At 45.4% G+C, this 480,000-nt stretch overlaps 2 protein-coding genes across 12 annotated transcripts in view; both read left to right on the plus strand.

The window, feature by feature from the left end:
- Window positions 1–35,059: 35,059 nt before the first annotated feature.
- Window positions 35,060–275,223, plus strand: KDM2A (lysine demethylase 2A). Of its 9 annotated transcripts, none has more exons than XM_073563333.1 (23): window positions 35,061–35,389; window positions 73,327–73,360; window positions 76,507–76,602; window positions 78,612–78,750; window positions 78,839–78,917; window positions 79,039–79,085; window positions 79,744–79,922; window positions 89,724–89,830; window positions 103,368–103,461; window positions 141,470–141,623; window positions 142,889–143,004; window positions 143,120–143,246; window positions 143,817–144,301; window positions 211,280–211,363; window positions 226,518–226,787; window positions 226,970–227,101; window positions 228,309–228,389; window positions 229,260–229,307; window positions 231,596–232,170; window positions 241,285–241,448; window positions 243,960–244,118; window positions 244,215–244,430; window positions 274,655–275,223. In XM_073563333.1, the coding sequence occupies exons 3-23, from the start codon at window positions 76,567–76,569 to the stop codon at window positions 274,834–274,836; spliced, it is 3,474 nt and encodes a 1,157-aa protein (XP_073419434.1). In that variant the 5' UTR covers window positions 35,061–35,389; window positions 73,327–73,360; window positions 76,507–76,566; the 3' UTR covers window positions 274,837–275,223. The 9 variants fall into 9 exon arrangements, with proteins under 9 accessions (XP_073419437.1, XP_073419434.1, XP_073419435.1 ...); XM_073563334.1 differs by having other exon boundaries at window positions 35,061–35,303; XM_073563331.1 differs by lacking the exon at window positions 73,327–73,360.
- Window positions 275,224–423,017: 147,794 nt separating this feature from the next.
- SSH3 (slingshot protein phosphatase 3) overlaps window positions 423,018–480,000 on the plus strand; it is a 146,589-nt gene continuing 89,606 nt past the window's right edge. For 2 of the 3 annotated variants that reach the window (XM_073563390.1, XM_073563392.1), the window contains exons 1-4: window positions 423,018–423,163; window positions 423,340–423,491; window positions 449,804–449,841; window positions 449,949–450,108. In XM_073563390.1, coding sequence (XP_073419491.1) covers window positions 423,157–423,163; window positions 423,340–423,491; window positions 449,804–449,841; window positions 449,949–450,108 — 357 coding nt within the window. In that variant the 5' untranslated portion in view covers window positions 423,018–423,156. Of the gene's footprint in view, window positions 423,228–423,339; window positions 423,492–449,803; window positions 449,842–449,948; window positions 450,109–480,000 lie in introns of all 3 variants that reach the window. The other variant, XM_073563391.1, reaches the window with a different exon arrangement.

Raw genomic sequence — 480,000 nt, forward strand, 5'->3', positions numbered from 1 at the left:
TTTCTCTCTCTCTCTTTCTCTCTCTCTCTTTCTCTCTCTCTCTTTCTCTCTCTCTCTTTCTCTCTCTCTCTTTCTCTCTCTCTCTTTCTCTCTCTCTCTTTCTCTCTCTCTCTTTCTCTCTCTCTCTTTCTCTCTCTCTCTTTCTCTCTCTCTCTTTCTCTCTCTCTCTTTCTCTCTCTCTCTTTCTCTCTCTCTCTTTCTCATCAGTACTAAAACAGATCCGCCATCCGTCCTTTTGGCGGATTTTGACTGATGCAAAAAACTGAAGTGTGAAAGAGGCCGAAAGCGCATTGGGGACGCGCCCCCGCCAAGCCATGCCTCGTCCGTGGGCATCTGGTACCCCCCACCTCCCGCCCGCGCCTACCTGGCCCATGCTGACCGCCCCTTTCCAACGCGGCACAGTGGACGCGCCCCGACGGCGGCGGGCACACGTCGAGACCACGCCACCGGCCCCACCGAGCCAGATGGAGGAGGAGCACCAGCCCCGGACGCCGCCAGCAGGCCTCGGCCCGAAGGAGAGAGGCCCCCCCCGCGTGTGTACTTACCGGTACATGTGGTGATGGGCCCCCCTAAGTCAGCCCTCCCCCTGGAGGGTGCTTTGCCCAGCTGCTGCCTCACCAACAATTCCCCTGCCGTGAGCGCTTCAGTATACCTAGCAAGCAGCGGCAGGGGCCCTCCCGCTACCTGAATCGACAAGCCAGTCCTGGGACTCTTCTGACGTAGGAATTCCTGAAAGAGGTTCGCCTGTCAGGGACAGGAAACCAAACTGAAGCAAGGGAGAGGGCTGCCCTTTTGTGTCTGTAGGTTTCCTGACCCCTGAAGGGCGGATCCCCTCTCGTGGTGCCTGTCTTGGCGACTGAATAATAGGATTTTTTATTTTCACACCCGGGCAGTATAAACTTTAGTTTAACACTTGGGGGTTCAAAGTTGTCAACACACATCTAGATAAGTTCCTTAGGGGGTCTAGTTTCTAAAATGGGTCACTTGTGGGGGATTTTCACTGTTTTTGGGCATATCGGGGGCTTGTCAAACGCAACATGGCGTCCGATCTCAATTCAGCCAATTTTTAGGTTGAAAAAGTCAAACTGCGCTGCTTTCCTTCCGAGCCCTGCCGTGCGCCCAAATAGTGGTCGGTCCCCCACCCCCCCCCCCCCCCCCCCAACATATAGGGTATCTGCGTACTCGGGACAAATTGGGCAACTTTTGAGGTCCAATTTCCCCTGTTACCCTTGGGAAAATAAAAAAAAATGTTGCTAAAAGATCATTTTTGTGACTCAAAAGCTAATCCAAACACTCAGTAATCTCCAGCGATCTCAGACAGGAAGGTAGTTATAAAAAATATTCCTTTATTTCTTTTCAGATTCATTGGCATAGAAAAAATTAAAAAAAAATCAGTGAGAGGTGGAAATTTTCAGAGAAAAACCCTCAATCTGGAATCTTACTGGATATTTAAATTATGTACAAGAGTCCCAACAGGTCAGAACACCAGACAAGATTTGATCATGCAGTACAAGTAAATACCTCCAAAATAATTGTTTTTGCTGTGTCAAGCATGTCGAACTCGAAACTGATGTATATAGTCCTCTTATATATTCTTTTAATGTTTTCTCTTTTTGGTATTGCATGTAAAGTAAATAATTTTGAGAGGGGTGTTTTTTTTTTTTTGTTTTTTTTTCCTCTCTCACTCTTTTTAACTTGTCTTCAACCTGGAGGTTGGGTGTGGATAATTGGATACATCAATTAAACATGCTAATGAGGGCATTGCCTACCACCTCCTCACTCCTGTCTGGAGACTTTTAAAATGTCACATTTTGTCAGAATTTGTAATGATTAAGACTCTTTTGAGTTGAAACGCGTTGGATTTTTTACCATCCACTGGGGTATCCACTACCTGTAACATGTTCTTTTAACGAAACGAAGTAAAGGAATATTTTTTATAACCAACTTCCTGCCTGAGATCGCTGGAGATTACTGTGTGTTTGGACTTGTATCCGCCAGGCCAGGGCAGCTCCGTGCGACGGTGTGGTTCCTGCTATCCGGAGGACGCTAAGGGGTGAGCTGAAACTTTTTTTTCATAAAAAGTTAAATATTTTTTTCCTTCCATGTTGCTTCTGCTCCTGTGAAGCATCTGAAGGGTTAATAATCTTCTTGAATGTAGTTTTGAGTAGCTTGAGGGGTGCAGTTTTTAGAATGGTGTCACTTTTGGATATTTTCTGCCATATCGACCCCTCAAAGTGACTTAAAATGTGAGATGGTCCCTAAAAAAAAAAAAAAAAAAAAAAAAAAAAAATGGTTTTGTAAATTTTGTTGTAAAAATGAGAAATAGCTGGTCAACTTTTAACCCCTATAAGTTCCTAACAAAAAAAAATTGTTTCCAAAATTGTGCTGATGTAAAGTAGACATGTGGGAAATGTTATTTATTAACTATTTTGTGTCACATAACTCTCTGGTTTGACAGAATAAAAATTCAAAGTTTTAAAATTGCTAAATTTTCGCTTTTTTTCATAAATAAACGCAAGTTATAGCGAAGAAATTTTACCACTAAAGTGAAGTACAATATGTCTCGAGAAAACAATCTCAGAATCGCCTAGATCCGTTGAAGCGTTCCAAAGTTATGGCCTCAAAGGGACAGTGGTCAGAATTTTAAAAATTGGCCCAGGCATTAACGTGCAAACCACCCTTGGGAGTAAAGGGGTTAAATTTATCAAATACTATGCCAAAAAAGAAAAACTGACTTTAAAACTTCCTCTGACTATAGAATTCAGTTATAGATGTAATGGTAAAATGGGACAAATTCATAAAGCTATCTCTCGAGAGGGGACATGTTACCATCATATTGAGGCAAGAGCTGGCTGGCACACAGGGGGGAAAAAAAAAAAACCTCCACATGACCCCCTTTTCAGTTAGGACCCTACCCCGTGCCTTGTGCAGGTAATTGAAGTGGGTCAGTTGAGGAAGAGCAGACATGACGTCTGAGGTTAGGAGGTGGCAAATTTATCACTTTCGGGTGAAAACTCTTCTTTTCTTCAAAGAAATTGTATTAGACCCTCTGCCACTGCAGTCCAGTTATGATTTTTTTTTTTTTTTTTCTTACATGCACAGGTCCTATAGTTATAGAAGACAGATCTTCAGCATCATGACTAACGTAACGCATTTACTTACATCAATGGATGGCCTGCTACTCAGCCCCAAATTAATATCAGACAGAAAATATGGCCTATGTATAATTATCCAGCTATGGAAAGCTAAAATCATGATTGGAAATGAAATATGGCATTAATAGTTCTCCAATGTGACTTTTAGATGATTAAAAGCAGCCTTTCTTTATCGCTTCATTGGGGGACACGGGTAACCATGGGTGTATGCTGCTGTTGCTAGGAGGCTGACACTGGGCAAAAAATTTCTCCTCTCCAGCAGTATATACCCACCAACTGGAACAAAGCTACTCATTTTTTGCTTAGTGTCAGTAGGAGGCAGACCAGGATTTGATCTCAGATCTGTCTTTTTCATATCACCCTGTTGTGTTTTTAATCTTCTACTTTTCTTTTTCAGGTCCTCCTACAGGGTGAAATTTCTCACCCTGTTTTCCTGCACATGGGTGAGCGACCGAGAGAACAGTGTGGCGTTGCCCACATCGTCCACTCTCTGGTCTGCTAGACCGGACCTTACCCACTGTCCTTTCACAGTGCTTCAGGGCAGTTTGTCCTTGCCTGTTCCCAGCCCTCTCCTCAGAGTGGGCCAGGAGGAAGACTGTCCCCCCACCCCTTGGAGTCAACATCGTCTTCTGCACTGTTCCATGACACTGTGGGAAGGAGGATGCCTATGTTAGTGAACACACCCCAACCTACCTTCTCACCTGGCGGTTCCTGATGCTGTCCTCAAAGATGAGAATGGGTCGGGACTCAGACAATGTACTGTCACCCCTCCTCTCCACAGTCCCCTCTCTTGTGGTGGGGAATTATCGATTGAGTTAGGCCTATATACAGCTACTCCCGATGCGCCAGAGAGGCACGCTAAAGGTACTGTCACACTTAGCGATGTACCAGCGATCCCGACCAGCGATATGACGCGGTCAGGATCGCTGGTACATCACTAAGTGGTCGCTAGTGAGCTGCCACACAGGCAGATCTCACTAGCGACATTGCTGGGGACGGGGGTCGCTACTTACCTGTCACACCAGGCGATCCTGCGTACTCCCGCCCGCGTCCACGCGTTGCTCGTCACAGCAGGAAGCGCCGCAGGTAGCTGATGACGAGAAACAGTCCAGCCTGTTCTCGCGCGATCAGCGATAACCAGCGGGGGAGCGGGTTGTAGGTAAGTATCAGACACAGCGATATCGCTAGCAATATTGCTATAATGTCACAAGTTATAGCGATATTGCTAGCGATATCTTAGTGTGACATGCCCTTAAGATAAAAAAAAATAATAATTTAATCCCCGGTCTTTCCTTGGGCCCATTTCTAGTTGTGCCCCCCCCCTTTTGTTATGCATGTCATCCCATCATCACGTGGTACCCTGCTTGCTTGCCTTTTTTCTTTCCATGAGTGTGGCCGTAACTCTTCCTTGTGGCTGGTTCATGCCCCCTTCCAGTGCATGCCACGCTGTGTGTGGGAGCCCTCGACTTTCTGGCAAGCTAAAAGCACTTCTTTTGTTAGCGAGTCCATGCCCCCTCATGTGCGTCGGCATGAGGGGGCATGGACTTTCTAACAAAAGAAGTTCTTTTAATTTGCCAGAAAGTCGAAGGCTCGCATACACAGCCAGTGCGCAAGGTCTCACTTTTTTTTTTTCTCCTATCGGAATGCTCGTCTCATATCGCGAATCTCACAGCGTGCCCTGTCTGGGCCTGCCCCACTCCTCTCCCACAGGTTTAATCCCTGCAGCATTAACAGCTCTAGCCTCTGCCTGCAGTACCTGCCCTGACAGATCGGCGCTGATAAGGCTCTTCTCATCCAGGACTGGGTAGGCTGTGTCCAGGCTGTACTTTTTATTTTTTTTTTTCTTTCTTTCTTTCTTTCTTAGGCCTAGCCATAATAAGCAGTATCCTCAGACCCTCACATATGCTCAGACCTGGGGAGCCTCACTACTTCCCCTCCCCCTCTATCATTCACTACATCTGCACCCTTTGCAAAAGATGTGGCCCACAGGCCAGGCCTCCTGCCAAGCTTTGCAGCCCTTCCACCATGCTAGCATCACAGTCACCACCTGGGATGAAGGCACACACCTCTCCCCCATAGTGGACTGTTGCTATTTCTCAATCTATCTGACTAACCAATGTATCACAGTTTCTGGTGCAGGTCCTAGAACATTTAATTCTGCTTCCAATGCTCCCACCATTCCTCAGGACGATTTGCAGGCATCCTGCTGCCACTCTCAAAAGGGCAGATCAAGGATAAGATCCAAGAAGGGGACTCACTGTAGCTCTTCGTCCAGCTCCCCATCCCTGCCCACATCCTTTAAAATGCCATCTGTATCTCACACCTTCTCCCTCGAGTAAGCCCTGGGATCCGAACCAGACGTGAGTCAGACCCTGACCCCAACACGGACCAGACTTCCAAGCTTCAGGATATATCCGACAGCCTCATATTGGCCATCAACCAGACCCATAATATTAAGAAGGATGAGTTGTCCAACCATCCCCCAGATTGCCCATGCAGGAAAATACTTGCCACATCCCTGGACGCTGCCAGCTGTTGAGTCCATATAAAGGAAAAACACCGTATGCACAACTTCAGAAGGTGCTCAAGTAGGGCCCCACACCATACATGAATAATAAAGAAAACTTGGCACTCAACTTCTAGAATATTTTTTTGGATTTTTTAATGCAGCCAGAAAATAGACGTTTCGGCCTCACTGACCTACATCAGTAACAGACTGCAGTATAGTAGTTAATCGCATTCAGTGTGATAGTAGAAGTGACACCATAGTCACTTTAAATGTGCCTGGTCATGCACTAGGCGCTGGGCATGGAGCCTGAATCAAATAGTAGCTGGGTGGGGGTGCTGTGCAGACATCAGCGACCCAGAATCCATTGTTGGTCAGCTGCAGTATGTTACTGATGAAGGCCAGTGAGGACAAAACGTCTATTTTCTGGCTGCATTAAAAAATAAAAAAAAAATTCTAGAACTTGAGTGCCAAGTTTTCTTCATTATTCATGTATGGTGTGGGGCCCTACTTGAGCACCTTCTGCTGTGATGCCAAAATCAGTGTGTATTCAGGTAAAGATAAAAACGCTCCTTCAAGATCTTTGAATCTAAAAAGACATTTACAACACTGCCACCCAGAAGTTTTCAAAACTGTTTTTTTTTTTTGGTGCTGTGGTGGTCTTTTTCAATCAGAGACCAGCACTTCCCACCAGGCAAAGGAGGAGGAAAGAGTGTCTCAAACATCAGTTATGAGATATTTTGTAAGTGACAAAGTTACTGTAACAATGACAGCAGGTGTTTTTAAAAGATGGCTCATCAAGCTTGTTGTGAAGGACTGTGTACCATTATCATTATTTGCATGACCAGCTTTTACAGCTCTAAAAGGAGAAATGGCCTGCAAACTTGGTGTTTCTCTGGAAAGAGAAAGTATCAGAAAATTTGTGATTGAAGAAGCCCTTAACCAAAAGGAAGATCTTAAAAAAAAAAAAAAACAAAAAAAAAAAACTCTCAAGACGCTTTGTGTTTGTTAAAATGGATGCCTGCACATGTCACAGAGTGAACTATTTTGCTATCAACGTTCGATATGTTTGTGCCAACAAATAAATTGTTACTAAGACCCTGGTAGTAAAAGATACTAAAGCTCATCACAGCAGCCAGTTTCTCCAGACCTTAGTGGAAAAAGTTCTGCGAGATTATGAACTAAAAAAAAAAAAAAAACAGATTCTTGCTATTGTAACTGATAATGCTTCAAACATAAGTACAATTAAACTGATGAATGAGAATAATGAAGGTGAACAGCAGCTAGAAGAACATTTCACATTCAGTATGTTGGAGATGGAAGGTCATAGTCCTGCTCTCATAACGGAGGAACAAACCGATATTACTACATAAGAACAGTAAAATGATTCTTTACAATTAGATGAGCTTGTTGAAGCTGCTTCACACCTCTTTCCTATTCATCACATGCACTGTCTTGTGCACATGCTGCAGCTGTCAATAAGAGGTAGTCTGTAAGAAGGACATTATGGAACTCTGATTAGTGAGGAAAATTGGCTATTGCTGCCAGAACCCCTAAAATGTATTCCATCTTGAAAAGATGTGCTGGAAAAGAGGCAATTGTGGATGAAGCCACTTGGTGGGGCAGTACCTATTTAATGATTGAGTGATTTGCATGAGCTGAAACCTTTGTAGACATGGCCAACCCTCAGGTAACAACACATGAAGGTCAATGGACACAGGTGGCTGAATTGAAGGAATTGCTTCATCACCCATTTACAATGACTAAAAAGTTACAAGCTGAGGTTTTAACTCCTGGCATCTTCATAAAGGAGTGGAAAAACTTGTTGTTTTGCCTGTCCCAAAGAGGAGGTTTAATCGCAGATGGCATTGCTGCTTCAAATGAAACGGAAAGAGACACTGCTATTAGAAAATAAAATTCTTCTGCCAGCTGTTTATGTGGACCCGAGTCATCGTATATTGCTGGATGATCAACAGCTTACTGATGGAAAAAAAGCTCTGAGGTAGCAGTTAGGATTCGTGGGCTACAGGACGGTCAAGAGCAAGAGGACTTGGGTCCTGCCAGTGCTGATGCTGCCGTTTCTTCATCCTCATCAGATGAGGAGTTTGATTTCAACAAGTATTTGGACAACATGGAGCAGGCAAAGCGTTGCTGCAGGGAAAGAGAATCCACTCCCATAGAAAACTGACCATATTTCAACAAAATTTTTCACTTGCTCTCAAAGTAGAAGAGTTCAATCGTTCATCAAAACTGACTGTGCACGAGGCAATTCCTTTATACCATGAAATTATTAGGTTGAGTGCAGACGTACTTTTTGACCCTGCGGATTTCTCCCCGCAGAATGGAAGAAATCCGCAGGTCAAATGACCTGCATTTTTCCTGTGGATTTCTTCCATTTTCCATGCGGTTTTCCCCCTGCGGATTTGGTGACAGGGGAGATGGAAAACCGCACAAAAGAAGTAACATGCTGCAGATTTTGTACCGCAGGAAAACCGCGTGGAAAAATCTGCAGCGTCTGCACAGCGTTTTTTTTTTCATTGATTTTAAGGCTACTGTACATCCCAATGCGGATATGCAACGTTTCTGCGCGGTAAAATCCACTGCGGATCCGCTGCAAATCTGCATCGTGTGCACACAGCCTTAGAGTTGTTGCCCATGTGGTTGCTGCTTTGCCAACAAGCCATGTTAGTGTAGAGAGGTTGTTCTCTAGCTTTAAAATAATTAGGTCAGATTTGAGGTCCTCTATGAAGGAGGATCTGATAGGCGTGATACTATTTCTCAAAACAAAATCATAGCCTGCACAAATGTTCAATATGTTTTTGTTGAAAACTGTTTTTTTCCCCACTTACTGCATAGTGTATAATAAATTGTAAATATGCAAAAGGTTTTTTTTGTTCTAAAGTTGTATTCCAATAAATAGAACATACAATAATCAAGCCATTTAGATATCTTTTATCATAATTATTAAAAGCCTGATGTTACCATTTTACTACAGTAAATTTATCACTTAAACTTAAACATGAGCCATGCATGAGGGAGTCTGAGTCAGTGACCTGGAAATTGAGGAGTCGAAGTTTTGGCTTGCCAACTCCACAAACCTGTCCCACACAGCCTCCTTATATATACTGTATGAGCTACCCCCCTCACAGCCTCCCTATAGATACTGCCTGAGGCCCCTACAGCCTTCCCATTTACTGCATGTTGTTGCCACAGTGTGTATGTATATGTATGTGTGTGTATATATATATATATATATATACACATTACATTAGCTGAAGAGCCCGGCGTTGCCTGGGCATAGTAAACAACTGTGGTTATAACAAATTATAATGATTATACTGCACATAAAAACATTTCACATCATATATTCAACGCTACAGATTTGCAACACAAATTAACTAGACGATTACCCAAGTATTGATAGTATTTTATTTTCAACTCATTCAAGAGCCTTAAACAACATGTTTGGTTTTTCCTTTCGGTGCAAAGATGAACAGATTTTTGGCAGTTCCAACTCTTGAACAGATGACATAAAGTTGACTATGAGAAAAGCATGGAGATTGCAAATCGATCCCTATTACTTTCAAAGACTGTCCCTGAGCATTGTTAATGGACATTGCAAATAGCAGTTGAACTGGAAACTGGAGGCGTTTAAAATAAAAAAACGACTTCCTGTTCCGGCGCCGCCATGTGCAGACGCATGTGAGGGAGCTCCTGCTGACCGCCGCAAATACTCTGCATTTACACAGAGCCCTGACTCACAAAAGGTACTGGGATAATCGTGAGACCATCCGGGACCGTCCGCAACATGGATCGGTTTGTCACGAGAGGCGCAGGGGAGGAGCAGAGGGAGGAGGAGGTCGGAGGAGGCCTGCAGAGTGGGAGCACAGTAATGGCGACGGAGACACAGGCACAAACAGGGCAAGCACATGAAGAGAGAGAACGGGAGGAGGAAGCCCCAGAGAAAGAAGGAAATTTCAGCCAGGGGGAGACAGTGGATGCAAGAGGCACATTGGAAACGCAGTTACATGCTCATGGCTCATTAAACAGCTAGCAAAAGAAATAGCATCATACCTTGCTGAAGACTTTAAGCAGGCAGTGGCTGACATGATCCAATCTACCACTAAAGAGCTGCAAAGCAAGATGACTCATCAGGAGCAGAAACTGCAGGAAGCAGAGCAGAGAATTTCTGAGTCTGAGGACAAAGTTATTCAGCTAGAAAAACGAGTCAGTGACTTAAAGAAACAAGCCTCCTACACTGTGGATAAACTAGAGGATCTGGAGAATAGGTCCCGCAGAAGCAATCTGAAAATGATAGGACTCCCAGAGACAATAAACACACAGCAGCTAAATGATATCTATGAGGTGGAATTGCCAAAAGCACTGGGACTGTCACATAACTGCAGAGTGGAGCGTGCACACAGGATAGGCCCCCCAGAGAGGCCTATGAGGCTGAGAGGGGCAGGAATAAACAGAATAACAAGGAAGCTCAGAAACCACGCCAGGCAGTGGCGAAGTACTTGAACTTTAAAGATAAGGAAGAAATACTCAGGGCTTATAAAGGAAGAAGGCGACCACTGATAATTCAGGTACATAAAGTCCTTTTATTTGGAGACTATTCAGCAGAGGTGACACGGAGAAGAAGAGCATTCAGCTAAGCATGCACTCTGTTGTTTAAACGCAACATCAGATTACAGCTAAACTACCTAGCAACGCTGCATTTTAGGACAAGAGATGGTGTGATGAGGTCATTTACAGATCCCAAGGAGTCCATGAAAATTATGTCCCAGCAGCAACCTTCATCTGGCCAACAATCATCTGAAAATACCAGCCCGCCGAGAGAGGAGACAGAGGGAGATGCTGAGGACGAGATGGGGAGACCCTATCCCTATAGCCTGAGGTCGGATTTGCATTTGGAAGGAGATAATGAAAGAGAGACAATGGCTAAGGAACAAAGAACCCCAATGACAAGGGTGTTCAGGAAGAACCAAACAAGGCAGAATACTAAATGATCTAATGCTTATGAGATTGTGTCAAGATATATCCTGGGGTCAGCATAAGTGAAAAGTATGACTGGAATACCTCACATGATAATATGAAGATGGAAGGAGAAATGTTTGTGGTCCAGGTTGAGCCCTCGAAAGACTACTTACACTCCCAATAACCTGAAATAGGAAGACGCACAGTAATAAGGGATATCATCTGTGAACCACATGGTGGTGTACAAAATTTACAAATTTACAGGTATATTCACCCGACCGGGTCAATATCAGACGGAACAATGTATGTTCAAGGAAGACTACAGGACAGCTGGTGGAGAGATCCCTCTTCTCCTATTTCCTTTTTTTTTTCTTTTCTTTTTTTTCCCCCATCTTATTTCTCTTCACAGGTACTGTTGGACTGAATGGAGAATTTGGGGTGCTGATTTAATTGGTCTGCAAGCTGATCATACTGGCTGACTGCGAATTTGTGACTTCCAGGTTTATGGACATAGTGAGGTTTTCACAACAAAAAGACATATATAAGGTTGGGATAATGATGACCAGATGTGATGTGTATACTAGGTAGAAGACAAGATCTTCATTGATTGTTGATGGGAGTATTTTGTGTTAAATTAAGATCTTCCAGGAGGAAAGTATCATACAAATGCTAGGTTCACACTGGGAGATATTGCTTGGGGGGGGGGGGGGGGGAATGAAGGGGGTGAGAGTAAAGTATTTTTATACCTCTCTGACATCAAAAATGAGAGATGGAGAAGGACCTTAAGATGTTAGGAAATTGATATGATAAATTAAGGGAAATAGATGTTGATCTAAGATTTCAGAGTTTCAAGGTTACATGAGGGTCAGGGCTCAGATAGAGAATGGATATAAAATAGGTACAACATGATAAATATGGGATAATAGGCAGGCGGGAAATTGTTTCTGTTTTGGTTTGGATAATGGCAGAAAAAGAGGAGTCAACAAAGAGGTTGTGATATGGAGAGAGGGTGAGATGAGAAGGGGGGGAAAAGGGAGGGAGGGACGTTAAAGTTCATGAGCCCACTGCTATTGTACTAATTAATTTATTACTGACTGAGATGACATTGACTGGCAGTCCATACCTGAGAGGGAGAAGCTTCACATGTCCTCGCAGAAGAAACCATTTTGCAATTAAAAATGGCTAGATTAATAACATGGAATATAAAAGGGTTGCGCTCACCACATAAAAGGATGATGATACTTCGTCACCTGAAAAGATTGAAAGCAGATATAGCCTTGCTTCAGGAGACGCACTTGGGTAAAGAATACTTTTTTAGAATTAAGAAATTATGGGTGGGGGAAGTTTATGGTTCCAGCTCGGTTGACAGAAAAGCAGGAGTCCTAATACTTATACATAAAGCATTGGCACACAGAGTTTCATCCGTAGAAATGGACCAGGAGGGTAGGTTAAACCTTTTGAAATTAGAAATAAATAATGGAAGTACTGCCCTGTACAATATATATGCCCCGAACATAAATCAAAATAAATTTTTTATGGCCTTACAGAACAAAATAGTGGCTGATCGTGGTAATAACCTAATCATAGAAGAGATTGTAATGAGGTGCTTAAGGAGGAAGAGGACAGAAAAGGGAGCTTAATAAGATTAAATCCAGGAGAAGGGAAGAGACATAGGGGGGAAAAAAGGTTATTTGGAAGATATGATATAGAGTTGGCAGCTGAAAGATGCGTGGAGAACGTCACACCCTATGGATCGGGAATCTTCACATTACTCTCATGCATACAAGACATGGTCGAGAATAGACATGTTCTTTGTGTCAGATAAGATACTACACAAAATGTGTGATGTCAATATTGAGGACATGGTGATATCTGATCATAGTCCTATATCGCTAGACTTAGCTGACGCACATCAGAAAGGGACGGACTATCTATGGCGATTTCCAGGAAACATGACAAAAGAGCAAGATTTTGTGAAACGGATGGGGGAATGGTGGACAGAGTTTGCAATGTATAATGAGGAGCACAAATCTAACCCTAGACTATATTGGCAAACAGCGAAGGTGGTGATAAGGGGAAACATCATGGCTTACATGCAGAGAATAAAAAAACGAATAAAAGAGAAGTACTTAGCAGCAAGCAGCGAAGTTAGGAGCACCTACACAAAATATAAGAATTCACTACTGGATGAGGATAAAGATAAATGGATGCGGGCCAAAAATTTTTTTGAAGAATGAGTGGAAAAGAGCAATTATATAGAAATCACTGGGAGGTAGAATTAAATAGGTATGGTGACAAAGCAGGGAGAATACTGGCTAATTTGGCTAGGGGAAGATATGTGGGTACATCTATAATGGCAATTAGAGATAAAAAAGGACAATGACTGACTAATCCCAAAGATACAGAGTGCTGGGAAATTCTATGCTAGGTTATACAAGGATGAGGATCATCAAGGTGTAGCGGGGGAGACATGGCTGGGTAGAGTTGATATCCCAAAACTGACGGAGGAGGAATTACAGGATTTAAGGCTGGTTTCACATTTGCGTTTTTTAGCGCTGGAAAAAAATGCATATATGCGCATGCGTTTTTCCCCTATATTTAACATGGGTGCGCATACCTGCGCGCTTGTAAGCGCATGTATGCGATTTTCATGCGCTGCGTTTTTTTGGGGTGTGCGTTGGTATTTTCCAGACGCAGCATGTTGCATTTTTTGGCCCTGCAAAAAAGCGCATGCGCACATATGCGCACGTTTTGCGCTAAAAATGGCCATTATAGCCTATGGATGCGCATATGTGCGCACTGGCATGCTCATGTATGCGTTTTTTTGCATATGCGTTTTTTTTTTTTAACCATGGAATTTAGGGGTTTGGGTTAGAGTTAGGGTTAGTTAAGGGGGGTTAGGGTTAGGGTCAGGGTCGGGGTTGGGGTTTGGGTCAGGGTTAGGGTTAAGTATGGTTTGGTTAAGGGTTAGGGTCAGGGTTAGGGTCAGGATTAGGGTTAAGTATGGTTTTGTTAAGGGTTAGGGTCAGGGTTAGGGTCAGGGTTAGGGTCAGGGTTAGGGTTAAGTATGGTTTTGTTAAGGGTTAGGGTCAGGGTTAGGGTCAGGATTAGGGTTAAGTATGGTTTTGTTAAGGGTTAGGGTCAGGGTTAGGGTTAGGGTCAGGGTTAGGGTCAGGGTTAGGGTTAAGTATGGTTTTGTTAAGGATTAGGGTCAGGATTAGGGTTAAGTATGGTTTTGTTAAAGGTTAGGGTCAGGGTTAGGGTCAGGGTTAGGGTCAGGGTTAGGGTTAAGTATGGTTTTGTTAAGGATTAGGGTCAGGGTTAGGGTCAGGATTAGGGTTAAGTATGGTTTTGTTAAGGGTCAGGGTTAGGGTCAGGATTAGGGTTAAGTAGGGTTAGGGTTAGGGTCAGGGTTAGGCTCAGGGTTAGGGTTAAGTATGGTTTTGTTAAGGATTAGGGTCAGGGTTAGGGTCAGGATTAGGGTTAAGTATGGTTTTGTTAAGGGTTAGGGTCAGGGTTAGGGTTAGGGTCAGGGTTAGGGTCAGGATTAGGGTTAAGTATGGTTTGGTTAAGGGTTAGGGTCAGGGTTAGGGTTAGGGTCAGGGTTAGGGTTAAGTATGGTTTTGTTAAGGGTTAGGGTTAGGGTTAGTAAAGTCATGGTTTGGGTAGTGTGAGGGGCCACCTAAAAATGTTGGAAAAAACCGCAAACGCGGTAAAAACGCACTAAAAACGCATACAAACGCATAAAAACGCTGCGTTTTTTTCATGCATGCTCATAAAAATGCTTGAAAAAAACGCAGCAGTTGTATGCTTTTGTATGCGTTTTTTCAATGCGTTTTTTTGCGGGAAAAACGCGCTGCAAAAAAAAGCAAGTGTGAAACTAGCCTAAATGGTTGCATCACGGAGGAAGAAATTAGTATGGCAATAAAAGGACTGGGGGCCAATATGGCTCTAGGGCCCAATGGTTTTAATGATTCATTTTATAAGGCGCTGAGTGAGAAAATAGTTCCACGCTTAAAGATTTATATAATCACATTTTGCAAGGGGAAGCTATGTCAGAAGGGATGAATACGGCCTATATAAAGCTTCTCCCGAAGGGAGGGAAGGATTTGGAAGACCCTTCAGGATATAGACCGATATCATTAATAAATCAAGATGTTAAACTTCTCTCAAAAATAATGGCAGACAGGCTGGCTAGGATACTGCCTAGATTGATATCAAAGCAACAAACAGGTTTTGTGAAGGGAAGATCAGCCGTTACTAATATAAGGAAAGCCATGTTATTGCTAGACAAGATTAGAGGGAAGCATTTGGATAAGGGAGAGGATCCAGCTATGGTCACACTGGATGCCAAAAAAGCGTTCGATAATGTGAGGTGGCCATGGTTGGGTCAAGTGTTGGATGAAATAAATCTGGTAGGTCCGTTTAGACGATTTTTGGCGGTACTATATCAGAATCACAAAGCAAGGGTATACACGCCGGGGTTTCTCTCAGATGCCTTCGAGCTGAAAAAGGGAACGAGGCAGGGATGCCCGCTGTCCCCTTATTGTTTAATTTGGCGATAGAACCTATGTCGAGATATTTAAGTGATTGCAGTTCCTACAAAGGGATAAAGGTGGGAAATGAGACAGTTAATGCCATATTTGAAGATGACATAATTCTGTTCATGAACAACCCAGAGGAAGATCTCCCTATGTTGCTGCTTGAAATTGAAAAGTTTGGAAAATTCTCGGGCTTTCGTTTAACTAAGTCTAAATGTGAGATTCTGTTCATGAGGAGTGAGATAAAACATGGCCAGGAGAGTAATATAATGGGTATCCCGAAAGCGACAACATCTATAAAGTACTTTGGAATTTATTTGGGGAGAACGCCGAAACAGATTTATGATCTCAATTATAAGCCTATCATAGACAAAATAGAGAAGACGTTGGAGTGGTGGGGAAATCTACCCACCTCGCTGCTGGGTCGCTGCCACCTAATCAAGATGACAAGCTTTGCGAGATTACTGTACCCACTGCAAATTATCCCAATGTTAATTCGTCACGTAGATGTTCTCAGATTAAACAGGGCCTTTTCTAAATTCATCTGGAGGGTAAAAGAGCGAGACTGGCTATAAGAACTCTAATGCACACAAAGGAGGGAGGGGGGAGTGGGATTGCCAAATATTAGGGGATATAATTAATTGTGTTTAATGAGGAATGTAATGGACTGGATTAAAAAAACGGGGCGATATACTGACTACAAATTGGAAACGTTGTGTACATACAAATCCCCTTAAAATATGCAATTTATTACAATAGTCATTAAAAACACCTTACCAGTGAAAAAAATGACAAATGTCAAAAATAGAAAAAGACCTAGTCTTAAGTGCTGCACAGCCCTATGATAAGGCCTAGCTGATACCTTCCTGACCGTGGAGGTTGGCACTCTAATAGTACGATATTGGCGCCCCCACTCAACGTGGACTATCCCTCGCTTCCCTAGTGATCCCTATTATCACAGAGGGGAAAACAATTTTCAAATGGTACAGAGATGAAAAAAATCATAATGCCCTAGGACTAGTGAAGACCAGACAAAAAATATCAAATATACAACGATATAAAATGCATATCAACCATATCATGATATCATGTGACCTATAATATCCTCAAAAAAGGCATGATCAACAGCTAATCTCGCTTAAAGAGATAAACACAATCAGATACATTAATCAGATAATGAGTGGTCACTTATCATGTCTATGGGGAACCCTTAACGCGTTTCCCCGCCGTGGCAGTTCATCAGGAGGTACAACCGATGCTTTCAGAAATGTTGTTGCTGCTTCATGCCTGATACCATAATGATGGTTACCTCTTAGTAACAACCAATACCTTACATATATTGATATGTTTTTTGTGCACTTTTTATATTTTTTCCAGGGTGCAGTTGGGCCCAAATGGTTCTGCAAACTTGTGGCCTCTGTTCACACGGGATGCATTCTAGTTGGCACTGGGCAGCCCCCCTATATGGTGTTACTAAGAGGTTGTGAGCCAGAAGCCCTGCATTCCCTGTGTGAACACTGCCACATGCGGATTATTTTTTCTGCACTGGTGCACCACACTGCCAATCCCTGATTGTAGGGTGGCTGTTTCATTTGGTATTTATGCACCTGTGCAGCTGCCATTTTACTTGGGTCCACTGCACCCTGGATTAGTGCAGATGCATTTGGGCCTGTCTGGTTTGTAACTGAATTTTTTGGAGGATTTTTTTTTTCCTCTTTTTGAGGTTTTCACATAAACTGAAATGCGTTATATGAGCTATATGGAGGTTAAGGTGGAGCTGGAGATAAGGTGTCGGATTTCAGTCAGTGTACTCTATGAAAATGTGGACGTAAGGGGGTTTGATAATTTTATATTTAAGTTTATTTTTGCTTCTATTCAGGCTTAGGTGATAAGCATGAAACACAAAGAGAAAACACAGAATGACAATTGTGCAAAAATACTCTGCAGTAAAAAATTTGGCAGTAATCAGCAAGTGCTGGTAAAAAGATAATAACAAATACAGGTATTTATTCGATACGTTTTTTGCAAAAAATGTACACCAAGCTGCTCCACCTCGTCACGGTAACCCTTAACGGAGCAGTCCCTTTCTAATGTATTTAAAACCTGAACATATGAACTGTGTCTAAATGAACAGGATTCAGACAGGCGCTTCCTAGTATGGGCACGTGGTGTAAGACAGCTCTTTATGTGCATGTCACACAAGAGAGGCGTGGGGTCTCCCAATTCATGTATAAGCACGGTGATAAGCATGTTTAAATATGTTCTTTGTAACAATTCAATGCAACGTTTATAACTTGTAATATGCAACTTCGTTACAAAATCAATAAAAATTATGTTTAACAACAAAAATAAATAAAAAAAAACAAATCAGATGGAATTAGTGGAATTCTTGGAATGAAAATGTCCTCTTCTTTGGCACATCCTGTTTCTGAGATGTGTATCTAATGTTATCCTGTGTGATAATGTCTGCTGAGCTGTCTACCTAATCCTCTCCTGTGTGATACTGTCTGCTGAGCTGTGTATCTAATCCTATTGTGTGTTACTGACTGCTCAGCCGTGTATCTAATTCTATCCTGTGTGATACTGTGTGCTGAGCTGTGTATCTAATCCTATCCTGTGTGATACTGTCTGCTGAGCCGTGTATCTAATCCTATCCTGTGTGATACTGACTGCTGAGCTGTGTATCTAATCCTATCCTGTGTGATACTGCCTGCTGAGCCATGTGTCTAATCCTCTCCTGTGTGATACTGACTGCTGAGCCATGTGTCTAATCCTCTCCTGTGTGATACTGACTGCTGAGCCATGTGTCTAATCCTCTCCTGTGTGATACTGACTGCTGAGCCATGTGTCTAATCCTCTCCTGTGTGATACTGACTGCTGAGCTGTGTATCTAATCCTATCCTGTGTGAAACTGGGCTCCCCGTGCAGTCTGTGTCAGAGTGTGGTCTGTGTTGGCACGGTAATAAATTGTGCCATTTCCAGCTTTACAGAAGGACGATAACACCATAGAAATGATAATAATAGGCCTCAGTTACCACAACTGTCTACAAAGAAAACTGTTGCTGATAGCAACCAATCACAGCTCATTTTTCATCTTTTAAACAGCTCTGGGAAAGCATGGCGAGTTTTGAGTGGCGATTTTTGTGTTTCGACTTTAATGTGGCAAGGTTGGTGTATGTGTGGTGAAATGTGATGTGTTGAAGCACGTGGTAGTGTGTGGCGCATTTTGTGTGTGTTCATATCCCCGTGTGTGGTGAGTATCCCATGTCAAGGCCCCACCTTAGCAACTGTACGGTATATACTCTTCGGCGCCATCGCTCTCATTCTTTAAGTCCCCCTTGTTCACATCTGGCAGCTGTCAATTTGCCTCCAACACTTTTCCTTTCACTTTTCCCCATTATGTAGATAGGGGCAAAATTGGTGAATTGGAATGCACGGGGTTAAAATTTCGCCTCACAACATAGCCTATGATGCTCTCGGGGTCCAGACGTGTGACTGTGCTAAATTTTGTGCCTGTAGCTACGACAGTGCAGATGCCAATCCCGGAGACACACACACACACACACACACACACACACACACACACACACACACACACACACACTGACCTTTATATATTAGATATGCAGTGTGTGTATGTGTGTGTATATATATATATATATATATATATATATGTGTGTGTGTGTAGCACCAACATATTCTGCATCGCTTTACAGTTTAAAGTTTCAAAGCACAAGTCATAAGTAACAACTTTAACAATGCAATAATTAAAGCAAATTAAGACGACCCTGCTCGTGAGAGCTTACAATCTACAATGAGGTGGGAGAGATACAAAGTACAGGTGTGTATTTACAGTGATGTATTTACAATGATGGTCCAGCCATCTTGAGGGAGTGAGGGATGGATGGAGATAGTGAATGGGCTACACACGCACACTTAAACATTGAATGACTTTGATTAGTGAACGTGATAGGCCGCTCTGAACAAATGTGTTTTGAGGGAGCTCATAAAACTATGCAAATTGTGGATAGTCCTAATTTCTTGGGGTAGAGCATTCCAGGGGATTGGCGCAGCGCGGGAGAAGTCTTGGAGTCGGGAGTAGGAGATATGGATTAGTGCAGAGGTTAGTCGAAAGTCGTTTGCAGAGCGCAGCGGTCGGTTAGGGTGATAGACAGAAATGAGGGAGGAGATGTAGGGGGTGCTGCACTGTGGAGAGCTTTGTGGGTGAGATGAAGTACTTTAAATTGAATCCTATAATGAATGGGCAGCCATTGTAAGGACTGGCGAAGAGCGGACGCGTCCGAGTACCGATTATTTAGATAGATGACACTGGCTGCTGCATTAAGTATTGCCTGGAGAGGGGATAGTCTTGTAACGGGGAGGCCAATTAATAGAGTGTTGCAGTAATCCAGGCGGGAGTGGATCAATGCTACAGTGAGGGTTTTTGTTGTTTCCATGGTGAGAAAAGGGCGGATTCTAGAGATGTTCTTTAGGTGTAAGCGGCAAGAGATTGTATATGGGATGTGAAGGAGAGATTGGTGTCAAATATATAAGAATAGGAGGAAGATAACAGTCTGTTCAGGGGTATTCCTCCCCCACTGTCTTCTTGGTATGCCTGACTGATTTTATCCTTTACTTATATGCTTGGGGCATAAGTGGACTTATTATAGTAACCGGGCGATACCTGTTGACTTTTCTACTTGCATTTGGGGTTTCTCCAATGCTGTCACCATGGAGGATTTACCCTTGTTCCCATAAAGCTACTATCTGGCACCTCTCTTTTGATGCATTTTTCATGTGATGTGTGTATTTAATTATGTACTAATAAAATTGGGATATATTTATATATTAAAAAGCAGCAAGTGAGTGCAGTGACTAGGGGAATTCTTTGACACTGCCACATGGCAGGCTATCTCCTTGTGATGTTAGAATGAGTCTGGATCAGTGTATATATATACTGCATGTGCAGCATGTCACCCCTTAGCATCCCTATGTTCTGCACGACATCCCCATGCCTACCCAAACATCCCTTGCATATGAAAATAAAGAACACCACATCCCGTTGCCCGGCATTCTGCTCCTGTCTCGGGTGCGTTGACTCTCCGCAGTACACAGCTGATGCGATGAAATGACATCATCGTATCAGCTGTTTCACACGCTCATTGGTGGAGTAAGTGGCCAGAGGCCCCTCCTCCACCAGTGCAGTCAGCGCAGATGGAGACAGCGAGCGGGAGGACACGGTGTGACCCGCAGACCTCTGATTTCCAGCCCCACGGCTGTCTTGGCCCGCGGGCCGCACTTTGCCCAAGGTCTGCTCTAGCTTAGGCCAGGAATGCGGACCCGGCTTCCAAGAAGTCCCTTATTAATCTTCCCTTCCAGTAGTCAAGACTATTTGGGACTAAGCTGAATGAGCTCATCTTGGATGCTACCGGTGGTGAGTGCACTTCCATTCCTCAGCCTAAATGTCCTTTCACCTGGAAACTGTCTCTTCAGTTTTGTCCCTTTCGCCACTTCTCTCCTGGGACCTCACTCAACAGGACCGTTCCCCTGCCCAGTGGGAGAGAAGGAAGCCATCGTTCAAGCCCGCCCCGAACTGGTGCACGGGGTCTCGCTCTAATAGATTCTCTTTCACATGACGGGTCATCGATACCTGGGAATCCTCCCAGGGTGGGTGGCAGTCTCCTCTTCTGGGATGCGTGGCTATTGTAGTCAAAGAGACCTGGGTCCCAGAAATGGTTACCACTGGCTACAAGATAGAATTCTCTTTTGCCCTTCAGGCAGGTGGTTTCTCATGTCCCATTCTCCAAGGGTACCAGGTCAGATTCCAGACTTCTTTCAATCTATCTCCTCTCTCCTCTGGGTAGGAGTCATCGTACCTGCTCCTTCTCAAATGCTTTTCAGGTTTTTATTCCAACCTCTTTGGTGGATTCTCTCAACTAGGGAGATCATTCATTCCTTCCTCTCCACTGGTAAGTTGTCATAACTGATGCCAATCTCCTTAGATGTGAGTGCTTTTCCTTCACACAGTTCACGGTCACTGGAACTCTCAAGAATCCTCCCTTCTCATCGACCTACTGTAAATAAGAGCCATCTACTTATCCCTTTTCCACTGGCAGGACCTTATATCAAACCACCCAGTTTGCATTCAATCTGAAAATGCCACGGCCGTGGCATACATAAACCACCAGGGTGGGACATGTTGCAAGTCTATTATGTTAGACATCTCACGAATTCTGGTTTGGACAATGTGACGCGTGCCAGCAATATCAGCGGTGCACATTCAGGAAGTGGACAATTAGGCTGCCAATTTCCTAAGTCGTCGGGGTCTCTCCTTGAGTGAGTGTTACCTCTTGTTCGATCAGACCTGTTAAAGGTGGGGCACTCCCTGACATCAATTTAATAGCATCTCGGATGAAACACAAGGTGCCTTGCTTCGCAGCCAGGTTTTGAGACCCCTTAACGGTCAGTTATGATGCCTTGGTCATTCCATGGTCTCATTTTCAATTTCCTTACCTCTTTCCACCTCTCCCACTGATCCTGAAACTTGTCAAGAAGATCAAGGCAAAGGGAGTCCCAGTAATCCTCGTGAATCCAGACTTGCCCAGAAGAGTCTGGTACGCAGAGTTAGTCAATCTCCTCCCAGACGCACCCTGGAGACTTCCAAACCGACCAGACCTACTCTGTGTCCCCTCTGCCACCAGAATTCTCAGTCTCTGAATTTGATGGCATGGCCGTTGATGCCGTGGTTCTGCGGGAAGCAAGTTTTTCATCACAGGTCATTTAGACCATGATCAACACAAGAAAACCCTTATCCTCATACATCATTGGACCTGGACGGCCTTTTTCATTTGATGCTAGGACAACCATTCAGCCACCATATCTATTTCCCTTCAGTCAGGTCTTAAGTCTGGTTTGTCTCTCAGTACACTCACGGGTCAAATCTCCCCGCTTTCATTTCTGTTTCAGCGGAATTTGGCTTCTCATCCCGTCAAGAGCTTCCTTCAGGGAGTTGCTCGCTTGCTGTCTCTGTATCGCTCCCCTGCAGAACCGTGGAACCTTAACTTAGTTTAAAACATTCTTCAGCAATCCCCCTTCAGACCCATACAAGACCTCATGAATTCCTTTCTCTCCTGGAAGTTGCTTTTTTTGGTAACCATCATGTCCATCGGAAGAGTCTGAACTGGAAGCTCTCACTTTCTCGTCCTCCATCAGGACAAGGTGGTCCTTAGACCACCTCAGAGTTTCTAACAATGACATTGCCTTCCTTAGAGTTGTGGCTGGATTGCTAATCAATATCGATACTTGGCAAGACAGCTTCCTCCTCTTGAACAGAACTCTGATTCACAATCTAGGAGAAGACCAAGGAAACCTGTACTCTCATGTTCTAACCTTGATTTCTTTAAATTGAGTAACCAACCTAAAGTTGTCAAGGCAGTTCTGATTTCTGCCAACTGAGTTCTGCATTGCTCGATAGATTTGCTCACAATCATTAAATTGTAGCATAGATGACGGCTCACCTGCCATAGAAAGCACTGGTGATACTTGACAGCAGGTGAGCTGTCATCTCTGCTACAATCTTTGTAAAGACTCTAGGGGCCACCTGAAGGGAAGGGCCCGAAACTGAAATTGTTTGATCTCTCCTTTTATGCTGTGACAGCCACTCTCTCTCTCATAATTTTTGGTGTTCCACGTGAATTGAAATGTGATAGTATACGCCTTTAAATCAAAGATTAGCATATAGCAATCTGGAAACAGAAGTTTATGACCAATTTTATGGACCCCCTTTTTGAAAGATCTGAATCTCAGGAATCTGAGGAGTCCTGAAATTTGCATCTGTTTTTGTACTAAAAAGAGGGAAGAGTAGAACCCGTCTTTTTCCTCTTGTACTTGGACCTCTTAGGAACAATTTTCTCACTAATTCCAGAACTTCGTCCTCCAGGGCCAGCTGTCCCTCTCCTTCTCCTGCAAAGAATTTTGGTCTTTTGTTGCCACTGAATTCTGTGGGGGAACAGCCAGAAACGCCAACTTGAGGCCTAAAGGTACTGTCTGTCACACTTAGCAATGCACCAGCGATCCCGACAAACGATATGACCCGGTCAGGATCGCTGGTGCATCGCTAAGTGGTCGCTAGTGAGCTGCCAAACAGGCAGATCTCACCAGTGACATAGCAGCGGTCGGTACTTACCTGTCAGACGAGGCGATGAAGACGTCCTCCCGCCCGCGTCCACGCGTCGCTCGTCGCCACAGCAGGAAGCTGACGAGAAACGGCCCAGGCCGTTCTCGCACGATCAGCGATAACCAGCGGGGGAGCTGGTCGGAGGTAAGTATCACACATAGTGATATCGCTAGCAATATCGCTGCTGCATCACAAAACCAGTAACGTTATAGCGATATTGCTAGCGATATCGCTTAGTGTGACGGGCCCTTTACTCTATGATGTAGATAATCCAACAGCTTCATTAAATATGGGAACAGGAAAAAAGACTTCCTCCTACCTGGGGCATGGCATCACTGTGAGGGTTATTTACCCTCCAAGCAGGGGTCCCACAAACATAAAGCCTGTGTTTTTTTTCTGGTCCCCACATTTGTCTGTCTCTTAGGGGCCTTTTCCAACTATACTGTACCTCCTCCTCCTGAAATATCACTTCTATGATTGAAATGCTAAAAGTAGGGACGCTCTTATTGTCACCTGCTTTTCTCAAGATGTCATTCAATACTGGGCCGAACAGGTATTCTCCATGACAAAAGTCTAGATTTTGATTGAATGGTCCCTGGCTAGCATTTCAACCATATAGCTCAACAAGCTGCATTAGATAGAGCAGTTGCCTTGGCTGATAGCAGCACTGAATCTGTTGAAGAATCAGTCAGGAACGCTGCTGCCCTTTGCATCATAGGAAAAAACGACAAGGATACTTTCCCTTGCGGTTTTATTCTTTTAGCTGGCTTTCCATATGGTCCTGCTTTACCATAAGGGACAAGCTGTAAATGAAATTCTGGCTTAAAAGGAACCCACACAAGATTCCCAAGTTCTCTTTAAAAAGGCTATCCACCTATCAAGGAGTCTTTCAGAGATCCCATATCTTCAAAGGGTAACACAGTGATCCTTGATTGCTTTTGAAACGGCCACATCAAGTTTTGGAGCTTTGTCCCATATAGCTGAGGAGTCCTCATCAAAGGGATATTTGCAATTCAAGGTTGAGTGTAAGAACCCTTACTTTCAGGCTTTTTCTATTCTCTTTTGATAAGAGACAGAAATTTTATCATTTATGGGAAAAGGTTCACCATGTCTGTTGTTCCCTCCAACCAAATATATCCCAGATTTGGGGGCTTTTAGTTCTTTTGCATCCTAGTGGGCCTAACTGCCTTAATTATCTTGTCTGAGACAGGAACACACTGACAACCTCTTTCATCTGAAGACGAAGACAATATGCTGCCATGACCAGCTGCTCTGAATACAAATATACAGTTCTGGTGTTCTTTATCTTTCTTCCCATAACCACTTTATTGTGAATTGAAGACTTAATGGCACTTTTAAATTTGGCTATAAAGATCTTATATTCTATGTGAAGTTAGGAGATTCCTCACAGATAGTCTTCTCTATGCAAGACTGACAAACTCTTCTCCCATGAACTTGGTAACATCTTGCACAGTGCACATTCCCTGTGCTTGGTTTTTGACACACATTTTGGTTTTTTTTTCCCTAAACAACGAATGTGACAAGAAATGGGGAATTGGACCTACCGGTATTTCGATTTCCAGATAATCCCTCAGGACAACACACGACAAGGTAGTATTACTTGACTTATGCAGCGACAGGATCAAAAAGGTTGCAAATAGTCTGTATGAACCAATAGAAAGTCATCTGCAATGTAAAACATAAGGTAGGGGAAATAATCATGCTGACCTAAGAAACTCCCTGGAAATCGAATACTGGTAGGTTTAATTCCCCTTTTCCAGTACATCCCTCCAGAAAGCACACCAGGAGCAAAACCAAATAAATAGCATGAGTTAAGATGGGTACAGAAGCCCTGAAGGACAAGTCCAAAGCGGATAGCAATAGTCATAGCCATTGTTCGATACAAGAGGATAGTAATTATCCCCTATATGGACGGTCTCCCGCTCAAGGGTCCGTCCTTCTGAGACTTGCCAGAACCTTCAGATTATCCTGGACACCCATACCCATCCCTTCCAGCTGGTCCTCCTATCAGCTTGGGACAAGAGGATCTCTTCCCTGGACCGTCCCATTCTACTGCCTCTCCGAGTGAGTCAGTCGTTGGCATGGTGGATTCTCTCACGCTCCATTCGACTAGGGAGATCATTCCTTCCTCTCCACTGGCAAGTTATCATGACCGATGCCAATCTCCTCCGATGGGGAGTGGTCTTTCTTTACACAGTCCATGGTCGCTGGAACTCTTAGGAATCCTCCCTTCCCATCAACCTACTGAAAATGAGAGCCATCAGGCCATCCAGTTCGCATTTAATCAGACGCGATGGCCATGGCATACATAAACCACAAGGGTTGGACATGCAGCAAGACTGTTATGTTGGGACGTCTCACGAATTCAGGTTTGGGCCAAACGACGCATGCCAGCAACATCAGCAGTGCACATTCCGGGCGTAGACAATTGGCCTGCCAATTTCCTAAGTTGTCAGGGTCTCTCCTCGGGCAAGTGGTCCCTCGTGTTGGGACCAGATCTGTCAGAGGTGGGGCATTCCCGACATCAATCTAATGGCGTATCGGATGAACCACTTCGTGGCCAGCTTTTGCGACCCCTTGAAGGTCCGTTATGACGCCTTGAGCATTCCATGGTCTCATTTTCAGCTTCCTTACTAATTTCCACCTCTCCCACTGATGACTCATCAAGAAGATCAAGGCGGAGGGAGTCCCAGTAATCCAGGTGGCTCCAGACTAGGCCAGAAAAGCCTGGTATGCAGAGTTAGTCAATTTGCTTGCAGACGCACCCTGGAGACTTCCAAACCATCCAGACCTACTCTCACAGGGTGACCTCTTCCACCAGAATTCTCAAGTCTTTGAATTTAGGGGAAATTAGGGAATTTCTCAGATAGTCTTCTCTATGCAAGTCACTGTAGTGTCTGATATATATGTATAATGTCAAGTATTTAGCATAAATGTGGTAGACAAAGTCTACGCCAAAAAGCAGAGTGCAACACCCCACTGATGTACCCCAACATCAATAATGAACCACAGTACCTGTGTTAGATGAGTTATGCTTATAAACTCTGCAGGCATAGAATAGATATTAAATACCTCTTCCTGCACAGAAAAGGATGGTGGTATCCATTACCAAAACTGTAGTGAGGACTGCTGTAGACCAATAATAAATTTGCCTGAGCTTAATAAAACAGGACTACAGATGTTTGAGCATGGACCCCAAACACTGACTTCACCAGGAAGTCCGTGTTCCTGTTCGAGTTCGGTACCCCGAACACAAGTCTTTCTTGCACTGTCATGCACATGACAGCGCGAGAAACACCAGTGGCTCTGATCAGCAGTAAGATTACCACCAGTCAGACAGCAGCAGCTCCCACGCTAAAAAGTTTATCTTCAGTCACAGGAGGCGGCTAATGGGACTACTACTCCCATCAGCCTACGCCTGCTACCGCTAACAGCGAGAGCAGGCGCCGGCTCATGGGAGTATTAATCTGGCGGCGAACGTGTTACAAATAAATGTAGTCGAAAAGAGAAAGAAGCGCAAAAAGAGTGCACAATCACAGCAAATATCAAAATGAAAAAGGCTTTATTAGACACAAAATGCCAGACCGACCAAAGTGCAATTAAAATTACATTAAAAACAAGTGAAGAGAGATGCGGGCAAGTGAACAAGTGGAAATGTATATTAGATACAAAAGTATGTATACATATGTCCCATCAATTAGCTGCACCTTCAAAAGTGCGCAGCGCACACCAAAATCCTACTAGCGCACAGCCAGCGCACCCTATGCTAAAGATAGGGTGTGCAGATCGCAAGCATCCATGTGCAATAGTAGGCGGCGATGACCGGATGGGGCGGGCAGGGAGCCGGGCTTAGCGGCGTCATGCGCTGCGTCGAATAAACCCTAGTGTGAAACTAGACTCTTGATTTTGTTGGTACTTGTAACTACTATTGTAATATTTGTATTCAATAAATTTATACCTTTTGATTACTTTTTTGGACTGTGTTCTCCAAAAAATCTTTTTTTCTTGATTCTGTATATACAGCTCTGGCAAAAATTATGAGACCACTTCCAAATGTTCAGTTTGATTTTTCTCTTTATAGGTATATTTTTGAGTAAAATGTAAATTGTTCTTTTAGTCTACAAACTTCTGACGTCTCTGAATTTCCAAGCAATATTTTTTTTTTTCTGAAAAGGAGAAATGGTCAAAAAAACCCCCAGGGCTTTCAGGTCTCAAATAATGCTAAGAAAACAAGTTCATAAACATTTAGAAACAATAATACTAATGTTTTAACTCAGAAAGAGTTCTGAAATCGATATTTTGTGGAATAACCATGATTTTTAAAAACAGCTTTCATGCGTCTTGGCATGCTTGCCACCAGTCTTTCACACTGCTTCTGGTGCAAAAACTTAAGCAGTTGTTCTTCTTTGTTTGATGGCTTGTGACTATCCATCATCCTCTTGATTACATTCCAGAGGTTTTCAATGGGGTTCAGGTCTGGAGAATGGGTTGCCCATGACAGGGTTTTGAGGCCTCTTTCACACTCTAGTTATTTGCATCAGTTATAATCCGCCAAAAAGGCAAAGGCAGACAAGCGGATCTGTGAGAGAGAGAGAATCCCCAGTAGACTCTCTCTCTGTGGCTATCCCCAGCGGGCTCTCTCTGGCTATCCCCTGCGCGTGCACTCTCTCTCTCTGGTTATCCCCAGCGAACTCTCTCTGGCTATCCCCTGCGCACGCACTCTCTCTGGCTATCCCCTGCGCACGCACTCTCTCTGGCTATCCCCTGCGCACGCACTCTCTCTGGCTATCCCCTGCGCACGCACTCTCTGGCTATCCCCTGCGCACGCACTCTCTCTGGCTATCCCCTGCGCACGCACTCTCTCTGGCTATCCCCTGCGCACGCACTCTCTCTGGCTATCCCCTGCGCACGCACTCTCTCTGGCTATCCCCTGCGCACGCTCTCCAGCACGCTCTCTCTGGCTATCCCCTGCGCGTGCACTCTCTCTCTCTGGTTATACCCAGCGCGCTCTCTCTCTCAGGCTATCCCCAGCGCGCTCTCTCTCTCAGGCTATCCCCAGCGCGCCCTCTCTCTCAGGCTATCCCCAGCGCGCCCTCTCTCTCAGGCTATCCCCAGCGCGCCCTCTCTCTCAGGCTATCCCCAGCGCGCCCTCTCTCTCAGGCTATCCCCTGCGCGCCCTCGCTCTCAGGCTATCCCCTGCGCGCCCTCGCTCTCAGGCTATCCCCTGCGCGCCCTCGCTCTCAGGCTATCCCCTGCGCGCCCTCGCTCTCAGGCTATCCCCTGCGCGCCCTCGCTCTCAGGCTATCCCCTGCGCGCCCTCGCTCTCAGGCTATCCCCTGCGCGCCCTCGCTCTCAGGCTATCCCCTGCGCGCCCTCGCTCTCAGGCTATCCCCTGCGCGCCCTCGCTCTCAGGCTATCCCCTGCGCGCCCTCGCTCTCAGGCTATCCCCTGCGCGCCCTCGCTCTCAGGCTATCCCCTGCGCGCCCTCGCTCTCAGGCTATCCCCTGCGCGCCCTCGCTCTCAGGCTATCCCCTGCGCGCCCTCGCTCTCAGGCTATCCCCTGCGCGCCCTCGCTCTCAGGCTATCCCCTGCGCGCCCTCGCTCTCAGGCTATCCCCTGCGCGCCCTCGCTCTCAGGCTATCCCCTGCGCGCCCTCGCTCTCAGGCTATCCCCAGCACACCCTCGCTCTCTGGCTGGCTGTCCCCAGCATGCGCTCTCTCTCTGGCTATCCCCAGTACGCGCTCTCTGGCTGTCCCCAGCAGTCTCTGGTTGTCCCTAGCACTCTCTTTATCTGGCTATCCCCAGTACGCTCTTTCTCTGGCTATTCCCAGCGTGCTCTCTCTGGCTGTCCCAGGCACGCTCTCTCTCTGGCTGTCCCCAGCACGCACGCGCTCTCTCTCTGGCTGTCCCCAGCACGCACGCGCTCTCTCTCTGGCTGTCCCCAGCACGCACGCGCTCTCTCTCTGGCTGTCCCCAGCACGCACGCGCTCTCTCTCTGGCTGTCCCCAGCACGCACGCTCTCTCTCTCTGGCTGTCCCCAGCACACACGCACGCTCTCTCTGGCTGTCCCCAGCACGCACGCTCTCTCTCTGGCTGTCCCCAGCACACACGCTCTCTCTCTCTGGCTGTCCCCAGCACACACGCTCTCTCTCTCTGGCTGTCCCCAGCACACACGCTCTCTCTCTGGCTGTCCCCAGTACGCTCGCTCTCTTTCTCTGGCTATTCCCAGCGCGCTCTCGCTGGCTGTCCCCAGCACGCACGCTCTCTTTCTCGCTGGCTGTCCCCAGCACGCACGCTCTCTTTCTCGCTGGCTGTCCCCAGCACGCACGCTCTCTTTCTCGCTGGCTGTCCCCAGCACGCACGCTCCCTTTCTCGCTGGCTGTCCCCAGCACGCACGCTCTCTTTCTCGCTGGCTGTCCCCAGCACGCACGCTCTCTCTCGCTGGCTGTCCCCAGCACGCACGCTCTCTTTCTCGCTGGCTGTCCCCAGCACGCACGCTCTTTCTCGCTGGCTGTCCCCAGCAAGCACGCTCTCTTTCTCGCTGGCTGTCCCCAGCAAGCACGCTCTCTTTCTCGCTGGCTGTCCCCAGCAAGCACGCTCTCTTTCTCGCTGGCTGTCCCCAGCAAGCACGCTCTCTTTCTCGCTGGCTGTCCCCAGCAAGCACGCTCTCTTTCTCGCTGGCTGTCCCCAGCAAGCACGCTCTCTTTCTCGCTGGCTGTCCCCAGCAAGCACGCTCTCTTTCTCGCTGGCTGTCCCCAGCAAGCATGCTCTCTTTCTCGCTGGCTGTCCCCAGCAAGCATGCTCTCTTTCTCGCTGGCTGTCCCCAGCACGCTCGCTCTCTCTTGCTGGCTGTCCCCAGCACGCTCTCTCGCTGGCTGTCCCCAGCACGCTCGCTCTCTCTCGCTGGCTGTCCCCAGCACGCTCGCTCTCTCTCGCTGGCTGTCCCCAGCACGCTCGCTCGCTCTCGCTGTCCCCAGCACGCTCGCTCTCTTGCGCTGGCTGTCCCCAGCACGCTCGCTCTCTCGCGCTGGCTGTCCCCAGCACGCGCTGGCTGTCCCCAGCACGCTCTCTTTCTCGCTGGCTGTCCCCAGCACGCACGCTCTCTTTCTCGCTGGCTGTCCCCAGCACGCACGCTCTCTTTCTCGCTGGCTGTCCCCAGCACGCACACTCTTTCTCGCTGGCTGTCCCCCGCACGCACGCTCTCTTTCTCGCTGGCTGTCCCCAGCACGCACGCTCTCTTTCTCTCGCTGGCTGTCCCCAGCACGCTCGCTCTCTTTCTCTCGCTGGCTGTCCCCAGCACGCTCGCTCTCTCGCGCTGGCTGTCCCCAGCACGCTCGCTCTCTCGCGCTGGCTGTCCCCAGCACGCTCGCTCTCTCGCGCTGGCTGTCCCCAGCACGCTCGCTCTCTCGCGCTGGCTGTCCCCAGCACGCTCGCTCTCTCGCGCTGGCTGTCCCCAGCACGCTCGCTCTCTCGTGCTGGCTGTCCCCAGCACGCGCTGGCTGTCCCCAGCACGCTCTCTCGCGCTGGCTGTCCCCAGCACGCTCTCTCTCTCGCGCTGGCTGTCCCCAGCACGCTCTCTCTCTCGCGCTGGCTGTCCCCAGCACGCTCTCTCTCTCGCGCTGGCTGTCCCCAGCACGCTCGCTCTCTCGCGCTGGCTGTCTCCAGCACGCTCTCTCTCTCGCGCTGGCTGTCCCCAGCACGCTCGCTCTCTCGCGCTGGCTGTCTCCAGCACGCTCGCTCTCTCGCGCTGGCTGTCCCCAGCACGCTCGCTCTCTCGCGCTGGCTGTCCCCAGCACGCTCGCTCTCTCGCGCTGGCTGTCCCCAGCACGCTCGCTCTCTCGCGCTGGCTGTCCCCAGCACGCGCGCTCTCTCGCGCTGGCTGTCCCCAGCACGCGCTGGCTGTCCCCAGCACGCTCTCTCTCTCGCGCTGGCTGTCCCCAGCACGCTCGCTCTCTCGCGCTGGCTGTCCCCAGCACGCGCTGGCTGTCCCCAGCACGCGCGCTCTCTCGGGCTGGCTGTCCCCAGCACGCGCTGGCTGTCCCCAGCACGCGCTGGCTGTCCCCGGCACGCTCTCTCGCGCTGGCTGTCCCCAGCACGCTCTCTCTCGCTGGCTGTCCCCAGCACGCTCGCTCTCGCTGGCTGTCCCCAGCACGCTCGCTCTCTCGCGCTGGCTGTCCCCAGCACGCTCGCTCTCTCGCGCTGGCTGTCCCCAGCACGCTCGCTCTCTCGCGCTGGCTGTCCCCAGCACGCTCGCTCTCTCGCGCTGGCTGTCCCCAGCACGCGCTGGCTGTCCCCAGCACGCTCTCTCTCTCGCGCTGGCTGTCCCCAGCACGCTCTCTCTCTCGCGCTGGCTGTCCCCAGCACGCTCTCTCTCTCGCGCTGGCTGTCCCCAGCACGCTCTCTCTCTCGCGCTGGCTGTCCCCAGCACGCTCTCTCTCTCGCGCTGGCTGTCCCCAGCACGCGCTGGCTGTCCCCAGCACGCTCGCTCTCTCGCGCTGGCTGTCCCCAGCACGCTCGCTCTCTCGCGCTGGCTGTCCCCAGCACGCTCGCTCGCGCTGGCTGTCCCCAGCACGCGCTGGCTGTCCCCAGCACGCTCTCTCTCGCTGGCTGTCCCCAGCACGCGCTGGCTGTCCCCAGCACGCTCTCTCTCGCTGGCTGTCCCCAGCACGCTCGCTCACGCTGGCTGTCCCCAGCTCGCGCTGGCTGTCCCCAGCACGCGCTGGCTGTCCCCAGCACGCGCTGGCTGTCCCCAGCACGCTCTCTCTCGCTGGCTGTCCCCAGCACGCTCTCTCTCGCTGGCTGTCCCCAACACGCTCGCTCTCGCTGGCTGTCCCCAGCACGCGCTGGCTGTCCCCAGCACGCTCTCTCTCGCTGGCTGTCCCCAGCACGCGCTGGCTGTCCCCAGCACGCTCTCTCTCGCTGGCTGTCCCCAGCACGCTCGCTCGCGCTGGCTGTCCCCAGCACGCGCTCTCTCGCTGGCTGTCCCCAGCACGCGCTGGCTGTCCCCAGCACGCACGCTCTCTCGCGCTGGCTGTCCCCAGCACGCACGCTCGCTCTCTCGCCCTGGCTGTCCCCAGCACGCTCGCTCTCTCGCGCTGGCTGTCCCCAGCACGCTCGCTCTCTCGCGCTGGCTGTCCCCAGCACGCGCTGGCTGTCCCCAGCACGCGCTGGCTGTCCCCAGCACGCTCGCTCGCGCTGGCTGTCCCCAGCACGCTCGCTCGCGCTGGCTGTCCCCAGCTCGCGCTGGCTGTCCCCAGCACGCTCTCTCGCGCTGGCTGTCCCCAGCACGCTCTCTCGCGCTGGCTGTCCCCAGCACGCTCTCTCTCGCGCTGGCTGTCCCCAGCACGCGCTGGCTGTCCCCAGCACGCTCGCTCTCTCGCGCTGGCTGTCCCCAGCACGCTCGCTCTCTCGCGCTGGCTGTCCCCAGCACGCGCTGGCTGTCCCCAGCACGCTCGCTCGCGCTGGCTGTCCCCAGCACGCGCTGGCTGTCCCCAGCACGCGCTGGCTGTCCCCAGCACGCTCTCTCTCGCTGGCTGTCCCCAGCACGCGCTGGCTGTCCCCAGCACGCTCTCTCTCGCTGGCTGTCCCCAGCACGCGCTGGCTGTCCCCAGCACGCGCTGGCTGTCCCCAGCACGCTCGCTCGCGCTGGCTGTCCCCAGCACGCTCGCTCGCGCTGGCTGTCCCCAGCACGCGCTGGCTGTCCCCAGCACGCGCTGGCTGTCCCCAGCACGCGCTGGCTGTCCCCAGCACGCTCGCTCTCGCTGGCTGTCCCCAGCACGCTCGCTCTCGCTGGCTGTCCCCAGCACGCGCTGGCTGTCCCCAGCACGCTCGCTCTCGCTGGCTGTCCCCAGCACGCGCTGGCTGTCCCCAGCACGCTCGCTCTCGCTGGCTGTCCCCAGCACGCTCGCTCTCGCTGGCTGTCCCCAGCACGCTCGCTCTCGCTGGCTGTCCCCAGCACGCTCGCTCTCGCTGGCTGTCCCCAGCACGCGCTGGCTGTCCCCAGCACGCTCTCTCTCGCTGGCTGTCCCCAGCACGCTCTCTCTCGCTGGCTGTCCCCAGCACGCTCTCTCGCGCTGGCTGTCCCCAGCACGCGCTGGCTGTCCCCAGCACGCTCGCTCTCTCGCGCTGGCTGTCCCCAGCACGCTCGCTCTCTCGCGCTGGCTGTCCCCAGCACGCGCTGGCTGTCCCCAGCACGCTCGCTCTCGCTGGCTGTCCCCAGCACGCGCTGGCTGTCCCCAGCACGCTCTCTCGCGCTGGCTGTCCCCAGCACGCTCGCTCGCGCTGCCTGTCCCCAGCTCGCGCTGGCTGTCCCCAGCACGCTCTCTCTCGCTGGCTGTCCCCAGCACGCGCTGGCTGTCCCCAGCACGCTCTCTCGCGCTGGCTGTCCCCAGCACGCGCTGGCTGTCCCCAGCACGCGCTGGCTGTCCCCAGCACGCTCTCTCTCGCTGGCTGTCCCCAGCACGCTCTGGCTGTCCCCAGCACGCTCTCTCTCGCTGGCTGTCCCCAGCACGCTCGCTCTCGCTGGCTGTCCCCAGCACGCTCGCTCTCGCTGGCTGTCCCCAGCACGCGCTGGCTGTCCCCAGCACGCGCTGGCTGTCCCCAGCACGCGCTGGCTGTCCCCAGCACGCGCTGGCTGTCCCCAGCACGCGCTGGCTGTCCCCAGCACGCTCGCTCTCGCTGGCTGTCCCCAGCACGCTCGCTCTCGCTGGCTGTCCCCAGCACGCGCTGGCTGTCCCCAGCACGCGCTGGCTGTCCCCAGCACGCTCTCTCTCGCTGGCTGTCCCCAGCACGCTTTCTCCTTATGTTACATGTACCCGATTTATCAATACCAGTTTGGGATTTCTGGACTTATACTGACCTGAAGAAGCCACAACAACTGAACGCAATAAGACAGTGGCAGAGTTGCATTAGTTTCCACCCTTGCGTCCCATTTCTCAGTATACTATATGATACAGAACATCAGTCAAAACGGCAACTTGTCCTGCAGAAGCCGCGCAGATAGTGAGGAGGGTGGAATGGTTCTGAAGCCGGCTATCTGCAGGAGGTGGCTGCACACATAGGGTCGGTCCCGGACACACCTGCACACCACGCAGTATAATTACTTCAGTAACCCCCGCGGCCACTCACACGTAACCTCTTCCAGTTCCTACGACTTCGCAGCCTTACATGACCTCTATTTATAATATTGAGGGGGTGCACCACGTGTAAAGCATTAGCCAATCATAGCTTCAGCACAGCACACACCATTGCGCGCGTGAGGCTCCGAACGTCTTCCGAATGAGACCTTGTGACGGGAAGTAGCTCCACCAGTCGCCATTTTGCATACGGGCAGCCACTTCGCCGTCCATCCGTTTAACCCCGTGGAGGCCGCGCACTGATAACCGACGTGTAGCACCTCAATATGTATAATAATATTTTTTTTATATTTCAGTATTTGAAGCTGTAGCCAATCACGACGTCATTTTGTATGTGACGTCACGACAAGGCAGACGGGTTTACCCTTTATGCGCTGCATTGCACTCTGGCCAATGGCTGCCCGGAGTTTACACGGCTGACGAGTTACGCCTGCCACGCCCCAATGCACTTTTTTTTTTTTTTTTTTTAAGGCTCCAATTGGCTTTCCCGCCCCCGGTCTCTGGGCGTGGCTTCCACAAAGCACCTATCAGCGAGGCCATTACTGAGCCGCAGCCAATCAGCTCTTAGCTCTGTATCTGTCTGGCCACTCGCTTTCCCGAGCGGCAGGACCCACTTTACACACCGCCGGTCGCGTCACTTCTGGTTCGGTCCAAAATGGCGCCTGAGGCGTCCGTCGCTCTGCTCCCTTCTGAGTGCAGCTGAGGCGAAGACTTCCTGAGGAGGCTGCGTGACGTCAGCTGCGCGACTCGGTGACGTAACTTGCACGAAGGGAAACAGTGGGAGGGGCGGTGAGTTCTGGAATCTGTGTGACATCTCGCTGTGTTAACAACAACAAAGCCTGGAAAGGAATGGGGCTGCCCGGCTGACAGGCACGGTGAGTGGGGGGCTGCCGGGCTGACAGGCACGGTGAGTGGGGGGCTGCCGGGCTGACAGGCACGGTGAGTGGGAGGCTGCCGGGCTGACAGGCACGGTGAGTGGGAGGCTGCCGGGCTGACAGGCACGGTGAGTGGGGGGTTGCCGGGCTGACAGGCACGGTGAGTGGGGGGTTGCCGGGCTGACAGGCACGGTGAGTGGGGGGTTGCCGGGCTGACAGGCACGGTGAGTGGGGGGCTGCCGGGCTGACAGGCACGGTGAGTGGGGGCTGCCGGGCTGACAGGCACGGTGAGTGGGGGGCTGCCGGGCTGACAGGCACGGTGAGTGGGGGGCTGCCGGGCTGACAGGCACGGTGAGTGGGGGGCTGCCGGGCTGACAGGCACGGTGAGTGGGGGGCTGCCGGGCTGACAGGCACGGTGAGTGGGGGGCTGCCGGGCTGACAGGCACGGTGAGCGGGGGGCTGCCGGGCTTATAGGCACGGTGAGCGGGAGGCTGCCGGGCTTATAGGCACGGTGAGCGGGGGGCTGCCGGGCTGACAGGCACGGTGAGCGGGGGGCTGCCGGGCTGACAGGCACGATGAGCGAGGGGCGGCAGGCTCACAGGCACGATGAGCGAGGGGCGGCAGGCTCACAGGCACGGTGAGCGAGGGGCGGCAGGCTCACAGGCACGGTGAGCGAGGGGCGGCAGGCTCACAGGCACGGTGAGCGGGGAGCTGCCAGGCTGACAGCCATGGTGATTGGGTGGCTTCCGGGCTGACAGCCATGGTGATTGGGTGGCTTCCGGGCTGACAGCCATGGTGATTGGGTGGCTTCCGGGCTGACAGCCATGGTGATTGGGTGGCTGCCGGGCTGACAGCCATGGTGATTGGGTGGCTGCCGGGCTGACAGCCATGGTGATTGGGTGGCTGCCGGGCTGACAGCCATGGTGATTGGGTGGCTGCCGGGCTGACAGCCATGGTGATTGGGTGGCTGCCGGGCTGACAGCCATGGTGATTGGGTGGCTGCCGGGCTGACAGCCATGGTGATTGGGTGGCTGCCGGGCTGACAGCCATGGTGATTGGGTGGCTGCCGGGCTGACAGCCATGGTGATTGGGTGGCGGCCGGGCTGACAGCCATGGTGATTGGGTGGCGGCCGGGCTGACAGCCATGGTGATTGGGTGGCGGCCGGGCTGACAGCCATGGTGATTGGGTGGCGGCCGGGCTGACAGCCATGGTGATTGGGTGGCGGCCGGGCTGACAGCCATGGTGATTGGGTGGCGGCCGGGCTGACAGCCATGGTGATTGGGTGGCGGCCGGGCTGACAGCCATGGTGATTGGGTGGCGGCCGGGCTGACAGCCATGGTGAGTAGGGGGCTGTCAGGGGGGGGGGCGGCGGGCTGACAGGCATGGTGAGTGGAGGGCGGCGGGCTGTGGCGCTGTGTGGTCAGGGGCACAGTCCAGGGGGCATGGAGCTGCACTGAAGCCCCCGGCGGCATCCTCATTCATCTGTGAGGAAGAGGGCACTGTTGTTGCACGGCTCTGCCTCCCACGGGAAGTGGGGCTGACCGGAATCCCTGCTCCGTATACCTGTGGGGCCAGATGTGTAGGGTGTTCTCCCACCTGCTTACAGCACCGCCACTAAATAGGCATTGTTCTTATATGTGCTGGAAGAGAATCTTCCATAGTCCGTGGCAATAACTTTGCTGCATACAGTGCCATGCAAAAGTATTCACCCCCTTTCCATTTTTCATGTTTTGCTACCTCACTAATGTCACTTTTTTTGCAGGTTTGCGTCAGTTTATGTAAAGTACATGCCTACTGCTGTAGTTGGTTTTCATTTTTGTGAAGCAAGCAACAAATAGGAGAAAATAGCACAACTATTCACCCGCTCTAAAGTCAGTACTTTGTAGAGCCTCCTTTTGCGACAATTAAAGCTGCAAGTCACTTGCCAGTGGAATTTTTTTTTTTCCCATTCCTCAAGGCAAAACTATTCCAGCTCCTTCAAGTTTGCTGTTACCAGAGGAAGCCATCTTCTTAGCTGGATAAAGGTCTGGGCTTTGACTAGACCACTCCAAAGCAATTACACGTTTCCCCTTAAACTACATGAGTTTTGCTTTAGCAGTATGCTTTGTGTCATTGTCAGAAGGAGAACCTCTGTGTCAGTCTCAAATCACTGGCAGATTGAAAGAGGTTTTGCTGAAGAAAATCTCCTATTTTTCTTGCACCATCCGTCTTCCCCTCGAATCAAATCATTTTCCATGTCCCTGCTGCTGAAAACATCCCCACAATGCAATGCTGCCACCATGTTTCACTGTGGGGATGGTGTTCTTGGGATGATGAGCTGTGTTGGCTTGATGCCAGACATAGTGTTTACTTTGGTGGCCAAAAAGTTCAATTTTGTTCTCTGACCACAGCTCCTTCTGATTTGGGGAGTCTCCATCATGTATTTTGGCAAACTCAAAATGAGCCTTATAATTTTTGTGTGTAAGGTTGGTTTCACACTTGTGTTTTTTAGCGCTGCGCCTCGTGCGCATTGCTCCCCTATCTACAACATGGCGGGTGCATGGTATAGCGCTTGTACGCGTTCATGTGCGTTTTCGTGCGCTGCGTTTTTTCCAGGTGTGCGCCCAGGCGCACCAGACGCAAAATGTTGTATTTTTCTGTGCGCCCAACTGCTTCCAAAAAACGTATGCGCAAAAAAACAACATTACAGTCTATGGGATTGCACGCGTGCGCTAGTACATTTGCACGCATGCGTTTAAAATCACAGGCGTTTTTAGAGTTAACATGGCGACAAACTGGTTAAATCGCATGAGCAAAAAACAGCAAATGCATGCAAAATGCTTAATGCGTTTTTTGCATGCGTTTGGAATGCGCACGAGGCGCAGCGCAAAAAAACGCTAGTGTGAAAGTAGCCTAAGTAAAAGCTTTTTCCTGCCCACTATTCCACAAAGACCACCTCTATGGACTGTACGGCGTATTGTGGCTGTATGGACAGATACTACAGTCTCTGCGTGGGAACTCTGCAGCTACTTGTGGATTATTTTTGGTCTCTGTGCTGCCTCTCTGATTAATTCCCTCCTTTCCCTTGCTGAGAGTCTTGATCAGTGGACTCTCTTTGCAGGTCTATTGTGGTACCATGTTATGTACATTTGATGAAAATGGATTTGATGGTGCTCCAGGGGATCATCAGATTGGGATATTTTTTTTTACAACCCAACCCTGACTTGTTTGGAGATCTCCTTGGTCTTCTTCATGGTGTTGTTTGGTTAGTGGTGCCTCTTGCTTAATGGTTGTTGCAGCCTCTGTGGCCTTTCAGAAAAGGTGTATATATACTTAGAGACCATAAGGGATCAGTGAGCAATTCTCATTCACCAATGGTGACTGCCTGCAGACTTAACGTTGCCCTCCACAAGGTCCAAAACAGTGAATATTCCAAAAATCCAAGGCACCAAAGAGTATATCGGGTTAAAACTTAGCTTTTATTCCATCCTTAAAGGGAATCTGTCACCCCATTTTAGCCCCCCATTTTAGCCCTATCAGCTGCCGGCACCGCCAGCAGGGGCTTATCTACAGCATTCTGTAATGCTGTAGATAAGCCCTCGATGTAACCTAAAAGATAAGAAAAACAAGTTAGATTATACTCACCCGGGCGTCCGGTCCTATGGGTGTCGCGGTTCCGTCCGGCTCCTCCCATCTTCATACAATGCCGTCCTCCTTCTTACTTCTGCTGCAGCTCCGGCGCAGCCCTACTTTATCTGCCCTGTTGAGGGCAGAGTAAAGTACTGCAGTGCGCAGGCGCCAGACCTCTCTGACCTTTTCCGGCGCCTGCGCACTGCAGTACTTTACTTTGCCCTCAACAAGGCAGATAAAGTACGCCTGCGCAGGAGCCGCGGTAGAAGTAAGAAGGAGGACGTCATTGCATGAAGATGGGAGGCGTCGCATCGGAGCCCGACCCCCCCCCGGTGAGTATAATCTGACTTGTTTTTCTTCTCTTTCAGGTTACATCGGAGGCTTGTCTACAGCATTACAGAATTCTGTAGATAAGCCCCTGACGGCGGTGTCGGCAGCTGATAGGGCTAAAATGGGGTGACAGATTCCCTTTAAAAATCACATAACCAGGGTACAAAATGAGGTAGACGATGCAACATTTTAGCCAGAAATACAAATTTTAAACATTCAGCCTCAGATCTTTGGAATCTATACTGACAGACAATATGACACTTAGGCTATGTGCACACGGTGCAGAGTCTGCTGCAGATACGCAGCGGATTTGGCCCTGCATATACGCAGCAGAACTGCATGTGATGTACAGTACCATTGTAGCCTATGTAAAACAAAATCCGCAGTGCACATGCTGTGTTTTTTTTTCCGCGCAGATTTGGTGCGAAATGAAAAAAGCAGCACGTCACTTCTTTTGTGCGGTTTTGCTGCAGTTTTCCACCTGCTCCATTCTAGAAATCCGCAGGTGGAAAACCGTACAAAACTTGCAGTAAAACCGCACAAAAAATGCACTAAATCCGCAGGAAAAATGCAGGTCATTTGACCTGCGAATTTAGTGAATTCTGCGCGGAAAATTCCAAAGCAGAATACGCACCGTGTGCACATAGCCTTATGGTTGCTTTAACATATCAGTTTTTTTTACATCAGTCGCAATCTGGCAATATTTGAAAAACACGGATCCGGCAAAGGATGCCGCCGGATATGTTTTTTTCTCATAGACTTGTATTAGCGATGACTGGCCTCATGTTTCATTCGCCAGATCTGTTGTAAATTTTTTTTGTCTGGCAGCCGGACACAACTCACAAAGCAACGTTTTTTGTGTCCGTCGAAAAATTGGGCAGCGATGGATCTTTCGCTCTCTGTCATTTGTTAGAATGAAAGCCTATGGGTGCAGGATCCCCTGTCATCTGTTAAATGACGGATGCCGGCGATGGATCCAATTTTTTTTTTTTTTTTTTTTTTTACTGAGCATGCCCCTGACAGGTTAAAACACCAAAGAAAGGATAGATATATACACATAGAATATGTGTGTGTATATATATTTATTTATTGCACATACATGTCATTGAGACTATAATATATATATATATATATATATATATATATATATATATATATATATATATATATATATATATATATATAATATGTGTGTTCTACATAGCATAATAGCCGCCAAATCAGTTGCCGGCTTCAGTAAAATCATTCCCGAACCCGACATCTGACATTTGCTGTGGTTTACATATAATAAACCATGTCATATCAAAGCGAGATATATATATATATATATATATATATATATATATATATATATATATATATATATATATATAGTGGTTTGTGTTAGGAAAAATTTGGAACTCTAGGAGTTAAATTTAAGACTATAATCGCGGAAAAAATTGGTGTGGGCTCCCGCGCAATTTTCTCCGCCAGAGAGGGAAAGCCAGTGAGTGAGGGCAGCTATTAATAGCCTGGAGAGGGAGGATCATTGTTTTTTTCCCCTCCCCCCCCCGACTAAAAAAAATCTGCCACCAGCTATCCTAGGAAAGGCGCATCTATAATATGCGCCGTTTCTGGCACTTAGCCTCTCTATTCCCATTGCCTTTAGTGGTGGCTCATTGGTTAATAATAATGGGTTAATGTCACCTTGCTATTGATAGGTGACATTAAGCCGGGTTAATAATGGAGACTTGTCAATAAGACACCTATCCATTATTAACCCTAGAATAGTGGTTAAAAAAAAGACACACACATTAATTAAAATTATTTTAATGAAATACACAAAGTTTTGGACTATTTATTAATTCTGGCAATCCAAAAAAAGCCCTCGTTCTGTTAAAAAAAAATAAAATAAAAAACCAACAATATACATACCTCTCCGCCATTCAGTCAGGTCCCCCGCTGCAAACCATCACAAGGGGTTAACTAGTTTACAACGGGGATCGGTGCCTATATATATATATATATATATATATATATATATATATATATATATATATATATATATATATATATATATACACACTCACTGGCCACTTTATTAGGTACACCTGTCCAACTGTGTGTTAAGACTTAATTTCTAATCAGCCAATCACATGGCGGCAACTCAGTGCATTTAGGCATGTAGACATGGTCAAGACAATCTCCTGCAGTTCAAACCGAGCATCAGTATGGGGAAGAAAGGTGATTTGAGTGCCTTTGAACGTGGCATGATTGTTGGTGCCAGAAGGGCTGGTCTGAGAATTTCAGAAACTGCTGATCTACTGGGATTTTCACGCACAACCATCTCTAGGGTTTACAGAGAATGGTCCGAAAAAGAAAAAAAATCCAGTGAGCGGCAGTTCTGTGGCCGGAAATGCCATGTTGATGCCAGAGGTCAGAGGAGAATGGGCAGACTGGTTCGAGCTGATAGAAAGGCAACAGTGACTCAAATTGCCACCCGTTACAACCAAGGTAGGCAGAAGAGCATCTCTGAACGCACAGTGCGTCGAACTTTGAGGCAGATGGGCTACAGCAGCAGAAGACCACACTGGGTACCACTCCTCTCAGCTAAGAACAGGAAACTGAGGCTACAATTTGCACAAGCTCATCGAAATTGGACAGTAGAAGATTGGAAAAACGTTGCCTGGTCTGATGAGTCTCGATTTCTGCTGCGACATTCGGATGGTAGGGTCAGAATTTGGTGTAAACAACATGAAAGCATGGATCCATCCTGCCTTGTATCAACGGTTCAGGCTGGTGGTGGTGGTGTCATGGTGTGGGGAATTTTTTCTGGGCACTCTTTGGGCCCCTTGGTACCAATTGAGCATCGTTGCAACGCCACAGCCTACCTGAGTATTGTTGCTGACCATGTCCATCCCTTTATGACCACAATGTACCCAACATCTGATGGCTACTTTCAGCAGGATAATGCGCCATGTCATAAAGCTCAAATCATCTCAGATTGGTTTCTTGAACATGACAATGAGTTTACTGTACTCAAATGGCCTCCTCAGTCACCAGATCTCAATCCAATAGAGCATCTTTGGGATGTGGTGGAACGGGAGATTCGCATCAGGGATGTGCAGCCGACAAATCTGCGCCAACTGTGTGATGCCATCATGTCAATATGGTCCAAAATCTCTGAGGAATGCTTCCAGCACCTTGTTGAATCTCTGCCACGAAGAATTGAGGCAGTTCTGAAGGCAAAAGGGGGTCCAACCCCTTACTAGCATGGTGTACCTAATAAAGTGGCCAGTGAGTGTATATATACATACGCTACTGCTGGGGAGGGTAATAATGATCTCCTCTTCTCCAGACCCTGGGTACCATCCGCACATTTTCTGCTTACTTTGTGCATGGTGGGCATGGCCATATGAGGAAAGTAAGTGGAACAAGGTTGTCCTATGTGTGCGGAATCCCCGCGATTTTGCGAAAAGAATGAACATGCTGTGTATTTTTCCGTGATGCGATTCTGCCGCTGATAAATACGCAGCATTAGCACAGCATGTGCGGAATGCCATTGAACTCAATTGATTGCTTATTTTATGCGTTTTTGCGGCAAAAACGCATAAAATCTGCGGGAATTACGGACGTGTGCACACAGCCTCAGGGTATGTGCACGCGTTGCGGATTCTAAAGGTCCGTATGTGATTTACAGTACAATGTTATTCTATGGGGAAAAAAATTTGCTGTGCACATGCTGCGGAAAAATCTGTGCGGAAACGCAGTGGTTTATTTTCTGCAGCATGTCAGTTCTTTGTGCGGTTTCCGCAGCGTTTTTACGCCTATTCCATTGTAGGAATCCACAGGTGTAAAAACGCAGGTGAAATCCGCATAAAGAAAGCACGGCAATCCGCGACGTGTGCACTTACCCTTAAGGACTCTGTCAGCGCAGAATGACTGCTCAAGATAAGTCCTGCTGGTTGGTGCTTGAGCTTGACAGCGGGGCCAAATATTTCTATACACCTTCCCACCTGCTTGTTTCCCTTTATCTACTCCCTCCTCTTCTTTGACAGCTCTGACTTTATAGTACCAGATAAGGATGGAGATGATGGAAAGTTGTATAAAAATAATTAGCCCCGCCATTATGTATCGAGCACCTGTACTTGGTTTAAACAGTCATTCTGTGTTGACAGTCCCTTAAAAAAAGCAGGTCGCCCACTCACACTTGACTGTCCCCTTAAGTAAAACAAATTACAAAGTATGTAATTTTTGATCCATTGGATTGATTTGGTTCATTTCTCTTTGGCTCTAATTTAAGGACTTGTATGAAAATCCGATGTAGTTTTAGGTCAAATAGGTGCAGAAATATGGAAAATTCTGAAGGGTTCACAAACTTTCAAGCACTACTGGTGTGCCTTTGCCATTGTTGTGGATCATAGAGTGCATCTCACCATTGGGTTGCTGGCTTTCATTCCCTCCTCTCTTGAACCCCTGCTCCTGCGTCAGATATTATGGACTGAGTGCATTACATTCATTCACTCCCACATTCATTACTTCCTATGGGATAACAAAGCACATGCTTATGTAAAAGCATTTCTGGAATTGGTGCCAGTAATTGTTATTGGTGGCTCTTGTGAGAAGTGTCTGTACATGCTGGAATGGTAAATTGCAGGCTGTAGTGCACTGGTAAAGCTAGGTAGAGAAAGGTGTGCCCGCACCCAGCGTTATGGCACATTCCTGCCACTTCACTGACCACATGATTATTCAACCCCTTTCAGTTTTGATTAGTTTGTCTTGCAGAACAGATATCAGTGCTCTCATGGCAGTGACTCTGGTTTGGGTGGTGAACTCATTGATTATACTCTAATATTGGTAGAGGACTTGTTAGTTCTCTAGAGCAGGGTTCCCGAACTCCAGTCCTCAAGGCCCACCAACAGATCATGTTTTCAGGATTTCCTTAGTATTGCCAAGGTGATAATTGCTTCACCTGTACAATACAAGGGGGATCCTGAAAGCATGACCTGTTGGTGGGCCTTGAGGACTGGAGTTCGGGAACCCTGCTCTAGATCATGAAAAAACAATTCTGAATAATCTGTTCCCATAGTTCTGCATTGTGCCAGTCCTATTCTTTCTCCTGGCAGTTTATGAATAAGTTTCCAAATGGAAGTTACCAGTTGAGGCTGAGGGGGTGTCCCTGTGCGTTCAGACTTTGTCCAATCGGAGCGGCCAGATATTGTAGTTATGCCCATTTGACAAGAAAATGGTAGCTCCCATCTCTAATAGGATTAAGGGAGGAACAAAACCATGCTTTTATATGAAGATATGCTCTAGAAGTTTATTTATAAGCAATACAAGTATTTAATGCAATAGACATGTCCTAACTATCATAGTCCTCTGTACTGCATTATAGCCTGTAATCATGATAAATGAACGTAACACATTAATCAGACTGTATACTTGTACTCTGTTGGGTTACAGTTGTGGACAAAAGTATTGACACCCCTGCAATTTTGTCAGATAATACTCAGTTTCTTCCTGAAAATGATTGCAAACACAAATTCTTTGGTTTTATTATCTTCAATTAATTTGTCTTAAATGAAAAAACACAAAAGAGAATGAAGCAAAACATTGATCATTTCAGACAAAAGTATTGGCACCCTCAGCCTAATACTTGGTTGCACAACCTTTAGCCAAAATAACTGCAACCAACCACTTCCGGTAACCATCAATGAGTTTCTTACAATGCTCTGCTGGAATTTTAGACCATTCTTCTTTGGCAAACTGCTCCAGGTCCCTGATATTTGAAGGGTGTTCTCCAAACTGCCATTTTTAGATCTCTCCACAGGTGTTCTATGGGATTCAGGTCTGGACTCATTGCTGGCCACCTTAGAAGTCTCCAGTGCTTTCTCTCAAACCATTTTCTAGTGCTTTTTGAAGTGTGTTTTGGGTCATTGTCCTGCTGGAAGACACATGACCTCTGAGGGAGGCCCAGCTTTCTCACACTGGGCCCTACATTATGCTGCAAAATTTGTTGGTAGTCTTCAGACTTCATAATGCCATGCACACGGTCAAGCAGTCCAGTGCCAGAGGCAGCAAAGCAACCCCAAAACATCAGGGAACCTCCACCATGTTTGACTGTAGGGACTGTGTTTTTTTTCTTTGAATGCCTCTTTTTTTCTCCTGTAAACTCTATGTTGATGCCTTTGCTCTACTTTTGTCTCATCTGACCAGAAAACATTCTTCCAAAACGTTTTAGGCTTTTTCAGGTAAGTTTTGGCAAACTCCAGCCTGGCTTTTTTATGTCTCGGGGTAAGAAGTGGGGTCTTCCTGGGTCTCCTACCATACAGTCTCTTTTCATTCAGACGCCGACGGATAGTACGGGTTGACACTGTTGTACCCTCGGACTGCAGAGCAGCTTGAACTTGTTTGGATGTTAGTCGAGGTTCTTTATGCAATATCCGCACAATCTTGCGTTGAAATCTCTTGTCAATTTTTCTTTTCCGTCCACATCTAGGGAGGTTAGCCACAGTGCCATGGGCTTTAAACTTCTTGATGACACTGTGCGCACGGTAGACACAGGAACATTCAGGTCTTTGGAGATGGACTTGTAGCCTAGAGATTGCTCATGCTTCCTCACAATTTGGTTTCTCAAGTCCTCAGACAGTTCTTTGGTCTTCTTTCTTTTCTCCATGCTCAATGAGGTACACACAAGGACACAGGACAGAGGTTGAGTCAACTTTAATACATGTCAACTGGCTGCAAGTGTGATTTAGTTATTGCCAACACCTGTTAGGTGCCACAGGTAAGTTACAGGTGCTGCTAATTACACAAATTAGAGAAGCATCACATGATTTTTCGAACAGTGCCAATACTTTTGTCCACCCTCTTTTTTATGTTTGGTGTGGAAATATATCCAATTTGGCTTTAGGACAATTCTTTTTGTGTTTTTTCATTTAAGACAAATTAAATGAAGATAATAATACCAAAGAATTTGTGCTTGCAATCATTTTCAGGAAGAAACTGAGTATTATCTGACAGAATTGCAGGGGTGTCAATACTTTTGGCCACAACTGTATGTCAACATGTTTAGTTTTTACAACAGATTTTTATGCACTTAAAACCATAGTGTTGGCAGGAAAAAAGCTGCATAAAATATGCGCTCTTTTTTTCCCCTACTCATGTGAACAGGTGAAAAATACTGCAAAATCTCTGAAAGAATTGACATGGTGTAGATTTGTAATATCACATTGGTTAAAATCTTCGAGGGAAAAAAATAAGCCGCACGTGCATAAGATTTCAGACATCTGATACACTTGGAAAAAAAAAACCGCAGTGTGTGAACAGGCCATTTATGTATGTTTACATGCTGCGCTTTTGCAGCACTTTTTTTTCTGCATCAAAACCAGAGTGGTGGCAGGAAACATTTTGTGTACAATACATGTTTTTTTTCTGTGCGTTTGTAATTGTGTTTTTCGTTAATTCATTTGAATGGGTGAAAAGCACTGCTAAGACCCTGAAAACATTGACATGCTGAGTCTTGGCAAAAAAAAACCTGCCGAAGTGCTAAAAATACTGTACACTTGAGGAAAGATCCTGCTGTGCATGCATGACATTTCAGAAGTCTGATGGATCTTGTACTGAAAACACTGTGTATTGTACGCAGCAAAACACGCCTGTGGGAAAACGTCCTTACTGGTCTAATGAAATCAATGTAGTGTCAGATTACTGTCTGTACCCCTTATATGACTGACTAGAAATAAGGCTATGTTCACATCTGCCTGGGTGGTTCCATCACATTTGACAGATCGCACTGCATGCCATGTTATTTTTCCTAGAGAAAGAGTGGATCCTGGCAAACCCCAGTCTCATTCATACAGAAGATGGGCACTTTAATGTCTATGACAGATTACGTATAGCATTGTGGTCTCTGAGTTGAATGCGCTATTAAATAATGCTCTTTTGTATACTTTGTGCAACTAAGTAGCTTTGATATTCTGAACAGTTGTAAGTTGGGCTGGTCAATATTGCCACAAATGAAAATCTCCTGTCCTCCATGCCTCCCAATTTTCGTCTCTATTTTCTTGATTTTTCTTCTGGTCAAAATGCCTAAACATAATTCTGCCAAGTAAGGGAGTTGTTAAAGAATTTGTCAATTACTTTAGCTTCGATGACCTGTCTAGTGAGTATTTCTGGTAAGCAGTCGCCGATAATAGCTGATCTGCGGGAGTGTCTCGGGTGTTGGAGCCCGATCGATCAGACATGATGACAAGTGTTGATTAAATAGCTTCGGAGAAGTCCTTTTCCAAATAGGTATTTCACTTACCGAATAGCTGCATCGGTAATCCAGATACCTGGAGCATTCCCAATAATCAGCTGTTCGGCGCCACAGCTGCATGTGTCGCAGCTGTGTGACAGTCACAACCCATGTATGGAGAGCCTGTTTATTGGACTCTGCATGCGTGTGCTGTGACTGTCACACACCGCGACACATGCATCTGCAGCGCGGAACAGCTGATTAACGGGAGGGCTCCAGGTATCCGGGTTCCCAATGCGGCTATTTGGATAAGTAGTTATCCGAAGCTATTCACTCATCCCTAATGACGACCTATCGTAAGGATACTCATCAGTGTTAAAGTAGCATACAACCTCCTTAAATGGAACCTGTCACCTGTAGCTATAGTGGTAATCTGCAGGTAAATAGCATTTTAAGGGTATGTGTCCACGGTCAGGATTCTGAGCGCTTTAGACGCGGCGGACACCCGCCCCACCCAAAATGCTGTCCCCTTTTTGAACACATGCGGAATCATTGCATCCTATACATAGACTGTGTTATTTATCTTGCGGAGACAGAGCGCCCTGCAAGATAAATAGACATGCTGCGGTCTATAAAGATGCGCCGCATGTCCGGTTACGCGGGTCTGCCACCTGCGTGTTTGTACGTATAGTGGAGATGGGATTATATTAAATCCCCTCCACTATGCTGTAACATCTGGACGCTGTGGCTGTACGCAGCGTCCAATCCGCAGCAAATCCTGACCGTGGAAACATACCCTAAGAGTTGCCAGTTCTTGCTCTTATTTTATTCCTGCTGCTCCCCTGAGTATTATTTTTTTTTTATTTTAAACTCTGCCATACATTTTCAGAGATTTGGGCCTTTTTTATTTTGTGCCAATTTTTCTGAACTTTACAAGTGAGTGGTGTTCATATGGTAATGATGCAGAGTCGCTAGGGACGTGGATGCCTCTTGGAGCTGTTAGTTACTGCTCACTACACAGTCGTTCATGAGAACTCAGTGGTTGAAGCTATGTAAGTGCATTGACACACACCACAGTGCATTCCAGCCTGACTTGGATATGGATTCTGTACTAGATTTCTCATGATTTTCCCATTGGCTCTCTGTTCAAATGTATTGATATTATTTGGCATCAAGTGCTTATACAGCCATACCGCTACTTCTGTATGTAAAACTATCTGATTTAATACAATGGCTCATATATTAGACTTATTGTATTTTGGTAGGATCAATCCTCCTCAGTCTTCTAATTGGGCATATAGGTCATAGGAAGCTAAAATAACATGATACCTTGATATCCGTGATCTGATGTCTTAAGGCCCTGTTACACGTATCAATGTCCCAGCAATCCCACCAACGATCCGACATGGATGGGATCGCTGGGACATAGGTGATTGCTGGTGAGCTGTCACATAGACGGACCCACCTGCGAGCAAGCTGGTATCCAAGGTAAACAGCGGGTATCTTAAGAGCCGCGCGTCTCTTGGATACCCACTGTTTACATTGGAAACCAGCGTCGCTGATCGTTGGTCTCTCGCTGCCACACACAGCGATGCATGCTGGCCAGCGGGAGACCAATGATCAAAAAATGACCCAGGACGATCCTGCACGATCAGCGATACCTGGCAGGAGGGCCAGTCCCTAATTCATGTCACACACAGCGATGTCTCTGGTGAGATTGCTGTGGCGTCACAAAATCAGCGATCTCGCGGTGTGTGACAGGGCCCTTAGTTCTAAGAAATGCATGTTTTTCTTTTATGTAAATGACATGTTAAGATCTATGGGCCAGACACACTGAGCTACATGATTTTATATGAAGGTGGAGTTACCATTGTGATGTGGAATGGCTGCTCTCCTGATCTTACTGCAGAGCTGTGTGTCATTATAAGGCTAAGTTCACATGTAGCAGAATTCCCGCAGAAGTTACAGCGGGAATTCCGGAATTTTAAATTCCTGCGATTTTCCCGCGCAGAATCTAGCGCTTTTCAAGCGTAATTAGCTTGCAGAATGCTAGCGTTTTCCAAGCAATCTGTAGCATTGCTTGGAGAACTGATTGACAGGTTGGTCACACTTACTATTGAGGCTGCCTAGCAGTAGCAGCATCAGTAGTAAAAAGATCTAATGTTAAAAATAATAAAAAAAAAAAAATCCGGTTATATTCACCTTCTGGCGTCCTGCGCACCGTCCCCAGGCCTCCGCGATGCTCTGGCAGGTCCCGTTCCCAGAGATGCATTGCGACAATGACCTTTGACGTTGCGGTCTCACGAGACCGCTATAGCATTGTGAGACGCGACGTCCGCAAAGGTCATTGCAATGCATCTCGCAATGCGCGGGACGCCGGAAGGTGAATATAACTTTTTTTTTTTTTTTCTTTTAATTTTAATTCTATTCTTTACAGGGATATGGTACCCACAGCCTGGAGGACAGTCTCCTCTCCTCCGGACCGTGGGTACCATCCGCAAATGTTCTGCTTACTTTTCGCATGGTGGGCACAGCCATATGCGGAAAGTAGGCAGAACAATGCATTCCTATGGGTGCGGAATTGCCGCGATTCCGCAAAATAATGAGCATGCTGCGGATTTTTCTGCGATGCGATTCCGCCGCGGGAAAATCCGCAGCATTAGCACAGCAGTGCGGAATCCCATAGGAATGCATGGGATGCTGTTTTTTTGCGGTAAAAAACGCCGCGAAAAAACCTGAACGTGTGAATGCAGCCTAACTGACACATCTGCAGGTGCCTCTCAGCTTCCATCTCACAGGCAAACAGGGCTGTGATATTGTTACAATACAGCAGAGCTGAAAGAGAATCAAAAAATGTGTTTGTAAGAAGAAAAAGTTCAGTCCTTCTCTGTGTTAGTTATTTGTCTCACACTGGTAAATGCCCCTCATATTTATATTAATCCCTGGAGGCAGATTAGTTTCCTTTTCATAGCCTGGAATAGCTCCTTTACATATATGAAAAATAAGGACTTTCTGGAATAAAATATCAGATCGCAGATATTAAGGTATCATTTTATTCAGCTAGCTATAATCTTCATGCCCATGTGGACGACTTAAAAGGAACCCGTCAGCAGGATTGTGCCATATTCATCTGTATGGCTTATGACAGGTCACTGATCCCTCATTGACTTGCACCCTATTTTACATACTGAATATAATATGTATTGGAAAAAAAAATCACATTCGGCAGCAGGTGCCGGTGCAAGATCTGTAGCATGATTGCATATATAATATCCATTATTTTATTTAGTGATATAAATTTGTTCAGAAAAAGTCTTTCTCAAAATGTCGCCGGCCTTGCCTGCACAGTAGCATAATTTGGAACTCGATAGATGCTACTGCGCAGTCGCCAGTGCCATTTGGCTAGAGGAAGAAAAATGTGTCCACCAAGATGGTGCCTGCGCAGTAGCATCTATCAGCGATCTAGTGGACGCTTCTGAACAGGAGCCATCTTGGCGGATACATTTTTTTCCCTCTAGCAAAATGTCAGCGCCATTTTGAGTTTTTTTTTTTTTTTTTCCTGAGGAAATTTTTTATCACTAAATAAAGTAATTGAATGGATATTATAGATATGATTATTCTTTTCAAACCATATTATACTCAGTATGTAAATTAGGTGGCAGGTCAGTGAGAGATCAGTGACCTGTCATAAGCCATACCGATGAATATGTAAGGCCTCTTTCACACTTCAGTTTTTTGCCATCAGTCAAAATCCGCCAAAATTTGAAATTGGCGGATCCGCAAAAAAATGTATAAAACGGATGCAAGCTGGTGGGACGGATCCGTTTTTTTAAGGATCCGCCATACCGATTTTATTGCGGATCCTCAACAAAACGGATCCGTCCCATCCGTTGGCATCCGTTTTGTACATCCGTTGGATCCGTTTTCTTGCGGATCCGTTTTTCCACACCTCCAAAATGGGATGCTCCCAAATATGATTCGCTCTTGGAAAATGCTCTCAAATGTGATTGGATGCTGGAAACTAGGGAGAAATATATCTAGGGTGTTGTGATACAATTTCTTTGAAAGGTTTTAGAGCTAGTGGCAGCGATGGAAGGAGTTAGTGCGAGTCTGGAAGGAGTTATTGCGAGTATTGACAGCTTCAGTGTGGAATTGGATCTTCACTTGAATCAGTTGGCAATTATTGCTCTCGAGACAGAGAAAAGAAGATTGCGAATCCTGCGTATGAGGAGACGGCGCCAGTGGATTCATCCCATTAATGCGCAGAGGTTCAACCGTGGTGTTTTTTCCACATTGTACCTGGAATTGAGGGATAATCCGCACAAGTTCTTCAACTACGTGCGCATGAGGCTGGAATTCTTTGAGATATTGGTGGATCGTGTTGGAGAACAAATCCGGAGAAGGGACACACAAATGCGGTTTTCTATATCACCGGCGGAGCGTTTGATGGTGACCCTTCGGTAAGTTATCTAAATTTTAAAATGTTTCAGATTCTGCAGGATTTTATTGTTATGTTATGGCTTGTAGTTTGTATTAATTTTACTGTTTCAATTTTTTTTAACAGATTCCTGGCAACTGGAGAATCCTTCACCTCCCTCCATTTCCAGTTCCGGATTGTGATTTCCACTATTGTTGGAATTGTACAACAGACCTGCCGGGCATTGTGGGATTCTCTACAGAAGGAATACATTCCAGAGCCAACACAGTAGAGGTGGCTGGAGATTGCAGAGAAGTTTCAAGAAATCTGCCAGTTTCCAAACTGCATTGGTGCCGTGGATGGCAAGCATATCAGGATTGTGAAACCTATGGGATCTGGTTCACAGTTTTACAACTATAAGAAATACTTTTCTATTGTGCTGATGGCCATTTCGGATGCAAACTGCAAATTCATTGCCGTGGACATCGGTGCATACGGTCGTTCTAATGACTCTCAGGTATTCAAGATTTCCACCATGGGCCGTCGCTTGTATGGAGATAATTTTAACTTCCCACCTCCAAGACCACTCCCTGGAACAACAGGCCCACCAATGCCTTTTGTGTGCGTTGGCGACGATGCTTTTCAGCTTTCTAAACACCTACTCAAACCATACGGTAGTCGTGGATTAACACACCGGAAAAGAATCTATAACTATCGCTTAACTAGAGCGCGCAGAGTTGTGGAGTGTGCGTTTGGAATTTTAACTGCCAAATGGAGAGTCCTGTTAACAGCCATGAAAATGAAAACAGAGACTGTGGATGAGGTGGTTAAGGCCTGTGTAATCCTGCACAATTTTGTCCTTTCAAAGGAACCAGTTTCCATCAATGATAATCTGTCTGGAACCACCTTGTGGGATTATGAGCAACAAACTTTTCGGAGTACTGGATCAGTGGCAAGAATCAGGGACACCTTTGCAGACTATTTTGTGACCCCAGAGGAACAAGTGGACTGGCAAGATGACATGATATAATTTTCTATACCAATTGTGAGTAACCTTTTTTTTTTTTTTTTTTTTTTTTTCCCTGAAACGTTACCAAGTGTTTGGCTTTCCCAAGCATTGTTACCATGTGATTTGGTTTACCATTTTTTTTTTCTTCAAGTTTTACACTTTACCAGTGTTACCAATTGTTGGGTACCAAGCATAAAGTTTTACCAGTGTTACCAATTGTTGGGTACCAAGCATAAAGTTTTACCAGTGTTACCAAGTTTTACCAGTGTTACCAATTGTTGGGTACCAAGCATAAAGTTTTACTAGTGTTACCAATTGTTGGGTACCAATTGTTGGGTACCAAGCATAAAGTTTTAACAAGTGTTGTTTTGCACTTACAAATGTACCAAGTGTAAAATGTGACACTTTGAAATTTTACCAAGTGTTGTGTACCAAGCGTTTCACACTTTGAAATGGTACCAAATGTTGTGCTACCAAGTGTTTTTTTGTACCTTGTACCCCACCGGTGTACTGTGAAATATTGTTGTGTTACCAAGTGTTGTGTTTACCTTTTACACCACTGGTGTAATTTGAATATTTCAAAAGAAAGAAGCAAAAAAGAAACCACACAATAAAGTTTTTTGAAAAAAAAAAAACAGTTTATTTCTGAATTTGTAATATTGTAATTTTTTTTTTTTGGTATATTACCTTTTTTTTGTAATTTTTTTTTGGTATATATTACTTTTTGTAACTTTTTTTCTTGTTATATATTACCTTTTTTTTTTTTTTTTTTATAAGAAAACATCACATAGTGTGATAATGTTGGGTGGAGATAGTATTGGAGGGGTTATCAGGGTTGACCACATCGAGGGGGGGGGGGTAGAGGACTGGGGAGGGAGTTGGTGAGGACCAGAAGTGGAAGGGGGGTTTAACACGTGTGGTTGGGATGGGAGTGGATGGACAGATGAGGTTTGTGGGTACATTGAAGGTGTATGTGGGGGTGGGTATGGTGAGGGCATTGGGGTATAATGCAATGGGGAAGGTAGGTACTGGGAAGAATGGAATGGGGAACTAGAGAAAGGAGAGGGAGTGGTAGGAGGAGGGACGGCTGTGTGATGGATGGTGGTGGAAGGATGGACGGGGGAAGGATGGACTGTGGAAGGATGGACTGTGGGAGGATGGACTGTGGGAGGATGGACTGTGGGAGGATGGACTGTGGGAGGATGGACTGTGGGAGGATGGACTGTGGGAGGATGGACTGTGGGAGGATGGACTGTGGGAGGATGGACTGTGGGAGGATGGACTGTGGGAGGATGGACTGTGGGAGGATGGACTGTGGGAGGATGAGATGCTTCAGCAAGCACTTCCACTAGAGCATTCTGACAGGCTTGCATCACACGCATCTGCTGGTGAGTACTTAAACCTTCCATTTGCTGGACAACAGATTGAAAAAAGGTATGTCTCGGTGTCTGGTTTGATTCTAAATTCATCTGTTCCATGTATCTTCTGAGTTCCATGATACTTTGATCATGGTCAACCCAGAAGATAACCGTTGTCCATAAGTATGGAAACCGTGTTGAACAGTTGAGTTTAGACTCAAACAGTCAGACAAGGTCAACCTTTCCTGACTCCTCAGACGCTGCCGGCCAGAACCAAAAGTTGGTCAAGATGTTGCGGCAGTGTCTGAGGGGTGGGGAACAGGGAACAAGTCGTCACCAGCAGCTTCATGTGATGAAGTCTGCCCTGCTACTCCAGTGCTGGTGGAGGGGATAGAGGGATGAGACAAGAGGGTAGGTACAGAGGGGTCGGATACCTCGATGTGGTCACCGGGGGCGGTCTCACTAGGGATCACTCCAGAGGGACGCAACTCTGATGCAGACTCCCGAGTGCTGCAGATGGTGCTAAAAAAAAAGGAGGAAAAAATGTATATTAAAAATATTGATATTTAATTTAAGTCTGCTGAAAAAAAAATTGGTTAAACATTTCTACTACAGGAATTGTTTGGGGAATATTTACCTTCTGCACACCATTGTAGATCGCAGGAATGCCAGGGCTTTGTAGTTTTTGTACTGGGGTCCCCGGCGTCCTCCCGACGATCCACTCGGGGTCTGAATCTTTGTTGTAGTCCCTCTTGAAGCGATCCCGGAGCGACCACCACCGTGTGATAACCCTGTCACCTGTGAAGCAAAAAAAAAAAAGGTTTAGTATTCAACACTTCACATGCTGGAAAGTATTAAGTTACGTACCGGTAACGGTATTTTTCGGAAGCCCATGACAGCACCACGAGAGAGGGGATCCGCCCTATAGGAACAGGAAACCTACAGATACAAAAGGGCGGCACCTCTCCCACGCATCAGTTGGATTACAGAGCTTGAGAGGCTACCATGGTTAGTACACAACATATGATATATACAACCTATCTACCCTATTTAACCGAATTATTTCATACCATCTCCCACATATGGTGATTCTATGAACAATCTTCTAAAGGAGTGCACCCCTATACGTGAACAAGGGAGGGAACTAAGGGTGCTGTCATGGGCTCCCGAAAAATACCGTTACCGGTACGTAACTTAATACTTTATTCGGACTCCCATGACAGCACCACGAGAGAATTACAGAGATGTAAACTAACTTAGGGAGGGACTACAGCCTGCAGCACCCTTAGCCCGAAGGTGAGGTCTGAGGAGGCACCCATGTCTAACCGATAGTGGTTAAAAAAGGTGGAAGGAGATGACCAGGTGGCCGCCTTACATATTTGATCAATTGATACTCCAGATCTCTCCGCCCAGGATGATGCCATGGCCCGAGTGGAATGTGCCCTCAGGTTCTGTGGAGCCGGACCGCCACCTGCTGTGTAGGCAAGAGAGAGAGCCTCCCTAATCCACCTTGCTAATGTGCGTTTTGATACTGTATCCTTTCCTGGAACCTTGGAAGGATAGGAATAATGCGTTCTCCTTCTTCCAAGGATCCGTGGCTGCTAAATATGTCAGTAAGCATCTTCTAATATCTAACGTCTGGAGTTTCTGCTCTTTAGGGTTGGTTGGGTTAGGGAGGAAGGAAGGTAGAACTATCTCCTGTGTCCTGTGGAATTGTGTTGCTACCTTGGGAAGGTATGCTGGATCTGGCATTAGGATCACTCTATCCTGTAAGAACTCTGTGTAAGGAGGCAATCTGGAGAGTGCCTGTATGTCGCTCACCCTACGTGCGGATGTTATTGCTACCAGGAATGCTGTTTTAAGGGATATAATATTTAGTGAGGCGGAATCTAAAGGTTCAAACGGACTTTCTGTCATGGCTGTAAGGACTAAGTTTAAGTCCCACGGTACGCATCTGTCTTTGTGTATAGGTCTCGATCTGGCCGCTGCTCTGATGAACCTTGCTACCCAATAATCTTTTGCAATATCAGCTGCAAACAGGGCCCCTAAGGCTGAAACTTGTACTTTTAGCGTGCTTGTGGAGAGACCCAATTCGAAACCTTTCTGGAGAAATTCCAGAATATGTTTCGTGGGAATTCCATCTCTGATGTCAAAGTGAAAGGTGGACAGGAAGCGTTTCCAGGTCCTAGCATAGATATTAGTGGTGGTTAATTTTCTGCTTCTTAGGAGGGTGTCAATTAAGTTCTTGGAGAACCCTCTATTTTTTAATAGTGACCTTTCAAATACCACGCCGTCAAATGAAGTCCCGCTACTTGTGGGTGGCTGACTGGCCCCTGGTAGAGGAGATCCGGAAGGTTCGGCAGTACCCAGGGATCGCCTACCGACATGGTCCTCAACCATGCGAACCAGGTCCTCCTGGGCCAAAAGGGGGCAATCAGTATGACTCTTGCCTGATCCTCTCTGATCTTTCTGACTACCAGAGGAAGAAGATTCAATGGTGGGAAGGCGTATGCCAGAGAAAAATCCCATCTTATCAGTAGGGCATCCACCGCCAGGGGATTTTCCCTGGGGTTCAGAGAGCAGAACAATCTTTCTTTTCTGTTTTTCTGGTGGCAAAGAGGTCTACCTCTGGCTGGCCCCATCTGCGGACAATCTGGCGGTAAATATTTTTGTTCAAAGCCCATTCTCCTTGTCTTAGAGCCTTGCGGCTTAAAAAGTCTGCTCTTACATTGTCCTTTCCGCTGATGTGGAGCGCGGTCAAAGATAGACAATTTCTCTCTGCTATCTGGAGGAGCCGTTCTGTTATCTGCATCAGAGCGCTGGAGCGGGTTCCACCTTGGTGGTTGACATATGCTACCGCTACCTGGTTGTCCGAGTGTATCCTCACATGATGGCCCTGCAGGTAGATAATGAGTTTCTTGACTGCCCGCTCTATCGCCAATAGTTCTCTCTGGTTGGATGAGATTTCAGAATTAGAATCCCACTGGCCCTGTACCACTATGTCCCCCATATGGGCTCCCCAACCGAAGGAACTTGCGTCTGTGGTTATAATACGGGTTATCTGTGTTATCCAGGGCACCCCTGACACTAGGTTCTCGCTCTCAAGCCACCATCTCAGTGATGCAACAGTTGAGGGGCTTAGACACATCCGACCCTGTAAGGAGCCTCCAAGGGCCCTGCTATTAATCAAGACGTCGTTTTGAAGGGTTCTGGTATGGAACTGTGCCCACCTTACTGCTGGGATGCATGAAGTTAGAGAACCTAACAGGGACATGGCCTGTCTGAGGGTCATAGATGGATTATCCATTGCCCGAAGAACCTGCTCCTGTATCTTTTGTATTTTATCTAGTGGTAGCAGGCACCGCTGAGTGTCTGAATTTAGTATCAACCCTAAAAATTTCTGTATTTTTAAGGGCTGGAGTCGGGATTTCTCGTAGTTTAAAATCCATCCCAGGTTTTCTAACCTGGATTTAGCTTTTTCTATCTGGGATTTACAATGACCCACCGATTTTCCTACAATCAAGAAATCGTCTAAATATGGAATGATTAAGACGTCCACCTCTCGTAAGTGAGCCATAACTTCGGCCACTAACTTTGTAAAAACCCTGGGTGCTGCTGAGAGACCAAAGGGAAGGGCTCTATACTGAAAATGACGTACTGTGCCCTCTACTGAAACTGCCACCCTCAGGAACTGCTGGAAGTCTGTATGGATAGGTACATGATAGTACGCGTCTTTCAAATCTATGACTGCCATAAAACAACCTTTAAACAATATTTTTATTGTTGTATTAATGGACTCCATTTTGAATTTATGATTAATCAAAAACTCGTTAAGGGAACGAAGGTTTATAATCGTTCTGAATGTGTTATCAGGCTTTTGGATTAGAAACAGGGGAGAGTAAAACCCTCTTCCTCTTTCCGCCTCTGGAACCTCTACCAGAACATTTTTCTGACATAGGCTCAAGACTTCCGCTTCTAAAGCCGCTTGTTCGAGATGAGAAGATCTTAAGGGGGTCAGTTTAAAGGTGTCCCGCGGGATCTGGGTAAACTCCAACCTAAGTCCGGTGGATATTACCTTACGCGCCCAGTCACTATTCGTAATCTGTGACCATGCCGGGAAGAAGGATGACAGTCTACCCCCTACGGGAACCGCTAGTCATTGATTTGGTTTCTTTTGATCTCTCGACGAGCGTGTAAACATATAGCCCGTACCTCGTCTCCTTCTGTCTTCCCATCTGGGTCGATCTCTAACAGGCGAAGAGTTGCGCCTTCTCCCCTGGCCAAATCTCCTTCTACCAAATGGGCGACGGTAGGACGCTGATGAAAGGTTTGGGAACTTTTTCTTGTCGTCCCCCCGCCTTTTCAAGCAGCTCGTCTAGGACAGTCCCAAACAAATATTCGCCCTCACATGGAATCGCACAGAGCTTTGCTCTGGACTGGATGTCTCCCTGCCAGCACTTTAGCCACAGGGCTCTGCGAGCTGCGTTAGAGAGACCTGCTGCTCTGGCGGCCATTCTCACTGCATCCGCTGAGGCATCTGCCAGGAAGGCTGCTCCCTCTTGGATGGTCGGTAGGGCCCCCAGAATTGTCTGTCTTGATGTACCCTGTTTTAGTTGTGACTCCAACTGGTCCAACCAGACCATCATGGACCTGGCCGTGCACGTTGAAGCCACTGCTGGTCTTAAGGACCCGGCCGCCATCTCCCAGGTGTTTTTCAGGAAAGTATCAGCTTTCCTATCTAAGGGATCTTTAAGGGCTCCCATGTCCTCAAAGGGGAGCGAGGATTTTTTTGATGCCTTCGCAATGGCAGCGTCTAATTTGGGGGCTCTGTCCCAAGAACTTACTGCCGGATCGTCGAAGGGGTATCTCCTTTTGAGGGCTGGTGGTAGCGACCCTCTTTTGTCCAGTTTTTTCCACTCTCTGTGGATCAGATCCTGTATCTTTTGATTTAACGGAAAGACTCTCCGCTTCCTCTGTTCCAGCCCACCGAACATGACATCCTGCATGGATAAATGGGGCTTAGGCTCCTCTACCTCCATTGTCCCTCTGACTGCTTTGACCAGCTTGTCTACCCGGTCAAGAGGCAGACAAAATCGCCCCGAGTCCTCTTCTCCTGAGGAGGACGAGGGAGATGAAGCCTGGGAGTCTCTGCTTTTTCTCCACTCTACCGAGGAATCAGATTCCGCCGGGACCTCGCCCCTTAGACTTTGCGGCTGAGACAAGGACTTTAGGGTTTCCCTCATTTCTACCCTGACAATGTCTCTCAAACTCGCCGCTACTGCAGGCGACTCATCTGCCACCGTCTGCTGAATACAAGGGGGGCACAATCTTTTGAGGCACGCATCCGGTAATGGGCATGCACAGAGTGCGCATTCTCTATGCTTATTTTTACTTGTAGCTTTCTTTCCCGGAGAACGAGGGGGATTTCTTTCGGTCGATGCTCCTGTCTGCCTGGAGGAGCTCTTACGAGTGGACTGGTCACTTCGTCCCGCATTACTGTCACGGGACCCTTTCTTTTTCTGTTTGACCTGCCGAAGGTCATCCAGGGGCGGCAGTGATGTTTGCCGCTGCTGCCCTTGCTGCTGCCGCTGCTGCTGTTGCTGCTGCTGCTGCTGCTCTCGATCGCTTTCCATTACCACTGCTGCTGCTGCACACTGCTGCATGTAGTAATGTGGCCAAGGCAAGGAACCCTGCCCGGGTCCCGCCTAAATACCCCCTCCTCCGGTCAGCAGTATCCCTGCCGCGCCCCTCCCCCCCCTTAACGGAGCTCCCTACCCCAGCTGGCGCCCGAACTCGCGCCATCGGTGCTTCCGATGGGCGCCGCCATCTTGGAATCGCCGCGCATGCGCAGTGGCGCGCTGACCCGGAAGCGCCTCCTCCGCCCGCCCCCTGACGTCACCGCTACCCCGGAAACGCCGGAAGCCCCGCGGGACGCCCGGGAGCTCCGGAGCAGCGCCCGGTCGCAGCCCCCTGCACAGCGCTGCCAACCCATATGCGCCGCCGGAGCCGGGAATCCCTGGGGGGGTATACTTACCGGCGGCGGCTAAATTCCTGGAGACGGACATCCTCCGGACGCCGCTCCCTGCTGTCCACGCCACCGCCGTGACACCCATCCTGGGCCACCGTGGCGTCTTCCAGGAAATCCGAACCAGGCCGAGGTAGGAGACCCCCTCGCTACCGGTGTCGGCTGGCCGGCCTGGGATCCAAATCTTCTGTAGGATCCCGTCCCCTCAGGAACAGGAAACCAACTGATGCGTGGGAGAGGTGCCGCCCTTTTGTATCTGTAGGTTTCCTGTTCCTATAGGGCGGATCCCCTCTCTCGTGGTGCTGTCATGGGAGTCCGAATAAATATAAGTTACTGAAGTTGTAATACGCACAAAATCCCTGGCCCTCGCATTGAGTTCCTCCCAGTTGTCAATAACCTCGGAACACACCTCATCCCAGAGCCGTCGGGTCGTTGGTTGGTCGGCGTGTAGACGGTTTGCCATGTTCCACAGCGGCTCCCGGTTTTCCACCTCACGGATGAGGTCATCAGTATCGATGACCACACCCTCCTCCAGATGTCTGCGGGGAGCACGCTGTGAAACCTGTGAAGATAAAAAACAAAAGAAAAAACAAAAAAATTACATTCTATTCAAACACATGATGTTCATTTAAACAATTATCCAAATAGGGTTACTTACCGTTTGCCGACCACCAGATGCATCACCTTGACGACCCTGGGATGTCCTGGGAGTCACTCTAGTACGGGCACCGGATTCTGAAGACTGTGGGGAAAAAAAAAAAAATTTTGTTTCGATGGATGCGTAGTTATGGTGTGTGCACTGTGATGAATGTTTGTGTTGGGTGTAGCATTATGCATCTGTGTATGTGCTAAACTTACACTCTGCGCACCCCCTCCTTGCGTCTCTCCACCCTGCACGTCTCCTCCTGGAAGCTCCTCTGAATCAGCTTCCTGTTAAAACATAATAGGATAGTGTTTTTAACCCAAAAAAAAAAAATTAGTTTAAATTAAAAAAAAATTTTTTTTTTTACCTCAGCTCGCTGATGATGTGAGGGGGAGCTTTCAGGAGAAGACATAATGGTTTGTGGCTGCTGCGTTGGCAGCTGCGTTGGCAGCTGCGATGCTTCCTGAAGTGATCTGCAAGTATAAAGACACTTGTTAAGCTACTATACAAAGGATCATAATAAGCTTTCAGGCCTTTATACTTACAGGGAAAATAAAGGTTGGCTGGCCGTCTCTGCTGCGGTCTGTTCGACCATCTCCGCTGCCTGTCCAACTGTTTCCGCTGCGGCCTGTCCGACCGTGTTCGCTGCTGCATTCTTCACCGTCTCTGCTGCGGTCTGGTTGGTGGTGCTGGCTGAAGTTATCTGGAAGTATAAAGATAATTGCTAAGCTACTATAGAAACGATCATAATAAGCTTTCAGGTCTTTATACTTACAGGGAAACTTGCGTGTACTCTGCCACGGTCTGAGTGTTCATGTCTGCTGCCCACTCGCCGTTCCTCTCTGCTGCGCTCTCGCCGTTCCTCGCTGCTGCGCTGTCTTTGAAGATACCTTCTGATGTCTGGCTGACCATCTCTGCTTTTTTGGTTCTTCATTATTTAGTGATCTGTAAGTATTAAGAAAATGATTAAGTGTTTTCATGTTTACATTTCCTTATCTCTCACCGAGTGTAACTAGTGATTGAAGGTGTGTAATATTTTGTGTAAACCCCTTTTTTTGCATGTGAATTCCCTGAAAAAGTGTCACCAAGTATAACCAGTGATTGAAGGTGTGTAAACCAGTGTAGTGTTACCAGTGATTGAAGGTGTTACCAAGTGTAACCAGTGATTAAGGTGTGTAAACCAGTGTTTGCATTCCCTCAAACTCTCACCGAGAGTGTAACCAGTGATTGAAGGTGTTTATTTTGTGTATACCCACACTGTGTTTGGATGTTTTTGAATTCCCTTAAAAACTCAGCTGTGTATACCCAGATTATTTTCATGTAGCTGTGTATACCCAGATTATTTTCATGTTGCAATCTCACTTTTAACCACACTTATGTACCTTTATGGTAACTTAATTTTACCTTTTTTTTAAATGATACAAAAGGAGATTTTTTCAAAACAGTTTATTTTTTTTTTTTATAATTTTTTTTTTTTTCCAACAAATAGGAACTCCTCTGCTCTTTATTTTAAATACCACAATAAATGAAAAATAAAAAAACACCAATTTACAACAGATACATTAATAACACAATTGCAAATCTAAAAATAAAATAAAAACCCACACAGCCAGGCCACACACACACACACACACACTTTTGCAGGTGGAAGTTTTGCAGCTGAGTTTGATGTCTGGTTCGGTGTCTTCAGTGTGGCTGTTGCCAGATGTCAGGGCCCAATTACACCACATACAATACCAGTTAGGTCAGTTTCACATTTGCACTAATCCCCGTCCCATCCGGTCATCGCCGCCTACTAGCGCACATGGACGCTTGGGATCTGCGCACCCTATGTTTAGTATGGGATGCGCAGATGGTGCGCTGGCAGGATTTTACTGTGTGCTGCGCACTTTTAAAGGTGTGCCATGCGCGACAAAATGCAACATGCTGCATTTGGCGCACAAGGGCACACCTTCAAAAGTGCACAGCACACTGTAAAATCCTGCCAGCGCACCATCTGCGCACCCCATACTAAACATAGGGTTCGCAGATCCCAAGCGTCCATGTGCGCTAGTAGGCGGCGATGACCGGATGGGACGGGGATTAGCGGCGGCCATGTGCGGGTCATCGCTGCGCTATAAAGTGCAAATATGAAACCGGCCTTACACCACACAATCACAGCATAAAAAATACAATATAATTACAGTTGTATGAAAATAAAATGCAGTACACATGCAACAGAAAAAAAAATGGAATAAAAAAAAAATGCATTACAGACACCACACACACACTCCAAGGGTCTTGCAGGTGGTAGACTTGCAGCTGGGCAGACAGGTTTTATAGCTCTAGTTGAATCTTCTGTCAGGCAGGCTGGAGTCGGATATCTTGCTTGGTGTCTTGTGTTGCTGGTGCCGGATTGTCTGGGCCCAATTACACCACATACCATACACCACTCAATCACAGCATAAAAAATACAATATAATTAGCCTCTTGATAGCTGTGTGGCTGTCTGCAGGCTTGGTGGCTTGTCTGGCAGGCTTGGTGGCTTGTCTGGCAGGCTTGGTGGCTGGATGGCTTGCTTGCTGTCTAGCTGGCTGCTACTACATGTCTGGGCCCAATTAGCCCACCTTATATAGTTTTGGGACTGTCTGGAAAAGTATCTTTTTTTCTGGGCATGCCCAGTACGATTTTGCGGATCCTGCCGGCGGTTTCCGCAAAATCGCGGATCCGCCGCCCATAGGCGCCCATTCTACTGCATGGCGGATGACGGCGGATCCGCCGTCATCCGCCATTTTGACGGCAAAAAAAAACGTGACAAGCTCCGTCCCCCTCAGACAGAATCCGCAAAGAATTTTGCGGATCCGCCGAATATCGGACGCAACGGACGACCATCCGTCAAAATCCGCAACTAATGTATCCCAATGGGGAAAATGGCGGATCCGCAAAAAGAAAAAGCGGATCCGCCAATTTCAAATTTTGGCGGATTTTGACTGATGGCAAAAAACTGAAGTGTGAAAGAGGCCTTAGCAGAGCACCACATGAAGTGTCCCCCCCCCCCCCCCCACAGTCCACCTCGGGGCACGAGCATATCATTAGCTGAAAACTGAACATAAAGATTAACCAACAACCACAAGACGGATTTCATCATCCTGGTATCATTATAATGGCGCCGATCTAACACTGTCTGTATGTTACTGTGCACAATTCTACTGACAGGTTCACTTTAAAAGGGTTGAACCTACTGAAAGATTCAGGTTTTTGCTATGTTATCTGAGAACAGCATGATGCCAGGGCAGAGATGCAGATTCCAGCCCTGTATCGCTTACTGAGCTGCTTGCTGTCATTTTTATACAATCACTGTTTTATCTGCTGCAGATATTGCAGTCCTTTGAATGCTGAGTTCTGCATAATCCTGCCCATACTACTGATTGAAAGCTTTGTTTGCACTGTGCATAGGCAGAAAGTAGCCAGTCAGTGGTCGGGGGCATGGTTTGACTACCTTGCAGCAGGTTTACTAATCCTCTAGTGACAATCTCCTGCTGATAAAACAGTGATTTATCAAAACTACACTAAGCAGCCCAGTAAGTGAAACATCTCTGGAATCCGGGTCTCTCTCTCTACATCATGCTGGTCTCAGATTAGGTGGCACAAACCTTGAAACAGATTCCCTTTAAGGTATTTACATCATTCCAAAAACAAACAGCCTGGTTATCTGTTCGTGCTTCTATTTCTTTACTGTCAGTGTCCTTTTTTCCATACCCAATGTTATGGAAATGGAAATCCTTGTTAGGACACATGCGTGAGTAAGGCCGGGGTCACACTGGCGAGGAATACGGCCGAGTGAGAGGCGCTAAAAGCACGCATTAGACACGGACCAATGATTCTCTATGGGGTCACTCGCACCAGCCGTATATTTCTCATCCGTATTCTACGGTCCGTGCCACTCGCAGCATGCTGCGATTGTCAGCGTACTACGGCCGTAGTACGCCAATGCAAGTCTATGGGTGCGCAAAAAATACGGATTACACACGGACCACACATGTGACTTGCGAGAAATACGCACCCGGTGTCTTTTAGCAAAGTCGGCAATTCAGTGCGCTATACAGTAAACTCACACTGACAGGTTTAATAAAGAAACGAAAGAATAGATAGAGACACATAGAATATATATATATATATATATATATATATATATATATATATATATATATATATATATATATATATATATATATATGCATTCTATGTGTCTCTATCTATTCTTTCGTTTCTGTGAGAAACCCTGTCATAGGGCTCCATTATATGTCCATTTTGCAAGCCTGCGAGAAAATCTCGCCATACGGATTGCATACGGATGCTTACATGCGCAAAATACGCGACCACACCTTGATTACGGATGACATACGGAGCACTATTTAGGGGTCATTCATTCGTATTACGCATGTAAAATACTGACCGTATTTTGCGTCGGTTAGTGTGACCCCGGCCTAAGGCTACTTTCACATTTCCGGATTTTAAATCCGGCGGGCTGCGGTGAAAAGTTGTCAAACCGGATCCGGTAGAAGCCGCAGCCCGCCGGATCATCTGTTTTTGCTGGATACGGTGCAGGAGAGGGAGAGGGAAAGAGAATCTTCGGGCATGCGCTCTGCAAAAAAGCGGTCCGGTGCTGTCAAAAAAACGTTGCATGGAACGTTTTTTTGCAGACGCCGGACAGGCATTTTTTGCCGTTTCCGGCTAAAGCCGGACACACCTCATGGCCATCAGGCGCAATGCGGCGATAATGTAAGTCTATGGGGAAAAAAAGCCGGATCCGGTGGCAGCAGGCGCCGGATCCGGTTTTTACATTTTTCGCTGTATCGCGCCTGATGCTTCAAAACGGAAATGTGAAAGTAGCCTGAGAATAACTAAAGATGGTGGGGTATAGTCAATCAAAAATGCTAACATGAAAACTATTACCTAAAATCACAATTTTATTTCATTCATTAAAAATCGATGCATTAACATATACTAATTTATGCCTGCAACCGGCAGATCTATGAGCCAAAGGAGGTAACTTTTTGTGTCTGGCTATCACTATTGTGCAGACTATCCCCCTTTAAGGGCACACTTTCCTTAAGGGCCTGTCACACTAAGCGATATCGCTAGCAATATCGCTATAACGCACTGGTTTTTGTGACGTAGCAGCGATATTGCTAGCGATATCGCTGTGTCTGATACTTACCTCCGACTGGCTCCCCCGCTGGTTATCGCTGATCGCGCGAGAACATCCTGGACCGTTTCTCGTCGTCAGCTTCCTGCTGTGGAGACGAGCGACACGTGGATGCGGGCGGGAGGACGTCAGGATCGCCTTGTCTGACAGGTAAGTAGCGACCCCCAACCCCAGCGATGTCGCTGGTGAGCTCTGCCTGTGTGGCAGCTCACTAGCGACCACTTAGCGATGCACCAGCGATCCTGACCGCGTCATATCGCTGGTCGGGATTGCTGGTACATCGCTAAGCGTGACAGTACCTTTAGGTTCACCTAATGATTCATTACCCATACGCTCCTCCCCTTCCTAACACCGTGGCACTCCTGTTTGGGCACTGATTGTTATGTTCACGGTATTCATTTGTCTAGCTAGGGTCTTCTAGTTGGATTCTAGGGTGAGCGGGGGTGCCATATTGCGTCCAAGCTAGGGTGCCAACCTCCACTGTAAGGAAGGGTGCAGCTAGGGTGGATTAGGGTTGTATAGGGTAATTCTGTAATCTTCACCACCAATGTGTGTTCATGAATCTGCCGGTTGCAGGCATAAATTACTATATGTTGACACATGTTTGTGATCACAAGTCTTTTCCCAAAATAATGAATTAAAAGAACTAACAATGCTTCTTCTGTATGAAGGAGAGGAGGAGGGGGTTTGCTTATTTTCTCCTGAATTATGATACTATTATAAACGATATCCACAAGATTAAGAATATACCCTACATGAGCACGTTCTAAAGCCAAGCTCATAGTGCAGTACAAGCAAATGGAGTTTTCAAAATCCCATTCACACTTTGCAGAAAAAAATCTTCCCGAAGATGAAAGCGTGGTGCTGACTTAGAAACCGCAGCATTCTCATAAGTGTGCAGATTTTCTTAGCACATTTCAACTTATTGAAAGCTTTGTAATAAATTAGAGTGAAATTAGAAAGTAACACATGCAGAGATTCTGTCAATGCATTGGCACTAGAATTGTGATAAAATTCAAAGAGGTAATTTTTTGTGGCGTGCGAACATGGTTCGAGAAGCCTCATTGCTACATCAAAGCTTCATTTTATCTGAAGGAAGAAAGACTGCAGATGAAACTTCCTCAATGAATTCACTGAGTAAGTGGTATACAGCTGACTGCAGGCTATGATAGCTCTGCTGTATACCTAATACCTACAGTAGGTGCTCACAGCCACAATAGCCCAAGGAGCAGAGCAGAACATGCCATATTACACCATCATAAAGTAGAAACTTGTGCGTCTTGGCAGAATGCTCTACACTTCAGGCAGTGCGATGATGAATCTACCGCTCATGCTCATTTTCTGAACCAATGAGCTGTGACTGGGGTTGGACTAAATGAAATGTATGATTCTGAATCAATCTGGACACAAAAGACAAAATAAGCGAATTATTGTGATTATTCACCCAGTCCTAGCTGGAGAACAGAGCTTCCCAAGAAACAGAATTCTTGATAAAGTTTAAAGGGATCCTTTCACAATGAACATATAGTCGATCTGCCAGCAGCACACTATGCAGCCTGAGAAAGTTGATATAAAGGTTTGTGGTAAAAGGCTTATTTTTGTTTTCACCAACATTTCTGCTCCCTATATATGTGCATACTGATAACTGTCAGTCACTGATTAGGGCCGCTCACTGGACTGCTAAATCCAGAATGAGCCGAGATTTCAGTTACGGTAATCAAAAGCAGGGTAGAGCTGTTCTTGTTGGTCCGTGTTTCAAAAAGTAGTAATGGAGTGGGCGCCTCTGGTGTATTGTAGTGCTAACCAAAGTACTTGTAAGACAAGTGCAATTCAAAAAAGAGGAAAGACTTACAAAAATTGGTTGCACTTCCTAAGTTTAAACCCGGGCCGTGGAGTCGATATACAATGGACAGAATCCTAAAATATAAATTGGGTACAGTAGTACAGTGCAGAATGTGCTGTATATGTTTTCATAAGCATTTGGGAAAGTTATGAAATGTCCTATAAATGTCTGTTCTGTTCCTGATCTCGGTTTTTCGTTGAGATGAATCTATGCTGCCCTTTATGTAAATGCATAGAACAAAAAACCTGACCTGCACCTCCATATAGTGTGAACAGGTGCCATCTGCAATGAATACATTTCTTGCAAAAATGAGGCACACAGCAGCATTCTGTAGAGACCAATGCACAGAATCTATCATAATTGCTGAGTAAATTGTAATAAGTAAAAATTTTTTTTTAAAAATTACTTACAAAAGTGAAGGTTCTTGGCGCATAAATTGGCCAATTCATGTGAGCCCATAAACCGCGACAAGGAGGCACTTCTCTGATGGGTCCTATCATTCAATAAATGCCTCTTTTGTGCAGGGCTGTGGAGTCGGTAAGCCACAGTTGCGACTCCGACTCCTGGATTTTATCAGGCTCCGACTCCGGCTCCAACTCCGACTCCTTCATAAATGGCCAATTCATAACAACAAATTTACTGTTGTAAAATATTAAACATCGTGCTTATTCAGTTTCTCACCATCATATAAGTAATCAGACCACTTAGAGCAAAAACTACATTTATTAGAATACAATTAGAATATAGCAAATAACTTTTATAAACTTTTCTAAACTGTAAGTAAATATGCAATAAACACTTTTATGCAGTTAATAAGAAGAAATCTATAAATTTGTCCTCAGAAAAAGTATTGCCTCTGTCAGATCCTCCTTCATGGGTGTCCTCAAATCTGATCTAATTATTTTGAGAGCAGAGAACAACCTCTCTACACTAACTTGTGTTGGTGGCAAAGCAGTAACCACTCGGGCAACATCTCTGACAATGTCAGGATACAGAGGAATCGCTTGTTGCACTGTTATTTTTGATGAACGGTCAAATTTCTCAATTTCTTTTAGTGCACATGAAAAATTCTGCTGAAATGTACTGGCTGTGTTCCTTGATGGGGATGACTCTTCTTCTATGCGGGAACGCTTTGCACGGTCCTTGTGATCCAAATATTTTTCAAAATTAAATTCTTCATCAGTTGATGATGAGGGTGAAGATGTGGCAGGACGACCAAATTCTTCTTGTTCCTCCTGACTGTTCTGCAACCCTTTCATCCTTACTGCTATTTCAAACAGAGCTTCTTTTCCTTTACTTAGCTGTTGATCATCTAGAAGAATCCGATGCATTGGGTCTACATAAACAGCTGCCAAAAGAATGTTATTTTGTAATAGTAGCTCCTCTCTCCGTTTCATTGATGTAGCAATGCCACTTGCAATTAACCCCCCTCTTTGGGACAGGCGAAACATCAGGTTCTTCCACTCCTTTAAGAAAATACTTGGAGTTAAGTCCTCTGCTTGTAATTTTTTAGTCACTGTAAATGGGTGCTCTAGCAATTTTTCCTGCTCAGTCACCTGATTCCACTGACTTTCATTTAGCGTCAGTTGAGGGTTAGCCATGTCTACAAGAAAGGTTTTCAGTTCAACCAAGCGCTGAATCATTAAGTAAGTACTGCCCCATTGTGTGGCTTGATCAATAATTGCCCCTTTTCCAGCACATCTCTTCAAAATTGAGTCAACTTTAGGGGTTCTGGCAACAGTAGCCAATTTTCTCACCTTGCCAATCAGTGCAGCAGCATGTCCTTCTTGCAGACTGTCTCTTATAGCCAGCTGTAGCGTATGCACAACACAGCGCATGTGATGAATGAAGGAACATATTGACACAGTTTCAACAAGATCATCTAAACTATCATGTTGCTGTTCATCTGAAGCAACTTCAGTTTGCTCCTCAGTTACAATACTGTGTTCCTCTATTTCAAACATTTCTGTGTCTGTGGACCCAGAATGTTCTTCTAGCTGCTGGTCACCATCATTACTCTCATTCATTAGCTTAATAGTACTTATCATATTTGAAGCATTGTCAGTTACGACAGAAAGAACTTGCTCTTTTTTAAGTTCATAGTCTTGCAGAACCTTTTCCACCAAGACCTGGAGAAACTCACTGGTGTGATGAGCTTTGGTGTCTTTTACTGCAAATGTCTTGGTAACTATTTCATTTTTGTCACAAACAAATCGGACATTGATGGCAAAATAGTTCACTCTGTGACGTGTGCAGGCATCCATTTTAAGAAACAGAAAGCATCCCTTGAGAGTTTTTTTAAGTTCTTCCTTTTGTTTAAAAGCTTCTTCGATTACTAATTTTCTAATACTCTCTCTCTCCAGAGAAACACCAAGCTTGCGGGCCATTTCCCCATTCAGACACATAAAAGCTGGTCGTGAAAATAATGAAATAGGCACACTATCCTTTACAACAAGCTCTATGATCTGTTTTTTAAATGTATCTACTGTCATTGTCACAGTAACTTTGTCACTGACAAAATATCTTGCAACTGATGGCTGCAAAGTTCTCTGCTCCTTTGTTTGGCTGGAAGAGCTGGGCACTGGTTCATTGGTTTGGATGCAGTCTTTCTCATCCACTGCTTTCAGTACTTCTGAATGAAAGCGCTTTAAATGTCTCTTTAGATTAGAAGCTCTGGTAGGAGCATTTTTATCTTTGCCTGAATATGCACTCATCTTGGCTTCACAGCATTTGTTTTCATCTGGATCATTTGTCATACACTGACAGACATAATGTTTTCTATCTTGAGTGATGGTGAAATGTTCAAATACAGCTGATTTAATGTGATGCTTCTTTGACATTCTCAGGTTTTTAATTCTGCATTCACAATCCAAATGACAATTGTTTTTCCTAAAAACAATTGTACAAAATTATTGCCAGGTCGTACAACTGATATAGTGGTCAGTAATACTGTTATTATTCCTCATGTACTCACAGTTAACTGATGCAAAGTTTGTTGAAAGGATAATACTTCTTACAGTCTTCCTCTTCTGAGTAGCAGGCAGCTGTGAGATGCTTGGAAGACGCACACCTAGTATGATCTAGTCTAGAGGAGGAGCTTTACTACTAAGAATTTGCAACACATTTTCACTTTCAGTTTCATACATTGTAAGTAGGGGGGTTGGGGCAGCATGAGGTTAACCAAGTATAAGATTAGATAAGGGCAGTGGAGAACAGTGACACACAAGAAGTAAGAAATGTCTCTATCTCTAGCAGAACTGCTTATCACTGTTGTTCATAGTTTGATAGAACATATATATTCATTACCCATACGCTCCTCCCCTTCCTAACACCGTGGCACTCCTGTTTGGGCACTGATTGTTATGTTCACGGTATTCATTTGTCTAGCTAGGGTCTTCTAGTTGGATTCTAGGGTGAGCGGGGGTGCCATATTGCGTCCAAGCAAGGGTGCCAACCTCCACTGTAAGGAAGGGTGCAGCTAGGGTGGATTAGGGTTGTATAGGGTAATTCTGTAATCTTCACCACCAATGTGTGTTCATGAATCTGCCGGTTGCAGGCATAAATTACTATATGTTGACACATGTTTGTGATCACAAAACCATAAAGGGTAAAATCCGCAGGTGAAACCGCAGGTCAAAAGACCTGCGGTTTTACCTGCGGATTGCTCTGCGGTTTTGCCCTGCGGTTTTTCATCTCCTCAATGGAGGAGATGGCAAACCGCAGCGGAATCCGCAGAAAGAATTGACATGTCAATTCTTTCTGCGGATTGAAAACCGCAGATAATCCGCGCGGAAAATTCCGCACCGTCTGCATTGCGGTTTTTGATTCCCATAGGGAATCATGGTACTGTACACCGCAGCGGCCAAAACCGCTGCGGAACCGCAGCAAAATCCACAGCGTGTGCACACAGCCTAAATGTCTGTTCTGTCCCTGATCTCGGCTTTTAGTTGAGATGAATCTGTGCTGCCCTTTATGTACATGCGCAGTAGTGATCAGTGCTGTGGGGTCAGGGAAATGTCCTATAAATGTCTTTTCTGTTCCTGATCTCGGCTCTTAGTTGAGGTGAATCTGTGCTGCCCTTTATGTACATGCTCAGTAGTGAGGCAGTGCTGTGAAGTCGGAGTCAGTGAAATTGAGGAGTCTGAGGTTTGGCTTGCCGACTCCACAGCCCTGGTTTAAACAATGCAAATATTATGTAACAAACACTAAAGCCTAGACAATAAGATTTAAAATTGCACTTATTATGCCATAACCTGTTTCCTAGGACAAAAATTGGCAATGAGATACAACCCACATGGCTGGCATGATAACCAATAGAGCCATGTAAACTTGATGGAAATCCGGGATAAGTACGAATGGACAATACCCCTGAAGTGACAGCAAGTAATCTGTAAAGAAGAAAGGTGCAATGTGTGTATACAGACAATAAGTAATTCCAATATCAAATGAAAATAGAAAAGAGAATGCGCAAAAACTATGTGCAACGAAGTGCCATGTGCAGAGCCACCCAGGTAACTTGGCTCCTAGAAATAACCTTAGGAAGCAGCCCCTTGTGGCAATACATGTGGGTCCTCTCTCCCATATGATGCTTTTCCTATGAGCCTATTTACCTGGATGACTCTGCACATTTTATTGCACAGAGTTTTCGTTTATTCTCTTTTCTATTTTCATTTGATATTGGAATTACTTATTGTCCGTATATATACATTGCACCTTTCTTCTCTTCTCAATACTACTTGCTGTCACTTCAGGGGTATTGTCCATTCGTACTTATCCCGGATAGCTATCAAGTTCACATGGCTCTATTGGTTATCATGCCAGCCATGTGGGTTGTATCCCAGTGCCAATTTTTGGCCTAGGAAACAGGTTCTGTTGCAATTATAAATGGTTTTTGTGTGTGTTGTCTAGGGCTTTCTGCTTGTTTATAAATTTAAATATTATAAGTAGGAAGTGCAGCTGATCTTTGTATGTGTCTTTCCTTTTTTTTTTTTTTTTTTATAAATGTGTCTACTTGTGTTTTTCACAGCTCGAACTCTTACCTGGTATAGCCTATGGGGCAGTTCACATGTTTATTTTTTGACAGGTTGGTGGTAGTGAGGTTGACAGAGTTGCCCTTGCAAAGTCGGTGAAAAAAAATCAGACACCGATGCCACGGTAGAGAAACTGTTGTTTTTTTTTTTTGTCTCATCTGAGAATAATTGATGAAACTCAGACAAAGCAAGTTAAGAAGATCTGTTATGCTTGGTTAAAAAGGCTGTTTATTCTTAATATATTAACACTTTTTTTTTGGTTACAGCTCGTTGCATTGGAGACCGACCACTGCTGTTAGGGTGAGTGCACACAGTTGCGGATTCACCTGCGGATCTTTCCGCGCGGATTTGCAGGTAAAAAAACGCAGGTAAAGTGACCTGCGGTTTTCCTGCGGAAAGCCAGCAGTTTTCCCCTGCGGTTTGACACCTGGACAATGCAACAGGTGTCAAACCGCTGCAGAATCCGCAGAACTAATTAACATGCTGTGGATTTAAAACCGCGGAGAAATCCGCAGCATGTTCACTGCGGTTTTGAAATCCCATTGGCTAACATGGTACTGTACATTGCTTGCGGATCCGCTGCGGATCCGCAGGGCCAAATCCGCTGCGGATCCGCAGGGCCAAATCCGCTGCGGATCCGCAGGGCCAAATCCGCTGCGGATCCGCAGGGCCAAATCCGCTGCGGATCCGCAGGGCCAAATCCGCTGCGGATCCGCAGGGCCAAATCCGCTGCGGATCCGCAGGGCCAAATCCGCTGCGGATCCGCAGGGCCAAATCCGCTGCGGATCCGCAGGGCCAAATCCGCTGCGGATCCGCAGGGCCAAATCCGCTGCGGATCCGCAGGGCCAAATCCGCTGCGGATCCGCAGGGCCAAATCCGCTGCGGATCCGCAGGGCCAAATCCGCTGCGGATCCGCAGCGTGTGCACATAACCTTAGACAGCAGAACATGTTGAGTACTTACCAGCTCTTTTTCTATTGAGTTTGTTAGTGCTGTTTTGATTCTGGCCCATATTGTTAGTGTTCGGTTACCTTGTAATCTCGGCCAGCCTCAGTACAATGCTAGCAAGCTAGACAGCAGCAGTGGTCTGTCTACAAGCTGTAAACAAGTGTTAATATCTCAACAACAGCTGCAAATAGGTAGTCTATTGCAAAAGTGCTTGTTACAAATATTATCCATCTACGAAGATGGCAATAATCTTTTAAAGAAAAATTGTACTCTGAATATTTCTCTGATATTGCTCCATTTTCGTCACCTGAATTTTAACCCCTTAGTGACGGAGCCAATTTTTAAAATTCTGACCAATCTTACTTTATGTAGTGATCACTCTGGAACGCTTCAACAAATCCCATTGATTTTGAGATTTGTTTTTTTCATGGCACATTATAATTTATGATAATGGTAAATTTAGATTGATATGTTTTGTGTTTATTTATAAAAAATATCAGAAACTTGACCAAAATGTAAAAAAAATTGCAATTTTTAAGTTTTGAATGATCATCCGTTTAATCCAGATAGTCATACCACAGAAAAACATGAATAAATAACATTTCCCACATGTCTGCTATACATCAGCACCATTTTTAAAACGTTAATTTATTTTGTTAGGCTTTTAGGAGGTTTAAAAATGTAGCAATAATTTTTCATTTTTTCAAGGAAAGTTACAAAATGTATTTTTTGAGGTACCTATCCAGGTTTGAAGTGACTTTAGGGGTGCTACATTTTAGAAAACCCCAAACGTGATACCATTTTAAAAACTGCACCCCCTTACATATTGAAGACTTCTGTCAGGTAGTTTATTAACCCTTGAGGTGATTTTCAGGAATTGATGTAAAGTAGTATAGCGGGAATGAAAAAGTGTTTGTTTACAACCTAAATGTCACTAACATCTGAACTGGCCACTATAGCCGGGAGACTCTAAGGGTATGTGCACACGCTGTGAATTCTGCTGCGGATCCGCAGCGGTTTTGGCTCTGTGGGTCCGCAGCAGATTTTGCTGCGTTGTACAGTACCTTTATTTCCTATAAAAAAAAAAAAATGCTGTGGATTTTTCCGTGCGGTTTTGCTGCGATTTATAATCCGCAGCGTGTCAATTCTTTTGTGCAGAACCGCTGTGGTTTCACACCTCATCCATTATGAGGTGTGAAACCGCAGGGCTATTTATCTGCGGATTTCACTACAAAATCCTCAGAGCCAAAAAGCTCCGTGTGCACATACCCTAAGGCCGCTATTTTGCCATGAACTGTTATGGCAAACATCAGGACCACACAATCATGATCTCGGTGTGTCAATTGGATTAAAGCGGAAGCCCCCACAATCTTTTAACCTTTTTTCTGATGTAGTCACTTTTGACAGCAGCAACTAAGGGGTTAAACAAATATGGACGGTGCCAACACTGATCGTTTGTAATACAGCAAGTTGTCAGCTATGTGTATAGCAGACAGCTGCTGGATTGTCACCTGTGTGGGGATACTATTCTCTTATATCTCAGGTCAGTAAAAAGATGTATTGGCTGTCATTAAGTGTTAAAATCAATCCCAGGCCTCAGCGGCCTAGTGACAGACCAATATAAAGATGTTATGACTGGTGCTAATTCACACCACCACAGCGGCATGTGTTGTATCAATGGGAGTAACAGCAGGAGAGTGCCTCAATTTGATGATCATTTTCCAGGCTATAGTTTTTATTTAGGGCCTACAAAGTGTCCCAAGGATTGTACAGCTATGAATCACTTCTGTGAGAATGGGGGTTGCCCCCCTAAGTGCTGCATGATATCCGTTCTTCTCGTACTGTAAGCAGCCATCACCAGTTTGGTGATTTTGTAGTGACCCTCTGGTGGACACACTAATGTACTGTATAGTAAATATACCTGTATCTGCCTTCTGGCACCATTCATTAATGGTGGTCCCGCTTCTGTGTTTTGAATGATGGCTCCCGCTGTCAGAGGAAGACCACTGTTAGTACGTCTGATTCACTACAGTCTGGTAGCTCTAGCGTTGATGTGATCAGTTCTAATTCTATCCAAGGGAGTGGCAGTGTTTCTCAGAGGCCAAACATCCTATCAGTGCTCTTCTGCGACACAGAGAATCGGGAGGAGCAGAACCGTAGCATGAGACGCCACCAGGAATATTTTCTATACTTGTAGAGCGTTTAGTCTAACTTTGACTTTCAACTAGAGGGTCACTTTAAGTGAGTCTAAGTAGGAATTTGACAGTTTTAGGTATGCAGCAACCCCCATCAAGAGGATTTGTAATATCCAAGGAGGCAAATACCTTGGATATCCAGGGATGCTGGTGGCATGGCTGGCTTGGCATTGTCCTCTTGCATGGTCTTAGGATGTATATTGTGAAGTACATGGTGGGGCTGTTCAGTTAGGTCATATTGTGCACCTATTAACGAATGTCATTCTTTATAAATGTGACTGTTTATTGCTCTTTGTGTTTACAGGTCACTGATTCTGGTGGAAAGTCCAGTGCTCTCCCTGTTCTGGGGGGGAGATTTTGAGAGATGGAGGACGAGCAAGCTCGTTACAGCCGTAGACTGGTATGTGACACTCTCCTTCTCTCCATGTGCATTGATATGGTATTGGCCACAAAGAAGGAAATGGGTTGAATTAACTTTTACTTGCGTGGTGGATGCATCAACCCTCCAGTGATCCCGATGGTCTTTTAGCTGTCCTACATTGATAACATAGCGACTACTCCTATGTGACAACTGCAGCCTGTGCCTCCATCACCACAGAGGCCAGTAATTGCCATGTAGCCAGAAACTCATTTTCTTTTCAGCACAGCTACAAAAGACTGGCTGGATTCCGGGAGAGGCAGCACTGGATTTACCAGTTTAGTATAGGTTATTTTATCGTGGTGTACATAAATTCCCTTTAAAAGCAAACTTTTATTCCAAAATGTTAAACTCTTACCCAGTGCAAAAAATGGTAAAATATCAATAATGAAAAGAGAACAAACCTTCAATAGGCCTGACTGATTTCTGCCTGACTGTGGAGGTTGAGTGAGGAAGAATTGGTGTGCACTCAGGTCTAAACTGCGCAGTGCTGGTGGAAGGACTTATTGCAGTCCCAGAGATAGCTAGAATTCACCGCACACTCTTTAGACGATTTGCAAAAATGTATAATGAGTTTATTGAGCAGTTAAATCCAAAAGAGGTGCCACAAGAATATAGGTTCAAATTAATAAGATAGCTGAAACACCCAATGTTTCGACCCTCCCCAGTCTTAGTCATGGGGTTGCTTGGTTTCAGATACATAGATTTTATATATATATATCTTTCTATATATGTATATACAGTAATCTAACATAGATAATCTAATATACATACATACAGTACAGACCAAAAGTTTGGACGCACCTTCTCATTCAAAGAGTTTTCTTGACTATGAAAATTGTAGATATATAATTAACAAAAAAGTGTGAAACAACTGAAAATATGTCTTATATTCTAGGTTCTTCAAAGTAGCCACCTTTTGCTTTGATTACTGCTTTGCACACTCTTGGCATTCTCTTTAGGAGCTTCAAGTGCTTGGGCATATGTTTGATTTCTATTGTTGGTGGCCATCTGTTTAATGGAGGACTTGACTGGCGGGGCTTACACCAGCACACCAAGCAAGGTGCGGGAGCACCGCTAGACAGGTCCTCCATTAAACAGATGGCCACCAACAATAGAAATCAAACATATGCCCAAGCACTTGGGGAATTTACTAAAAAAATTTTTAGTCTCTGATAAAGGCTATGTACCAGCCTATCTCCAATAAACAACATACCCCTTCTGTATATAATGCTCGGCAATTGGGATCCGCTAAAAGTATCCCCCAATGCTTCTTGAAAATATAGTAGACCAACAAACCCCTTCTGTATATAATGCTCGGCAATTGGGATCCGCTAAAAGTATCCCCCAATGCTTCTTGAAAATATAGTAGACCAACATACCCCTTCTGTATATAATGCTCGGCAATTGGGATCCGCTAAAAGTATCCCCCAATGCTTCTTGAAAATATAGTAGACCCTATCAGCTTGACCATCAAAAGTTCTCATGAGATTAACCTGATCCCTAATAGCATCTGCCTGGATGTCTTTAGTTGTCAAAAGTGACTATCCCTCAATAGAGCCTCATTAAAGGGTCCATCCAACACATGACATGGCATGGGTAACCCTTTGATCTAAACCTTTGATACAGCTCTCCCGCTTGCCTACTAAAGGTACCCATATCAGAGCAGTTTCTCCTAATATGGAGAAACTGCCCCTTGTGTATCCCTTTCTTTAGGGGGACTGGGTGATGACTTGTCCACCTCACAAGTTGTTTACGGTAGGTTTATGGTATGCACAAGTACTGATGGCACCATCCAGTTCCTTTATGATTGTAAGATCCAAAAAATTAATACTACAATTATGATGCTCAGACGTGAATTTGAGTCCAATTAAGTTGATATTAATACTCTCAACAAAATCACATTATTTTATCACATTCTTTCATTTATGGATATTTGTTATATGTCTGAGAAGCATCTAATGTTAGATATCTGTAATTTGGCCTTTCAGAGACGCACTCTCCGTAGAAAGTATGAAGATGATGGAATTTCCGATGAGGAGATCGAGGGCAAGAGAACATTTGACTTGGAAGAAAAACTGCACAGCCCTAAGTACAACTCCAACTTCATCATCTACATGGAAGGCAGAGGTGAACGCTTGAGCAGTGCAGAGCAGAATTTGTTCTTTGTCTCATTACCCCCTGCCCCTTACCTTTAGCATCCATCTTATTCTTCCAGACTTCAACATGCAATTCGTTCAGCAGCGTGGGCTCAGGGACCCACTGATATTTGAAAGCTCTGAGGGGCTTGGTATCAGGCAAGTAGATTTTCTGTGGTCGTCAGGTTTGGTAGACCTTCACTAGGTCTGTTTATAATGAGACTTGGGGAGTTTCCTGTGTCCAGTGAAGCTAATATTCTTCCTTTTTTTTTTTTTCTAGAATGCCAGATCCCACCTTCAGTGTGAACGATGTCAAGTTGTTTGTAGGTTAGTAAAACTATAATATCTGATGCCTAGTATTTAAGGAAATCTGTCGTATCTGCGGTTGGACACGTTTCTAACGCTATTAACCTGCAGATCAGCTCCATAGCTGCAGGTTAATAGCGTTATTTGATGTGACACATTTTCTTTAAATCCTTACTCTCCCACCCCACCATACACCTATTCATGCTTTGTAACCTGCTATTTTAAAGGCAAGTCCAACGGACCAATGGCCATCTCCTGCGGATGGCACCTTGGTCACCAATACTTCTGCGCTGTAGAGAGTGCTCTTTGCAAATCTGCACAATAATGAACATGGTTATTTTTTGTGGATTGAAAATATAGCTGCCAAAATGACCTTTTTGACTGGTAGATTTAAAGGGAACCGGTCACCAAGTTTGGCCCATATCAAGTAAGGTGGGTATCTTTCAGGCCTGATAAATATCATTTCCCCCAACTTGACCTGCAAAACAAGAAAAAGCCCTTTTATAATGCTCACCTATGTGGCGGATGTGTAGGAGAAGACTAAAGAGCCTAGTTAGCTGTAAATTGTTACATAGTCCATCCACTGTCTGTAGGACATTTTAACTTAAATATTACTGTGCAACGTGTAGGAGAATATGTAATTTATCTACTTGACCTGTAATAACACGTTCTTTTCCAGGGAGCAAGCGTATTGTGGATGTTATGGATGTTGGCACACAAAAAGGAATTGAAATGACCATGGCGCAGTGGGCAAAGTACTATGAAACTCCTCAAGAAGAGCGGGAGAAGCTGTACAATGTGATAAGCCTGGAATTCAGCCATACCAAGCTGGAGTACTTGGTTCAAAGACCAGCCACGGTTAGCAGCATGCCTCAAATCTAACTGTTCATGATTTCTCTAGATTTTTTTTTTTTTTTTTAAATATAATCGCCTCTCACAATTAAGATCGTGAGTGGTTGTCAAAAGTGCCTTTTCTTTTACCCTGTTCCCTCTCAATAACATACTACTATGTGATTGTGGGGGTGTATGTAGTAGGTTCAGGACCTGAGCCTGCTCCACAGAGAGTAGGTGCCTGTTTTTTGTTATGTTGTCAGAATAAGCTTCTAACAGTATCACAGAACTGGCCCTGATTACTCATTTTAATCTCTGGCAGAGGCATTTAGGTGGTGCGATCGTAGTTGGGCTGACTATACTGGGGCCCTTTTCCCCGTTTTTTCACCTGCAATTTGATTGAGGTGTGTTTATGGGTTTCCGTGTCACCCAGAGGTTTTCTCTAGGGCCCCACTGCGGTCATCTTAGACTAAGTGCACACGTTGCAGAAAATCTCTGCTCAAAAACCTGAATCCCTTCCCAGAAACCACACCTATTTTTCCGCGGCGGTTTTTGTGCGGTTTTGATGCGTTTTTGATGCGTTTTTTTCCACAGCGGTTTCAAATCGCATGGGAGAAGCTAAAACCGCGGACAAATCCGCAAAATTAATTAGCATGCTTCAGTTTTTACCGCGATGCATTTTTTTCGCCGTAAAAAACGCATCAATGTGCACAAAAAGTGCAAAATGCATAGAAATGACTGGGAAGCTTATTTTTAGCGGTTTTATAGTGGTTTTATAGTGAAAACCGCGGTAAAAACCGCTAAAAAACGCTGTGTGTGAACACAGCTTTAGTATTCTGTGCTCAGCCACAGGAAGTATTGCCACGAAAGTATTGCTGTATAGTACTTGTCATCAAGTGATTACAGATACTTTTCATTCCCATAGTGAACTTAACAGTGATAAATACAAAAATTTGAAACATCCCCCCATTTAAATTTAAAGAAATATATTTTTTTTATTACCACATCTGCAAAAGTCTAATTTCAAAATTATTTAACCCATAAAGAAGCCAGCAAAATTGGCAATTTCAGTTTACACGTGTCCCACAAAATGAAGCATGAAAAAATTAGCCTTTTCACATCTGTTAGACTGATAAGTAATAAAGTTACAGGTCTCTGAAAATGGTGACACAAACTGAATTTTTTTCCCACTTAAATAGGATCTGTCTCTTGCTAAAAAAAATAATTAAATACTCTGTAAGAATTCCTGAGCTCCCCCAGAGAGATTTGTTGACTTTGGAGTGCAATATATGAAATCTCTGTTTGTAGTCCAAGTGGGCGTTTCTCTAGTCACATTCCATGGCAGCCATATCGGAGGATGTCTCCCCGCCTTAATGGGGGACAGGAAATGCACAAGAGGTTAAATAACCCTCCCCTTCCTGCTACCTCCAGTGTTTTTCCTGTCCCCTATGGGGCATGAAGAGGTTCAATAGTGCTGCCGTAACCGGCGACCGGAGGCACTATGCTGGTTACCTGAAGCTGGGCGCCCGACTGTCGGGGGCTCCGCTCTCCTCCGTGTGATGGCTGCTCCCGTCTCCGCTTCGGCGAGACTCGGGACCCCTGTCCGCCTCTTCTGCGCCCCTTTGCGGGGTAAAGCGAGGCGGTGATGTGCGGCCGGGGTCCTCTCTGAGCTCCCCGGCGTCCTCCTCCCCATGCGGCAGGCGCGCGCATCGGAAGTGACGGAGGACCCGGCGCCGAACTTCCGGTTTGGCCTCCCTCCTGCGTTCCCGGATGGAACGCTTATGCGGCTGATATTACCGGGCCCTCCCCCCGTCAGTGGCTCTACTGACTCCCAGCGTCACACCGACCGGCCACTAGAGCAAGAGGCTGGACCGGGTCAAGGGGGCGGAGCCAGCCACCCCAGACGGGGTGGGGGAACGGGATGGCCGCTGCAACTGCAGAATCAGCTACTAGGAGGGGTGATTACAATGACCCCCACCTGTGGACCAGGGGAGGAGGAGCACGGAACACGCTGGTGGACCTCGGCTATTAAAACACTGGTCTGGGTGCGTCCAGGTAAGGCCATTTCTGTACTGGTGACTGTGACAGACTGACCATGGACGGCGATAAGCCCTCACGATCTGCTTCTGCGGAGCCCAGCGTTCACCCTCCTACTGTATGTAGCGGGGTGGGTCCCCCTTTTATTCTGTCCAAGTGGTCTCTGAGGTGACTTAGTATGCCTTCTCTCTCTGTTTTAGGGAGACAAGGCCCCTGACCCTATAAAGAAACCGAGCCGCAAGTGTGTGTGTGTGGTACCAAACTTCCCTCGGCATATAGGAAGAAGCTATGTCAGCCCTGCACGGATGACGTAATACGTGCAGAGCAGCTCTCCCTACTGGACAGTATAAAAACCCTCATCAAACAAGAAGTTTCAACTTCTATGATGACTGTTGCCCAGATCCCGACGCGCAGCCCCCTTCTGCTAGGAAAAGGAAAGCGGCCCTTGGGGAATCTGACTCGGACTCGGGCGAAATTGATACCTCTAACTCAGAGGATGCGTGGGAAAATGAGAGTTCCACTTCCGCCCCCAAAATCGATAACAAAAAATACTACTTCTCGTCTGAGGACATGGGGGATTTAGTTAGTATGGTAAGGGGCACTATGGGATTGGAGGAGGCGGAAGTGGAATGATCTATCCAGGATGAAATGTTTGGGTGCCTGAAGCCCAAAGACCAAAAGGGGTTTTCCATTCATGAAAACATCTGAAATCTGGTTATGCAGGAATGGGCCCTCCCCGAGAAAGGGCTTAGTGTCCCCTCAGATCTGAGGAATCGGTTTCCCTTAGAGGGAGATTGCTCCCTATTGGAGGTCCCTAAAGTGGACGTACAGGTGTCCAGGATGACTAAGAGAACGGCTCTTCCATTCGAAGATTCATCTCAGCTCAAGGATCCCATGCATCGGAAAACGGAGAGCCTGCTTAGGAAATCCTGGGACGCCTCCACAACCCTGCTTAAGGCCAATATAGCCTCTACGTGTGTAGCCAGGTCCCTATTTCGCTGGCTACGTACGCTGGAAGACCACCTCATTCAAGGGACCTCCAGGGAAGAAATCCTTGACTCTCTTCCCCTATTGCTTTTACAAAAAGCAACTGGGTTCCTAGCTGATGCTTCTGCAGAATCCATACGAGTAGCAGCAAAGTCTGTGGTCCTCTCCAACTCAGCCAGAAGAGCACTGTGGCTGAAATCTTGGGGAGGAGACTTTACGTCAAAAACAAAACTCTGTGCGATTCCCTTCCAGGGGAATTATGTATTTGGCCCAGCTCTGGATGATATCCTGGAGAAAGCCACGGATAAGAAGTCAGTTCCACAACAAAAGAAACCTAGAGCAAAATGGGCCGGTGGAGTTATCCGAAAGGAGGTAAGGGCAGAAATATTCTGGCCCCCCAACAACAACAAAACCCTACTGACAAACAATGACAGTATTCCGGTCGGGGACCGACTCTCGAATTTCATAGATCAATGGCAGTCCATAACTTCAAACCAATGGGTTCTTCGCACCATTCGCGACGGACTGAGATTGGAATTCGAGAGTCCTCCCCCTCAATGCCTGAGAATAACCTCCCTACAGGCGCACCTCCAAAGATCCTTGCTGTCAGGCATAAAAACACTTCTGCAAGCAAGAGCGATCTCCCCAGTTCCACAACAGGAGATAGGCAGAGGCCACTACACTCGCCTCTTTGTAATTGTAAAACCCTCAGGGAAGCACAGGGTTGTAATAAACCTAAAGCCCTTGAACCGAGTGGTGAAGTACAGACGATTCAAGATGGAGTCGATCAAATCAGCAATCCCCCCCATATGACAAAATTGGGTGATGACCTCTATAGACCTGAAGGACGCTTACTATCACGGTCGCGATTCATCCAGACCACAGGAGATTCCTCAGGTTTGCGGTGTCCCAGGGGTCCCAGGTCAACCACTACCAGTTCAATGTCCTGCCGTTCATGGTGTCATCAGCCCCTCAAGTGTTTACCAAGGTGATGGCAGAAGCAATGATCTTCATTCGCCAGCAGGGGATCTGCATTGTCTCATACCTGGACGACCTCCTAATAATAGCTCCATCCATATCTTACCTGAACCAGGATGTAGAGAAATCTCTGGAAATTTTACAGTCCTTGGGCTAGATTCCCAACCTGGAAAAATCAGACCTTCATCCCTCTGCAAGGAAAAAGTTCTTGGGAATACTCCTGGACTCAGAAAAGCAAACATCTTTTCTACCCAGGGAACAACAGCTTGACCTCGTTCAGAGAATCTTCAAGTTCAGAGACCAGAGGGCACCAACCCTGAGAGACTCTGTGTCCAAACTAGGTTCGCTTACAGCATGCATCCAAGCAGTCTCCTGGGCTCAAGCCCATACTCGGATCCTTCAGTCCTATGTACTCCGATGCTCAAAGAAATGTCGGAATACACTGAGCAAGAGAACCCCTCTTCTAGGTCATGTGAAGTCGTCCCTCCTATGGTGGCTGAACGACCAGAATCTCCAGCAGGGGGTATAAGCTGGGATCAGCTCCCCCTGAAAATCATCACCACAGACGCCAGTCAGAGAGGCTGGGATGCTATAGGGGAAATCACACTTCCAGGCGTCAGAGCCAGCTCCTCAAATGTGAGAGAACTGAAAGCGGTAGAAGAAGCGTTGATGGCAGCGTCAACCCTTGTCCAAAACCATCATGTACGTGTCTACTCAGACAATATGACTACAGTGTCTTACATCCGTCACCAAGGAGGCACGAAATTCTTCAACCTAAAATTGGTGGCTGCAAGAAATTTTTCTTGGGCAGAGAAACATCTGCTGTCCATATCAACAGTACATCTAAGGGCTTTGGACAATGTGGTGGCAGACTTCCTCAGCAGGAAGGATGTTCATCTTGGGGAATGGAGCCTAGACCAAACAGTTTTTTTGTCTCTGGTGTCAAGGTGGGGAAATCCCAATGTGGTCCTTTTTGCCAGCGGTCAAAACGCGAAGGTGGAAACGTTTTTTTTCCCTCAGTCCCACCGATGGAGCGTGGGAAGTAGATGCCTTCCTTCTCCCATCCGTGGCAGTTCAATCTGGCTTACGCCTTCCCTCCGATTCCCATGATAGCGAGAACACTGCAGAAGATACGGGCAGAGCAAGTCACTACAATCCTAGTAGCTCCCTTGTGGCCAGGGAGAAGTTGGTACGGAGCCCTACGAAACAAGGCTCAGGAAGGTCCAATACTTCTACCCCAGAGGGCCAATCTCCTTCACCAGGGCCCTCTACTGCACCCAGACCCGCACAAAATGAACCTTGCGGCCTGGCTACTGAAGCCGGAATTCTAAGGGCTGAAGGCCTATCCGAAAAAGTAATCCAAACTCTGCAGAAGAGTAGGAAACCAGTGACTAACGCCATTTACGGGAAGGTTTGGAAGAAGTTCTCATCTTGGTGTTCCCCCAAATGCTCCAGATCCCTTCCATTCTAATATCGCACAGATCTTGAAGAAACTCTAAAGACGGCCTAGATCTGGAGCTCACACCTAGCACTCTAAAGGTCCAGGTGTCAGCCCTTAAGTCATTCTACGACCAAGATAAGTCATTCTACGACCAAGATCTGGCAAACCATCGTTGGATCAAGCGATTCATAACCTCAGCATTTAGGATCCGTCCTAGACCCCGTAGTCTGATTCCCCCCCCCCCCCCCCCGTGACTTGAACCTAGTACTCAGGGGCTTGACCAGGGAGCCGTTTGAACCACTGTCTTCCACGTCTCTGAAAAACTTAACGCTAAAAACTGTGTTTCTGGTGGCAATTACTACCGTAAGGCGCATAGAATTGCAGGCCCTTTCAATACAGGAGCCATACTTAACCATCACGGAGGATAGCATCGTCCTGAGGTTAGATCCCTCCTTTATGCCTAAAGTAGTCTCAAATTTCCATAGGTTCCAAGACATTGTATTGCCTTCCTTCTGCGCAAACCCCTCCAACACGAAAGAAGCAGCCTGGAGGATTGACCAGAATTTATTCAAATTTCCAGTCGAAGTAAAGGCAAAAAGGTGGCAAAAAATACAATCGCGAATTGGATCAAGCAAGCTATCAGCCTGACCTACTCGTCACAGAACATTTCCCCCTCCTACATCTTTGAAAGCCCACTCTACTCGTTCATTATCAACATCGTGGGCAGAAAGAAGGAAATCATCTTCTGAGCAGATATGCAGAGCCGCCACCTGGTCGTCTGTCCATACATTCACCAGACATTATAGACTAAATTTCAACAGGGATTTAACGTTTGGCAGACGTGTTCTGCAGGCTGTTGTCCCTCCCTAAGAAATTAGTTGTTGGTATTCCTCCGATATGGCTGTCGTGGAAGGTGACTAGAGAAAATAGAATTAGTCTTACCGGTAATTCGGTTTCTAGAAACCTTCCACGACAGCACTAATTTCCCTCCCTATCTGATGCTTACTGGACTATTCCTGCTCTTTGGTGGTAACTATACATGCTAGTGTGTACAGAAAAAACACTGGAGGTAGCAGGAAGGGGAGGGTTATTTAACCTCTTGTGCGTTTCCTGTCCCCCATTAGGGCGGGGAGACATCCTCCGATATGGCTGTCGTGGAAGGTTCCTAGAAACCGAATTACCGGTAAGACTTAATTCTATTTTCTACAAAGTATTCTCTGGTGCCATGTGCTTTCACCCCTCCCTCTCAGATGCTGCCAGTCACAGTTTGGCAGCTGATTAGCAGTAGCTGCTGTGCTGTGACTGTCAGCATTTGGGAGACACGGGTGAAAGCACATGGCATCAGAGAATACTTGATAGAAACGCCCACTTGGACTACAAACAGAGATTTCCGATGTCCGGAACAAGCTGACGATCGGCATAAGTGCCCCGTTGACAGGTCAGACCGGAAAAGGAAGACCTGCTCTACTGATGAGTGCGGGACAGCAGACTTGCCGAGTGAGCCAGCAAAGCTTGTCCCTATACCAAACAGGCAGGTAGTTAGCAACTACCTGCCTGTTAGTTCTTAGGCCCATAGTAAAAAAAAAAAAAAAAATACTAAAAGTCTTCGATAAACCCTTTAACAATATCCATGGCAGTACGTTTACAGTGATTTTTAGGTGTATGGAGATGTATGAGCGTTTGCTTATTGAGCAGACAATTTTATTCATACCATTTTGAAGTGTAAAAAACCTTTTAATTGATCTTCATTGTGTTTTGGGAGGTAAATAAATTGATGGAAGAGTTCTATTGTTTTGATTCTTTGTTAGCAGACTTTGTGTGTTTTTTTTTTTTTTTTCTTTTTTTAGTTCGATAGGTCAGACTTTTATGTACATGAAGATGTAAAATGTTTTTCTCAATTTTGATTTCAAATGCCTTTATTTTGGAATTGGTGAAATTGGGGGTGATTTTTAAACTTTTATATTTTTTAAAATGTATTAATTTTTATTTTCTAGTCCAAAAACTTGTGGTTGTGTGTTTTTTTGTTTTTGTTTTTTTTATTAAGCCATTTGTACATTTTCCAACTTATTTTTTTAAAGATGTTGGCCCCCTACTTTATGTCTCATTGGTCGGCGTCCGTGATCCAGTACCTCTACCGTTCAGCTGTTCTCGGTCACAATGGCCACCATATGGAAATGCTCATTTTCAGAGCTGCTCTGTCTTCTTGTAGTGGCTATTTGGGTACTGCACAGCCACTTCCTATTCAAATCAATAGTAGGTGGATGTGCAATATCTGGCCTCTGCCTCTATCAGAAGATGGAGCAGCTCCAATTGAGCATTTCTGGCTTCTGACACAGAACAGCTGATCGGCGGAGCTGCCGCTTGTCTGACCCCAACCAATCAGACATTGATGACCTATCCTATGGTCATCCATGGTGATCCATGTTAAAGTAGTGGACAACGTCTTTAAATAAAACATTGGTCAAATAAATGCAAATAATAAAACACATAGTAAAAAAACATTCTCTTCTCTCTCTAACCCATTCTTCAAATCCTCCAGTTTTTCTCAGAACAGAATGTTATAGGATCCACTTAAGGGTATGTGCACACGTTGCGGATTTTTTTGCGCGAAATCTACAGAATCCGCAGGTCAAAATGCCTGCGTTTTACTGCGGATTTTGCCTACGTTTTTACACCTGCGGATTCCTATAATGGAATAGGTGTAAAAACGCTGTGGAATCCGTACAAAGAATTGACATGCTGCGGAAAATAAGCGTTTCCATGCTGAATTTTCCGCAGCATGTGCACAGCGGTTTTTGTTTTCCATAGGATAACATGGTACTGTACATACCTTGTAAAACTGCTGCGGATCCACAGGGCCAAATCCGCTGTGGATCCGCAGATGAATCCGCAACGTGTGCACATACCCTAAAGTTTTTCCTGGTGAATTACATGAAAGTCTATTAAACCATTAAGTAGCGTTCCTTAAATGTCTCTTCACCTTTTTAATAAGATGGACATTTATCATCTAGCTTAAGACTACATATGTGATTTTAGTTTGTTTTTGAAATAACACCCAATAATCTGCATGAAATGTGTGCTTATTAGTTCCATCATTCTTTCCGTTATTAACAAAGCAGATAGCAATCCCGAGGTGTTCAGCTACGGTCCCCATACTTTCTCATATCTGTGCATAGTTTTCTGTTTCCTGTAAATTCCTTTTGAGTCTTATTATGCATCCTATTCTGTAAATCTGAGACAGTGGGAGCAGAATTGTGTATCGAGTGAGGGGTTATATTTTTCTGGCCTGAAATAAAATTTGTGAAATACCAAATTAAATTGGGTAATTTTTCATTTCATACTCCAGTAACTCCAACACACAAATTCATTCTAAGATCCCACTGCAGGTTTACTTTATAAACTGTATGTATTATAGCAATTATCCCATTTAAAGTGCACCCAATGCTGAGCAGTTACATATTATATTTTTTAAGTGGGAATTTTCTGCGTTACATCTTGGACATCCATCATCTAATCACAATCCTATTTTATATAGAAAACTAAGGATTCTATTCTTTCTACTGTATGTATTAGAAATATATGTGATGGCCTTTGTTCTTCACAAAGCATGATATTAAGTTTCAAGAATATATTCCAGTGGCCCTCAGTCACAGGGCCTAAGGCTGTGTTCACACACAGCGTTTTTTTAGCGTTTTTTACCGCGGTTTTCACTATAAAACCGCTAAAAATAAGGTGCACAGTCATTTCTATGCATTTTGCACTTTTTGTGCACATTGATGCGTTTTTTACCGCGAAAAAACCGCATCGCGGTAAAAACCGCAGCATGCACATTAATTTTGCGTTTTTTTCCGCGGTTTAGGCTTCTCCCATGCTTTTAGAAACCGCTGCGGTAAACAGCGCATCAAAAACGCATCAAAACTGCGCAAATAATGCACAAAAACCGCCGCGGAAAAATAGGTGCGGTTTCTGGGAAGGGATTCAGGTTTTTGTGCAGAAATTTTCTGCAACGTGTGCACTTAGCCTTAACCTTCTTCCCATTTATGATTATTTCCAAGAAATATTGCCTCAAATATTCTGATATTAAAGATTTATAGATGAGAGCTTTTTAGAGGATCCCACGATCATTTGGTCACTTGTCACGTTATGGGTTCAGTTGTTGCTCCAGTACTCACTTACACTTGTCATCCGCTTTCTTTTTTGTTGATCATTCCACATTCACATGTATTGTTCATGCTCGGATGCTACACTTTGCCATCTAGCTAATGTAACTTTGCTCGTTTTCTTACTTGTTTCATATACTTCGGTATTTTGCCATTTCTAAGCATCATCTGCACCAATGTTGTTTCCTTATTGTGTCACGCATTGTTTTTTTGCATCCCAAACAGGTAGATCAAATAGACTGGGTTGACAATTTCTGGCCCAGACACCTGAAAGAACGGCAGACCGAATCCACAAACTCCATTCAGGAAATGCAGTACCCCAAAGTGCAGAAGTGAGTTATAATCAGTTTTTGTATGTAGTGAGTGGTGTGTGCTGTCTACATGATTGACTTTTCTTAATACAAAATGTGTCAAAATTTAAGGAGAATTAATTTTGGGGTAAGGTCAATGAGGTTGTGTCCCTACCCAGCATCAACATCTTTAGTTTGATATCTCATCTCACTGCGTGATGTCATTAGCCAAACAAGGAAATCTGGCAGTGAGTATTCAATCAGTCCAGCTGAAAACTCTGGTACTGGTTGCAGAAACAACTTTGAGAGGCAGTGGAATCTCAGCAGGTGTTTGCTATTTAATCTGAGAGCAACATAATGTGGAGGCCGAGAGACTGTTTCCAAGGATGTGTCATTTATTAGGCTGTATGCTGTCGTTTCAATACAATCAGTGTTTTATCAGCATGAGATTATTACTAGAGGACTTTGTCTGGCGTGCAGATCAGTCAGGGTAATCTGTAATCCTGCCCCCATCACTGATTAGACATGAGGACCAGAAGGAAGACTACTTCTCCCTTTTCTCTTTGCACACGCTGGTTTATCAATCGCGCTGCAGGGGGAGTCGTGAAGCCAGTGAAGCGTAGAGATGAGTGACAGTTTTACAGGACTAGTCTGGGGATAGAGGCACAGAACTTAAACCGTTTTGCAGCAAATACATAAGCACATTTATAATAAGGACATTATTACAAATGTAATTAGGAGGCTGATACGGCACTCTAACACTTTTTTGCAGGGTAAATCCTGTTGTCAGGTTACTTTTTAAAGCAATTTTAATGTAAATTTTTAAATATAATGTAATTTTTTGAAATGTGCATCTGTAGTTTGACTGAAGGCAGCAAAACAAAGGAACACATGGAAACAAGAAGTAAAGGAACGTAAGAAACATATCAGAATGTGTTAAACCTTACATTTTTCATAGAACCCACTTTTAGGCTGTGTGCACACGTCCGTAATTCCCTCCGATTTTATGCGTTTTTGCCGCGTTTTTTTTGCCACGAAAACGCATAAAATAAGAAGCCCATTGTATTCAATGGCATTCCGCACATGCTGTGCTAATGCTGCGTATTTTTCCACGGCAAAATCGCATCGCGGAAAAATACGCAGCAGGCTCATTCTTTGTGCGGAATCGCTGGAATTCCGCACACATAGGAATGCATTGTTCCGCTTACTTTCCACATGTGGCTATGAAAACCATGCGCAAAGTAAGCGGAAAATGTGCGGATGGTACCCAGGGTCTGGAGGAGAGGAGACTGTCCTCCAGGCCCTGGGTACCATATGTCCCTGTAAAAAAAAGAAATAAAATAAAAAATGGTGTTATTTTCACCTTCCGTCTTGCGAGACCGCTACATCATCAAAAGTCATTGTCGCAAGGCATCACTGGGAATGGGACTTTCCGGGAGCATCGCTGAGGCCTGGGAACGCTGCGTGGGACGCTGGAAGGTGAGAATATCTCCATTTTTTTTTTTTTTTTTTTTTAACATTCTAGCTTTTTACTACTGATGCTGCATAGGCAGCCTCAATATTAAAAGTTGGTCACACTAGTCAAACACTGTTTTGACAAGTGTGACCAACCTGTCAATCAGTTTTCCAAGCGATGCTACCGATCGCTTGGAAAACGCTAGTATTCTGCAAGCTTAATCGCGGGAGTTGCGCATGCAGAATTCTAAATTATTTCCCGCGGTGGGGAGTTGCGGAATTCCCGCTGAAATTTTCGTGGCAATTCCGCAACGTGTGCACATAGCCTTACTCTAATAACAGCTTTACACACCCCCTTGCCATTCTCTCAAGCAGCTTTATCTGGTTGTCACCTGAAATGGCTTCCAGTGAACAGGTATGCCTTCTCAAAGGTTAATTTGTACAATCGCTGGCCTTCAGAAAGTTTTTGGCAACCTTCAAATGTGTATTGCAGACGCAGTGTTGATACACAGGTCCTTGAAGTGTTGAGCACTTTTTCACAACTGTTCCAAGCCAGAATATGGCAAGAACCACTCAACCAAGTAATGATAAATGACAGTCCATCATTAAGACATGAAGGTCAGTTAATCTGGAAAAGTTGCTAGAACCTTCAAGGCATTCACATTTGCAGTCATGAATACCGTCAATCAATATGATCTCTCCAGGAAAGGAAGACCAAGAATTGCCTCTGCTTAAGAAGATAAATTACCAGCCTCAGATACTGCAAATTACAGCCCTCATAAATGATGCACAAACATCAAACAGTGGACACATCCCTACATCAGCTGTCCTGAGGAGACTGTGAAATCCAGGTATTGGTTGTATTGCTACAAAGAAGCCATTGCAGAGGGCTGCGGGCAAGAAGAGACTCATTTGAGCCAAGAAACATAACTGACAAGTAAAAATTTGAGACTTTTGGTACCAACTGCCTTGTCTTGGTGAGACCAAAAAGGTGTGTTGCTGATTTCTACATATGTGGAGCTTGGCGTGAAGGAGGAGGCGGTGTGATGGTGATATGCTGGTGACACTGTTGGTGATTATTTCAAAATCCAAAGCCACTTACCCAGCATGTATACATAATTCTGCATGTATGACACTCCATCTGGTTTTCGCTTACTTTGTACATCATTTGTGTTGCAATAAGGTGAATACCCAAAACACACCTCCAGTCTATGTACGGACTGTGTGACGAAGAAGGAGAGAGCTGGAGGGCTTCCATTAGATCACATGGCCTCTACAATCACCCAGCCTCAAATCAGGTTGACCGCATAGTGGAGATAAAGCAGCGAACAAGTTCTTAGCACCACTGGGAACTTCTTCAAGACTGTTGGAAGCCATTCCAGGTGATATCTGTTTCAAGCGTGTGAGTTGTTTTAGTTTTCTTTTTTCTCCATGCTTACATGTGTGTGTGTTTTTTTTTTTTTTCTTTTTATGGCTTTGCTGCCATCAGTCTGAAGCTACAGTGTGCCCAATAAGAACAAGGAGAAAACCATTGCATGCACTGGTTTCCAAACTTTCGACCAGTACTGTTTTGTTGTAGCTGCTTTTTGTTCTGACCAAGCGTCAGATATGCCAGATCACCAGTGAGTCTGGATTAGGAGTTTTTCGCCCTTCTGTTCACAAGCGCTTGGGGACAAGAGACTCAACACACACGAGCATAGTCCTCGCAGATACTGGGCTGTGTGTACAGATCCAACAGTCTTTCGGTTTCTGTCCTTCCACGTCCTTTGAGAAAAGCATGATGCCGAATAAGTTTGTTGTCTCAGTCCGCATTTAAGAGTTTATCATCTGTCTCTGTAGAGTGCAGTAACCCTGTCACTGCCAGCAAGGTGATGAGGAGTACAGTCATTCTACTGTTGACAGGACCTTATTGCAGTGACTGGCGTGGATCCAGGTGGGCTTTCCCTCAAGTTTTACTGAGGTGGATGTGGTCAGCTGGACTTGGAAGGGGCCGTCAAATCGTGGGTCCAGGCTCCTTCTCACATGTCTGTGTATAACCATCCAATCACCTGGATTCAGCTGATGCACATCTGCACTGGCATTAGGATCTGGAATGGATGAGAACACATGTTTATGCACCACATTAAGTCTTTCCTGCAAGGCCTGGACATAGGCTGTCATAGAACCGTGTTGCATTTGTAGCACCTGTGGGAAGTACAGACCAGTCTTTGGTGCACTACCAAACAGTACTTCAAAGGGAGTCAAGCCTGTCTTTCTATTTGGAGTGTGTCTGACTGAAAAGAGTGCAAGAGGCAAGCACTCTACCCAGCTCTTCCCTGTGTCTGCCATGGCCTTTTGAATTTTCAGTTTGTGTCCTATTTAGTCTTTCCACTTTCCCACTACTTTGTGGCCTATATGGTGTATGAAATGCTTGCTGTATACCCAGGGCCTGCATGACTTCCCTCATTATTTCTCCTGTCAAGTGTTTACCCCTATCGCTTTCTATGGTTTCTGGGACACCATACCTGCAGATCAGTTCTTTCATCAGTTTGTCTGCAGTCGTTTTAGCATTTGCATATTTTACCGGATAGGCTTCCGGCCAACCAGAGAAGAGATCTACACATACTAGGACATATTCATACACTCCTACCTTAGGTAGCTGTATGTAGTCAATCTGCAGTCTCTGAAACGGTTAGCGAGGCCTAGGTGTCGTTTTCTTAGGGACTTTTACTGTTTTACCTGGGTTGTGCTGTGCACAGGTGAGGCATGATTGTACAAGTTTCGCGGCTGCGTAACTGAAACCAGGAGTGATCCAGAAGGCATCTACCATGGCACACATGTGACTTTTTGAGGCGTGAGTGGGGCCATGTGTTGCTTGCGCCATGATCGGGAACAGGGATTTCGGTAGACACAACTTATCCTTATTTTCCCATACTCCGTTTGAGTTCAGCTCAGCTCCCAGTCTCCTCCGGTGTACATTCTCTGTTTGCGCAGCCTGTTGCTTGAGCGATTTCAGGACATCTAGGCTCAGTGTGGCTGGAATACGCTGACTCCCCTCCACCGTCCACTCTAGGCCGCCTTGTGCTACTTTAGCAGCCTCGTCCACCCTTCTTTTGCCCTCTACCTCCACGCAGTCACCTTTTGTGTGTGCTTTTACCTTGACAATGCCAACCTGGACTGGTAACATCAATGCCTCCATTAATTGTTTCACCAGCTCTGCATTTTTAATGGGCTTCGAATCTGTGTAAATATTAGCGACTTTACCTGTAGCTGCTCTACACGCCTCAGTGAGTGCCTTCAACTCTGCCTCCTGTGCCGACATTTGAGGAGGTAGTGGTTCAGCTTGCATTACCTCATGTGAGGATACTACTGCATATCCAGTGTAGAATCGTCCATCCTGGTGGTATCTGGAGCCATCTACAAAAAACTCAAAATCTGCATAAGGGAACAGGTTTTTCATGAACGTGTGCAAACCCAACTGTCCCCTGACTCATCAGTTCTATGCAGTCATGTTCATGCGTCATGTCAAAGTATTCTTCCTCACTTGCTAAAACGGTCACCAATTCCCCCTTTTCTGAATCCACAGGCAGGAGGGTGGCTGGATTCAGAACATTACACCTTTTGAGGGTGACATACTCAGGAATTAGTAGAGCACACTCAAGTCGGAGCTGTCTGGCCATAGACAGATGTTTTGGTTGAACTTCTACAAGTATGGAATGGATGTCATGTGGGGAATAAATTGTCAAAGGAAACGTCAGAGTGATCTCGCATGCCTTTCCTAGTAGTAGTGCAGCTGCTCCTACCGCACGGACACATGTAGGTGACCCTCTGATCACTGGGTATAATTGTGCTGAGTAGTAAGCTATTGGTCTCTGTTTCCCTCCATGTAGTTGTCAGTACTGCAGTAGCATGTCCTCCCTGCTCCGTGCAAAACAAGAAAAATGGCTGGTCATAATTTGGAATGCCTAAGGCCGGGGCTGACACAATGAGCAGTTTGAGAGAATGGAAGGAATCAATTGCTTCTTGAGTGAGATCATAGGGGTCTGATGACAAGCAGTCACAAAGTGGTTGCATCATTTGTGAAGCAGACCTTATCCAAGGCCTGCAGTAGGTCACTAAACCTAGGAAGGTGCGTAGATGCTGATGTGACCTGGGTAGAGGGAGATTTTGAATAGCCTGTTTTCTGTCCTCAGTCAGGTGTCTCGTACCTTCGGCAATACAATGTCCCAAAAATGTCACCTTTTGTTTGCAATACTGTAATTTGTCACGTGAGACCTTGCAGCCCTTTCCTGCTAAAAAACATAGCAAGGAAACTGTGGCTTCCCTGCAGGTCCTCTGGTCCAGGCAGAACAGCAAAGGGTCATCCACGTACTGTAATAGTACAATCAGCGGATGAGGTGATTGCCACTACTCAAGGATCCCTGCCATCACTGCTGAATAGATGGCAGGGGATTTCTTTCACCCTTTGTGGGAGGACTGTCCAACAATATTGTTTACCTTTATGAGTAAAGGAAAAAGATACAGTCAGGGTGCAGGGGTACAGAGAAAAACGCACCTGCTAAATCAATGACTGTAAAACATTTTGACATCACTGGGATCTGTGACAGTAGTGTGTGTGTGTGTGTGTGTGTGTGTGTGTGTGTGTGTGTGTGTGTGTGTGTGTGTTAGGGACGATTGAGGTCACACTCTCTGTAACATCATTAATAGCCCTTAAGTCATGAACCTTTCTGTAAGTGTCAGCAAACCCTTGAGTCCTTTTTCCATAATTGGATACACAGGGGTGTTGCAGGGGGAAGATCTTTGCACCAGAACCCCTGCCTTAACATACTCTCTAATATCTCTGCTCTGGGCCATTGATTTGGCTAGGCTTTAGGGGTATTGCTTTAAACAAGGAGGAGTGGTTCCTTTTTTATTTTTATTTTTTTCCCTCTTCAATTTAATCATGACAGTAAATTCATAGGGGTATTGCCACTAACAAGTTTTGTAAGTACTACAATTCCAGCACCTCACTGTTTCTAGGTCCCTTATTACGTCTCCACTGTTTTCCTTGTGTTCCAGCATACATGACAGGTTGTCTTAAGGCCACGTCACACATAGCGATCTCGCTAGCAAGATCGCTGCTGAGTCACAATTTTTGTGACACAACAGCGATCTCACCAGCGAGATTGCTGTGTGTGACAGCGATCAGCGACCGGCCCCCCTGCCGGTATCGCTGATCGCTGCAGGAAAGGCCAGGACTTTTTTTTTTGGTCGCTGGTCTCCCACTGGCCACCACGCATTGCTGCGTGTGACAGGCGGGAGACCACCAATCTGCTGGTAACTAATGTACACATCGGGCATCCAAGGGACGTGCGTCCCTTAGATACCCGATGTGTACGTTAGTTACCAGCGCGCTGATGCAGGGAGCTGGTAACTAACGTACACATCGGGTATCTAGGGACGCACGTCCCTTAGATACCCGATGTGTACGTTAGTTACCAGCTTCCTGCATCAGCGCGCTGGTTACTAACGTGCACAGCGGCGCCGTGCTGATCGCTGGTGAAGCTGTCTGTTTGACAGCTCACCAGCTATCACATAGCGATTCACCAGCGATCCTGACACATTGATATCGTTGTCAGGATCGCTGGTGAGTCGCTGTGTGTGACTCCAGCCTTATTGTCCTTTTTTGCTCAACTACTTTAGCTACCTTAAGGAGGTCTTTCGGATCTACATATCTCCATTCAGGTCTGGCTGTCTGTACTGCGTCGTGTAAGTCTTTGTTCCTACCGTCAATGAATGCATTCACCAGTACTCTAACATCAAGTGGGTTTATGCAAATGTACCCCATGTCTGCCCATTTCAGCTGTAACCGTCCAAAGTACATCTCTACACTCTCTCCTCTTTGCTGTGTCACGTTAGTCAGGAGTACAGACTGCTCTGATTGTTCCATTGTAGCCCACTGTTTTAGTGACTCACAGTACGTCTCCCCAGACCGTGCAGATTTATCATCCATGCCCCAAGCCTGATTCTTTGCCACATCTGTGTGTGTTTTAATTAGATGTCCTAGTATGTCACCTGCCTTTAAACTCACCAATCTCTCTAGGTCTGCCCAGGTATATGTCTGCTGTACTTCCTTTATGTGTCTGTAAAACGGGAATGGTTGGTCTTGAGGGTCAGGCAACTGCTTCAACAAAGCTAGCTGGTCAGAGGGGCTCCAGGGATAATACACCTGCATCTTTCTTATTCTAGTCGCCCTTCTATGTCCTGATGGGGTTGGTTGTGTGGTGTCTGTCAGCTTACTCCTCAAAGGTCAATGTCCAGACTACCCACACTATTATGTCACTACATATGATCTTGTCTGGACAGGATTTAGCGTAACTCGCTAAAGGTCAGTAGCACAGGTCACACAAGTAGCTATTCAGTCTGGGTTTGTCTGAGTCTGACCACAGTATTTACAAGTCCATCTGTTTTGTCTGGGTCTCTGGTTAAATTTTGTCAATCAAAACATTCATAATACACCTTCCATACTGCTGTACATTCTCAGACATCATTTACTCACTTGCTATTTTCTTCCCTTGTCTGTGCCTTTTTGTACATCCAAACATTTACACTCTGGTATTTTTGCCTTTTTCAATATTGGTCCCACTTGTTTTACTGCTTCCTTTCTTCGCTGTCTTTTTCACTTTGCATAGCTGTCTTGGATCCCATTGGGGGCACAACTGTACACAGAAAAAGTTGCCCATGGCTTCAACCTTTTTCTCACGACAGCTCACCTTTATTCTGAAATGCCCCTCTAGTGTGCCTAACCTTATCTACGGGCGGCCACACGTAGCAAGTCAGAGCGAGCCTGCCAAGGTGTAGTGGGAAGGCTCCTTGCCTCTCACCCGGTAGATCAGCTGGCTAGAATAGGATAAAAAACAAACTGAAAATGGTGAGTAAAAACCTGGTGAGGCCCGTGAAATTAAATAAAGGTGAAGAAAATAAAATTATTTGATAGAAATAATCTTTATTGAATATATTAGGTACAACAACATAAGTTAAAATATAATACAATTTAAAATAAAATTAGTGCTTGAGGCATGAAAACCGCAATAATACAATGAGTATATGTAATATAGGAAATCTGAATGATGTCATCTCAATTGATAATCTCAATACCACACAACCAACCGCAGGTAAGAAATTGATATTTTAGCAGCTAAAGTTTTTTTGTATATATTTGAAGTGCAAAAAGTGCCTAAGAAATGTGCAAAATTGTGTCACAAGGAATGGATTAATCTGTGCAATATTACAGAAACACCGCGCAAGAAGTGAAAACGCAAAATATGTATAAAATATGCAAAAAAGTGGCTGAAAATTTTTTTTTTATATATAAAAATGTGAAAATTATAATGAATGTTATGCTCAAATTTGCAGAAAAAAAGGGTGCAACAAATGCAAAGTGCAAAAGAACAACAGAAATGTCTGCAGGGCAAGAGCATATGTTCAAACCTATCCACAATAATAAATTCAGTCTTGGCCCCAATAATAAGTGCTACAATTGTGAAAAAAAATGCAGAAAGGGTGTCTGCAAAACAAAAATGTGTATTCAGACCTAGCCACAATAATAGATACAGACTTAGCCTCAGTAAAAGATGTCACATATGCACTGCTGATTAGAAACCTAAATCAGCCAATGAGGCCATAAACAGCTATGATAATGAAAGATGGCTAGATACCATTTCGGAATTTGCCTTTACCCCCCCGACGAAGGTAAATTCCGAAATGCGCATCGGGGCACGTTCTACAGGCATACCGCTTCTCCCACCTCTTGGCACCCGCAGGTATTTAGCCATTTTTTCATTATCATAGCTGTTTATAACCTTATTGGCTGGCCTTGTCTCCTAATCAACAGCGCATATGTGACATTTATTGTGGCTAAGTCTGTATCTATTATTGTGGCCAGGTCTGAATATATGCTCTTGTTTTGTAGACACTCTTGCAGTTTTCCTACACAATTGTTACACTTATTTGAGCATAAAATGGTATCTAGCCATCTTTCATTATTATAGCTGTTTATGGCCTCATTGGCTGATTTAGGTTTCTAATCAGCAGTGCACATGTGACATCTATTACTGAGGCTGTCTGTATGTATTATTGTGGCTAGGTCTGAATACACTTTTGTTTTTGTTTTTTTGTTTTTTTTGCAGACACCCTTTCTGCATTTTTTCACAATTGTTGCACTTCTTATTGGGGCTAAGACTGAATTTATTATTGTGGCTAGGTTTGAACATATGCTCTTGCCTTGCAGACATTTCTGTTGTTCTTTTGCACTTTGCATTTGTTGCACCCTTTTTTTCTGCATATTTCCGCATAACATTCATTATAATTTTCACATTTTTATATATAAAAAATTTTTTCTGGCACTTTTTTGTATATTTTATACATATTTTGCATTTTCACTTCTTGCGTGGTGTTTCTGTAATATTGCACAGATTAATCCATTCCTTGTGACACAATTTTGCACATTTCTTTTGCACTTTTTGCACTTCAAATATATACAAAAAAACTTTAGCTGCTAAAATATCAATTTCTTACCTGCGGTTGGTTGTGTGGTATTGAGATTATCAATTGAGGTGACATCATTCAGATTTCATATATTACATATACTCATTGTATTATTGCGGTTTTTATTCCTCAAGCACTAATTTTATTTTAAATTTTACTATATTTTAACTTATGTTGTTGTACATAATATATTCAATAAAGATTATTTTTTTCAAATTTTATTTTCTTCACCTTTTATTTAATTTCATGGGCCTCACCAGGTTTTTACTCACCATTTTCAGTTTGTTTTTTATCCTACACCGGATGGTCTGCCATCCAATCGCGTGGGAGAGGGCACTTTATTTATACAAGTGTTCACCATATTGTACTATTGCATGTATTAATTCTATTTTAAATGTTCCCTCCCTCCTCTAATTGGCTAGAATAGGAATAGGCCTTTTTCCTTCCAGCCCAGCTCCATGGATTGTGAGAAAGGCTGCTTCAACTTGGACAGCTCATCTATCTTCTGAAATGCCCTTCTGTGTGTCTGGACCTCTGTCTTACAGCCCACACATAGCAAGTCAGAGTGAGCCTGCCAAGGTGTATCCAGAGGGCTCCTTGCCCTCGCCTCTCACCCACAGCAAAAAAAAACCCTGACTAAAGTAAGAAGGCCCAGGTGTGATAGGCCTCTAACCTACTTTATCAGCCATACAGTCGGCTGCCTCCTTTGTTGATCCACAATTTGCTATACAAATCAATCACACAACTAGAAGCAGGTTCAAACACATTAATGACCAAACAATCACTTACAATTTCCTTCTAAATTAGGCACCATATTTTACTTTCAACTTCAACTTGCAAAATTTCATTCCACTTCAATTAAGTACTGTTGCTTTAAAATGCACAAATCTCCTAGCGAGTATTTCAGAACCACAGAGAATCATGAGCGCAGCAGAGATAAGACGAGAGGAAACCGCACAGCGGCATCATTCCCCCTCCCATCAGAATGTAGTGTCCTTCATAAAGTAACAGAATGCCGTAGCTCTTTAGACTTAATCAATTAATCAAAAGCAATTTCTACAAAAACCCTCAAAATCACAGGATTTCACAGTAAGAGCAGATAACTGTATAATGAAAGGTAACGATCTCTTGACACAAAAATGATGTGTGATGATTCATTCATATGTGCTCATTCAGGGATTTTTTTTTTCCTTTCACTTTTCAGCGGTCTTTTGATTTTACAAAGAGAAGATAACAAAAATCCCTAAATCCCTTATACTCAATTACTCCTCTCTCATCTCATTCAGAGGTTCTCATAGACATAGACAAGGATTCACACAGCCTACCCATCTTGCGCTTTGGATTTGACACCTTAACCTACAGCAGTGTCCACTGACACTCTGAGAACACCAAAGCCAACTTCTTAAACAACAAGAATCAGCAAAGACCAAAACAAACAAAAACCCCAGCCTTATACAAAATACAGCCTCACATGATTTACTGCCAATCCAAAATCACACTGCACAGAGTCTATCCCAGGTTTTGTGCTACACAGTACACCAGTTAGTATATTAGTATATTGCCAGAACAAATTGACAGATGATACAGATGACAATTATTATCTTATTACTCTATTATTCAACTCTCATACGGACGTACTCACCACTCACTGGTGATGTGGGTTCTTTTGAACCGTGTTGTACAGTCTTACCCAGAGATATGTAGACATCCTTAGAGAGGTTGCAGACGCAGAATCAATGTAAGAATAAATGTTCTCACCTGCTTCAGCCTGAATTCTGCATATTCAACCTCCCAGGAAGCTCCCACATACGGATTCCGAATAGGCTGGTTTCCACGGCCCAATGTTGGGCGCCAAAAACTGTTGTAGCTGCTTTTAGTTCTGACCAAGCATCAGCCAGATCACCAGTGAGTCCGGATTAGGAGTTTTTCGCCCTTCTGTTCACAAGCGCTTGGAGACAAGAGACTCAACACATACGAGCAGTGGTCAAATCACTTTATCTGATGTAATGAAATACAAGGCAATCTTTTATACCATTTACAACAATATGTACCGTATTTTTCGCTTTATAAGACGCACCTGATTATAAGACGCACCCCCAAATGTGGTGAAGGAATAGAGAATTTTTTAATAAATGGGGTCCGTCTTATAATGCCAGTGTCCGTCTAACAAATCATATAGGGTATATGTCCCTCATAGCCCCCCCATCCTAAAATTAGCCCCCTTAATCTGGATATGGCCACCTTATATTGAATATAGCCCCCTTGTGCTGGCACACGGGCCCCCTGTGGCTGACACACGGGCCCCCTGTGGCTGACACACGGGCCCCCTGTGGCTGACACACGGGCCCCCTGTGGCTGACACACGGGCCCCCTGTGGCTGACACACGGGCCCCCTGTGGCTGACACACTGGCCCCCTGTGGCTGACACACTGGCCCCCTGTGGCTGACACACTGGCCCCCTGTGGCTGACACACTGGCCCCCTGTGGCTGACACACTGGCCCCCTGTGGCTGACACACGGCCCCCTGTGTTAGATATCGCCTCCATGCTGCTGCTTTTAGTAAAATAAACTCTTTCCTTACCTTCTCAGCGCTGTCCCTCCTCGTGTCTCCCTCAGTGTGGTTGAGCTCCTCCTCCACTTCCTGGTTCTCAGTGCCGGTCATGTGATCAGCACAGCAGAGTGATATCATCTCTGCGTGCCTGATGACAGCGGCAGCCGAGACACTGGGAGATCAGCGCTGGAGGAGGTAAGGAAAGAGTTTTTTATTTTACTATGGGCAGCAGCATGGGGGCGATATCTAACACGGGGGATCATGTGCGATCAAAGGAGGGCACAGGCAGATATAATATGCGCCGCTCCCCCAGCCAGTCACCGTGGTGCGGTTTCAGCACCATGGTGATGGACAGCGGCAGTGCATATTATATGAGCGGGAGCAGGAGATCAAAGGCTCCCTCCGGCAGCTTTTACCAGCTCACAGCACCACTCCAAAGCTGCCCCCACCTCCCCTGGACCCTGCAGTATATATATATATACACCCCCCCTCCCCCGTATATTCGGATTATAAGACGCACCCCCTACTTTCCCCCAAAATTTGGGGGAACAAAAGTGCGTCTTATAAAGCGAAAAATACGGTAATTCTGTGGAGCTCATGTAGCCCTCACCATCACCTTCAGGGTTATACCATGTTTACAATGTACCCAGAACATGTTGTTACTGACTATTGAGAACAAATATGATAACAAGTATAGTTTCCTTGAAAACAGAGAATAAAAGTCTACATAAGAATAATTCTAGCAATAATAGGCAAAAGGCAATTTGAAGTCTTAAAGGTAATTAAAGGGATATAAAAGCAAACCATTAACTCTTCTATATCAGTATATATATTCAATTTTTTTAATCTATCTACCATATATATGTACCCAAAAATATATTTTATAAAAAATGCATTTCTTGGGTCTTTTTTGTGTTAACTTTAATAATGTATTTTCCCAATTTTTAAGCCTTAAAACTGGCATAGAGGGAATAAGTTTCCTGTGTCTTTGAGGACTACCACGCTGGTATTTTGTTGCATCAGCCTATAAATTATACTGCTTTATAACTTGGTTTTTATTCATTCTAGGTATTGTCTCATGAGTGTAAGAGGCTGTTACACAGATTTCCATGTGGACTTTGGGGGGACATCAGTATGGTATCACATTCTGCGAGGAGGCAAGGTCAGTCTTTTTATGTATTGAAGGGGTTTTTGATCGTCCTTGCCTGTCTATATATGTGTCCATCTACAATTGTGTATTCTTCAGACAATTCATAACCTCATTTATGGCAGTTAAGACCTGTAATTGCGGGGAGTTATGCACTTGCCTACTCATACATGAGATGTATTGCAAATTTAGTTTCTATGGAGAATATATATAGCCGTTTTCCAAACTTAGGGGTCTCTGTGCCAAGTGCTCCTATCACCACTGGAATCACTGTTGCCTTCACCTTCCACATCTTCTCCAGTTCTCCATTGAGGCCCTGGTATTTCTCCAGTTTCTCATATTCCTTCTTTCCGATGTTGCTGTCACTTGGCACTGCCACATCTATTATCATTGCTGTCTTCTGATCCTTGTCTACTATCACAATATCTGGTTGATAGTAGACAAGGATCAGATTATATATATATATAAATATATAGTATATTTGTACTGTGCGCAACATGAACAGCATAAATGAGTACTTTCTGAATTAACATTTCCTATGGAATAACATACTATAAAATACTCTCACAAATGTGGGTCATTTATTGCATACGAGATATGTTAATCCGCACACCCAAAAAAGCAATTTTCCTAATTGATTCAAAACAATGTCGCAGAAATAAGTACACCTCAATGAAAGCCTTATGAGCAAATTTAAACTTTAGGTTGCAAAATTGTAATTAAAGAACCACTCCCATCAAAATATTTATCCTCTTAATATATTGCAGTCATCTTATTCTATAGCACTGTGTACTTACAATTGCTTGTTTTGCCCTGCTACAGTTAATATTTCACTATTTCCATTAGGTCTGCGACATCATATGATTAAAAACTGACTAGCTGAATCATTCTAAGCTCTATGAAGAAACAGGGGGGTCGATTTTCTCTGTATGAGTCCCTGCAAAAGTCCCTGGCAAGGTGGGGGGAGCGTTGAGCAGCTGAGTGAGTCAGTGGCTATATGACATGTGAGCGCACACAATATGCACGCCACTGTGTCCCCTCCACTCTGCGCTTCATGCATGTGCACATCTGATATGAAGCAGAGGCTGTACACCTAGAGTCAGTGTGCATGCCCAGGGAGCGGATGGGCAGCGCGCATTCGCAGGATTTGCTAGGTGTTTACCATAATGTCGGGTCAGTCACGGCAATCAATTGCATTGTTGTGTGTGTGCAGGACACTGACTGATCTGTGACTGAAACAATAAAAAGCGCCACTGCTATGACTGAAACAAAAGGTTTGTGGAGCAATCCCTTAATGATATAAAGTGTTTTTTTTAAGCATAACACTGGGAGCTGTTCTTTGAGAAAACCATGTTAGTGATGCACATTTCCTTTAAGAGGAGGATGATAAATGCAAGGGCAAGATACTTCCTGTTTCTACATAGAGCAGAGAAAACAGAATAATTAACTCGGTAGAAAGGCAAAATAACTATTTGTAAGCACACAGTGCTATATAATATAATGACTACAATATATTGAAAGGAATAAAAACTTTGATGGCAGTGTTTCGTTAACAAGAATTCAACCATAGGTAAGTTAATTATTCATTAAACAGTTGTCCAGCACACAGTTGATAATAAGGGTGGTACTGAACAAAATCCTTTCCCATTGCATCTTGTCAGCAATGGCACCACATGGCAGAGAAATGTCACAAGACCCAAGAAAGAAAATAATTTATTTACACAGCAAAGGTAAAGGCTGCAAAAACATCAGCAAAGCTTTACTTATCAGTCAGAATACTGTAGCAAAAGTGATACCAAATTTAAAAAAGATGTAACCACAATCACTTCCCAGAAACGTCCAGGATGAAGATGTAAGTGGACACCTAAACAGGAGTGTCGTCTGATGAGAAGAGTAAAAAAGAAAAAAGACATGCAGGTTTCACTGCAGTAAGCATAAGAAGTAGAAAGCCAAACCAGGTTGAATTTTGGCAAGCACCAGTGTCGTCCACAAAGAAAACCTCGACTAAAGCCCATGCACAAAAAAGTAAGGTTAATAATATAACTTTCACTACACAATCTTCAGTTTTACTCAAATTAGTTGATGCAAAATTGAAAACCGCACATCAAAGACTACTACATCTAGTATTTTGTATGAACTGCAACACCAAATCTAGGGATGGAATAAATAAGTTGCTGATATATTGCAACATTTATCTTCAACTTGTCTGTTCAGAATTTCCCATAGGTGGGCCCTGGCAAATTGTAATTGGGCTTTTTCTTGATATGGGTTAAAAAGTGTAGTATGAAATTCAGTCTTGTCCAGATTTTGTAAATAGTTCTTATGTTCAGTTGGTGTACTCATTTATTCTGAGCAGTGTGTGTGTAATATATAATTGTAATGTAATATATTAAATATATATAAATAAATGTAATATATATATATATATATATATATATATATATATATATATATATATATATATATATATATATATATACACACTCTGCTTAGAATTAAGGAGTACTCCCACATTGAAAAGTGACTTGAGTTAATATGTCACTGAGCAAAAGAGCAATTTACAAAATCACACTGAGCCACTATACTGCCACATATATACACACACACATATTCTATTATGATAATATATATAAATATGTGTGTGCATATATGTGGCAGTATCGTGGATCAGTGGTTAGCACTGTTGCTTTGCAGCGCTAGGATACTGGGTTCAAATTCTGCAGTGAGCTTGTATACTCTCCCCTTATTTGCGTCAGTTTCCTCTGGGTACTTGGTTCACATTACAAATGTGTGCTGATAGGGAATGTAGTTTGTGAGCCCCAGTGGGGACAGCGGTTTTAATGTTTGTAAGGTGCTGTGGGAATGAATAGCGCTATGTAAGTAAGTTTATGTATATATTTCCACATCCCAATTAGCCCCATTTCCAAAAACATTGGGACCTTGTGTAAACTGTAAAGAAAACAAGAATGCAATCATTTTGGAAATTTCTTTCTAGAAGGTGAAAGTTAGACATGTTTCCATTTCATTTTAAAAAATAAAATTTGGAAAAAATTGGCAGCCACACATCTTAAAAAATGGTCCATGTTGAGTGTGATACACACCATGTCACCAAACAGCACAGTGAGTATCTGTACCCCTCTATACAGGCCCACTCACTGATTCCAAGACTGTAGACACCTGTGCTGCTAATTAGTGGACACACCTTGATTTAACATGTACCTTTTGTCACATTTTCTGGTGTATCATCATTTCTGTCCAGGCCTATTTCATGAGTTTTATTTATTTTTTTTAAATTCTGTGGAAGCATGGTTGAAAAACAATGTCTGACTTCCATTTGTTCATTTTCATAGATTTTCAATATGTTACTTTTGTCAGATTCAAGTTATTTCTGTCACCATTGTGGGTTTTTCTGTCATTAATCGAGGGGTACCAACAATTTTGACCACGTGTCCAACAATTTTGACCACGTGTGTAAATGCAGTATCGCTGTAATCGTACTGACCTGAAGAATAAAGCTGCCTTTATCACATGTGGAATGGCATAAGAAAAAATCCAAAATTGCTGGTTTTTGTTCATTCTGCTTCCAAGAAAACAGAATAGAAAGCGATCAAAAAATGTCATGTGCCCAAAAATGGCACCAATGAAAATATCAACTCGTCTCGTAAAAACCAAGCCTGTCACATGACTGTCAGATGAAATATGGAAAAATTATAGCTATCAAAATATGACAATGCAAAAACTAGTTTTTGCAATGAAAAGCGTTTTTTTAGTGTGACAGCAGGCAAACACAAAACCCAATATAAATCTGGTATTGCTGTAATCGCACCGACCCGAAGAATAAAGTCGTCTACTCACTTATACCGCACGAGGAACGGCGTAAAAAATTAATAAAACAAATTGTTCATATGCTGTTGATTTTTTTTAATTCTGCCTCCCAAAGATCGCAGCAAGGCTCGGCGCACATTTATCCTGTGCTCTGCACTGAGCGCTTACATCGGGGTTCCTGTATAAAGCTCTAAAATACGTGATTCAGATGGAAGCCTCGGTGGAAGATTCCCTATAATAAGGCAAATGGAGGCACTGTGGACGCCGTTTGGCTGCCTATGAACCTGTGGTGTCTGTCATGTGCAGTCAACCTCAGTTTTGTGCACCTCCTGAAAAGGACATCACTGAACAGAGGACAGATTGAGTCCAGGGTAAATCTGCTGCCGCATTATAACGAATGGATCCCTCGGGGGTCTCATCTGAATCACGTCAGTCTGAGGTTTAGATGGAATCCCTGATGTAAGTGCTCATCGTAGAGTGTCTGATAAATGTGATCTCAAATGTTATAAAATGTTCCCTACAAAAGCTTCAAATAAATCCACAAAAAAAAGTAAGTCCTTGATCATCTCTGTCATCTGTTAACGGAAATATAGGGGGCTTCCACTTTACTGGTAGTACAAAGGCTTTGGAAAAGCGCCATAGCTCCTCGCCCCCCCAAAAGAATTTCTGAAAATTCTGCACTCCCAAATCCAAATGCGCCCTCCCTTCTGAGCCTCAGTGTGCCTAAACCACATTTCGAGTCCACATGTTTGGCATTTCTGTAGCGATGACAGCCCGCCTAATTTACAAGTGGCGTAACTCCAGTAGCTTGAGCTGGGCACTACCACGTGCTGGCGACTGCAACGTGCGGGCACCACAATGGCAGTTTGCAATTTTCACTCGGCAACATCCACTGCTGCTTGTTTCTGGAAAACCTCCATGGAGTCAATCGTCATTACACCTGTAGATAAATTCCCAAAGGGGTATCCTTTCTAAAATGGGGTCAACTGAGGGGGGATTTTGCTCTTCTAGCACTTAGGGGCTCTGTATATGGAATCCGCAAACTATTCCAGGAAAATCCCCTTTCCCAGGGGTCAAATAGCACTCTGTCCCTCCAGAGTCTCGCCGTATGGCTAAGCAGCACCGTATGGCTAAGCAGCACTGTACAGCCACATATGGGGTATTTTCAAATTCGACAAAAATTGTGGGACATATATATTGGTGCCATTTTTACCCATTTCCTAGTGTGAAAATGCAAAATCTGGGCCTAAAACAAAATTTTGGTGGTAAAAATGTAAATTATTTTTTCTTCACTGCTCAATGGTATAAAAATCCTGTGACACACCTGTGGTGTCAATATGATCACTCCACCCGCAGATAAATTAATATAGAGGCGTAGTTTGTCAAATTGGAGTCACTTATGGGGGGGTTCTGCTATTCTTGCACCTCAGGGGCTCTACCAATGTGACATGGCACCCTCAAACCAGTCCAACAAAATCTGAACTCCAATATGGTTCCTTACCTTTTAAGCTTTGCACTGTGCTCCAAAAAGTTGTTTTCGTCCACTTTTGGGTATTGGTGTACTCAGGAGAAAATGCGCAACAAATATTTTGGTCCATTTTCCGCTGTGAAAAAAATAATTGGAGCTAAAAGAACATTTTTGTGGGAAACAGTGATTTTTATTTATTTTTATGGCTCAACATTAACATCTGCGAAGCACCTAGGGGCTCAAGGTGGTCCCCACACATCTAGATAAATTCTTGAGGGGTCTAGTTTCCAAAATGGGGTCACTTGTGGGGGGTTTCCACTCTTTAGGCACATCAGGGGTTCTCCAAACACGACATGAGCCCTGCCGTGGACATAAACAGTAGTTTCCCCCGACATATTGGGGTATCTGCGTTTTGGTGGCCTTTTTTTTTCCTGTTACTCTTTTGAAAATAAAAAAATTGGAGCTAAATAAAGATTTTTTTTCCGCCACTTAACATTATAAACTTCTATGAAACACCTGGGGGTTCAAGGTACCCTCCACACATCTAGATAAGCTTCTTGAGGGGTCTAGCTTCTAAAATTGTGTTACTTGGGGGGGGGGGGGGGGGGGGGGTGTTCCACTCTTGAGCCACATCAGGGGCTCTACAAATTGACACGGCGTCCGCTAATTATTCCTTCAAATTTAGCAGTCAAATGGCGCTCCTTCCCTTCTGAGCCCTGCCCTGCGCACAAACAGTGGTTTTCCTCCATATTTTGGCTATTGGGGTACTCGGGAGAAATTGCATAACATATTTTATGGTACTGTACATTTTCTCCTGTTATCCTTGTGAAAATAAAAAATTGGGGCTAAAAAATGTCTTTTTTAATGAAAATTTGATTTTTAATTTTTTTTTTTTTTTTTATTTTCACCGCTCAACGTTCTAAATTTGTGTGAAGCACCTAGGGTTTCATGGTGCTCACCACACAGCTAGACACATTCTCTGATGGGTCTAGTTTCCAAAATGGAATCACTTGTGGGGGGGAGGGGGGGTTTCTACTCTTTAGGCACATCAGGGGCTCTCCAATCGTGACACGGTGTCCGCTAATTATTCCAGCCAATTTTGCATTCAGAAAGTCAAATTGCGCTCCTTCCCTTTCGAGCTCTGCCATGTGCCCAAACATTGGTTTTACCCGACATATGAGGTTTGGCGCACTCAGGAGAAATAGCTCAACAAATTGTGGGGTCTGTTTTTTCCTGTTACCCCTGAGAAAATAAAATAATTTGGGTCTAAAGTTGTTTTTGTGAAAAAAAGTTTTTCCTTCCACATTCTGTTAATTCCTGTGAAGCACCTGAATTAATAAACTTTTTGAAAGTGGTTTTGAGCACCTGGAGGGGTGCAGCTTTTTCTGTGGTATAGACCCCTCAAAGTCACTTCAATGGTTTTGTAAATTTTGTTTGGAATAATTAGATATTGCTAGTCAACTTTTAATCCTTATAATTTCCTATCAAAGAAAAATTGTTGCAAAAATTGTGCTGATGTAGACATATGGGTCATGTTATTTATTAACTTATTTTGTGTGACATAACTCTCTGATTTAGCTACATAAAAATTTAAATTTTGAAAACTTTGCTAACTTTTTGGGCAGATTTCTGATATTTTCACTAATAAATGCAAGTCATATTGAGCAAATTTTACTACTATCATGAAGTACAATATGTCACGAGAAAACAGTCTCAAAATCAGTGGGAGCCGTAATATTTACCCCAGTCAGGAAAGTGAAAACAGGGTGAAAAGGTAAAAATTAACTTTGGCCCAGAGAAGACAGCAATGTTTTTGGAATATGTTGATTTATGGCTCTTCCTTTGCATGATAGTTTAACGGGGTTGTCCAGTCTTAATTGATTAGTCTGCAGTCACTCTGTGTGACTGCAGACTTATGAATCCCCCCAGCGCACGCATTGTGTGCTGCGGGGTTTTTTTGGTTTCTCAGCCAGAATCGGTGGTTACTTTTGAGTTATACATACTCCCTGCCAGAGCCCAACTACAGTGGCCTCGCTCCATACGCTTTTATGGAGTGAGACTCTGTCCTGTCTAATGACACGGCCGTCCAGTGAGCGCCATCTCGCTCAATACAAGTGTATTATGGAGCGAGGCTGCGCAACACTAGTCAGTCGGGCTCTGACCAGGAGCATGTATAACTCGTGTATCTATACCCGCCTTTCCTGGCTCAGGAACCGGCGAATCCCTGCTATGTGCACTGAGGGGGTTCATATGTCTGCGGTTTAGACTGCATAACCCCTTTAACTGCATTTGTAGATTGTATGGTAAACTGTGTTAATAGAAAATGATTTCTGAAAGTATGAGTCCATGTAATAATTTGCATGACCGAATCCTAGTATTTTCAATTCAGAACAATGTGAGGGGCGGAGCGATGTAGAGGAGCTGAGAGGACACAGCCAGATAGAACTACTATCATGCAAGAAATTCTGAGCAAAACTGCAGATATTTGCTTATACCTGCCAGCGGTCAAGTCCCCCGAGCTCCTGCACCCCCCCAGTTCCTGAGGAGGTGCGGTGCATGGCCCCGGTGCGTCGGGCTCTGTGGTGGGCACGGCGGGGTCTGAGGACGGCGGCCATTTTCTGCTGTGCGCTCCATCAGGAGGAGGCACAGTGCTGTGGATCCTGCTCCCCTGGGAGGGTTAAGGGAGCGGCGTCTGCATACTGGAGGTACCTGAGAGGGAAGCGCGGTGTGAGCTCTGAGATATGAGCCCGTGCTCCCTCAGTGATAAACTACACGTGAGCTCCCGCCTTCTTAGGGGGTTTTTGTACCCCTGCTGCTGTCCCTGCGGGCACTTTATCTCACCCTGCTGCACAGGACTTTAACAATATTAACAGTTCTGTCATAGGACCCAACGCCCGGCTCTGTTACACTGCCCAGAGCTACTGTACCTGATATATACCCTTCATCATAATACTGCTGCAGCTGGATTCAAGGGAAGAGGGGACTCTGTAAACATATGTCTACTCAGCTTGCCTTATTGCATTATAATTAACCATGGATCGTCCAAGAGGTTCAGGGGGCGGCTGACAAATTAAAAGACTTTGCAAGGAATGATCCGTCTGATAGTGCATGATCCCTTAGGAATACTTCATCACAGGCTAAAGCTGCGGATCAGCGTAAAAACCATGCTTCTGACGATGGAGAGGGTGGTGAGCAATAGGATCTAACCCTCAGACAGGCATCCGAATAGCTAATGCAGGCCATATCTTTAACATGAACGTCCCTGACCGGGAAAATAGAGGATGTGCATTCTGAGGTGGGACGTCTCCAGCAGGCTATGAGTGGGCATATTACAGAAGTTGAATCCAGAGTATCCCATCTGGAAGATAATTTTACACCCATAGAGACCAAACTAACAAAAGTGACTGGCTCCATAAATGCCTGGAAGCAAATGGCAGACTACCTCGAAAACAGACTGCGCCGGAATAACATCCGGGTCATAGGATTACAGGAACGCTCAGAAGGCCAATAACCAGAGTAATTTTTAGAAGGCTGGCTTAAAGATACTTTAGGAGATGAATTCTCCTCTGTTCTCTGTAGAAAGGGCTTATAGGGTCCCTACAAAGATGCTACCACCAGGTAGTCCACCTAGACAGTTTCTGGCACGTCTCCTTAATTGCAAAGACTGAGATGCTACATTATGGATGGCAACGCAAAAAAGCCCTATTAAGTTCAATGGTGCCACGATCTCGATGTTCTCTGATTTGTCTATGGAGCTCCAGAAGAAGAGGGCACAATTCATGGAAGTCAAGAAGCAGCTCAGGGAAAAGAATGTTCTTCATTCAGTGATAAATCCAGCTCGACTCCGAATTGTCCATGAGGGTTCCTCCATATTTTTCACGAATCCGGTGGAGGCGATGGAATGGGTGCAGTCCCATAAGGATTCTGGTGGAAAGAAGTCCTGATCTACTGGCAGTTAATTGGAACTCTCCTAACTAGATGATTGGCGCTCTTCACACTGGCGTCCGATTTAACAGTAATACCGGACACTGTGTTAAGTGAGGGTATCCCCCAATTCGATCCAAGAGGGGAGTGTAGGACTTTGCTCCTTTATTTTTGAATTTTCCTTTGATCTTCTTTCTAAAGGTTTTGTTTGTTGTTTTTGTAGGTACTGCTGCCGAGAGTCTTTACACGATGCCTATAACCTCTACTTGTGTGATAATGTATGCCATATTTGGATAAGGAAATATGGGTTCTGAAATTATATGTATGACCTGGAATGTGAGGGGTCTCAAATCTCCTCGCAAAAGAATTAAGGTTTTTTTTCCCAGATCAAGCGCTATCATCCTCAAATTGTGGTTCTGGTCGAGATGCACCTGACTAGAGACTCGGCCCGGTTTGTGCAGAAGCCTTGGGTGCAATGGTTCATTCGCTCGTTTCACACCAGCTAATCAAGAGGGGTTTCATTATTAATACGTAGGGACATTAGGTGGTAGGTTAAAGAGGCCCGAAAAGACCCTGAGGGACGTTTTGTCTTTGTATATGCATTAATAAACTCAAGAGGATATGTTATATTATGCATTTATAATCCCCCTTCCCCTTCCCGGCCAGTGTCAGTTCTTCAAATGGCGATGGGCTTTGCTTTAAATTACCCAGATGCATATGTTATATGTATGGGGGACCTTAATTTGGTTATGGATAATTCCCTTGATAGAATCAGATTGGACGGTGGGATATCTGGGCAACCCTATCTATATCTTTGTCTCCCCTAGCATTGTTCATGAATAAATAAGTTTCAGGGCGCTTCCTTCAGAGGATCTTTAACCCAATTTGGAGCAAGAAGGTTATAAAGCCAAATAACTGAGTATCTCTGACGTTAAATCAGATGATATTTTATTGGCTAAGTAAAATGCAAAATTTTTTAAAAAAACAATAAAAACATTAAAGCATTTTTTGTTATAAAAAAAAAAAACACGTTTCGGCCGTGTAGGCCTTCATCAGGTATATAAAAACGGAGATTAGACCTACCGGTAATGTTATTTCCAGGAGTCCATCCTGACAGCACCATGGGGGTTGTCCTTTCATCCTTCCAGGCACAGCAAATGCACGAGAGGTTAAAAGGTCCCCTCCCACACCACACTCCAGTGATTTTTCCAAGTACCACACCAGTATGGATGCAATTAAATTTTATTTAGATTTAGTACAAGCATAATGATACCAATACAAATCATAGGGAGGGAACTACCAGTGCTGTCAAGATGGACTTCTGGAAATAACATTACCGGTAGGTCTAATCTCCGTTTTCCAGGACGTCCTATCCTGACAGCACCATGGGGAATACCAAAGTAGGAATTCGCTTAGGGTGGGACTACTGCTTGTAGCACTCTGCGACCAAAGGTCGCCTGGCTAGCTGATAGTGTCCAACTTATAGTGTCTACAGAAAGTATTTGGTGTAGACCAGGTGGCGGCCCTGCATATCTGTTCTACTGAGGCACCCGCCCTCTCTGCCCATGAAGTCGCTATCGCCCTGGTGGAATGAGCCCTAAGCCCCTCAGGTACCGGCAAGCCCTCGGCCTCGTACACCGTGGAGATTATTGTTATCCACCTCACTAGAGTCTGTGTAGCCGCACTTCTACCTTTATTTTTGCCGCCGTACTGGACAAATAGTTTTGTGTCCTGTCGCCAGTCCCGGGTGACTTCCAGGTAACGGGCGACCGTACGTCTAACATCCAGAGAATGAAACAATTTTTCTTTATCATTCTTTGGGGCTGGACAAAACGAGGGCAGGATTATTTCTTGGTTTAGATTCTGCGGCGACACTACCTTAGGGAGAAACTTTGGATCTAGTTTGAGCGTTATGTGGTCCTTGAAGATCTGAATGTAGGGATTCTGGATTGAAAGGGCCTGGATTTCACCTAAACGTTTAGCTGAGGTGATAGCTACCAAAACAACAGTTTTTTGTGTGAGCTTTGAAATGTCTATCTCCGAAATTGGCTCATAAGGGGGCCTACACAGCGTGTTGAGTACCAGATTTAGGTCCCATGGGGGGACAGTTTTTTTCTCAATGTGGGTCTTAACCTCTGGGTGGCTTAAATAAATCGCGCTATCCATGGATGGGAGGATAGGGAGAAATTAAAGAAGGTACTTAAGGCCGCTATCTGTTCTTTGCGTGTGCTCGGGGTCAAGCCCTTATCGAATCCGGCCTGTAGGAAGTCCAGGATCCGAGGGATATCAGGCCGAGATAGGTCTAAAGGGGCACTGCCACTTTCTGTACAGAATCTCTTCCAGATTTTACAATATATCGCTCTTGTCACCGGTTTTCGGCTGGCCTGCAATGTGGAGATCACCTGGTCCGAGAGGCCATTGGACTTTAGGATGTCCCTCTCAGGATCCATGCTGCCAGTTGCAGGCTTCCTGGGTTTGGGTGTAGCACTGGACCCTGGGATAGCAAGTCATGTATTGTTGGTAGGTGGAGTGGCCCCCTCTGAGCCATCTTTCTGAGGAGGGGAAACCGACTCCGCCTGGGCCAAAAAGGTACGACCAGCATCACCTGAGCCCCTTCCTCCTGGATCTTCCTGAGGACCCTCGGTATTATGGCGATCGGTGGAAAACTGTATAGGAGTCCCCTTCCCCAATTCTGGTCCAGGGCGTCGATTTCTTCTGGATGGTCCGCCGGGTTAAGGGAGTAGAACCTCTTCAGCTTGGCGTTTTTCCTTGTCGCGAAGAGGTCCAGCTGGGGTGTCCCCCAGCGATGGCAAAGATCCTTGAAGATCTCCTCTTTTAGCTCCCATTCGGTGGTTCGGACTTCTTGTCTGCTTAGATAGTCGACTATCCTGTTTTGGGAGCCTTCCAGGTGCACCGCTGACAGGGAGCGAGAATTATTCTCTGCCCAGGTGAGGATGCGAGCTGCTAGCTTCTGAAGTTTCCCGTGCCTTGGGCCCCCCTGGTGGCGTAGGAAGGCTACTGTGGTCACGTTGTCCGACATGATCTTTATATGTTGGATCTGTAGTCTTGAACCGCTTCTCTTCAGTGTCTCCAAAACTGCTCGCAGCTCTCGGTAGTTTGAGGACTGTAAGCTGATACTCTTGGGCCACGTTCCTTGTAAGAATCTTCCTACTAGGTGGGCTCCCCATCCTTCCCTGCTGGCATCTGTAGTGATGGTCACGCATGGAGACAGGATCCAAGGAACCCCCCGGCTGATGTTTCTGTTGCTGATCCACCATTTCAGAGATGGTCTCAGCGCCGGAGACGGTCGGAACTTCTCGTCCAGCGAGGACTGCCGTCTGTCCCATTTTGTAAGGATCTCCTTTTGTAGGATTCTTGTGTGAGCCTGGCTCCACATGATACAGGGTATGCATGCGGTCAGGGTGCCCAGGACTTCCATCGCGGTCCTTATCGAAACCTGGTGTTGGCTGAGCTGCCGAACCTTGTCCATGATGGGCTTCTTCTTTACCTCCGGCAAGAGCGAGACCCTTCTTCTGGAGTCTAGCATTACCCCTAGGAATTTTTTCTGGGTGCTGGGCCGCAGATCTTATTTTTCTCTGTTTAGTATCCAACCTAGGTTCTCGAGGCTGAAGATTATTGAGCTGAGTTGTTGTTTTAGTTCGGACGCTGACCGGGATATTACCAAGAAGTCGTCTAAATAAGGTACAATGAATATGTCTCTTTGTCTTAAGTCTGCCACGACTTCGGCCACCAGTTTTGTGAAAACGCGAGGTGCTGATGCCAAGCTGAACGGAAGAGCCTGAAACTGGAAGTGGTAGTGTTTGCCTCCTTTCTCTAGGGCGAAACGCAGGAACCTCTGAGATTGAGGATGGATGGGAACGTGATAATATGCGCTTTTTAAATCTATAGTGCGCATGGACGCGTTCTGGTTTATTAGCGGTATGGCGGTTTTCAGGGACTCCATTCGGAACCTTTTGTAACGAACCCATTGATTCAATGGCTTTAAATTTATGATAGCTTTCTCCCGACGTTTTTTTTTATCGTGAAGAGTGTAGAATAGTGGCCCTGACCTCTCTCTACCTCTGGGACTGGAATTACTACTTCTGTTTTTAACAGGTCTCTTATGTCTGCCCATATAGGGTCTATCATGGCCTTGGAACGGGGTTTTGTAACCACAAATCGTGCTGGAGGGGATCTTGTGAACTCGAGGGTATAGCCCTGGGAGATTGTATTGAGGACTCATGGGTTTTGGGAGATGCGCTGCCATGCCCCTGCAAAGTGTTTGAGGCGCCCCCCTACAGGCATGGTGTCATTGCCTTCTGCTCCTGGAACTTTGTCCGGAGCGAGACGGGGGAGCTCTACGTCTCCCCCCCCCCCCTCGAGTACGCCCAGCGAGAAGATTTCCCTTTCCCTCTATATTCCTGCCTCTGGTATGGGCGGGATCTCTGAAAGGGAAATTGCCTTTTTGGTTTTTTCCTCTGGAAAACCTTTTTTGTCGTCGGAGGCACTCTCTAGAATTTTATCCAAAGCTGACCCAAATACCTTACCGCCCGAGAAGGGTATGGAACATAACTTATTTTTAGATTGGTAGTCCCCCGACCAGGTTTTCATCCATATGGCTCGGCGGGCCGCGTTGGATAGGGAATTATTTCTGGCCGCAAACCGTACCGATTCTGCAGAAGCATCTGCCAGAAAACCGGTCACGATTTTCAACAGGGGAATACTCTCAAGGATATCACCCCTAGGGGTTTTATCCTTTAACTGTTGTTCCAAGTGGTCGATCCATAGGTGCATGGATCTAGCGGCCGATGTAGCGGCTATGTTTGCTTTTATCACTGCCGCTGAGACCTCCCAAGCTCTTTTTAAGAGCACGTCGGCCTTTTTGTCCATGGGCTCCTTGAGACTGGAAGAATCTTCAAAAGGAATCTAAGTTTTCCTCGACACCTTGGCCACCGGTGAATCGATCTTAGGCACCTCGTCCCAAGTGCTGATGTCCTCCTGGTTAAATGGAAGTTGCAGCTTAAAGTCTCGCGGCACGATCAGTCTTTTCTCCGCATCTTCCCATTCTTACAGGATCATTGCCCAGATATGGTCATTAACTGGGAAGACCTGACGAATCCTGGCTCTTAGTCCCCCGAACATTGTGTCCTGGATGGATTGTTCTTTCGGGGTTTCCTCGATCTGCAGTGTACTTCTTACTGCCCTGAGCAGCTCTTCCGTGTTCTCTGATGTAAAGAGGTACCTCTTCCCTGTTTCTAGGGGTTCCGAGGTAATCTCGCCCTCTTCCTCCGAGTCCGTGCCCCGTATCTCTTCTTCCGATGATAGGTCGGACTCCCATCTAGGTCTTTTGGACTGGGACCGGCCGGAAGACTGAGTAGGTAGCATTCCAGAGACCGAGGCTTGAACTTCGTCTCTGACTAGTGCGCGCATCTCCGTGAGAAAGGCTGCCTGTTCGCCTCTGGCAATTCGGAGTGTGCAATCCTCGCATAGGGATTTCTTCCATGCGCTCGGCAGTTTGCTGGCACAGATGGGGCATTTGGGTTTGCCTGATGTCCTGGCCGTTGCCGGAGTCGGTGTCGCCTTATCCTAAAAAGACAGGAGTCCCCCTTTACAAAAAGCTCCTGTCTCTGGCCATCTTGCCCCTGTGCCCTTTACTCACGGACGCTGGTTCTGGCTGGTCACTGGTCCTGGCGTCCATGCTGGCGGCGTCTGACCGAAAACCTAGGCATCTGTCACCTCTCAATCTGCCGCTGGTCTCCCGCTTCCCCCCGCTCTTATCCTACCTTGTCTTGCGCAGGAACGCTCCTTCTGCCGCCCTCTGACGCGTCCTCCGTGCCTTTGCGCCCGGAAGTGACGCGCCGCCGTTTCTGACGCTGGTCTCCCGTGCATTCTGGGTCTCGCGGGAGCCACGCTGGGGGGAAGCGGGGATGAGTCTCGGAGCGACGCTCCACGGGACACCCGGCGGAGAACCCCCCTTAGGGGGGTGCCGCCTACATTGTCCGACCTGTAGGAGTTGGCGGTTAGGACCCTGAACCTCCTGGCCCCGGTAAGATTCCTGTATGCTGCGGCGCTCTCATGCCTGTCCTTACAGGGACAGGAAAAACACTGGAGTGTGGTGTGGGAGGGGACCTTTTAACCTCTCGTGCATTTCCTGTCCCTGGAAGGATGAAAGGACAACCCCCATGGTGCTGTCAGGATAGGACGTCCTGGAAAAATGATTTTGTTGTAAGCGATTTATACCCCATTTTCCTTGCTAATGGGTGTGGTTATCATAACTGAGGAACCAATCACTAGTTATCAAACTCTTTAGCCGTTAAAGTACATATATTGTAACTTCATCCCTAATAAAAGAATGTTGTGCACGCATATTAAATAACATCATCCCTCCTTCAGGGTTGAAACAGTACATTTGTAAATTTTAGGCAATCAGACATGTTATTGTACATGTTCCACAAAAAAAAAAAAAAACCCTGTTCATATGCCTGATTAAACACCTCGCTTCTCTTGGTGCAAGCGGTCAGGCGGTAAACTAGAAGCACTGCAGGTACTAAAGATCATAAATAAATAACAAGAAAATATATTTTAAAAAAATCATCCAAAAAAGTTTTTAAAAAAATTCAAAAGTTCCCCCCCCCTCCAAAGAAATTAAAACAAGGAAAAACAAGACAAAGGGAGAATCTATTGATTGATCTATACGAGATCAGAGATCTCATTCAGTACATCAGGGTACAGACTGCCCAGTCTGTATATCCAATAGGACTCTTTGGCATTAAGAGCTGCTTTTCTGTTTCTCATTGCTGCAGGTATTTGTTCTATTGGCGTGACCTTTATACATTCAATGTTTTTGTTATGTTTAAGAGTGATGTGCTTAGATAAACTTTGTTTTAAAACCCCTATTTTTACATTGTCTATGACCATTCATACGATTTCGTAGTGACTGTGTAGTGCGGCCGACATATAAAAGTCCACACACACCGGTCACCACATACACAACAAAATCAGGACCATAGGTTAATTCTTGGGTAAAATTGTATGTGGTATTTCTGTTTTTTATGTTTACATTTTTCTTACCATGATCTATAATTTTACAACAGTCACAACGTTTTTTTCCACATTTAAAAATTCCTTTTTCCTCATTTTTTGGACAGATGGCACATTTATTGATATTGTTTTTCTTTTTTTTGGGGGGGGGGGGGGTGTAAATAGGTGCTATATAACTTTTAATCGTTCTACCTCTTCTAAAGGCAATATTTTGTCTCTTTGGGATAAGATCCTTGAGTATTGGGTCTTTCCTTAGTAAGTATCAATATTTTTCAAGAATGCAGCGGATGGATTGGTGGCTTCTATTGTAGGTGGTAATGAAGCTATATTTCCACTTTGCTGTGCTATCCCTAGCATCATGTTTTGAGGAATGTTTTTTTCAAGCAATCATCCTGTGTGAGAGTAAGATTGCGCTGATATGCTGCATGTACTAATGGTTTTGGATACCTTTTTTCTTTAAACCTAGGAAGTAAAACCTGTGATTGTTGTACGTAATCTGTATTGGACGTACAGTTGCGTCTAATACAACGCAATTGACTGGATAGAATATTTGTCTTCCATTTACAGTAGAGTGAACTAAAAAAATCCAAGAAGCCATTAGTGTCAACTGGTTTAAAATGAGTTCGGCTTTTGATTTGATTATCTTAATGGTATAGTTCTAAATCCAGGAAGATGATACTTTCCTTGGAAATATTTGCAGTGGATGAGAGCCCCCAATTGTTGCTGTTGAGTTCTTCAACAAAGAGGGACACCTCCTGTTCCGTACCACACCAGATGAGGAACAGATTATCTATAAAACGTCGATAATATTTGATATTATTACCGTATTTATGGGATCCAATCGTCGATAGGGACTCAAACCTCCCCATAAACAAGTTTGGGCTGCCCGAGTCCCCATTGCGGTCCCGAACTGCTGTAAATACTGTGTGTTCTGGGACATGAATAGATTGTGTTTCAGAATGAATTTTAAACCATTTAATAAAAAGGTCTTTTGTTTAAAGGGAATGGAGGGGTCCCTGGAAAATAAAAATCAACTGCATCCAGACCCAGCTTGTGCTCAATATAGAGCACAGGGCTGATACATCAAGGGTTAAAAAGAGAGATTCATTGTCCCAGATAAGATCTCTGGTTTCTAGGATCAATTGTTGAATCTCTCAAATAAGAAGGCAATGTGGTGACATGGCATTGTAGGTACAAATCAATGACGTGAGACAATGTACTTGTGAGTGACCCTATCCCTGAGATGATAGGACGTCCTGGAGGGTTTTTTGTATTTTTCTGAATTTTAGGTAGGTGATAGAATATGGCTTGATTAGGGCAAGTGTTGGTGAGAAAACGCTTCTCTTTTTTATTTATTATTTTGTCTCTATATTCTTCATTGATGAGCAAAGAGTACTCCTTTTCAAATTCTTTTGAGGGATCATTGGAGATCACTTTGTAGTATTTGGTATCTGATAGAATATTTTTTGCCTCTTGAATATAATCATCCACATTCTGCCTTACTACTCCCCCTCCTTTATCTGCTTGTCTTATAACAATTTTGTTATTCGTTTGTAGCCGTTTGAATATCTCTTTTCTCGTCAAATTATCAAAATTTTTATTGATATCCTCAAACTCCTCCATCACTAAAGAATAAAAGGTTCCAACATGGTGACCTTTATGATGTAATGGATAAAACGGTGATGTTGGAGCTACATCTTGGTGTTTATATGGGTCACATTCAGTGATTTTGGAATCCCCTTTTTTTTTTTTTTATTTGTTTAGTGTTCTGAATTTGAAAATTGTCTGTTTATAGTTAATTTGCGAATGAATTTATTAACCCCTTTCTGCCATCTGATGTACTATCCCGTCCATGGGACCTGGGGCACTATGCCCATGGACGGGATAGTACATCATAGCGATCAGCGGCGCTCACGTGGTGAGCGCCGCTGATGCGGCCGGTTGTCAGCTGATTATCACAGCTGACACCTGGCACTATGCACAACATAAAGAAGGATTTTTCCAGCGTCTCCAGGAGCTAAAATAATAATTGCTTTATTGAGAATATAAAATCTTCATACCATCAGGTAAAAACGACATAAAGAGGCATATGGAGCGGAGCAATTTCCTACGCGTTTCACCCTGAAAGGGCTTAATCATGGAAATTCCATGATTAAGCCCTTTCAGAGTGAAACGCGTAGGAAATTGCTCCCCTCCATACGCCTCTTTATGTCGTTTTTACCTGATGGTATGAAGATTTTATATTCTCAATAAAGCAATTATTATTTTAGCTCCTGGAGACGCTGGAAAAATCCTTCTTTATGTTGTGCATGCACTATACACCCGGGTCAGGGTGTTTCCCTGCGTCGGAGGTGTGATCAGGAGTGAAGAGGGGTGAGCTGAATACTTCTGGTTTGTGTACACCTGGCACTATGTGTCAGGGGCGGTCACGGACTGCCCCCGAAACGTTAAGCCCTGGCACACTGCGATCAAACACGATCGCAGTGTACCGGGGTTTAGGGAAGTATCGGCAGGGAGGGGGCTCCCTCCGTGCTTCCCTGAGACCCCCGCAGCAGCGCAATGTGCAGCGCTGCGGCGGGGGCCTCCTTCCCTGTAGGTCCCCTGATCCAAAATGGCGGCGGGAACCTTCGGGGACCTGCAGGGAGGCGGCTTCCTCATTCCTGCAATGTGCCGGCATGAGGAAGCCTGCAGCACTACCTGTGACAGATCGCTGATCTGTGATGTGACAGATCAGCGATCTGTCACATGACAGTTATGTCCCCCCTGGGACATTGTAATAAAGTAAAAAAAAAGTGTAAAAATAATTTATAAAAAATCGCTAAATAAATTTAAAATAAAAATATTCCCTAATAAATTTATTTTTTGGAAATAAAAAAAAAAAAGCAATTTAAAGTACACATATTTAGTATCGCCGCGTCCGTAATGACCCGCCCTATAAAACTGTCTCAGTAGTTAACCCCTTTAGCGAACCCCTTAAAAAATAAAAATAAAAAACGAAGCAAAAAATAATGCTTTATTATCATACCGCCGAACAAAAAGTGCAATAACGCGCGATCAAAAAGACGGATGTAAATAACCATGGTACCGCTGAAAACGTCATCTTGTCCCGCAAAAAACGAGCCACTATACAGCGTCATCAGTGAAAAAATAAAGTTATAGCTCGCAGAATAAAGCGATGCAAAAATTTTTTTTATATAAAATTGTTTTTATTGCATAAAAGCGCCAAAACATAAAAAAAGACATAAATGAGGTACTGCTGTAATCGTACTGACCCAAAGAATAAAACTGCCTTATCAATTTTACCGCACGCGGAACGGTGTAAACGCACCCCCCAAAAGAAATTCTTGAAATGCTGGTTTTTGTTCATTCTGCGTCCCAAAAATCGGAATAAAAAGCGATCAAAAATTGTCACTTGCCCGAAAATTGGACCAATAAAAACGTCAACTCGTCCCGCAAAAAAAAAGACCTCACATGACTCGGTGGGTCAAAACATGAAAAAATTATAGCTCTCAAAATGTGGTGATGCAAAAACTATTTTTACAATAAAAAGCGTCTATTAGCGTGTGACAGCTGCCAAACACAAAAACCCGCCTTATATAGTAAATCAAACCCCCCGTTATCACCCCCTTAGTTAGGGAAAAATAATAAAATTAAAAAAATGTATTTATTTCCTTTTTCCCATTAGGGTTTAGGGCTGAGATTAGGGTTAAGGGTGTGTTGGAGTTAGGGTTGGAGTTAGAATTGGGGGGTTTCCACTGTTTGGAGAGCACCTGATGTGCCCAAACGCAACATGGCGTCTGATCTCCAGCCAATTCTGTGTTGAAAAAGTCAAACAGTGCTCCTTCCCTTCCAAGCTCTACTATGTGCCCAAACAGTGTTTTATCAGCCTACTCAGGACAAATTGTAAAACAACTTTTGGGGTCCAATTTTTCCTGTTACCCTTAGGAAAATTAAAAAATGGGGGCAAAAACATCATTTTTGTGGAAAAAAATGATTTTTTTTATTTTCACGCCCGGGCGTTATAAACTTCTGTGGTGTCCTTGGGGGTTCAAAGTGCTCACCACACATCTAGATAAGTTCCTTAGGGGGTCTAGTTTCCAAAATGGGTTCACTTGTGGGGGGTTTCCACTGTTTAGGTACATCAGGGGCTCTCCAAAGGCAACATGACACCCGCAGACCATTCCATCAAAGTCTGCATTCCAAAACGTCACTACTTCCCTTCCGAGCCCCGACGTGTGCCCATACGGTAGTTTTCTCCCACATATGGGGGTATCAGCGTACTCAGGACAAATTGGACAACAACTTTTGGGGTCTAATTTCTCCTGTTACCCTTGGGAGAATAAAAAAAATTGGGGACTAAAAGATCATGTTTGTGTTAAAAATAAGATTTTTTTTTATTTTCACGCCCGGGCGTTATAAACTCTTGTGAAGCCCTGGGAGCTTTCAAAGTTCTCTCCACACATCTAGATAAGTTCCTTGGGGGAGTCTAGTTTTCAAATTGGCATTGTGGGGGGTTTCCATTGTTTTGGCACATCAGGGGCTTTCCAAACGTGACATGGCGTCCAATCTCAATTCCAGCCATAAAAGTCAAATGGCGCTGCTTCCCTTCCGAGCTCTGCCATGCGCCCAAATAGTGGTTTACCCCCACATATGGGGTATCAGCGTACTCAGGACAAATTGCACAATAACTTTTGGGGTCCTGTTACCCTTGGAAAAAAAAATTGAGGGTGAAAAGATCATTTTTGTGGAAAAAATATGATTTTTTTAATTGTACGGCTGTACGTTATAAATTTCTGTGAAGCCCTTGTTGGTTCAAAGTTCTCACCACATATCTAGATAAGTTCCTTGGGGGGGGGGGTCTAGTTTCCAAAATGGGGTCACTTGTGGGGTTTTCCACAGTTTAGGCACATCAGGGGCTCTCCAAACGTGACATGGCGTCCAATCTGAATTCCAGCCAATTTAGCATTGAAAAAGTCAAACGGCTCTCCTTCCCTTAGGCTGGTTTCACATTAGCGCTTTTGTGCGCAGCGCATCGTGCGCACCCATGCGCACTGCGCACCTATGTTTAACATGACGTGCGCATGGTCTTGCGCACACGTGCGTTTTCGTGCGGATGCGTTTTTTTGTCTTTCGCACCAGACGCAACATTTTGCATTTTTTGGTCCGCCCTGTCTCGTCAAAAAAACGCATGCGCACGCTTGCACACGGAATGCGCAAAAACAACACATTGAAGTCTATGGGAACGCATGCATGCGTATGGTCTTGCGCACGCTTGCGTTTTTTTGTGCATGTGTTTTTGAGGTAAACAAGTCTAGAATGTTCTCTAGACAATGGAAAAAATGTCACACCTAAAAACGCATGTGCATAAAAAACCCAAACGCATGCAAAAACGCATGTAAAACGCAAGCAACGCTGCGTTTTTTGACGCATCAGCGTGCGCATGTTAAAAAATGCGCGTTTGTTTTGCGTTTTTCTTTGCGTTTTTTTATGCCCCTGATGCGCTGCGCAAAAAAACGCTAATGTGAAACTAGCCTAGCTCTGCCATGTGCCGAAACAGTGGTTCCCCCCCCACATATCAGTTATCAGCATACTCAGGAGAAATTGCACAATAACTTTTGCAGTCCAATTTTTGCCAAATTTCCGTTTTTTTCACAAATAAACGCAAGTTATTTGAATGAAATTTTACCACTAACATGAAGTACAATATGTCACGAGAAAACAATGTCAGAATCACTGGGATCCATGGAAGCGTTTGAGTTATTACCTCATAAAGGGACAGTGGTCAGAATTGTAAAAATTGGCCCTGTCATGAACGTGCAAACCACCCTTGGGGGTTAAGATCCAAAAAAGATGGAATTTACTTGCTTTTTGGGAAGGACAGAAATTTAACCCTTTGCTGAGTAAGGATGTTTCATCTTTGTCGAGAACATGACTAGATAGGTTAAATATTCTTACGGTCTGGGCATTTTTTTTGGAGGGGCTTAGACTGGTTGCGTAGTATATTTCTTCTCCCTCCTCGTATTCCTCTGCTCGTTCATGGGGGGCAGTGGTTCGCTGGATTTATGGAGGATGCGTCATCCTCAGGCAAGGGGGTATACTTTTCATTCGTCCACTAGACGTACCTTGTCTCGTATAGACTACATTTTCGGTTCCAGTGGTTTAGCAATGTGGGTAGATGGTATAGAACATGGTCCAAGGGGGGGGGTCTCAGATCATAGTCCAATTATACTTAGACTTAATTTTGGCCAATCAAAATATAGTACATTCTGGTAGCAAAATCCATTCTGGCTGAAATTAATAGGTCCTACTGATAGAACTATAGATCATCTAAACTGTTTTATTGCGTCCCACCCTGAACCCCAGAATATTAACCTATTTTGGGATGCCCTTAAGGCGTATTTGAGAGGATGTTTATCTTCTACAATTTCTTATATTAAACTGGTGACCTCGAGGGAGGACGATAAGATGGAACAGCGACTAAAAGACTCTGAAGCATGTGGTGTGACTGGTGGTCGCATGGTTACTGGGAGGAATTTGTCACAGGGTTGGATGCTCCCTGCGATGCAACCCCGAGTATTTTATCTTTAGTGCACGTGAGCACTAATGTCATTTAGTGCACCTGGGTCCGGGTTGCGGGTAGCTATGAGAGATGGGAGGGTCTGGCTACCCATTTATCTTGCTCCGTGGTGAGGGGGGCTCACTGTACCCAGTTTGTCCTGAAGATATGTGTGGTTGTGAATTTTGAGGACCTATGATGAGGTCATCATCATGTGACTAGCCATTTGATAGGTAACTGGGCGTGGTTACAGCTATCTAAGGAAGGTGTGTAGCACATGTGAGTGAGTGTTTGAGAGTCTGGCAGTGTGCACAGACTTCCGTGTATCCAGGCCGAAGTGACTTGGAAGGAGAAGCCCTCCTGTGTGTACGGCTCAAGACGGAGCCTCCGGGCTGGACATTGCCCCTGGCCTGTGTGTGCACAAGGCCTGAGGGAACAAAGCCCAGCCAAGGACTGTTTTGTATTGCTTAAAGACTATTTACCTTTCTGTTGTGGATTTCATGGTTTATGGAGCAAATAAACCTACATGAACATTGAAGAGAATGTGCCTCCTGTATCCTCCTACGCAGCTGAGTGAGTACAATCGTTACAATTGGTGCTAGACTGCGGGCAACGGTCCAAGAAGCACATGTGGCAGTGCTGGCGACTCTGAGCCAGGAGAGCGTATGGTCTGACAAACGTGAGTAATACTGACCGGGGTCAGTGAGAGCTATTTTTGAGATGCCTCTACAGATGAGGGATCTGAGAACCTGCGTGGCCAACAGGTAACGGAACGGAGTCCGTGTTATGCTGCCCGGGGTCAGAAAGAGACTGTGTGTTGATATTTGTGGCATACCCCTGAGAAGAAAAGGCATCCGGGAACCTGTGTGGCAGTCACCAACAGGTAACAGACAGGAGTCTGTGGTATGCTGACCCGGGTCAGTGAAAGACTGTGTAAGAAGTGGCTATAGGGTGACTCTTAGGAAAAGAGGTACCTGGGATCCTATGTGGCTGACGCCAACAGGTAACGGACAGGAGTCCGATTTGTGCTGACTGGGCTCAGTAAGAGACTGTGGTTATTATATAGAGCCGAAGGTGTAACGGACAGGAGTCCGTGTTGTGCTGACCGGGGTCAGTGAGAGACTGTTTTGGTTTTTTTTTTGCTCTATAAAGCTGAAGGTGATTGTTGTGGCTCAGCGGGGCCACAAAGTTTTTTTTCTTTTTTCCAAGACAGCTTGTTGTGGCTCGGCTGGGCCACGAAGGTGACAAGCATCTGGCTGTGGATCGGGCGGGTCCATGAAGTCTGTGATGCGGAGCCATGTAGGGACTTGCGGGAGCTGCAGTTGCAAGTTGCAGCAAGAGGTTCTGAAGTGGCAGCAGCAGTGGCTTGTGAGCGATAGCCGGAGGTGCCGGTGGTTTGTGGCTATAGCAGGAGCTGTGGCAGTGCCAGTAGGAGCTGGTGATGTGCCATAAGGACATCAGAAATCCAGGGCGGGCGACCTCTTAAAGGGCCAGTACAAGCCCAGAAAGACCTAAGTGTACCGTGGTACTGTTGGAGCAGACAGACTGCTATGTACAGGCCTCTAAAGGGGACATGGGGAAATCCCGAAAGGGGGTGATAGCCCTAAAAGGGGTGGAGTCCCAAAAGGGGATAGTGGCTCAAAAAGGGACAGAGCTTTCAAAAGGGGCGACACTGGTTACCTCAGTGGTCATGTCTGGGAAACAGCGGTGTTTGTGTCTGACTTATTCTGAGTGCGGCATAGACTTTCCGTTTGCCGACAAGCCGCAGGTGTGTACCGTGATGCTACACCGTAAAGGAGTCTCTGGACGGCTGGAATCAAAGAGTTAGGTGACTCTGACAGGAACGCCTCTCATTCTCTGTCTGACCGAGAAAAAGGTCATGGTTCGTTGCATCCATGGGGTCACTGTGGACTATACAGTGGACAGAGTGATCATAGATATGTTCAAAAGTGTCGAGTGCCATGATGGCGGTATAACACCGAACTTATTGTACTCCTTTGAGAGGGACCGGGACTTTGTGTTTGAAGATGCATGGGAAGTTGATGAAGTGTGGGGTGGCTCAAAGGAGGAGGTGGCGCACCCCCTAAGGTCGATAGTCCAGAGTTTCGGGTGACCAGGAGAAAGTGTGGGTCTGACCAACTCGGGGACTTAGCTGGGGTGACCAAACGTGTGACCCTGGGAAACGGGGTACCTCCAGGAAAGGGGTGCGACACCTGTTTGAGTGGGAATTTGCTATTCCAGGATGACAGGGTGAGTGGGGGTGACTCCAATTCAGACTGTGACTCGAACGCAAGGGAAAGAGTGTGTTGTAAGGACGTCACTTTATTTCGGAGAAACCCCAGCACAGAGGGAGTTGGTGATGAGCTGGAATTAAAACAGACCTGTAGTAGACCCGCAGAGACCATAGAGGCAAATGCAGGAACAGGTGGAGCTCTGAAGAGGCAGAGCATGGGTGGGCAAGAGAGCCCATCTGAAAATCTGATTAAAGAACAACACGTGCTGTCCAAAAGAGAGCAGGACCATGAGATGTTGTGAATTCTCTTACTTCTGAGTCAGGGCTCCCTCTGGTGGTTACTGTGGGTAGTGGAGCTGGCCGGATTGACAGAGGTCTGCCACCTGACTATGATGATTGGAAATCTGGGGTTACTGATTAGGAGTATTTAAGTGAGCAGGCTGCCCTCAATTGTTGCTGGTGATTAGTTCTTCCTGTGCAATTTGAGGTCTGCTGTCTGCTACCTGATTCTGCATTTTTCAGCTAAGTTGTTCATTTGCTAATCCTTTGCTTCTGATCTGGTTTTGCCTCTTTCTGCTTTGCTGTGCGGGTTCAGCGTACTCCCTGTTGGGGCTGTGCTGGACCCCGCTCCATATGTTACAGCTTGTGTCAGTTTGTTCAGTCCCCTATTATATTAGTCTCTTTTGCTTTGCTGCCAGTTTACATCAGAATGCCGATATAGTGGGGGACAGATCGTGAGACCTCAGTGTTTTTTTGTACATCAGACGTGTTGGATTTTTTAGGGTTTTGCGTGACTGCAGACAGTGTCTTTCCTTTCCTATCCTATCTAGACAGTTTGGGCCCCATGATTTGCTCAGTCTATTTTCTGCCTGTGTTTGTCCCTCATCTGGTCTCACCGACAGTATATGTTTGGGGGCTATCTATTTCTTTGAGGCTCTACTCTGGGGCATTTTAGAGATCACCTTTCTTGCTTTAAGCTTAGTTAGTTCTCCGGCTGTGCTATATCTGGTGTGAACTGGCAGCAAAGCAAAAGAGACTAATATAACAGGGGACTGAACATACTAACACAAGCTGTAACATGGAGCGGGGTCCAGCACTGCCCAAGCAGTGAGCACACTGAACCCTCACAGCAAGCCAAAAAGAGGAAAAACCAGATTAGATGCAAAGGATTATCAAATGAACAACTTAACTGAAAAGTGCAGGATCAGGCAAGAGACGGCAGACCTCAAAATGCACAGGAAGAAACAAATCACCAGCAGCAACTGAGGGAAGCCTGCTCACTTATATCCTCCTAGTCAGTGACCCCTAATTTTCAATCATCGTCGTCAGTTGGCAAACTTCTGTCAACTCGGCCAGCTCCACTACCTGCAGTAACCACCAGAGGGAACCCCGACTCAGAAGTCAGATCAAGAGAATTCACAACAGAGGTGTATGAGAACTGTCCCTATGTCTTGTGTAGCCTCTGACTAAGCTATAGGTAGAAGATAGATCTGAGGTGTATGAGAACTGTCCACATGTCTTGTATAGACTCTGACTAAACTATATAATTACCGTATTTTTCGGACTATAAGACGAACCGGACCATAAGACGCACCCCAATTTTCAGAAGGAAAATAGGGAAAAAAATGTGTCAAATGGGGGTCCGTCTTACAGTCCCAATTCAGCTTACCTGGGAAGGGATCCGGGACAGGTGGAGGAGTGGTCACAGTGGTCATTCAGTGCTCCAGGCTGGTGCGGTGGCGGTGGCTCTGTGCTGGGGTAGCTGTGCTGGGGCAGCTGGGCTGGGCTGGGGCAGGTGGGCTCTGTGGGGTGAGGGTGGCGGCGGGCTGTGCTACGGTGCATGGGCACATCAGTTGCTGGCTGCTGCCATGTTGCGGTGGCCTCCGGGATCATGGACGCCGGGTAGATGGCCGCCGGTCCGGGGAAGGCGCATGCGCAGGTTCATATCTCGTCCCAAGATCTCGGAAGACGAGATTCAAATCTCGGCAACGAGATCTCGTCCCTCAGACGCCGTCCCCGGACCGGCGGCCATCTTCCCAGCGTCCATGTTCCTGGAGGCCCCCGCAACATGGCAGCAGCCAGCAACAGATGTGCGGGGGCCTCCGGGCTTCGAGGAAATGCCGGCGGAGCCCCCCAACGGAGCACAGACAGCCGCTACCCCTGCACCGGGGCACAGCCCGCTGCCACCACCGCACCACAGAGCCCCGCGGCACACGCACCAGCCATGGACGGATGTAAGTATATTGCGACCATAAGACGCACCCCCCACTTCCCCCAAAATTTTTGGGGAAAAAAGTGCGTCTTATGGTCCAAAAAATACGGTCATGTTGAATTCTACCTGTATTAAAAGATCACCCACTGCTGTATAGTATTACTTCATTAAAAAATGTCAGTTAAGGCACCGTCACACACAGTGAGATCGCTGATTTTGTGACGCAACAGCGATCATGCTGTGTGTGGCACGCATCAGTGACCAGCCCCCCCGCCGGGTATCGCTGATCGTGCAGCAATGTCCTGGGCCACTTTTTGATCGTTGGTCTCCCGCTGGCCAGCGCGCATCGCTGACTATAAGCGAGCTCCCAGCACTGTAAGCAGACGCTGGGAGCTGGTGTCGAGGATAAATGTCGGGTGGCTGGGCGCGCGCATCGCTTGGTTGCCCGCTGTGTACCTTGGATACCTGCGTGCTCGCGCTGGGAGCTGGTGTCCGAGGTGCACAGCGGGTGGCTGGGTGACGCGTGCGCTTGGTTGCCCGATGTTTACCTTGGATACCAGCGTCCTAGCTGATCCTGATCGCTGGTGAAGCTGCCTGTTTGGCAGCTCACCAGCGATCATGCAGCGAGGCACCAGCGATCCTGACAAGGTCATATCGTTGTCGGGATCGCTGGTGCATCGTTTAGTGTGACGGGGCCTTTATACAGGCCCTCATCTAATAGGGTAGGTTCACTTGAGGTAATGTCTACACATATAATCAGCAGATAGGTCTAAAGAATCTGTCCAAAATGTATCATAAAGTGGACTCTCAGGTAAAGGATGTCATCAGTAGTGTTGAGCGATACTTTCCGATATTGGGAAATGTCGGATTGGATTGGATCGGACCGATACCCAAAAAGTATCGGGTATCGCCGATTACGATACCGGAAACCCATGCAAGTTAATGGGACAGAAATATCGGAATAAAAAAAAAAAAAAACCCCTTTCTTTACTTGCACATCCAGTTCGGGAGGGGGGAAGAGTGTGGACGGTGCGTGGGCGGATACTGTGCGTGTCTGTGTGTGCGGGCGGGGTCTGTGCGGGCCTGCCGGGGGTTGTGTGTGTGTGCAGGCATCATCCGATGGGACTACAAGTCCCATCGGGCTATGCCTGCTACAATGACAGTGATTGACACATTAGCCAATGATGGGACAGTAGTAGTCCCATCATCCGGCTAATGTGTTGAATGTAAAAAAAAAAAAAAAAAAGACCATACATACTACATATATAATACATACATACATACTACATTCATACAACATGCACACTACATACAGTATGTTGTATGAATGTAGTATGTATGTTGTATGAATGTAGTATGTATGTAGTATGTATGTTGTATGAATGTAGTATATATGAAGTATGTATGTAGTATGTATGTTGTATGAATGTAGTATATATGAAGTATGTATGTAGTATATATGTAGTATGTATGTTTTTTTTTTTTTGTTTTTTTTACATTCAACACATTAGCCGGATGATGGGACTACTACTGTCCCATCATTGGCTAATGTGTCAATTACTGTCAATGTAGCAGGCATAGCCCGATGGGACTTGTAGTCCCATCGGACGATGCCTGCACACACACACAACCCCCAGCAGGCCCGCACAGAACGCGCATCATGATGCGCACAGCCCGCGCATCATGATGACATCATTTCAGCAGCCAATCACAGCCACAACACTGGCTCATTGCATTATGGGAACTTCCGATTCCGGTATTCAATATTGAAAAAATATCGGTACTCGGTATCGGAATTCCGATACTGCAAATATCGGGTATCGGCCGATATTCACTGTATCGGAATGCTCAACACTAGACATCAATGATAAATAACGTCTGGAGAGTAAGATACTGAACATATGGATGTCTAATGAGATGCAAAAGATAGTAAATGATCTCTGGTAGTTTGTGTGTGAAGGCTCACAAGACTCATTTAATAAATCCTCCTGGAAATAGTCTGTAAAAGGTCAGTATGTGTCTAAGATGTGGTGTAGTCTTACTGTATGAACAAGCAAAATGTCTCATTCTCACTGCTAGTTATTTCAGGATAGGGTGATTATAATTTACAAGAAAAAACCCGTCCGAGGCCTAACTCTCATTCACTATAGGTAGAAGATAGAACTGAGATGTATGCGAACTGTCCATATGTCTTGTTATAGCCTCTGACTAAGCTATAGGTAGAAGATAGATCTGAGGTGTATGAGAACTGTCCATATGTCTTGTTATAGCCTCTGACTAAGCTATAGGTAGAAGATAGATGTGAGATGTATGGGAACTGTCCATATGTCTTGTGTAGCCTCTGACTAAGCTATAGGTAGAAGATAGATCTGAGGTGTATGGGAACTGTCCATATGTCTTGTGTAGCCTCTGACTAAGCTATAGGTAGAAGATAGATCTGAGGTGTATGAGAACTGTCCATATGTCTTGTGTAGCCTCTGACTAAGCTATAGGTAGAAGATAGATCTGAGGTGTATGAGAACTGTCCATATGTCTTGTTATAGCCTCTGACTAAGCTATAGGTAGAAGATAGATCTGAGGTGTATGAGAACTGTCCATATGTCTTGTGTAGCCTCTGACTAAGCTATAGGTAGAAGATAGAACTGAGGTGTATGGGAACTGTCCATATGTCTTGTGTAGCCTCTGACTAAGCTATAGGTAGAAGATAGATCTGAGGTATATGAGAACTGTCCATATGTCTTGTGTAGCCTCTGACTAAGCTATAGGTAGATAGAACTGAGGTGTATGGGAACTGTCCATATGTCTTGTGTAGCCTCTGACTAAGCTATAGGTAGAAGATAGAACTGAGGTGTATGGGAACTGTCCATATGTCTTGTGTAGCCTCTGACTAAGCTATAGGTAGAAGATAGATCTGAGGTGTATGGTATCTGTCCTTATGTCTTGTAAAGCCTCTGACTAAGCTACAGTATAGGTAGAAGATAGAACTGGGGGGGGGGGGGGGGGTGACCTAAGGCTCAGGTGATGTGAGTCGCAAGATTCAGGAGCTCCTGAGATAAAACCTCAAACCCAACTCATGCTGCAACAAAAAAAGCATCTTTTTCTACTCTTTTTACCATTAATTTATTGGGAACATTATAATACACATTTGGAAACCAAATTTTCTCAGAGTAATCTTTTTTTCACAGAGATATTTGCTCTGAAAATCGGCAGGTGAGTGGAGCTGCGACTTCTGGCCTCTGTTTTGCACACGGCCCTATTCCTGTCATAAGTCATTTTCGGACTGCGTGCTCCGCACTGGTCTCCTGGGACTTTGATACCCTGTGACACATCTCCCTACATACTTCTGAGCCTCTGGATAATATATCATGATATAGAAGATGCGGTGAGATTTCTCCAATTCTCCGTAACTACCAGAGCTAAATGCTGAAATAACGACTGATAACAGAGTGGCTTGGAAAATAGCTTTCCGCTCGTGGTGGCTGACAACAGAAGCCGCGGCAACAGCTTTTCTATACTCGCCGCAAGTAATTCCGGCTCTCCCCGGAGATATCATTGAATAACTGCAAAGGCTCCGGGACATATCCCTCCGCTGGTAGTGTCACCATAACAGCAGCTGAAAAATCCGGACCCTATCTCAGTCCAAAGTTCCATCTGCACCGGAACCATAACCCCACAACATATGGGGAACAGGGAGGAGGGAAAGCTGCTCGGCTTCCAGAACAACCACGGTTAGTACCGCTTATCATGGCCGGTCTGCTATATCAAAATAGCGCAAGGCGGCTGATAACAGCACGAACGGGGACAATAGCTTTTTTCAAACTTCAAATACAGACATTGCTGAAAACCCGGTCTATGAGCACCTCAGCATAGACCCAGTGCACAAGAGGTCCCTACTCACAGATGGATATCTACTTCCCCAAATAGTGTATGGTGGCTGATAACAGCGCGAACTGGGACAATAGCTTTTTCAATTTGAAGCACAGAAACTGCAGGCGCTTACTGGCAGTGATGTCACCATAGCTGCAGATTACAGTTTAGCGGCAGAGAAAGAGAACTAACAGTTAAATAACAGCTCCTGCTCCTATACGAGAGCTCTCTCAAGGTAGACCCCAGGTCCTGCTGTCTGCTACAAGAACCGAGGAGAGGAAACTCCAGTCTACAACACAGAGATTAGCCACAACCATTCACAGCGGCTGACATCAGCTGTCAAAGTACAATAGCGCACCCCCGCTCCTCTTACAATCCGCTCCTTGAGACATTTGACTTTTCTATAGCACGGAGAAGCAGAGGGGGAAAAAAGGCAGCTCTTCATACAATCAAAGTGTTTGATCACTGCTAATAAGAGCCATAAACCACATCATATAAATACTGTGGCTGACAACTCCGAGCAGCCGAGACAATAGCTTTTTCACAGCTCCTCTTCAATAAACAAGATCCTAACATGTACAATACGTCTCAAGGAGATTCTGATTGCCACAAAGCACCTAGAGACAAGGAGGGTAGTGGTGCCTTACCCTGAAAATCAGTGACAGACTGCCTCAGGAGCAACGACCCACAGTCAGCTGATACCTGCGAATTTCCAGAAAACAGCCTCTCTCCCCGGACGCTTCCCTGAATACTCAAAGGCTGTTAACACAGGAGCATCCGCCATTGGGAATGGACAGTTATCAACCCTGCAATCATTATTTATAGGTGAGCATCAAGAGAGAACCCAATTTGCCAAGGGACTCCTACTTAAAGGGATGCCATCTTTTAAGTGGAACCCAGGTTTTTGTTGTATCTCTTAAAGGGGATATAACACACTAGATGTTGGTTCCATAGAACACCTTTTATTTTAACCCTGAACAGGATTTAAAGTATACTGCATCCCCACTTATTTACAGGAACTCTATTGTATTATTACTGAATATTGTTTAATTCATTTCTTTGTTCACATACTGTTGTATCTCTGCGGTATCTGGCACACCAAACTCCTGTTAATGGAATAACTGACCATAAGCTTTAATCTCGCTGTATTTCTAAATAATTTTACTAAGTCTCGTTAACCTAGTAATCTCGTTGTTTGCTAGTTATTGGCTCCTTCTCGCTAAACCTTGTAATCTCATTGTACGCCAGTTTCTGGCTCCTCATATACTAAATCCACTCAGTGTTATCTAGTGAATTGCAGTTATTTTTGCCTCAAAATGAGCAACAGTGTCTCAGCCTCAAAACCCACTACCCAATCCATGATTAAACCTCCCAAATCCAATAGAGAGTCACTCCAACTCATGCAGTATCCAATCTAACTTAGTCAATGTCACTAGTACTCTAAAATCAAGGTCCCCCCTTGAAGAGAGACGTCAAATCATAAGTAAACAAAACCAAACCATCTCACTAAAGGCCCCTTTACATTTAGCGATGCACCAGCGATCCCGGCAACGATCAGGATCGCTGGTGCTTCGCTAAATGGTCGCTAGTGAGCTGTCACACAGGCAGACTCACCAGCGATGCAGCAGCGATCTAGTGGTCATTACTTACCTTTCAGACGCGGCGATCCTGACGTCCTCCGCCCGCGTCCAGCGTCGCTCGTCGGCGCCAGCAGGAAGCGCCCAACGAGAAATGGAGTCGCGCGATCAGCGATGGACAGCGGGGGAGCCGGTCGGAGGTAAGTATCACACATAGCGATATCGCTGCTGCGTCACCAAATCGGTGATGCTGTAGCGATATCGCTATGTGTAAAACCCCCTTTAGTGGGTAAAACAACAGGAGACCCTCTTAAGTTTCAAAAAGAGGATATCTGTTTTAAAATCCCGCAAACCAACAACGCAGAGAAAGAAGACATAAATTCACAAATCTCCCTTCCGACAAAAACCTCACAGAAGAGATGGACCTTTCCTTGTCTTCTAAGAGGAAGGAACTGGTGAACTGGGGCCTAAAATTCTCTTCACGAGAACTCTGAAGACGACGAAGAATCTAGTGATTCCTCTCCTCTCCTGATGCTAGCCCATAGAGAAATAAAATCAGAAGAGATTCTGATCTTACCCGCTCCCCAAATAATGGAGATTCCTCTAGACCAAGAAACACTAATGCCGAATTATACACTGCTCAAAAAAATAAAGGGAACACTTAAACAGCAGAATATAGCTCCAAGTAAATCAAACTGTCCACTTAGGAAGAAACACTGATTGACAATCAATTTCACATGCTGTTGTGCAAATGGAATAGACAACAGATGGAAATTATTGACAATTATCAAGACACCCTCAAAGGAGTTGTGACGAGGTCAGCTTACGCTGAGTCGACTTTTTCTTTAGAGTGGACCCTCTGGGTCGTGGCACCCACCCACCTAGGGCGAGCTGACCTTGTGAGGAGCCACCCCCTAAACAAGGGAGTGTCAGGGGCAGGACCAAGGGGGTGAGCCACCACGACTGCTGGCACCAGACCGCTGGCTCAAGTAGACACCAGGTACGAGTGTCTGATGACCATGGACGAGCAGGAAACAAGACAAGACGTAAGTTCAAGGTATCTTCATTAAGGCAAATTCAGGATAACATTAGGTGCAAAACGTGATAACAGGCAAAACACAGCAAGGTGCGTGCGTGGCACGCCAAGGTCCATGGAATAATACGTGCTAGAAGGCAAGCCTGGTTACCGGCAAGGACACGATGGCATCGGACTCCGGACAGCTGGCAGGGATCGGGGCATCAGGCTGTAGTCTTCATGCTTACGATCTCTGGCAGGGATGGCAGGTTCCAGGAATCCAGCAGGCAAACCAGGGTACAGGCAAGGAGGCACGACAGATCTCCAGGCATGGTGCGTGTTAGGGAACATGACGAGGTCCAAGGCAAGATTCCATGCAGGGTGCGTGCTAGGGGCACACCCAGGGTCCAGGGCAAGGTGCGTGTGTAGGGGACACGCCAGGTTCAACGTGCAAAGGACGGTGCGTGTGTAGGGGACACGCCAGGGTTCAAAGTTCAACATACAAGATAGGGTCCTGCGCGTGCCGAGAGGCACGCCAGGGTCAGGGTACAAAGCGGAGTCCTGTGCATGCCGAGGGGCACGCCAGGGTCAAGGTTCAAGGCAGAGTCCTGCGCGTGCCGAGGGGCACGCCAGGGTCAAGGTTCAAGGCAGAGTCCTGCGCGTGCCGAGGGGCACGCCAGGGTCAAGGTTCAAGGCAGAGTCCTGCGCGTGCAGAGGGGCACGCCAGGGTCATGGTTCAAGGCAGAGACCTGTGCGTGCAGAGGGAATGCCAGGGTCAGAGGCAGAGTCCTGCTCGTGCAGAGGGGCACGCCAGGGTCAGGGTACAGACTAGGACCTGTACGTGCTAGAGGTCACGACAGGGTACATGGCTAGACATGCGCGTACTTTTACAGAAGCACGGGGAGGTATGCCACAGGGCAGGCGAAGGCCTGCGCATGCTAAGATAAGCACGGAGAGCACAGTGCAGAGACAGCGTAGGTGCAAGGAAGCACAGAGAGCATGGCTGGGCACTGGCTAGCTGGACGGGCTGCAGCACAGACAGACGGGTAAGACTCCAGCGAACCCAGCTGGGGCATAGCAGGCGACACAGCTGTCACTGACCGACGAGCACGGCTGAGGCACAAGCAGGTGGGCACGGCTAGGGCGGGCACGGCTGAGGCACAAGCAGGAAGCTAGGAAGACCAGGCACATGCAAAGGGCACGCGAAGAAACAAGGTAAGGCAAAGCTAGACAGGGTACGGAACAAGGAGCAGAACGTAGGCGGAAGCACAGAGTCAGGTCAGAGCGAGAACAGAGCTAGCAGTGGAGCGTAGGCCGAAGCCCAGAGCCGGGTCAAGGGAGAACCTTGAGACTAGACCTGAAATGTGCTAGAGAGCACAAAAGGTAAGAGAGGAGGAATGGTGCGTGTGCCAGGAGGCACTACAGAGCACCATAAGTAAGAGAGGAGGAATGGTGCGTGTGCCAGGAGGCACAACAGAGCACCATAGGTCAGAGCAAGGCAGAACAAGCAAAGACAGAGAACATAGGACGGACCACGAGGCAAGGTATAGCAAAGGCAAGACATGGTGAAGCAGGCAAGTAGGAAACACCGTAAGGGCTACAAGTCCAAGCATGACACGGACAAAACATGGCACAAAGGACAAACACAAGACAAGGCACGAGACAAGAGGCATAGTACAAGCACGGAGCATGTGCAAAGATGCACTACAGGGCAGAGTGCAGGGGCACAGAATACAGGGAGCGACCGAGCAGACCAAGCAGCCATACAGGGAAGCAACACGATACCCAGGCCCTGACCATAGGAAGGGGCGGTCTGATATAGCACCATAGCACCTGCACTTCTGGGTCAGGACCAGGGAAGGACTTCAGGTTCTGATCCTCCAGGGTCATAGAGAGCGTTGCTAGATCAGACTGGGCTGAACCATAGAAAAGGTCACATGATCAGGGGCTCCAGGAATGCGGAGTGGATTGCAGAATCACAGTGCTGGAGCATAGGAAAGGTCACATGATCAGGGGCTCCAGGAATACAGAGAGGATTGCAGAATCAAAGCAGAGACAGATGGTTACTTAGCAACGGCGTACAGCCATGAGGTAAGGTGCGCGTGCACACTGCTCCAGGCATCTTGCAGCACAACAGACACGAGGTGTGTGTACAGACTGCTTCCAGGGATCAAGGTATTAAAAAAATCAAGGACGTGTGACGGGAAAAACTTTTCCACCTTTAGTAGTTTAAAGACAAATTTCAACCTTCCCTCGTCAGCATTTTTACACTATTTGATACTTAAAGATCAGATTCAAAATTTCTTACGTAACAAACCACTTTTCTCAGAAGCAACTATTAATCTAAGTAACATTAAACACAGTATCTTTTGGAGCAACCAAAGCATCTAGAAATGGTTTAACGCAGACACAGACTTAGTTGAGTCCTCCTATATGCTGAAATGGGAAGCAGATTTAAATATCTCCCACCTTCCTGAGCAATGGGGAAAACGCCATTTCTTACACGTATGTATCAAGCATCTCTATGGCGTTACAGGAGTCATATTTTAAAATACTAACTAGGTGGTACTACACCCCAGCCCGTCTTTCACACACAAACCCAGACAACTCCTCCATGTGCTGGAGAAACTGTGGATGCTACAGGAGTCTTCTGCACATGTTTTGGAAATGTCCCAAAATTAATTCCTTGTGGGCTCAAACCTCTGACTTGATCAATATAATCCATGGCTGTAAAATAAGTTACACCACAAATGGCTCTTATCATTAGAGATGAAAAATATGAATCCAACAGTCAGGCCTATCCTAATCCACAATTTTTTGGGTTGTAAATATAGCCTACCATTGGAAGAAGTCAATTCCACCTACTTTCTCTGACATCATAGACCAGATCAATCTACACAGGTCTTATGAACAAACATTTGCAATTGCTAATGACTATTTTAGCAAATATGCTAAAAAAAAAGGGCGAACTGACTGGAATTATACCCTGAATAATTGATTTAGAGTGTTCTACAATTCTCTATGTATTAAAACTGAATGTTACTTTGCATATGATGTTAAAGAACCTGTTAGGACTATGTAGTCCTCTTTTGTTTTTGTATTCCCCTCTCTCCCCTAATCTCTCCTTCCCCTTCCCCTATTATCTACCCTATTTATATGTTAAACATTGTTAATAAAAAATATTGGAATGGAAGATAGAACTGAGGTGTATGATAACTGTCCATATGTCTTGTTATAGCCTCTGACTAAGCTATAGGTAGAAGATAGAACTGAGGTGTATGGGAACTGTCCATATGTCTTGTTATAGCCTCTGACTAAGCTATAGGTAGAAGATAGAACTGAGGTGTATGGGAACTGTCCATATGTCTTGTTATAGCCTCTGACTAAGCTATAGGTAGAAGATAGATCTGAGGTATATGAGAACTGTCCATATGTCTTGTGTAGCCTCTGACTAAGCTATAGGTAGAAGATAGAACTGAGGTGTATGAGAACTGTCCATATGTCTTGTGTAGCCTCTGACTAAGCTATAGGTAGAAGATAGAACTGAGGTGTATGGGAACTGTCCATATGTCTTGTTATAGCCTCTGACTAAGCTATAGGTAGAAGATAGATCTGAGGTATATGAGAACTGTCCATATGTCTTGTGTAGCCTCTGACTAAGCTATAGGTAGAAGATAGAACTGAGGTGTATGAGAACTGTCCATATGTCTTGTGTAGCCTCTGACTAAGCTATAGGTAGAAGATAGATCTGAGGTGTATGAGAACTGTCCATATGTCTTGTTATAGCCTCTGACTAAGCTATAGGTAGAAGATAGAACTGAGGTGTATGGGAACTGTCCATATGTCTTGTGTAGCCTCTGACTAAGCTATAGGTAGAAGATAGAACTGAGGTGTATGAGAACTGTCCATATGTCTAGTGTAGCCTCTGACTAAGCTATAGGTAGAAGATAGATCTGAGGTGTATGAGAACTGTCCATATGTCTTGTTATAGCCTCTGACTAAGCTATAGGTAGAAGATAGAACTGAAGTGTATGAGAACTGTCCATATGTCTTGTTATAGCCTCTGACTAAGCTATAGGTAGAAGATAGATCTGAAGTGTATGAGAACTGTCCATATGTCTTGTGTAGCCTCTGACTAAGCTATAGGTAGAAGATAGAACTGAGGTGTATGAGAACTGTCCATATGTCTTGCTATAACCTCTGACTAAGCTATAAGTAGAAGATAGTTTGCATACTCCTCTGTTGTATCTATGTGTAAATTGATGAATAACTGTGTGAACACTTCCTATGGGTTGTCTCCTGTAGGTCTTCTGGCTGATACCTCCTACAGATCAGAATTTGGAAATGTATGAGAATTGGCTGCTTTCTGGGAAACAAGGAGACATCTTCCTAGGGGACCGAGTGACAGACTGCCAGCGAGTTGAATTAAAGCAAGGATACACATTTGTTATCCCTTCAGGTACTATCAGTTGTTGCCCCATGTTCTTTCTCATAGTTGGATAAATGCCCTGTATTAGATACTGTATACATGTATAATAAGTAGGTAATTGATATAGATATTAACCACTTCCCTCACCCTGACATACATATACATATATGTTGGGGTACAGGTGTATGCAGCAGCTTCGGAGTAGATCTCTCTTCATACTAGGCAAGTGCTAGCTGTGTTATACAGATCTCTGCCTGTCTCTAACAGCCATGTTTGGAGCTATTTCTGATCGCTGCTGCTTAACCATTTAGAGACCTCTGTCAATCACTGACACTTAATTGGTTCAGATGGCTCCTGGATGCTGATTACATGCCATGGTGTCCATGGGGCTTACTCAAGGCCAGAACACTACCATCTTGGTACTTGCATGTGGCTTCATAGGAAATTAGTAATTTCCCTATTTATTGCAGTATTACAGTATATAATGCATTTGGTCAAAGGTTTACAAGGGTTTTTTTCCACAAAGAAAGTTCATTTTAATCAATAGATCTTGGAATAATAATAACTTCCACAACTGGTGTTAAAAAAAAAAAAAAAAAAAGTGTTTCTGTGCTGAGATAATCATATTAATGTGCCCCTGCTGTGTATTGACCTTGCAAGGACATGGTTTGATCATACCGCATCGCCTGGCCGGGGGGGAGCAAAATAGTATACAGATATTACAGCATAGGAAAACAAACGATTCCGTCTTTGGGATCAAATATTTTAAAACCGGCAGTGACATGTTTTGCCTCCCTAAAAGAATCCGCAATCCCATGCTGTCCTGTCTGTTAACTCTTTTGATTCTTCTCCCGCCCAGAATCTCTGATATGATTAGACCATGGTCCTGCATGGTCAGACACAGCCATTACATGACCTTGTGTTCTAATATTCTTTTTCGATAGCCTCATGATCTAGGCCTGCAATGAAGCAGAAGTTTGAGGCTCAGCTTAGATGTTGCTGACCGTATTGATTACCTTTGGGTCATACGTGGCATAGCCTGGACAATATTATTGTATGGTATATTTATTTCACTTTTTAATCTGTCCTTGTCTGCATGGCTATATTTGTGGAGAGTCTTTTAAATTAAATAATTTTAGATGACGCCTACATGCACAGAAGAATGAGATTATACCATAAACATCAGTGTTATCCTAGTGGGCTCACCTGTCTGTGCTGCTGTTGACCTTACTGGTAGTCCCTGTTCTTTTTCCTTTGTTATAAGCCCGCTGTTAGCATATGTTGTGTTTTTATAGGTTGGATCCATGCCGTGTATACTCCTCAGGATACTCTTGTTTTTGGCGGCAATTTCCTACACAGTTTCAATATCCCAATGCAACTGCGCATCTATAGCATTGAAGACAGAACACGGGTGAGTCTTAGAAAATTTATGTACAACTTATCCAATCAATACGACTGATTTATTAAAAACTAACATGACCTCTTATTTATTTTGTATTTTTCATTATTTTTACATGCCTCATCAGGTCCCCACAAAGTTTCGATACCCTTTTTATTATGAGATGTGCTGGTACGTGTTGGAGCGATATATTTACTGCATGACAAGGAGATCTCATCTCACCAAGGACTTCCAGAGGGAGTCACTGAGTATAGGTGAGAGCCTTATTACTGAATGACTGCATAGATGGTCCCTCTTTCGCCCGCCCGCTCTGTCTCTTTTGCCCGCCCGCTCTTTCTTTAAAAATTAATGACCCACTTAAATTTCTGCTTCATGCTGGATAGAATTCTATTTTAGGCTCAAAGGTCACTGTTGATTACAATGCACTTTTTCCAAAACCATTGTAGGAAGACATCATTAAAAGGGTTTTTTACACAATTGTCATTTATTACCTATACACATGTTTAATAATAAATCACTAATTGCTGGGGGACCCAATACTGGGGGCCTATTGCTCGCTAGAATGGTATGCACAGTTCGCCTAAATGTGTGGGGCTACTAGACCTAACCTAGATCACAGAATTGACCTTATACAGGACTAGGTAAATGCCAGGGACCAGGTAATTCATATAGAAAACTGGTGTCACACTTTTTCAGTTGTGTTTTATTGATGCATAATAAAGTTTTTGTTTGGCCCTAGAAGGCTGCGGCATATTGTCTGCTTTGGCACCAAACCTAATTAACCTCATTGTGATTAATTTTGTTTTATTTCTTTCTATCCTCAGATTTGGAGCTAAATGGTCGGAGAAGACCAGAAACGCCGTCATCTTCTTCTTCATCTTCATCATCATCATCTTCTTCTTCAGATTCTTCTTCCTCGCCCTCCTCATCCTCATCATCTGAGTATGATGACTCTTCAGATCAAGACTGGGAGGAGGAAGAAGGTTTGAGTAAAAAAGAGAGAGAAAGAAGAAGAGTGGAGAGAGAGATACAAAGGCGGAGAGAACGGGAACGACGACAGAGGGAAAGATCACGGCAGCGGCATGAAGAGAGGCTTCTTATGTCCAGAATTCCTGCAGCACACAGGCCTCTTACACCGCCCCCATCTCTGCCTACACCACCTTCACCTCCAAGTATGCCCCATTGCTTGACATGGTTTGAGATTGAAGGTTTACATTGCCTTGTTAAGAAGCTTGAATCTCTTCCTCCACACAAGAAGTGCCTTCCTGATGGCATTCATGACCCAGATGCTCTAATCGCAGACATCAAGGTGAGTGTGTTCTAAAATGTTTTTTGGGGGGGTTTTAAAGATTTATTTTTAATGAAACGCAGACATTTATTACTCTGTGTACTTCAGCATATAACAGTGCAGTGGGCTTTTTTAAAGCTTGACATATGTTCAGGACCCAAGAAAGTTCCAAAAATTCTTTGCTTTGGATTACAAAACTCATTTTCTTGCACAGCTGAGTGCTGAACTGGCACTTATTGTGTTTTTGGCTAATGTAAGAAAGCTTTTTAATAAAAAGCTGTGCGGCAGGTCTAGATTGATCTTTAATGTTTTGTTCCTAATCATTAAAGGGGTTGTCATTGAAAAACCACTTCTCAATTGTTATATTCCCAATTCTAAAATAACAGTCTGTACTCTCCTTCGATGCCAGCACCATCCCAAATACGTTGGCACCGTGGACCACTTGATGTTTTGTCATGTGAGCCCTGTAGACATTCAGCGCCGTTGTTGCACCGCTTCACACTCACTTCAATCAGAGGTAACTGACATTTGGAGGAGGTTAGAATGGAACTTTTACTTGGTGTCTGTTTTGACCGAAGGAAGTGAGCTTTCAGCGACCCAATAAGGAGTACTGGTTGGCTGCAGGGCTTCCATGATTATTTTAGAAAGGGTAATATAGCAATTGAGAGGTTATGAGACCCTCTCTCATTTTGGGTCCCACTGAGAATTTAAAACAGATTTTCCAACATGGAAAGTATGATAACTTCATATGCTAACCCCCATTAATTCTAATTGCTAGCTAAGTTTCAGTGGAGTTGTGTTGCAGTTTCCCTGCACAATGGATGACCAGGAGTGCAGTGGTAGTGCCCTAACCAATTATACTGTTACTTTCAGAACTATTGTCATCTTTTTTATGAAGTATGTTCTTGGAAGCCAGTACAATACATATAAACTACTGTGATCTTGTGGGCACAATAGTGAGCGCTCTTGTATTCTGTATGATAGAGCCACAGACAGACATGTCTGCCAATGGCTTACCTCCGAGCGAACAATGCAGTTGGCAGTCCGAAATCACGCTGGTGCCCCTTTTAAATTAGACAGTCTGCCAAGCCAATGATTTTAGTATGTGAGCAGATATCTGAAAGACCATTCCATTATAAGGTCTCATGCAGACTTAACCTTGAGTTTTCACATATGTAAAAACTGATCCGAGTTTCATCAGTATTTTAGATCCAAGTTTCATCTTTGTTTGGTCAAGTGTTTTAATCCCTTAACGACCGCCGATACACATTAAAACCAGGGCTGTGGAGTTGGTAAGCCAAACTCCGACTCCTCAATTCCCATGACTGACTCCGACTCCCTAATACATGGCTCATGTTTAAGTGATAAATTTACTGTAGTAAAATGGTAACATCAGGCTTTTAATCTTTATTATGATACAATAATCAAGCCATTTAGATAGAACATAAAACATTTATTGGAATACAACTTTAGAACAAAAAACTTTGCATATTTACAATTTATTATACACTCTGCAGTAAGTGGGGAAAAAAACAGTTTTCAACAAAAATGTACTGAATAACATTTGTGAATTTGTTCTGATAAATAGTATCGCCTCCATCAGATCCTCCTTTATAGATGACCTCAAATCTGACCTAATTATTTTAAAGCTAGAGAACAACCTCTCTACACTAACTTGGGTTGGTCGCAAAGCAGTAACCACATGGGCAACATTTCTAACAATTTCCGGGTATAAAGGAATTGCCTTGTGCACAGTCAGTTTTGATGAACGATTGAACTCTTCTACTTTGAGAGCAAGTGAAAAATATTGCTGAAATATGGTCAATCTGTTTTCTATGGGAGTGGAATCATTTTCCCTGCGGCAACGCTTTGCCTACTCCATGTCGTCCAAATACTTTTCTAAATCAAACTGCTCATCTGATAAGGATGAAGATATGGCAGTAGCAGCACTGGCAGGATCCGAGTCCTCTTGCTCTTGACCGTCCTGTAGCCCACTCATCCTAACTGCTACCTCAATCAGAGCTTCTTTTCCTTTAGTAAGCTGTTGATCATCCAGCAATATATGATGACTTGGGTCCACATAAACAGCTGGCAGAAGAATTTTATTTTCCAATAGCTGTGTGTCTCTCCGTTTCATTTGAAGCAGCAATGCCATCTGCGATTAAACCTCCTCTTTGGGACAGGCAAAACAACAAGTTCTTCCACTCCTTTAAAAAAATGCCGGAGTTAAATCCTCAGCTTATAACTTTTTAGTCCCTGTAAATGGGTGATGAAGCAATTCCTTCAATTCAGCCACCTGTGTCCATTGACCTTCATGTATTGTTACCTGAGGATTGGCCATATCTACAAGGAAGAGTTTCAGCTCAATCATTAAATAGGTGCTGCCCCACCGAGTGGCTTGATCCACAATTGCCCCTTTTCCAGCACATCTCTTTAAGATGGAATCAATTTTAGGAGTTCTGGCAGCAATAACCAATTTCCTCCCTTTGCTAATCAGAGTTCCAGCATGTTCCTCTTGCAGACTACCTCTTATTGCCAATTGCAGTGTGTGCACAACACGGCGCATGTGATAAATAGGAAAGAGGTGTGAAGCAGCTTCAACAAGGTCATCTAATTGTAAAGAATCATTTTGCTGTTCTTCTGTAGTAATATCTAGTTGTTCCTCTGTTATGGGAACAGGATGATAGGCTTCCATGTCCAACAATACTGTATGTGAAATGTTTTTCTAGCTGCTGTTAAACCTTCATTACTCTCATTCATCAGTGTAATTGTACTTATGTTTGAAGCATTGTCCGTTACAATAGCAAGAACCTGTTCTTTTTTAGTTCATAATCTTGCAGAATGTTTCCACTAAGGTCTGGAGAAACTGGCTGCTGTGATGAGCTTTAGTATCTTTTTTCCAGTGTCTTGGTAACAATTTTTTTGTGGTCACAAACATATCGAACGTTGATAGCAAAATAGTTCACTCTGTGACATGTGCAGGCATCCATTTTCAGAAATACAAAGCGTCTCGAGTCTTCTTAAGATCTTCCTTTTGGTTAAGGGCTTCTTCAATCACTAGTCTTCTAATACTTTCTCTTTCCAGAGAAACACCAAGTTTGCGGCCATTTCTCCATTAAGAGCTGTAAAAGCTGGTCGTGCAAATAACGATAATGGTACACCGTCCTTCACAACAAGCTGTATGAGCTGTCTTTTAGACATATCTGCTGTCATTGTTACAGTAACTTTGTCACTTACAAAATATCTTTTAACTGATTTTAGAGACGCTCTTTCCTCCTCCTTTGCCTGGCAGGAAGTGCTGGTTTCTGGTTTCTTGGTGCTGCTGTGATCTTTTTCAGTTCCAGCTTTGTAAACTCCTGGGTAGCAGTGTTGTAAATGTCTTTTTTAGATTGGAAGCTCCTGCCTGAGTGTGCACTGATTTTGGCATCACAGCATTTGTTTTCATCTGGGTCACTTATACACTGACACACAAAATGTTTATTTTCTTGAGTCACTGTGAAATGCTCAAATACAGCTGACTTCAAAAAGATGTTTATTAGACATTTTGTAATTATGTAAATTTGCTCTCAAAGTTTGTCCTGTAAAAAAAAAAAATAAAATATTTTGTACTTCTTGCAAGAATAGGGAATCGTATAATTTGGGATAGAAATAAAACAATCTTTGCCTAGATCAATAGGACAGATGATAAGTATAAAGTTTGTAAAATGTGTTGTTAAATAGCTTTACTCTGAACTTTCAATGTCAGTCTTGTCTCAGCGTACAGCTCACTAAATGCTTCACATCATATTTCTTCACAGTCTATGAAGAGGGGAGGAGGGAGGGAGCATGTTTGTGCTGAATCATATTCCAGAACACACAAATATGTTATGTATGTCCTCATGGATCCTGTTACTGTATTTCTGAATTTGAGATGTTAGGAAACATTTTTTTCTCCTTATATTCTATGTATAGTGTATATAAGTCGTCCGTGCAGCTAATTTCTTCAAACATGAGCCATTGATTTATGCACAGTTTATTGAAAGTTTAGATATGCTTTAGGAGGCACTTACCTTCTTTAATCCTGCTTTCCTGTTCACTCCAGAAGTTCTGAGATGAATGTAGGCTTTCCTTCCCTGTGTGTTTATTTTTTCCCCTTATCTGTAGAGGAGGAACTTCACTACTTATCATGAACGTAAACTGCAGCACAGATTCATCTCAGCTAAAAGTCTAGACCTTAGATCAGGTATAGGACATACATTTATAAGACATTTCATAACTTTCCCAAATTCTTATGAAAAAAATATTCCCCACAAACTGCATTGAACTACTGTACCCAATTTATTATATATTTTTGAAGTCGGTCCATTTTATACCGACTCCACCAAAATGGGCTCTGACTCCACAGCCCTGATTAAAACTGCGTCGTAACGGGGCATTATTCCCTCATCATCATTTTAAAACTGCTATCGGGAATAATGGTATAGCGTCCCCCCGCGTCAGAATATCCCCAGGGCTTCAGCTGCCGGGTGTAGCTGAGACCCTGGAGAACATGATCAGGGACGGTTTTTCCAGTCCCCGATCACATGATCGTCATTACTCAATGAATAACGGCGATCACATAAAGTGTGCCTGCTATTCGAAGCATTTCTGTTTTCTGACATGATATTCATGTCAGAGGAAAGAGAAATGAGATCCCCAAGTCCCCCCCCACCCCCCCATCGTCCCTCCAGCTTCATTTCCTGTCCGCCAACACTTCCTGGAAACAAAAATGGTGGGCACATGTGCAAGGCGCACGTTGAAATCTGTCGGCCAGCGGGGATTTTTCTCACTGGTATATTTTGATCATCATATCACAGTGATCAAAAGCCAATAAAGTTAGTATGTCATCCCCCCTACATGATCCCCTTAGTCAGATTTACATTTTTTTTTCTTATCATTTTCTTTTATTTCTTTCTTCAACATTAGTGCTAGGGTTGAGCCAATATGACAACTAGTGTTGAGGGCAAGTGCTCGCTACTCGAGTTTGCATCAGGGTTGAGCATTCGCGATACTTGGTGCATACCCGAGTACCCCGATGCAAACTTGAGTATCAAGCACTTGCGCTCAACACTAATAACGATATATTCAATCTAACGACCTAATGTTATTAAATTCTGTGTGGTACCTTTGGGTTAAAAAAACCTCACTCTACCCCTGGATAAAATCCTTCAAGGGTGTAGTTCCCAAAATGGAGTCAGTCATGTGCATTAGTTTTCTACTGTGTAGGCATCTTGGGTGGTCTCCAAACGTAGCATGGCGTCCGCTTTCTCAATTGCATTTAAAAAGTCTAATACTGCTGCTGCTTCCCTTCCGATCTCTGCTGTGTACCCAAACAGTAGTGTGCCCCACATATGGGTTATTGGCGTACTCAGGAGAAATGGAATGTTGTGCAATTTCTCCTGTTACTTTTGTGTCTAAAGCAAAATTTTTGTGAAAAAAGTAAAATGTTGATTTTTTTTTTTCCTTCCAAATTCCATTAATTATTGCGAAGAACCTGAAGGGATAGCAAAACTACATAAATGTTGCTTTGAGGACTTTGAGAGGTGCAGTTTTTAGAATGTTGTCCCTTTTGGGTATTTTCTGTCATAAAGACCCGTCAAAGTCACTAAAATGTGATGTGGTCCCTTAAAAAAAAAATAAAAAAAAATGGTTATTTAAATTTGGTTGGAAAATTGAGAAGTTGCTAGTTAACTTTTAACCTTCCTAACAACAAAAATTTTTTTTAAAAATTGTGCTGATGTAAAGTAGACATGTGGGAATTCTTATTTATTACCATATATACTCGAGTATAAGCCAACCCCTTCCCTAATTTTGCCACAAAAAACTGCTAAAACTTATTGACTCGAGTATAAGCCTAGGGTGGAAAATGCAGCAGCTACTGGTAAATTTAAAAAACAAAAATGGATACCAATACAAGTAAAATTAATTGAGACATCAGTAGGTTAAATGTTTTTGAATATCCATATTGAATCAATGATGGCCCCATAAGATGCGCCATACAAAATACACCCCATATAATGCTGCACAAAGGTTAATAATGGCCCCATAAGATGCTCCATAGAATAATATGCCCCATATGCTGCTCTTTAGTTTATGCCCCCATATGCTGCTCTTTAGATTATGCCCCCATATGCTGCTCTTTAGATTATGCCCCCATAAGATGCTCCATAGATTATGCCCCCATATGCTGCCCCATAAGATAATCCACAGATTATGCCATATATGCTGCTCCATAAAGGTTATGGCCCCATATGCTGCTGCGAATAAAAAAAAATGACATACCTCTCGTCGCTGGGGGCCAGGTCCCTGTGTCCTGAGCAGGCAGGGACACCAGAGCGCTATGGGGGACAGGTGCTGGTGTCACCGCTGGCTCATGGCCCCGGCACCTGAGATATTAACCTGTCCCAGTTCCACTGCCGCGTGCCGCTCTGTCTTCCGGTGTCTGTCGGTGACTGTTCAGGCAGAGGGCACAGTGCACACTACGTCATCGCACCCTCTGACCTGAACGTCACAGACAGAGGATGCGGAGGGCAGAGCGTCGCGTGGCGGTGGAACGGGGACAGGTGAATATCGCATATACTTACCCCCTCCTGGCACGGTCTCTGCAGCCCCTTCTTCTCCTGCGGTCTCCAGCAGCTCTTCCTTCCTTCAGCGGTCACGTGGTACCACTCATTAACCCCTTCGCACCCGAGCCTGTTTTTGCCTTCGTGACCGGGCCAATTTTTTCAATTCTGACCAGTGTCACTTTATGAGGTCATAACTCTAGAACGCTTCAACGGATCCTGCTGATTCTGACATTGTTTTCTCGTGACATATTGTACTTCATGATGGTGGTGAAAATTTTTAGATATGATCTGCACTTATTTGTTAAAAAAATCAAAATTTGGCAAAAATTTAGAAAATTTTGCAATTTTCAAACTTTTAATTTTTATGCCCTTAAATCAGAGAGTGATATCGCACAAAATAGTTAATAAATAACATTTCCCACATGTCTACTTTACATCTGCACAATTTTGGAAACATAATTTTTTTTTTTTTTAGGAAGTTATAAGGGTTAAGTTGACCAGCGATTTCTCATTTTTACAACAAAATTTGCAACACCATTTTTTTTAGGGACCACCTCACATTTGAAGTGAGTTTGGGGGGTCAATATGACAGAAAATACCCAAAATTGACACCATTCTAAAAACTGCACCTCTCAATGTACTCAAAACCACATTCAAGAAGTTTATTAACCCTTCAGGTGCTTCACATGAATGAATGGAATATGGAAGGAAAAAATAAACATTTAACTTTTTTTCACAAACATTTTACTTCAAAACCATTTTTTTTTTATTTTCACAAGTGTAAAAAGAGAAAATGAACCACTAAATTTTTTGTGCAATTTCTCCCGAATACCCCGTATGTGGGGCTAAACCACTGTTTGAGCACACGGCAGAGCTCAGAACGGAAGGAGTGCCGTTTGACTTTTTCAATGCAGAATTGGCTGTAATTGAGATCGGATGCCATGTCGCATTTGGAGAGCCCCTGATGTACCTAAACAGTGGAAACCCCCCACAAGTGACCCCATTTTGGAAATTAGACCCCCCCAAGGGACTTATCTAGATGTGTGGTGAGCACTTTGAACCCCCAAGTGTTTCACTAAAGTTTATAATGTAGAGCCGTGAAAATAAAAAAAAATCATTTTTTTTCCACAAAAATGATCTTTTAGCCCCCAATTTTTATTTTCACAAGGGTAACAGGAGAAATTGGACCCTAAGAGGAGTTGTCCAATTTGTCCTGAGTATGCTGGTACGCCATATGTTGGAGAAAACTACTGTTTGGGCACACGGTGGGGCTCGGAAGGGAAGTAGTGACGTTCTGAAATGCAGACTTTGATGGAATGGTCTGCGGGTGTCATGTCGCGTTTGCAGAGCCCCTGATGTACCTAAACAGTGGAAACCCCACACAAGTGACCCCATTTTGGAAACTAGACCCCCCAAGGAACTTATATAGATGTGTGGTGAGCACTTTGAACCCCCAAGTGTTTCAGTAAAGTTTATAATGTAGAGGCGTGAAAATAAAAAAATCATTTTTTTTCCACAAAAATGATCTTTTAGCCCCCAATTTTTATTTTCACAAGGGTAACGGGAGAAATTGGACCCTAAGAGTTGTTGTCCAATTTGTCCTGAGTACGCTGGTACCCCATATGTGGGAGAAAACTACTGTTTGGGCACACGGTGGGGCTCGGAAGGGAAGTAGTGACGTTCTGAAATGCAGACTTTGATGGAATGGTCTGCGGGCGTCATATTGCGTTTACAGAGCCCCTGATGTACCTAAACAGTGGAAACCCCCAATTCTAATTCCAACCCTAACCCCAACACACCCCTAACCCTAATCTCAGCCCTAACCATAACCCTAACCATAAACCTAACACCAACACACCCATAACCTTAATCCCAGCCCTAACCCTAGCCCTAACCCTAGCCCTAGCCCTAACCCTAACCCTAGCATTTTTTTTTTTTTTTTTACTTTTTTTTTATTTTTGTCACAAGATCGCTGCCCTGCGATCTGACTCATAGTAACGCCACTTCACCTCTGATCATCTGTCAGTGTGAGATCAGAGGAGAAGCAGCGTTACTATGTGACAAGATCGCTGCCTGGCACATAATAACGCGACTTCTCCTCTGATCTCACAATGACAGATGATCAGAGGTGAAGCAGCGTTACTGTGTGACAAGATCGCTGCCTGGCACAGCTGTGCCAGGCAGCGATCAGCTGTGCCAGGCAGCGATCTAGTCACACAATAACGCTGCTTCACCTCTGATCAGCTGTCAGTGTTAGATCAGAGGGAGAAGCCGCGTTACAATGAGGGAGATCGCCGGGAAACAAGCAGCTTTCCCAGCGATCGCTCCCATTGGCTGCTGTGACGCTGACGTCATCGGGACCTGAACCAATCAGGTCTCGATGACGTCGGGGGTCCCAGCATGCATTGCGCACCGGGATCCCCGCGTTGGAAGGTATGTGGGGGTCCCGGGGGGCACAAAACCGCCGACAGTAGATAAACGTCGGCGCTGCACAAAGCCCAGCAAGCGCCAACGTTTATCTACTGTGGGCGGTCTTGAAGAGGTTAAAGTCATGAACATGCGCACTTTCATGATTTTAATGAGCGGTACCACGTGACCGCTGAACACAGGTGCCGGAGACCTTGGGAGAAGCAGGGGGCTGCAGAGACGTGCCAGGAGGGGGTAAGTATGATCTGACAACCCGCCAAAAAAAGGGCTGAAAATCTCGGCTTATACTCGAGTATATACGGTAATTATTTTGTGTGGTATAACTATTTGATTTATTGCATAAAAATTCAAAATTGGAAAATTGCAAAATTTTTTAATTTTTTTATATTTCCATAAAGATATGCAAGTCATATCGAAGAAATGTTACCACTATCATGATGAATAATACAGTGGGGGAAATAAGTATTTGATCCCCTGCTGATTTTGTAAGTTTGCCCACTGACAGACATGAACAGTCTATAAGTTTAAGGGTAAGTTAATTTTAACATTGAGAGATAGAATATCAAAAATAAAATCCAGAAAATCACATTGTATAAATTATATACATTTATTTGCATTTTGCGGTGAGAAATAAGTATTTGATCCCTCTGGCAAACAAGATTGAATACTTAGTGGAAAATCCCTTGGTGGCAAGCACAGCAGTCAGACTTTTTTTGTAGTAGATGATGAGGTATGGCGCACATGTCAGGAGGAATTTTGGTCCACTCCTCTTTGCAGATCATCTATAAATCATTAAGATTTTGAGGCTGTCGCTTGGAAACTCGGAGCGTCAACTCCCTCCATAGGTTTTCTATGGGATTAAGGTCTGGAGACTGGCTAGGCCACTCATGACGTTAATGTGCTTTTTTTTTGTTTTTGTGCCACTCCTTTATTGCCTTGGCTGTATGTTTTGGGTCATTGTCTTGCTGGAAGACCCAGCCACTAGAGATGAGCGACTTTGCCTTTTTTAGGGTCTAGTTGGGTTTCATGAAACCCGACTTTCTCAAAAGTCGAGTCGAACGAAATCGGCCGACTATCGTGAACAGTCGAATGTCCAACTGAAACCCAAAACCCAATGCAAGCCAATGGGTGCTGGACCGCTTTTTTAAAGTGCGCGAAAACTCTCTCTCATGTCATGTCGTTGCCCACAGTGTACGTCCTTGCTCAGTCGCTGAAAAAAGCAACGTGCAAGCATTCTGGGAAATCCGACTTTGCCGCTCGTTTTGCCGACCGCATGGCCGACTTCACGCTGTGGTCGGGTTTCAGTCGGCGAAACCTGACTTTGCCATAAGTCGGCGACTTATGAATCTGGCAGACCTGTTTCGCTCAACTTTACCAGCCGCGACCCATTTTTAATGTCCTGATGGAGGGAAGGAGGTTGTCACTCAGGATTTTACGGTACATTGCTCCATCCATTTTCCCATTGATGTGGTGAAGTACTCCCGTGCCCTTAGCAGAGAAACACCCCCAAAACATAATGTTTCCACCTCCATGCTTGACAGTGGGAACGGTATTCTTTGGGTCATAGGCAGCATTTCTCTTCCTCCAAACACGGCGAGTTGAGTTAATTCCCAAGAGTTCAATTTTTGGTTCATGTGACCACAGCACCTTCTCTCAATCACTCAAAGAATCAACCAGGTGTTCATTGTCAAACTTCAGATGGGCCTGCACATGTGTCTTCTTGAGCAGGGGGACCTTGTGGACACTGCAGGATTTTAAACCTTTACGGTGTAATGTGTTACCAATGGTTTTCTTGGTGACTGTAGTCACAGCTGCCTTGAGATCATTAACAAGTCCCCCGCGTATAGTTTTAGGATGATCTCTCACTTTCCTCATGATCATGGAAACCCCACAAGGTGAGATTTTGCACTGTGCCCCCGATCGATGTCGATTGACAGTCATTTTGTATTTCTTCCATTTTCTTACTAATGCACCAAAACTTGTCTCCTTCTCACTCTGTGTCTTACTTATGGTTTTGTAGCCCATTCCAGCTTTTTGCAGGTCTGTGATCTTGTCCCTGATATCCTTATAAAGCTCTTTGGTCTTGCCCATGTTGTAGAGGTTAGAGTCTGACTGATTAATTGAGTCTTTGGGCAGGAGTCTTTTATAAAGGTGACTTTAAGACAACTGTCTTTAATGCAGGTAACGAGTTGATTATGAGCCTCTGACTGGTCTGTAGGAGTCAGAACTCTTAATGGTTGATAGGGGATCAAATACTTATTTCTCATGCAAAATGCAGATAAACTTATATAATTTATACAATGTGATTTTCTGGATTTAATTTTTGAAATTCTATCTCTCAATGATAAAATTAAAATTAATAAAACCTACCCTTAAAATTATAGACTGTTCATGTCTTTGTCAGTGGGCAAACTTGCAAAATCAGCAAGAGATCATATAATTATTTCCCCACTGTATGTCATGAGAAAACATTTTCAGAATTGGTGGTCCGATTTAAAAAAATTTGGCCTGGTCATTAAGGTCAAAATTTGCTCTGTCACTAAGGGGTTAAGTTTTACCATCTTTGTTTTATCACCGAACTTCTAAGCGGTTCTTGGACTGCACATGGGAGCTATAACTATGCTGTCTCACAGTCTCATAGACTTACATGTATACTTTTTATGCGTGATTCCGATGAAAAGCGGACATGATTTAAAATTAACTGGAGGTTTCTCATGCTTTTCCAATCAAGCAGTCTATGAAAAGCAGACAACACACAGATGGCATCTGAATACTGAAACCCCCCCCCCCCCCCCCCCCCTTTAACCTATAACCACCACAGAAATAAGGAAAGTGTGAATGGCTGCTTACATTACCTAAGACCGTACAAATAAGAGAGGGGGAGGCGTGTGTTTATATGTCAAATCACCCTTAAAACCCATCCTTCGTGATAATATATATGAATCTAATGAAAATGTAGAGTCCCTGTGGGTAGAGATAAGGGGAGGGGGGGAAAATAATAAATTACTGATAGGGGTTTGTTATAAGTCTCCAAAAATAATGGAAGCAACAGGGAATATCCTCATAAAGCAAATAGATGAAGCTGCGACTCAAGGAGAAGTCATTATTATGGGGGACTTCAACTACCCTGAAATACAATGGGGAACCGAAACCTGCAGTTCCAGCAAAGGTAATAGGTTTTTGACAACTATGAGAGACAATTACCTTTCACAACTGGTTCAGGACCCAACAAGATGGGGGCACTGCTAGACCTAATATTAACCAACAGGCCAGACCGCATATCAAATGTAAGGGTTGAGGGTCACTTGGCTAATAGTGATCACAAAATAATAAGTCCTTTAATAAGATGTGTAGTAGAGGGGTTACAAGGACACTAAACTTCAGGAAGGCAAATTTCCAAAGGATGAGAGATGATCTTGGTGCAATTAACTGGGACGATATCCTGAGACATAAAAATACACAAAGAAAATGGGAGACGTTTATTAGCATCCTGAATAGGACCTGTGCACAATATATACCGTATGGGAATAAACATGCTAGAAATAGGAGGAGACCACTATGGCTAAATAGAGCTGTAAGGGGCGCAATAAGAGATAAAAATAAAGCATTTAGAGAATTAAAACAAGTAGGTAGTGATGAGGCATTAAATAAATTCTGTAAAAAGCAAATCAAGACAGCAAAGATGGAGACAGAGAGACTCCTTGCCAGAGAAAGTAAAAATAATCCCAAAATATTCTTTAACTACATAAATAGTAAGAAGCTAAAAAATGATAGTGTTGGCCCCCTTAAAAATAGTCTGGGTGAAATGGTGGATGAGGATGAGGAAAATGCCAATATGCTAAATGACTTTTTTTCAACAGTATTTACACAAGAAAATCCCATGACGGATAACATGATCAGGGATAAAAATTCTCCATTAAATGTCACCTGCTTAACCCAGCAGGAAGTACGGCGGCGTCTAAAAATCACTAAAATTGACACATCCTCGGGCCCGGATGGGATACACCCCCGAGTACTGCAGGAATTAAGCACAGTCATAGATAGACCATTATTTTTAATCTTTAAAGATTCCATAATAACAAGGTCTGTACCACAGGACTGGCGTAGAGCAAATGTGATGCCAATATTCAAAAAGGGGACAAAACTGAACATGGAAATTATAGGCCAGTAAATTTAACCTCAACTGTGGGTAAAATCCTGGAGGGTTTTCTAAGAGATACTATACTGGAGTATCTGGAGAACAATAACCTCATGACCCAGTATCAACATGGGTTTACAAGGGACCGTTCCTGTCAGACTAATCTGATAAGCTTTTATGAAGAGGTAAGTTCCGGACTGGACCAAGGGAATGCAGTGGACGTGGTGTACATGGACTTTTCAAAAGCTTTTGATACGGTGCCACACAAAAGGTTGATGCATAAAATGAGAACAATGGGGATAGGGTAAAATATGTGTAGGTGGGTTAAGAGCTGGCTCAGGGATAGGAAACAAAGGGTGGTAATTAATGCAGCACACTCAGACTGGGTCACAGTTAGCAGTGGGGTACCACAGGGTCAGTTTTGGGCCTGCATCTTTTTAACATATTTATTAATGACCTTGTAGGGGGCATAGAGAGTAGAATTTCAATATTTGCAGATGACACTAAACTCTGCAGGGTAATCAATACAGAGGAGGTCAATTTTATATTACAGGAGGATTTATGTAAACTAGAAGCTTGGGCTGATAAATGGCAAATGAGCTTTAATGGGGATAAATGTAAGGTCACGCACTTGGGTAGAACGAGCAAGATGTATAATTATGTGCTTAATTGTAAAACACTGGACAAATCTGTCACTGAAAAAGACCTGGGTGTATGGTTGGACGACAAACTCACATTTAGTGGCCAGTGTCAGGCAGCTGCTGCAAAGGCAAATAAAATAATGGGATGCATTAAAAGAGGCATAGATGCTCATGAGGAGAACATAATTTTACCTCTATATAAGTCACTAGTGCGACCACACTTAGAATACTGTGTACAGTTCTGGTCTCCGGTGTATAAGAAAGAAATAGCTGAACTGGAGCGGGTGCAGAGAAGAGCGACCAAGGTTATTAGGGAACTAGGGGGTCTGCAATACCAAGACAGGTTATTACACTTGGGGTTATTTAGTTTGGAGAATCGAAGGCTTAGGGGTGATCTTATTACAATGTATAAATATATGCGAGGACAATACCAAGACATTTCTAATGATCTTTTTACTCTTAGACCTGTGACGGGGACAAGGGGGCATCCTCTACGTCTGGTGGAAAAAAGGTTTAAGCATACTCACAGACGCGGATTCTTTACTGTAAGAGCAGAGAGACTATGGAACTCTCTGCCATATGATGTTGTAATGAGTGATTCTCTAATAAAATTTAAGAAGGGACTGGATGCCTTTCTTGAAAAGTATAATATTACAGGGTATATAACTAGTTTCCTTAATATTGCGTTGATCCAGGGAGCTAGTCTGATTGCCGTTTGTGGAGTCGGGAAGGAATTTTTTCCCCAATGTGAAGCTTACTGTTGCCACATGGGTTTTTTTTTTCCTTTCGCTGAATCAACATGTTAGGGCAAGTTAGGATAGGATATGAGTTGAACTAGATGGATTAAAGTCTCCCTTCAACCTTAATAACTATATTACTATGTTACTATGAAGATATTTAAATTGGGAAAAACAAAATTATACATTATGGATTCTATCAAATTCTTTTAAACCAATTCTACCCAGATTACTATGCTTTCAAAGACAAATAAATGTTTAACACACAGAAACCTCTATATAAGATACAACATCAGAGGTCGCGCTACATATTTTTCAGAGGAGTAAAAATACTCCTCCCAATATTTTTGAGGAGTATTTTTCACCACGGAGGAGTACACACACACACACACACACACACACACACACACACACACACACACACACACACACACACACACACCATTGCACAGACCACCCCACACACACACACCATTGCACAGACCACCCCACACACACACACCATTGCACAGACCACCCCACACACACACACCATTGCACAGACCACCCCACACACACACACCATTGCACAGACCACCACACACACACACACACACACACACCATTGCACAGCCCCCTCAGTGAAATAATCCATTTGTTACACATATGATTGCTGACGCTCAGGAGCCAATTGTACACATCGTCCATGATAACAATGGAACCAAATCAGTGCCCCCAGACACCGGTGGTCGGCTCTGCCTATAGCAGTCCAGCAGATGACAGCATGCACATACAGGTCACTGGCCACAGGCCTCAGCACAGCGGCAATAACAGCCCCCCTCCCCCTGCGAGTCCCCGGGGATTAGTACCGTACAGGCGACCTTGCTATGGATGGAGGGCGCCCTGCGTGACCACTTTCCCAATGTTCCCATGCAGTACACTTACCACGCACCGTGCACGCAGCTGCGGTCCCCGGCCGAGCTCTCCCACCTCACAGAAGGATGATAACGGTGCAGCCGGTCAGCGTCCTCCCCCTGGTAATCTCCATCACTGTCCTCACTCCTCAGCTCTGGCCACACACACAACGCTGTGTGGGAGGGGCTAACACAGCACCCGTAACGTAATCTGCGAGACTCCACCAATCCGAAAACGAGGCGGGGAATCACTATACAAACTCCGCCTACTGACGTGAGTCGCTCTGCAACATCTGATACTGCCCTTTCCTCAGCTCCGTCCAACTTGCTGCCACTGTAGCTTAGAACGATGCGTCCCGTGGACGTATCGTACTAATCTGAAGGCGTTTTTTCGCCTGCCTGTGCGTCATAGATGCCCAGACAGGCGTTAATGCGACCTCTGTACAACATCCTGTGTTTTTGTTTTTGAGTAACACTTTTAAAACTAAAACTAATATACTAAATTAACAGAGATATATAGGTAAATGTAATTGTCTAAAATAATTTAAAGCAAAGCATAAATACTTACCATAACACCTGTATACACTTATCACAGTTTGTCCATACCTAATTGACTAAATTACCATATATGGCTTGGGGCAGGGGGGAGGGCACACTACCAGATTGCTTGCTTCCTTTAAAGGGCTATTAAGTAGGAGACTATGCACACAGCATGTTTTTTTTCAGCTTGGTAAAGCTGCATGTGGTTTGATGTCGGAGGCACATACAACACAGGAGGGGTAGGGGCTGCCGTTGCTGTTGGTGGGATGGGATGAGACTCGAGCGCAGCGTGCGCTGACTCCGCCCACATATTACATCCTGATGCAGGACGTAATCTCTTATTCCACGCTCCACAGTGTTCAGTAGAGAACGCTGTGTGCATGCAGTGTAAGTGGCAATTAAAGGGCTGGTGTTCTGCCAGTTGTTGGCCCAAACACTTCAGTCCCAAGGAATTTGCTTGGGGGCCGGAGAAAACAACGCTTTTGCCCTTAACAGCCCACGGGCGGAGATTCCCCACCCCAGCATTAGGGCGTGAAAAAGCAGTGATTCACTCAGAGATCCTGATTTCCCGGTGAATGTTGCCCCACAGCATTCAGTTCTCCCTGCTAGCAGAGATGTACCAGAGGGAAGTGAGTGCTGCCAGTGTTGACCACAGTAAGTATACAGTGAGACAGAAAGAGATGGCTCCCTCTTATCTCTCCATGGGCTCCTTGCATTGCTTGCTGGGAGACAACGATTGCTATGGCTGCAGGGGACCGAAGGATAACCTTTAGGTCCACTCTGGATTAGATAGTGCCTAAGACTTGGTCTATTATGCAGCCTGTCAGTGTAAGGCTTTTTTCACACATTATTATTTTCCTTTCACCCATGACAGCGCAGTGGAGAGAGAGAGGAATCCACCCACCAAGGACATGAAACCTAATGAAATTAAAGGGAGGCACCTCTCCCCCATATCAGTTGGTTTCCTGTCCTTCATGGGGACCTAATACTGGAAGCAAGAAGGCAGAAGAAGCACTTGCCCAGGCCTGTCCTGGTGTCTGGAAGAGCGGCTGCGAGCCAGCATCGCCGTCTTCAGGTGCTGGAAGCGCCATCCACTGGGGAGCTCATGCAGGCCTTTGTGACTAATGCCTCGCATGTCCCAATGCCACTGTCCCGACTGCGTGGGGTGCACTGGGAGAAGGCGCACCTGGTGACGTCAGAGGGAGGGGCGCATTGGAGAGATGTCAACGACGGCGTGCTCCGCTGATGTCACTGGAGCAGGGCGCGCTGGGAAAATGTGCTCCCTGGGTAGTCACGCAGAGGTGCGTGTTACCGGAAGTATGATGCTTCCGAAGGAGGGGGCGGAGGAGGAGGAAGATGTCGTGGTGGTCCTCAGGGCTGTGGAGTCGGAAAACCAAACCACAGCACTGTCTCACAACTGAGCATGTACATAAAGTGCAGCACACATTCATCTCAACTGAAAGCTTAGATCAGGCATAGAACAGACATTTATTGGATTATAGTACATTTTTTAACTTTCTCCAATACTTACGAAAATATTTACGGCACATCCTGCACTGAACTACTGAACCGAATTTATTATATATTTTAGGAGTCTGTCGGTTTATTTTATACCGACTCCACAGTCTTCTGTTCCCTCTGTAGAACCCCACTGTCCTGTAAATGGCAGGAAAAAAACTGTTCAGCCTGTATACAGAAAACGATCTGTGAGGAGACTCAAGACTTCGCCTTCGAATCTTAAATCTGTCCTTAGGGCTGAGGTGGTAGGTTCTCTTCAGTCACTGATGAGGAAAGGAAAGACAAGATCTTGAGAGCGTTTCCTCAGTCTGATAATTCCCCAGTGCTTGAAGGAGAATGATATAGTGATGTTGGGGGAAGGTCATGTTTTCCCATAGAGGATATGGACAGATCGATGGCAATTACAATAACTATGGGCCTTAAAGAAGGGAAAGTTACTAGATCCCCAGATGACATAATGTTTGGGGGTTTGGAACAAAGGAAAAGGTGTACCTTTCCAGTTAATAACAAGATAAATATGCTTAATAACAAGTCTTGGAGGACACCAGAGAAGAGCAGAGCCTTACCCTCATCTCAAAAAGGAGATATTCTTTTGTTTGATCTACCCTGCCCTTTGAGGATACTGGTGTATTGAGGAACCCTCTGGATAGGGCAGAGGAGTACTTAAGGCACACATGGGAAGCTGCAGCAGTCACTATGAAACCTGTAGTTGCAGGAACCTGCACTGCTCGTTCTAAATATATGATTGCAGCAACTGGAAGAATGATTAAAGACTAAAACCAAGAGGGATAAAAAATTCTGGCTGACCTGCCATTGATGCAGGGAGCTGCAGCCTTTCTAGCAGATGCCTTGGTGGATTAAGTGAAGCTAACAGCAAGAGTTGCAGGTCTGTCCAACGCGACTGAGTGACCATTGTGGCTAAAGGGCTGCCCAGGGGACTTTCAATCGAAAAATAGGCTATTCTCTATCCCTTTACGATGGTCAATTTTTGTTTGGTAAGAAAATTAGATGATATGCTAGAGAAAGCTGGGGATAAAAGGAAGGGCATTCCCAGTTTTTTCATGCCAGACCTCAAGAGGGGGTCCTTTTGGAAGAGAAATACTAGAGGACGTCCCTCAGGTGAAAGAAGATGATTGGAAGATGAGAACAGGAAAAATCCCTGGTTTATATTTGGTGGCCCCCTTCTCGGGGGAGAGGCTGAAAGAAAGTCCTCCAAATTATGTCAATCCTCATGTAGGGGGAAAGGCTTTCCCTCTTCATCCAGGCCTGGGAAAACATCTTTTTCAGTAGCTGAATATTGAAATAATGACAGGACTAAAGATAGAATTTGTCATATTTCCCAGGTACCTGCATGCTGACACCCACCAGGAGATCATAAGAGGAACAACTAGCCATAGAGTAGGAAGTTCTGGATCTAGTCAGGAATCGGGTTTTGAGCAAAGTACCAGAAGAAGCAAAGGGTAGTTGATTTTATTCCCCCCCTTTTTGATTATTTGATTAAAAAATAGGACGGTATATTCAGGACTATTATCAATTTACAAAACCTAAACAGATTGCTAAGGTACCGTGCCTTCAAGATGGAATCAGTAAGCACGGCTATAAAGCTTCTATTTCAGAACCGCTGCACTGTGGTCATAGAGTTAAAGGATGCATACTATGATATCCCGATACATCCAAGCCATCAAAAACTTCTGAGATTTGTCTTATTTGTACAGGGGCAGATAAAACACTTTCAGTTCAAAGCCCTGCTCTTTGGTGAAGACTCTCAGAGCCATGGATAATCCAAAGTAGTAGTTGAGAAGAGAGCCTGTCTTCGAATACCAGATACTCTGTTACATACCTGGATGACTTCCTATTTGTAGGGAATTCGGAGGAACATTGCACAGCACCGTTAGGAGTCAGGAACATCTTAGAAAAGTTGGGCTTTAATGTGAATATACAAAAATCAAGACTAAGGCTGGTAAAAATCCAGTTATTTTTAGGTGTTATACTAGACTCCAAGATCCAGGCTTGCCTACTTCCTGAAGGGAAAAGGACAGAATGGTATACCTGGTATGAGCAGCAGTGGATAATCTGGGGATGACATTGAGGGGGGAATTCTATGACTTCCTGTATTTCGGCAGTTTTATAAACCCAGTTGCATGCGAGGCAGCTTCAATGGGAAATATTGTCAGCACAAATACAATTAGGAGGACATTTGGAAGGAAGGGTAAGGTAATTCCGCAACTCCCTGCCGCGGGAAATTTGCGGGAAATCCGCATGAGGAATTCCTGCGAAAAACTAGCGTTTTGCAAGCGTAATTAGCTTGCAGAATGCTAGCGTTTTCCAAGCGATCTGTAGCATCGCTTGGAAAACTGACAGGTTGGTCACACTCGTCAAACATAGTGTTTGACAAGTGTGACCAACTTTTTACTATGAGGCTGCCTATGCAGCATCAGTAGTAAAAAGATAGAATGTTAAAAATAATAAGAAGAAATCGTGATATTCTCACCTTCTAGCGTCCCCCGCAGCGTTCCCGTTCCACTTGATGCTCCTGGTAAGACCCGTTCCCAGCGATGCCTTGCGACAATGACCCCAGATGACGTAGCATCTCGCGAGACCACTACGTCATCACAGGTCATTGTCGCAAGGCATCACTGGGACCGGAAGATGCCGGCAGCGTGGTGAGAGGCGGGAAGGACTCCGGGGGACGCTGGAAGGTGAGAATATCATGATTTTTTTTAATTCTTTTTTTTAACAGGGATATGGTAAGCAGGGCCTGGAGGAGTCTCCTCTCCTCCAGACCCTGGGTACCATCCGCACATTTTCCGCTTACTTTGCGCCTGGTGGGCATAGCCACATGCGGAAAGTAAGCGGAATAATGCTTTCCTATGTGTGCGGAATCCCCGCAATTCCGCAAAAAGATTGAGCATGCTGCGTATTTTTCCGCGATGCGATTCCGCCGCGGAAAAATACGCAGCATTAGCACAGCATGTGCAGAATGCCATTGAATACAATGGGTTGCGTTGTGGTTTTGCCGCATTTTCGCTGCGAAAAAACGCGTCAATAATGCTAAAAATCCGCAACGTGTGCACATAGCCTTAATCTCTCCTCTGTAACCAGAAGTTCCCTCTCATTGTGGATGGACAGAAGAAATCTGTCATCAAGTGTTCAATGGATGGCCGAAAGAAAAGATATCATTTACCACACTCATGCAGGACTGGTTGGACGGAATATCTGAGAGATCAGACAGTGCATGCTTCTTGTTCGGTAGACGAGGGGGAATTCTTCGAACCTAAAGGAGCTATGGGCAGTAGAGAAAGCGTCTAAAGGATTCCGGACATCCCTCCACAGCTGCCACGGACATATTTAGTTGCACAATCGTTCTACAGTGGCCTATATCAATCACCAGGGGATAATGATATCTCATTCCCTAATGAAAGTAGTAAAAGATCTTTTCCAACTGGCAGAACTACTTCTCTCCCTAATGGCGTTACACATAAAGGGGATAGAGAACGCAGGGAAGACTACTTTAGTCGCAGCAGACTAAGGAAGGGGGAATGGGTCCTGAATTCCAAGATGTTTCAGCAGATTATACATTTTTGGGGGCTTCCGGAGATGGATCTGTTTTCAAACAAGTAGAACAGGAAAGTGGAGAGGTTCTGTTCATTGAATCCAAGAGAAACCCTCATGCTGTTGATGTCCTTCAGATCTCTTCTGACTTCAAGATAGCATATGCATTTCCTCTAATAGTTATGTTTCCAGCTTCTTGAGGAAGATCAGGGAAAATAATTAAAGGGTGATATTGATAGCCCCATTTTGGCCCTCCAAAAATGTGTTTTTGTTTTTTTTTTAATTTTTTTTAATGAGACTGTGTCCAATCCATGGATCTTACCTGAGATCCTGGATCTACTCACTCAGGGTACAATCTGAAACTCTCAGGTGAAGGTTTCGATCTGACAGCATGGAATTTGAAATGGCACTGTGGATGCAAAAGAGGTTTTCCACAAGATTAGTTTCCACCTTATTAAAGAGTAGAAAACAAGTACCGTAATAACAAAGATTTATGGCAGAACTTGGAAAACATTTTTAGACTTTTCAGGAGAAAAATTAGGGGGAATGTCCCAAGTAAAGCCATTTTAGAATTTCTGCTGAAATGGTTAGAGCTATGATTTAGCTACTAAGTACGCCTAAAGTTCGAATATCAGCCCAGGAAGCATTATATGATTGTAGTCTGGCAGCTAACAGATTGATATCAAGGCTCATAAGATTCTGTGACAGATCTCGGCCAGTCCCTTATCCAAGAGTTCCTCCTAAATTTGGTTCTTGAAGTGTTAACCAAAAGTCTGTTTAAACCGGAGCAAGAATCATCTGTTAAGAATTTTAACTTGAAGCAATAATATTTGTAGCACTGACCTCTGCTCATAGGGCTTGGATATCACTAACCCTATCAGTGAACCCTCCTTATAGTCAGGTTTATGATAGTAGAATAGTGTTAAGACCTGATCTGGCCTATCTAGGCAGCTATGAGGTTTCATAGGATTCAGGAGATCATACTACCATCCTTATGTAATAATCCCAGAAAGTTAAAGAAGGCGAAATGTCACAGTCTGTCTAGTCAGGAGAACATGGATAGACTATACGGTATGTATGTAACAAGTCATTGGAGAAAAAGCCAGTCCTTGTTCGTAGCCTTTCAGAGTTCCAGGAAAGAGTGTAATGCATCAAAAAGCAAGGTGGATTAGAGATGCTATTAGGTTGGCTTACTCAGTGAGGTTCTGGTTCCAGAGGACATCAAGGCTCATTCCCCCAGAGCTGTCGCGGCCTCCTGGGCGGAAAAGATGAAGGTACCATCTACCAGATTTGTTAGGTCACAACTTAGTCCTCAACCACAACATTCCTTAACCCCTGGCCATTTTCCGTTTTTGCGGTTTCGTTTTTTGCTCCTCTTCTTACCGAAACCATAGCTTTTTTATTTTTTGGTCAAAATGGCCATGTGAGCGCTTATTTTTTTGAGGGTCAACTTGTACTTTTGAACAATACGATTGGTTTTATCATATCGTGTACTGGAAAATGGGAAGAAAATTCCAAGTACGTGAAATTGCAAAAAAAAAAATGCAATTCCACACTTGTTTGTTTTTTTTTTTTTACCATGTTAACTAAATGCTAAAACTGACATGCAAATATGATTCTCCAGGTCAGTACGAGTTCAATGACATCTAACATGTCTAGGTTATTTTTTATTTAAGTGGTGAAAAAACAACAACTTTTGTAACAAAAAAAAAACACACCCTCTTCCGAGACCCATAGCGTCTTTGTTTTTTGTGATTTGGGGCTGGGCGAGGGCTTTTTTTTTTTGGGGGGGGGGGGGCTTTTTTTTTTTTTGCACACCAAGCTGATGTTTTAATTGATAACATTTTGGTGTATATGCGATCTTTTAATCGCCCGTTATTGTAATTCCCGTAATTCTGGTGTTTTGAATTTTTTTCTCGCTATGCCATTTACCAATCGGGTTATTTTTTTTTTTATATTGATTGGGCGATTCTGAACTCGGCGAAACTAAATATGTGTATATTTTGATTTTTTTTTTTTTTTTTTTTTTTTTATTTTTGATGGTCGGTGGTCTAAAATCAAGAAGGAAGATTTATTTATTTTTTTCTTATCCATAACAACGTCCAAAATTTAATCCTGGATGAATGGGAATTCCCAGAAAGGAAGGTGAACATCCCAAGTGATATGAAGGATCACTTTCCTCTGCATGAGGACGTCTTAAAGTGCTGGCCTGAAATCCCTAAAGTGGATATCCAGCTGGCTAGGGTAGCCAAGAAAACTGTTACCCTTTGAGGACTCCTCTCAACTTAAAGATCCACTTGACCACAAGATGGACAGCTTATTGAGAAAGTCTTGGGAAGCATCAGCAACCTCCTTAAAGACAAATGTTGCATCCGACTGGATCACGAGAACCCCATTTCTTTGGTTACAACAACTGGAAGACCATATTAGGGGTGGTACCCCTAGAGAAGACCTTCTGGCATCTTTACCTCTCCTACAGAAAGCTGCTGGTTTCCTTGCAGATGCCTTTGCTGTGTCAGTTCGCATTGCTGCGAGGAAGTCTGTACTCTCCAACACCACTCAAAGTGCACTTTGGTTAAAGATGTGGAGCAGAGACATCCTATCCAAGTCTAAACTATGCTGTATTCCCTTCAGAGGAGAATACGTGTTTGGTCCAGCAATGGACGAATTACTGGAGAAGGTGACTGACAAAAAGAAAAATCTTCCTGAGCCAAAAAGAAGCCGTTTCATCCACCCCAAACTCAGACCTCTCAAAGCAAAGGGAAGGGTAAAACCGGGCGATGGAGCTCCCAAAAAAGGGGGTAAAGGAAGAAATATATTTCAGAACCCTCGTTCAGATAGGAAATGACGCCAAACAAGTATGGGGCAGAATTGCGAACTACTTCTCAAGATGGCGGGAGGTAACATCAGACCACAAAATCCTGGACTAAGTTTCCCCCCCCCACACACACAAAGACTAGAAGTCACAAATCTGCCATCTTCAATGCTTCAGAAAATTCTGTACACAGAACTCCAACAGATGCTATCCTCTGCGGTAATATCTACGGTTTCGGAAGCAGAGCAAAGCCAAGGTCATTACTCCCGAGTGTTCCTTATAAAAAAGCCGGGTGGAGATTACTGGGTTATCATCTACCTAAAACTGCTGAATCAATACTTCGTGTCGACGATTCAAAATGGAGTCGGTAAAAACAACAATACCGTTGATCGGGAAGGACTTCGCCATGGCCACCATAGACCTACAAGAGGCATGCTACCATCGGTATCTGAGGTTTGCGGTCAATCTAGGCCAGGAGGTGCGTCGCTTCCAGTTCAAGGTCCTACCCTTCGACACATCATCTGCATCCCGAACATTCACAAAGATTAAGGCGGAAGTAGTAGCCGCCTTCAGAAAGCAAGACATCTGCATCGTTCACTACCTGGAAGACCTCATCATGGCTCCATCCAGTGCTGGTCTAAGAGGGCATCTCCATTCAGTTTTACATACCCTAACATCTTTAGGCTGTATTATAAATCGAAGAAAATCAGACCTGAAAACCATCAACCTAGAAAGTCTTTTTAGGAATCCTCCTAGACTCCCAAAACCAAAAATTCTTCCGGTCACCAAACAGTTATGCATAAGAACCCAGAAGAGGGTGACCTTAAGATTTGCAATGTCAGTACTGGAATCAATGATATCATGTATTCAGGCAATTCCCTGGGCCCAAGCTTACTCAATGATGCTCCAAATATTTATCCTTTCTCGCTGGATCAAAACTCCAGAGACACTCGGTACAAGAATCTCTCTTCTTCAACATGTAAAACTATCGCTCAACTTGTGGCTCAGCCGAGAAAATCTGTCAAAGGGAATACCTTGGATCCAATGTCTTCAGTAACAACAGACGCCAGCAGACGAGGTTGGGGAGCGGTGACATCTCATGGAGTCTTTCAGGGAATCTGGCCCAAAAAGATGGACAACCATTCCTCCAATTTCAGAGACTTGAGAGCGATAGAAGAGGCCCCAAGAGCAACAAAACCAATACTCCAGGGAACCCAAGTCCGAGCTTACTCCCAACAACATGACCACTTTGGCCCATCTTTCGTCATCAGGGCAGCGCAAAATTCAAGAGTCTGCAGCAGATCTCAGCAAGAATTTTCATTTGGGCCGAACGTCACCTCCTGTATTTATCAACTCTTCACCTAAAAGGATCTGACAACATCGAAGCAGACTTTTTGAGCAGGATGAATATAGACCCAGGAGAATGGATCCTCAATACGACAGTATTTCAGTTTGTAGCCAAAAAATGGGGTCTCCCAGAGGTGGACCTGTTAGCAAACTGAGAAAACGCAAAAGTAAAGCATTATTTCTCCATAGGTCCAAATGAAGCCCAATCAAAGGTGGATGCCTTCTCTCACCCATGGAGTTTCAGGTTGGCCTACGCATTTCCTCCAATTCCGTTGTTGCCAAGGACTCTGCAAAAGGTCAGAATGGACAGGGTCAAAACCATCCTGATCGTCCCTCTCTGGCCAAAGAGGAGCTGGTTCAGGGGCTCTGAAACTTCTGAGCTCAGAAGAATCTCTGACCCTGCCACTGGACCACGACCTTCTACATCAAGGTCTCATTTTTCACCCAGTTCCCCACAGCCACAGCTGTTTACAACAGCTGACATGTGCTGGGAAAGATGTGGATTCAGCGTCAGAGCCCACATTAAAGGGAGGGATTCTGACGAGGGCGTACTATTACGCCCAACGTTGGAAAGAGGTTAAGCATTTTAGCTGTTTAGCAAAACATATTCAAGATACAGTTATATAATCAATATGGGCTTAAAGTACAGACTTTGAGCTTTAATTTGAGGATATTCACATCCTAATTGGAGTAATGCAGGTGTAGAAATTATAGGTTTTTAATATGTAGCTGCCTCTTTTTAAAGGGACCAAATGTAATTGGACAATTATCTCAAAACCTCTTTGGTATGCTGCATTGGCTATTCCCTCATTAATCTATCATCAGATAAGCAGGAAAAAGGTCTTGCATGGAGTCCAGGTGAGGCATTTGCATTTGCAAGCTGTTGCTGTGAACCTGCAAAATGATGACATCGGCATTTAACCAGCGCTTCCGGCTGCGTGGCCAGAAATGCACGCATCGCAGACCCCCGTTGGCATAACAACCAGAGGTCTCCTGGAGACCTCTATGGCTTGTTGATGCCTGATTGCTATGAGCGCCACCTGGTGGTCGGCGCTCATAGCAATGCTGTATTTCTGCTACATATAGGCGATCGGCGCATCGCCTATATGTAGCAGCGCCGATCAAGCTATGGCAGCTTCTAGCCTCCCATAGAGGCTATTGAAGCATGCCAAAAGTAGAATAAAAAAGTAAAAAAAAAAAAAAAAAAAAAAAAAAAAAATGTTTTTAAACATATGAAAAAAATAAGTTTAACTCACCCCCCTTTCTCCCCATTCAAAATAAAACAATAAAAAAAAATCAAACCTACACATAATAGGTATCGCCGCATTCAGAAAAGCCCGATCTATCAATAAAAAAAATTAACCCGATCACTAAACGGCATAGCGGTAAAAAAAATAAACCGCTAGAATTACGTTTTTTTGGTCGCTGTGACATTGCATTAAAATGCAACAACGGGCGATCAAAAAGACGTATCTGCACAAACGTGGTATGGTTAAAAACAGCTCGGCACGCAAAAAATTAGCACTCCCCCCAACTCCAGATCATGACAAATGGAGACGCTACGGCACAATTTTTTTTTTTTTTTTTTTTCATTTTTTTAAACAAACTTTGGAATTTGTTTTCACCACTTAGATAAAAAAAAATTATACATGTTTGGTGTCTATGAACTCATAATGACCTGGAGAATCATAATGGCAGGTCAGTTTTAGCATTTAGTGAACCTAGCAAAAAAGCCAAGCAAAAAAAACAAATGTGGAATTGCACTTTTTTTGCAATTTCACCGCACTTGGAATTTTTTTCCCGTTTTGTAGTACACAACATGGTAAAACCAATGGTGTCGTTCAAAAGTACAACTCGTATTGCAAAACACAAGCCCTCATATGGCCATATTGACGGAAAAATAAAAAAGTTATGGCTCTGGGAAGAAGGGGAGGGAAAAATGAAAATGCAAAGCAAAAAATACCCTTGGTAGTTAAGGGGTTAATCACCATTAAAATAGAAATGCCAGATTAGACTTTGCCTCCCAAAAATTAAAGAAGCCAGCCCAGTTCTGAAAAAGCATTCTTTGGACGGATGTAACTAAAATAAACTAGAATGTTGGGAAGAACAATGTATGGAGAGAAGGCTTGGAATGCCTCATGATCCAAAGCACACAATATCCTCTGTAACATGATGGAGGCAGTGTGATGGCTTCCAATGGCACTGGGTCACTAGTGTTTATTGATGATGTGACTGAAGATAGAAGCAGCCAGATTAATTCTGACATGTACAGGGCTTTATTTTTTGCTCAGACACAACCAAATGCAGCAAGGTTGATTGGACGGCTCTTCACAGCATAGATACACCCAAAGCATACTGTGACAGCAACCCAGGAATTTAAGCCAAAGAAGTGGATTATTCTGCAATGGCTGAGTCAATCACCAGATCTCAACCCCATTAAGCATGCATTTCACATGCTTAAGACAAAATTTAATGCAGAGAGAACCCACAAACAGGCAACAAGTGTGAAGTCAGCTGCACTAAAGGCCTGGCGTATGGTGACGTCCGTGGCTTGCAGTCTTCAGCCAGTCATTGCCTCCTTAGGTTTCTCTACAAAAATGAGAAATGAACATTTTATTGAGTGGTAAAGTTAAAGAAGTTATCAACTTTTTGGTCAGCTTCTTATACCCGACTTGCTTATCTTGATTAAAATAATAAAGCCTATACCGACCTCCTGTGCCGGCGCCATTCCTGCTATGTCGGCCAACGCTCTTCCTGGGGCTCTTGTGCGCTGTTGTGACATGTCACTTTATCATTTTATTGGGGCCAAACATTTTGATCAAGAAAGGTTTGTCCTAGTAGTGGACAACCCCTTTAATTTGTCCAATTACTTTTGAGCCCCTGAAATGAGGAGGCTTTGTAGAAAAATGGTTGCAATTCCTAAACGGTTCACAGGATATTTTTGTTCATCCTCTTTTTAATTAAACATGAAAGTCTCCACTTCAAGTGCATCTCAGTTGTCTCATTTTAAATCAGAACTGGTGTCATGAAAAGCCAAACTCTAAGGTCACCATTTCTGATTTAAAATGAGACAACTGAGATGGGAGCAATGCCTCGTAGACCAACATCACAAAACAATCACTGACCTCAGGGAGACCAGTCAAAGAAAACACTGCGGCAGCCGGCAAAGGCGCTCAATCACAGTGAAATCCTAGGTGCAATGCTCCCTGCGAAATACGAATATGCAAATAAAGTTTGTGGAGCCTCATTTAAGAGTCTCAAACATGGGACTAGCCAGATCTTCCTCCAGGTAAGAACCCAGCCAAGAGGTGGCTCCTTTCGGAAACCACCATTACCACCATATTAAGTGGCCCTTAAAGTCCGTGGAGCCTCATTTAAGAGTCTCAAACACGGGACTAGCCAGATCTTCCTCCAGGGAAGAACCCAGCCAAGGGGTGGCTCCTTTCGGAAACCACCATTACCACCATATTAAGTGGCCCTTTAAGTCAATATCCAGCTCTTTACGAGTTTACAGATATGACAAGGGAAAATACTAAGGCCAGGTATCCATCCAGACAGCTGTTTCTGAGTGTTGCCCCTCATCAGTGTGGAGTAGGATTCTGGCTAGGTGGGAGCAATGCCTAGTAGACCAACATCACAAAACAATCACTGACCTCAGGGAGACCAGTCAAAGAAAACACTGTGGCAGCCGGCAAAGGCGCTCAATCACAGTGAAATCCTAGGTGCAATGCTCCCTGGGAAATACGAATATGCAAATAAAGTCTGTGGAGCCTCATTTAAGAGTCTCAAACACGGGACTAGCCAGATCTTCCTCCAGGGAAGAACCCAGCCAAGGTTTAGTCACTGTCCAAATGTTTCTGTGCCTAAAGTTACGTATGCCAAAATGGTACAAATAAAATCTGCGAGCTTGTTATGTAAAACATGCTGCTATTGATCTTTATCCTTAAAAAATAAAAAAAAAAAATTGACTTTCTGAAAAGTTTTTTTTTTTTTTTTAACCCCTTCACTCTGAAGCTTGTTTTCTCCTTCCTGACCAGGCCAATTTTTACAATTCTGACCACTGTCACTTTGAGGTAATAACGATGCAACGGATCCCGGTGATTCTGAGATTTGTTTTCTCGTGACATATTGTACTTCACGTTAATGGTAAAAAAAATTTGATATGACTTGCGTTTGTTAAAAAATGGAAATTTGGCAAAAAATTTCGCAATTTTCAAACTTTTAATTTTTATGCCTTTAAATCAGAGTCCTATAGCACAAAATGGTTAATAAATAACTTTTCCCACATGTCTACTTTACAGCAGCACAATTTTGGAAACCTAACCAAGCAAAATTTGCAAAACCATTTTTTTAAGGGACCACCTCATATTTGAAGTGTCTTTGAGGGGTCTATATGACAGAAAATACCCAAAAAATAACATCATTCTAAAAACTGCACCCCTCAAGAAGTTTATTAACCCTTCAGGTGCTTCACAGGATTTTTTGGCATGTGGAAGGAAAAAATAAACATTTTACTTTTTCTTTCATAAAAATTTTTCTTTAGACCTAATTTTTTTTTACTTTTGCAAGGGTAACAGGAGAAAATGGAACATACATTTTCTTGTGCAATTTCTTCTGAGTGCGCAGATACTCAATATGTGGGGGAAAACAACTATTTGGGTGCATACCATGCTACACTCCGCCTACTGATGGTGTGTGTGCTGTGTGTGATGGCAGGCTGGTATTATACTATACGCCGCCTACTGGTGGTGTGTGCTGTGTATGATGGCAGGCTGGTATTATACTACACTCCTCCTACTGATGGTGTATGCTGTGTATGATGGCAGGCTGCTTTTATACTACACTCCTCCTACTGATGGTGTGTGCTGTGTATGATGACAGGCTGGTATTATACTACACTCCTCCTACTGATGGTGTGTGCTGTGTATGATTAACCCCTTAGTTACGGAGCCAATTTGCAGCTTAACCCCTTCACCCCCAAGGGTGGTTTGCACGTTCATGACCGGGCCAATTTTTCAAATTCTGACCACTGTCCCTTTATGAGGTAATAACTCTGAAACGCTTCCATGGATCCCGGTGATTCTGACACTGTTTTCTCGTGACATATTGTACTTCATGTTAGTGGTAAAATTTCATTCAAATAACTTGCGTTTATTTGTGAAAAAAACGGAAATTTGGCGAAAATTTTGAAAATTTCGCAATTTTCCAACTTTGAATTTTTATGCCCTTAAATCACAGAGATACGGCACACAAAAAACTTAATAAGTAACATTTCCCACATGTTTAATTTACATTAGCACAATTTTGGAACCAAAAATTTTTTTTGTTAGGAAGTTATAAGGGTTAAAAATTGACCAGCGATTTCTCATTTTTGCAACACCATTTTATTTTTACGGACCACATCACATTTGAAGCCACTTTGAGGGGTCTATATGATAGAAAATACCCAAAAGTGACACCATTCTAAAAACTGCACACCTTAAGTTGCTGAAAACCACATTCAAGAAGTTTATTAACCCTTTAGATGCGTCACAGGAATTTTTTGAATATTTAAAAAAAAATGAACATCTACTTCAGGTTCATTTTTTTTAATTTTACCAAGGGTAACAGGAGAAATTGGACTGCAAAAGTTATTGTGCAATTTGTCCTGAGTACGCTGATACCTGATATGTGGGAGGGAACCACTGTTTCGGCGCATGGCAGAGCTCAGAAGGGAAGGAGCGCCGTTTGACTTTTTCAATGCAAAATTGGCTGGAATTCAGATCGGACGCCATGTCACGTTCGGAGAGCCCCTGATGTACCTAAACAGTGGAAACCCCCCCCACAAGTGACCCCATTTTGGAAACTAGACCCCCCCAAGGAACTTATCTAGATATGTGGTGAGAACTTTGAACCTACAAGGACTTCACAGAAGTTTATAACGTACAGCGGTACAATTAAAAAATCATATTTTTTCCACAAATTATCTTTTCACCCCCAATTTTTATTTTCCCAAGGGTTACAGGACCCTAAAAGTTATTGTGTAATTTGTCCTGAGTACGCTGATACCCCACATGTGGGGGTAAACCACTATTTGGGCGCATGGCAGAGCTCGGAAGGGAAGCAGCGCCATTTGACGTTTTTGGCTGGAATTGAGATCGGACGCCATGTCGCGTTTGGAAAGCCCCTGATGTACCAAAACAGTGGAAACCCCCACAAATGACACCATTTTGGAAACTAGACCCCCCCCAAGGAACTTATCTAGATGTGTGGTGAGCACTTTGACCCCTCCAGTGCTTCACAGAAGTTTATAACGCCCGGGCGTGAAAATAAAAAATTCGTATTTTTTTCCCACAAACATGATCAATTAGTCCCCAATTTTTTTATTTTCCCAAGGGTACCAGGAGAAATTGGACACCAAAAGTTGTTGTCCAATTTGTCCTGAGTACGCTGATACCCCATATGTGGGAGAAAACTACTGTATGGGCACATGTCGGGGCTCGGAAGGGAAGTAGTGACGTTTTGGAATGCAGACTTTGATGGAATGGTCTGCGGGTGTCATGTTGCCTTTGGAGAGCCCCTAATGTACCTAAACAGTGGAAATCCCCCACAAATGACCCCATTTTGGAAACTAGACCCCCCCCACGGAACTTAACTAGATGTGTGGTGAGCACTTTGAACCCCCAAGTGCTTCACAGAATTTTATAATGCCCAGGCGTGAAAATAAAAAAAAAAATCATTTTTTTCCACAAAAATGATATTTTTGCCCCCAATTTTTTATTTTCCTAACGGTAACAGGAGAAATTGGACCCCAAAAGTTGTTTTGCAATTTGTCCTGAGTAGGCTGATACCCTACATGTGGGGGTAAAACACTGTTTGGGCGCATGGCAGAGCTTGGAAGGGAAGGAGCACCATTTGACTTTTTCAACTCCGAATTGGCTGGAATTGAGATCAGATGCCATGTTGCATTTGGAGAGCACCTGATGTGCCCAAACAGTGGAAACCCCCAATTCTAACTCCAACCCTAATGCCAACACACCCCTAACCCTAATCTCAGCCCTAACCCTAGCCCTAACCCTAATGGGAAAATGGAAATAAATACATTTTCTTTTAATTTTATTATTTTTCCCTTACTTAAGGGGGTGATAACGAGGGGTTTGATTTACTATTTATGGCGGTTTTTATATTTGGCAGCTGTCATACGCTAAAAGACGCTTTTTATTGTAAAAATAGTTTTTGCATCACCACATATTGAGAGCTATAATTTTTCCGTATTTTGACGCACAGAGTCATGTGAGGTCTTATTTTTTGCGGGACGAGTTGACGTTTTTATTGGTACCATTTTTGGGCACGTGACATTTTTTGATCGCTTTTTATTCTGATTTTTGGGACGCAGAATGAACAAAAACTAGCGTTTCATTAATTTCTTTTGGGGGGTACATTTACACCGTTCCGCGTGCGGTAAAATTGATAAAGCGATTTTATTCTTCGGGGGTCAGTACGTTTAGGCTATGTGCACACGCTAGCGTTTTTAAACGCTCAGGAAAAGGATCCCCTTTCCAGAAATCGCGCGTCTTTTTCCGCGCGATTTTTGACGCGATTTTGACGCGTTTTTTGACACGCGATTTCTGGGATCATTGGGGATGGCTAAAAACGCTCAGCAATGCGGAAATTAATGAGCATGCTGCGTTTTTAGCCTCTAAGCGATTCCTGAGCGGTTAAAAACGCATGCATTGGCACAGAAAGCCAAAAACGCATGCTAATTAATTGGATGCATCTTTTAAGTGTTTCTGCAGCGTCTGAGCCGGCTCAAACGCTGCGGAAACGCTTAAAAAAAACGCATCGTGTGCACACAGCCTTACAGCGATACCTCATTTAGGTCGTTTTTTTATGTTTTGTCGGTTTTATGCAATGAAAACTATTTTATATGAAAAATAATTTTTTTTGCATCGCTTTATTCTGCGAGCTATAACTTTTTTTTATTTTTTCTCTGATGATGCTGTGTGGCGGCTCGTTTTTTGCGGGACAAGATGACGTTTTCAGCGGTACCATGGATATTTATATGCGTCTTTTTGATCGCGCGTTATTGCACTTTTTGTTTGGCGTATGATAATAAATCATTATTTTTTGCTTCGTTTTTTATTTCTATTTTTTAAGGGGTTCGCTGAAGGGGTTAACTAATGGGACCGGACCATTTTATAGGGCAGGTCGTTACGGACGCGGCGATACCTAATATGTGTACTTTTATTTTATTTTTTTTATTTCCAAAAAATGGATTTATTGGGGGAATTTTTTTTTTCTAATTTATTTGGCGATTTTTTTTTTTTTAATTATTTTAACACTTTTTTTTTTTTTTTTTTTTTTTAAACTTTTTTACATTGTCCCAGGTGGGACATCACTGTCCTGTGACAGATCGCAGATCTGTCACATCACAGATCACTGTGACAGATCAGCGATCTGTCACAGGCACTGCTGCAGACTTCCTCATGCCTGCGCTTTGCAGGCACTGAGGACGCCGGCTCCCTGCAGGCCCCCGAAGGCCCCCGTCGCAATCTAGGATTCGGGGGCCTGCAGGGAAAGAGCCACCCGCAGCAGTGCTGCACATTGCGCTGCCGTGGGGGGCTCAGGGAAGCACGGAGCATGTTTGATCGCGGTGTGCAAGGGGTTAACGTGTCGGGGGCAGTCCATGACTGCCCCTGACACATTGTGCCGGGTGTCAGCTGTGATAATTAGCTGACACCCGGCCGCGATCAGCGGCGCTCACCACTGAGACGTACTATCCCGTCCATGGGCATAGGGGCCTTGGTCCCATGGACGGGATAGTACGTCTGATGTCAGGAAGGGGTTAATGACCAGGCCAATTTTTACAATTCTGACCACTGTCACTTTATGTGGTTATAACTCTGGAACACTTCCATGGATCCCGCTGATTCTGAGACTGTTTTTTCGTGCCATATTGTACTTCATGTTAGTGTTAAAATTTCTTTGATATGACTTGCAATTTTCAAACTTTTAATTTTTCTGCCCTTAAATCAGAGAGATATGTCACACAAACACTTAATAAATAACATTTCACACATGTCTACTTTACATCAGCACAATTGTGGAACCAAATTTTTTTTGTTAGGATGGTTTAAAAGTTGACCAGCGATTTCACATTTTTACAAGAAAATTTACCAAACCATATTTTTAGGACCACATCACATTTGAAGTCACTTTGAGGGGGTCAATATGACAGAAAATACCCAAAAGTGACACCATTCTAAAAGCTGCCCCCCCCCCCCCCCCCCGCCCTCTAGGTGCTCAAAACCACATTCAAAAAGTTTATTAACCATTTACGTGCGTCACAGGAACTGAAGCAATGTGGAAGGAAAAAAACTAACATTTAACTTTCTTTTACAAGAGGGTCGCCCTCCCAGGGCTGTGGGGTACTCGGTACCAGACCGATATCAGGGGAATGTGTCACAGCAGCGATGACCCGGTCCGTGGCCCTGGGCGCCCAAGTAATGGGAGAATGTAGTTAATGGTGAAATGGAATAGTTTGTGACGCCACCTGTGGTGTTCGGCAAGTAGGATGTTAGGCCGACGCTGCATGCAGATCCTCTGGGGCTGGTGGTGTGTTGCAGCCTAGATGGTGTAGCTCCCCACAGGTGGCGCTGTAGCCCCAGGGCAGCGTGGACGCAATGCAAGAGGAGAGGTGCAGGTGGTGTGGAGAATGGTACCCAGCTATAGCGGTGCTGAATGTGTTAGCGCACAAATGAATGGAGGACACAGGGGCTTGTAGTTCCAAAGCTTTACTCACAGTCCGTTGTACACACACACAGGTGCCTGCCTCCGGGCCGTGTCCTCCGGGTCAGAGGCTCAATCAACCTCCGGGCAAGTTAGGATTCTCCCCTCCAGCACTCCGCCAACATGTACCTTTCTGAACGACTCCTCTATAGCGCCTTAAAGTGTGAAGATCTCCTAGTACTGAGTTACACTGGAGTTCCTCCTGTCAGATGTTCCCAAGAACTCTACTTATACGGCAGACAGCTGTAGCCTACTTCGGGTACTCCCTTCTCCTGAGTCCCGGCGCTCTATCCAATTGCTGTTGTGCCCCAAGTCTTAGATGGGAGTAGTGCATTTACAGCCAACTACTCCACCGGTGTCTGCTGCAGAACCATAAGTGTCCATGCAACCTCGGGGACCGGGCCCCGGCCTTGCGCTGAGAAGCTATAGGCAGGGTTCCTCTTCTAACCCACGTCCTCTCTGTTCTCTCTACTCCTTCATTCCGTACTTGTCTTTCTTTCTTATGGAAGCTTAGATTTCAGTTCTACGTCTTTCTCCTGCTTTTCCTTTCCCGTGTCAGCTGGCTCAGATCACTGAGGCAGCTGCAGCCCTTCCTCCATCCCTTCTTCCAGGGATCCTCACTCCTGTCTGAGTGACTTCCTGCCCGACTGACCTTCTGTCAGACTGACCTGTTCTCCTACACTTTCCCACTCTTTTATGTATCTTAACTCCACCCACCTCCCAGCACATCCAGTGTTCCAAGCAGTGAACCACCAAAGGTGCGCTGCTACCCTCTGAGCAAGGAGCCGCAATGTGGTTGTGCAGAGCTACCCTGTTGTGTGGGGTGCGAGTGTTGGAGTGTGGGAAGGAGTTCCCACCTTACCCGGATGGTGGGGCACTACACCTTAGGAGAAGGTGCAGTACCTCTGTGGCGACTGAGCCTCAGGGGCGCCACATACCCCCCTGTTAAACAGCAAATCTGCGGGCTGCAAGAAAAACAAAGTTGACAGTACAGGAACATACAAAATTTTGCAATGCTGAAAAACATCTCTTATACTATAACTTCCCGAATTGAGAGGCACTGTTTCTTAAACGTTGCAAACAATTCCTAATTACCTATCTAAAATTCTAAGTCAAAAGTGCAAATCTTTACTTAATTTCAAAGTGCTGTCATCTGTTACTATCACTTCAGTATTCTTCATCAATACATTTCTTTCTTTTCACTATCTCTTCTAGACTCTGGACGACAACCGTAAATACCTGGTTCGTCACCTAAAATTTTTAATTCTTTATTCAAATTTCTCATCTTTACGTATCAAAATATTCTTACTTCAATATAAAAGCCATTGATTATCATAAGACACATTATCAAATATTTCACAGTAAAACTTTTCAAAAATTCTTGTAAGTGCTGGACACTGCTCCCAGCCGGGATCTCTTGCAGTGTCCGTTGAGGTAGACTCTTTCTTCGAAATGTGTCCTTATGTAAAACCAAGAGAGGGCACCTAAAGAGGCGCAAACTATTTACAATAAAGTTTGTGATGCACTCCAAGTTCATGATCACAGAAGTTCAAATTAGATAACGCTGCCAATCAAAAACCTGGCAACAAAAGTGCAAATGGGGAAAACATGATGAACAAAAGAAGGCACAACGGGGCAAATAAACCCTCTTGGGTAGAGTTGAGCGACCTTGGTCGGATCGGGTTTCATGAAACAAAATTTGTTTCAGATGAAACTGGTCCGACTAGGGCAAAAAAAGTCGGAGTTTCGTCCGAAACCCGACCCCAATGCATCCACTCAATGCCGACTTTTATTCGCCATTGACTTGCATTGGGGTCGGGTTTCGGACGAAACGCCAACTTTTTTTGCCCTAGTCGGAGCAGTTTCATCTGAAACAAATTTTGTTTCATGAATCCCGATCCGACCAAAGTCACTCTACTCCTGGGTAACGAGAGTTGTTAATGCTGATCCCCTCCTGAGGTTCTGGAAGCTGATTGGGAACTGCCACCAAATGTGATACTTTGGGTGTCTTCATTCTGTTGCTGGTTACCTGCCATAGGGCACTGAAACTGGTAAAGGGAACGCATGATGCATCTCAATGCCCATCAACTGCTCCTCCTCAATAGGTGATTCCGCTGCTCTGGTACGAGGCCTAGCACCGAGGGATTCCGCAGCTTGTCGGCGCTGATAGGCAACTACATGGGGACTTGGCAGCGAAGGGATCCCAAGGTCACTTTCCCAAAGCGACCTAGACTCCTCTATTCCCCGAAGATGTTGAATCGTGGGCACCTGTTCCAGCCGTACCCTTCTCAGTAGGGACCTCCTCCACCGCCCCATCTCTGACTGACTAGCGCCCCCAGCGGACTCTTCCAACTGCCCCATTTCGAGGTGCCGCAAACCCGCCTCGGACAGCGTGAATTCGGAGGGCAACCCATTAGGAGAGCCGGGGTATATACCTGGTGCCTCCTGAAACCAATTGACCTGATTAGCAATACCACAAAAAAACGCAGGAAATTAAAAAACAGGAATCATATAGGGTTCCTAATATCACCGTTTAAAAGTGGATGCTCATGGATGAATGGTAGACCATTCGAGGGAAACTGCATACCGAATCACAAGGAAAAACCCGAATTTAATGGTCAATAGTGCAAATATAATAAATAAAAAAAAAATATTTAAAAAAAAATATAAGAAATTTTTGAAACAATAATATTTAAAATACCTTTATTATATAATAGTGGTACATATATAAAAAAGCAATGTGTGCTCAAATCAATTAAAATATATACCAATATAGGTTTAATAAGCAACATACACAACGGTCCACATATGTAAGATAATGTAATTACACCTTTTTAAATTAATTGTCCAATAAAAGAGTGACCAGAAATATATAAAGAGCCAAAACAATTATGTAGGCTTAAACAAAGTGTCAGTATATTCGATGAAAAACTGCAAAGGTGCAATATTAGCCATCTAGTAGTGAAATATTCATCCAAATAGTGCAAATTAAAGTACTGAGTGCAAAAAACTAGAAATAGAAGTGCACAAGGACAATTGAGGGTGTATACCTTTAAGGACCGCCGGTAAGCGAGCAACACAGCCCCGACGCGCGTTTCGGAATGAATCCTTCGTCAGGATGAATATTTCACTACTAGATGGCTAATATTGCACCTTTGCAGTTTTTGCCGCGTCAGGTCCAGGCAGGGGCTTCTCCTCCTCCGCTTCAGCTCCCTGGGCTGTGTACAACTCCTCCGATAGTAGCGGCAGAGAGGGAACAAGGCACGCTGCCGGTGACATGGCAGCGGTCGCAGGCTCCACAGGGTCTGCCGGGAAGAGGTCCGGTGCAGCAGCGGCTGGTACCGGTGTCGTGGGTACTGCAGGTGTAGGCCCCTCCTGGGCACGCTGCAGGTTCAATGTCCAGAGCGCTTCCTGCCTCAGTTGCAGGCGGCGCGTCAGCTGGGCAATTTTGTCCTCCAGCTGCTGACGGTTCATCTCTGCTACGGGGTTGGAGCCTTCAGCCATGGCGCAGGGGAAATCCGTTTCCCCGTGCTCCGCAGGCCTCCTTCCCTCTCTCTCCAAGATGGCGTTCTTCTCCCCGCCTCGGCCCCTTTCACGCCACTGGCTTCTTCTGCCCCACCTTCCGGGGGCGGCGGCGTCTTCCAGTGCCTCCATACCAAGCCAGTATACAAACCCCTCGGGGGGTGGGCCATGTTGCTGTCACATAGTAATTCAGGCAGGGAAGGCCCAAGACTCTTTGCGGTCTTTTCCTAGAACCTCCCATCTCTTCACGCCCTTCTTCTTTGCGCCAGCGGCCATTTTTAATATTCATGTCACAGTCTATTAAATTGGGTCTTCTGCACATTTTCAAAAGTTCAAAGTCCAACAAATCTCAGGCACACAGAACCCGATGGCATCGGGTCTCGCCATCCTGTTCGTGACGCCAAATTGGGTCGCCCTCCCAGGGCCGTGGGGTACTCGGTAGCGGGCCGGTGTCAGGGGAATGTGTCACGGCAGCGGTGACCCGGTCCGTGGCCCTGGGCGCCCAAGTAATGGGGGAATGTAGTTAATGGTGAAATGGAATAGTTTGTGACGCCACCTGTCGTGTTCGGCAAGTAGGATTTTAGGCCGACGCTGCATGCAGATCCTCTGGGGCCGGTGGTGTTCTGTAGCCTAGATAGTGTAGCTCCCCACAGGTGAAGCTGTAGCCCCAGGGCAGCGTGGACGCAATGCAAGAGGAGAGGTGCAGGCAGTGTGGAGAATGGTACCCAGCTATAGCGTTGCTGAATGTGTTAGCGCACAAATGAATGGAGGACACCGGGGCTTGTAGTTCCAAAGCTTTACTCACAGGCCGTTGTACACACACACAGGTGCCTTCCTCTGGGCCGTGTCCTCCGGGTCATAGACTCAATCAACCTGCGGGCAAGTTAGGATTCTCCCCTCCAGCACTCTGCCAACATGTACCTTTCTGAACAACTCCACTATAGCGCCTTAAAGTGTGAAGCTCTCCTAGTACTGAGTTACACTGGAGTTCCTCCTGTCAGATGTTCCCAAGAACTCTACTTGTACGGCAGACAGCTGTAGCCTGCTTCGGGGACTCCCTTCTCCTGAGGCCTGGCGCCGTTAGACTTCTTCAATGCAGAATTGGCTGAACTGTAGATCGGACACCATGTCGCGTCTGGAGAGCCACTGATGTGCCTAAACAATGGAAACCCCCCACAAGTGACACCATTTTGGAAACTAGACATCTTAAGGAACTTATGTAAATGTGTGGTTAGTACTTTGAACCCCCAAGTGCTTCACAGAAGTTTATAACGTAGAGCCGTAAAAATAAAAAATCATATTTTTTCCACAAAAATGATCTTTTCGACCCCAAACTTTTATTTCCAGAAGGGAAACAGGAGAAATTAGACCACGAAAGTTGTGCAATTTGTCCTGAGTGCGCTGGTACCCTATATGTGGAGGTAAACCACCGTTTGGGCGCACGGCAGAGCACGGAAAGGAAGGAGGTCCGACTTTTTCAATGCAGAATTGGCTGGAATTGAGATTGGATGCTAGGTCGCGTTTGGAGCGCCCCTGATTTGCCTAAACAGTGACACCATTTTGGAAAGTAGACCCCCCCCCCCCGTGGAACTTATCTAGATGTGCGGTGAGAACTTTGAACCCACATGGGCTTCACATAAATTTATAACGCAGAGCCGTGAAAATAAAAAATCATTATTTTCCTCAAAAATGTTTTTTTTTAGCCCACTACTTTTTATTTTCACAAGGGTAACAGGAGAAAGTGGACCTCCAAAGTTGTTGTGCAATTTGTCCTGAGTACGCTGGTACCACATATTTGGGGGGAACCACTGTTTGGGCGCATTGCAGAGCTCGGAAGGAAAGGAACGCCGTTTTGGAATGCAGACTTAGATGGAGTGGTCTGCGGGCGTCATGTTGCTATTGCAGAGCCCTTGATGTACCTAAACAGCAGAAGCCCATCACAAGTGACCCCATTTTGGAAACTAGACCCTCCCAAGAAGCTTATCTAGATGTGTGGTGGGCACTTTGAACCCCTAAGAGCTTCACATAAGTTTATAACGCAGAGTCGTAAAAATAAAAATCTTTTTTTTTTTTTTTCCACCAAAACGTGTTGCATGAACGTATTATATCCTTTGTTTTCCCCGAATACAACACATACTCATTATAATCCTACGTCTGTGTGTCCGTGCAAAACACACGGAGGTATGTCTATATTTTTCATGTAGCACAATCGGACACATGGATAATACCAGTACCATTTTCATGTAAGTGTTTAAACATGGTGAATGAGGCCTTAATCGGTTTGTCCGGTTTAAATCTGTCACCCTTTTTTTTCCCTCTGAGCTGCCGGCATTGACATCAGGGGCTTATCTACAGCATTCTGTAATGCTGTAGATAAGCCCCCGATGTAACCTGAAAGATAAGAAAAACACGTTAGATTATACTCACAGGAGGGGGCGGTCCGGTCCGGCTCCTCCCATCGTCATTCGATGCCTTCCTCTTCTTCCCTTCCTGTAGTAGCTCCAGCACAGGCACACTGCTTTGCCCTGTTGAGGGCAGAGCAGAGTCCTGCAGTGCGCAGGTGCCAGACCTCTCCCGACGCCTGCGCACTGCAGGACTCTGCTCTGCACTCAACAGGGCAGAGCAGTGCGCCAGAGCCTCAACAGGAAGGGAAGAAGAGGATGGCATCGTATGAAGATGGGAGGAACCGGACTGCGACACCCATCGGACCGGACCGCCCCCTGGGTGAGTATAATCTAACGGGTTTTTCTTATCTTTCATGTTACATCGGGGCTTATCTACAGCATTACAGAATGCTGTAGATAAGCCCCTGATGTCAATGCTGGCAGCTCATTGGGCAAAAAAAGGGTGACAGATTCCCTTTAAGACTCGAGTTGAGCGAATGTCTTCGGTTACCCTCTTATTTGGCAAGCTATAGCGCTTTCTGAATAAGGTACAGCGGGAACCTGGTTTCCTGGATCGCACCGGCTGAACAGCTGATTGCAGCTGCATGTGTCACGGCTGTGTGACAGTCACAGCACATACATGGATAGTCAAACACACAGGCTCTCCATGCATGTACAGTGACATAGCCGCGACACATGCAGCTGTGCGCTATAGCTTGTCGAATAAGCGGGGAACCGAAGATATTCACTCAACACACTGGTATCCACAACGGGACACTTTGATGCTTGTTAGAGTACAGCATGCCTGACCACTGCTCCATTCATTTCCTAGGCATCTACCAAGCGCTGCACTCATCTTTTAGCATTAGGCTATGTTTAGTGAAAACTTGATTAGGCTACATTCCCATGATAAGCTTTTTGGTGCGATTATGATGCTGCGTATTTTTGCTGCGCCAAAAACATAGCATCTTACAGTTCCATCAAAGTACCGTAGATGGGATTTATGGAAATCTCATACCCACTTTGCTTTTATTTACTCAGCGAAAATTGACCTGGGGTGCATGTTACAAATCCGCAGTGTGTCAATTTCTGTTGCGGGTACGCTGAGTTTTTTGTGTGGATTTTCCAATTACCGTAGGCTGAAATCAAATGATTGCATAGAAAAAACTTGTTCCGATGTTAATCCAGAAAAGGACGACGAGTGTCATGCAAGTACAATTCGATAGTGCTCACCAATAGCTGTATGGCGCCCGTATGCAATACTTTTTTAACATCATCTTTTACATACCGTTATTCTCTATATAATTTAAAACTAGTTTACGAACTAATAAAGTAATCTTGTATATCTTAGGTATAGATAGAATAGCTAGATGTCTTCTAGATATATAATGTCACAAGCCCCCTACATAAAATAAACTTTCACACATTAGTGCCGTTCATGTGGCACTAAAGGTTGTTTTGCCTTATTTAACCCTTCATGACCCAGCCTATTTTGACCTTAATATGACCTGGCCATTTTTTGCAATTCTGACCAGTGTCCCTTTATGAGGTAATAACTCAGGAACGCATCCTAGCGATTCTGAGATTTTTTCGTGACATATTGGGCTTCATGTTAGTGGTAAATTTAGGTCGATAATTTTTGCGTTTATTTGTGGAAAAAAACGGAAATTTGGCGAAAATTTTGCAATTTTGAATTTTTATTCTGTTAAAAGAGAGAGTTATTTGACACAAAATAGCTAATAAATAACATTTCCCACATGTCTACTTTACATCAGCACAATTTTGGAAACATATTTTTTTGTTAAGAAGTTATAAGGGTTAAAAGTTGACCAGCGATTTTCTCATTTTTACAAAACCATTTTTTTTAGGGACCACCTCACATTTGAAGTCACTTTGAGGGGTCTATATGGCGGAAAATACCCAAAAGTGACACCATTCTAAAATCTGCACCCCTCAAATTACTCAAGACTATATTCAAGAAGATTATTAACCCTTCAGGTGCTTCACAGGAACTAAAGTAACGTGGAAGGAAAAAATGGACATTTTAATTTTTCCAACGAAAATTTTCTTTTAGCATCAATTTTTTCATTTTCACATGGGTGACAGGATAAAGTGGATCCTAAAATTTGTTGGGCAATTTCTCCTGAGTACACCGATACCTCGTATGTGGTCATAAACCACTGTTTGGGCGCACGGCAGGGCCCGGAAGGGAAGGCGCGTCATTTGACTTTTTGAAAGGAAAATTAGCTCCAATCGTTAGCGGACACCATGTCGCGTTTGGAGAGCCCCTGTGTGCCTAAACATTGGAGCTCCCCCACAAGTGACCCCATTTTGGAAACTAGACCCTCCAAGGAACTTATCTAGATGTGTGGTGAGAACTTTGAACCCCCAAGTGCTTCACAGAAGTCTATAACGCAGAGCAGTGAAAATAAAAAATCTTTTTTTTTCCTCAAAAAGGATTTTTTAGCCCGCTATTTTTTTATTTTCACAAGGCTAACAGGAGAAATTGGACCACAAAAGTTGTTGTGCAATTTGTCCTGAGTACACAGATACCCCATATGTGGGGGGGGGACCACTGTTTGGCCACTTGGGTGAGCTCAGAAGAGAAGGAGCGCCATTTTGGAATTCAGACTTTGATGTAATGTTCTGCGGGCGTCATGTTGCGTTTGCAGAGCCCCTGATGTGCCTAAACAGTAGAAACCCCACACAAGTTAACCCATTTTGGAAACTGGATCCCCCAAGGAGCTTATCTAGATGTGTAATGAGCACTTTGAACCCTCAAGTGCTTCACAGAAGTTTATAAACGCAGAGCCATGTAAATAAAAAATCATTTTTTTCCTCAAAAATGATTTTTTTGCCTGCTATTTTTTATTTTATTTTCTCAAGGGTAGCTGGATAAATTGGACCCCAAAAGCTGTTGTCCAGTTTGTCCTGAGTACGGTGGTACCCCATATGTGGGGGGAACCAGTGTTTGGGCGCATGGCAGGGCTCAGAAAGGAAGGAGCGCCATTTGACTTTTTGAATGGAAAATTAGCTGCAATCGTTAGCGGACACAATGTCATGTTTGGAGAGCCCCTGTGTGCCTAAACTTTGGAGCTCCCCCATAAATGATCCCATTTTGGAAACTAGACCCCCTAAGGAACTTATCTAGATGCATAGTGAGCACTTTGAACCCCCCAGGTGCTTCACAGAAGTTTATAACGCAGAGCCGTGAAAATAAAAATAATTTTTTTTTCCTCAAAAAATGATTTTTTTTTAGCCCACTATTTTTTATTTTCACAATGGTAACAGGAGAAATTGGATCCCAAAAGTTGTTGTCCAGTTTGTCCTGAGTACACTGGTACCCCATATGTGGGGGAACCACTGTTTGGGCACACGTCGGGGCTCGGAAGGGAAGTAGTGACGTTTTGAAATGCTGACTTGATGGAATGGTCTGTGGGCGTCATGTTACGTTTGCAGAGCCCCTGATGTGACTAAACAGTGGAAACCCCCCACAAGTAACCCCATTTTGGAAACTAGACCGCCCAAGGAACTTACCTAGATGTGTGGTGAGCACTTTGAACCCCCAAGTGCTTTACAGAAGTTTATAAACGCAGAGCTGTGAAAATAAAAAAAATCATTTTTTTTTTCCACAAAAATAATTTTTTAGCCCCCAATTTTTTATTTTCCCAAGGGTAACAGGAGAAATTAGACCCCCAAAGTTGTTGTGCAATTTTTCCTGAGTACGCTGATACCCCATATGTGGGGGTTAACCACTGTTTGGGTACACGTCGAGGCTCGGAATGGAAGGAGCACTGTTTGACTTTTTGAACGCAAAATTGGCTGGAATAAATGGTGGCGTCATGTCGCGTTTGGAGACCCCGTGATGTGCCTAAACAGTGGAAACCCCTCAATTCTAACTCCAACCCTAACCTCAACACACCCCTAACCCTAATCCCAACCCTAATCATAACCCTAACCACACCCCTAACCCCAACATAACCCTAATCCCAACTCTAACCATAACTACAAGCCTAACCCTAATCCCAACCCACCCCTAACCCTAATTCTAACCCTAATCCCAACTCCATTTCCAACCCTAATTCCAAATAAAGGGGGTGTTTATTTGCTTTTTCTTTATTTTGATCACTGTGAGAGTTTATCACAGTGATCAAAATGAATGAATGAAATCTGCCGGCCGGCAGATTCGAGGGGCGCACTGCGCATGCGGCCGTCATTTTCCAAGATGGCGGCGCCCATGATCCGGGACGGCAAGACACTGGGACGGCCAGAGAGACATAGGAGGTACCTGGGGGGAGTGGAGGGAAAGGGGAGGGGAGCAGATGTTAGCGGCGGCAAATTGCCGCCGTCAGTCGGTGTCGGGGGCCGAACTCAGTGACCATTGGTGAAATATTACAATTGCTCTGATTGGCTGTTTCACTTTAAACAGCCAATCGGAGCCACTGGGGGGCTAAGCCACCCCCTCTGGGGTGAAGCATAAAGGGTCCTGTGTGTGCGGGTCGGTGACCTTTCAGTGACCCCGGTCACCCGACCCGCAGGGGGGTTATGAATTCATGATGCCACATAGGCATCATGGGTCGGATTGGAACAGACTTTCATGACGCCTACGTGGCGTCAAAGGTCGGGAAGGGGTTAAAGGGGTTATTCAGTACTAGAACATCCCCTTCTTAAACTAAATGTTCGGCCCCTATCAAATAATAAAACTTATATTCTTCTTTAGTGCCGGCTCCGTTCCAGCGGTCTTGGGGCTGTGATATGACAAGTGATGCCCTGCGCCAATCAACTCTGGCGTCACTATCTCTGCCTTAGGACAAATTGAACAGGAAGAGGTTGTCCAGGCTGCAGCTGATCCCTGGCTTCCTTTTCATGTTCAGTTTGTCTGAAGGCAGAGATAGTGATGCAAGTGCTGATTGGGCACCGTTGTCACAACACCACATCACAGCCTCAGGGAGAACGAGTGCTAACACAGCAGGAATGGCGCCGGCATGAGAGGTGAGTTTTAGGCTTATTTTATCGGGGCCTAACCTTTCATTTAAGAATTTAATTTCCTAGTAGTGGACAACCCCTTTAACCTATTAAATAATGTTGGGTCCCCCATACTTTTGATACTCTGCAAAGGTAAAGCAGACAGCTGTGGACTGATTGTCAGGATGGGAAGGTCTCTGGTTAATGGACCCTTGCTAAACCTAAATATACAAGCCCACAGCCACACCAGAATTGGCCCATCACATGAGATACGCCAATTCTGGCACTTTGCCCGGCTTTTCCTGATTGCCCTGGTGCGGCGGCAATCGGAGTAATGGTAGTTGGGGTTGTTGACAGCTGTGATTTTGTCAAAATATCACATCTGCCATCAAGTCCTGAAGTTAGCAATTGAGAGGTGTATATTAGACACCCCTATTACTAACCCAGTAAACAAAAATAAAATCACACACACATTTTTTTTTTATTTGAATAAACACCCCACACAAACACACACACACAATCCCTTTTTAACCAATTTACTGAAAGAATAAATAAAAAATCCCATGCATGTCTGCCGTAATCCAATGTAGTCCAGAAATGGATACCTGAAAACCATAAAGACAGAAATGATAACAAGACAGTCTCTCTTTTTTATCAATTTATTTCCAAAGATGTGCCCATGAAGCTCCATTGTATTTTTTTGTTGTTGTTTACACCCCAATCCTGACTTGTTCTTCTCAATAACTTTGTCCCTGACTTATTTGGATATCTCATTGGTCTTCATGATGTTGTTTGGTTAGTGGTGCTTTTATAGACCGCTGATATGCCTTTTAATGGCAGCGGTTAAGGGTACTTATAGGTCAGCTTTTTAACTACGCTGAAAAATCTGGGTATAGCGCCCCTGAGCGTTGGAAAATCTGTGGTCTCAGCTACCGGGGGATAGCTGAGACACTGGAGAATGTAATCAGTGTCTGTTTTTACAGTGTTGTCACGTGATCGCCATTAGTCACCAACTAACAGCGATCAGAAAAACAAAAAAAAGTCAGATTTCAAATTCGTTTCTCTTTCCTCTAATATGATCAAAAAATGTTCAGTGCGCCCGGCTGAGATCTGCCTTCCGGCACCCAGCAACAATAGGGGATTTTTCCTATTGGTTCCTTTTGATCACTGTGATAGGGTCTATCACAGTGATCAAAATAAAAAAATAAAAAAATAGTAAATCAAATCCCCCTTTGTCACCCCCTTAGTTAGTTTCATTCTTTGGAGTTGGGGTTAGTGTTGAAGTTAGAATTTGGGTTTTTTCAAAAGTAAAAAAAAAGATGGCTATATGACAGCTAGTGTTGAGCCGCAAGTACAGCTGCACACAAGGAGGGCCATTTACCCAGGTGCACAGCTGCACACAAGGAGGGCCATTTACCCAGGCGTACAGGTGCACACAAGGAGGGCCATTTACCCAGGCACACAGCTGCACACAAGGAGGACGATTTACCCAGGTGCATAGCTGCACACAAGGAGGACGATTTACCAAGGCGCACAGCTACACACAAGGAGGACGATTTACCCAGGCGCACAGCTGCACACAAGGAGGGCCATTTACCCAGGCGTACAGCTGCACACAAGGAGGGCCATTTACCCAGGCGCACAGCTGCACACAAGGAGGACTATTTACCCAGGCGCACAGCTGCACATAAGGAGGGCGATTTACCCAGGCGCACAGCTACACACAAGGAGGACGATTTACCCAGGCGCACAGCTGCACACAAGGAGGGCGATTTACCCAGGCGCACAGCTGCACACAAAGAGGGCGATTTACCCAGGCGCACAGCTGCACACAAAGAGGGCGATTTACCCAGGCGCACAGCTGCACACAAGGAGGTTGATTTACCCAGGCGCACAGCTGCACACAAGGAGGTTGATTTACCCAGGCACATAGCAGCACACAAGGAGGGCCATTTACCCAGGCGCCCAGCTGCACACATGGAGGGCCATTTACCCAGGCGCACAGCTGCACACAAGGAGGGCGATTTACCCAGGCGCAAAGCTGCACACAAGGAGGGCGATTTACCCAGGCGCAAAGCTGCACACAAGGAGGGCGATTTACCCAGGCGCAAAGCTGCACACAAGGAGGGCGATTTACCCAGGCATATGGCTGCACACAAGGAGAGCGATTTACTAAGACCACCATTTTATAAACGCTCTTCTTGATTAAATCTACTAAGGATATTAGTTTGTCTGGTGTGTATCAGCGCGCTTTACTATATAACTGGAAAGGTTTTGTACATGAGAAAACGGGTGTAGGTGCAGCATGTAATACTTAGACGTTGGTGCCTTTTGAAAACGAATACATACTGGAAGGGGCTTAATGTGTCGTCATAGAGTGATCTGAACTGTCTTTTCTGTGTGTACCGGCCTTTGTGCTATGTTCGTATACACGCTTCCCCCTGCTCACAAACAGGATATCTCCTATTTGTTGCAGTAGGACATAACATTGTGTGGTACATTGCCCTGAACAGCCTTACATCGGGGGCTTTTCTTGATAGGAGATGCTAAACCCCAGAACACCCCCCTTCTCTGGTCTGCACACTGAGGGTTGTGTACTGGGAGTCTGCTCAATAGCATGATTACTCACATCCTGTGCATTATGGGTCTGGCGTTACCACTGGTGCCGTCCGTTTCTTCGGATGGCGCAGTTAATGGAAATACCATCTTTAGGAGGAGTGGTAGGTTCACACTGTGTTCTTGCAGCTTCTTTTCTGCCCCAAAAGCCAGAGTGTTGGTAGAAAAACCGCTGCAGTATCCTTGCTTATTTATGTTTCTGCATCACTTGGGTAAAAATTGTTGCATAAACACTGAAAGCTGCAAAATTTGAGCGCAGGTGACTCCACATGTGATCACTGAACCATGCGGAATCCCTGTGTCCTATACATTGTACGGGTGAGATTTATCTTGGGGAGACTCGCGTCTCCGCAAGATAAATTTATATTCTGCGGTCTGGAAAGACGCGACACATGCCCGTCTCTGCAGGTAAGCCACCGATGTCGGTGCATGCATAGTGGACATGGGATTTCTTGAAATCCCATTCACTATGCTGTAACATCTGGACACTGTGGAAGTGCTCAGCGTCCAACCCGCAGTGTTTACTGGCCATGTACACGTACTCTTAAGACTTTTGGGAACTAACACGAGTCACAGATTGCAGCTCCGCTACACCAGGAGGGGTAAACACATACTTGCTCATCTAGTCTGTGACCCCGGCCTTACAAGAAACATTAGCACCCCAGTTTCTTAATGGTATCTGCTCCTGGAAAAGCTGAGCGACTGCTGCTACTACACCTCTCGCATGCTTCTGAAGCACAAGTGTGCTTAGCTGTTAAGCATCCCCATCATGAAGGCCAGGACCCGAGTGAGACGCTGTATAGGAGACTTGCACCATATACATCCTATACATAGGATTTACAGCCTAAGGCCTTGTTTGGCGTATTATACGGATGCAGAAAGCACACTAACTAATGGAGCTCAATAGGGCTGTGCAGGTGACAGTTTTTTCACATGACCAAGTATCCTATTCAAGTCTATGGGTGTAGAAAATAAAATTGGATCCCATACCTAAACTGTGACAATTTTTCATATGCTCACCTGAACATGACCTACTTCTACTTAAGTGTGTGGTGACCCCATGTACAGTCATATGTTAAAGTTTGGGCACCCCTATTAATGTAAACCTTTTTTCTTTATAACAATTTTGGTTTTTGCAACAGCTATTTCCGTTTCATATATCTAATAACTGATGGACTCAGTTATATTTCTGGATTCAAATGAGGTTTATTGTACTAACAGAAAATGTGCAATCTGCATTTAAACAAAATTTGACCGGTGCAAAATTATGGGCACCTCAACATAAAAGTGACATTAATATTTCGTAGATCCTCCTTTTGCAAAAATAACAGCCTCTAGTCGCTTCTTGTAGCTATTAATGAGTTCCTGGATCCTGGATGAAGGTATGTATTTGTGACCATTCCTGTTTACAAAACAATTCCGGTTCAGTTAAGTTTGATGGTCGCCGAGCATGGACAGCCCGCTTCAAATCATCCCACAGATGTTCAATGATATTCAGGTCTGGGGACTGGGATGGCCATTCCAAAACATTGTAATTGTTCCTCTGCATGAATGCCTGAGTAGATTTGGAGCGGTGTTTTGGATCATTGTCTTGCTGAAATATCCATCCCCTGCGTAACTTCAACTTTGTCACTGATTCTTGCACATTATTGTCAAGAATCTGCTGATACTGAGTTGAATCCATGCGACCCTCAACTTTAACAAGATTCCTGGTGCCGGCATTGGCCACACAGCCCCGAAGCATGATGGAACCTCCACCAAATTTTAGTGTGGGTAGCAAGTGTTTTTCTTGGAATGCTGTGTTTTTTAGCCTCCATGCATAACGCCTTTTTGTATGACCAAACAACTCAATCTTTGTTTCATCAGTCCACAGGACCTTCTTCCAAAATGTAACTGGCTTGTCCAAATGTGCTTTTGCATACCTCAGGCGACTCTGTGGCGTGCTTGCAGAAACTGCTTCTTACGCATCACTCTCCCATACAGCTTCTCCTTGTGCAAAGTGCGCTGTATTGTTGACCGATGCACAGTGACACCATCTGCAGCAAGATGATGCTGCAGGTCTTTGGAGGTGGTCTGTGGATTGTCCTTGACTGTTCTCACCATTCTTCTTCTCTACTATGTTCCTCACAGTGGAAACTGACAGGTTAAATCTCTGAAACAACTTTTTGTATCCTTCCCCTGAAAAGCTATGTTGAATAATCTTTGTTTTCAGATCATTTGAGAGTTGTTTTGAGGAGCCCATGATGCCACTCTTCATAGGAGAATCAAATAGGAGAACTACTTGCAAGCAGGGCTGTGGAGTCAGAGTTAGTTTTGGTTGGATTCGGAGTCTGAGTCGGTAGAAATGTACCGACTCCGACTCCAGCTTTTAAAAAAATGTATTAATATTTCATAATTGAACTTTCATATGAATTTTATAAATGTTACTCAAATATATATGTTCTATCAAACTATGAACAACAGTGATAAGCAGTTCTGCTAGAGATAGAGACATTTCTTACTTCTTGTGTGTCACTGTTCTCCACTGCCCTTATCTAATCTTATACTTGGTTAACCTCATGCTGCCCCAACCCCCCTACTTACAATGTATGAAACTGAAAGTGAAAATGTGTTGCAAATTCTTAGTAGTAAAGCTCCTCCTCTAGACTAGATCATACTAGGTGTGCGTCTTCCAAGCATCTCACAGCTGCCTGCTTCTCAGAAGAGGAAGACTGTAAGAAGTATTATCCTTTCAACAAACTTTGCATCAGTTAACTGTGAGTACATGAGGAATAATAACAGTATTACTGACCACTATATCAGTTGTACGACCTGGCAATAATTTTGTACAATTGTTTTTAGGAAAAACAATTGTCATTTGGATTGTGAATGCAGAATTAAAAACCTGAGAATGTCAAAGAAGCATCACATTAAATCAGCTGTATTTGAACATTTCACCATCACTCAAGATAGAAAACATTATGTCTGTCAGTGTATGACAAATGATCCAGACGAAAACAAATGCTGTGAAGCCAAGATGAGTGCATATTCAGGCAAAGATAAAAATGCTCCTACCAGAGCTTCTAATCTAAAGAGACATTTACAGCGCTTTCATCCAGAAGTACTGAGAGCAGTGGATGAGAGAGACTGCATCCAAACCAATGAACCAGTGCCCAGCTCTTCCAGCCAAACAAAGGAGCAGAGAACTTTGCAGCCATCAGTTGCAAGATATTTTGTCAGTGACAAAGTTACTGTGACAATGACAGTAGATACATTTAAAAAACAGATCATAGAGCTTGTTGTAAAGGATAGTGTGCCTATTTCATTATTTTCACGACCAGCTTTTATGTGTCTGAATGGGGAAATGGCCCGCAAGCTTGGTGTTTCTCTGGAGAGAGAGAGTATTAGAAAATTAGTAATCGAAGAAGCTTTTAAACAAAAGGAAGAACTTAAAAAAACTCTCAAGGGATGCTTTCTGTTTCTTAAAATGGATGCCTGCACACGTCACAGAGTGAACTATTTTGCCATCAATGTCCGATTTGTTTGTGACAAAAATGAAATAGTTACCAAGACATTGGCAGTAAAAGACACCAAAGCTCATCACACCAGTGAGTTTCTCCAGGTCTTGGTGGAAAAGGTTCTGCAAGACTATGAACTTAAAAAAGAGCAAGTTCTTTCTGTCGTAACTGACAATGCTTCAAATATGATAAGTACTATTAAGCTAATGAATGAGAGTAATGATGGTGACCAGCAGCTAGAAGAACATTCTGGGTCCACAGACACAGAAATGTTTGAAATAGAGGAACACAGTATTGTAACTGAGGAGCAAACTGAAGTTGCTTCAGATGAACAGCAACATGATAGTTTAGATGATCTTGTTGAAACTGTGTCAATATGTTCTTTCATTCATCACATGCGCTGTGTTGTGCATACGCTACAGCTGGCTATAAGAGACAGTCTGCAAGAAGGACATGCTGCTGCACTGATTGGCAAGGTGAGAAAATTGGCTACTGTTGCCAGAACCCCTAAAGTTGACTCAATTTTGAAGAGACGTGCTGGAAAAGGGGCAATTATTGATCAAGCCACACGATGGGGCAGTACTTTCTTAATGATTCAGCGCTTGGTTGAACTGAAAACCTTTCTTGTAGACATGGCTAACCCTCAACTGACGCTAAATGAAAGTCAGTGGAATCAGGTGACTGAGCTGGAAAAATTGCTAGAGCACCCATTTACAGTGACTAAAAAATTACAAGCAGAGGACTTAACTCCAGGTATTTTCTTAAAGGAGTGGAAGAACCTGATGTTTCGCCTGTCCCAAAGAGGAGGGTTAATTGCAAGTGGCATTGCTACATCAATGAAACGGAGAGAGGAGCTACTATTACAAAATAACATTCTTTTGGCAGCTGTTTATGTAGACCCAATGCATCGGATTCTTCTAGATGATCAACAGCTAAGTAAAGGAAAAGAAGCTCTGTTTGAAATAGCAGTAAGGATGAAAGGGTTGCAGAACAGTCAGGAGGAACAAGAATAATTTGGTCGTCCTGCCACATCTTCACCCTCATCATCAACTGATGAAGAATTTAATTTCGAAAAATATTTGGATCACAAGGACCGTGCAAAGCGTTCCCGCATAGAAGAAGAGTCATCCCCATCAAGGAACACAGCCAGTACATTTCAGCAGAATTTTTCATGTGCACTAAAAGAAATTTGACCGTTCATCAAAAATAACAGTGCAACAAGCGATTCCTCTATATCCTGACATTGTCAGAGATGTTGCCCGAGTGGTTACTGCTTTGCCACCAACACAAGTTAGTGTAGAGAGGTTGTTCTCTGCTCTCAAAATTAGATCAGATTTGAGGGCATCCATGAAGGAGGATCTGACAGAGGCAATACTTTTTCTGAGGACAAATTTATAGATTTCTTCTTATTAACTGCATAAAAGTGTTTATTGCATATTTACTTACAGTTTAGAAAAGTTTATAAAAGTTATTTGCTATATTCTAATTGTATTCTAATAAATGTAGTTTTTGCTCTAAGTGGTCTGATTACTTATATGATGGTGAGAAACTGAATAAGCACGATGTTTAATATTTTACAACAGTAAATTTGTTGTTATGAATTGGCCATTTATGAAGGAGTCGGAGCCGGAGTCGGAGCCTGATAAAATCCAGGAGTCGGAGTCGCAACTGTGGCTTACCGACGCCACAGCCCTGCTTGCAAGTGGCCACCTTAAATACCTTTTCTCATGATTTGATACACCTGGCTATGAAGTTCAAAGCTCAATGAGGTTACAAAACTAATTTAGTGCTTCAGGAAGTCAGTAAAAAGTAGTTAGGAGTGTTCAAATGAAGAAAATGATAAGGGTGCCCATACTTTTGCACCGGTCAAATTTTGTTTAAATGCAGATTGCACATTTTCTGTTAGTACAATAAACCTCATTTGAATCCAGAAATATAACTGAGTCCATCAGTCATTAGATATATGAAACTAAAAATAGCTGTTGCAAAAACCAACATTGTTATAAAGAAAAAAGGTTAACATTAATAGGGGTGCCCAAACTTTAACATATGACTGTATATGCTAACTTTGCGATAGGCTCCCATTCACTAGATGAAGTCCGAAAATGGGTTCTTTTGGCATGTGCCTTGACAGTAGGTATGAGGATCTTTGTATGTGTGATGGATCCATACTGGCTTACAACGCCTAATTGTGAGTATATGTGCCCGCTAGAAGGATCCCAGGCTTTGTGCCGTAGAATCCTTGTTCTTTCCCAAGGTGTTCTGGTAGATTCCATGACAATTAGGAGACACTCCTGTAGGATCAATTTTTGTAATACGTCTTTCTAAGGACAAGTAGATTAAATACAAATTGAAAAACTAGGAAAATTAAAGGGTTTGAATCCACCACCTTTCCCTGTAAAATAATGATTTGATTTCCACATTGTCAACCTATTCCACAGCACTTTAGAAATCAGATGCGACATATCCAAACACTATATGAGGTCACAAGGTAAGGCTGGCCATACACATTGGATGGCTGTCAGCTGAACGATGTTTCTGCAGATCGTTCAACCTACAGCCATCTGAGACAACACTCCCATGCACAGGCGCACTCCTGTGCTTTCCAGAGAAAGCCCCCAAGTGACACGTCAGCCAAACCTGTCTACTATATCGGTGGATTCAGCCAACTTAATGCCCCATACACGTTAATCTAAATGCATAAGTCATTAAATGAGAGCAATGAAGGCCCTGCTTACACAAGGTAAAGACGGCTTGTTGTTATCGTTCTAATAATTACAAGTATTAATGTAACGCTGCATGAATCAGCCAGTATCCGTAATGTCCAGATACAAGGGCTACTGAGTGCATGGAGAGTGTGGGATATGGGTGATCGAAGGGAGAACAGATAACATTGGTGATGTGAAAGGCCAGTCTGGGTGTTTTTAGAGTATGCTTAAAACGGCAGATACTGGGAATTGCCTGGGTAGAGCATTTCAGAGAGCTGGGGCAGTGCAAGAGAAGCCTGTGTGATGGCAGTGAGCGGTTTGGATTATGGAAGCTGTAAAGTCTCCCATATTAATACCATGTGAGATGATGGGTGTAGCCCTCTCGTGTGCATGCTGGGCACTGTAGTTCCATGAGCGCTGGAGTGCAGCACACTGTCGGCGGTATGCACTCTCTGTAGTGTCCTTGTGACGGTCACTATGGTAATGTATGGCGTTGTGTCCTGTGCGGCTGTTAAGGGAACAGATGGTCAGCACTGCTTGTGGCACCGTGGGAGGCCAGTCCTTTCAGCAACATGCATAGCCCTGCCCTGTATACTACGGTCTATTCCCACCACAATCCGGAGTGGGAGCCCCTACTGCAGCTCTGGGCAATCGTGTGCCGCAGGCCGCCCCCTGCTGTAGCTCTGGGCACTTGTGTGTGCTGCAGGCCACCCCCACTGCAGCTCTGGGCACTCGTGTGTGTGTGCTGCAGGCCACCCCCTGCTGCAGCTCTGGGCACTCGTGTGTGTGTGTGTGTGTGTGTGTGTGTGTGTGTGTGTGTGTGTGTGCTGCAGCTCTGGGCTCTCGTGTGTGTGCTGCAGCTCTGGGCTCTCGTGTGTGTGCTGCAGCTCTGGGCACGTGTGTGTGTGTGTGTGTGTGTGTGTGTGTGCTGCAGCTCTGGGCTCTTGTGTGTGTGCTGCAGCTCTGGGCACTCGTGTGTGTGTGTGTGTGTGTGTGTGTGTGTGTGTGTGCTGCAGCTCTGGGCACTCGTGTGTGTGTGTGTGTGTGTGCTGCAGCAGCTCTGGGCACTCGTGTGTGTGTGTGTGTGTGTGTGTGTGTGTGTGTGTGTGTGCTGCAGCTCTGGGCTCTCGTGTGTGTGTGTGTGTGTGCTGCAGCTCTGGGCTCTCGTGTGTGTGTGCTGCAGCTCTGGGCACGTGTGTGTGTGCTGCAGCTCTGGGCACTCGTGTGTGTGTGTGCTGCAGCTCTGGGCACTCGTGTGTGTGTGTGTTGCAGCTCTGGGCTCTCGTGTGTGTGTGTGTGTGTGTGTGTGCTGCAGCTCTGGGCACATGTGTGTGTGTGTGTGTGTGCTGCAGCTCTGGGCACTTGTGTGTGTGTGTGTGCTGCAGCTCTGGGCTCTCGTGTGTGTGTGTGTGTGTGTGTGTGTGTGTGTGTGTGCTGCAGCTCTGGGCTCTCGTGTGTGTGTGTGTGTGTGCTGCAGCTCTGGGCTCTCGTGTGTGTGTGCTGCAGCTCTGGGCACGTGTGTGTGTGCTGCAGCTCTGGGCACTCGTGTGTGTGTGTGCTGCAGCTCTGGGCACTCGTGTGTGTGTGTGTGTTGCAGCTCTGGGCTCTCGTGTGTGTGTGTGTGTGTGTGTGCTGCAGCTCTGGGCACATGTGTGTGTGTGTGTGCTGCAGCTCTGGGCACTTGTGTGTGTGTGTGTGCTGCAGCTCTGGGCTCTCGTGTGTGTGTGTGTGTGTGTGTGTGTGTGTGTGTGTGTGTGTGTGTGTGTGTGTGTGTGTGCTCTGCAGCTCTGGGCTCTCGTGTGTGTGCTGCAGCTCTGGGCACTCGTGTGTGTGTGTGTGTGCGCTGCAGCTCTGGGCTCTCGTGTGTGTGCTGCAGCTCTGGGCACTCGTGTGTGTGCTGCAGCTCTGGGCACTCGTGTGTGTGCTGCAGCTCTGGGCACTCGTGTGTGTGCTGCAGCTCTGGGCACTCGTGTGTGTGTGCTGCAGCTCTGGGCACTCGTGTGTGTGCTGCAGATGTGGGCACTCGTGTGTGTGCTGCAGCTCTGGGCACTCGTGTGTGTGTGTGTGTGTGTGTGCTGCAGCTCTGGGCACTCGTGTGTGTGTGTGTGTGTGTGTGTGTGTGCTGCAGCTCTGGGCACGTGTGTGTGTGTGCTGCAGCTCTGGGCACTCGTGTGTGTGTGTGTGTGTGCGCTGCAGCTCTGGGCACTCGTGTGTGTGTGTGTGTGTGCTGCAGCTCTGGGCACGTGTGTGTGTGTGTGCTGCAGCTCTGGGCACTTGTGTGTGTGTGTGTGTGTGTGTGTGCTGCAGCTCTGGGCTCTCGTGTGTGTGTGTGTGTGTGTGTGTGTGTGCTCTGCAGCTCTGGGCTCTCGTGTGTGTGCTGCAGCTCTGGGCACTCGTGTGTGTGTGTGTGTGTGTGTGTGTGCGCTGCAGCTCTGGGCTCTCGTGTGTGTGCTGCAGCTCTGGGCACTCGTGTGTGTGCTGCAGCTCTGGGCACTCGTGTGTGTGCTGCAGCTCTGGGCACTCGTGTGTGTGCTGCAGCTCTGGGCACTCGTGTGTGTGTGCTGCAGCTCTGGGCACTCGTGTGTGTGCTGCAGCTCTGGGCACTCGTGTGTGTGCTGCAGATCTGGGCACTCGTGTGTGTGCTGCAGCTCTGGGCACTCGTGTGTGTGTGTGTGTGTGCTGCAGCTCTGGGCACTCGTGTGTGTGTGTGTGCTGCAGCTCTGGGCACTCGTGTGTGTGTGTGTGTGTGTGCTGCAGCTCTGGGCACTCGTGTGTGTGTGTGTGTGCGTGCTGCAGCTCTGGGCACTCGTGTGTGTGTGTGTGTGTGTGCTGCAGCTCTGGGCACTCGTGTGTGTGTGCGCTGCAGCTCTGGGCTCTCGTGTGTGTGCTGCAGCTCTGGGCACTCGTGTGTGTGCTGCAGCTCTGGGCACTCGTGTGTGTGCTGCAGCTCTGGGCACTCGTGTGTGTGTGTGTGTGTGTGTGCTGCAGCTCTGGGCACTCGTGTGTGTGTGTGTGTGTGTGTGCTGCAGCTCTGGGCACTCGTGTGTGTGTGTGCTGCAGCTCTGGGCACGTGTGTGTGTGTGCTGCAGCTCTGGGCACGTGTGTGTGTGTGTGCTGCAGCTCTGGGCACGTGTGTGTGTGTGTGTGTGTGTGCTGCAGCTCTGGGCACGTGTGTGTGTGTGTGTGCTGCAGCTCTGGGCACGTGTGTGTGTGTGTGCTGCAGCTCTGGGCACGTGTGTGTGTGTGTGTGCTGCAGCTCTGGGCACGTGTGTGTGTGTGTGCTGCAGCTCTGGGCACGTGTGTGTGTGTGTGTGTGTGTGTGTTGCAGCTCTGGGCACTCGTGTGTGTGTGTGTGCTGCAGCTCTGGGCTCTCGTGTGTGTGCTGCAGGCCGCCCCCGCTGCAGCTCTGGGCACTCGTGTGTGTGCTGCAGCTCTGGGCACGTGTGTGTGTGTGTGTGTGTGTGTGTGTGCTGCAGCTCTGGGCACTCGTGTGTGTGTGTGCTGCAGCTCTGGGCACTCGTGTGTGTGTGTGCTGCAGCTCTGGGCTCGTGTGTGTGTGTGTGTGCTGCAGCTCTGGGCTCTCGTGTGTGTGTGTGTGCTGCAGCTCTGGGCACGTGTGTGTGTGTGTGTGTGTGTGTGCTGCAGCTCTGGGCACGTGTGTGTGTGTGTGCGTGCTGCAGCTCTGGGCACTCGTGTGTGTGTGTGCTGCAGCTCTGGGCACTCGTGTGTGTGTGTGTGTGCTGCAGCTCTGGGCACTCGTGTGTGTGTGTGTGTGTGTGTGTGTGTGTGCTGCAGCTCTGGGCACGTGTGTGTGTGTGTGTGTGTGTGTGTGTGCTGCAGCTCTGGGCACTCGTGTGTGTGTGTGCTGCAGCTCTGGGCACTCGTGTGTGTGTGTGTGTGTGTGTGTGTGCTGCAGCTCTGGGCACTCGTGTGTGTGTGTGCTGCAGCTCTGGGCACTCGTGTGTGTGTGTGTGTGTGTGTGCTGCAGCTCTGGGCACTCGTGTGTGTGTGTGCGCTGCAGCTCTGGGCACTCGTGTGTGTGTGTGTGTGTGTGTTGCAGCTCTGGGCACTCGTGTGTGTGTGTGCTGCAGCTCTGGGCACTCGTGTGTGTGTGTGCTGCAGCTCTGGGCACTCGTGTGTATGTGTGCTGCAGCTCTGGGCACTTGTGTGTGTGTGTGCTGCAGCTCTGGGCACTCGTGTGTGTGCTGCAGCTCTGGGCACTCGTGTGTGTGCTGCAGCTCTGGGCACTCGTGTGTGTGCTGCAGCTCTGGGCACTCGTGTGTGTGCTGCAGCTCTGGGCACTCGTGTGTGTGCTGCAGCTCTGGGCACTCGTGTGTGTGTGTGTGTGTGCTGCAGCTCTGGGCACTCGTGTGTGTGTGCTGCAGCTCTGGGCACTCGTGTGTGTGTGTGTGCTGCAGCTCTGGGCACTCGTGTGTGTGTGTGTGTGTGTGTGCTGCAGCTCTGGGCACTCGTGTGTGTGTGTGTGTGTGTGTGTGTGTGCTGCAGCTCTGGGCACTCGTGTGTGTGTGTGTGTGTGCTGCAGCTCTGGGCACTCGTGTGTGTGTGTGTGTGTGTGTGTGTGCTACAGCTCTGGGCACTCGTGTGTGTGTGCTGCAGCTCTGGGCACTCGTGTGTGTGTGCTGTAGCTCTGGGCTCTCGTGTGTGTGCTGCAGGCCGCCCCCGCTGCAGCTCTGGGCACTCGTGTGTGTGCTGCAGCTCTGGGCACGATGTGTGTGTGTGTGTGTGTGTGTGTGTGTGTGTGTTGCAGCTCTGGGCACTCGTGTGTGTGTGTGTGCTGCAGCTCTGGGCACTCGTGTGTGTGCTGCAGCTCTGGGCTCTCGTGTGTGTGTGTGCTGCAGCTCTGGGCTCTCGTGTGTGTGTGTGCTGCAGCTCTGGGCACTCGTGTGTGTGTGTGTGTGTGTGTGTGTGTGCTGCAGCTCTGGGCACTCGTGTGTGTGTGCTGCAGCTCTGGACACTCGTGTCTGTGTGTGCTGCAGCTCTGGACACTCGTGTCTGTGTGTGCTGCAGCTCTGGGCACTCGTGTGTGTGTGTGTGTGTGTGTGTGTGCTGCAGCTCTGGGCACGTGTGTGTGTGTGTGTGTGTGTGCTGCAGCTCTGGGCACTCGTGTGTGTGTGTGTGTGTGTGCTGCAGCTCTGGGCACTCGTGTGTGTGTGTGTGTGTGTGTGTGTGTGCTGCAGCTCTGGGCACTCGTGTGTGTGTGCGCTGCAGCTCTGGGCACTCGTGTGTGTGTGTGTGTGTGTGCGCTGCAGCTCTGGGCACTCGTGTGTGTGTGTGTGCGCTGCAGCTCTGGGCACTTTGTGTGTGTGTGCTGCAGCTCTGGGCACTTTGTGTGTGTGTGTGTGCTGCAGCTCTGGGCACTCTGTGTGTGTGTGTGTGTGCTGCAGCTCTGGGCACTCGTGTGTGTGTGTGTGTGCTGCAGCTCTGGGCACTCGTGTGTGTGTGCTGCAGCTCTGGGCTCTCGTGTGTGTGCTGCAGGCCGCCCCCGCTGCAGCTCTGGGCACTCGTGTGTGTGTGTGTGTGTGTGTGTGTGTGCTGCAGCTCTGGGCACTCGTGTGTGTGTGCTGCAGCTCTGGGCTCTCGTGTGTGTGCTGCAGGCCGCCCCCGCTGCAGCTCTGGGCACTCGTGTGTGTGTGTGTGTGTGTGTGTGCTGCAGCTCTGGGCACGTGTGTGTGTGTGTGTGCTACAGCTCTGGGCTCTCGTGTGTGTGTGTGTGTGTGTGCTGCAGCTCTGGGCACGTGTGTGTGTGTGTGTGTGTGTGTGTGTGTGCTGCAGCTCTGGGCACTCGTGTGTGTGTGTGTGTGTGCTGCAGCTCTGGGCACTCGTGTGTGTGTGTGTGCGCTGCAGCTCTGGGCACTCATGTGTGTGTGTGCGCTGCAGCTCTGGGCACTCGTGTGTGTGTGTGTGTGTGCTGCAGCTCTGGGCACGTGTGTGTGTGTGTGTGTGTGCTGCAGCTCTGGGCACTCGTGTGTGTGTGTGTGTGTGTGTGTGTGTGTGTGTGCTGCAGCTCTGGGCACTCGTGTGTGTGTGTGTGTGTGCGCTGCAGCTCTGGGCACTCGTGTGTGTGTGCGCTGCAGCTCTGGGCACTCGTGTGTGTGTGTGTGTGTGCGCTGCAGCTCTGGGCACTCGTGTGTGTGTGTGTGTGCTGCAGCTCTGGGCACTCGTGTGTGTGTGCGCTGCAGCTCTGGGCACTCGTGTGTGTGTGTGCGCTGCAGCTCTGGGCACTCGTGTGTGTGCGCTGCAGCTCTGGGCACTCGTGTGTGTGCGCTGCAGCTCTGGGCACTCGTGTGTGTGCGCTGCAGCTCTGGGCACTCGTGTGTGTGTGCGCTGCAGCTCTGGGCACTCGTGTGTGTGTGTGCTGCAGCTCTGGGCACTCGTGTGTGTGTGTGTGTGTGTGTGTGTGTGTGCGCGCTGCAGCTCTGGGCACTCGTGTGTGTGCGCTGCAGCTCTGGGCACTCGTGTGTGTGTGTGTGTGTGTGTGTGTGTGCTGCAGCTCTGGGCACTCGTGTGTGTGTGTGTGCTGCAGCTCTGGGCACTCGTGTGTGTGCTGCAGCTCTCATGTGTGTGCTGCAGCTCTGGGCACGTGTGTGTGTGTGCTGCAGCTCTGGGCTCTCGTGTGTGTGCTGCAGGCCGCCCCCGCTGCAGCTCTGGGCACTCGTGTGTGTGTGCTGCAGGCCGCCCCCGCTGCAGCTCTGGGCAGTCATGTGTGTGCTGCAGGCCGCCCCCGCTGCAGCTCTGGGCAGTCATGTGTGTGCTGCAGGCCGCCCCCGCTGCAGCTCTGGGCAGTCGTGTGTGTGTGTGTGCTGCAGCTCTGGGCACTCGTGTGTGTGTGTGTGTGTGTGTGTGTGTGTGCGTGCTGCAGCTCTGGGCACTCGTGTGTGTGTGTGTGTGTGTGTGTGCTGCAGCTCTGGGCACTCGTGTGTGTGTGTGTGTGTGTGTGCTGCAGCTCTGGGCACTCGTGTGTGTGTGTGTGTGTGTGTGTGTGCGCTGCAGCTCTGGGCACTCGTGTGTGTGTGTGTGTGTGTGTGTGTGTGTGCTGCAGCTCTGGGCACTCGTGTGTGTGTGTGCTGCAGCTCTGGGCACTTGTGTGTGTGTGTGTGTGTGCTGCAGCTCTGGGCACTTGTGTGTGCGTGTGTGTGCTGCAGCTCTGGGCACTTGTGTGTGCGTGTGTGTGCTGCAGCTCTGGGCACTTGTGTGTGCGTGTGTGTGCTGCAGCTCTGGGCACTCGTGTGTGTGTGTGTGCTGCAGCTCTGGGCACTCGTGTGTGTGTGTGTGTGTGTGTGTGTGTGCTGCAGCTCTGGGCACTCGTGTGTGTGTGTGCTGCAGCTCTGGGCACTCGTGTGTGTGCTGCAGGCCGCCCCCGCTGCAGCTCTGGGCAGTCATGTGTGTGCTGCAGCTCTGGGCACTCGTGTGTGTGTGTGTGTGTGTGTTGCAGCTCTGGGCACTCGTGTGTGTGTGTGTGTGCTGCAGCTCTGGGCACTCGTGTGTGTGCTGCAGGCCGCCCCCGCTGCAGCTCTGGGCAGTCATGTGTGTGCTGCAGCTCTGGGCACTCGTGTGTGTGTGTGTGTGTGTGTGTGTGTGTTGCAGCTCTGGGCACTCGTGTGTGTGTGTGTGTTGCAGCTCTGGGCACTCGTGTGTGTGTGTGTGTGTGTGCTGCAGCTCTGGGCACTCGTGTGTGTGTGCTGCAGCTCTGGGCACTTGTGTGTGTGTGTGTGCTGCAGCTCTGGGCACTTGTGTGTGCGTGTGTGTGCTGCAGCTCTGGGCACTCGTGTGTGTGTGTGTGTGTGTGTGTGCTGCAGCTCTGGGCACTCGTGTGTGTGTGTGTGTGCTGCAGCTCTGGGCACTCGTGTGTGTGTGTGTGTGTGTGTGTGCTGCAGCTCTGGGCACTCGTGTGTGTGCTGCAGGCCGCCCCCGCTGCAGCTCTGGGCAGTCATGTGTGTGCTGCAGCTCTGGGCACTCGTGTGTGTGTGTGTGTGTGTGTGTTGCAGCTCTGGGCACTCGTGTGTGTGTGTGTGTGCTGCAGCTCTGGGCACTCGTGTGTGTGTGTGCTGCAGGCCGCCCCCGCTGCAGCTCTGGGCAGTCATGTGTGTGCTGCAGCTCTGGGCACTCGTGTGTGTGTGTGTGTGTGTGTGTGTGTTGCAGCTCTGGGCACTCGTGTGTGTGTGTGTGTGTGCTGCAGCTCTGGGCACTCGTGTGTGTGTGTGTGTGTGTGTGTGCGCTGCAGCTCTGGGCACTCGTGTGTGTGTGTGTGTGCTGCAGCTCTGGGCACTCGTGTGTGTGTGTGCTGCAGCTCTGGGCACTTGTGTGTGTGTGTGTGCTGCAGCTCTGGGCACTTGTGTGTGCGTGTGTGTGCTGCAGCTCTGGGCACTTGTGTGTGCGTGTGTGTGCTGCAGCTCTGGGCACTCGTGTGTGTGTGTGTGTGCTGCAGCTCTGGGCACTCGTGTGTGTGTGTGTGTGTGTGTGCTGCAGCTCTGGGCACTCGTGTGTGTGTGTGCTGCAGCTCTGGGCACTCGTGTGTGTGTGTGTGCTGCAGCTCTGGGCACTCGTGTGTGTGTGTGCTGCAGCTCTGGGCACTCGTGTGTGTGTGTGCTGCAGCTCTGGGCACTCGTGTGTGTGCTGCAGGCCGCCCCCGCTGCAGCTCTGGGCAGTCATGTGTGTGCTGCAGCTCTGGGCACTCGTGTGTGTGTGTGTTGCAGCTCTGGGCACTCGTGTGTGTGTGTGTGTGCTGCAGCTCTGGGCACTCGTGTGTGTGTGTGTGTGTGTGTGTGTGTGTGTGCGTGCTGCAGCTCTGGGCACTCGTGTGTGTGTGTGTGTGTGTGTGTGCTGCAGCTCTGGGCACTCGTGTGTGTGTGTGCTGCAGCTCTGGGCACTCGTGTGTGTGTGTGCTGCAGCTCTGGGCACTCGTGTGTGTGTGTGCTGCAGCTCTGGGCACTCGTGTGTGTGCTGCAGGCCGCCCCCGCTGCAGCTCTGGGCAGTCATGTGTGTGCTGCAGCTCTGGGCACTCGTGTGTGTGTGTGTGTGTTGCAGCTCTGGGCACTCGTGTGTGTGTGTGTGTGTGTGTGCTGCAGCTCTGGGCACTCGTGTGTGTGCTGCAGGCCGCCCCCGCTGCAGCTCTGGGCAGTCATGTGTGTGCTGCAGCTCTGGGCACTCGTGTGTGTGTGTGTGTGTGTGTGTTGCAGCTCTGGGCACTCGTGTGTGTGTGTTGCAGCTCTGGGCACTCGTGTGTGTGTGTGTGTGTGTGTGCTGCAGCTCTGGGCACTCGTGTGTGTGTGCTGCAGCTCTGGGCACTTGTGTGTGTGTGTGTGCTGCAGCTCTGGGCACTTGTGTGTGCGTGTGTGTGCTGCAGCTCTGGGCACTCGTGTGTGTGTGTGTGTGTGTGCTGCAGCTCTGGGCACTCGTGTGTGTGTGTGTGTGCTGCAGCTCTGGGCACTCGTGTGTGTGTGTGTGTGTGTGTGTGCTGCAGCTCTGGGCACTCGTGTGTGTGCTGCAGGCCGCCCCCGCTGCAGCTCTGGGCAGTCATGTGTGTGCTGCAGCTCTGGGCACTCGTGTGTGTGTGTGTGTGTGTTGCAGCTCTGGGCACTCGTGTGTGTGTGTGTGCTGCAGCTCTGGGCACTCGTGTGTGTGTGTGCTGCAGGCCGCCCCCGCTGCAGCTCTGGGCAGTCATGTGTGTGCTGCAGCTCTGGGCACTCGTGTGTGTGTGTGTGTGTGTGTGTGTTGCAGCTCTGGGCACTCGTGTGTGTGTGTGTGTGTGTGCTGCAGCTCTGGGCACTCGTGTGTGTGTGTGTGTGTGTGTGTGTGTGTGTGCGCTGCAGCTCTGGGCACTCGTGTGTGTGTGTGTGTGTGTGCTGCAGCTCTGGGCACTCGTGTGTGTGTGTGTGCTGCAGCTCTGGGCACTTGTGTGTGTGTGTGTGTGCTGCAGCTCTGGGCACTTGTGTGTGCGTGTGTGTGCTGCAGCTCTGGGCACTTGTGTGTGCGTGTGTGTGCTGCAGCTCTGGGCACTCGTGTGTGTGTGTGTGCTGCAGCTCTGGGCACTCGTGTGTGTGTGTGTGTGTGCTGCAGCTCTGGGCACTCGTGTGTGTGTGTGCTGCAGCTCTGGGCACTCGTGTGTGTGCTGCAGGCCGCCCCCGCTGCAGCTCTGGGCAGTCATGTGTGTGCTGCAGCTCTGGGCACTCGTGTGTGTGTGTGTGTGTGTTGCAGCTCTGGGCACTCGTGTGTGTGTGTGTGTGTGCTGCAGCTCTGGGCACTCGTGTGTGTGCTGCAGGCCGCCCCCGCTGCAGCTCTGGGCAGTCATGTGTGTGCTGCAGCTCTGGGCACGTGTGTGTGTGTGTGTGTGTGTGTGTGTGTGTTGCAGCTCTGGGCACTCGTGTGTGTTGCAGCTCTGGGCACTCGTGTGTGTGTGTGCTGCAGCTCTGGGCACTCGTGTGTGTGTGCTGCAGCTCTGGGCACTTGTGTGTGCGTGTGTGTGCTGCAGCTCTGGGCACTCGTGTGTGTGTGTGTGTGTGTGTGTGCTGCAGCTCTGGGCACTCGTGTGTGTGTGTGTGTGTGCTGCAGCTCTGGGCACTCGTGTGTGTGTGTGTGTGTGTGCTGCAGCTCTGGGCACTCGTGTGTGTGCTGCAGGCCGCCCCCGCTGCAGCTCTGGGCAGTCATGTGTGTGCTGCAGCTCTGGGCACTCGTGTGTGTGTGTGTGTGTGTGTGTGTGTTGCAGCTCTGGGCACTCGTGTGTGTGTGTGTGCTGCAGCTCTGGGCACTCGTGTGTGTGTGTGTGCTGCAGGCCGCCCCCGCTGCAGCTCTGGGCAGTCATGTGTGTGCTGCAGCTCTGGGCACTCGTGTGTGTGTGTGTGTGTGTGTGTTGCAGCTCTGGGCACTCGTGTGTGTGTGTGTGTGTGTGCTGCAGCTCTGGGCACTCGTGTGTGTGTGCTGCAGCTCTGGGCACTCGTGTGTGTGTGCTGCAGCTCTGGGCACTCGTGTGTGTGTGCTGCAGCTCTGGGCACTCGTGTGTGTGTGCTGCAGCTCTGGGCACTCGTGTGTGTGTGTTGCAGCTCTGGGCACTCGTGTGTGTGTGTGTGTGTGTGTGTGTGTGTGTGCTGCAGCTCTGCGCACTCGTGTGTGTGCTGCAGGCCGCCCCCGCTGCAGCTCTGGGCAGTCATGTGTGTGCTGCAGCTCTGGGCACTCGTGTGTGTGTGTGTGTGTGTGTGTTGCAGCTCTGGGCACTCGTGTGTGTGTGTGTGTGTGTGTGCTGCAGCTCTGGGCACTCGTGTGTGTGCTGCAGGCCGCCCCCGCTGCAGCTCTGGGCAGTCATGTGTGTGCTGCAGGCCGCCCCCGCTGCAGCTCTGGGCAGTCATGTGTGTGCTGCAGCTCTGGGCACTCGTGTGTGTGTGTGTGTGTGTTGCAGCTCTGGGCACTCGTGTGTGTGTGTGTGTGTGTGTTGCAGCTCTGGGCACTCGTGTGTGTGTGTGTGTGTGTGTGTGTGTGTGTGTGTGTGTGTGTGTGTGTGTGCTGCAGCTCTGGGCACTCGTGTGTGTGTGTGCTGCAGCTCTGGGCACTCGTGTGTGTGTGTGCTGCAGCTCTGGGCACTCGTGTGTGTGTGTGTGTGTGCTGCAGCTCTGGGCACTCGTGTGTGTGCTGCAGGCGGCCCCCGCTGCAGCTCTGGGCAGTCATGTGTGTGCTGCAGGCCGGCTCCGCATTTCCTCCCCCTGGGGTGAGAGCCGGGAAGCCAGGCAGTTGTGCAGAGGGCGGAGAGTCTAGTGCGCGGCCAATGAGAAGGCCCTGTCCCCCACCCCACCTCCTCTGTCTCCTTCCCTCCTTGGGTTTGGCCGCCCCTTCCCCCTCTTTTGTGTGACTCGCTCCCCGCCTACTGCAAAGCACTGCTGGGAAGAGTGTGTAAGCAGCCGCCGCCAGCCAGGAGGGATTTGCCCAGACGGTCAGAGTGGGCTTAGCATGAGGCAGCCGGCGGCACAGTCACCAGGGCTACTGCATGAGGACTGCAGAGCAGCTCAGCTCCCTCCCACTGACTGAGCTGGCGAGGAGCAGGAAATGTGCTGCTGGTCAGTGCTGACAAGGGGTGAGTGAGTGGGGAGTGGTCTGTGGCATCTCTGGACGCATGGCAGCTGCCTCTAGTCTCTGCTGTGAGTGTCACCCTTGTCTGTTCCCTTCCTGAATGTGCTACCTGTCATGTCCCCCACCCTGCTGCTCCCTTGCTGTGTGTGATGCCCAGATGGCAGAGTGGCATTGTCCTGGGCATCCTCCATCTTTGCATGTACTGCTGCAGCGTCTGTCCACATACACTGTGTAACCTGCCCCTCCTTTTCTTTCTCCCTGGAGGGTAATAGAAGCTTCTGGAGGAACACGCACAAGACCCACCTGAACTTGCACTCACCGGCGTTCCCATTGTCCAGTGGCCCAAGAGGCAGCAGGTAAGCCCAGTGTGCATGCACTCCTTCACTTCTTACACTAGCAATGAACCTGACCAGCCATTGGCAATTACGCCATTTTATCCTTTCTATAAGTTTGTGCCAAGTTCTGCCTGATTCTGTATTTTGTGAAAATCGTCAAACTTGTTTTTTATTCATACGCGTGTATAGAACCAAATGTAATGCACACAGATGTAGCAGCGCTTACTTTGTCATTGACGTGAACTTGTGGAGTTAAGATTCAAGGCAGTGGCTTGCAGTCCTATGTAAATCCACAGACTAAGGTGAATGACAAGTTGAGTTCTGCTAGGTCTGTATTATTTCTGCCACATAGGGGCTGGTTATATAAAGATGCTATTGATGAGCCTTCACAGATATGTATACCTGAAAGAGACCAGCATTTTACAGTTGGGAGATTGTATTTGACGGTCACACTTGCTATAAATGGATTGCAAGCTGCTGTTCTCTGGTATCAGCCACTTCTGACTGGAGAGATACTGGTTCTAGGGTTTGTAAATGGGATTATTGGACAGGAAGTCTGCTGTGTGCTGGGAAGCTCCTTCCCCACTTGTGTCTGGCATGGTTTTGGCTCTGAGAAGCCCCCTAGACTTTGACATACATGTTTGTGAATGTGATTCGTTGCTCTTAATATAAGCTGAACTTATGTGCTCATATATAGTATGGCATCTGACTGGGTGTGATCTTAATGCTTTATTGCACGTAGGCTAATAACTTTTTGTTTTCTCTATGAAAGGCTGGAAGGATTATGTCCTGCTGTTTTGTACATTTGATCTGCAGATGTCTGACCCCCACCCATCTCAAATTGATAACATATCCTGCAGATAGGTCATCAATATTCTGTGATCAGACAACCCCTTTAAGGGCCGTCTATGCCGCAGATTTTCTAGGCACAAAATCTGCAGTGTGTTGCAGTGGGAGCATTGTAGATGAGATTTTACTAAATCTCATCCACCCAACGGCATAAAAAATCCCCAGCCTAAATTTACACGGGTGGCGGATTTTCAGACTCATATTTGTCAAATTATGCAGCAGATTTCCCCATTCATTCGTCATTCTCTGCAATGCTACTGCATGATTTGGTGCGTTTTGACTCACTGCTCCTTGTAAACAGACCATTAGAGTAAAATTGACTGGTCCTGGCTCCTTGTTTTTCTGTGCATTTCTGTGAATCCAGCCTTAAGCCTCAACAGACACCACTGCAGCTCCATGGGTGCATCGGGGAGGAGGGCCAGCAGCTCTCTTCTATCCAGGGCCCCAGCTCCATCTGCTCATTGTGCCTTAATCACTCCCCTCAGGCCAGGGGATGGCTAGGATTTACCAGGAAGACTAAGTTCACACCATGTCATCACGCTTGTCAGCTGTGTTCCTTTCTGTTACGGTGATGTGTTTATGCCACACACGCTATATACACATACGGTATATTATAGAATTTCATAGGCGCATGTATGTTTAATTATACACCGGATGAAAGCATATATCATTCACTGCTTAAACTGTGTTAAGATTTAATCAAGATTAATTTATTTTATTTTATATGCTACTTATTACATTTTTTAATGATTTTAGGGGTATAATAAATTCCCTTATTAAATTTTAGTTTTGCTGTGATAAATTTTGCTACATTACCTTAAATTACTCTGAACCGTGTGTGTGTGTGTGTGTATAATATATACGGTAATATGCGCCAAAACATTGTGTGCTTTTGGCATGGAATACAGTTTTTCAGCTTTTTTTTTTTTTTGGCTATGTTTAGAGAGAGGCCTCTTTCTCCTATACTTGATCACCATCCAATTTGCCAGTGATTTTATAACCTATCAATCTCATACAGTATGTTCAAATTTATTTCAATTTTGGACTTAGCAGTTAATAATAAATTTAAAAAAAAAAGTACATTTCAATTGTGTAGCAAAAGCATGGTGTGAACATAGTTTGTGAGTACTATAAAAAAAAAAAAATATCTGAATAAAAACCTGCCAGCCATAATTTGAGATGACACACTACCTCTAAGAATTATACACTTTATTATTTATTATTAGTATTTATTTATATAGCACCATTAATTCAATGCTTCGTTGTCAATAAATGAAAAAAGTATCCTGAATGATTTACCCCAACTGGGCGAACATGACCACACAGCCCTAGGCACGCACAGCGTCTTGGTGCAGATTAATGTGACTCCCACGTGGGCAGAGGATAGTGAAGCAATACTTGTATTGTGTCTAATGGGGCAGAACCTTGTGGAGGCATACTGACGGAAGCATCAAAGTTTATATAATAAATTGCAGTCATCATATTCTAAAGCACTATGTAGTTACAATTACTAATTTTGCTATTTTACCCTGTTAATTCTTCTCTTTTCCATTAGACATATGATGTCACTTGATTAAAAACGGACTAGCTGAATCTTTAAGTCTGTTTTGCCTTCATGACTCCTCATTAGAACTACAATTCTACTGCACTGCAAAGTCCTTGGCAGCCAAGCTCCACCTGGTTTTCAACTCTTGACCCAGCTGCTCTGCCACTACCCACCTGCCAGGGACTTTGAAGTGAGGTGTAACTGTAGTTATGATGAGTCATGCAGGGAAGAGAGACCTCCGCTTTCTACATAGAGCTTAGAAGGATTCGGCTCGTCAGTTATTAAACACATGAAGTCATAGACCGAATGGAAAAGAGGAAAATTAACTAGGTTAAAGGGCAAAATGAGCCAATGTAAATACACAGTGCTATATGATGTCTGCTGTATTGAGCGATGCTTTTTGAAGTACAGTATGAGGGCCCATACACAGCTATGACTACACTATAGGCTGTGGCAAAACTTGAAGCTTGGGGGGCTCTAATTCAAACAGTGCCCCCAACTATTGCAGGTCTTTAATAATGAGTGTTGACATGTGGGTTAAAGCTACCTTTTGGGCCCTCTAGGTTTCAGGGCCCGGGTGTGATTGCAACCACTGCACCTGTATTATAGTTTTGCACCTACATCTCTGTATTAGCTAGGACACCAATACTGTCCAGTCCTGTTTTCTGCTTAAGCAAACTGGTCAGGATTTTGCTATGTAAACTAAAGGCACTGTCAGGTTGACAGTGTTAGGCTAGTTTCACACTAGCGTTTCCTGGAGATGTGCACGGCCGCTGTGAAGCTCCGCCCACAGCCGCGTCAGCTCCGCCTATGGGCGCATGACGCTGCATGCGACCAGCATACCCTATCTTTAGCATTGGGTACGCAGGCCATGCGCAGGTATGCGTTTGCCGGCGCATGCGTCCTTTTGACGGTGCGCCAATCGCACCAAAATGCAACACAGTGCGTTTGGCGCAGGTCGGCGCACCGTCAAAAGGACGCATGCGCCAGCAAACGCATGCCTGCGTACCCAATGCTGAAGATGGGGTACGCAGGTCGCATGCAGCGTCATGCGCCCATAGGCGGAGCTGACCGGAGGAAGTGCAGCCGTGGGCGGAGCTTCACGGCGGCCGTGCGCATCCCTCCACAGCTCCAGGAAATGCTAGTGTGAAACTAGCCTTAAATTGATTAAAATAGTACCTGGGTGAAGAAATCCATCTTGTGGTTCTTGTGTAATCAATGTAAGGCCGGTTTCACATTTGCGTTTCAGGGCGCAGCGACGGCCTGCGCACGGCCGTCGCCCCCTGCCGCACCTCCGCCGGTAGCTCCGCCTCCGGGCGCATGACGCTGCATGCGTCATGCGTCCCCTATCTTTATCACTGAAGACGCAGGCCGTGCGTTTTGGCGGCGCCTGCGTCCTTTTGACGGTGCGCCGACCAGCGCCAAACGCAACCTGTTGCAATTTGGTTGCGCTCGGCGCACCGTCAAAAGGACGCAGGCGCCACCAAACGCATACTGCGCACGGCCTGCGTCCTCATTGATAAAGATAGGGGACGCATGCAGCGTCATGCGCCCGGAGGGGGAGGTACAGGCGAGGCGGAGCTTAGCGGCGGCCGTGCACAGGCTGACGCTGCGGCCTTTAATGCAAATGTGAAACCGGCCTCAGACGTTTTTGGTTAAAGAGATGCTTGTGCTCCGGGGCGGGACTGTAGGCAGAGTCTTATCTTCCTGCTCTAATCCAGAGAAACCAGGAAAGACCTGTCCACAGGCCCGCCGCAAAGCACAAAATGTCTGTGTCTCTCTCTCTCTATGATGAGGAACATGCTCGTGCTTTGGGGTGGCCTGTCGGCAGGTCTTTCCTTGGTTTCTCTGGCCAGGGCACCAAGACAAGACCCTGCCTACAGTCCTGACCCGGAGCACGGGCATCTCATTAACTGAAAACTTCTAACACTGATTACACAAGAACTACAAGTCGTATTTCTTCATCCCAGGTACCATTTTAATCAGTGTAACAATACCAACCTGACAATGGCTGTAATATACTTGTAATAAATCCTGCTAAGGCTGGTTTCACACTTGTAGATAGAGGGCTGCGTACTTCCCCCGTGAAGCTTCGGTCAACTCCGCCTATGTCTGCATGCATTCTGCATGCGGCCTGAGTACCTATATTTAACATGGGTACGCAGGGCCATGTGGAAGCCTTTTGACAGTGCTGCGACCTGTGCCGAACGCAACATGTTGCATTTTGTTGCGGTCGCTGCACCGTCAAAACGACGCATGCAGAGGCATCCGCATACATTCACATGGCCATGCATACCCATGTTAAATATAGGTACTCAGGCCGCATGCAGAACGCATGCAGACATAGGTGAAGCTAACCGGAGGAGGTGCGGCGGTGGGCGGAGTGTGAAACCAGCCTAAGTTTCACTTTAAACATATTGGTGTAAACTTCTACGCTAAGGGCTCATACTTATATGAAAATAAATGGACAAGTGCAATCCAATTAAAAAAAAAAATTGGCTTGCACTCCGATTAATGTAAATCTGAGTTCCAGCTTATCTGCATTTTTTTTTTCTCAGCTGAAATCAGACTGAGAAAAGAATTGCAGCATGCTGCGATTTGCCACATACGTCAGACACGACATTCAAATCACAATGGGTATGATTAAAAAAAAAAGAATGCACGGCACTTGTACCATGCAAGTGCCGTCCGATTTATGTCCTTTGAATAGCCGGCAATTCATAAGCTGTGTACAGTAGAATCAGAACATGACCCAATAGATTACATACAGTACATGCACATAGAATAGATATAAAGATGTCAGTCACATATGATTAGTACAGTGTGTGTGTGCAGTTTACTGGAAAAAAAAATGGCGTGGGCTCCCGCATAATTTTCCAAACCAGCAGAGGGAAAGCCGACTGAAAATTAATCATTTATTAACCCCTTAACCCCTTCATGACCCAGCCTATTTTGACCTTAATGACCTGGCCATTTTTTGCAATTCTGACCAGTGTCGCTTTGAAGTAATAACTCGGGAATGCTTCAACGCATCCTAGCGATTCCGAGATTTGTTTTTTTTCGTGACACATTGGGCTTCATGTTAGTGGTAAATTGAGGTCGATAATTTTTGCGTTTATTTGTGAAAAAAACTGAAATTAGGCGAAAATTTTGCAATTTTCACATTTTGGATTTTATTCTGTTAAACCAGAGTTATGTGACACAAAATAGTTAATAAATAACATTTCCCACATGTCCACTTTACATCAGCACAATTTTGAAATTAAATTTTTTTTTTTGTTAGGAAGTTAAAAGGGTTAAAAGTTCTTCACAGGAACTAAAGCAACGTGGAAGGAAAAAACGGACATTTTAATTTTTCCAACAAAAATTTTCTTTTAGCATCATTTTTTTTCATTTTCACATGGGCAACAGGATAAAATGGATCCTAAAATTTTTTGGGCAATTTCTCCTGAGTACACCGATACCTCATATGCGGTCATAAACCACTGTTTGGGCGCACGGCAGGGCCCGGAAGGGAAGGAGCGCCATTTGACTTTTTGAATGGAAAATATGCTTGAATATTTAGCATTTGCCATGTCGCGTTTGGAGAGCCACTGTGCGCCTAAACATTGGAGCTCCCCCACAAGTGACCCCATTTTGGAAACTAGACCCTCCAAGGAATTTATCTAAATGGATAGTGAGCACTTTGAACCCCCAGGTGCTTCACAAATTGATCCGTAAAAAAAGTGTACTTTTTTTTCACACAAATTTTATTTGGCCTCAGTTTTTTCATTTTCACATGGGCAACAGGATAAAATGGATCGTAAAATTTGTTGGGCAATTTCTCCTGAGTACATCGATGCCTCGTATGTGGTCATAAACCACTGTTTGGGCGCACGGCAGGGCCCGGAAGGGAAGGAGCACCATTTGACTTTTTGATTGGAAAATTGGCTCCAATCGTTAGCGGACACCATATCGCATTTGGAGAGCCCCTGTGTGCCTAAACATTGGAGCTCCCCCACAAGTGACCTCATTTTGGAAACTAGACCCCCGAAGGAACTTATCTAGATGTGTGGTGAGCACTAACCCCCAAGTGCTTCACAGAAGTTTATAACGCAGCGCAGTGAAAATAAAAAATCATGTTATTTTGCTCAAAAATGATTTTTTAGCCCGCTATTTTTTATTTTCACAAGGCTAACAGGAGAAATTGAACCACAAAAGTTGTTGTGCAATTTGTCCTGAGTACACTGATACCCCATATGTGGGGGGGAACCACTGTTTGGGAGCATGGGAGAGCTCAGAAGGGAAGGAGCGCCATTTTGGAATGCAGACTTTGATGGAATGTTCTGCGGGTGTCATGTTGAGTTTGCAGTTTTTTCCTCAAAAATGTTTTTTTAGCCCGCTATTTTTTATTTTCCCAAGGGTAACAGGATAAATTGGACCCCAAAAGTTGTTGTCCAGTTTGTCCTGAGTACGCTGGTACCCCATAGGGAACCACTGTTTGGGCGCACGGCAGGGCTCAGAAGGGAAGGAGCGTCATTAGACTTTTTGAATGGAAAATTAGCTCCAATCATTAGCGGACACCATGTCATGTTTGCAGAGCCCCAGTATGCGTAAACTTTGGCGCTCCCCCACAAATGACCCCATTTTGGAAACTAGACCCCCTAAGGAACTTATCTAGATGCATAGTGAGCACTTTGAACCCCCCCAGGTGCTTCACAGAAGTTTATAATGCAGAGACATGAAAATAAAAAAAAAATTTTTTTCCCTCAAAAATGATTTTTTTATCCCGCTATTTTTTATTTTCACAATGGTAAGATAAATTGGACCCCAAAAGTTGTTGTCCAGCTTGTCCTGAGTACGCTGGTACCCCATATGTGGGGGGGACCACTGTTTGGGCACACGTTGGGGATTGGAAGGGAAGTAGTGACGTTTTGAAATGCCGACTTGATGGAATGGTCTGTGGGCATCATGTTACGTTTGCAGAGCCCCTGATGTACCTAAACAGTGGAAACCCCCCACAAATGACCCCATTTTGGAAACTAGACCACCCAAGGAACTAATCTAGATGTGAGATGAGCACTTTGAACCCCGAAGTGCTTCACAGAAGTTTATAACGCAGAGCCGTGAAAATTAAAAAAAAATAATTTTTTCCTCAAAAAATGATTTTTAGCCCACTATTTTTTATTTTCACAAGGGTAAAAGGAGAAATTAGCCCCCCAAAGATGTTGTGCAATTTTTCCTGAGTACGCTGATACCCCATATGTGGGGGTAAACCACTGTTTGGGCACACGTCGGGGCTCGAAATGGAGGGAGCACTGTTTGACTTTTTGAATGCAAAATTGGCTGGAATAAATGGTGGCGCCATGTCACGTTTGGAGACTCCGTGATGTGCCTAAACAGTGGAAACCCCTCAATTCTAACTCCAACCCTAACCCCAACACACCCCTAACCCGAATCACAACCCTAATCCCAACTCTAACCACAAGCCTAACCGTAATCCTAATTCTAACCCTAATCCCAACACTAATTCCAACCCTAACCCCATTTCTAACCCTTACCCTAATGGAAAAATAAAAAAATATAGATTTTCTTTATTTTATTATTTGACCCTACCTATGAGGGTAATAAGGTGATTTACTTTTTTTATTTTTTATTTTTTTTATTTTGATCACTGTGAAAGTTTATCATCGTGATCAAAATAAATGAATGAATCTGCTGCGTTGCAGATGGCGGCACCCATGATGCTGGACGGTGGGACACCAGGACAGCTAGAGGGAGTTCGAAGGCACCATGGAGGGTGAGAGGGGGTGATCGGAGGGCGGGGGGGAGCGGAGGGGCAGATTATGACAGCGGCAGCCGATCGGTGCCGTCAGTCGGTGTGTGTGTGTGTGTGTGTGTGTGTGTGTGTGGGGGGGGGGGGTCGGGTCTCTGTGTTCAGCCATGTCTGATGCTATTTCGGCATCGGCCATGGCTGGATTGTAATATTTCACCAAATTTCATTGGTGAAATATTACAATCGCTCTGATAGGCAGTTTCACTTTTAACAGCCAATCAGAGCGGTCGTGGGGGCTAAGCCACGCCCCCTGGGGTTATCTATGAAGGGTCCTTTGTGTGCGGGACCTTTCAGTGACCCTGGTCACCCGACCCGCAGGGGAGCAATCAATTCATGACGCCACGTAGGCGTCATGGGTCGTATTGGCACGACTTTTCATGACGCCTACGTGGCATCAAAGGTCGGGAAGGGGTCAGTGACCAGACGTATTTTTGGTTTTTCATTTTTTGCTCTCCTTCTTCCCAGACCCATAACTTTTTTTTTTTTTGGTCAAAATGGCCTTGTCAGGGCTTGTTTTTTGCGAGACGAGTTGTACTTTTGAATGACACCATTGGTTTTAACATATTGTGTACTGGAAAACGGGAAAAATATTCCAAGTGTGGTGAAATTGCAAAAAAGTGCAATGCCACAATTGTTTGGTTTTTTTTTTACCATGTTCACTACATGCTAAAACTGACCTGCTGTTGTGATTCTCCAGGTCATTATGAGTTCATAGAAACCAAACATGTATTTTTTTCTTTTGTGAAAAAAAATTGTTAAAGAAATGCAGCATTTTTTTTTTTTAAAGAGGCTAGAAGCTGCCACAACTTGATCGGCTCTGCTACATGTAGGCTATGCTCAGTTCGCCTCTATGTAGCTGAATTGCAGACTTGCTATGAGCGCCTGACCACAGGGTGGCGCTCACAGCAATGCGGCATCAACAACCATAGAGGTCTCAAGGAGAACTCTGGTTGTCATGCCGACACCGGTGACCTATGATTACATGACGCAGGTCACCGGTGTGTGCATTTCCAGCAGGAGGGCCGTAAGTGCTTGTTAAATGCCGTAGTTTGACAGCGGCATTTAACTAGTTAATAGCCACGGGCGAAATGCTATTCCGCCCGCGGCTATTGCGGGCACATGTCAGCTGTTCAAAACAGCTGGCATGTCCCGGCTTTGAGATGGGCTCACTGCTGGAGCCCAGGGCTGACATCGTGAAAAACAAAAAATCAAACATACACATATTTGATATTGCTGCATTCAGAATCGCCCGATCTAGCAATTAAAAAAAGAATTAACCCGATCAGTAAACAGCGTAGTAAGAGAAAAAAAAAAAGCGCCAGAATTACGTTTTTTTTGGTCGCTGCTACATTGCATTAAAATGCAATAACGGGCTTCAAAAGAGCAAATCTACGCCACAATGGTATCTTTAAAAACGTCATAGCCCGCCGCACCAAAAATAAGCCCTCACCCAACCTGAAATCACGAAAAATGAAGACGATACGGGTATCAGAAAATGCTGCAATGTTTTTCTTTTTTTGTGTTTTTTTTTTTTTTTTAGCAAATATTGGAATTTTTTTTTTCACCACTTAAAAAAGAACCTAGACATGTTTGGTGTCTATGAACTCGTAATGACCTGGAGAATCATAATAGCAGGTCAATTTTAGCATTTAGTGAACCTAGCAAAAAAGCCAAGCAAAAAACAAGTGTGGGCTTGCACTTTTTTTTTTTTTTTTTTTGCAATTTCACCGCACTTGGAATTTTTTTCCCGTTTGTTCTGTTACACGATATGGTAAAACCAATGGTGCCGTTCGAAAGTACAACACATCCAGCAAAAAATAAGCCCTCACATGGCCATATTGACAGAAAAATAAAAAATGTATGGCTCTGGGAAGAAGAGGAGTGAAAAACAAAAATGCAAAACCGAGAACAGCTCCGGTCATGAAGGGGTTAATCCCCCCCCCCCTTTTGCATGCTTCAATAGTCTCAATGGGAGATTTAGAAGCTGCAGTACTTTGATCGGCTTTGCTACATACAGGCGATGATCAGATCACTTGTATGTAACAGAGAGCACTGACCACCAGCTGGCGCTCATAGCAATATGGGTATGACAACTATAGAGGTCTGCTGGAGACCCCTGGTTGTCATGCCAACACGTCGGTGATCTGCGATCACGTGACGAGGTCACCGGTGTGCGCATTTCCCACAGGATGGCCGGAAGCACAAGTTAAATGCCGCTGTCAGAGATTGACAGCGGCATTTAACGGGTTAACAGCCGCAGGTGGATCGCGTTTCCACACGCAGCTGTTGTGGGAAAAGGTGCGGGCTCAGCGCCGGAGCCCACACCAAACAGAGGGAGTCCGACACTGGCATACTATTACGCCCAATGTCGAAAAGGGGTTAAATACATGTACAGTAAGTTACACACACATTGAACTAATCATATGTGACTGACCTCTTTAGATTAAATTTATGTGTAAATATTGTATGTAATCTAATCTATCATTTCTGTTGTCGGGTCCTGCTGCGATTTTACTGTACGCAGCTGCAGAATTGCCGGCTTTTCATCTATCTAAATATATATATTCTATTGAAGAATATTTCCTTTGAAAACTGTGTAAATGACAGAGAATTTTGCTATGTTAAAAGGAATCTGGCGGGCTATTTAAATGCCTTGTGTACAGTCCGATGGGCGGTGTTTTGTTTCCTTTCCTCCACCCTCCAACCCATCCTTGTCCGCCGTCCGCAATATTTTTGGGAATTTGAGTAATTGTCCTCCATAGTCGGCGCATGCGCAATGCAATCTAGCCTCGCGCACGCGCAGTATGCTTTACCCACCTGCGGGCAAAGCCGAAAAGCATTACTGCGCATGTGCCGGTAAACTATGTCCCGGAACTCAGAGAAAAACACGCACCGACTATGGAGGACAACTACTCAAATTCCCAAAAATATTGCGGACGGGGTGGAGGAAAGGAGACGAAACACCGCCCATCGGACCGGACACAAGGCATTTAAATAGCCCACCAAATTGAGGTGACAGATTCCCTTTAAAGCTCATCAGATAGCATTCGTACTGCATTAAGATGTAAATCCGATGCTAGGTGTGAAAAATCGCTTTGTACTTGCATGAAAATCGCATGACACTAGCCTTACTTTTGTGGACCAAAATTGGAATTTTTTTTTCACAGTGATGGGTATGAGCCCTTAGGAAGTAAAGCAGAAGTGTGCAGTTATACAACCCCTGGCAAAAATTATGGAATCACCCGCCTTGGAGGATGTTCATTCAGTTGTTTAATTTTGTAGAAAAAAAGCAGATCATAGACATGGCACAAAACTAAAGTCCATTCAAATGGCAACTTTCTGGCTTTAAGAAACACTAAAAGAAATCAAGAACAAAAAATGTGGTAGTCAGTAATAATTACTTTCTTAAACCAAGCATAAGGAAAAAATTATGGAATCACTCAATTCTGAGGGAAAAATTATGGAATCACCCTGTAAATTTTCATTCCCAAAACTATCACCTGCATCAAATTAGATCTGCTTGTTAGTCTGGATCTAAAATGGAGTGAGCACACCCTGGAGAACTGTTTCAGCAAGTGGACTGACATGAACCATGGCTCCAACACGAGAGACGTCAATTGAAACAGGAGAGGATTATCAAACTCTTAAGAGGGTGAATCATAACGCAATGTAGCAAAAGATGTTGGTTGTTCACAGTCAGCTGTGTCTAAAGTCTGGACAAAATACAAACAACATGGGAAGGATGTTAAAGGCAAAATACTGGTAGACCAAGGAAGCGTCAAGACCGGAAACTTAAAGCAATATGTCTCCAAAACAGGAAATGTACAACAAAACAAATGAGGAACGAATGGGAACAAACTGGAGTCAATGTCTGTGACCGACCTGTAAGAAACCGCCTAAAGGAAATGGGATTTACATACAGAAAAGCTAAAGGAAAGCCATCATTAACACCTAAACAGAAAAAAAAACAAGGTTACAATGGGCTAAGGAAAAGCAATCGTGGACTGTGGCTGACTGGATGAAAGTCATATTCAGTGATGAATTGCGAATCTGCATTGGGCAAGGTGATGATGCTGGAACTTTTGTTTGGTTCCGTTCCAATGAGATTTATAAAGATGACTGCCTGAAGAGAACATGTAAATTTCCACAGTCATTGATGATATGGGGCTGCATGTCAGGTAAAGGGACTGGGGAGACGGCTGTCATTACATCTTCGATAAATGCACAAGTTTATGTTGATATTTTGGACACTTCGCTTATCCCATCAATTGAAAGGATGTTTGGGGATGATGAAATCATTTTTCAAGATGATAATGCATCCTGCCATAGAGCAAAAACTGTGAAAACATTCCTTGAAAAAAAGACACATAAGGTCAATGTCATGGCCTGCAAATAGTCCGGATCTCAATCCAATTGAAAATCTTTAGTGGAAGTTGATGAAAATGGTCTATGACAACCTGTAAAGCTGATCTGGCAACAGCAATCAGAGAAAGTTGGAGCCAGCTTGATGAAGAGTACTGTTTGACACTCATTAAGTCCATGCCTCAGAGACTGCAAGCTGTTATAAAAGCCAGAGGTGGTGCAGCAAAATACTAGTGATGTGTTGGAGTGTTGTTTTTTTTTGTTGGTTTGTTTTTCATGATTCCGTAATTTTTTTTCCTCAGAATTGAGTGACTCCATAATTTTTTCCCTATGCTTGGTTTAAAAAAGTAACCATTACTGACACCATATTATTTGTTCTTGATTTCTTTTAGTGTTTCTTAAAGCCAGATCGCTTGGAAAACGCTAGCATTCTGCAAGCTAAAAACGCTTGCAAAACGCTAGTGTTTAGTGGGAATACGCATGCCAATTCCGCATGCAAATTTCCCGCTGCAGGGAGTTTCGGAATTGCCGCGGAAGCTTCCGCGACAATTCCAAACGTGTGCACATAGCCTTAGAGTCCGATTCACACTCATCCTGTAGAAAGGTCACATTTTAAATTCACTGTCTAATTAGATTTCAGCAGCAATAATGAATCAACGCTGCAGTCCTGCCCCTTGGACATTATGGTTTTCTGCCACATAACAGATGACTGTAGAAAACCTCCCCCCCCAGTACAAAGACATTTTACAGTGAGATCTCCTGCACTGCTGCCATGGGTCAATGTCATGCAAGATTAAGAAAACACTGCACTTGTTGCTCTTGTGAGAAAAGAGTAGGCAGCTTAAAGGGGATTTCCAGGCACCGAAAAATTAAATTAAAAAAAAATCACGGTAGCATTTCTTGCTACATTTTCTCAAAAAAATTTTTAAGCATTTTTGGTTAAGAAAACTATATTAAACATGTTAACGAGACAAAGCATACCTGTAATCCGCAACCAAAAATGCAGCAAAAAATCGTGTTAAACTCTTAAAAAAAAAAAAAAACCACAGGTATTTTGAGCACACAGTTTAACTGCCACGAGAGCAGGTCTTGGCTGCAAGAAATAAGCAGCAAAAATTCTGTGTGTGAACATAGCCTTAGGCACTGTTTCAGAGATGGAATCCTTCAACTTGTTTCAAGGATAATATCTAATAGATGCTTAAATGTAACAATTAGCTGTAAAATATGCTTAAAGAGTAATCGTCATTTTAATTTCGTAATTCTATAGCACATCTAAATATATATGCTACTTTTGTAATATATCTCATCAGAGAAATCTAAAAGTGTGTCCATATATAATTAATGAACCTGTGCCTTTCTTCGCCAGGACTGATCTTTCATTTACAAAACTCTCATTTTACAGGTAAAATCTGTAACTACAGACTTTCCCGTTACTGAGAGAGGTGATGGCAGCTGCCACTGACGAGATTCTATGTAGATCGGATGGGGGGAGCTTCTCCTAAGGCCTCTTTCACACTTCAGTTTTTTTTGCATCAGTTCAAATCCGCCAAAAAGTCAGACAAGCGGATCCGTTCTTAACTGATGTCAACGGATGGCACAGGATCCGTTTTCAGACGGATCATGCAAACGAGGAAATTTAAAGGAAATGCTCTCCGGAGAGAGAGAGAGAGCGAGAGAGCTCCGTTTTGAAATCTTTGAGGATGGTGACGGACAGCAACTTTTGGCGGATCCCCAAAAAAAACGGATGCAACGGACAGCAATCCGTCACAGTCCGCCATTAATGCAAGTCAATGGGGAAAAAAACGGATCCTCAAAAAAAATTGAGGATCCGTTTTTTTTCAAAACCTGGCGGATTGTGACTGATTGTACAAAACGGAAGTGTGAAAGAGGCCTAACCCTTCCCCTGTACGTAGGAGATGGCAGTTGGTGCTTATAAGATTCCTGTCTCAGTAATGTAACATTCAGTCTTCACGGAGTACAGATTTCACCTGTGAATTTAGATATTTGATAATGACTGCCTGTTCTGGCTGAGAAAGAAGCAGATTTTTCTGATAAGATATTTTGCAAAGTTTCTTATTTTCTCTTGTATTATTGATTTATGAAATAAAAATGAAAACCAGAGTTGCTCCTTAATCCATTGCTCTGAGGAATAATTTTTCACCACCCCCACCCTTCAGACTGGTGTCTTTTGGATTCTGACACCTATGAGACGTGCATGGTTATAGTACCATGGTCCCCACTCGCCCACCACATTTGCATATCCTGTATTTGAAGTTATTCCAACCAATGGAGTCCAGAACAATGTTGTCATGTAAATATAAAGGCCTGGCTGGAGACCTATTCCCCTTGTATACTATTGTAGCTGAGCTGATTTCACCACTTGACAGAAGCCATGGTGACATGAAGTATTATCTGCAGCTTTTTTAGGACTGCAGGTAATGCAATAGAGTATCTTCGTTTAGTCATAGAAAGAAATCTGCTCCACTACATTCTAAAAAAAAATTAAAAATAAAATTGACATGACATAATTCTTAATTCTTTGCAAGTTCCCGCATTTATTTTTATTTATTCATTTTATTTTTCTTTTAAACTCCTACATTTAGTATAAAGTTCACCTCCGGCCCAAGATCCAGTTTACCAAACCTCACATCATGCGGCCTGCAGCCCGACACGCCACTTCTGCCCCTCGCCCAATGGCCGCCATCTCTGGTCATTCTGCGTCCTCTGGTGCAAGGAGGCGACGAGTAAGGTGCCGGAAATGCCAAGCATGTCTCCAGAGAGAGTGTGGGACTTGCCACTATTGTAAGGACATGAAGAAGTTTGGAGGACCAGGCAGGATGAAGCAATCATGCATGCAAAGGCAGTGCCTTGCGGTAAGTATTATAAGGGTCTGGCATTTATAAACGTTGCTTTCTGCATTTTGGCCTCCTCTTTCCTTATGTAATCTGTTCTTCACACTTCAGCCACTTGATAGTATTATGGTAGGGTGAAATTATTTGAGCCCCCATTGGTTTGTAATGATGAGGTCACTGATGAGGCCTCCTCTGTCCTCCAGCCCAGACTGCCCCATTCTGTTACCTGTGCCATATGTGAAGAAGTGGATCAGACCAATGATTCCCGGGACTTTGAGAAGAAACTCATGGAATGCTCGATGTGCAATGAGATTGTCCATCCTAGTTGTCTAGAGGTGAGTAGTCATAATTCTTCACTGATGGGGCAGTCTATAAAAGCCATTGCCCAGGCTTGATGCAAAAGTCTTCTGCATCTCTGTGACTGATAACTATATGCGTTCACCTTCTCACCATAGAAATGGATAAAGAGAAGCTGGTGAGTTGGCACGTGACCTTGCGTATGCAAATCTCGACATTTGGTCACATGACTGCCTGCTCAAATCGGGAAATGACAGCATACATATTGCATGCTGTCGCTATTCAGCAGTCTGGAGACAGTAACTGTAGACTTCTGTGCCAAGGTGGAACAGCCCATTTAAGAAAAGCAAAACAAATCATTCTATAGTTACATGAAGGTGGGAAAGGGTTGTCACTGATATGTGAGTGGAGGTAGATTTAAGCAGTTGGTGCTTGTGTTGGGCCAGGTGCCTCCTTTAGAGTTCCCTTTGACTTGGCAGAAGATATATTTCTTTTTTGCTTCAATGCTGTGTGGTACATTGGAAAAGACAACTGCCATATGTGTGTTTGCTGCCCGGTGCAGTGGCCGACACTTCGTCATCAAATTAACTTATTTTCAGGCTAAAAGTCCACCTCCATCATTTGCATCGCCATTTGTTGGGGGAAGTATATTAAAAAGAAACACTTACACATCTATCAACAGAGGATTTTATGTAGAAAAAAATGTAGTTGGTTAATAATGACTGACCAACTGCTGTATATATGTGTATTGCTGTCAGCCGCTGTAGTGAGGGACAGCTTGAAGCGCCTCCTCGTGAATACTGTGTACATTGTTCTATTAGCTAAACGTCACCTTTTTTGTGCCCTTTCATCTGATAGGCCTTGGGGACACAATGTAGAATTGGGACCTATTTGGTAATGAGAAGAGCAGGTGTCTTATTACAGACCACAGAGTTGGCACCGGTGTTATTTCAATGGAGAGAGCCAGTGGCCTGATCTGTTGACCGCTCTGTCCATGACACTATAGGCTGCCGTGGCTGCATCCTCCTGTAGGTTCACCCGGTGAAATAGAAGCAGAATAGACAATTCCTTGCAAGTCCAAATTATAAAATTATAAGTTGGGTATATCAGTTTAAATAAAATAACACTTAAATTCTAAGTAGTGTTTAAAATCCAAAATTGCTAAGGAATTAAACATATTTTTAATCATTTAGAAGTAACAGGCTAAGAATCCTGTGCTTTAACCTTTTGTGTCCTGTATCGTAGATGGACGGTGAAGGCTTGCTGAGTGACGAGCTTCCCAACTACTGGGAATGCCCCAAATGTAACGAACAGAGGAAGCACACGGTGAGCGGACTGACCTCTACTTCCTAAAATACTTTGGGGCCGATTCATCAAACAGTTTATGCCAGAATTCTGTCATAAAATTGTTTGAGATGTCACAAATCTTTTGCACAACTTTTGATTACGCAAAAACTTTGTGACAATTCATGTTTTAAACCCAGTCCTGGACAGCTCCGCTTACTTTTTGAAAGTAGGTGTTGCTTCTCCGGTAAATTCCGTGGTGTAACACAGGCCACTCCTGAGAAATTCATCATAATTTACAGAAGTGCCGACTGAGTATGCTTCTTGTGGTGGAGAATGGCAGCTGCACGCTTCTTTATCCAGCGGTCATAAAGACTGGCATGCAAAGCATCAGTCTTGATTGATCAACCCTTTATCTATTACCTGGTTGCTGCTCCGTTAAAAAGTGATCCAATCCTGAGTGTTTCAGCTTAAAAAACACTAACCCCAATTAACTAGATGACCTAGTAATGGTGTATGCAATGACTTATATCCTCACAAGCTGTAAAGATGTGTATAGACAAGTATACCCCCCCATTCACATTAGGCTTCTTGTTCTATAATCCCATTGAAAATTGTCTGATTTAGAACGGCTGATAACAGAGAGCAGTACTTTGGTTTAAATGATTGCTGTGTGACTGATTTCTTTGTACATGTACATTTGTGTGCAATATTGCTACCTCCAGCTTGCAAATCAAATCATATCATGTCATTACTGCAATTTTCTCATCTCTCAACTTGATCTTGTTGCTTTTACGAAGACCTTTTCTGTTTTTAACTTTTGTGCTATAATGAACCTGAACCGTTTCACTGATTTGTGTTTTGGCCAGGAATTCCTTGTTTATGCATACATTTTCTATTTTGTTTTTGTAGGTGAGCACAGATCAGGAAAAAGTCTTGCTGCACAATGTAAGTTCTAAGGTGGGATATCTATGAAGTGTAGAGTTAGAACTTTATTTTTTATATTCGGTTCATTTGTTCTAAATGACACACACAAACACACACATTGTCATATCCACACGTTCAATTTTTCACAAGTTTTATACTGGCATTTTTGCTAAAATGAAGGTGCCGAACCGCTCAGCTGGGATATATTTGCTGAGAGATCAGCATATGTGCACTTTAAAGCAAAGGCATGCCCAATTTCAGTAGTCAAAGATACAAAAAGGATGGGGCAAAATGATCACCTCTGTAATCATAACAATAGAACTTAATAAATTTTGTGTTAACCTGAATAGACATACTATACACGTTCTGTCTATACAGATGTTCAACGTGATGTCCATTGATGACATGGCAGATGTCTAGGCGGTAGTCTAGCTCTGTCCAGACGCTTGCTAGAATGTCGATGGATGTGGACTCCACTGTTTGTGATGCATTGTCTTGGGTCGTTCAGATGCACGAAGTCCTTGATGAAGCCCCACATATTATAGTTGCAGGGCAATAGAGCTGGTGATTGTGCACACCAGCACAACATTAGTGAATTATTGCCTCTGCCTATCCGGAGTTTTGGAAGAATTTCATTCATCATACCACGGTCAGCGGCACCTCTAGTTCCATAATAGTCAGCCAGTTCAACTCAAATGCTGTTCAGCATTTTCTAAAGCCTTTGGGCTGCCCAGACATTCCCCATGACATAAACACCCAGTGATTTTGATTTGCTTCACCCAATGCAAAATGCATTTTCTATGCAGAAGTGTCGCTGCGCTGTCACACCATACCCCATTCTTTTGCAAATTTCAACACGCAAAAAACTGTTTCTTCCTTTTGAGATTTCAAGTTTTCCTTTGATTTTTCAGTAATTTGCCATATACTACTAATGTTATTTTAACTACAGGCCCTCACTTTTCTACTATCGTGTTTTAAACTATCCAGTATATGAAAACTAATATATATTTTTACATATATTTGATTATCGTACTTTAGCTTTTTTTTTTGTTTGCTACATGTTGGTCTTTATACTGTGTATTGTGCACTGTTACAACTGCGTAGTGCCCACCTGTGTACCTCAGTGGTTTTTTGAGATGTGTGTATATCCATAGAAGGTTAACAATCCACACAAGCTTCTTTCTGAGCAGAGTTGCACAGAAACTAATGGTCCCACCACTCAGACAAGCGCATCTGCCCCTTTATTTTAGCAGTCAGTGAGGGTCTCCGTACTGGGTCTCCCACCAATCAAAGTTTCTGATGTGTCGGAAGTTTGACAAAATGATAGGTCACTTTAATCTCATGATATGTGGCGTGCTTTTGCTTTTGAAGGCTCTCATCTGAGCCTTCAAACCCATTCCTGTAACCTCGCTATCACCTGATATCACACATGCATTGCCCCAGCTGCAGCAGTAAGGGGTTAAAAATCTAAGAAATGGAAAATGTACTAAACCCATTTCCATATATCCTAAAAAAAAATTTTCTCCTATCTTGCATTAAAAACGTTTATATTTTTCTTGTTTAAGCTCTGCTTTTATTTCCTCATTACAATCGTGGATTTTGGTTTCCTTGTAAAGTTCCTACAAGTCTTTCTCCTTGTAGAAGAACTTGCAGACTGACACATCTAGGCATAACTATTGAGGCATTGAATGCAGTCACTTGTACTTTGTGGCCAAGATGACCTCTTCCCCTATTTACAGGAATTTCATGTTTTTTAGTTATCCATATTTTTATAAAAATTTCTTGTAAACCTGTAAGATACTAACATTTTAAAGAGGTTGTCCACTACTTTAGCATTGGTAATCTATCCTTAGGATAGGTCATCATGTCTAATCGGAGTCTGACACCCAGCACCTCCGCCAATCAGCCGTCCCCCAGAAGTACTTACTTGCGGAGCTGGCCGTCTTCTGATAGTATCTGAGGTCACGTACTGCACATCCACCTCCTATTCAAATCAAAAGGAGGTGGATGTGCAGTACCCTGTGGCGGCAACCATCAGAAAACTGCCAGCTCTGCAAGTGAGGACCTCTGGCTGACACCGATAACAGCTGATCAGTGGGAATGCCGGTGGTCAGACCCTGACTAATCAGATATTGATTACATATTCTAAGGTTATCAGTGCTAAAGTAGTGGACAACCTGTTAAATTGTAATCCAATTTTTGAACTGTGTATTGGTCTAATTCTCATGAGTAAAGTCTCTCTGCCTCTTTGATACCATATAAGTTATATACTGCTGGTGTACTTTGGTAATTATCCTTTTATTCTCCCTTCTTTTACTTAGAAACGAAAGGCTGTGGACAACTGTGATCAGGACTCCCACTTATCAGCCAAAGTTTTAAGGCCTCCTTTGGGTCAGAGTCCCCCATCACCACCCCTTCTCCTCCTGCCTCCTTCCCCATCTTCTGGTCCTCCAACACCGCCAGCAACCACCCCACAGGCATCCCACGCAAGCAGGGAAGATAGGGCCAAAAGACGACAGCTAACCCGTGAAAAAGAAAACCACCCCACCGGCCGAGAACACTCAGAGGCTGACCGTGCCTGGCACCGGAGCTCCTACCTCACTGTCACCCTCCAGCGACCCCCAAAAGAACTCAGTTCCTCTTCTATTGTCCCAAAACTGCAAGCCATTACACCAAATCCCAGGCATCACATTCGCCCACCTCTTCCTCAGCCACCCGAAGAGGATGAAGAAGATGAGGATGAGGAAGAGGATGATGAAGCTGAGAATGGACTGATACCAGGGCAGCGTAAAGATGACCTGTCCATGCAGAAAGATGTGTGGCTGTCAGTCTTCCAGTACCTAACACGGAAAGAGCTATGTATCTGTATGAGAGTTTGCAAGGCCTGGTACAAATGGTGAGTGTGTTACAATGTATGACCTGTCATTAACCCCAAATACACTATACAATGGCTATGTCAGGCATGGGCATGTCACTTTTAGCTCCATGATGACTATATACATCAAGCTGATTACACGGTACAGCTTTTGTACCTGGGCGATCAGCTGCAGGAGATGGACTAATATACTCAGCTGTAAAAGAGTGCATCATTCCCTCTCTCAGCCCATTGGCACCCCTGCAAAATGATCCATGGGAGTTTGTGGTGCTGTTGGCAGCTGAAGGCCTGACCATGCCATGAGGCGGGATCTAAAGCTACAAAACAAACCACAATAAAATCAATTAAAAAGAAGAAACACGTCACGTAGGTCCCATAAAGCAGCAATATAGCACACCACAATCTAATATAATATGGGTGAAACAAGAATCCCCAAGACAAAGTAGTATATATATGAATACTTGCAGAAATGGTGCCAATCTGGGCGTCCCAGAAGGCAAAAAAAGAGAGACCAGAGCCCTGTATGAGATCAGAGTATTTGCATGAGATACCTGTAAAGATGGTGCCCCTATGAAATGGGAGTACCCCCTAAAGTGAAAATAACCTGCATAGAAGAAAGCACCAAGGTAAGGCTTAGGGCTAAAATAGCCAGCAAGTCACCAACCAGGAGACCACATGTCAGGGTGTCGGGGATAGCAAGGCAAATGGGACAGTGGTCCCGGGACCAAAGGTGATGTGGTGAGCCCCACGCGTATCGCTGCTGACATGTGCTCTCCTAGTTGGTGACTTGCTGGCTATTTTAGCCCTAAGCCTTACCTTGGTGCTGTCTTCTATGCAGGTTATTTTCATTTTAGAGGGTACTCCCTTTTCATAGGGGCATCATCTTTCCAGGTATCTCATGCAAATACTCTGATCTCATACAGGGCTCTGTCTCTCTTTTTTTGCCTTCTGGGACGCCCAGATTGGCACCATTTCTGCAAGCATTCGGGATTCATATATATACTACTTTTTCTTGGGAATTCTTGTTTCACCCATATTATATTATATTGTGGTGTGCTATATTGCTGCTTTATGGGACCTATGTGATGTGTTTTGTCTTTTTAATTGATTATATTGTGGTTTGTTTTGTCTACTAATAAAAATTGTTTATACACTTTCTTGCGTATCATGGTCTATACATATTTTCTTTATCGCCTTATTGGGGGACACAGAATACCATGGGTGTATGCTGCTGCTGCTAGGAGGCTGACACTATGCAAAACAAGAAAATTAGCTCCTCCCCGGCAGTATACACCCACCGACAGGCACTAGGCACCTCAGTTTGTGCTTAGTGTCTGTAGGAGGCGGACCGGGATCTTCCCAGATCTGCAATTAACCTTTCTTTCTTTTAGGTGTTCTAGTGGAACTTTTTAATTTTTTTGTCTTTTCTTTTGCAGATTCAAGTCGGGAAACAGGGTGGAAGTTCACCCTGCTTTCCCATATCAGGCGGCTGAGTGAACAGTGTGGCTGATCCCACATCGCACCTCTCAGTACGCTGGCAGGACTGTTTCCATATCACCTCTTGGTGCTATGGGATGTGGACAGGTGGCTGGTCCTTGCCAAAAATCCTCCTCCTCACCCCTCTCTCGGGACAGGGCTGAGAGGAAGACTGCGGTCGCAGGATTCTCCTCGTCATCAAGAGGTTCACGCCGTCTTCTGCAGGATGCGGGTACAGAGGAAAGCGGCTTGCCACTTCCCTTGTGGGGCCCCTGTGATCACTCTCTTCAGGGACAGCAGGTAAGTCCCTGTATGACCCCTTCAGCCCGCAGCATCTCCTGAGGCTCATCGATGGAGGAACAACACAGCTCATTTTTAAATTTCCCGCCCTCCCCCCCTGCCTGACGGGCGCCGCTCTCATCAGCCACACGGCTCTCCTTAGATCCCAAGTGCTTAGTACAGGGTTTTCTATCCCTGTCCTCACAGCTGGGCAGGTTTTTTGTTCCACAGCGTCTGCGCACAGTATCTACATTCAGGTCTATTCTTCACGGGGCTGCAGTGCCGGCTTTTTGTACTTTCACTTTAGCTTTCGGCCCCGCTTTCAGAGCGCCTCCTCTCTCTCTGAGCGCGCTGTTCTCGCGCCGTTTTTAGCCCATCACAGGGCTCCTCGTCACTTCTGCTGGGGTCAAATCCAATTGCGGCTCAGCCGCTAAGCTCCGCCCCCCGCCTACCTCATCGGACATTTCCTGGTTGTTCGGTCCTGGCTTTCTGCGCAGCTTGGGGGACACTTCAGCATTTCTGCTGCTCGCCGGAACTAGGTAGGCTCTGCTCCGTGCAAAAATATTAGCCCTCCTCCAACAGTTATTCCCCAATTTTCGCAGGCCATTCAGCGCAGTCTTTTCCTTATGCCCAACCCTGCAGGGGTACTCTTGTTCAGGCCCACCGCTATTCATTACGCCTGTGCGCGCTGTAAAAAGAAGTGGGCTTCGGGTCAGCCATCTCCTTTCTGCCCGTCCTGCAGTCCTTCGGCTATGTCGGCCTCTCAGGAGCACACAGATCCCCGTTATGAGGGTACGTCCTCTCTCCCAGACTGGGCCGTGGCTATGTCCCAGTCGGTTTCCGATCTGACCAAAGTCTCTCAGTCCCTGGTCCAGGTCCTAGAACGTTTGCCTCAGCTTTCTACAGCCACCGCTGCGCCGACCACCTCTCAAGGTGAGTCGTCTGCTCCTGACCGCGACCTTCAGAGTGACAGGCCGAGTAGGATTTCTAGGAAGCGTCTCCTATCGGGCTCGTCCTCCAGTTCGTTAGGCCCAGCTGCTTCACCCAGGTGTTCTTCTCTTTCTGAGGATGACCTTAGGTCAGACGACGATCGACAATCAGGGTCTAGCTCAGAAGCAGACGACATGTCTAAGACTCGAAATATGGTCGATAGTCTTCTTTCAGCTATCTTCCAAACCCTGGAGATTAAGCAGGACAGGCCCATTACTCAGGAATGTTCTATACCATTTAAACGATCTAGGCCGCCACCCAAGACTTTCCCAAACCACCAGGAGTTTGATACGACTCTAGCCAAACATTGGGAGCACCCCGAGCAACGCTTTTCGGGCCGCAGGTATCTGGATGTCCTGTACCTATTTGAGGCTGATTTGCTTTCAAAATGGACCAAAGCCCCTGAGGTGGACCCTCCCGTTTCTCGCATAGCCTCTAAGACGGTTCTGTCCCTTCCTCACGGGGCATCGCTTAAGGACCCAACAGACAGGCAGCTAGAATCTTTGGCAAAGTCTATTTTTGAGGCCTCCGGCGCTTCCCTCTGCCCTATTTTCGCCTCCTCCTGGGTGGCTACAGTCATTTCGGCTTGGGCAAAAATTCTTCGCAGGGGCATCTTAGCAGCAGCTCCCAAGGATGAGCTGGCAGACCTAGCAGATCAGATTAATCATGCAGGTAAATACCTCTTAGCCGCCTCCTTAGATGCGGCCGGGTGCGTAGCAAGGGCTAACAGCAATATAGTGGCTGTACGCCGAGTTCTTTGGTTAAAATCTTGGAATACGGATACCACCTCTAAGAAGTCGCTCACCAATCTGCCCTTTCATGGTTCTCGACTCTTTGGGGCCAAGCTGGATCAAATAATTTCGGATGCCACGGGGGAAAAAGTACTTCACTCCCCCAGTCTCGACCACGACGTTTTTTTAATAGAAAGGGTTTTCGGCCCTTTAGGCCCTTTCGTCCGTTCTCGTCCACAGAGAGATCGGCCCAGCAAGAGCGTCCGTCCACTTCCAGGGAGCGTGAGCAGAAGAAACCTTCTTACAAGCCCGCTCCCCGATGGAGATCTAGAGGACAATACTCCAGGTCGTCAGGTGCCCGTTCCGGTAGGTTTGCTTCCAAGTGACGGGGCACCCTCACCTGGAAGTGTTTCCAGGGTGGGAGGCAGACTTTCCTTTTTCGTGGACGCTTGGCTGTCGGTTGTCGACGACGCTTGGGTCAGGGAAATCATCGCATCCGGTTACAAGATCGAATTTTCGTCCCCGCCAGGCAGGCGTTTTTTCCTGTCGCGATCTCCAAGACAACGGTCCCACATTCCAGGATTCTTTCAGGCCGTCTCTTCCCTTCTTTCCGCCGGAGTGATTGTTCCCGTTCCCTCAGACGAACGGTTTTCAGGGTTCTACTCAAATCTCTTCGTAGTCTAAGAGAATCAGGTTTGTCCAGCCAAGTGATTCAGACGATGATCAAAGCCAGGATGCCAGCTTCTTCCCGCATTTACCACAGGTGTTGGAAGGCTTTTTTTCCGTTGGTGCGACGATAAAGAAGTTTTTCCAATGGCCTTTTCCATTCCGTCCATACTGGGTTTTCTCCAGTCTGGCTTAGATTCGGGTCTGTCTCTCAGTACCCTGAAGGGCCAGGTTTCTGCCTTGTCTATCCTCTTTCAAAGAGAGCTCGCTTCCTTACCGCAGGTTAAGACGTTCCTCCAAGGAGTCGCTCATGTGGCTCCTCCTCATCATTCACCAATAGAACCGTGGGATCTCAATCTCGTTCTTGGCGCTCTCCAAAAGGCGCCGTTTGAGCCCATCCAGGACATTCCTTTGTCACTTCTTTCATGGAAGGTAACCTTTTTGATCGCTATTACATCCATCAGAAGAGTTTCTGAGTTAGCGGCCTTGTCATGCCGTTCTCCTTATCTGGTGCTCCATCAGGATAAAGTCGTCCTCAGGCCCGTTCCTTCTTTTCTGCCAAAGGTGGTTTCCTCCTTTCACATCAACGAGGATATCGTTCTTCCATCTTTTTGTCAGGCTCCTTCTCACCCTCTTGAGAAGTCACTCCACAAGCTGGATGTTGTTAGAGCCTTGCGTGTCTACCTCGCTAGGACCGCTTCTCTTCGTCAATCCGATTCATTGCTTGTCATTTCTGAAGGTCGGAGGAAAGGGCTTCCGGCATCCAAATCCACGATCGCTCGCTGGATTCGTTCTACCATTCAGGAAGCATACCAACTTCAGGACAAACTGCCTCCTCCGGGAGTGAGAGCTCACTCCACCCGGGCTGTGGCAGCTTCGTGGGCCGTTCGACACCAGGCTTCGGCTCTGCAACTTTGCAGGGCCGCGACCTGGTCGTCTTTACACACTTTTGCGAGGTTCTACAGGGTTCATACCCAGGCCTCGTCTGATGCAGTTGTTGGTAGGAAGGTTCTGCAGGCGGCGGTGGTGCATCGGCCGACCTAAGCCCTTCCTGTTCTTTCGTTCCTTATTGCTCTTCCCACCCTCGGGACTGCTTTGGAACGTCCCATGGTATTCTGTGTCCCCCAATAAGGCGATAAAGAAAGATGGATTTTTGGTTCTTACCGTAAAATCTCTTTCTTGGAGCCTTCATTGAGGGACACAGCACCCTCCCTGTTTTAAATTGTAACGTGTTGGGTCTTTGAGTCCCCTGTTGGGTTGGTACATATGTTTAGAGTGTTCCGTTGCTTCTCCTACTGCTTTTTCACCAACTGAGGTGCCTAGTGCCTGTCGGTGGGTGTATACTGCCGGGGAGGAGCTAATTTTCTTGTTTTGCATAGTGTCAGCCTCCTAGCAGCAGCAGCATACACCCATGGTATTCTGTGTCCCCCAATGAAGGCTCCAAGAAAGAGATTTTACGGTAAGAACCAAAAATCCATCTTTTGTTCATGGGTGTGCACTCTTTTGTGCATGGATCTTTTTCTCTAATTATTCCATGTTTCTTTCCGTGCATTATGCAGCACCCCTGTTTATTTAATCTCTGACGTTATATGTTCTTCAGCTGTGCCCCCTACCTTTTTACTCTTTGATTTGAATATGTGAAAAGCGCAGCAAAAATGCTGAACGATGCATGCTGCATCTTGGGAAAAACTCAACAGGGCTCAAAATAAGTTTTGGGGGAAAAAAATAAATGACATGTGCATGAGATTTTCAGAATTTTCATTCAGTATGCTAGTACTGCAAAATGCTGTGAATTTTAATCTCAATTACGCTTCCTCACTTAAACTACACACGTGGTATTGTGGCATCCGTAACAACTAATACTATTGCACATTATTATTTATCTCACAAGGTAAATGCTGTAAATGGGTGCAGGTATAAAACTGTGATCAAAAAGTCGTATGTATCAGAAAATAGTATAATAGAAAACAACTAGTGATGAGCGAGCGCACTCAGTCCGCTAAGGTGTTATCCGAGCACGCTCGTGTCCTAATCGAGTATTTTCGGCGTGCTGGAAAAATATGCTCATGATGGCACGTCTGCTTGACTGTTAGGCAATCCATGCACATATTGCAGCTGTCGAACAGCCGCGAGACATGCAGACGTGCCATCATGAGCATATTTTTCCAGCACGCCGAAAATACTCGATTAGGACACGAGCATGCATCACCATCGTTCATCATTAAAAAGTACATCAGGTCACTCAAAAAAAAAAAGTCACACAAGCTTCATTGATGGGAAGTTATAGAACATAAGGCTCTCAGAATATGGCAACACAAAAAAATAAAAAAGGAGGGTGAATAAAAGTATGTTTTTCTCTGAAATACCACAGCATTTCAGAGATCAACATACCTGGCTATGATCAAATCTAACCAAAGATAAATTATTACATACCTTTACTGTCCATATCAGACTGACCCGCAGAAGGAAGCACTATGCAGCACGTGAATTGCATTCAAATTTAAAATGTAAAGAAAAACTACAGCATAATTGCTGGGGGTTTTCTTTCTCTCCCCATAAAGAGTTAATAAAAGTTAGGTAGTAAATTATATATATATTCCAAAATGGTGCCACTGACCGATACAATGCATCCCTAAAAATATATAAAAAAAAAAAACTCATACAGCCACTTCAACTAAAAAAAAATTATTGCTCTGCTTTGCTGAATGCTCTTGTCCCAGATGTGCTCAGTGGGGGACATCATTGTTTTTTTTTTTTCACCCATAAACCGCAGCGAGAAAGTGCAAAAGTACTACAAACAGGTTTTCCTCTGTTTTCTGGTGAATAAAGCTAACTTCACTAAACATGTACTGTAGACAAATCATGTAATCTGCAGCAAAAAAAATGCAGTAAAAGCATGCTAAGAAAGCTGCAAAAAAGCTCCACGCATGAGATTTCTGAAATCTTGGCTTTTGATGGTAGTGTAAAGAGCAGATTCTTTTCCGCTCAAACGCCATGAATGAACATACAGTTCATTTATCAGTAATTTACAACAGTATTTGTAAGTCATAGCCAAAAGAGGGTCAAAAATGCAAACGTTTAGCATGTATTTTTCACTATACATTTTCCCTCTTTGTTCCACTCCCATTTTTGGCTTACAAATATTGATGTGAATTAGAAGTATGATCTTGGACTATTTGGTAACACCATGTTCTAGAACCCTATTTCACCATTTTGCACATTTATATGCTGTAAAAGAAAAATATGGAAAGAAAAGTCAGACTTGCTGTTTTTTTTAAATCAGATAATCTTTATTAAACAGTTTTAACTTAAAAAGTTGAGTCAAGGCACACAGAGTTTTCACATACAGATTTGAGACATACCTCTTAAAACAAAAACAATTCTTAAGGGGGACAAGATGAAACAAGATAAGACTTGTACAGCATAGAACTATGAACAGTCAGGCACATAGTACAAAATGAGCAATAGACATATTCATGAAACCTATTCATAAAGCAAGAGACCATATGGAACCAAGAGGGAATAAGGGGTACCATAATTAACGAAGCATAGGGAACAGATTCTCCAGCAGCAAAATTTGGGGTGGCAAACCCGGGGTGTTAAGCCAGGGGCTCCAGATTTTATCAAAATTCCGATAGCTTTTATACACTCCTTTTTCCAGCCTTATAGAACTATTGACTCTATTAATAAACTCCTCCACCGTCGGGGGTGCAGATTGCTTCCAGTGCAAGGCAATAGTTTTCCGTGCTATATATAGAATTCTAGCCATACCGAGCGCCAGCGGGTCTTCCACAGGAATATCCGGTATAATACCTAGCACACAGACCTTTGGATCAGGGAACAATCTTGTACCATAAACTCTTTGCCAACGTATTCAGAACATTATTCCAGAACCGGCCAAGCCAAGGACACTCCCAGAACATATGCATAAGGTGTGTATCAGGTAGGCTACATCGGGGGCAGCACGAGTCACTCCTTATCGTGATTTTGTGCAAGAACGCAGGCGTTTTATATTTCCTATGTATTAGATACACCTGCGATAATCTCTGGGCCTCCGATAACGAGACTTGCTGTTTTTGTTCGCCACACCTCACAAAAAAATTATCAAAAGTTCTGGGTATTACAAAATGGTGCTAATAGCTACACATTTTAACACAAAGCATGAATTGAAAACAAACATTTTATTGTTCAAAAGTAGGATCAATTTACAGAAAAAGTGTAATGTGAATGATACTTAATATTTTTTTTATAAAAGTTGCTGCTTTTCTGTAAAAGGATGAAGAAAAAATAAAATGAAAAGTGATCACTTGTGTTCACCCAAAAAAAAAAACACCAGTGAAGATGACCACCAAAAAAGGGATTTTTTTTTTTCTCCTAAAAATAATTTTTTTAAATTGTCATTTATAATATTGACTGGTAGATTAGTCGTACACATTATAATAAATATTAAACAGTGTTGGATAAAAAAAAAATAAATTCTAGTATCGCCAACAAAACTCTAAATAAATTATATGTACATTAAAATGGTGATAATGAAAAATTAATCTATGCCTCTGGAAAAAGATGGCTTTCAGAAAAAACTCAATGAGAAAACTAGGGGAGGTAAGTTGTGTGCAACACTTTTCCAGTTGACCAACATCTTTCACCCCCCTATCTCAAAGCTGTACCCATCTAGCTATCACCATGACACAAACATTGGTTTGATAAATAAAGCTGGCTTCATTATTTCAAATCGTAACTTTAGAAAATGGAATAATGTGACCTGTCTGTAGCCGGAAACGGAAAAGATATTGCTAATTAATGACTCGTATTCTATTGCTTTTGCATTGTAATAATGGCACTGTCTTATTGGTGTTTTATGTTTCCGTATTGACCGTCTGAAATAGTGTTTCACAGACATCTTTCTTTAGCAAAGGTTCAGGACGTGGGCAAATGCTGGCATCTTATTTTTACATATAACATTTACTGATGAAAGCTTTTTTGCTTTTTGTAGGGGTTGTGATAAACGCCTTTGGTCCAGGATTGATATGAGCCGCTGCAAGTCGCTCATGCCGCAGGCACTTAGTGGTATCATAAAAAGGCAGCCTGTACAGCTTGACCTTAGTTGGACAAATGTATCAAAGAAGCAGCTGACGTGGCTAGTGAACAGGCTACCAGGTGAGTTCTAGTTTATCATCAAATAGTGGTTTTGTTAATTTTGCTTTTAAGTGGTACTCTTAGCTGAGACATGTATTTCATATTCATGGTATACAGTGCCTACAAGTAGTATTCAACCCCCTGCAGATTTAGCAGGTTTACACATTCGGAATTAACTTGGCATTGTGACATTTGGACTGTAGATCAGCCTGGAAGTGTGAAATGCACTGCAGCAAAAAAAAATGTTATTTCTTTGTTTAATTTTTTTTTAAATTGTGAAAAGTTTATTCAGAGGGTCATTTATTATTCAACCCCTAAAACCACCAGAATTCTGTTTGGTTCCCCTAAAGTATTAAGAAGTATTTCAGGCACAAAGAACAATGAGCTTCACATGTTTGGATTAATTATCTCTTTTTCCAGCATTTTCTGACTATTTAAGACCCTCCCCAAACTTGTGAACAGCACTCATACATGGTCAACATGGGAAAGACAAAGGAGCATTCCAAGGCCATCAGAGACAAGATCGTGGAGGGTCACAAGGCTGGCAAGGGGTACAAAACCCTTTCCAAGGAGTTGGGCCTACCTGTCTCCACTGTTGGGAGCATCATCCGGAAGTGGAAGGCTTATGGAACTACTGTTAGCCTTCCACGGCCTGGACAGCCTTTGAAAGTTTCCTCCCGTGCCGAGGCCAGGCTTGTCCGAAGAGTCAAGGCTAACCCAAGGACAACAAGTAAGGAGCTCCGGGAAGATCTCATGGCAGTGGGGACATTGGTTTCAGTCAATACCATAAGTAACGTACTCCACCGCAATGGTCTCCGTTCCAGACGAGCCCGTAAGGTACCTTTACTTTCAAAGCGTCATGTCAAGGCTCGTCTACAGTTTGCTCATGATCACTTGGAGGACTCTGAGACAGACTGGTTCAAGGTTCTCTGGTCTGATGAGACCAAGATCGAGATCTTTGGTGCCAACCACACACGTGACGTTTGGAGACTGGATGGCACTGCATATGACCCCAAGAATACCATCCCTACAGTCAAGCATGGTGGTGGCAGCATCATGCTGTGGGGCTGTTTCTCAGCCAAGGGGCCTGGCCATCTGGTCCCCATCCATGGGAAGATGAATAGCGCGGCCTACCTGGAGATTTTGGCCAAGAACCTCCGCTCCTCCATCAAGGATCTTAAGATGGGTTGTCATTTCATCTTCCAACAAGACAACGACCCAAAGCACACAGCCAAGAAAACCAAGGCCTGGTTCAAGAGGCAAAAAATCAAGGTGTTGGAGTGGCCTAGTCAGTCTCCTGACCTTAACCCAATTGAAAACTTGTGGAAGGAGCTCAAGATTAAAGTCCACATGAGACACCCAAAGAACCTAGATAACTTGGAGAAGATCTGCATGGAGGAGTGGGTCAAGATAACTCCAGAGACCTGTGCCGGCCTGATCAGGTCTTATAAAAGACGATTATTAGCTGTAATTGCAAACAAGGGTTATTCCACAAAATATTAAACCTAGGGGTTGAATAATAATTGACCCACACTTGTATGTTTAAAATTTATTAAAATTTAACTGAGCAACATAACTTTTTGGTTTGTAAGATTTATGCACCTGTTAATAAATCCTGCTCTTGTGTGAAGTTTGAAGGCTCTAACTTATTTGCATCTTATCAAACCTGCTAAATCTGCAGGGGGTTGAATACTACTTGTAGGCACTGTATATCCTACATTTCTGGAAGATGGAAGTCTCACCTCTGGATTTACAAGCAGGGCATAAATTTAGAGGCCTGATGCATGACAGTCACTTCTGTGGGAGATAAACAGGTGAGCAGCAGACCTCTGTTCTCTGCATCCTGTGGATATTCCATAAATGACTAAGCCAATGAACCTGCATACATTTTATTACAGTTGCTGCCCTGTACTTACTTTCATGGTGGGGATTGGTTTGGGATTTTTATCATTTGCACTTGCTTCAAAGTTTAAAAGGAGATAAGGCAAAGTTCCTACCATGAGTATTTGGCGCATATTTTCATAGTGTAAAAGACGCTGCATCTTGGAGTTGCAGACAAGTGGGTGGGTAGAAGCCTCATGCCCACTGTGCTTTTCCTACGTTGCAGAAACTGACCTGCAGTGCGTGCTTGTAATCTGCCACATGCCAATTTCTTTTGTGGTAAATATTTTGTATGTGGATTTTCTTCATAGACTTGAATGAGATGAGGAAAATCTGCAGATATTAAATGCATGTGTTTTTAGTGGATTTCCACAGTGATAATGTACTAAAATACATGTAATACGCACATGACTCTAGCAATAAAGTTTTATCAAAGTCAAATACCACATCATATGAAAAACACAGCAATTTTTTTTAAAACCTGGCAAAAAGCGCAGCAATGCTGCAGAGTTTCCGCAACATCAAATACTCATTGTGGCAACGTAGTCTGAGGAGAAAGTGGGATCTGCCTCTGATGAAAGTCTTTTCTTCAAAACTTTTCTTTGGAATGTCTTTGACACTGATCTGTCTTCATGAACTGTCTTCTCCCAGCATTGAAAGAACTTATCCTGGCCGGGTGCTCCTGGTCTGCAGTCTCTGCTCTCAGTAGCTCCAGCTGTCCGCTACTGAGAACTCTGGATTTACGCTGGGGTGTGGGAATTAAAGACTCACAGATAAGAGATCTGCTCGCTCCACCAACTGAGAAGCCAGGTAACTGTGGGCCTTACAGCCCTTTTCACATTAGCCCTATTACTTGCCCTCCTGTTCATATGGTTTACCAAAATTCTGATTTATTGGTGCCTGTAGGACATGACTCTCGAAGCAAGCTGCGTTTCTTAACGGATCTTCGTCTTTCTGGTTTGGACATCTCTGATGTCACGCTTCGGCTTATCATACGATATTGCCCTCACCTATCTAAGCTTGACCTCAGCCACTGCCCTTTGTTGATTGATCAGTCTGTCAACCTTCTCACAGCTGTAGGCTCATCTACACGGGGTTCTCTCACACACATCCACTTGGCTGGTAAGTTGTGATCCTGGGTCTTCTTTTTCCGCTTTTGTCAGTCATAGTTGTAATATGTAACATTTGTATAAAAAAAAAGTATCATTTTACATACGCTTTCATTCCTTTTACTTGTGTTTCCCTTTTGCTACTTAAAGCATCACCACAGCTTTTTTTTTTTTTTTTTTTTTTTTTTTTATGTTTTCCATTGCTGGAGTAGTGCTAAAATAAATTCTCTGCCCTTTCATACTTACAAGCCACTGTCTTCATCTTTTATCAGTGCAGCTCCAGTTGGTCTTCTGTGGGTTGTGACCTGCCGGATTGCTCCAGTGTTTGCTGGGCGGACCAGTTATTTAGTTATTCAATGAATAACTGTGATCACGTAAAAAAAAGTGTGCCTACTATTAAAAACATTCTCTTTTTCATATGATATACATCTATTGACATGATACACATGTCAGTGGAGAGAGAATTACCGTATTTTTCGCTTTATAAGACGCTCCGGATTATAAGACGCACCACAATTTTTGAGGAGAAAAATAAGAAAAAAATATTTTTTAATAAAATGGTGGTGCCTCTTATAATCCTTGCATCTTATTGCTTACCAGGGTTGGTGGCTGCGGTGTAGCGGGGTCCCAGGCTCGCTGCTGGAGGAGGCAGGCGTGATGCTGCAGGCCGCATTCAGGGATGAGGGGGGGCTCCGATGTGTGCCGTTGCTGCTGCAGAGTCTTGTGCTGGTGTCAGGTTTCTCCACTTGTCCGGCGGTTGGAGGCCGGTGCTGCGGGTGCCTCCGGTGCGGCGTTGTGTGCCCAACGATGCCCGGGGCTCTGCCGACATTGTTCGACAGACCAGAGCCCCAGCATTTCCTCAGTTCCCTGTATACGTGCGCTGAAGTGCCGGTAAAAAAAAAAAAAATGGCCGCCGGCGCGTGCGCAGATGGGATCTCGGGACCCAGTTCTCGAGAGATGAGATCTGAAATCTCATCTCTCGAGAGCTGGGTCCCGAGATCCCATCTGCGCACGCGCGGCGGCCATTTTTTTGCAGGCACCACCGCGCGCACACAGGGAACCCAGGGAAAATGGCCGCCGGCGCGTGCGCAGATGGGATCTCGGGACCCAGCTCTCGAGAGATGAGATTTCAAATCTCATCTCTCGAGAACTGGGTCCCGAGATCTCATCTGCGCACGCGCCGGCGGCCATCTTTTTACCGGCACACAGGGAACCGAGGAAATGCCGGGGCTCTGGCCTGTCGCACAATGTTGGCAGAGCCCCGGGCATCGACGGGCACACAACGCGGCACCGGACACACCCGCAGCAGCGGCCAGCAACCGCCGGACGCCCCCGATCACAGCCTAGGTAAGGCATGTCCGCTTTGTAAGACGCACCCCTGTTTTCCCCCCAAATTTTGGGGAAAAAAAGTGCGTCTTACAAAGCGGAAAATACGGTATGTATCATCCCCCAGTCCCTCCATCTCTGTCCCTTGACCCTCTGCCTCCTTTTCCTGAAAAAAAAAAAAAATGGCATGCGCAGTGCACCCACCAAGATCTGCTGGGATTTTTCCTGTTGGTTCATTTAAATCACTGTGATGGGGTCTATCACAGTAATTAAAAGCCATTAACTAGTATGTCATCCTCCCTGTGTCATCCCCTTAGTCAGATTACATTTCTTTTTTATAATTTTATTTAGGATTTTTTTCCAAAGTTAAAAAAAAAAAAATTTGATATGACTAGTGTTGAGCGCAAGTGTTCGCTATTTGAGCTAGCATTGGGTCACATGAGCACCTTTTGATACTTGGTGTATACTGGAGCACCCAATGCAAACTCGAGTAGCAACCACTTGCCTCAACTCTAATGATGACCTATTCAATATGACGACCTAATGTTATCAAATTCTGTGTCTTACCTTCTGGGTTAAAAATCCTCACCATACCCGTGGATAAAATCCTTGAGGGGGTATGGTTTCCAAAATGGGGTCACTTGTGGGGGGTTTCTACTGTTGTACACATCAGGGGCTCTCCAAACACGACATGGCACCTGCTCTCGATTACAGATATTTTGCGTTCAAAAGTTCAAACTGTGATGTTTTTCTTCCTAGGTCTGCTGTGTGCCCAAACAGTAGATTTCCCCTACATATGGGGTATTGGAGAAATTGCCCAACAAATTTTGTGGTCCATTTTCTCCTGATGTGGTTCCTAAAAAAAAAAAAAAAAAAACTGTTTTGTAAATTTTGCTGGAAAAAAAAGGAGAAATCCCTGGTCAACTTTTAACTCTTCTAACAAAAAAAAATTGTGCTGATGTAAAGAAAACGTGGGAAATGTTGTTCACTAATAATTTTGTGTGGCATAGCTCTCAGATTTAGGGAGTGTAAATTTTGAAAATTGTGAAATTTTCAAATTTTGAGTCAAATTTTTTTATATTTTCACAAATATGCGCAGTTCAGATGGATCAAAATTTACCACCATCATGACGTAAAACATGTCACAAAAACGGTCTCCGAATAAGTGGGATCCGTTGAAGTGTTCCAGAGTTATAACCACATAAAGTGACACTAGTCAGATTAAAAAAAAAAAAAAATTGGCCTGCTCATTAAGGACAAAAATTAGTTTTGTCACTAAGGAGTTCATTCTAGATGTGCTGTCCTTCTAGGTGAAATGTTCATAACATAAAAAATTCGAGCTGTTGTTTGATAATCCTGCCAGCATACAGCTTACTGGTATATTCAGATTTGAATTTTTGTCACTTGATGATTGCAAACGCTTCAAAAAAACATTTTTTTGTGATATATAAACTAGCTATGACCTCCTCATTCTCAGGTTCTGGTGGATAGTCAGCTGTAGATTTCTTTTCTGTACAATTTAAGTGGTCAAGATGTCACCGGTGTGTTAAAGGCTGCAGACAGTCACACCATATCTGGCTGCAGAAAGTCTCAGCGCGGTTGGCCTTGCAGACTAGTGGCCACCTCCTCTGGCCTTAATGGTGACACCTGGTGTTGTTTTCTATTGGAATTTCCCTGTTGAGGCTTGGAACTGTAGCAGTCTGCTAGCATTCTCTCTGGAGGATGTCTGTGTTTCTTTGAGTCTTCTCAAGCTAAGTGTTCCCTTGTTTTGTTTGTCTATCCCAGTTGTCTTTAGTAGTAGTGAAGATTGCCTAGCGCTCATCCTGTCCTCCCAGGTGCAGGTCTTATCGCCAAGGTGAGGCATAGATTAGGTATCCTGCTCGGCGATTGGTGCGGAACCTATATAGGGATGATAGGATAGACAGCATGATGTTAGATCTGTCTAGGGGTCTTCACTCCCCACTTCCCTAGTGTTGGGTCCTCCTTCCCCTTATCCCTTTGTGTTGCACTTCTTCTGTCCTACACTGTGCGTGACACAGGAACATGGTGGTCTTCTCAGAACCAGTAGAGGTCAGGCCACCACCAATCATTAAATGCAAGCTGTACGCTGTTCCTTTAAAGGGCTTGTCCACTACTAGAACAGTCTCTTCTTAAGCTAGATGTTTGGCCCCGATTAAAATAATAAAGTATATACTCACCTCCCATGCCGACACAGTTCCCACGATGTAGGCACTCGCGGTCCCAGGGCTATGATGCGGTGGAATGACGTGATGCCTGGCACCCAATCTGGACCCATAGAAGCGTTTTTAACACAAAACGGCCGTCGTCCTTCTGTGTTCCCTGCATGGCTGCACCTGCCAGCCCGATTTGAACCTTGTCCACATTGTTGATGGCTAAATAAAGGACTGTGGTTTTTTTAACTTATCCGGTGAGTGCTGCATCTTTGCTCCTATTGTTTGGAATTTGCACGTGTTTTTCTTGCAAGCACCATAAATCAACTTTTGAACACCGACGTGTTTGAGTTAAAAAGGATCTTTCTCGCTCGCCTTATTGGGGGACACAGAGACCATGGGTGTATGCTGCTGCCACTAGGAGGCTGACACTATGCACAAAAAAAGGTTAGCTCCTCCTCCGCAGTGTACACCCCACCGACCGGCAGGGAATTCCTCAGTTTAGCTTAGTGTCAGTAGGAGGTGGACACGGGTCTTTCAGTAGACCCATATCTACCTCGATGTGCGTCGTTCCTTTTCAGGTTTCTCCGGAGGGATACAGGGTGAATAGTCACCTCTGTAGTCCCACGAAGAGGCTGCGAGTACGGCGTGTACTGCCACCCCGTATCCTCGCAGCTCTCTGCACCAGGACCAGCAGCCTTCCGGGTGGACGCCAACATGTATACGTGTCGGCTTTTCTGAGAGTCCTGGTCGTCCGTCTCCCACCCACTCGCCTGTCGGTCGGATGAGACGCAGACAAGCTTCAATCAGAAGGTACCTTTATTTTCAGGGTTCGGGCCCGGGACAGGGTGAGTATTAGATCCCCACTCGTCTCTGGACTTGGTCAGGAGAGATTCCCATGGAGCTAGGATGCGGTAGCACTGCGGGTCTCCGGGGCCGTCCCGCGCCTCCAGGCAGCCCTTTTTTGAGGTCAGCCGCTGTCCCTATCCCGGACAGGGGTCTTTTCCCCGGCAGCGCTCATGTTGCGGTTCCTCCGTGCCGCCCCTGTGCTGACAGGCGGCCGCCGCGATTAATTTAGGCCCCGGCTTCAGTTTGGGCCTACTCCTGTATCGCGGCCACGCCCCCCGCCCCTTTCTACTAAGCGGGCTTCTCTCCTGCCCGTTACAGGCCCTCCCACCGCTCTTCTCAGCCTGTTCCTGGCCAGGGGCGGTGCCGTTTTCAGCAGGCGGTTAGCCCGCCCTCCTTCCCCTGGGAGCGCGTTTTTGCCGGATATCGCTCCCTGGGCCTGTCAGCCGGATATCGCTCTGACCTGCAGCTGCAGAGAGGTGGATACCTTGGTCTCTGGGGTCACCGGACCGTGAGTAGCTCTGCATCTGCAGGCTGACACCCTTCTCTGCACCCTGTCCCCAAACCTTCCGGCACTACCTCAGGTTTCACTATGTCTAACTCTAAATCTGACCGTAACCGCCCTGCGGCTCCCCCCTGCACTCTTGTCAAGTTCTTTGCATGCTCTTCTTGCAATCACAAACTTCCCTCAGGTCAGTCCACTTCCCTCTGCCTGGATTGTAGCAATCCTACTCAACATGACGCCGCCCACGAGCCATCTAGGGCCCCAGGCGAGAGTGAACCCCCCCATGCCTGGCTGGGCCTCGTCTCTATCACAGTCAGTGGGAGACTTCACCAGGGTGTCTCAGTCCCTAGTAGCCGTCCTGGATAAGTTGCCCCTGGACACTTCTACAGGGTCCAGCAGGTCTCAAGAGGTTCCATCTGAGTCGGCCAGCGTTAGTCGCAAAAGACCCAGGCAGGATCTCCAGCCGGAATCCTCTCCTCGCCCCATGTCACCACATAGTCCTTCTCGGCAGCCTCCCTCCCGGGCCTCCTCTCCCGAGTCAGGTGGAGCGCTCCTCGGACACGTCATCTGAGGGGATCTTAGAGCTGGATTCGGACCAGGATGCGAACATGAGGGTTACTGTGCAGAACCTCATTGCAGCGATCCATCAGACCTTTGACATTGCTGACCCCCCTGCGAAATCCTCAGATCAGGAGGTTTCGTTCAGACGGGAGGAAACACCCTCCAGGGTATTCCCTTTACATTCCAAGTTTGGAAAGATTTTTACCAGGGAAAGAGGGGATCCGACCAGACGCTTTCAACGAGGGAAGCGTCTCGGCATTCTGTACCCGTTTGCTAAAGAGCTCACGGACAACTGGTCCGCCTCTCCCTCGGTCGATCCGCCCGTGTCCAGGCTTTCTAATAACACGGTTCTCCCGCTTTCAGGCGTGGCGTCTCTAAAGGATTCTAATGATAGGATCATAGAATCCCTAGCGAAGTCTGCATTCGAAGCGGCTTCGACGGCGGTATGCCCAATTTTTGCTTCATCTTGGGCAGCAAAAGCCATAGCCACTTGGGCAGAGGATCTTCGTCAGGGCATCCTAGAGAAAGCACAACCAGATCGATTGGCCGATCTTGCCACTCAGATTTCCCATGTGGGAGATTATCTGCTTTCTGCTTCTTTGGATGCCGCTTCCTGCGTAGTTCAGGCGTCAAGTAACGTGGCAATCCGACGTACAATTTGGCTCAAGGCCTGGCAGGCGGACCTGTCTTCTAAAAAGTCGCTTACTAATCTGCCTTTTCAGGGAGGGCGCCTCTTTGGATCCCAATTGGACCAAATTATTAAGGACGCCACCGGAGGCACGAGTTCTCTCCTGCCTCAGTCCAAGCCTCGCAGTCCCCCACTGAGGCGTCAGTTTCGACCCTTTCGGGCTTACCGCCGTTTCAATACGGCGGAGACCTCCTCCAACCAACAAAGACCGCAGGCACGCCAAGATAGGAAGAAAGTTTCCTTCAGACCCACTCCCTCCTGGCACTCCCACTCTTCGCAGGGCAGACCATCCAGATCCGGATCTGGACGGCCCACATCAGCATGACTATCCTCGGACTCCCCAGGGTCCCTTCCAATTGGGAGGTCGACTCCTGTTCTTCAAGGACGTCTGGCTGGCCTCAGTAGAGGAGGCTTGGGTCAGGGAGGTTGTATCGTCAGGATACAAGATAGAGTTCGTCTCTCTTCGACGGGATCGTTTCTTCGAATCCCGTCCTCCAAAAGATCCAGCTTTGATCCCGGGGTTCTTTACGGCCATCGACTCTCTCCTCCGTTCCGGGGTGATTGTGCCAGTTCCAGAATCGGAGCGGTTTACAGGGTTTTATTCAAACCTGTTTGTCGTGCCGAAAAAAGACGGGGCGGTCCGACCCGTCTTGGATCTCAAGCTGCTCAACAAGAGAGTCCGTCTTCGCCACTTCCGGATGGAGTCGGTTCGCTCGGTAATCGCTTCCATGGAGGAGCAGGAATTCATGTGTTCAATAGACATCCAAGATGCCTATCTACATGTTCCCATATTCTCCGGACATCAGAAGTTCCTGCGTTTTGCGGTTTGCCAGGAACATTACCAGTTCGTCGCGCTGCCCTTAGGTCTCGCCACCGCTCCCAGAGTCTTCACGAAGATCATGGCTGCGTTGATGGCCTTGTTGAGGATCAGAGGTCTCGTTCTTTTTCCGTACCTCGACGATATTCTGATCAAAGCTCCCTCTTTCCAACAGGCACGCCTAAGTTTGACGATCGTCCTGGACGCTCTTTCCGATTTCGGGTGGATCGTCAACAGGAAAAAGTCCTGTCTGGTCCCTACTCAACGTCTTGTGTTTCTGGGCCTACTGTTCGACACTCGTCGGTCAAGGGTCTTTCTCCCACAAGAGAAGATTCTCTCCCTGCAGCAGGCTGTACGATTGCTGCAGACCACACGATTTCTGTCCCTCCGAACAGCTATGAGGGTCCTGGGAAAGATGGTGGCGGCAATAGAGGCAGTTCCCTTTGCCCAATTTCACGCCAGACCTCTCCAACACGCCATTCTGTTGAGGTGGAACTGGTCGGCTCTGTCCTTGGATCGCCCTGTTCGTCTTTCATGCCGGATCAAGCGGTCACTCAACTGGTGGTTGACGTCTCCTCTCATCCTCTTGGGGCGGTCTTTTCTTCCTGTTCACTGGCAGATTGTAACAACGGACGCCAGCCTCCTCGGCTGGGGTGCAGTGTTCCGCAATCACACTGTTCAGGGTCGTTGGTCGACTCAAGAATCTGCTCTGCCGATCAACGTACTAGAGATACGAGCGATCCATCTGGCTCTCGTCCACTGGGAAAGGCTCCTCAGGGGCCTGCCTGTCCGGATTCAGACAGACAATGCCACAGCGGTGGCATATGTCAACCGCCAAGGAGGGACACGGAGTGTCTCAGCCCTGGCAGAAGTGTCCAAGATCCTTCAGTGGGCAGAGATTTCGGTACCGACAATCTCCGCGGTACACATTCCCGGCGTAGACAACTGGGCCGCCGACTTTCTCAGCCGCGAGGGTCTCGCGGCAGGAGAGTGGTCCCTACATCCGAAGGTATTTCTTCAGCTCTGCAGTCGTTGGGGAACCCCGGACGTAGATCTGCTAGCTTCTCGCCTCAACAGGAAGGTCCCACAGTTTGTATCCAGAGCTCGAGATCCTCTCGCAGTGGGCGCCGACGCTCTGGCCATTCCTTGGTCACAGTTCGAGCTCCCCTACCTGTTTCCTCCCCTACCTCTTCTTCCCAAGCTGCTGAAGAAGATCAAAGCAGAAGGAATTCCAGTCATTCTCATCGCCCCGAATTGGCCCAGAAGGTCTTGGTTCGCGGACATTGTCAACCTTCTCGCGGACGTCCCCTGGAAGCTTCCAGACAGGGCAGATCTGCTGTCTCAAGGTCCGATTTGCCACCCCAATTCTCGGCTGCTCAATTTAACGGCGTGGCTGTTGAGACCGAGGTTTTGAAACGAGCAGGATTCTCCGGTCGAGTAATTCATACCATGATCCGAGCCAGGAAGCCATCATCTTCCAAAATTTACTACCGTACTTGGAAGGCCTATTTCACTTGGTGTGAGGCCAATAACATCGTGCCTATGTGCTTTTCGCTCCCTTCAGTTCTGGCGTTTCTTCAGGCAGGGCTGGATGCGGGGCTTGCTCTCAGTTCCTTGAAGGGTCAAGTTTCGGCGCTGTCCATTTTATTTCAGAAGACTTTGGCCTCCCGCCCTCAGGTCAAAACCTTTCTTCAGGGCGTGGCTCACACGGCTCCTCCGTATCGAGCGCCCGTGGATCCATGGGATCTTAATCTGGTTATTGAGGTTCTGCAAGGTTCTCCCTTTGAACCTCTCAGAGAAGTCTCCCTTTCCCTTCTCTCCTGGAAGGTAGCCTTTCTGGTGGCCATCACCTCCATCCGGCGCGTGTCGGAATTGGCGGCTCTTTCCTGCCGCTCTCCTTTCCTGGTACTTCACCAGGACAAGGTAGTTCTGCGGCCTCCACCCTCTTTTCTTCCGAAGGGTGGTGTCCTCCTTTCACCTCAATGAGGATATTGTTCTGCCGTCCTTCTGTCCGAGTCCATCTCACCCTCGGGAGCGGTCCCTGAACAAGCTGGATCTGGTCAGGGCGATGAGTCTATCTGTCTAGGACATCTTCCTTGCGAAAGACGGACTCTCTTTTCGTCATTCCAGATGGGGCGCGGAAAGGTCACCCGGCTTCCCAAGCTACTATTGCTCGCTGGATCAGATCGGCAATTTTGGAGGCCTACCGGGTTAAGCATTGAGTGGCCCCTCCGGGGATCAGAGCGCACTCTACCCGGGCAGTGGGTGCTTCCTGGGCGGTACGCCACAGAGCCTCCGCACTGCAGCTTTGCAAAGCTGCAACCTGGTCTTCGGTTCACACGTTTGTGAAATTCTACAAGGTCCACACCTACGCGTCGGCGGACGCCAGCCTAGGTAGAAGGATCCTGCAGGCAGCGGTGGTGAGTCCACTGGCCTGATGGAAGTTTGTTTCCCATCCCAGGGACTGCTTTGGGACGTCCCATGGTCTCTGTGTCCCCCAATAAGGCAAACGAGAAAACAGGATTTTTGGGTTGCTTACCGTAAAATCTGTTTCTCGGAGCCTTCATTGGGGGACACAGCACCCTCCCATGTTTTACAACTCCTGTTCTTACTTTGGTTGATTGGTTACAGTTGAGTTGTTTGTTCTGTTCTCAATCTAGTCTGTTACTTCTCCTACTGCTTTCTCACTAACTGAGGAATTCCCTGCCGGTCGGTGGGGTGTACACTGCGGAGGAGGAGCTAACCTTTTTTTGTGCATAATGTCAGCCTCCTAGTGGCAGCAGCATACACCCATGGTCTCTGTGTCCCCCAATGAAGGCTCCGAGAAACAGATTTTACGGTAAGCAACCCAAAAATCCTGTTTTCTTCTTGAGTGAGTAGGAGTACCTTGGTGCCGTTCATTTGCTCTCATATGGATTGCCAGTCCTCTTAGAGTGTAGTCCTTATCGACCAGACTAACCTAGCATAAACTGCTTTTTAGCATGTAAAATTCACCTAATCCTTCCAAAGACCATACTGCGGACTAGGATGCACTCATTAAGGGTGGAAGAAAGAGGATTCTGGCAGTTAAATAGGAAAGGATTCTTTACAGTTAGAGCAGGCAGACTGTGGAATTCCCTATCTCAAGAGGGTAGTAATGGCAGACACTATAACAGCTTTTAACCCCTTTACCGCCAAGGATGGTTTGCACATTAGTGTCCGTGCCAATTTTTACAATTCTGACCACTGTCCCTTTGAGGTAATAACTCTGGAATGCTTCCATGGATCCTGGTGATTCTGACATTTTCTCGTGACATATTGTGCTTTATGTTAGTGGTAAAATTTCATTCATATAACTTGCATTTTTGTGAAAAAAAAACAGAAATTTGTCAAATTATTGAAAATTTTGCAGTTTCCAAATTTGAATTTTTATGCCCTTAAATCACAGAGATATGGCACACAACAAACTTAAGTAACATTTCACATATGTTTACTTTACTTTACATCAGCACAATTTTGGAACCAAAATTTTATTTGGTTAGGAAGTTGTAAGGGTTAAAAGTTGACCAGTGATTTCTCATTTTTACAACACCATTTTTTTAGGGACCACATTACATTTGAAGTCACTTTGAGGGGTCTGTATGATAGAAAATACCCGAAAGTGATACCATTCTAAAAACTGCACCCCTGACGGTACTCAAAACCACATTGAAAAAGTTCATTAACCTTTCAGGTGCGTCACAGAAATATTTTGAATGTTTAAAAAATAATGAACATTTAACTTTTTTTCACAAAAAAATTCAGGTCCAATTTTTTTTTAATTTTACCAAGGGTAACAGGAGAAATTGGACTGCAAAAGTTATTGTGCAATTTGTCCTGAGTACGCTGATACCTGATATGTGGGGGGAACCACTGTTTCGGCGCATGGCAGAGCTCGAAAGGGAAGGATCGTTGTTTGACTTTTTCAACGCAAAAATGGGTGGAATTGAGATCGGACGCCATGTCACGTGTGGAGAGCCCCTGATGTGCCTAAACAGTGGAAACCCCCCACAATTGACACCATTTTGGAAACTAGACCCCCCCCCGCAAGGAACTTACCTAGATGTCTGGTGAGAACTTTGAACACCCATGGGCTTCACATAAGTTTATAACGTACAGCTGTAAAATTAAAACGTCAGATTTTTTCCACAAAAATGGTCTTTTCACCCCCAATTGTTTTCCCAAGGGAAACAGGACCATAAAAGTTATTGTGCAATTTGTCCTGAGTACGCTGATACCCCACATGTGGGGGTAAACCACTATTTGGGTGCATGGCAGAGCTCGGAAGTGAAGAAGCACGGTTTAACGCAAAATTGGCTGGAATTGAGATCGGGCGTTATGTCGCGTTTGGAGAGCCTCTGATGTGCCTGAACAATGGAACCCCCCCCCCACAAGTGACCCCATTTTGGAAACTATACCCCCCAAGGAACTTATCTAGAGTGTGGTGAGCACTTTGAACCCCCAAGTGCTTCACAAAAGTTTATAACGCCCGGGCGTGAAAATCAAAAAAATCATATTTTTTCCACAAGCATGATCTTTTAGTCCCCAATTTTTTTTTATTTTCCCAAGGGTAACAGGAGAAATTGGATCCCAAAAGTTGTTGTCCAATTTGTCCTGAGTACGCTGTTACCCCATATATGGGAGAAAACTACTGTATGGACACGTCGGGGCTCGGAAGGGAAGTAGTGATGTTTTGGAATGCAGACTTTGATGGAATGGTCTGCGGGTGTCATGTCACGTTTGGAGAACCCCTGATGTGCCTAAACTGTGGAAACCCCCCACAATTGACCCCATTTTGGAAACTAGACCCCCCCCCCCCCTTCCCCCAAGGAACTTATCTAGATGTTCTCCCGTTATAAACTTCTGTGAAGCACTTGGGGGCTCAAAGTGCTTTGAACCCCCAAGTGCTTCACAGAAGTTTATAACGTAGAGCCATAAAAATAAAAAAAATCATTTTTTTTACACAAAAATGATATTTTTGCCCCCAATTTTTTTTTTTTATTTTCCCAAGGGTAACAGGAAATTGGACCCCAAAAGTTGTGCAATTTGTCCTGAGTAGGCTGATACCCCATATGTGTGGGTAAACCACAGTTTGGGCTCATGGCAGAGCTTGGAAGGGAAGGAGCACCGTTTGGCTTTTTCAGCGCAGAATGGCCAATTTAAATATAGCAACCTTCAATGTTAAAGGCATAAATGTTCCACAGAAAAGAACACAAATATTGAGACATTTAGAGAAGAATAAAGTGGATGTAATCTTTTTTCAAGAAACCCATTTCAAGAGAACGTATACCCCCATAACCAAAAATAAAACATTCACCAAATGGTACAACTCTACCTCTCCAAATAAAAGAAATAAAGGGGTCTCCATTGTTGTTAGCAAGAATCTCCCCTTTGTATTTAAAGATGCCTTACTTGATGGAGACGGAAGATATCTTTTTCTGAAATGTATGATCTATAACAAGACATACACTTTAATATATATGCCCCGAATGCGAACCACCTTCCCTTTATCAAAAAAATATTTAGGCTTTTCAATCATTTTGTTGAAGGCGTATCAATTCTTGGAGGCAATTTCAACATCTCCCTACATCACCCTCTTGACACTTCTAATGGGCAATCATCCATACCACATAAAACAACTAGATATTTTAAAAAATCACTGATGGATCTTCTCCTGTTGGATACATGGAGAATAATACACCCTTCAACGAGGGATTATTCGTTCTTCTCATCAGTACATAAAAAATACTCAAGAATCGGCTTATCTATTCATACCACATCACCTAATAATCTCGGTTAAAAAGACCTCTTACGATAATATAATGTACTCGGACCATGCCCCATTGTTCGCCAACATCATACTAAGTAACACAAAAAAAGAGCCTTTAATTGGAAACTTAATAATAATTTAATATACGTTACTGAATCTCGAGAATCCATAAGGAAGAATATTAAACAATTTTTTCTGGAGAACAGTAGTAACGACATCTCTGACTGTAATGTCTGGGAGGCACACAAAGCGGTGCTCAGGGGCTCTGTCTTAGAATTGGGCTCTAGGAAAAAGAAAGAAAAGGAGAAACTCACAACCTCACTACTATCCCAAATAAAGGTACTAGAGGAGAAGCATAAACTCTCTCAAGAAGCCTCTTTAGAAAAAGATCTTTTTAGACTTAGAGCAGAACTCAGAGAATTGTTGAGACAAGAATCTGAAAAATATTTGCAATTTTCAAGATTAAAAATATATACCCAGGCAAATAAGTGCGGTAAAAATCTGGCGAACTTACCGTATTTTTCGCTTTATAAGACGCACCTGATTATAAGACGCACCCCCAAATGTGGTGAAGGAATAGAGAATTTTTTAATAAATGGGGTCCGTCTTATAATGCCAGTGTCCGTCTAACAAATCATATAGGGTATATGTCCCTCATAGCCCCCCCACCCTAAAATTAGCCCCCTTAATCTGGATATGGCCACCTTATATTGAATATAGCCCCCTTGTGCTGGCACACGGGCCCCCTGTGGCTGGCACACTGGCCCCTGTGGCTGGCACACTGGCCCCTGTGGCTGGCACACTGGCCCCCTGTGGCTGGCACACTGGCCCCCTGTGGCTGGCACACATCACCCTGTGGCTGGCACACTGGCCCCCCTGTGGCTGGCACACTGGCCCCCCTGTGGCTGGCACACTGGCCCCCCTGTGGCTGGCACACTGGCCCCCCTGTGGCTGGCACACTGGCCCCCCTGTGGCTGGCACACTGGCCCCCCTGTGGCTGGCACACTGGCCCCCCTGTGGCTGGCACACTGGCCCCCCTGTGGCTGGCACACTGGCCCCCCTGTGGCTGGCACACTGGCCCCCCTGTGGCTGGCACACATCACCCTGTGGCTGGCACACGGCCCCCAGTGGCTGGCACACATCACCCTGTGGCTGGCACACTGGCCCCCCTGTGGCTGGCACACATCACCCTGTGGCTGGCACACTGGCCCCCCTGTGGCTGGCACACTGGCCCCCCTGTGGCTGGCACACATCACCCTGTGGCTGGCACACTGGCCCCCCTGTGGCTGGCACACATCACCCTGTGGCTGGCACACTGGCCCCCCTGTGGCTGGCACACTGGCCCCCCTGTGGCTGGCACACATCACCCTGTGGCTGGCACACTGGCCCCCCTGTGGCTGGCACACATCACCCTGTGGCTGGCACACTGGCCCCCCTGTGGCTGGCACACATCACCCTGTGGCTGGCACACTGGCCCCTGTGGCTGGCACACTGGCCCCTGTGGCTGGCACACTGGCCCCTGTGGCTGGCACACTGGCCCCTGTGGCTGGCACACTGGCCCCTGTGGCTGGCACACTGGCCCCCCTGTGGCTGGCACACATCACCCTGTGGCTGGCACACTGGCCCCCCTGTGGCTGGCACACATCACCCTGTGGCTGGCACACATCACCCTGTGGCTGGCACACTGGCCCCTGTGGCTGGCACACATCACCCTGTGGCTGGCACACTGGCCCCTGTGGCTGGCACACATCACCCTGTGGCTGGCACACTGGCCCCTGTGGCTGGCACACTGGCCCCTGTGGCTGGCACACTGGCCCCTGTGGCTGGCACACTGGCCCCTGTGGCTGGCACACATCACCCTGTGGCTGGCACACTGGCCCCCTGTGGCTGGCACACTGGCCCCCCTGTGGCTGGCACACTGGCCCCCCTGTGGCTGGCACACTGGCCCCCCTGTGGCTGGCACACTGGCCCCCCTGTGGCTGGCACACTGGCCCCCCTGTGGCTGGCACACATTACCCTGTGGCTGGCACACTGGCCCCCCTGTGGCTGGCACACTGGCCCCCCTGTGGCTGGCACACTGGCCCCCCTGTGGCTGGCACACTGGCCCCCCTGTGGCTGGCACACATCACCCTGTGGCTGGCACACTGGCCCCCCTGTGGCTGGCACACTGGCCCCCCTGTGGCTGGCACACTGGCCCCCCTGTGGCTGGCACACGGCCCCCAGTGGCTGGCACACATCACCCTGTGGCTGGCACACGGCCCCCAGTGGCTGGCACACATCACCCTGTGGCTGGCACACTGGCCCCCCTGTGGCTGGCACACATCACCCTGTGGCTGGCACACATCACCCTGTGGCTGGCACACTGGCCCCCCTGTGGCTGGCACACTGGCCCCCCTGTGGCTGGCACACTGGCCCCCCTGTGGCTGGCACACTGGCCCCCCTGTGGCTGGCACACTGGCCCCCCTGTGGCTGGCACACTGGCCCCCCTGTGGCTGGCACACTGGCCCCCCTGTGGCTGGCACACATCACCCTGTGGCTGGCACACTGGCCCCCCTGTGGCTGGCACACATCACCCTGTGGCTGGCACACAGGCCCCCCTGTGGCTGGCACACTGGCCCCCCTGTGGCTGGCACACTGGCCCCCCTGTGGCTGGCACACTGGCCCCCCTGTGGCTGGCACACTGGCCCCCCTGTGGCTGGCACACTGGCCCCTGTGGCTGGCACACTGGCCCCTGTGGCTGGCACACATCACCCTGTGGCTGGCACACTGGCCCCTGTGGCTGGCACACATCACCCTGTGGCTGGCACACTGGCCCCCTGTGGCTGGCACACATCACCCTGTGGCTGGCACACTGGCCCCCCTGTGGCTGGCACACTGGCCCCCCTGTGGCTGGCACACATCACCCTGTGTTAGATATCGCCTCCATGCTGCTGCTTTTAGTAAAATAAACTCTTTCCTTACCTTCTCAGCGCTGTCCCTCCTCGTGTCTCCCTCAGTGTGGTTGAGCTCCTCCTCCACTTCCTGGTTCTCAGAGCCGGTCATGTGATCAGCACAGCAGAGTGCTGATGACAGCAGCAGCAGAGACACCGGGAGATCAGCGCTGGAGGAGGTAAGGAAAGAGTTTTTTATTTTACTATGGGCAGCAGCATGGGGGCGATATCTAACACAGGGGATCATGTGCGATCAAAGGAGGGCGCAGGCAGCTATAATATGCACCGCTCCCCCTGCCAGTCACCGTGGTGCGGTTTCAGCACCATGGTGATGGACAGCGGCAGTGCATATTATATGAGCGGGAGCAGGAGATCAAAGGCTCCCTTCGGCAGCTTTTACCAGCTCACAGCACCGCTCCAAAGCTGCCCCCACCTCCCCTGGACCCTGCAGTACATATATATATATACACCCCCTCCCCCGTATATTCGGATTATAAGACGCACCCCCTACTTTCCCCCAAAATTTGGGGGAACAAAAGTGCGTCTTATAAAGCGAAAAATACGGTAGTTAAAAAAAAAAAAAAATTAATTCAGCTTATATACAAAAAATTAAAGACTCTCGAGATCAATTGCACCACAAAACGGAGGAAATGGATATTTTTAGTTTATTTTATTCAAATCTTTATAACTTAAAAACAAAATACTCCACAGATCAGAAAAGGAAATCTGAACTCATGAATAATTACCTACAAACAATAGAACTACCTAAACTAACACCCCAGCAAATACACTCTCTAGATAACCCAATCACAATGGATGAACTTGAATCTGCCATTAAAACAAGCCCCAAAGGGAAAACTCCAGGCCCAGATGGATACTCTATGAAGTACTATAAAATTTTCAGAGAAGAACTCGCCCCATACCTACTGAAATATTTTAACAATATAACTAGAACAAATACATTTAAAACGGAAGCACTCTCAGCCCATATTGCTCTTATCCCGAAAGAGGGTAAGGACCCAACCCTTTGTGGCAGCTATAGGCCAATCTCGTTGATTAACAAAGATATCAAGTTCTATGCAAGGATTTCGGCCAAAAGGGTACAGAACCTCTTGTCGGATTTGATCAACCTCGACCATGTGGGCTTTGTGGGGGGTAGAGAAGCCAAAGATATTATAAAAACCATAATTCATTTTACAAAATGCAAAAATATTCAAACCGCTCTTCTATCAACTGATGCCGAAAAGGCTTTTGATCGAATTGATTTGGAGTATATGGAAAAAACATTAACGAAGTTTGGCTTTCCGGACTCCTTCATAGGGAAAATCCTTGCTCTGTACTCTCATCCAACAGCTCGACTGAAAATCAGTAATGATCTTTCTCCTAGCTTTGGGATAAAAAACGGGACAAGACAAGGGTGCCCTCTATCCCCACTCCTATTTACACTCACTGGCCACTTTATTAGGTACACCTGTCCAACTGTGTGTTAAGACTTAATTTCTAATCAGCCAATCACATGGCGGCAACTCAGTGCATTTAGGCATGTAGACATGGTCAAGACAATCTCCTGCAGTTCAAACCGAGCATCAGTATGGGGAAGAAAGGTGATTTGAGTGCCTTTGAACGTGGCATGATTGTTGGTGCCAGAAGGGCTGGTCTGAGTATTTCAGAAACTGCTGATCTACTGGGATTTTCACGCACAACCATCTCTAGGGTTTACAGAGAATGGTCCGAAAAAGAAAAAAAATCCAGTGAGCGGCAGTTCTGTGGCCGGAAATGCCTTGTTGATGCCAGAGGTCAGAGGAGAATGGGCAGACTGGTTCGAGCTGATAGAAAGGCAACAGTGACTCAAATTGCCACCCGTTACAACCAAGGTAGGCAGAAGAGCATCTCTGAACGCACAGTGCGTCAAACTTTGAGGCAGATGGGCTACAGCAGCAGAAGACCACACCGGGTACCACTCCTCTCAGCTAAGAACAGGAAACTGAGGCTACAATTTGCACAAGCTCATCGAAATTGGACAGTAGAAGATTGGAAAAACGTTGCCTGGTCTGATGAGTCTCGATTTCTGCTGCGACATTCGGATGGTAGGGTCAGAATTTGGCGTAAACAACATGAAAGCATGGATCCATCCTGCCTTGTATCAACGGTTCAGGCTGGTGGTGTCATGGTGTGGGGAATTTTTTCTTGGCACTCTTTGGGCCCCTTGGTACCAATTGAGCATCGTTGCAACGCCACAGCCTACCTGAGTATTGTTGCTGACCATGTCCATCCCTTTATGACCACAATGTACCCAACATCTGATGGCTACTTTCAGCAGGATAATGCGCCATGTCATAAAGCTCGAATCATCTCAGATTGGTTTCTTGAACATGACAATGAGTTCACTGTACTCAAATGGCCTCCTCAGTCACCAGATCTCAATCCAATAGAGCATCTTTGGGATGTGGTGGAACGGGAGATTCGCATCAGGGATGTGCAGCCGACAAATCTGCGCCAACTGTGTGATGCCATCATGTCAATATGGTCCAAAATCTCTGAGGAATGCTTCCAGCACCTTGTTGAATCTCTGCCACGAAGAATTGAGGCAGTTCTGAAGGCAAAAGGGGGTCCAACCCGTTACTAGCATGGTGTACCTAATAAAGTGGCCAGTGAGTGTATATTGGTTATGGAAACTTTTCTACAAAAAATTAGCTAAAACCCCAAAATCCAAGGTGTGTAAGGTGTGGTGACAAAGAACATAAAATAGCCACATTTGCAGACGATGTTCTTTTTTACTTAAAAGACCCCTGGCAATCTATCAAACCACTAACTGAAGAAATACGTGAATTTGACCTAGTATCAAACGTCAAGATAAATCTTTCTAAGTCAGAAATGTTAAACATTAATGTCAACCAGGAAGATTGGTCTCTCTTATCTAAGAAATCTCCATTCAGAAATAACTGCTCTCATATCACATATTTAGGGACCAGGATAAACAACTCCATCTCCTCATATAATCTTAATTTTATACCTCTAATCCGTAACCTGGAGCGAGACGTTTCCACATGGAGGGAGTTGTCTATTTCCTAGTTTGGCAGAATTAATATCGTGAAAATGATTACTCTACCCCAAATACTTTACTACCTTCAGGTGTTACCTATTGACATCCCACAATCCTTTTTTCAAAAAATTAAAACCCTGATCTCCAAATTTATTTGGCAGAACAAAAGTAGTAGGATCAAACACCCAACGCTAACAAAAAGCAAATGCAAAGGAGGACTGGGTTTATCTGACTTTGAAAAATATAGACACGCCTCACATATGGTCAGAATAAGGGAAGCAATAATTTCTCCCCCTAGGAAATTGTGGGTCGACATCGAACTTAATCTTTTAAATAAGAATATTAACCATTATCTTTGGTCAACACCATATAATAAATTTAAATATTGTGAGATTGAGAACCCTTTAACTAAACTTACAATATCTAATTGGAACAGAACTAATAAAAGGTATAACTTTGTTCCTAGTATTTGCACACATACGCCATTATTACACTTCATCACGAATAGATATAGAGCCATTAAAAATAAAATAAAAAATCTAGGGATTTTTCCTTATATAGACATTGGCCATTTTATTCAGAAAAATATTTTCTTTATCGCCTTATTGGGGGACACAGATTACCATGGGTGTATGCTGCTGCTGCTAGGAGGCTGACACTATGCAAAACAATAAAAATTAGCTCCTCCCCGGCAGTATACACCCACCGACAGGCACCAAGCACCTCAGTTTTGTGCTTAGTGTCTGTAGGAGGCGGACCGGGATCTCCCCAGATCCGCAGTTAATAATCCATTTTTTCTTTTAGGGTTTACATCGAACTTTTTAATCTTTTCTCTTTTATTTTTCAGGTTTTTCCGTCGGGAAACAGGGTATAGTTATCACCCTGATTTCCTATATCATGTGGCTGAGGGAGCAGTGTGGTGTCACCCACATCGCAACTCTCAGTACCGCAGGCAGGACTTTTTCCCTATCACCTTCCGGTGATAAGGGTTGTGGACAGGTGGCTGGTCCTTGCCGAATCCCCCTCCTCACCCCTTTCTCGGGACAGGGCTGAGAGGAAGACGGCGATCGCAGGAGGTTCAAGCCGTCTTCTGCAGGATGCGGGTACAGAGGACCCCAGCGGCCTGCCTGTTCTCCGTGGGCCCCTGTGGTCATCCTCTTCAGGGACGTCAGGTAAGTGCCTGTACGTTCCCTCCGGCCCCGCATAAGCTTCCGTGAATGGGAGAAGTTGGACCTTGGTGAGCTCAGGTCCACAGTTATTTGAATCTCCCGCCCTCTCTGCCTGCCGCCCGCTCACACAGCCGCTTGCGTCTCACCCTCCCCCTGCACTAGTCAGGGAGACACTGGGGATTCCCCCACAGCAGCGTCACAAGCAGCAGGGCCACTGTCAGTTCGGCACCGTTATGTCGGCGTTTCCTTCACAATTGCTAGGCATGGGGCTGCGGCGTCTTCCTTTCACTTTCCTTCAGCGTGCTCCCTCCTCCCTTCCTGAGCGCGTTCTTTTCAGCGCGCCTTTACTAGCCCATCACAGGGCTCCTTTTCTTTTGATATGCCAGCCTCCCCCTTCGGCCATGCCCTCTCCGTCGCTGTTAGCCAGTCACGGCGCAGCCGCTAAGCTCCGCCCCCAGCCTCCAGCACAAGGATTTCCTGGATTTTCACTCCTTCCTGCGCTGCTTGGGGGACACCTCGGCGTTTTCTGCTGCTCGCCAGAATCTCAATAGGCTCTGCGGCAAAGATTAGCTCTCCTCGGCAGTTCTTCCCTAATTCCTGCGGCCATTCAGTGCATTTACTTATGCCCAACCCTTCAGGGGATCTCTGCTTCAGGCCCACCGCTACCTATTACGCCTGTGCGCGCTGTAAAAAGAAGTGGGCATCGGGTCGGTCGTCCCCATTCTGCCCCCCCTGTAGTCCTTCAAATATGTCAGCATCTCAGGAGCGCACAGAGTCCCGGGCTGAGGACACTCTCCCTTCCCCCCTCCCCCCGGAGTGGGCCGTTGTAATGTCTCAGTCAGTATCTGACTTGACAAAAGTATCACAGTAGCTGGTCCAGGTCTTAGAACGATTACCTCAGCTATCTACAGCCACCTGTTCCCCGACCGCCTCTCAGGGTGAGTCGTCTGCACCTGACCACGACCTTCAGAGAGACAGGACAGGAGTTCTAGGAAGCGGGCTCTGTCTACTTCGTCCTCTAGCTCGCAGGGCCCTTCTGCTTCTCCCAGGTTTCCTTCTCCTTCCTCGGATGACAACCTTCAGTCAGGCGATGACTCTCAAACGGAACCTAGTTCAGAAGGGAACAGCGTTTCTAAAACACGGGACATGGTTGATAGTCTTATTTCAGCTATCTTCCAAACACTAAAAATTAAGCAGGATAAGACTCCCCCTCAGGAATGCTCTGTTCTCCTTAAACGAGCAAGACCTCCATCTCGAACCTTTCCCAATCACAAAGATTTCGATACTACCTTATCCAAACACTGGGAGCGCCCTGAGCAACGTTTCTCAGGCCGCAAGTACTTAGACGTACTGTACCCTTTTGACGCAGGCCTGCTCACAAAGTGGTCCAAGGCTCCCGAGGTGGATCCTCCAGTTTCCCGGATAGCCTCAAAAACGGTGCTTTCTCTGCCAGATGGGGCATTGCTTAAAGATCCTACTGACAGGCAGATTGAATCTCTAGCTAAGTCTATCTTTGAGGCATCCGGCGCCTCTCTCTGCCCTATTTTCGCATCCGCCTGGGTGGCGAAAGTCATTTCCGCTTGGGCAAAAATTCTTCGCAGGGGCATCTTAGCGTCAGCTCCTCAAGACTAGTTGGCGGATCTTGCAGATCAGGTTAACCATGCGGGAAAATACCTTTTGGCCGCCTCCTTGGACGCGGCCGGCTGCGTAGCAAGGGCTAACAGCAACATAGTAGCTGTACGCCGAGTCCTCTGGCTAAAGTCATGGAATGCGGACACTACTTCAAAAAAGTCTCTTACCAATCTGCCATTCCATGGCTCTAGACTCTTTGGAGCCAAGCTGGATCAGATAATTTCCGATGCCACTGGTGGTAAAAGCACTTCGCTTCCCCAGTCTCGACCGAAACGTTTTTTCAACAGAAAGGGTTTTCGACCATTCAGGCCCTTTCGTCCCTTCTCTGCCACGGAGAGATCTGCTCAACAAGATCGGCCGCCCTCCACCAGGGAGCGGGATCAGAGGAAACCTTCCTACAAACCCGCTCCTCGCTGGAGATCTAGAGGACAATACTCCAGGTCTTCAGGCGCCAATTCCGGCAGATTTTCTTCTAAGTGACAGGTCACCCCCACCTGGAATTTCTTCCAGGGTGGGAGGCAGACTTTCCTTTTTCGTGGATGCTTGGCTGTCTGTTGTCGACGACGCTTGGGTCAGAGAAATCGTCGCATCCGGATACAAGATCGAATTTGCTTCCCCCCCGAACAGACATTTTTTCCGGTCTCTGCCTCCGTGACAGCGGTCCCAGACTCCGGGTTTTCTGCAGGGCATTTCCTCCCTTCTTTCCGCCGGAGTCATTGTTCCCGTTCCCTCAAACGAACGGTTTTCCGGGTTCTACTCCAATCTCTTTGTAGTCCTGAAGAAAGACTGCTCCCTTCGTCCAATTCTGGACCTCAAATTGCTCAATCGCCACGTGAAGATTCTTCATTTCAAAATGGAGTCTCTTCGGTCGGTGATTGCTTCCATGGAACCCGGGGAATTCCTCTTCTCGGTGGACATTCGGGATGCCTATCTGCACATTCCGGTTTGTGTGCAACATCAGAAGTATCTTTGATTTGCGATTCAGGGAGACCACTTTCAGTTCACGGCTCTTCCTTTCGGCCTAGCTTCAGCGTCCCGTGTTTTCACGAAGGTGATGGCGACCGTCATGGCCATCCTTCGCTCCAGAGGGATCCTCATCATCCCTTATCTGGACGATCTTTTGATCAAGGGTTCGTCTCGCCAGGACTGTCTCCAGAGTCTTCAGATAACCCTGGACACTCTCGGCCGCCTCGGTTGGCTAGTCAACAAGGAGAAGTCCATTCTGACCCCCACCCAGCGTCTGACCTTTCTGGGCATGGAATTCGACACGAATCTAGCCCGTGTTTTTCTTCCAGGGGAAAAATTTGCGACTCTTTCCAAGGGCATCAGAACTCTCAAGAGGCCTACTCCCATTCCCATTCGGTCCTGCATGAAGGTCCTGGGGAAGATGGTGGCAGTACCCTTTGCGCAGTTTCATCTTCGCCCCCTCCAGCTGTCTCTGCTTTCAGCCTGGGACAAGACCACGATGTCCTTGGACCGTCCTATTCTGCTCCCTCTCAGAGTGAGGCAATCTCTCACTTGGTGGCTACGGCCAGCGTCAGTTCTCCAAGGGAGGTCCTTCCTTCCGCCTCAGTGGCAAGTCATCACCACCGATGCGAGCCTTCTAGGATGGGGAGCCGTGTTCCATCAGAAAGCGGCCCAAGGACGCTGGAATCCACAGGAGTCTCTCCTCCCAATCAATCTTCTGGAGATCAGAGCAATCTTCCTGGCCCTTCTTCACTGGCAGCCTCTCCTCTCCGGCAAGCCGGTCCGTATTCAGTCGGACAACGCCACGGCCGTGGCGTACATAAACCATTAGGGGGGCACGCGCCGCAAGCAAGTAATGTCAGAAGTGGCCAAGATATTCCGCTGGGCAGAACGTTACGTTCCGGCAATCTCCGCCGTTCATATTCCAGGGGTGGAAAATTGGGCAGCCGACTTTCTGAGTCGCCAGGGCCTAGCGTCCGGCGAATGGTCCCTGCACCCCACAGTCTTCAATCAGATATGCCACCGTTGGGGCACCCTGGATGTCGACCTCATGGCATCTCGGATGAACCACAAGGTGCCGCAGTTCGTAGCCAGGTCCAGGGACCCTCTAGCCGTCATATGCGACGCGCTGGTGACTCCGTGGTCCCAGTTTCAACTTCCTTATCTGTTCCCGCCTCTGGCCTTGATCCCACGAGTGGTCAAAAAGATAAAATCAGAAGGCGTACCAGTGATTCTAGTCGCTCCAGATTGGCCAAGACGGCCTTGGTACGCGGAACTGGTCAACATGCTCGCAGACGTCCCCTGGAGGCTTCCAGACCGTCCAGACCTTCTCTCGCAAGGCCCCCTTTACCACGAGAATTCTCAGTCTCTGAGTTTGACGGCATGGCCGTTGAGACCGCAATCCTGAAGGAATCAGGTCTGTCCAGCCAGGAAACCAGCCTCTTCCCGCATTTACCATAGGTACTGGAAGGCTTTTTTCCGTTGGTGCGATGATAAGTCTTCCCAATGTCCTTTTCTATCCCATCTATCCTTGGGTTTCTTCAGTCTGGTTTAGAAGTGGGTCTGTCCCTCAGTACGCTCAAGGGCCAGGTTTCCGCTCTCTCTATCCTCTTCCAAAGAGAGCTAGCTTCTCTACCACAGGTCAAAACCTTTCTCCAAGGGCTCTCCCATGTGGCTCCTCCTCAACATTCGCCAATAGACCCGTGGGATCTCAACCTCGTTCTTAGCGCTCTCCAGAAGGCGCCGTTCGAGCCTCTCCAGGACATTCCTTTGTCCCTTCTCTCGTGGAAGGTCACCTTTTTGATCGCCATTACATCCATCAGAAGAGTTTCTGAATTGGCGGCCTTGTCATGTCGTTCCCCTTACCTGATTCTCTATCAGGACAAAGCCGTCCTCAGGCCCGTTCCTTCTTTTCTTCCAAAGGTGGTTTCCTCTTTCCATATCAATGAGGATATCGTTCTTCCTTCTTTTTGTCCGGCTCCCTCTCATCCGCTTGAGAAGTCTCTCCACAAACTGGACGTAGTTAGAGCCCTGCGTGTCTATCTCGCCAGGACATCTTCCTTTCGTCGGTCCGATTCCTTGCTGGTCATCTCTGAAGGTCGCTAGAAGGGCCTTCCGGCTTCCAAATCCATGATCACTCGCTGGATTCGTTCTACCATTCTGGAAGCGTATAGTCTTCAGGGAAAAACGACCCCCTCCGGGAGTAAGAGCTCATTCCACCCGGGCTGTGGCGGCTTCGTGGGTTGTTCGTCACCAGGCTTCGGCCATGCAAATTTGCAAGGCCGCAGCCTGGTCGCCTTTGCACACCTTTACGAGGTTCTACAGGGTTCATACCCAGGCCTCGTCTGATGCTGTTGTTGGTAGGAAGGTTCTGCAGGCGGCGGTGGCTCACCGGCCGACCTAAGCCTTTCCGTTACTTTCGTTCCTTATTGCTGTTCCCACCCTTGGGACTGCTTTGGAACGTCCCATGGTAATCTGTGTCCCTCAATAAGGCGATAAAGAAAGATGGATTTTTGGTTCTTACCGTAAAATCTCTTTCTTGGAGCCTTCATTGGTGGACACAGCACCCTCCCTGTTTAAGTTGTACCGTGTTGGGTCTTAGAGTCCCTTGATGGGTTGGTACATATGTTTAGAGTTTTCTCTTTGCTTCTCCTACTGCTTTTTCACCAACTGAGGTGCTTGGTGCCTGTCGGTGGGTGTATACTGCCGGGGAGGAGCTAATTTTTGTTTTGCATAGTGTCAGCCTCCTAGCAGCAGCAGCATACACCCATGGTAATCTGTGTCCCCCAATAAAGGCTCCAAGAAAGAGATTTTACGGTAAGAACCAAAAATCCATCTATTTCTACAAGTGAGCTCAAGACCATACTTAGAGGTGTTATAATGTCAGAGACAGAGTTTGAAATTATTAAAGAAATTCAGATTTCAGATACCCAATATCTTCAATAATTTCACCGATAAACATACTCAAGATATCTTTTTTGACTTTAAAAAAAAATTATATCTAAAATCTACAAATTACTTTGTGATACGGGAGAACCTCCTAATTTGATTAGCAAATGGGAGAATTAAATATATCATTATCACCAGAGGAAATTTATAGACTTTGGAAAGAGATTCACTCCATTTCTACTTCAAAGAGATACAAAGAACTAAACTACAAGATTATTTCTCGCTGGTATAAAACCCTAGATACTGTCTCTAGGATTGACAAATCTCGCTCTTCTTATTGTTTTAGATGCAACTTACTGCCAAGTACGCCTGCCCGTATATGGTATGAATGTACCAAAATTATACCCTTCTGGAAAATGATATATAGTCACATAAAGAAGGTCTTTCGAACAATACCCCCTCTGACACCCAAACAAATCCTTTTGAATGTCCGTCCTGGGCTCAAATGTGTGAGTGATTATATTGTAAGCTCTCATTTACTTAACGCAGCTAAAATTCTCATCGCTAGACATTGGAAGGATACTGATCCACTTTCCTTATCAGAATGGGTAAACGAAGCTAACAATATATATTCTCTTGAAAAAACTCAACTAGCTCACCGCAAACAAGACAATTTAAGTGGAAGATGGTACCAATGGTTTATATATCAAAACAATATTAAGCTCTAACGAAAAGAATTCTAATGCAGCATTCTATTTATGCTTTATATGATTATATATACTTCGTTTTCAATAATTGTGTGAAAAGAGAGGCTCTCACCCAATGGGACTACCACCCCCACCCCTCCCATTCTTCCCCAACTTTACCTGAATCCATGTGTTTTCCCTTCTCACTTCTCCTAATCCTTCCCTGAATTCCTTCATTAAAGAAAACCTGAATGTTGATTATACTGACTTGTATTTTGATAATATCTTTGTAACAGCATTCTTAAATAAAGAATTTATTAAAAAAAAATTAATAAATTTTGCATCGCTTTATTCTGCGAGCTATAACTTTTTTTTATTTTTTTGCTGATGACGCTGTATGGCGGCTCGTTTTTTTACGAGACAAGATGACATTTTCAGCGGTACCATGGTTATTTATAGACATCTTTTTGATCGCGCGTTATTGCACTTTTTGTTCAGCGGTATGATGGTAAAACTTTTGTTTTTTATTTTTTAAGGGGTTCACTAAAGGGGTTAACTAGAGGGACAGTTTTATAGGGCGGGTCGTTACTAATGCGGTGATACTAAACGTGTACTTTTAGGCTGTGTGCACACGTTCAGGATTTTTCTCGTTTTTTAAACGTTTTTGTTGCGTTTTTCCACGTCAAAAACGCTTAAACGCATACATTAACCCCTTAACGACCGCCGATACGCCTTTTAACGGCGGTAATTAAGGGTACTAAAACCACAGCGCCGTTAATTCACGGCGCTGTTATTTATTTGAATAGCGCCCCCCAGTGTCGGATTTTCTCCGGGGTCTCGGCTGCCAGGGGTAGCCGAGACCCCAGAGAACATGAATCGGTCGGTTTTTACCGACCCCCGCTTTTGCGATCGCCGTTATTAACCCTATAACGGCGACCGCAAAAAAAAAAAGCCGCGATTTTACATTTAATTTCTCTCTCCTGATGTGATCGCACATCAGAGGAGAGAGAAATAGGGTCCCCGATCCCCCCCGGTACCTCTCCGTGGCCCTCCGTCCCCTCCCGGTGGTCCCACGTCCCGCCGGCATCCTCCGATGGGTGCCGCCATCTTGAAAATGGCGGGCGCATGCGCAGTGCGCCCGCCGGGAATCTGCCGGCTCCGGCTGGCAGATTCCACTCATTATTTTGATCACTATGATAAACGATCATAGTAATCAAAATAAAAAAAATAGTACATAACCCCCCCGTTTATCACTCCCTTATATAGGCCAATATAATGAAATAAAGAAAATATTTTTTTTTTTCAGTTTTGGGTTAGGGTAGGGCTAGGGTTAGGGTTGGGCTAGGGTTAGGGTTGTGTTAGGGCTCGGGTCACGACTAGGGTTAGAATTAGGGTTAGGGCGAACTAGAATTAGGGTTAGGATTAGGGATTAGGGTTGGGATTAGGGTTAGGGGTGTGTTGGGGTTAGGGTTGGAGCAAGAATTGAGGGGTTTCCACTATTTGCCAACTTTGGGGGTCTAAAAAATCTTGTGGAAATAAAAAAGACTTTTTATTTTCACGGCTCTGTGTTTATAAACTTTTGTGAAGCGCTTGGGGGTTCAAAGTGCTCACCACACATCTAGACAAGTTCCTTAGGGGGTCTAATTTCCAAAATGGGGTCACTTGTGGGGGGTTTCCACTGTTTAGGCCCATCAGGGGCTCTGCAAGCGCAACATGATGCCCGCAGACCATTCCATCAAAGTCTGCATTCCAAAATGGCACTCCTTCCCTTCCGAGCTCTCCCATGCGCCCAAACAGTGGTTCCCCCCCACATATGGGGTATCGGCGTACTCAGGACAAATCGCATAACAACTGTTGCGGGTATGATTTCTCCTGTTACCCTTGTAAAAATATAAATTTGGGGACGAAAAGATCATTTTTGTGGAAAAAAAATGGATTTTTTATTTTCACGGCTCTACGTTATAAACTTCTGTGAAGCACTTGAAGGTTCAAAGTGCTCACCACACATCTAGATAAGTTCCTTAATGGGTCTAGTTTCCAAAATGGGGTCACTTGTGGGGAGTTTCCACTGTTTAGGCCCATCAGGGGCTCTGCAAGCGCAACATGATGCCCGCAGACCATTCCATCAAAGTCTGCATTCCAAAATGGCACTCCTTCCCTTCCGAGCTCTCCCATGCGCCCAAACAGTGGTTCCCCCCCACATATGGGGTATCAGCGTACTCAGGACAAATCGCATAACAACTGTGCGGGTATGATTTCTCCTGTTACCCTTGTAAAAAAAAAAAAAATTTGGGGGTGAAAAGATCATTTTTGTGGAAAAAAATAGATTTCTTATTTTCACGGCTCTACGTTATAAACTTCTGTGAAGCCCTTGGGGGTTCAAAGTGCTCACCACACATCTAGATAAGTTCCTTAATGGGTCTAGTTTCCAAAATGGGGTCACTTGTTGGAGGTTTCAACTGTTTAGGCACATTAAGGGCTCTCCGAACGCAACATGGCATCCGATCTCAATTCCAGCCAATTCTGCGTTGAAAAAGTCAAACGGCGCTCCATCCCTTGCGAGCTCTGCCGTGTGCTGAAAAAGTGGTTTACCCCCACATATAGGGTATCAGCGGATTCAGGAGAAATTGTACAACAAATTTTGTGGTTGATTTTCTCTTTTAACACTTGTGGAAATAAAAAAAATTGGTTCTGAAGTAAATTTTTTGCAAAAAAAAGTTAAATGTTAATTTTTTCCTTCCACATTGCTTTAGTTCCTGTGAAGCACTTAAAGGGTTAATAAACTTCTTGAATGTGGTTTTGAGCACCTTGAGGGGTCTAGTGTTTAGAATGGTGCCACTTTTGGGTATTTTCTGTCATGTACACCCCTCAAAATGACTTTAAATATGATGTGGTCCCTAAAAAAAATGGTTTTGTAAATTTTGTTGTAAAAATGAGAAATCGCTGGTCAACTTTTAACCCTTATAACTTCCTAACAAAAAAAAATTTTGCTTCCAAAATTGTGCTGATGTAAAGTAGACATGTGGGAAATGTTATTTATTAAGAAATTTGTGTGACACATCTCTCTGATTTGAGGGCATAAAAATTTAAATTTTTAAAATTGCAAAATTTTCAAAATTTTCGCCATATTTCCGTTTTTTTCATAAATAAACACAAGACTTATCGAAGAAATTTTACCACTAACATGAAGTACAATATGTCACGAAAAAACAATCTTAGAATCAGCGGGATCCATTAAAGCGTTCCAGAGTTATAACCTCATAAAGGGACAGTGGTCAGAATTGTAAAAATTGGCCTGGTCATTAAGCTGCAAACTGGCTCTGTCGCTAAGGGGTTAAGCATCCTATTAGAATGAAATCCGCAATTTTTGTGCCCATGATGCGTTTTTTTTCTGCAAAAAAAACACATGTTCATTAATTTTGCAGAAAACTTGCGGATTTCATTGTATTAGGATGCTCCAGAAAAAAACGCAAAATATCAGCTAAAAACCCAAATAAAAAATTGCGGATTTCCTGGGAAGTCCGGTTTTTCTCAGGAAATTTCTGCATACGTGGGCACATAGCCTTAATGTGTTTTAAAAAAAAAAAAATTATTGGGGAATATTTTTTATTTATTTAGGAATTGTTTTAAAATTTATTTTTACACTTGATTTTTTTTTTTTTTTTTTAACTTCATTTTATTGGGACATCACTGTAAAGTGTCAGATCAGCGATCTGACAGGCACTGCAGAAAGACGCCTCCCTGCAGGACCCTGAAAGCCCCCGTGGCTGTCTTTGTTCCGGGGGCCTGCAGGGAGGAGACCCTCGAACCAGCGCGATCACATCGTGCTGTTCTGAGGGGCTCAGGGAAGTACGCAGTGAGCCCTCTCCCTGAGTGATTCTTCCCTGTGCCCCCGGTACACTGCGATCATGTTTGATCTATGACAATCAGCTTACACCTGGCCTCGATCAGCAGCAACCCTCCCCCCCCCCCCCCATGTGCGCCGCTGATCGCGGTGACGTACTATACCGTTCATACGGGCCTGTGGACGGGGTAGTATGTCAGATGTCAGAAAGGGGTTAAAAAAGGAGCTGGATGCTTTCCTCACTACACATAACATTGTGAGATATAGTTAAATTAATGACAAAAAACTAAAATAGGTGGAGAAAGGGTTAATTTGATGATCCTGGGTCTATTTCAACCTGTGTACCTGTATATACATTTTTTATTTTTCTTCCCAGGTTGTAAAGGAGTAACTGATGAGTCCTTGTTGTACTTGCGGAGAGCACCCAATCTGGCACTTATTGATCTTCGAGGCTGCAAACAAGTGACACGGGGAGCCTGTGAGGGCTTCATCTCAGACCTGTCTGTGAGCACCTTGTACTGTATGTCAGATGACAAGCTTATCCAGAGGATCAGCTAGGATGGAATGCATGGTGGAGGTTTGATGCAGGGGGATGCTATTGTGTTGGAGGATGCACAATGTCAATCACCACCTCCTCATCGGTCTCCAGATCTCTGGCCTCCCTCTCATTCCGACTGAAACAAGGAGCAATAATTGGCGATTTATCATCCCGCCCTCTTATGCCTATGGTGGGGCAATCATATGATGCAAAGACGTGGGCTATATCTGAAACGGGTATTTAAACAGCTGTTGCAGCCTTGATGGGGTCAGTCACTTTTAGGGCTGAAATCAAGACCTTTAGGACTGAATTCTCCATTGTCATAGAGAAAAGGAAGACTTTGTATTTTTTTTTTATTTGTTTTTTGTTATTTTTCTTTAGGTTTTGCCTCCTTAGTACAGAATAGCTCTTCGCCAGACAGTTTAATGGAAAAGACACCTGATGAGTGAGCGGGCAGCTCAGATTTGTTTTTCCCCTTCATGTTTTGCCGATAATTTTTTTTTTTTTTTTTTTTTTTTTTTTTTTACTATTTAATGCCTTCCCCTGTTGAGCATTAAATTTGTCAATAAGGTTTATTTCTCTGGGCGCTTGGGGTAGAGTGTGTGAGTACGAGAGAGGGACGGCTGCTTTTTGCTAAATTGTAATTGAGTTAATGTTATATATTTTTTTTATTTTTTAACTTAAGATTTTGGTTTGTTGCTTTTATTTTGTGCCCACTCCCTCTCTCTTGAGAACATGTGTGCAGAATTGCAATCTGCAATGCATTAATTCCACACACACTGGGCAGCCGTTTGTGCATATATACAGAAATATATATAAATATATACAGAAGCTGGTGTGCGCACACACATGGAGTAATGTGTGCGCCGGCTGCTCCTTTCCCCAGCCCGGGACTAGATTGTATAAAAAGAGCCTGGATAATATTTTTCTCTGCGGGAGCGGTCTCGCTTTCCCTTTTTGTTTCTTTTGCAATAAAAAAAAAAAAAAGAATCAAGAATGTGTTCTGTGTGGTTTGTACTTATTTCTTCTAGAAACTAGATGTGTATTTCCTGAAGGAAGTAAAGATAGTGCTTTGAAATGGTGCCCGGGCTGCCCCTTTAAGAGAGACTCGCCTGCTGCCCCTGCAAGACTTTCAACTCAGGATCCGTTTTAACTGTGGGTGCCTCTCAGGGGTCACTTTGGCCTATGGGGGCCCTCAGGGTCTGAATTGGTGGGCGGGGCCCCTCAGGGTCCGATTTGGTGGGCGGGGCCCGTCAAGGTCCGATTTTGTGGCCGGGGCCCCTCAGGATCCGATTTGGTGGGCGGGGCGCCTCAGGGTCCGATTTGGTTGCCGGGGCCCCTCAGGGTCCGATTTGGTGGGTGGGGCCCCTCAGGGTCCGATTTTGTGGCCGGGGCCCCTCAGGGTCCGCTTTTGTGGCCGGGGCCCCTCAGGGTCCGATCTTGTGGCCGGAGCTCCTGGGGTCCGTTTTGGTGGGCGGGGCCCCTCAGGGTACGATTTGGTGAGCGGGGCCACTCTGGGTCCGATTTGGAGGCCAGGGTGGCTCAGCCTCCGATTTGGAGGCCAGGGTCGATCAGCCTCCGATTTGGAGCCTGGGGTCACTCAGCTTTCGATTTGGCGCGCCGGCATTTAAGACTCCTTTCGGTGCGCCAGCCCTTTAAGAATCACTTTGGCGTGTCGGCCCTTAAAGAGCCAGTTTGGCTCACTGGGCTTCTAAATCCACTTTGGCGCACATTCTCTCTCTCGGGCATGCGTCTTGTGATGAAGCTAGATTTGCATTTGTGCTGTGGGTTTCGCTTTAAGAGCTGATATCTGCCAGAAACTCTGTCCTGGAGAGGTCATGTATAGTTCGTAGGCGTTGGCATAGTAACTGGGTGTGCCTGCGCATATCAATGAGCTTAACTGCCATTTGAATCGCCTCAGGGCATGTTTTCTCTGTGGCAACATTTTCCCATTGAAATGCATTGAGGAAAATGTTTTTTCAAACGCAAATTGCGCAAAAACTACAAATCCGATTGACACGAAAATTACTTAGCACACCACTCGACGCTGGCTTCGAAACGACACCTCAACGGAGTCTGTGCGTGTAGCGGTTCGGGCCGCATTAATTGCGGAAATCAACTGAATAATAATTAGATGTGTATTTCCTGAAGGAAGTACAGATAGTGCTTTGAAATTGTGTCCGGACTGCCCCCTTTAAGAGAGACTTGACTGCTGCCCCTGCAAGACTTTCAACTCAGGATCCGTTTTAACTGGTTGCCTCTCAGGGGTCACTTTGGCCTGTGGGGCCCCCCCGGTCTGATTTGGTGGGTGGGGCCCCTCAGGATCAGATTCGGCGGCCTGGGCTCCTCAGGGCTTGAAATGGTGGACAGGATCCCTCAGGGTCAGATTTTGTGGCCAGGGCCTCTCGGTCAGATTTTGTGAGCGGGGCCCCTCGGGGTCCGATTTTGTGGGCGGAGCCCCTCTGGGTCCGATTTGGAGGCCGGGGTCGCTCGGCGTCCGATTTTGGAGGCCGGGGTCGCTCGGCGTCCGATTTTGGAGGCCGGGGTCGCTCGGCGTCCGATTTTGGAGGCCGGGGTCGCTCGGCGTCCGATTTTGGAGGCCGGGGTCGCTCGGCGTCCGATTTTGGAGGCCGGGGTCGCTCGGCGTCCGATTTTGGAGGCCGGGGTCGGATTTGGCGCACATTCTCTCTCAAGGGCATGCGTCGTGATGAAGCTAGATTTGCATTTGTGCTGTGGGTTTCACTTTAAGAGCTGATATTATCTGCCAGAATCTGTGTCCTGGGGGCGTCATGTGAAGTTCGTAGGCGTTGGCATAGTAACTGGGTGTGCCTGCGCATATCAATGAGCTTAACTGCCATTTCAATCGCCTCAGGGCATGTTTCGTCTGTGGCAAAATTTCCTCATTGAAAAGCATTGAGACAATTCATTCCAATGACGGGAAAATGTTTTTTCAAACGCAAATTGCGGAAAAACTACAAATCCGATCGACACGAAAAATACTTAGCACACCACTCGTGGACGCTGGCTTGGAAATGACACCTCAACAGAGTCTGTGCGTGTAGCGGTTCGGGCCGCATTAATTGCGGAAATCAACTGAATAATTAGATGTGTATTTCCTGAATGAAGTACAGATAGTGCTTTGAAATGGTGCCCGGACTGCCCCTTTGAGACTTGACTGCTGCCCCTGCAAGACTTTCAACTCAGGATCCGTTTTAACTGTGGTTGCCTCTCAGGGGTCACTTTGGCCTGTGGGGTCCCCCCCTGGTCTGATTTGGTGGGTTGGGCCCCTCAGGATCAGATTCGGCGGCCTGGGCTCCTCAGGGCTTGAATTGGTGGGCGGGGCCCCTCAGGGTCCGATTTGGTGGGCGGGGCCCCTCAGGGTCCGATTTGGTGGGCGGGGCCCCTCAGGGTCCGATTTGGTGGGCGGGGCCACTCTGGGTCCGATTTGGAGGCCAGGGTGGCTCAGCCTCCGATTTGGCTCGCCGGTCCTTTAAGGATCACTTAGGCGCGTCGGCTGTTTAAGAGCTAGTTTGGCTCACTGGGCTTCGAAATCCACTTTGCCGCATATTCTCTCGGGCGTGCATCATGTGATGAAGCTAGATTTGCATTTGTGCTGTGGGTTTCGCTTTAAGAGCTGATATTATCTGCCAGAAACTCTGTCCTGGAGAGGTCATGTATAACATAGGCGTTGGCATAGTAACTGGGTGCGCATATCAATGAGCTTAACTGCCATTTGAATCGCCTCAGGGCATGATTTCCCTGTGGCAACATTTTCCCTTTGAAATGCATTGAGACAATGCATTCCAATGATGGGGAAAAAAAATTTTCGAACGCAAATTGCGTAAAAACTACAAATCCGATCGACACGAAAAATACTTAGCACACCACTCATGGACGCTGGCTTCGAAACGACACCTCAACGGAGTCTGTGTGTGTGTGTAGCGGTTTGTGCCGCATTAATTGAGGAAATCAACTGAATAATAAGAAAAAGTTCGGATTACAATATAGTGGTTTTTTCAAAAGCACTATAATAAGTTAGCAGCGTTCGGATTACAAGATAGGGCTTTCTTCAAAGCACTATAATAAGTTAGCAGCGTTCGGATTACAAGATAGGGCTTTCTTCAAAGCACTATAATAAGTTAGCAGCGTTCGGATTACAATATAGTGGTTTTTTTCAAACCACTATAATAAGAAGAAGCAGAAGAAGAAGAATAAATTAGCAGCGTTCAGATTACAAGATAGTGCTTTCTTCAAAGCACTATATTAAGGGAAGACAGGACATACAGGGGTAGGGAAAGGCACATAGGATTTAATTATACGATATCCAATAATCTATAATGTTATCATCATTAACCAATCCAGGGCGTTTAAAGCGGTTATGCAACCACCCACTATTGTAGGATCATATATGAATCCCGTGACCAGTTCTCAATTGGCTACGGAGAGCGCCTTAGTGCCTGATCCAGTCAAGCATTTGAGTGAAGCTCCATCTAGGAATGCCAAACCCTGAAGAAGGAATCCCACGTGTTTGGTTCTAGTTGCTTCTGTTCTTTCATATAACATAATGTCGTTCATCTTCTCTTTCACCATAGATCTTGACAGTGAGGGTGACTTCCACTTTGCCACAATGTGTATTTTAGTGGCCATATATAAGTAGTTTACTAGCTTCTGAAAGCTTTTTGGAAGCCGGGAAGGCCTGGTTCCCAGTAAAAGAGTAGAAGGTTCCAGAACAACCGGTCCACCATATTATACATCTGTGCTATCAGATGCTTCACCTTCTCTCAAAGCCCAGAAACCACCATACAAGACCACCAAATGTTTCATGTCACCAGATAATCCACAGCCCCTAAAACAGTCTCCCGAGACATTAGGAAAAATGCTATTAATTTTTTCCGGTACATAATAGACTCTGTGCAGTAGTTTAAAGGAAGTCTCCACAAGAGAAGTCTGTTGACTACCTTTCGATAGGGTGTCACAGCTACGATGCCATTCATCACTTGACTGTTCAAACCCCAGATCCTCCTCCCATTGTAACATATACTTCAATTTTTTATCATCTTGTGGAGAATTTATAGCATAGTAGATCAATGAGATCGTTCCCCTACCAAAAGGGTCATTTAGACATTTATTTTCAAAACTCGTTGCCCTGAGAGTAGTACCGCACGGGAGGATCTGCTTTGCAAAGTGGAAGATCTGGTTTAATCGCATTACCTCCCTAACTGGAGGTTCAAATATTTGAACAAATTCCTGTCTGTCAAGTAAGATATTAAATGGGGAACACAAATGTTTAGTATATGAATACCTTTCAGCTTCCACCAAGAAAAAATTTGTGACTCAAGGCCTGGTGGGAACAGGGGTTTTTGTAATATAGCTGTCAGGGGAGAAGGGCTTGATTGTAAGTTCTATTTAAACCGGACTTTCCTCCAAAGAAGCTGCGGGTGGGACTGTAAAAGGAGCCACATTCATTAACCCCCGTGGAAGTCTGTGGTCCACATTAGGCCTGATAAGGAGAATGGTTTAGAGAGAAATTATTCCAGAATAACCCATCTCGGACTATTGGGATATGAACAAGTACTTATTAATTGAGCAATCTGTGCCGACTTGTAATAAAGTGTAAAATTAGGGAGGGATAAACCCCATTTTTTTCTGTAACTGAACATAAGTTTTTGTGCAATTCTGGGTTGTTTTCCTAGCCAAAGAAACTTAGACATCTTAGAGTGTAAATGAGTGAACGTTCTGGCTGGTACCATAATTGGGAGGGACCTAAATAGATAAAAAAATCGAGGCAGTGATACCATTTTTAATGCATGTATTCTGCCGAGCCAGGATAACTTTGAGGGACCATCTATCCAGTTCCCTCTGGAAGTTTTGGATCAGTGGAGTGTAATTCCACCTAAACAGAGTTGACCTGTTGGCTGTTAAGTTGATACCCAGATATGTTAGATAATGTTCTTTGAGTATAAACCCAAAATGGGATGCTATATTAGTTTGCTCTGTCTTAGGAAAATTTACAAATAATGCTTCGGATTTATCAATGTTAATTTTTAACCCCAAGATCTCAAATTTGTGGAGGGAAAACAAGTGAGAGAGTGTAGTGTGGGGACTTATTAATGTTAGGAGGAGATCATCCGCCAAGAGGCTGACTTTATATTGGTCTCCCAGATTCTCAGGGCCCAGGATATTCTGATCTCTCCTTATTGCTTCCGCAATGGGTTCCATTGCAAGTGCAAAAAGAGACGGAGATAGAGGACAGCCCTGCCTGGTACCCCTCTAAATATTAATTGGAGTGGGATGTGTTAACGGGAGTTTTAAATAAGCAATAAGGCTATCATATAACAATTGGAGGCACTTTATAAGTTTAGGGGAGAATCCGAATTCCTAAACAACCATAAAAAGATATGTCCCGGACACCGAATCGAAAGCCTTCTCAATATGCAAGCAAGCAGTAGAAGTCACTTTCGTTGTAGGTTAGTTGTATGAATAATATTTAACTCTCTCCTAATATTATCTGGGGCCTGTCGCGTTGGTATAAAACCAACCTGATTCCGATGGATGAGGTGAGGGAGGATTTTATTGATCCTGTTAGTCACAATGGATGTAAAGATTTTTAAGTCAATGTTTGAGGGATATAGGTCTAATTTTTAGTGAGATGATCTTTCTTAGGTTTAGGGATTACGGTTACATGTGCCACGTAGAAGTCAGGAGGCAACTGTGAGCCATTTAGCAGCGAATTACAGAGGTTTTTTATATGTGGCATCAGCACATTGCTACATTTTTTATAATATATTGCTATAAGACCATCCTGTCCAGGGACCTTTCCTTTTTTAGTTTTTTGATTGTTGAAACGATTTCCTCCTCAGAGATGTCTAAATGGAGTTGTTGTGCCGCGGACTTAGTCAATTTAGGTAGATATAGTTTGTGAATGAATGACTTCAGTAGTGAGGGGAGTGGGTGGTGGTTGTGGATTCGAATACAAACACTGGTAGTATTCATTAAAAGTGTTATAAATAACATCATGGTGGGCTGTGATCTGACCCTTGGTGTCTTTTATAGAGGATATTATTTTCAGTGACTCTTTCATTCTAAGCTTACGAGCTAGCATCTTATTAGGCTTATTGGCATGTTTATAAAACGTGTTAGTGACGCCTCCTGACGAAATCGAGGACGGTGAAATGCGCGTCGGGGATTCAGCGTGTCTCACAGGCGTCCCTGCATATATCCAGGATCATGTCACAAGGTACATATCCTTATATATTAGACTCTTTTTGAAGCCATTATTTTATGCCTTGCATTGATGTATGTAGCCATTAGCTAGGTGCAATCTGATTTTATAACTTTACTCTCAAATCATAGGTCCTGTTCAGGGCATGCTTAGATACCACTGTTTACTAAGATTGACCATCTAATAATTTTTTGGCCCTAATATTTTCTTGGATCTTTTTATCCGATGCTTGGTCTATTTTACAGTTAGGCTAAGGCCCCCGTTACACATAGCGATATCGCTGTAACGTCACCGATTTTGTGACGTAGCAGCGATATTGCTAGCGATATCGCTATGTCTGATACTTACCTCCGACCGTCTCCCCCGCTGCTCATCGCTGGTCGCGCGAGAACGTCCTGGACCATTTCTCGTCGTCTGCTTCCTGTGGCGCCGACTAGCGACGCTTGGACGCGGGCGGGAGGACGTCAGGACCGCCGCGTCTAACAGGTAAGTAGCGACCCCCGACCCCTGCTGTGTCGCTGGTGAGATCTGCCTGTGTGGCAGCTCACTAGTGACCACTTAGCGATGCACCAGCGATCCATATCGTTGTCGGGATCGCTGGTACATCGTTAAGTGTAACTGTACCCTTAGAGTAGTTTTTATTATCTTCCTGGTTCTGTGCAGACTTCAGCCCTGAGACACTTTTTCTGTCTGGCACTATACTTATCTTTCTATTATGCCATTATTTTTTAGCTGCTATATTCCATCTACCTCACTGTAAATACCTTGTATTTGTCTACAGGGGTGAACCTAGCCTCTCTGCTGCCTGAGGTGAGCAGCAAAATGACACCCTCCCCCCCTCGCACACAAAGTAAATTTTCATATTTATCCTGTAAAACTGAGTACATTAGTGGACATTTTGACTTGGATAAATAGAAAAAAAAAGGTGTCCAAACACAAGGATGTCAGCGCCATCACACGCACATACAAGAACAACACAGAAGTATCCAGAACAAGGGTCATTAATGGCAATGGTAGGCCTGGCAAAGGGCCGGACTGGGACAAAAATGCAGCCCTGCCACACAAATCCCACCAGCCCACAAACTATAGCACTCATCACCCCGATCAGTGAATTTTTGCTATACTTTGTCATGCCCATATCACTCTCTTTAAGGAGTTATTTGAAGAGCCACATGTGAATGGCACCACAGTGCGTGTGATTGACCACATCTCCTTTTACATGGTGCTCTTCAAAGCTATGTTACCTACGATCATGGGGGTCCCAGCGGTCAGATCCACAACAAAGTCATCCCCTATCCCCACATAATGCTCCATACAGTATTATGGGCCCCATATATTGCTGCAGACAGTATAATGGGCACCGTATACTACTTCATACAGTGTAATGGGCCCCATATATTACTGCATACAGTATAATGGGCCCCATATAATGCTCCATACAGTATAATGGGCCCAATATATTACTTCATACAGTATAATGGTCCCCATATATTACTTCATACATCATAATGGGCCCCATATATTACTTCATACAATGTAATGGGCCCCATATAATTCTTCTCCCCAAACCCCGCTGCTCTGGTCTCCTCAGTGTATGCTGATCCTCCGCACTGCTTGGCACAGGGACATCATTACCTTTACGTATATAATTGTCCACTTGGACTGATAGTAATAGTGATTTGTTTGTACCCTGTTGTCTGGGGCTGGCCCTCTTTATGGGGGTGCTCAGGGCATATGATTATACACCAATAAAAAGTATGAGAGACTCAAAGTGACCAGTGCCCCCCTTATTCTACTGGTACTGTGGGCACGCTGACTGGTACTGAGGAAAAGAAAGAACAGAGAAAAAAGAAAACCGAGAAAGAAAGAGAGAAAAAGAAAGAACGGGCAAAGAAAGAAAGAAGAAAGAACAGAGTGAGAGAAAGAAAAAAAGAGATTAGAGAGATAAAGAAACAGAGAGAGAAGGAAAGATTCTATAAAGATAGTATAGCAGCCCAATGTCACGGGGGCTTAGTTCAACTAAGGCTGAAATACCCGGGGCCCCTGTGGTGTCCCTTTTACTAGGGGAAACCCTGTCTGACCCTCAACCCAGGGTTTTTGCTGAAGGTGCAAATGCCTGAGCCTCCGACCTTTCCCTATCTCCTGCTCAGCCCTGCACTTAACCCTCCACCCAGTGAGGAGTCACACCACCAAAGCTCCCACACAAATAATGACAGACAGGGAGAACTTAAACTGCACTGCGCCGCACACACACAGGAATAAACAGTAATGTGAACAGGGCACAACTAAACACAAATATGGGAAGGAGAAAGGATAACGACGGATCATACGACACCAGATATGAATCTCTCTCTCTTGAACACCTCCACTCCAGACCGGAACCACTTGGTATGAAACACAAGCTATAATCGGCGACGCCCATATGCCAGTATGACTATTTAAAGACCGTGGGCGTGACTAACCTTCCAACCTGGTCTCCAGCAGGATTAACCCCTGAGAGCCTGAAGATCAAGCTGGCGCCACTGAGGCTATAGTGGCTGGAGGTGGAACTACCTCTGCCTGCCGGACGCTGTGGTGTGAACAGCGTCCGACATGACAGTACCCCGTCTTCTACGAGGGACCCCAGGGCCCTCAAGACTCATAGGACCCGGCTTGTCCAGATGACGACGGTGAAAAGAACTGACCAGCCGATCCGCATGTATGTCTGAGGCTGGAACCCAAGACCTCTCCTCCGGACCATACCCCCGCCAGTGCACCAAATACTGAAGAGTACGGCGTACTACTCGAGAGTCCACTACCTTGGCGACCTCGAACTCTAAATCGCCATCCACCATGACTGGAGGTGGCATCGGCGTCGTGTCCACCAAGCCTACCACCTTTTTCAATAAAGCCCTGTGGAAAAACGTTATGTATTCTGTACACCGCAGGAAGTTCCAACCGATAAGCCACTGGGTTAATGATGGCAGAAATCCTAAAAGGCCCAATAAACCTTGGACCCAGTTTTAAAGATGGGATTTTGAGTTTTATGTTCTTCGTAGCTAACCACACCCATTCACCCACACACAGGTCCGGACCTGGCACGCGTCTACTGTCAGCCACCCGTTTGTACCTGGCACTCATGCTCAACAAACGCTGTTTCACCCGCCTCCAGACTGATGACAATTGGGCTCCTAGCTGATCCTCCTCCGGGACACCCCCGGAGTCACCCTGATGTAAGGTACAAAACTGAGGATGTTGACCGTACACACAAAAGAATGGAGACTCTCCTGATGACTCTTGGCGGTGATTATTTAACGCGAATTCGGCCAGAGGAAGGAAAGTAGACCAATCCTCCTGGTTGTCGGACACAAAGCATCGTAAATACTGTTCTAGATTTTGGTTCATGCGCTCAGTTTGTCCATTAGACTGTGGATGAAACGCCGATGAATGTGACAACTTGATCCCCAACCTTGAGCAAAAAGCTTTCCAAAACCTCGCCACAAATTGCGTACCCCTATCAGATACTATGTCAGACGGTACTCCGTGGAGTCTGACCACCTCCTTCACAAATACTTGAGCCAACGTCTTAGCATTGGGCAAAGAAGACAACGCCACAAAATGCGCCATCTTTGAAAAACGGTCAACCACCACCAGGATGACCGTGTTCCCTGCCGAGGCTGGCAAGTCAGTGATAAAATCCATGGAGATTTCGGTCCATGGCCTATTGGGTACCCCCAGAGGCTGTAGCGTGCCAGCAGGACGGGTTCGGGGTGACTTAGCCCTAGCGCACGTGATGCAAGCTGCCACGTACGAGTCCACGTCCTGCCGGATTTTGGGCCACCAGAAACGACGCGATACCAGCTCTAAGGTGCGCTTCACCCCTGGGTGACCAGCCAGTACCGAATCGTGGTGTTCCTTCAACACCTTAAGCCGAAGATGCAGGGGTACAAATGATTTGTTGGCGGGAAGACCTGGTGGTACCTCCTCTTGGGCCTCGGCAATCTCCGCCTCTACCTCAGTCGTGAGAGCCGAGACCACTACCCCTTTCTGGAGGATGGGTACCGGCTCTTCCCGAGGTTCTCCCCCCAGAAAACACCTAGACAAAGCATCCGCCTTGGTGTTTTTAGCCCCGGGACGGTACGTCACAAGAAAATTGAAACGAGTAAAAAACAATGCCCAGCGAGCCTGCCTAGGAGACAGACGTTTGGCCGACTCCAGGTAGAGCAGATTCTTATGGTCGGTGATAACTGTGACCTGGTGAGCCGCCCCCTCCAAGAAGTGTCGCCATTCCTCAAAAGCCAGTTTGATGGCCAACAACTCCCTGTTGCCGATATCATAATTCCGTTCGGCCAGCGACAGCTTCTTGGAGAAGTAGGCGCATGGATGCATCTCGCTCAAGGACGAGCCTTGAGACAGGACTGCCCCCACTCCCACCTCCGACGCATCAACCTCTACCACAAAAGGTTTAGACACGTCTGGTTGCACCAGAATGGGGGCTGAAGCAAAACTATTCTTCAGATGCTCAAATGCACGTATAGCCAGCTCAGGCCAGTTCGCCAGATCGGCACCCTTTTTTGTCATGTCCGTGAGCGGTTTGGCGACAGTCGAAAAGTGTTTTATAAATTTCCTATAATAATTCGCAAACCCAAGGAACCGCTGGAGTGCTTTCAGACTCTCTGGCCTCTCCCATTGCAGCACCGCTTGCACCTTAGCGGTGTCCATTTTAAAACCGGCTGCGGACACAATATATCCCAAAAAGGGCAACTCCTGGACAAAAAATAAACATTTTTCCAGCTTAGCATAGAGCTGGTTCTCCCGGAGCAACTGTAACACCTGCCTAACATGCTCCAAATGAGTGTCCCGATCGCTAGAATAAATGAGGATATCATCCAGGTATACAATCACAAATCTCCCCAGGACATGAGCAAATACATCATTAATAAAATGTTGGAAAACGGCAGGCGCGGTGGTCAACCCAAACGGCATAACCAGACTCTCAAAATGACCCTCAGGAGTGTTAAACGCCGTCTTCCACTCATCCCCCTGACGGACCCTTATGAGGTTATACGCCCCCCTGAGGTCCAGCTTGGAAAACCATTTCGCCCCCGCTACCTGGTTGAACAAATCCGGGATCAACGGCATTGGGTAGGGATCACGGATAGTAATCTGGTTTAACTCTCGGAAATCCAGACACGGGCGTAACCCCCCATCTTTCTTCTTAATGAAGAAAAACCCCGCGGCTACAGACGAGGACGAAGGCCGGATGTGACCTTTGCTCAGACTCTCCGCGATGTAGTCTTTCAGAGCTTGTCTCTCAGGACCAGAAATATTAAACATCCTGGCCTTAGGTAATTTGGCCCCGGGTTTTAACCTAATCGCACAGTCATAGGCTCTATGTGGAGGCAGTTCTGAGCAACCCTTCTCAGAGAAAACATCCGCGAAATCCTGCAAAGCCTCCGGCAGGCTGGGCGTCACGGCGGACACACATGTGGCCAAGCAATTGTCTTGGCAGAAACCACTCCATTGTACTATGTCCTGAGTTTTCCAATCAATTACTGGGTTGTGCCTGGACAGCCATGGAAAACCCAGGACCATTTGAGCTGGGAGATTACGGAGGACCCTACATGTAACCGACTCAGAATGTAGGACCCCAATGTGGAGTTTCACCTCTGCCACAAACTCAGTAATCTCCCCTTGAGGGAGGGGAACAGCATTAATGGTCACCACCTGTATGGGGTGAGGAAGTTTTCCGATCTTAAACCCGGCGGTGTGTGCAAACTCCTCATCTATGAGATTGGTGGCGGAACCGCTATCCACAAACACTGATATAGGTAGCTCTCTGCCGGCGATAATAACCTTGGCAGGGAGCATACATTGAGATACCATCATGGAGGATATGCATACGCTCAGTTGGGTCTCCTCCATACCCTCTGAGCGTAACAGTTTTCCTCCGGTGTGACCCTCTTAGGTAGTACCGGGCAAACGTTAACATAATGACCTCCTTTACCACAGTAGAAACATGCTCCGGGCTTCCGGAATCCCGGAGCGCGAGGCTGAACCTGTGCCACGCCAGCAATCTGCATAGGTTCAGGGGACTCATCTACTTCAACCACACCTGCACCTCTGTTTTCCCCCAGAGGTAGCGTCTCCTGTGCCCCCTGACGAAAACGGCGATCAATACGTATCACCAAACTCATGGCAGACTCCAATGATGCCGGAGTCTCATACATCAGGAGGGCTTGTTTCACCCTCCCTGATACCCCATGAATAAACTGGCTCCGCAGTGCTGGGTCATTCCACTGTGTGTCTACAGCCCAGCGGCGAAATTCCGAACAATAGTCTTCTGCCAAGCGCTCCCCCTGGCGGAGGGCGCGGATTTTAGATTCCGCTAGAGCCAGTCGGTCAGGGTCATCGTAAATGAGCCCGAGGGCAGAAAAAACATCGACCGAATGAAATGTAGCAGAGTCAGCTGGTAAGGAAAATGCCCATGCTTGGGGGTCACCACTCAGTAATGACAACACCAGCCCTACTCGCTGGGCCTCATTACCTGAGGATATTGGCCGCATGCGGAAGTATAATTTGCAGGCCTCCCGAAATACGACAAATTTGCTGCGATCGCCTGAAAATCGTTCTGGCAGCGGAAACTTCGGCTCTGCACCGATACCTGCAGATGCCGTTTGCACCTTTGCTACTACCAGGCCCTGCTGCTGAACTGCCCCTTTCAACTCGGAGACCTGTAAGGACAGCGCCGCCAACTGGCGGGTTATGGAATCTAATGGATCCATGGACTCCTGAAAAAATGTGGGCCGATTATAATGTCACGGGGGCTTAGTTCAACTAAGGCTGAAATACCCGGGGCCCCTGTGGTGTCCCTTTTACTAGGGGAAACCCTGTCTGACCCTCAACCCAGGGTTTTTGCTGAAGGTGCAAATGCCTGAGCCTCCGACCTTTCCCTATCTCCTGCTCAGCCCTGCACTTAACCCTCCACCCTCCACCCAGTGAGGAGTCACACCACCAAAGCTCCCACACAAATAATGACAGACAGGGAGAACTTAAACTGCACTGCGCCGCACACACACAGGAATAAACAGTAATGTGAACAGGGCACAACTAAACACAAATATGGGAAGGAGAAAGGATAACGACGGATCATACGACACCAGATATGAATCTCTCTCTCTTGAACACCTCCACTCCAGACCGGAACCACTTGGTATGAAACACAAGCTATAATCGGCGACACCCATATGCCAGTATGACTATTTAAAGACCGTGGGCGTGACTAACCTTCCAACCTGGTCTCCAGCAGGATTAACCCCCGAGAGCCTGAAGATCAAGCCGGCGCCACTGAGGCTATAGTGGCTGGAGGTGGAACTACCTCTGCCTGCCGGACGCTGTGGTATGAACAGCGTCCGACATGACACCCAGCTTCCACTGTAGTGCCCACCTGAGCCTCCCGATGCAGGACATATCATGATCCGCTCACAAGGCCGGCATCCTCGAGTTCAAGGCGATCCTGCTGTTGGAGGAGGACACTGTGATGGATCTGAAGCATTCCCTGAAGTGCCTCCATGGTTCCGTCACAATCTCCTTCTGAAATTACCTAATTTCCGGTCAGCTTCTAGCACGTCACTTCCGGTGGAACGTCAAGTGCGAATTTTAAAGTGCTCCACCGTGTACTCCTGTGTCCGCGGGAAAAGTAAGCTCCCAGCCGGGGCAGTATCTCTCTCAAAATCTGGACTGTCCCGCTGGGAGGTATGAATGCTCCCCACCATACACCTTGTACACGTATGGCTCCGCATACATCCTACACACACTGTTCCGCTTTTTATGCCTCGTACACACGGCTCCGTTCTGTACACCTCGCACACACACGGCTCCACTCGGTACACACATGGCTCCACTCCATAAATCTCATACACCTTATACGCACGTGGCCACGCTCTGTAAACCTTGTACACAAATGGCTCCACTCCGTAAACCTTATGCACATGCGGTTCCGCTCCATACACCTCACACACACGTGCGACTCCGCTCCGTACACCTCGTACACGTGCGGCTCCGCTCCGTACAACTCACACACTCGCGGCTCTGTTCCTTACACCTCGCACACACAGCTCTGCTACATCCACACTGTAAACCCTCCCTGACCCCACACATAAACTTCACCTCATCCAGGACGATGAGAACCAGCACAGACATCAGAGTCCTGCATAAACCAAGGGCTGATACTGGGTACTGGGGGAACATTATACTGTGTATGGGGGGAGATGGCGGTACTGGGGGAACATTATACTGTGTGGAGGATGGCAGTACTGTGGGAATATTATACTGTGTGGGGGGGGTGATGGTAGTGGGGAACATTATACTGCGTGTGGGGGATGGCGGTACTGGGGGAACATTATACTGTATGGGGGGATGGCGGTACTGGAGGATCATTATACTGTGTGGAGGATGGCAGTACTGTGGGAATATTATACTGTGTGGGGGGGTGACGGTAGTGGGGAACATTATACTGCGTGTGGGAACAGGAAAGGGACATTGCAATATGTGTTTCGTCAGAGGAAAAGGAACAAAATGCTATGATTCTTAGAAAGTGACAACAAAAAAGCACCAAGATAGTCTCAGCTCTGAAAAGGTTACTTCCCCCTGTGCCCAGTAATGGGGCCTCTGGCACCGACCTCCACCCGCAGAGCCACACTCCACATAGAGAATAATGGAGCCTCCAGCACCGACCTCCTCCCGCAGAGCCACACTCCACATAGAGAATAATGGAGCCTCCAGCACCGACCTCCACCCACAGAGCCCCACTCCACATAGAGAATAATGGAGCCTCCAGCACTGACCTCCCCCGCAGAGCCACACTCCACATAGAGAATAATGGAGCCTCCAGCCACCGACCTCCACCTGCAGAGCCGCACTCCACATAGAGAATAATGGAGCCTCCAGCACCGACCTCCACCCGCAGAGCCCCACTCCGCATAGAGAATAATGGAGCCTCCAGCACCTACCTCCACCCGCAGAGCCCCACTCAACATAGAGAATAATGGAGCCTCCAGCACCGGCCTCCACCTGCAGAGCCCCACTCCACATAGAGAATAATGGAGCCTCCAGCACCGACCTCCACTTGCAGAGCCCCACTCCACATAGAGAATAATGGAGCCTCCAGCACCGACCTCCACCTGCAGAGCCCCACTCCACATAGAGAATAATGGAGCCTCCAGCATCTACCTCCACCCACAGAGTCCCACTCCGCTTGTAGACGTGTCAAGTCAGCAGTCTTCCCCATGATTCTGGAGCCTATGGAAACTAAGGGACCTTTTTAAACGCTTAGTAAGCCTTTGCAGGTGTTTTTTGTTATATTATTTTAATTTACTGAGATAATGATTTTGGGGTTTTCATTGGCTGTAATCCATATGCATCAACACAAACAGAAATAACACACTTGAAATGGTTGTAATGACTCCATATAATATGAGTTTCACTGTTTGAAGAACTACAATATTTTAACTATTTGATGATATTCTAATTTTGGGAGAAGCATCTGTGAGTATATATATGTACATACACATAACTGTACACTTGGATATATATACACACAACCAGGGGTGGATTAAGGGTAGCATGGGCCCCGGGCTGTTCAGACTCATGTGACATCACTAGTTTTCATGACGCATACTGTGCATCAAGGAGCAGGAAGGGGTTAAATACTGAGGTAAAAAACCTCAGAAAATACACGTGTGCACGAGGCCTCACAAATCCTGAGGTAAAAAACAAATACTCAGCGTGTCCATGAAATCTTACAAATACTAAGTGAAAAACTCACCAAATACTCAGCGTGTGCACGAGGCCTTACAAATACTGGAAGGCTTCCACCCAACATCTAGTCCTGACTCACCTGTACCTAACATCGAAACCAGCTAATAGTCTGCAATCACCTGCTGACCTGGACCCATGACCTGTCAGACAAGTTACTTCACATGAGTCACACAGAGGCTTCTGCTTCATTAAGTTCCCCAGATAGAAGCAGCAGCTGGGTCCGGATACACAGGAAGAGACGCTCCTCGTCACAGGCTGTGCCCAACATGGCAGCAGAGGGGTTAACGCCACAGACAAGTTGCCGTCTCCTCACACACTGAATACGATGCTGCATCTGGCGACGAACAAGCGCACATTGCGCAATATTAGTCATGTCCCAGATGTTCAGCATGTGGAGGACCAAGGGGGGGACAAAAAAGACCCCAGGATTGGACCAGGAGCATTGGAAAGTGGACGGCGGTCGGAGTGGCAGGGTTTATATAGGGGTTGGTGTAAGTAAATATATATATATATATATATACACACACACACACATTACTACATGCGGGCAGCGCACACATGCACAATCCTCAGGTTGCATTACTTTCAACTGGTGAAAACATTTCTCTCAGTAGGCCAAGAAAGAAACGTGGCAGGAAATAAGTACACCTCATAGTAACTTATATGTGAGGCAGAGGTGACAAGACCCACCATCTCGTGCCCACCTTACTAGAGGTGCCCACATATAGCAAAGTTGATGGAAACAGATGACTTCCACTATGATGATTGGTTTCCGGCCGCCCGACCACACCCATTTCACAACTAGTCACACCCATGTCCACTCCACAACCACACCCATTTAGCACTGCTGATCACACTGACTGGTACTGAGGGCACAGTGGCTGGCTTTGTGGGCACAGTGGCTGGTACTGAGGAAAAGAAAGAAAGAGAACAAAAGAACAGAGAAAGAAAGAGGGGAAAGAAAGAACAGAGGGGGAAAGAAAGGGGACAGAAAAAAAGAACAAAGAGAAAAAGAAAAGGGAAAGAACAGAGAGGGAGAGAGGAAGACGGGGAAAAAAAAGAATAGAGAAAGGAAAAAAAGAAAGGAGAAAGAACAGAGAGAAAGGAGAAAGAAAGAACAGCGAAAGAAAGGAAGAATAGAGAGAGAAAGAAAGAGGGGAAAGAAAGAACAGAGAGAGAGAGAAAAATTCTATAAAGATACCATACCAGTCTGGCTCACATTGTAGTGCCCACCTGAGCCTCCTGGTGCAGAACATATCATGATCCACTCACATGGCCGACATCCCCGAGTCCAAGGCGATCCCGCTGTCCGCGCTGTCGTTGTTGGACACGGTGATGGATCTGAAGCATTCCCTGAAGTGCCTCCATGGTTCCGTCACAATCTCCTCCCGGAATTACCTAATTTACGGTCAGCTTCCAGCACATCACGTCTGATGGAACGTCACGTGTGAGTTTTCAAGTGCTCCTCGGAGCTCCGCCGTGTACTCCTGTGTCCACGGGAAAAGTCAGCTCCCGGTCGGGGCAGTGGTGCAGACTCTCAAAATCTGGAACGGTTGGGAGGTATGAATGCTCCCCATCATACACCTTGTACATGCATGGCTCCGCACACCTCATACACACACGGTTCCGCTTTGTATGCCTCGTACACACACGGCTTCACTCAGTACACACATGGCTCTGCTCTGTAAACCTCGCACACGAGTGGCTCCGCTCCATACACCTCGCACACACGGCTCCACTCAGTACACACATGGCTCTGCTCCGTAAACCTTGCACACATGCAACTCTGCTCCATACACCTTGTACACATGCGGCCACGCTCTGTAAATCTTGTACACATGCGGCTTTGCTTCATACACCTCGTACACATGTGGCCTCGCTCCGCTCCGTAAACACACGGCTCAGCTCCGTACACTTTGTACACACACGGCTCCACTCCGTACACCTCGTACACATACGGCTCCGCTCCGTACACCTCATACACATACGACTTTGCTCCTTACACATACATCTGCGCTCCGTACACCTCGTACACACGCGGCTCCGCTCCGTGCACCTCGTACACACGCGGCTCCGCTCCGTGCACCTCGTACACACGCGGCTCCGCTCCGTACACCTCGTACACACGCGGCTCCGCTCCGTACACCTCGTACACACGCGGCTCCGCTCCGTACACCTCGTACACACGCGGCTCCGCTCCGTACACCTCGTACACACGCGGCTCCGCTCCGTACACCTCGTACACACGCGGCTCCGCTCCGTACACCTCGTACACACGCGGCTCCGCTCCGTACACCTCGTACACACGCGGCTCTGCTCCGTACACCTCGTACACACGCAGCTCCACTCCGTACACCTCGTACACACGCGGCTCCACTCCGTACACCTCGTACACACACGCAGTTACAGTACATCCACCCAGTAAACCCTTCCTGACCCCACACATACTTACCTCAGATGACAACCAGCACAGCAGAGTCCTGCATACATACATCAAGGGCTGTGCACACAGGACCTGTGATGAGGTCACAGGAGGGGAGGAGTCAGGAGTTGCATGGTCAGGGGCCTCCGACTGAGATGCAAGATCATGTGACCCCTGACTCCTCCCCTCCTGTGACCTCATCCACAGGTCCTGTGCGCACAGAGCAGGGATTTATCAGTGAGGGGCTGCGGTGGCCGGTGGCAGATTATAATGGGGAAATTTACCCTGGGCTGGTGGGCCCCCCCACACCACTGGACCCTGGACTACCGCCCATATTGACCTCATTATAATTTGCCACTGCACACAACTGTGTGTAACTATACACTGACGAGTAAAAGGGTAACAATGTTTTGAGCTTTTGACTTTCAGGCTCCATATCTCATCATCCACTACAGCTGTAAACATGAGACTGCCATTATTTTATATGCAATCATCTTAGCTATCTTATACATAAAATTGACTTGTAACTATTTAGCATATGATTATTTATACAGATTCTTGTCATGTCACTACAATGTTACTGTTTTGCTCCTAAAAATCTAATTTTTTGTTTATATTTTGTCATTATTTTGTAAATCAACCTTTTGGTTTTCAACACTGCCTGAAGCCTTCTGGACATGCTGTCAATCAGATTCAAGCTTGTCTCAACCGAACTCTGATCCCAGGTGTCTTCAACACAATATTGGTTAGGCAGTTGTCGGAACATCTCAGAAGGAAGAAGAGGTGTAATGTGTACTGACTGCTTGGAGGCTGTGACAACTAGCTAAAGTTGTGCTCAAAAGTTTACATACCCCGGCAGAATTTTTTGCTTTCTTGGCCTTTTTTCAGAGAATATGAATGATAACACCAAAACTTTTTATCCACTCATGGCCATTTGTTGTCAAACTAATGTGTTTTCTCTTTTTAAATCATAATGACAACCCAAAACATCCAAATGACCCTGATCAAAAATGTACATACCCTGGAGATTTTGCCCTGATAACATGCACAGAAATTGACACAAATGGGTTTGAATGGCTACAAAAGGTAACATCCTCACCTGTGACCGGTTTAATCATTGTAATCATTGTGTGTTTCTAAAAGCTGAGTGAGTTTCTGGGATCCAGACAGACTCTTGCATCTTTCATCCAGCCACTGACATTTCTGGATTGTGAGTCATGGGGAAAGCAAAAGAATTGTCAATGGATCTACAGGAAAAGATAGTTGAACTGTATAAAACAGGAGAGGGAAACAAAAAGATATCAAAGGAATTGATAATACCAGTCAGCAGCGTTCAAACTGTGATTAACAAATGGAAAATCAGGGGTTTTCTAAGAACAAAACCACAGTCAGGTAGACCAATAAAAATTTCATCCACAGCTGCCAGGAAAATTGTTCAGGATGCAAAGAAAAACCCACAAATAACATCTGCTGAAATACTGGACTCTCTGAAATCTAGCAGTGTGGCTGTTTCAAGATGCACAATAAAGAGGCACTTGAAGAAAAATGGGCTGCATGGTCGAGTCAACAGAAGAAAGCCATTACTTATCAAATGCCCCAAAGTAGCCTACAATACGCAAAACAGCTTCGAGACATGACTCAAAACTTCTGGAACAAGGTAATTTGGCGTGATGAAACCAAAATTGAACTTTTTGGCCACAAACGTAAATGTTACATTTGAAGAGAGGTCAACAAGGCCTATCATGAAAGGAACACCATTCCTACTGTAAAGCATGGAGGTGTATCGCTGATGTTTTGTGGATGTGTGAACTACAAAGGTACAGGAAACTTGGTCAAAGTTGAAGAAAAGATGAATACAACACATTATCACCAAATACTGGAGGCAAATTTGCAATCATCAGCCCAGAAGCTGCTCATGGGAAGTACTTGGATGTTCCAAAATGACAACGATTCAAAACACAAGGCCAAGTTGACCTGTCATTGGCTACAGCAGAACAAAGTGTAGGTTCTGGAGTTGCCATCTCAGTCTCCTGACCTCAATATCATTGAGCCACTCTGGGGAGATTTCAAGCACGCAGTTCATGCTAGACAGCCCAGGAATTTACAGGAACTGGAGGCTTTTTGCCAAGAAGAATGGGCAGCTTTACCATCTGAGAAAATAAAGTATCTCATCCACAACTACCACAAAAGACTTCAATCTGTCATTAATGTTAGAGGGGACAATACACGGTATTAAGGAATGGGGTATGTAAACTTTTGATCAGGGTCATTTGAATGTTTTGGGTTGTCATTGTGATTTAGAGAAAACACAGTAGTTTGAGAATTGGCTTCTCCCAACCACTAACCATGAGTGGAGAAAAATTTTGGTGTTATCGTTCATATTCTCTGAAAAAAGGCCAAGTAAGCAAAAATTCTGTTGGGGTATGTAAACTTTTGAGCACAACTGTATTGAGGTAGTAAAAAGGAAGGAGACAGGATCCCCTGACCGGAGTCATACTTACCATACAGTCGTGTCATCCTGCCTGTGCCCAAACGAGAAGAATGTGGGATGTGCCCAACAATCGCTCTCAGTGCACTGCACTCTGAAGTCACTCTTCTGTTTTTACGGCACATCTTTTATTTTTTACACTTGTGCAGTATAAACTGCCACAACATTTAAAAAAAAAAAAAAATCACTTCCTGTGATTTTTTTTTTTTTTCCTTTTTTGGTGGACGCTATGGACGGCTGAGAAAATCACTTTGAAATCATGCCTGACAACTGAATAGCATTCAATTGTTTACAACTAGAAATGCATCATATACAGAAATGTGACATGATTTTTGATAATGGTATAATTCATAGGCTGAGTTCACACGTGGCGTTTTTTTCGCGTTTTCGCGGCGGTTTTAACAGCGCGATTTTGCAGTGAAAACTCAAAAAATAAGCATCCCATGCATTCCTATGGGATTCCGCAATGCTGTGCTAATGCTGCGTTTTTTTACCGCGGGAGAATCGCTTCGTGGTAAAAAACGCAGCATGCTCATTAATTTAGCGGAATTGCGGCGATCCTGCACCCATAGGAATTCATTGTTCTGCTTTCTCTCCGCATGTGGCTGTACACACTATGCGAAAAGTAAGCATAACATTTACGGATGGTACCCACGGTCCGGAGGAGAGGAGACTGTCCTCCGGGCTCTGGGTACCATATCCCTGTAAAAAATAGAATTTAAAATAAAAAATATTGTTATTCTCACCTTCCGACGTCCCGCGCAGCCTTCCCGCGCCTCTCCACGCTCCCGGTCCCAGTAATCCTTTGCGAGAATTACCGCGATGACGTCCGTTCTCGTGGGATCGTGAAGTCTCGCGGTCATTCGCACGACGTCATCGCGAATGACCGCGAGACGTCGCGATCCCGCGAGAACGGACGTCATCGCGATAATTCCCGCAAAGGATTACTGGGACCTAGTGTGTGGAGAGAGGCGGGAAGGCTGCGTGGGACGCCGGAAGGTAAGAATAACAATATTTTTTATTCTTTTAATTATTTTTTACATCCTATCTTTTACTATTGATGCCGCATAGGCAGCCTCAATAGTAAAAAGTTGGTCACACTCGTCAAACACTATGTTTGACAAGTGTGACCAACCTATCAATCAGTTCTCCAAGCGATGCTACAGATCGCTTGGAAAACGCTAGCATTCTGCAAGCTAACTACACTTGCAAAATGCTAGTATGGAATTTGGAATTCTCACGGTATTTATTGCAACAATTTGACCCTTCACACTGATCAGGTCGTGCTGTCAGTGGGAATCATCGGCTTCAGCATCAAATAGGGTCAAATAGTCACTACAGAAACCAGTATACAGCAATGACTGAACCTGAGCATACATGACATCATATAGCCTATATATAACCATATATATGATGTCCTGTAACCAGGTGCAGCATTAGTCAGTGTATATAACATTGTATATAACATTGTTCATCTGTGCACAGTATAACACACCAAGTGTACACATTGTTATATACCATCTGATGTCTGTAGCCTCATTAAATATACGCTAATCTCAATATTGGCTGTGCTATACTATGTGCACAGACATTATTTGGTCTGTGGTGTAACCAGAGCCCGATGGGCCCGGTTACAAAATTTGACATGTTCGTCAGATCTATAGGCCCATGTATTGATGTCCTCTGTCCTGTAATAATGTCCCCTTCCTGGGCCCCGTATGTAATGTCCTCGTCCTGAGCCCTGTATGTAGTAATGTCCCCTGTCCTGTAATAATATCCCCATAGTGGGCCCTGTATGTAATAATGCCCCCATCCTGTAATAATGTCCCCATCCTGGGGCCTGTATGTAATGTCCGTATCCTGTAGTAATGTCCTGTCCTATAATAATATCCCCGTCCTGGGCCTGTATGTAGCAATGTCCCTATTCTGTGTTAATGTCCCTGTCCTGGGCTCTGTATGTAATAATATTCTCGCCCAGAGCTCTGTATGTAATAACGTCCCCCGACCTATAAAAATGTCCTCATCCTGGGCCCTATAAGTAATAATGTCCCCATTCTGTAATAATGTTCCCATCCTGAGCCCTGTCTGTAATAATATCTGTCTTGTAACAATGACTCCGTTCTAGGCTCTGTATGCAATAATGTCACCATCCTTAGCCGTGTATGTAATAATGTTCTTGTCCTGGACTCTGTAATAATGTCCCTGTCTTGGGCCCAGTATTATTATTATTATTATTTATTGTTATAGCGCCATTTATTCCATGGAGCTTTACATGTAAGGAGGGGTATACATAAAAAACAAGTATAATAATCTTAAACAATACAAGTCATAACTGGTACAGGAGGAGAGAGGACCCTGCCCGCGAGGGCTCACAATCTACAAGAATGTAATAATGTCCCTGTCCTGGGCCCAGTATTTAATAATATCGTTGTCCTGGGCTCTGTAATAATGTCCCTGTCCTGGGCCCAGTATGTAATAATATCCTTGTCCTGGGCTCTGTATGCAATAATGACCCCATCTTGGGTCTTGTATGTAATAATATTCTTGTCCTGGGTTCTGCATGCAATAGTGACCCCGTCTTGGGGCTTTTATGTAATAATGTCATCGTCCTGTAATATTGTGCCCCGCTTTTTAATAATTTCCCCATCCCTGTGTCCTGTATGTAATGTCCCTGTTCTGTAATAATGCCCCCATCCTATAATATCCCTGTCCTGGGCCCTGTATGTAATAATATCCCCACCCCGAGCCCTGTCTATAATAATATGTCTGTCTTGCAACAATGTCTCAGTCCTGGGCTGTGTATGCAGTAATGTTCCCATCCTTAGCCGTGTGTGTAATAATGTCCTTGTCCTGGACTCTGTAGCAATGTCCCTGTCCTATGCCCAGTATGTAATAATATATCTTTGTCCTGGGCTGTGTAATAATGTTCCTGTCTTGGGCCCAGTATGTAATTATATCCTTGTCCTGGGCTCTGTATTAATGTCCCTGTCTTGGGCGCTGTATTAATGTCCCTGTCCTGGGCCCAGTATGTAATATCCTTGTCCTGGGCTCTGTAATAATGTCTGTTATGAATGGGTCACCGAGGAGGAAAACAAGACCAAGCCAAGTCACAGAAAACCAGAGAGGTTGGTAACTACGCGGATGCAGACCCCTGATCCTAACCACAAAACTAACAGCAGCCGTGGAGCATACCTACGATGATTCTAGTCGCCTCGTCACAGCCGGAGGACTAAATAAGCCTAAAGCAAGAAAAGGGGAAATCTAAAACTGCCCCAGAGCAGACCCCAAAGGAAGACAGCCCCCACACATGTATTGACGGTGAGACAAGATGAAAACACGAACACAGGTAGGAAAATAGGCTGAGCAATCGATGGGGCCCAAACTAGCTAGAAAGGACAGGAAAGGAAAGATACGGTCTGCAATCATGCCAAAAAACCCTGCAAAAATGTCCAACCCTTCTGATAGCAAAAAATACTCTGAAGTCACTAGACTTCTCCCACTGTATCAGCACTCTGGAATATTCTGAGAACAGAGCAAAAAGAGGCCAATCGAATAAGGGATAAAAAGCAAACTGGCACATACAGTGACTTGAGTGGAAATTCAGCACAGCCCCAGCCGGGGCTGGCTGACCGCACAAAAAACTGAATTGACCAAACCAAATCAAATGTGAACATTAGCAAAGACCGCTTAGCTTGAGAAGGCAGGAACTGAGCTGGAAACTAAGACCTCAGGAAGCAGGAAAAAATCACCAGCATGGGAATAGGGAGTCGGCTGTCTTAAATCCAGTCTAAGACTCCAGATGTCCAATCCTCTTCCTCATTATCAGGTGGCAGGTCTCTGTTAATTAGATCAGCTTCACTACCTACTGCCACCACCAGAGGGAGCCTGGAAAGAGAACTCACAACTCCTCTGTCAGCACAACCAGCTCCCTCACCAGAAACCAGAGGCAGACCAAAAAATGAGTTCACAACTGTACCCCCCCCTTGAGGAGGGGTCACCGAACCCTCATCCACGCCACCAGGCCGATCAGGATGGGCCTGGTGAAAAGCACAAACCAAACCAATCTATTGGCATGAATGTCAGAGGCAGAGACCCAAGAATTATCCTCCTGGCCATAACCCTTCCATTTGACCAAATACTGGAGTCTCCGTCTTACCAAACGAGAATCCAATATTTTCTCTACCTCATATTCCACATTGCCTTCAACCAAGACAGGGTCAGGAGGCGCCGCCACAGGAACTACTGGCTCAAAAAACCTCTTCAACAGAGATTTGTGAAATACGTTATGGATCTTAAACGTAACTGGAAGAGCCAATCAAAAAGAAACAGGATTAAGAATCTCCAAGATCTTATAAGGTCCAATAAATCTTGGCTTGAACTTTGGAGACGCAACCTTCATAGAGATATTCTTTGACAACAACCAAACCATAACACCCACTTTAAACCGGTGACCAATGGTCCTATGCCGGTTGGAAAACCGCTGGGCCTTTTCCTGAGAGAGTGACAACTTATCCACCACTTGGTCCCAAATCTGCTGCATTCTCTCTACCACAGTGTACACACCAGGGCAGGCTGAAGATTCCACTTGCCCTGAAGAAAATCGATGATGAAACCCAAAGTTACAGAAAAAGGGCGACATCAAAGTGGCAGAACTAGCTCTATTGTTTAGCGCGAATTCGGCCAAGGGCAAAAATGAGACCCAGTCATCCTGATCAGCAGATATAAAACATCTCAAATAGGACTCCAAAGTCTGGTTTGTTCTCTCAGTCTGCCCATTGGTCTGAGGATGAAACGCAGAGGAGAAAGATAACTGAATTCACAGATTGCAACAAAAGGCTTTCCAGAATCTGGAAACAAACTGGACTCCTCTGTCCGACACAATGTTCTCAGGAATCCCATGCAACCGAACCACCTGTTGTAAAAACAAGGGCACCAACTCTGAGGAAGATGGCAACTTTGGGAGTGGTACAAGATGGACCATCTTAGAAAATCTATCACAAATCACCCAGATAACAGTCATTCTCTGAGAGACAGGAAGATCAGAAATAAAATCCATTGAGATATGGGTCCATGGCCTCTTGGGCACCGGCAGGGGCATCAACAACCCACTAGAACGAGAACAGGGTTTAGACCGAGAATAAGTCCCCCAGGACTGCACAAAATTCCTGACATCACGAGATAAGGCAGGCCACCAAAAAGACCGACTCACCAAATCTCTGGTACCAAAAATACCTGGATGACCAGCTAATGCGGAGCAATGAACTTCAGACATCACTCTCTTCCTCCATTGGTCAGGAACATACAATTTTCCCATAGGACAACGCTCAGGTTTATCCTCCTGAAATTCCTCCAAGGCGCATCTCAAATCGGGCGAAATGGCAGAAAGAACTACCCCCTCACCTAGGATGGTAGTAGGCTCGGTCACAATTAGAGAATTAGCAAAGAAACTCCTAGAAAGGGCGTCTGCCTTCACATTCTTAGTGCCAGGAAGAAAAGAGACCACGAAATTAAAACGCGTGAAAAACAAGGCCCACCTAGCCTGTCTAGGATTCAAGCATTTGGCCGACTCCAGATAAATCAAATTCTTGTGGTTGGTGAGGACCACAACTTGATGTCTAGCTCCCTCCAACCAATGTCTCCACTCTTCGAATGCCCATTTCTTGGCCAACAATTCCCGATTCCCCACGTCATAGTTCCGTTCAGATGGGGAGAACTTTCGAGAAAAGAAGGCACAGGGATTCATTTTAGAAGTCACAGGATCTTTTTGGGACAAAACCACTCCCGCACCAATCTCAGAAGCATCTACCTCCACCTGAAATGAAAGTGAGACATCAGGTTGCCGTAAAACCGGAGCAGAAGTGAATCTCCGCTTAAGCTCCTGAAATGCCGAGACAGCCTCTGGAGACCAATTCAGCACATCAGCGCCCTTCTTGGTCAGATCAGTCAGTGGTTTGACAATACCAGAAAAATTACCTAGAAATTTACGATAGAAATTAGCAAACCCCAAAAACTTCTGAAGAGCCTTCAAGGAAGTGGGCTGAACCCAATCATAAATGGACTGTACCTTGGCCGTGTCCATTTCAATAGTCGACGGAGACAAAATAAATCCCAAAAATGAAATCCTCAGTACACCATAGAGGCACTTCGATCCCTTAAACAGGGAATTCTCCCTCAAAATCCGGAACACAGTCCGGACATGTTCCACATGAGAATCCCAATTACTGGAAAAGATCAAAATATCATCCAGATAGATGATCAAAAACTTATCCACAATGTTCCGAAAAATATCATTCATAAAGGATTGGAAGACAGAAGGGGCATTAGTGAGCCCAAAAGGCATCACCAGGTACTCAAAATGTCCTTCCGGAGCATTATACACCGTCTTCCATTCATCCCCGTGCTTGATGCGAATAAGATTATACGCCCCCCTGAGGTCAAGCTTAGTAAAGCAGCAGGCACTTTTAACCCTGGAGAATAAATCAGACATCGGGGTAACGGGTACTGATATTTAACCGACATCTTGTTAAGGAAACGATAGTCAATACAAGGTCTTAATGAACCATCTTTCTTGGCCACAAAAAAAAAAACACCTAAGGGTGAAGAGGATGGTCTAATATGACCCTTCTCCAACGACTCCTTAATATAGGATCGCATATCATCATGTTCGGGTACTGATAAGTTGAAAAGCCGACCCTTGGGAAATTTACCCCCAGGCATCAACTCAATTGCACAGTCATAGCTCCTATGAGGAGGCAAAGACGCAGACTTACTCTCACTAAATACATCAGGAAAATCAGCCAAATAATCAGGAATGTCATGAGACTGAGGAGAGGTGGAGAAAACAGGAGTGTCCCTAAGAACACTGGATTATGAGTTTGCAACCAGGGAAAATCCATAACAATAGTATCATGCAAATTGTGCAGCACCAAAAATTTACAATTTTCTTGGTGGTCTGGGGCCACTCGCATTATCACCTGGGTCCAAAACTGAGGTTTATTCTCCGCCAAAGGAGTAGCATCAATACCCCTCAAAGGAATAGGCGTCCGCAGAGGTATCATAGGAAAACCACAACGTTTAGCAAAGTCCAAATCCATCAGATTCAAAGCTGCTCCTGAATCTACAAAAGCCTTAGCGGAAAATGTGGATAAAGAGCAGATCAGAGTAATTGCCAAAAGAAACTTAGGTTGTACACTGCCCACAGCAAATGTGTGTGCAAATCGTTTCTCTCGTTTAGGGCAAACAGAAATAGTATGAGAGGCGTCTCCACAGAAAAAACACAGCTTATTACGCCTGCTAAACTCCTGACGTTGCGCCCTAGACAAAACCCTGAAATAAGGAATGTAAGGGCGCACTGCTAATATACAGAAGTAACAATTGCCAGGGGGTGCAAATGGTTACATAGTAATATACTGTAGCAACAAGAAAAAAAGGACCATATGGAAAAATGCACACCACCAGTATGTATAATTATACAAGGAGAAGGCTTTATTAACAACGTTACATTAAAAACACGTAAAAGCAGAAAAATAAATAACAATCCCACTGTGTATCCTAGTCCATACAAAATAGAATAGAGTCTCATATATATACCATTAACATGGATAAACAAAAAGATAAGTAGCAACGGGCATACACAAATGGGCGTATCCACATAATGTATGACAATGTAGTTACATCAAGATGCCCCTCATAGTGTGCAACCTAATGAGATCGCCCTGATTAGAGACTCAAACATGTAAATGACCCTCAGGTAGAAAAACTTTCCGGCTAACATATCAATCATAATAGCTAAATACCACACAACCATGCTAAATGTGCAACAACCACAGTGTTCGAGATGGAGGTGAAAATAACGCACACAATGTGCAAGAAAACATTCCATCCCATAAAAATGAGAAAAGTAACGCGCTAACTGAGGAGCTGCAAAAAATAAAGCCGTGTAGATAAAAAGCTACAGAATGTCAGACATGAAAATGCTGATGAAAGAGCAGATATGCCTGAATGAAAGCAGCCCTCTCACAGCTGAAGGTAAAAGCTCATGTATGAAGCAGAACACGATAAAAAGCATGAGGGACCCATACCGAGGTGCCAGTGCCGGCAGGATAACAGATGGGAGAAACCCAACGCGTGTCGCCGTATCAAGACGGCTTCGTCAGGGAAAGTAACAGACAAAACCCTATCACATTGCATAGGTTCAGACGTTTGTTCAAAAGGTGGCAGCACCTCTCATGTAGTTTTACGTTCACGTAAACGCCGATCAACTTGAAATGGCTAATGACCTAGAATCTTAATGACCAGAGGGAACAGGAAATCCCACCATCATATCTTTTACGGTCTCAGATAAACCCTTCCGAAAGAGAGCTGCCAATGCACCATCATTCCGTGTAGTAAGGACCGCCCACTTTCGGAATTTTTGACAGTATAACTCTGCAGAATCCTGACCCTGGTTCAATGCCAATTGGGTTTTCTCAGCTTGATCAATAGCATTAGGTTCATCATACAACAACCCCAAGGCTTGAAAAAATGCATCCACATTAGTCAGAATAGGATTTTCAGGTGTCAGAGAAAAAGCCCAATCCTGAGGATCGCCGCGCAGCAAGGAGATGACAATTTTAACCTGCTGCACAGAGCTCCCCGATGAGTTAGGCTTCAAGGCAAGAAATAATTTACAATTATTCTTAAAACTCAAAAATTTAGACCGATCCGCAGAAAACACATCAGGAGTAGGTTCAACAGCATGTGGCTGAGCGAAAAATTCCCTGCACTTCAGCAGCGAGCTGCTCCACACGATCAGACAATTGCTTAATCTCCATTAGAGAAAAAATCCTCCTACGGCCCCAGAGAAAGAGGAAAAAATACATACTGTATATATATATATATATATATATATATATATATATATATATATATATATATATATATAAAAATTCTGACATTTTTATTTTTTTAACAATTTTTTCCTGCTTTTAAGTACCCTAGACTCTGCGGTATGGCTGGTGATTCTGTTATGAATGGGTCACCGAGGAGGAAAACAAGACCAAGCCAAGTCACAGAAAACCAGAGAGGTTGGTAACTACGCGGATGCAGACCCCTGATCCTAACCACACAACTAACAGTAGCCGTGGAGCGTACCTATGATGATTCTAGACGCCTCGTCACAGCCGGAGGACTAAATAAGCCTAAAGCAAGAAAAGGGGAAATCTAAAACTGCACCAGAGCAGACCCCAAAGGAATAGACAGCCCCCACACATGTATTGACTGTGAGACAAGATGAAAACACGAACACAGGTAGGAAAATAGGCTGAGCAAACGATGGGGCCCAAACTAGCTAGAAAGGACAGGAAAGGAAAGATACTGTCTGCAATCACGCCAAAAAAACCTGCAAAAATGTCCAACCCTTCTGATAGCAAAAAATACCATTGAAGTCACTAGACTTCACCCACTATATCAGCACTCTGGCATATTCTGAGAACAGAGCAAAACGAGGCCAATCTAATAAGGGACAAAAAGCAAACTGTCACATACAGTGACATAAGAGGGCTGGCTGACCACACAAAAAAACTGAATAGACCAAACCAAATCAAATGTGAACATTAGCAAAGACCGCTTAGCTTGAGAAAGCAGGAACTGAGCTGGAAACTAAGACCTCAGGAGGCAGGAAAAAATCACCAGCATGGGAATAGGGAGTCGGCTGTCTTAAATCCAGTCTAAGACTCCAGATGTCCAATCCTCTTCCTCATTATCAGGTGGCAGGTCTCTGTTAATTAGATCAGCTTCACTACCTCCTGCCACCACCAGAGGGAGCCCAGAAAGAGAACTCACAACTCCTCTGTCAGAACAACCAGCTCCCTCACCAGAGGCAGACCAGAAAATGAGTTCACAACAAATGTCCCTGTCCTGGGCCCAGTATGTAATAATATCCTTGTCCTGGGCTGTATGCAATAATGACCCCGTCTTGGGCCTTGTATGTAATAATGTCATCGTCCTGTAATATTGTGCCCCACTTTGTAATAATTTCCCATCCCTGGGTCCTGTATGTAATAATGTCCCTGTTCTGAAATGATGCCCCCATCCTATAATATCCCTGTCCTGGCCCCTGTATGTAATAATGTCCTCACTCCAAGCCCTGTCTGTAATAATATCTCTGTCTTGTAACAATGTCTCCATTCTTGGGCTCTGTATGCAATAATGTCCCCATCCTTAGCCGTGTATGTAATAATGTCCTTGTTCTGGGCTCTGTAATAATGTCACTGTCCTGGGCCCAGTATGTAATAATATCCTTGTCCTGGGCTCTGTAATAATGTCCGTGTCCTGGGCCCAGTATGTAATAATGTCCCTGTCTTGAGCCTTGTATGTAATAATGTCCTCGTATTTTGTAATTTTTCCATCTGGGGTCCTGTATGTAATAATGTCCCTGTTCTGTAATATGGCCCCCGTCCTATAATAATATCCCCGTCCTGGGCCCTTTTTGTAGTAGTGTCCCTGTTCTGGACCCAGTATGTAATAATGTCACTGTCCTGGGCTCTGTATGTAATAATGTCCCTGTCCTGGGCAAAGTAGGTAATAATGTCACTGTCCTGAGCCCTGCATGCTATAATGTCCTAGCGTTTTCCTCAAACACATTTATACACAAAAAAATCAAATCCTCTCACCTTTCCTCGCTCCTGGGGCAAGCAGCGACTTCTTTCTTCTCCCTAATCCAGTGTAGGGGGAGGTGAACGGTACATGGCAGTGACATCATGTGCCATACGCAATGGGCATTCTGACGTCAGCTGCTGGCCACTGATGGGCCAGTGGTAACTATAACACATTCCATTGCAGACAGGAAAGGTGTTGATAGGCCTCCTAATTCCACGGGCCTGGTAGTGCTCGCAGCCTCTGCAACTGCAATCATTATGCCCCTTCAAATGTTATATACAGGATAATATATGGCCACTATAATATCTGATGTTCCGTAGTCATCACATATCGTATAACAATACAGCAGCATATCCAGCAGCCATGTGTCGGTAGTCCGTGGCCACCAGATGGGGACCCTGCGCACTTTCTTCTATCTGCCAGCAATCTCCTCTTTTGATTTGCAGCCTGGCGCAACAAAATGTTTACAATGTGACACATACATGACATCTGACCAGGCTAGATATGAAAGGAAAAGCCTAGTATTTCAGCAGCTAGGAGGAGATTCACAGGGCTCTTGCATCTCTATATATGTCATGTATTATCCTGTATACTGCGTGTGGTTTACTGCGTACACAAACATCAAATGTTGTATAAAGGATAATATGCAGGTGGTATATATATGATGTCTGTAGTCATATTAGATCATGTACCAGTCACATATTCTCCAGTTTATTGTATATATTATGCTGTGTGCACAGACATCCTATGGAATATACAGTATAGTATGTGACTGGAATATATGTAGTACACTATACTTATGTTTGACCACCTTTACTCCAGGTATATGTTGTTTTTACATTGCTTTGTATTACTTTCATTTTTTTTGCTGTGCTTATTCAGGCAGATTCCACCTGAAAAAGATGTAATGAGCACATACCCTAAGGCTATGTTCACATGCAGCCTTTATGGTTATTGTTTTTTATGCAAATGAAGTACTGCATTTTACAATACCAGCAAAAGCTATCAGTTTTCATTCAGAAATCTCATGCACACACTTATTTTTTTTCTGACTGAATTTGAGATCTGCAGCGTTTTTTTGTTGTTGTTGTTGTTGTTTTTTTAAACTGCAGCGTGTTAATTCTTAGCATAACTCAATACCCATGCAAAATAACCAAGGCACAAAAACCGATATACATCACAAAAGAGATCCAATCCCAAAATTAGACCAAAAATTATAAAGGACACACCTCAAACTAGAGTAGATACCAAAAAGATGGAAGTGTGAAACCAAGGTATAATAAAAAAGAAAAATTTATTAAATACAAAATTGAAAAAACAAAGTTTAAAAATTACATGTACACAAAGGGACGAAACTGACCAAAATGAACTCCAAGAGGTCTACAAATATGATTTATATGCTAGCAGCAGTGAGATCACATAAAATTAGATAATACAGAGCAGGGTAGCCATATTAAATAAAATTGCAAGGAATAAAGTGCCAAAAAAATGGAATAAATCCAGATAAGGCCAAATAGATCATATGAGCAATAAACATGAGAAGTAAAATATCGCCACAAAAAGGCTGAAAAGGCTAGCAATATAACATCATAGATACATAACAGTAGATAAATTGCAATAGTGCAAAAGTAAAATTGCAGTGACAATCAATGAGAATTAATAAAGTGCAAAGGTGCAGTAATGCAGTATAGACTAGTGATGCATATAATAGTGCAAGTGCCTCATGTGCTATCACCTAGCACCTAGGAAGAAGCGACAAGCGAAATGCGCGTCGGGGCTCTCTCCTTGCCTAGGTCTACATGGTAACTATACCTTCAGTGACTGTCAGCTACAATGGATGCCCTTATTTATGGTCCTATAGCTAGGTGATAGCAGATGAGGCACTTGCACTATTATATGCATCACTAGTCTATACTGCATTACTGCAGCTTATTAATTTTTATTGATTATTAGGAATTTTTTGTATGATCATTTTTGTGAACTACTCTGAATGAGTTCAAATAAAGGATAAATGTTTTTGACACTTTATACTGGATCTCTTTTGTGTCTATTGATGTATATCAGTTTTTGTGCCTATTGATGTATATCAGTTTTTGTGCCCTGGTTATTTTACATGGGTATTGAGTTATGCCATGATTTGTCTTCTGTTTTTCAACAGATTTAACCCTCTCATTCCTATTATGGACTTAAAGGCACTACTTCTAATTTTAATGATACCTATCCAGATTTTAAAGAATCCACCAGAAAGTACAAAAACATTGTTCATAAAAAAAGGCTATGGTGGACTAAGGCCTCCATTGATAACTATCTAAAACTCAGAATTATACCAAGGGGTCTTCGTATTCAACTATACCCAACTTTTTCTCTCGATGATGACAGTCTGACTAAAAAATGGGAAGAGGCTGCCACCGTTTTCGCTCTCTTTTATGCAGATTATTAATGAAAAAAATAACAGTAAATTATTGGAGGATATTGATCTACAGATCAACCAGTTCTACAGAGGAGAATTTCCAAACACAGGCTAGTGATCTCTACTAGAGATTTAGCCATAGAGCGATACGTCGAGGCTATCATAGAGTAAATGGGGTATCTAGAAATACATTGCTCTATAAACCAGCATCCCAGAATAAAAAAAATTGAAATCAATCAGATTTATTACCCCTTTTAACAAGCTGTGGGATCAACTTGTGGACATCCTCCATAAAGATTGGAATGTTTTTTGGAGACTGATCCGATCCTTAAAAATCTGTTTCCCCCAGTACCTTTAGTGACAGCTAAGAAGTCAAAGAACCTCCGGGACCTACTGCTGTATAACCACTATGTTCCGGCTTAGCAGAAACATAGTCTACTTAGTGTTGAGCAATCCGATACCGCAAATATCGGGTATCGGCCGATATTCGCGGTATCAGAATTCAGATACCGAGTACCGATATTTTTACAATATCGAATACCGGAATCGGAAGTTCCCATAATGCTATCAGCCAGTTGTGTTAGCCATGTTAACTAATGGCATGGCTGTGATTGGCTGCTGAAATGATGTCATCATGATGCGCGGTCTGAGCGGGCCTGCCGGGGGTCTGTGCGGGCCTGCCGGGGGTTGTGTGTGTATGCAGGCATTGTCCGATTGGACTACAAGTCCCATCGGGCTATGCCTGCTACAATGACAGTGATTGACACATTAGCCAATGATGGGACAGTAGTAGTCCCATCATACGGCTAATGTGTTGAATGTGTAAAAAAAAAAAAAAAAATCATACATACATACTACATATATACTACATTCATACAACATACATACATACTACATACATACTTCATATATACTACATTCATACAACATACATGCATACTACATACATACTACATTCATACAGCATACATACTACATATATACTACATTCATACAACATATATACTACATACATATATAATACATTCATACAACATACATACTACATACATACTACATATATACTACATTCATACAACATACATACTACATACATACTACATACTTACTACATACATACAACATACATACATACTACATACATACAACATACATACAACATGCTACATACATACTACATACAATACATTCATACAATACATACATATAACATAGAGTACATACTCACCATCACTTGTCACTTTGATCCCCGAAGCCAGTGTCATCTCACTGTAAAAAATATTAAGATAACAACCAAGCAATATACTCCCTGATGCGCAGAAATCCACGAGTGTCCCACAACGATCTCCTGCAGTGCATCACTGAGAGGTTACTGTAGTTCATTGGTCTCACTTTATGGCAAAAGCTGCGTAGGGACTTTCTCACACAGCAATGTCAAAAGTGAGACTAGGGACTATTTTTTTACAGTGGCGGAGGAATACAGTGCGGAAGGATACCTACCTCCCGTCATTGCATTCCTGGTGCTCCTAGAGAGCGGGCGCATCAGCTGGTGCTGCTGTTCTTCACGGGAGATCGTCGTGGGACACTCATGGATTTCTGCGGATCAGGGAGTATATTGCTTGTTTGTTATTTTCATATTTTTCCACAGATGACACTGGCTTCGGGGATCAAAGTGACAAGTGATGGTGAGTATGTACTCTGTTATATGTACTGTATGTCTATATGTATGTATTGTATGTAGTATGTATGTTGTATGTCTGTAGCATGTTTTATGTATGTTGTATGTCTGTAGTATGTATGTAGTATGTACTATGTATGTATGTTGTATGAATGTAGTATATATGTATTTATGTAGTATGTATGTTGTATGAATGTAGTATGTATGTATGTTGTATGAATGTAGTATGTATGTATGTTGTATGAATGTAGTATATATGAAGTATGTATGTAGTATGTATGTTGTATGTAGTATGTATGTTGTATGAATGTAGTATGTATGTATGTTGTATGAATGTAGTATGTATGAATGTAGTATGTATGTATGTTGTATATATGAAGTATGTATGTAGTATGTATGTTGTATATATGTAGTATGTATGTAGTATGTGTGTATTATGTAGTATGTATGTATGTTGTATGAATGAATGTAGTATATATGTAGTATGTATGTAGTATGTATGTATGAATGTAGTATTTGTGTAGTATGTATGTTGTATGAATGTAGTATATATGTAGTATGTATGGGTTTGGTTTTTTTACATTCAACACATTAGCCGGATGATGGGACTACTACTGTCCCATCATTGGCTAATGTGTCAATCACTGTCATTGTAGCAGGCATAGCCCGATGGGACTTGTAGTCCCATCGGACAATGCCTGCACACACACAACCTCTGGCAGGCCCGCACAGACCCCCGAGAGGCCCGTACAGACCCCGCCCGCACACACAGACACGCACAGTGTCCGCCCACGCACCGCCCACACTAGGGTGACCGGATCTCATATGGGGGGGAAGAAATGTCAGAATCTTGTTCGTCTGGACCCCACAAAACGATTCCCCTTTCCAGATATTGACAGAGCCAAAATTTGAGCTCGATCAAACGACGTTAACCCGTGCCGCTCGTCACTCAAAGTTTGAAAAAATCCAAATTGAGGTATTTTAAGATTTAGGTATTTTGCATAGTCTGTTAGACTATAAAGAATGTGACAACAACATTGCAGAAATAGCCCTGTAATAGTAGCACAGATGAACCATCAGAGCACGCTAACCTACATGAGTTGATAATTTTACATAGTTATCTAATCTATTCTAGAGCTTTTGTTAAAGTAGTTTTTGAAACGTCAGAATATAATGCTCGGCATTTGCTTACAACTTGCAGGAAATATTGCTTTTGTTCTTCATCTTTTGTCAGAAGGTCGTTATAGTCGGTTACTTCCTACCTCTTTTAATTTTTCTTTCCTAACTTTTGGATTTACAACCCTAGCGTGCTCTGATGGTTCATCTGTGCTACTGAGCAATTTATTAGCCATTAACAACTTTTCATTGTCTGTAATGGTGGGATCAAAAAACGATAATCCCACCAACTCTGCATTCAAATACCACAAATGGTTCAAAAATTTGGTCAGGGCTATTTCTGCAATGTTGTTGTCACATTCTTTATAGTCTAACAGACTATGCAAAATACCTAAATCTTAAAATACCTCAATTTGGATTTTTTTCAAACTTTGAGCGACGAGCGGCACGGGTTAACGTCGTTTGATCGAGTTCAAATTTTGGCTCTCTCAATATCTGGATAGGGGAATCGTTTTGTGGTGTCCAGACGGACAAAATTCCGACATCGATTTTTTGCGGTCACCCTAGCCCACACTCTTCCTCCCTCTCAAACTGGATCTGCAAGTAAAGAAATGGATTATTTTCATTCCGATATTTGTGCCCCATTGACTTGCATGGGTTTCCGGTATCGGAATCGGCGATACCCGATACTTTTTGGGTATCGGTCCGATCCAATCTGATCCGATACTTCACGATATCGGATGGTATCGCTCAACACTAAGTGTAATACATTCCACTTCTCTTCAGGGTTTCTATCCTTGTAGGCTATGCAAGGCCTGCAGGAATTTGGTCAAGTGCAAGGAATTCAGCAATTCAAGGGGTACACGTACATTTCAAGTTCGACATAGGGTCACCTGTTCATCCATGGGGTCATCTACTATGCTCAATGTCCATGTAAAAATATTTATGTAGGGATGACTACCCGGGAGTTCAAAACCCGGGTTAGAGAACATGTACGTGACATTGACAAATCCAAAACTGTCAATACGAAGGAACCTTTGAAGACTTTACCGAGGCACTTTAAGGATTTTCACAATTCTGACTCAAGCCTATTTACTCTAAGAGCTATTGACCAGGTATCAATGGGTCGGAGGGGGGGTGATGTGTTTAAGAGGTTGGCGCAGATTGAAAGCTTCTGGATATATCGCCTGCAGGCAGTAACACCATCCGGCCATAGGCTGGGTCCACATTGTGTTAGGGGGCTTGCTTTTAACGCATCTGTTACATAGCGGCATTAACGCTATGTAACGGATGCGTTAACGCACCCATAGATGGCCATAAGGTAGCGCATCGCTAACGCATGTCATAATCGGCATGCGTTAGCGATGTGCCGTCATTCTGTGACGGGCCTTCTGATGCGGTCTGCAGCATTCGAGGGTCCGTCACTGCTAGCGCAGATGGAGCTTTAGAAAGGTCCACATTTTGGCAAGGGGAAAATATTTGTAGCCTGGTAAGGGGGTAATCTTTTGAAAGGGTTAAAAAAAAACACACAAAAGAATGAAGTATTTTAATTAAATAAAACACAAAACGGTTTTGATATTTTTATTTTACTCCCAGATCCAATGACGCCCTCAGTCTCCTAGAATAAAAAGTAAAAAAATAAACCAACCATATACTCCCTGTCCAACGCAGTCAATTAATAACAAGTGTCCCACGACGATCTCGCCTATAGAACAATGACATCAGGTGATGTCACTGCTCTATAGGGCCTCCCAGTGATGAACTGACAGGTGACAATGCCTCCTGCAGTGCATCACTGAGGTTACCTGAGTTCAGGGTCTCACTTTACATCAATGCTGCATGAGAATTAGGGTTATGGGACCTCTTTCTCGGCGGCGGAGGGATACACAGAGGAGGATTACCCCCACCTGTCATTTCATCGCGGGAGCCCTTGGTGAGCGGTCACATCAGCTGATGTGGCAGCTCTCCACGGGAGATTGTCGTGGGACCCTTGTTATTAATTGGAATACGGCGGAAAGGTAAGTATAGGTTGGTTTATTATTTTATTTTTATTATAGGTGATCAAGGGCTTCGGGGAATTAGGTCATTGGTAAGTATGTACTCTATGGTATGTGTTTGTATGTTATATGTATGTTAAATGTTATGTATGTTTTTTGTTTCTTACATTGAACACATTAGCCAGATGATGGGACTACTACTGTCCCATCATTGGCTAATATGTCACTCACTGTCAGTGTAGCAGGCATAGCTAAGATGCCTGCATACACACAGCCCCGCAGACCCCCCGGGCAGACCGATGACCGGGGACAGCTCCGCAGCCCCCCCCACAGCCCCGCAGACCCCCTGGACACACTGAGGACCCACGGACAGCCCCGCAGCCCCCCCACACAGCCCCGCAGACCCACCGGACAGACCGATGACTCACGGACAACCCCACAGTCCCCCTGGACAGACCGATGACCCACGGACAGCCCCGCAGCCCCCCCTGAACAGCCCTGCAGACCCCCCGGACAGACCGATGACCCACGGACAGCCCCGCAGACCCCCATGGACAGACCGAAGACCCACAGACAGCCCAGCAGATCCTCGCACAGCTCCGCAGATCCCCCAACACACACACATAAGCCCATACACACACAGTCACCGCCCACACACCATTCACGCACACAGTCGCCACCCACACTCTGCCCACACTCTTTCCCCCTCCCGATCTGCAGCGCCTAATCTGCAACAAAACCACTGATCTTTTTTAGACCTGCATTTTTGCTGTGGATCAATGCCAGTCAATGGGTGCAGAAACGCTGCAGATACGGACAAACAATTGACATGCTGCAGAAGTGAACCTGCAGCGTTTCCGCATGTTTTTTTCCACAGCATGTGCACAGCGTTTTTCAATTTACATAGGATAACATACTACTGAACAACGCAGGAGATTCTGCTGCGGACCTGCAGTACCAAATCCACGGGGGATCCGCAGTACAATCTGCAATGTGTGCACATACCCTTAGCAGCTGGCCTCAGGCCCTACTATCTACCTAGGGAATTCTCCATTTGCATTACAGTAGTCAAGTATATACCTCCATACGCAAACCAAGAGGCAGCTGGGGAGTTGTTGCCAGGGGTGTTGGCTCGCCTTCAGACAAAGCACCCAAACTCATTAACTTTAATCTCTCAGGACTTTAATAGAGCCATGATCTCAAAGGCTCTTCCAAAGTTCTATCAATATGTAAAATGTGCTACAAGGGAAAACAGTATATTGGATCTCCTCTATGCGAATGTTAAAGACGGCTATTCATAGTCTGCATTAACACCCCCCCCCCCCCCCCCGGTGAAATCAGACCATAACCACATACTATTGTCTCCATCATACCAACCTGTTGTTAGCAAACAACAAGCGACAATAAAACAAATCAGGAAGTGGACTCCAGCAGCAGAGAAGGCTCTGCAAGACTGCTTTGACCTCACAGACTGGGAGGTGATATGCGACAGGGGAGAGCTTGATGATGTAAATGATATTGTCAGGCGAGTAACTGATTATATAAATTTTTGTACTAACACTGTTGTACCAGCTAAAAAGATTCAATGTTATGCAAATAACAAGCCTTGAATTACAAAAGAATTGATACACTTACTAAACAAGAAAAAACTGGCATTTAAAATGAAAGACACAGAGAAACTTAAATTGATACAAGACTTGAGACATAAAGGGGGAAATTAAGAATACCCGTGAAGCGTTCTGAATTAAATTAGAAAATTGTCACACAACAATTCCATGGAGGTGTGGTCTGGCATGAAACAGCTAACTGGGTTTAAGGCAAAGCCGGAGCGAGGGGAAGTGGATCTGCCCTTGGCTAATGAAATGAATGAGTTCTTCAACAGATTCACCAACACAAGCCCAGCGTAATCAGAAATGGGGGATGGAGCAGGGGAACGATTGACAACATTGACATTGGGGGATAAACTGTCTGCTTTCACTGTCTCCCAAAGCGATGTGAGGAAACAGTTTAGTAGACTAGTTATTGGCAAAGCAGCTGGGCCTGATGGCCTCAGTCCATGTGTCCTCAGAGCGTGTGAAAACCAACTGTGTACTGTTTTCCAGCACCTGTTTAACTGGAGTCTTCAATCACAGGGTATACAAGAACTGTGGCTGACCACCTGCCTGGTTCCTGGTTCCAACTTTCCTACAAGAATATCATCCAGTGGCCTTAACATTGCATGCTATGAAGTCCTTGGAGAGAATAATACTCGCCTACTTGTGCCCGAGGGTGAGGGCTTTTACTGACCCCCTACAGTTTGCGTACCAGCAGAGATTAGGGGTGAATGATGCTGTAGTGTCTCTGCAACATACAGTACATTCATTCTTGGACAATGATGGATCTGCTGTGCGCGCCATGTTCTTTGACTCCTCTAGTGCCTTCAATACCTTACAGCCGCTCTTACTACGTAATAAGTTGACTGATATGGCGGTAGATGAGGAGATGGTGAACTGGATAAGCGACTACCTGACGGACAGGCCGCAGTTTGTAAGGATGGCAGAGGTGGTATCTGGCAGTGTACGGAGCAGTGTGGGAGCCCCTCAGAGTACAGTGCTGTCGCCCTTCCTCTTCACATTGTATACAGCTGACTTTCAGTATAAATCAGATCGCTGTCACTTCCAAAAATTCTCAGATGACTCAATGATTGTAGGGGGCATTGTGGGGGGCCGAGGGGAGGAGGAATATAGAAGGGTGGTTTATGACTTTGTAGATTGGTGCCAGACTAACTGTCTGGAACTAAATGTAAAGAAAACCAAGGAGTTTGTGGTGAGTTATAGAAGGAAAAAAGGATGATTACTTACAGATCGCTATTTCTGGCCAGGAGGTGGGAGATGGTTGAGAGCTACAAATATCTGGGGGTCCACCTTGCCAGTAAACTTGATTGGAGGTGTCACACAGAGAAGGTTTACAAGAAGGGAATGAGCAGACTGTACTTTCTACGGAAGCTCAGGTTGTTCAATGTGTGCAGTAAAATGCTGGAAATGTTCTACCAGTCCGTGGTAGCGAGTGCCATCTTTTTTGCTATCATATGCTGGGGCAGTAGTATGCGAGTATCTGATGCTAATAAGCTCAACAAACTTATCAAGAAGGCAAGCGCAGCTGTTAGCCTCCATCTTGACTCATAGAATCATAGAGTTGGAAGGGACCTCCTGGGCCATCTGCTCCAACCCCCTGCTCAAAGCAGGATTCGCTAAATCATCCCAGTCAGATGTCTGTCCAGCCTCTGTTTGAAGACTTCCATTGAAGGAGAACTCACCACTTCTCGTGGCAGCTTGTTCCACTCATTGATCACTCTAACTGTCAAAAAGTTTTTCTAATATCTAATCTGTGTCTCCTCCCATTCAGTTTCATCCCATTGCTTCTAGTCTTTCCTTGTGCAAATGAGAATAAAGGTGATCCTTCTACAATGTGACAGCCCTTTAGATATTTGTAGACAGCTATTAAGTCTCTATAGATAAATGAATTACTACTGCGCTTCGAGTCACTGGTATCTATTGTATTACTCAAATGAATTTGAAGAGAAAAAAAAAAACCTCAAAGTCCAGAGCACAATCAAAGAACCAGGTTTGGACAGAGAGCAACAATAAGTAACACTAAAAAAGTCATATATATCCCTTTGGATGCTTAATGCCAATTGTAGAGCAAGAAACCAAGATTACCTTGTAAAGCAGTAGGGGTTAACAGCCTCAGAGGGGGAGGGCGGGCTCAGTCTCACAAGTGAACGCTGATTCTGTGTTTGTAGATCCCAAAAGTCCTTCTGTAAGTAATAACACTCCTCCTGTGGGTTGCTGTTTAAATGCTTCTTGCTTAAGAACTGCAGAAATCCTGTTAGCGATGCTACCCCGGCCGGTGGCAGCAGTCGCTCTAATGGCCTGCTAACCCCTACTGCTTTACAAGGTAATCTTGGTTTCTTGCTTCAGGATGGAGTGTTATTTAACCTTTTTTCCATTTCATATATGCACTAGACACTTTTTGTCATTTTCAGCACTTTATATACTTATTGCATAATTTAGGTATGTATTGAGATGTATTCTCTCTTAGATATTATGTATTAATATATTAATGAAATTATGCTGCTATTTAATGTAATTATGTGCACTTTTCTGAGTCTTATATAATTCACTCTAACGTCTTTTACTGCGGACGTTTCTGGCACTTTGCACTTTTTATGACTAGTTATTTATAACTTTTCTTCACTTCGATAGATTTGATATAACTAATCAATTAATCCTAGGTATATCACCTTGACTATACTTATGCGTTTCATCACTTACCTACTTTTGATTCATTATTGCCTTTTTACATTTATTCACACTTCATGTCTGAGTAATCGCACATGACTTGCAGATAGAGCACTTTACTTCCTGGTATGACACATGCAGCGCCTTTTAACCTATCGACGCTATGGGGAGCGGACAGCAGGAACAAGGGAGCATGCGCCATCTCTGTGACGGCTCATGTCTGGCTCGCGTTCCACGGCCACAATCCATGGCATCTTATTGGATGGGTGACGTCGGCAACGCATGCGCAATGGGCACAGAATGTTTTGCATGAAACACACCTCCAAATTGAGTGTGCTGATTGTCTGTTTACACTATTTATTGAGCACACCCCTTTCCCCCAGTGTTCTCCTCCTGACGAAGTGACGAAACGTGCGTTGGGCGCTTGGGTACACCACATATTCCTATATATATATATATATATAAATATATATATATATATATATATATATATATATATATATATATATATAAATATAAAATATATATATAACCATCACTCATGTAAGTGCTTTCTTAATTTCTCTTATTAAAGCCTGATTTGGACACGACTGGTACCGAGAACAGGAAACTGTGGGCTTGACGTTGGTATTGTCAAGTATTTACCTCGTAAGGGGATATCAAGGGATATCAAGGGATATCAAGCGTCTTGATTTACCCCAAAACCCCCCACCGTGACCATAAAATGACCACCCCCAACTCGGCGCCAACTAATACACAGACACCGGTATTTCTTTTGGAATTTTATGGCCACAGCAGCCTTTTATTATAACAATAAACAAACAATAAACACTGTATCATAAACAATACAATTAATTTAACCCTGGAAGGAGAAGTCCTTGAAGCCACAAGATCGTGGTGAAATAGGACAAATATCGTGGACAACCCCCGACCATTTGCTCCCAGCCATTACCCCACAGGCTCGGGAGCACCAGCACACCAATAGATGTTGTCCACAAACTCCTTGGGGATCCGCCCTCTTCCGACGGAAAACTCCCCATCCACCTTTCATCAGATCACGACCAGCATACCTTTAAACGAAGGAGACCCTACCCAGAGAGTCTCCCAAACCAATTTCCACCGACTTCAAGGACTCCCCCTCCCCCAAAACCGCCACAACGAGGGGCCTTTGAACACCTCAATGACCCGAGACCCCCACAACCCGCCAAGCGACAGCCTTCTCTATACCCTCCTGAAGGGCGAGGGCCAAAATATCGGAACCCACTGCATTCAAGTGAATCCCGTCCGCCAACCAGTAATCGCCCTCACCCTTCTCCAAATCAAAATGTCGCACGGTAACTCCCCCGTTTTTAACTATAAAAGCGGACACCGCTCTGTTAACCTTGATCCTGGCCCGGTTGACCTTCTCCAACGATCTCATGGACCGCCAACGCCTGCGTGGCACGATCTCTGACCACACAATCGTGACTTCCCGATAAGTCACCCACAACCGCAAGCAATCTTGCTTAATGTCCTTGATCAACTCCCGGAAGGGACGAACAGCCAGATCATTACCCCCAGCATGAATAACGAGAACATCTGGTGCCCGGTCCAAACGAACACACTCGTGAATTTCCGGCAACACCCGACGCCACACCAGGCCCCGAAAACCGATCCACCGCACCACCGCCGCCGATCTGGAAATTCCCAACTGCCTGCCGTCGGTCCTGACATCGGCTCTCGCCGCTCCCCAGTAAACAAAGGAGTGACCAAATATCCAAACCAGCAGCGGTTCCGTACCTGAAACACCAACCGGACACACCTCCTGCACGCTGGAAGGCCGAACATAACTCCGATAACGATTAGACCTCCACCCTCCTATACGCTGTATGAAAGAGGGACCCAAACCACGCTCGGCTGCCTCAGTCGCCGCACCAATCCGAAAAGAATGCGAGGCAAACCTAGAATCATCCAAACCCAAACACCGAATTGACTTCTTAAACACCGCACCAAACTGATATCGAGACAGACTTCCCCCATCTGCGTGACACAACAAAGATCCGCCCAGACTAGGAAGAAGATCCCAAAATCTACGCAAACACTGAGCCGGGCACATTCCGGAACCAGAGACAACCCCCAACACAACTCGACGGCCTTTCCCAGCCTGGTCCGTTTTCGACCTCCGTAGCCAGAATTCGACGCCCTGAGCGGTCAACATCACATCCCTGGCTAACAACCCGCCCACAGACTCTTTATTGTGAGACACGAGTTCCCCGATCCGCAGTGCCCCAAAAAATGCAAAGGAAAAAGCCAGCCGAAACAACGCAACCTCATAACCATCCGCGCATACTGATCCCAGAACCAAACCCAATTGCTCAAGCATATTAAACGACACTGGCCGCCTTAAATCACCCCCCCCCCCGAAAGCGGCGAAAACCTTTCGCCGCCTGTCTAACCAAAAACGTTTTTGTCAAATCCCTGTGCCCGCGCAACCGAAAACCGAAAGACAATCCGGACAACAAACGTGTCACCTTTGCCCGAGACCAACCTTCGTTTGCGCCCTGCCACAACCATGACAACAACAGACCCTCTTGCTCAAGCCTGGCCCCACTGGTGGAGCCAGTCGTAATGACCTCTTCCCACGCACACCACACATTCCGGTAGGCCTCCCAGGGTTTTGGTGCCAAAGACGATACGATCAGTGACTCCGCGGCTCGTAAGCCACCCTCCACAATTCCTCCGGACAAATCAGACCCTCGAACTCTGCCTCCGGGGCCAAAGAACGAAAACGATCCCACTGTAAGCGAGAGAGAGAGTCAGCTATCTCATTCGTCACTCGAGGCACATGTGTCGCCGTCACATGCGCATTCAAAGACAAACATGCTAGCACCAACTTCTGCAAAACCCTGACCACTGGAGGGGATGATGCAGTAAGACCATTAATCGCGCTAACCACCCCCATGTTGTCGCAATTGAAACGAACGCGCCGATTCCGAAACTCCTGACCCCACAAATGAACTGCCACCAGAATCGGAAAGATCTCCAACAACGTGATGTTACGCACCAACCCAGCCGAAACCCAAGCGGCAGGCCATTGAGCGGCGCACCATTGCCCTCCAAAATAAGCACCAAAACCGAATCCGCCTGCCGCATCCGTAAACAAATCCAAAGCATCGTTGCAGACCACATCAGCCATTACCAACGAACGACCGTTGTACTTCTCCAAAAAGGACTCCCAAACCTCCAAGTCGGCCCTGAGCTCCGCCGACAATCTCACAAAATGATGGGGAACCCGAACCCCCGAAGTAGCGCTAGCCAGCCTACGTGAAAAAACTCGACCCATCGGCATTACCCGACAAGCGAAGTTAAGCTTTCCCAACAGCGACTGAAGGTCCCTCAACGATATTTTACGCAACCGACATGCAAGAACAACCTCAGCCCTCAAATCATCAAGCTTGTCTTCCGGCAACTGGAATTCCCATTCGACCGTATCGATGACGATCCCCAGAAAACGCAAACACGTACTGGGGCCCTCAGTTTTCCCGGGTGCCAACGGAATCCCGAACCGATCCGCCACCCACTCAATCGCCTTCAAAATCCTGAGACAACGCGAAGAACCCGCCGGGCCAATACACAAGAAATCGTCCAAATAATGAACTATCGAATCACAACCAGAGACATCGCACACGACCCACTCAAGAAAAGAACTAAAAGCCTCAAAATACGTACAAGACAAGGAACAACCCATAGGTAAACACCTATCTACAAAAAACCTGTCTTCCCAGAAACAGCCCAACAACCTCACGCTGTCTGGGTGAACCGGAAGCAAACGAAAAGTGGACTCAACATCAGTCTTAGCCATAAGGGCCCCACGACCACATTTCCGGACCCAACCTGCCGCTTCATCAAATGAAGAGTATACCACTGAACAAATCTCCGGATCGATACCGTCGTTAACCGACCTCCCCCGTGGGTAAGACAAATGCTGAATGAGCCGAAACTTATTGGGCTCCTTCTTCGGAACCACCCCCAACGGGGAAACGACCAAATTCGGAAAAGGAGGAGACACGAAAGGGCCCGCCATGCGCCCCAATGAAACTTCTTTTTGGATCTTCTCCGAAACAACTGACGGATGCTCCAGAGCAGAGTGCAAATTTTTTAAAACAAACGGGATTTCAAATGGAGGATCCGGAATCCGAAAACCCTCCTGAAAACCAGAATACAACAGCCCCGCTCTTACCCTATCAGGGTATCTATTTAGATAGGGGACCATCCTTTCCAGATTCACTGGAGTCTCCCCCCTTGCGAATTACCCCCCCCATTTGGACTTCCCTTTCTTAAAACACTTTGATGCCCCATGTGAAGTACCGTTGCAGTTGGAGCAGAGGTGTTTAAATTTACAGTTGGCCCCAAACTTACACTGGCCGTCATTAAACTGCCAGCACACCCCCGCCTTGTGCGTTCCCGACTGCCCTTGACCCCCGCCACCCTTAGAGCCGGCAGTGCCGCTATTCTGGCTAGTGCTTCCAGCCCCCCCAAGAAAGGAACTCCCAGACTTATTTTGCGCTATCACCCGCATCCACAAGCCAATGTCTTTTTGGTCCCAGCGGATAGCCGGACGCACAGCTTTCCTCTGACGAAACTGCTCGTCATACCGCAGCCACGCCTGCCCGCCATATACTGTACTCTATAAGCCTCCCCAATAGCATCCAAATAACAAAATAACGCGGAGCAATTATCAGGGGCCTGTTCCCCGATAACACTCGCCAAAATAGCAAACGCCTGCTGCCAATTTACAAATGTCTGAGGAATCAAGTGCCACCTCCGCTTTTCCTCCTCTTCCTTTTTGCTATCCTCTTTCTTACTTTTGTCCAAATTAAACTTCTCAAGAGGCAATAGCGAAAATATTTCAACATATTCATCCTTCCAAATCCGCTCTTTCACCTCCTTTTTCAAATGGGCCCCCAACGAACCCTCAAAACACACATACACCTCGCCATGCGCCCGATCATCCAGATGCACACGACACTCCTTTTCCTTCTCGGTTTGCACCGACACCGAAACCGGCGTGCCAACACAAGGGCCCGACGCAGCCGCGCCCTGACCCGCCAACCCGCTACCCTGTGGCCCAACCCACGCTGCAACCGGCGACGACCCCACAAAACCCTGCTCCAAACGTAAAAGCAAGCTACGCACATCCGCCAACACATCACATACTCCCCCAGCCGACCCAACCAGCCTCAACCCCGCCACCCCCGGACTCTGCTAAGGGGCCCCCTACCACCACAGACGAAAACAAAAGCGGGTGACAAACGGGACATAGACGCATACTCACCGGGCTGAGAGGGGGCTGTGTGCCCTCCAGCCGGAAATCCTGGATCCCCAGACGATGACACCTCGTGGACCTCGCGCCTCCTGGCGGCGAACTCACCGCCTCGTTGCTGCGGCCCGAACACCCCTGCAGACTGAGCCGGGGTGGGAGGCCTGAACCCCCCGATGGAACTGGGCCGCGACACCCCCACAAAAGAAGGCTCCTGCCTCCCCCCGCCAAGAGTCAATTCGGCCACGCCATCGCGAGGCACCCGGTCGCTCAGTGCCCCCCACGGCAACTGGGAGCCCGACAGCGTCCTCCGCTCCAATCTTCTGGCAGCCGGCACAGACTCCGCCGGGCTGCCCTCCGGTCCCGCTGCAGCCATGGGGCTGTGGCACAATCTCGGGGGGTCAGAGGCGAGCACCGCTGCAGGGGCACCGCAGCAGCACCCCCCTGTTCCAGCCAGCTCCCCCCCACGGCCGGGGGACGCGACCCGGCTCGGCCCTGCCACCTGGCAGGCCGCTACTCCACCCGTGGCCGAAACGCCCGCCGAAGCAGGCCGCGCGGCTCGTCCACCACCGCCGCGGCCCCCCGAAGGACCTGGTGCCGCCGGATGTCGGGCGCGCGCCGGCCCCGCCCCCTTCCGGCCACGGGGCGAAGGTCCGGACGCCGCCGCAGGGCCTCGCCGTGTGACAGGATTCCTCCCAGGCCGCGCACCCCCGGACGGGGAAGGCTGCGTCGCGCGGCCTGGAGGGTCCCGGGAGGGGCTCCGGCGGCGACGCGAGGCCCGGGGACCGGTGTCGGGGGACAGCCGCTCTGGAGCCCGCGCCCGCCGGGGCCTCCGTTCTCTCACCTCGGCCTGCCCCGACGCTCGGTGAAGCAGGCCGGCCACCTGCGCCTCCAGCCAGCCAGGAGGCTGCCCTGCCGCTGCCGCCCGCAGTCTGTCCAGGGCCTGGTCCACTCCCGACATCCCGGTAAGTTTTGTGGCACTGCTCAGGAGCTGGGACAACAGGAACAGAGGGCGGGCACCCCCCAGACCCTGCATTAAATACCCCCTAGCTCCCCCTCCCCTTTAACCCTTCACCTTCCCTCACTAACTTCCAACCCCCCGTCATGTTGGCCTCTGCCCACGCCTCCTCTAGGGGGTTGGGAGGCTCACTCCGGCCATTTCTATAGGGAAGGACTTTATATGGGCACTGTATACATGAGTCTTAGGTCTATTTATGTTGGCTATTTCCCCTATTATTAAGTAGTGACCTTACTAACTTATTAGGAATTTTTGGTATGATCATTTTTGTGAAATACTCTGAGTTTAAATAAAGGATACGTTTTATTGGCACTTTATACTGGATCTCTTTTGTGTCTAAGCAAGTTAATTCTTGCATAATTTTTGCAGCCTTTTTTGCAGCGTTTTTGAAGCATTTTGATAAATAAAACTAATTTTATTAAACTTGCTACTGTAGACAAAGCACACGTGTAATACACACCCTAAAGACTCCACAAAAACGCTGAAAAACGGGCATTTTTACTGCCAAGAGAGCAGGTTTTGGTTACAGAAAAAAAAGGCATCAAAAACGCTGCATGTTAATTAACATAGCTTAAGCTTTTACTGCTTTAACCTTTTACTGCTTCTGTGTACTTAGCTTGGTTCGAGCACTATTTCTTTGTAATGAACTTCAAAACTTTGGTGACGACGATTCTTATATTTTGAGCCTACCTAAATGGTGAATTTCATACCGTAATCACAATAAAAATGCACTGCTGTTTCTGAGCCACTGCTGTGTGCTTGCCCTCCAGGTCAAAATTTGCCAGCTAGTCCCTGGGTACGGTGGCCTGTGAGATCCAGCAATAAACTGAGTCTCACAGGCTGTGTTGCTGAGACACTGACGGCCCTCATGCTCTACAGTACACCAGTACTGCAGTGTATCAGATCAGTGATCAAAGTAAAAATTATACATGTCCCACATTGAAAGTGTAAAAAAATGAAATATGTAAGTATGCTGATTCAATGCTTCTCCACACAAGGACGGGTATCGTTTCCTCTGTTCATATCTATATTACTATTGACTAACATAAGTTCCTCTACCATCTTTATTGCCTAACCTTCTTTCCTCCATATCTTTCTTCATTTTCCCTTTTTTTTTTTCATTTTTTTCTTTTTTCATTTTAATTTTACTTTTTATATATTTTTATTCTTTATTTTCTCCTCTTATTTATTTTTCTTTTCATTATTTCATCAATATTTCCTTACATTCTCTATTAACACATTCAGCTTTTTCATTCATTAATTTTCATTAATTTCATTTTATTCTGTTTAATATCATTTTTTAATATTTTTTTCATTTTCTTCTTTTTTCATTTTTTTAAATTTTGCCCATTTCTTTCACCTATAACTAGTGTTGAGCATTCCGATACCGCAAGTATCGGGTATCGGCCGATACTTGCTGTACCGGAATTCCGATACCGACATCCGATATTTTTCCAATATCGGGCATCGGAATCGGAAGTTCAAAGTTGATTGATTTGACAGCCGAAATGACGTCATCATGATGCGCGGTGTGTGCGCATCATGATGCGCCGTCATTTCGGGCCTTCCGGGGGTCTGTGCCGGCCTGCCGGGGGGCTGTGTGGACTGCCCGGGGTCTGTACCGGCCTGCCGGGGGGCTGTGCCGGCCTGCCGGGGGGCTGTGCTGATGTCCGGGGGTCTGTGCAAGCATCGTCCGATGGGACTACGAGTCCCATCTGGCGATGCCTGCTACCATGACAGTGATTGACACATTAGCCAATGATGGGACAGTAGTAGTCCCATCATCCGGCTAATGTGTTAAATGTTTAAAAAAAAAAAAAAATACTACATACATACAACATACATACTACATGCATGCTACATACATACTACATGCTACATACATGCTACATACATACTACATGCATGCTACATACATACTACATGCATGCTACATACATACTACATACATACATACTACATGCATGCTACATACATACTACATGCTACATATATACTACATGCATGCTACATACATGCATCATACATACTACATGCTACATACATACTACATACATACTACATATATACTACATGCATGCTACATACATACTGCATGCATGCTACATACATACTACATGCATGCTACATACATACTACATACATGCTACATACATACTACATGCATGCTACATACATGCTACATACTACATGCATGCTACATACATGCTACATACTACATGCATGCTACATACATACTACATGCATGCTACATACATACTACATACATACTACATGCATGCTACATACATACTACATGCATGCTACATACATACTACATGCTACATACATACTACATGCATACTACATACATGCTACATACTACATGCATGCTACATACATACTACATGCTACATACATACTACATACATACTACATGCATGCTACATACATACTACATGCTACATATATACTACATACATACTACATATATACTACATGCATGCTACATACATACTACATGCTACATACATACTACATACATACTACATGCATGCTACATACAATACATTCATACAATACAAACATAGACATACAGTACATATAACATAGAGTAACATACTTACCAATACTTGTCACATTGTTCCCCGAAGCCATTGTCTTTTACGGAATAAATATTAACATAACAAACCACAAAAATACTCACCCATGATCCGAAGCAGTCCACGAGTGTGTCCCACGACGATCTTGGGTAGAGAACTGCAGCATCAGCTGATGCTGCCGCTCTCTACGGGCTGCAGGAATCCAATGACGGAAGGTAGGTATCCTTCCGCACTGTATTCCTCCGCCACTTAAAAAAAAAAAAGTCCCTAGTCTCACTTTATGCCATTGCTGCGTGGGAAATTCGTGGGAAAGTGAGACTAGGGACTTTTTTTTTTAAGTGGCGGAGGAATACATGCCTGCACAGACCCCCGAAGCCTGCACAGACCACCGGCAGGCTGGCACAGACCACCGGAGCCTGCACAGACCCCCTGGCAGGCCGGCACAGCCCCCCGAAAGGCCCGTACAGACCCCAGAGAGGCTGTACAAGGCAAAAATAGGGTTTTTCTTATTCCGATACCGGAAGTCCCATAGACTTGAATGGGACTTCCGGTATCGGAATCGGCGATACCGATACTTTTTTTTAAGATCGGCCGATCCATTCCGATCCGATACTTTGAAGTATCGGACGGTATCGCTCAACTCTACCTATAACCATTATTTTGTATTTATTTTATTTTTTTTAATTTATTTTTATTTTATTTTTTACCTTTTTTTTTACATTTTTATTTTAATTTTTATAATTTTTCCTATTTGCGTCATAAGAATTATTCTTGTACTCTAATTTGCATTTTTGTTCCCATAGGTAAGTCTGGAAACTCATTGTACCCATATTCCCTCATATCCTTTTGTAGATGGCTGTTCAACCGCTATAAATCCTGTATCCCGCATATCATATATACTACACTGCTCAAAAAAATAAAGGGAACACTAACATACCACATCCTACATATCTCTGAATGAAATATTCCAGTTGCAAATTTTTATTCATTGCATAGTGGAATGTGTTCAGAATAAAACATAATTATCAATATAAATCAAAATAAATATCCCATGGAGGTCTGGATTTAGAATGATACTCAAAATCAAAGTGGAAAATCAAATTACAGGCTGATCCAACTTCAGTAGAAATGCCTCATGACAAGGAAAAGATGCTCAGTATTGTGTGTGGCCTCCATGTGCCTGTATGACCTCCCTACTGTACAACGCCTGGGCTTGCTCCTGATGAGGCGGCGGATGGTCTCCAGAGGGATCTCCTCCCAGGCCTGTTCTAAAGCATCCGCCAACTCCTGGACAGTGTGGTGCAATGTGATGTTGGTGGATGGAGCGAGACATGATGTCCCAGATATGCTCAATCGGATTCAGTTCTGGGGAACGGGCGGGCCAGTCCATCGCTTCAATGCCTTCATCTTGCAGGAACTGCTGACACATTCCAGCCACATGAGGTCTGGCATTGTCCTGCATTAGGAGGAACCCAGGGCCAACTGAACCAGCATATGGTCTCGCAAGGGGTCTGAAGATCTCATCACGGTACCTAATGGCAGTCAGGCTACCTCTGGCGAGCACATGGAGGGCAGTGCGGCCCTCCAAAGAAATGCCACCCCACACCATTACTGACCCACTGCCAAACCGGTCATGCTGAAGGATGTTGCAGGCAGCAGATCGCTTACGGCATCTCCAGACTCTGTCACATCTGTCACATGTGCTCAGTGTGAACCTGCTTTCATCTGTGAAGAGCACAGGGCACCAGTGGTGAATTTGCCTATCCTGGTGTTTAGTGGCAAATGTCAAGCGTCCTGTATGGTGTTGGGCTGTGAGCACAAGCCCCATTTTTGGACGTCAGGCCCTCAGACCATCCTCATGGAGTAGGTTTCTAACCGTTTGTGCAGACACATGCACATTTTCAGCCCGCTGGAGGTCATTTTGCAGGGCTCTGGCAGTGCTCCTCCTGTTCCTCCTTGCACAAAGGCAGAGGTAGCGGTCCTGCTGCTGGGATGTTGCCCTCCTATGGTTGCTAACAGTGGGGGAATACATTTTTAGATGCACCGACCGGTAAATGACACATTTACAGGGGAAGGTTTTTTCCTCCCCAGTCTTGCTACGTTACTTCCGGTGACGTCATCACTCACCACACTTCCGTGACTGCACCAATGCGGTCATGAGACACCATATTTAAGATGCCTATGTTGTCATACAGCGCTTTATCTCCAGCACTTCAGTGCAGCAACCCCAGCGCCTTATTATATTATTCTCCTTGTCCACTGGTGAGTACCATCCTATTAGATTTACAGGACTAGCATTATACACCACACTACACATTGTGAACGGTCACATTCCATTATACTGAATGGATTTATATATTCTTCCCTGTTAGGTCAGTTACACCTGACCTGCTGTGTCGTCTCCGAGAACTGAAGACTATGTATGTCATTGCAATTTTTTCTGTTTTTGTTCTGCTACTTTTTACCCCTGTGTTTTTAGCGTTTGGAATCTGTGTTAAACTTCACTAATGCTTCTCAACTATTAAATGCTTTACATGAAATAATGTCTATTTGAGCTGCCTCTAATTAATGACAGATTGATATGTATGTATAAGGACTCTGTTTTTATTTTTAGCTTTCTTTTTTCTCTTATTTAAATAAGTTCTCTATCTATGTATGGAAGGTATACATTATATTGACAAAAAATTATCTTTGGTACTTATCATTTATCGTTCTGATGAAGGCCTAGGCCTGGCCGAAACATCAATAAGTATACAGTGGATGTACCTAAGCTAATAAAACATTGTTTATGTTTTTCTGCATCTAATTATGGAGTGCCAAGTTTAATTTTGGACTATTTGGAATGGTATCCTATTCGTGCGCCCTCTTCCGTGGAGTGCCGCGCAGCCTTATTCCATAAAAATTTTTTTTTAATTATCACGTGTTCAAAAAAAGTTTGTAAAAAGTGTGATTAAACCAAGTGATAGTCTAAACAATTCCATCAAAAATGTGACAAAAAATGTTTTTAAGTGTCTAATTATTTCCTTGCTAAAAAAAAAAAGCAAAGAAAAAAAGATTTTCATGGGGGCAGCGCCACACAGGTACCGCACCAGGGGACAATTAGAGGGGTATATAAGACCGGTAATTGTAGTCATGGCACACCCCTTCAGAAGAAGCAACAACGTGAAATGCGCGTTGGGTTCCCACGTGTGGTCCTTCAGTTTGATTTTGTGGTATGTCGCTCTAAGGGTTATATGTATATTTGCTATGAGGGTTGTCTTGTACCAATGTAATACTGCTATATCACACTTTGAAAAATGTTCTGTTTATGCATTTTGCTGTTATGATACAGATTTATACATATAATTATTAATTGGTGCTTGGCACACTCTGCAAAATGCATATAAAGGCACTATAGGGAAGATTGCAGTGGGAGGTTTTAAATCACCACTAGAGAGCAGTATAACAATAAGAATATGTATTAGTCATCCTATGCATACCTTTCCTTGATTTTATATAAAGGAATTGTGGAGATCTGTGACTGCAGTTTTTTCTTGTTAATTTATGAGAATAATTCCATGTGGATATATAGGAAATTTAGTTCCATATTCCCATACGAGGACGTTTTTTTTTTTTAGAACAATCATGTATTTTTAAAGAATTGTCTAGTATTAATGCCACTTCTTGCTTGAATATACCATGTATTGTCTAATCATGTGCTACCTAATAATTTATATGCTTTACTGATTGGGTTTTAATAAAATCGGCAAATCTTTATTAGAGTTCTCCAAGCTTTTACAATAGGATAAATCTTGTGGTACCATCATTTTGATCTTGCGTACATTGCCATAGGAATTTATTGAATTTCGCACCTTTGCATTGTTATATCTACCAAATGTGGGTCAGATTCCTTTGTTGAACATGTGGATGAGTTCTTTGAGGATAATTTGGACCTGAATGGAGACTTTAACATGGCTTTGGAACCTTCCCTTGACAGTTCTTCCCATTCATCATGTTTAGTACGTCTGCGTAAAATTATACGGTCACTTGATGACCATTGACTTATTGACACCTGGCATCTGCTTCACCCAGGGCATAAAGATTTCTTCTATTCCCCACTTCATAACTCCTACTCCAGACTTGACTACTTTTTCGAAAAACACCAAGATCTCTCCTGTTTATTATACACAGGCACTGACTCCACAACTTTTTCAGATCACGCCTTAATTACAATGTCCATCTCTTTTTCTTCCACAATATCCCACCAATCGCAGTTGAAACTTGATCTAAAATACAGATGTTTTGTGGTAGCCAAGGAGATTCTACAAACCTTGCCTGATTATTTTGCTCTAAATACTGCTACAAACTCCGACTACAATTTAGAAAGCACATAAATGTTATCAGAGGTGTCTTTAGGGCTCATACCTCTCTGTAATTCACAAACCTGGAAATATCCATCACAATGCTCTAGTTATCGTCCCATCTCACTTAGAAACGTGTACGGTATATTAAACTCTGATAAAATTCCCGCTTCTAGACTATCCCCTTTTCTACGGAGTGTCAGTCACCTGATTCAGTCTGGTTTTATCAACCAACATGTCTTTAATGCTTTTATTAACAGATGCTAAGAAAGCTTTTGACAGGGTTAACTGGACTTCCCTCAAGGAAACATTGTATTTCATCTAGGTTTGGAAAACAGGATACTTTAGTGGATTCTGTCGTTATATTCCTCACCATCAGTCAGGGTCCGAATGAACAGAATTCTGTGAGATTCTTTCAATATTGGTAACAGTACCTGTCAGAGCTGCCCCATTCCACCCTTGATTATTATTTTATCTATTGAGCCTTTCCTCAGGCATGTAAGGGCTAAGATATTAAAGGGAATCTGTCACCTCAGTTTTGCCCTATAAGATGTGGCCACTGCCATCAGGGGCTTATCTACAGCATTCTGTAATGCTGTAGATAAGCCCCTGACGTAACCTGAAAGATAAGAAAAGGAGTTATATTATACTCACCCGGGCGTCCGGTCTGATGGGTGTCACGGTTAAGCTCCCATCTTCTAGCGATGATGTCCTCCTCCTTTCTTCTGCCCCGGCTCTTGTGTACTATATCTGCCCTTCTGCCCCAGCTCTTGTATACTGTATCTGCCCTGTTGAGGGCATTGGACCTCTCTGACTTTTCCCGGTGCCTGCGCAATGCAGTACACTGCTCTGTCCACAACACGGCAGATATAGTATGCCTGCGCAGGAGCCGCGGCAGAAGTAAGGAGGAGGATGTCATCGCTAGAAGATGGGAGGTGCAGTACCGGACTGAGACACCCATCTGACCAGACCCCAGGGTGAGTATAATCTAACTAGTTTTTCTTATCTTTCAGGTTACATCGGGGGATTATCTACAGCATTACAGAATGGGTCCAAAAATGTGAAGGCTGATGCATTGTCTTATAGCTTGGATCCTATATCACCCCCTGATCCTCCTTCCTCCATTCTTCAATGCGGAGTGGTGGTGGCTGGGGTGTCCTCTGCATAATCATGTCAATCAATCTACTGGTACTTCCCCGTTCTTTTGCAACTATGGTTTTCACCTTCACTTTGGTGAGTTTTCCCGGCTGGATTTGGGGTGTGACAGGTTGGTCACACTCGTCAAACATAGTGTTTGACTAGTGTGACCAACTTTTTACTATTGAGGCCGCCTATGCAGCATCAGTAGTAAAAGATAAAATGTAAAAAATAATAAAAAAATAAATATTTTTATTACCTTCCGGTGTCCCTTGCAGCCTTCCCGCCTCTCTCCACACGCACGGTCCCAGTAATCCTTTGCGAGAATGACCGTGAGACGTCGCGCTCCCGCGACGTCATCGCGAATGACCGCGAGACGTCGCACTCCCGCGAGATCGTGACGTCATCGTGGTCATTCTCGTAAAGGATTACTGGGACCGGGAGCATGGAGAGAGGCGGGAAGGCTGCACGGGACACCACAAGGTGAGAATAACAATATTTTTTATTTTAATTCTATTTTTTTACAGGGATATGGTACCCACAGCCCGGAGGACAGTCTCCTCTCCTCCAGACCGTGGGTACCATCCGCAAAGGTTCTGCTTACTTTTCGCATGGTGGGCACAGCCACATGTGGAAAGTAGGCAGAACAATGCATTCCTATGTGGGCGGAATCGCCGCGATTCCGCTAAATCAATGAGCATGCTGCGTTTTTTACTGCGAAGCAATTCCGCCACGGAAAAAAACGCAGCATTAGCACAGCATTGCGGAATCCTATAGGATTGCATGGGATGCTTATTTTTCACGTTTTCGCGGCAAAATCGTGCATTTAAAACCGCCACGAAAAAACCGCGACGTGTGAACTCAGCCTTATTTTTTTTTAAACTTTTTTTATTGAATTTATAACAAATACAACATAAAGACCATTGTATAAAGTGCAATAGCTACAAGCGTAATTTATACATACAAAACGTACATAAGGTTGGGTCAAACAAATTGAAATTACCCATGCAAAAATAACCTATCCCCATATGTCCATAACTCTACCTGCCACACATTGATCAACCAATAAACTTTCTGATGTGATTACTCAATGACATTTAAGTCTACCCAAAATTACCGCTTAAGTCTTCTAATAGATACCAATCTGAGTTAAAGAAAGACACCATCATCCCTTGTATTTCTCCAGTAGACAGCATCGATTCCATGAACATTTTTCATTTTCTGAAAAACTTTTCTGTTATTTTATCTTTCTGTCTGCCTCTTTTTTTTTTTTCCAAATACAAGACAGAAAGCAGCCCTGCCTTTACCTATTTTACCCCTGGAAGCGTTTTAGCAAGCCAATGTTGTAAAATTAGACGCTTTGTTACCAGAGTCAGGGTGTGAAACAGATCGTGCAGTTTTCCACCACTCGTTTTGCCTATCGTATAATGGAACAACCAGCTCAATGGATCAATATCCACCCGAATCCCACACATCTGTAAATACATGCCTTGGATCTTAACCCAGAGTTCTTGTGTTTTAGGGCACGACGATATTCCATGTTCCATGTCTGTTTTAGGAGTGTTACATTTAGGACAACTCGTTTGCCTATCAGGTTTTTCTGGAGTAGTCTGTATATTAAATCCGCATATTGTTTTGTGCATTATCCTAAACTGGCTGTCCCTCCACTGCTCATTGATAATGTTTCCTTACAAGTTCCCAACCTTGTAGTATTTTATGATCGAGTTCTCCATCTTGTATATGTTTTTCCCATTTGTCTGTTCCCGATGGACGTAGCGTGTTCCTCAGTTCCCTATATAATGAGGAGATCGATACTTCCCCAAAGTCCCTGGTAACCATGTCGCCCCATACCTCAGAGTCAATTTCCCTCCTCACATCCTGCAAATTATATAATACATAGTGCTTTAATTGACTATATAGCATCAGATGGAAACGTGGCAATTTATATTTGTCTATCACCTCTGGTCCCGTCAACCAACGACATCCCTGAACATATATTAAGTCATCTAGCGTCTGTATACCTTTTTGGATCCATTCCGAATATAGTGCTCAGTTTAAAGGCTGGGAACGCCCAGGGATTAAGATGTTTTGATACCCTCCATGATATTTTCAGTTTTTTCCGTACTGCTTTCCATGTGGCAATGGTATCCTTACATATTACCGAGTGCTTAATATCTGGAGGAATATGTGACAATGGTGTGTGAAGCAATGCCGTCAGGTCCCATGGACCGCAAAATTCCGATTCTAGCGCATAGTCGGTATAATGCCCCTTCTTTTTAATCCAATCAATTACATTTCTCATTAAGCATGAGAGATTGTAGCCTCTAATGTTTGGAAAACCTACCCCCCTCCCTCTTTTGAGCGCATTAGAACTCTCAAAGCAAGTCTCGCCCTTCTCCCTCTCCATATGAACTTAGAAAAGGCCTTATTCAGTCTTAGAACATCCACGTGTCTGATCAGCATTGGGATAGTCTGCAAAGGGTACAAAAGTCTAGCAAAACTTGTCATTTTGATTAGATGGCATCTTCCTAATAGTGAGAGGGGTAAGCTCCCCCATCTTTCCAATTCTTTTTCTATTTTGTCAATAATTGGTTTATAGTTTAGATCATATATCTGTTTCGGCGATCTTGCCAAATTTATTCCCAAGTATTTTATAAATGTTGTCGCTTTCGGAATACCCACTATATTATTTTCCTGGTTTCTTTTCTCACCATTTCTCATAAACAAAATCTCACATTTACTCTTGTTTAACCGAAAGCCCGAAAATTCTCCAAATTTTTCAATCTCTGATAGTTATCTAGGGAGATCTTCTTCTGGATTTCTCATAAATAAAATTATGTCATCCGCAAATAATGCAGATTTAGCCATCTGTCTCCCCACCGCCACTCCCCTGTATATATCATGATCATTTAGATATCTTGACAGGGGTTTTATTGCCAGGTTAAACAGTAGAGGGGACAGAGGGCAGCCTTATTTTTATACTTTGACATCCAATGGTCACCCGCATTTTGTGGATTACTTTAGTGCCACTTTGCTATTTTGCCTTTTTTATTCTTATACATATACTGTGTACTGAGCAGTTGTTTGTAGGGATAGATATATATTAACCCCTTTCTGTCATGTGACGTACTATCCTGTCCATGTGCCCTGGGACTTAATTCCCAGGGACGGGATAGTACGTCACAACGATCAGCGGCGCCCACCTGGTGAGCGCCGCTGATCGCGGCCGAGTATCAGCTGATCACGCCCCGACACGTTAACCCCTTGCACACCGCGATCAAAGACGATCGTGGTGTACCTGGGGTTAAAGGGAAGCATCGGAAGGGAGTGGGCTCCCTCCGTGCTTCCCTGAGCCCCCCACAGCAGCGCAATATGCAGCGATGCTGCGGGGGGGCTCCATCCATGCAGGTCCCCGAATCCAAGATGGCGACGGGGACCTTCAGGGGCCTGCAGTGAGCTGGCTTCCTCGTGCCTGCAAAGCGCAGGCAAGGAGGAAGCCTTGTGCAGTGTCTGTGACAGATCACTGATCTGTCACAGTGATGTGTGATGTGACAGATCAGCGATCTGTCACATGACAGTTATGTCCCCCTTGGGACAATGTAATAAAGTTTAAAAAAAATAAAAATAAAAAAGGGTAAAAATAATTTTACAAAAATCGCTAAATAAATTGAAAAAAAAAATTCCCTAATAAATTCATTTTTTGGAAATAAAAAAAAACAAACTAAAAGTACACATTTGGTATCGCCACGTCCGTAACGACCCGCCCTATAAAACTGTCCCATTAGTTAACCCGTTTAGCGAACCCCTTAAAAAATAAAAAACGAAGCAAAAAATAATGATTTATTATCATACCACCGAACAAAAAGTGCAATAACGCGCGATCAAAAAGATGCATATAAATATCCATGGTACCGCTGAAAACGTGATCTTGTCCCGCAAAAATACAGCATCATCAGCAAAAAAAATAAAAAAGTTATAGCTCGCAGAATAAAACGATGCAAAAATAATTATTTTTTATATAAAATTGTTTTCATTGCATAAAAGCGCCAAAACACAAAAAAACTACCTAAGGCTGGTTTCACATTTGCGTTTTTTAGCGCTGGAAAAAAACGCATACGTGCGCATGCGATTTTTCCCCTATATTTAACATGGGTGCGCATACCTGCGCGCTTGTAAGCGCATGTATGCGATTTTCATGCGCTGCGTTTTTTTGGGGTGTGCGTTGGTATTTTCCAGACGCTGCATGTTGCATTTTTTGGTCCTTGAAAAAATCGCATGCGCACGTATGCGCACGTTTTGCGCTAAAAATGGCCATTATAGCCTATGGATGCGCATACGTGCGCACTGGCATGCGCAGGTATGCGATTTTTTAGCGCTGCGTTTTTTGGGTGGTGTCCACTTTTTATCCTAGTTAGAATCTTCTAAAGTCAAAAAAAAAAAGTCTATATAAAGGAGGTGCCTGCCAAAACTCTGCCACTACTACACTAGACAGATTGAAGAGCAGACATTCAACCAAGAACCCATTATATCAGCGAAGAATGTGAGTATATTACATTATATGCCTGTCCTTTTAAATTATGTATGTACTAATGATTTTTATTATTTTTACATGCAGTATGTCTTCAGAATCTGAGTATTCCCCATCGCGGCAGGAATTGGCGCAAGCAGACCGTGAGGTGATTATTTTCGTGCATCTGGTAAGTATATCTGCTGCTTCTCCAAATCTCTTACGTTTTTTTCAACTTTCAGACATCGTCATCATCATCTGTGGACGGGAATAGTGAGGGCGAAGAGCAGGAGCAGCGAAGCCAAGTCCCGGTGGTGATACGGAATGTAAGTATCAAATGATTTGTAATGTTCTTTATTTTTTTTTTATCTTCTATTTTTACTCTTTTTTTTGTTTCTTTTTTTGTAACTTTTTAGTCAATTTAAATTTGATTATTCTAATGAATGTGTTTTGTCTAGGTTCCACAACGGGATGAAGACGTCTACCTGGATAATGAGCAGCTCATCAGCCTGGTCCAGGAGCGTTCGCCGTTGTGGGACAGCCGTGACCGGCTGTACAAGGACAATGTGGTGACCCGGCGGCTATGGAATGAGGTGGCCGCAGCGTTGATGGATGGCTGGGACAGCGCCACAGCATCCGCCAAAAAGGCGTTTAGTGAGTATTTCCCTGCTCTGTATTGTGCCGCAGTGACTGTTGTCCTTGACGGCACTGTTGGGTTTCGTGCTAGGCGTATTCTAGCAGGAAACCCAACAGTGTCATCGTGGTCTACAGTGACTGCTTTGAGTGTTGTATTGCTACATTGTGACGCAGTGACTGTTGTCCTTGACGGCACTGTTTTTTTTTATCAACAGTGGACAAAGTCCGAACACGTTGGCGTTCGATCAAGGACCGCTTCAACAGTGATGTTCGTGCTGAGGGCCAGGTTCGCAGTGGATCTGCGTCAAGGACCAGAACTAGATACCGTCACTATCACGCGTTGCAGTTCCTAAGACCGGTCCTTGCCACAAGATCGTAAGTATTATACATTTTGGGTTTTTATTAATCTGTGTTTTTCTAATCCACAGCTGATGCTTCTTGTAAAGGCATGGTAGTAATGATTTTCCTTTCTTCCACAGCACCTGGAGCAGCACCCTGCAACCTGGCCCTGGAGCGGTCCTTCCTCGGACGTCCTCTGACCCGTCCCAGCCATCCGACAGCCAGGAAGCACCTTGCAGGTCCCACACACACACAGCTGGTGACCAGGAAGCTGGGCCATCAGGTGTTCCCCTGTCCCAGGTCTCTGCCACTGGTTATGCGGGCACTACCCGCCAGCGGCAGAGGGCCTTGGACAGGAATGTCTTGCCCGAGTTTATGCATTTGAGCGAGACATTTAATTCCAGCCTCAAGTCACTGTCCGACAGAGTTGAAAGCGGTTTTGCACTGATGGAACGTGGTTTTAACCACTTTGAACACCGCTTCAATTCTGTAGAACAGCGCCTTGACCGTCTGGAGGCCGACCTCAACAGACCAGCACACCATTTTTTTAGTAAGATTGAAAAGGGCATGGCGGAACACCTTAGTCCTGATCAACAGCTGAATGTGCTGCAGGCCTGCAACAATGCTTTCTTGCAGGCTATGCAGCATAATCGGTACGGTCAGCAGTCAGTGGTGTCCTTTCCACCTGTGCCACCATTGACTCGCTTCACCTCACTACCGACTTGTGCTGCATACCACTGCACGGACACCTCTCTTCAAAGCCAGGACACCCACCGTTACACCACCACAAGTCTGAGTGCAGCTGGTCACTTCACCGACACCACCATGGCAAGCGCTGCTCCTGTCTGGAGCACCACCGCCAATCCCATGCATGCGTGGAGCTCAGCCACCACTAGGCAAACATGGAACAGCCCTGCCGCTACAACAACATGTAGTAGCCCTGCCACCACCACTCTGCAAACCTGGACCATCACTGCCGCCACCAGTCCTCCTGCAAGGACGAGCACTGACAACGAAGAGCAGCAGCAGCCACCTCAGCAGCAGCAGCCACCTCAGCAGCAGCCACCTCAGCAGCAGCCGCCACCTCAGCAGCAGCAGCAACCACCTCAGCAGCAGCAGCCACCTCAGCAGCAGCCGCCACCTCAGCAGCAGCAGCCACCTCAGCAGCAGCCGCCACCTCAGCAGCAGCAGCCACCTCAGCAGCAGCCGCCACCTCAGCAGCAGCCGCCACCTCAGCAGCAGCAGCCATACCAGCAGACGGGGGACCTGCATTCCATATTTGCCCCTAGTTCAAGGCGAAATCAATCAAGGCGGGCATTGGGCCAAAGTCGGTCCAGGCACACAAGCCTACGGCGACATGCCATTACAACTAATGTACCTGAACAGATTTCCTCTCCTACAAGTGTTCCTACTTTAATTCCCTTAACTGGACTACCTTCCCCCACAAGTTTTGTTGCCCCTTCCCCTCAAACACCGTCTTCAACTGCAAGTGTTGCATATTCCCTGCACACCCCCAAATTGAAACCATCTGCCCCCAAACGCCGTAAAAAATAATTTTTAGTTTTATTTTTGTGATAAAAAATAAATTTACATTTGTGGTTCACCATTAATAAGTTTCATTAATGTTGTTTGCGCCGCTCACACACACTGATGGGTAAATACATGTTAAAAACAAACCCAAGGGCTAGTATAGTCATATGTGAAATAACATGGACTAGTATAGTCATTCCAAGGCCTAGTGTAATAACTCTATTTTTACCAAATAGAATCTGGTTTCATGAAAAACAAACTGTGGAAACTTGTCTAAAAAATAAGTTTCTTTCTAGTTTCACCAGTTTGTTTTTTGTGAAACAAGATGCTAGTTGTTAAAAATCGAGTTATTACAGTAGGCCTTGGTATGACTATACTAGGCCGTGGTATTTCACATATTACTATACTACTAGCCCCAAGGCCTACTATACTCATATTTGAAATACCACGGCCTAGTATAGTCATTACAAGGCCTAGTGTAATAACTCTAGTTTTACCAAATATAATCTGGTTTCATGAAAAACAAACTGTTGAAACTTGTCTAAAAAATAAGTTTATTTCTAGTTTCACCAGTTTGTTTTTTGTGAAACAAGATGCTAGTTGTTTAAAATCGAGTTATTACAGTAGGCCTTGGTATGACTATACTAGGCCGTGGTATTTCACATATTACTATACTACTAGCACCAAGGCCTACTATACTCATATTTGAAATACCACGGCCTAGTATAGTCATTCCAAGGCCTAGTGTAATAACTCTATTTTTACCAAATAGAATCTGGTTTCATGAAAAACAAACTGTTGAAACTTGTCTAAAAAATAAGTTTCTTTCTAGTTTCACCAGTTTGTTTTTTGTGAAACAAGATGCTAGTTGTTAAAAATCGAGTTATTACAGTAGGCCTTGGTATGACTATACTAGGCCGTGGTATTTCACATATTACTATACTACTAGCCCCAAGGCCTACTATACTCATATTTGAAATACCACGGCCTAGTATAGTCATTACAAGGCCTAGTGTAATAACTCTAGTTTTACCAAATAGAATCTATTTTCAAACTGTTGAAACTTGTCAAGTTTTGTGAAACAAGATACTAGTTTGCCAAAATCGAGTAGGCCTTGTGGCCTTGTTATGACTATACTAGGCCGTGGTATTTCACATATGAATATACTAGTAGGCACAAGGCCTAATATACTCATATTTGAAATACCACGGCCTAGTATAGTCATTCCAAGGCCTAGTGTAACTTACTTGTATTCCCCATGGACTTTCATTGGGGTTGGGTTTTGAGGGTTGTGTTTTGAGAAAATCACATACTTTGTTTTAAACTAGTTGCACAATTTTCGATTGAAAAAAAAATTGTTTCATGATTCATGGCCTGCAGCTTTGCTCATTCCAATATATTTCACGCAGACTAGCAATGCTGAATTTTAACTCATATGTGTATTTACCTGCCCAGGTGTGTGAACATAAAAAAATTCAGTTATACATGGGAAGTTTTTTAATTAATTGGAGTTTAAAAAATATAGTGCACTCAGTAATGGTATCAAATAAGGATTTTTATTACCATAAACAACAACATTACACCATTTCATCTTGCCAGTGCACCCGTCCTACATCAGAAATAAAGTAGGCCGCAAATTTGTCCCTCATTTGGCCAACTTCAACGGATGACCTGAGAGTGTGCTGAGTGAATTCAGGCAATGGGTTAGGAGCATCATCGTCCAGTTCAAAGGTCGGGTGCTCTTTAGCCATCACAAAGTTATGTAGAACCACACAGGCCTTCACCACCTCATCGACTGTTTCAAGTTTAAGATTAATGGCCGTGCCCAGAATTCGCCATCTGGAAACAAGAATCCCAAAAGCACACTCGACAGTTCTTCTGGCCCTGGTCAGCCTGTAATTAAATATTTTTTTGGTGTGGTCCAAGTCCCGGCTGGAGTAGGGTTTCAGTAAGTTTCCGCACATTTGAAAAGCCTCATCGCCAACCATTACAAAGGGCAGTGGCGGAGCTTCGGTGTGAGGAAGAGGCCGTGGCATAGGGAAATTAAATTGGTTGCCATACAACCTCCGGCCCATGTCTGAGTTTTTAAAAGCCTGCGAGTCATTACCACGGCCAAATGCTCCAATGTCCACTGCTACAAACATACATCCGGCATCCGCAATTGCAATGAGTACTATTGAAAAGTACTTTTTGTAATTATAGTACTCAGATCCCGTTCTTTGGGGTTTGATGATCCGTATGTGTTTCCCATCAACAGCTCCCAAACAGTTGGGAAAATTGCATACTGTCCAGAATTTGTCAGCAATTTCCATCCACTTTTCAGCGGTGGGCAGGGGCATAAATTCTGGGCAAAGAACATTCCAGAGAGCCCGGCAGGTGTCAGCAACAATTCCAGACAAGGTAGAGATTCCAATACGGTACTGGAAGTGTAGTGAGGATAGGGTTTCTCCAGTCGCCAGGAATCTGTGAACAGACAAAGAAGTAAAATTAATATTTATGTATATTATTTTTAAAAACTATAAAATAAGATATTAGTACATTCACGAAAACTAATTACCCAAGGTTTTGAATACTAAATTTCCAAAAAAAAACATCAGACCACACACCTTTGTTTTTAAAACATACCGTAATGTCACCAGTAGCCGTTCCTCAGGAGGAATCGCACGACGGAGCTGTGTGTCCTGTCTCCGGATGGATTGTTGGACACGAGCAAGCAAATCCATGAAACTTTCGTGGGACATCCGGATATAATCATTAAATTTCTCCGGGTTTGCACGTAGCTCGCTGTAGAGGGTGTGGTATGCCCCACGGCTCTCCCGGAGTTCAACAATCGGATGTATCCACATACGCCGCCGTCTTCGCTGCCTCTCTCTCTTCCTTTGTTCATGGCAAGCAACTGCATACGCCTGAGCCATCGCGATGTCCAAATCCAAGTTGAAGTGAAAACTCTTCCAGCGCAGATCCATGGTCACGAGAAGAATCAAGCAAATGTGAAGAATACTGTAGACAAGGTCTATATATATTAACATACCACACCCACAATGAAGTCCCATTGGTCTTGTGTGTTGTTGAATGGTTGTATTTTCTTTTTTGTGGGGTTTTTCCAAAATCTGTAAAAAAACGCAAACGCACAAAAAACGCATACAAACGCGCAAAAACGCTGCGTTTTTTTCCTGCATGCGCATTAAAATGCTGGAAAAAAACGCAGCGTTTGTATGCATTTGTATGCGTTTTTTTAATGCGTTTTTTTGCGGGAAAAACGCGCTGCAAAAAAAAGCAAGTGTGAAACTAGCCTAAATGAGGTATCCCTGTAACCGTACTGACCCGAAGAATAAAACCGCTTTATCAATTTTACTGCAGGCGGAATGGTGTAAATGCACCCCCCAAAAGAAATTAATGAAACTGTGGTTTTTGTTCATTCTGCGTCCCAAAAATCGGAATAAAAAGCGATCAAAAGATGTCACGTGCCCGAAAATGATACCCATAAAAACATCAACTCGTCCCACAAAAAATAAGACCTCACATGACTCTGTGGGTCAAAATATGGAAAAATTATAGCTCTCGATATGTGGTGATGCAAAAACTATTTTTACAATAAAAAGCGTCTTTTAGCGTGTGACAGCTGTCAAACATAAAAACCGCCATAAATAGTAAATCAAACCCCCCGTTATCACCCCCTTAGTTAGGGAAAAATGATAAAATTAAAAGAAAATGTATTTATTTCCATTTTCCCATTAGGGTTAGGGCTAGGGTTAGGGGTGTGTTGGGGTTAGGGTTGGAGTTATAATTGGGGGGTTTCCACTGTTTGGGCACATCAGGTGCTCTCCAAATGCAACATGGCGTCTGATCTCAATTCCAGCCAATTCTGCGTTGAAAAAGTCAAATGGTGCTCCTTCCCTTCCAAGCTCTGCCATGCGCCCAAACAGTGTTTTACCCCCATATATAGGGTATCAGCCTACTCAGGACAAATTGCAAAACAACTTTTGGGGTCTAATTTCTCCTGTTACCCTTAGGAAAGTAAAAAATTGGGCACAAAAACATCATTTTTGTGGAAAAAAATGATTTTTTAATTTTCACGCCCGGGTGTTATAAACTTCTGTGAAGCACTTGGGGGTTCAAAGTGCTCACCACACATCTAGATAAGTTCCGTGGGGGGGTCTAGTTTCCAAAATGGGGTCACTTGTGGGGAGTTTCAATAGTTTAGGTACATCAGGGGCTCTCCAAACGCACATGACACCCGCAGACCATTCCATCAAAGTCTGCATTCCAAAACGTCACTACTTCCCTTCCGAGCCCCGACGTGTGCCCATACAGTAGTTTTCTCCCACATATGAGGTATCAGCGTACTCAGGACAAATTTGACAACAACTTTTGGGGTCAACTTTCTCCTGTTACCCTTGGGAAAATAAAAAAATTGGGGACTAAATGATCATGTTTGTTGAAAAAATACGATTTTTTTATTTTCACGCCCGGTCGTTTTAAACTTCTGTGAAGCACTGGGGGGTTAAAAGTGCTCACCACACATCTAGATAAGTTCCTTGGGGGGGGTCTAGTTTCCAAAATGGGGTCACTTGTGGGAGGTTTCCACTGTTTAGGTACATTAGGGGCTCTCCAAATGTGACATGGCGTCCGATCAGAATTCCAGTCAATTTTGCATTGAAAAAGTCAAACGGCGCTCCTTCCCTTCTGAGCTCTGCCATGCGCCGAAACAGTGGTTCTCCCCCACATATCAGGTATCGGCGTACTCAGGACAAGCTGCACAATAACTTTTGCAGTCCAATTTCTCCTGTTACCCTTGGTAAAATAAAAAAAATTGAACCTGAAGTATTTTTTTGTGAAAAAAAGTTAAATGTTCATTTTTTTTAAATATTCAAAAAATTCCTGTGAAGCACCTGAAGGGTTAATAAACTTCTTGAATATGGTTTTGAGCACCTTAAGGGGTGCAGTTTTTAGAATGGTGTCACTTTTGGGTATTTTCTATTATATAGACCCCTCAAAGTGGCTTCAAATGTGATGTGGTCCGTAAAAATAAAATGGTGTTGCAAAAATGAGAAATCGCTGGTCAACTTTTAACCCTTATAACTTCCTAACAAAAAAAAATTTTGGTTCCAAAATTGTGCTGCTGTAAAGTAAACATGTGGGAAATGTTACGTATTAAGTTTTTTGTGTGCCGTATCTCTGTGATTTAAGGGCATAAAAAAACAAAGATGGAAAATTGCAAAATTTTCACCAAATTTCCGTTTTCTTCACAAATAAACGCAAGATATTTGAATGAAATTTTACCACTAGCATGATGTACAATATGTCACGAGAAAACAATGTCAGAATCACCGGGATCCATGGAAGTGTTTCAGAGTTATTACCTCATAAAGGGACAGTGGTCAGAATTGTAAAAATTGGCCCGGTCATGAACGTGCAAACCACCCTTGAGGGTTAAAGGGAATCTGTCACCCCTGGGACACTTTTCAGCTATTGCTATGGGCTTACAGTTAGTAGAAATTTTAATCTAGCATTACCTGTATGCCTCATAGTTGCTGTCTAGATGTGGAGAAATAGACTTTTATTTCATTATGTTAATGATGTCTTCCAGGTTGTGGGACATGCAGTGCCTGGAAGAAATCTCTGCCTCAGCTCTTCGTTATACTATTACCCCCCCTCCCATGCACCTCACGCTGACCTGTGTTGTGCAGTTTTTTCGGCCACAGCAACATTGCAATAAAATGCAATAGAAGGAGATGAAAACATCGTATCTACCCCAAAATGGCATCAGTAACGACATAATTTCTGAATTTATTTTTCAACACTTAAATGAAAAAAAAACTATACATGTTTGGTGTCTGCGTACTCGTACTGATTTGGACAAAACTGTGAAGTGAAAATGGTAAATAAAAACCCAACAAACAATTGAAGAATTGCACTTTTTTTTGCAATTTCAACACACTTGGATTTTTTTCCAGCTTTAGAGTGAATCACATGATAAAATAGATGGTGTCATTTAAAAGTACCGTACAACTCGTCCTGCAAAAAATACAAAAAAAACAAACATCCCTCATACAGCTATAGGTGGACAGAAAACTAAAAAAGCTCTTGAAGGGGATAAAAAAACAAAGAAATCAAACAGACAATAGGTATGTCATGAAGGGGCTAAATCCTTAGCAACCTCTTTAACCCCTTTGAGATGAAGCCTGTTTTCACCGTGTTGACCAGGCCAATTTTTTCTGACCACTGTCACTTTATGAGGACATAACTCTGGAACACTTCAATAGATCCCGGTGATTCAGAGATTGTTTTCTCATGACATATTGTACTTTATGATAGCATTAAAATTTATTCGATATGGCTTGCATTTATTTGTGAAAAAAATGGAAATTTGGTGAAAATTTTCACAATTTTCACACTTTTAATTTTTTTGCCCTTAACCCCTTCATGACCCAGCCTAGTTTGACCTTAATGACCTGGCCATTTTTTGCAATTCTGACCAGTGTCCCCTTATGAGGTAATAACTCTGGAACGCTTCAAAGCATCCTAGCGATTCCGAGATAGTTTTTTTGTGACATATTGGGCTTCATGTTAGTGGTAAATTGAGGTCGATAATTTTTTGCGTTTATTTGCGAAAAAAATGGAAAATTTTGAAAATTTCGCAATTTTCAAATTTTGAATTTTTATTCTGTTAAACCAGAGAGATATGTGACACAAAATAGTTAATAAATAACATTTCCCACATGTCTACTTTACATCAGCACAATTTTGGAAACAAAGTTTTTTTTGGTTAGGAAATAAGGGTTAAAAGTTGACCAGCGATTTCCCATTTTTACATCAAAATTTACAAAACCATTTTTTTTTAGGGACCACCTCACATTTGAAGTCACTTTGAAGTCTATATTTCAGAAAATACCCAAAAGTGACACCATTCTAAAAACTGCACCCATCAAGCTACTCAAAACTACATTCAAGAAGATTATTAACCCTTCTGGTGCTTCACAGGAACTAAAGCAACGTGGAGGAAAAAAATGGACATTTTAATTTTTCCAACATAAATTTTTTTTAAGCATCAATTTTATAATTTTCACATGGGTAACAGGATAAGATAGATCCTAAATTTTGTTGGGCAATTTCTCCTGAGTACACCGATACCTCATATGTGGTCATAAACCACTGTTTGGGCGCACGGCAGGGCTCAAAAGGGAAGGAGCGTCATTTGACTTTTTGAATGGAAAATATGCTTGAATATTTAGCGGTTGCCATGTCACGTTTGGAGAGCCCCTGTGTGCATAAACATTGGAGCTCCTCCACAAGTGACCCCATTTTGAAAACTAGACCCCCCCAAGAAACTTATCTAGATGCATAGTGAGCACTTTGAACCTCCAGGTGCTTCACAAATTGATCCGTAAAAGTACTTTTTTTTCCACAAATTTTATTTAGCCTCAGTTTTTTCATTTTCACATGGGCAACAGGATAAAATGGATTCTAAAATTTGTTGAGCAATTTCTCCTGAGTACACCGATACCTCATATGTGGTCATAAACCACTGTTTGGGTGCACGGCAGGGCCCGGAAGGGAAGGAGAGCCATTTGACTTTTTGATTGTAAAATTAGCTCCAATCATTAGCGGACACCATGTCACATTTGGAGAGCCCCTGTGTGCCTAAACACTGGAACTCCTCCACAAGTGACCTTATTTTGGAAACTAGACCCCCAAGGAGCTTATCTAGATGTGTGGTGAGCACTTTGAACCCCCAAGTGCTTCACAGAAGTTTATAACGCAGAGCAGTGAAAATACAAAATCATTTTTTTTGCTCAAAAATGTTTTTTTAGCCTGCTGTTTTTTATTTTCACAATGGTCACAGGATAAATTGGACCCCAAAAGTTGCTGTCCAGTTTGTCCTGAGTACGCTAGTACCCCATATGTGAGGGGGAACCACTGTTTGGGTGCTCGGCAGGGCGCAGAAGGGAAGGAGCGTCATTTGACTTTTTGAATGGAAAATTAGCTCCAATCGTTAGCGGACACCATGTCGTGTTTGGAGAGCCCCTGTGTGCCTAAACTTTGGAGCTCCCCCACAAATGACCCCATTTTGGAAACTAGACCCCCTAAGGAACTTATCTAGATGCATAGTGAGCATTTTGAACCCCCAGGTGCTTCACAGAAGTTTAGAACGCAGAGCCGTGAAAATAAAAATATTTTTTTTTCCTCAAAAACTGATTTTTAGCCCACTATTTTTTATTTTCACAAGGGTAACAGGATAAATTTGGACCCCAAACGTTGTTGTCAAGTTTGTCCTGAGTACACTGGTACCCCATATGTGGGGGGGGGACCACTATTTGGGCACACGTTGGGGCTCGGAAGGGAAGTAGTGACGTTTTGAAATGCCGACTTGATGGAATGGTCTGCGGGCGTCATGTTAGGTTTGTAGAGCCCCTGATGAACCTAAACAGTGGAAACCCCCCACATGTGACCCCATTTTGGAAACTAGACCACCCAAGGAACTAATCTAGATGTATGTTGAGCACTTTGAACCCCCAAGTGCTTCACAGATGTTTATAACGCTGACCCCAGAGCGAAGCACTGATATAAAAAAGAGGATGCCAGAGTCCTAGGCTGAACTGGAGCTGTATGCCCTGACAGCCGAATCTGGAAGTGCAGGGGACTGCAAGTTCCTTGGCGACACTGAACACCTAAAGGCACGGCAGCAGATCAAGAGCCCAGATCTGACAGAGAAAAGGACAGTACCCGTGATATAGGCTCACGCTGTCAGCCATACAGGTTAGAAACCATCACACAAGAGAGGGTCACAGCTTAGTTACAAACAACAGGGACCCGAAAACAAAGCGCAGAAGGAAGGTCCCAAACCCCACCTGGAAGGGTGGATCCCCTGAATGCCTCCAGGCGAGCCGGACTCAATCCATTACCTGTATGTGGTACCCCGGATTGCAACGACTTGCAAGTAAAAGGTAAAGAAACCTGAACCCTTCTGTGTCCTCTTATTTCTCTGCACCCCAACGTTCACCGCCATCTGAACCATTAATCAAATATCTTTGCCCTGGGGCCCCCACTCTACCCGTGGAGAGCTGAACCATTCTTTGCTGCGTCACCATCAGCCCCAGAGGACCAAAACCGCAGCGTCGGCCACTCATTGCCGAACACCACGGGTGGCATCACACTTAAACATCACACAACTTTCCTCTATTTTATTACTGGACGCCCAGGGCCACTGCCACTGTGACATCCCCCATTGAATTTAATGGGCCCGGTACCGAGTAACCTAAGGCCCTGCGGGGCGCTCCAAGTAGGCATTTCGCTTTTCCAGAGCCTTTGTGCTACCAGTAACGTAGAAGCCTCCTATATTTCCATTAACAAATGACAGATCTGAGTGGGGACTTGCTTTTTTTGTGGACTAAGTGGAAGCTTTCATTGGGAACATTTTTCATAACGTTTGGGATCACAGTTATGCAGCACTCTATGCTGACCACTTACTTTGGGGTTTCCATTAAAATCTGAGTGACGTGACAGATGAAACCCCTGATGGATCTATTCACTATAGTGAGGCAGTAGAGTTAGGGTTGTGCACACGTAAGAGTTTTTTTGCATTTAAGCGTTTTTACTGGCAAAAATGCTTAAAAAACGCTTACAAGAAGCATCCCATTAATTTTAATGAATTCTGCTATTTGTGCATATTGATGCGATTTTTTTTTCCTATATTATATGAGGCTGGGGATGCTCCGTAAAAAAAGCGCGGAAAAAAACGTGTGTTTCCTGGGAAGGAGTCTGGTTTTTAGTCAGGAATTTTCTGCATACGTGGGTACATAGCCTAACTCTGGACTCTGTCTGGCCTCTGTTCCGTAGTTTCATTTTTTTTCACAAGCGCACAGAACTGTGGCTGACAGCACTTTTATACAATCCTAACATATGGACATGGCTGGATCAAATGACCTATGACACCCACAGTGCCTCCATCTGCCTCATAAGGAATTTCCATCAGAGGTTCTGTCTGAATCACATATTTCAGAGATTTACACAGAAACCCCATTGTAAGGCTAGTTTCACACTTGCGCCTTTTAGCGCTGCGTTTTGAGCACACATGAAACGCATGGAAAAAACGCTTATAAATGCTGCGATTTTTCATCGCATCATCATGCGCATTACAACAAAAAAACGCAGCGTTTGTACGCGTTTTCTCTGCGTTTGCATTTTTTATGCGTATGGTGTCACAATCACAGGAGGAAAATTCTAGAAAAATTCATGCAACAGACACCACCAATGGGACAGCAGTGGGCTTGTGTAAAGGTAATTCTTTATATAGACCGTCTACAGCCGTACTCTTCACATTTGCTTTCTTTTTCTCGTGTCAACATGGATCTGCGCTGGAAGAGTTTTCACTTTAAGGCCTGTTTCACACTTCAGTTTTTCGACATCAGTCAAAATCCTCCAATTTTTGAAAATGGCGGATCCGATTTTTTTTTTGGCGGATCCGCCATTTTATCCCATTGAATTACATTAGTGGTGGATTTTGGCGGACGGTCGTCCATTACGTCCGCTATTTGGCGGATCCGCCAAATTTCTGGCGGATTCTGTCTGAGGTGGACGGAGTTTGTAACGTTTTTTGTCTGCATCAAAATGGCGAACCACGGCGGATTAATCGTCCGCCTTTTAATAGAATGGCCGCCTATGGGCGTCGGATCCGCCATTTAGCGGAATCTGCCTTTTCGCACTGAGCATGCTCAGAAAAAAAGATACTTTTCCAGACAGTCCAAAAACTTTATAAGGTGGACTAATTACTCATTGGGCCCAGACATCCGGCACCAGCAGCTTGAGACAAGAAGAGAGAAGAGACAAAGCCTGTCATCACCTGCCCAGCACCAAGAGGCCTGCCACCACAAGCCAGGAGCAAGAGGCCTGCCAGAACCTGCCCAGCACCAAGAGACCTGCCAGTGCCAGCCAGCACCAACAGCCTGCCAGCAAAGAGGCCTGCAAGTGTGAGTATATTCTATTTGTGCGGGGCATGTCTGTGTGTGTCTGTGGCTTCTCTGCCTGTGTGTGTGTGTGTATGGCCTGCCTGGGTGTGTGGCCTGCCTGAGTGTGTGGCCTGCCTGCCAGCGTGTGTGTTACCTCCCAGTGTTGCATGTCTGTGTGTGTGTATTTTTATTACGCCTTTTTTTCATACTGTACTTGTTTTTCTGTTGTTGCATGTGTACTGCATTTTATTTTCATACTACTGTAATTTTATTTGAATATTTCCAAGTGTGCTGTGATTGTGTGTTATGTGTGTACTGTATGTGGTGTGATGTGTTGGGACTGTGGTATTGTATGTGGTGTGACTAATTTTTATTTTTTTATGTACTGTGGTATTTAAAATAAAGAGCATAGTAGCTCTTGTGAAAAAAAAAATGAAAACAAAAAAAATATAATAAAAACTGTCTCCAAAAACTGTCCATAGTATCATTGTCAAACCAGGTCACTTTAAGTGTGGGTATACGTGCAATACCAAAACCAGGTCACTTAGTGTGGGTATACGTGCAATAACTAAACCAGGTCACTTTAATTGTGGGTCATTGTAAAATCAGGTCACTTTAAGTGTGGGTATACCTGCAATGCCAAAACCAGGTCACTTTGAAAGTGTGGGTATACATACAATACTAAGGTTTTTTTTTTTTAAAGGGGAACACGAGGTGTAGGGTTGGGAAGGTTGCGCATTGCGCATATCAACATTCAATGTTAATCGTTAAATTAAACAGGAGGGGGAGACATTCAATTAGTTAATAATTTTTTGTGTTTTTGGTATAAATTTATTTGGGTTGGTTTTTCAATCAAAATATATCTGAACATACCTTTTTTTTGTTATTATCTTTTGTATAGTAGCATTACAAGTGTGTTTATACTTGCAGATCCATTCAGGAAGCACCGCCAGCAAGGCCGCAGCAGATACACGCCAGCCAGGCCGCAGCAGAGACCGCTAGGCAAACACTTCAATTTTCCCAGTAAGTATAAAAGGCCTGAAAGCTTTTTTATCCTTTGTATAGTAGCTTTACAAGTGTCTTTTTATACTTGCAGATCCATTCAGGAATCACAGCCAGCAAGGCCGCAGCACAGCAGACCCACCAGCCAGGCCGCAGCAGTTTCTTAATAATGTCTTCTGGGATCCCCCCTCACAGCATCAGCGAACTGAGGTAATATAAATTTTTTTTTTTTTTTTACACATTTTTTTTTTAACCCTATATGCATGTATTATGTTTTCAAAGGAAGCCGAATCTCGGGAGCTTCCAGGAGGAGACATGCAGGGTGGAGAAATGCAAGGAGGGGGTGGCACAGAGTGTAAGTTTAGCAGGTACAAATACTGACATACATAATGCTACACCCAACACAAGCATTCATCACAGCACACACAATAACTACGCATCCATCCAAGCACATAATCATGTTTTGTTTTTTTTCTTTTAGAGTCTTCACAATCCGGTGCCCGCACTAGAGCGACTCCCAGGACATCCCAGCATCGTCGAGGTGATGCTTCCGGCGGTCGGCGAACAGTATGTAACACTTTATTTGGATGATTGATTAATGAACCTCATGTGTCTGAATTTAATATTACATTTTTTTTCACAGGTTTCACAACGTGCTCCCGACAGACCATTTGAAGAGGGGATCATAGATGTGGACACCCTCATCGAGGCTGTGCGAGAGTGGGAGCCGCTGTGGAACATGGCGGACCTCCACCATGCCGACCAACCAACCACCCAACGGCTTTGGGATGAAGTCTGCTTTGAGGTTATAGAGAACTGGGAGGAGCTCGATGCGAGGGACAAGGATTTAGTGCGTAAGTATTCCAATTTCAGTAAGTTATATTACAGCATGTGAAGTGTTGAATACTAACAACTTTGTTGTTTTTTTTTGTTTCACAGATGACAGGGTTATCATACGGTGGCGGTCACTCAGGGATCGCTTCAAGAGGGACTTAAACAAGGAGATGCAGGCCCCGAGTGGATCGAGAGGACGCAGGAGCAGCTGGTATAAATACTACAGAGCCCTGTCGTTCCTCCGGTCGACGATGGTGAGCAGAATTTTGGCTCATCTTTCATCGTTTTTAAGAAATCTCAATATGGAAGAGGCCAGGAGCCATTTGGTGAGCTGCATTTCTTGCTACATGTTCACAGACTTATCAGTGGAAAAGCCAAACTTCACATGCCACAAATGCAAGCTTGTGTCCCTGTTGGAGGAAAAGTTGCAAAATCTCGAAGAGAGGTTAGCTACGTTGAAGATCATTAAGGAAGATGAAGAGTTCTTAGACAGAGCAGAATTATCTCTTCATGTTACAGAAAGAGAAGAAATTCGAAGTGCACCTGAAGAAACAGAGGAATGGAAACGTGACCCAGAGAAGCAGGAGGATCAGGAGGCAGTCAGCACCCATACTTCTCAGGAACCAGTACCAGGCTCTCACGCAGGAAAACGATGGAGAAATACATCAGGATAAGACTTTGCCCACAAACAGCAACCTTGTACACCTTCAGAGTCCTCCTGGATGGAGAAAAATGTTGTGAAGAAACGGAGAGTGGTGGTCATGGGGGATTCCCTGTTGAGAGGAACAGAGGCCGCTATCTGCAGACCGGATATAACTTCAAGAGAAATGTTCTGTCTTCCAGGTGCAAAAATTAAAGATGTGTCTGACAGGATATCAGGACTCTTCAGACCTACAGATGACTACCCATTCCTGCTACTACATGTGGGGACAAATGACACCGCAAGAAACGACCTGGAAAACATCTGCAGAGACTTTGAAAACTTAGGCAAGAAAGTGAAAGAACTGGGAGCACAGGTGGTCTTCTCTTCCTTCGGAGACCGCCACCGGGGACCACATCGAGGTATCCGACCCCTCTGTACCTTCCCTCTTGTGTCATCCCTCTGTCCCATCCACCAGCACTGGAGCAGCAGGGCAGTCTTCATCACATGAAGCTGCAGGTGACAATTTACAGTACCCTTTACCCCACCCCTCTGACACTGCCGCAACATCTCTACCAACTTTTGGTTCTGGACGGCAGCGTATGAGAGGTCAGGAAAGGATGTTTTTCTCTGACTGTTTGAATCTGAATTCATCCATCCAGAACGCATTCCGACTTTTAGGGTAACAGATAACTTCTGGGTTGAACATGGTAAATCAAAATATCATGGAACTCAGGAGTTATATGGAGAGGATGAATTCAGAGTCAAACCAGGCGCCGAGACATTTTTTTTCAATCAGGTGTCCGGCACATGGAAGATTTAAATCCGCACCTGCAGATGCATGTGATGCAAAGCTGTCACAATGCTCTAGTGACTGCAATCTCCCAGGCCTCCCAACCTACCCATGCACCTATTCCATCACCTTCTCATTCCACCATCCATCCTTCCATCGTCCCACCACTCCTTCTCCTTTCTCGAATTCCCCATTCCATTCTTCCCAGTAACTTCCTTCCCCATTGCATTATACCCCAATGACCTCACCGTACCCACCCCCAGCCACACCTTCAATGTTCCCACAAACCTCCTCTGTCCATCAACTTCCATCCCAACCTCATGTTTTAAACCCCCCTTCCACTTCTAATCCTCACCAACTCCGTTCCCAGTCCCCCCCCCTCGATGTGGTCAGCCCTGTTAACCCCTCCGATAATATCTCCACCCAATAATACCGGCACCTGTAACTAATTTTTTTAAAAATTGTTAAAATAAATAAACTATTTTTTGGTTCAAAAGAATTTTATTGTGTCGTTTAATTTTTTTCTTTAGTGTTAAGTAAAAAAAAAAACACTGGTGGTATCTTGGTTAAGTACACAACATTTTTAGGTAAAGGTACAAAAAGGTTCAAGGTACACTGGTGGTGTACAGGTAATACACAACACTTTTCGATAAAGGTACAAAAAGGTTCAAGGTACACCGGTGGTGTACATGGAAAAACACCACACTTATTACACAAAATTGGTGTAAAGGTACCAAAACTCTGAAACCTAAAAGGAAAATTTACAAAACTATGTTATACAAAAAAGGAACCTTGGTATAAAATTAAAAAAAAAAAAAATTATACCTTGTCATCTTGCCAGTCAACTCTTCCGGTGATACAAAATAATCAGCAAATGTGTCCCTCGTTTGTGTCACTGACACAGTACTCCGAACACTTGTCTGGTGATAATCCCACAAGGTGGTTTCACAAACATTTTCCTCCATCGAAACAGGTTCCTTTGAAATTACAAAATTGTGCAGGATCACACATGCCTTCACCACCTCATCCACAGTCTCAGTTTTCATTTTTATGGCAGTTAACAGCACTCTCCATTTTGATGTTAAAATCCCAAAAGCGCACTCCACCACTCTTCGTGCTCTTGTTAATCGATAGTTAAAGATTTTTTTCCAGGACGTCCCCCTGACAGCACCATGGAGGACGCCCTCCTCCTCCTTACAGGGACAGGAAAGCACACGAGAGGTTAAAAGGCCCCGCCCCACCCCTTTTCCCTCAGTGTCTTTCCTGTCCCTGCATGGAGGGACATACGAGAGGAAGATCAGCTTACCGGAGGGCGCAGGGGGATCGGGCGGCCAGTCCAAACCTTCTCCCCTGCCGGGATGCCCAGGGCCGACACTTCCCGGTGGGGAGTCCCTCTGCCCCAAAGACAGGAGCAGGAAGCGCTCCTGGAGGGAGCCGCTCCTCCCGGTGGGAGGCTCTCGGCTCCAGGCGGTACTGCAGTGGCAGCAGAGTCCCCGCAGGCAGCGGGCGGTGCGGGCGCCGGCTTCACAGGACGCAGGAAGCCAGATCCCCACAGGCAGGGGCGCGGACGCCGCCATTACAGAACGCCCGGGGTACGATAGATCCGGGCAGGAAGCGGAAGGCGTGGTCTCAGGGAGGACCCGTGGCGCGGTGGTGACGTCACGTGCTGACTTTGAATCAGTGCGCCAGCAGCCTGGGCATGGCAGCAGGCTCACCGCATGCCAGCAGGCTCAGCGCACGCCAGCAGCAGCTTTGGTGGTTATGGACCCAGAGACACCAGCCGACAGAGTGGTAAGTGCACTTGGCGCAATCCACCCCCCACACCGCCTTCCCCGCAGCCCAGGACGATTGACCCGACTATCCCTGTTCTGTATCATACAGGAGAAGGGTACCCCAGCCCCCCCGGCAGACGCTAAAGATCCGGCCAAGGCCACATCTAAATCTGTCAGATGCCCGGTCTGCAGGGTAAAGCTGCCAGACACCCACGTCAAAACTCTCTGCGGACCCTGCACCTCAAGGGTTGTAAGAGATGAGCAACCGTTCCTCCTTGCCGAGATGCGATCCCTGATCCGGGAGGAAGTACAGGCCTCCAGATCCAGCCTCTCGCGGCCACAGTCCCCCAGTCCGGGGCCAGGCCGGAAGCGGCCGAGGTGAGAGATGGAGCTAGCCTCGGAAACAAGCTCGCCTGAGGGGTCAGACCTCCGGGGCTCGGATCCCGAGGATGAGGGAGAGATCCCGACTGACAGGCGGGACCAACGCAGGAAATACCGGTTTAGACTAGAGGACACTGAGGACTCGGTGCAGGCGTTAAGGAACACCATGCAAACTGAAGAAGTTCCTAAGCCGCAGTCCTGACAGGACCTGATGTTTGGGGGACTGGTTGCTCGGAGACAGACTGTGTTCCCTGTGACTGAGCACATTAAGACAATGGTCCTAGAAGAGTGGAAGGAGGCAGAACGTCGACTCGTGCTGTCCCGGGACTTTAAGAGCCGACTGCCTTTTGACCCAGAGGAAACTCGATTGTGGGAGGAAATTCCTAAGATCGATGTTCCTGTAGCTAAGGTTACCAAAAAGACAGCCATCCCCTTCGAGGACTCGTCAAGTCTCCGAGACCCAATGGACAGGAAGGCGGATGTCCTGTTAAAGAGAACATGGGAAACGGCGGTGGCCCTCACTAGGGTTAACATAGCAGCCACCTCGGTGGCCAGGTCCATGTTCCTATGGGTGGGGCAGTTGGAAGAGCACTTAACCAACAAGACCCCTAGATCCGAGATCCTAGCTTCCCTCCCCCTGATGAAATCAGCCACGGCGTTTCTTTCAGATACGTCGGCCGAACCAGTAAGATTCGCAGCCAGAAACAGCTCCCTTTCCAATGCAGCTAGACGAGCGGTTTGGCTAAAGTCCTGGTCGGGGGATAATGCTTCAAAGGCGAAGCTTTGCTCCATTCCCTTTTCAGGCTCAAGGGTGTTCGGACCAGCTCTAGATAGCATCTTAGAGCAGGTGTCTGACAAAAACAAAGGGCTTCCAGAGGAAAAACCCAAGCGTCCCCAGTCCTTTCGGAGGGGGCCCTTTTTCCGGAGACAGACCGAATTTAGGAGCCAGGGTAGATCCAATAGAAGCTCCTATAGAAACATGCAGAGCCAAGGGGGGAGAAGCAAAGCCCCATTTTTTGCATCAACATCCAGGTCCAGAAGGCAATGACGCCATAGGCGTCGGGGGAAGACTGCGACACTTTGCAGAGAGGTGGGGCCAGGTAACTCACAACCAGTGGGTCCTCAGAACGTCACAGAAAGTTACAGCATAGAATGTTATTCCTCTCCCCCCCGACAGATACATTGCCCCCACTGTAGTCCTGGAAGGTTCTGCCATGTGGGCAGACCTACAGAACATGCTCAGGCCAAAGGTCATAGTGCCTGTTCCGCAGTCCGAGAGGGGAAAGGGTCACTACTCATTCCTGTTCTCCATTACAAAACCATCCGGCGAGGCCAGAACTATCATAAACTTTAAACCTCTAAATGCCTGGGTGGTATACAAAAGGTTTCGGATGGAATCAATACGTTCGGCAATTCATCTTATAGACAGGAATGCCGTTATGTGTACCCTCGACCTGAAGAGTGCGTATTATCAGGTCCCCCATCCCTCATCTCAGAGCCTGCTAAGATTCGCAATCAGACTACCGGCCCGGACCTGCCACTTCCAGTTCCAATGCCTTCCATTCGGGCTGGCTTCAGCCCCCCGAATATTTACAAAGCTGGTAACAGAGGTAGTGGCCTACCTGAGAAACCAGGGGGTCACTATAGTACCATACCTAGACGACTTTCTCCTAGTCACAAGATCAGAAGAGAGGCTCATTCAGGACAGGAGCCGAACGATCAGAACAGAAGTCGGACCTAAAGCCAGAAAGCAGGAAAATCTTCCTGGGAGTCCTTCTAGACTCAAGAAGCAGAGTATCCCTGCCTCCAGAAAAAAAGCAGCGGATCATTCAGGACAGAGCCAAGAGCCTCCTAAAACATCGCTCCTCCATAAGAGGGGCAATGGAGGTCCTGGTCCTGATGCCGGCCTGCATTCCGTGCGTCAGATGGGCCCAGTTCCATTCGAGGCCGCTGCAAAAAGAGATCCTCGCAAGTTGGGACAGACATCAGGATTCACTAGACGGGCCCATATCATTGCCAGATCCGGTAAAAAGATCTCTACAGTGGTAGATACAGCCCAGAAACTTACAGGTGGGCGTGCTATGGATAACCTCGCCATACGTGGTAATCACTACAGAAGCCAGTACATGGGGATGGGGAGCCCATGTAGAAGGAATAATTTTCCAGGGAAGATGGCCAGTCAGCATCAGAAACAGATCCTCCAACTTCAGGGAGCTCTATGCGGTCTGGGAAACCCTGCGTCAGAACCGGTCGGTAGTGAGAAATCGACACGTCCGAATACTGTCCGACAACACAACGGCAGTCTCGTTCCTGAAGCACCAGGGAGGCCCGAGACATTGACCGCTCCAGGCACTAGCAGGACGAATATTCGCTTGGGCAGAAGAGGTTGTCCTCTCAGTAACGGCAATCCACCTGGAGGGTTCTCAGAACGTAGTGGCAGAATACTAAAGCAGACAGCAGGTCTGCCCGACAGAGTGGGAACAAAACGAAGAGATCTTTCATCAACTATGTCAGCGTTTGGGAACCCCCAGTATAGACCTGTTCGCAAACCGGAAGAACTCAAAGGTTGCCAGATTCTACTCCCTGAACCCGGCGGACCACCCGGATGGAGTGGATGCCCTGAGCCAGGCCTGGAAGGAACCTCTCATGTACGCATTCCCACCACTGGCGCTTATACCGGCGGTACTCAGGAAGATCCGCGAGGACCACGCAACGGTGATGATGATAGTGCCATACTGGCCAAGGAGGAGTTGGTTTCCGCTGCTAGTGGCCATGACAGTAGGAAATCCAGTTGAGCTACCCCTGAAGGAGGACATCGTCTACCAGGGCCCGATCCGCCACCCAGATCCAGCAAGACTACACCTCTCGGCATGGATCCTGAAAGGAACATCTTGAGAGCAAAGGCCTTATCCGATCAGGTCATATCCACTCTAATGGCCAGCAGGAAGCCAGTAACATCTGCAATCTACCGGACGATATGGAAGAGATACTGTCTGGAAAGTGGCAGGTCCGACCTCCTGGCAGGTACCCCCTTCCTCCCTAGTGTTCTAGACTTTCTACAGTCAGGGTATAATAAGGGCCTTAAACCCAGCGTGTTAAAAGTCCAGATTTCAGCCTTGAGCTCCTTCTTTGACTACCCTTTAGCTTCCCATCCTTGGGTGGTAAGATTCATAAAGGCCACGCAGCGTCTTCGCCCCACAATTAGGCAGCTCACCCCGCCATGGGACCTCGGCCTGGTACTCAGATCCTTATGTAGGGACCCCAACATCCCTAGTGAAAGGATGACCATTTCAACTCTCACTCAGAAGATGGCTTTCCTTGTAGCCATCACCACGGCCAAAAGAATAGGAGAGATCCAGGCCCTGTCCACCAAAGATCCATATCTACAGATCAGAGAAGATCATATAATCTTAAGATTAGATCTGGCGTTTATTCCCAAGGTAGCCTCTTACCAGAATATAAATCAGGAGATAGTGTTATCATCCTGCTGCAGCAATCCCCGCAATGGGAAGGAACAGCGTCTCCACTCTCTAGACGTAAGACAGGCAGTTATAAGCTATCTAGAGGCCACTAATGACTGGCGTATTGACCCAAACCTGTTCATCCTCTTTGGAGGTAGAAATAAGGGGAAAAAAGCCTCTAAGACGTCCATCGCAAGATGGATCACGTCGGTAATTTCGGACGCCTACCAGTCGGAAGGCGCTAGCCCGTCAGATTCCTTAAGGGCCCACTCTACCAGGGCAGTTTCGGCCTCCTGGGCTGAGCGCGCAGGTGCCTCAGTTGAGCAAATTTGTAGAGCAGCAACCTGGGCCAGCCTTAATACATTTTGCAAACACTACAAGCTTGATGTGTTATCAGGCCAACATACTGCATTCGGGAGAAAGGTTCTCCAGGCAGTGATCCCACCCTGAGGAGGTGCTTTGGTACTCTCCATGGTGCTGTCAGGGGGACGTCCTGGAAAATAGGTACTGTATTAGACCTACCAGTAATGATGTTTCCAGGAGTCCATCCTGACAGCACGGGTAGTTCCCTCCCTGTTTATGTTATGTTATATGATGTAATATGATGGTATCATTAAAATAATTATTACTTTATCCACGCTGTGGTACTTGTTAAATCACTGAGGGAAAAGGGGTGGGGCAGGGCCTTTTAACCTCTCGTGTGCTTTCCTGTCCCTGTAAGGAGGAGGAGGACGTCCTTCATGGTGCTGTCAGGATGGACTCCTGGAAACATCATTACCGGTAGGTCTAATACCTATTTTCCTGTGTGTCAATCCATGACTTCCATATGGCTTCAGAAGATGTTTAGACAGTTGAAAAATGCGCCGTCACCAACACACACAAATGGCATTGGTGAGCCTGTGGTTCCAGGGAGTGGTCTTGGAGGTGAGATTTCAAAATTGTCTCCATACAAAAGACGGCCCATTGCGGGCATTTTGAATACCTGAGAAAAATTGGATCGACCATACGAAGCAATGTGGACAGTAGTGTTGAGCATTCCGATACCGCAAGTATCGGGTATCGGCCGATACTTGCTGTATCGGAATTCCGATACCGACTTCCGATATTTTTTCAATATCGGAATTCGGCATCGGAATCGGAAGTTCAGTTGATTGACGGCCTGACGTCATCATGATGCGCGGTGTGTGCGCATCATGATGCGCCGTCATTTCGGGCCTTCCGGGGGTCTCTGCCGGCCTGCCGGGGGGCTGTGCCGGCCTGCCGGGGGGCTGTGCTGATGTCCGGGGGTCTGTGCAAGCATCGTCCGATGGGACTACAAGTCCCATCGGGCGATGCCTGCTACCATGACAGTGATTGACACATGTAGAGAACTGCAGCATCAGATGTAAGTGGCGGAGGAATACAGTGCGGAAGGATACCTACCTTCCGTCATTGGATTCCTGCAGCCCGTAGAGAACGGCAGCAACAGCTGATGCTGCAGTTCTCTACCCAAGATCGTCGTGGGACACACTCGTGGACTGCTTCGGATCGTGGGTGAGTATTTTTGTGGTTTGTTATGTTAATATTTATTCCGGAAAAGACAATGGCTTCGGGGAACAATGTGACAAGTATTGGTAAGTATGTTACTCTATGTTATATGTACTGTATGTCTATGTATGTATTGTATGAATGTATTGTATGTATGTAGTATATATGTGGTATGTATGTAGCATGTAGTATGTATGTAGTATGTATGTAGCATGCATGTAGCATGCAGTATGTATGTAGCATGCATGTAGTATATATGTAGTATGTGGTATGTATGTAGCATGTAGTATGTATGTAGCATGCATGTAGTATGTATGTAGCATGCATGTAGTATATATGTAGTATGTATGTAGCATGTAGTATGTAGCATGCATGTAGTATATATGTAGTATGTATGTAGCATGTAGTATGTATGTAGCATGCATGTAGTATGTATGTAGCATGCATGTAGTATGTATATGGTATGTATGTAGCATGTAGTATGTATGTAGCATGCATGTAGTATATATGTGTTATGTATGTGGTATGTATGTAGCATGCATGTAGTATGTATGTAGTATGTATGTAGTATATATGTAGTATGTATGTAGCATGTAGTATGTATGTAGTATGTATGTAGCATGCATGTAGCATGCAGTATGTATGTAGCATGCATGTAGTATATATGTAGTATGTATGTAGCATGTAGTATGTAGCATGCATGTAGTATATATGTAGTATGTAGTATGTATGTAGCATGCATGTAGTATATATGTGTTATGTATGTAGCATGCATGTAGCATGCATGTAGTATGTATGTAGTATATATGTGGTATGTATGTAGCATGCAGTATGTATGTAGCATGCATGTAGTATATATGTAGTATGTATGTTGCATGTAGTATTTATGTAGTATGAATGTAGCATGTATGTAGTATGTAGTATGAATGTAGCATGTATGTAGTATGCATGTTGTATGTATGTAGCATGTAATTTTTTTTTTTTTTTTTTACATTTAACACATTAGCCGGATGATGGGACTACTACTGTCCCATCATTGGCTAATGTGTCAATCACTGTCATGGTAGCAGGCATCGCCCAATGGGACTTGTAGTCCCATCGGACGATGCCTGCACAGACCCCCGGAGCCTGCACAGACCACCGGCAGGCCGGCACAGCCCCCCGGCAGGCCGGCACAGCCCCCCGGAGCCTGCACAGCCCCCCGGCAGGCCGGCACAGCCCCCCGGAGCCTGCACAGACCACCGGCAGGCCGGCACAGACCACCGGAGCCTGCACAGACCCCCTGGCAGGCCGGCACAGCCCCCCGAAAGGCCCGTACAGACCCCAGAGAGGCTGTACAAGGGCAGGAAAGGGTTTTTCTTATTCCGATACCGGAAGTCCCATAGACTTGAATGGGACTTCCGGTATCGGAATCGGCGATACCGATACTTTTTTTAAAGATCGGCCGATACCATCCGATACGATACTTTGAAGTATCGGATGGTATCGCTCAACTCTAGTCGACAGCAATAAATTAGCATTTTGAGTCTGCAATGGCCATCAATACAATTAAGAAGAATTTCTTGTAGTTGAAATATTCAGATCCGGATCCAATGGGTTTCACAATCCTTATGTGCTTCCCATCCACTGCACCAACACAATTAGGAAACTGACATATTTCTTGAAAGTTTTCCGCAATCTCAAGCCACCTTTCCTGTGTTGGCTGTGGGATGTACTCCTCCTTTAGACAATCCCACAATGCCCGGCAGGTCTGTTGGACTATTCCAGAGACTGTAGATATCCCAAGCTGGAACTGGTAATGGAGGGAGGTAAAGGATTCTCCAGTTGCCAGGAATCTGTTAAAAAAAGGGGAAAAAAGAAATTTAATACAAAATACAAGCAAGAACATGACAATAAAAGTCTGCAGAATCAGAAAACTTTTTTTAAAAAAAGATAACTTACCGAAGGGTCACCATCAAACGCTCCGCCGGTGATATCGAAAAGCGCAAGTAGGTGTCCCTTCTCTGGATTTGCGCTCAGACACGCTCCACCAAAATCTAAAACAGGTCCTGTCTCATCCACACATAATTGAAGAACTTGTCCGGGTTATCCCTCAATTCCAGATAAAGTGTAGAAAAAAACTCCAAGGGTCAATCTCTGTGCATTTATAGCAGGGGTGGGAAACCTCAGGCCCCAGGGCTATTTACGGCCCTTAATGACCTTTTATCCGGGCAGATTCTCAGGGACTGCAGTGCTTTGGCAGGGAGTTGTATTTTGACTGCCACCAGCTCATTAATTTCTTCTTGCTCTGTGAGCATACACAAGCAGTATTCACTACTGAACAATGAAGGGCATGCAATGAAAAATTACATCCTGACACCAGTGCCAGAGTCAGGATGTACTTTGTGGGCGGAGTTTGTACGGCCCTCGAAGGATGGTATAAATATCCAAATGGCCCTTGGCAGAAAAAAAGATTCCACACCCCTGATTTATAGGATGAATCCACTGCCGTCTCTTCCTTCTCCGACGCAGGATTCGCAGTCTTGTTTCCTCCTTCTGCCGAGCAATAATTGCCAAACTATTGCACTCAAAATCCACACAGATGCTATTAATATTCGCTATTACGCCCTCCATCTCTGCCACTAGCTCCTCAACCTTTCAAAGATATTGGGTTAAAACACCCTAGATATAGTTTTCCCCTACTTTCCAGGATCCAATCACATTTGGGAGCAGTTTCCAAGAGCAAATCATATTTGGGAGCATCCCATTTTGAAGGTGTGGAAAAACCGATCCGTCAGAAAACGGATCCAACGGATGACAAAAACGGATGCAAGCAGATGGTACGGATCCGTTTTTTGATGGATTCGTATAAAAATCCGTATAGCGGATCCATCAAAAACCGGATCCGTATCATCCGCTTGCATCCGTTTTGCCACATTGATAGCGGATCCGTCAATCCGCAGCGATGTCGGATCTTGACTGATGTCGAAAAACTGAAGTGTGAAACAGACCTAACTTGGATCTGGACATCAGGATGGCTCAGGCTTATGCAGTTGCTTGCCATCAACAAAGGGAGAGACAGCGAAGACGGCAGCGGCGGCGTTTGTGGATACATCCGATTGTTGAACTCCGGGAGAGCCGGGGAGCGTACCACACCCTCTACAGCGAGCTACAGGCAAACCCGGAGAAATTTACGGACCATATACGGATGTCCCAACAAAGCTTCAGTGATTCACTTGCTCGTGTTCAACAATACATCCGGAGACAGGACACGCAGCTCTGTTGTGTGATTCCTCCTGAGGAATGGCTCCTGGTCACATTACGGTACGTTATATTTACAAACCAATGCCTGCGCAATTTTCTTTGTTGTCACACTTACTTTTCCAAACCTGGCAGAATTATTTTATGCAATGTACTAAATTGTTTTTTTTCTTTTAGTGTTTTAAAAAACCATATACAGAAATATTAATTTTACTTCTTTCTCTGTTTCGCAGATTCCTGGCGACTGGAGAGACACTATCTTCACTACACTTCCAATACCGTATTGGAATCTCCACCTTGTCCGTAATTGTTGCGGACACCTGCCGGGCTTTGTGGAACGTTCTTTGTCCAGAATTTATGCCCCTGCCCACCGCTGAAAAGTGGATGGAAATTGCTGACAAATTCTGGACAGTCTGCAATTTCCCCAACTGTTTGGGAGCTGTTGATGGTAAACACATACGGATAATCAAACCCAAAAGAACTGGATCTAAGTACTATAACTACAAAAAGGACTTTTCTACAGTACTCATGGCCATAGCGGATGCCGGATGTATGTTTGTAGCAGTGAACATTGGGGCATTTGGCCGTGGGAATGACTCCCAGGCTTTTAAAAACTCGGACATGGGCCGGAGATTGTATGGCAACCAATTTCCCTATGCCACGGCCTCTTCCCCACACCGATGCTCCGCCATAGCCCTTTGTAATGGTTGGGGATGAGGCTTTTCAAATGTGCGCAAACCTACTGAAACCCTACTCCAGCTGTGACTTGGACCACACAAAAAAAAAATCTTTAATTACAGGCTGACCAGGGCCAGAAGAACTGTACAGTGTACTTTTGGGATTCTTGTCTCCAGATGGCGCATTCTCGGCACAGCCATTAATCTTAAACTGGATGAGATGGTGAAGGCGTGTGTGGTTCTACATAATTTTGTAATGGCTAAAGAGCACCCGACCTTTAAACTCAATGAAGCTGCTCCTAACCCATTGCCTGAATTCACTCAGCACCCTCTCAGGTCATCCGTTGAAGTTGGCCAAATGAGGGACCAATTTGCGGCCTACTTCATCTCAAATGTAGGACGGGTGGAATGGCAAGATCAAATGGTGTAAAAATATTTTCTTGTGTGTATGTTAATAAAAAAAAAAACTGTTTGGATACCTGTACCGAGTGCACTATGTCTTTTTATGCTCCAATACAATAATCAACTGCCCAGGTATACCAGTGAATTCATGATGCTGTGTTTTGTTCATCATGAATTTACTAGCACTCCTGAATAGGTGACTATACATACACACAATTTGTCTGACCTTTATCAACTCTACAGTTTGCAGCGATGGTGAATAATACAAAGCGACGGTGGATAATACAAATAATATTTGTGTCACATGACCTGAATTTAAAATTTGTGAGTTGGTTATGCACTAGCATCCGTCATTCGTTATGACACCTGACCATGTGACTCTAAATATTATTTGTAGGATCACCACTGTGGCTTAAGTTTGAACTGAGACTCGAGAGATAATAAAGTTTATAAAACTTCTACAATCCCCAGGTCTAGTGTCATGCTGAAGTGAGGACACCAAAAATAACACATCCTGACTTCAGAATGTTATCACACCTGGGCAGGTAAATACACATATGAGTTAAACTGCAGCATCGCTACAGTCTGCATGAAATATATTCAGACTGAAGCGACACTGCAGGTGAAAAATCATATGTGTATTCAGTTTTGATATATAGTTGTGATACTAGGCCTGGGTATTGTACATATGACGTGTATTTTACCCATCATTTCCTCAGTTTATTCAACACTCATTGAATAGAGGATGTCGTTAATTACAAGATATATCTAGAATCCCCCGGGCTGGTCTCACAATAACTGAATTGAGGATGGTACAAAACAGACCATCCTCAATTCAATTTTTATGATACCTGCCAAGGTGACAATAGATATGCCTTGCACTCAACACCATCCTCTATTGAGTCTGTGCAATTTTAGCAAACTGAAGAGACTGGTGGTGAAAATACAAGTCATATATTTGTGTTTTTGACAACACATATCTCCTTGACATACACAAGAAACATGTCTCAGTAGTGGAGTTATGGGTTGGCAAACGCACAAAGTATACGGTGCAGTGTGTGTACGGCGCAGTGTGTGTAGTCGCCGAAAAACACATTAATCAAACTTTGTTATGGTAAAGCAGAAATGTAAATTTATTGAAAAAAAACTTTTTTTTTACCGCGTTTGGGGGAAGATGAGAGCAAGTTTGGGGTGTACAGTGACGAGGAACGGCTTACAGTCGATGAAGGTGTTCTAGGGGAAGGGAGGTCAGTGATGGAAATGGAGGTTGACTCACTAGTAGGAGAGGGGGGAGGTACAGTTAAAGTTTTGCATCCTTTTTTGTTTCTCCTGAGACTGTCCTGCCTGCACTTCCTTGTGCCCAATGACCGCCTTGATTCTTGGTTCTGGCTGGAACTTGGGGCAAATAAGGAATGGAGGTCCCCCGTTTGCTGCTGCTGCTGCTCAGTGGTGGCAGTGCTCATCCTTGCACGTGGACTGGTGCGGCAGTGCTGGTCCATGTTTGTGGAGTGGTGGCGGCAGAGCTACTACATTTTGAGGAGTGGTCACGGTGACTGTGCTCCAAGCAGGAGTGGGGGTGGCGGTGGTGCTCCACACAGGAGCAGCGCTTGCCATGGTGGTGGCGGTGAAGTGACCAGCAGCACTCCGACTTGTGGTGGTGTAATGTTGGCTGTCAAGGCTTTGAATAGAGGTGGCCGTGCAGTGGTATGCAGCAGAAGTTGGTAGTTCGGTGTGGCGAGTCAGTGGTGGCACAGTTGGAAATGACACCACTGACTGCTGCACGTACCAATTCTGCTGCATAGCCTGCAAGTAAGCAGTGTTGCAGGCTTGCAACACACTCATCTGTTGATCAGGACTAAGGTGTTCCGCCATGCCACGTTCAATTTTACTGAAAAAATGGTGCGCTGGTCTGTTGAGGTCTGCTTCCAGACGGTCAAGGCGCTGTTCGACAGACTGGAAGCAGTGTTCCATGTGGTTACAACCTCGTTCCATGATTGAAAAACCGCTTTCCACTCTGTCTGATAGCGACTTGAGGCTGGCATGAAAGGCCTCGCTCAAGTGCATGAACTCGGGCAAGACAGGCCTGTCCAAGGCCCTCTGCCGCTGGCGCCCGCATAACCAGTGGCAGAGACCAGGGACAGGGGAACACCTGATTGACCAGCTTCCTGGTCACCAGCTGTCCGTGTTGCTGACCTGCAAGTAGCTTCCTGGCTGACGGATGGCTGGGACGGGTCCGAGGTCGATCAATGAAGGACCGCTCCAGGGACAGGTTGCAGGGTGCTGCTCCAGGTGCTGTGGAAAGAAAAAAAAACATTTACTATCATGCAGAAGCATCAGCTGTGGAATAGAAAAGCATAGATTTAAGAAGAAAAAAAAAAAAATAATACTTACGCTCTGGTGGCAAGGACCGGTCTTAGGAACTCCAAATTGCGATGGTACCGGTATTTGGTTCTGGTCCTTGCCGCTGACCCACTGCGAACCTGTCCCTCAGCACAAACATCAGTGTTGAAGCGGTCCTTCATTGAGCGCCAACGTGTTTGGACTTTGTTGACTGTTGGAAAAACAAAGAAAAGACATTTATGGGTATGATGCAAGATATATTCTATCAGTAAACACAACAATGCCATCAGTAAAAACAGTGAAGGCAGCACAGTTCAGCAATACAATACCCAAAGCAGTCACTGTTGATCCTGATATTACTGTTGTGTTTACTGCTAGAATATATCTAGCAGTAAACACAACAATGCCATCAGTAAAAACAGTGAAGGCAGCACAAGTCAGCAATACAATACCCAAAGCAGTCACTGTTGATCCTGATATTACTGTTGTGTTTACTGCTAGAATATATCTAGCAGTAAACACAACAATGCCATGAGTAAAAACAATCAATGCAGCACAATTATTTAATACCCAAAGAAGTCACTGTTGATCCTGATATTTCTGTTGTATTTACTGCTAGAATATATCTAGCAGTAAACACAACAATGCCATCAGTAAAACATGGATTTTTGTGAGTACTCACCGTAAATTCCTTTTCTCTGAGACGCTCATTGGGGGACACAGGTACTGTGTGTATGCTACTGCCACCTGGAGGCTGACACTAAGTGAACAAAAAAAGGTTAGCTCCTCCTCCGCCGCATACACCCTCGCCAGTTTAGTGCAACAGCAGTAGGAGAACATAAAACAAATCAGCCTTAATGCAGAATACAATATGTCTGGAAAAGGACCACCCTAATCTTAAAAGGAAAACACATTAATTAAATAAACAAGAGCCAACTGGCCATCAGGGTGGGTGCTGTGTCCCCCAATGAGCGTCTCAGAGAAAAGGATTTTACGGTGAGTACTCACAAAAATCCATGTTTCTCCTTCGTCTCATTGGGGGACACAGGTACTGTGGGACGTCCTAAAGCATTCCCTGGGTGGGAGATTGACTCACCGATCCAAGCCACATGCACCTCCTGTATAAAGATGCGCCACTGCAGCAGGTACTGTGAGACGTCCTAAAGCATTTCCTGGGTGGGAGATTGACTCACCGATCCAAGCCACATGCACCTCCTGTATAAAGGTGCGCCACTGTAGCTTGGAGAACTTTCCTACCCAGGCTCGCATCTGACGAAGCCTGGGTATGCACCTTGTAATGTTTAGAAAATGTGTGCAGGCTGGACCAGGTTGCTGCTTTGCATACCTGCTCCGCCGAAGCCTGGTGCCGAAGCGCCCAAGAGGCGCCCACTGCCCGAGTAGAGTGCGCTCTGATCCCTGCTGGAATCGGCGTGCCTCTAATGCGGTAGGCCTCTTGAATAGTTAGACGGATCCATCTGGCTATGGTCGACTTTGAGGCTGCGAGTCCCTTCCTGCGCCCTTCGGGGAGCACGAACAGCGTGTCTGTCTGGCGAAAGGGCACTGTCCGCGACACGTACCTTCTGAGTGCTTTCACTAGGTCTAATGTGTGAAGCGCTCTTTCCACCTGATGTACTGGCGCTGGACAAAATGAAGGCAGGACAATGTCCTCATTAATGTGAAATGAGGACACGACCTTCGGCAGAAAGGGGGGAGCTAGTCTGAGAACCACCTTATCCTTGAAGAAAGTGAGAAACGGGGCTCAGGAATTCCAAATTAATACAGGCCAATATCCTTGCTGACAGCTGATGTGAAAATACTGGCTAAAGTGCTGGCGAACCGACTAACTGGTGTTGTTGATACATTGATCCATATGGATCAATCGGGGTTTATGCTCAACAGATCAACAGCAGCCAATATACGTAGACTATATCTCAATCTGCAGTTGCCAGTCGATAACCCAGGTGGGAGGGTGATAGCCTCACTTGATGCCCATAAAGCCTTTGACACTATAGAATGGTCATACCTGTGGAGAGTGCTGTATGGGCTTAGGTCCTCAATTTACAGCGTGGATTCAGCTATTGTATACTCAACCCACAGCTAGAGTTAAGATTAATGGGGTAATGTCCACAGGAATACAGCTGCATAGAGGAACGAGGCAAGGCTGTCCACTGTCGCCGCTCCTGTTTGCTATTGCGATAGAGCCATTGGCGGCTGCTATTAGACACAACAAGGCAATAAAGGGGTTTCAATATGGCGATTTGGAGGAAAAGGTGGCCCTGTATGCGGATGACCTTTTGTTATTCCTAGGGGACCCCTCGGCTTCATTGGATCATGCTGTGCAGACCATTGAGGGGTTCGGTGAGATCTCAGGACTGACCATAAATTGGTCTAAATCAAGCCTATTTAAAGTGGACAAGGAGGTGGTATGGACTCAGGAAGACATAGGGGCCAACAAACTACAATGTGTGGAAATGTTTAAATATTTGGGGATACAGGTTTCCCTACCGGTGACTGAGTACCTTAATACTAATCTAGTACCCCTAATGGCAATTGTAAGAACTATGGTGGATACTTGGAACAAATTACGCTTGTCGGTGGTGGGAAGGATTAATCTACTTAAAATGATTTTAATGCCCAAGCTTTTATATATATTACACAACTCCCCATTCTGGATACTGCAGAAAAGGTTCGGAGTGGTGAATTCACTGTTTAGGGCCTTGGTATGGGGTAAGAAACAACCTAGAATAAGGCTTGAAACCTTGCAAAGACCAAAGTATGAGGGGGGACTGGCACTACCAAATCCGGAACTGTATTTTTTAGCTGCCCAAAGTCAACATCTCAGAGGGTGGTCTAATCAAGAGAAGGCAGGCGTCATCAGAGGAGTGCTGGAATACGTACTAAATAGAAGCCCGTTGATACTTGGCCTAGAGGATGGGAAGATGGGTGTAATGGGAGATGGGTGTCCCACTCTGCGACTCTTACAAGACCTGTGGAACAGACTAAAGAGGGTGAGAGGGGTGACCGGGTTGACTAGATTCACATTTATATGGGATAATAGTAACCTCCCAGAGATTTGGAAACTTGGGAGACTGGAAGGCTGGAAACGTAGGGGGCTGACATTAATGTCTCAAATTATGGATAACGGGGAGCTGAGACCTTTTGTGCAATTACAGAGTGAGTTTCAGTTGCCGGATTCTGAATGGTACCACTACTGTCAGGTACGGCATGCCATTACGGCACAAAAACTTTCCAGAAACCTGCAGATACAATCTGACATAGTGTTGGACTATATATGTGGTGGTGATGGACTTACAAAAGCGGTAATTTCTAACACCTACAAAGATATATTGCCTACACATTTAATGGGGTTCCCACTTAAAGCAAGATCCAAATGGGAGGGAGAGATTGGGGTGATGACTGACGAGGTATGGGACAGCGTCCTAGAATATGTCCCTAAACTCACTATGAGTGAACCAGCTAGGTTGTCCCATCTTTATGTGATCCATCGTGTGTACCGTACCCCCCTTCTGATGTTTAAAATGGGGCTGAGGGACAACTCTGACTGTCCAAGATGTGGGGGGTCTGATGCCGGAATCCTTCATATGATGTGGACTTGTCCCAGGCTATATGCGTTCTGGTTTAATGTCATTAACAGAATAAAAGGGGCTTACGGAAGTGTTATACCCAAAAACCCACTGGTCTGCATACTGGGATATGTGGAGGAAATTGAAATAGTTAATAGTGCAAAGCTTGCTATAGCCAGACTACTATATGTAGCAAGGAAGCTGATTGCGAGGAACTGGATCAGGGAAGAACCACCTTCTGGGAGAGAGTTTGTGAAACAGGTGTCTTGCATCATCCAGCTGGAGGAAAGGATATATGCTAAAAGAGGCAATTCTAAAACCTATGAGAGGTTGTGGAATCCCTGGTTACAATACGGTACAGTTAACTGATGGGAATGTGCTATATTTTACAATGCTGGTGTTGTGGATAGACCATTAATACCCGGACATAGAAACATTTCTGTTTTGTATGGTTTGATTGACAATATGGGTAAAAAGGATGACTAATGGTAAATTACGGTGTAAGAGAAATCTTATGGAGAAAAGAGTTATAAATGCTGTCTACATGGGGGGGTGGGAGGGGGGGGACAGGGATGTTCAATTTGTAAATCTATTGTTTGTGGAAGATTTACTGTATATTCTGTATTTTGAATTCTGATTAATAAAAATCTATTTGATCAAAAAAAGAGAAACGGTGCTCGACAAGATAGGGCCGCCAACTCTAAGACTCGCCTAATGGAAGTTATGGCTACCAAGAATACCACCTTCCGGGAAAGGTACGACAAAGAAATTTCCCGAGATGGCTAAAAAGGAGGGTCCTGCAGGACACTCAAGACCAGGTTAAGGTCCCAGGAGTCTAGAGGCGCCCTATAGGGGGGAACCAAATGTGAAACCCCCTGGATGTACGTCCTCACCTGCCTTTTGGTAGCGATTTTTCGCTGGAAGAGGACCGACAAGGCCGATATCTGTCTCCTAAGGGAGCACGGGGCCAACCCTGAGTCTAGGCCTGACTGAAGAAAAGCCAAGATGTTGGGGATAGAAAAGATCAGTGGAGCAACCCCGCGATCTCGACACCAATCAAAGAAGACCTTCCAAGCGTGATGGTAAATTTTTGCCGAGGTAGGCTTTCGGGCGCTAACCATTGTAGCGACCACCTCACGCCCAAACCCCGCCTGGGTCAGAATCCAAGATTCAACGACCAAGCCGTCAAACACAGGGCCCCTGAGTGCGGGTGGAAGATCGGGCCCTGGGATAGTAGATCTGGGCGCTCTGGCAGTCGCCAAGGGACGTCGGCGAGCAGCTGCACTAGATCTGCGTACCATGCTCGGCGGGGCCAGTCTGGAGCCAGCAGAATCGCTGGAATCCCTTCTGATTTGATCTTTTTGATGACCCTCGGGAGCAGCGGCAGTGGTGGAAACAAGTATGGAAGGCGAAACTGGTTCCATGGCAGAATCAGCGCATCCACTGCTATCGCTCGCGGGTCCCAAGATCGAGCGACAAACACGGGCACCTTGGTGTTCACCCTGGAGGCCATCAGATCCACATCCGGTGTCCCCCACCATTTGCAACTCTGCTGGAAGACCTCGGGGTGCAAAGACCATTCCCCGGATGTGACCCCCTGCCGGCTGAGGAAGACCGCCACCCAATTTTCCACGCCCGGTATGTGGACTGCTGAAATTACCGAGTGGTTCCTCTCGGCCCAGCGAAGTACGTGTTCTACCTCGCGCATGGTTGCCTTGCTGTGCGTACCCCCTTGATGATTTACGTAAGCCACCGCCGTGGCATTGTCCGATTGAATCCGGACAGGCCGTCCCGCTAGAAGGTGCTGGAAATGTTGCAGCGCCTAACGCACTGCTCTTATCTCCCAACAAGTTGATCTGGAGGTGTGCCTCCTGCTTCGACCATTGCCCCTAGGTCATGTGGTGACGAAAAACTGCTCCCCAGCCGAGAAGGCTCGTGATGGTTGTGACCACCAGCCATTGATCCAGGGGAACTGTTCGTCCACCACTGTAGTGACTGTTTGACCTGAGGGGACAGCCGGCACCGGTGATCGAGCGTGAATGGGTTATTGTCCCAGGATGAAAAGAGGGCAAGCTGTAGGGGATGAAGATGAAATTAGGCAAACGGAATCGCTTCCATTGCCGCCACCATCTTCCCTAGCACCCTCATCCCAAACCGGATGGTGTGAGGGACTGGTTGCAGCAGCTTCCGGACTCCTTGACAGAGCGCTAGAGCCTTGTACTGAGGGAGAATTACCAACCCTCGGGAGGTGTCAAAAAACATCCCTAAAAAAGAAATCCTTTGGGCTGGGACAAGGGATGATTTCTTTCTGTTGACCAACCATCCTAGACGGGATAGGGTATCCAGCGTGATGCTGACATTTTCCTCGCATGCCCGAAATGAGGGGGCCTTTCACCAAAAGGTCGTCTATGTATGGCAAGACGACTATGTCCCGAGGGTGCAAAATGGCCATGACGATGTCATGGGAAGCCTAGGTAACTTTAGGCTGAAACCCCGGGGCCCCTGCGGTGTCCCTCAGACTAGGGGAAACCCTGTCTGTCCCTCAACCCAGGGTTTACACTGAAGGTGTGCCTGCCTGGGCCTCCACCTTGTCCTTGTCTCCTGTCCAGCCCTAAGCTGAGCCCACCACCCTCCACCCAGTGAGGAGACCAAACACCAGACCCCACAAATAAGTATGGACAGGGATAACGGAAATGCACCACACCGCGTACACACAGGGGAATACAGTAATGTGCAAGGGCAACCAAATAATACAACACAGGGAGGCAAAATGGCAACAATGGAATATACTACACCAGCAACCGTATGCTCCTTAGACCACCACTCCAGACCGGTATCGCTTAGCAGAAGGCAAGAGCTATAGTCGGCGACGCCCATAGTCACACAGGGCAATTTAAAGACAGAGGGCGTGGCTAAGCCCTCAGCCAGAATGACCACCTGGTTAACCCAATCCAAGCCGGATCAGAAGACCAACCAGCGCCATGTGGTAGGATGGGGTATTACCGCTGTCTGCCGGACACCCTGGTGCGAACAGTGTCCGACATGACAGACGACTGCCATTACCTTTGTGAACACTCTGGGGGAGGTGACTAGCCCGAAGGGAAGTGCTACAAACTGGAAATGCCGACCGTTGATGGCAAAACGTAGGAACCTCATGCAGAGGAAAAATAGGGACGTGCAGATAAGCATCCTGGACGTCGATCGAGGCCAAGTATTCTCCCTGCTCCATGGCAGATGTAACCGAACGGAGAGATTCCATTCGAAAATGTCTGATCCTGATGAAAGTGTTCAAGAGCTTTAGGTCCAGCACTGGCCTGACTGTCCCATCCTTTTTGGGGACCGTGAACAGATTGGAGTAAAAGCGCTGAGTCCTCTCGTACTCTGGTACGGGAATAATGACTCCGTTGCGCTGGAGTGACTCGATGGCCCCTATCAGCGCCTCTGCCCGGGCCTCCCCTTTGGGAAGCTGGAACAGAAAGAAACGCTTTGGAGGATACCTGAGAAACTCTATCTTGTACCCTGAGGACACCAATTCCACCACCCATGAGTCGCATGCTACCGCGACCCAGATGTGGTGAAACCGGAGCAGGCGGCCGCCTACCCTGCCACTTTCGGGTAGAGGGCTCCCCGAGTCATTTGGCTGAGGATCTTTGGGATCTGATTCCCCTTGACCTGGGCTGGCGAGCCCGCATCCTGCCCAGTGGGTTGGATCTATATGTGACCTGTCGATCCTTATCTTGGTTGTAGCGGGCTGGCGCGACGGAACTGGCCACTGCCATCCCCAAGGGTGGCGAAATGCTCGAAACCATCCCTGAGGCTGGCGAAAAGGCGGTTTAATTTTCTGTTGTGGGAGAAAACTGCTTTTTCCCCCTGTGGCATCAGATGAGTTGGTCTAATTTTTCCCCAAATAGGCGGCCACTTTGATAAGGTAGGGAAGTCAAAGATTTTTTGGAAATTGAATCGGCCCGCCACATCCTTAACCATAGCTGCAAGTGCCGTGCAATTAGTCGCATCCAAGGAAGCATTGATTAAGTAATCACCAGCCTTCGCGATCTGACTCGCTATCTCTGATATTTCCGTTGGCAGGTCCCTATCCTGCAGGACCTTATTTAATGTATCTGACCATGACATCATGCCCTTGGCTACCCATGTTGCTGAGAACGAGGGAGAGAGTGCTGCTCCTGATGCCTCATACACCGAGTGGGCCAAGCTTTCTATGAGCCGATCCGTGGGGTCTTTAATGGCAGAAACACTAGGTACTGATAAAGTTTTTGAGGCCAAGCGCGATACTGGCGGATCCACCACTGGGGATTCTGCCCACTTCTTACAGAGCTCTGGTGCAAACGGATAACTTGCTTCCAGTGTTTTCTGGCCCGAGAAACGCCTGTCCGGTCGTTCCCTATGACGCTGTACTATGTCCTCGAACTCCGGGTGAGTGCAAAACACTCTATGCGGTCGTTTGGCCCTCTTAAAGGCCACCTTATGACCTGAGGCCAGGGAGACGTCTTCCTCGATTTCCAGAGTCTGATTGACTGCTTCAATGAGACTGTCATCCGTTTCCCGACACCCTGGAGTATCTAGGTCCAGGGGCTCGTTTGCGTCATAACCTGAACTCTGCTCGCTCCCGGATAATGGTGACAGTGAACGAGACGCCGCGCTCACGGATGCCGAGGCACCGGACGGGCCCGGAGACGCGTGCGGGTTCTTTTCCTATGTGCCTGCCTAGAGTGAGAGCTGCCCCTGCAGGCTGGAGGCTCTTGTGAGGTGGATGATCCCTCCCAGACTGGCGAGCCGCCATCTCTGCCCCTACCTGGGGCTTGAAGGGTCTCGATCGCCTTTGTCAGCGATGCCATAGACCGCGAAAGCGATAAGGCCCATTCCGGGGGATCCGGACTCCTGGGCTCTGTCGCAGTGGAGGGCTCCTGGGCGCGTTCGGAGTCGGAGGCTTCACATACCTTTTTACTCTGTGCTCGCGGGAACATAGCCCCACAGGAAATGCATGCGGCATAAAGGAACGTGTGTGACTTCCCTTTTCCGGCCATAATGCCTGCCAGACTCAATCTATACTATGAGGGTTGAGTGGAAGGAGGAGGAAAACCCCCTTTAATCGCACGTAGCGCGGCCTCTAGGGCCGGGGTCACACTTACCCCGATCCTGTGTCTCCCCGCCTGCTGCTGAGCTCCCTTGCGTCCTCACTCCTCTGGGTAGGCCGAGATGTCCTCCTCCAGTCGTGGCCCACCCTGCACTGAAGCCGGGAGTTCAATTTGTTTGGCGTCCGCCCTAGCCGCAGGGGGGCGGGTGCCAGAAATGACGTCGCATCGGGGGCGGGACTTCCACCCGCGGCCTAGTCTCGGCCGAAGCCGCGGGCTAAATTTTTTATCTGCCCGCCCGCCGCGTGGTGGATGTGCGCAGGAAACCCCGCACTCTATGGGCGCTGGAATCGGCGACAGAACTCAGCGACTGCGCCGGGTAGGGAAGGGGGAGGGGTTAAGGGAGACGGGGCTGACATCCTCTTTTCCACCTGCATTCCTCTGATGCCTGACGCCCTCCGAATGCTGCCGCAGGACCCCCCCCCCAGCCCTCCATACCTGACGAAGGAGATCCTCATGACAATTCCAGGTAGAGGGAAGGGGGTAATCTTCTGGACGGTGCAGGCACCCTAGCTCCGTCCACCTTCCAGGGTGAGGAAAGGGACCGTCCGCCGCCCTGCAGCACCGTCAACTAGCGTTGGTGGAGCAGTGGGGGCCACGCAGACTAGTCTTGTGCCTCTGTACAAGCCCACAATTTCTATACCTAGGGGTGGACAGGGCTAAGTCTGGCATCAAGTTCTACGTCGCTGGAGAGGATACGTAGAGGGACACTCGCACGTGCTCGCCCGTTGATGGTTTGGGGAAATCGGACCCTTTCAATAGGATCCATTGCCCCGTCTTATCTTCACAAAATAATAATAAAATAAAAAAAAATAGAAGTCTGGGGAAAAACGGCCCAGATATGTCCCACGGTGCAGGAAAGGAGACTATACTCAACGCGTGCTCGCCCGTTGATGGTTTGGGGAGATCGGCCCCTTTCAATAGAGTCCGTCGCCCCTGTCTTATCTTCATAGTAAAAAGAAAAAACAAAAAAATAAAAGTCTGGAGACATCCAGACGTGTGTGCCTCCACAGGACACTAAGCAAAAAACTAGTTTCTGCCCGCGATTGGGGCGAGGGTGTATGCGGCGGCAGAGGAGCTAACCTTTTTTTGTTCACTTAGTGTCAGCCTCCAGGTGGCAGTAGCATACACCCGCAGTACCTGTGTCCCCCAATGAGACGAAGGAGAAAACAGTCAATGCAGCACAATTAAGCAAAACAATACCTAAAGCAGTCAATATTGATCATGATATTATTGTTGTGTTTACTGCTAGAATATATCTAGCAGTAAACACAAATGTGTCATCAAGGACAATAGTCACTGCGGCATCACAGAGCAGGGAAATACTTATGAAACACCTTTTTGGAGGTTGCAGGGGCACTATCTCAGCCTTCCATCAACGCTGCGGCACCTCATTCCATAGCCGCCGGGTCACCACAGTGTCTTTGTGCAGCTGGTCACGGGACACGCTCCTGGACCAGGCGGATCAGGTGTTCATTATCCATGTAGACGTCTTCATCCCGTTGTGGAACCTATGAAAAAAAACATTCATTAGAATATTGGAATGTTGTGTGAATTAAAAACTTCTAAAAAGAAAGAAAAGAAAGATAGAAGGTAAAAAAAAGGGACATTCAAAATCATTTTATACTTACACTGCGTCTCACCACCAGGCCTTGGCTTTGCTGCTCCCCCTGTTCGGCCTCACTAGCCGGGTCCGCTGATGATGATGTCTGAAAAAAGAACAAAAATTATTAGACATTTGTAGATGCAGCAGCTATACTTACCCAAAGGCACGAAAATAATCACCTCATGCTCTGCTTGGGACAGTTCCTCCCGAGATGGTGAATAATTTGATCCAGAAGACATACTGCATGTTAAAAAAATACAAAGCATTAGTACATAATACATTTGACAAGACAGGCATACATTTTAGATGTAATACTCACATTCTTGCTGCTGAAGCTTTAATCCAAAATGATCTCTTGTTTTGCAAGGTGTCTGCTCTACAGGCTGTCTGTAGAGTTGTGGTACAATGTTGCTTGTGTAGGGGGTGGTTTGAACCAGTGCCTAGACATTGTTTACGCAAACTTTGCATGCGCTGACGTGCGCTGAGCCATGCGCTCACCAGCGCACCCATAGACTGTAATGTTATTTTTTTATGCATTATGTGCGCATGCGCTTTTTTTAAGACGTTGGGCGGAACAAAAAATGCAACATGTAGCATTTGGGCGCACACCTTGAAAATGCGCAGCGCACGAAAAACGCTGATGAACGCGTGTAAGCGCTAGACCATGCGCCCCCCATGTTATAGATAGGGGAGCATTGCGCATGTTTACTATAGCGCATGATGAACTGCATGATAAAACGCTAATGTGAAACCAGCCTAAGCGCTCAGTGTAGTGCGCAGGAAAAAGGGGAACCGAGCCTTACTGCAATCTTTGGGAGGCAGAATGAAAAAATCAACAGTATGTGAAGAATTGGCTTTATTTATTTTTTATGCCTTTCCTCATGCGGTATAAGTGATTAGGTGACTTTATTCTTCAGGTCAGTGCAATTACAGTGATACCAGATTTATATCGGGTTTTTATGTTTGGCTGCTGTCTCACACTAAACAACGGTTTTTATTGCGAAAACTAGTTTTTGCATCACCACATTGAGAGCTGTAATTTTTTCATATTTCACCCTACAGAGTCATGTGAGGACTTGTTTTTTGCGGGACGAGGTGACGTTTTTATTGGTACCATTTTCGGGCACATGCCATTTTTTGATTGTTTTCTATTCTGGTTTTTGGGAGACAGAATGAACAAAAAAAACCCAGCAATTCAGGAATTGCTTTTTTTTTTTTTTTAAATACCATTCTGCATGTGGTAAAATTGATAAGGTAGCTTTATTCTTCGGGTAAGTACGATTACAGTGATGCCTCATTTATATTTTTCTTACGTTTTGGCGCCTTTACACAATAAAAACTATTTTATAGAAAAAATTATTTTTGCATCGCTTTATTCTGAAAGCTATAACTTTTATGCTGATGGAGCTGTATGGTGGCTTGTTTTTTTTGCAGGACAAGATGTTTTCAGCATTACCATTTTTACAGTGCCTTGCGAAAGTACTCCCTGGAACTTTTCAACCTTTTCCCACATATCATGATTCAAACAAAGATACCAAATGTAAATTTTTGGTGAAGAATTAACAAGTGAAACAATTGTGAAGTTGAACGAAATTTATTGGTTATTTTAATTTTTGTGGAAATTCAAAAACTGAAAAGTGGTGCGTGCAATAATATTCGGCCCCTTTCCTTCTTTCAGTGCAGCAAACTCACTCCAGAAGTTCATTGTGGATCTATGATCTAATGTGGTCCTAAATGACTAATGATAGATAGATCTATAGATAGACAGATAAATAGATAGATCTATAGATAGATACAGAAATAGATACAGTGCCTTGCGAAAGTATTTGGCCCCCTGGAACTTTTCAACCTTTTCCCACATATCATGCTTCAAACGTAAAGATACCAAATGTAAATTTTTGGTGAAGAATCAACAAGTGGAACACAATTGTGAAGATGAACAAAATTTATTGGTTATTTTATACTTTTGTGGAAATTCAAAAACTGAAAAGTGGGGCGTGCAATATTATTCGGCCCCTTTACTTTCAGTGCAGCAAACTCACTCCAGAAGTTCATTGTGGATCTCTGAATGATCCAATGTTGTCGTAAATGACTAAAGATGATAAATATAATCCACCCGTGTGTAATCAAGTCTCTGTGTAAATGCACCTGCTCTGTGATAGTCTCAGGGTTCTGTTTGAAGAACAGAGAGCATCATGAAGACCAAAGAACACAACAGGCAGGACCGTAATACTGTTGTGGAGAAGTTTAAAGCCGGATTTGGATACAAAATGATTTCCAAAACTTTAAACATCCCAAGGAGCACTGTGCAAGCGATCACATTGAAATGGAAGGAGTATCATACCACTGCAAATTTATCAAGACCCGGACGTCCCTCTAAACTTTCATCTCAAACAAGGAGAAGACTGATCAGAGATGGAGCCAAGAGGCCCATGATCACTCTGGATGAACTGCAGAGTTCTACAGCTGAGGTGGGATAGGCTGTCCATAGGACAACAATCAGTCGTACACTGCACAATTCTAGCCTTTATGGAAGAGTGGCAAGAAGAAAGCCATTTCTCAAAGATATCCATAAAAAGTGTCGTTTAAAGTTTGCAACAAGCCACCTGGGAGACACACCAAACATGTGGAAGAAGGTGCTCTGATCAGATGAAACCAAAATCGAACTTTTTGGCAACAATGCCAAACGATATGTTTGGCGTAAAGGCAACACAGCTCATCACCCTAAACACACCATACCTACTGTCAAACATGGTGGTGGCAGCATCATGGTTTGGGCCTGCTTTTCTTCAGCAGGGACAGAGAAGATGGTTAAAATTGATGAGAAGATGGATGGAGCCAAATACAGGACCATTCTTGAAGAAAATCTGTTGGAGTCTGTAAAAGACCTGAGACTGGGACGGAGATTTGTCTTCCAACAAGACCATGATCCCAAACATAAAGCAAAATCTACAATGGAATGGTTCACAAATAAATGTATCCAGGTGTAAGAATGGCCAAGTCAAAGTCCAATCGAGAATCTGTGGAAAGAGCAGAAAACTGCTGTTCACAAACAATCTCCATCAAACTTCACTGAGCTCGAGCTGTTTGCCAAGGAAGAATGGGCAAGAATTTCAGTCTCTCGATGTACAAAACTGAGAGACATACCCCAAGCAACCTGCAGCTGTAATCGCAGCAAAAGGTGGCGCAACAAAGTATTAAGTTAAAGGGACAGAATAATATTGCATGCCCCACTTTTCAGTTTTTGAATTCCCATAAAAATTTAAAATAACCAATAAATTTTGTTCAACTTCACAATTGTGTTCCACTTGATGATTCTTCAACAAAAATTTACATTTGGTATATTTACACTGCGTGCAGAATTATTAGGCAAGTTGTGTTTGAGAGGATTCTTTTTATTATTGAACAACCACTATGTTCTCAATCAACCCAAAAGACTTATAAATATCAAAGCTTAATATTTTTGAAAGTTGGAGTGTTTTTTTTTTTATATTTGGCCATCTTAGGAGGATATCTGTTTTTTTCAGGTAACTATTACTGTGCAGAATTATTAGGCAACTTAATAAAAACCAAATATATACCCATCTCACTTGTTTATTTTCACCAGGTAAACCAATATAACACAAAATTTAGAAATAAACATTGCTGACATTCAAAAACAAAAAAATCCGTGACGAATATAGCCACCTTTCTTTACAATGACACTCAAAAGCCTTCCATCCATAGATTCTGTCAGTTGCTTGATCTGTTTACGATCAACATTGCGTGCAGCAGCCACCACAGCCTCCTAGACACTGTTCCGAGAGGTGTACTATTATCCCTCCCTGTAGATCTCACATTTTATGAGGGACCACAGGTTCTCTATGGGGTTCAGATCAGGTGAACAAGGGGGCCATGTCATTATTTTTTCTTCTTTTAGACCTTTACTTTACTTCTGACCCATTTTGCCAAAGGAAAGGAAGTTGCCTAATAATTAAGCACACTTTAAATGAGGTGTTAAATAGGGTGTTGATGTCATTAGACCACACCCCTCCTCATTACAGATATGCAAATCACCTGATTTACATAATTGGCAGTTGGCTTTCAAGCCTATACAGCTTGCAGTAGGACATGTGTAAAAAGGATGGTGTGATCAAAATACTCATTTGCCTAATAATTCTGCACACAGTGTGAACACTAATAATTCTGCACACAGTTTGAAGCATAAGTGGGAAAAGGTTGAAAAGTTCCAGGGGGCCGAATATTTTCGCAAGGCACTGTATTGCTGTGCCAAAAACAGTCAAGTCAGGTTCTGGCCAGGGGTTGCATATCGCATACTTGCAGTCATGTGTCTGTCGTTTCCGACGCTGACAGCGGTGAGTCCTCACAGGACCCCATTCCTACTATAATGTGCTTTGCTACAGAACGATGCTGTGTCTTTTTCTGGTGCCTTTTAAGATGGTAAATTTCGGATCTTGAATAGAGATGTGCAAACCCAAACAGTAAAGTTCGGCATCCGAACAGCTTTTCTTCGGTTACGGACACCGAAAACAGACTTCACCAGGAAGTCCATGTTACTGTTCGGGTTGGCCCCCCCGAACACAAGGTGTTTCTCACGCTGTCATGTGCAACACTGCCTCTGATCGGCTGTAAAATCATTTCCACCGGTCAGACAGCTTTGGTTCCTGTGCTATCAAATGATAGCTTGAGCCCACAGCTGCAATCGGAGGTATACAGTTTATCTCCGGTCACTGGTTTCTTAGAGCATGGAGACAAACTGATAACTTTACGATTTATTCCCAAAAGGGCAATGGTTATACAGATAAAAAGTTGCTATAAAGTTGAGACATTACATATGTAGTTACAAATATAAAATAAAAGATGGATGAACATAGAAAGTAACACTGACGGTTGTTCATGACTCTTTAGGCAAAACCATGCGGCTGAGTGGGGGGATGGGACAACCAAACGTCTCAAGACATCTGCACGTGTCTCTCTGGAACCAGGATTTTAGCTGTTCTGCCCTCCCTGTACGGGAGGGGTACCTTATAGCCCCAGGTGTGTGACATCACCAAGAGGGGCTGTCTGGAGAGGGTCTGCCCCCTACTCTTGGCTTTAGAATCAAACTACAAAACTTATGAAGACCATAACTCTATGGGAGAAGCCCGTATGGACTCCCCAGTGGTATCATGTTTCCCAGCGTAATGAGCCCATCAAGAAAACATCAAGCATGTACGGAATATGACCGTCCATTTGGGAGCAAACCATATCTCAGGTTCTGGTGATCCGAGAACTACGCAAAAGGCACCGTAGCGAAGCTGGGACCGCTCAGCTCACAAAAATATGACTATTATTCCTCTGTCATGAACGGAATGCGAGCTAGGCTTTCTTTTAAGATTTCCTATATTGATCCCAGCACATTTCCAGAGAACAAAGGGATCTTTCCCCCCCTGCTGTGCTGCAAGCGGAAGTTGATGGCTTCAGGTTACCAGCAGCACAGGTCTGTGTGTGTGTAAAGAGAAGGGGGGTGTTTGCGGGGGGCTGCTGCAAAGCTGGCAGTCTATATTGTCATAGAGTGGAGGATTTCTAGAACGTTCCAAAAGAAAAACATCATATTTTGCAGACCTTACATTTCAGTGGATGTCCCTATATTTTTGATAACCAGCCATGCAAAACTGACAGCTGAAGGCTGAAACCCTTAGCTGTTAGCGTTAACAATGTTGGTTATCAAGAACAGAGGAGTCCCCATGATGTTTTTTAAAGTTATTTAAATAAATAAACAACATGCAGTCCTCCCCATTTTTGACAACCAGTCAAGCTAAAGCAGACAACTGGGGGCTGGTATACTCAAGCTGGTAAGGGACCATGGATATTGCTCCCCCAGCCTAAAAATAGCAGCCCACAGCTGCCCAGAAAAGGCAACTCTATTAGATGCGCCAATTCTGGTGCTTTGCCCGACTTATCACACTTGCCCTGAGGCGGTGTCAAGTGGGTTTCATTTTTGCAGGGTTGATGTCACCTTTGCATTGTCCAATGACATCTTGGCACCGTTCAGGTTTAAAGCCCAGATATAGATTACAGCGTGAGACAGAACAACTGACAGGTGAGGGATATGGTTTTTTATTTTTGTTTTATTACAAGAGACAATGGCTTTAATGGAAAAAGGCGTTAGGTGAGGATAACTGTGTTTGCTATTTTTAAATAAAAAAAGAAAAATGTGTTTTGTTTTTATTTCAAATAAAATATGTAAAATACATATTCTGGCTGTAATACAAAAATATCCAGACTCATATCTTATACAATGCAGTGGTGAATATCACCTGCTCACTGCATGTGACTCCATGTATAATGATACACAAAACCAGAGAATCATAGTTTAGAAAAAATACAAAAACATTTTGTCGCCATACAAATAAGTAAAAAAGACAAACTTGATAAAAAGATGTGTTATAATCGACACCAAAATTTAGGCACAAAGCAAAACAATATATATTAGGCTAGCTTCACACTAGCGTTTTGGGCTGCAGCGCACGGCCGCCGCTAAGCCTCGCCCCCTACGGTCATCTTCGCCTAGTATCGCACAAGGCTGCATGCGATCTGCACACCCTATTTTTAGCATAGCGTGCGCAGACAGTGCGCTAGTAGAATTATACGTGCGCCGAACGCACCAAGTTGCATTTTGGTGTGCTCGGAGTACGGTCAAAAGGGTGCAGCGCACGTATAATTCTACTAGCGCACGGTCAGCGCACCCTATGCTAAAGATAGGGTGTGCAGATGGCAAGCAGCCGTGTGCGATACTAGGCGGAGATGACCGGAGAGGGCGGACAGGGGGCGGGGCATAGCGGCAGCCGTGCGCTGCGGTCCAAAACGCTAGTGTGAAGCTAGCCTTAGTCATATCCCATATATTGTCCAATTATAGGTGAGACAGCCTGTTCTGTCCCCGCATGAGGCGAATGAAGATTTGGCTGGTGAATAGGGGCTGGGAGAGGTCCTACCTTCGTTTCCTTAATGCAGGGCAGACAGGATAATGTTGCTCAGCGTCCGGAGAGATGATGCACACCAGGGATTGTACAGTCCAGACTTGTTTAATTGGAAATCTGGACATACAGCGTATGATTGGTAATACAATAAGTTCTCCAGACATGCAGAGTGTTAACAAAGTGGTAAAAAAACTGATGCCTTTCACAGCTCGGTAAAAGCATGTCTCTCCCAGAGAAAGTGAAACTAACAATGGCTGGAAGGAGGACGTTAACCAGTGACCGGAGTTAAACTTTTTAGCTTCGATCGATCACAGATGCGGGCTCACGCTGTCATTTAACAGCATGGGAACCGCGTCTGTGTGACCAGCGGTATTGATTTTACCACTGATCAGAAGCAGTGTTTGCCGCGCTGTCATGCACAATATCCCCTCCCCACATAAAGGCATAAATAAAGGTCCTGGGCAGAGGTCTGCATGTGTGGAGGGGGCTCAGGAGATGACAATATAAAAAACATGGCCTTTAGGCCCAGAAGGTTAACAAAAGTAGATTTAAATCTGCAACAGTGAAATCAAGATTGTTATAGTGGCAGATAAGTTTGGACACCTGTCGTCAAATTTACTGTTATTATGAAGTTAAGCAAGTTGAAGATGAAATGACCTCTAAAAGGCCTAGCGTTAAAGATGACACATTTCCTTTTATGTTTTAGGGGAAAAAAATATATTCATCTTTTACATTTTAAAAATTACAAAAAGGAAAATGGGCCAATGCAAAAGTTTGTGCACCCTGCATGGTTAGTACCTAGTAGCACCCTCTTTTGCAAGTACTACAGCTTGAGAACACTTTTTCTAGCCAGCCAAGAGTTTTTCAATTCTTGCTTGAGGGATTTTCATCCATTCTTCCTTGGAAAATTCTTCCAGTTCTGTGAGATTCCTGGGTCATCTTACATGCACTTCTATCTTGAGGTCTATAATCAGATTTTCAATGATATTTCTATGAGTGAACTGTAAGGGCCATTGTAAAACCTTTAGCTTGCACCTTCTGAGGTAGTCTATTTTGACGTTTCTATTTTTTAGGCTCATTATCCATTTGAAGAAGCCATCCTCGTTTCAAGTTCAGCTTTTTTTTTTTTTTTTTTTTATAGATGGTGTTATGTTTGTATTAAGAATTTGGTGAAATGTAATTGAATCCATCCTTCCCTCTACCCATGAAATGCTCCCTGTGCCTTTTGGCTGCAATACAACTCCAAAGCATGTTGCATCCACCCCTATATTTAACCCCTTTCCGACATTGGGAGTAATAGTACGCCCATGTCAGACTCTCCGTTTGGTGTGGGCTCTGGCGCTGAGCCCGCACCTTTATAGGCACGACAGCTGATCTATACAGCTGACATGTGCCCGCGACAGCCGTCGGGGGAATCGCGATCCACTCATGGCTGTTAACCAGTTAAATGCCGCTGTCAATCTGACAGCGGCATTTAACTCACGCTTACTGGATGCACGTTGTAAATTTCGCCCATCGGTGAACACATCACATGATCACTGATGGGTCGACATGACAACCAGAGTTCTGCAGCAGACCTCTATGTTGTCAATGCAAATTGCTATGAACCCCGCCCTGTGGTCGGCGCTCATAGCAAGTGAGCATTTCTGATACATACAGGCGATATGATCATCACCTGTGTGTAGCAGAATCGATCAACATGATGTTGTAATGAGTGATTCCCTGCTAAAATTTAAGAAGGGACTGGATGTCTTTCTTGTAAAGTATAATATTACACTAGTTTCCTTAATATTGCGTTCATCCAGGGAGCTAGTCTGATTGCCGTATGTGGAGTCGGGAAGGAATTTTTTTCCCCAATGTGAAGCTTACTGTTTGCCACATGGGTTTTTTTTGCCTTCCTCTGGATCAACATGTTAGGGCAAATTAGGATAGGATATGGGTTGAACTAGATGGACTTCCTTCAACCTTAATAACTATGTTACTATGTAAAGTACTGCAGCTTCTAGTCTACCATGGAGACTATTGAAGTATGCAAAAAGTAAAAAAAAGTTTTTAAAAATATTTAAAATACACTGCTCAAAAAATAAAAAAAAAGGAACACAGACAGAATATAACTCCAAGTAAATCAAACTTCTGTGAAATCAAACTGTCCACTTAGAAAACAACACTGTTTGACAATCAATTTCACATGCTGTTGTGCAAATGGAATAGACAACAGATGGAAATTATTGGCAATTTTCAAGACACACTCAATAAAGGAGTGGTTCTGCATGTGGGGACCACAGACCACATCTCAGTACCAATGTTTTCTGGCTGATGTTTTGGTCACTTTTGAGTGTTGGTTGTGCTTTCACACTCGTGGTAGCATAAGACGGACTCTACAACCCACACAAGTGGCGAACGTAGTACAGCTCATCCAGGATTTCACATCAATGCGAGCTGTGACAAGGTTTGCTGTGTCTGTCAGCGTAGTGTCCAGAGGCTGGAGGTGCTACCAGGAGACAGGTCAGTACACCAGGAGACATGGAGGGAGCCGTAGGAGGGCAACAACCCAGCAGCAGGACTGCTACCTCCACCTTTGTGCAAGGAGGAACAGAAGGAGCACTGCCAGAGCCCTGCAAAATGAACTCCAGCAGGCCACAAATGTGCATGTGTCTGCAAAAACGGTTAGAATCCAACTCCATGAGGTTGGTCTGAGGGCCCGACGTCCACAGATGCGGCCGGGTTGTGCTCACAGCCTAACACCGTGCAAATTCGCCACTGGTGCCCTGTGCTCTTCACAGATGAAAGCAGGTTCACACTGAGCACATGTGACAGGGTCTGGAGACGCCGTGGAGAGCGATCTACTGCCTGCAACATCCTTCAGCATGACCAGTTTGGCAGTTGGTCAGTAATAGAGTGGGGTGACATTTCAGTGGAAGGCCGCACAGCCCTCCATGTGCTCACCAGAGGTAGCCTGACTGCCATCAGGTACAGAGATGAGATCTTCAGATCCCTTGTGAGACCATATGCTGGTGCGGTTGGCCCTGGGTTCCTCCTAACGCAGGACAATGCCAGAACTCATGTGGCTGGAGTGTGTCAGCAGTTCATGCAAGATGAAGGCATTGAAGCTATGGACTAAAAAGATACACATTTGATATCGCTGCTTTCAGAATTGCCCTATCAATATAAAAAAAAAAGAATTAACCAGACAGCTAAACGGCATAGCAAGAAAAAAAATTAAAAACGCCAGAATTACATTTTTTTTTGGTCGCTGCTACATTGCAATAAAATGTAACAATAGGTGATCAGAAAATCATATCTACACCAAAATGGTATAAAAAAAAACATCAGCTCGGCGCACAAAAAAAATAAGCCCTAATCCAGCGCCAGATCACGAAAAATGGAGACGCTACAGGTCTCGGAAAATGGTGAGATTTTTTTTTTTTAAAACAAATTCTAGAATTTTTTTTGCACCACTTAAATAGAAAAGAACCTATGTATGTTTGGTTTCTGTGAACTTGTAATGACCTGGAGAGTCCTAAGGGCAGTTCACTTTTAGTATTTAGAAAAACAACTATGGTATTGCACGTTTTTTTGCAATTTTACCACACTTGGAATTTGTTTCCCATTTTCCAGTACATGACATGTTAAAATCAATGGTGTTGTTCAAAAGTACAACTTGTCTCGCAAAAAACAAGCCCTCAGTGACTAAAAAATAAGAAACTTATGGCTCTGGGAAGAAGGGGAGCAAAAAACAGAAATTCAAAAACTGAAATACCCCGGGTCGTTAAGGGGTAAATGGTTGGCGAGATGTTCTTTTAGGCCCGAGTCACACTCAACGTACAAAAAATTGGTCCGATTTTGATGGCTGAGAATCGCACCAATGTTCTCCCTATGGTGATCCGTGTGTAATCTGTTTGCAATGCGAGGATGCGATTTCCTTGCATCCAAGTATCCGTATGGCATCCGTTTGTGATTTGTATGCCGTGATTTTATCGCAGCCTTGCAAAATGGACATATAACGGATCCATGGCCTGAAATCAATTTAAATCCTAATCAGCAACCCTATTTATTGGTTCTACAACAGGTTTCACATTTCAATCTTTGCATTACAGTCCGTTCTTGTGTTGTGGTATTATTATTTATATAGCGCCATTAATTCCATGGTGCTGTACATGAGAAGGGGGGGTTACATACAAAGTTCTAGATATCGTTAACAGTAAACAAATTTACAATGACAGACTGGTACAGAGGGGAGGGGACCCTGTCCTTGCGGACTTACATTCTACGGGATAGTGGGGAAGAGACAGAAGATCGGGGGTGCAGCAGCTCTGGTGGTGATGAGGCGGCAACTCAGGCAGTGGTGAGGCGGCAGGATGGTCATTGCAGGCTGTAAGCTTTCCTGAAAAGATGGGTTTTCAGGTTCCGTTTGAAGGATCCGAGGGTGGTGGATAATCGGACGTGTTGAGGCATGGCATTCCAGAGGATAGGGGATATTCGGGAGAAATCTTGGAGGCGGTTGTGTGAGGAACAAATAAGTGTGGAGGAGAGTAGGAGGTCTTGGGAGGATCGAAGATTACGTGAGGGAAGATATTGGGAGATTAGTTCAGAGATATAGGGAGGGGAAAGGTTGTGGATAGCTTTGCAGGTTAGTGTTAGTAGTTTGAACTGGATTCGTTGGGGAATTGGGATCCAATGGAGGGATTTGCAGAGGGGGGAGGAGGGGAATACCGAGGAGAGAGGTGGATTAGTCGGTTAGCAGAACTGAGGACAGACTGGAGTGGTGCAAGAGTTAGCATGGAGGCCACAGAAGAGAGTGTTGCAGTAGTCAAGGCGGGAGATGATGAGGGCATGTACAAGAGTTTTAGTAGATTGAGGACTGAGGAAGGGACGGATTCCGGAAATATTTTTGAGTTGGAGGCGACAGGAGGTGGCAAGAGATTGGACATGTGGTTTGAAGGACAGGGCAGAGTCGAGAGTTACTCCGAGGCAGCGGATTTCATGTGCTGGAGAGAGCGTGATGCCGTTTACCATAATAGATAGATCGGGTAGGGAAGATACGTGAGATGGAGGAAAGATAATGAGTTCAGTTTTGTCTACGTGGAGTTTTAGGAAGCAAGAGGTGAAAAAGGAGGATATGGCTGATAGACACTCCGGGATTCTGGACAGCAGAGAGGTAGATCTGAGTGTCATCTGCATACAGGTGGTACTGGAAGCCATGGGACTTTATGAGTTGTCCTAGGCCAAGAGTATAGATGGAAAAAAGTAGGGGCCCCAGGACAGAGCCTTGGAGAACTCCAACAGAGAAGGGGCGGGATGAGGAGGTAGTGTGGGAGTGGGAAATGCTGAATGTGCGGTCAGAAAGGTATGAGGAAACCCAGGACAGGGCAAGGTCTTTGATGCCAAGGGAAGAAAGAATCTGTAGCAGTAGGCAGTGGTCAACTGTGTCAAAGGCAGAGGACAGGTCAAGATGGAGGAGGATGGAGAACTGTCTGTTAGCTTTGGCTGTAAATATTTAGTAATTTTGGTTAGGGCAGTTTCAGTGGAGAGGTGGGGGCGGAAGCCAGATTGCAGGATGTCAAGGAGGGAGTTAGATGAGAGGTGGGAGGAAAGTTGAACATGGACATGAGGTTCAAAGAGTATGGAAGCAAAAGGGAGCAGTGATATGGGGCGATAGCTGGGCATATCAGTTGGGTCAAGGTTTGATTTTTTGAGGATGGGTGTTATGGTGGCATGTTTGAAGGCAGAGGGGAAGGTTCCAGAAGTTAGGGATAGGTTGAAGAGATGGGTTAGGGCTAGAATGATCATGTTAGTGAGGTTGGGGAGCAGGTGGGAAGGGATGGGGTCAAGTACACAGGTGGTGAGGCGTGATTTGGAAAGATTAGTAAGCTCTCCTTCAGTGATGTTGGAGAGGGAGGTTATTAGGGAAGGGTAGTGGTCTGGTAGGTGGAGCGGTTGGGGTGGTGGAACTGTAAAGGTTTGCCTTGTTTGGTCAATCTTGTTTTTGAAGTAGGTGGCAAAGTCCTCAGCAGAGATGAGGGGAGCTGGAGGTGGCAGTGGTGGACGGAGGAGAGAGTTGAATGTGCTGAACAGTTGTTTTGGGTTGTGGAATAATGAAGATACAAGGTTTGTGAAATAGGTCTGTTTAGCAGAGTTGAGGGCTGATTTAAAGGCAAGTGTAGCTTGTTTGAAAGCAGTGAAGTCGTCTGGCAGGCGTGTTTTCTTACAACGCCGCTCCGCGACCCTGGATGCTTGTGGAAGTTTTTTGGTGAGGTTGTTGTGCCAGAGTTGCCCATTGGTTTGTCGCACTTTGCCATGCATGAGGAGCGACTGAGTCTATGGCTGATATGAGGGTGGCGTTGTAGAAAGCGGTGGCAATGTCCGTGTTGTGGAGTGAAGATATGGAGGACAGAGGTAGAAGAGAGTCTGAGAGTCTGTGGATGTCTAGGTGTGCGAGGTTTCTTCGAGGATGTGCTAGTGGCTGGACATGGGGGGGCAGATGAGAAGGACAAGGATGAGGTGAGTAGATGGTGGTTAGATAGGGGGAAGGGAGAGGTTGTGAGATTAGATAGGGAACAGAGGCGAGTGAAGAGGAGGTCTAGTGTATGTCCACCTGTGTGGGTGGCTGTGGAGGACCACTAAGTCCAAAGGATGAGTTAAGTGACAGGAGTTTGGAGGCTGCTGGCTGGTGGGTGTCAATGGGGATGTTGAAGGCCCCCATGATGACGGTGGGGGTGTCAGAAGAAAGAAAGTGGAGGAGCCAGGTGGACAATTGGTCGATGAAGGCAGTGGCTGAGCCCGGTGGTCGGTATATGACAGATATTTGGAGACTAGAGGGAGAGTAAACACGGACAGAGTGAACTTCGAAAGAAGGGAGGATAAGGGAGGGTGGGGCAGTTTTTAGAAAGGAGGAAACCCACTCCACCACCTTGTCTGTTGCCAGGGCGAGGAGTGTGGGTAAAGTGGAGGCCGTCATAACTCAGTGCGGCCGGGGAGGCCATTGTCAGGGGGTGTCAGCCAGGTCTCAGTGAGGACCAGGAAGGAAATGTTGCGGGAGGTAAAGAGGTCATGGATCACGTGGAGCTTGTTGCAGTTGGAGCGAGCATTCCAAAGTGCTCCAGAAAGAGGGTGCAGGAGGGAGGGGGTCAGTGGCACAGGTTTTAAGTGTGAAGGATTGCGATAGTTTCTCTTAGTGTGAGAAAGATAGGGGTGAGGATTAGTGGGATGTAAGAGGCGGGGGGGGGCAGGATTGGGTGATGTCACCAGCAGACATACCAATTAAAGACAGAGGGTGAACAATGCATGAGGGTTCAGGGGTTCAGTGAGTATTCTGGGATAAGAAGCGGGTTCAGCAGACATACCAATTAAAAACAGAGGGTGAACAATGCATGAGGGTTCAAGGGTTCAGTGAGTATTCTGGGTTAAGAAGCGGGTTCAGCAGACATACCTGCGGATGAAAGCAGATGGATCAGGACATGGCAGTATGAAGGAGAATATACCATGGTTTATAAGTCCGGTAAATTTCTCATGTATCACTTTAAATATGTCACTTCAAATGATGTCATATCTGACCTTCTCTGTTCAACTTAGGCCATTCAAAATGGTATTACTGTTTTGTGTCAGACAGGCTTATTTTCAACACTACTGAGCGGGTTTTTTCCCGAAGTTTTGGGGAGCCATACCCAATGATTGTGGATCCGAAGAGGAAGAGACGAATGTGGGTACATTTGGCGTGACAAAAATCTGACGTTTTTCTCACTCAGATATTTACATATTTGGGAAAAAGCGTGTTTTTTTGCATAACAGAAGCAGAGTAATCTTGCTCGTCAAGGATGTTAGCTTTTTGTAAGCCTTCAAGGCTCCTTCATCTGAAAATGAAACTGTGCTATGACTTGGCAGCGTCAGGCTCGTTGGTCTTTGCAGTGTACCCTCTCTTTGGCTAGAGCTACGTGGATTTCAGTTGTCACAAATTGTAAAAGGTCATTGCCCCTTCTGACTCTCAGAAACTTTAGATTTTACATACCACACATTTTCCAAGTCATTGATCCGATCCTCTCCTGCAAGTGTCTGATAGTGTCTCCTTAGGGTATATGCACACGCTGCGGATTCTGCTGCGTTGTACAGTACCTTTATTTCCTATGGAAATTAAAAAACGCAGTGCACATGCTGCGGATTTTTCCGTGCGGATTTGCTGTGGGTTACAATCCGCAGCATGTCAATTCTTTGTGTGGATTCCTACCTTCACCATTGTGAGGTGAGAAACCGCAGGCTAATCCGCAGGTAAGAAACTAAAAAAATGATAGTGTTGGTCCCCTTAAAATAGTCTGGGTGAAATGGTGGATGAGGAAAAAGCCAATATGCTAAATGACTTTTTTTCTACAGTATTTACACAAGACAATCCCATGACGGATAACATGATCAGGGATAAAATTCTCCATTAAATGTCACCTGCTTAACCCAGCAGGAAGTACGGCAGTGTCTAAAAATCACTAAAATTGACAAATCCCCCGGCCGGATGGGATACACCCCCGAGTACTGCAGGAATTAAGCACAGTCATAGATAGACCATTATTTTTAATCTTTAAAGATTCCATAATAACAGGGTCTGTACCACAGGACTGGCGTAGAGCAAATGTAGTGCCAATATTCAAAAAGGGGACAAAAACTGAACTTGGAAATTATAGGCCAGTAAGTTTAACCCCTTCACTACCAAGGGTGGTCTGCACGTTAACTACCGGGCCAATTTTTACAATTCTGACCACTGTCCCTTTATGAGGTCATAACTCTGGAACGCTTCCATAGATCCCGGTGATTCTGACATTGTTTTCTCGTGACATATTGTACTTCATGTTAGTGGTAAAATTTCATTCATATAACTTGCGTTTATTTGTGAGAAAAACGGAAATTTGGCGAAAATTTTGAAAATTCCGCAATTTTCCAACTTTGAATTTTTATGCCCTTAAATCACAGAGATATGGCACACAAAAAAGTTAATAAGTAACATTTCCCACATGTTTACTTTACATCAGCACAATTTTAGAACCAAAATTTTTATTTGTTAGTAAGATACAAGGGTTAAAAGTTGACCAGCGATCTCTCAGTTTTGCAACACCATTTTATTTTTACGGACCACATCACATTTGAAGCCACTTTGAGGGGTCTATATGATAGAAAATACCCAAAAGTGACACCATTCTAAAAACTGCACCCCTTAAGGTGCTTAAAACCGCATTCAAGGAGTTTATTAACTCTTCAGGTGCGTCACAGGAATTTTTTGAATATTTAAAAAAATTAACATTTAACTTTTTTTCCCAAAAAGATTATTTCAGGTTCAATTTTTTTTATGTTACCAAGTGTAACAGGAGAAATTGGACGGCAAAAATTATTGTGCAATTTGTCCTGAGCACGCTGATACCTGATATGTGGGGGGGAACCACTGTTTCGGCGCATGGCAGAGCTCAGAAGGGAAGGAGCGCCGCTTGACTTTTTCAATGCAAAATTGGCTGGAATTCTGATCGGATGCCGTGTCGCGTTTGGAGAGCCCCTGATGTACCTAAACAGTGGAAACCCCCTACAAGTGACCCCATTTTTTAAACTAGACCCCCTAAGGAACTTATCTAGATATGTGGTGAGAACTTTGAACCCACAAGGGCTTCACAGAAGTTTATAATGTACAGCGGTACAATTAAAAAATCATATTTTTTCCACAAAATCTTTTCACCCCCAATTTTTATTTTCCCAAGGGTAACAGGACCCTAAAAGTTATTGTGCAATTTGTCCTGAGTACGCCGATACCCCATATGTGGGTGTAAATGACTATTTGGGCACATGGCAGAGCTCGGAAGGCAAGCAGCGCCATTTGACTTTTTTGGCTGGAATTGAGATCGGACACCATGTCGCGTTTGGAAAGCCCCTGATGTACCAAAACAGTGGAAACCCCCCACAATTGACACCATTTTGGAAACTAGACCCCCCCAAGGAACTTATCTAGATGTGTGGTGAGAACTTTGAACCCCCAAGGGCTTCACAGAAGTTTATAACGCCCAGGCGTGAAAATAAAAATTTTTTTTCCCACAAAAATGATATTTTTGCCCCAAAATTTTTATTTTCCTAAGGGCAACAGGAGAAATAGGACCCCAAAAGTTGTTTTGCAAATTGTCCTGAGTAGGCTGATACCCCATTTGAGGGGGTAAAACACTGTTTGGGTGCATGGCAGAGCTTGGAAGGGAAGGAGCACCATTTGACTTTTTCAACGCAGAATTGGCTGGAATTGAGATCAGACGCTATGTTGCGTTTGGAGAGCACCTGATGTGCGCAAATAGTGGAAACCCCCAATTCTAACCCTAGCCCTAACCCTAGCCCTAACCCTAATGGGAAAATGGAAATAAATACATTTTTTAAATTTTATTATTTTTCCCTAACTAAGGGGGTGATAACGGGGGGTTTGATTTACTATTTATGGCGGTTTTTATATTTGGCAGCTGTCGCACGCTAAAAGGCGCTTTTTATTGTAAAAATAGTTTTTGCATCACCACATATTGAGAGCTATAATTTTTCCATATTTTGACCCACCGAGTCATGTGAGGTCTTATTTTTTGCGGGACGAGTTGACGCTTTTATTGGTATCATGTTCGGGCATGTGACATTTTTTGATCGCTTTTTATTTCGTTTTTTGGGACGCAGAATTTACAAAAACCAGCGTTTCATGAATTTCTTTTGGGTGGTGCGTTTACGCCGTTCCGGGTGCAGTAAAATTTATAAGGCGGTTTTATTCTTCGGGTCAGTACGGTTACAGCGATACCTCATTTAGGTTTTTTTTATGTTTTGGCGCTTTTATGCAATGAAAACAATTTTATATAAAAAATAATTATTTTTGCATCGCTTTATTCTGCGAGCTATAACTTTTTTATTTTTTTCGCTGATAATGCTGTATGGCGGCTCGTTTTTTGCGGGACAAGATGACGTTTTCAGCGGTACCATGGATATTTATATGCGTCTTTTTGATCGCGCGTTATTGCACTTTTTGTTCGGCGGTATGATAATAAATCATTATTTTTTAAGGGGATCGCTTAAGGGGTTAACTATTGGGACAGTTTTATAGGGCGGGTCGTTACGGACGCGGCGATACCAAATATGTGTACTTTTATTGTTTGTTTTTTTTTATTTCCAAAAAATGAATTTATTGGGGAATATTTTTTTTTTTTTTTTTTTTAATTTATTTAGCGATTTTTTTTAAAATTATTTTTACACTTTTTATTTAGTTTTTTTAACTTTATTACAATGTCCCAGGGGGGACATAACTGTCCTGTGACAGATCGCTGATCTGTCACATCACAGATCACTGTGACAGATCAGCGATCTGTCATATGCACTGCACAGGCTTCCTCATGCCTGCGTGTTGTGAGTTCATTTTCCCCTCCGTCACTGAGGCCTGGTGAACTCCCTATTCTAGTGAAGGAAGGTAGTGAGCCTGATTATCAGGCACCTGGGACTAATGAAGACGATTGACTGAGTGGAGTCACTGACTGGATTTAAGGCAGCCTACGCCCTTTCTGCCCTGCGGATGATTTCTCTGTGGACTCCAGTCTGATTCCTGCTCTCCTAAAGCTAAGTTTTCTGTTTTGCCTTTTTGCATCTAAGATTTGTTTTTGTTTTTCTTGCTTTTTGGATTCTGCCACTCCCTGCTGGAGTGTGCAGTGTTCCTTGAGCTCTGTCTTCTGAAAGTAACTGAGTGCTGATTTAGTTTTGAAGCTTAGTTGCTTCAGGGACATTTTTATGCTTGCCAGCTTGTTGGCTTTTGTCTCTGATAGGGTTTTGGCAGATTGCAGACAGCAGCCTTCCTATCTAGGTAGTTTTTGGGCCCTGTGTTTGCTCAGCCTGTCTTTCTGTCTGTGTAAGTGTTTTCATCTTGCTTCACCGTCATTATATGTGGGGGGCTGCCTATTGCTTTGGGGTCTGCTCTGGGGCAGTTAGATTTCCCCTTTCCTTCTTTAGGCCTATGTATCTCTCCGGCTGTGATCGAGGGGTCTAGGTCATCGTAGGAACCCCCCACGGCTACTGCTAGTTGTGTTGATAGGTTCAGGGGTCTGCAATCTGATAGTTGCCAACTTCTCTGGTTTTCAGGACTTAGCTAGCATTTCTGTTTTTGCCTCCTACGGTGACTCAATCATAACAGAATCACCCGCCAAACCGCAGATCCTGGGGTACTCAATAGCAGGAAAGAATTGTGTTTAAAAAAAAAAAAAAAAAAGTGTATATTCTTTCCTCTATATCTCTGAGGTCGTAGGGGGAATTTTTTTTTTCTCTCAATGGAGATAAAGCAAGTGTCTGATTGTGTGGAGCAGCTCGCTGCTGAAGTGCGAGGAATTTCCGCCTATCTTGATGTATTTTTTGGGGATCGATCTAAATTTTTGAGTTTCAAAAATAATTGTAAATTATTTTTTGCTTTGAAGCCTAACTCGTCAGGGAGCCCCGCGCAGCAGGTTAAAATTGTCATCTCTTTGCTGCGCGGCGATCCCCAGGATTGGGCGTTTTCTTTGAAACCAGATGACCCTATTCTGACTAATGTGAATGCATTTTTTCAAGCCTTGGGGTTGCTGTACGACGAACCTAATGCTATTGATCAGGCTGAAAAGACCCTGTTAGCATTGAACCAGGGTCGAGAATCTGCAGAGTTGTACTGTCAAAAGTTCCGAAAGTGGGCGGTCCTTACTACCTGGAATGATAGTGCCTTGGCTGCTCTCTTTCGGAAGGGTTTGTCAGAAGCCGTAAAAGATACTATGGTGGGATTTCCTGTTCCCTCTGGTCTGGACGATTCTGTCTTTAGCCATTCAGGTTGATCGGCGTTTACGTGAACGCAGGATTACACGAGAGGTGTTGCCACCGGTTGAACAGACGTCTGAACCTATGCAATGTGATAGTGTTTTGTCTAAGGCGCAACGTCAGGAATTCAGAAGGCGTAATAAGCTGTGTTTTTTCTGTGGAGAGGCCTCACATGTTATTTCTGTTTGTCCTAAACGTGAGAAACACTTTGCACACACGTTTTCTGTTGGTGGGGTTCAGCCTAAGTTTCTTTTGGCGATTACTCTGATCTGTCCCTGTCCACATTTTCCGCCAAGGCTTTTGTGGATTCGGGAGCAGCGCTAAACCTAATGGACTTGGATTTTTCTAAACGTTGTGGATTTCCGTTGACACCTCTGCAGACGCCTATCCCTTTGAGGGGGATTGATGCTACCCCTCTGGCTAAAAATAAACCTCAGTTTTGGACCCAGTTGGTCATGCGGGTCGCCCCAGACCACCAAGAAAATTGCAGATTTTTGGTGTTGCATGGTCTGCATGATGCCGTTGTTCTGGGGTTTCCCTGGTTGCAGATTCATAATCCAGTTTTGGATTGGAAGTCTGTGTCTGTGGTGAGTTGGGGTTGCCGGTGTACCTTTAGTGAGGCTCCGTTTTTTTCCACCTCTCCTCAGTCGCATGAGGTTCCTGACTATTTGGCGGACTACTATGATGTATTTAGTGAGAATGAGTCTGCGTCCTTGCCTCCTCATAGGAGTTATGACTGTGCAATTGAACTAAACCCGGGGTGTAAATTTCCCAAGGGTCGGCTCTTCAATTTATCTGTACCCGAGCACGAGGCTATGCGGTCCTATATTAAGGAGGCGTTGGAGAAGGGTCATATTAGACCATCCTCTTCACCCTTAGGTGCCGGTTTTTTTTTTGTGGCCAAGAAGGATGGTTCTTTAAGGCCTTGTATTGATTATCGTGCCCTCAATAAAATTACTATTAAATATCAGTATCCGTTACCCCTGATTTCGGATCTAATCTCTAGAGTCAGAGGTGCTTGCTGGTTTACCAAGCTTGACCTCAGGGGGGCGTATAATCTTATCTGCATTAAGCAGGGGGATGAATGGAAGATGGCGTTTAATACTCCGGAGGGACATTTTGAGTACCTGGTGATGCCTTTTGGGCTCACTAATGCCCCTTCTGTCTTCCAGTGCTTCATGAACGATATTTTCCGAGATTTTGTCGATAAATTTTTGATTATCTATCTGGATGATATTTTGATCTTCTCCAAGGATTGGGATTTTCATGTTGAACATATTCGGACTGTGTTCCGGATCTTGAGAGAGAATTCTCTGTATGTCAAAGGATCAAAATGCCTTTTTGGAGTACAGAGAATTTCTTTTTTGGGATTTATTTTGTCTCCGTCACCTATTGAAATGGACCCGGCCAAGGTACAGGCCATTTATGATTGAGTTCAGCCCACTTCTTTGAAGGCCCTCCAGAAGTTTTTGGGTTTTGCTAATTTTTATCGGAAATTTATAGCAAAATTTTCTAGTATTACGAAACCATTGACTGACCTGACCAGGAAGGGTGCGGATGTGTTGAATTGGTCTCCGGAGGCGGTTGCTTCCTTTCAGGAGCTGAAGCGTAGATTTACCTCCGCCCCGGTTCTGCGGCAACCTGATGTCTCACTCCCGTTCCAGGTAGAGGTGGATGCTTCTGAGATTGGTGCAGGAGCGGTGTTGTCCCAAAAGGATCCGGTAACATCTAAAATGAATCCCTGTGCTTTCTTTTCCCGTAAGTTCTCTTCATCTGAACGTAACTATGATGTGGGGAATCGGGAACTGTTGGCCATGAAATGGGCATTTGAGGAGTGGAGACATTGGTTGGAGGGAGCCAAACATCAAGTTGTGGTCCTCACTGACCACAAAAATTTGATTTACCTAGAGTCGGCTAAACGCTTGAACCCTAGACAGGCTAGGTGGGCCTTGTTTTTTACACGTTTTGATTTTGTGGTCTCTTTCCTTCCTGGAACTAAGAATGTCAAGGCAGACGCCCTCTCTAGGAGTTTCTTTGCTGATTCTCCTGTGGTGACCAAGCCTGCCACCATCTTAGGCGAAGGGGTAGTTCTTTCTGCCATCTCGCCCGATTTGAGACTTGCTCTGCAAGAGTTCCAGGAGGACAAACCTGAGCGTTGCCCCAGTGGAAAGTTGTATGTTCCTGACCAGTGGAAGAAGAGAGTGATGTCTGAAGTTCATTGCTCTGCATTGGCTGGTCATCCAGGTATTTTTGGTACTAGAGATCTGGTGAGTCGCTCTTTTTGGTGGCCCACCTTGTCTCATGATGTCAGGAATTTTGTGCAGTCCTGTGGGACTTGCTCCCGGTCTAAATCTTGTTCTCGTTCTAGTGGGTTGTTGATACCTTTGCCGGTGCCCAGGAGGCCATGGACCCATATTTCAATGGATTTCATCTCTGATATGCCGGTCTCTCAAAGAATGACTGTTATTTGGGTGATTTGTGATAGGTTCTCTAAGATGGGTCATCTTGTACCACTCCCTAAGTTGCCATCTTCCTCTGAGTTGGTGCCTCTGTTTTTGCAACAGGTGGTTCGCTTGCACGGGATTCCTGAGAACATTGTATCTGACAGAGGAGTTCAATTTGTGTCTAAATTTTGGAGGACGTTCTGTTCCAAGTTGGGAATTCAGTTGTCCTTCTCTGCTTTTCACCCTCAGACCAATGGGCAGACAGAGAGAACAAACCAGACCTTGGAGTCGTATTTGAGATGTTTTATTTCCGCTGATCAGGATGATTGGGTTTCATTTTTGCCCTTGGCCGAATTTGCTTTAAATAATAGAGCTAGTTCTGCCACTTTGATGTCACCTTTTTTTTGTAACTTTGGTTTTCACCCTCGATTTTCTTCAGGGCAGGTGGAGCCTTCTGCCTGCCCAGGTGTTGACACTGTGGTGGAGAGAATGCACCAGATCTGGGACCAAGTGGTGGATAAGTTATCTCTCTCCCAGGAAAAGGCCCAGCGGTTTTCCAATCGACATAGGACCATTGGTCCCCAGTTTAAGATTGGTGATATGGTGTGGTTATCATCAAAAAATATTGCTATGAAGGTGGCTTCTCCTAAGTTTAAGCCTAGATTTATTGGACCTTACAAGATTTTGGAGATTATTAATCCGGTCTCTTTTCGTTTGGCTCTTCCTGTCACATTTAAGATCCATAATGTGTTCCATAAGTCCTTGTTGAAGAGGTTTGTTGAGCCAGTTGTGCCTGAGGTGGCACCTCCGGACCCTGTATTGGTTGAAGGTAACTTGGAATATGAGGTAGAGAAAATTCTGGATTCCCGTCTGGCTAGACGGAGACTCCAGTATTTGGTTAAGTGGAAGGGTTATGGTCAGGAGGATAATTCCTGGGTCTCTGCCTCTGATATTCATGCCAAAAGATTGGTGCGTGCCTTTCATCGGGCTCACCCTGATCGCCCTGGTAGCGTTGTTGAGGGTTCGGTGACCCCTCCTCAAGGGGGGGTACTGTTGTGAGTTCATTTTCCCCTCCGTCACTGAGGCCTGGTGAACTCCCTATTCTAGTGAAGGAAGGTAGTGAGCCTGATTATCAGGCACCTGGGACTAATGAAGACGATTGGCTGAGTGGAGTCACTGACTGGATTTAAGGCAGCCTACGCCCTTTCTGCCCTGCGGGTGATTTCTCTGTGGACTCTTGGACTCCATTCTGATTCCTGCTCTCCTAAAGCTAAGTTTTCTGTTTTGCCTTTTTGCATCTAAGATTTGTTTTTGTTTTTCTTGCTTTTTGGATTCTACCACTCCCTGCTGGAGTGTGCAGTGTTCCTTGAGCTCTGTCTTCTGAAAGTACCTGAGTGCTGATTTAGTTTTGAAGCTTAGTTGCTTCAGGGCCATTTTTATATCAGCTTGTTGGCTTTTGTCTCTGATAGGGTTTTGGCAGATTGCAGACAGCAGCCTTCCTATCCGTTCCTATCTAGGTAGTTTTTTGGGCCCCGTCTTTGCTCAGCCTGTCTGTCTGTGTAAGTGTTTTCATCTTGCTTCACCGTCATTATATGTGGGGGGCTGCCTATTTATGGCGGTTTTTATATTTGGCAGCTGTCGCACGCTAAAAGACGCTTTTTATTGTAAAAATAGTTTTTGCATCACCACATATTGAGAGCTATAATTTTTCCATATTTTGACCCACCGAGTCATGTGAGGTCTTATTTTTTGCGGGACGAGTTGACGCTTTTATTGGTATCATGTTCGGGCATGTGACATTTTTTGATCGCTTTTTATTTCGTTTTTTGGGATGCAGAATTTACAAAAACCAGCGTTTCATGAATTTCTTTTGGGTGGTGCGTTTACGCCGTTCCGGGTGCGGTAAAATTTATAAGGCGGTTTTATTCTTCGGGTCAGTACGGTTACAGCGATACCTCATTTAGGTTTTTTTTATGTTTTGGCGCTTTTATGCAATGAAAACAATTTTATATAAAAAATAATTATTTTTGCATCGCTTTATTCTGCGAGCTATAACTTTTTTATTTTTTCGCTGATAATGCTGTATGGCGGCTCGTTTTTTGCGGGACAAGATGACGTTTTCAGCAGTACCATGGATATTTATATGCGTCTTTTTTATCGCGCGTTATTGCACTTTTTGTTCGGCGGTATGATAAATCATTTTTTGCTTCGTTTTTTATTATTTTTTTTTAAGGGGTTCGCTTAAGGGGTTAATTGGGACAGTTTTATAGGGCGGGTCGTTACGGACGCGGCGATACCAAATATGTGTACTTTTATTGATTTTTTTTTTATTTCCAAAAAATGAATTTATTGGGGAATATTTTTTTTTTGAATTTATTTAGCGATTTTTTTTAAATTATTTTTACACTTTTTATTTAGTTTTTTTTTACTTTATTACAATGTCCCAGGGGGGACATAACTGTCCTGTGACAGATCGCTGATCTGTCACATCACAGATTACTGTGACAGATCAGCGATCTGTCATAGGCACTGCACAGGCTTCCTCATGCCTGCGTGTTGTGAGTTCATTTTCCCCTCCGTCACTGAGGCCTGGTGAACTCCCTATTCTAGTGAAGGAAGGTAGTGAGCCTGATTATCAGGCACCTGGGACTAATGAAGACGATTGGCTGAGTGGAGTCACTGACTGGATTTAAGGCAGCCTACGCCCTTTCTGCCCTGCGGGTGATTTCTCTGTGGACTCTGGGACTCCAGTCTGATTCCTGCTCTCCTAAAGCTAAGTTTTCTGTTTTGCCTTTTTGCATCTAAGATTTGTTTTTGTTTATCTTGCTTTTTGGATTCTGCCACTCCCTTCTGGAGTGTGCAGTGTTCCTTGAGCTCTGTCTTCTGAAAGTACCTGAGTGCTGATTTAGTTTTGAAGCTTAGTTGCTTCAGGGCCATTTTTATATCAGCTTGTTGGCTTTTGTCTCTGATAGGGTTTTGGCAGATTGCAGACAGCAGCCTTCCTATCCAGGTAGTTTTTGGGCCCCGTCTTTGCTCAGCCTGTCTTTCTGTCTGTGTAATTGTTTTCATCTTGCTTCACCATCATTATATGTGGGGGGCTGCCTATTGCTTTGGGGTCTGCTCTGGGCAGTTAGATTTCCCCTTTCCTTCTTTAGGTCTATGTATCTCTCCGGCTGTGATCGAGGGGTCTAGGTCATCGTAGGAACCCCCCACGGCTACTGCTAGTTGTGTTGATAGGTTCAGGGGTCTGCAATCTGATAGTTGCCAACTTCTCTGGTTTTCAGGACTTAGCTAGCATTTGTTTTTGCCTCCTACGGTGACTCAATCATAACACCTGTGCTTTGCAGGCACTGAGGAAGCCAGCTTCCTGCAGGTCCCCGGAGGTCCCCGTCGCCATATTGGATCCGGGGATCTGCAGGAAAGGAGCCCCCCGCAGCAGCGCTGCACATTGCGCTGCCGTGGGGGGCTCAGGGAAGCACGGAGGGAGCCCCCTCCCTGCCAATGCTTCCCTTTAACCCCCCGGTACACCGCGATCGTGTTTGATCGCGGTGTGCAAGGGGTTAACGTGTCGGGGGCGGTCCGTGACCGCCCCTGACACATTGTGCCGGGTGTCAGCTATGATAATTAGCTGACACTCGGCCGCAATCAGGGGCGCTCACCACGTGGGCGCCGCTGATCGCGATGACGTAATATTCCGTGCAAGGTAATTAGGTCCATGGTCACATGGACGGAATATTACGTCAATTGTAGGCAAGGGGTTAACCTCAACTGTGGGTAAAATCCTGGAGGGTTTTCTAAGAGATACTATACTGGAGTATCTGGAGAAGAATAACCTCATGACCCAATATCAACATGGGTTTACAAGGGACCGTTCCTGTCAGACTAATCTGATAAGCTTTTATGAAGAGGTAAGTTCCGGACTGGACCAAGGGAATGCAGTGGACATGGACTTTTCAAAAGCTTTTGATACGGTGCCACACAAAAGGTTGATACATAAAATGAGAACAATGGGGATAGGGGAAAATAGGCGCCTAGGTGGGATAAGAGCTGGCTCAGGGATAGGAAACAAAGGGTGGTTACTAATGGAGCACACTCGGACTGGGTCACAGTTAGCAGTGGGGTACCACAGGGGTCAGTTTTGGGCCCGATTCTTTTTAACATATTTATTAATGACCTTGTAGGGGCATAGAGAGTAGAATTTCAATATTTGCAGATGACACTAAACTCTGCAGGGTAATCAATACAGAGGAGGACAATTTTATATTACAGGAGGATTTATGTAAACTAGAAGCTTGGGCTGATAAATGGCAAATGAGCTTTAACGGGGATAAATGTAAGATCATGCACTTGGGTAGAACGAACAAGATGTATAATTATGTGCTTAATTGTAAAACACTGGGCAAAACTGTCACTGAAAAAGACCTGGGTGTATGGGTGGACGACAAACTCACATTTAGTGGCCAGTGTCAGGCAGCTGCTGCAAAGGCAAATAAAATAATGGGATGCATTAAAAGAGGCATAGTGTCATGTCAGACGCTATTCACACCACAGCGTCCGGCAGGCAGCGGTAGTTCCATCTCCGTCCACTATAGCCTCAGCGGTGCCGGCTTGATTGTACTCAGGTTATCGGGGGTTAATCTAGCTGGAAATCAGGTGGGATGTTTGGTCACACCCACGGTCTTTAAATAGTCGTGCTGGCCTATGGGCGTTGCCGATTATAGCTTGTGTGTTATGCCAAGTGGTTCCGGTCTGGAGAGGTGTTGGAGAGAGAAATTTGTATCTGGTGGCGTATGATCCGTTGTTACTTTTTCGCCTTCCTATATTTGTGTTTTGTTTTGCCCTGTTCACATTACGGTATTGTCCTGTGTGTATGCGGCGCAGTGCGGTTTAAGCTGTCCCTGTCTGTCATTACTGTGTGGGCTTTGGTGGTTTGACGACTCACTGGGTGGAGGGTTCAGCTTAGGGCTGAGCAGGAGATAAGGAAAGGTTGGAGGCTCAGGCATTTGCACCATTAGCAAAAACCCTGGGTTGAGGGTCAGACAGGGTTTTCCCTAGTTGGAGGGACTCCGCAGGGGCCCCGGGTATTTCAGCCTCCTTTGACCTAAGCCCCGCGTAACACATAGATGCTCATGAGGAGAACATAATTTTACCTCTATATAAGTCACTAGTGCGACCACACTTAGAATACAGTGTACAGTTCTGGTCTCCAGTGTATAAGAAAGACATAGCTGAACTGGAGGGGGTCTAGAGAAGAGAGGCCAAGGTTATTAGGGAACTAGGGGGTCTGCAATATCAAGACAGGTTATTACACTTGGGGTTATTTAGTTTGGAGAATCGAAGGCTTAGGGGTGATCTTATTACAATGTATAAATATATGCGGGGACAGTACAAAGACCTTTCTAATGATCTTTTTACTCTTAGACCTGTGACGGGGACAAGGGGGCATCCTCTACGTCTGGAGGAAAGAAGGTTTAAGCATACTCACAGACGCGGATTCTTTACTGTAAGAGCAGTGAGACTATGGAACTCTCTGCCATATGATGGTGTAATGAGTGATTCCCTACTAAAATTTAAGAAGGGACTGGATGCCTTTCTTGAAAAGTATAATATTACAGGGTATATGGGTTTTTTTTGCCTTCCTCTGGATCAACATGTTAGGGCAGGTTAGAATAGGATATGGGTTGAACTAGATCGACTTAACCCCTACCTGACATCAGACGTACTATCCCGTCCATGGGACCCGGGCCCCTATGCCCATGGACGGGATAGTACGTCTAGCGCGATCAGCGGCGCCCACGTGGTGAGCGCCGCTGATCATCACAGCTGACACCCGGCACTATGTGTCAGGGGCGGTCACAGACATGATCGCGGTGTACCGGGAGTTAAAGGGAAGCATCGGCAGGGAGGGGGCTCCCTCCGTGCTTCCCTGAGCCCCCCACGGCAGCGCAATGTGCAGCGCTGCTGCGGGGGACTCCTTTCCTCCAGGCCCCCGGATCCAAGATGGCGACGGGGGCCTTTGGGGACCTGGAGGAAGCTGGCTTCCTCAGTGCCTGCAAAGCGCAGGCATGAGGAAGCCTTGTGCACTGCCTGTGACAGATTGCTGATCTGTCACAGTGATCTGTGATGTGACAGATCAGCGATCTGTCACAGGACAGTGATGTCCCACCTGGGACTATGTAATAAAGAAAAAAAAAAAAAAAAAAAAAAGTGTAAAAATAATTTTAAAAAAAATCGCCCAATAAGTTAGTAAAGAAAAAAAAATATTCCCCAATAAATTCATTTTTTGAAAATAAAAAAAACTAAACAATAAAAGTACACATATTAGGTATCGCCGCGTCCGTAACGACCCGCCCTATAAAACTGTCCCATTAGTTAACCCCTTTAGTGAACCCCTTAAAAAATAAAAATAAAAAACGAAGCAAAAAATAATGATTTATTATCATACCGCCAAACAAAAAGTGTAATAACGCGCGATCAAAAAGACGCATATAAATATCCATGGTACCGCTGAAAACGTCATCTTGTCCCGTAAAAAACGAGCTGCCATACAGCATCATCAGCGAAAAAATAAAAAAGTTATAGCTCGCAGAATAAAGCGATGCAAAAATAATTATTTTTTATATAAAATAGTTTTCATTGCATAAAACCGACAAAACATAAAAAACGACCTAAATGAGGTATCGCTGTAACCGTACTGACCCGAAGAATAAAACCGCTTTATCAATTTTACCGCACGCGGAACGGTGTAAACGCACTCCCCCAAAAGAAATTCATGAAACGCTGGTTTTTGTTCATTCTGCGTCCCAAAAATCGGAATAAAAAGCGATCAAAAAATGTCACGTGCCCGAAAATGGTACCAATAAAAACGTCACCTCGTCCCGCAAAAAAATAAGACCTCACATGACTCGGTGGGTCAAAATACGGAAAAATTATAGCTCTCAATATGTGGTGATGCAAAAACTATTTTTACAATAAAAAGCGTCTTTTAGCGTGCGACAGCTGCCAAAAATAAAAACCGCCATAAATAGTAAATCAACCCCCCCGTTATCACCCCCTTAGTTAGGGAAAAATAATAAAATTAAAAAAATGTATTTCCATTTTGCCATTAGGGTTAGGGTTAGGGCTAGGGTTAGGGCTGAGATTGGGTTAGGGGTGTGTTGGGGTTCGGGTTGGAGTTAGAATTGGGGGTTTCCACTGTTTGGGCACATCAGGGGCTCTCCAAATGCAACATTGCGTCTGATCTCAATTCCAGCCAATTCTGAGTTGAAAAAGTCATATGGTGCTCCTTCCCTTCCAAGCTCTGCCATGCGCCCAAACAGTGTTTTACCCCCACATGTAGGGTATCAGCCTACTCAGGACAAATTGCAAAACAATTTTTGGGGTCCAATTTCTCCTGTTACCCTTAGGAAAATAAAAAAATGGGGGCAGAAATATCATTTTTGTGGAAAAAAATGATTTTTTTATTTTCACGTCCGAGTGTTATAAACTTCTGTGAAGCACTTGGGGGTTCAAAGTGCTCACCACACATCTAGATAAGTTCCGTGGGGGGGTCTAGTGTCCAAAATGGGGTCACTTGTTGGGAGTTTCAATAGTTTAGGTACATCAGAGGCTCTCCAAACGCACATGACACCCGCAGACGATTCCATCAAAGTCTGCATTCCAAAATGGCATTGCTTCCCTTCCGAGCCCCGACGTGTGTCCATACAGTAGTTTTCTCCCACATATGGGGTGTCAGCGTACTCAGGAGAAATTGGACAACAACTTTTGGGGTTCAATTTCTCCTGTTACCCTTGGGAAAATAAAAAAATTGGGGACTAATTGATCATATTTGTGGAAAAATACGATTTTTTTATTTTCATGCTCTGGCATTATAAACTTCTGTGAAGCCCTTGGGGGTTCAAAGTTCTCACCTCACATCTAGATAAGTTCCTTAGGGGGTCTAGTTTTCAAAATGGGGTCATTTGTGGGGAGTTTCCACTGTTTAGGTACATTAGGGGCTCTCCAAAGGCAACATGACACCCGCAGACCATTCCATCAATGTCTGCATTCCAAAACGTCACTACTTCCCTTCCGATCCCCGACGTGTTCCCATACAGTAGTTTTCTCCCACATACGGGGTATCAGCATACTCAGGACAAATTGGACAACAACTTTTGGGGTCCAATTTCTCCTGTTACCCTTGGGAAAATAAAAAAAATGGTGACTAAAAGATCATGTTTGTGGAAAAAATACGAATTTTTTATTTTCACGCCCGGGCGTTATAAACTTCTGTGAAGCACTGGGGGGTTCAAAGTGCTCACCACACATCTAGATAAGTTCCTTGGGGGGTCTAGTTTCCAAAATGGTGTCATTTGTGGGGGGTTTCCACTGTTTAGGTACATCAGGGGTTTTCCAATCGCGACATGGTGTCCGATCTCAATTCCAGCCAAAAACGTCAAATGGCGCTGCTTCCCTTCCGAGCTCTGCCATGCGCCCAAATAGTGGTTTACCCCCACATGTGGGGTATCAGCGTACTCAGGACAAATTGCATAATAACTTTTATGGTGCTGTTACCCTTGGAAAAATAAGAATTGAGGGTGAAAAGATCATTTTTGTGGAAAAAATATGATTTTTTAATTGTACCGCTGTACGTTATAAACTTCTGTAAAGCCCTTGTGGGTTCAAAGTTCTCACCACATATCTAGATAAGTTCCTTGGGGGGTCTAGCTTCCAAAATGGGGTCACTTGTAGAGGGTTTCCACTGTTTAGGTACATCAGGGACTCTCCAAACGTGACATGGCGTCCGATCTGAATTCCAGCCAATTTTGCATTGAAAAAGTCAAACGGCGCTCCTTCCATTCTGAGCTCTGCCATGCGCTGAAACAGTCGTTCCCCCCCACAAATCAGTTATCAGTGTACTCAGGACAAATTGCACAATAACTTTTGCAGTCCAATTTCTCCTGTTACCCTTGGTAAAATAAAAAAAATTGAACCTGAATATTTTTTTTTGTGAAAAAAAGTTAGATGTTCATTTTTTTAAATATTCAAAAAAATTCCTGTGACGCACCTAAAGGGTTAATAAACTTCTTGAATGTGGTTTTGAGCACCTTAAGGGGTGCAGTTTTTAGAATGGTGTCACTTTTGGGTATTTTCTATCATATAGACCCCTCAAAGTGGCTTCAAATGTGATGTGGTCCTAAAAATAAAATGGTGTTGTAAAAATGAGAAATCGCTGGTCAACTTTTAACCCTTATAACTTCCTAACAAAATAAAATTTTGGTTCCAAAATTGTGCTGATGTAAAGTAAACATGTGGGAAATGTTAGTTATCAAGTTTTTTGTGTGCCGTATCTCTGTGATTTAAGGGCATAAAAATTCAAAGTTGGAAAATTGCGAAATTTTCAAAATTTGCCAAATTTCCGTTTTTCCCACAAATAAACGCAAGTTATTTGAATGAAATTTTACCACTAACATGAAGTACAATATGTCACGAGAAAACAATGTCAGAATCACCGGGATCCATAGAAGCGTTCCAGAGTTATGACCTCATAAAGGTACAGTGGTCAGAATTGTAAAAATTGGCCCGGTCATGAACGTGCAAACCACCCTTGGGGGTGAAGGGGTTAAAGTCTCCCTTCAACCTTAATAGCTACATTACTATGTCCTGAGGCTGAGTAGACACAAATCTGTCCATGGTAGATGAGTTAACATGCAAAAGAGTTCTGTGAAAAGGCAGTTCGAAAAATTGAAGAGTAATATGGTCACCCTGGGTATTTAGAAGATGTCTAGTTATATTTGTTGGGTTGTCAGTGTCTTAACCTCAGATGATATAGATCCTGAGAGTCGTCACCATTTGTTCTCCTAAGTTAGTTGTATTGCGATATTAGAAAATGAGGTAAAGTTACAGTGGTACTTGCACAAATAGTGCCCTAGATGGCAGTCCAGTACTTTAAATAGGCTTGAAGCTACCTACAGTTTTAAGATTCTCATCTTGGCTTTTGCTATGCCACAGGGAGACAGACAGTAAGGGTATGTGCACACGTTGCGGATTTGCCTGTGGAGTTTTCTGGGCGGATTCTTCCTCTCTTGGCAGAAAACTCAGTTGAAAATCCATGAAAAGTTAAAAGTGAAACAGCCAATCAGAGCGATAGTAATATTTCATCAATGAAATTTGATGAAATATTACAAACCAGCCATGGCCGATGCTGCAGTAGCATTGGACATGGCTGGAGACACTAATCTGACCCCCCTCACACCGGCTGACGGGGCCGATCGGCCCCCGCCACTGAATGACAGCGGCGATCTGCCGCCGCAGTCATCTGCTCCCCCCACCTTCCCTCCGCTCCCCCCAGCTTCCGATCACCTCCCCTCCCACCCCCCGGTACCTTCCGAGTGCCGCTGTCGCTCCCGGTGTCCCGCTGTCCCGGATCATGGGTGCCGCCATCTTGGAAAATGGAGGGTGCATGCGCAGTGCGCCCGCCGGAATCTACCGCTGCAGATTCCATTCATTCATTTCGATCACTGTGATAAACTCTCACAGTGATCAAAATAAAAGAAAATTTTTGTTGTAAAAATTAAAATGTCCATTTTTTCCTTCCACGTTGCTTTAGTTCCTGTGAAGCACCTGAAGGGTTAATAATCTTCTTGAATGTAGTTTTGAGTAGCATGAGGGGTGCAGTTTTTAGAATGGTGTCACTTTTGGGTATTTTCTGCCATATAGACTCCTCAAAGTGACTTCAAATGTGAGGTGGTCCCTAAAAAAAGGTTTTGTAAATTTTGCTGTAAAAAGGAGAAATCACTGGTCAACTTTTAACCCTTATAATTTCCTAACAAAAAAAAAAATTGTTTCCAAAATTGTGCTGATGTAAAGTAGACATGTGGGAAATGTTATTTAGTAACTATTTTGTGTCAGATAACTCTCTGGTTTAACAGAATAAAAATTCAAAATTTGAAAATTGAAAAATTTTCGCCAAATTTCTGATTTTTTCACAAATAAATGCAAAAATTATCTACCTTAATTTACCACTAACATGAAGAAGCCCAATATGTCACGAAAAAACAATCTCAGAATCGCTAGGATGCGTTCCTGAGTTATTACCTCATAAAGGGACACGGGTCAGAATTGCAAAAAATGGCCAGGTCATTAAGGTCAAAATAGGCTGGGTCATGAAGGGGTTAAGATACTTTTCATGGCAAGGAATGACTTTGCAATTCATCTGATCAGTCTAGAGCGTTAAAGAGAACCTTTCACCAAACTTTTCATGTTGAAATGCAACAGTTCCTACAGCACAGAATATAACTTGCAGGAAATAACACTCACTGGAAAGAAGAGCACCTCACCACAGCTCAGAGGTGGTTTGTCATTGTGTGAGATGTAAGGATACGGTATTGATCTCCGGCAAAAGTCAAGAGTGGGGACACAGTACAGCTGAGTTTAGCGGTGTCACATTACCAACTGTCAGCTCTGCTGTACTATACATTCCCCCTGCTGCTTGTCCAGAGATGTGTTACTATTCACACTTATGTTTGATGTGCTCAACATGTAATCAATCTGCAGTGAGATCAGAGCAGTATCATTAGATTTCACACAAAAGCATTCCAGCGCTGTCCCCTTACTGCTCTGTGACTCATGGAGGAGGTTAGACCGTCATTATGGTATGTGCACACGTTGCGGATTTTTCCGCACGGAATCTACAGAATCTGCAGGTCAAAATGCCCGCATTTTACCTGCGGATTTCTAGTGGATTTTGTGCAGATTTGGCATGCGTTTTTACACCTGCGGATTCCTATAATGGAATGGGTGTAAAAATGCTGCGGAATCTGCACAAAGAATTGACATTCTGCGAAAAATAAACCGCTGCGCTTCCTTATGGAATTTTCCGCAGCATGTGCACAGCGGTTTTTATTTTCCATAGCCTAACATTGTACTGTATACTCCCTGACAGAAGTTATGTCGCTTATCCATGTTATGTAAATAAAAGCTTATAACCTGACGTTAAATTCATCAATTGGTTGTGTAAATTATTCTTTTGAAAGCTGAAACCCTCCGAAATGTGGTTTAGGTTAAGAAAATAAATTGCCATCAATGCAGAAATATTGATCATTTAATGGACACAGAATGGTCAGATTTTGGCAAGACAAAAGTTTTGTCGGCCACAAAAAGTAATGTGATATTCAAACAAACAATTAACTTAAAATACAAATATATTACATGCCTCCCATAGTTCATCTAGATTCTTTGGTTTTGTCTTCCAAGCTTCCTCTTCCATCCTACCCCAAATATGCTCAATGATGTTCATGTCTGGTGACTGGGCTGGCCAGTCCTTGAGCACCTTGATCTTATTTGCCTGGAGGAACTTTGTTGTAGAGATGGATGTATGAGATGGAGCAGCATCCTGCTGCAGAATTTGACCCCTTTTATGATTTGGAATATAAGAGGTAGCTGATACTTCTTGATATTTTAGGCTATTGATATTGTCTTCCACCTTGCAAATGTTTTGCACACCCCATACTGAATGTAACCCCAGACCATGATCTTTCCACCACCAAATTTAACTGTTTTCTGGGTGTATTTTGGGATCCATACGGGCTCCAGTAGGTCTCCTGCAGTATTTGCAGTGGCTGTGGTGTAATTCTATGGAAGTTTCATCAGAGAAATCCACCTTCTGCCACTTTTCCAGCGTCCATCTGTTTAGCAGGCTGTGGGACTTTGCAAATGCCACACTGTTTTTTATTTGCCTTTTGTTTAGTGCTGGCTTCTGGGCACTGATTCGACCGTGGACGTCATTTCGAGACGGAATCCTACAAACTGTTCTAGTTGACACAGGGACTTGAGGTGACCAGGCCTGTTGGAGCTATGCTGCAGTGGAAGAGGGGCTTGCTTTGGATTTTCTAACCAACAAATGTTCCTCCTGAGCAGTTGTCTTGCAGGGTCTGCCGGACCTGGGCTTGTCAAACACATCTCCAGTCTCTTCGAATATTTTTTTAATTCTTTGTACTTGACGCTGAGACACATTAAGGGCTCATACTCACTGATGCGCAAATCGGATGAGTGCAATCCGATTAAGAATTGGATTGCACTCTGACCAATGTTTTCAATGTGTGACATCTCATTTGCGATTTTTTTTCTCAGCCGAAATCGGACTGAGAAAAAAAAAAAAAAAAAAAAAAAAAAATCGCAGCATGCTGCGATTTGCTGTGATTTTTCAGGTGAAAATCGCCAATGCAAGTCAAAGGGTGCATGTAAAAATCTGACAGCACTTGCACCATGCGAGTGCTGTCCGATTTATACGCACCGGTGTCCTTTGAAAAAATCCGGCAATTCATATGAGGCTATATGGTAACATCACACTGACAGCTCGGAATAGAATAGATAGAATAGATATATACACATATAATACATAAATAGATATATAGATGTCAGTGACACACACATATATATGTACTTAGATAGATAGATAGAAGAAAAGTCGGCAATTCATATGCGGCTATACAGTAAAATCACACTGACATGTTAGAATACAAAAGATATAATACATGTATACACATAGAATAAGTGAAATATATATGTATATATAAAATATACACACACACACACACACATATATATTATATATTAGGGTGCCGAGGAAATGCATGGTAAAAATTAAGTCGCAAGTTTTTGAAGGTCTTATCTCCTAATTTTGATCCTTTTTGGTCATAGATATTTTCTAATTTTCTTTAAGATTAGTTATTTACTGGTTGCTCAATGGCACATCATATTGCAGTTTTTAAATGTTTGTTTAATATTTATCGTCATGCATATCCCGCATTATGTATGGTATGTTATGCCGATTACCGATCAGATTAATTGATTTTATATTATTATTTATTTATTTTTAGTAGTGCACATGGAATAATTCACATGCCTTGAGCAAGTGGTAAATCTAAATTTACTGTCATATTTTACATGGTGAATCCTTATGCCAAAACGAACAAATTTATATATAAAATATATATATATATATTATTTTATGTGTATATATATTATTTACATATATCTTCGAAATATATTACATATATTTATTATATATATATATATATATTTTGTGTGTGTATATATATATATATATATATCACAAAACTCAAGATAAAAAGCGGACGGCACCGCTGTTACCGTGTGACTTCAATTGATGTGCGGCATACAGAAGCCCAGCAGCTGGGAATCTCGGGTGCCAGACCCTGAAACAGTCAATCCTGGGAATCCATGCAAAGAGAAAAGGTCGCACTCATCGAGTCGAGATGGAAGTTTCACTGATTTATTGACATATCATAAACATGTCAAGTCGGGGGAGTGACATAAGGAGTGCAAGAAAGGCTGGCAACGCTAGCCGCTGATCTCCTGACGGTCGCCGCGGGTCATCTCCGGCCACACGCACGTCAACAGCGATGCAGCCGGGAAACGACCGGCGCTAGCCGGTACCCAGGGTCCGGAGAGGAGACTCCTCCGGACCCTGGGTACCATCAACCTGTAAAAAATAGAATTAAAATAAAAAAAAAGAGTGATATACTCACCTTCCGACGGCCTCCGGACTCTTTCTCTCCTCTCCACGCTCCCAGCATCTTCAGTTCCCAGTAATGCTTTGCGCCAAAGACCGCTGATGACGTTGCGCTCTCGCGAGAGTGACGTCAGCAGCGGTCTTTGGCGCAAAGCATTACTGGGAACGGAAGATACCGGGAGCGTGGAGAGGAGAGACAGAGTCCGGGAGCCATCGGAAGGTGTAAAAAAATAGTATTAAAACAAAAAAGTGATATACTCACCATCCGACGGCCCCCGGACTCTTTCCCTCCTCTCACCATGCGCCCGGCACCTTCCGGTCCCAGTAATGCTTTGCGCGAAACACCGCAACATGCGCATATTCATGAGTTTAACCCCTTCGCCCCCAAGTGTGGTTTGCACGTTCATGACCGGGCCAATTTTTTACAATTCTGACCACTGTACCTTTATGAGGTCATAACTCTGGAACGCTTCCATGGATCCCGGTGATTCTGACATTGTTTTCTCGTGACATATTGTACTTCATGTTAGTGGTAAAATTTCATTCAAATAACTTGCGTTTATTTGTGGGAAAAACGGAAATTTGGCGAAAATTTTGAAAATTTCCAACTTTGAATTTTTATGCCCTTAAATCACAGAGATACAGCACACAAAAAACTTGATAACTAATATTTCCCACATGTTTACTTTACATCAGCACAATTTTGGAACCAAAATTTTTTTTTGTTAGGAAGTTATAAGGGTTAAAAGTTGACCAGCGATTTCTCATTTTTACAACACCATTTTATTTTTAGGACCACATCACATTTGAGGTCACTTTGAGGGGTCTATATGATAGAAAATACCCAAAAGTGACACCATTCTAAAAACTGCACCCCTTAAAGTGCTCAAAACCACATTCAAGAAGTTTATTAACCCTTTAGGTGCATCACAGGAAATTTTTTGAATATTTAAAAAAAATGAACATCTAACTTTTTTTCACAAAAAAAATACTTCAGGTTCAATTTTTTTTATTTTACCAAGGGCAAGGACATGCATGGTTTGTCCATTGCTAATGTGATCTTTGTTTTGATCATTGCAATCTTTACCTGTGGTAGCAGACATTTTTGGTTTATGGAGCCTAGTTGGAGACCTAGGAAGGACTGGACGGATTGTGGCTCGACTCTGGACTTCTTGAAGTTTTATTATCCAACCTAGAGCCTGTAGGGATAAGATTGCGTCAGCAATTCGTCTATTACATTGTCGAGTTGAGTTCCCGATTATTAAAAAGTCGTCCAGATAGGGTATTATCAAGGTGTCTTTTTGGCGTAGGAAGGTCATTACTTCCATCATCACCTTTGTAAAGACTCGTGGTGCGATGGAGAGGCCGAATGGCATGGCTGTGAACTGGAGATGGTGTATGGTGCCATCGAGGGAGACCGCTACTCTGAGGTATTTCTGATACCTGTAATGGATGGGATGATGATAAGCATCCTTTAGATCTAAGCCCGCCATCATACAATTGGGGAAGAGAAGCTTAATTGTAGATCTAATAGACTCCATCTTAAATTGTTGATTTTTTACAAATGTATTTAGCTTTTTCAGGTTGATTGTCTTGAAAGAGCCATCTGGCTTAGGTAGCAGAAAAAGAGGGGAGTAAAATCCTCTCACTTCATGCCCTTTGGGCACATGGACCAGTACTTTTTGTCCAGCAAGCTTAGAATCTCAACTTCTAGGGCCTGCTGTTGGATTGGGGAGTTGAGAGATGTTCTAATAACAGAGTTATGGGAGACATGATGTAACTCTATCTTTAGCCCATTTCTAACAATGTCCAGGACCCAAGAACTGGCTGTGATTTTTTCCCATTCTCAGAGGAAAAATTTTAGTCTTCCTCCTACTGGAAGGACTAGCTCTTTAGTTTCTGTCTCTACGAGAGGAGGATCCCTTAAATATGACACCTTTGTTCTTGTCCTCCTTTGTGGCCCAACGATTCTGGTTTTCCATTGGCCTTCCTCTGCCAAATGGCCGTCTCTTAAACGCTCTCCTATAAAATGGGAGAGAGAGATTAGGGAAGCCCTTTTTCCTTTCTTTCGCCTTGGTAAGGATCTCATCTAAGGTTTTCCCAAACAGAAACTCACCCTCACAAGGGATGGCACAGAGCTTTGCCTTGGATTGGGTATCGCCTCTCCAGCTTTTAAGCCACAGACTACGCCTGGCGTTATTAAGTTAGCCTGCTGTCCTGGCAGCCAAGCGTAATGAGTCAGCAGAAGCGTTCGCTATAAACACAGCCACACCACGGATCAAGGGAATAGCGGCTAGTAATTTTTCGGAGGTCTTTTGGTCTATTTGCTGGTCTAGTTGATCAATCCAGACCAGCATAGAACGGGCCGTGCAAGTGCTGGCTATTGTCGGTTTAAATGTGCCGGTTGCTGCCTCCCATGCCCTTTTCAGTGAGGCATCGGCTTTATGGTCGAGTGGATCTTTTAGTACGCCTGCGTCCTCTACCGGTAAGGCTGATTGTTTTGGAGGTAGAGGCGTCCGCAGTGTCCACTTTCGGGACCTTAGACCACGTTAACAACTCCTCGTCACTGAAGGGGTACCTTCTCTTTGAGGCCAAGGGGAGATAACCTTTCTAGTCCTGTTTCTCCCATTCTTTCTTAACCAGGGCTTTTATGCCTGGTATAACAGGGAAGGCTCTCCTCTTCCTATCAGTTAGTCCTGCAAACATTATTTCTTGCGTTGTTTGCGGCTCCCTTATCTCCCTTGTCTTATTTTACAAAAGCTGACAAATAAATTACCGGCTATTCTGCTAGCTTTTATTTATGTACAGTATATATTATATATAGTGTGTTTTGAAGAATTTTTTTTGTAAAACGATGTGTACAGTGTTAGTTTTACAATGCTATTTTAACATGAGTTTTTACATGGAGAGAACTGCTCTATGTAAAAACTCATGTTAAAACCCCATTGAATACGGATTGCAAACAGATGTCATACGCCTGTCATATGGAGGGGGAGGGGAAAAAAAAAAAAAAAAAAAAAAAAAAAAAAAAAAAAAAAAAAAATCGCATTACACTCGTATGACAATCACAATCTGTCCGTTTTTTCCATCCAGAAAACCGACCTTTTTTTTTCTCTCGCAAATGGGGATGAGCCCTAAAGGTGCCAGCCACCTCTGCAGTGGATCTGGTTTTCAGCCTCTTGATAATCCAGGCTTTGGTCGCAGGGTGGATTTTTGGCATGTTGTCAGAGCTCTAGTGAAGGTCTAGGGTGCTGGGTTTCTTTTTATACACACCGTGACCCACTAATTGACTGATCATTTACTGATCACAGGTGAGGATGTAAACTAGGATTGGGTGCATTATATGACCAGGCGACAAAACTATTGTCTTGCCAAAATCTGACCATTCTGTGTCCATTAAATGATCAATATTTATGCATTGATGGCAATTTAATTTCTTAATCTGAACCACCTTTCGGAGGGTTTCAGCTTTCAAAAGAATAATTTATACAACCAATGGATGAATTTAATGTCAGGTTATAATCTTTTATTTACATAACATGGATAAGCGACATAACTTCTGTCAGGGAGTATAGAATGGTACTGTACAATGCAGAATCAGCTGTGGATCTGAACACGAATCTGCAACGTGTGCACATACATTCTCCTGTGTTGTACAGTACCATTATATTCTATGTAAAATAAAAACCGCTGTGCAGATACTGTGAAAAAATCCGCGCGGAAATGCAGCGTGTTCAAATCCGCAGCATGTAGATTCTTTGTGCGGATTCCGCAGGGTTTTACACCTGCTCCATTATAGGAATCCGCAAGTGTAAAAAATGCAGGGGAAATCCGCCCAGAATCTGCAGGAAATCTGCATTAAATCTGCAGGTCATTTTACCTGCGGATTTAGCAAAATCCGCACAAAAAAGTCCGTAGCTGAATCCACAACGTGTGCACACAGCCTTATAGCTCTTACATACTGAGATACCAGCTATGTTGAGGGTGTGTTTTTCTTTCCTTACTGTATTGCCGCCTACTTACCAGTGGTCAGCATCATACAGGGAGAAGTGAAAACTAGAATCCCCACTTGGACTTAAAGATAATTTGGTTATCAATACTCTGATTGGCAAGATTTTAGAAAAAAGTGAAGAAAAAAAAGTTTAATTCCATTCTGCGGCCACTATTACATTATATGTCCAGTTGCACATGAAGAATTTGATGAAAGGTCCTCTGTAACCTCTTCAGGACTGCGCTATTTTCCGTTTTCTCCTCCCCTTCTTCAAAGAGCCATAACTTTTTTATTTTTCCATCCACATAGACGTATGGGAGCTTGTTTTTTGCAGGATGAGTTGTACTTTTGAATGACCACATTCATTTTATCATGTAATGCACTGGAAAGTGGGATAAAATTCCAAGCGAGTTGAAATTGCAAAAAAAGTGCAATTCCACTATTGCTTTTTGGAGGCTTTATGTACCGTGCTTACGATATGGTAAAAGCGACCTGGCAATATGATTCTCCAGGTCAGCGAGATTGTGCAGATATAAATATCTGAACTAAGCGTGTTTGGTATTAAATAAGAACAGAAAAACTTGTCGCCGTATTCTGAGACCTGAAGCATCTTACATTTTCAGGATAAAGTACAGTGCACTGACATTATTACCGATACCATTTTGGGATAGAGATGATGTCTTGATCACCTATTATTGCATTTTACTGCAATGTTGCGTGGTGAGCGCCGCTTATCATGGCCGGGTGTCAGCTAATTATCATAGCTGACACCCGGCACTGTGTGTCAGGGGCGGTTACGGACCGCCCCCGACACGTTAACCCCTTGTACACCGCGATCAAACACGATCGCGGTGTACCGGAGGTTAAAGGGAAGCATCGTCAGGGAGGGGGCTCCCTCCGTGCTTCCCTGAGCCCCCCACAGCAGCGCAATGTGCAGTGCAGCTGCGGGGGGCTCCTTTCCTGCAGGTCCCCGGATCCAAGATGGCGGCGGAGACCTCCGGGGGCCTGCAGGAAGCCTTGCGCAGTGTCTGTGACAGATTGCTGATCTGTCACAGCGATCTGTGATGTGACAGATCAGCGATCTGTCACATGGCAGTTATGTCCCCCTTGGGACATTGTAATAAAGTTAAAAAGAAAAGTGTAAAAATAATTTAAAAAAAAAAAAAAAAAATTCCCCAATAAATTCATTTTTTGGAAATAAAAAAAAATATATAAAAGTACACATATTTGGTATCGCCGCGTCCGTAACGACCCGCCCTATAAAACTGTCCCATTAGTTAGCCCCTTAAAAAATAAAAAACGAAGCAAAAAATAATGATTTATCATACCGCCGAACAAAAAGTGCAATAACGCGCGATCAAAAAGACGCATATAAATATCCATGGTACAGCTGAAAACGTCATCTTGTCCCGCAAAAAACGAGCCATCATACAGCATCATCAGTGAAAAAATAAAAAAAGTTATAGCTCGCAGAATAAAGCAATGCAAAAATAATTATTTTTTATATAAAATAGTTTTCATTGCATAAAACCGCCAAAACATAAAAAAGACATAAATGAGGTATCGCTGTAACCGTACTGACCAGAAGAAGAAAGCCGCTTTATCAATTTTATCGCACGAGGAACGGCGTGAACGCACCACCCAAAAGAAATTCATGAAACGCTGGTTTTTGTAAGTTCTGAGTCCCAAAAAATGAAATAAAAAGCGATCAAAAAAATGTCACAATCCCGAACATGGTACCAATAAAAAAGTCAACTCGTCCCGCAAAAAATAAGACCTCACATGACTCGGTGGGTTAAAATATGGAAAAATTATAGCTCTCAATATGTGGTGATGCAAAAACTATTTTTACAATAAAAAGCGTCTTTTAGCGTGCGACAGCTGCCAAACACAAAAACCACCATAACTAGTAAATTAAACCTCCCGTTATCACCCCCTTAGTTAGGGAAAAATAATAAAATAAAAAAATGTATTTATTTCCATTTTTCCATTAGGGTTAGGGCTAGGGCTGAGATTAGGGTTAGGGGTGTGTTGGGGTTAGGGTTGGAGTTAGAATTGTGGGGTTTCCACTATTTGCGCACATCAGGTGCTCTCCAAATGCAACATGGCGTCTGATCTCAATTCCAGCCAATTCTGCGTTGAAAAAGTCAAATGGTGCTCCTTCCCTTCCAAGCTCTGCCATGCGCCCAAACAGTGTTTTACCCCCTCATATGGGGTATCAGCCTACTCAGGACAATTTACAAAACAACTTTTGGGGTCCTATTTCTCCTGTTGCCCTTAGAAAAATAAAAAATTGGGGGCAAAAATATTATTTTTGTGGAAAAAAAATATGATTTTTTATTTTCAAGCCTGGGCGTTATAAATTTCTGTGAAGCACTTGGGGGTTCAAAGTGATCACCACACATCTAGATAAGTTCCTTGGGGGGTCTAGTTTCCAAAATGGTGTCATTTGTGGGGGGGATTCAACTGTTTTGGTACATCAGGGGCTTTCCAAACGCAACATGGTGTCCGATCTCCATTCCAGCCAAAAAAGTCAAATGGCGCTGCTTCCCTTCCGAGCTCTGCCATGCGCCCAAATAGTCGTTTACCCCACATGTGGGGTATCAGCGTACTCAGGACAAATTGCACAATAACTTTTAGTGTCCTGTTACCCTTGGGAAAATAAAAAATTGGGGGTGAAAAGATCATTTTGTGGAAAAAATATGATTTTTTTAATTGTACCGCTGTACGTTATAAACTTCTGTGAAGCCCTTGTGGGTTCAAAGTTCTCACCATATATCTAGATAAGTTCCTTGGGGGGGGGGTCTAGTTTCCAAAATGGGGTCACTTGTAGGGGGTTTCCACTGTTTAGGTACATCAGGGACTCTCCAAACGTGACATGGCGTCCGATCTGAATTCCAGCCAATTTTGCATTGTAAAAGTCAAACGGCGCTCCTTCCCTTCTGAGCGCTGCCATGCGCCGAAACAGTGGTTCCCCCCACATATCAGGTATCAGCGTACTCAGGACAAATTGCACAATAACTTTTGCAGTCCAATTTCTCCTGTTACCCTTGGTAAAATAAAAAAAAATTGAACCTGAAGTATTTTTTCTGTGAAAAAAAGTTAAATGTTCATTTTTTTTTTTTAAATATTCAAAAAATTCCTGTGAAGCACCTGAAGGGTTAATAAACTTCTTGAATGTGGTTTTGAGCACTTTAAGGGGTGCAGTTTTTAGAATGGTGTCACTTTTGGGTATTTTCTATTACATAGATCCCTCAAAGTGGCTTCAAATGTGATGTGGTCCTAAAAATAAAATGGTGTTGTAAAAATGAGAAATCGCTGGTCAACTTTTAACCCTTATAACTTCCTAACAAAAAAAAATTTGGGTTCCAAAATTGTGCTGATGTAAAGTAAACATGTGGGAAATGTTACTTATTAAGTTTTTTGTGTGGCGTATCTCTGTGATTTAAGGGCATAAAAATTCAAAGTTGGAAAATTGCGAAATTTTCAAAATTTTCGCCAAATTTCCATTTTTTCCACAAATAAACGCAAGTTATATGAATGAAATTTTACCACTAACATGAAGTACAATATGTCACGAGAAAACAATGTCAGAATCACCAGGATCCATGGAAGCGTTCCAGAGTTATTACCTCATAAAGGGACAGTGGTCAGAATTGTAAAAATTGGCCCGGGAGTTAACGTGCAAACCACCCTTGGGGGTGAAGGGGTTAAAGAGGTTCTGCAGCAGCTGCAGTGAGCATTTCATTCACACCCCGGCACCTGCGGCCTTGTGTTTTCAGATCTTGAGGTGCCAACATTGCCTGCAGACGACGTACTGAGCGTTCCCTGTATGTCAGGTACAGAACCGAGCTGCCCACGCGTGTACCCCCGGTCACCGGCGACCGCATCACTTCCTTCCATGTAGGGGCATGTCACTTTCTCCACAGACGCTCTCTTCCCCCTCACATACCTCTCCAGACTCTGGGCTCCTCCTTCAAGGGGCCGTCCATCTCTCTCTTCCTGATTTTTGCAGGCAAAGTAAGAAAGCAAAAGATACCGAAAACCAAGAAAGTCCGGGGGACAGGCGGCCAGGACGGGCGAAGACCAGGAGGGGGTGTCAACATGGCGCTGGTTACCCTGCAGCTTTCTTCTCTAGAGGACGTGGCCGGCCCCACACCTGTCCAGGTAATACCAGGGCGAATGCCAATACCTGTCGTCATATCGCATGCATGTGTCCATACATGTCACGGGGTTCCAGGAGAGAATGTGAATGAAGATATATTCCTGTAATATACTGCATATTTACTATACTATATACCTGTGTATATATAATACAGGTAGCAGGGTGCTGGGGGATGTGTATGAGGGTCTAGATGTGTCATATACTGCATATGTACCGTTACTATACTATATACCTGTGTATATATAATACAGGTAGCAGGGTGCTGGGGGATGTGTATGAGGGTCTAGATGTGTCATATACTGCATATATACCGTTACTATACTATATACCTGTGTATATATTATACAGATAGCAGGGTGCTGGGGGATGTGTATGAGGGTCTAGATGTGTCATATACTGCATATGTACCGTTACTATACTATATACCTGTGTATATATAATACAGGTAGCAGGGTGCTGGGGGATGTGTATGAGGGTCTAGATGTGTCATATACTGCATATATACCGTTACTATACTATATACCTGTGTATATATTATACAGATAGCAGGGTGCTGGGGGATGTGTATGAGGGTCTAGATGTGTCATATACTGCATATATACCGTTACTATACTATATACCTGTGTATATATAATACAGGTAGCAGGGTGCTGGGGGATGTGTATGAGGGTCTAGATGTGTCATATACTGCATATATACCGTTACTATACTATATACCTGTGTATATATAATACAGGTAGCAGGGTGCTGGGGGATGTGTATGAGGGTCTAGATGTGTCATATACTGCATATATACCGTTACTATACTATATACCTGTGTATATATAATACAGGTAGCAGGGTGCTGGGGGATGTGTATGAGGGTCTAGATGTGTCATATACTGCATATATACCGTTACTATACTATATACCTGTGTATATATTATACAGATAGCAGGGTGCTGGGGGATGTGTATGAGGGTCTAGATGTGTCATATACTGCATATATACCGTTACTATACTATATACCTGTGTATATATAATACAGGTAGCAGGGTGCTGGGGGATGTGTATGAGGGTCTAGATGTGTCATATACTGCATATATACCGTTACTATACTATATACCTGTGTATATATAATACAGGTAGCAGGGTGCTGGGGGATGTGTATGAGGGTCTAGATGTGTCATATACTGCATATATACCGTTACTATACTATATACCTGTGTATATATAATACAGGTAGCAGGGTGCTGGGGGATGTGTATGAGGGTCTAGATGTGTCATATACTGCATATATACCGTTACTATACTATATACCTGTGTATATATAATACAGGTAGCAGGGTGCTGGGGGATGTGTATGAGGGTCTAGATGTGTCATATACTGCATATATACCGTTACTATACTATATACCTGTGTATATATAATACAGGTAGCAGGGTGCTGGGGGATGTGTATGAGGGTCTAGATGTGTCATATACTGCATATATACCGTTACTATACTATATACCTGTGTATATATTATACAGATAGCAGGGTGCTGGGGGATGTGTATGAGGGTCTAGATGTGTCATATACTGCATATATACCGTTACTATACTATATACCTGTGTATATATAATACAGGTAGCAGGGTGCTGGGGGATGTGTATGAGGGTCTAGATGTGTCATATACTGCATATATACCGTTACTATACTATATACCTGTGTATATATTATACAGATAGCAGGGTGCTGGGGGATGTGTATGAGGGTCTAGATGTGTCATATACTGCATATATACCGTTACTATACTATATACCTGTGTATATATAATACAGGTAGCAGGGTGCTGGGGGATGTGTATGAGGGTCTAGATGTGTCATATACTGCATATATACCGTTACTATACTATATACCTGTGTATATATAATACAGGTAGCAGGGTGCTGGGGGATGTGTATGAGGGTCTAGATGTGTCATATACTGCATATATACCGTTACTATACTATATACCTGTGTATATATAATACAGGTAGCAGGGTGCTGGGGGATGTGTATGAGGGTCTAGATGTGTCATATACTGCATATATACCGTTACTATACTATATACCTGTGTATATATTATACAGATAGCAGGGTGCTGGGGGATGTGTATGAGGGTCTAGATGTGTCATATACTGCATATATACCGTTACTATACTATATACCTGTGTATATATAATACAGGTAGCAGGGTGCTGGGGGATGTGTATGAGGGTCTAGATGTGTCATATACTGCATATATACCGTTACTATACTATATACCTGTGTATATATTATACAGATAGCAGGGTGCTGGGGGATGTGTATGAGGGTCTAGATGTGTCATATACTGCATATATACCGTTACTATACTATATACCTGTGTATATATTATACAGATAGCAGGGTGCTGGGGGATGTGTATGAGGGTCTAGATGTGTCATATACTGCATATATACCGTTACTATACTATATACCTGTGTATATATAATACAGGTAGCAGGGTGCTGGGGGATGTGTATGAGGGTCTAGATGTGTCATATACTGCATATATACCGTTACTATACTATATACCTGTGTATATATAATACAGGTAGCAGGGTGCTGGGGGATGTGTATGAGGGTCTAGATGTGTCATATACTGCATATATACCGCTACTATACTATATACCTGTGTATATATTATACAGGTAGCAGGGTGCTGGGGGATGTGTATGAGGGTCTAGATGTGTCATATACTGCATATGTACCGTTACTATACTATATACCTGTGTATATATAATACAGGTAGCAGGGTGCTTGGGGATGTGTATGAGGGTCTAGATGTGTCATATACTGCATATATACCGCTACTATACTATATACCTGTGTATATATTATACAGGTAGCAGGGTGCTGGGGGATGTGTATGAGGGTCTAGATGTGTCATATACTGCATATGTACCGTTACTATACTATATACCTGTGTATATATTATACAGATAGCAGGGTGCTTGGGGATGTGTATGAGGGTCTAGATGTGTCATATACTGCATATATACCGCTACTATACTATATACCTGTGTATATATTATACAGGTAGCAGGGTGCTGGGGGATTTGTATGAGGGTCTAGATGTGTCATATACTGCATATATACCGTTACTATACTATATACCTGTGTATATATTATACAGATAGCAGGGTGCTGGGGGATGTGTATGAGGGTCTAGATGTGTCATATACTGCATATATACCGTTACTATACTATATACCTGTGTATATATTATACAGATAGCAGGGTGCTGGGGGATGTGTATGAGGGTCTAGATGTGTCATATACTGCATATATACCGTTACTATACTATATACCTGTGTATATATAATACAGGTAGCAGGGTGCTGGGGGATGTGTATGAGGGTCTAGATGTGTCATATACTGCATATATACCGTTACTATACTATATACCTGTGTATATATAATACAGGTAGCAGGGTGCTGGGGGATGTGTATGAGGGTCTAGATGTGTAATATACTGCATATATACCGTTACTATACTATATACCTGTGTATATATAATACAGGTAGCAGGGTGCTGGGGGATGTGTATGAGGGTCTAGATGTGTCATATACTGCATATATACCGTTACTATACTATATACCTGTGTATATATATATATAATACAGGTAGCAGGGTGCTTGGGGATGTGTATGAGGGTCTAGATGTGTCATATACTGCATATATACCGTTACTATACTATATACCTGTGTATATATTATACAGGTAGCAGGGTGCTGGGGGATGTGTATGAGGGTCTAGATGTGTAATATACTGCATATATACCGTTACTATACTATATACCTGTGTATATATAATACAGGTAGCAGGGTGCTGGGGGATGTGTATGAGGGTCTAGATGTGTCATATACTGCATATATACCGTTACTATACTATAAACCTGTGTATATATATATAATACAGGTAGCAGGGTGCTTGGGGATGTGTATGAGGGTCTAGATGTGTCATATACTGCATATATACCGTTACTATACTATATACCTGTGTATATATAATACAGGTAGCAGGGTGCTTGGGGATGTGTATGAGGGTCTAGATGTGTCATATACTGCATATATACCGTTACTATACTATATACCTGTGTATATATAATACAGGTAGGGTGCTTGGGGATGTGTATGAGGGTCTAAATGTGTAATATACTGCATATATTACTATACTATATACCTGTGTATATATAATACAGGTAGCAGGGTGCTGGGGGATGTGTATAAGGGTCTAGATGTGTCATATACTGCATATATACCGTTACTATACTATATACCTGTGTATATATAATACAGGTAGCAGGGTGCTTGGGGATGTGTAGGAGGGTCTAGATGTGTCATATACTGCATATATACCGTTACTATACTATATACCTGTGTATATATAATACAGGTAGCAGGGTGCTTGGGGATGTGTATGTAATGTAAGTATTTGGTCGCCTAAAGACATGCAAATTTCTGGCTCTCACAGACCTGTAACTTCTCCTTTGGCCGGCTTCACATTTGCGGATGTCAGAGCTGCGGAGGGCTGCGTACCCTATCTTTAACATTGGGTACGCAGGCCATGCGGATATATGCGGATACGTCGTTTTCACGATGCGGCGACCCGCGTCGAATGCAACATGTTGCTTTTTGTTGCGGTCGCCGCACCGCATACATCCACATCGCCTGCGTACCCAATGTTAAAGATAGGTACACAGGCCGCATGCAGACGAAGGCGGAGCTGACCAGAGGAGGATCGGCAGTGGGCGGAGCTTCACAGAGGAACTACGCAACTCTACCCAACGCTAGTGTGAAACTAGCCTTTAAAAGGCTCCTCTGTCCTTCACTCATTCCCTGTTTCAACTTGTTATCAGTATAAAAGACACTTGTCCACAACCTCAAACAGTCACACTCCAAAGTCCACTATGGTGAAGACCAATGAGCTGTCGAAGTGTAGGTAACAGCAGGTTCGCATGATGCAGTGACGAGACACGAGACTGAGTGTTGTTTTGGAAAATAACGTTTATGAACTGGAGCCACTAGGGCTATACTGAGCAACCAAAAAGGGGTAACACTAATTGTCCTCATAGGGACTCAACAACAATAACAACACTTTTCTTTAACGAGAATGTGACTGACCCGGCAAGGCCAGCTATTATGGGGCCACGAAACGGCCAACTACGGGTCCTTATTTTCTAAAGTCAGCTTACCCTTCCTGATGTCCCTCGGTGTCGCTGGTGTGGCTGCTTTGGTGTCGCTGATGTGGCTGCTTTGATGTCGCTGATGTGGCTGCTTTGATGTCGCTGATGTGGCTGCTTTGACATCGCAGCCGCTGGGCCTAGCTGTTGAGGAACTGTCGTAGTCTTCAGGTGTCCAGCACCCTGGAGAAGTTGGGGCACAACAGGTCCTAAGGGAGTCTTTCGTTGCGGTAACCCCCTGTAGCCACAGCAGGGTCCCATTCGTTAGCGAGTCCACGGGGACTCCAGTCCCCCCAAGCAGGGTAGTGACGTCTGGAAGAGTGGCGGTTGGTAGGCCACGCGCACGGACAGGGCCTGTGCAAAGAGTCTCTTCGTAGGCGAGGAGCAGGCCCCAACTGCCAACTGTAACGGGGTAATGGCAGCCCTGGGCGGTGATGCACAGGCCGCAACTGTGGACTGTAGTGGGGCAGGCGCTCTCCTCCTTTGTTCCCCGGGTACTGTTTCCCTAGGAACCCAGATGGCGGTTCCCTTGGTTCCAGTCCAGACAACCTATGGGGGTCCTCTTCCCTACAGAAGGACACCAGAAACAAAATTGTAGTCCTGCACCAGGCTGGGAAGACTGAATCTGCAATAGGCAAGCAGCTTGGTGTGATGAAATCAACTGTGGGAGCAATAATAAGAAAATGGAAGACATAAAAGACCCCTGATAATCGCCCTCGATCTGGGGCTCCATGCAAGATCTCACCCCATGGGGTCAAAATGATCACAAGAACTGTGAGCAAAAATCCCAGAACCACATTGGGGGTCCTAGTGAATGACCTGCATAGAGCTGGGACTACCGTAACAAAAGCTACCATCAGTAACACACTATGCCGCCAGGGACTCAGATCCTGCAGTGCCAGGCGTGTCCCCCTGCTTAAGCCAGTACATGTCCGGGCCCATCTGAAGTTTGCTAGAGAGCTTTTGGATTATCCAGAAGAGTATTAGTAGAATGTCATATGGTCTGATGAAACCAAAGTAGAACTGTTTGGTAGAAGCAAAACTCCTCGTGTTTGGAGGAGACAGAATGCTGAGTTGCATCTAAAGAACGCTATACCTACTGTGAAGCATGGGGGTGGCAACATTACGCTTTGGGGCTGTTTCTCTGCAAAGGGACCAGGACGACTGATCCGTGGACATGAAAGAATGAATGGGGCCATGTATCGTGAGATTTTGAGTGCAAACCTCCTTCCATCAGCAAGGGCATTGAAGATGAAACGTGGATGGGTCTTTCAGCATGATAATGATCCCAAGCACACCACCAAGGCAATGAAGGAGTGGGTCCATAAGAAGCATATGAAGGTCCTAGAGTGGCCTAGCCAGTCTCCAGATCTCAACCCCATAGAAAACCTTTGGAGGGATTTGAAAGTCTGTGTTCCCCAGCTACAGGCCTAAAACATCACTGCTCTAGAGGAGTTCTGCATGGAGGAATGGGCCAACATACCACCAACAGTGTGTGCCAACTTTGTGAAGACTTAGAGAAAACGTTTGACCTCTGTCATTGCCAACAAAGGATATATAACAAAATATTCAGATGAACTTTTGCTAATGACCAAATACCGTATATACTCGAGTATAAGCCAAGGCACCTAATTTCGCCATGGAAAACTGGGTAAACTTAGTGACTCGAGTATAAGCTGGGGATGCATTGTCCCCTCATTCATGTCCTGCTATGTGTGGCTCCCCCTGCTGTATGCATACGGCTCCTCCGTCCTCCCCCTGCTGTATGCATACGGCTCCTCCGTCCTCCCCCTGCTGTATGCATACGGCTCCTCCGTCCTCCCCCTGCTGTATGCATACGGCTCCTCCGTCCTCCCCCTGCTGTATGCATACGGCTCCTCCGTCCTCCCCCTGCTGTATGCATACGGCTCCTCCGTCCTCCCCCTGCTGTATGCATACGGCTCCTCCGTCCTCCCCCTGCTGTATGCATACGGCTCCTCCGTCCTCCCCCTGCTGTATGCATACGGCTCCTCCGTCCTCCCCCTGCTGTATGCATACGGCTCCTCCGTCCTCCCCCTGCTGTATGCATACGGCTCCTCCGTCCTCCCCCTGCTGTATGCATATGGCTCCTCCGTCCTCCCCCTGCTGTATGCATATGGCTCCTCCGTCCTCCCCCTGCTGTATGCATATGGCTCCCCTGTCCTCCCCCTGCTGTATGCATATGGCTCCCCTGTCCTCCCCTTGCCGTGTGCACGGCTCCCGCGTCCTCCCCTTGCCGTGTGCACGGCTCCCGCGTCCTCCTGCTGTATGCATGGCTCACCCGTGTATGCATGGCTCTCCCGTCCTCCCCCTGCTGTATGCATGGCTCCCCCGTCCTCCCCTTGCTGTATGCATGGCTCCCTGTTGTGAAATCACTTTCTGGCCTACCTCTGGTTACTAGTGAAGGTAGTGGAGCTGGTTATAGTGACAGAGGGGTCACGAGTTCTCTTTCCGGGCTCCCTCTGGTTGTTACAGGAAGTAATGGAGCTGATCTAATTAACAGAGGCCTGCCACCTGATAATGAGGAGGACGATTGGACATTTGGAGTTTCTGACTGGATTTAAGACAGCCGACTCCCTTTATCCCTGCTGGTGATTTTTTTTTCCTGCCTCCTGAGGTCTTAGTTTCCAGCTCAGTCCCTGCATGCTCAAGCTAAGTGTTCTTTTGCTATTGTTCACATTTGATTTGGTTTTGTCCATTTCAGTTTTGTATGGTCAGCCAGCCCCGGCTGGGACTGTGCTGAATTTCCATCCTTATGTTACTGTTTGTGCCAGTTTGTTTTTGTCCCTTATTAGATTGGTCTCTCTTTGCTCTGCTTTCAGAATATACCAGAGTGCTGATATAGTGGGCAAAGTCTAATGACTTCAGTATTTTTTCTATCAGACTTGTTGGGCATTTTTTGCAGGGTTTTTTGCGTGATTGCAGACAGTGTCTTTCCTTTCCTGTCCTGTCTAGTTAGTGTGGGCCCCATCGTTTGCTCAGCCTCTTTTCCTACCTACGTTTGTGTTTTCATCTTGTCTCACGGACAATATATGTTTGGGGGCTATCTATTCCTTTGGGGTCTGCTCTGGGGCAGTTTAGATTTCCCCTTTCTTGCTTTAGGCTTATTTAGTTCTCCGGCTGTGTCGAGGCGTCTAAAATCATCGTAGGTACGCTCCACGGCTACTGCTAGTTGTGTGGATAGGATCAGGGGTCTGCAATCCGCTTAGTTAACAACCTCTCTTGTTTTCTGTGGCTTAGCTTGGTATTGCTTTCCTTCTCGGTGACCCAATCATAACAGTTCCCCAGTCCTCCGCCTGCTGTATGCCTGGCTTGCCCATGTATGCCTGACTCCCCCGTTCTCCCCTTGCTGTATGCACGGCTCCCCCTTGCTGTATGCATGGCTCACCCGTGTATGCATGGCTCCCCCGTCCTCCCCCTGCTGTATGCTTGGCTCGCCCGTGTATGCATAGCTCCCCTGTCCTCCCCTTGCTGTATGCATGGCTCCCCCGTCCTCCCCCTGCTGTATGCATGGTTCCCCCGTCCTCCCCCTGCTGTGTGCATGGCTCCCCTGTCCTCCCCCTGCTGTGTGCATGGCTCCCCTGTCCTCCCCCTGCTGTGTGCATGGCTCCCCTGTCCTCCCCCTGCTGTGTGCATGGCTCCCCCGTCCTCCCCCTGCTGTATGCTTGGCTCGCCCGTGTATGCATAGCTCCCCTGTCCTCCCCTTGCTGTATGCATGGCTCCCCCGTCCTCCCCCTGCTGTATGCATGGTTCCCCCGTCCTCCCCCTGCTGTGTGCATGGCTCCCCTGTCCTCCCCCTGCTGTGTGCATGGCTCCCCTGTCCTCCCCCTGCTGTGTGCATGGCTCCCCTGTCCTCCCCCTGCTGTGTGCATGGCTCCCCTGTCCTCCCCCTGCTGTGTGCATGGCTCCACCGTCCTCCCCCTGCTGTGTGCATGGCTCCCCCGTCCTCCCCCTGCTGTGTGCATGGCTCCCCCGTCCTCCCCCTGCTGTGTGCATGGCTCCCCCGTCCTCCCCCTGCTGTGTGCATGGCTCCCCCGTCCTCCCCCTGCTGTGTGCATGGCTCCCCCGTCCTCCCCCCTGCTGTGTGCATGGCTCCCCCGTCCTCCCCCTGCTGTGTGCATGGCTCCCCCGTCCTCCCCCTGCTGTGTGCATGGCTCCCCCGTCCTCCCCCGGCTGTGTGCATGGCTCCCTCGTCCTCTCCCTGCTGTGTGCATGGCTCCCCCGTCCTCCCCCTGCTGTATGCATGGCTCCCCTGTCCTCCCCCTGCTGTATGCATGGCTCCCCCGTCCTCCCCCTGTTGTATGCTTTGCTCGCCACGGCTCCCCCCGTCCTACTCGCCCCCTCCTGGCGCGGTATCTTCACTTCTCTGCTTCTCCGATGGTCTGCGGCGATGGCTGTTTCTTCCTGTGTTCAGCGGTCACGTGATACTGCTCATTAAAGTAATGAATATGCGCTCCACGCCTATGGGAGTGGAGTCTCGTGCATATTCATTACTTTAATGAGCGGTAAAATAATATGTAAAATACTGCATATACAGTATAACTATACTATATACATGTGTCACTGAACATAATATTCTGTGTAAACTGAGGGTCCTGTTCCAATTTTTGTTTTGCCCATTCTGCAAATTCAGCGTGTCGATTTGGGTCATCCTCTTTGAGATGCTGCAGCAGCTGGATTATGTAAGGGTACCATTTGTGAGTAGCTAATATCCGCCGAAGGGATGTTCTACTGATGCCAGATCGGCGCGCTGAATTTGCAGAATGGGCAAAACAAAAATTGGAACAGGACCGTCAGTTCACACAGAACATTATGTTCAGTGATGAGGCAAACTTTTTTGGGTGGGCCATTTATATGGATACGCCTAAATAAAATGGGAATGGTGACCGTTTTCTTGCGTAGGGTGTCTTGCACTGAAATCTGCTGCAATGACCCGGGTACTGCGTTCACCAGATATCAACACAATTTCTATCCGCTCCTCACGTGTTAACCTCTGCGACATGTCAATGGCTGTAAGCAAAGAGAAACTTGTAAATAGCTCATGAAAGAATAATGCTATGATAAAACCAAGCACACCATTGTTTCTCTTGTGAAATTCTCAATAAGTTTGATGTGTCACATGACCCACTTCTCATTGGAAAAAAATAAAGTTGCATCCAAAATGGCCGACTTCAAAGTGGCTGCCATGGTCACCACCCATCTTGAAAAGTTTTCCCCTTCCCATATACTAATGTGCCACAAACAGGAAGTTATATCAACAACCATTCCCATGTTTTGTAGGTGTATCCATATACATTGCCTGCCCAGGTGTATCCATATAAATGGCCCACCCTGTGTATATGTGTGTATGTGTGTGTGTATATATATATATATATATATATATATATATATATATATATATATATATAAAATTATACAGTGCCTTGCGAAAGTATTCGGCTCCCTGGAACTTTTTAACCTTTTCCCACATATCATGCTTCAAACATAAAGATACCAAATGTAAATTTTTGATGAAGAATCAACAACAAGTGGGACACAATTGTGAATTTGAACGAAATTTATTGGTTATTTTACATTTTTGTGGAAATTCAAAAACTGAAAAGTGGGGCGTACAATATTATTCAGCCCCTTTATCTTAATACTTTGTTGCGCCACCTTTTGCTGAGATTACAGCTGCAAGTCCCTTGGGGTATGTCTCTATCAGTTTTGTACATCGAGAGACTGAAATTCTCGCCCATTCTTCCTTGTTAAACAGCTCGAGCTCAGTGAGGTTTGATGGAGATCATTTGTGAACAGCAGTTTTCAGCTCTTTCCACAGATTCTCAATTGGTTCAGGTCTGGACTTTGACTTGGCCATTCTTACACCTGGATACGTTTATTTGTGAACCATTCCATTGTAGATTTTGCTTTATGTTTGGGATCATTGTCATGTTGGAAAACAAATCTCTATCCCAGTCCCAGGTCTTTTGCAGACTCCAACAGTTTTCTTCAAGAATGGTCCTGTATTTGGCTCCATCCATCTTCCCATCAATTTTAACCATCTTCCCTGTCCCTGCTGAAGAAAAGCAGGCCCAAACCATGATGCTGCCACCACCATGTTTGACAGTGGGGATGGTGTGCTCAGGGTGATGAGCTGTGTTGCCTTTACGCCAAACATATCGTTTGGCATTGTTGCCAAAAAGTTCGAGTTTGGTTTCATCTGACCAGAGAACCTTCTTCCACATGTTTGGTGTGTCCCCCAGGTGGCTTGTTGCAAACTTTAAAGGACACTTTTTATGGATATCTTTGAGCAATGGCTTTCTTCTTGCCACTCTTCCATAAAGGCCAGATTTGTGCAGTGTACGACTAATTGTTGTCCTATGGACAGACTGTCACACCTCAGCTGTAGATCTCTGCAGTTCATCCAGAGTGATCATGGGCCTCTTGGCTGCATCTATGATCAGTCTTCTCCTTGTTTGAGATGAAAGTTTAGAGGGACGGCCGGGTCTTAGTAGATTTGCAGTGGTATGATACTCCTTCCATTTCAATATGATCGCTTGCACAGTGCTCCTTGGGATGTTTTAAAGTTTTGGAAATCATTTTGTATCCAAATCCAGCTTTAAACTTCTCCACAACAGTATCACGGACCTGCCTGTTGTGTTCTTTGGTCTTCATGATGCTCTCTGTGCTTCAAACAGAACCCTGAGACTATCACAGAGCAGGTGCATTTATACGGAGACTTGATTACACACGGGTGGATTATATTTATCATCATTAGTTATTTAGGACAACATTGGATCATTCAGAGATCCACAATGAACTTCTGGAGTGAGTTTGCTGCACTGAAAGTAAAGGGGCCGAATAATATTGCATGACCCACTTTTCAGTTTTTGAATTTCCACAAAAATTTAAAATAACCAATAAATTTCATTCAACTTCACAATTGTGTCCCGCTTGTTGATGATTCTTCACCAAAAATTTACATTTGTTATCTTTATGTTTGAAGTATGATGTGGGAAAAGGTTGAAAAGTTCCAGGGAGCCGAATACTTCCGCAAGGCAATGTATATCTAAACCCTCATACACATCCCTAGCACCCTGTTACCCGTATTATATATACACATGTATATAGTATAGTTAGTCTGTATATGCAGTATTTTACATATCTAGACCCTCATACACATCCCCCAGCACCCTGTTACCTGTATTATATATATATACCATATTTTTCGGACCTATATATATTATAGTTACAGGGGGATGTGTATGAGGTCTAGATGTGATGTGGTTACTGCGACAGTATGGAGCCAGAAGACCTCAGCGTCTTATTTCTTCTACTCTGGCCCTGCGATGAAGCACTTCTCCTTCATTTTAAATGTGTTTACCCCCTGTTCTGCCATAAGGAATAATCGGCCATGTTGGAAATTCCTGTGCTCACAGCTGAGCTCGGTTAGCCACACCTTTTTCCCTTTTATAATCTGGGCTCTGATACAAATCCTTGTCAGAGCTAGCTTTGTTGCTTCATGGCTAACACAGGGAGAGGAATTCTTATGACAAGGAGAGTTTGAGGAGTTATTAGTGACTGTTGCTTGGTTTGTATGCATGGTAATTCCTTATCTATTTTGGTTTATTCCCCTACCCCTACCTTCACACCCCGCTGCATTCCTCTGTTATATGTGAGTGAATATTTTGTACAGTATGTCTGGCGTTCTCTTGTCGGGTTGATGTACTATGGTGCACAGTAGATCCCCCTCTTCCCTTGGTGGGGGAAGAGAACAAATGGAGGGCCTACTCAGAAGATAAGGCAAGGGCGGAGGCCCCGGTATTTTCACTTTCTGAAGTATCCTGGGAAGTAGAGTGAGCTAGAGCACGCCCTAGTGTTAGGGACAGGGAAGGAGCCCCTGGACCTGTGTCACCCGACAGCGGTGTTGTGACCCTAGATATGTAAAATACTGCATATATAACTATACTATACACATGTGTATACAGTTGTGGCCAAAAGTATTGACACCCCTGCAATTCTGTCAGATAATACTCAGTTTCTTCCTGAAAATGATTGCAAACACAAATTCTGTGGTATTATCTTCATTTAATTTGTCTTAAATGAAAAAACACAAAAAGAATTGTCCGAAAGCCAAATTGGATATAATTCCACACCAAACATAAAAAAGAGGGTGGACAAAAGTATTGTCACTGTTCGAAAAATCATGTGATGCTTCTCTAATTTGTGTAATTAACAGCACCTGTAACTTACCTGTGGCACCTAACAGGTGTTGGCAATAACTAAATCACACTTGCAGCCAGTTGACATGGATTAAAGTTGACTCAACCTCTGTCCTGTGTCCTTGTGTGTACCACATTGAGCATGGAGAAAAGAAAGAAGACCAAAGAACTGTCTGAGGACTTGAGAAACCAAATTGTGAGGAAGCATGAGCAATCTCAAGGCTACAAGTCCATCTCCAAAGACCTGAATGTTCCTATGTCTACCGTGCGCAGTGTCATCAAGAAGTTTAAAGCCCATGGCACTGTGGCTAACCTCTCTAGATGTGGACGGAAAAGAAAAATTGACCAGAGATTTCAACGCAAGATTGTGCGGATGTTGGATAAAGAACCTCGACTAACATCCAAACAAGTTCAAGCTGCCCTGCAGTCCGAGGGTACAACAGTGTCAACCAGTACTATCCGTCAGCGTCTGAATGAAAAGGGACTGTATGGTAGGAGACCCAGGAAGACCCCACTTCTTACCCCGAGACACAAAAAGCCAGGCTGGAGTTTGCCAAAACTTACCTGAAAAAGCCTAAAACGTTTTAGAAGAATGTTCTCTGGTCAGATGAGACAAAAGTAGAGCTTTTTGGGCAAAGGCATCAACATAGAGTTTACAGGAGAAAAAAAGAGGCATTCAAAGAAAAGAACACGGTCCCTACAGTCAAACATGGCGGAGGTTCCCTGATGTTTTTGGGTTTGCTTTGCTGCCTCTGGCACTGGACTGCTTGACTGTGTGCATGGCATTATGAAGTGTGAAGACTACCAACACATTTTGCAGCATAATGTAGGGCCCAGTGTGAGAAAGCTAGGTCTCCCTCAGAGGTCATGGGTCTTCCAGCAGGACAATAACCCAAAACACACTTCAAAAAGCACTAGAAAATGGTTTGAGAGAAAGCACTGGAGACTTCTAAGGTGGCCAGCAATGAGTCCAGACCTGAATCCCATAGAACACCTGTGGAGAGATCTAAAAATGGCAGTTTGGAGAAGTCACCCTTCAAATATCAGGGACCTGGAGCAGTTTGCCAAAGAAGAATGGTCTAAAATTCTAGCAGAGCATTGTAAGAAACTCATTGATGGTTACCGGAAGCGGTTGGTCGCAGTTATTTTGGCTAAAGGTTGTGCAACCAAGTATTATGCTGAGGGTGCCAATACTTTTGTCTGGCCCATTTTTGGAGTTTTGTGTGAAATGATCAATGTTTTGCTTTTTGCTTCATTCTCTTTTGTGGTTTTTTTTATTTAAGACAAATTAAATGAAGATAATAATACCAAAGAATTTGTGTTTGCAATCATTTTCGGGAAGAAACTGAGTATTATCTGACAGAATTGCAGGGGTGTCAATACTTTTGGCCACAACTGTACACATGTATAAAATATAGTTATATATGCAGTATATTACATATCTAAACCTCATATACATCTCCCAGTACCTCTATTATATACAGTTGTGGACAAAAGTATTGACACCCCTGCAATTCTGTCAGATAATACTCAGTTTCTTCCCGAAAATGATTGCAAACACAAATTCTTTGGTATTATTATCTTCATTTAATTTGTCTTAAATGAAAAAAACACAAATGAGAATGAAGCAAAAAGCAAAACATTGATCATTTCACGCAAAACTCCAAAAATGGGCCAGACAAAAGTATTGGCACCCTCAGCCTAATACTTGGTTGCACAACCTTTAGCCAAAATAACTGCGACCAACCACTTCCGGTAACCATCAATGAGTTTCTTACAATGCTCTGCTAGAATTTTAGACCATTCTTCTTTGGCAAACTGCTCCAGGTCCCTGATATTTGAAGGATGCCTTCTCCAAACTGCCATTTTTAGATCTCTCCACAGGTGTTCTATGGGATTCAGGTCTGGACTCATTGCTGGCCACCTTAGAAGTCTCCAGTGCTTTCTCTCAAACCATTTTCTAGTGCTTTTTGAAGTGTGTTTTGGGTCATTGTCCTGCTGGAAGATCCATGACCTCTGAGGGAGACCCAGCTTTCTCACACTGGGCCCTATATTATGCTGCAAAATGTGTTGGTAGTCTTCACACTTCATAATGCCATGCACATGGTCAAGCAGTCCAGTGCCAGAGGCAGCAAAGCATCCCCAAAAACATCAGGGAACCTCCGCCATGTTTGACTGTAGGGACCGTGTTCTTTTCTTTGAATGCCTCTTTTTTTCTCCTGTAAACTCTATGTTGATGCCTTTGCCCAAAAAGCTCTACTTTTGTCTCATCTGACCAGAGAACATTCTTCCAAAACGTTTTAGGCTTTTTCAGGTAAGTTTTCGCAAACTCCAGTCTGGCTTTTTTATGTCTCGGGGTAAGAAATGGGGTCTTCCTGGGTCTCCTACCATACAGTCCCTTTTCATTCAGACGCCGACGGATAGTACGGGTTGACACTGTTGTACCCTCGGACTGCAGGGCAGCTTGAACTTGTTTGGATGTTAGTCGATGTTCTTTATCCAACATCCGCACAATCTTGCGTTGAAATCTCTGGTCAATTTTTCTTTTCCGTCCACATCTAGGGAGATTAGCCACAGTGCCATGGGCTTTAAACTTCTTGATGACACTGCGCACGGTAGACACAGGAACATTCAGGTCTTTGGAGATGGACTTGTAGCCTTGAGATTGCTCATGCTTCCTCACAATTTGGTTTCTCAAGTCCTCAGACAGTTCTTTGGTCTTCTTTTTTTCTCCATGCTCAATGTGGTACACACAAGGACACAGGACAGAGGTTGAGTCAACTTTAATCCATGTCAACTGGCTGCAAGTGTGATTTAGTTATTGCCAACACCTGTTAGGTGCCACAGGTAAGTTACAGGTGCTGTTAACTACACAAATTAGAGAAGCATCACATGATTTTTCGAACAGTGCCAATACTTTTGTCCACCCTCTTTTTTTATGTTTGGTGTGGAATTATATCCAATTTGGCTTTCGGACAATTCCTTTTGTGTTTTTTCATTTAAGACAAATTAAATGAAGATAATAATACCAAAGAATTTGTGTTTGCAATTATTTTCAGGAAGAAACTGAGTATTATCTGACAGAATTGCAGGGGTGTCAATACTTTTGGCCACAACTGTATGTATATAATTCAGGTAGCAGGCTACTGGTGATGTGCATGAGGGTCTAGATATGTAATATACTGCATATAAAACTATCCCATATACCTGTGTACAGTGGCAAATAAAAGTTTGGGCACCCCTGGTCAAACTTTGTTAGGATTCTTTCACACATTCTGATATTTCTGGTACCTGAGAAAACCGTACCGGTGATATCAGTGTCCGTGTGTAATACTTGTGGCATACGTGTAGCAAATGTGTGCCTGGGAAGTTCTCGCTGTTCCCTGGCTCCGGTTGCTGAAGACCACTCTCATCATTCTCCCCTGATTGTGCTGCGATCAGCGCTATCAGGGGGACAATGTTGAGAGTTGTATTCAGCTGATAACAGCGAGAGAAGGAGGTGGCTGATGGGAGTATTCATCAGCCGCCACCTGCGCTATACATAAATAAATAAATAAAAAAAAAACTGCGTGGGTTCCCCTGAAATTTTGATAACCAGCCAGGCAAAACTGACAGCTGCGGACTGCAACCCTCAGCTGTCAGTTTTAGCATGCCTGGTTATCAAGAATAGAGGGGTTCCCATGCTGTAAATAACTTTTTTAAAAAAACAGCGTGAGGTCCCCCCATTTTTAACAAACAGCCAAGCTAAATCAGACAGCTGGGTGGCTGGTATGTTCAGGCTGTTAAGAGGCCATGGATATTGACCCACCAAAAAAATAGCACCTCTATTAGATGTGCCAATTCTGGCGCTTTGCCTAATTTTTTTTTTCCCCACTTGCCCTGTACAAGTGGGGTTCATATTTTGTTGATGTCACTTTTTTTGTGCATGGTCTGGTGACAACAACCACGGATTGTCTATAAGGCCTGTTTCACACTTCAGTTTTTTGTCTTCAGTTGAAATCCGCCAAAAATTAAAAAAAATGGATTCGTTTACGTTTTGCAGCAAACGGATGTCAACGGACCATTTTTTGGACGGATCCACTGCAGTTGGAAAGGTCAGGAAATGTAAAGGAACCGCTGGAGAGAGAGAGAGAGAGAGATTTTTGAATTGTAGAACACTGTTGAGGGTTAAAATGCCTGGCAGAGGGCATGTGCAGTTAAAAATGGCGGTCCGCTGCTACAAAAAACGTTATATTGTCTGTCCACTTAAGCCGGCGGCCACTACAGTTTTAACGGATCTGTCTAAAAACGGATGCAACGGACGACCATCAGTCAAAATCCGCCGCTAGTGCGAGTCTATGGGAAAAAAACGGATCCGTCAAAAAATCGGTGGATCCTTTTTTAAAAAAAAAGGCGAATTTTGACTGACGTCAAAAAACTGGTGTGAAACAGGCGTAAGACACCAATCCATTACAAATCTAATAGTTGTATTTTAAATAAATACACATAGCAAATATAAACAAAACGGACGTTTCCTTTTTTATTTTAAGATAACAAACACAGTTATTATTATTATTATTATTATTATTATTATATTCAGATCAAGGGACTGTATGGCCCATTGTGAAACCTTCAGCTTGTGCCTTTTGAAGTAGTCTATTGTGGATTTTGACATATCTTAATGATCGTTATTCATTTGAACAAGCCTCAGGAAAAGAACATCTCACCAACCATTAAGCATGGGGGTGGATCTATCATGGTTGGTGAGATGTTCTTTTCCTGAAGTTCTGTGCCCCTTTTTCTCCACACATACCTTTGATCATTGTGGCCCAAGAGTTCTATTTTAACCTAATCAGTCCAGCAGACTTGTTTCCAAAATGTATTGGGCTTGTTTAGATGCTTTTTTTGCATACGGGTCTGATACTGAAGTTTTTGAGGAAAGGACGCAGGAGAGGTTTTCTTTTGATGACTCTTCCATGAAGGAGCTTTTTGTGCAGGTGTCTGTAAACAGTAGAACAATGTACCACAACTCCAGAGTCTGGTAATTCTTTCGGAAGGTCTTTTGCAGTCAAGCGGGGGGTTCTGATTTTGTCTCTCTAGCAATCCTATGAGCAGCTGTCACTGAAATTTTCCTTGGTCTTCCAGACATTATCTTGCCATCCATTGTTCCTGTTAACTGCCATTTCTTAATTACATTTCAAACTGAGTGAAGGGCAACTTGAAAATACTTTTCTACCTTATAGCCTTCTCCTATTTTGTGGGCTTTCCACCATTTTCATTTTCAGAGTGTTGGGCAGATGCTTAGAAGAACTCCTCATGGTTGCTGTTTTTTGGTACAAGGTTAGAGGAGACTGGGCTTTTATAAAACTGGGGAATTTCCATCACCTGCCGTTTCCTAACGATGGTGAACAAGCAATCACCCTAACAGGCTAATTAACTTTGACCAAGGTTTCAGACTTTATCTGAGCACACAAATCTACAAGAGTGCTGAAACTTTTGCATTGGCTCATTTTTCTTTTTGTAATTTTTAAAATGTGAAAGATGAAGAAGAAAAAAAAAATGTGTGTTTTACCAAAAATACAAAAGAAATGTCATCTTTAACCGTAGCCCTTTTTATAGATAATTTAATCTTCAATATGCTTAACTGTTCACAATAACAGTATCTTATTTTTCGGAGTATAAGATGCACCATTTACCTCCAAAAATTTGGAGCAGCGGAGGAGTGAGTCACAGGAGGCAGGAGCTGGCGGCTACGGCTAACATGTATACCTGCTGTTAAAGAAAATAAAATATTCACTACTCTCCACTCCCATAGTCCCGGGCGTGGGGTGCAGTGAATATTCCGGCAGATTACCTCAGCGTGTGGGGGAGCATGGCAGTGACATCATGCACTGTTTACACTCTGTAATCAGCTGCTGGCATCAAGACCATGTAAAACGGAATGGGGGAGCTATGTAAATGGGGATGAGGGGTCCATGTATTCCAGGATGGGGATGAAGGGGCCATGTATTCCAGGATGGGGATGAAGGGGCCATGTATTCCAGGATGGGGATGAAGGGGCCATGTATACCAGGATGAGGATGGAGATGATGGGGCCATGTATACCAGGATGAGGGGGCCATGTATAAAAGGATAAGGGGGCCATGTATACCAGGATGGGGAATATTAGTACAGAATTGGGATACATTACCCCTATAACAGTGTCAGCGGCAGATCCCCCTCCCCATAAGTGCATTATGTCCACATTTTTGCTTAAATTTATTTTTCTATTTTCCTCCTTCAAAACTTAGGTGCGTCTTATAGTCTGAAAAATGCAGAAATTTTGACCAAGGGTGCCCAAACGTTTACATACCATTGCAGTGATGATTGCAAGTTTGTGAATAAAATATGACCTAAAACTACATCAGATATTCACCCAGTTCTTAAAACTATATAAAGATAATCAAATCAAACAAATTAGTGAAAAATATCAGACTTTATCATTTTTTTAGATGAGGAAAATGATCCAATATCACATGTCTGTGAGTGGCAAAAGTATGTGAACCTTGGCTTTACATGTCTGGTGTGATCTCCTTGTGCAGCAATAACTGCATCTGAATGTTTCTGGTAATTGTTCATCAGTCCTGCACATTGGCTTGGTGGAATTTTAGCCCACTCTTTACTAAATAAAAAACAAAAAAAAACAGCTTCACCTTTGTTTGTGGTGTATTCCCACTAACTGATCACTATTGGTCTTTCTACATTTCAGACCAGTAACTCTAAAATGTTATCTTATTTCTTTTTTAACCCCTTCCCAACATATGACGTCTTGGTACAAAAATGTTAAACTTTGGGATAAAATAACAGTTTAGTGGTAAAAATGTAATTGATTTGTAGAGAGGTGTAGATTCCAAATTTGGGTAACTTGTCAGGAGTTTTTCCTGTTTTGGCATGTCCCGGGGGGGGGGGGGCTCTTCAAATGTGATATGGTAGTGCTCTTTTCTTTCCGTGCCCTGCTGAGCGTGCAAACAGTAGTTTCCTACCATATTGAAGATATCATTGTACTCTGTAAAAATTGCACAACAAATTGTACGGTCCATTTTCTCCCAATATTGAGAAAATGAAAAATTTGGGGCTACAGTAACTTTTATGTGAAACAAAATTAAATTTTTCATTTTCATGTCCTGTTGGAATATGTTTGGTGCAACAACTCCATACCTGTCTACGAGTGTTTAGTTGCTAGATTTTATGCGGTTTATAAAGTTAAAAATAAAATCTCCCAGAGGCTCACACAGGGAGAGCATGTGACTGTAGTTCCTGTTTTCCTGTGTATGAGAGAAGCAGCCTGGTGTAGATGTTGCACAGATAGACACAAATGATTTATTCCTGATATGTTAAGATTATCATATATTGTTCCTTTTTGTTCCTGAATAAAGAAGCTCTGTTGTCACACGCTTGGAGAGTATCCTGAATAATCAGCTGCCAACATGTCCCAATGTTATAAAATTCTGTTAACCTCTTTACCCCCAAAGGTGGTTTGCACATTAATGACCAGGCCAATTTTCACAATTCTGACCACTATCACTTTATGAGGTAATAACTCTGGAACGTTTCAACGGATCCCGGTGATTCTGAGATTGTTTTTTTGTGACATATTGTACTTCATGATAGTGGAAACATTTCTTCAATGTGACTTGTGTTTTTTGTGAAAAAACCCCCCTGAAATTTGGCAAAAATGTGACCGGTTTTTATAAGCCCTTAAATCAGAGTTATTTCACACAAAATAATAGATAACATTTCCCATGTCTACTTTACATCCGCACAGTTTTGTAAACATATTTTTTGTGAGGAAGTTATAAGAGTTAAAAGATGACCAGCAATTTGATCAGCAAAGTGACTTTGAGGGGCCTGTATGGCAGAAAATATCCAGTAGGGACACCATTCTAAAAACTGCACCCTTCAAGGTGCTCACTACCATATTCAAGAAGTTTATTAAACCTTCAGGTGCTTCACAGGAATTTTTTGCAATGTGGAAGGAAAAAAAAATGAACATTTTAGTTTTTGTCAAATTTTTTTCTTTAGACTCTTTTTTTTTTTTGGCAAGGGTAACAGGAAAAAAATGGACCCCCAGATTTGTTGTGCAATTTCTCCTAAGTACAGCGATACCACATATGTGGGGGAAAACTCCTATTTGGGCGCACTGCAGGGCTTGGAAGGGAAAGATCGTAATTTGACTTTTTGAATGCAAAATTTACTGGAATAATTAGCGGACGCCATGTCGTGTTTGGAGAACCCATTATGTACCTAAACAGTGGAAACCCCCACAAGTGACACCATTTTGGAAAGTTCCCTGATGGGGTCTAGTTATGTAGATGTGTGGTCTGCGCCTTGAACACCCAAAGGGGCTTCACAGACGTTTATAACATTGATCCATGAAAATAATAAAAAAACAACTTTTTTTTATACACGTTTTTTTTGCATTTTCACAAGTGTAACAGGAGAAATTGCTAATTTGTTGTGCAATTTCTCCTGAGTATGCCAATAACCCATATGTGGGGGTAAACTACTGTTTGGGGTCACAGCGTTGTTCAGAAAATAAATTACGTTTTGGAACGCAGACTTTGATGGAATGGTCTGCCGTTGTCATGTCTCATTTGAAGTGCCCTTGATGTGCCTAATCCAGGGGAGGGCAATTAATTTTCCTGAGGGGCCACATGAGAGACTGACTGTTGTGGAGGGCCAAACCAATAGGCTGAAATTTATTCTACTCAATATTAATATCAATATATTATACTTAATATTAATAGTATCACTTAATATTGATCAGAATTAAGTATGCTGGCATCCCCCTATATATCGTTTGAACGCGAGTACAGCCCCTTCTGTATATCATATGAGCCCCCCACAGCCCCTTATATACTGCAAGAGCCCCACACCAGCCTCCCCCATATGCGGCATGAGCCCCACGCAGCCTCCCCCGTATGCGGCGTGAGCCCCACACAGCCTCCCCTGTTTTGAATTTGCTTTCTGGCCTACCTCTGGTTACTGCTGAAGGTGGAGGAGCTGGTCAGGTTGACGGAGGGGATGCGAGTTCTCTTTCTGGGCTCCCTCTGGTGGTTACTGGAGGTAATGGAGCTGATCTGATTAACAGAGGCTTGCCACCTGATGAGGATGATGATTGGAGATCTGGGAATTCAGACTGGATTTAAGACAGCCGACTCCCTCTATCCCTGCTGGTGATTTTTCCTGCCTCCTGAGGTCTTCGTTTTCAGCTCAGTCCCTGCATGCTCAGCTAAGTGTTCTTTTGCTATTCTGTTCACATTTGATCTGGTTTTGTCTATTTTTAGTTTTGTGTGGGTCAGCCAGCTCCGGCTGGGGCTGTGCTGAATCACCATCCATATGTTACTGCTTGTGCCAGTTTGTTTTTGTCCCTTATTAGATTGGCCTCTTTTCGCTCTGCTTTCAGAATATACCAGAGTGCTGATATAGTGGGCGAAGTCGTGCGACTTCAGTATTTTTTGTGCATCATACGTGTTGGACTTTTTTGCAGGGTTTTTTGCGTGATTGCAGACAGTGTCTTTCCTTTCCTGTCCTGTCTAGTCAGTGTGGGCCCCATCGTTTGCTCAGTCTATTTTCCTAATTGCGTTTGTGTTTTCATCTTATCTCACCGACAATATATGTTTGGGGGCTATCCATTCCTTTGGGGTCTGCTCTGGGGCAGTTTAGATTTCCCCTTTGTTGCTTTAGGCTTAGTTAGCTCTCCGGCTGTGCCGAGGCCTCTAGGATCATTGTAGCCACTCTCCACGGCTACTGCTAGTTTGTGGATAGGATCAGGGGTCTGCAATCCGCTTAGTTACCAACCTCTCTGGTTTTCTGTGGCTTAGCTTGGTCTTTCTTTCCTCCTCGGTGACCCAATCATAACACTCCTCCATATGCGGCGTGAGCCCCACACAAGCTCCCCCATATGTGGCATGAGCACTAAACATTCTTCCCTATATGCAGCATGAGCCCCACACAGCCTCCTCATATACAGCATAAGCCCCACACATCCTCCCCATATGCAGCATGAGCCCCACACAGCCTCCCCATATACAGCATGAGCCCCACACAGCCTCCCCATATACAGCATGAGCCCCACACAGCCTCCCCATATACAGCATGAGCCCCACACAGCCTCCCTATATACAGCATGAGCCCCACACAGCCTCCCTATATACTGCATGGGCCCCACACAGCCTCACTATATACTGCATGGGCCCCACACAGCCTCACTATATACTGCATGGGCCCCACACAGCCTCACTATACACTGCATGAGCCCCACATAGACTCCCCATACACTATATGAGGTACCCATAGCCTCCCCATGTGCAGCATGACACCCTACAGCATCCCCATATACTGCATGACACCCCCATAGCCTCCCCATGTCCATCCGGCGACCCCCATAGCCTCCTCATGTCCAGCCAAACATCCCATACATATGAAAAAAGAACACCACATACTCACCTCGGTCCCATTCCCCAGCACTCTCCTTCTGTTCCTGTATCGCATCAGCTGTTTCACACTCTCATTGGTAGAGGAAGTGGCCGGAGGCCCCTCCTCCACCAATGCAGTCAGCGCAGATGGAGACAACGAATGAGCGGGCATGGTGCGGCCTGTGGACAGCCAGAGGGCCGGATGTGGCCCTCGGGCCGCACTTTGCCCAGGTCTAGCCTAAGTAGTAAAAAAAAAAAAACAAAACAAATGTGACACCACTTTGGAAGCTAGATCCCTCAAATAATCTAGATGTCTGGTGAGCACCTTGAACCCCCATATGCTTCACAAAAGTTTGTTTATAGTACACTATAGGACCAAAAAATCGCAAATAGGGTCTTATCCGGATTAATATTAAAAAATATAAAAGAAATTCACTCACCTATTGCAGGAGAGATCACGCATGTACGATTAGTAGTCAGCTGCTGCACGTCCAAAGGTCAAACAAGTGACCGCTGATATAACAATTCTTATGGAACTAGTTTATGGACTTCCATGCGCTGCTTGACAAAATACAGGATTCCAATTATGGTGGAAGATTAATCATTTATTCCCAACGCGTTTTGAAGTAAGAACTACTTCTTCCTCAGGGGTTTGTCATCCCCTGAGGAAGAAGAATTTCTTACTTCGAAACGCATTGGGAATAAATGATTAATCTTCCACCATAATTGGAATCCTGTATTTTGTCAAGCAGCGCATGGAAGTCCATAAACTAGTTCCATAAGAATTGTCACAAAAGTTTGTAACATTGACCCATAAAATAATAAAATCACATTTTTCATACAAAAATGTTATTTAAGCCACAAATTTTTTATTTTCACAAGGATAGCAGGAAAAAATAGACAGCCCAAAAATACAGAATGATATAAAAAAAATACGGATTCCGTCAAAGTTCGTAAAAGCACTGACGATTTTGACTTGTTTAAAAAGAACCTTAACAGGAAAATGCAGGATCTGGAGGAATCAATTCTATCTGTTAAAAAGAAGAAATTTAAACGTGATTACAGCAAAAATCAAGTTTATGAATGGGGACGCTGTGCTCGTCATCAAACCCCCCTCAATTCCATTCTTAAGGTACGCCATGGATCAAAACCTGGTGTCTCCCACCTCAACCAAGTCACCTTTCTTTGTCGGATACAGATTCATCTGTGGATCTCTCAGATGGTAACCAAAGCTCCATTGATGATTTCAAATCTACTATTATAAAAAACAGCACCATCCAAAAAGCGACCTAGAAGAGCGGGTCAAAAACACAGCAAGAACCCAGATTCCATCAAACATCATCTCGGGAACCACAGCCATTTCCAACACTGGATGTATTGAACCTATCATTTATCCCACTTACTATTGCTGAAATCAGTTTACTATTGCGGGGTTGGAACTTCGCCCAAGTTAATAATTTAAATATTCTCTGTACTATGAAATACATGAATCGATTTGTGCGTGATCTCACCATTAGAAAACATTTTTGGTCTGACGATATTTCTCCTTTCCCAGAATCACCCTGCAAACAAGAAAATATTTTCAGGGGTTTGAATTTCTTAGAACAAGTCAGTCTAATTTGCCTCTCGGATCTCAATCAAGAAGAATCAGCTCCTCAAGATTCACGTTCTATTCCCATGTTCCCCACAAAACACGATGCAATTTTTTATTCTAGAGAATTCCACATTTTTCTTATATGTAAATAAGCTGTTAAGATCAATGAGCCGTACACAGCTCTCCCTGAGGATCTGCCTCCAGAGATAATGTGTGCAAACTGCAAAGCGCTACGGAATATGTTAGCGCTATATAAAAATAAATCTTATTATTATTATTATTATTTTATATGAAAGGTAGCTTTACCAGTGCTCTTCTGACCATCACAGGGTGAATCAAAAGAGAGTAGTGACCATTAGGGCATTTGGAAATGTATGAATCATCATCTGAGTTGCATTGTGATATTTTTTATTTTTTTTCCAATTTTTATCCATGTGTCCATTATAGGCTAGTTTCACATTTGTGTTTGGAGGCGCAGGGGATGCTCGCTGTGAAGCTCCACCCCCTGTCACGCCTCCTCCGGTCAGCTCCGCCTATGGGCACATGCCGCTGCATGCGTCCTGCGTACCCTATCTTTAGCATTGTGTACGCAAGCCGTGCGCAGGTATGCTTTTGCCACCGCATGCGTCCTTTTGACGGTGCGGTGGCCACACCAAAATGCAACGCGTTGCGTTTGGCGCAGGTCGCCGCACCGTCAAAAGGCGGAGCTGACCGGAGGAGGCACAGCAGGGGGCAGAGCTTCACGGCGAGCGTCCGCTGCGCATCCAAACGCAAATGTGATACCAGTCTTAGTCTTTTAAAAAACCTATTTGGAGCAGACTTTTGATGATTTTTCTTTCCTTTTCTTTTTTTAGGAGGATGAAAAAAGCAGGAGGAAGCGAATGCAACGACGGTAAGAGAATATTTTATTTTAAGTTGTGTAATATGATTTCACTTTAGTCTCTTATCATTCATTGATTTTGCTCAGCATCTAACTTCCCTCAAATTCTAAATTTTCAGGCAGAGCTTTGTCATGGTGAAAGGAGCTGCCCTTCTCCTGCAGGAAGAGGGTGAACCAGAAGAAATTGATAAGCCCCCTCAAACAATAGGCCCCAGTGAGCAAGAGCTACACCTACAGTCCATGCTTAGACTACTTTGGCAGGATGACACTCTGAAACTGGTGAGGTTCTTTAACTTGCCATCTGTTACATTTCTTAATTAAACTGTTTTAATTTTTATTCCTAAATCAATAATACAAATGAAAATAAGCAACTTTATAATATATCTTATCAGAGAAAACTGCATCTTTTTCCGCCAGGACTGATTCATTCACAAAATTCTCAATTCTCTTGTAAAAACGGTATTTAATAAGAATAGATTTTTCCATTACTGAGATAAGAAATGGCAGTTGCTACTGACAAGATTAGTGATGGGTGAACCACTGGATGTTCAGGTCTAGCAGGTTTGACCAAACATTTAAAAAAAAAAAAAAAAAAAGTTTGGTTCGGGTACCAGAAGAGTACCCGAACCCAGACTCCATTTGGATAAATGGGGGACCCTAACATTAACATCCGTTGTTTGCCACATTGTCATCTACATAACAGCGCGGAAAACACTGCCTCTGATCGGCGGTAAGATTAATAATGGCGGACATAGAGCTGTGGTTCCCACGCTGTCAGATGACTGCGTGAGCCAGCAGCCATGACTGGAAGTAAAAAGTTTACCTCTAGTCACAGAGGCCTTGGCTGATGAGAGAGTACTTCTCCCATGAGCCTACATCTGCTGCCACTTTATGACAGCGAGTATTCATCAGCCTGCGCCATAAATACATTTTTTTTTTTTTTTAAATGACATGGGTTCTTTCTATTTTTGATAACCAGAATGGCAAAACCGACAGTTGCTGCCACCCTCAGCTGTCCGCTTCAGCAGGGCTGGTTATCAAGAACAGAAGATTCTCCACACTGTTTTTTTAAATAAGTAATTTAAAAAAAAAAAAAAACAGCGTGCGGTACCCCATCTTTTACAACCAGCCAAGCTAAAGCAGACAACTGGGGGCTGCTATTCTCAGGTTGGTAAGAGGCTATGGATATTGGCGCCACCTCCCAGCCTAAAAATATCAGCCCACAGCCGCCCCAGAAAAGGCGCATCTCTTAATGCTTCCACTAGCCGTGCCTGCTCTCGCTGTTATTAGTGACAGCAGGAGTAGACCGATAGGAGTAGTACTCACATCAGTTGATTCCTCTGTGACCTCTGTGACCGGAGCAAGACAGCTGCTAGCTGTCTGATGAACTGCAGATGTCTGATCTGATCTTAACGTCGATCAGAGCCGCCGGTGTTTCTTATGTTGACATAAAGTTGACAGCATGGGAAGCACCTGATGTTAGGGGTGCCGAACACGACCAGTAACACCAGTGGTTAGAATGTTGAGCCCTGTATAACCCCACCCACACTACTGAATGGCAGCTTCCTGTTTACATTTGTGATTGTGAGTGAGCAAGCTGCCAATAAGTATTGGGGTTGTGTTTAAACAGACTAGCCTGATTGGCCTACACATGAGACCTAGTCCTTTTTAGTGGTGATTTTCCCGTCTCCCATGACGGTACACATGAGAGAGGGGATCCACCCAGTCAGGACAGGAACCCTACTGAAATAGAAGGGCGGTACCTCTCCCTCGCTTCAGTTGGGTTTCCTGTCCTGACAGGGACCCGTGTGCTGAAGACGGCGGTGTCAAGAAGCATACCTTCCCACCCCCGTCCCGGCATAGAAAAACAGGCAGAGCCTGTGTGCTGGGCTTTGGGGGTGGAAGCACCATCCGTGGGTCCCCCAGGGGCTCTGTTTCCGTGCGGGCGTGGGTGCAGCTTGGCGAGGGTCCAGGGGCTCCTCCATGTCTGCTCCGCCACCCTCCCCCCTCTGCCGGCATCCAGGAAGATCCAGGAGGGGCGGCCGCTTCCGGGTCACGCGTGTCTGACGTCACGCGTTAGGCACGCTGGGAATGGGTGTGCCCGTGTTTAGTCGGGGGCGGCGCCGAATCCAAGATGGCGGCGCCCATGAAGAGAATGCCGGCCGGCAAAATGCATCCCGTCTGTGTGGCAGGAGGGAGGGGCCGTCGATGGGTAATGGAGGAGGCGGAGAGTGCAGTGGATCCCTCAAAAGAGGGATGACCACAGAAGACGCACTCGTGCCCAGAGCTTCACAATGGAAGTGGGGCAAGAAGAGCCAGAGCAGCAGCCTTTTCTACAAGAGCTCTCACCAGATGCCTTGCCGAGCCGCCAGAATACCAGGAGTAGCCACTCGAGTGGTAGGAGCGGCAGTCGTCCTGACCGGCAAGACCCTTCGACGTCCAGAAGGGACGTCATACGTGCGTCTGATCAGCCTCCAAAACCGGTACCATTGATTGACAGCGGTGCTGAGTGATCTACGTGAATATCACCCTTATGGTAATGGGGTCCATATTTTTGTTTGATCACTGGGGGTCGAGGAAGTCTAGCGGCAAATCAAAGAACAGAGAATGTGCCCTATGGAAAAACCCACTGGCAGTTCAATGGCAGAAAAATCTCTGTGCTGACTGTATAAATTAAACCATACGGGGTGAGACCCCTGACTTTGTTACTAGCCTTAAGGTCACAATACACGAGGAAGTAAAAGGCTACTTAACTTCAGCCCTTAAAAAAAAACGTGTAAACGAAGCCACAAATTGGATTCTGATTCAGAAGCCTCTCTAGTACAGGAAGGTCGGGAAAGATCCCTGTCCCCCTCCACCTCCTCCTCCTCTGTTCAGTCCTCGGAATCCTCCTCGGACAGCGATATAGGGGGCCGACCGTGTTTTCCAACAGAAGACATAGAAAAACTGGTCGAAGCTGTCAGGTCTATAATGGGCCTTAAAGAGGAAAAAAACTCCTAGGTCATTAGAGGACGTTATGTTCGGAGGGTTGGAATAAAAAAGAAAACTCCTTTTCTCTGTCAATTACAAGATAAAGACTTTAATTGACAGGGAATGGAAAAAGCCAGAGAGGTCGGGTACCTTACCTTCTGCGTCAAAGAGGAGGTACCCATTTGAAGAGAGAGACTCCGAAGCTTGGGAAAAGATCCCTAAAATTGATGGTGCCGTGGCTAGGTCCTCAACAAAGTGATCGCTTCCATTAGAGGACTTTGGCGTACTTGAAAGACCCCCTTGATAAAAAAGCAGATGGCTTCTTGAGACACATCTGGGAAGCGTCGGCAGGGGGGTTAAAACCGGCAATAGCTGGTACTTGTACCGCCCGTGTCCTCATGGTCTGGCTACAACAGATAGAAGACCAGAAAAGGGACAAAGTTCCAAGGGACGAGATCCTAACAAACATGACACTGGTACATGGAGCAGCGGCTTTCTTAGCGGATGCCTTGGCAGGTTCCGCAAGGTTAACAGCCAGAGCGGCAGGCTTGTCCAATGCGGCAAGACAAACCCTGTGGCTTAAAGGGTGTCTGGGGGATTTGCCATCCAAACATAGACTGTGTTCCATCCCATGTGACGGTCATTTCCTTTTCGGCAAAAATTGGAGGAAATTTTAGAGCAGTTACCTGGAGAGTCCAAAAAACCGCCCTTTTCGAGCAGAAGGTTTAACAGAGGTCGTCCCCTAGGGCAGTGGTCCCCAACCTTTTTTGCACCGGGGACCGGTTTCAAGCAAGACCATTCTTCCATGGCCCGGCAGGGCGGGGATGGAGGTGTGGCAGGGGCGGGGCTTTGGTCATAAGGGGGCGGGGCTATGGACACGGTTGTAGTGTAGCAGTGCATACTTATAATTAAATAACATTTATAATGTGACTCAACTCACCATAGGTTTTGAATAAGTGCTCCATCACCCCCTTCTCCCCATCATTGCCTTCTCCCCATCACTCCCTTCTCCCCATCATTGCCTTCTCCCCATCACTGCTGTCTCCCCATCATTGCCTTCACCCCATCATTCCCCTCTCCCCATCATTGCCTTCACCCCATCACTGCCATCTCTCCATCATTGCCTTCACCCCATCACTGCTGTCTTTCCATCATTGCCTTCACCCCATCACTGCCGTCTCCCCATCATTGCCTTCACCCCATCACTGCTGTCTCCCCATCATTGCCTTCACCCCATCACTGCTGTCTCTCCATCATTGCCTTCACCCCATCACTGCCATCTCCCCATCATTGCCTTCACCCCATCACTGCTGTCTCTCCATCATTGCCTTCACCCCATCACTGCCATCTCCCCATCATTGCCTTCACCCCATCACTGCTGTCTCCCCATCATTGCCTTCACCCCATCACTGCTGTCTCCCCATCATTGCCTTCACCCCATCACTGCTGTCTCCCCATCATTGCCTTCACCCCATCACTGCTGTCTTTCCATCATTGCCTTCACCCCATCACTGCTGTCTCCCCATCATTGCCTTCACCCCATCACTGATGTCTCCCCATCATTGCCTTCACCCCATCACTGCTGTCTCACCATCATTACCTTCACCCCATCACTGCCATCTAGCCATCATTGCCTTCACCCCATCACTGCTGTCTCCCCATCATTGCCTTCACCCCATCACTGCTGTCTCCCCATCATTGCCTTCACCCCATCACTGCTGTCTCCCCATCATTGCCTTCACCCCATCACTGCTGTCTCCCCATCATTGCCTTCACCCCATCACTGCTGTCTCCCCATCATTGCCTTCACCCCATCACTGCTGTCTCCCCATCATTGCCTTCACCCCATCACTGCTGTCTCCCCATCATTGCCTTCACCCCATCACTGCTGTCTTTCCATCATTGCCTTCACCCCATCACTGCTGTCTCCCCATCATTGCCTTCACCCCATCACTGCCGTCTCTCCATCATTGCCTTCACCCCATCACTGCCATCTAGCCATCATTGCCTTCACCCCATCACTGCTGTCTCCCCATCATTGCCTTCACCCCATCACTGCCATCTCCCCATCATTGCCTTCACCCCATCACTGCTGTCTCCCCATCATTGCCTTCACCCCATCACTGCTGTCTCCCCATCATTGCCTTCACCCCATCACTGCTGTCTTTCCATCATTGCCTTCACCCCATCACTGCTGTCTCCCCATCATTGCCTTCACCCCATCACTGCCGTCTCTCCATCATTGCCTTCACCCCATCACTGCCATCTAGCCATCATTGCCTTCACCCCATCACTGCCATATCCCCATCATTGCCTTCACCCCATCACTGCCATCTCCCCATCATTGCCTTCACCCCATCACTGCTGTCTCCCCATCATTGCCTTCTCCCCATCATTGCCTTCACCCCATCACTCCCCTCTCCCCATCATTGCCTTCACCCCATCATTGCCTTCACCCCATCACTGCCGTCTCTCCATCATTGCCTTCACCCCATCACTCCCCTCTCCCCATCATTGCCTTCACCCCATCACTCCCTTCTCCCCATCACTGCCTTCACCCCATCACTCCCTTCTCCCCATCATTGCCTTCACCCCATCACTGCTGTCTCCCCATCATTGCCTTCACCCCATCACTGCTGTCTCCCCATCATTGCCTTCACCCCATCACTCCCCTCTCCCCATCATTGCCTTCACCCCATCACTCCCTTCTCCCCATCATTGCCTTCACCCCATCACTCCCCTCTCCCCATCATTGCCTTCACCCCATCACTCCCCTCTCCCCATCATTGCCTTCACCCCATCACTCCCTTCTCCCCATCACTGCCTTCACCCCATCACTCCCTTCTCCCCATCACTGCCGTCTCTCCATCACTCCCCTCATGGCCTTCTCCTCATGTCCCCATCTCCTCCAGGGCCAGGCTACACAAACACAGACCAACAGACATACATGTACACACATTATACACACACACACAGACACACACACACACACACACACACACAGACACCACCTCTCTCCTCTCACCTGCCCGCCGCCCGCGCTTCCTCGCACTGACACAGCAGCGGCGCGCTCCTCTCTGTGTCACTCAGAGACAGGAAGCGCGGGCGGCGGGCAGGAAGCTGGACGGGTCCTTGCAGCTTCGCTCCTGCTATTCCCTCTTGCAGGCAGCGGAGCTGCTTGATTGCTCCCTGCCCGCCGCTAAGAGCTGCTGCGCGCCGCCCCAGCCCCCGCTATGCCACTGACCGCCCCTGGCTCCCCTTGTGTCCGCGGACCGGCAAGGGCACTGCAGCGGCCCGGTGCTGGGCCGCGGACCGGCGGTTGGGGACCCCTGCCCTAGGGGACAGGAAAACTTGGGATTTTAAGGAAAAGAGAGGATCGGGCTACATCTTCAAAGGGCACTCTACGTCCTCCAAAAAATCTCCCCAATGACATCAGGTCAGAGGTAGGGGGAAGGCTTTCTCTTTTCCTCTCTGCCTGGGCAAACATCAGTACATGGGTCCTAAATATAATCAAGGATGATTTAAAAATTAAATTCACCCGTCCGCCCAGGCAAACCTTTATAATGACACCCTGAAGGAAGTCTCAGGAGGACCAACTGGCCCTGGAGACAGAGGTTTTGGGACTAGTGCAGAAACAAGTCCTACATGAAGTCAGGAGGAAGGAAGGGAGTTTTATTCCCCCCTCTTTTTGATATAAAAAACAGACAGTTCTTGGAGAACCATAGTCAATATGAAGAGGCTCAATCAGTGGGTAGACAATTGCTACTTCAAAATGGAGTCAATCAATACGGCCATAAAAATATTGTTCCATCACATACCTGGACGACTTCCTTTTGGTAGGGACCCACTGCACTCAGCAAGTAAAGGAAGTGACGTCAACACTAATAGAGTTGGGATGGATAGTAAATATTCCCAAGTCAAGATTAACAACAGTAAAAGTGCAATTCTTCCTAGGGTTAATACTTGACTCCGAGCGACAGCTCTGCCTCCTGCCGGAGAGCAAGGTGACCAAGATAAGGGGCCTAGCTTATACAGCAATACAACAGCCGGTTATGACACTGAGGAACGCAATGTCCCTTTTTAGGCTCATTAGCATAATGTATACCCGCTGTAGGGTGGCCACAGTTCTGGAAACAGTGGAAAGTTCTGTCCGCACAGAAACAATTGAAGGGCGTTTAGAAGGACAACTATATCTTTCCATGGCCATAAGAGAGAGATTCCCTAATCTGGTGGACTGTAGAGGAGCATCTAACAGCCGGTGTCCTGTGGCAAAAACCAGTCGAGGACATTATTACAACCGACGCAAGTGCTACAGGGTGGGGAGCACACCTGAGATCCCATTCAATACAAGGAACCTGGTCCTCACTAGAAAGGGATCACGGTTCAAATGTGAAAGAACTGTGGTCAGTGGAGAAAGCCGTGAAACATTTTCTCCCCTTGCTTCGGGGCCACCATACTAGAGTCATGACGGACAATCAAGCAGTGGTAGCTTACATCAACTACCAGGAGGGAACGAGATCCTGGGACCTCGTGGGAATATCAAGCCTACTTTTCCAGTTAGCAGAACAACATCTGTTATCTATCACGGCACTGCATATAAGGGGCGTCGAAAATATACAAGCAGACTTCCTGAGTCGCAGACACCTGAGATGGGGGGAATGGTCCATAAACCCCCAGGTTTTCCAACAAATAGTTCAAGCTTGGGGCAAACTGGAAATAGACCTGTTTGCCACCTCACGCAACAGAAAGGTCAGGAAGTTTTGCTCACTAAGTCCAAAAGAAGTCCCGTTTGCAGTGGATGCTCTACAAATACCCTGGAAGTTCTCGCTGGCCTACGCATCCCCCCCGATGACATTGATTCTGATAGTAGTCCGGAAAATCAGGGAAGATAGAGCGAGAGTAATTCTCATAGCTCCGTTTTGGCCGAGGAGGCTTTGGTTCTCCCTTCTGGGACTCATGTCAGTGACACATCCATAGATTTTACCAGAGGTTCCAGACCTGCTTTCCCACTCTCAGGTGAAAGGCTTCCATCTGGCAGCCTGGAATTTGAGGGGGCTCTACTGAGTTGCCAGGGATTCTCATCAGGGTTAATCTCCACCCTGTTGAAGAGTAGGAAACCTATCACATCCAGAATCTATGGCAGAACATGGAAAAAGTTCCTAGACTTCCTGGGGGAACCTTTAGGTGATGTAGCTCTGGTGGGGCCTATCCTAGAGTTTCTACAGGCGGGGCTACAACTCGGGTTAGCAACTAGCACTCTCAAAGTTCAAGTCTCAGCTCTGGGGGCTCTATGTAACTGCAACCTAGCGTCCAATAGGTGTGTGTCCCGGTTCATAAAGTCTTGTAGTAGGTCTAGGCCGATCTTTATCCCGAAGATACCACCCTGGGACCTGAATCTAGTCTTGGAGGCTTTAACCAGAGACCCCTTTGAGCCATTACAGGAGTTGTCACCAAAACTACTCACACTTAAAACAGTATTACTGGTAGCCTTTACATCGGCCCGTTGAGTGAGCGACCTACAGGCTCTGTGTGTGTCCTCCATATACTCAAATTTGATGACAGGCTGGATCTGGTCTTAGAACTACTCTGTCTCCCCAAGGTAGTCCTTAAGTTCCATAGGACTCAAAAGATCACCTTGCCATCATTCTGGAATAATCCTAGGCACCTTGTGGAGCAAAAGTTCCATAGGTTAGATGTAAGGAGGGCCATACTACAATATATGTCTGTGACTAGTCAGTGGAGGAAAGATCAGTCCCTGTTTGTAGCCTTTCAGGGTAGTAGCCAAAAGTACCATTGCCAGATGGATCAGGGAGGCCATTATGTTATCCTACTCTGCGAGTGGCGCTCCGGTTCCTGAAGCCATCAAGGCTCACTCAACCAGAGCTGTGGCTACCTCCTGGGCAGAGAAGGCTGAGGTATCAATTGAGCAGATTTGTAAAGCCGCTACCTGGTCCTCACCTTCGACCTTTTTCAAACACTACCGACTAGATCTATCTTCCTTTATTGACCTAACCTTTGGTAGAAGTGTGCTACAAGCGGTGGTCTCTCCCTAAGGTGTTTCATTCTACAAAAGTCTCTCGTGTGCCATCATGGGAGACGGGTAAACACCAAGTTTACTTACCGGTAGCCGTTTTTTCCGGAGCCCATGACGGCACCTGTATATGCCCCCCTTATCACTTCTTTGGTGTGCACTATAGTTTGGGTGCTTTTTTAGTTAATATAATGTGGTGATAGTTTTACCATGTGTACTAACCAGGAGGGCCTCTCATGCTCTGTAAACCGACTGAAACTAGTGAGAGGTACCGCCCTTTTATTACAGTAGGGTTCCTGTCATGACTGAGCGGATCCCCTCTCTCATGTGTGCCGTCATGGGCTCCGGAAAAACCGGCTACCAGTAAGTAACCTTGGTGTTTCTTGCTGATAAAACATTGATTGTATTGATACTGCATCATGTAGCCTAGTAAGTGACACATCTCTATAATTGGGCTCTCTGCTCCTACATCATGCTCTCAGATTAACCCCTTTCTGCCATCCGACGTACGTTCCCGTCCATGGGACCTGGGCCCCTATGCCCATGGACGGGATAGTACGTCGGCGCGATCAGCGGCGCCCACGTGGTGAGCGCCGCTGATCGCGGCCGGGTGTCAGCTGATTATCACAGCTGACACCCGGCACAATGTGTCAGGGGCGGTCACGGACCGCCCCCGACACGTTAACCCCTTGCACACCGCGATCAAACATGATCGCGGTGTACCGGGGGTTAAAGGGAAGCATCGGCAGGGGGGGGGCTCCCTCCGTGCTTCCCTGAGCCCCCCACGGCAGCGCAATGTGCAGCGCTGCTGCGGGGGGCTCCTTTCCTCCAGGCCCCCGAATCCAAGATGGCGACGGGGGCCTTCGGGGGCCTGAGGAAGCTGGCTTCCTCAGTGCCTGCAAAGCGCAGGCATGAGGAAGCCTTCTGCAGTGCCTGTGTCAGATCGCTGATCTGTCACAGTGATCTGTGACAGATCAGCGATCTGTCACAGGACAGTGATGTCCCACCTGGGACTATTTAACAAAGTAAAAAAAAAAATAAAAAAAAGTGTTAAAATAATTAAAAAAAAAAATCGCCAAATAAATTAGAAAAAAAAAAAAAAAAAAATTCCCCCAATAAATCCATTTTTTGGAAATAATAAAAAAAAACAATAAAAGTACACATATTAGGTATCGCCGCGTCCGTAATGACCCGCCCTATAAAACTGTCCCATTAGTTAACCCCTTTAGCGAACCCCTTAAAAAATAAAAATAAAAAACAAAGCAAAAAATAATGATTTATTATCATACCGCCAAACAAAAAGTGTAATAACGCGCGATCGAAAAGACGCATATAAATATCCATGGTACCGCTGAAAACGTCATCTTGTCCCGCAAAAAACGAGCCGCCACACAGCATCATCAGCGAAAAAATAAAAAAGTTATAGCTCGCAGAATAAAGCGATGCAAAAATAATTATTTTTTATATAAAATAGTTTTCATTGCATAAAACCGACAAAAACATAAAAAAACGACCTAAATGAGGTATCGCTGTAACCGTACTGACCCGAAGAATAAAACCGCTTTATCAATTTTACCGCACGCGGAACGGTGTAAACGCACCCCCCCAAAAGAAATTCATGAAACGCTGGTTTTTGTTCATTCTGCGTCCCAAAAATAGGAATAAAAAGCGATCAAAAAATGTCACGTGCCCGAAAATGGTACCAATAAAAACGTCAATTCGTCCCGCAAAAAATAAGACCTCACATGACTCGGTGGGTCAAAATACGGAAAAATTATAGCTCTCAATATGTGGTGATGCAAAAACTATTTTTACAATAAAAAGCGTCTTTTAGCGTGCGACAGCCGCCAAACATAAAAACCGCCATAAATAGTAAATCAAACCCCCCGATATCACCCCCTTAGTTAGGGAAAAATAATAAAATTAAAAAAAAAAGTATTTATCTCCATTTTCCCATTAGGGTTAGGGCTAGGGCTAGGGTTAGGGCTAGGGTTAGGGCTCAGATTAGGGTTAGGGGTGTGTTGGGGTTGGAGTTATAATTGGGGGGTTTCCACTGTTTGGGCACATCAGGGGCTCTCCAAATGCAACATGGCGTCTGATCTCAATTCCAGCCAATTCTGAGTTGAAAAAGTCAAATGGTGCTCCTTCCCTTCCAAGCTCTGCCATGCGCCCAAACAGTGTTTTACCCCCACATGTAGGGTATCAGCCTACTCAGGACAAATTGCAAAACAATTTTTGGGGTCCAATTTCTCCTGTTACCCTTAGGAAAATAAAAAATTGGGGGCAAAAATATCATTTTTGTGGAAAAAAATGATTTTTTTATTTTCACGTCCGAGTGTTATAAACTTCTGTGAAGCACTTGGGGGTTCAAAGTGCTCACCACACATCTAGATAAGTTCCGTGGGGGGTCTAGTGTCCAAAATGGGGTCACTTGTGGGGAGTTTCAATAGTTTAGGTACATCAGGGGCTCTCCAAACGCACATGACACCCGCAGATCATTCCATCAAAGTCTGCATTCCAAAACGTCACTGCTTCCCTTCCGAGCCCCGACGTGTGTCCTTACAGTAGTTTTCTCCCACATATGGGGTATCAGCATACTCAGGACAAATTGGACAACAACTTTTGGGGTCCAATTTCTCCTGGTACCCTTGGGAAAATAAAAAAATGGTGACTAAAAGATCATGTTTGTGGAAAAAATACGAATTTTTTATTTTCACGCCCGGGCATTATAAACTTCTGTGAAGCACTGGGGGGGTCAAAGTGCTCACCACACATCTAGATAAGTTCCTTAGGGGGTCTAGTTTCCAAAATGGTGTCATTTGTGGGGGGTTTCCACTGTTTTGGTACATCAGGAGTTTTCCAAACGCGACATGGTGTCTGATCTCAATTCCAGCCAAAAACGTCAAATGGCGCTGCTTCCCTTCCGAGCTCTGCCATGCGCCCAAATAGTGGTTTACCCCTACATGTGGGGTATCGGCGTACTCAGGATAAATTGCACAATAACTTTTACGGTCCTGTTACCCTTGGAAAAATAAGAATTGAGGGTGAAAAGATCATTTTTGTGGAAAAAATATGATTTTTTTAATTGTATGGCTTTATGTTATAAACTTCTGTGAAGCCCATGGGGGTTCAAAGTTCTCATCACACATCTAGATAAGTTCCTTAGGGGGTCTAGTTTCCAAAATGGTGTCATTTGTGGGGGGTTTCCACTGTTTTGGTACATCAGGGGTTTTCCAAACGCGACATGGTGTCCGATCTCAATTCCAGCCAAAAACGTCAAATGGCGCTGCTTCCCTTCCGAGCTCTGCCATGCGCCCAAATAGTGGTTTACCCCCACATGTGGGGTATCAGCGTACTCAGGACAAATTGCACAATAACTTTTAGGGTCCTGTTACCCTTGGGAAAATAAAAATTGGGGTGAAAAGATCATTTTTGTGGAAAAAATATGATTTTTTAATTGTACCGCTGTACGTTATAAACTTCTGTAAAGCCCTTGTGGGTTCAAAGTTCTCACCACATATTTAGATAAGTTCCTTGGGGGGTCTAGTTTCCAAAATGGGGTCACTTGTAGGGGGTTTCCACTGTGTAGGTACATCAGGGACTCTCCAAACGTGACATGGCGTCCAATCTGAATTCCAGCCAATTTTGCATTGAAAAAGTCAAACGGCGCTCCTTCCATTCTGAGCTCTGCCATGCACCGAAACAGTGGTTCCTCCCCACATATCAGGTATCTGCGTACTCAGGACAAATTGCACAATAACTTTTGCAGTCCAATTTCTCCTGTTACCCTTGGTAAAATAAAAAAAATTGAACCTGAAGTATTTTTTTTATGAAAAAAAGTTAGATGTTCATTTTTTTTTAAATATTCAAAAAAATTCCTGTGACGCACCTAAAGAGTTAATAAACTTCTTGAATGTGGTTTTGAGCACTTTAAGGGGTGCAGTTTTTAGAATGGTGTCACTTTTGGGTATTTTCTATCATATAGACCCCTCAAAGTGGCTTCAAATGTGATGTGGTCCTAAAAATAAAATGGTGTTGTAAAAATGAGAAATCGCTGGTCAACTTTTAACCCTTATAACTTCCTAACAAAAAAAAATTTTGGTTCCAAAATTGTGCTGATGTAAAGTAAACATGTGGGAAATGTTAGTTATCAAGTTTTTTGTGTGCCGTATCTCTGTGATTTAAGGGCATAAAAATTCAAAGTTGGAAAATCGCGAAATTTTCAAAATTTTTGCCAAATTTCCGTTTTTCTCACAAATAAACGCAAGTTATATGAATGAAATTTTACCACTAACATGAAGTACAGTATGTCACGATAAAACAATGTCAGAATCACCGGGATCCATGGAAGCGTTCCAGAGTTATTACCTCATAAAGGTACAGTGGTCAGAATTGTAAAAATTGAACGTGCAAACCACCCTTGGGGGTGAAGGGGTTAAACAGCAACAACCTGCTAACAGATTCCCTTTAAATGGAATGTGCCATCAGAAAATGACCTATTCTTAACCCCTTTCTGACCGCTGACGGGATAGTACGTCAGCGGTCAGAGTCCCCTGCTTTGAGGTGGGCTCTGACGGTGAGCCCACCTCAAAGCCGCGACATGTCAGCTGTTATAAACGCTTATTAACTAGTTAAATCCCACTGTTAAACGCTGACAGCGGGCATTTAACTACCGCTTCCGGCCGCCGGGCTGGAAGTGAGCGCATCACCAACCCCCGTCACATGATCGGGAGTCGGCGACACGTTGCCTTGACAACCAGAGCTCTCATAGAGACCTCAATCATTGTTGCAGGCACATTGCTATGAGTGACGCCTGGTGGACAGCGCTCATAGCAATGCAGTAAATCTGCGACATATGGGCGATCTGCTCATTGCCCATATGTAGCAGTGCCGATCAAGTGTGGCATGCTTCTAGCCTCCTATGGAGGCTATTGAAGCATGCCAAAAGTAAAAAAAAAAAAGTGGTTAAAAATTAGAAAAAAGTAAAAAAAAAAAAAAAAACCCTAAGAGTTCTAATCACCCCCTTTCCTCCCAATCAAAATAAATCAATAAAAAAAAAATCACACATACACATATTTGTTATCGCCATGTTCAGAATCACCCGATCTATCAATAAAAAAAGGATTAACCTGATCGCTAAACGGCGTAGCAAGAAAAAATTTCAAAACGCCAGAATTACTTTTTTTGGTCGCCACGACATTGCATTAAAATGCTATAACGGGTGATCAAAACAACGTATTTGCACAAAAGTGGTATCATTAAAAATGTCACCTCGGTGCGCAAAAAGTAAGCCCTTACCCAACCCCAGATCACGAAAAATGGAGATGCTACGGGTCTCCGAAATTTGCGCATTTCTTTTTTTTAGCAAACTTTATTTTTTTTTTCACCATTTAGATAAAAGAGAACATAGACCTGTTCCGTGTCTATGAACTCGTAATGACCTGGAGAATCATAATGGCAGGTCAGTTTTAGCATTTAGTGAACCTAGAAAAAAAGCCAAGCAAAAAAACCAGTGTGGGATTGCACTTTTTTTGCAATTTCACCGCACTTGGAATTTTTTTCCCGTTTTCGAGTACACGACATGCTAAAACCAATGATGTCGTTCAAAAGTACAACTCGTCCCGCAAAAAATAAGCCCTCACATGGCCATATTGATGGAAAATTAAAAAAGTTATGGCTCTGGAAAGAAGGGGAGTGAAAAACGAAAATGAAAAAAGCTCCGTCATTAAGGGGTTAAAACCAGGTTTTTATGTTTATTTTTTTTATTTACTGTATTTTTCGGACTATAAGATGCACTTTTTCCCCTGAATATACTTGCAAAATACTGTGACGGTGGTCCGGGTCCAACACTGCTGGTTTGGTGGTGGTGATCTGTGGTGTGGGGGGGGGTCCACTGGCATTTGGTGAAAGCCCAGAGGCCCCCGCAGGTCCTTTGCTGTGATGCCGTGGCCTCCGGGAAAATGGCCGAGATCTCGTTGCCAAGATCTAAATCTGAGCATGCGCCACCCCCGGCTGCCATTTTCCATATGCCACCGCATAGCAGCAGATTGAGATCTTGGCAAGAGATCTCGTAGCCGAGATCTCAATCTGAGCATGCGCCGCCCCCTGCGGCCATTTTCCCAGAGACCACCGCACCAAATGCCAGCGGAGCTCCACTGCACCACAGAGCACCACCACCGCACCTGTCCAAAATGCCGGTGGAGTCCCACCGCACCAGAGCTGAACCTGTCGTAAAATATCAGTGGAACCACCGGGAAACCCAGAGCACCACCACCGCAACAGCCTGGGATGGCATTTACCGGAGGCCACCGCACTAGCCTGGACCACTGAACAACCCCTGTGACCATGTTCGTCTGTGACCACTTCTCCAACTGTGCCGATCCCCGCCCGATAAGCTGAATTCGGACTGTAAGACAAGCCCGGATTTGACACATATTTTTTTCCCCCTATTTTCCTTCTGAAAATTTGGGGTGCGTCTTATAATCCGAAAAATACGGTAAATTGTCAATGTTGTTGTGTTTTTGTTTTTTTAAAACCTATCACAAACTGTATTAAAAGGAAAAAATAGAAATCTTGCAATTTCTACATTGACCACACGGTCTTTTTTTAGTCTCGACTTCCTGTTTCAGAAAACATGTGCATAGCCACAATGGTCGGATCTTGACCATGTCTTTTGTTTTGAAGAATCAAATGAGTGTGCAAAGGTCCTAATGAAGGGAGGGAGAGCTGGGCCAGATTTGACATTGCCTATTGTAATTGGTGCATCCTATTAGAGGTGTTCTTGATCATTGTATTACTTACTCTGATAGTATCATAGCTCCCAATGATTCAGATTCAGAAGTGCTGTATTCAGACTTCCACTAACTCTTTTCTCTCTTGGTATTCATTGCTCCTGGGGGCAGGGCTGGAAACTCTGCACATACTTGCATTAATTAACCCCTTAGTGACGGAGCCAATTTTGCCCTTAATGACCAAGCCAAATTTTACAATTCTGACCACTGTCACTTTATGAAGTAATAATTCTGGAACGCTTCAACAGATCCCACTGATTCTGAGATTGTTTTGTGACATATTGTACTCTGATACTGATAAAATTTCTTCGATATGACTTGCGTTTATTTATGAAACAAAACAGAAATTTGGCAAAGATTTAGAAAATTTTTCAATTTTCAAGGTTTACATTTTTGTACCCTTAAATCAGAGCGTTATGTCACACAAAATACTTAATAACATTTCCCACATATTAACTTTACATCAGCACAATTTGGTAAACATTATTTTTTTTTGTTAGGAATTTATAAGGGTTAAAAGTTGACCAGCGATTTCTCATTTCTACAACAAAGTTTACAAAAAAATTTTTAGGGACCACATCACATTTGAAGTCACTTTGGGGAGCCTATATGACAGAAAATAAGTGACACCATTCTAAAAACTGCACCCCTCAAGGTGCTCAAAACCACATTCAAGAAGTTTATTAACCCTTCAGGTGCTTCACGAGAACTGAAGCAATGTGGTAGGAAAAAAAGGAACTTTTAATTTTTTCCACACAAAATTTAGTTTAGATCCAATTTTTTTAATTTTCACAAGGGTAACAGAAGAAAATGGACCCCAAAATTTGTTGTGCAATTACTCCTGAGTATGCAGATACCCCATATGAGGGGGAAATCCACTGTTTGGGCGCATAGCAGGACTTGGATGGGAAGGAGCCCTTTTTGAATGCAAATTTCGCTGGAAACAAGAGCAGAAGCCATGTCCCGTTTGGAGAGCCCTAAACAGTGGAAATCACCCACAAGTGACCCCATTTTGGAAACCACGCCCCTAAAGGATTTTAGCCAGAGGTATAGTGAGCATTTTGAAATCACAGGTACAACTTAGAAGTTGATAATGTTAGGCTGCCATATTGACAGGGGACCGTAAAAAAACCCACCCTAATCATGTCCTTCAGGATCTCAGCTACCTGGTAATTTTTCAACTGTGGGGGGCTCTACCGCCTTATTGCTCTTAATGGCGCTGAGGAATAAGTGCCCTTAACTGCCGCTGTTAAAAGGCGCATCGGTGGTCATTAAAGAATTAAATAAACAACTCTCTTCTTGAGATCTGGTCTCCCCGGGAATTGAAAAAAACTAACGTTGTAAGCAGCAGCTAAAGCTATGAGCCACAGCCTGCACTGATAAGCAGTGTAGAGTTTTGTATTCTTGAAGCTACATTGCAGGCTGTGAACCCACAGGCAGATTATAATGGTACATAGAGCTGCATCCATACATAGCAGTGTATTTCTATGTGCCTGTGTTGTAAAAGGAAAATAAGTAACATTTTTCATTTTCCTATAAGGCTAAGTGCACACGTAGATTTTCCTCCTGCGGATTTTTCAGCGCAGATTTGAAGAAATCCGCAGGTCAAATGACCTGCGGATTTCTTCCTGTTTTTGTGCGGTTTTCTTGCGGTTTTCCACTGCGGTTTTCCCCCTGCGGATTTGGAGAATGGAGCAGGTGGAAAACCGCACAAAAGAAGTGACATGCTGCATTTTTTGTACCACACAAAAACCGCGCGGAAAAAAAACGCAGCGTCTGCACAGCGTTTTTATTTTAAACTTGATTTACATTGTACTGTAAATCACTTTGCGGATCCGCAGCGTTTCTGCGTGGTAAAATCCGCTGCGGATCCGCAGGAAAAATGCATCGTGTGCACATGGCCTAAGAGTGCTAAAACAAAAATGTAAAAATCAAAGAAAATTACAAAAAATTCTATTTCTACAGCTTGTTTTCTGCAAGTGTCAGCACCATACCACTCAATAACAATCTTATCTGATTATTGCATATTTGCTGTGTTTGTTATGCGTTTTCCCCCGCTTTGATATGTCTTTTTTTTTTTTTTTTTTTTTTTTTACATATGTGGATCCTATTTTTTTTCCAGGCTCCACATAGAAGCTCATAGAGCAAAAACGCGCCAATGCAGCACAGCCAAACATCGTCTTTAGAAGTACCGAGGGCAGAAGTTTTCATGAAACCTCATCCACTTTGCTTGGAAATGTAGGCTGTGTTCACATGTAGCTTAAATGCTACGTATTTTTTGCTGCTTTTTGTTTTGCACAGAAATTCTTTTGTGTTTCAGCTGATCAAGCAGAGTGGATGTGATTTCATGAAACCTGCGCCCACCGTGCGTGTGAGGACGCTGTAAGAACTATACGGTTATGGGGCCAGGGTAAAAAGAAAAGAGAACTATTTATTTTTTCAATAATGATCATGAATGATCAGCCAAAATCTTTAAAAAATGCATGTATCACAAAAACCTGATTTAAAGAATCTGTCCCACTAGTTACAATTAGTATTCCCGAATCCCCGGTTTGAATGGAGCAGTGGTCCACACTCTTCCTAGTATACGGGACTAACCCAGCAGGGAACACAAGTTCCCATTTCACTTGAATTTTGGGATCCTCGGCAATTAGCAAATTAGCAACTTAATATCTATTCTGAAAATGGGTGATGCTTTATTGCACAACTCCTTCTTGACATGGTGATTTCCCTTTTTGCACTTTCATTTTTTACTTCCCTTTTCAAGTGATGTACTGGAAAATGGGGGGAAAAAAAATCCAAGTGGGGTGAAATTGTGAAAAAAAAAAAATTGTGAAAAAAAAACAACCAATTCCGAATAGGTTTTTTTTGTGGTTTTGTTTTTATTTTATTTGTTTTGTTATATGGTATAAATTACCTGTTATTATAGTTCTCCAAGTGAGTGTGATTATGGCTATATCAAACATGCAAAGTTTTTTTTTTCTTTATTAATTTAAGTGATGAAAATAAATTAAGGAAAAAAGTTTCTATTTTCTGAGACCTGTAAAGATTTACATTTTTAGTTGATAGGGCTTTAGAGTTGTTGTTTTTTGTGAACTGACGCTTTTAATGATAACATTTTGTGGTAGATATGATATTTTGATAACTTTTTATGGCATTTTTTCAGTGTTGCCTTGGCTGAAAAAGCACAGTTCTTTTTTTTTTTTTTTTTCATTAGAGTTTACAAATTGGGTTAATTTATTTTATATTTTAAAGTTTGAACTTTTTTGGTTTACTTTTTTTTTCATTTTTAATGTATTTTGTAGTCTGTAGTTTAGTGGACTTGAACCTTTGATGGCCTGAACACTTATATTATTTGCAGCAATACCACAATATTATTAGTATTAGTCCTAAATGGTACTTTCTCGAAATGGCATATAGTCAGCAGTGGGGACCACAAGGATCTGTGCTAGGACCGATTCTTTTTAATTTCTTTGTTAATGACCTTGTGGATGGGATTGAGAGTAAAATGTCAGTCTTTGCTGATGACACCAAATTATGTAGGATACTAAAATCTGACCCTGACATTACAAAATTATCTGGATAAGATGTCTGAATGGGCAAACACTTGGTAAGGGTGGTTTGCACGTTCATGACCGGGCCAATTTTTACAATTCTGACCACTGTCCCTTTATGAGGTAATAACTCTGGAACGCTTCCATGGATCCCGGTGATTCTGACATTGTTTTCTCGTGACATATTGTACTTCATGTTAGTGGTAAAATTTCATTGATATAACTTGCGTTTATTTGTGAAAAAAAAATGGAAATTTGGCGAAAATTTTGAAAATTTCGCAATTTTCCAACTTTGAATTTTTATGCCCTTAAATCACAGAAATATAGTACACAAAAAACTTAATAAATAACATTTCCTATATGTTTACTTTACATCAGCACAATTTTGGAACCAAATTTTTTTTTGTTAGGAAGTTATAGGGGTTAAAAGTTGACCAGCGATTTCTCATTTTTGCAACACCATTTTATTTTTACGGACCACATCACATTTGAAGTCACTTTGAGGGGTCTATATGATAGAAAATACCCAAAAGTGACACCATTCTAAAAGCTGCACCCCTCAAGGTGCTCAAAACCACATTCAAGAACTTTATTAACCCTTCAGGTGCGTCACAGGAATTTTTTGAATGTTTAAAAAAAAAAAAAAAAAAAAGGACATTTAACTTTTTTTCACAAAAAAATTACTTCAGGTCCAAATTTTTTTATTTTACCAAGGGTAACAGGAGAAGTTGGACTGCAAAAGTTATTTTGCACTTTGTCCTGAGTACGCTGATACCTGATATGTGGGTGGGGGAACCACCGTTTGGGCGCATGGCAGAGCTCAGAAGGGAAGCAGCGCCGTTTGACTTTTTCAATGCAAAATTGGCTGGAATTCAGATCGGACGCCATGTCACGTTTGGAGAGCCCCTGATGTGCCTAAACAGTGGAAACCCCACACAAGTGACCACATTTTGGAAACTAGACCCCCCTAGGAACTTATCTAGATATGTGGTGAGCACTTTGAACCCCCAAGGGCTTCACAGAAGTTTATAACGCCCGGGCGTGAAAAGAACAAAATCATATTTTTTCCACAAACATGATCTTTTAGTCCCCAATTTTTTTATTTTGCTAAGGGTAACAGGAGAAATTGGACCCCAAAAGATGTTGTCCAATTTGTCCTGAGTACGCTGATACTCAATACATGGGAGAAAACTACTGTATGGGCACACGTCGGGGCTCGGAAGGGAAAAGGGAAGTAGTGACGTTTTGGAATGCAGACTTTGATGGAATGGTCTGCGGGTGTCATGTTGCCTTTGGAGAGCCCCTGATGTACCTAAACATTGGAAACCCCCCTCAAGTGACCCCATTTTGGAAACTAGACCCCCCAAGGAACTTATCTAGATATGTGGTGAGGACCGGGACACCTAAAGGTCGTATGTTTTGTTTACACTTGTATCTGGGGCGGCTTGTACACAGGGGTAGTGGTAGCAGCATGCTATATTGGTCCTATGGACTATGTATTTAGGCACTAATGTCAGTATGGAGCACGCTGACCACTATATATGTGTACATAATTGTATCTATTTATATACTTCTGGGCACTTTTTGGCCTAAAATAATAACACCGTTGTTCATCTTATGTGTATTGTGCCCTATGGGCAGTGGAACTTTATATTAATCTTTCAGAGGTATATATTCGTATTTTTGCAATATTTTTTGAGAGTGCTCATTGGATTATACTGCTGTATTCAGCTTTTTATTGCATATCTTTTTACTGCATTGATTTTTGTTATTGTCCTTCAGAATATATTGTAGCACTAAGCCTATTATTCTCTGGTATATATAATTGTGTAACTTATATACCTTATGGTGTCATATTGGATATGCATTTCTTGTTATATTTGTCTGTCTTTTTTGGTATTGACTTCAATAAAGCTTTGTTATTTTATGGCATTATGCTTCCTTGATCTTTTTGGATGATATGTTTATTGGGAAGTTCCCCTTATCTAGGCCTTATTTTTTTAATTCATTTTTAATAGGAAAGGGTTCTTTACAGTTAGAGCCGTCAAACTGTGGAATGCCCGATAGCAAGAGGGTAGTAATGGCAGACACTATAACAGCTTTTAAAAAGGGCTGGATGATTTCCTGACTGCACATAACAATGTGGGTTATAGTTAATTTAGTAGCAAAATAACCTTTGTAAGGCAATATTCAGACTTTGCATTTTTGCTACTTTTTTTTTTTGCTGCTTTTTTAATGCACCTCTTAAGGCCTGTTTCACACTTCATTTTTTTTCTGTTAGTTGTAGTCCGCGAAAATTGCGGAAAACTGATCCGTCAGCGTACAGACATCAACGAGTGGAACCGGCCCGTTATTTTTGACGGGTCCGGCGAAGGAAAGAGAATAATTTTGGCAGATCCGCCAAAAAACGGATCCATATTGCAACTCAATGGGAAAAAAAACGGATCCGCCAAACAAAATGGCGGATCCGTTATTTTGGCTAAACGGTGGATTTTGACTGATGGTAACAGACGGATGTGTGAAACAGGCTTTAGCTGCATTTTACAGCAAAAGCAAAAACTATGAGATTTCTTTACTGCCAAAAAAACGCAGCAAAAACGCAACTTATGAAGATAACCTTAGGCTGGAATCACACTGGCGTATTTCTCATGCGATAATCGCATCACACTGCACGGACTGGCCGGCACCTCTCCTCACCCGAGCATGACAGCGTGATGGATTACTATGCAACTGTCAAGCTCAGATCAGGAGAGCCGACAGCCAGTGTGAGTTTTACGATGCGATTCTCGCATGAGAAATAGGGCACTGTGTCTCTGCCTATAGAGGGAAGCCGGCCCGCTCCTGTAGTATTACATATAGAGGGAAGCCGCCCGCTCCTGTAGTATTACAAATAGAGGGAAGCCGCCCGCTCCTGTAGTATTACAAATAGAGGGAAGCCGTCCGCTCTTCTAGTATTACACCCAGAGGGGAGGCAGAGCCCACTCCTGTAGTATTACATATAGAGGGAAGCCGCCCGCTCCTGTAGTATTACATATAGAGGGAAGCCGCCCACTCCTGTAGTATTACATATAGAGGGAAGGCAGAGCCCACTCCTGTAGTATTACATATAGAGGGAAGCCGGCCCGCTCCTGTAGTATTACATATAGAGGGAAGGCAGAGCCCACTCCTGTAGTATTACATATAGAGGGAAGCCGCCCGCTCCTGTAGTATTACATATAGAGGGAAGCCGGCCTGCTCCTGTAGTATTACATATAGAGGGAAGGAAGAGCCCACTCCTGTAGTATTACATATAGAGGGAAGCCGGCCGCTCCTGTAGTATTACATATAGAGGGAAGCCGCCCGCTCCTGTAGTATTACATATAGAGGGAAGCCGCCCGCTCCTGTAGTATTACATATAGAGGAAAGCCGCCCGCTCCTGTAGTATTACATATAGAGGGAAGCCGCCCGCTCCTGTAGTATTACATATAGAGGGAAGCCGCCCGCTCCTGTAGTATTACATATAGAGGGAAGCCGCCCGCTCCTGTAGTATTACATATAGAGGAAAGCCGCCCGCTCCTGTAGTATTACATATAGAGGGAAGCCGCCCGCTCCTGTAGTATTACATATAGAGGGAAGCCGCCCGCTCCTGTAGTATTACATATAGAGGGAAGGCAGAGCCCACTCCTGTAGTATTACATATAGAGGGAAGGCAGAGCCCACTCCTGTAGTATTACATATAGAGGGAAGGCAGAGCCCACTCCTGTAGTATTACATATAGAGGGAAGCCGGCCGCTCCTGTAGTATTACATATACCGGGTGAGTCATAAAGGACGGATGTATTTGAAGTGGCTATAACTCACCACCAGGTGGAGGTAGAGATGTGCGGGAGGCGGGGTTATGTTTGTGAGGTGAAAGCATTGTTTTTATTTTAGTTTCAGTTTAAGCTATGGTGCCGTGGACGATAGAACATCGCGTTTTTGCGTACGACAGTTTTGTCAAGAATAATGAGTGTATCACAGCCGTTCAGCGTGAGTTTCGGCGTCATTTCAATATTCACAGAAATCAAGCTGTTCCCGCTCGTAACACTATCCTACGTTGGGTTGAAGCACTCCGTACACGAGGTACACTAATGAACAAACGACCACCGGGGGCTCCACGAACGGCACGTACCCCTGAAAATGTGGAACGCGTCAGGCAAGCCATGCTGCGTAGTCCGAGTCGATCTGCTCGGAAACATTCTTTAGAACTTGCCCTCAGTAATCATACAGTAAGGCGTATTTTGCATTTAGACCTGCATTTCCACCCCTATAAATTGGCCATTGTGCAACAGTTGGAGCGCGGGGATTACGCAGCGCGACTGAAGTTCGCACATGAGATGGAAGCAATTATTGAGCAAAACGACAACCTTATTTTATTCATGAGTGATGAAGCTCATTTCCATGTCAATGGCATGGTTAATCAGCAGAACTGCCGTTATTGGGCCTATGAAAATCCGAAAGAATTACATGAACGACCGCTGCACAGCCCTAAGGTAACGGTGTGGTGCGCTATGGGCAAATATGGAGTGATCGGTCCGTACTTTTTCGAAGGCGATAATGGCAATACTGTTACCGTGAACTCACAACGTTATATCGCCATGATAAATAACTTCTTTGTTCCTGAGTTACGACGGCAACATATCCCCATCTCTAGTGTGTGGTTTCAACAAGATGGGGCAACGGCCCACACAGCCGGAGCAACAATGAACGTTCTTCGCCCTCTCTTCCCTGGTCGCATCATTTCCAGGTTTGGCGATATTAATTGGCCTCCTAGGTCCCCAGACCTGTCCATGTGCGATTATTACTTATGGGGTCACCTCAAATCACGTGTATACAAGCTTAAGCCTCGATCATTACAAGAACTGAAGGAAGCTATTCGAGTGGAAGTTGCCCAAATCGACAGAGTTGTGTTGGAACGTGTTGATGCCAACTTCCAAGAACGCCTTTGGAAATGCATCACTGATAATGGCCACCACATGGCAGATGTTGTTTTCCACACTTGAATTTGTCAAATATTTGTCAGTATACGTAACCAAATCTGTGAATACATTTATATTTAATAAATATTTAACGATTTTATGATTAGTTTAAAAACGTCCGTCCTTTATGACTCACCCGGTAGAAGGAAGCCGGCCCGCTCCTGTAGTATTACATATAGAGGGAAGCCGCCCGCTCCTGTAGTATTACATATAGAGGGAAGCCGGCCCGCTCCTGTAGTATTACATATAGAGGGAAGCCGGCCGCTCCTGGAGTATTACACCCAGAGGGGAGGCAGAGCCCACTCCTGTAGTATTACATATAGAGGGAAGCCGCCCCTCCTGTAGTATTACATACAGAGGGGAGGCAGAGCCCACTCCTGTAGTATTACATATAGAGGGAAGCCGCCCGCTCCTGGAGTATTACATATAGAGGGAAGCCGCCCCTCCTGTAGTATTACATATAGAGGGGAGGCAGAGCCCGCTCCTGTAGTAATACATATAGAGGGAAGCCGCCCGCTCCTGTAGTATTACATATAGAGGGAAGCCGGCCGCTCCTGTAGTATTACAAATAGAGGGAAGCCGCCCGCCCCTGGAGTATTACACCCAGAGGGGAGGCAGAGCTCATTCCTGTAGTATTACATATAGAGGGAAGCCGGCCGCTTCTGTAGTATTACATATAGAGGGAAGCCGCCCCTCCTGTAGTATTACATATAGAGGGAAGCCGCCCCTCCTGTAGTATTACATACAGAGGGGAGGCAGAGCCCGCTCCTGTAGTAATACATATAGAGGGAAGCCGCCCGCTCCTGTAGTATTACATATAGAGGGAAGCCGGCCGCTCCTGTAGTATTACATATAGAGGGAAGCCGGCCGCTCCTGTAGTATTACAAATAGAGGGAAGCCGCCCGCCCCTGGAGTATTACACCCAGAGGGGAGGCAGAGCTCATTCCTGTAGTATTACATATAGAGGGAAGCCGGCCGCTTCTGTAGTATTACATATAGAGGGAAGCCGCCCCTCCTGTAGTATTACATATAGAGGGAAGCCGCCCGCTCCTGTAGTATTACATATAGAGGGAAGCCGGCCGCTTCTGTAGTATTACATATAGAGGGAAGGAAGAGCCCACTCCTGTAGTATTACATATAGAGGGAAGCCGGCCGCTCCTGTAGTATTACATATAGAGGGGAGGAAGAGCCCAATCCTGTAGTATTACATATAGAGGGGAGGCAGAGTCCACTCCTGTAGTATTACATATAGAGGAAAGCCGGCCGATCCTGGAGTATTACATATACAGGGAAGGAAGAGCCCACTCCTGTAGTATTACAAGCAGAGGGGAGACACATAGCCCGCTCCTGTAGTATTACAAGCAGAGGGGATGCAGAGCCCACTCCTGTAGTAATACATATAGAGGGAAGCCGGCTGCTCCTGTAGTATTACATATAGAGGGGAGGCAGAGCCCACTCCTGTAGTATTATATATAGAGGGAAGCTGCCGGCTCCTGTAGTATTACATATAGAGGGAAGCCGGCCGCTCCTGTAGTATTACATATAGAGGGAAGGCAGAGCCCACTCCTGTAGTATTACATATAGAGGGAAGGCAGAGCCCACTCCTGTAGTATTACATATAGAGGGAAGCTGGCCGCTCCTGTAGTATTACATATAGAGGGGAGGAAGAGCCCACTCCTGTAGTATTACATATAGAGGGAAGCCGGCCGCTCCTGTAGTATTACATATAGAGGGAAGCCGGCCGCTCCTGTAGTATTACATATAGAGGGAAGCCGGCCGCTCCTGTAGTATTACATATAGAGGGAAGCCGGCCGCTCCTGTAGTATTACATATAGAGGGAAGCCGCCCACTCCTGTAGTATTACATATAGAGGGAAGCCGCCCACTCCTGTAGTATTACATATAGAGGGAAGCCGCCCGCTCCTGTAGTATTACAGATAGAGGGAAGCCGCCCCTCCTGTAGTATTACATATAGAGGGAAGGCAGAGTCCACTCTTGTAGTTTTACATATAGAGGGAAGCCGCCCGCTCCTGTAGTATTACATATAGAGGGAAGCTGCCCACTCCTGTAGTATTACATATAGAGGGAAGCCGGCCCGCTCCTGTAGTATTACAAGCAGAGGGGAGACACATAGCCCGCTCCTGTAGTATTACATATAGAGGGAAGCCGGCCCGCTCCTGTAGTATTACATATAGAGGGAAGCTGCCGGCTCCTGTAGTATTACATATAGAGGGAAGCTGCCGGCTCCTGTAGTATTACATATAGAGGGAAGCTGCCCCTCCTGTAGTATTACAAGCAGAGGGGAGACACAGAGCCCGCTCCTGTAGTATTACATATAGAGGGAAGCTGCCGGCCCCTGTAGTATTACAAGCAGAGGGGAGACACAGAGCCCGCTCCTGTAGTATTACATATAGAGGGAAGCCGGCCGCTCCTGTAGTATTACAAATAGAGGGAAGCCGCCCGCTCCTGGAGTATTACACCCAGAGGGGAGGCAGAGCTCATTCCTGTAGTATTACATATAGAGGGAAGGAAGAGCCCACTCCTGTAGTATTACATATAGAGGGAAGCCGGCCGCTCCTGTAGTATTACATATAGAGGGGAGGAAGAGCCCACTCCTGTAGTATTACATATAGAGGGGAGGCAGAGCCCACTCCTGTAGTATTACATATAGAGGGAAGCTGCCCCTCCTGTAGTATTACAAGCAGAGGGGAGACACAGAGCCCGCTCCTGTAGTATTACATATAGAGGGAAGCTGCCCCTCCTGTAGTATTACATATAGAGGGGAGGAAGAGCCCGCTCCTGTAGTATTACATATAGAGGGGAGGCAGAGTCCACTCCTGTAGTAATACAGTCAAGCTCAGTTCAGGAGAGCCGACAGCCAGTGCGAGTTTTACGATGCGATTCTCTCACGAGAAATACGGCAGTGTGTCTCTGCCCTTACTATGTAACTATGCAAAGGAAAATTCTCCTAGGCTCCTATGAATGACGGCCACAGGCCACATGCACACATCCAGTGTTTGGTGATTTTTTTTTCCCCACAGTATTTGTAAGCCAAAACCAGGAGTGGAACGGTCAGAGGAAAAGCAGACTGTGGAGACCTGTGTGTCGTAACCAGTGCCTTCCCCCCCACCCCTCCCTCCAATCCCGTAATGAAACACACAGTCCAAGTGGGTTGAACAGGTCTGTCACAGTTTATTAATTACATAAGCAGAGAAAGGCAATTACATTTCATAACGGGCGGCTCGCACCGAGCTCCTGTCCACGATCGACAGGAGAGTTGGCCCGACGAGTGGTTACGAACCTTTGCCCTCCTCTACTTCTTCCGCTGTGACTTAGTAAAGTTAACAATAGTTAGTTATATACACATATACATTTTTTTTTATTGTTATTAATAATATAATTTACAATTTTACATCCGCCAGTTAGTATGGCCACTCACCCTCATTAACCACTATAAGGGATGGAGGGTGGGACAAAAGCTTCTATGTGTCCGCCTGGAGAAAAGAGGAAGTTACTGGCACGGATACCTGGATTTAACCCCTGTTGGTGTGGCCGTAGGACCCTTCCCCTTTAAGAACCATTGGCCGGCTGGGGCATCCCAATTAGTGCATCACCCAGGGGATTGGTGCGAGGGGGGAACTGGGCACTGGCTGTATTTTATTGTTGTTTGTTACATGGTCTCCACAGTCAGAGGCGCGCTCCTTATACAGTACCGTGCCTGCCATAATAGAAACATTTGCACCACTTTTGCATTTTTCACCCACTCCTGGTTTTGGCTTACAAATATTGAGTTAAAAAAACTCACCAAATACTGGATGTGTGAATGTGGCCACAGACTGACTTTCATAGGAATATTGACTTGACAGGCACTGTTGTCTTCAGTTGACCTGCAGCTGTCAACATGTTTGCAGGGTGCTGATGGAGAGTCAGGACAATGTTCCACAAAGGTTGCACGCCGCTGTCACTGTCACAGATTTACAGTGGCATGTAATACAGTGGGCACGGAAAGTATTCAGACCCCTCTGAATACTTTCCGACCCACTGTAGTTAAATAGCAAAGCTTCTCTATACACGCGGCTGTCAAAGGCAGATGATTGCTGAGTAACAAAACTGTCATCTGCTGGGACAGATGCGGGCACAGTTCCTGAACCTGCATTAAAGAGCGAAACTTGACATATGACGTACCAACAAGTCATACGTTGGGAAGGGATTAAAGAGAACCTGACAGATCACCCATTCCCTTAAATCCACCAACATTTGTATATTGCTTTATAAACTCCCTGTCTTTTAACACTCCGTTTTTTATATGCAACTTTTCTTTTGACTAGTCCATGGACGTTTGTTTCCCCAGACTAGTTGTCCCACTCAGCATGTTATCACACCCCTGTGGGAGTGGGAACATGATTTGCAAGAGTACCTGCTCCCTGCAAATCTCACACATGCCCACGACTTTATTGCCTACACTTCATTGAGTCTCTCAAGCTGGGTGTACACGACCTAGCTTTAAAGGCGCACTGCGCGAGTCCCGAGTAAGGCTGTGTGCACACGCTGCGGAAAAGGTGCGGATTCATCCGCGCGGATTTTGTACAATCCGCAGGTCAAAAGACCTGCGGTTTTACCTGCGGATTGCTCTGCGGTTTTGCCCTGCGGTTTTTCATTTCCTCAATGGAGGAGATGGCAAACCGCAGGAGAATCCGCAGAAAGAATTGACATGTCAATTCTTTCTGCGGATAGAAAGCCGCAGATAATCCGCGCGGAAAATTCTGCACCGTCTGCACTGCGGTTTTTGATTCCCATAGGGAATCATTGTACTGTACACCGCAGCAGAAACTGCTGTGGGTCCGCAGCGGCCAAAACCGCTGCGGAACCGCAGCAAAATCCGCATCGTGTGCACACAGCCTTAAGGAGAAGACGGCTAACTTCCATGGCGGAGCCAAAGTTCAGCCGCCGGAACAGATCTTCTTTGCTTTGTGTTTAAGGTAAGTGGAGACTCTAGCAGACACAAGTGGGGACCTTGGCTGCTACTGTTCATGTTCAGCCAGGAAAGGTGTAGTCAAATACACACAACCATATTTAGAGTATTGCTTCTTGATAAAGAATATAGAAGACCCATACAGAGCAGATTTTGGAAGAGGGAAAAGCAGGGAAATTTTCATAAACTTCAGTCTGGTGTTTGGGAAAATCTGAAATGTCACTAATAGCATGCCATAAAACTGACAAGGGGATTTTAATGCTGAGGCTCTATGCCGCTGTTTACCAGTCTGTGTTTTTTCATGTGTTGATGTGTTATTGTGAAGTTCTTCTTAAATATATATATATATATGTAAATTGGCTAATCATGGATGATGCATTTGACATGTCTCTAAACATTTTTTGTTGTAACTTTTAATAACCAATTTTTTGGCACGTTGTAAGTGCATCTTACATCAGGCCTCTTATCATTTAAACCATGCCCCTTTCACTCTTCAAATAGTGTTTAAAATATGTAGTAAATTTGTCTGAAACTAGTGTAAGAAAGTCATTACTGAGAGCTGGAAGAGTCAAGAAGACCCTGTAGACAATTCTCCTTGAAGCAGAGGCTGAAATTTATTCAGAGATGCGCAACAGAGCAGTTCACAGAAGGCAGTGAGTTCAAGCACACAGACACTCCAAGGTGTCTTAGCCAAGCAAAGCTACGCTGGGATATCTGGCGACAGTCTGGCCATGGTGTGGCCTCGAACAGCAGTATCGGGGGCTTTTTATATATGGTTTAGACATAGAAAGCTACACGTTGCGGCAAAGGGCGTTTACATGATAACCTCATACTGTAGAGAGAGACGTATATTTTAGA

The sequence above is a fragment of the Dendrobates tinctorius genome, unplaced genomic scaffold (assembly GCF_039654945.1).
Source record: "Dendrobates tinctorius isolate UK_male_01 unplaced genomic scaffold, ASM3965494v1 ptg000387l, whole genome shotgun sequence".
Classification (NCBI taxonomy): domain Eukaryota; kingdom Metazoa; phylum Chordata; class Amphibia; order Anura; family Dendrobatidae; genus Dendrobates; species Dendrobates tinctorius.

Excerpts from the sequence above, each read along its gene's own strand:
- KDM2A (XM_073563333.1), top strand. The coding sequence starts at position 76,567 with ATGGAGGACGAGCAAGCTCGTTACAGCCGTAGACTG. Across the intron at positions 229,308-231,595 it reads TGCACAATGTAAGTTCTAAG|AAACGAAAGGCTGTGGACAA; the intron begins GTGGGATATCTA and ends TCTTTTACTTAG. Across the intron at positions 232,171-241,284 it reads TGCAAGGCCTGGTACAAATG|GGGTTGTGATAAACGCCTTT; the intron begins GTGAGTGTGTTA and ends TGCTTTTTGTAG.